The sequence below is a fragment of the Lactuca serriola genome, chromosome 6 (assembly GCF_051521515.1).
Source record: "Lactuca serriola cultivar US96UC23 chromosome 6, Lser_US96UC23_V15, whole genome shotgun sequence".
Lineage (NCBI taxonomy): Eukaryota > Viridiplantae > Streptophyta > Magnoliopsida > Asterales > Asteraceae > Lactuca > Lactuca serriola.
Window position 1 is genome coordinate 150,683,136 of NC_136413.1, and position 576,716 is coordinate 151,259,851.

The 576,716-nt window shown below is 38.3% G+C and overlaps 3 protein-coding genes, 1 non-coding gene and 1 pseudogene across 5 annotated transcripts; 2 read left to right on the plus strand and 3 right to left on the minus strand.

Annotated features, from left to right (window-relative positions):
- Positions 1–41,673: 41,673 nt before the first annotated feature.
- Positions 41,674–43,699, plus strand: LOC145060262 (MND1-interacting protein 1-like). Its single transcript, XM_079007959.1, has 3 exons — positions 41,674–42,946; positions 42,998–43,041; positions 43,153–43,699. Exons 1-3 carry the CDS (start codon positions 41,674–41,676, stop codon positions 43,630–43,632), a joined length of 1,797 nt encoding a protein of 598 aa, XP_078864085.1. The 3' UTR covers positions 43,633–43,699.
- A 3,243-nt stretch (positions 43,700–46,942) lies between these two features.
- On the minus strand, positions 46,943–49,831 carry LOC145057090 (NAC domain-containing protein 71-like). The gene is made up of 4 exons (XM_079004857.1): positions 49,268–49,831; positions 48,708–48,991; positions 47,766–48,050; positions 46,943–47,425 (listed from the first exon to the last, which is right to left on the minus strand). Exons 1-4 carry the CDS (start codon positions 49,422–49,424, stop codon positions 47,174–47,176), a joined length of 978 nt encoding a protein of 325 aa, XP_078860983.1. The 5' UTR covers positions 49,425–49,831; the 3' UTR covers positions 46,943–47,173.
- A 104,688-nt stretch (positions 49,832–154,519) lies between these two features.
- On the minus strand, positions 154,520–159,283 carry LOC145057091 (protein phosphatase 2C 29-like). 2 transcript variants are annotated; one of them, XM_079004858.1, is made up of 4 exons: positions 157,429–159,280; positions 156,412–156,525; positions 155,209–155,473; positions 154,520–155,133 (listed from the first exon to the last, which is right to left on the minus strand). In XM_079004858.1, exons 1-4 carry the CDS (start codon positions 159,142–159,144, stop codon positions 155,009–155,011), a joined length of 2,220 nt encoding a protein of 739 aa, XP_078860984.1. In that variant the 5' UTR covers positions 159,145–159,280; the 3' UTR covers positions 154,520–155,008. The 2 variants fall into 2 exon arrangements, 1 of the variants encoding a protein (XP_078860984.1); XR_013685966.1 differs by lacking the exon at positions 154,520–155,133 and having other exon boundaries at positions 155,336–155,473; positions 156,412–156,545; positions 157,429–159,283.
- Positions 159,284–317,291: 158,008 nt separating this feature from the next.
- On the minus strand, positions 317,292–317,398 carry LOC145060636 (small nucleolar RNA R71). Its single transcript, XR_013686853.1, has one exon. It is a non-coding gene; the product is annotated as a small nucleolar RNA R71 (small nucleolar RNA).
- A 64,866-nt stretch (positions 317,399–382,264) lies between these two features.
- Positions 382,265–382,789, plus strand: LOC145060264 (small ribosomal subunit protein eS27y pseudogene; annotated as a pseudogene).
- Positions 382,790–576,716: the final 193,927 nt, after the last annotated feature.

Consider the following 576,716-nt stretch of genomic DNA (forward strand, 5'->3'; position numbering starts at 1 on the left):
TTCTAAACACTAGTCATGCCATACACCAAGTATGCATACTATGTTTGTCTATGATCTTTACTTTGTGAACTATATCAATTGAACATAACTTCAATGATTCTCTTTTCACACTCCCAAATCCTTACTGCAAATGCAAGAATTCCAAATTCATGTCATTTACTGAAATCTGTTAGATTCTAAACTTACATGCATTGATCCTCTTGTAATGATTATGCACAAAGTCAGAAAGACTTGATAACAATCATTACAGAGTATTCCAAAGGAGATCAGCTCCTTGGAAACATCCTTCTTGCATTAAGTTTCCTAATCTTAAACAGATTGAAAATTCTAACTTTGAAACATTTCCAGATTCCATTTTGACTATCACTTCTGAACAAGAGTTGCCTCCTTACAGACTATGTCAATATGGTCCTTCCAGAATTATCACTATACTTCCAACTGTCCTTGAGCACCCAATCTTTGGTAAACCTTAGATTGTCGTCGACAACTGTTTAATCCTTTTTAGTCACATCCAGTTCTAAACCTTTTCACTTCTTAATGCCCCAGGCATTAGGAAAATTTTAGAATGGATGAATATAGCACATGTAATCGATCCTATATCCGAAGCATATGGGACACGATTCATGATGTCTCACATAAAGACTAAACCAGTCTTTTGCTATAACATTTCCATTTCAATTTGCCAAGTTCTCATAATTCAGATTATGAAAAGGGATGCCGTAATCATAATCGAATTTTAGAACGCAAATAATGGACCCATATACATAATTTCCTTATGTTGAGCCATTCCAACATGAAATTCATATATATATCTTTGACTAAATGATTAAAACCTCATGATCTAAGCTTATAGATTTGAGATGAAGTATAATTTCCTCTCCCTTAATTATAGCAAAACAACTTTTCCCAATTGAAACCTTTTGTTTTCTATAATTAACATTGCTAACTTGTAATACTTATCATAATTATCATGATCCCACTAACATGATGATTATTAGCATAACACTTATGATCCCACTAGCTTTGACATGTACTCAGAAATCAGCTGACTTTCTTACCAAAGTTCAGATTTCTGATACTAGATTGTTTTGATAAAACTTTATCAAAATCATACACCTTCCCTTACATAGCACACTTGTGTGTCTAAACAATTATGAAGAGGGATGCCGTAATCATAATGGTTAGACCTTTTTGCCACTTCTCACAAGTCCAGGTTAGTGTGCCGGTAAACCACACACGCTCCACTAACGACTTTGAGAATGCAAATATCACAATTGCTATCTAGCTAAAATCTACTTAGTGAAAGTGTTTCCTCACCATCATTTTCATGAATCGGAGAGAAACCTTATGACACTTAGATTTAATGGTGTATGTGTTCTTATCCATGGGAATTGTCAAAACCATAGACACAAGACAAGGATAATGACAAATCCACACTCATATGGATTGAACTCAATCTTAATTTCTTGCCACCTGGCAGCTCAAGGGCCTGCCATTGCTTCCAAGTTGTTGTGCAACACATTGAGCACTCTAAGAACTCATATGCAAAGCCAACTTCAACTGTAATGGGCACAGAATATGTCAACACGATAGGTTATAAACCTCAAGTCATGTGCTAGTGAAGAACTTCAGGTTTTATTCTTGATTAATTCTTTAGACTTTCAAGACCTTTAAGACTCCCACTGTCCTCTTGACATATAAGACTTTCTTATCATATATTCAAGAGATAGTGTGGGTTCTTATCAAGACAACCACTTCACACAATTGGCCTAAGTTGGTCTTTGTTTTATCCAAAACATGACAACTTACCAATTTCAAATGTACAAGAGTAGAAAACTTTTACTCTTACATTTGACAAGTGTTTTTAAACCTTCTTTAAGTCATGTCACTCAAGTTACAATCTTGGAGTATGACTCTAAGACTTGTATTGGAACGAAGTATGACTCATCTTCTTGATTTAACCATTTCAACAATTCAAGTTCCTCTTCTTAGTCATAAGAATGCACTAAGATTTCCTTTGAGAAATAATTTTGATATGGTTTCTTAATCATTAAGATGATCACAAAACTGATACTAAAGTACTCTCCCATCTTTTCAGATTTGAGAAACTTTTATCCTTCTGCCTAAGTTGATTCTTCTTATTCGCTCTGCCATACATTGGAACCTTTTTCCAATGTCTCAGAGTTACACTTAAGCTTGTAAGTATAATCATGCTTACTGAGCTTTAGTAAACTATGACGAATAATCTTATCAATCTTTTGTGGTGGACTTAATCAGTGCACAAGAATGTATACTCGATCCCTTAGTCCTTTACTTGACTCACACATCCATGTGAACGAGTAATTAGTCTTAATTTTCCAATACTTGAAAATTCTCATTCATCATGCTATACAACTTGCATGATTCCAAGTTCCGGTCCAACTGAAACTTGGGTGATGAGAATCTTTCCTTATTTAGTAAATTTAGACATTACCACAAATGAAAGAATCAATTTCATACTTCCACTCTTGCTATTAATGGAATCTTATAAGCAACAATTTTTCCTCAAATGCCATTGTAAGGATATTTTAAAAATAAATAAAATCAAAATTTTTCCTTTTATTTTAAACTTTGCGGAAAACTTATCCTTACAATCCATATGAAAACTTGTTGTTATCTATTCCTAAGCAATATCTCATAACTCCTAAGAAGTAGCTCAAGAATCTGATCTTCAAACTACGCGATAGAAATCCATCTATGTGATCAGATTCAGCATATTGTTTCTTTAAGTTTCTTCACTTTTTCTTTGATTCTTAAAACATCACCATGTGACCCAGTCACATCATGTATCAAGAATCTCATAATAGAAACTTAACAGAGTTAGATAGTGGACTTTACCTGAAGTAGAGTCAAACTTATTGACTTTAACCTCCTTAGGTAAATTTGACAGCTTCGCAACCAATGCCCCTTCCTTTGGCAATATAAACATATGGACCCTTTGATAATGGTACACGAGACTATCACAGACTTAGCTTTTCTCTTTACCATTTGGTCAACCGAGTTGACTATGGCCAATCTCTTTCCATTGGGAAGAGAATGCTTTTCTGGATTTCCTGTGTCACTATTGTCAATGTCCATCAAGTTTTAAGGAAGTTGATCTTAACAAATAGATAAGTTCATTAAGGGTCTTGTCATAGTCTGCTTCATAGGTGTCCCAAAAAAAACTCACTATGTGACTTAAAAAGTGATTGAACCACCAACTTTCTCAAGACTTTGACACCCAACTCTCCCGGCTTGTCAATATGTGACTACATCTCCAAGATGTGACCACACCTAGACCTTGCCTTGCCAATAGGGCTTGAGTGACCTTAAACTTTTCAAGAACTTGTGGGTTAGGGAGAATAATTTGAAGATGTGAAGAAGTATGATATCCATGGGACATCATCTTCATTAGGAAAGCTTGTTTCAAGAGATTTGGGGAGATCATAAATGTCTAAACCAGACATCTTTTGGGAGATATTCAAGATAGTTGATCTTAAGTCCTTAATATGACACCCAATATGAAATATTAAGGCTAGGACCCAACAAACTATTTTATAACTTAGAAGAGGGATGCCGTAATCCAAGCTATAAAATATTTGAAGGTAGGTGAATGACGATTCACCAATTTCCACCAAGATAAACGAAATATATTATTAGGTTTTAATTGGATTTGAAACTCCTAGATCTTTTGAGATTCATTGAACTGTTCAATGGCATGTTTCAATCTCGAGTGTGCCCTTCAGGTTTTGTGATTGGGATGCCGAGGATCACAAAACAAGGTGTGAAGTAACCATGCAAAATTACTTGGTACCCTTAAGTGTTTACCCCTCAATTGATGTGCCGGTAAACCACACACGCTCCATCGATACTATGATAAACATTAAGTTACCCTTTGCCTACCTTGTTAAATACGAGTTAGTGTGTCGGTTAACCACACACGCTCCACTAACCGACTTAAACAAAGTGCAAAGTGTAATTTCATGGATTAGCACCTTATTCACATTTTCCTAAGTAACTAAGATTGGATATTATTAAGAGTTTAGTTACTTAGTATTTATCATTAATACTTTTAATGAAGGGAGAATTATAGTCCTGTCAAACCCGTTCGGCTAACGACCCTCCACCAGTCAAGCAAGTGGTGGGTGAGAGTGGACACCCATTAAGTTGCCATTTTATAGGCAACAACCTTATACCCACCTTATAGACCAGCTTCGTGAATGAGGCGTACTAGCGGTAAGACTGACTTTACTCTTATACATATATATATATATATATATATATATATATATATATATATATATATATATATATATTATTAACTTATAATATTATAAAGTAAAAGGGTTGAATTTTAACTCTTTAAAATTCTAAGGGCTAACTTGGAATTAATGTATTCATAAGTGAAAACTTTTCAAATTCCAAAACTTGAGGGCAAGTTTTGAAACTATTCAAAACTTATTAATTCCATAACTTATGTGTTTAAAGTAGTTTTAATCCAAAAACTCTTCAAGTTCCATAACTTGAGGACAAGTTATGGAAGACTTTAAACTAATAAAAGAATTAACTTTTCTTTATTTTATAACTTACGGAATTAATTAAGGTTAAACTTTATTTATTTATTTATTAATGAAGTGACTCTTGAACCTCCATAACTTAAGGACAAGACTCTTCATCTTTTGTAACCATTGCCAACTTTTATGAGTTTTATGAAACTTAAATGTGACTTTTCATATAACTTGAGGACAAGTTACAAAAACACATTTTAGAATCAACTCTTAGATTAGTTTGTATTGAAAACAATAATTTCACATAACTTTCTATTAATCTAAGCAACTCATAAGAACAAGATAATTCAAATCAAACTTTTTCATGTAATTAGCCTAATCACTAAACTAATTCAAAACATGAATCTATTGACAATTATCTTTGAAATTGGATTAGCATGAACATTACCACATCAAAAACAAGTTTATAAGTTCAAAAACAACTTAGGATAATGTTCCTAGTCCATTTCTAGCCAAAAAAAGTCGAATATATGCTGTCTGGGGCGCTTACTCGTCGAGTGCATGAACCTACTCGGCGAGTAGGATGATTTTACTCATGGACTCGGCGAGTTCATCAGTGGACTCGGCGAGTCCAGTACCCAGAAAGCTAAAAAAATCGAGTTTTTCAGCATTTTTCAGCAATTTGCATCAAGTATAATTGAAAACAAGCCTAGGCTCTGATACCACTGTTGGGTTTTGAGCATTCTAACACTCCTAAGTGTACATGCAACCCTAAATACCTTGGATCTATGTTTTCTCTATTATACATGTAAATATGAACATCCAAGGTATTATCCTAATCTAGCATACAAAACTATCAATATAACAAGATAGAATACATACCTCTTTGATGTAGAAAGTCTTCATGAAGCTTGAGTGCCTAGTGCCCCAAGTGTGACACCTTAAATGGTTCACATAGCACCAAATACACTTGGAATAACTTGAGAGAATTCTACACTTCATGAAAATCGGCTAGCCCTCTCTAGAATGATACTAGTCGCCGATTTTGTCAAGAATAAGATCTTTATATAGTGTTACAATTAGGGTAAACCCTAATTGTCATGACTTTCTATTTCCTTGGATCCATGGGTTCAAATACACCATGGAGCATCCATGGACCATCCTATGGGTTTTAGCCCAACTTGATTATCCATGGAGCATTAGCCCACTATACAAGTATGGATGATTTACACAATCAACCCATATATTTAATTAGTCTTCTTTTGATCACTTAATTAATCCTAGATTAATTCTTGATCAATACTAATTAAATAATCTTATTATTCTTATTATTAATATACTAGAACTTATAATATATTAATAACCATAAGTGTCTTATTTCTCTCATTATAGTCTATCCAAGTGTATGATGCCATGCAACCCAAATGGACCATGTCGGGTCGGGTCAAGTCTTACCAATTATAGTTATGGACTTAGACATTAATCCAACAGACTCTTCATCGGTGGGTTTGGGTTCCGTATTGGGAAGGTGTGCGTCAGGTTCTGATGGAGGACACACACAATTATAGGTTCTCCATTCATCTCGAGGTGACGAGGATGTATAGAGATCTTCTTCCTGATTATTAGTAGCCCAGCATGAAGCGAGATGTGGCTTGGTATGTGGAGTGGTGCTTGACTTTCAGGAAAGCCAAGGCCGAGCATTAGCAACCTCACGATAAGATGCAGCCATTGGAGATTCCTATATGGAAATGAGAGGATATTACGAAGGATTTCATCATGAAGTTACCTCATACTGCACGCAGGGTGGATTCCATTCGGGGCATCATGGATCGATTGACCAAGAGTGTGCATTTTATCCCGATTTAGGTAAGTGTTTATGTGGAGAAGTTGGTTGAGGTTTACATCAGGGAGGTTCTGGTGAGGCATGGGGTGTCGGTTTCTGTGGTTTTAGACAAGGATGTCAGGTTTACTTCCAAGTTTTGGAAGAAGTTCCATGACGAGTTGGCCACTTGTCTCCATTTCATCACAACGTTCCATCCGCAAACCGATGGTCAGAGCGAGCGGACCATTCAGACTCTAGAGGATATATTGTGGACGTGTGTTTTACACATTGGTGGGAGTTGAGATTCATATCTTCTGTTGGCGGAATTTTCGTATAACAACAGTTATCACGCCAGCATTGATCGACCTCCTTTTGAGATGCTTTACAGGAGGAAATGCAGGACCCCGATGTGTTGGGGTGAGGTTGGTCAGTGGGTTATGGGCAGTACCAATGTGGTACTCAAGACCACCAAGTTGATTAGTAGGTTTGGAGTAGGCTCCAGACAGCTCAGAGTCGGCAGAAAAGTTAAGCTGACATACGCCGATCAGATCTGGAGTTCCAGGTGGGGGATATGGTTCTTCTACAGGTGTCACCTTGGAAAGGTTTCATACGATTCACGAAGAGGCTTAAGCTAGTCCCTAGGTATATTGGTCGTTTCAGGGTTTTTGCACGGGTGGGCCGGGTTGCATATCCCTTGGATCTTCCAGTTGAGCTCAGTCAGATCCATAGCACGTTCCATGTCTCTTAGCTGTAGAAATGTTTAGCGGATGATTCCGCAGTGGTTCCATTGGAGGATACTCAGGTGGATAACCGCCTAAACTATATTGATGGACCAATGGCAATTCTTGACCGGAAGACAAAAACCTTGAGGAAAAAGTTTGTTGAGTTGGTGAAAGTTCAATGGTAGCATCACAAGGGTTCTAAATTGATGTGGGAGCCGGAAGATGAGATGCAGGAGCACTATCTAGAGTTATTTGGAGCAGCGGACTACGGGGACGAAGTCTGATTCAAATGGAGGAAAATTGTAACATTTGGAACCCCAAGGTACTAAATTCATTCTTTCATATTGCATTGTGAGGGTCCTCACGACGTGAGATCTTGGGGATCACGTCGTGAGTGACCATTGACATGTTGAACTGTATTTTTGGAAACTCACGACGTGAGAGGGGCTTAATGACCCAAACCCTAATTTTTGGGTATTTAAGTGAATGGGAGGCTAGGGTTATCCATCCTCAGCCTCTCTCACCCTCTAAGCCTCTGGAAAACCCTAATCTCGACCCTCTTGAAGCTCTTAGGCATTTTTGAGATCTTTGAAGCATTCTTTAGTGGTTTTTGGCAACATGAAGTGGAAGAAGACCTTGGTTGAGCAACCTCTTGGCGTGTTGGCTCCTACCTTGCAATCTCTTGGAGCTTTTGGACCATTGTAAGTCTTAAAGCTTGGACCTTTCTACTTTCATTCTAGATCTAAGTTATAAGCTCCTTTTTTCATGTTTGGGTGGGATTTCTTGCATGGGATCCATAAAGTTGGCAACTTTATGGATCATTGACTCATTCTCTCCAATATAGTCTTTGGATCTAAGTTTTGGTGTTGTTTAGGACTCCGAGTTTGACTCTAGATCTCATTTTCCCCACTTTTGGTCTAGTAAGAGTTTGAGTCATGAATTGGACATGCATGACTAATAATCCATTATTTTTATCATCCTTTAGGTAAAGGAAGACTCCCTAGAAAGTCCCAAGTTATGGCTGTAAGGAATAAGAGCTTAATATTTTAAGCTGGTCAGAACAGATCTCATGACATGAGGATTAGGATCGTCGCATCGTGAGAATGTTGGTCATCCCGTCTATTTTGTCCGGATCAGGTCACGGCGTCACTCAGGGTTAGGTCGTGACGTGACATAGACCGAAACCTTCTTGATGGGTTGAGTTGACTTGCTGAGTCAGGATTGGGTCGAGTGGATCCTCATGACGTGACCATGGTTTGGTCACGATGTGAGAATCCGTTGTTGGAATTTGGACCGTTGATTTTGGGCCATTTGGATAGTTGGTTTGGGCCTTGGCCTTGTGCCAAGTTAGGTAAAGGGTCTTTTACCCTAGTTTGGACTCTTAGTGTGACTCGGGATCCGATTATTAATTACATGCTATTTTATGTTGATAGCGTGAGGATTTTAGCGGACCAACAGCGAGAGATTTATCTGTGAGATTTAACAGTCTGAGGTGAGTCGTCCTCACTTTGTTTAGCGGGTCGAAGACACCAATGCTGACCCATGGTTTATTATGTTAGGGTGTTAGATGTTTGCGTGACTCTTGCATGTGTATGTATGTTTAATGGGCGAGGCCTAATGGGTAATCTGTATGCCATTACTTGTTATACTTGTATGTTTATATGTTGGGCGTGGCCCATTGTGAGGGTTAGGGCGAGGTCCGTTATACTCAATGGGTGGGGCCCGTTATACTCAGTGGGTGGGGCCCGATATGAGAGTTAGGGCGGGGCCCGTTACACTCATCGGGTGGGGCCCATTATATGTTGATTTGTGTGGTATGTGGTATTTAAGGGAAACTCAGTAAGCTTTGTGCTTATGGTTTTAAGTTTATGTTTCAGGTACTTCCGGTGCAAAAGGGAAGAGCTCGGGGTGATTGCGGTGCATACAAGACATAGTTCTGCATTTTCATGATAACTTTGATAATTTATGAGGTTTTGTTACATTTGATCCTTTTGAGATGTATGATGATGTTTTGGGATAATGTTTTTATTAATTGAAAAATGAAAATTTTTGGATCTTATTTTTTAGGGCGTTTCAATGTATGCAAACATACGACCTACGAACCGGTACTATGCATACACCGGTTGGTTTTCATCAAGGTTTTAAAAGTCGCTAGGTGGTGGTCAGATGGTCGACTGGGGTTAAGGGACTAATTGATCTAGGTGGGGATTAATCGGCGCTTAGGCGGAGACCCTTGATTGTAATAAAATTTATTTTTTAAAAATTAAATATTACGTATATATAGGGGTGGCAAATCGGGCCATTTTGTCGTGTTTTTGTCTAACATGACATGACACGACAATATTTTATGTAACACGAACATGACACGACACGATCTCGTGTTTTTTTTAACTAACACGAAAACGAACCGATTAAAAAACGACAAACACAACAAAGATAACATGAAATAAAATTTAATGTATTTAATTAATATTCATTCATATATAACATGAAAAACACGACAAACTCGAAAAACACGACAAAAAATGTTAAATCGTGTCAATTTCGTGTCAAATTTTGAACACGAACACGACACGATACGACGTCGTGTTTTTTACACCTGACACGAATACGACACGAACACTAATTCGAATTTCAATTTCGTCTCAATTTCGTTTCGTTTCGTGTATTTCTGTCGTGTCGTGTCATCAATTGTCAGCCCTACCTATATATTTTTTATTCTATAGTATAATAATATTTTCTCAATGCCAAATAATTGTTTCTCTAAAATTAAACAATTTTGCAGTTTGGAATTTGCATACTATAGTTTCTTATGTTTTTATTTTTTTTTCCTAGTTACTTGCTATCTTTTTAACATGAAGCATTTGAGTTGTTAAAAAAAATAACATACTACAAAAAATTCTTAGCACTGCAAAATAAAAGTGTGTGATATTAGGTTTTTTTTTGCATAAATAGGTAGATTTTTCTAGATCTAGATCTAATTTTCCCAAAACAATTTCTCATGACCAAGAATTGATTCGAAGAGTGAATAGTTGTTTTACGGTTTGTGTATTGTGGAATTGTTCTTCACACCATGAGATAGCTCTTAGTCATGGAAAATTCTCATTTATGTCTATTTTTTTATTACTATACCAAGTATTGTTTTGTATATTTTATTCTTTCAAGAATAATAATACAAGGTTCATTAAGGAGTTGACTTTGATGGGAACCCTGAAACATGCTCATACTATATTATAGAGCGTATTATAGAGTATATCTGAGGCCCATATTAATCTTTTTAGGTTGACTTGTTTTGGATATTGTTTGGAGGTGTAGATCCTTATGAGAATCCAATGTTGATCATGTCATGTTCCAATATAAGATCAAGTTGGATCCAACCATGATCGTGTATGAGCATTTATTATTATTGGTTGATATTGTCTCTCATTTAGAAGGAAGGATTTTTGTATTTTCATGAGATTTTAATTTGGATGGATTCTGACAGTTAAAACCACATATAGGTAATTTCCGGGCATGTGTGTTTCTGTAGGTTAGTCTCGATGACTCATATTTATTGAAGCATGTTTTTTTCCATTTTAAGAGCATGGTGTTAACGATTTATCGATTGAGGATGACGTATGTGTATGTAAACCTTATACATACTTTGTCTTATTCAAGATGCGAGAGAATGATTAGCTTTTAGTTTAGATTTTACTCAGTTTATTAGTTGTGAGGGTGTAGTGCCCCCTTAGTACTAAAGAAAAGTAAGGCAATACACTATTATCCTTGGCATTGTCGTCATCATCATCGTCCCTAAGTACATCTTTATGACCCCAATCACTACCTTCACGACTACCATCCTCGACACCTTCTATATTGTTGCCTTCATGACTCCCACCCTCAACTCTTTTAGCACCACCATTATCAACCATATCTACAGCACCAACATCTTGGTATACCAAGATTTCATGACTTGATTTAGTCAGACATATTACCGTGCAGCATTTAGGTCTATGTTTGAAGAGACTGGAGTGTCTTGGTATATCTTGTGGTGCCATACTATACGAGGAACATGTAAACATTTTAGTTATAGATTATTAATTATATAATATTAAAAAATTAATTTTTTTCTCTATTTTTTATCAATCATGTTAGGGATGGAGAAGACATACATCAATAAGACTTTATGCTAGTTTTGATTAAATTGGCTTTAATGATATGGAGTTCTCGAGTTTTGGGATACAAATGGACAATTTGAACAACATATTTGGTGATAAGGACATCAAGAAAGACTCCAATCATATAAATAATGTAGAGGTAGTCATCAATACACCTTGATTAGTTGATTTCTACTCAATTTATTTTACTAATGTTATAACATTAACTTTTTTCATGCTCATGGTACAACTAAGGAGGTAAGTGAGCTCTTATAGATAACCACTAAAAAGGATGTTGTTCATATAAACAACACATAGATAATACTTTGTTAGGTTTACTTATTTCATTTTATATCTAACTATATAAATTCACTTATTGATTAATGTACTATTGATGCCATATAAAAGAGACTTTGGAGATAGCCTTCGAAAGAAGGCTAAGGCTGATGATGAAACACCCATTGTATGAGATAGTTGACTTTTTCAATAAATATTAAGCATCCCATTTGTTTAGAATAACAATGTTATTATAAGAAAATCAAGTTACGTAGTTAGGTCACAAACGATCAAAGTCGGTCCAGTCATACAAATTTGAAACAAATGAGTCAAAAGTAATAGTTAAAGTAAATCATTTACGTACAACTAAATCTAAAATTACATGGTCTTCTTAATATAAAAAAGCTAACCCTTCAATAATCTTCATTAATCATTCAACCTAAGTACATGTCAAATTAGTAACGTTAGGCTTGGACAACCTAGTGAGTAAACTCGAAGTTTGACTTTTGAATGAGATTAGGTGATGGAAATTATACAATTCTAAAGACAAACTCCTAAAAAAATTCAAAACCATTTTATGTTTACAAGGTGGGGATACGACACAATAATAATCACTAGTTCACAATCAAACCAAAATATGCAATGCACATGATTTTAGATATCTCGATCCAAGTTCTCTACACTCAAAACAAGTCCCTTTCTACTAAGGGTCCCAATGGTATAATGGCATAAATAAGGTAGCAACATCACACCCAAGATGTAACACCCTATTTTATGACCCATAATTATGGATGTTAAGTGTACTAAGGTCATATCTAGAGGACACAAGTCCAAACAAAGAATATTCAAATACATAAAAGTCTTCCAATATGGGGGTGACAAATGATACAAGCCATAGTAAACACTAAAAAATTAATATATTAAATGATTTTTCTAGTGTTTACTTTACGCAAAATCCGAGTCATATAAGCTTGTCTTATTTCAACATATCTTAAACGATATCAACATCAACTTAAACTATGGCACCTGGAATACTTGTAATTAAAGTAGAATACGTAAGACAAATGTTGTCTCATGAGTAAAAGGGTTTAGATACAAAATATTTTATTTTTCGATAGCATTAAAATATTTGCAAACTATCAGAACATTTAATATCTAAAGTACTTTATTTGAAAAGTATTGACAAATAGTGCAATTTCCATGCATGACTTCCAAAAATACAAAATTTTATCTAACTGGTTAAATATGGTTGGAGTTTGTCGTACTAAAAAGGTAGAACATGTTAGCCTTTAAGTAATACTTCACTCCTATGGTAGCTGCCTTGTTTAGGATCTTGTTCTCACATCGCTACCCGTTTACGAATGTAGTGTTGGGATTCTACCTATTTAGGAACGTGTTCCTAAGGTTGCAACCTTGTTGTGTGAACTAAATCACTACCTCTTGAAGGGTGGCCCATGTATCTAGTCATTTAAGTTTGTGGTATTTCACACGCTATGATGCACGATTCCAAGCACATTATTTTCTAATAACATTCATTTGCAAGCATTTGACATATGTAGTATTCATAAAAAAGTAAAATGATCTCATAAACAATTTAAACCACATAACTTTATAAGATATATCATTTATAAGGCGTATATATTCTTTAAAACATTTTTGACATGTGAAACAAACTGGGAAAATCATAAAGTTCTTACATTGATAATTAGTTCTACTAGCTATGTTTGTTCTTTCTTCTTTGGTTTCATTATTTCCTTTCAACATATAATAATCTAATGTCTTAATCAATATTCAAGGTTTTTTTTTCCTTTCTTAAGAACTAAGTATAAGTGTATTCCTTGAATTCTTCATTAACTCCAATATAATACTTCCAAACTATAAATTAAAGTACAGTCAGACAATACAGTCGGGAAGCAAGATCCTTTAGGCATATAGCTTTTCGGAAAATACAAAAACCAAACCAACATTATCATTCTAGACACCGTCCTCATAAGTAGATCAATCAATATTATTATTGGAATTAATAATTATTTTTATCTTAATACCATTATATATTAATTCAACTTTCAAATTCATTATAACAACAGTTTTGCATACTTTTAGTCTCATTATATTTTGGTAATACATCAACGTTACCACAATAATATTTTCCATGAAATATTAATGGGCAGGGTTTCACATCATCTTTACCTTTTTTTCCAATGAGTATAATAAGACATAACCTACAAGTTATTCTTAGCTCATAAACGAAATCTAATATCGACACCAGTTTTATGTTTTTTATAAGTCATCTTTACTCTTGGTATTTACTCATCGTATCTTGTAGACGCAATCTAATGCCGACACTGGTAATGTTTGCACTTTCAAAGTTAACATATATGATAAGTTAAAACTTAACTAATCACTAAATTAAGTTAATTATTATACACTATATAAGCTAGACAAGTCATTTTGAGAAGCATTGGGGGTAGTTTAAGGTAAAAGGGGTCAACCACATAATACTTGAATTTTTCCTTCATTCCATCCAATACCAAACTCATGCCATGTAAATGTAAACTTATGACGAGTAAATGTATTCATGAAATCCACACGAGCTATATACATTTACTCATGAAATGGACACGGGTCGTGCGAGTGCCGAAACTTTCCCATTGCGTGATTTTTGTCCCATTTAGTTATTATTCTTTGATTTATTTGCTCTCAAATCTTCCATAGACCTTCCAATTGACTTATGTGGATGTAATAATTCTTAGTTTCATGTTTCACTACTAAAACATCGTATTTCATTAGTGAATTAATGATTAAATGTCTTAATATTTCAACATTTTGAATGAATTTGATGGAAGTCATCAAACTTCAAATTTAGGCCCTAAGTATCATTTAATCATGTATTTCATCTATTTTGACTCTAACTATATTAATAAAACCAAATGACATCCTAAACATGTTATCAATCATTTGAAGGCGTCATTGCACAAGGATTTACGACTCAAGTGAGATAATATAGTGATATGAACAACCAAAAGCTTGATCAGGTTACAATGGAATCACATAAGCTACAAATTATCACAAATCCTTTTATAAACCTAGATAACAACCAATAAGTTTCAATTTGAGTTGGTGAATTATACTTATGAGATTTCCATGAGTTTTTAGTTGATCAAAACTTAAGTCATTAGTAGATCTTGAATGACCATTCAAGTCCTAGGTCAAACATGAAATCTTTAAATTAGATCCACAATTATTAAACATTGATGGATTTCAAATTTCAAATTGAGCTTAGAGACTTAAATCTAAGTAAAAAATAACATCATATTCATGAGAGCATATTCAAAAATTGAATTTCACCATTGTTAGGGCTTTGAAGCTTCCAAAACACCATTGAAACTCTGGATTTAAGCAATGAATGAGAATAATGAAGATATAATAGCAATATAATACCTAAAACTAACTTGAAACATCATCAAAACACTCCTAACAAGGTAGATTTTTAAATTTGAAAATAACCAGAAACCCTAACTCGATCTAAATGAAGAATAAAGATAAAATTGTACCTTCCAATGATCTAATGGCTACTTCTTCCTCTTCAAGCATACTTCAAATCCCCTTTCTTTTGGAGAAAATCACACAAATATAAAAGAATCATGTGGAGCTCTTACGCATTCAAAATCAGTTTTTTTGTCCATCTTAGAACTTCTTAATCATCTTTTCAAGTTTTGGTATAAACAATTTGTATGTTATAGTATTTTTTTTAATAGAATCTTTTTAACAAATTAAAAAGGAAAACCAATAATATAGTTCAAAATACATTGGTCCCAAATACATCTATATACTATTTTCAGTTAAATATAGTTCCTACAAATAATTTTTTTGATTGATTTCTTTCATTTCTTTTGGAACATTACAAAATAAAATAAAATAAATGAAAACAAGATTTTGGTAAGGGAACTGATTCGTGTACGACGATTTTTATCCATACACAACATGTGTTTTATAATGTTGAATTGTACAACTCTACAAAACATAAATTGTTGCGTACGGATAAAAAATGTTGTGTAACATGCTCAATAATAATAGTCAAAGATCAAGAAATGGTTGTTACAACCTTTTAAAACACACTCAATGATAATAGTCAAAGATCAAGAAGTAGTTTTTACAACCTTCATTATATTTTTTTACCAAATAAACTACTAAAAAATTAATCCAAGGTATGAAATTCTAAAAAATATAATAAGTAATCTTTATAATTAACTTTTAATTTTTACTAATTGATTTTTTATTTATACACTCCACCCTATCACATTCCATTCTATTTTGACCTAGATTAATAATCTTTTTGACTGAATTTTATTGCTATCTACTACGTTAAAAGACTTAAACTCATCTTTTTGTTATTAGCGCATGTCTTTTTTCATTCTATTTTATATTTTATTTGTATTTCCTTTTCATTTAATATTTAAACATCATAGACTTTCTCTTATATGGTTTTGCATTTTCTACAATAAAGATTGAAGTCATATTTTACTATTTTATTTTGTTTATATATATATATATATATATATATATATATATATATATATATATATATATATATATATATATATATATATATATAGAGGTTCAAATATTTCCAACAAATATTGTATCTAAATACACCAATTAGAAATTAAGAAAAATTAAATCATTATTAATTAATATAAGGGTATGATAGTAATCTTGGATATATCTAATTATAGTAAATATTTAAACCATTTAATATCCCTTTAATTTAGTAAAATCAGTTTTAAAACCCTATATATCATCGACCCCTTTTGCCGAAACCCATAACCAGTTCATTACAATTGCCGGCAGCATCCGCAATCGTCAATCACCTCTTCACCAAATAAAACAATACGTAGAAGATGAGGCTGCCGAATGTATGGATATATAGTCTATATTAAATCTCAAGGTATGTGAAACATGGAATTAATAAATTGTTTTGTGTAGGCCAGTACATTGCAAATTTATGTTTATTATATTTCATCTTTTGTGTACACCAAGATTACAAATAATGATGTTGTATGGAATTTAACGAATCTAAATAATCAACTGGTGACATTTATTTTTCCATTTAGTAAGTAATGCTGGGCGGATTGATTATTCATTAATATAGATTAATTTATTTTACTTTTAATTCAACAATTTCGTTTAACGATAAAGGTAATTTTTTATTTTATCATTTATACTAAACACAATTATTTTTTATTTTGGTTTTAATTTGTTGAACACACTAAGAAAACCCAATTGGTGTCGTAAGAATACATTATACTTTGTATAGTGCATTGTGTTAGAAACTATTATACAATGTATTCTAACAGAATACTGATTTTTTAGACAAATCAAATACACAATATAGTAGATATTGTAAGAATATATTATTCTTTGTAAACTGTATTATGTTAGAATACACTCGGTTAGAATTTAAAATGATACTTACACATTAGGTTTAATGATTTTTTAAGAATTTTTGTTAAAAATTTTATAATATATTTTGGTTACACAATTGTAATAGGTAATTGTATGATGCTATAAATGGTAATTGCATATATATTCTATCAGATGTAAAGACGTAAATTTTCAAAACAATTTTCCATTTTAAAACATAACATATCTAATAAGTAATCTCAAAACTTAAATGTGTCAAATGTTATCTTAGTAAAACATATCCCAGAATCTCAATACATAATACATAATACTCTATCAGTGTGTACAGATCATGCCGACGCCTTCCCACGATCCTCGCTGGTACCTGAAACACATATCACATAACACAGTAAACATAAATGCTTAGTGAGTTCCCCAAAATACCACATACAGCACATAAGCCACTCGAGGCTATAACTCGGTATGACCCTCCGGTCCAATCTAGCTCGTTGGACCCTTTAGTCCGGTCTGATCGAGGACCCTCTGGCCTCATGAGTCGTTGGACCCTCTGGTCCCGGCTATATAACACATAGCATACATATCACACAATGCACATAAATCTCAAACATACACATACACATAAGACCCTTTGGTCTGTAATAGATACCACTCTAGGTAATGTATAGTGAGAAAACTCACCTCGCATGATGTCTAGTATACTCTCGTTCTCGATATCCCCGATCTAGCCTCCACCTATCAAAATGATAATATCTCTAATCAATACTCTCCTTATATTCTCATCTCTGGAGAATGGGTAGAAGACCATTCTACCCTTCCCTGACCTCTCTTGAATCAGTTTGACCAAACCCTAAGGTCAACTGACGTCAACTCCTATCAACGGTCTAACTTTGACCACACTCGTCGAGTGCACTTGGGCGACTCAGCGAGTCCATGCGTATCCTCTAAATTCTCCTAAGGCCTCACTCGACTCGTCGAGTTAACCTTTCACTCGACGGGTTACCACTGATCACGAATCGTCGGGCAACCCGATCCGACTCGTCAAGTCCTCTCATGGACTCGACGAGTTTCCTCCATGGCAATACTCATTTGACCTTCTGAGGTTAGATATGTTTCTCTAACTTATAGATATGGCCTTCTAGCACCCAAAAGTCATGCAAAGGTTCAATATTTATGTCCATGCACCACACATCAAGCTCTATTTGATGAAATAACTCTTAAAATGACAACCTATACTCAAAACTCCATTAGGACTACATAAAGCTGGATGATTGGGACTCTCTGGACCTCTCAAGGTCCAGATCTAATGTCTTATGCCTCAATGGGACTCCCCATGCTCCATAATCTCAACAAAAAGGGGTAAAGAAACCCTAGATTCATGAGATCTACTAACCATAAGAAAACAGATAGAGATTTATACCTTAAACAACAACTTTGAATGGAATAGTAGTAGATCTGAGCCCCTCCAACAATTTAGCTTGAACACTCTCCTTCTTCCTTGCAAGAACGCACCCAAAAATGATGAAAATTAGGTCCCTCTTTCTCTCTATACTCTCTGGATTAATTAGGGTCTCTTAAGGGAAGTGTGGCCGCAAATGAAGGCCATAAGGGCCTTTAAATAAGTCACGAACCCGGACAATTATGGTTTTCCTCAGCAATGCTAACTCGGTGAGTCAGATACCCGACTCGTCGAGTCCATTCATTAAACACGTCACCAAAACGCGACCCTACTCGACGAGTTAAGGCACCAACTCGTCGAGTCGCTCCTCATATCTTGAAATGAATACTCAAAATATTATCCCTGGAAATCTGAATGTTACAATTCTCCCCCACTTGAATTAGATTTTGCCCTCGAAATCGCTCCTCGACCACATAGATAGAAACCAAACACCCAAAAAGCACCACTTAAAGGATCTCACACCAAAGCGGTATCTTACTCCATGGATACCTGAACCCAAACAAGAACTCCTAAATTTGGAACAAAACCGACCCCTCTGCCGCTAAGATACCCCTTCTGACTTTCCAAATTTGGAACTCTAGTGGTCTGGTCCGCCGTCATACCATCCACTCAAGATATCATCATGTTATTCGCCCTTCGAATACCAGACCCCGATAACTCACTGCCCCTCTGATTCTCACAAGATAAGCCCAACAGTCGGCTACCGATCACCCATGCCAGACATTCCAAACGATCCAAAACAAACTTCCATAGACTGAAGGGTCACATGCTACCAGAGACCCATCCACTGGACTGCTGTCAGAATCCGTCCGAACATTGAACCCTTAACACCCTGTCCTCAGACACAAGAAAGGAATCAAGTTTGCTCAGAAGTGTCCTCTGACACCTAAAATCATATGCCCCAAAGCGTCTCACTGGCTTCCTTCTCATAATAACTATCTCGGTCCATCATCACACATCAGACTCGAAGCTCGCTTTACCCCAAGCGATTACTATAATCCCGCCTAAAATTGCCTCACCCTCGACCTCTATCGATAACTACCCATTAGTCTCATGCGTCTCACGGTACCTCCCGCACTAAATTACTGACCTACCCAGTTCTAAGACATCCGATGACAAACCATACCCTTCAACATGGTACCCATCTCAGGATTTGAAATCTCATCTCGCCTACCCAACGCACCACCAAAACCAAACTCAACTCGAGAGTCTGGTCCGATCCAGAATTGGAACCACTCGAACTAATGAATCACTCAACTCATGACCCATGACTCGCAACTCACGCGTACCTTACTCATCCAATTCCTTTTGGTTATGATATCCACACTTTACTCAGAATAGAACGATTCCCGATCATGGAGGAGACCCTAGTCTCGCCCCTGGTCCGACCACCAGGCTCCCAAAAACTCCAATGTTAGGGCTACCCAAGTCTAAAATTATTCTGCATCTTGCTCTGACTAGTGAGTACTACGGTTCCCCACAGCATCACAACACCCTCTCACTGACTAGTGAGTACTACGGCTCCCTGTATCATCATAACACCCTCTCGTGGACTAGGGAATACTACGGCTCCCCGTAGCATCACAACACCCTCTCGCTAACTAGTGAGTTCTACAACTCCCCGTAGCATCACAACACTCTCTCGCTGACTACTGAGTACTACGGCTCCCCGTAGTATCACAACACCCTCTCTAACTAGTGAGTACTACGGCTCCCCGTAGCATCACAACACCTTCTCGCTGACTAGTGAGTACTACGTCTCCCCTTAGCATCATAACACCCTCTCCCTGACTAGGAAGTACTACGACTCCCCATAGCATCACAACACTCTCTCGCTGAATGAATACTGAGTACTACTACTCCCCGTAGCATCACAACATCTTCTTGCTGACTAGTGAGTACTACGGCTCCCCGTAGCATCACAACACCCTCTCTGACTAGTGAGTACTACGGCTCCTCGTAGCATCACAACACCCTCTTGCTGTCTAGTGAGTACTACGACTCTCCGTAGCATCACAATACCACCCCAGAACCTCACGATAGGATGCCTCAGCCATTGATTTCCCTGCCACGCAACATGAAATTTTGAAATGTTCCAAATCTCCATTTGGAACACGGAGGAATCGTCAGTGGCTCAAAATATGTTGACGACAATCGAAAACTTCTTCCTATATTGCTCAAACTCATGCCAGAATACACATAACGACCCTGAAATTGATTGCCTAGTCAACTTCTGCCCTTCTCAAACTTCATAATAACCCATACATTGAACCATAATTTTTCTCAACCACCGAACTAGCCTTATGATCCAACCACCTTGAATTCACCATTATAACCTCGAAAAATTCCTAACCACCACCAGGTCTCCGACCAACGGCCACTCGCCGTGGAGACACTCATCCTTCCTCAAACACGTACCACATGCATTATCTCTCTCTACAACTCGCCACTTACTACCATGGTCTCACGAACCCGTACTGTAGGTCACTATATCCAGTTCTCTAACTGCTCTTGAACAAATCTATGATCCCCTCAATAAAATACCCGAATCTCCCCCACTCAGGGTTCAAACCATTACCAATTGACGCACCAACAGTCTATCTCACAGACTATTTACACCAGTAACATCGCACCTACTCTTGGAAGGTGCTACGCAACGCTCGATGATCTCCTCGATAGAGGTCAAATAACTCCAAATACCCCGAATCTCAGATGAAATCCTCAGAAACTTCTCTTCATGACTGCCTCTAATCATTCAGAATCTCATACCATTCCACTACCATACTCTTAGTCTGGAAATAATGAACTACCATACTCCTCATCCTCAACTCCTCAACCAACGTTCCATCATGTGAATTATCATTAGAGCAGAGACCTTATTTCCACACTCGATACCCCTCATAGACAGTAAGAGCCACCGCTCCGATATACTCCTCTTGATGTCCGTTGCTGCACCTAACACATGCCCTACTATGCTCAAATAGGGTGTATCCTAGTCCTTGACCATCTCAGTCCCCACTGACGACCTGCTCATGCTTATCTCGCAGCATACATACTGCCCAGATATTCCGATGAAAGATCGTAACCAAAGCTACCCCACAGGGCTCACCCCAACCTCGAAAAACGAAAATCTAAATACCTCTCATGTTTCCTACAGGAACAGAAATAGCACCGCTCAAGTCACAAAAGGTGACATCTCCACTATCGGACGATCGCTCAACTCAGACCGTAATCCCCCATAAACACCATCCTTTCTCATCCCTGAGTCCTGTGACTCCTACTGGCATCTCACCAAAATTCCTGAGGACTAAACCGATTTCCCTCTCAAGGTATGCTTCATCGAAACCCGTGCAACACGGCCCTCTGGCCCCCAGACTCTATCACATCCGACCTCAGTCAAATAATCCCAACGGGATAACTTGAAAAAGGCCTAAGAACTATCTGCTACGAATCATGGTACCTGAACCATGACATCACCTCTCAATCTGCTGCCAATCATGGTACTCAAACCATGACACACCTCCCAATCTGCTACCAACCATGGTACTCGAACCATGATATCACCTGTCGATCTGCTACCAATCATGGTACTCAAACCATGATATCACCTCTAGATCTGCTACCAATCATGGTACCCGAACCATGATATCGCCTCTCAATCTACTACCAATCATGGTACTCGAACCATGATATCACCTCTCAATCTGCTACCAATCATGGTACTCGAACCATGACATCACCTCCCAATCTGCTACCAACCATGGTACTCGAACCAAGATATTACCTCTCAATCTGCTACCAATCATGGTACTCGAACCATGACATCACCTCCCAATCTACTACCAATGATATCACCTCCCGATCTGCTACCAATCATGGTACTCGAACCATGATATCACCTCTCCGTCTGCTACCAATCATGGTACTCGAACCATGATATCACCTCTCAATCTGCTACTTAGATCCTCCGGAATACCCCCTGTATCGAGTATGGGTCCTCTGCTTTCGGTAGTACGGGCCCATACTACTTGCCACATCTACCCATACTTTCTACACAGACCATCCCAGAGTTTCTAGGTAGCTACTCAACCTTTTCGATTACCAATTCCGTCATGCGTGTTCGCTCCCCAACGAAATGCTCCACTCTGTCAGCGCACTCATCTGACCATGGTTACCCCCCTAGGCTCTTCCTAGGTTCTCACACTTCTCTGCCATCAGCTGCTGAAGAACTCCTAATGATGTCGACCATCTACTTCCTGAATATTGTCATATTCATATAGTAGTTGGCTCCCATCATCGAGAGTTCTACGAAGCACGAGGCAAGCAGCATTCGGGCATCGAATAATCTCCACCAGCACGTAAAACCACTCTAGGATACAGCTATATTGGCTCTATTCACTCTTAGCATGTGTCATAGAACTCAAGCAACTCTACCCCCCGCGGGCATCTAACTACTCTCTCAGTAGTCTCCTCCAATGCTCATCTAGGTATCTCTCTTAGATTACTCCTCTACCCAAATCCCTCTCTACATAGGATTCCTGTTGGATACTCTTACTCAGCACATACTCGAAAACACAACACAGATAACAACAACTCCTAGGCTAAGGCATCACAAATCAGGCCACTCTAGTCCGAAGATATGAAATACCTAGCCTATCTCTAGCATGCATAATATCTCATAACATCTCATAACAGAAAGTAAGGGTATTTTGGGAAATCACCATTCGGGCGCTGGCTGATCATACACACTGCTCTGTTCTGCTTTTCTCAAAAATCTTTTACTCTTTTAGAAAAATTGTTTCTTTTATGAAAATTTTTCCCAATTCCTCAATTTGAGTTCAGATATGCCCGAAGGTGCATCCGAGTCCCTCAAACCAAGGTTCTAATACCAACTTGTAACGATGTAAATTTTCAAAACAATTTTCCATTTTAAAACATAACATATCTCATAAGTAATCTCAAAACTTAAATGTATCAAATGTTATCTCAGTAAAACATATCCCAGAATCTCAAATACATAATACGTAATACTTTATCAGTGTGTATAGATCATGCTGACGCCTTCCCGCGATCCTCGTTGATACCTGAAACACATATCACATAACAGGGTAAGCATAAATGCTTAGTGAGTTCCCCAAAATACCACATACAGCACATAAGCCACTCGAGACTATAACTCGGTATGACCCTCCAGTCAATGTGTCTCAGCGGGACCCTCCAGTCCCATAGCTTGTTGGACCCTCTGGTCCGATCTAAATCTGATGAGAATTAATCTCTGATCAATTAGATCTTTCACAGGTACATTAATAAAGAACAAACAATTCAAACACAGCACGATTATGAACACAGTATGGAATCAATGTAAAGCTTATGATACAAATATAGTCGCGCCTCAGCAGAGCTCGATGAAGAACTTCCACTATAGAGGCGAGCTAGGGTTTACAATACTTTGATAAGAGAAAATAATAAAAGCGTTTTTGTTTTTTACTAAGGATGCATGCATGCACCTTATATACTAAAACCCTAGAGTAAAATAATCACGGTAGGATAGGCCCAAACCAGATACCAAAACTGGGCTAAGGACCGAGCCCATGACGCAACACTATAAGCCCAACAATCTCCCCCTTTGCGTCAAATGAGGCGAGAGATTATTTCTGTTGAGTAGGCTTCACTGTTTTCACAACTTTGAACAGTCGAGGAATGATAGCAAGAAGAGTCTTCCGAAATTGAATATGCCATCTCAGCAAGTCAGTAAACAACTTCTTGTCGGCTGCTGAATTCTAATTACACCTCTGAATGATCTCCAAAATATGCTCTAAGCATGCGGTTGAGAACAGGTGCTTGTCAATAAGAGCGAATAGGCATTTTTGACCTTCGCCCTTAAGAAACATCATAGTGTGATATTTTGTGTCAATTTTGGCCTTGATCATTGTGTTTAAATCGCCAGCTCATCCCATTGGTTTGATCGTGGTTCTCTTGTGAATAGCAGAGGCGATTTCTTGATCCATCTTTGCTACTTCATGGATGTAACAAACGAGCATTTGCTTGACATGGTCAATAATTGGCTGATACTCCTGAGGATTGGATAGCAAAATGTTGTTGAGGAGTATCCAGTCGTGAGGGTTGAGGTTCGGTAGATCAACCAGGGAGAAATTATGAACAGAGCCTTCAGAGCCTCAGGTCACTTTAAATTTGACGTTGATAAATTTCTCGGTTGAATAAGGCTTCAGTACCTTGACAGTTGTAATCTTCTGTGAACTCCAGGTCAAGTGTTGTGGCTGAGCAAATTCTAGATAAAACTCTAACAGATCCCGATCCACCATTGGGTCCGGAGAGGGAATGACAGCAGTTAAGTTGAAGTAATGAAAGATGAATGCCTTTCGAGTGATTGGCATATCAAACTGCACATCCTTCGAGTTTTTCAGGCCGAATGACATAACAGGTTCGAGCCAATGAGTGCTCGGTTCATCTATAGCATCTTTTTGGAGCGAATCAATGGTCCACTCTGGAAAAATGGACTTCTTTTTCTCCAAGAGCTCCTTTTCTTTTTGCTTCTTCCCCAGCTCAGCCGTTTCCTTCTTGATCTTTTCTGCAAGCTCTTTGTCAGAAAGTTTTGTTTATGAAAATGCTTAGAGGGATTTTCACCCAAAGTATCTTCAAAATCATCATCATCATCATCTGTATCATCTTCTCCAATTTTCTTCTTCTTCTTATCCCGTTTGCTGACCGAAGCTTCATTATCCTTCGGTGTAGCTGTTGATTTGGGTTCGGGAGGAGGTTGAGTTGTAACCTTTTCCTTTCCCCCTTGTTTCGGCTTGACAAAAGTCATCGAAACACCCTTAATCCGACTAAGGATATCCAACACAGGTCTGAGTTTGTCAGCCAAATGACGTCTGACGGATATAGTCAGAATGGAATCATGGGCATCAAGAAGATGTAACAAAATGGAATGAACGTCACCCACAGAGCTTCTAATCACTTCTCTTTCAAACTTTAAATCATCAAGCTCGGTTGTGGAAGTGCGAAGCCTGAGGTTTTGCAGTTTCAGTTGAGATGTACACTTGTCTAACTCATCCATTATCCGATTTTCAACAGCCAACTCTGCTTCCAGCTGAGTCAGATGATCATTGACATCAGCATGAAGAGTGGCATTGGCAGCTTCGATGGCCTTTCGAGCGGCTTCAAGATTAGTCCTTTCAGCTTGAAGAGAAAGGTGAAGATTTTCAACTGAAGCACTCACTGTCTCAGAGTTCTTTTGAGCAGCAGCTTGCAAAGAATCAAGGAATAGTTGAGCCTCATAAATTAGTTTATCGACTTTTGCGGTCGCCTCTTTGCATTCCTTCGTCGAAGCCTCAACAACAAACGAGGCCTTCTGACATTGAGAAGTAGAGGCTTCGATAGCCTTTGCTGCAGCAGAGAGAGAGGCATCATGTTCTTTAACAACCGAAGAGAACAGAGCTTTAAGAGCGGCTTTAGAATAAGCACCAGTGGAGGAGGAGGAAAGCAGGTGATCAAGCTTTTCAGTAATAGCCTTGAGATGGCACTTGGTGACTGGAGCATCTTCGTCGTCATCACTTTGGATGCGGTAGGGACTAAAGTAAGTGGAATCAAACTCCAAGTCCTCATCCCAAAGAAATGTGTTGGTTTTGGTGGATTGGGTAGGAGATAGTGGTTTGGTAGTGACTGGAGGTTTGGTAGTGACTAGGGGAGTGGGTGTTGAAGAATGAGCCCCCGTATCAGATACGTTGGTTCGAACTCCAGTAGTGGTGGTAGTAGTGGCTTCAGTAAAGATTGGAGCAGTAATAGGAATAGTAGTGGATGGTTGAGATGTAATGATGGGAAAATAGGAGGGATAGAAACAGGAATAGAAACAGGTATTGGAGAAGGTGCTTTAGACCGAACAGGTACCTCTGGTGTAAGCGAGCGAAGCGGTGTATCACCACGCGCCGAACCCTCATCCTCTGAGCTTTCGCTGTCAGATTCACTTGGAAGAGGTGTGGGTTGATTAGGTGGCACATATTCTGAGTCAGAATCACTTGAAGATTGAAGAATTAGTCGGCGAGCTGGTTTCTTGACTTTCTTCGGCTTAGGTTGAGCTGGGGCTACTTTTTCTGACTTTCGCTTCCTAGGTGTTTGGACTTTTGAGACTTGACCCCCTTTATCTCCTTTTTTCCCTTCATGCTTTTTGCCTCTCTTTGCTGGTTTGTCTGCTTCATCAATTGATTTAACCATGTCGGCAGTGAATTCCCTTGGACCAGAAGAGGGAAGCTTTTTGTATTCCTGAATAATCTTGCTTGAAGGAGGCACAAAGGCAGACATCGACTCAGGAATGGATCCAACAAAAACAAATTTTGAAGGATGCGTCACAATGATGTTGGTAGTGTGAAACGTAGCAATAGAAGAAAGCATGGAGTCGGCCATGATAGGAACATGAAAACGAACCATTATCCACTGAGTGATAACAGTCCAGAAGCGAGCATAAGAGATTTTGGTGTGGCGAGAAGAAGATGATAAACTCTGAATGAGTTGGAGCCATAAAACCATTCCATAATCCAGATTGAGTCTGTGATACACACCATAAAGTATAGTCATGAAAGACTTGCTCGCACCGTCAGATCCAGCACTATGTTCAGAAAGCCCTTTGAAGAGTAGAGTGAAGAGGCCATTCCATTGAGGAGGAAGGCAAGACTTTTTGAACCTGATCACAGTTGTTAGGGTTTCAGTATAACCCATGTCGTAGAACATTGAGAAGAGTTGACTTGTGGCAATAGAATCAGGATTAACCATGGAGTCTTCATATGCAAGCCCTAGAAGAGAGCAAAAACGATTCTTGGAGATAGAAGCCTTTTGGTTAAGAATATCGAAGAAAATTTTGCCTGCCCCTTTGTCATACGTTGCAGTGGAGTAGATTTGAGAGAGACAAGACATTGGAACAACTTCAGCAGAGGTTAGGGATTTTGCGAGTGGGGAATACTTCAAACATTCCACCACTTGATACATGTACGTATCGTATAGGAAAGGTGAGAGATCGATCAATGGGTTCTGATTAGGCTTGATTGCAAGAAGTGTGGAGTGAGTAGTAGTTTCTTGAACTAAGGATGAGTCTTCCATTGATGAAGCTAGTCGAGGAAGAAGATGAACAGTGAGAGAGATCGCCCTTTTCTTTGGGAGGATTTGTAAGTGATAAAAGAGTAAAGAGGAGTGTGCCAAATCCTTTTATACGTACAAGTAGGAGAGAGAAATATCCGGCTAAAATCTTGGCTTTATTTGAAACTGTTCCTGATGTGATGGAGTGAACAGTTGGCAAACCCGATGATGACGCGGGAGAGAGAAATGACGTTTCACTGTTACGCGCCTTTCCATAAAAAGTGCCTTTTTCAAATCGTCAAAACGATTAGATAACTACTGAATCATCCAAGAACATTATCCCAAACGTCACCCACATATTTTACATGAACCGTCATCACCTTTATCTTTATCGATCACTTGAATACTTTTAGAAACGAAGCTGTAACAATTAGCTGATCGTTAATAGAACCAGATTTTTGGAAAATCAAAGATTTTCGTGCATAGAGTGTGAATGATAAAGAAATAAAGCAAACTTATTATGGGAATTTGTGATGTCTTGTTAAGACATAAAGCGACTGATTCCGGGCACGAATCTCTTCCTTCAAAGTCAAGAGAGACTTCAAAGTGCTTGTGTGGCTTCCCGTTAAATAACGATCAAACACTTGTTAAGAAGTATTGAAAGGTATCTTTTTAAGTAAAGCTATAAAGGGTGGCTTTCGCTTCAATTCATGATTTCGGTTCTTGATATAAGACCAAAACTGAATGAAGTACTTGTGAGAACAATGTGGCCTGTTAAACAAGTAGGTATGTAGCATATTTAGTGACTTGTTGACAACGGAGAAATCTCAATATATATATATATATATATATATATATATATATATATATATATATATATAACTGGATCCTTGGGGAAGAAAAATCTTGGTGATAGACATTTTCAGAAGGATCGCTCAAAATAAAAAGAGATTTCATTCAAGAACTTTATCATAGTAATGGTGCACCATCAATTCATTAAAGGTGTTGAATTGTGGGTTGCACTTAGTACGTAGTGACATGAGACTAAGATCATTAACACATATTTTTGTATAACCATAAACCTCAGTGGTAAATGCAGAGATTTTCAAGGGTTACATTAGTGAGATGAAGTGTAATGAAGAAAAATGGTATAGGTGGTATAAGAAGCGAATGTACCTCTGCTATAAAAGAAGGACCAAGCAGAAAACTCTAAGCTCAATATGAGAAGAGTAAGGTAGCTCACGATTAGAGTGAATGTAACAGGCTAGTTTGGGAAAACATGATTTGTATATATCATGTTTTTAAGGTTTCACTCAAAATCTGTAGAGGCTTTAGTCAACACGCAGCAGCATGCATCTAGGGACACTTAACTAATTTATAGAAAAGAGGTTATACCTGCCTGAGCTTCACCATTGAGAGTAGCATTTATACAAAGGAAAGCATTAGAAAAATAAAGTAAAGGAAATATATTTTTGTATTTTGTGAAAATTTTTAATAAAACTAAAAAGAAAAATATTTTTGGATTTTATGAAAATAAAAAAATGAAAAAGAGTGTACAAATTGAGTATTTAAAAGAGTGTACAAAAGAATACAATCAAAATCCCTTTGTATGAAAAAGAAGCGAATGATTTCAGAAGGACCGAACCTGAAATAGACCGAGCGTTTGGTTCACTTCGGTTCTTGGTGGAGCCGAACCCGAAATAGACCGAGCGTTTGGTTCATTTCGGTTCGCTCTATTTTGCTTCTTACCTTTAATGAAGCGAAGGCGATTTTGGTACTGATTCTGCTTCCATCATTCCTAGGCCTTGTACGATCTTGTTGAAACTTGCTTCAGGTAAATCCTTAGTGAATATATCTGCCAGTTGATCAGTGGTCCTCACGAAGTGAATCTCCACGTTGCCATCTTCTACGTGATCTTTGATGAAGTGATACCGCAGTGCTATGTGCTTTGTATTCGAGTGTTGCACTGAGTTACGACAAATCCTAATTGCACTTTCAGAGTCACAATATAGTGGGATTTTCTTCATGTTCAGCCCATAATCCCTAAGCTGACTCTGTATCCATACAACCTGAGATGTGCATGAGGCGGCAACTATGTATTCAGCTTATGCCGTGGAGAGAGAAACATAGGTTTGTTTCTTTGATTTCCAGCTAACCAATTTACCATCGAGAAATTGGCATCCTCCAGTGGTGCTTTTACAATCCAATCCACAACCACCTAAGTCAGCATCTGAGAACGCTTGGACAAAGAAACCTGAGTTGGTTGGATACCATAGACTGAGAGAGGAGGTTCACTTCAGATAGGGAAAGATTTTTTCACGGCTAGCATATGGGGTTCGCGTGGGTTATCTTGGAATCGGCACAGTAGCAGACTGAGAACATGATGTCAGGTCTGCTGGCTGTGAGATACATTAGTGACCCGATCATTTGACGATAAAGCGTCATGTCAGCAGTTGGCTTTTCCAAAGATGGTGTAAGCTTAGTCCCAAAACCCATATGAACTTTCACTTTGGAATCTCCTATCATGCCAAACTTAGCGAGCAATGTTTTTTCATATGCCTCCTGATTGATAAAAATGCCTTCGGGTCCCTGTTTAATATTTAAGCCAAGGAAAAAGTTAATTGGACCCATTGAGCTCATCTCAATTTTAGTTTCCATCAACTTCCTGAATTCAGCCGTTAAGCTGGGATTCGTGGAGCCGAAGATGATGTCATCAACGTAAATTTGGACTATCATAAGGTGGTTACCCTCTCTCATACGAAAGAAGGTTGGGTCAACTGAACCTTGTTTAAATTTTGACAATTTTAAGAATCGAGTGAGAGTTTCATACCATGCTCCGGGAGCCTGCTTCAGGCCATAAACTGCTTTGTCAAGAATGTAACAGTGATCTGGATGCTTTTCATTCACGAAGCCTGGCGGTTGCTCAATGTACATAGTTTCTTCAAGTTCTCCGTTGAGAAAGGCACACTTTACGTCCATCTGAAAGACTTCAAAGTTTTGTGTGCAGCATAAGAAAGAAAGATTCGAACCGACTCTAATCTTGCAACTAGAGCGAAGGTCTCTTCATAATCGATACCTTCCTCTTGGCAGTAGCCTTTTACAACCAACCGATCCTTGTTACGAATCACTTTCCCCTCCTTATCTATCTTATTTCTGAATACCCACTTGAGACCGACAACCGAAGCATCCTTTGGAGTTGGAATTAGATGCCATACTTTGTTTCTTTCAAACTCGTTTAACTCGTCTTGCATGGCTTGAACCCAATCAGAATGGTCAAGAGCCGAATTCACTGTCTTCGGTTCAACTTTGGAGACAAAAGAGTTGAAAATGCAAAATTCTACTTGATAGAATAGTGCAGCTTGTTTCGCTTTGACCTGTGATCGAGTTAATACTTTTTCTGAAGATTCCCCAATAATTTGACTATGAGGATGGTCTTTGGTCCACTTGATGAGAGGTGGCTAATTTGGATCACAGGAGGGATCCAGTTCTGCATTGACTTCTTCTTCTAATTCTGATAGTGTATCATCATTTACATTTGTATTCTCCCCCTCGAATGATGACACAAGTTCAATATCAAGATCAGAGTGTTACCCTTCATTTGGACTTTCGGTTGAGCTAGATAATTGTGACGTTGAATTCTCCCCCCAGGAATTAAGAACCTTGATCCTTTGGTAGAGATGAACCCTCCCCGTGGACAGAAGGACGGTCACCAGAAGGTTCCCTTAAGCCAGGACTTTCGGTTGCCTTTGGTTGATCAGCAGCCATCTTCTGTGCAGCATCGTCAATGATTTGCTTTATGTTGTCGACTTTGTTATCTTCCGCCTTGGATTCAGAATCGATAGCTTTTTCAAGTTCATCGAAAAGACGCATATATTGCTCGAAAAGGTTTGATATAGGAACTGTAACTTGACTAGTCTTTGGAAATATTTCCTGCATTGCACCTTCAGTTGTCTTCAATTTCTTAACATAGCTATCGTCAAAAGTGACATAGTATGTCTCTTCAATCTTCTTAGAGCGCTTGTTCAGAACTCTATGCGCCTTCGAGTGCAAGGACTAGCCCAAAAATATTCCTTCATCATCCTTAGCATCAAACTTGTTTCGATTCTCCTTTGAGTTGAAGACGAAGCATCTTGAACCGAACACATGAAAGAACTTCACATTCGGCTTGCGGTTGTTCAAGATCTCGTAAGGAGTAATAGAGAATCGCTTGTTTAGATATGATCTGTTCTGAGTGTAACAAGTAGTAGCAATAGCATCAGCCCAGAAATACAAAGGCAAGGAAGCGAAGCTTAGCATATTTCGAGCTGCTTCGCACAGAGATCGGTTTCGCCTTTCGACGATTCCATTCTGCTATGAAGTATATAGAGCCGAGAAATTATGAGTCGTTCCCTTCTCAGCTAGAAAATCTTCGAAATCCTTGTTCTTGAATTCCAAGCCATTTTCACTTCTTACGTTACGAACCACTTTTCTCAGTTGAACCTCTACTTGCTTTATGAAGAGCTTGAGCTTAGGAGTAGCCTCTGATTTTTGCTTCAGGAAGAATACCCATGTGAAGCGAGAGAAGTCGTCAACTACGACAAGGATGTACTTGTTCCCACCAATGCTTTCAATAGAGGAGGGACCACATAGATCAATGTGTAACAGCTCCAATAGTTCTATCACCTTTATGTTGATAATAGAAGGATGACTTTGTCGACCTTGCTTTCCCATTTCACAAGCTGCGTATAAATGTTCTTTGTCGAATTTAAGAGTCGGAAGACCTCGAACGTGATCCCCAAGTACCAGCTTGTTGGTATCCTTGAAGTTGAGATGAGAGAGCCTTCTATGCCATAGCCAGCTTTCGTCTGAGTGATCCTTCGTTAGCAAGCAAACTGCTGGTTTCCCTCGAATTGGATTGAGATTCAAAGGATACATTTCCCCCTTTCGCTTCGATTTCAGCAGTATGTTATTCGACTTCTTTTCGACTATCTCTGAGCCTTCATCATCAAACGAGACCTTCAATCTGGTCTCAACTACTAGTTATGATACACTTATGAGGTTGTGCTGCAATCCTTCAACGTATGCGACCTTTCTGATTGAGAAATCACCATTCGTAATCATTCCATAGTCTTTAATAGTTCCAAACGAATTGTTGTCGTACTTCACAATTCCATCATCCTTGAGAGACTGAAACTCCCTCAGTTCTTCCTTTCGACTTGTCCTGTGACGCGAGCAACCACTATCAATGTACCATTCTTCGTCAAATTGCTCGTCACGTATAACCTGCAAAAAATCAAGCAGATTTAGGAACCCAAAGTTTCTTGGGTCCTTCTGAACCTTTTACAGGACAGGGAATTGTAAGAGAAAAATCAACCATTAAGTTCTTTTTATTAGAGTTGTTTCATCTTTTCTCTTAATTGTAAAAAATTTGATTTTATTTGGTTTTGTTTCATTAGATGTAGGATTTAAAATTTTAACGTCTGCATGCTTTTGGATTTCTTTCGGGCATTTGTTTTTTTTCTGGAAAGAGCTTTCCTTTCCCCTTTGAATCTTTTGAAGGATAAGAATTAGAATGAGAATGAGAAGAATAGGGTTTAGAAGCTATGTTAGATCTTCGGTTATTAATCTTCATTGGTTGAGAATGGGAACACTCTTCCCTTCGGTTCCTCTGATTGAAATTGGGACTGAACCCATCATTTCGGCTGCTATTATGTTGAGGACCAAAATCTTGCTTTCGGTTGCTTTCGCGCTTAGGATCGAAACCCTCCTTTCGGTTACTTTTATGTCGAGGACCGAAACCTTCCTTTCGGTTATTTACCTGCTGTGGACCGAAACTCTCATTTCGGTTGCTTCTTGGTTCTCCTCGTGATTTATGAGTCTTTTCATACCTTAAGTAATGAGGATTCTGAGATCTCCAAAACTGTTTTTTTTTTTTCTGAGAGATTCTTCTTGTATCTCAGATTTTGTTGGTGTTTGCGTTCTGCCACCTATTTTGGATTTTTATGAATATTGGCATTTTTCTTTGGAACTTGAGCATGGCTTTCGCTCTTTGACGAAGACGTCTCACTGGACGTTATCACTGGTTCGCCCAAAGATGTTTTGGTGCCACTTGTTCTTGGCACATCATATACTTGACTCCTACCCATACCGTGTTCAATTTGTATAGTTCCCATACCGTGTTCAATTGTACAACTACCAATTCAATCTTGAGATTTAGTAAGAATAGCAGACGGTATACTAGTCAGGACTCTTCTTTTCTACGAACAAGTCAGTACTCGCACTATTGGGAGAACATGCGTAGGCTCATTAAGTGATTCTGGCACGTACCTACCCTTCACTCTCCATGAGGTTTTCTGAGATAGGCCTTTTGTTTCGTCAGCGTTATCTATTGGTACTGACCAGAAGAACTCTTCACATCCATTTGCATTATCTTCTTCTACCATAGCTGTCAGTTCTACTGTTTGTTGAGGAGTGACTCCCTGAACTATGTAGACTTTATTTGGAGTGGTTTGAACCTTTTGATATACCACAGTTTTTGCCTTGAGAATTTTGGTCTTGTCTGTCGATGAGTGAGCAAACTCAACGGAGTTTTTAGAGATCAAATTTTTGTTAGTTTCGGGTTCGCTTTTGACAAATTCTGAGCAGTCCACCACATCCTCTACAGAGATTTTACTCATGTCATCATCCTCATTAAGTTCAGATGCATGTTCAACATCAATTTTATTTTCTGAACTTAATTTGGCATTCAACGAGTCAAATTTCTGTACAGTTTCGGTTCTCAATTTCAATTTATCATTTTCATCCAACAGATTTTTGAGCATGTCCTTATGGTCTTTTGACTTTATGTAGGACTCTATTTTGTCAAGACCAATTTTGTAGGCAGGAGAGACTTCGTCAGAAGATACAATATTTTCACAGTTGTAAGCTTCAGCATCGACTTCATCCTCCTTTAACTCAAGGAAGGGTAAAATCATGCGATGTATCTTCTTTCCTATTTCACAATCGAGATGCAATTGAGTGATATTAAAATAAAGTCTTTTCGCAATCAAACAAAAAAAGTTTCGCTGTTTTAAAAGCTTAAGATTGTCTCGTTGCAAATAGATTGACTCATCCTTAGACCTAATTAACTCTTTCTCCTTTTGCTCAATCCACATCCTGCTATCCTCACTCTTCGACGATATCCTGCTAATTTGATCAGTCAGATTAGAGTTTGTGACACGAGTTTGGGTAAGACTACTACTTATACTAGAAAATTTAGATTTTAAGTTATCCAGTTCCTTTTCATATTTAGTAAAAGGTATTTTTAGAGAAGCAAGAATATTTTGTACCTTCTTGATCAACTCATCACATTCGTTGATCTGTGCACTGACAGGTTTTGCAGGGAAACACCTATCCTCTCGCTCCTTCTCATCTTCCAGCCCACCATCTGTTGTGTATCCTCGCATCTGTGATACACCTTCTGTCACCATCAAACATTTTCCTGCAACATACTCTTCTTTCACCAGCATAGCCTTGCCATGAGCCGGCTTTCTCACTTCTTCGTCCTCTGAATTCGTGGACCAAACTTCCACTCCACCGAACTCATCATTGTTACTTGTATCCTGTACAATCAAAGCATTCATGGTGTTATTGTTAGCTGCTGATTTTCTTTTCTTGATCTCCTCCAATCGTTTCAAGAGGTTCGCTTCCTCATCATCCTCATCAAACTTTTCTGCCTTTTTCTTCAGCATGCAGTCTTTGGCAAAGTGATTCTTGCATCCACAATAATGGCAATCAAAGCCTAAGTCACCACCAATCTTCATCTCTTTCTTGGATTTTTATGACTTTGAACCCATCTTCGGTTCCTCCTTCACCTTTTCAGAACTATAACTTCCCTGCCAGTTTCGGTTCTTGTTAGCTGGGAACTTTCTTTTGATGAACTTTCTTGGATTGGAAACCATCAGGGCATACTCTTCACCAGTTAGATCATAGTCAGCAAGATCCAATTCTTCTTCTTCTTCAACATCACTTTTTCCTTTTGAAACAAGAGCTAACGACCCCAAACTGGAAACTACGTTCGTTTCCTTTGACACCACACTTTCATGGGACTTTAGAATTCCCACTAGTTTCGCCAGAGAGTATGATTTGAACTGCTCGTGTGCCTTCACCATGGACACAAATTCCATCCATTCGGGTCTAAGACCGTTCATGAAGGTAACTTTCTGTTCAATAACCTGCCTTTCGATCCCGTGCTTTATCATCTTACTGAGGAGATGATTAAACCGATCAAAAGCCTGAATGAGTTTCTCTTCGGGCTTCTATTTGAAATCACCAAATTTCAGAAAGCAGCAAGGTTTGAATCGAATGTTCCAGATCTTCATCAGTGGAATACAATTCTTTCAACCTGTCCCATATCTCTTTAGTTGTAGCACATGAACTCACCAATCGAAACGTATCTGATTGCAAAGCAAACCTAATCATTTTAAGGCCTTGATGTTGCACTGAAACTTCTCTTTCTCATCTTGAGGAATGTCTTTCACATCATTCACAAGCTGATTGTACTCCTTTTGAGTTTTGACAATCTTTGAAGTGCTTGAGTGAGCAAACGGACCAACTATGATTGCTTCCCAGATCAAGTACCCGTTATCTTCTGAGCCAATCATGTAATCTTCGAAGTGGTGCGTCCAAACCTCATAATCCTGAGTGTATAAGATTGGAATCCTTGTCGTTGATCCAATACTGTTGGAGATGTTGATTGGATTGGTTTGCGAATCATCCATGGACATTGTGATGAAGTTTGATCGATAACCTATTTAAGATCAGACTTGTAATTTATCGTTAGAGTGAGATCGAAAATTAATGAGATACGCCAATATGGAATGACGGCTCAATTAATATCAATCAATGCGGAAAAACCCTAATAATTTCTTCAACAGAAGAGATGTGTATGAATTACACAGCCTCCTGCTCTGATACCAATTGATGACAATTAATCTCTGATTGTTTAGATCTTTCACAGGTATATTGATAAAGAACAAACAATTCAAACACAACACGATTATGAACATAGTATGGAATCAATGTAAAGCTTATGATTAAAATATAGTCACGCCTCAGCAGAGCTCGATGAAGAACTTCCACTGTAGAGGCGAGCTAGGGTTTACAATACTTTGATAAGAGAAAATAATAAAAGCGTTTTTGTTTTTTACTAAGGATGCATGTATGCACCTTAAATACTAAAACCCTAGAGTAAAATAATCACGGTTGGACAGGCCCGAACCGGATACCAAAACTGGGCTAAGGACCGAGCCCATGACGCAACACTATAAGCCCAACAAAATCGTTGGACCCTCCGGTACGGTCTGATCGAGGACCCTCTAGCCTCATGAGTCGTTGGACCCTCTGGTCCGGTCTATATAACACATAGCATACATATAACACAATGCACATAAATCTTAAACATACACATACACATAAGACCCTCTGGTCTGCACATAGATACCACTCTAGGTAATGTATAGTGAGAAGACTCACCTCGCATGATGTCTTGTATACTCTAGTTCTTGATATCCCCGATCTAGCCTCCGCCTATCAAAATGATAATATCTCTAATCAATACTCTCCTTATATTCTCATCTCTGAAGAATGGGTAGAAGACCATTCTACCCTTCCCTGACCTCTCTTGAATCAGTTTGACCAAACCCTAAGGTCAACTGAAGTCAACTCCAGTCAACGGTCTAACTTTGACCAAACTCGTCGAGTGCACTCGGGCGACTTGGCGAGTCCATGCATATTCTATAAATTCTCCTAAGGCCTCACTCGACTCGTCGAGTTAACCTTTCACTCGACGGGTTACCACTGATCACGAATCGCGGGGCAACCCGATCCGACTCGTTGAGTCCTTTCATGGACTCAACGAGTTTCCTCAATGACAATACTCATTTGACCTTCTGAGGTCAGATATGTTTCTCTAACTTATAAATCTAGCCTTCTAGCACCCAAAAGTCATGCAAAGGTTCAATCTTTATGTCCATGCACCACACATCAAGTTCTATTTGATGAAATAACTCTTAAAATGACAACCTATACTCAAAACTCCAATGGGACTGCATAAACCTAGATGATTGGGACTCTCTAGACCTCTCAAGGTCCAGATCTAATGTCTTATGCCTCAATGGGACTCCCCATGCTCCATAATCTCAACAAAAAGGGTAAAGAAACCATAGATTCATGAGATCTACTAACCATAAGAAAACAGATAGAGATTTATACCTTAAACCACAACTTTGAATGGAATAGTAGTAGATCTGAGCCCCTCCAACAATTTAGCTTGAACACTCTCCTTCTTCCTTGCAAGAATGCACCCAAAATGATGAAAATTAGCTCCCTCTTTCTCTCTATGCTCTCTGGATCAATTAGTCTCTCAAAGGAAGTGCGGCCGCAAATGAAGGCCATAAGGGCCTTTAAATAGGTCACAAACCCAGACAATTAGGGTTTTCCTCAGCAGCGCTGACTCGGCGAGTCAAATACCTGACTCGTCAAGTCCATTCATTAAACACATCACCAAAACGCGACACTACTCGACGAGTTAAGGCACCAACTCGTTGAGTCACTCCTCATATCTCGAAATGAATACTCAAAATATTATCCCTGGAAATTCGGATGTTACATCAGAATTAATTGGTAACTACACTTTATATTTAATGATTATTTTAGAATCTTTGTTTACCTGCTAATATATATATATTTTTTGTAATAGATGTTTCTCTTGGATTGCCTATTATTATTATTATTTTTTGTAATAGATATTTCTCTTGGATTACCTATTATTCTTTTTCTATGTATTATGTCATATTCTATGTATTCTACCATAATATATAAAGTGATAATTAATTGTAAGTAACGTGTTTTTAATCATTATTAGTTTTTGTTGTATTTTGTGATAGAAATGGTTGGAAGAATGCGTCGAAGACCTAATAGGAATAACTTGACGAATGAATAAAGTTTGATCATACTCACAATTTTAGAATGTTATTATTTTTTAAGAATTTTATTCATTTTTGTTAATATTCTTTTAGAATGTGTAGAATTATATTAAAATGTATAAGGCTTTTAATCTATAAGAATATGTATGAATTTGTATTTAAGTTCGCATGTATAATAATATATTAGAATGTTGTTATTTTTCAATCTCGGATTCATGAATGTTGTTATTCTTCAATAATATTCTAATACAATAAAATTCTGAAAGAACATCATTCTAACAAAAAAATATTCTGACAGAATAAAATTGGTTATGTATACAAATTACGTTAGAATTAAAATTAAATTAATTAAAAAAAATTAGATTTTTAAAATTAGGATAATTAATTATCCCTAAAAATCCGAAAATTTTCTTTTATAAATGTATTTATTTGTCCAAAATACTCTTTTGCTAATATTTGAGTGATTATATGGTACATATTATCCTATTGCAATACCATACACCCTCAAATCATGTATGTTGATTAATTTCATCCGTTGGTCTAGATCTGTGCATTCTGGCACATAATAGTATTTTGGTGTGTGTGTGTGTGTGTGTGTATATATATATATATATATATATATATATATATATATATATAGGGTAAAGTGAATAATTTAACAACCTTATATAAGCTTAGGTACCTAACCACATTATACTACATTGTTTTGCATTATATTTTCATTGCAATCATCTAAGGTTTTTAAACTTGAACCATTAACTTAATTTACTTCCAAGATTTTCAGACATTCACCATTATATTCCTCCTACATAATTTGATTTGTAACGGTAGTATATGAAGCCCACCAAGGGGTCTCCGATAGAAAGACGTCATTTGAAGGAAGATAATGGTAAAAGTCTAAATATTTTGGAAACAATCAAGTTACGAGGTTCAATTTTAAGAAGTTTGGGTGATTACAATGCAAATATGATACAAAATTACGTAGTATGATATGGTTAGGTACCTAAGCTTATATAAGGTTGTTAGGTATATTCACTTTACCCATATATATATATATATATATATATATATATATATATATATATATATATATATATATATATATATATAACATATCTTTTTTTATTATAATAAAACGCATACATTAAAAAAAATAGACTTAAATTATATAATATAAATATATTTATTATTAGGTTATGTGCTAGGTAAAGGAATAGAAAATATTTATATGATTCCATCGATATGAATAATTTGTTAATAAAAATTTTAATATTTTCTTTTTGAAATGATATATTCAAATTTATTATTTTATGGTTATTATTATTTTATTTTACAAATATGTCTCGTAAATTTATTTTTATAATATTTTTATTAATATATGTGTTTGTTAACATTAAAATTTTGGGCTTCTAAAAATACAAACATGTTTTTTTTTAAAACACATTAAATGAAAAACAGGTTTTAATATGTTTTTTTTATATAATGTTATGTTTTTTTATTTAAAATTATGGTGAAGTTTTCTACTGAATTGTTTATCTTTTCCAAAAAAAAATGTTTTTATTTTTTTAGTTTAGTTTTTGTTTTTAAAAAAAAAAACAATTTCAAGACATTTACTTTTTTATGTTTTTTTTCTAAATTTTGGTATTCATAACCATTTATCTTGTAAGAAGTTTTAAAAGAAAATTTAGAAAATAATAAAGTTAGTAAAATTTAATTGAATATTGCAAAACAATAATAAAGTTTGAAAAAAATTAATGATTTGAACAAAATAAATTTTCAAAAATTTATTTTCTATTTATATTTTTTTTCAGTTTTAGATATGTGAATTTGTTTACACTTTTTTTCGTTTTAGAATATATATATATATATATATATATATATATATATATATATATATATATATATATATATATATATATATATATATAGAGAGAGAGAGAGAGAGAGAGAGGTAGGTTCAAATGTTTCTCACATCTATTGTGTGCTAGAATGCACCAATAAGAATTGAGTAAACATTAAATGGATATTAAATGATATCCATATTTATAATTCTTTTTTATAGAAACTAATTTAATTCGTCATTAATGTCAATAATAATATTCTTTCAGAATGAATTCATATATAAAATAATAAGAGTGTATTCTAGGAGAACAAGAGTATATTCTACTAGAATACACCCTCATTCTTAATATTCCATACAACTTTATTGTATTTTAAGTGAGTGGGTCCTGAAATAATGTTATTGTTAACATAAAAACCTAGATACGAATTCATTCTGAAAGAATGTTATTGCTGACATTAATGACGAATTTAATTAATTTCCATAAAGAGAAAATTATAATTATGGATATCATTTAATATACATACAATTATGGAAACCATTTAATATCTATCATTATTTAATTACATAATAATATAATTTTAGTAAATTCCTATTGGTGCATTCTAGCACACAATAGATATAAAAAACACTTTAACCTAGCCCTATATATATATATATATATATATATATATATATATATATATATATATAGAGAGAGAGAGAGAGAGAGAGAACACAAAAATGTAAGAAATAGAAAGTTATTTTTCGAAAAAAAAAATATAATCAAAACCTTTTATTAATATCAATGATGAGTTATTTATGACAAACAAAAAAGCAAGAAAAAGAAAGCTTTTATTAATTTCAAAATCGATAGTATGATTTTCAGAATCCATAGTATGGTAATTTTATAAATATCACATACTATGAACGATTATTACATCAAAAAAGTAAGAAAGAGAAACTTTTTATTAATTTCAAAATCCAAAGTATGATTTTCAAAATCCATAGTATAGTAATTTTATAAATATCACATACTATGACCCATTATTACATTAGGATCATTAATTGGCTAATAAATACAATTGGCCTTATCAGGCTTTACTTTCTGAAGGTCAAATTTGCTAAATTCAGAAAACATACAATGTTTATTGAGTATGTTGCTACTTCCCATAACAAGAGTAATCTAATTACTTAAACTTTTACTCTGTAAAAAAGAATTAACCTTCATATATGTTCAAAATAATTCCACTCGTTTCATGCTTCCTTATTGCATCCGTTACGAACCATTCTGCATGCTCTCTCTTCTCTTGAATCATCGAACTTCCGCTTTCAAACATCGAAATACGCTTGTAAGTTTGCATAATCGATATCTTCTGTATGGTTAGATCAAATAGCTATATGATTTTGTTGATGAAAATGAAATGATTGTATAAATTTCGATGTGTTTTTGTAGGAGCTAATGAGCACTGGTATTAAAGCACGACGTGTTCACCCCAATCGGATGTCTCAGCCTCCGGAACCTAGTCCCAAAGCATTGGTTACACCATCAGGTAGTGATCCTGATTCTTCTTTAAATCCGATGGGTTTTCAATTTGGGTTTAACAAATCGGCACAAACCCCTAATTTAAACCCTAATTTTGATGATGAAACGTTGGATCATTATACATATGAGCAACTTGAAGACTCTATTTTGAAAAAAATAGAGCTTTTGTACATCAAGGCTATTTCCCAGCTTGTTTCATCAGGCTATGATGAGCATGTTGTTTTAGAAGCTATATTGAGGAATGGACATTGTCATGGGAAAATGGACCCATTGACTAACATTTTGCATAATGCCCAAATATATCTGAGTACTGCCGATAGTGGATGCAATGATAAATTTGTTAGCACCGAGAAAGTGTTTGCTAATTTGAAGTTGTTGAGAGAAGCTACACTCATTTCTTTATTATGTTGGTTGAGGAAAAGTTATCCATTTATGAGCAGAAGGGATGCCATGTGTTGGTTACTCGTTTCTGACCTTCATACAATTCGTGTAAGTTCATCAAAAATCTCTAATGATGATGGCGACGGTGTTGATACACAAATGGATGATCCACATCCAATTTGGTCAGAGCCCACTCCATCAATGCTTGTCCTTTTAAAAGATAATGCAGACTTTTTAGCTGCAGAGTATAGAAGCTTGGATGGAGATTCTTCAGTTGCAGATGTAAAACATAGTAAGGTAAGTCTTGAAGGTTTGTGTATGAAGAATCAAACATCTACCAAAAGTATCTTGAAAAGATTCAATGATTTGAATCCCAAGGATGAGATACTTATGAGTTTAATGAAAGAAATCAAGGATCTTGATACACGGATCAATGAAAAAAAGAAGTGGGCTGATGAGAAAGCATTGCAAGCAGCAAAAAGGTTGTGTGAAGATCGCAATGAGTTAGAGAAGTTAAGAATGGAAAAGGAGGATAACGAATGGACTAAGAAGCAGAAGTCACCTCTTGATATTGACCACCCCACCATGAAGAGTCTCATTGATGCAGAGATGGCTTTGAGGGCATTAGATACAGAATGTGATCATGCACTAATGTTAATGAGTTATCTTGAAATTGAGAATTTAGAAATTAAAGCTGAAATTATGGCTTCAAAGTTGAGTGCTTCTGAGTCTGTGACTTCAATTGTTGAGTCTGCTAAAAGGGAGAAGAAGCATCTCAAGAATATTTTAGCGTGGGAGAAACAAAAGGGTAAGTTGGAGGAAGATATTACATCTGAGAAATAGAAGCTCGTGGAGATAGAAGAAGAAATGATTCAAGTTGAAGCATCTAAAAAAACAACCAAGGTATTTTGGATTTTCTTTCTATTCTTTTTATATATTATCATTATTGTATGTATATATGGTAGCTTTTTCTAAATCTTTAATCTACTTTTCATTTTAATCTTTCTAAAACAGGAAAAATGGAGGGAGGAACAGGAATCCAAAAAACATGCTCTTGCACGTGTAGAACAAGAAATGATTCTCAAAGAACAAACCATATCAGACAACAAAAGAATCCAAGAATCATTACATGCAAGAATTGATTTGGATTTGAAATGCCAAAAAGATGACATACAAAGACTCGAACAAGAACTCTCATGGGTCAAATCTTTGACTGACCCGGATCATTATCGGGCTAGTCTTTTTGGGACCCACTTTGGAAATGATACTATTGAGAAAATGCTTCATGGATCTAGTGATGAAGGTGATGAAAGTGATGATGAAGCTTACCATGAATGTGTAATGTGTGGTGAAAATGAAGTTTCTATGGTATTTTTACCATGTGCTCATGAAGTAGTTTGTGGTGATTGCAATAAGGGTCTTAAGAAGGATGAATGTCCAACTTGTGGGGTTGCGATTGAACAAAGGATTCGTGTTTTTGGTGGAAGTTCCTAGTTTTGGATTGTTTGTGTTGTTGTGTTGTGAACAATAGGTTTATAGTGGTGAAGATTTGTGTATTTTATTTACTTAATAGTAAGAATTAGGATTTATGTTGTGTGGTGCAAGTTTTGACTTAATAGTAAGAATTAGAGTATATGTTGTGGTGCAAGTTTTTCTTTTGTCTAATTGCTTAATATGCTATTGAGAAAGGAATGTTCACAAAAAAAAAATGGGAGTGTGATTCACTACTAAATAACCAAATTTTTCTCAACTATCAAAAAGTAACAATCTACTTAGAAAGAAAAAGTCTTTGTTAAATTACTTTTTGAACAAGTTTTAGGTTTTGCAAAATGCATTTAATTTTGTGTAATTATAGTATGGTACTGGTAACAAATGTTGTCTATGTTTTTTGTAATTTAGGATAACTTTGTATTTTGTACAAACATTATTTTCTTTTTGTTTATGGATTTGAAGATTCTTGTTATATATGGTTATATATAGAACATGTTATTATTGATGAAGTCACAAATTGTTAAGCGTCCATATCTTTCATCTTGAAATGCGATTTTTCAATCAAGCTTTTGTGTAAACATGAGATTTATGTTTGTTTTTTCTATTTGCTATGGGGTATAAATTAAGTTTTGTAGTTTCTCAAGCATATAGGTTGGTGTAGTGCACGAAATGTAGCCAAGTTTTCATAATCTGCAGAAGAAACTGTCGAACACAAGATGTCGATGAAATTGATAATCAAATATTTATTCAAATAGTGTTATTTGACCTCATAAATGGGACAATCACACAATAGCAATTTTCCACATAGAGAATCTCATAATGTTTTCAGTCTTTTCTCTTTCAAATGGTAAATATTTTTCTCCGAACATAGAGTGTGAATCAAATCACCAAATACTAATAAATGTTGGCTACATCTTATGTAACATAGGGTGACATTATATTTTCTACATCATTATGTAAAATTCTCTTTTGTTTGTGAATTTGAAGATTTCGGTTATATATAGAATGTGGTTTGCAATTTGATAAGCATTAATATCTTTCATTTAGAAATGCGATTTTTTTCCATCAAGGTTTCATGTATACATGATATTTATGTTTCTCTTGTTTGCTATGGGGGTTTAACTTCAGTTTTGCAGTTCCTTAAACATACTAGGTCATGTAGTGCACGGAATGTAGCCAAGTGATCATAATGTGGATAAGTAACTGTAGAATACAAGATATCAATGAGATTGATAACCAAATATTTATTCTTAGAGCGTATTTATTTGACCTAATAAAAGGGAGAATCACCCACTAGTATGTTGCCACATAGAAAATCTTCTAATTGTTTAACCTTTTTCACTATTTTGATAGTAAATATTTCGAACATGGAGTGTGAATCAAATCACCTAATGCTAACAAATCTTGGCTATGTTTTTTTTGTAGTTTAGGGTAACTTTATAATTACTACAACATTATGTAAAATTAACTTTTGTTCGCGAATTCGAAGATTGTGTTTTTATATTGAATGACACTATATTGATGAAGTCGTAATTTCTTAAGTGTTAATATCTTTCATCTTGAAATGCGATTTTTTCAATCAAGGTTTCATGTAGACATGATATTTATGTTTGTCTCTCCTAATTTCTATAAGGCGTAACTTCAGTTTTGCAAGCATACTAGGATAATGTAGTGCACATAATGTAGCCAATTGATCCTAATATGTAGACGAAATTGTAGAACAAAAGATTTCAATGAGACTGATAATCAAATATTTTTTTCTGAGAATATACTAATTTGACGCTATAAACATGGCAACCACTTAGCATGTTGCCATTTAGGGCATCCATAATGCATGGAACTCTATAGAGTTCATTGGATTGTCACATCATTTTTCTACAATCCATACAACTCTATCATTTTTTTCCTACAATGCATTGAACTCCACAAAGTTCAATAGAATGTTACAAATGTAATTTATAATAAATATTTAAGAATTAAAAACTTTCCTTTTTCCCATTGAAAAGTTCCATAGTCATTGAACTCCAAATCCATTGAATGACAATGTGACATCTCACAATGATAGAGTTTAATCCATTGAATGACACATAGACTTGCCACCTCATTCAACTCTCTCATTAAACTCACCATTGTAGATGCTCTTATAAAATCTCATAATTGTTTCAGTTTTTTTTTCTTTGGTCGGTAAATATTTCTATAAAAATAAAGTGTGAATCAATCCCATATTTGTAACCAAAATAACATATAATCAAGTAAATATTCTTTGAATATCGGTATTCAAAAAATATGAACATTGTGTAAAATATGGGTTTTAGGCTATTCTGTTTACTACTATTAAATATGTTATTGCACCGCTTAATATTTGGTTGCTACTTTCATACATGTAAATTAAGGTGTTATATGGGGCTACACGGTACACCTAAAACCACACACTACGGTGGGCAAGGTGGCACAACAGTGTGCAGTGCACACAACACCGACCCCCATTGTTGTGTTGCAGTATGGCCACCGCAAGATGGTAGTTAATTACCACACCTCTTTTGTGTCCGTTTTGTGATAGTTGACATTTGTGACCAATTAAAATAAATAAATAAATAAGATAAAAGTGTAGTAAGGTGTATGACACCCATCAGTTTTGTAGGATGATGGGAAAAATGATATGGCGATGACGTGACACTGCAATAGTATGGTAAAATAAATATGATACGACACCTTACGACCTAAAGTTTAATGAGGTTATTCGGCTACAAAAACATACTTTTGGAAATCGTGAAATCAGATCTATAGAAATAGATTTACACACATAAAAAAAAGTGAAGCACATAGAAAACACAACCATATAGTAAAATATATGTGATTTCGTCAAGAAATTCAGAAAATCCTACCATTAAGGGAATTCAAATTGCCTTCCATAAAATCATGGGTTTCAATTTCAATCCTTCTTTATTTGTATAAATAAGTGAAATCTCTTTTATTTACCCTATGGCTTCTTTTTTAGTTACTAAATCTTGAAGTCTATTGTATATCAATATATCATTTGTTTTTTGATTTGGTGTTGTAGGTGGATAAATTTATGTTTACTAGCATGTATTATTTTCTTTCTTTTTTACCTAAAACTAATCTTTGAAAATTTCGTAAAAAAAAGTTAATGAAAAGGTAATTTACACAAGAATAAATTATATAAATGACAATATCCTGGGCTCATAGATATAAGAGTCAAGATAGGAAAATGGATACTATTTGTCTTCCCTTTTTCAAGAAAGTAATGAAAACCTGCAATATGCAAAACTAGAAAACAAGCAATAAGATAGTATTTCACAGTAGATGGCTTCTATAATAGACGACTTCTATAAAAGAAGCTTATACAAGCAGCAATTACAACATTTCCTAGCAACAATCGATAAAAATGATTATAGCTCAGGGGTATTTTTGTATTCTTACTATAAAGCATCAAATAACACCTAGAAATTAATCAACAACCTTTATATAGAACATAAATTAAGAACACATTTTTATGTCCATTCCTGAAACTACATATTCAACTTCATCCATAAAACTCAAATGGAAACTGATCTTCACTTCCAAATATTCCTGTAAAGCTTTGGTTTCTTGAATATGGTGACATGTATGCAAATCGACTTAGATCATCAACAAGTTCAACTTCATCTGTAAAATTCGAGTATGATGAACTTGGTGAGATCTCAAATTGGTGATTAGGTAGCCATGGACTCATCGAGTGTGGTATCTCGTTCATTGTGAAATTCCCGAAGTGCCCTTCTTGTCCTTTTGACTTTTCCTACAAACCCCAAAACATGTTTAATAATATTATTCTTAAAGATCATTTTGTAATCTTGTAGGTTGCATTTGTTACATTAGATATGAGTGGACAAACTTTCTAGGTTTGTTTTCAACGATGAGGATGAGGACATTTTTTTTTGGGTAGACGAGAGATTGAGAAACTCTCTATCCCAACTTGTTCCAACTTTTTTTGGTGAAACAAAAAAATCGTAGTTTTTCTCTCATTGACATCACTTCTAGATCTATTTTATTGCATGTCAAAAAATTCTAGAGTCTACGTTTTGTCATATCATGTCATTTCATGTTGTTGTTTAAGAGTTAAATATGACTAGTTGTACCTTGGAAGAATCAAGAATCAAATCGGGTGAGACCCAAAAGCTTGACGAATTGTTGAGGCCTATTGATGAAGTTGGTTCGTTCTCGGACATAGAAATTTTCTCATAAGAAGTTAGAGGACTTGATAAATTACTCTCATCGCCTATACGGGTGCTTGTTTGAAGAACCATTGGCTCATTTATAACCCCATTAGAACTACTTCCAACTTCCATGGTTTTCGGTTCACTATTAACATAGCTTATTTTTGACTCGTTCTTTTTTGTCACACGACACAATGCATAAGGTCCCTATAAATGCAACTCATCATTAGATTCTTCAATCCTAAAGCTTTTAACAAAATTATTAATTATAACGCAAAACACCAAAAGAAAAAAAAACATTCCATACTTTCATTATTTATTCAATTTAGCGACTTAACAACTATTTGCGATGATTAGACCATTATATAAACTTGTTTGGGTTTTAAAGAAACCATTTCTTCTGTCACCAATTTGTTAAAATACAGAAACATACAATGTACGTTTCACAATTTATCGATTTAGCAACTCAACCGTTTTTTTTCCTTATTATAATAATATTACAATGGTTATATTTGTTTTAACCTTTAAAAAAACATTTTTGTTGGTTACCAATTTTGTAAAGGCTAAAATACAAAAAGATACAACGAGCGTTCATATATTTTTTTTTATTGATTTAGTCATACCACTATTATTTTATAATTATTATAATAATAACTGAGTAGCTAATTCAATAAAGATTATTAGTTTGATTTCTATATCAATAAAGTTGTAAAAGCACGTTGAGGGTTTCTCTATATTTTAACCCTAGTAACTGGAAAAATGGTTTTCTTAAATAGTCGATAAAAATTGATGATGAATTATGTAAATCAATAAAATAATGAAAATACAAGTGTTTTTTTAGTACAAATTTCTTGAGAATTATACCTGAAAACTTGGTGCACCTCCCGAAATATCATCACATAATCGATACTCATGCATCACCCAATCCGTACGATCACCTAATGGTGCTCTACCACGATAAAAAACTAGGGTTTTACGATACCCCACCAAAGAAGATCGATCTCTTGAAAACACTTTTCGATCTTTTCCTGTGGCTTTCCAATACCCCGCATTTGTAGCTCTATTTGTACGCGATCCATTCGGGTACTTACGATCACGTGGCACAAAAAAGAACCACTCCATATCGCGTTTTGGAAGAAAAGATTTATCTGTAATTAAATAATTAACACACCAATTAAAAAGTATGTCATGAATCATGATTAAAGGACTCCAATATTGTTGCTTTAAAGATAAAAAGAAAGATTCTGCAACAAGATTATGTTCTGAAAAGTTTAGTGATCTGGGTGATTCGTTTTTTTACCCAAAAGAGCTCAAAAACCGATCTTTTTTCAAAGTGATCATGAAATAGGTTTCGTTTGGCATTAAAATAGACAAGTTGCGTGCATTCAAAAGCTTCAAGTTTGTTTTAAAAAAATCGAACTTACCAGGCAATTCCCATGGATCAAACTTGTACAATTCGATAACTGGAATCACTTCGAGTTCAATTTCAATCCCTTCGATCTTTCTTTTAAGGTAATACCCGATTAATTCTTCATCTGTTGGATGAAACCGAAACCCTGGTGGCAATGTCGCCCCTCCCATATTTTTTAAAATTAATTCACAGAAAGAAACTATATATAGAACAAAAACAAGATCAAAAGCAGCTTAAAACTTAAAACAACAATGTTGAAAAATTATCGGTTTTGTTAAGTATCCGTATTGTATCTATTGAAAATCTGAAAAATCCAAAAATAAAAACTTTTCTCGACACAGAATTTTATCTCAACAATCGCAAGCAAGTTCCATAGAATGCATCCGTTGTTCAACACGATCATCTTCTTCAAAATATTCAACGGATTCTTAACAATCGAACACCCTCCCCCACTAAAAAAGATTTGATTTTTGGAACACCCAGAAGCAAAAAGAGGAGTAGAAATTCAAATTTTGTTAATGGGAGAAGAGGGGAGGTTTAAGTTTCAGATGGAGATGGGTTTTATACAAGATTTTTGGAGTTAAAAAGTGTAAGATTTTATTTTAAAGAATATAAAGAACATACACACCGAAAGTTGAATGGTATGTCTGAAGCTAAAAACAAAATTCCACAAGAAGGGGCCGAGAACCACCATCGAGTTCACACCTGAAAACGGTTATACCCGCCAATAAAGTTAATTTCAATGGTGGCCGTTGAGTTCGGTTTACAAGTTTTACTGCATAATGTACTACTCATGTTAATTTCATCTTCCAAATTAGTAATTTATACATAAATTAGTTTTATTGATAATAAATTAATAGTTTTCCAAATATATTATTTTATGTAATTTTATGTTTATCATACAGTATATCAATTAGTTTTGTTTACCAAATTTTATTACTTTATCTCGCTAACTAGTTTTTCAAATAATATTTCATTTTCAATTAAAATTAGTTTTTCGGTATTGCATCAAACACAACCTTAAAATGTTTCAAATTTCAATCAAGAAAAAATAATTTTATGACAGAATAATAAAATTAGATATAAAAGGGTTTTTCTCTACACTTGATTAGAATTTTCGACATGTAATAAGAAGCAATTTTTTATTTTCAATATTAGGATATTACAAGTTGTTTAATTTATGAATGCATGATCCTTAAATTATTTAGGCTTAATATTCTACTTTTGGGATTGTGTAATGGGCATTTAAGGAATCGGGTTCGAAGTGTTTCTTTTTTGTAATATGATATGATCCACAAGCAGAGTTGGGCGGTTCTCCCATTAATTTGTAGTAGAATTATTGTTATTTGTTATTAAAAAATTAGATCTATATAAATATAAACATATGATAATTTAATAAAAACTTACAAAATGTTATATTCTCTTTAAAAAAAATTCAAGTCATGTATTTGTCGATATTGAATCATCAATAAAACAAAATAACAATAAAAATAATAAAAGAAGGTTAAAGAGATGTGAAGAGGGGATCAGCAGCAGCAGCAGTCCACCCAACATCTCCAAAAAGTATGTTCAACAGTTCAAGCAATGTGTCAATATCCCAATGTTTTTTTTTCAAGTAAACTTTATATATTACAAATTACACTTTATTATTTTTTAAATAAAAATAAAATTTTCCTAATAACTGGAGACAATTATTTATATACAATTTATTATATTATAAATAAATAGAATAAAATCTTAGTTTTTCCATAAAATGGTAAAATATTACATTTAATATTATTTTTGAGAAATAACTGTTCTAATTGTATTAAATTTCTAGCAAATCTAATTGATTATACAAAAAGATAATGCATTTTTTTACCTGCTATAGCATGTATAACATGTTATTTTTCAGTTATATATTTTTTGTCTAATTTTTAAGGTTTGTTATGAAATTCTGTTAGGAAGTTGGTCCATTTTTTTTAAAAAAATTCACCCTAAAATTAAATTATTTTTACACATTTACTTTTTATATCATTAAAGTTTTTTCTTTATTTTTTATTATTTTTGCATATTTTATACTTTATGTTAGCCTTTTTAAACTTGTATTATAATTTTTTTATAAGTTTTTTTTACACTTTTATGCAACCTTTTAAAAGTTATTTTACACTTTTATACTAATTTTTTAAACTTTTTATTAAAAAAATTAACCTTTTAATAATTTCTTAAATTTTGTAAGTTTTTTATAACCATTTTATCTTTTTTATTTTAAAACCTATTATAAACTTTTTTTTGTATAGAAAAATATGAAAAAAATCCGAAATGTGAAAAACATAAGTAAAAAATTATAAAAAAAAAATTGTATAAAAGTGTACAAAGAAATTTAGATAAAAGTTGTAATCTAGGTTTAAAAAGGCTGTAAAAATATTGTAAATTTGTAAAAAGAATATAAATTGGGTACAAATTTGATGAAAAGAAAATTGAACTATATTCATAACTAAATTTAAGTTTGTAAGAAAAATAAAATGTAAAACTCGGGCTAAAAATGTAAAACTGAAAAATAACATACTATGTGTTATTTAAAGAGCAAATTACATAAAATACACTAAGTTGACACAAAATTTTGATTTTGATGTTGTGTTTTATTTTTTCTCAATTAAATCATTAAATTTATACTTTTGTGGCAAATTTAAACAATTGATCGGTTTGGTTCACATGTTTTATCTTCTTACTTGTTGACTATACAAAAAACTGATGTGGTTCTACATATGATCTAAGTTGGCAAACATTTAGGTAAACTTAGTATCTTTTATGTAATTTGCTCTAATTCAAACTTTATAATTTTATCAAAAACAAGTCTTACTAAAAAAATTACCATAATTCTGTAGAAAAGTGTGTTGGAAGAGTGTTTGTTGTGGGAAAGGGGGCTTTGGAGCAAGTTAATGAAACCACATTGTGGTGAATCTAAACTTAGAAATTGACGTGGCGTCATGTCTAGCGAAAACACCTTGTCGAGATTCTGGAATCGATTTGTTGCTGGGGTGTTGAGGTTTTGTTCTATGGTTAGAGAGATGGCAAAATGTATTTATTAATGTTGATAGAAGAAGAAAAGAATGGTGTGAAAAATAATGGTTTGAAGTAGTAAACTTCTAGGGTACTATGAATTTTTTTACAAAATTACATATAGTTGTTAAGGGCTAGTCAAGATGATCAAAGAGTAAATGCTTCAAGCTTCTTTCTGATTCGTCCGTTGCTTCCCGTGTCACACACCACGAAACACCATGGTCGTGGCACTCGGGATGGTGTGCACGGCTGTGGCCACCCTGTCACCTACAAGAAGAACTCATGGCATGCATACCATAAGGCTTTGTATCAAGTTCTTTATGAACTCTAGAAAGGTTGTACGTTAAATAACCATTAGCCATATATATAATACTATAAGACTCTAAAATAAATAAATACAAAAAATAAATATATAAGGGCTAAGAAGCGGTTCGCTAGGAGCACTACATTGATACATCTTTTTTTTCTTTGTTGAGACATGCATGCTACTTTCTTCTTTTAGCATTGTTTCCGTAATCATTTCCACCTCTTCAAAAAGAATCGTTCTTGAGTATTCGTCATCTCCTGTACCTTTAAGTCCTTGCAAAAAGACCACCTATATGGTAAAAGACTCTATCTAGATTGCATTTGAAAAGGCCTAAAAGAAATATAACATATTTATTTGTATGCGAGAGAGTGTACAAAGTTATAGTATGTGGTCATAAAAAAACTAATAAATTTTTTATTGAAATTGATCAAATAAATCTTCTGTATATTTCAATTGAATTAAAACGATTACAAAAGAGGGTTTATATAGGAAAACTAGATGAGTATATAAGATAACAGAAGATAAATATAAATAAAGATATGTTATATCTAATACTCCCCCTCAAATTGGAGCGTGCAGGTCTTGAGCACCCAACTTGCCAAAAAAAAAAACTTAAGTTGATGTGTTCCCGACCCTTTTGTAAGCAGATAAGCAATTTACATTTTAGTGTCAATGTGACGAGGTTGTATTTCGTTAGAATCTACTCTTTCTCACACAAAGTAACAATCCATCTTCACGTGCTTCGTACGTTCATGGATGACTGGGTTGTTTGCTATGTGGCATGCACATTGGTTGTTACAGAAGAGAGGGGTTGGTCTGGTGACTTCAACATTTAGTTCCTTTAAGAGCCAACAAACTCAAAAGATTTATTGTGAATCACCAAGACAACTACAAATGAACAAATAGGATACTAGAAGTAATGGATTTATTGAAATATTTGATTCTTGAAACCCTTGACTCGCTGATTACTTCCTTGAGTTCGTTTCAACCCAAATTCATAAATTCTAAAGTTTAAATCTCTAACACCCCGTTTCCAGATCAGATCGACTTATGTAACATCCCAAGATTTTGCAGGTATTTATGAATCCTCTCTTCTATTATTATTTTGTCATTTGTAGTCCTTGGGATTAGAAGAGTCGAACCATGAGGAGCCTAAGGCCTAAAGTTGCAACTTTGAGAACAAGACTAGCATGCTAAGCGTACATAAGGTACGCTAAGCGTACTAGGCGTGCCCTAGTACGTTGGGCGTACACTTGTGTACGCTAGGCGTACTCACGTCAGATGGAAACCCTAATATTTAGGGTTTGAGTGCTATATAAACATCCTTATGAGCTCAAAACCTTCCATCATCTCAGCCTCTATAGTTTTGAGTCGTTTTCCCCAAACCCTAACCCCTTTCTTGAGTGTGTGAGCTAAAAGTGGGTATTTTGAGTAGTTGGAGAAGAAGGTCTTGCATCAAGAAGTTGGAGATGGAAGACAAGCTTGTAGATATGGGGTTTCTTTGTGCTATAGAAGCTCCAGGAGGTAAAAAGCTCCAAACTTTATGCTTGTATGATGTAGATCTTGCCATTCTAGCTTTATGGAACCATTTCTTGTCCCAAAAGTCCCAAGTTGGTGCATGTTATGATTTGAACGAAATAAACTGTACTTTCAGACCCTAGAGAGGGTCCGAAGTGATAAAAATAATGTCGAATTGGCTGAAAGTGTCCCATGCATGTAGTAGGAAGGTCTTAATGGGTTAAGATCATGTATTAGGAACTTTTTGGATGTCCAAAGTCTTAAAGTTCAAGAGTTTATGGTTCTAAGGCACATTTGGTCGATGGATCTGGAGTTTGGACTTAAGTGCTTAAGCCATTAAGCACTTATTAGGGTTTTGTCAAAACCTCACGTACGCCCTGCGTAATTTATGTACGCCCAGCATACTGAGTCAACCACCCCGATTATGGCTAATGTAAAATGGAAGTACGCCCCGCGTATGCCCTCTGTTGGGCTTTTGATGATTTGGGCTTCGGGATTGGGCTCCTTTTTGTGCCTGTTTGACATGGGCCTTGTTGGGCTTTCTGAATAAATGTTTTTGGGCTATTAATGGTAATAGATCTTAAATGAGGTCGATTTGGGAGTTGGGGTCCAATTGGGAAAATTGGGCCAATAATGGGCCTTAAGTATATGGACTTCTGGACAGTGGATTTGATGACTTGGTCTTGGCCCAAATTAGAGAAAAAGCAAAATGGACCATGTGAACCCTTAGTCAAGATTGATATCCCATGTGTTGACTTACTAATTGTTATTTTGGATAGTTCGGGATTTTCGGTGAGACGACAATCAGAGACTTTTAGTCCAGTTCAACACTAGTTGTGAGGTGAGTTGTCCTCACTATATCAACAGGGTATAAGGCACCGATGTCGGCCCTTTTTGGATTTGTATCCAGGTTATTTCATGATATGCTTATTGATTTACATCCTGGTTAGGTCGGTATCGTGGTATATATGATGATGCTATGTTAGTGACCTGTTAGGTTTGTATCCTGGTTATAGGATGTTGTTATGATTAGTGATCTGTTAGATCGGTTTGACTATTATATATGCTAGCATATGATATTTATGTGCACATGATTGTTTGATTAGGGGTTGGGTTGAGGCAGTCCTGCTTTGTGCTGAAGGCCAACATACCTAGGGCAGTCCGGATAGACTGAAGGTCCTGCGAGACGGTCCAGTCAGGCCGAGGGCCCGGTGAGCGGTCCGGATAGGCTGTAGGCCCTGCGAGGCGATCCAGACGTGCCAAAGGCTCGGAGAGCGGTCCAGATAGGCTGAAGGCCTACAAGGCGGTCCAGTCGGGCTGAAGGCTCATTATGCATGTTGTTTGTTTATATGATATGATAATGATTGTATGGAGTTGGTATTTTGGGGAACTCACTAAGCTTTCGGCTTACATTTGTTGATTATGTTTCAGGTACTTCTGATGATCACGGCAAGGCGAAGGCGTGATCGTGCACCTCTTTATATTTTCATGATTTGATTCTGGGGATATTCTGATGTTTAACCTATTTTGAAAACAAACTGTAATAACTTAATGGTTTTTAATGTTTTAAAAAGTTTTAAATTGGCTTGAATTTTATGGGTGTTACAACTTAGGCTTCTAAGAGTCAAAGGCATGGTTTTTGGGTAAAATCAAGGCTCACGACATGACCATAGAAGGGTCACGACGTGAGGAGTGATCAAATGAAGATTTTGATTTAAACTGAGCTCGTGATGTGAGCAATAAGATATCACGACGTAAGATGCGCTGCAGCGTAATCCCATGATCTTTTAGGGTTTCCATCATATTTAAACCCCATAAAGTTCATTTTAGGGTTCCAAACCAGCCTCCTACGTCCCTAAACTCGGTAAAACCCTAACCCTAGCCTCTCTTTGTGTTTCTTGAGTTTTTGGTGGAGTTTTGGTGGTTTGAAGAGGAAGAGATCACCATGGAAGCATAGTTTCAGCTTGGAAGTTTCATTTACACCCCTTAGCTACACTTGTAGACCAGTGTGAGTAATCAAGATCCAAGCTTTATGTTTCCTTATTTCTAGATCTATGTTTTTAAGCATATTTATCCAAGATCTTAAGAGTTGGGGTGTTGGGACTCCATAAAGTTGGAAACTTTATGGATCCGTAGGGTCCTTTAGTGCTTATATGTTATAGATCTAGAGTTTGAATGATGTTGGAGTTCATGCATGAGAATTTATCTTCATTTTCTTCATAAATATCCTAGTTTGAGCTCAAGTCTTGTATTGGACATACAAGACCTTAAAGCATCAATTTTTATGATCCTTGGAGTGTTAGGAAGCCTCTGAGAACAGATGGATTAGTAGCTTAATTGATTAAGAGGTTTTTTAATCAACATGGCATTCAGACGGATCTCACGATTTGAGAAGATGTATGTCACATCATGAGGGTGGTCAGACTCGATTATTTTGTCCTATAGTGGCTCACAATGTGAGCCATAGATGGTCACGTCGTGAGGGTCTATTGACTGTTGACTTTCATTGATCATTGACTTTTTGACCAAGTTTGATCTTGGGTCAAACTTTAGGATTTTTGGCTATTCTTTTAGATTCTATCCGATTCTAGTGTTAGTCGATTCGTAGGAGCAAGCAGTGCTGAAGGGGGGGGGGGGGGGTCGTATCGCAGTGCTCAGAGTTATTCGATTCAGGTGACTATCTCACCTCTAAGTATATACAATTATGCATTCTTATGATTGTGGGTAATTAGTATGTTGCTTTGTTGTAGTGACCTGTTAGATCTATATCCTAGTAGTTGGTATGTTGCTATGTTATAATGATATGTTAGAAATATATCATGGTATTTAGGATGTTGCTATGTGGTAGTGATCTGTAGATATGTATCCTGGTATTTAGGATGTTTCTATGCTATAGTGATCTGTAGATCTGTATGTCTATCTATACTTGATGGTTATTATCAAGTGGAGTGTCCTAGGGGTTGTATGTGGTCATGTAGGACAAAATGAGAAATCTTGATCTAGGCTTTCATGCCTATTCCTTGTTTGGTTGTGGCTCTACAGTAGGATCATCTTTCGGGAGGCTATCTCACCTCTGGTTACTTATGGTTACGCATTTCATGGAGGATAGCCCGTAGCGAGACAGTGCACAACATTAGGACTATTAGGCAATAGTGAGTTGTATGATGTTGCTTTCCTGTTATTATGTGCCTACTTGATCCTGTTTGTTTATATGTCGACATATGGTAGTAGTGGGTTGAGGCGGTCCTACTTTGTACTGTAGGCTAAGATACCCGGTTCGGACTGGCTGTAAGCCGTAGTCACGGAAGCTCGGGAAGAACGGTTGGGTTGAGGTGGTAGGCCAACAAACTCAGTATATTCCAGCCCGAGTGGACCTGATGCATGCTTAGATGTTTATCGTATGTGGTATCTTAGGGGATACTCACTAAGGTTTGTGCTTACCCACTTGTTTATTGTTTCATGTATCATCGATCATCATGGGAAGGCGAATGTGTGACTGTACACATTCATCAACAAAAATGAAGATTATGCGCTTAAATATTACTCTGATTTTTATAAATGTATTTGGAATAAACGGTTTTCTCCATAACGGAGTTATAATTGGGAAGATTTACTTAAATAAAATGAAATTTTTTAGTTGTGGAAATGGGAGATTACAAAATCCACACATAAGTATTCTAGACTTGACAATTGAAATTTTGTATTCTGTAATCAATTGATAATTGAAAATAATTAACCTTAATCGGCTAAACCTAACAGATAATGGAACACTGGAAAAGAAGTGAAACACATACTATTTTACATTGAGGATTTGAACAACTGAGAATTGAGATAGAAGAACAGAAGACAAATCCACCATTTTAGTTTTCCAGATCACACTGATGTTGTAACATCCAGATTTCCAGGTATCATAAATTGAGTATTTATTTTGAGTCAAGGAGAGGTACTCGACGAGTTGACGCCTAAACTCGTCGAGTAGGATCGCGACTGTTGACTAGGATTAATGAATGGACTCGACGAGTCGGAGAGTCGACTCGACGAGTCCACGCTGTGGACAGAAACCCTAAATCCTTGTCCCTTAGCCCTATTTAAAGGTCCTTATGGCCTTCATTTGTGGCCACACGCCCTTGAGAAACCCTAAACGAACCAGAGAGCATAGAAAGTGAAGTAAGGAGCTAATTTCATCACCATTAGTGCATTCTTGCAAGAAGTGATGGGTTTTGGTCATAAGAACATCCTATGTGCTCATACAAACCCTAATGCTTGGATCTAGGTTTCTCTATTGTACATGCAAGTTATCCAAGACTATAAACCTTAATTCTAGCATACAAGTAATCATATTAACATAAGAATGGGTTTAAGATATTACCTTGATTGTTATATAGCAATAACAATCCCAAATCCTTCTTGTATTGACTTTAGAAAGCTTAGAGTCACAAATGTCACTCCTCTAATGGTTCACAAACACCAAGAGCAAGAGGATGAAGAAGATAAGAGAAGGAGGCTCTCAAAAACGTGTGGAAACTCTAGAGAACAAGTTCACCACGTTTTTGGAGCATAAGGGTTCTGTATATAGTGAGGCTATTAGGGTTATCAAACAAGGAAACCCTAATTTGGATGCTTAAGCCCTAAGAAACCCATGGACTCCTTTCCTTAAAGGCCTTGGACGATTTCCAATGGGTTTCCCCATAGAATTCGTCCAACCTTATAATATAAGGCAATCCATGGCCCAATTGCAATTATCTTATAATTACAATTCCAGTCCCTTAAGTTTAATTAATCTTTTTTAGCCACAAACTTAATTCTTATTAATTCATGACTAATATTAATTAAACAATATGATTTCTCCTTTAATATATTATTCTCATAATATATTAATAAATAATATTTAATCCTTTCTTTCCATTATTCATCCTATCAAGTTGCTTTGGTGAAGGCAACCCAAAAGGACCATGCACCATCGGGTCAAGTACATACCAAAATAGTTATGGACTTAGACACTAATCCAACAGTCTCCCACTTGGATAAGTCTAATAACTATTCTGCGTATGACTTCAGATCCTGATCTGCAATCGTAGCTTTCCAAAGCCGCTGTCAACTCTGATCCTATCAGATACGCGTGTCCTTTAGATAAGGGATCATATATTCCTCCATTCTAGATATCGTATGAGACATGATTTCTAATCATTCTCTCTGTACTATTTCTCGACTTCCGATTTATGACGACTGACTAATTGAACAAATCAAATTAGCCCTAGCCTGGCCGAGCATTTACGTTTTTCATCACTAAATCATCGAGGGGGCCAAAGATATCTCTTTTATCCTTCATTGGATAAAAGGAACGGATAAACTTTGATTCAATGCTCGCTTGCACTCACTTACCGAATCACACACAACAATATGTTTTATGACACCAAGTTACTGGTGCGTTTACATATTATCAATGTGCAACTAATTTGCAAGATACAAATCACACATCTCGGTTTCAAGAATATAAGATGTTATCGTCTCACCAGTCACTCGTGATACAATTCATGGAGTGATCCAAGTGAGCATGGGTTTAATCCAATGCTCAAATCTTATTCATAAGCACTCATGAACGTTGCAGCAAACATTTGCTTATGTCTAATACTCTTTACACAATCCACACACCAATTCACGACAGTCTTCATCCATACCTACTTCCAACATATGAACGACTGTGGCCCGTTTGAATAGTTTTACTGTTCTCAACCAATTAAATTATTCAGGAAGTCAAAACATGCAAAGTGAAACACAAGAATAATACTAATCCCATATGGCCTCAAACCTTTGAGCATAAATAAAACACCTTTTATTTATCACCATATCGATTACTCATTATTTGTTGTTTCAGTTAATCAACTTCTTACTTGAATTATTACACTTGTCCCATGCTCTTAGCATGCACACAATGTTTTACCTATGGTTCTTACTTTGTGAAATAGATCAAATGAACACATTTCCAATCATACTCATTTCACAACTTCCAATCCTTTTCACAAGTGAAAGAATATCAAATTCTTGTCACTTATGGAATATGTTAGATTCTAACATTTTATGCAATGATCCTTTTGTAATGTCACTACACTAAAGTCACAATGACTATTGCCAATGATTTTACAAAGTCCTCTATTGGAGATTGTTACAATACAATTTCTTAGATATGATGTCTCTCACTCAAAGTACATTCCTTTGAACATCCTTTTGCATAAAACTTTCTAATCTAGACATAGATTTTCAATATTCAATTCCCAATATGGAAAACTTTCCATACTTACCATATGACAACTCATTCTCAATAGAATCTTATCTATTCATAATAATATCGATATGGTCCATCCAATACTATACTTCCAACTACTCACAAGCGACCAATCCTAGGCGAACTTTGGATTGTCCTTTGATAGTTGTTTAATTATCTTAGTCAAAACCGATTCTTGTCCTTTTTCCCTCTAAATGCGCTAGACATTTGGAAAATTTTAGAATGGTCAAATATTATAGCATTTGCAATCGATCTTATACCCGAAGCGTATGGAACACGATGCATAATGTCTTACATAAAGATTTGATACTTTATCAATCTTCTGTCATAATATTTTATGTGCTACGTTCTCGAAATTCGAACTATGAAGAGGAATGCCGTAATCATAATCGAAATTTGAGAACACACTATGTTTCCTTGACTAAATTATTAACATTCCACAACCTAAGCCTTTAGATTTGAAATGAAGCATAATATTTTCTCCCTTAATTATAGCAAAACAACTATTCAACCTTTACAACTTTGCAAAGTATGACTTTTGTTTTTCTATAATTAATATTGCTAACTTGCAATACTTTCCATAATAATCATGCAATCATAACATTTATGCTCCCACTATCATGATAATTATTATAAACATAACACTTATGCTCCCACTAGCTTTGACATGTATTCAGAAACCAGCCTAACTTCCAGAAAAACAATACTTATTGAATTTCTTAAGTTCATGTTTCTAATACCTAATGCTTTGATAATCCTTTATTTAAGCTTATACACCTTTCCCTTAGATAGCTCATATGTGTGTCTAAAAAATTCAGACTAATTGCCAAATCTCACAATTCGAATCATGGAAAGGGATATCGTAACCATAATTGAATTCGAGAATCCAATTTTCACAGTCACTATCTTTTTAAAATCTCTCTTAGTGAAAGCATTTCCTCACAGTCATTTTCATGAAGGAGGGAATCTTATGACACTTAGATTTTAATGGTGTATGTGTTCCTATCCATGTGAATTTGTCAAAACCAAAGTTTACGACAAATTCAAACTCATATGGACCGAACTTCCTTAATCTTGACTTCTTGCCTTATGGTAACACAGCTGCCCACCATGTCTTCCAAGTAGTTAAACAGCTCACCCTTTCCTATCAATGTACTTTCCATTGATCAAGGTGCCTGCCTTTTATGCGTTCAAATGAGAACTCATAGAACTCACATGCATAATTAACTCAATTGGAATGGCACAGAAACAAAATAGTGTCAACATGATAGGTTGTAAACCTCAAATCGTGTGCTAGTGATGATCGATAAGGTTTATTTTGATTTGTTCTTGAAACCTTTCAAGACCATTAAGACTCCCACTGATTCCTTGACATATAAGATTCTCTTGTCAATAAACATTTCTTGACAAACAAATATTCAAGAGTTAGTGTAGTTTTTATCAAAACACTTCATAAATTGGTCCTAGTTGGTCTTTGTCTTATCCAAGACATCACAACTTTCCACATTTGGTGAATGTTATAAACCTTCTTAATACTTATCACTCAATTTCACAATCTTAACTCTAATACTTGTTTTGGAACGAAGTATGATTGACTTCTTGATTTAACCATTTTTTCAATTCTTGATTCCTCTTCTTAGACATACAATTGTACTAAGACTCATTTAGAGGATCAATTGAGATATGGTTCTTAATCATTAAGAACTATCATAAAGCATAAAAGGTACTCTCCCTTCTTCTTAGAATGGAGAAACTTTTATCTTTCTGCCTACTTGCTTCTTCTTATTCGTTCTGCTATTGATTTAAACTTTTTCAATCAATTCAGAATTACGCTTAATCTTTTAGTAAATCATGACGAATATCTTTGTTACTCTTATGGTGGACTTGATCAACACGCAACTTTGTGTACTCGATCTCCTAGTCCTTCACTTGACACTTTGTCAATGAATTAGTCTAATTTCCAAATATAAAATTTCTCATTCATCGTGCAACCAAGTTGCATGATTCCAAGTTTCTCTCCAATTGAAACTTGGGCGATGAGAAACTCTCCCTATTTGGTAAATTCTCGACATTTCCACAAATAATATAATTAAGAATCAAATTCATTATTGCTAATAATAGAAACATTCAAACATCAATTTTCATATACGCCATTGCAAGGATAAATAAATAGTATAAAATTAAAATTTATTTTATTGCGGAAAAATTTATCCTTACAATGCAATTCATTGAAAAACTATGCTAATACATATTTCTTAGCAATCTAATGATAACTCTAAGTAGTAGATCAAGAATCTAATCCTCAAGTAATGCGATCGAAATCCATTTCTTCACGGTTAGATTCAGCTCACTTCTTCCCTTAAGCTTCCTCTCTTTTCTTCGATCCTACAAAACATCAATTGTAATCTTATCACATTGTGTATTAAGAGTCCAGAATAGGAGCTTAAAAGAGTTAGTCAATGGATTTTACCTAAAGCAGAGCCATACGTTTTGATTCTCCCATCTCTTAGATCTCTTAGGTAAATAGGGCAGCTTCGTCTCCAATGCCCCTTCTCTTGGCAATAAAAGCAAATTGACTCTTTAGGAACAGCACATGGAACTACTTCAGATATTGCCTTTCTCTTATGATCAAACTCTTCGATCATGGCATGTCTTTCGTTGTCATTGCCTATATCCATAGAGGTCTTGAAGGCAGATTCACCAATCAACTTTGCTTTTCCATTGTGCCAAACCATTGCTGATTCAGCGGCAATAAGCATGTAGGTGAGATCTATAAGGGTCACGTCGTGGTTCATCATATAGTACTCTCTTACGAACTCACTATACGAGTTAGGAAGTGACTAAAGAACCCAGTCAACAGCCATCTCCTCACAGACAATAGATCCCAACATTCTTAACCTATCAATGTGTGACTTCATCCCTAGGACGTGTGCACATACTGACTTTCCTTCTTTATGTTTACTTGCCAAAAGGGCTTGAGTGAGTTTGAACTTTTCAAGCCTTCGAACTTGTGGGTTAGGGAGAATAATTGGAGGGGGTGGAGGAAGTGAAGCATGATCTCTTGTTCCTCGATCGAATCGTGGAATATCATCTTCATGTGGAATGCTTGTTCCACGGGATTTGGGAAGACCATAATTGTCATACTTTGACATCTACAAAAGGGGAGAAAACGAATTCAAGTTAGTTGATTGATTGAGTCCTTAGTAAATCACCCAAATGAGATACTAAGGCTAGGACCCAACACAATATGCTACAACCTAGAAAAGGGATGCCGTAATCTAGTTGCAGAATATTTGAAGGTAAGTGAATGACGATTCACTAATTTCCACCACGAAAAACGAAAAAGAAATTAAAGTTTTAAATCTATGAAAACTCCTAGATCCTTTGAGATTCATTGAACGTTTCAATGGCATGTTTAAATCTCGATATGCCCCTCTTGTTTGTGACTGGGATGCCGAGGATCACAAAGCGGGTGTGAATAACCATGCAAACTTACATGGTGCCCTCACATGTTACAGTCATCTATTCGATGTGCCGGTAAACCACACATGTCCACCGAACTATGACAAACATTGAGTCACCCTTTGCTACCTTTGCTTAGAACCATTTAGTGTGCCGGTTAACCACACACGCTCCATTAACGTCTTCGCAAGGGCACAAAGTGTAATTTCATGGAATTGCATCAATTCACTTTTGTCTAAGTAACTAAGATTGGGAATTTGTAAAACATTTAGTTACTTTTGTACTTCATTATACTTATAATGGAAGGTTTTGGCCTATCCTACCCGCTCGGCTAACGACCCTCCACTAGTCAAGAGTACGGTGGGTAAGAGTGGATACCCATTCAATCGCCATTTTATAGGCAATTTCCTTAAACACCCCTTACAGACCAGCTTCGTGAATGAGGCCTACTAACAGTAAGACTGACTTTTACTCATACATATATATAATGTTAGACTTTTAATGTTATATATAGTATAGGGTGTATTTTATACTTTTAAAATACTAGGAGGTCAAATTTAACAATTATACTTTTAATTCAAGTAAATTGTAAACCTAAAATTTTATGGATTTATTAAACCTTTTTTAATTATACACCTTAATTAATTAATAAAACCATAAGGGTGTGATTTGAACTTTTCAAAACAATACTAGGGTTTTAGAATTTAACATTCCTAAATTAAACCTTTTAATCAACTTTTAAATTCCAAAACTTGAGGGCAAGTTTTGAAACATTTCAAAACATTTAGGTTTAGAATTTAAATATACATCAAAATTAAACTTTTAATCAAAATTTAAATTCCAAAACTTGAGGGCAAGTTTTGAAACCTTTTCAAAACATTAGGGTTTCAACTATTTAAATTTCAAAACTAAACTTTTGAGTTTAAATTTAAACTATAAAACCTAAAGGGGAAAAATTGAAACTTTTCATAACACAAGGATCAAATAACAAATAATATAAATTAAACAATTAATTTTGTCATTATCTATATTTGACCTAATTTTCAATTTCTTGCAAAATAAGTTACCCAGTTAATACAAATAATCCAATCTTTATCATATAAGGAAGTTATTATCTAATCAATTGGTAATTATCTTGTGTTTTGGCAAGGATATTCTTTAAGAAACAATAAAATTCGTATTTTATAGGCTTGAAACGAATATGGTAATTATCCTTAAGCAAAACAGCAACAAAATCCGAAATTTCCTCTGTCTAACGCTCCGACTCGCCGAGTCACACTTTGGAACTCGCCGAGTAGGGCTGACTCGCCGAGTCCAAGTAGTGACTCACCAAGTCAGGTCAAACAGTAAGTCATAATTCGATTTTCAGCTACATAATGCATCAATACAATAGAAACCAATCAAGGCTCTAATACCACTAATGGGTTTTGGTCATAAGAACATCCTATGTGCTCATACAAACCCTAATGCTTGGATCTAGGTTTCTCTATTGTACATGCAAGTTATCCAAGACTATAAACCCTAATTCTAGCATACAAGTAATCATATTAACATAAGAATGGGTTTAAGATATTACCTTGATTGTTATATAGCAATAACAATCCCAAATCCTTCTTGTATTGACTTTAGAAAGCTTAGAGTCACAAATGTCACTCCTCTAATGGTTCACAAACACCAAGAGCAAGAGGATGAAGAAGATAAGAGAAGGAGGCTCTCAAAAACGTGTGGAAACACTAGAGAACAAGTTCACCACGTTTTTGGAGCATAAGGGTTCTATATATAGTGAGGCTATTAGGGTTATCAAACAAGGAAACCCTAATTTGGATGCTTAAGCCCTAAGAAACCCATGGACTCCTTTCCTTAAAGGCCTTGGACGATTTCCAATGGGTTTCCCCATAGAATTCGTCCAACCTTATAATATAAGGCAATCCATGGCCCAATTGCAATTATCTTATAATTACAATTCCAGTCCCTTAAGTTTAATTAATCTTTTTTAGCCACAAACTTAATTCTTATTAATTCATGACTAATATTAATTAAACAATATGATTTCTCCTTTAATATATTATTCTCATAATATATTAATAAATCAGATTTAATCCTTTCTCTCCATTATTAATCCTATCAAGTTGCTTTGGTGAAGGCAACCCAAAAGGACCATGCACCATCGGGTCAAGTACATACCAAAATAGTTATGGACTTAGACACTAATCCAACAAAAAGGAGACAAGGGATTCAAGCTAGGCTGATTGAGGAGCTCAGACCTACCATTACTTCTTCAAAGGTTGTTGTGTGAGGTATGAATCCATGCCTATTTCGTGTATATAGTAGATCTCTTGAATCTAGGGTTTCTTTACCCTTTCTTTAGTTGGAATATGGAGCATGTGAAGTCCCATTGAGGAATAGACTTCAGATCTGGACCTTGAGAGGTCCAGAGTGTCCCAATAACCAAGATTTATGTTGTTACATGAGAACATTGAGCCTAGGACTTCATTTTTAGAGCTATTTCATCAACAAGATCCATATGTGCGATGCATGAACGTAAAGTTCAGACCTTTACGTGATTTTTGGGTGTTAGAAGGCCGGATCTATAAGTTAGAGAAACAGATCTGACCTCAGGAGGTCAAATGAGTATTGCCATGGAAGAAACTCGCCGAGTTCATGAGAGGACTCGACGAGTCGGATCGGGTTGCCTCGCGATTCGTGATCAGTGGCACCTTGTCGAGTGAAAGGTTAAATCGACGAGTCGAGTAAGGCCTTAAGAGGATTTAGAGGACACGCATGGACTCGCCGAGTCACCTTAGTACACTCGGCGAGTCTGGTCAAAGGTTGACCGTTGACTGGAGTTGACTTCAGTTGACCTCAGGGATTGGTCAACAATTGGACATTAGACCATTGGAGGGGTAAAATGATCTTTTCCCCTTCTGAGAGAACATAGGAAGGAACTAGTCTAGTCTTTGAGAGCCGTATAAATTAGAGATAATTACTTATGTGATTAGGCGGAGGCTAGATCAGTGATTTGAGTTCGAGACTTTCCGAGATTACCTGAGGTGAGTCTTCTCACAATACATTACCTAGAGTGGTATATATGTGCAGACTAGAGGGTCTTATGTGCTATGTGTATAATTGAGATTAGGTTCATGGTGTTACGTGTATGCTATGTGTTATATAGACCAAACCGGAGGGTCCAATAACTTACGAGGCCAGAGGGTCCTCGATTAGACCGGACCGGAGGGTCCAACGATTTAGATCGGATTGAAGGGTCAAACGAGCTAGACCGGACCGGAGGGTCCAATGAGCTACGGGACTGGAGGGTCCCGTTGAGACACATCGACCGGAGGGTCGTACCGAGTTATAGCCTTGAGTGGCGTATGTGCTGTATGTGGTATTTTGGGAACTCACTAAGCATTTATGCTTACCGTGTTATGTGATATGTGTTTCAGGTACTAGCGAGGATCGCGGGAAGGCGCCGACATGATCTGTACACACTGATGGAGTTTTATGTTTTCGATATCCTGGGATATGTTTTACTGTGATAACATGTGATACATTTTGAGTTTTGAGATTACTTTATGAGACATGTTGTGTTTGAAAAATGAAAATTTATTCTGAAAATTTACATCGTTACAGATGTACCGCATGCGTTGCGATTTCAAGAATCAAGATCGCTCACTGTGATGAGGCCTATCGGGCAATTAGTAATGGACTAATTAAGATTTTAAGTATATTAATATTGGGTTAAGTTTGAAGAATATGAAGTCCTTTAGAATTGGTGGTACTAAGTCATAGCTTACCAAAATATAAGGTTGAACCACCTCTGACGAATATATTCATCCTCTATGGATTCTTTTCGGACGGTCCCTTGGAACCCCACTAGAGGTGCTGACTCCGTATCCCATGTCTCCAAATTTACTTTAGCTCATCCGAGTGTGTATTCTGCACCTCTAAATTTACATTGTAGCTAAAATTGAGTTCAATCTATCTCAAATTAATCATGATTATACTAAATGTTTTGATACCACCAAAATTATCAACATATTTTAGATTCTCTTCTATTTTTAATGACGTGTAATACTAAATAATTTTATTGATATAATTAGCATATATATATATATATATATATATATATATATATATTACCATGCCAGTATGTTGGGATGTTAGAGCAACTAAAGTGAAATATTTTGCTAAGATTAAATTTCAAGATTTTTTTTAGAATATCAATAGAACCAATATATATATATATATATATATATATATATATATATATATATGTGTGTGTGTGTGTGTGTGTGTGTGTGCAAGGGTTCATGCGGAAATGCAAATAATTTGCGAAAACGCAAAAATAAGAAAAACCTATGAGATTGTGTCACCTTAACATTATCTTTTTGGACAATAATTCATCCAAACTTTGAAATACATGATGATAATCGATAATAGATGAGAAATTGTGTCATATTAGCAAAATATGATTTTTGATATTTTTATTATGAAAACGTGAATTTAAAAATGGTTAAGGATGTGAAAAAAAGTAATTATTAAAAAGTTTTTAAGTCTATATTATTATAACATAATCCAATGTAAACTTATTATCTTTAATTTATTGCTAATAAATTTATTTTTTATAGTACATGTGTTTAATTTTTATAAGATAAAATCTGTTTTCGCGTTTTCGTAAGATATTTATATTTTCACATGAACCTACTTTTCTCTCTCTCTCTCTCTCTCTCTCTATATATATATATATATATATATATATATATATATATATATATATATATATATATATTTCAAATAAAGGAGTTTAAAATTTTAATTCTATAACAGAATGTATTTTGCAAAATAAATTATATTAATAGAAAATTCAATGTTGTTATAGAAAACATAAAATTAAGTTGTAAGAAAAAAAAACATTTCTATGTTTGCACTTATCTTAATCAAAACCGAGATACGCTTACATTTTTACATAATTTAATAACTTCTTTTACTATAAATCAAAACTAATATATAGTAGTATAATATAATCAAGTATTGCAAACAAATTTATTTTTAAACAATTTATTTATCATATAATAATTTATGATTTCTAAAATAAGAAATAACACATTCATTTTACACGCCAGCCTGAGTCAGACAAAATCCCTTTTTTACCCTTTACGTTCTTTTGGTGATTTGGTCATCAGCATCTACTCATCAATCATCATCATAAACCAAAAAGTGCTTCTTCAGTTTATTACCTACTTTCATAGACTGTTAAATCCTTATTCCCAGACCCATAATCTCTAAACCCAAACCATCTGATCCAGTTGACTTGTAACTTATTGTTTAAGAAGTTACAACTGATCTGGGTTTACTAATAATTTCCCTGGTACAAGACCAAATCTTGAGAATAACATAAAGCTTGATGACGAGAGCTTCAAGCCTCGAAGCTTTTGGTAGGTTATCACTTTCTTTTTCTTCCATTTCACACTTGCTTTTGAGTTATAAAACACTTAATTTGATGGGCCTACAACAAAGGGTGCTTTAGACAATTCCTCAAAATATTATAGTCATCAACTCATATCATTATATTATTTTCGTTATGCGTTAACACACTTCAAAAGTATACATGCTGCATTAAAGACTTCATGGTGTTTTTTTGGTGGCCCCACTCTTGGGACAGGGTGTCTACCTTTGTTGTGTATATATATATATATATATATATATATATATATATATATATATATATATATATATATATATATATATATATATATATATATATATATATAGGTTCAAATGTTTTTAGCAAGTATTGTGTGCCTAAATGGAGAATTCAGGAATTAATAAAACATTAAATAAATTAAAAAGGGTATAATGGTAAACTTGGTTTATCTAATTATGGTAAAAAAATATTTCAATTAATCTCTCCTTAATTAGTTAAACCCTACCAAACTAACATCCCTTACTCAGTTGGCCGTCGATCACAAAATCATCTCGTCTCAAAATAATTTCTCGAGAATTTCTTGTAGGAGAATGGAAGTTTTAATCGAAGATTTACGATGGAGAAGACAGTGGTGTATGGCAGGGAGCCACCTTTGAAGCCTTAAACCCGACAGGAAAACGAGTGGGGGATGAGAGAACTTGGTGGTGGTCGATGATTCTATGGGTGTTTGGCTGTTGTTGATTTACAGAAAGAACGAGGGAGGAAGGATTTGCAGCCAATAACGTGGGTGGTGACAAACAGCATCTCCGATGAGGGTGGTTTGGCAGTGAGGATCGACGGGAAGTAAGGGAAAGGGTCTCTGGTCTTTGACTGGCCGCAGGAGGTGTTATCATTCGTTGATCAAGGGGTGTTTGGCTGGTTTACTGGTCGTCGATCATCAATCAAGTAAAAAAATTCTTTTTTTTATTGGATGTTTAATAGAAATCATTGCGGTGTTTGGGTTTTCCTGGAAAATTGATATAATGAAGGGGATATGGGTTTGAGTTTTGAAGGAAATCCATGGGTGTTTTGATTGGGTGTTTGAGCTTTGGTGTTTTGACAGGGAAAATGAAGGAGAAGCAATGAAGGTGTGATGTCCCATTTTCTTGATTGATTTGTCAAGAACAACACCGTGTTCTTAACTGGAACGTGATGCTCAGAAGAAGAAATAAGGTAACTGGATGTTGCTTCTTTAGTGATTCATTGACTGTCAATCAAAAGGAAACACATGTTGAAACAGAATAAAAGTTAATTTAAAACTCAATCAGGTGTCTTATTTTCTTTATTGATTACAATATTCTATTATCTGAGATTTGATCAGTGTGCTTCGATTTTACTGTAATTGGACGGTTTTGTTAGGACCAAATTAACAGTTGCCCTAAAAGTGTTTGATGAAATGTCAAAGAGAAATATTACCGTATTGATCGCTCAACATGTCATGGCTTCAAATTGTATTCATGGTTAGTGATTGAATTTTTATCGAATGTTTATCGATTCTGCATATCATCTTCATTGTTCTACTGATTTATGCATTTTTCACTTTGATATTTTTCCAATAGAAAGCATACAGTAACTGAATCTTGAATTCAAATTCTATCGGAATGGAATCAAGAATTCCAATTCTGTTGGAATGGAATATGTATATTTTTTATAGTTTTTATTCTCTTAGAAACCGAACACAGGAGGTATACCCTCCTGTGTAACTCATTTACTTTGCAAACTTTATTAATTAAAATGAACCATCATCTATGAACTTTTCATCCAATTGCTTCTTGATTTTGATTTTGAATCACGAATTCCAATTCTGTTGGAATGGAATATGGATTAATTGTTTTATTCTATTTAATGCACTAAAATTTTTATTATTTTGAAAATTGATTATGTTTTCCTTGTGAATTTAGGTTTTGAAGATGTTGCCATTAATGTGGAAAATGAAGAAAACATGGAGAACGATATTTGTATTCTAACAGAATGTATTCTGTCAGAATTTATAAATTGTTTCTTAGCAATAATATTCTTTCGGAATAGAGTAGTTTTTTTGTTAGATTTTGATGGGTTTTTTTTAACCATTTTTAGTTTTAATCTTTAAGAATAAATGTAATCATTAAACCATTATTAGTCATAATTTTTTTAGAATGATTGTAATAATTGTTTATAGTATTTTTCTTGACCGATGAATGTAAATAATGATTCTTAAAGAATAAAATCCGTATTATTTAGAAAATGTTATTCTTGATAATATGTTGTATAATTCTTTAAGCATGTTTAGTATAAAATATATATTAAATGAAACAATATTCTGCAAGAATAAAACCGCAATATGTCTATTAGTTTATTCTTGACTTTTTTGTCATTCTGACAGAATAAAATCGGTTGTTATTAAAAGTAATATTAAAATTTGAATTAGAATTAATTTAAAAAATTTCATATTTTTTAAAAATAAGGGAATTAATGATCCCTTAAAATCCGAAAATTTCCTTTTTTAAAATAGGTTAATTGACCAAAATACATTTTTGCTGAAATTTGTGTGATTATAGGATACATGATACCCTATTGTAATATCATAGACCCTCATATCATGATTGTTGATTCTATTCATCCGGTGGTCCAGATCTGTGCATTCTGGCACACAATAGTTACTAGAAACAATATAACCTAGCCATATATATATATATATATATATATATATATATATATATATATATATATATATATATATACAGAGAGAGAGAGAGAGAGGAGGGGTTCAATACAAAACAATTATTAACAACTAACCAAAAAACTAATCGTGAAAGTTGGAAATTATAATGATCAATGGGTATGAAAATGTACATTTATATATACATTATACGCATATATATATATATATATATATATATATATATATATATATATATATATATATATATATATATTAGATTATACTAAAAAATCCACATTTTTTTTTTAAATTTTTTTAGAATTTGTTTTTTTATCAAAAACAAAAAACTATAATGTTGTTCACGATATTTCGTCAATTTTCCATAGATATCAATGTTGATATATAAAAAAAAACTTATTTCGTTTTATTGTTTTTTTTTCGATATTTAATTTTATTTTTATCCAAAAAAATTAACTATACAAAAAATCTCAATTTTTTGTCTTCTATTAATTAACATCAACATCGATCGAAAAAAAAACATTGATCAGTTCATATTCACACTGTAAATCTGAAATGTAATATTTCAATTTTAACATTCATAATATGAACCTGACTTACTATTTCAACTCTTTGATCATTCACAAATTAATTTAATGAAATTTACGTATGAATCAAAATATATTTTTATGTCATTTAATAATATTTTAACGTTTTGATCACCAATAAATTACTCTTTTAAAACCAACAAATGGATTTATTCACATTGTAAATATGAACTTTATATAATTTAGTTTTCAGAATTCACAATGTGAATTTGAGTAGATTCGCAATGTGAATCTGACTAAATTCGTAATGTGAATCTGAGCAGACTCACAATGTCAATTTTAACTGAAAATTCATTTTTTTATATGAATCTATGTTTAACGAGTACGAAAAAAATATAAATTTTGGTATATTTATTAAATTTTTTTCGATAAAAAATAAGCCTTAATATTTTTAAAAAACAAAGAAATGAAGTTAGTTTTTTTTGAAAAAAAAAAAATCATTTTTTTGTATTTTAATATGGATCTCTAGGAAAGATGACGAATAATCATAAGCAATGGTATGTTGGTTTTTTTATCGATAAAAACATGGCCTAAAAAACTTAAATGAAAAAACGAAATGAGTTTTGTTATAATCTGATGCATGTGCGTCCATTGTAAAAGTCTACAATTCTTCATTTTGTTGTTGATTGGTTTAAATTCTGATGCTTTAGATTGGTTCGTTGGTCCCTTAATTAATAATGACTTTCTATTGAACATATATATATATATATATATATATATATATATATATATATATATATATATATATATATATATATATATACACACACACACACACACACACACACACACAAATATGATCATGTGAGGACTCGTGAAGACATCTTAAAAAATTGAAAATTTTTTTTAAAAAAAATGCAAATCATAAAATCGAACATATTACTATATTAGAGAGAAATTTTTTTTTTTGGATCACTAAAATTGAATCATGGATCATTTTTATGATCCATGATTCACTTTTTATGATTTATGATTCAATTTTAATAATTCAAAATAATTTTTCTAATTTTTTTCTCTTTAATATAGTACTATGCTCGATTTTATGATTTATATTTTTTTATTTTTTATTTTCAATTTTTTAAGGTGTTCTCACGAGTCCTCGCTGAAAAAATAACATTCATCAGAACCGGACCGTATATATATATATATATATATATATATATATATATATATATATATATATATATATATATATATATATATATATATATATTCCTGATTTACCATATTTGAACAAAAAAAATGACAATACTCAAAATTTGTTGATTCCGTATAATACCAAAAACAAACATATTTTAGGAAACTTCGATTTTATTTATGATCAAAAAAATTGTTTCAAAAGAAAAACCAATGAGTCGTTAATAGTAAAACCCTAACCGCATATAAAATAAATAAATTACATAAAATGCTCAACACTTAAAAAACTAAAATATTACCAAAAAACCTATAGATCACGAATTCAAGTGAATACTGTTTGCATTAATGAGAAAATATAGTTCAATACATATTGATTCAAGGCAAACCGAGAACAAGTTGCGCTGCTTTTTCTGGATGGCAAAACGAATTCACGAATTTGACCCTCTAGATAAAGGAATTTAGCTAATATCCACCAGACTCAAGTCCCGAGTTCTTCTCAGATTTTCGTTTCTACTTGAAAAACTCTACTATTGCATCCCAATCTTACATTGTCCCAATTCTTTAGGTGTTCCACTTTGGGATAATGACTTGATAGGGTAAGATACTTTTTGAAATGTACACATTTAGTCATTTTTTTTTTGTAAAATAAACCCTTATACTTTATTTTTTGTAACAATACAATCCTTGTGACCGGCTATACCCGGTATACCGGTCATATACGAATTTTCTTTTAGGGAAAATGATTTGATAGGGTAAGATACTTTTTGAATTGTACACATTTAGTCCTTATTCTTTTTTTGTAAAATAAACCCTTATACTTTATTATTATGTACATATTAGGTCCTTTTCACCGGATTCTACAGGTTTTGCTAATGTGGAAGCACAAGTAGCACTAAATAGCAATTAATTAGCTTAGTCACCGGAGGTGGGTGATCCTCCAGTAACAAGAAAAGGGCGGCGGCCCTTCTCTTTCTCGTCTCTCTTCCTTCCGATCGAACGGCAACAACAAACACCCTTTACATGTTGTGTTTCTCCGATTTGTCTCTCTTTTACTCCATCTTTGAGATATGTTGCTAGAAAAAAAAAATCGACGAGGGGGCTACCAGAGCAGCTCCTCGCCGCCAACTACCATCTCTACTTCCTCCTGCCTCCCCCTTTGACTTTGTTGTTTTTTCCATCATTCCTCCTTGCCACCACCAGTGATGTGTAGGAACACACAAACGAGTCGCCGGAGATTGGGGTTCTCCCTCTTTTTCATGATGAATAAAAAGTTGGAAAAATCTCGTTGTGGATATGTGGATGTCACATAGGTATTTAATTTCAACAAAATAAAAGAAAGGGAAAATGACTTGATAGGGTAAGATACTTTTTGAAATGTACGCATTTAGTCGTTATTCTTTTTTTTAAAAAAAATAAACCCTTCCACGTCAGCAAAACCTGTAAAATCCTGTGAAAATGACCTAATGTGTATATATTAATAAAGTATAAGGGTTTATTTTATAAAAAAAAAAATAAGGACTAAATATCTACATTTTAAAAAGTATCTTACCCTATGAAGTCATTATCCCTTCCACTTTCCATGCATATAACTATATTTGCTCCCCGTCAATTCCTTGGCCCATGTCAAACTCATCAGATTTGTTACAATATTTTGTTCTATTTCTAGGAATTATGATGTTTCAATGAACGAAGTATGAGGAAATTAAAAAAAAAAAAATGAGTTTGAACAAAAAGTTGTAATTTCATTTGGTTTATTTGAAATTTTCAAAGAATACGAAATTATAATATTTCTTTTAGAAAAAGTTACAACCAAAGACATTGGAGATAAACTAGATGGTAGAAAAGGTAAATAAAGGGAAAAAAAGAGGACCATGACCCAAGGCTTTTATAGCAACGACTTGTATGCCAATGATTTAGACTTGCAACTATAATCTTTTTTCAACAAAGGACACAACCTTCAAAAAATTACAAATTAAGACGGTTCCCTAAGTTAAAGTTAAATGTTAGTAATCATTAAATTATTTGGATTCTTTTCAACACATTTGAATCTCAAAGTTTTTGTTGTTGAATTTCTTCCATACATCATGATTTGTGTTAGAAAAGTAGTCTCACATTGTGTTTGTCTTCTTTAGCATGTTTGTATTCTTCTTTTTTAAATAGTATATAATTACCGTATCCATGTTGCCAAACAAATTTATTGACACATAGTTGATTTAACTAAAAGTAAAAATGGACAAGCCTCTAAACTCGCAGCTTACCTCCATCGATGCATCATACTCCCTTTCCAACACGTTCGTCTGGTGGCAAATATAGTTCTAGTGGGATGCATGGACCTCACTTAGAAAATATGGAGCCCATTCGGCAAAAAAAATTTTATTTTCAAAATTATATAATTAGTAACCACTCAAATCTTTTTGGCATCCAGTTTTACTAAAAACTCTAAAAAGACCTTTAGAAATTCATTTTTAACTATTTTTTTCTCTTTATTATTATTTTTTTAATATAAAATTGATTCTTACTAGTTTTTGTTTTGGATCGAACAAAACCACGTCGCATATTTGATTTATCATGAAACCTATTTGATGAAGAAAATTACAAAACTCAAACGCCGGTAAAAGAGAGGTAATAAGGAGATGCATGCACATATGATTTTTGCATGCATTTAAGGTGTGATGTATGGAGTTCAACTCTCAATTCCATAAATGAGATGTGAATAGATGTATACATAAAAAGAGAAAATGTTACTATGTACAATTGTGTATCCATTAAGAAGACAAAATGATTAGGTACGTAGTAGAATCAAACATATTTTATCATGTCAAATCTTTGTTCATCTTATAGCTTTCAGTGGTAAAGTATTGAAATATTGTTTCTAATAATGACAAGCAGCTTGTTCATACATGTACTAGCACTGTGTCTTGTTTTTTTCCCAATATATATGATGCAGCAAATATTGTTTCTAATAATGACAAGTAGCTTGTTCATACGTGTACTAGCACGTAGCTTGCTCATATGTGTACTAGCACCTGTGTCTTGTTTTTTTCCCAATATATATGATGCAGCGTGAAAAAACTAGAAAATATAAACAAGACTGAACATGTTGATTTTTACAGAATATCCATGTTAATCTCTACAAAACCAGAATATCCATGTTAATCTCTACAAAACCATGTTGATTCAAAGAATACCATGAAATTAGGTTTCAAACACATAGAATTTTGGCAGGAAAATGAAATTCTTATTATTTAACCAATAGTTGATTTTTCAAGTACAATTATGAACACTATTTATAATGCTAAAAGCATATGTTTTAGATATACCAAAAGTCTAAAGCAATTAAAGAAATATTAAGACCCATTATTTCTTAAATACTTAAAAAATGTTTTTGGCTGCCGTCCAATGACTTATTCCTAAATTTTCCTAATATCGAATCACCATGCTCAAAGCATGTGCTACATCAGGATGAGTACAAGTCATAACGTACATGATCGATCATATAGTCGAAGCATATAGAACTCGACTCATCGTATCCAGTTCATCACTAGAATTGATACATTGATTTTTACTCAATAAAATACTTTGGAGCATAGAGATAGCCCCTACGACTTACCCCGCGCTTAAGAAAAGCTCCCCACACTTTGGGTTAATCCAAAGGGTAAAATGATAATTAGTTAAGTCGATTCCTCAACTTCTAGATCTGAACTCTCATGAGGTCTAAATGAGCAAAGCTTCCAGTTTTATCCATTAAGACCAACCAAAATCGATCCTATAGTCGAAGCATATAGGACTCGACTCATCCTGTCCAGTTCATCACTAGAACTGGTGCATTGATTTTTACTCAATAAATACTTTGGTGCATAGGGATAGGCCCTACTACTTACCCCGTGCTTAAGAAAAGCTCCCCACACTTTGGGTTAATCCAAAGGGTGAAATGATAATCAGTTAAGTCGATTCCTCAACTTCTAGATCTGAACTCTCATGAGGTCTAAATGAGCAAAGCTTCCAGCTTTATCCATTAAGACCAACCAAAACTCACTAGATATAGATTAATAAGTCCAAAATGACATAAATATATCATAAAACATGCATGGCTCCAAGGACAAGATCAAGATAACAACTTTACAACTAGAAAATGTCCAAATGACAATCCTTAGTGCTTAGAAGGAGCTGGAGTCATCTTAACTCCAAGCTCACCACCAAAATGAAACCAAAAACATAAAAATGGACCATAAGCTAGATCTATCAAACTAGAAGTCAAGATTTAAGCTTTTTACTTGCAATGGTCCAGAGATGAAGTAGCTTTGCGAGGTCTACACTTGAGCTCTTCACCCAAACACTTTGCAAATAACTTGATCTTCCAGCTTTACACCAAAACATGAAGAGCAAGCTTCTAAAAGAGATTTCAAGCTCCAAAAATAAAGAGAGAGAGAGAGAGAGAGAGAGAGAGAGAGGAGAGAGGGTTTCTCTAAGGTTTATTTAAGAGTAATAGATGTTGTAAATGATCCAACCTTAGGCCATAAATATGATTAAATACTCAACAAACCCTAAAATCCCGTAATTAGGTTGGGCCAAAAGCGCTTTGCGCCCAATAAGAAGCCCCCCCTGGTGCTTTTGGTTTAAGTAGGGATAATCAATTTATACCAAATCTCGATCTTGTCCCGATACCATACCAGAACTGGTACAAAACTGTATCAAATTTAAAATATGGGACGATACTCAGTACTCCAAAATCACGAAATTCAAGATTAAGTACTATCGGTACTGGTACTAGTACCGAAAACTAGTATCAGTACCGCTAATGTTAATTCGGTTCGGTACTTGGAATTGACTTTTGATCAAATTCAGTTTTCAGGAAATCGGGAACGGTACCGGTCAATATCGGTTATGTCCCACGCTCATCCCTAGGTTTAAGTCACAAATTTTCATTTTTTCAATAATTTAAACAGATTAAAGCTAAAGCAGTTATGTACGAGAAAATGGATGTTACAACTCTCCCCCACTTGAATCGGATTTTGTCCCTAAAATCCGCTGATACAAACTACTCAGGATAATGCTCCCTCATCTCATCATTAGGTTCCCAGGTCCACTCAAAACCCTTACGGTGTTGCCATTGCACCTCACCAAATGCACCACCTTGTTACGTAAGGTCTTCATCTTCCTATAAATAATTGTCATTGGTCTCCCCACGTAGTTTAGGCACTCATAGAACCGGATGTTTTCCAAAGGGACCATAGCCGAATCATATACTAAGCACTTTCACAGCTGAATCTGACGAAGCTCCTTTGGTAAATCCAACCGATGTGCCACCTTGCCCACCCTGGCCACAACCCGAAATGGCCCGATGAATCTTGGGCCCAACTTGCACTACTTCTTAACGTGTATAACACCCTTCCATGGTGATACCTTCAGCAATACCATATCCCCAACCTGAAACTCCAACTCCGATCATCGACTATCCATATAGCTCTTCTATCTGCTCTGCGCTATTTGCAATCTCGGTCGGATCTATTGGATGAGCTATGTCATCTGGAGCACTACCTAAGTGCCCCACATGACCCTATGGCCAACTTCTCCCTAGAAAAATAGGGTCCGATACTTCCTCCCATAAAGAAGCTCATAAGGAGGTGCACCAATGCTGGAATAATAGTTGTTATTGTATGAAAACTCAGCCAAAGGGAGGTAGAATTCCCAACTCCCACCAAAATTGATAACACAAGCTCTCAATATATCCTCGAGTGTGAATAATCCGCTCACTCTGTCCATATGTCTACAGATGATAAAAAGTACCAAAAATAAATTGAGTACCTAGCTCATCATGTAACCTCTTCCAAAACCTGGAAGTACAGCAAACATCTCGATCGTATACAATGGAAATAGGCACACCGTGGTGAGCAACAATTTCTTGCACGTAGATATCAACTAATTTCTCAGCCGAAGAGCTCTCCTGAATAGAAAGGAAATGTGCACTCTTGTTCTGGCGGTTAACAATCACCCAAATAACATCTAATCTATAACACCCGATTCAAAGTACTTTTCATTTTTGACCTTTGGTGTGTAAATGTTTTTTTTTTCAGATTTGGTCTGTAGGGGTCAGTTTTTCCATTTTTGGAAAGTTAGGAGTACGTTGGGCATACATACTTAGGGGGAAAACCCTAAAATTTAGGGTTTCGATCCTATTTAAACAACATTATGACCCATGATCCTCTCATTTCTCAGCCTTCATTACCCTTTGAGCCCCATTTCGAAACCCTAGCCCCTCTTGAGGAGATATGACCTTCTTGTGTGTGTTTTTAGTGTGTGTTGGTGAGATTTGAGGAGGAAGAGCTTGGAAGAAGGAGCCTTGATCAAAGTAGAACCTATAGATCTAGATTCCACACATCATTTCCAGCTTCATTAAGGTATAAAGCTCGGAACTTGCTCCTTGTATGCTTAGATCTAGTCTTTATGAAGTTTTGGTCCCTTTTTGGTCCTATTATGAGATCTAGTAGGTTTCTTCCACTCCAGAAGTTAGGAGTTGCTTCTCTTGATGTTTCTAAGGTCCCTAGTCCATAAAGTTAGCATCTTGATGGTTGTGGATCAACCATGCATGTGTTTAGGTCCATTTGGTGAAAGTATAATGCTAAAAGTAGGGTTTGGGTTCATTCGAGCCATACAAAGGCTCCAAGTTAATGATTTTATGGATTAAGACGTTCCACAATGATTGGATTTGAAGTTTGGACGTTTGGTTGCAAGTATTAAGCACTTAATGGAAAAAGGTGCTTAATGGGTGCGTACGCTTGGTGTACGCAAGTGTACACTGCGTCTATGCGGTTGAGTTCCTGATCAAGGCACGATGCCTAGTACATCGGGCGTACGTCTGGTACACATAACATATCAGGCCTGGTATTGGGCTTTGCGTTTTGGGCCATATTTATGTTATTGGGGGTTGTGGGACTTGTTGGGCCATTAGCCTTTCTGACTTTCGGCCATTGTTAGGCTTTGAGACTTTTGGATTTGGGGCCATATTATACTTTGGATAACCCTTTGGGAAATTGGGCCACTATTAAGCTATTAGTGCCATTAGGTTGGGCCTTGAATTTTAGGCCAATAGAGGAAATGGTAAAATGGTCTTTTACCCTGGGTGTTGGACAAGTGAATTAGATTTCCAGTTATAATTATGACCCAATAATTAATTGGAGTTTTATTTGATTGATTAGCGCGGGGATTTTCCAGTCTAGTAGCTCGAGCATTTATCTAATTCGTTCAATAGTTGAGGTGAGTCTCCTTACAGTGTTTGTCGGGTGGAAGGCACCAATGTCGACCCATGGATTATGGATATATGTATGCTAGATGTCTTTGTGACCTTGCATGTGTGTATGTATTGTTTTTATACCAGGTGGGGCCTGATGGGTGCGTTGGGTGGGCCCATCACATAATATAGACAGATCTGTTACGAGCGGGGCTCGATGCCGGGCGGGGCCCGATAGATTGTCGGGCATGGCCCATTGTATGTTTGATATGTATGGTATGCGGTATTTTGAGGAACTCGCTAATCTTCGTGCTTACGGTTTTCATTTTATGTTTCAGGTACATTCAAATCAAAGGGGAAGAGCTCGGAATGATCGCATCGCACACACCATGTTGTTCCGCATTTTTGTTTACTTGATGTATTTGGATGATTATTGACATACTCTTATTTCACTATGGTTTTACATGAAATGTTTGGTTGATGGTATTTCAATTAAATAAAAATGAAATTTTTAGCTCTAATTTTTGGGACGTTACATAATCCCTTAGCCGTCCTTGGCAGTTTTGTTATAAAATCCATGGTGATCTGTTCACATTTCCACATAGGAATCTCTAAAGGCTGTAACTTATCGTGCAGTCTCTAATGTTCGGCCTTGACCTTCTGATAGTTTAGGTATCTCTCAACACAACAAGCTCTCTCTCTCTCTCTCTCTCTCTCTATATATATATATATATATATATATATATATATATATATATATATATATATATCTTCATGCAAGGGTACCAATAACTAAGCCTCAAGTCTTGATTCATTTGTGTGGCTCTAGGGTGAATCGAGAACTTGGAATTGATGGGTTTTGAGCATTCTAACACTTCCTAAGTGTACATGCAACCCTAATAAACCTTGGATCTATGTTTGTCTAAGATACATGCAAATAATTATTTTTCCAAGGTTCATATCCTAACTAGCATGGCATGGGGAACATGAATCAAATAAAGCTAGTAGAAATACTTACCTTGTAGTAGTAGTTGATTGCTTGGAGTTTTAGAGCCTAGCACCAATAGTGTGGATGCCTCAAATGGAAATCACAAATCACCACAAACTTGGAAGTTTGAGAGAATAGTCACTACTATCTTGAAATTGGCCCTCTTGCTTTACTCACCTCAACTAGTATGATTTCAAGAGCCAAAGCCTCTTTTATATAGTGTGGTGGATTAGGGTTACATCCATGTAAACCCTAATACCCATGTCTCTTCATTTCCATGAGATCCATGGGTTAAAGCTCCATGGAGTATCCATGGACTTTCCATGCAAGCCTAGACCATTCCAAATAAGCATTAGCCCACACTATATAAATATAGAAGCCCATATTTAATTAGTAATATCTTTGATCTCTAAATTAATCCTAGATTAATTATAGATCAATACTAATTAAATAATATGATCTTATATTAATATATTAGAACTTATAATATATTAATAAATCATAACTTGTACTATTCTCAAAAGATTATCCATAAATTGTTTGGGTGAAGTGCAACCCAAATGGACCATGCCGAGTCGGGTCAAGTACATACCAAATATAGTTATGGACTTAGACACTATATCCAACAGTCTCCCACATGGATAAGTCTAATAACTATAGTTGCAAGTATGACTTCAGGAATCGATCAACAATCGTAGCTCTTTAAACTCTGTTGAACTAGAACGCGCCATTTTAGATAAGTGATCATATAATCCTCTGTTCTAGATATCAGCCGGACAAATACATGGAACATGGTCTTACTTAATTGTCCAACATTTGTTTCCCGATTTCCGATTTTTTTGACATAGAACTTAACTGAACACATCAATTTAGTTCTGACCGGGCCCGGTACATAGGTCAAAACAAAATCATCGAGGGGCCCAGATATCGCTTCTAATCGTAGAAGGAACATATAAACTTTGACTCATATGTTTGTTCTACCACTCATTGAATTATACACAAAGGAACGTTTTATAACATCGAGTTACCAATGCGTTTTTGTACAATCAATGCATAACCAACTCGTAAGTAACAAATCATATCTCTAGGTTTGAAGACTTATATGATATTACCGTCTCACGATCACTCAAGATAAATTCCATGAAGTGATTCCAGTGAGCGTGGGTTGAGTCCAATGCTCAGAACTTATGAGCACTCATGATTGTTGTAGCCATGTCCAACACCTTAGACCTCTGCAACTAATCATGACAGTCTTGATTCATACCTACTTCCGACATATGACCGACTGTGGAGGTTTGAATAATATGATATACCAAACATAATTATTCTGGAAGTCAAAACATGCAAAAGAAATATAGTAAACGATCAACGAGAGATAGCAACACTTTGCTCATAAAAAAACACCTTTTATTCATCATCTAATGTCAATTACACTTTACAAATTTCGAGATTATCTAACTATTAAAACTAATATCATCCTTCAGCCCTATGCTCTGAGCATGCTGGAGATGCTTGGCCCGAGTCAGTCCCTTCGTGAGGGGATCTGCTGGGTTCTCATCTGATGATACCCTCTTTGCCACAAGGATTCCTTCTTCTATTCGATGTCTGATGAAGTGATATTTTCTGTCAATGTGTCTAGATCTTCCATGATCTCTTGGTTCCTTGGCTAAGACAACCACATTATTGCTGTCACAGAAAATCTCCATTGGCTCCTTTATAGCTGGTACAAATCCAAGGTCTCCGATGAAGTTCTTTAGCCATATAGCCTCCTTTGCAGCCTCGCTTGCTGCTATATACTCTGATTCACAAGTGGAATCAGCCACTGTCTCCTGCTTGGAACTTTTCCAAGTAATTGCCCCTCCGTTTAAGGTAAAGACCCAGCCCAACTGGGAGCGGAAATTATCCCTGTCAGTCTGAAAGCTAGCATCATTGTACCCTACAACTCTCAAGTCATCACTCCCACCAAGGGTAAGGACCCAGTCCTTAGTCCTTTGCAGGTACTTGAGGATATTCTTACCGCAGTCCAGTGTGCCTTGCCAGGGTTCCCCTGATACCTGCTAACCATGCTCAAAGCAAGGGCTACATCAGGTCGAGTACACATCATAGCATACATGATCGATCCTACAGCCGAAGCATAAGGTAGTCGACTCATTTTTGCTATCTCCGCCTCAGTACTAGGGCTTTGTGTCTTACTCAATCTGGCATTACTCTGAATGGGTAACTCTCCTTTCTTGGAGTTATGCATGTTGAATCTTTTCAACACTTTGTCCACATAGGTGCTTTGACTAAGTCCAATTAGTCTTTTACTCCTGTTTCTCAAAATCCTTATCCCTAGGATATAGGCAGCTTCACCAAGGTCCTTCATAGCGAAACACTTCCCAAGCCAGGACTTTACTTCCTGCAGGGTTGGGATGTCATTTCCTATGAGTAGTATGTCATCCACATACAGTACCAAAAAGCTGACTATGCTCCCACTCGCCTTGATATAGACACAAGATTCATCTTCACTCCTTGAAAAGCCAAATTCCTTGACTTTCTCATCAAAGCAAAGATTCCATCTGCGAGGTGCCTGTTTCAATCCATAAATGGATTTTGTCGAGTTTACACACTCTATTGGGGTACTCTGTATTGACAAAACCCTCTGGCTGAACCATGTAAACATCTTCAGCCAACTTTCCATTAAAGAAAACGGTTTTGAGATCCATTTGCCATATTTCATAGTCATGAAATGCAGCAATGGCTAACAGAACCATAATAGACTTAATCTTGGCCATTGGTGAAAAGGTCTCATCATAATCAACTCCTGGAGTTTGAGAATAACCCTTTGCAACCAGTCGTGCCTTATAAGTGTGTACATTACCATCCATGTCGGTCTTCTTCTTGAAGATCCATTTGCACCCAACTACCTTATGATCAGGTACATTGTCAACCAAGTTCCAAACTTGATTATCATACATGGATTGTATCTCGTTATCCATAGCCTCTTTCCATTTAGCAGCCTCAGGGCCTGCCATGGCTTCCGTGTAGCTGTTAGGCTCATCCAGATTTACCAGTGTGTCATCACTGATAAGTGTCTCACCTTCTGCAGTAATATGGAAACCATAATAATGCTCAGGTGCATTCCTAACTCTGGTGGAACGCCTCAGAGGTATAGATTCTTCAGTTGGCTCAACAAGAGTTTCCTCTTTAGGTTGAGGGCTAGGGTTTGAGGTTCCTTCATCACTTGACTCTTGAAGTTCCTCAAGGTCAATTTGCCTCCCACTGTCTCCTTGACTCATGAATTCTCTCTCTCTCGAAAGAATCCTCTTCTTGCTATAAAGACCACATTATTACTGGATCTATAGAAGATGTAGCCAAAGGATTTCTGTGGATAGCCGATGAAAATACACATTTCGCTTCGGGGTTCGAGCTTATCGTGAGTCTCGCGTCTCACGAAAGCCTCACAACCCCAAATTGATGTGGTCTAGATTGGGAACTTTTCCAGTCCACATCCCGTGAGGTGTTTTGGCAACCTTCTTTGTAGGGACTAGATTAAGGATATGGGCGGTAGTGTCTAAGGCATACCCCCAAAATGAGATTGGTAGCGAAGCTCGACTCATCATGGAACGAACCATGTCCAACAAGGTCCGATTGCGCCTCTCAGCTACACCATTCAACTGTGGTGTCCTAGGAGGTGTCAATTGTGAGATAATCTCACATTCCTTAAGATAGTCAAGGAACTCAGTACTAAGATACTCACCACCACGATCGGATCGAAGCATCTTAATGCTCCTGCCCAACTGATTCTCTACTTCTTGCTTAAACTCTTTGAATTTCTCAAATGTTTCTGACTTATGCTTGATTAAGTAGACGTATCCATATCTACTAAAATCATCAGTGAAAGTCACATAAAACCGATTAGCATCTCTTGTGGCGGTTCTGAAGGGTCCACACACATCCGTGTGTATGAGGTCCAACAAACCTTCACCCCTAGCATAAGTGCCAGTAAAAGGTGACTTTGTCATTTTACCAAGCAAAAAAGATTCACAACTATCATCTTACTTTAGGTCAAATGACTCCAAGACTCCATCCTTTTGGAGTTGGCCTATGCGTTTCTTGCTTACATGTCCAAGACGACAATGCCATAAAGATGCTTTATCTAAGCTAGTGGAAGAGTCAATATACAATACATTATTTCCTAGATTATCTATAACAGATACAATTTCATACACGCCATCACAAGGTAATGCTTTAAAATAATGAACATTATTAAAGAAAGCATCAATACTACCATTATTATTATCAAAATAAAAGGTAAAACCTTGTTTATACAATGCATGAAAGGAAATAACATTTCTTGCCATTTCTGGCGAATAATAACACTTATTCAAATCTAATGTAAACCCATTATTTAGCACTAGGGAATAAACTCCTATCTTGGTGACAGGTGAAGTTTTCATGTTTCCCATGATCAAGTTTATCTTTCCTTGCTCCACATTCTCACTTCTTCTTAGTCCCTACAAATCACAACATATGTGAATACCACAACCGGTATTAAGGACCCAAGACTTAGAATGAGGTGAGTTATTAGACAATATAGTGTATATACCTGCATGGTTGGGTTTTACTTTCCCATCCTTCACATCTTGCTGGTACTTTGGGCAGTTTTGCTTTGAGTGTGACTTTTCATGACAATAGAAGCATTCAGCCTCATTAGGGTTAGCAGAAGGAGTGACAAAACCTTTCTTGGTTTATCTTGAAGAGGAGCCTTCAAGGGTCTTACCCTTGGTACCCTTAGAGGGGTTCTTTCTCTTCTTCCCTTTGCCATGCCCGATTTCCAAGACATTGGCCGCAGTAGGAGTAGGAGTAAAAGTAGTAACAACCGACTTACCCTTTAGACCACTTTCCGCGGTCTTCAAGAGTCCCTGAAGTTTACTGAGAGTGACTTCTTCCTTGTTCATGTGATATGTCATGCGGAATTGATCATAACACTATGGTAAGGAGTGCAAAATGATGTCTATTGCTAATTCCTCGGGGAAGTTCACATTCAGCTTCAGTAAACGGTCCACATACCTTTGCATTTTCTTCAAATGGCCCGTGATGGGTTCACCATCCTTCATTCGGGTTGTTATCATGGAGGAGATTATTTCATATCGCTCTTGGCGTGCACTTTGATGGTAACGGTCCATCAAATCCTAGTGCATCTCAAAAGGATAATAGTCCTCATAGGACTTTTGGAGCTCGGCTGTCATGGTGGCCATCATGATGCATGCTACTTTTGTAGCATCCCTTTCATGTACCTCATAATCAGCAAGCTCTTCAGGAGAAGCAGTTAGATCGGGTACCTTTAGCTCCTTGTCGAGAACATATTCTTTGTTCTCATACCGAGTGACCATCCTGATGTTCCTGATCCAATCAGTAAAGTTGGATCCATCAAAGATGACTCTCCCACAAAGATTCATGAGAGAGAAAGAGCTAGTAGGGTTAGAGCCAGAAGCATTGTTATTGGAAGACATCTGGAAAGAAGAGGGAATAGATTAGATTAGATTTAGAGATAGTCCTTAATAAAACACCCAAATGTAGTATTAAGGCTAGGACCCAACACAATATTTTATAACTTAGAAGAGGGATGTCGTAATCTAAGCTATAAGATATTTGAAGGTAAGGTGAATGACGATTCACCAATTTCCACCATGAAAAAACGAAATTTTAATTAGGTTTTAATTGGTCTAGAAACTCCTAGATTCTTTGAGATTCATTGAACTTTCTTCAATGGCATGTTTCAATCTCGAGTGTGCCCTTCAGGTTTTGTGACTGGGATGCCGAGGATCACAAAACAAGGTGTGAAGTAACCACGCAAATTACTTGGTACCCTTAATGTACTACCCCTTAATCGATGTGCCGGTTAACCACACACGCTCCATCAATACTATGATAAACATTAAGTCACCCTTCACCTACCTTGTTAAGTTCAAGTTAGTGTGCCGGTTAACCACACACGCTCCACTAACGACTTAAACAAAGTGTAAAGTGTAATTCCATGGATTAGTACCTTATTCACATTTTCCTAAAGTAACTAAGATTGGGAATTTAATAAAACATTTAGTTACTTTATAATTACCATTATACTTTTAATGAGAATTTATAAGTCCTTGTCCTACCCGTTCGGCTAACGACCCTCCACCAGTCAAGCAAGCGGTGGGTAAGAGTGGAAATCCATTAAGTTGCCATTTTATAGGCAACAACCTTATACCCACCTTATAGACTAGCTTCGTGAATGAGGCGTACTAGCGGTAAGACGACTTTGATCTTATACATATATATATATATATATATATATATATATATATATATATATATATATATATATATATATATATTATCATTAACTTATAATATTATAAGTATAAGGGTTGAATTTTAACTTTTAAAATTCTAAGGGTTGGAACTAAAGTTTTTAATATGACTTTACTTGTTCCAAAACTTGAGGGCAAGTTTTGTAAACTTTCAAAACTTTTCATTTCTTGTAACTTATGAGTTAAATAGAGTAATAAAAATGAAGACTTTTCATTTTTCTAACTCTTGTGTTCTTTTAATGGTTTTAATTCAAGTGTGACTCTTGGTTTTCTGAGGACAAGTTATGGACTCCATTAAAACACATTATGATCAAGAATTAAACTACCAAGTTGGTTACAAGTAATTCCTAAGATCATCTAAATTCATAAGATCAAGAACATGAATATCCATATCAAAGTTTCAAGATCATATGAACACATATAATCATGAAAAATTGATATTAGCCATTGTAAATGGATTAGAACAAACATTACACTATCTAAAACAAGTTTTATAACACCAAAACAGTTTAGGGTAATGTTTCTAGTCCATTTCCAGCAGCAAAAGTCGAAAATCTGCATTCTGTGGCTCCTACTCGTCGAGTGCACGAACCTATTCGCCGAGTAGGATGAAGATACACATGAACTCGGCGAGCCCCCCATGGACTCGGCGAGCTCATCAGGCAGACAACAAGTTTCCAACTTTTTCCAATATTTTGCATCAAGTATCAAACAAACAAGCCTAGGCTCTGATACCACTGATGGGTTTTGAGCATTCTAACACTTCCTAAGTGTACATGCAACCCTAATAAACCTTGGATCTATGTTTGTCTAAGATACATGCAAATAATTATTTTTCCAAGGTTCATATCCTAACTAGCATGGCATGGGGAACATGAATCAAATAAGCTAGTAGAAATACTTACCTTGTAGTAGTAGTTGATTGCTTGGAGTTTTAGAGCCTAGCACCAATAGTGTGGATGCCTCAAATGGAAATCACAAATCACCACAAACTTAGAACTTTGAGAGAATAGTCACTACTATCTTGAAATCGGACCTCTTTCGTTACTCACCTCAACTAGTATGATTTCAAGAGCCAAAGCCTCCTTTATATAGTGTGGTGGATTAGGGTTACATCCATGTAAACCCTAATACCCATGTCTCTTCATTTCCATGAGATCCATGGGTAAAGCTCCATGGAGTATCCATGGACTTTCCATGCAAGCCTAGCCCATTCCAAATAAGCATTAGCCCACACTATATAAATATAGAAGCCCATATTTAATTAGTAATATCTTTGATCTCTAAATTAATCCTAGATTAATTATAGATCAATATTAATTAAATAATATGATCTTATATTAATATATTAGAACTTATAATATATTAATAAATCATAACTTGTACTATTCTCAAAAGATTATCCATAAATTGTTCGGGTGAAGTGCAACCCAAATGGACCATGCCGGGTCGGGTCAAGTACATACCAAATATAGTTATGGACTTAGACACTATATCCAACAGGAATAATGTGCCTCCTCCAATAATGTCTAACGGACCCCACCAGGAAATGGAATCAAAACTCGTCCACACTGGGTCAATAACCCTTGACTGTCAGTGATAAAGCTAGCAATCTATCCCCTAATCTTATCTTTTTTCTAGTTGTCCTTCTTGATTTCCCCGACCTGAGCCTCCATGATCTTATATAGAAGTGTCAAAATGATGGTCATCCTCAAACATAAGTCTCGAATAGGAGCACTAGTCGCCTTGCGGCTCTAGGCATCAACGGCCACATTGGCGTTCCCGGGTGGTAATGGATGTCACAATCATAATCCTTGACGACATCAAGCCACCTATACTTCCTCATATTCAGGTTCGGCTGGTCCATAAGATATCTCTAACTTTTATGATCCATGTATATAGTACAACGGACCTCACAAAGGTAGTGCCTCTAAATATTGATGGAAAACACCATTGCCCCTAACTCTAATCGTGCGTAGGATACCTAGCCTCGTGAGGCTTCAACTGTCTGGAAGCATAAGCAATAACCCTAACTCACTGCATAAGCACCGCCCCCGAACCAGTGATCGAAGTATCACAATACACCACAAAATCCCCAATGCCCTCAGGAAGGGTCAATAATGGGGCCTCACATAGCTTTTGCCTCAGAATCACAAACTCCGCTTGCTGCTCAGGTCCCCAATGAAAATATTAACTTTTTTTTGTCAAGCAGGTTAGAGGAACAACAATCTTGGAGAAATCCTGAATTAACCTCTAGTGACCTGCCAGCCCAAGAAAACTATGGATCTCATATGGAGACTTTGGGATCTCCCACCGTATAACCGCCTTGTTCTTGTCCGTATTGATCAAAATATCATTCTGATTGACAAGGTATCCCAAGAAGTAGACCTCTCATAACCAAAAGTCACACTTGGAGAACTTGCATACAACCTCTCCTTCTTCAACACTCCAAGTAACTCCAACAGGTTGTGTGAATAATAATTATCGATAGATTCTATATTTGAGAAACAAATTAATGAAAAGAAAAAATGATCAAAAGTGTGCCTAATGCTTTGATTAAAACAAATCTAGAAGAGTTCACAATGATGGAACTTTACTGTGAGAGCGTAAAAAAATGGCGTAACCCTAATAGAGTACATGCACGATATATATATATATATATATATATATATATATATATATATATATATATATATATATATAGACAAAAGTACATAGCGGTTCCGAACATGGACAGGCCCATTTTGGAATTACATATTTGACACAACATATAATAAATCCTAACAATACCCCCTTTTGTGTCAAATTCAGAAGGAGTGTCTTCATTGTCTTCTCTGTGCGTCAAACAATTTTGGCATTATCTTCATAAGCATGCTTTGGACAAATAAGTACCATTTGATCACATCTGAAAAGCACTTGTGGTCAGTAGTAGAGTTTGCTTTGCATGCTTCAGCCATAGAAAATATAGTCTTCAGAGCGGCTGAGGAGTAAAGATGTTTCTCTCGCAAAAAGAACATGCATTTTTGAACTGCTTCTCCTTTCGATGAGGAAGAAGAAATCTTATTTGGAGATGATCAGGAGCCTATTTCTGATTTTATGTTCATCCCCTTTATAATAAACCTCAATAGCGATGATGATGATTCCCCAATGACCAAAGGGCGGTTCAAGAAGCTTAACGAAAATTTGGATTCAATTTGGTGTCTATAACCTCTTCATCTTCGTTCAAGTGGGAATATATGCTGACATCTCACAAAGCCACTGTTGAGATGCTCACATCATCGAACGCCAAAGTTCTTAAAGAAGCAACCAAGGCAATCCAAGCCTCTCAGCAGACGATTTCTGAAACGACCGCAACAATCAAAAAACCACATCAAGAGGTGACAATGTTTATGAATGATTTCAGAACCTCTTCTAACAAAAATACTGCAAACATGAATAAGGTTATTAAAGGATTTCTCAATTCATTGAAAGATGAGAAGGAGGCTCACTCGCTTATTCTTTCGGACATCAAAGTTGAAAATGTTGAGCTTACTTCCTCCATTGTCTCAAAGATTGAAAAGCTGCAAGAAGAATTGGCAGCTGAGAACAAGATAATGGATGAGTTGACTGAGAAAACTCAGAAGGCCAAGGTCTTTTCGGTGAAACTAAAGAGTGCTACCAAGGATATCGTTGATCTTGAAGATGAAAGAACAATAGTCAAAAGCTGAGTTTTAGAGGTCAATCAATATTTGATGAGGCTTGTTGAGACTCGTGACTCCTTGTTCACTGTCTCAGTTCGAAAACAATTATCTGACAAGCTTTAACCGGTCTTTACTATGCTCAATCAAATCAAACGTGTTTCGGGAAGCGGAGATTTTTCAAAACAAGGGGGAGACAAGGACCAAAAACCAAAGGCTAAAACTAAATAGAAGGATAATGTAGCTTTTGGTTCAAGAAAAGACAAAGACAAAGGAAAAGGCATTTTGGAAGATGCAGATAATGATATTTCGAAGATGACTGAATCCGAAGGGATTGCTATGGAAAAATGAGACAAAGAGCTAGATGATCTCCAGGCTCTTTGGAAGAAATTAGAAGTTGAGGCTAAAAATGTGAAGATTATGCTTGAAACTTAGAAATCGTTATTTCCATATTGGACAATGGAGCGCATTCAGAAAGAGGCAATTGACGATCTGATCATCTATTAGTTGGATCCCTCGATCTCATTTGATTTGAACAATGATGTGGAATCTCAATTTGACTTTCCCATCACACCAATGGCATTTCTCTTTCGGTGTTTTGAGAAAATTGAGAAGTCTTTGATCTCAGACAGTGCACTTAATCAGATGTTCTTTGCTTTCTACTTGAAGTATGACAAATCATAGTACAAGTCTTGGAGTTTGAAGAAGATAAGTGCAGTAAAGGTTGAACTTCATGTTCAGACCGAAGACTTTTTGAACATACAGTTCAAGGGATTCATAGGAGCTAATCACATTGTGGATGAGTTCACTTTGGCGGAATTTCCATTTATGAACCCATATGATTGGATCTCCTTGGTCCACATTGTTTCGAAAGATGAAAAGAAGTATGAGCCTATTGTTGCCCATTTGAAAAGAATGATCATTTTCTACATTCACGAAGTTGCAAAGATTGATGTTGTGATCGCCTCTGTTCTGAAAAAGAGGCCCATTCTGAAGCCGGAAGAGCAATGAAAGGATATTCAGAAGTTGAAAGTGGGAACTATCTTAAAAGCTCATTGGAGCATAGTTTACAACAGAAAGGAAGGAGTAGCAGTTCAGAAATGCATGTTCTTTTTGCGAGACAAACATCTTTACTCCTTTTCTTTATTCTCATTTTGCTTCCTAGGCATGCATTCCTTTGCGAGGTGATTTTTTCCAAGACAATAATTACAGTCATAACTTGAATCAACCAAAAACTTCTTTCCTTTTTCTTTTTATCATTATGAGATTTCTTGTAACTCTCATCCTTTGGCTTTTCTGAATTGGAATTGCCCTGTTTGAACTTATTTCTGTAACGAGATAAATTCTTCTTAAAGAAGTTCTTAGGATTGGACACCATTAGAGCCTTGTCTTCTTTTGACATTTCACTATTCGAAAGGTCAGATTTGGAATCATCTTCTGCTAACTTCTTTCCTTTCGCAACTATTGCCAAGGATCCAACATTGTAAACAAGCATCACTTCCTTAAAGACTTCATCTTCGTGAGATCTCAGAATACCCACGAATTTGGCCAACGAGTAGCTTTTGAATTGTTTGTGTGCCTTAATAGTGGAAACAATAGCCTTCCATTCGAATCTGAGTCCATTCATGAACATGACTTTATGTTTAATAACTTGACACTTGAGATTGTGTTTCAGCATTCTGCTTAACAAATGATTGAATCGATTGAATGTCTGATCTAACTTCTCATCAGGTTTTTAAACAAACCCTCTAAACTCTGATAAGAACATTGTTTGCAAAGAGTGTTTTAAATTAGCATCACCTGAATACAATTCTTTCAGCCTATCCCATATACCTTTTGTATTATCACATGCACTAACAATACAAAAAGTGTCTGGAGGAAGAGTAAATCGAATTATTCTTATTGCTTTTATTTGCTCATCAGCTTATCCTTCTCATCCTGTGGAACGTTCGTGTGTTCAGCAATAAGTGCATTGTTATCCGCAAGAGTTTTGATTTCTTTTCTGGTACATGTATGCATGTACGTTTCATGCGTCATTGCATGCGATATCATGGAACCATGTTCTTCGATTCCAAGAATGTAATCTTCAAAATGGAGAGCCCAGACTTCATAATCTATTGGAAAAAGGATTGGGATCCTTGTCGTAGATCCAATGCTACTTGATAGATTGAACGAAAGGGAGTGAAGATCGTCATTAGGCATATTATCAGAATTCACTGAAACAAATATAGAACCAGATGTATTAAATGTGAATCGATTTCAAGGGAAAAACTAGATATCTAGATCTGGAATCTATAAACAATTGAGACGATTGAGACAACAAGATCAGATCCAAGAATATCGTAAAACCCTAACAAAACCCTTTAATCGACAGAAGAATTGCAAATTTATTACACTATCTCCTGCTCTAATACCAATTTTAAGAATAATAACGATCGATAGATTCTATATTTGAGAAACGGAATAATGACAAGAAACAATGATCAAAAGTGTGCCTAATGCTTTGATTAAAACAACTGTAGAAGAGTTCACAACGATGGAACTTTTCTGTGAGAGCGTACAAAAATGGCATAACCCTAATAGGGTACATGCACGATATATATAGACAAAAGCACATAGTGGTTTCGAACATGGACAGACCCATTTTGGAATTACATATTTGACACAGCATATAGTAAATCCTAACACAGGTGCACCTCATGCCGATCTCTGCTCTTAGAGTAGACCAAAATATCATCAATAAACACAATAACTGACCGATCGAGCATCGGCCTACATACCTGATTCATCAAATCCATGAATATTGCAGGTGCATTGGTGAGCCCAAATGATCATAATGAGTTCGTAAAGTCGTCTTCTTAATATCCTCCTCTTTAACACTCATTTGGTGGTATCCTGACCTCAAATCAATCATGGATAATGAAGATGCACCATGCAACTGATCGAAAAGTTCATCGATCTTCTGAAGTGGATAACGGTTCTTCAGTATCAACTTATTCAACTTCCGGTAATCAATGCACATCCTATGAGAACCATCCATATTTTTTACGAAAAGGATCAATGCTCCCCAAGGAAAGCTACTCGTCGGATGAAATTCCTTCCCCAACAACTCCTAAAGATGAGAGGAAAACTCATCTATCTCAGGTGATGCAACGTGATACAACGCCTTAGCAATAGGGGCCTCAACGGGGATCATATTGATCCTAAACTCCACCTGCCTCATAGGAGGCACACCTGGTAAATCTTCTGGGAAGACATCCGAAAAATTAATAACCACCGGCAAATCAAAAATTGACTTCTTCCTTTCCACCTCAGTGTCAACTACATACGCAAGATAAATCGTATATACATGTTGAAGATACTGTGTAGCCTTGGCAGAAGAACAAAAAGTTGAACCATCCCTGGTACCCTCACCATAAATGGTTAGTTCTCCCTCACTAGGAGTTCAAACCACCACGTGCTACCTCTCTTAATCAGCCATTACTTCAAATCTGCTCAACCAATCCATCTCCACAATCATGCACACATCCTCCATAGGGATGGGAATCAGATACCTCGAGTAAGGCACCCTAAATATCTCCAAGACATAGTCACAAAAGACTCTTGAAGCAGAAACCTTGTGTTCATTGGCTATGGAAACTCGCAACAAACACTCAAACTCCCCAATAGAGATACCAAAACTTATGTCGAAGTACTGAGATACAAATGGCCGACTCGTACCCGACAATAAGAACTATATAAGATAATGAATTCACTAAAAAGGTACCTAACATAAACATAAATTTAAGCACACTGAAAATAACTTGACAATAATATAAATGAATACATACTAGTAACGACATTAGGTGCCACCCTGGCCTCCTCTATAGTCAAATGAAAGGCTTGAAATCTGGTCTTCGGGGCCTCAACCCTCCTTTGATAATGTAAACTTAACTTTGATAATGTATGTATTTCAACAAATGAAATGTTATTCAATAGTTTTCAAAATAAAGGTTTAATTGGTTAATATGTTTTATGAAGAAAAATCTCTTCGAAATTTTTAGGACATTACAAGTTGATCTTGTGTACTATAGTGTATCAATTTTACCTTGTCTTCTCCAATTAAATTTCTCAAGTAGTGAAACCACACTTCAATATGTTTGTTGCGTCCATGGAGTACTAAATTTTTAGAAAGTTGAATCATCAAGCTATTATCACATTTAACTGTGACAAATTCGTCATGGTTCTCTCAAAGTTTTCCAAATATCGTACAACTAAAATATATTATGCCTCAATTATTAATAAGGCTACAATAGGCTACTTCATTAAGCTTCAAGAAACAACTCCTCTAGTAACTGAAAACATAAAACCAGAAGTGTTTTTTGATTGTTAAAATTTCCTGCATAATTAATATTTGTATATGCTTCAAAACAACTTGCTTCCTCCTCATTTGTCTATAATCCTAAGCTTTATAGAGTTCTTCACATATCTAAGGACTATTTTAACCACCTAAAGGTTTGCGTCTGTAGGATTTTCCATGTAATGACTTGCAAGACATACAATAAACGTCAAATCAAGACGAGTCACGGTATGGTACATCATGTTACCTATCATCTGCTTATAGAGTGTGGTATCCAGAGATGCTCCTCCCTTTTTTGATATTTTCACTCCTTGAACAATAAGATTGTTACTCTGTTTCTCATATCCATGTTGAATCTTTCAAGTATTGCTTTTTCAAACTTTCTTTAACCTATTTAAATGGCTTTTTCTCTTTGTAATATCCCCCTTAGAAATATCTCATATTCCCAATATTTATCATATCAAAGATTTTCTTCATGGACTCTTTAAAGTTATTAAACATACTTTCACTATTTCCAATAAAATTAGGTCATCAACATTTAAACTCACAAAAATAATTTTCCTTGCAATCCTATTTTGATAAATAAAGTGTGTCCAAAATCACACTTTTCAAATTATTCCCATATAAAATAGCTATCAATCTTTCTAAACCAACTCCTTAGGGTTTGTTTCAAGGCATAAAGAACCTTTTTAGTTGGTTAGTTTTCCTTTATTTCCTTTCTTTATGAAGCCTTGCAGTTGATCGATGTACACGATCTCATGAAACTCTCCATGTAAGAATGCAGTTTTCACACCATGTTGAAATATGATATACTTTTGGTATACTTTAGTTGCAAGAATAATTCAATTTGTATCTCGTCTAGCCATCGGTTTATAAACCTAGATATATTCAGCCTAAATTTATGTGCATATCCTTTAGAAACTAGCCTCACGCCTCGCTTTGCATTCATATATATCACCAAGTTCATTGTACTTAGTCTTAAAATTCCGTTGGATTTAATAGTTTGTGTACCTTTGGCTATCTGATATAGCTTCCATGTTTTATTTCTTTCAACCGATTTGATTTTTTCTACATGGATTCACTCTATCTAAAATATGTTGCATCCTAATCATATGTAGCATGGTCGTCAAATGAGGTAATAACTTACAATACTTGAGCATCGACAAAAAAGCAAAGGCTTCCTCATTTGAGAGCCCTTATTCGGATTTGTAATCCAACAGATATCTAGGATTTTTGGTTTGTCTACTCCTTCATTCTTCTATTCATGGTTAGATATTGAACTTATTTCTTAGTATGCTTCAACACCACCATATTCCATATTTGAAAGAACTCTTCCCTAAAATGTATATCATCTTCATCATCTTCCCAAGTGAATACATTTGATGTTCTACTCACTCCTTCCATATTCCTCCCCCGATCCTAATTCTCTATTTCTTTGAAGAACACATCTCCTCTTATTGGTCTTCTTCAAGACAAGATTGTACATTTTTAAGCTTTTGAGTCTTCCCTGATTCCAAGAAAAACGCACTTGCAACTCTTGTCATCGAGCTTTATTAGGTTTGATTCTGGTATATACACATGCCCAATACGCCTAAATTTTTTGTAGCGCTCCACGTCACATTTGAGACTGGTCCATGATTTTTCTATAGTTTAATATTTTTAATTATACAGTGAGACTACGATTCTGAATGTAGGATATCCAATTGACTCCCCAGCCTAAAACTCTTTTAACTTTTTTTTTTCTCTAAGTGTGTTGTTTGGTTTCTCCTTTCAGCCAATTTTTTTTATTGAGGAGTGTAGGTTGTTGTTAATTATCATTTGATGCCATGAGCTTTGCAAAAATCTTTAATTTCACCTTAGCAACATTCTCCTCCTCAACATGTCCTCAAGCAACATAGAGATAAGCCTGATTTTTTTTCTAACAAGAAGCTTTGTAGTATTTGAACATGCAAAAAACCTCTGATTTTTCTGCAATTAAATAACTCCATGTTTTTCTGCCATATTCATCAATGAAGCTGAGAAGATACCTATTACCGTCGTTGAAGTTGAGGTAACTGGACCACATATGTCAGAATGTTCCAATTGCAAGTTCCTTGAAGATTTCCATGAGATTTTCTTTGGGAATGAGTCTCTTTTCTACTTCCCAACAAGAAAATTTGCACACACTTTGTTGCATGAGCCAAACTGATGAAGACCTATTACCATTTTTTTAACCCCATGATTTTTCACCATTTTTTTATTTTAATCATTTATTATCATAAAAATATTAGCAGAAGTCTTATAAAAACATCGTCAATAGTTCATTTGAAAACCATTCAAAAAAAACCCATCAAAATGCATAGTTGTAAAATCCAACCAAAACAAACACCAAAAACCAAATGTAAATGAAACATCACAAGAAGTCTCAAACCGGTATCATCCTTATTACTCAAAGGACTATAACTACCCGTAAGAACCCATCAATAGTCAAGCTACCTGTACTAATGCAATGCCACAATAACAAGAAAGAAACAAGTGTCAACATCAACACAATGAGTCAATCTCAAGCACATAAAAATGAAAAAAAAAATACACATACTTCATGTCAAGTCATGTAATCACATCAATCCATGCATTTTTTATCGATAAGTATTAACGTATACATATATACATTAATCTGGACATTCTTTCGTAGCAGTAATTATTTATATATTTGCTTCGATTTAATTACTATTAATGTCCCTCATTAACTAGGGTCTATTTCATCGCTAACACTCCACAAATAAAGAACTCATCGGCTACTAACGTGACCTAGAGACCCAGTGCACAAAATCGGGAGCATCTCCCACCCGTAACACTGTCCTTGGTTCAACGTCTTCACTACTTCGACCTTGGCATACCAGACAATGCATTGTCATTCGAGGGTGTTTTAGTAGAACATCGATTGCATGCCTACACCCAAACCTAATGCTTGATCCGACCTCATCAATCACCAACATCACTCTAGTCCTGGCACACGATTGTTCCAGTACCATGTCTCGATATGGTCATCTAGAAAACCATTCGACGTCAACTTGGCTTAAGCTCTTTTCCTCCATGGTATCCTTCTGTCACGATATCTCATAAGGGCACGTACCTAAGTTAGGTTTCTACCCTTCAACCCCACTATGTGTATTTTCCCTTTTTTATCTAATTAATTAATTTTCTCTCACACAGATAAAACATACAACTCACCAATATTATTATGTAATCATTCAAGTGAGTTATTAGCATTAATCCATGGCATACTACACCTATCAAACACACATCCAATGCATATCAGACAAAATATATACGTAACAGTATGTCATGGCTTCTAATAAGATACACCTTTCAATCACACAACATCTAGCATACATTTACTACTTTCATTCAAGAGTGACAAAACAAAAAATATAACATGCATAAGATGACATTACAACCACACAAAAGTACTCACCTCTAGCATGGACCTAACACTCACATGTTGAACTAATTGATTAGTTCAAGGAATCTAGCATGCATTAATTACCTAGTTTAATTTCCTCATCAATAACATTATATGTGAAGTTTTTATTCTACCTTTAACATTCAGCTTCAAACTTCATACAACATCAAAAGACAATAACACAACATAGGTGTAAGATATCCTTACAAACTAGTGTTAAAACCACACAAGAAATGATTCATCTATTGTTTAAGTTTTGTGAAGCTAAGTGTACCATCTGTTTTCTTGGAGGAATCGAATTCAGCTTTTAGAGGGTCAAAAGGTTAGATTTTTGAGAAAAGGGGTCCTCAAGACGTGAGGCATGGATATTGGAGGCTCACAGCGTGAGGAGAGCCGCATGAAGATCTTATTTGGGACTGAGCTCACGACATGAGAAATAATAACTCACAACGTGAGGATCGCTGCAACCCAATCCCATAAAGTTTTAGGGTTTCCAATGTATTTAATCCCCCTTAAATCGGTTTTAGGGTTCATTTATCAACCTCCACCTTCCCCTAACTTAGAAAACCCTAATCCTAATCCATCTTGGTGATTTTGGATCCATTTTGGTGCTTTGGTTGCTAGAAGAAAAAAGAAGAAGAAGAAGTCCTAGAGTGTTGGTTCAACAAGTAGGCTTCATCATCATCATCTTGTGCACATTTTGTACCATTATAAGTATCCAGTATCAAATATTTATGAGCTCAAAATGCTAGATCTAAGCTTCTTTTTTCATTTTTATGATGGATTTCATGCTTGAGATCCATAAAGTTGGCAACTTTATGGATCAATGAGTTATTCTCTGTGATTTAGTCTTATGGATCTAAAGTATGGTTATAATTTATGAATGTTGAAACGACCCAAAAAATCACGACTAAAAATTTCTTTTAAAACATCACTAAAACCATATTTATAAATCCAAATCATAAGTTATAACATAAGTTTGGAGTATTAATTCAAAACATGTTCTTATTATCAGAGTAAAACATCCTAGGCTGACTAACTATGGTGTGTGTGTGTCATGCGATCATCCCGAGCTCTTCCCTCCGCTACCAGAAGTACCTGAAACCAAAACTGAAAAGTGTAAGCATGAATCTTAGTGAGTTCCCCAACCTACCACATACCCTACATAATCACATACTGCATATATTGGGTCACGCCCACTACTTCGGGCCTCGCCCACTACCTCGGGCCTCGCCTGCTACAGCGGCCCCACCGCTCCAGTCCCCACCTGGCTTCGAGCCCCTCTCGGATACAGATCTATTTCTCTTAGGCCCCGCCTGTCTTTGGGCCCCGCCCGCTAACATATACTAACACATAAACATACCACAAAACATAACTGAATATATACTACTAAATCTTGTTCTAAGGCCTCGCCTATCTTGGGCCTCGCCCTTGTCCTGCTAATGATGAGTCATGGAAACCCGTCCACACTCCTTCTGATAGTGAGATACGGGCCCAGCCCCCACTCACTCCTTTCCTGACTTGGGCCTCGCCCCTGCTCTGCTGCTAAGGAGATATGGAACACCGTCCATACTCTGCTATTGGTGAGATACGGGACCTCGCCCACACTCACCTCCCTACCAAGCATATACATGTATCACACAGATAACATGTATAAACTATCATATAAACCATTCCTTGGGCACTCGCCCGCTATCATTGGACCTTGGTCCGGAATACCATACTAGCATATTATGCTTAGGGCTAACCCCCCGGTCTTCCTACTCATAACTACATGGGCCAGCATTGTGGCCGTAGACCCATTCACACAAAGGGAAAACTCACATGCACTGTTGGACTTTGCCGATAACCCTCTGGTTGTTGTTTGACAACTCTTTGAACCACTACTCCACTAGCTCCCCGAGCTCAAGGATGACCTCCCACTGATGAATAATCCAAATCTCTACAAACCCCCTTGCTCCAAGTTTCCTGATCTTCAATATCTCTTCACAAAACCCCCTTATCAAGGTCCCAATTTGCTTCCAAGGGCTCTCACTCACGATTTAGGGTTTCTAGATCTCAAAAGGGGAGTAAAGTGGATGGGGGAATGGATGTAATGTTCTTTAAATAGGGCAAAACCCCCAAGATTAGGGTTTTTCTCGTCCAGACCAGACTCGTCGAGTCCACTAGCCGACTCGCCGAGTCGGTCACTCACTCTATGCCACGGATCCTGCTCTGACTCGTCGAGTTCCTCCCTGGACTCAACGAGTTGACTCTTGACTTAGAGCTTTTCCTTTCTTTTCTTGGTCTTTTTGATTCTCGGTGTTACAAATATTGTTTGAGTTTGGGGCCATTTCTTGTCATTTTGACCTAAGATAGGTTTAGGACATGCATGTCCATCAAGTAATCGTTTTTATTGGCCTTTGGAGTCCTTGATAGCTTCTGGAAGATTTAGGATTGAAAGCTTAATGGGTTAAGGACTTAAAAGCTGAGTTTTTAGCCTCATACTGTTCTCACGACGCGAGAAACAAGGCCTCACTACGTGAGAAGCCTTTGGCCCCGTTTCTGGTTATCTGCTTGAGGTTCATGACATGAGAAGGCTTCTCACAATGTGAGGACAGTCCCGTTGAATTTTTCTTGGCTAAGTCAGCTAGGTTGAGTCGTGATGAATTTGGATCTTTTTGAGTGAGCTCTCACGACGTAACCAAGGTTGGTCACCACATGAGATGTGGTTTTGGGCTTTGTTGGGCCAATGGATTTCTGATTGTGGGCCATGGTTATGGTGTGGGTTTCCTGGTTTTGGTCCTATGATAGTTTTGGGCCCAATTAGGAAGTTGGGCCATATTGTGATTGGAGTTGCCATCTTGGGCTTTTGTGCGACTGGACTGCGCCTTAGTTTTGGGCCAAATGAGAAAAGGGTAAAATGGTCTTTTACCCTTTAGGAAATTGGTTTATGGAGTGTGTCTCGAATTTTGGATTACTGGGATAATTATTGATTAAGATTGTATTTTGTTAGTTGATGCGAGGTTATCCGGTTTAGCAACCCGAGCAGGCATTTGATTATCAGCGGATTTAGGTAAGTCCTTCCTCACTATACTTGTGATTCGAAGGCACCAAGGCTGGCCCTTTAGATTTGATATCCTGCTATGTGATAGTATGTTACTGTGTTATAGTGATCTATGAGATCAGTATCCTGGTACATAGGATGATGCTATGCTAAGTGATCTGTAAACTGTGTATATGTGTATTGGTTATATGGGCACATATTGTGGGTGGTTGAGGATTTACTGCTATGTGTGTGAGCCAACAGACCGGGGCATTCCAACCTAATGGTTGATTGGGCCGACGGTATTCCATCCCGATGATAACCGAACCCGATATATATATATATATATATATATATATATATATATATATATATATATATATATATATATATATATATTGGCATTCGAACCTAGGGTATTCCACCCCGATGGATGACTGGACCGGAGGTTGACTGGGCCTGGGTGTATTCCAACCTGATGGTTGATTGGACCCGACATGCTTGTATGGTACATGGTGAGACCATACTGTTGTGTACGTCAGTCAACGGGTCGGTGGTATTCCAACCCGGTGTTTGATTGGACCAAACATGCTTGTGATACGTGGGTATTCCATCTCGAGGATGACTGGGCCCATTGTAGACATGCCTGGTATTCCATCCCAAGGCTAATTGGGCCAGACATGAGTGTTTATGCATGTGATTTGTTGTGTGGTTGTATTTTGGGGGAAATCACTAAGCTTCATGCTTACAGTTTTGATTTATGGTTTCAAGTAGACCATGGCAAGGTGAAGGCGTGACCTTACACATCCTTGGTTCTACGATTGAGTGGATCTTGGGTGACTCTGATTTTAAATAATGATTAGAAAACAATGATTTTGTAAACACTTTTATTAGTAAATGGGTTGTTTTGAAAGGTTTGAATTTGTTGAAATTTTTGGGATGTTACACTAAGAACAGAGGAAAACCACATTCTCATAAGCACTCTAATGCCCCCAAAAGAATACCCTGAACTGATCACAAATAGCTCAAAAAAATCGATATGGTTTTTGTCAATACGATTCCCACGTCATGACCAAGGGGTCTTACAGCGTGAGCACAGGCTTCTTCGCGTTTCAAGCCCGGTCAGTTCCTTCTTCCCGTCGTGAAACTTAGGGTGTTCACTTCGTGACTTCAAATGACTATTAGGGTTTGACCAGTCAAGGCCATGTCATCAAGATGTGACAAAGGGTTGTTCATGTCATGACTAAGTAAACAACCGCGAAACTCAATCAATCCAGATTCATTCTCACGACGTGACAGGGTAATGATTACGTCGTGAGAAGTGACTGTTACAAATTCTTGATCATAAATTGATCACCTACCCTTGCTCCATATGGTTCCGATCAAAGCCTTCGTTGAGGTGTTCTTAACCCCTAAACTCCCTTTTTAGGTGACCTCAATGATAGGGACATGAGTGTGACAATCAAATACACCAAAACCAAGAATTTTGCATCATTTTTGGCTTCTCCTTGCGTGTGTATTAAAGGACAAAAAGATGAACTTAGTATAGATGTATTGCCTTCTAGAAATTCGGAAATGAACCACAAAAGGATGCCAAGAAGAGATTATATGAGTCCCACCACAAGTCGACCAAGTAAACCAAATTTTCCACCTTTCTTCTTCACTTCAACAAAACTCTAATGGAAATAACCCTAGGACACTCTCCCAAGAAGATGGAGGCTTGGAGTAGGATTTGTTGGCTGCAAATGAGAGATTGATCTCGGATTTGGGTTTAGTATGGTATAAATGTATTTTAATCCTTCATGTAAGCCCCTCAAAGTGTGTAAAAATGACCACATGACCCATGTATTTAATCAACAAATCATTTTCTACACTATAACCCCCTTAAGTTAACTTTAATCAACATAAAATGTAAATTAACATGAGAATGTAACAGAATTAGCCTCCAAATTGAAGTAGGAAAATTTGTGCCGTTACAATCCTCCCCTCCTTAAAAGGATTACGTCCCATAATCAAGAACCAGAATGAATATTGTTATAGGTTCTTCCACCATTCATTTAGACTAGTCAACCCGTAGCTCATCCGATGGCAAGATGTTGGGTTCCTCTGCTACATATTTTCGTAAGTAACACATGTGGAACATATCGTGAATCCCCTCAAAATCTGGTGGTAACACCAATCTATACACCTGGTCGCCAATACATTCCAATACAAGTGGACCAATGTATTGGGGTCTCATCTTGCCTCGTTTCTTGAAGCGAATAATACCCTTCCAAGGTGCGACTTTCAACATCACTTTCTTGGCCCCCTCAAAAGTCTTTGGTATGTACTTCCGGTCTGAGTACGTCTTTTTTCTCTCCCGAGCTACCCGCAAATTATCACGAGCTATTCTCACCTTATCCTCAGTAATTTTCATTTCTGAACTTGCAAGCTGTTTCTCGCCCGATTCCAAGCAACATGTAGGAGTATGACATTTTCTCCCGAAGAGCATCTTATAAAGTGCTATTTCAATATTGGAATGGTAAGTGTTGTTGTAGGCAAACTCCACCTAGGGTAAGTGAGTATCCCAACTCCCACCATACTCAATAACACATGCTCGTAGCATATCCTCTAGAGTATGTATGGTTCTCTTGCTCTGACCATCAATATGGGGATGATAGGTTGTGCTCAAATGGACTCTAGTACTCAATTTCTCCTGAATCTTCTGCCAAAATCTCAAAGCAACCGACTACCACAATATGAGAAAATAGACAATGGTACCCCATGATGTAAAATGATCTCCTCCACGTACATCTTGGCCAACTTTTCTACTACGATCTGAGATAATAGACAATGGTACCCCAGAAAGTGGGTACTTTTCTTCAACTGGTCCACTATTACCTAAATCATGTCATTACCATGTGCAGTCTTAGGTAACTTTGTGACAAAATCCATCGTAATCTTATCCCACCTCCACTCGGGAATCTCATGCTGCTGCAATTAACAATATGGTTGTTAGTGATTAGCTTTGACTTGCGCACAAGTCACACATTCTACCATGTATTTTGCTATCTCCGGCTTCATACCCAGCCACCAATAATTGGATTTCAGGTCTCGACACATTTTCGTCGTACCTGGGTGGAGAGAGTACTTCGATATATGTGTATCACATAACATGGTGTCATGAACACCACCCACCTGTGGGACCCATAATCGACCCAGAAAAGTCAAAAGTCCCCGCTCATGTTCGACCAATCATGTCTTATGTTTAATCATTACCTCTTCTTTCACATTTTCTTCTTTCAAAACCTCATACTGAGCAGCCCATAACTGCTCAAATATACCATACATCACAATTAATTCCATAGATTCAGGTGATATGATACACTCGACTCCTTACAACTTAGTGCATCAGCTACACCATTTGTTTTCCCAGGTGATAACTTATCTTATAGTTACAATATGCTAACAACTCCACCCATCGTCGTTGTCTCATATATTAGCTCCTTCTGGTTCTGAATATGTTGCAAGCTCTTATGGTCAGTATATAGCGAGGATTTTGTCCCATACATATAATGTCGCCATAACTTGAGTGCAAATACCACGGCTGCCAACTCTAAATCATGTATTGAGTAATTTCTCTCCATATTCTTTAGTTGTCAGGAAGCATAAGTAATCACCTTCTCTCGTTGCATCAGTACACAACCCAATCCTGAATATGATGCGTCACTTAAAAGCACAAAATCCTCATTCCCCTTGGGAATAGATAGGATAGGAGCTTCACATAAACTCTTCTTCAACGTCCGAAATGTGTCCTCCTGTTTATCTGACCAAACAAATGACTCTGAATTCTTCATCATCTTAGTCGGTGAACCTGCTACCTTGGAGAAATCTTTGACAAATCTCCTATAATAACCCTCCAAACCCAAGAAACTACAAATGTATGTAGGATTCTTCGGCCTTGGCCCCTCTTTGACTGTTACTACGTTGGTTGGGTCTACTTTGATCCCATCCTCCCCAACGTGAAAATGAAGTTCACGACGTGAAACGTGTCAGGGACACTAATCGGGGCTATAAAACACGTGTTAAAGCTACGAGGTGACTCATGGATGTTCATGACATGACCCTAGGTATGTCACGACGTGAAATGGCCCAGAACAGCCTATAAATAGCGATCGAAGCTCATTCATTCCTTACACCTTTTCCTTTCACTTTCTCTCGTTTCTGAAGGTCGTTTTCCTTCCTGAGCCTGACAACGACGAGCCTCTGTTCGTTTAGATTCTATAGATCACACTACTACTAGAGTGAGTTTCACGACCCCACTTTCTGATATTTTCGGGGGGAAATGCATGCTAAATATTGTATATACGTTACTATTATGTCTATATGATAGTATATTAGTCTCAACGTAGATACTTATAATAACCGGGATATAGTTGTTCTAAATATAATATTTTGAATATATACAACTATTATCAAGTTGTTAGCATGTTCTTGTACTAATGTAGATCTTAAGTTATACTTAGGATTCTATATATATATATATATATATATATATATATATATATATATATATATTTCATGTGCGATATAGTTCTAGAGTTGTACTCGGAAGTTCTATATGTTAATTGATAGGTACGTTATTGTTGGTTTTATGTCAAGATAAAACTAGGAACGTTATATGTTGTTATTGTTGGTTTTATGTTAAGATAAAACTTGGTTTTAATTCTAATTAGCTATTGTACTGCCTAAGTATTATAAATATTAGGAGTAATGCTTAAAGCATAGTCTAATAACTTAGGGTTTTAGACACGAATATGTTTTTACTACTAGAACTAATGGAACTCGACATGTCTACATGAGTTATTGTATTCATCAACTAAGATTGGAAATCTAAGGGAAAGTCCTTTGACTTGTAACCGCTAATCACATATGAGTGAGGAAGTCGTGTATGAATAAGATACGGGTTGACAACCCCACTCGTGGTTGCTAGCTACAACACAAGGGTTTGCGAGTGACGAACTGTCCTTTTATTTGTCTATTGTTCCGACGTTGATGAAGTGTTTGGAACTTAGCTTAAGATGCAAAACTTGTAGCAACAATCAGAGGTTTGAAACTAGTCATACAACCGCGGTTACAGACTCATGGTAGCAAATTGTTAGAAGCATTATACTTTGTCGTTATACAAGTATTAATGTTAAGTATAAGTTTCCCAAACACTTATACTCTAGGTACAAGAAACTGGTAGGTATACTACTTGTATATTAAGTAGATAATTATACCTAACACACATACTCGTATAGAATTGAAATAGATTTATATGTAGCGGTTTTACTCGTATAGAATTGAAATAGATTTATACGTAGCGGTTTTACTCCTATATAATTGAAATAGATTTATACGTAGTTGTATTACTCGTATAGAATTAAAATAAGATTTATACATAGCAACTTTCGTTTGTATGGAATTACAAACACTTATATTCATAGTATATGAGACTTATAGGTAAACTACTTATTTGGTAAGTAAACTTTTATACCTAGGATATATATGCTAAACGTTGGAGAGTCAAAATGATACTTTCAAAACTATACTGTTGAACTTGGAAAATGTATTATTTTTATATGGAGTCAAAACCTGTGGACTCACCAACTTTATGTTGACGTATTTTAAATTGCATGTGTTTTCAGGAAGTTGATAACTATGATACGAGAAATGACGTTACACCGCCCAGTGTTTCCGCAACGGCCGGGGTGTGACACAACGTGTCCAAGAAATTGGAACTCTCTCAACCAAAATTCACAGTTGGAGAACTTTTCATAAATTTTCTCCTTATAAAGTGTCTCCAAAACCGATCGCAAATGCCCCTGATGATCCTCGGCACTCCCAGAGTATACCAGAAAGTTGTCGATAAATACTATCACCGATCTGTCCAAGAATGGTCGGCATACCTGATTCATCAGGTCCATAAATACCATAGCTGCATTCGTCAAACCAAAAGGCATTACCTGAAACTCATAATGCTCATAACGGGTCCTGAAAGCAGTTTTAGGAACATCCCGCTCATAGACCTACACCTGATGATACCCCGATCGCAAATCTATCTTTGAAAAGTGACTAACCCCTGCAACTGATCAAAGAGATCATCAATCCTCGGGAGTGGGTACTTATTCTTCACAGTTACTTTATTCAGTTCCCTATAATCAATACACATCCGCATGGAACCTTCATTCTTCTTCACAATGAGTACCGATGCTCCCCAAGGTGAGGAACTCGGTCTGATGAACCCCCGCTCTAATAATTCCTGAAGCTAAGTCCATATCTCCTTCATCTCTGATGGATCTAACTAATATGGCACCTTGGCTATTGGAGTCGTGCCAGGAACAAGATCAATTTGGAACTCTACCTCTCGTGGTGGTTGTAAAACAGGCAACTCTTTAGGGAAAACATCACTAAACTCCCTAAACACCTTCATGTCGGCGAGATCCACTGCTTTCCTTGGACTCTTTATCGGATGAGCCAAGAATACTTTACAACCTCTCACTAGGCACTTACGTGCCTTCATCATAGAGATAATCAATATAGTTCCCCCAGACTTCTTCCCATGAGCCATAATACTCCCTCCCTCGGCAAGCTTGATACGATCGCATTTCTCGAAACAAAGGATCTCAGCTCGATTGGCAGACAACCAATCCATACCCAAGACAACATCAAAGGATTTGATTCTTATCGGAATCAGAGTAAGAGGAAAAGTGTAACCATAGATAATTGTCGAACACCCATCAAATTTTCCCCTCAGCAAAATGGAACTCCTTACTGCTACCTCAATATCTAACATTGGACTCAAAAGACTATGATGTATCACAAACTAAGCACAAAACATAGAGGATACAAACGATCTACTGGCACCAGCATCAAATAAAACAAAGGCAAGCAAATCATTAACCAAAAAGGTTCCAAGAATCACCTTATCATCACGTCTGACCTCCTCGACTGTCATCTGAAAAGCACGTGTTGGAGCTTTGGTTTTCTCCGTCTTTTGATCTGATCCGCCATCTGTAACCTTTGGATTACAATAGTTGTCCCATGCTCCAAGCATGCATACTATGTTTTCTAAACAACAGTTATGCCATACTCCAAGTATGCACACTATGTTTGTCTATGATCCTTATTTTCTGAAATAGACCAATTGAACATGATTCCAATGATGCTCATTTCACAATCCCAAATCCTTACCGTAAATTTAAGAATACCAAATTCTTGTCATTTAATGTAATCTGTTAGATTTTAAATTCATATGCATTGGTCCTTTTGTAATGACTATGCACAAAAGTCACAAAGACTTGGCAACTGACATTACAAAGTATTCTAATGGAGATCAATTCCATGGAAACGAAGTCTCACATTCAAAGTACATTCCTTTGAACATCCTTCTTGCATTAAGTTTTTCTAATCTTACACAGATTTTGAAGAATAACTTCCTCCTATGGAACCATTTCTAGATTCCCATTTTGACTCTTACTTATGAAAAAGAGTTGTCTTTTTTTCATAATATGTCAATATGGTCCCTCTCCAAAATTTTACACCATACTTCCAACTGTCCATGAGAAACCAATCTTAGGTAAACCTCGGATTGCCCTCGACAATTGCTTAATCATTTCAATCATATCTGGTTCCATTCCTTTTCCCGTCTTAATGCCCTAGGCATTTGGAAAATTTAGAACGGATAAGTATTGTAGCACATTCAATCGATCCTATATCCAAAGCATACAAGACATGATTCATGATGTCACACATAAAGATATGATACTTGACCAGTCTTTTGCTACAATATTTCTTATAATTTGCCATGTTCTCATAATTCGAATTATGAAAAGGGATGTCGTAATCATAATCGAATTTAAGAACGCAAATAATGTAATCATGACTAAATTTGATTAAAATCTCACAATCTAAGCTTTTAGATTTGAAATGAAGTATAATTTCTTGTCCCTTAAATATAGCAAAACAACTTTTTCAACCCCTGCAACTTCATGAATTGAAACTTTTGTTTTCTATAATTAACATTGCTAACTTGCAATATTTACCATTATTAATTATGCTTCCACTAGCATAATAATTATTATCTTACCAGCATAACACTTATGCTTCATTGACTTTCATTACCAAAGTTCATATTTCGATACAAGATGCTTCGATAAAACTTTATCTAAGGTTTTCAAAATCATACACCTTTCCTTAGATAGCTCACATGTGTGTCTAAACAATTATGAATAGAGATGATGTAATCATAATGTATAGACCTTTTGCCATTCTCACAATTCAAACCATGAAGAGGGATGTCGTAATCATGATCAAATTTGAGAATGCAAACATCACAATTGCGATATCCTTAAAATCTTCTTAGTGAAAGCGTTTCCTCACCATCCTTTTCATGAATCAAAGAGAAACCTTATGAGACTTAGATTTTATGGTGTATGTGTTCCTATCCATGTGAATTTGTCACACCCCAAAACCAAGAACGGCGGAAACGTTCTGGGGCGGAGGACGTCATGTACAGTATCACAACAATGAAAAGTAGTAAACAAGCAACAACATCATCCATTGCATTAATAATATAATTATTATACAAGTGTTCTGTCAAATTTTGATAAACACTAAAGCATAAATCAAAATGAAAGATGAGTCTTGAACAAGCTCCATCTTCCTTTCTCCTTGCATTGGTACCTGTCTATGATGACCTGAGGATACAAGTAATTTTGAAAGCGAGTATCAGCTTTGAAGCTGGTGAGATCATAAGTATTTTGTGTCTTAATTTGTATGTAAGAATTTGTAAGTAAATGAATTGTAAGTATTGAAAATGTATGTAAATCGTAAGTATTGAAAATGTATATGAACTGTAAGTATGAAAATGTTTGTAAAACAACTGTAAACGTTTGAAAAACCCTAGAAATCCCTATGATTCCTACTATTATCTAAAGTGCTTCTACTACCAAGACCTAACTGTTCTAAATGTTCGTTTCTTGTAAAAGTGTGTAATTTTCCCAAGTATAACTATCATTTATAAAATATAGTTTTTACATTAAATGTTTAAGTGAAAAGATCACTAAATATATGTAAAGGGAAAATAAATGTAGTACTGTAGTGTTGTATTATAGGAACTACTGCTGTACTAACTACCTTAAACCGGATTTATATTAAGGCATCATGTGATTAATTGTACCATACTATTGACTAGTAACAACGACATAAGAATGGTCGTAATAACGGAATGACGTTTGGCACCCGCAGACCTGCAGGTCCCGCTGTAGCTAGTAGCAAGGTGTAGGATAGTCAATCCAGTATAGATCTATACGCAAACTCACGCTCTCCCTTCAAGAGACTCTGGCTACAACTCGGGCCATGACATTTAAGTCATGCTCCGATGTGACATCCCCAAAATCTCGGCCAGAAAAGACCGGTTTCATTTATGCTTTTTAAACATTTTCAGAGTAAATCCTTTTGATTTTAAAAGAGATGCAGAATTTGTTCCCAAAAACAAAGTATAATAAAATAATATTTACCAAAGCATTTCATAAAGAAATGTATTTTCATTATATAACCAAAACTCGGGATTTCATGTTCCGATACAGACCATAAAGCATAAACGATAAACATTACAAGTCATTCAACAAATATATACATATACAGACTTGTAAACAAAAACAACTTGATGATTATCCATCTCATGCCCTTGCGCCACTTCCTGTAATACAAAGAAACTGAGTGGGTCAGGCTTGGGAGCCTGGTGAGCATATAGGGTTTTCAACCCACAATAATTAAATTAATTTTTCATCAACCAACGATAACCCAATTACCCATTCATGTTATTCTCACTTTATGTCCCTAAAATAACTAACACAAGGGACCTAGTCTAAGAATATTTCATCGGGGCGACAACACATGCATTCGGGGGTTTCCCGGTAATATATGTCAAATAAGTCAACCGTGGGGGGTGGAGTACAACGAATGAACACCCAAGTTCATTAACACCTACAGGTGGCGAGCCTGCTAGTGTTCCACAGGACTGTCTAGAAAAGTCTGTGGTCGTCATCTAAACTCCGCTAGATGACTAAATCAAAACAACATCGAGGCCTCTCATCTGTTTATTACACACCAACTATCTACCCATGTTCTACCCAACATATTAGTAGATAAAAATATATATTTTTATACATAGTTTAAAACCTGTATAGCATGCTTTAATCAATACATATTCCACATAACAGATGAGGCACACACACATAACACGTATTTCATAGAGAATAACTCAGATCTATGAGATATAAGAGAGTGAATATACATTCACACATATAACAACAAAATATATACACATAGCACGTATTTTATATAAAATACTTTATAATAATGTGTTGGAAGAAGGTAACACCACACTCACATCCCGTATTCTTAAATACGTTTAACGATTACTTGTATAATATTGCGTATTGAAAGGGGCTATACACTCACTTGATCAGAAGATGATCCGACGGCACTACGGCTTATAGAAGTAGTATACTTCGATAGATCTGGAAGATCTTCACCAAAATCGAACTCCTCGCGGGCAGAGCTTCGGCTCGGGAATAACACTCTTCGGGATCCTCGGGGCTTCGGATCTTGCTTCGGGGCTCGGGAATGATACCGGGGCTTAGGGATATGATTGGCACGCAAATCGAGGCAAAACTTAGAGAGAAGGAAGAGTTTGAACAAGAGAAAATGGCTGATTTCGAGTTCTATTTATAGGTTGAGGGTCTGGGATTACGCAGGGCGTACTCAGTACGCGGGGCGTAACTTGGTTACGCGGGGTTTAACGAAGTCAGATTTGGGCGTTCCTTTTATGCACGCTCTTGGTTTAATGAAATCTACGACTTTCGTTTAGATCGCTAAGGCTAAATATCGCTCTATCTTAAATTCATATTTTACGTCACTCGGCGTCGTGTCGGTTCTATCGCGAAACTTTGACAGGTCATAACTTCTTCTTTATAACTTGGATTTTGGCATTCCTTATATCTCCGGAATCCTTGTTTCGACCACTACAACTTTATGCAAAGATATCAGGCTTATCTCACACTTTAATTTTGACGCTTATTTTATTCTTAATTCATTAAATTATAAAAATAAAGAAAATAAACACATAATTCACATAATTCACAAATAATACATTTTTATTATTTCAAACTTAGTTACAAAGGTTAACCTAGACTATTACATTGCTAAAAATGGCAAGCCCAGAAACACAGGCGTTACAATTCTCTCCACCTTGGAATGATTCCGTCCCCGGAATCACACAACAGCAAACAAATGCGGATAGCGACTCATCATGTTGCTCTCCGTCTCCCAGGTGAGATTCGACCCATTCGTGTGTTTCCATCGGACAAGCACTAACTCAACCATCTTACGTCGCAATTTCTTAGTCTTCCGGTCAACGATTGCCTCTGGTTCTTCAATTAACCTCTTGTTTTCATCAATTCTCAATTCAGAAATTGGAATCATATCGGGAACTTCTCCCACAAACTTCCTCAAATAACACACATGGAAAGTGTTATGAATTCCAGTCAGTTCTTCTGGTAGTTCGAGCTTGTAAGCTTGGTTCCCAACTCTCTGAAGAACTTTAAACGGTCCAATAAACCTTGGACTCAACTTTCCCCTTTTACCAAATCTTATAAGTCCCTTCCACGGCGAGACTTTAAGAAAAACCGAATCTCCAACTTCGAAGGTCATTGGCCTTCGCTTCTTGTCAGCATAGCTCATTTGACGATCTTGAGCTACTAACATTCTTTCTCTAATTATTTTCAACTTTTCAGCGGTTTGATGGACCATCTCGGGACCCATAAACTGCTTTTCCCCAGCCTAAAGCCAACAAGACGGCGTACGACACTTATGTCCGTACAAAGCTTGATAAGGTGCCATCTTTATGCTCGAGTGGAAACTATTATTGTAGGAAAATTCTACCAAAGGTAAATGTTCATCCCAGTTACCTAGGAATTCCAGGGTACATGCTCTCAGCATATCTTCAAGTGTTTGTATTGTTCTTTCACTCTGGCCATCAGTCTGTGGATGGTAAGTTGTACTTAAACACAACTTTGTACTCAATTCCTCTTGTAGACTTTTCCAAAACCTCGAGGTGAAACGGCTATCACGATCCGACACAATCGTTAACGGAACACCGTGAAGCCTCACAATTTCCCTCACGTAAGAATTTGCAAGCTTCTCCATAGACCATTTCTCCTTGGCTACTATGAAATGTGCACTCTTAGTGAATCGATCAACAACCACCCAAATCATGTCGTGACCATTCTTTGTTCGGGGCAGTTTAGTGACAAAATCCATACCAATGTCTTCCCACTTACCCATAGGCACATGCAATGGTTCTAAACTCCCATACGGTTTCTGATGTTGTGTCTTTACTCTCGCACAAGTCACACACTCAGCCACATACTTTGCAACATCAAGCTTCATCGTCGGCCACAAGTAGTAGGGTTTCAGGTCCCTATACATTTTAGTGCTACCAGGATGAATCGAGTACATGGTCTTGTGAGCTTCTTCCATCAGAAGATCTCTGACTCCTCCTGTCTTAGGTATCCAAATCCGATCTTGGAACACCTTCAGTCCATGACTGTTTACACCGAACACCAACGTTTTGCCCAAACGTTCCTCCTTTCAGTCATTCTTCTCAGAAGCTTCGCTTTGAGCTTTCTTTATACTTTCCAAAATAGTCAAGACAACTTTAATTCTCAACGCTCTTGGCCTTTTCCTTTCAAGATTGACTTCCGACTGAGAGCATCAGCAACAACATTAGCTTTACCGGGATGGTAAAATATCTCACAGTCGTAGTCCTTGAGTAACTCTAGCCAGCGTCGTTGCCTCATATTTAACTCTTTTTGATTAAAGAGATATTGGAGACTCTTATGATCAGTGAAAAGTTTACACTTCGTGCCATAGAGGTAATGCCTCCATATTTTCAGAGCGAAAACTACCGCTGCCAACTCCAAATCATGAATCGGGTAATTCTTTTCATGCTCCTTCAACTTTCGAGACGCATATGCTATCACCTTTTCTCTTTGGGTCAAAACACAACCCAATCCAACCCCAGAAGCATCGCTATAAACAACGAAGTCTTCAACTCCATCGGGTAGAGAAAGTATCGGTGCCTTACATAGTTTCTTCTTTAGCTGCTCAAATGCTTCTTTATGCTTATCACTCCAAGCATAAGTAGCTCCTTTGTGGGTCAAAGCTGTTAATGGAGTAGCGATCGAAGAAAAGCCTTGGATAAACCTTCGATAATATCCGGCTAATCCTAAAAAGCTTCGGATCTCCATGGGACTTTTTGGTTGTTCCCACTTCATTACAGCTTCAATCTTCGCTGGATCAACCATTATCCCTTCTTGGTTGACCATGTGACCCAAGAATTGGACTTCTCGAATCCAAAAATCACATTTGGAGAACTTCGCATACATCTTCTCCTTCTTCAAGACTTCCAACACTTCTCGCAAGTGTCTGCCATGCTCCTCCTGGCTTTTCGAGTAAATCAGAATGTCGTCTATGAACACTATCACAGATTTATCAAGGAACGGATTACAAACCCTATTCATCAAATCTATGAACGCTGCTGGAGCATTGGTTAGTCCAAACGACATAACCAAGAACTCGTAGTGTCCATATCTAGTTCTGAATGCAATTTTCTCGATATCTTGCTCTCTTACTTTTAGCTGATGATATCCTGACCTAAGATCGATCTTCGAGAAATAGCTCGAACCTTGCAATTGATCAAACAGGTCATCAATCCTTGGCAACGGATATCTATTCTTTATTGTTGCCTTATTCAGCTCTCTGTAATCAATGCACATTCTCATACTTCCATCTTTCTTTTTCACGAATAACACCGGAGCTCCCCAGGGTGATGAACTAGGTCTAATGAAACCTTTGTCCAACAACTCCTGAAGTTGCATCATCAGCTCCTTCATCTCCGTCGGTGCTAATCGGTAAGGTGCTTTTGCTATTGGCGTGGTTCCTGGTAACAAGTCTATTCTGAACTCCACTTGTCTATCAGGTGGTAATCCAGGAAGATCTTCGGGAAATACTTCCGGATAATCACACACCACTGGAATATTCTGCATCACCTTCTTTTCCTTCTTAGCATCTTTCACGAATGCTAAATATGATGTACATCCCTTGGTCAAACACTTTCTGGCTTTCATTAGGGAAATGATTCCAAAATTCACTCTGCGTTTGTCCCCATACACCTTAAACGAATCTTTCCCAGGCGGGTTTACTTTAACTATCTTCTTCTTGCATAAAATTTCGGCATCATTGGCGCTAAGCCAATCCATTCCCAACACGATGTTGAAACCATTAAGTTCGATAGGCAATAATTCCTCGTGAAACTTACTCCCATTAAGGTCGATTAAGATGTTTTTCATACGATGACTAACAGGTACAAACTTGCCACTAGAAACTTCGACTAGTAAAGCATCATCTACTCTATCAACAGGCAAAGCTAGTTTTCTACCAAACTCATGCGAAATAAAGGAGTAGTTGGCTCCAGAATCAAACAAAATTTGAGCAGGTAATTTGTTTACAAGAAAGGTACCTGAAGCGACATCAACTTCATCTTTCGCAGCCTCAAGTGTCATCTGGAAGGCTCTCGCCTTCAGCTTCGGTGGAATGTTGGGCTTCGCTGCCTCCTTCTTCTTCGGACAGTCTTTCAAAATGTGCCCCTCTTCATTACAACCAAAACACATCCTTTTGTTTTTCGGACACTCATTGGAAAAATGTCCAACCTTTCCACACTTGTAGCAGGTTACATCCTCGCTACATTTCCCAAAGTGCTTTTTCTTACACTTATCACACCACTTCGCTTCGCCTCCTTTTCCTCCAAACTTTTTCGAATCAGATTTCGAAAATTTGCTTTTCTTACCGGAACCAGATGTTCCCTCAAACTTTCTCTTCTCACCAACCTCAACCTTGTCGGTGGTTCTCCCCTTAATCATGTTCTCAATAGACTTGGCAGCCCAGATAGCTGCCTCTAGAGTATGTGTCTGGCGTACTGGCACCTCGTACTCCCATGGGAGTCCCTTCGCATACCGGTCCACCTTTGTTAGCTCATCTGGAACGATGCGCAAAGCAAACTCCATCTTATCGGTGAAGTTATTGGTGTATTCATCGACTGACATGCTGCCTTTCGTCAATGCCAAAAACTTATTCTCCAACTCCAACAAATTTTGGGCTGAACAGAACTTGCGCTTGAACTGCGCCAAGAACTCTGCCCATGTCAATTGCAGTGGCTCATTAGGACTTAAAGTCTTCCCTAGAGTGTTCCACCAACGAATGGCTCCACCTCGGAACTGACGCACTGCATAGATAGTCTGCAACTTGCCTCTGCAGCCACAAGTCATGAAGGCTAACTCCATTTCTGAGATCCAATCCTTAACTCCGATCGGATCCTCCTTTCCATTGAAGGTTGATGGTTTGCAAGTTAGAAAGTCTTTGTACCTGCATCCCATTCCATCATTCCTTCCATCATGGTTGTCTTGCCTAACTATCGGTGGGTTGGCTTGACCAATAGACCCACTGAAGTTTCCACCTTCCGAGTGCCCTTCATTTAATTCAGGCTCTTCCACACGAATTGACAGTTCTTCACGATTCTGTTGAAGCAACCGTCTAGTTCATCCATCTAACGATCCACCATCGTCTGAATCATCATTTGCACACCGGCCATGGTTATTGGCTCAGGTGCTGCTGCTACGATAGGTATTTGTTCAATCATTGGTGGTTGATTCCTGTTTTCATCAGCATTTCCAACTCCACTTCTTGTTCTCACCATTTTTGATCTATACACCGAATAACGTGAAATTAGATCCTCAATCACGATAGATATTCAAATCATCCTTATCGCTCCGAAACGTTTACATGCTAGTTCTAATATCGTAGACGTACGCTTAGAATCCTACACACATAAAGTTTCTAGATCCGGTCGGCAACAGACCATAGATCCGAACAAATAATATCATATATGGCAACATATAACATTTAGCACATCAAGTATTTTAGGCAACTTTCCTAAAATAAACTAGTGCTCGTGTCTAAAACATAACAGACACACATCTCAAAATTTCACTTAGCATTTTAAGTTTAAGTCTAGAAATCCTACAAATTCCTAGTTCGCTTAAACTAATGCTCTGATACCAATTGTGACATCCCCAAAATCTCGGCCAGAAAAGACCGGTTTCATTATGCTTTTTAAACATTTTCAGAGTAAATCCTTTTGATTTTAAAAGAGATGCGGAATTTGTTCCCAAAAACAAAGTATGATAAAATAATATTTACCAAAGCATTTCATAAAGAAATGTATTTTCATTATATAACCAAAACTCGGGATGTCATGTTCCGATACAGACCATAAAGCATAAACGATAAACATTACAAGTCATTCAACAAATATATACATATACAGACTTGTAAACAAAAACAACTTGATGATTATCCATCTCATGCCCTTGCGCCACTTCCTGTAATACAAAGAAACTGAGTGGGTCAGGCTTGGGAGTTTGGTGAGCATATAGGGTTTTCAACCCACAATAATTAAATTAATTTTTCATCAACCAACGATAACCCAATTACCCATTTCCGTTATTCTCACTTTATGTCCCTAAAATAACTAACACAAGGGACCTAGTCTAAGAATATTTCATCGGGGCGACACCACATGCATTCGGGGGTTTCCCGGCAATATATGTCAAATAAGGAAACCGTGGGGGGGATGGAGTACAACGAATGAACACCCAAGTTCATTAACACCTACAGGTGGCGAGCCTGCTAGTGTTCCACAGGACTGTCTAGAAAAGTCTGTGGTCGTCATCTAAACTCCGCTAGATGACTAAATCAAAACAACATCGAGGCCTCTCATCTGTTTATTACACACCAACTATCTACCCATGTTCTACCCAACATATTAGTAGATAAAAATATACATTTTTATACATAGTTTAAAACCTGTATAGCATGCTTTAATCAATACATATTCCACATATAGAATAACTCAGATCTATGAGATAGAAGAGAGTGAATATACATTCACACATATAACAACAATCTGTCACACCCCAAAACCAAGAACGGCGGAAACGTTCTGGGGCGGAGGACGTCATGTACAGTATCACAACAATGAAAAGTAGTAAACAAGCAACAACATCATCCATTGCATTAATAATATAATTATTATACAAGTGTTCTGTCAAATTTTGATAAACACTAATGCATAAATCAAAATGAAAGATAAGTCTTGAACAAGCTCCATCTTCCTTTCTCCTTGCATCGGTACCTGTCTATGATGACCTGAGGATACAAGTAATTTTGAAAGCGAGTATCAGCTTTGAAGCTGGTGAGATCATAAGTATTTAGTGTCTTAATTTGTATGTAAGAATTTGTAAGTAAATGAATTGTAAGTATTGAAAGTGTATGTAAATCGTAAGTATTGAAAATGTATATGAACTGTAAGTATGAAAATGTTTGTAAAACAACTGTAAATGTTTGAAAAACCCTAGAAATACCTATGATTCCTACTATTATATAAAGTGCGTCTTCTACCAAGACCTAACTATTCTCAATGTAGTCTTCTACCAAGACTTAACTGTTCTAAATGTTCGTTTCTTGTAAAAGTGTGTAATTTTCCCAAGTATAACTATCATTTATAAAATATAGTTTTTACATTAAATGTTAAAGTGAAAAGATCACTAAATATATGTAAAGGGAAAATAATTGTAGTACTGTAGTGTTGTATTATAGGAACTACTGTTGTACTAACTACCTTAAACTGGATTTATATTAAGGCATCATGTGATTAATTGTACCATACTATTGACTGGTAACAACGACATAAGAATGGTCGTAATAACGGAATGACGTTTGGCACCCGCAGACCTGCAGGTCCCGCTGTAGCTAGCAGCAAGGTGTAGGATAGTCAATCCAGTATAGATCTATATGCAAACTCATGCTCTCCCTTCAAGAGACTCTGGCTACAACTCGGTACATGACATTTAAGGCATGCTCCGATACAGTGGATCACAATTTTATGAACGTATTAATGTAAGTGTAATGTACGGAAATGTTCGACGTATGCTAGTTGTAATGTGTGTTGTCTCTCTATCTAGCAAGTATAGTAATGTACTCGTTCTAGTATCATTGTATATGTTCTCTTCCTAGTATAGTTGTATATGTACTCATAGTAATGAAATGTTCTAGCTGTAATGTATGTGCTCTCTATCTAGCAAGTATAGACTCATGAATGAACTGACTCATTGTATGATATCGCGTTCTAGTATCTTCCTAAACTACCCATATGGTAGTTTACTAGTAATCTAACTGGGACGTATGAACATGGATGTATACCCTTGCTACCCAAGGGCATGGGATGAACTGGAAGGACCTTTTATGACTATATATGTACACATGATATATAACTAATATTTAAACGACCTTCGGACGAGTACCCGATATCCCACCAGACCACATCTCAAGCACGAAAAGGAAATAGGGTGGATAACCTTCCTAAGTCTTTTAAACATTTCTTATATAACTATACATATAGAGGCATGCAATTTATAATATAAAAGCATAAAATAAGATTTGTAAAACCTTTGAACATAAATATTTTCTAAGAAAAGATCGACTTGATGTCGATCTATAAAATGGTTTCGAAGGCATGGGTTTGATAAAACAATTTAGTATAAAGAACATTTGTTTGAAACACAATTGTAAATAAGTTTGAAATGTAACATACATAATAAAATGTACAGTGTAATAAGGAGTTTTTAAACACATAAAGTGTTTATGAAAAACATTTGAAGGAAATTGTTTGGTAAAACGGCTAATGTGTAGTAAATCAATTGAATGTTGCATATTAATCACATGTGATTGATATAATAACTAGCATAATTCTACTTATTAATCACACATGATTGATATAATAACTAGCATAATTCTACTTGTATCCCCCCCCATAAAACATTTAAAAATAGTTTAAAACATTATTTAAGGGGTATGAACTCACCTGCAGTAAGTGACTGGAATTGAACGGACTGTTATCGTAAGGAAGGATCGGGCAAGTGCTTGGTGTCAATTGAAGACTTTAGACACACACAATGATCCTAATTACATATGAAGACATATGTATATAAATAATTAGTGATTAAAACACTAATTATACAAGTATAAACATTTTAACGCGAGGAAAACACTTTTGGTCAAGTGCTAGGAGGCTAATGGGTTGCAACAAAGTAGTGCAAGGCCTCTAATGGGAGTTTAAGGTCTAATGACCATATGTTTTGGAGTTTACGGCCCAGGGGAGTAAACTCCTGGCCGTAAACTCTCCTTAGGGTCACTAAATGAAGCTTAGAATTACTACAACTCTAGTGGTGAATTGTTTCCAGGCTAAATCAAGTGTTTGGGCTTCCTATTAACTCTTTTAAGGAGTTTACGGCCCTGGGACCATATTCCCTTGGAGTTTACGGCTGTAAACTCCCTTGGGAGGGTGTTTATGGTGTTTTCAAGTCTCTAACATTTCAAGGTTATGATCTATGTTGGGTTCTAGGCATAAGGAAGGAGTTAGGGTGTCATTTGACCCCTTTATAGGGGTTTACGGCCCAAGAACTTGTCTTGGCCGTAAACTCCTCAACACTTGTGATTCCTTATGTTTTCTAGGCTTTAAACACTTTAGGGTACATGTCTAAAATCAAGTCTAAGCCTTAGGTGCCTTAAAAGCACCATTTTGAGTATGCTCTTTGGAGTTTACGGCCTAAGATATTCTTGGGCCGTGAACTCCCAAACTTGGGTGATTCTTGGTTGATTTCATGTCCCTAACACACTCCTATACAAGTCCAAGGTAGTTACAAATCACGGGGGACAATCTAGGCTTGGTTTCGGGAGTTTACCGCCCAAGAACACCTTGGGGAGTAAACTCCTAAATCGGATGATTTAGCTATGTAATCTATGTTATGAACACATTTAAAGCTTTCTAACACTACTAGAAAGAGTTACTCACAATTTGGGATAAAAACCCGAAGATCCGTGAGAGAGAATTTTGGCTTTTCCCTAATTTGAATTCAACTAATGAACTGTTTGGTTCAGTTTTCTATATATAGTCCTGGGATTTTTGGCAGAAAATATTTCTATTCTCGGAATGAACTCTAATAACCTAGAGTATTGGAATAACAGTGCTGCACAAAACCCTAGTGCATCCACTCTCCTAATATCTCCTAAAGTGTAAAATCCTGAAAACTGCCAAACTTATTCTCGAAATCTGAGTTTTCACTGTAACTGTTCTACTTCTATTGGCTTCAAATGGTTTGTTCAGAATGGAAATTTCGGGTTGTCACAGAATTTGTCAAAACCATAATCACAAGATAATGTTAGTGACAAATTCAAACTCATATGGACTGAACTTGTTCAATCTTAATTTCTTGCCACCTAGCAGCACAAGGGCCTACCATTGCTTCCAAGTTGTTATGCAAACAATTGTAAACTCATAGAACTCGCATACATAGTCAAATTTACCGGAATAGGCACAGAAACAAGAATTATGTCATCACGATAGGTTACAAACCTCAAGTCGTGTGCTAGTGATAAACTGCAGGTTTTATTCTTGATTATTTCTTGAAACTCTTTCAGGATCTTTAAGACTCCCGCTGACCTCTTGACATATAAGTTTCTCTTTGTCAAATACCATTGCTTGACAACAAATATTCAAGAGTTAGTGTGGATTCTTATCAAGACAAACACTTCACACAATTGGCCTTAGTTGGTCTTGGTTTTATCCAAAACATCACAACTTACCAATTTCAAATGTACAATAGTAGAAAACATTACTCTTACATTTGACAAGTATTATAAACCTTCTTTAAGATATGTCACTCAAGTTACAATCTTGGAGTATGAATCTAAGAATTACTTTGGAACGAAGTATGACTCATCTTCTTGATTTAACCACTTCAACAATTCATGACTCCTCTTCTTAGCCATAAGAATGCACTAAGATGTCCTTATATGATCAATTGTGATATGGTTTCATAATCATTAAGATGGTCATAAAACATGATGCTAAAGTAGTTTCCCATCTTTTCAGATTTGAGAAACTTTTATCTTTCTGCCTAATTTGATTCTTCTCATTCGTTCTACCATACATTGAAAATTTTCCAATGTTTCAAAATTATACTTCAACTTGTAAGTATAACCATATTTACTAAACTTTAGTCAATCATGACGAATAGTTTTATCGATCTTTGTGGTGGACTTGACCAGTGTAGAATAACGTGTACTCGATACCTTAGTCCTTCACTTGACTTAGATATACATGTGAACAAGGAATTAGTCTTAATTTTCCAAAGATGAAAATTCTCATTCATCATACAATACAACTTGCATGATTCCAAGTTTCTGTCCAATTGAAACTTGGGTGATGAGAATCTTTCCTTATTTTGTAAATTTAGACACTACCACAAATGAAAGAATCAAATTCATATTTCCAATATTGCTAGAAACATACAAACATCAATTTTCATAAATGCCATTGCAGAGAGATATAAAAGAAAAATAAAATTTTATTTATTTATAAAATGCAGAAATACTTTTCCTTACAATGCAATTACAAGTGTAAAACTATGCTATTACATATTTCCTAGCAATCTATCATAACTCCCAAGTAGTAGCTCAAAAATCCGATATTCAAACCATGCGATTGAAATCCATCTTCGCGATCAGATTCAGCATACTCTTCTTTTAAGCTTCCTTCCCTTTGTTTGATCCTGCCAAATATCAAAATGCTACCTTGTCACATCATGTATTAAGAATCAACAATTAGAAACTTAGCAGAGTTAGATAGTGTACTTACTTGAAGCAGAGTCAAACATTTTGTCTCTACTTTCTTTCAGATAGTCAGGGCAGCTTCGATTCCAATGCCCCTTTCTTTAGCAATAGAAACACACAGGATCATTCGGTACAATCTCAGTACTGGCCTTTCTCTTATGATTAACACCTTTGATCATGGCCAATTCCTTTCCTTTAGGAGAAGGAATCATTTCTGGAATGTCCATGTTAGCTTGAGAGGCAGACCTTCCAATCAAATTTGTTTGACCATTGTGCCAAATCATTGCTGATTCAGCAACAATTAGCAAATAAGTAAGATCTATTAGGGTCATGTCGTGATCTGTCACATAGTAGTCTTTAATGAACTCACTATATGACTCAGGAAGTGACTGAAGAACCTAGTCAATAGCCAACTTCCTTGGGAAAACGACACACAACACTCTCAGCCTATCAATGGTTGCCTTCATCTCTAAGACATGTGCACACATTGGCCTTCCATCTTCATGTTTCATTACAAGTAAGGCTTGAGTGACCTTGAATTTTTCAAGTCTTCGAGCTTGTGGGTCAAGCATAATAATTGGAGGAGGTGGAGGAAGAGAAGTATGATTTCCATGATCCAATCATGGGACATCATCTTCATTAGGAAAGCTTGTTCCAAGGGATTTGGGAAGACCATAATTGTCTGAACCAGACATCTACAATGGGAGAAATTAAATTTAGTTGATTTAAGTCCTTAATATAACACCCAATATGAAATATTAAGGCTAGGACCCAACACAATATTTTATAACTTGGAAGAGGGATGTTGTAATCCAAGCTATAAAATATTTGAAGTTAGGCGAATAACGATTCACCAATTTCCACCATGAAAAAAGAAATAGGTATTAGGTTTTAATTGGATTGAAACTCCTAGATATTTTGAGATTCATTGAAATTTTCAATGGCATATTTAAATCTCGGTTGTGCCCTCTCAATTTTGTGACTGGGATGTCGAGGATCACAAACAAGGTGTGAGTAACCATGCAAATTAACTTGGTACCCTTAACTTTATCACCTAATCAATGTGTCGGTTAACCACATACACTCCACCAATCTATGATAAACATTAAGTTACCCTTTTCCACTCTTACTAGTCCATGTTAGTGTGTCGGTTAACCACACACGCTCCACCAATGACTTGGTAAGGTACAAAGTGTAATTTCATGGGTTAGCACCATATTCACATTTTCCTAAACTAACTAAGATTGGGAATTTATAAGTGTTTAGTTACTTTATATTTATCATTATACTTTTAATGAAGGGATAACTAGAGTCCTATCCTACCAGTTCGGCTAACGACCCTCCACCAGTCATGGAAGCGGTGGGTGAGAGTGGACACTCATTAAACTTCCATTTTATAGGCAGTAACCTTATACCCCCCCTTATAGACCGGCTTCGTGAATGAGGCCTACTAACGGTAAGATTGGCTTTTACTCTTATACATATATATAAATATTAAACCTATAATATTGTAATAGTATAAGGGTTGAACTTTAAACTATTTAAAATTCTAGGGTTTGGAACTAAAGTATTCAAAAGTGTAACTTTACAAATTCCAAAACTTGAGGGCAAGTTTTGAACAATTCAAAAACTTCTGGAATGTATAACATATGAGTTTAATGTGACTTTTAATGGCAAGACTCTTGAAAATCCATAACTTAAGGACAAGTTATGGATGTCATAAAACAATTTATGGGAAAAAAAAACTCTTCAAAACTATAACTTGTGACTTTTTAAAGACTCATTAACAAGAAAGACTTTTGGTTTTCCATAACTTGAGGACAAGTTGTGGGGTCCATTAAAGGCCATTTAGATCATCTAATAAACAAACAAACATGTCAAGAAAAACTATGATCTAGATTAAACTCATATGAACAAGACAATTCAAATCAAACAATTTTCATGTAATTAGCCTAACCATTAACCTAATAAAAAACATGAAACTTTTGAAATTATCTTTTGAATTGGATTAGAATGATCATTACCACATCAGAAACAGGTTTATAAGTTCAAAAACAGCTTAGGGTAATGATTCTAGTCCAATTCCAGCCTTAAAAGTCGAAAATCTGCGCTCTGGGTCTTCTACTTGTCGAGTGTATGAACAAACTCGGCGAGTTAGTCAGATTTTTCCTTGGACTCGGCGATTCCACCAATGGACTCGGCGAGTCCACTGTTCAGAAAGCCAATTTTTCGATTTTTCAGCAATTGCATCAAGTATAATTGAAAACCAAGCCTAGGCTCTGATACCACTGATGGGTTTTGAGCATTCTAACACTCCTATGGTGTGTATGCAACCCTATGTGCCTTGTATCTATGTTTTCACTATTATACATGCAAAAATACAGAATTCCAAAGCATCATCCTAACTAGCATATTATGGAGCAACTATACTACAAAAGTCTAGTTAGATGACAGACCATTTGATGGAGCTTGAAGTCTTGAAACTTTAAGAGCATAGCCCCAATAGTGTGGAAGCATCAAATGGAATCACACAACACCACCAACAAATGGAATAACTTGAGAAGAAGGTTACTTTGGTTCTCCCTATGAAATCGTCCCTTGCCCTCACTATATGTATCCACTAGTGCCATTTCATGAACCACGGGATCCTTTATATAGTGTAGCTCATTAGGGTTACACCATGTAAACCCTAATGTGCATGACTTTCCATTTCCTTCATGATCCATGGGTTTTAACCTCCATGGAGTATCTATGGGTTACCACATAGGTTAAGCCCAACATGAAGGACAATGGATCACAACCCCACATATATAAGAATGAATGATTTACATAATCAATCCCCATATATTTAATTAGTCTCTTTTGATCACAAAATTAATCCCAAATTAATTCTTGATCAATGATAATTAAATAATATGATTTCATATTAATGTATTAGAACTTATAATAAATTAATATAAATCACAAATAACCTTTTCTCACTTGTCTAACCAATTGTTCTGATGTCATGCAACCCAAATGGACAATGCTACCCTCGGGTCGAGTACATACCAATAATAGTTATAGGCTTAGACATCTAATCCAACAATGGGCTACCCCCATGGTCTGATATCCAAGTGCCATGGGCTAACCCCATGGTATTCCATGTCATGGGATACCCCCGTGGTGTTCATAAAAGTGCCACAGGCTACCCCCGGGGTCTTTAAAAAATTAAGTACATAAACAACTATGAATCCACATGTTAAGTAATGGGTCAGCATTGGTGCCTTCGACCCATTGATATGGTGAGAAGGCTCACCTCAGACTGTTGATAAATAACAACTGCTCAGCTACCGATCCAGAAATCTCACACTGTAAATATACAAATTACCCTAATTAGAATTATGACACAAACCCACTCATGGGCCCAAAATCCCTAAGTCCAAACTCTTCAAATAAGACCCAAAGGCCTTTCTCCTTTAATAGGCCCAGCTACCCTTTTTCCAAAATCAATAACGGGCTATAAGGCTCAACAATGCAACCTAAGGCCCATTCCATGACACACAAGGCCCACGAAGGAACACTAAGCCCACTTACCCTAAACGGGCCATGGCCCAACACTAGATAAGTCTCAAGAGTCCTAAAAGTCCAAAACTTACCTCATCAGCCCAGAGGACATACATGCAGCGTACACCATCAGTAAGCTTAGCATACTTGGTCTTAAGGTAGTAGTTGTAGCGTATATCCTAGTATGCCCATTGTACAAGGTTGCTAATCATAATCAACCATTAAGAGCTTAATCCATGCAGCTACTTCGTCAAATTCCAGATCTTGGTCATTTTAAAGGTCCTAGGGCATAAAGTTGGCAACTTTATGCCTTTGCATGCTTCATAGGAGCCCAACATCCCATTTTGTCAATTAATACTCACTTTAAGAACTCAAACCCATGCATGGTGTCATAAAAAACCATCAATATAGTATTTTTATGCTTCTAACATGCCAAAGGGACTCAGATCTAACATTTCTAACCTCTGGAGTTGCTCAAACTCACAAAAGAGGATCCATGGACCAAAAATGAACTCATTACCAAACCCTAACTCAAATTAGCAAAAGGATTAGCAAGGTCTAAACTTTTTACCTTCAAAAGCTCTCCAAGATGATGTAGATGCAATATCTAGAAGCTCAACTACGTCCAAGGCGTGCACACCAATCTCTTCTTCTTGCAAACCCACTAAAATGGCCACCAAAGACACTTTAAAGCTCAAGGATCACACTCACTAGCAAATTAGGGTTTAAGGGACGATATCAAGCAGTGGAGGTTGATAAGGGTGAGGTCCAAATGTCGTAAGTGAGCTTAAATTGGGCTCATCCCCTAATATTAGGGTTATTGTCTCTGGCTACGTACGCCCAACGTACGTGGTTGAAGTCTGCGTCCATAACACCCATGTACGCCCAGTGTACGGAGGGGCGTCTTATGTAAAATAAATCCTAACCCAATGGCTAAAAGGTAACATACCTAAATTCCGACTGTTACACATTCAGCAAGGAATATATGTTTGGGCCTGGAAAGATGTCTATCAAACGGGGTATGATACTTATCGCTATTTTGTTAGAAAGTCTAAAACATGGCTATGATGTTTAATAAACTTCTTTAATTCTTCATGTGAATATTAATTCATAAATTGTTGGTAATTTTAGTATCATGTGGTCATTTTAGTACAATGGAATTTACAAGATTACCATCGAATTCAGTCTTGATTCTAAATAAGTTAAGAGGCGCGAAGTGCATGTTTGTATAAAATAGATTTAATCTCGATTCAACCAAATGGCAGGGGTCAAGGGATTACGCCCCTAATAGGGTCCAAAGCAGGTTGCCCCTAAAGAGGTCCTAAAATTATGGACTATAATGAGCATATAATTATTATCCAAAGTTGTGACTCTATAACTATGGGATATAATGAGCGTCTAATGTTGATTGCTCGGTACTATTTGGAAATTAAAAAATGTTGAATTCTTATTATAAGAGAAAGTAAATATTTTCCTACCTTTTGTTTTGTTTTTTTTACTAAAATGATGGCAAGTGTATTTTAAAGTATCTTTTAAGTATGTTACTAGTGTTCATAATTTTTTACCAGTGTTCTTTAAAGTATCTTCAGAATTATCTTCATAATCTACATTTCGTGATATTCAAAGATAAGTTTCAAATATCATATTTGAATAATATTCTATTTGATCTTTCAAGTAATGTAGGAATGTGTTAATTCCAATGTTTTAAAAACCGGTTTTTTAGTTGAACCGGTATGGTGATCGATTCCCGGTTCAACCGCCGGGTGAACCGGTTTCTATATTTTTCATGTTTTTTTCTATTTTCCTACACATACATATATATAGAAATTATGAATTTGATGTTTACAAGTTCAAACATTAAAAATACACATAAAAATAAGTTGTAGATGAATCCAAATACATTAAAATAATACATAACCATAAGTTTTAGTGTTTTTACATCAATTTATATACGTCAAAAAGAAAATAAAATATAATACCGAAACGAAATATAGTTTTTGATGAATAAAAACACATCAAAAAAAATTTATAACATTTACCATATGTTTTTATTTAGAGAAAACTAAATTGATTTGAAAAAAATTATCAAAGTTTATTATGTAAATGGTTCTTTTTCATATGTTTTTATTCGGTTCAATCGGTTTATTTTGACCGGTTCAACCGGTTTTTTCTAAAAACCGGCCGGTTCAATTCAGTTCTGAAATCAATATAAAACTGGTGATAGTTGAACTGCTTCCTCTCCCAATTCTCGATCCAACCGGTTCGACCGGCCGGTTCAAACCGGTTTTTAAAACATTGGTTAATTATGGAAATCACCCTATATTCCTTCCTAATTGCTAAAATAAAACGACAAAACACTCATTTACGCGTTAGATTTTCCACGTCAATACAAATTAACTTGACACGTTTTGCTTTGAAAAAGCAATAACTAAACTTTACCAATAGTTAGAAGATATTCATATGATAAACTTTGTAGGGTATATGCATATAGGTAATTTGAATATGTTTTTTATAGTGTAAAATTATAAACAACTGTTTTTATTTCGTTAAATGTAAGAGAAAACAATATTTATAATTTATTAATGACAAATTACTGAAAAAAAAAAAACATCATATTAATATCATGAGCATTAAAAGTCTTCCTTTTTTCAAAATTTCCAACGTCTCCTAATGTTTTTTTTCTTTCCAATAAGTTAGGTTTAGCGTTTTTCTTTCTTCATAACAAGTCATTTAATATAAAGGTTTTTTTCGCATCTATTGAAAAAAAAATGAGATTTTAAATAGTTTACAGTTTAATATAGTTGTTTTCTGTTTAATATAAGCTTTTTTTTGCATATACATTGAAATTATTAGATCGAGGGTATACTCATATTTCAAATTTATTATTTCTTTATCATCTCAACGTCACCTCATTTTCTTATCAGCATGCAAAACCCAATAAATAGTCGTATTTTCCCTCATTCTCTCCGTTTTTTAAAGCATTAGTATGTGATAATGTACAACTTGCTAAATCATTAAAACGAAAAGGAAAAGAGAGAGAGAGAGAGAGAACATGATATCTACCACATACACTTCTTCCCTTCACCAACCAACAATATGGTATTCACCTTCGCAGTGAAAGGCCCAACTCACCCCACCTCACTATTAGGTGGGAGTACTCCTTCCGACCTAAATGTTTTAATAGACACAAAATCAATGTAATAATTTGTTCAGTAATTATCTTATAATAGATTGTGATTTTCTAATATTTGTATTTTTATTTACCTTTTTTTATAAAAGATCATTGTTATTAAAATGTGTACATTCATCAATAATATTGGATGTGTTACAATCTTGGTGTGAAATGGGGTAAGATGAAGAAAATAAAAGAAGGTTTAAGTGGTTTTTATGGGGAAAATGAAAAGGATAGAGATAACGTTATCCTTGTCTCTTGTCGGGTCCAATGCTTTCGGTTCATTGTCTCGAACCCAAGCCAACCCATTGGTCTCACCCTTCCAATCAACGGTTCATGGCTCTTCAAAATTCAACCCATTTATGTTGTGGTTGTTGTTATTTTCTAATTCATTATATGCTTTTCATTCTACCCATCCCTTCTATGTATTTAGCGCGGATCCAAATAGATTAATTCCTAAATTTAGAATTTGGATTTCTTTTGTAGATCGATTTAAATTAGAAATAAACTTGGCGCTTACCGAAAAGGTCATAACATAAATTTTCCAGATATATCAGGGGCGGACGTAGAATTTCACAGTATGAGTGTCACGGGAAAGTCGGGACTCGGGAGTAGCACGATACTAGAAAAAATAATTTTTTTGAAAATTTTCAAAAAAAATTTCATTGCGTCCGGAAAAATCAGGGATTTGCCTGTGTCACGATGGACCCACCCTAAAACCGCCCTTGATCTGTATATGTTTATTTCCCGCTAATGTCTTTTATCGTCATTTATATTATTTTATCATCAACTAAGTAGTTTATCAAACAAAGCTAGCTTTCCATCTAAAAGCTTAATTTTTCAATTAAAAGCTTAATATTTTGATAGTTTGTCCAATGTCCTAAACAAACAAAAGATTTAAATATGTTTGTTTATACGTTTTATCAAAAATATCTCACTTTCTCATATTTCAGCCTAATTTGATGTTTCAACACTTGTACATGTATTAAGTTAGGGTTTCTGACTTTAAATTTAACCAAACGGAGTCCAAACCTTAAATTAGTTCTTTCTGATAACGACGAATTTGAATCTTGTTCAGTTCTCAATTTAAGTTGGAAAAATATCTACTGTCAAATTTATACTAGAAAACCAAAAATCTAGAAACACACAATTATGTAGCCCTTGAAATATGAGGAAAATAGAATTTATATCGCGGCCATAATCATTTTAAATAAACTTTATTTTTAATTTATAATTATATAGTAGAAATCTTTGTCTTCAAACACAAATCTCAAGGATCAATCGCTTAGACCAGACGGAGTGACCGCGGCTGAGGCCACACTCCCCTTGCCAAATAAGCACAAACATCATCCCCTGGGAGCGGTCTAGGTACGGCTGGGGATGCGATGCGGCTTTCGGAGGGAGCGCTTCATGCTTGATTTTGATTGGCTAGCCCATTTGACCGTTGAAAATGGTAATAATTTGGGTTTTTAATTATTTTTTCCCTTTTAACCTTTAACATCTATTTAAACCTCTCAACCCTTCATTTTTTTTATCTTTCTACTACATTATCTTTCAAAAAAAATCAAAAAATGTCTTCGTCCGATTCTTCTGAAGAATTTGATGTTATGTTCGATGTTTTTGTCGTTGCTAAATTTGCGGAACAAACGTATGAAGTGGCATGCAGTAGGGTATCCGACAGTGCTGAACAGAGAACCCGAAGATTTATTTGTACAAATCGTGAAGATGCAAACAACGTCTAATACAAGACTACTTACAAGAAAATGCCACTTTTTAGTGATACTACTTTAGAATTCGCTTCAGAATGTTCATATCATTGTACGAACGTATAGTCGAAGATCTAACGAATGATACTCATCGGAAAAAATTCAAGAAAGCTCAAGAAAGAGTTAGGAAGGATGTCAAGCGGGCTTTTGAAGTTCTCAAGAAACGTTGGTTTATACTGAAAAAAACCAAGAATTTTTTTCAACGAGGAAAAAATGCATGAAGTCATGTATGCATGTATAATATTGCATAATATAGTTATTGAAAATGAAGGAAGAACGATATATGAGTATGATGAAGAGGAAACCATTCCCACGACACAAGCAATAGAAATTGGGGACGACGAGTACATTGAAAAGAGAGCAGAGGTCCGTTGCAATGAAACATTTCACAATCTTCGTATGGGTTTGGTGGAACACATTTACGGGATTCAATACATTAACCTCAATTTGGATCCGGATGATGACCTGGAAGACGAGTTCTGGAAGGACGACTTCATGTAGTGTGTTTTATTTTTAATCGTTTAATGTATGTTTTTTTTTAAGTTTGTAGGTTAAAAATTTCTAGTGTTTTTTTTTTTTGAAGTTTTTAGTATTTTTATTTAGGCAATGGAATGTAATGTTATTCTTATTTTGAAGTAATAAAATGAATGTTTTTTTATTAAAAATGTAGTTTTTATTTAATTAAAAAAATCAAGTGTGGCATGAAACCACACATTTGTGGTAAAGTATAACGTGTCGCCTATGTGACAGTGAAAGAATCGAGTATAATTTTTGTGGCATCACTCCCTCCAGTCTTATGATAAATTAAAAATAATATAATAAATTTTAGACAAAATTCATAATTGTTCATGTGGATGCAAAATAGTTTATTTTGAGGATTTTCATAGAAAACGTCATGTCACTGGTCCCTGTGGTTTGCAAAATTACATGAAAGATCCTTCTATCGTTAAGTCTAAATTTTCAGTTGTTAGATTTTAATGAAAAATACTATTTTATCTTCGTATCAAATTGACAATATAGTACAAACCTCACGGACCATTTGTGTAATTTTGTAAATTTGAAATTTTATGTGTGTGTGTATATATATATATATATATATATATATATATATATATATATATATATATATATATATATAATTTTAGTTATTTGTAGTTTTCTAATATTTTTATTTATTTTTATTTAAGTAAATGAAATAAAAACTTCAATTTAAAATATTGTAACAACTTTTTTTGTAGAGTCCAACTCTTATTATTTTTTTGTTCTTTATTTTAGTTTATTATCAAATTTAAGAATATTATTTTGAATTTAAACTATTGATATCTCATTTAGAAATATGATTTAATTTGCAAGTTACATTTTAAAAATATTAGCTAGTTTTTCTATTTAAATAATTATAAATCGTAAGTATCACACATTGAAAAATTAATTATCAATAGACAAACCATTTGAAATTTTTAATTTAAATTTTTCGTAACATATATAAAATAACCACTAAAGAAGAAAAAAACGGAGCAAAATTACAAATATAAATATATAACTTTTTTATTTACTTCAATCAAAATAAGAATAGTTACAAAAACCATAAAAAACCAAAGTTATAAAAAAAAAGGTAGAAAACCAAAAAAAACACATACACCAAAATTGTAATATACTCTAATATATTCATACATTTCACACTTTTTGGAAAATGTAAAAAAAATATCAACTTGATGAAAAATAAAAGGAAACAACGAAAAAAATAAAAATACAAAAAAATAAAACAAAAAATAATACAATTTTTTTTAAAAAAATAATAAGAAAAAATTTTTAAAAAAAAAATAATAAGAAAAAATAAAAAAATACGAAAAAAAATGAAAAAAAAATGAAAAGTGTAAAATGTAATAATATATTAGAGTATATTACAATTTTGGTTTTTGAGCTTTTGCTTTTTGTTTTTTTTATTTTTTATTACTTGAATCAAAATACATAAAAAACAATAGAAGAATAATAATAACTAAAATTATAAATATATATATATATATATATATATATATATATATATATATATATATATATAAAACAAAAGATGAAATAATGATAATAATAAATACAAACATAATGTTGATAACGATATTAATTATGGGGCATACATGTAAAAACACCATGACCCGTAACGGCATAAAATTTAAAAAAACATTAACGTTTCAATTCACAAATAAAAAAAAATAAAGAAAAAACGACTTGGACATAGTTTATCGAATTTAAGTTTATTTACTTGGATCAAAATAAATAAAATATTAATAAAAAAAACCATAAATAACTAAAATTATAAAATAAAAATAGGAAACAAAATATCATAAAGATAAAAAAAATTATCAAATTGTTGAAATTATATATATATATATATATATATATATATATATATATATATATATATATATATATATATATATATAATTTGTAAATATACAAAATTTATATTTATAATTTATGTATATAGAAAATTACACAAATGGTCCTTAAGGTTTGTAGTATATTGCAAATTTGGTACAAGGATAAATTAGTCTTTTTCATTAAAATCTAACAACTGAAAAAGTTAGATTTAACGACAGGAGGATCTTTCATGTAATTTTGCAAACCATAGAGACCAATAGCGTGACGTTTTCCTTGAAAGTCCTCAAAATGAAATATTTTGCAACGACCAATTATGAAATTTTGTATTCTTTTGACAAAATAACACGATGGGTCCTTGTGATTTTGAAACATCCCAAGGTTACAACCCAAAATTTTCGTTTTTAAAACATCATTAAAACCATCATTTCATCATAAACTATGTGTTTCAAAATCTCATAATATCTATCACATATCAAATCTTGTCACACCCCCGAACCAGACGGCGGAAACGTCCGAGGGCTCTTGTGACTTAAATTGAATACCATCACAATGAATATACATGAATCATAACATCATTCATCACCATGCATTGAAATAATATAACTGATATTGTTTACATCCAGTACATTGTTTTAGACATTACAATTTCATAACATAAACTGTTCGATAGATAATCTAAGCAAAACACCATGACATAACTTGGTACTTATTCTTCGGCTTACCTGTTACCTGAGAATACAAGTTATTTTGAAAAACGTCAACATATGAAATGTTGGTGAGTTCATAAGTAATGTTGTAGTAAAATGATTTGGTGTAGTTTGTAAAACCCATAAAATCCGATATTTTATGAAAAGATCATTGTTTATAAAAAGTGTGAAGATCCGTGAATATATGCTTGTTGATTGTTAAAACATGTATCATTGTTGAACTTTTGTATAAATCACGCAAGTGAAATTGTTGAATTTCCCGAGAAAACCCGACGTTTTCCCAACACATAAACTACGGTGACTTGTCTATTGTTATACCAATACGTCGAATGATTTTGATTACCCGGGTGGCATTGGATTAATTAGGGTTGTGAGTTGTTATAATCACGCATTAGAGAAAATGACTAGTTTATAACTACAGTTTACGAACTATCCTTAAAGGCGTCGGCCGTTACTACTCACTTAATCCACCCACCATGATTACTCTTGTTTATCGTCCTGAATCTGTTAACTTTGATTTCTCATAAGCCCAACAACCGAGGAGATAGGAGAGTACAAAGTCCCTTATTTCCATGAGTTATTCAAGGCTACCGGGAATGCGAAAGACACTTGGCCCCACTCGCATTTGACTTCTCGACCTCGCTAGCAGTACTAATGGGCCATTAGGGCCCAATATCACATTAGAGCTATTGAAAGTCCTTTTACGTGGAACTGGGTCATAGAAGGCCCAATATCACGTAAGCATATTCCCTTTGGGCCCAAAGATCATGTTGATGGGCTAGCAAGGCCCAACAAGCATGATTTGAAACTTCTAAGCCCAAAGTTTGTAAGTTAGTACATCATAATTATCGCGTGTTCATTGAAATGCATGGGTTTATCGATTTTGTTTTGTTATTGATTCGAGACCGAATCAATTTGTTTTGTAACGATATTTGTTGTTGAAAGTGTAATTGTTTTCCGTTTCATCGATAGTCGTGGATCTTGTATTTTGTATTATTGACTTAATTTGTTTGAAGATGGAGCTTGGTCCTTTTCATTTCCTTCCTTTTATAAAAATAAAACTTTTGGTCCTTTTATATAAAAGAATTTCATTTTTAGTCCTTAAAACACTTTTCTTGACACTTTTGTATAACTTATTTAATGAAAACATGATTTTAACCCAAAGTTTATTTAGTTGACAGCTTCAGCCCCTCTAGAATAGTGATTCTCGGTTAAGGACCCATTTTTCACAACTTTTACAGTTTTGGCACAAAATCTAAAAAGTTTGCATTTTTAGTCCTTTTTAATAATGAAAAGCATTTTTGAACCTTATAAACATTTTGTTATGCTAATTACCCCCTGTTTTACAGAAAATTGCATTTCCAGCCCCTCAAACTTATAAATTTCGCATTTTGAGGCTTATTGGGCCGAGAAGCCCATAATTAGCCCATTAGGTTAAAAATTTACATTTTAAGTCCCTAGAAATTTCTAATATTCAGAAAAATACTTATAGAAACTGTTTTGAATCTTTTTAACCTTCAAGAAACCGTGACTTGTTGATTTTTACCCCAAGTTTGTATTTTTGACATTTTAAGCCCAAAAAATGGGTTTTATGTTATAGTATGTTCATCACAACCTTATCAACTTATTTTTTTTACTTGTTTAGTGTAAAATAGCTTAAGTTATCTTTATTTCCTTTCTCATATCTTAGATCTCGGGTTTACACCCTTTTTGGTAACATATTCATCACAATACACAAGAAATCACACCACACATGCATCAAATCACACATAGCATACATATACACATAGATCTACACATATTCTTGTATTCTCCCCCATAAAACTCAAAAAAACCGAAAATAAAGGGGTATGAAGCTCACCTTGAGTGTGGTTTCGGTTTTTTTGAAGAAGATTTGGAGAAGTTTGGTGCTATTTTCGGCCCTAGCAAGTTCCTTGGATGGATCTTGAACTTAGTGTGCTCTAAGATGCAAGATCATGAGTTTGAATGGATTAAGAGATGATTTTTGATGAAAAAAAGTGAGTTAGATCATATATTTGTCATCAACTTACCTTAGATGATGAATTACTTGGTGAAAGCCTCTTGAAACACAAGAAATTTCGAGATTTTTGGATGAAGGAGAGTGGATGATTCTTGACTGGTTTAGAGAGAAATTTAGTTGTGAAGTGTGTGTGTTTCTCTTGCTCTCGGCCGAAGAAAAGAGAGAGAGGAAGAAGAGAGAGTGTGATGAGATGGTGAATGGAGATTTGGGTCAATTGCATGGATAACCTCCATGTAAAAATGAGGTGGCAAGCATAAGTCAACTCTTCTTCATGGATTGGGCTTGGGCCGAGAATGGAGAGGGAAGAAAGAGTATTTGGGCCTTAAATGCTTAAGCCCAAAATTTATGGTTATATTGAGTGATTTTTGGCCCAAATAAATATAAATATGATTTTAATGACCTGTTAGGGCTAAATTAGGTTAGTTATGGCCCAATAAGGTCCATTTAAATATTTTGTTTCATTCTAGGCCCAATATGGCCCAAAATATTAAAATAAATGAAAGTGGGTCCAAATTCGAGCCCATTCAAAAGTTCTAAGCCCAAGATAGTCCAATTGGAAGCTTATTGGTCCATTGGGCCCAATAAGGAAATCCTAGTCCAAAATGGACTCAAACAAGGATTTCTAGGGTTTCCAATTGTTTGTTGGCTATTTGCAGTGCATGTATGAAGTGTTTGATTGAAATTTTGTTGTTATTGAATAAGCACCTTACATGCTTTCACATTGTTGGTTCACATTTGTTATCATTGTTCAATGTTTACAAGGCTTCAAATTCCTAGTTGTGACATCATCCCCCCGTTAGAGGGAATTTTGTCCCGAAATTCTTTTGAAAGCCCGATTTGAGAATGTTAGAATAGATGAGGGTACTTTTGCTTCATTTGATCTTCACGTTCCCACGTGAATTCTGGTCCACGCTTTGCGTTCCACCATACCTTCACAATCGGGATGCGACTTTGCTTGGTACGCTTCACCTCCCTGTCCATGATTTCGGCTGGTTCTTCGACGAATAGGAGATTCTCGTTGATTTCAATTTCGTCAAGGGGAATGACGAGAGTTTCGTCGGATAAACACTTCTTTAGGTTGGAAACATGGAACACGGGGTGTACGCTGCTGAGCTCAGCGGGTAGCTGCAGTTTGTACGCTACTGGACCAATTCGGGCAAGGATCTCGAAAGGTCCAATGTATCGCGGATTCAATTTTCCCCGTTTTCCAAAACGAATGACCCCTTTCCAGGGAGAAACTTTTAACAGCACTCGATCCCCGACCTGAAACTCTAAGGGCTTTCGTCGTTTATCAGCGTAGCTCTTTTGTCGGTCGCGTAATGCTTGTAGTCAAGCTCTGATTTGAACTATCTTTTCCGTGGTTTCACGTATGATCTCCGGTCCCGTTAACGTCGTTTCTGATGCTAGTTCCCTCGCTAGCTGGGTGTCGCCCACCTCAGCCCAACACAACGGTGATCTACACTTACTTCCATATAGTGCCTCGAAAGGAGCAACTTTGATGCTTGTGTGGTAACTGTTGTTGTATGAGAATTCAACTAAGGGTAAGTGGGTATCCCAGGACTTCCCAAAGTCTATCACACATGCGCGAAGCATGTCTTCAAGCGTCTGAATGGTTTGTTCGCTTTGACCATCCGTTTGTGGGTGATAAGCAGTGCTCATGTCCAGATGGGTTCCCAGTGCTTTCTGAAGGGATTGCCAAAAATGTGAGGTGAATTTACTATCTCTATCTGAGATGATAGACACCGTCACTCCGTGAAGTCTCACGATTTCTCGAATATATATTCTTGTCAATCTCTCCATCTTGTAGGATTCTTTTATTGGCAGGAAATGAGCGGATTTCGTCAGTCTGTCAACTATTACCCATATAGTGTCAATCCATCTGACGTCTTGGGCAGCTTGGTCACAAAATCCATAGTAATCCTTTCCCATTTCCACTCGGGAATTATTGGTTGCTGTAATAACCCCGAGGGCTTCTGGTATTCCACCTTTACTTTGGCGCAAGTAAGGCATTTGCTAACATAGGTGGCAATCTCTGCCTTCATGTTAGGCCACCAATAATGTGGTTTAATATCCAAGTACATTTTGTCCGAACCCGGATGGATGGAGTATCGCGTCTTGTGAGCTTCATTCATGGCTACTTCCCTAAATCCTCCAAGTTTAGGGACCCAAATACAGTTCATGAAATAATATACTCCGCCTTCTTTCATCTCGAGATTCTTCTCCATTCCGCGTAACGCTTCGCTTGTTTTGTTTTCCGCCTTCATGGCATCTGACTGGGCTGCCCTGATCTGAGTGGTTAGGTGAGATTGGATAGTTATTGAGAGAGTTTTCACACGACGATTAAGTACTCTTTTCGGCTCAAGGCATCATCTACCACATTAGCCTTGCCTGGGTGATACTTGATTTCACACTCATAATCGTTTAATAGTTGAACCCATCTTCGTTGCCTCATATTCAACTCTTTTTGATTCAAGATGTGCTAGAGACTCTTGTGGTCCGTGAAGATGGTGCACTTCGTACCATAAAGGTAATGCCTCCAAATCTTTAGGGCGAAGACCACTGCTCCCAATTCCAGATCGTGGGTTGTATAATTCACTTCGTGTGTCTTTATTTGTCGGGACGCGTAAGCTATCACTTTTTCACGCTGCATGAGAACGCAACATAAACCCTGATTTGACGCGTCACAGTAGACTATGAAATCTTATGTTCCCTCTGGTAGTGATAGTACCGGGGCACTGCAGAGTGCTTGCTTCAGAGTTCGGAATGCAACTTCTTGTTTGTCCGTCCATTTGAATGGTACGCCCTTTTGTGTAAGCGAGGTAAGTGGCTTGGCGATCTTAGAGAAGTTTTGAATGAACCTCCTGTAGTAACCTGCTAGCCCTAAGAATTGGCGAATCTGTGTGGGTGTTGTCAGGACTGTCCATCCTTCGATGGCTTTGACCTTAGAAGGATCCATATGTATTCCTTCCTGACTAACAACTTGACCCAAAAAGTTCACGCTACGGAGCCAGAACTCACACTTGGAGAGTTTTGCGTATAGCTTCTCAGTTCGCAGGGTTTCCAGGATTTGTCGTAGATGTTGGCCATGCTCTTCTTCACTTCGAGAATAAACTAGAATCTCGTCAATGAATACAATAACAAAGTTGTCGAGGAATGGTCGGCAGATTCGATTCATTAGGTCCATGAATGCGGCAGGGGCATTCGTTAGACCGAAAGGCATTACGACAAATTAATAATGTCTGTAACGAGTTCGGAAAGCGGTTTTGGGAATATCCTATTCCCGTACCTTGAGTTGATATATCTTAGAGAAGTAACTAGCTCCTTGGAGCTGGTCAAATAGATCGTCGATTCGTGGGAGTGGATAGCGATTTTTGACAGTGAGCTTATTCAGCTCTCTATAATCAATGCACATCCTAAAAGATCCGTCTTTCTTCTTGAAAAAGAGGACTGGAGCTCCCCATGGCGAGAAGCTGGGTCGGATGAATCCCTTGTCCAGGAGTTCACTGAGTTGGCTGGACAATTCTTGCATATCAGCAGGAGCCAATCGGTAAGGCGATTTAGCGATGGGAGTAGCTCCTGGAACAAGATCAATTTGGAATTCAACTTTTCTTTCTGGGGGTACTCCAGGAAGATCTTCAGGAAATATGTCTGGGAATTCACGTGCTACAGGAATGTCTTGAATGTTAACATCTTCCTTGGTTTTATCCACTATGTGCGCCAGGAACGTCAAATCGTTCTTTCGCAGATGCTTCTGTTCCTGGACGCACGAGATGAGACGAAGGTTCGTGCTAGGTTTGTCTCTGTAAATAAATAGGGTTTCATGATTTGGAAGGTGAAGGCGAACGGCCTTCTCGTGGCACATAATTTCAGCATGGTGGGGGCTTAACCAGTCCATGCCAATAATCACATCAAAACTCCTAATGGAAATAGGCATTAAGTTTATTTGAAAGACGTGTTGATTTAGGGCTAGGGTACATCCGATATAGATTTCCCAAGTGAATTCTATTTTCCCATTGGCCATTTTCCACCGTAAAGGTTTCATTGAGCTTCCGGGGTTGTTGTTTTAACAAATGTTTAAACTTATTGCTCACAAAACTTCGTTCTGCTCCAGTATCAAATAGGATGAATGCATAAGTGTGGTTTAGGAGGAACGTACCGGTAACGACAGCGGGATCCTGAACCGCTTCTCCCTGACCCATGGTCAGCACCCTTCCTGTTCCTCCATTTCCGGGATTGTTGTTGTTGGGGCAGTTTCGACGGAAATGCCCAGTCCTTCCACATCCATAGCAGGTGTGGCTAGGTCCTGCATTGTTGCAACCATTGTTGGTGTTGTTGTTGTTGCGGTTATTGTTGTTGTTGTTTCCCTGTTGTTGGTTCTGAGGAGGGTAGGTCCTGCAGTACTTTGCCGTGTGCCCCTTCCGATTGCAACAGGTGCACTGCATCTCTCTGCATTCTCCATTGTGATGGAGACCACACTTGTTGCACTTAGGAAGATTACCGGAATAAGGTCTAGGAGCACTTGGAGCAGCTCAGGCTGGAGCATGTGGTGTGGATGGAACTTGACTGGTCGCAGCATTGACTGCCACTGTTTGTTGCTTCTTGGATGATTTAGAGCCTTGACGTCCCTTCCTCTTGTTGTTCTTCCCCTTTTTGTTATCATTTTCCTTCTTACTTTCAGCCTCCACTGGCTTCTCACCCTTCTTGTTGTTGTGGTCATACAGCTTCTTGGCCAATCTCTTGGCACTGTCGAAAATTTCGGGATTTGCGGCTATCACGTTCCCTTGGATCGGGGAGGTCAGTCCCCAGATGAATCATTCGATCTTCTTACCTTCTGAGGTGATCATGCCAGGGTACAGCAGAGACAGTTCGCTAAACCTTGATATGTATGCATCTATATCAGCGTTTCGGACAGTGAGATTCCACAGCTCTTGTTTCATTTTCTGAATTTCGCCTCGAGGGAAATACTCGGCCATCAACATTTCTTTCATCTCTGTCCATGGCATCGAATTGGCTACGAGGAGTGTCATGGCTTCCACGTGTCTGTTCCACCAAGTGAGCGCTTGGTCAACGAAAGTGCATGTGGCAAACTTCACCTTCATCTCCTCAGGGCAATCACATATCTCGAACACCGATTCCACCTTCTCGGTCCATCGTTTCAGGGTGATCATTCCTCCAGTGCCGTTAAAGGTCCGTGGTTTGGCATTGGTGAAGTCTTTGTCGGAACATGTTTTGGTAGGTCCTTGATTCATCCCGTTGTTTGAACTTCCAGCCCCTTTTCCGTTGACTCCTCCATTGTTCCCTTGGTGAATTTGTGCCATTGCTGCTGTAACCGCAGCAGATACAACTGCTTGGAATGCAGCCGAGTCGACTTCGGGTGGGGTTGGCCCAGGGTTTCTGCAGGTGGGTCGTTGAGGCATCTTTCTGTCATGGAACGGAAAGTTTTTGTGAGGTTGTGATCCTATAAACTAGGTGTGTGGCACAAACTTAAGTAATTCCACAATTTAGCATACAATCATAGATATGTAACACATAGCAGATTATAACGTCACAGTAAAACATATAAAAATTTTCATCACTATTACCCACACTTTGATACATGAAAATTTTGCCCGAAAGAGCATACATAAGCGGTACAAGTCCGACAACATAATGGCTTTATGAGTAGTATAATCACTTAAACATAGAGTCGATGATACATAACATACATCCTAGTAACATAGTACTAAAGACTGATACGGCTAGCCCTAATCGCGGTGGGATGTGCCAGGGGGTGGTGCTGAGGAAGTGGATGCTCCTTGAAGACGAGCCACCTGTCGTTTTGCATCCTGGAGTCGGGACTCCCACCTTACCTGCCTCATGTGGAACTCTCGGAGGACGTCTCGCTTCTCCTGCTCCGCACGCTCAACCCTAGTCCACATCTGGCGTACCTGATCGGTGGTACTCTGAGCTAGGTCGCCTGTGTTCCGTAATCGTCTCACCATGACTGGAATGGCACGGTCAGTCGGTCCTCCGTCCCTCAGGTCAAAGAACTCGCATGACATGCCGAACGGGGGTCGCTGTCCCTGTTGTCTGCTCCACCTCCAAAGATCAATACCCCAGGGGGTGTAGGACCAGTGGGGCCCACTCGGTAAGAAGGCACTCTAATCGGATAAGGGGGGTTGATGACTTCGGACTCTGCGTCCAAATCACCCTCTTCGTTATCGCTGGGTTCCTCCTCGAGATTTCCTTCGACTTCCTCCTCTTCTTGGTATACCACTGGCTCGGCAGGTCCGCCTTCGGCTTCCACCTCAGGTTCCCCTTCGGATTCCTCCTCGGGGTCTTCATCGGGTTCCTCCTCGGACTCTTCCAACCATCCATTATTCCCCTGGTTAGGGAAATAAGGATCTTCAGGGTGATGGAAACCAGTCATGTTGTCTGCGAGAGTGTGTAAATAGGCTAACATTATTCCTAAGACGCTACAATTATTGTATAGATTGAACGGGTGTTCTCTTCTAGGTGATAAAGGGGTATGTTTTTAGGTTCCCTAGTCATCACGATTTCCTCGGGACATGTGATAGTTGCACCTTGGAGGAAATGTAGTTGATCAGGCTACATCCACTCCTTGATACGACTAAGAACAGTCCTGGCTTAACCGAGATGCTAGCATTATCTTGTTTGGTTCGGTATTATGTTCTTTTTCCTAATACAAGAAAGGATGTTTTTATTGTTATGTTTTACTTGTTTTGTTCAAAGTTGTGTTAGTCCCTCTTTTGGTTTATAGTTGCATATCAACGGGTTGTTAGATATGCTAGTTCACTATAAACAGAGCTCTGATACCAATCTGTCACACCCCTGAACCAGACGGCGGAAACGTCCGAGGGCTCTTGTGACTTAAATTGAATACCATCACAATGAATATACATGAATCATAACATCATTCATCACCATGCATTGAAATAATACAACTGATATTGTTTACATCCAGTACATTGTTTTAGACATTACAATTTCATAACATAAACTGTTCGATAGATAATCTAAGCAAAACACTATGACATAACTTGGTACTTATTCTTCGGCTTACTTGTTACCTGAGAATACAAGTTATTTTGAAAAACGTCAACGTATGAAATGTTGGTGAGTTCATAAGTAATGTTGTAGTAAAATGATTTGGTGTAGTTTGTAAAACCCATAAAATCTGATATTTTCTGAAAAGATCATTGTTTATAAAAAGTGTGAAGATCCGTGAATATATGCTTGTTGATTGTTAAAACATGTATCATTGTTGAACTTTTGTATAAATCACGCAAGTGAAATTGTTGAACTTCCCGGGAAAACCCGACGTTTTCCCAACACATAAAATACGGTGACTTGTCTATTGTTATACCAATACGTCGAATGATTTTGATTACCCGGTGGCATTGGATTAATTAGGGTTGTGAGTTGTTATAATCACGCATTAGAGAAAATGACTAGTTTATAACTACAGTTTACGAACGATCCTTAAAGGCGTCGGCCGTTACTACTCACTTAATCCACCCACCATGATTACTCTTGTTTATCGTCCTGAATCTGTTAACTTTGATTTCTCATAAGCCCAACAACCGAGGAGATAGGAGAGTACAAAGTCCCTTTATTTCCATGAGTTATTCAAGGCTACCGGGAATGCGAAAGACACTTGGCCCCACTCGCATTTGACTTCTCGACCTCGCTGGCAGTAATAATCGGCCATTAGGGCCCAATATCACATTAGAGCTATTGAAAGTTCTTTTACGTGGAACTGGGTCATAGAAGGCCCAATATCACGTAAGCATATTCCCTTTGGGCCCAAAGATCATGTTGATGGGCTAGCAAGGCCCAACAAGCATGATTTGAAACTTTTAAGACCAAAGTTTGTAAGTTAGTACATCATAATTATCGCGTGTTCATCGAAATGCATGGGTTTATCGATTTTGTTTTGTTATTGATTCGAGACCGAATCAATTTGTTTTATAACGATATTTGTTGTTGAAAGTGTAATTGTTTTCCGTTTCGTTGATAGTCGTGGATCTTGTATTTTGTATTATTGACTTAATTTGTTTGAAGATGGAGCTTGGTCCTTTTCATTTCCTTCCTTTTATAAAAATAACACTTTTGGTCCTTTTATATAAAAGAATTTCATTTTTAGTCCTTAAAACACTTTTCTTGACACTTTTGTATAATTTATTTGATGAAAACATGATTTTAACCCTAAGTTTATTTAGTTGATAACTTCAGCCCTTCTAGAATAGTGATTCTCGGTTAAGGACCCATTTTTCACAACTTTTACAGTTTTGGCACAAAATCTAAAAAGTTTGCATTTTTAGTCCTTTTTGATAATGAAAAGCATTTTTGAACCTTATAAACATTTTGTTATGCTAATTACCCCCTGTTTTTACAGAAAATTGCATTTCCATCCCCTCAAACTTATAAATTTCGCATTTTGAGGCTTATTGGGCCGAGAAGCCCATAATTAGCCCATTAGGTTAAAAATTTACATTTTAAGTCCCTAGAAATTTCTAATATTCAGAAAAATACTTATAGAAACTTTTTTGAATCTTTTTAACCTTCAACAAACCATGACTTGTTGATTTTTACCCCAAGTTTGTATTTTTGACATTTTAAGCCCAAAAATGGGTTTTATGTTATAGTATGTTGTTCATCACAACCTTATCAACTTATTTTTTTTTTTGACTTGTTTAGTGTAAAATAGCTTAAGTTATGTTTATTTCCTTTCTCATGTCTTAGATCTCGGGTTTACACCCTTTTTGGTAACATATTCATCACAATACACAAGAAATCACACACATACATGCATCAAATCACACATAGCATACATATACACATAGATCTACACATTTTCTTGTATTCTCCCCCATAAAACTCATAAAAACCGAAAAGAAAGGGGTATGAAGCTCACTTGAGTGTTGTTTCGGTTTTTTTTAAGAAGATTTAGAGAAGTTCGGTGCTATTTTCAGCCCTAGCAAGTTCCTTGGATGGATCTCGAACTTAGTGTGCTCTAAGATGCAAGATCGTGAGTTTGAATGGATTAAGAGATGATTTTTGATGAAAAGAAGTGAGTTAGATTATAGATTTGTCATCAACTTACCTTAGATGATGAATTACTTGGTGAAAGCCTCTTGAAACACAAGACATTTCGAGATTTTTAGATGAAGGAGAGTGGATGATTCTTGAGTGGTTTAGAGAGAAATTTAGTTGTGAAGTGTGTGTGTTTGTTTTGCTCATTTCTGAAGAAAAGAGAGAGAGGAAGAAGAGAGAGTGTGATGAGATGGTGCATAGAGATTTGGGTCAATTGCATGGATAACCTCCATGTAAAAATGAGGTGGCAAGCATAAGTCAACTCTTCTTCATGGATTGGGCTTGGGCCAAGAATGGAGAGGGAAGAAAGAGTATTTGGGCCTTAAATGCTTAAGCCCAAATTTTATGGTTATGTTGAGTGATTTTTGGCCCAAATAATTATAAATATGATTTTAATGACCTATTAGGGCTAAATTAGGTTAGTTATGGCCCAATAAGGTCCATTTAAATATTTTGTTTCATTCTAGGCCCAATATGGCCCAAAACATTAATGTAAATGAAAGTGGGTCCAAATTAGAGCCCATTCAAAAATTTTAAGCCCAAGATAGTCCAATTGGAAGCTTATTGGTCCATTGGGCCCAATAAGGAAATCCTAGTCCAAAATGGACTCAAACAAGGATTTCTAGGGTTTCCAATTATTTGTTGGCTATTTGCAGTGCATGTATGAAGTGTTTGATTGAAATTTTGTTGTTATTGAATAAGCACCTTACATGCTTTCACATTGTTGGTTCACATTTGTTATCATTGTTCAATGTTTACAAGGCTTCAAATTCCTAGTTGTGACAAATCTTGTGTCAAATTTCATATCAAAATATCAGAGTACCTGAAACCAAAACTGGAAACTGTAAGCATGAAGCTTAGTGAACTCCCCTAAACTACCACATACCATATAATAACACATACTGGGCCTTGCCCCCTATATCGGGCCCGACCCGGCATCGGACCAAAGTCTGGCATAAATTGGGCCTCGCCCGACATCGGACCGAAGTCCGGAATAACTTGGGCCCCGCATACTGCATCGGGCCCCACCCGGCATCGAACCGAAGTCCGGAATAACTTGGGCCCCGCATACTGCATCGGGCCCCACCCGGCATCGAATCGAAGTCCGGAATAAACTGAACATAACATAAGCATGAACATATAACATAATAACATATACTGCATCGGGCTTGCCCGGCATCGGACCGGAATCCGGAACATATACACATATCATAAACATACATGAATCACGAAGACATCAAGCATACATAACTACTTCTCGGGACCACCCTGGCATCAGATCGAAGTCCGGAACTACAATCATCTAAACGAGTCGGAATTGTGGCCATAGACTCGTTCCTACTAGAAGGAAACTCACATCGTATGACTGACTGCTGAAAAACTGGGTAAGGGATCCCTATCTGCTGCTCCAGCGACTCTCCGACTATAAATCCCATAACAACACTTAATCAAAAACTGATAATCCTTCTTAGGGTAAAATGACCACTTTACCCCTGGTCAAAGTCAACGTCCTGACCAAAGTCAACCTTCTGGGTTGACTTACTCGCCGAGTCATCCTATTGACTCGTCGAGTTCTAGAACTCAGAAACCTTAAGATTCGCGACTCGACTCGCCGAGTCTCCATGTTGATCGACATCGCGACTAGATGAACTGACCCGTCGAGTCGTCCTCGGACTCGCCGAGTCCTAGCGTAATCAGAAAAGGGACTTCTCGACTCTAACTCGTCGAGTCCCTTCGTACACTCGTCGAGTTCTTCAACTTTCGTGTCCAAGTCCTGTTCCACCCACTGAGTCACCACCTCCACTCACTGGTCCTACTACAAATCAGAAAAAGGAGTTAGGGTTCACGACCCGACTCGCCGAATCCTCCTTGTGACATATCCATTCATTCGATTCTAATCCATTTCAATGTTTCTAACTCATAGATCTGGACTCCTTAGACTAGCATTACATGTAAAGTTGCTAACTTTACGTCCATGCATGATGCTATGAAGCTAAAACACTTATTCCAAGCCAAAAATGAAGGTCTATAACATGTCATGGAGTCATGGTTGAATAAAGGTGACAACTTTGGGATTCTAAAGCTCAGAAATGTCAAGATCTGAAGTCCTTTCCTCCTCCAAGGTTCAAATCTCGGAATGACCTTGGAAAGGACCCAAAAAGTACAAATATCAAGTCTATAAGGAGATCTAAATAGGTAGAAGCCAAGGTATTATCTGTGACAACCCGAAATTTCCATTCTGTACAAACAATATCACTTCAATAGAAGTTATAACAGTCATAGTCAATTTTCAGACTTTTCGTATAAGTTGGAGTAATCCAGGGTTTACACTTCAGTAAATATCAGGAGAGTGGATGCACTATGGTTTTGTGCAACACTGTTATTCCAACACTCTGTTATAATAGAAATCATTTCAGGAATAAAAATATTTTATGTCCAAAATATCTCAGGACTATAAATAGATTTCTGAACCAAATTCATTCATTATTCACATTTCCAACTAGAGAAAAGCCATTTTCTCTCTCACAGATCTTCGGGTTTTCATCCCAAATCGTGAGTACACTTCTCTAGTTGTTTTATAATGCTTATTATATGCTTAATAACATAGATTACATGTCAAATACGTGAGATCTGGGAGTTTACCGCCCAAGAACGTTCTTGGGGAGTAAACTCCAAAATGAAGCTTAAAGGCTATCTAGTCCCATTTCCTTGTTAAGTAACTAGCTAAGGATAATATGTATGTACATTTGAGACTAGAAAACAATCAAAAACACCTAGCTTAGGGTGTTCACGGCCCAAGAACTTCTTGGACCGTGAACTCCAAATTCAAGGGCCAAAATGTGCCCTAATCACTCCTAAGGCTTTATACATTAATACCCATTTACTCCTAGCTAATTTGTGGACTTAGAAACATCAAAAGCACCCCTCAAAGTGAGTTTACGGCCAAGGAATACTCATAGGCCGTAAACTCCAAACAAGGGCACCAAAGTGTGCCTAGGGTCCTCTTTAGCCTTAAACAAATGCCTAGAAATTATCCTACTTGTGCTTGGGGCTTGAAAGAATAAAATACCCATCCCATGAGAGTTTACAGCCATAAACTCTAAGGGAATTGGCCTTGAGGCCGTAAACTCCTTAAGGGAGTGTTTCTATGCCCTAAACTACCCAAAGGATTAAACCACCAAGTAAGAGTTATTCTAGAAATCAATTAGCACTTCAAAAACACCATGTACCACCAAGTTAAGAGTTCACGGCCGTAAACTCAAGGTTTTACGACCGTAAACTCCTTGTGTGGGGTTTATTGAGGAGTAAACACTTATACAAGGCCCTTTGGTACATTAACCCCTTTAGCCTTGTGCCACAACAACTTAGATGCAACCATTAGGACCTATAACACTTATACAAAGTGTTTACATGTTCCTGAGTGTCCCAACTAAATTTCATTAGTTATTATTTGGCTAATTAGTTATATATATGCTCATTATATGATAACTAGGCTCGTGCGTGTGAACAAGTCTCCGTTTGCCACCTAGCACGGTATCCGACACTTCAATCCAATCCACTCACCACAAGTGAGTTCATACCCCTTTAATTAACCTTTGAAATACTTTTAAATGTTTTAAATACTTTATGGGGGGATACAAGTTAAATACTATTAGTTATTACATCAATCACATGTGATTAATAACTAGAAAACCAATGATTTTATTACTGTTCAAACTGTTTTACTTCAAACTGTTTTACAAACTCTTTTACATATCAAATACTTTTATTTAAACTTTGTTATACTTCTTATAAATTGCATGCCCATATATGTATAGATATATAAGCAATGTTTAAAGGGCTTAGGAAGGCCATCCACCCTATTTCCTTTTTGCGCTTGAGATGTGGTCTGGTGGGATTTCGGGTAGCCCTCCGAAGGTCATTTCAATATTAATTATATATCAAATGTACATATATAGACATAAAAGTACTCCTTTATTTATGCGTATCAGTACATCATTAGTAAGTTACCATCGGGGTAACACAGGATCATACTACTATAATTTCTAGATCAATAAGTCAGTTCATTCATGAGTCAATACTTATTATTACAAGTACAAATACAACTATACTAGAAAGAGAACATATACAACTATACTAGAAAGAGAACATATACAACTATACTAGAGAGAGAACATATACAACTATACTAGACAGAGAACATATACAACTATACTAGAGGAAGAACATATACAACTATACTAGAACAGTTCATTACATTACATATACAAGAATACGTTCATTATTGTGATATGAATCGGAGCATGACTTAAATGCCATGGCCCGAGTTGTAACCAGAGTCTCTTGAAGGGAGAGCGTGAGTTTGCGTATAGATCTATACTGGATTGACTATCCTACACCTTGCTGCTAGCTACAGCCGGACCTGCAGGTCTGCGGGTGCCAAACGTCATTCCGTTATTACGACCATTCGTATGTCGTTGTTACCAGTCGATAGTATGGTGCAATTAGTCACATGATACCTTAATATAAATCCGGTTTAAGGAAATTAGTACAGCAGTAGTTCCTATAATACAACACTACAGTACTACAATAATTTACCCATTACATATATTTAGTGATTATTTCACTTAAACATTTATGTACAAAACTATATTTTGTTAAATGATAGTTACACTTGGGAAATTACACACTTTTACAACAAACGAGCATACAAAACAGTTAAGCCTTGGTAGAAGGCTACTTTAATAGAAAATATAGGTTTTTCTAAGAGATTCAAACTTTTACAAACACTTACAAACATTTACATACATTTTACAAACTTACACTTGAGACATGTTCAAACGTTTTGATAACAAACACCGACACTAAAATACTTATGAACTCACCAGCTTAATGCTGATAAACTCTTTCAAAATAACTTGTATTCTCAGGTCATCAGTAGACAGGTACCAAGGCCAGCTTTTGAGAAGATGGAGTGCATCCAAGACTCATCTTATTATTTTGATTTACATTATATTTTTGGTGTCTATAACTGTACTAAACACGCTTGTATTAAAATTATATATTTAATGCAATGGATGATGTTGTTTGCTTGTTTACTTTTACTGTGTTGTGATACTCTACATGACGTCCTCCGCCCCAAAACGTTTCCGCCGTTCTTGGTTTTGGGGTGTGACATTATCTTTATACCTTTAACAAGTCTGAGATGACCCAAGAGCTCTAGATCTTCTGCCCTCCTTTGTTGAACTCACTCTTTGCCTTCCTTTTCCTAGCTTCAACCACACAAAAGTAAGGAAAAATGGCTTAAGAATGCACAAGATTGATTAAGGTTTTGAGAGTAGGCTGTGAAGGTGATGGGGGTTGGGGTGAAGACCCATAATGTTTCTTAAATAGGATGCAAACCCTAAGGATTAGGTTTCCTCCTGATGGACCTACTCGCCGAGTCCAATCCGGACTCGTCGAGTAGTCCACTTAAACCCCGCGATTAAACTGGCATCTACTCGACGATTTAGGGCTACCAACTCATCGAGTAGCTCTTATAAAATGAATATTTAATGAACTAAATACGCACCGGGAACGGGGCGTTACAGATTTCCTAAAACTTAAATGGTGAGGATAATTAAGAAAACATTTACATGTTTAGTCCTTGTGGTTTGAAAAAATAGTCCACCTAGTCATTTTGCTTTATTGTGTCTGATTTTAGACGTTATTCAATCCCACATGCCCTTTACTGGAGGTTATATTCATCTTTTCACTATGCCCCCATCATTTGATCATATTTATGAACGGTTATCATCCTTGTGTATTCATAACTTGTACCCCAAAAAACTCATTAGCTTCTTTAACGATATCATCACAAAGCGGAAAGGTCATAAGAGAATGATTAATCAGTAAACAAGTTTAACGAAGTGTGATTTCAAAAATGGTGTTGACATTGTGGTCAGTTCGTCTAAGGCATGTGAAGGAAGCCGTGAGGAAGGTATTATGTCCATTGTCTGGAAAACATTAAACTTCTAACAATTTTACATGCCATTATGCTTTCTAACCAAAATCCTTTCTTATTTGTTTTTTCATGGGTAGACCAAATTACTTTACACTGGAAAGTTCTATCATATAATTATGTAGGGTTGTTTTCAAAGTACAAAGGACATAGTTATGTGGGTGTAAGAGTTTATTATATAGACTATATGGGCATAAATGTTTTCTCAATCCATGAACTTTATGCAACGTTAATAGTATATTCAACCAAGATGTGGTAAAGTTAGGGAAATATGTGAGAGATCACAAAGAAATTAATGTCTATAATGCGCATGGCCAAATACAGAGTCTACACTTATTTGATGTCCCCATCATCTAGAGTTGTAATAGATGAGATAGAAAATGGTATTTCCCATAAATCAAACATGACTAAAATTAAAAGAAAAGGTGGCGCCTTGTATAGCAGAAAATTAAACTTGGATGTGCTATTCAACATTATAACTACTCAAAGTACATTGTCTCTTTTAGGCAATCCCAAGTCATACAAGCCATTCCAACTCAAAAATATGATTGTGGTGAGCAAACACCATTGGCCTATCAAATAAAAAGTTATAAACAACAGTTTAGTGAATATGTTTGTTACTTTGGGTAAAATTGAAATTAAGTTATCAATGCCTGTAAATTATTTATGTTTAAAGAGGTTAAGCTGCAAACATGTTGTGTCCGTTTGATTTAACTAAACAAGTGAGTATTTAAAATAATTATAGATCCGCATATTAATTACAATGTTTATATATTAAATATAATTTGGACAACTTTTCGACTCTTTTTTTGATTTAATTATGGTCTTTAATTTTTCTCTATGAACTGAATATTCTGTCTTCACACACAATGTCTTTTTATAAATAAAAATAAATGGAAGCAAATGCAAATTGTTATCGAATGCGATTAATATTATTTAAAACTAAAAGGTGGGTGAACACGTAATGACATAAAATAGTAGTTGGTTGTGATGATATTATGATAATGACAAAGATAATAATGACTGACTAACAATAAAATAAATAAATAAAACGAGGTACGTACAAATTCAAATATATACGAATTTATAATTAATTTGTACCAAAAAAATATCTTGAAGATAATCAAAAGTAAAAGTCGTCCAACTTCTCTTACCAAACAAGTTGTACATTTATTTTATTAACAATAATTCTTCTAAAATGGAAAATTATCCTTTTTGAATATATAAGATTAAACCTGTTTTACTTTCAACAACTAAATTGAAATTGAAATTGACATTTGACACGTACAATATAATCTCTAAATTCTTGTAACCCACCCTCCATCAAAATTACATATTTTCACTTTTGCAAGTGAAAATTTCTCAATGTCTAAATAGATGTAGCAAAAAAAAAATGTACCAAAAAAAAAAAAAAAAAAAAAAAACCCTCCCCAACTTACAACACATCCCTTAAAACTACTAAAAATAAAACAAAGATTTCCCACCTATGTAAAAAATCTAACACAAATTACAAATCAAAAGATTAAAATAATTTACCACCCACCCACCCCCCCTCCCAAAAAAAGAAAAAGAAAAAAACAAAGATCAACAACTCCCTCTTTTCTTAAAAGACCAATTACACCCCCCAAGTTTTAATAATGCAAAATTTAGGATTTATATGTTTGGTTTGGTTTGGTTTTAGAGGTATTTTCCTGATGATTTCCAAATTCGGCCTTCGAGAGAAATGACCATGACTGTTACATCATCATGGTACTTCCTCCTGTCACCTTGTGGGATGTCCAACAGTTCATGCAAATCCATCCCTATACACAAATTTATTATTTATAAAAATCAAAAAGAAAAAAAAAAAGTATGTTGGTGGAGAAGTGGGGGATTACCGGCTTTGTTGGCGGCGCGTAGAAGAAGCTCCTCTATGAGGTGTTGGGCGGGGTCACCATCTGGAAACTTGTGGATGAAATTGTGGACATGAGAAACGACTTCTTGGTTGCTAAAATATTGATACAATCCATCTGATGAAAGAACCACAAATTGGTCTCTTTGACACAGTTGATGGTGTCTTACAGAAGGCACGCAAGATATGTACGGTGCGTTTCCGATATAATCGTTGCGAAACATCTCCAATAACGAGTCGTTCCATTTCGCCTGAAACACACATGGTTAAAGGGTAAAATCGTCATTTATTTACCACTCGTTCAGACAGTTTTCATTTATTAAGATGGAAAAGGCTAGAATCAGTCATTAACACACACTCATTCATTCAAACACTTCCTTAATTAAACATTTAAATGGGAAGGCTAAAATCGTCATTTACACTCATTCGGACACTTCCTTAATTAAGATGGGAAGGGTAAAATCGTCATTCGACAGTCCATTAACGACGGAAGGGTTGACTCGTCATTTACACTAATTCGGACAGTTCATTAAATATGAGAAGCGTAAAATCATCGGACAATTCATGAAGACAGAAGGGTAAAATCGTCATTTGCACTCGTTCAGACATTTCATTAAGACAGAAGGGTAAATTCATCATTTACACTCCTCAAGACACTTCATTAAGATGGAAGGGTAAACTGGTCATTTACACTCTGTTCAGACACATTGGAAGGGCGGAATCGTCATTCAGACAACTCATTAAGACGGAAGGGTAAAATCGCCATTTAGACAGTCCATTAAAGATGGAAGGGTAAGATCGTCATTTACACCCATTCAGACAGTGCATTAAGATGAAAAGGTAAAATCATCATTTACGCTCGTTCAGACAGTTCATGAACATGGAGGGGTAAAATCGTCATTTACTCTCATTCAGATAGTTCATTGGTCCAATAAAGAAACAGTCTTTATTCATACCCCTCTTACTCCAGACAGACATCAAAGACGAAAAAAAAAAAAAAAAGAATCATTGTTTCTTTTTGATTCAATGCAGAAAGAACGACTTAATAGAATAAGTAAGTTAAAGTCCTTAATTTTTTACAAATTTGCCCTGAATTATTATTATTATTTTTTTTTTCAATTCATTTCCTCAAGTGGGTCACCATTTTCTTGAATATTTTTCAAACAAAAGAAAGAATGAAGCAACAAACCTTTTTAAGGGATCCAGCCCCAAAAGCACGAGTTACTTTAAGACGACCTTTCACTCTATCATTCACAATACAATTACTGTCATCCGGATGCTCATTCTTGATTCTAGTAACTTCCTGCAATAGCAACAACATTTCTGCGATAATTTAAAACATCTTTAATAAATTTATATATCATATTCGACTTAAGAAAATCTTAAAACCATATCCAAAAATCTAAAAACATTTAATAAAACAGGATCTTACTCTAAACTTTATAATGGGATGAAAAAATTATTTGGACATGTGTCATGGATTAAATGCAGGAAGAAAGTTTGAAGTGATTATGTAAGTTGAAATGTGGTTCAAATTTAAGGAAACAAACGACATGACATCAATAAAGAGTTAAAGAAAGAGAAAGCAAAGACAAGGACTAAAGTTAACTTGTTGGCTCATACCTTATCTAATCATGTGATACCAAATTCACTAACTAATGGACTCCAATCTTGTCCAAACCAAAAAGTCTAACCAAAAATATTTTAAGTCAATGAGGATAAAGTCATAAAAATTTGAGATACGATTAGTATCCAATGCTCATGATAGTGACATTAGACATGATAGAAAAGAAAGAACCTTAAACATAATCCGCAATTAAGATTCCTTACGATATGGATAAATCAGAAATGATGTTCAAAGTATTTTAGAAAATGATAGCACACAAGGAAAATATAAATGAGGCCAAATTTGTATAAAGGTACCACTTAAACGAGTCATGTCCCCATTAAGTCAAAATATATTCAGTAAAAGCACATGGGTAGGAAGGTAGCACAAAGATACAAGATAGTCTACTTTAAAATGATTCAAAAACCTCAAATCATTGAATTAACAAATAAAGGATTAAATTTCCAGTATTTCAGTAGTCTCTATCGTAATCCACAATCAAGAAGATATATCATGTTTAAATTATAATTAGAGAAGAAACAAGATCTCTTAAAGACATCAAAACGGTTGAATTTTAAGATCAAGAACTTAGAAACTTACTTCTTCGATGCTTGTGCTATGATCGGTAGAAAGTTGCAAAGCTGTCAACCTCGAATCTTCAATAGGAACTTCTATGGATTCCTTAACTACATTATCCTCTGTGTGAGATGAACCAACTTCTTCAATTTCATCATGTTGTGCAACAATGGCACGACTATCTCCTAAATTCATTACATACACATCTTCATCTCTCATCAACACAGCCAATAAGCAGGAACCCATAAGAGCAAGCTCGGGATATTGATCCATGACCTTATCAGTCATATCCAGATATGCAAGCTCTGTTACTTCCAAAGCTCTTGACATTGCTTTCAAGACTAACTCATGGTCTACTGGACCAGATTTCTTCTTCCTACCACTTTTAATAACATTACATGTCTCCTCTGTTCTGTTTTCCACTTCTTTTTGCTCTTTGGCATCCAACCCGAATTTCCAAGCAAATAATTTACTGCCTTCCTTATGTTTACCAAACCCGTTTCTCCATCTGGACAACAATAAAGACCTGCGACCAACTGTGGAGCTGGTTTTGCTTATACTGAGTGCATCATCGACTGAAAATGCAAACCGTTCAGAACCAGAAAGATCGAGTCCATCTTCAGGTTCTTCTTCCGCAAGGTATTCCCATAATCTTCTCCTTCTGGTTGCTAGTTCTTCTCCAGGTTGAAATGAAACCTTCTTTACAGGAATTGAATTTATATCTGTTGATTCTACTTGTTGTAGTTGTGGTGGAGAAGATTGATCTTGAGCGGGAGGTTCATCTTCTAAATCCCAAAACAAACCTTCGAGCTCTTTATACATGGCTTTATATAAATTTCCCATCAGGAATTCCGGAGCATCAGGACCGTTGAATCCGTCATAAATGCCAACAAATAGCCACCCGTGTTCTTCTGATACGACGACGTGCACCCGATCCTCCCCCGCTTTCATCAAAGCCCACTGAACGTCGTTCTCGTTCTTCCTCTCCGATTCTTCTCCTCCCCCACCACCTGCCGGAGCTTCCTTCCGGCCTCCGACGAAGCTCCGTACGGGAACTACCCAAGGCCGAGGGAAGTTCCGATTGAACGCCTTCCGGATCCCAGGAATGGATTTCCTTCTCTTCTTTTTGACGTACATGCCACCATTGAGCGGCGCGGAGAACGGGATACCATTGTTAGAATCCGAGCCGAGGTTTGAATCTAACGGACCGGATAGAGCCCCGCGCTCGATCGGACCAGACATGAAGAATGCTCTCTCCATTTGACCGGACGCCGCCCTCGCAGAGTCTCCTCGTGGCAGAGGTTGCAACGGAAGCGCACTAAACGAAGACGTACTTTCAAATCCATTGACTATACTAGACTTGACCCCGCCACCAACAGAATCAGTGGCATCATCGTAAATATTCTCTAACTGAAGGACAGTCCGGGGAGTGGAGGTATTCGCACTTACCGAGGCACCTGAAATCGCTTTGAAACCAGTCTCCGACACGCCGTACGGTTGCCGCGACCTCGTCGAGGAAGATTCGTGCGACGGAGAGAATCGCAGAGATTGCGAAGGAGAAACAAAATGATCGGAGTGAGAAGGAGAGAGGAACCGAGCTGATGAACGAACATAACAAAAGGAGTGACCTAGGGTTTCGTCTAAAGGGTCGGTAGCCGTGAAAATCAGCTCCGGTGATTCAGTCCGCCGTTTCTCTGCCGGATTGAAGCAGGGGAGGAGCTGCGAGAATCCTCCTCCCATCACATTTGATTCAAACCACTGTCACTTTTTTCCAACAAATTTTGCATACACACAGTGGTGTGTGTGAATCAAGGAATTTTAGAGAGAGAAAGATTGGCTTTAGAGAGAGAAAGTGAGTTGATGATTTAAAAATTGGAGAGAGAAAGAAGACTTTGCTTTAAATAGGAAGAAAACTGTCGTGGGAGAAAGCGAGTTTTATTCATTAAAAATCCATAATAATTTCAAGAGTAAATTACATATTTCGTCCATGAGGTAGGGCCAACTTCACACCTTTAGTCCAAGTATTGAAAAAGTAACACCGGTGGTCCCTTTAATTTACTTTTTGTTTCAAATTCATCCCTCCCCCTGACATATGTTTGATTCTCCCGTTAGACCACCTCCATGTTCCCTTCACATGAGGGTAATTTTGTCATTTCCCATTAGACACCCTTACATCAGCTTAAATGTTGATCAAAAGTACAATTGCACATCATCATTTCTTTCTCTCTTCTTTCCTTCTTTCGTCTTTGTGAAGACGAAGGTTTTCCATCCAACAACAATGGTGATTTGTGGATGTGGTGTTGAAGTAATGCAATGCTTGTGACTTCTTGGACAAATATGAACCCTGGTAGAAGGTTTTGGTGTTGTTTAAAGGCTGGCAACTCATGTTGATTTGTGAGATGGTATGATGCTCCAATGTGTGCAAGAGTTGTAGAAGTAATTCTCAAATTGCTTAGGTCTATGAATGTGCTCCATGAAGCTGTTGTAGAAGCTAAAAAGTACAAGTTGCTTTTTCTTTGGTTTGTGGGTTTTTTTCCCTCTTTGTTTATTTTGTTAGTACTATGAAGATGTAATAGGAGTTTATAGACAGTGAGGGGTTCGTGGTTTTTGGATGGAGTACAAGGGTTTTGGGATGTTCTTAGTTTGTGAGATAGTTGGTAATATGTTAGGATATTTTGGTACTTATTCATGGCATATGGGTTATGTTGTAATGGCTACAATGTTGAAATAATGAAAGAAGTTTATTGTAGTATGTTAAAATATATTTGGTAGTTGTAATTATATTTGATCAATTATATATATAATGATGCAATTTATTATGAAGTTAATTTCATGGGCAATGTTGCAGTTTAGTGATCGTTTGCAAATGTTCATGTTGATGTTAACCCTATTGACTGCATATTTACCAAATTGGCCTCATAGTGACTACATATCTTTTGCAGAAGTTCAACACACTGATTGCATATTTATCAAATTGGTTGTATAGTGAGTGATATAATGCAAACGGTAAAGAATAGGAGTATGTAATGCAACTATAAACCAATTGTTGATCTAACCAAAGCATCCATAAGTTTCATTCATAATTAATTGATACATTCACCAAAATGAGATACTTTTTACCCACTTCAAATTGGAACCCATGACTTAATTATACCACCTTATTGAATCACCAGAGTTCATAAATATGACTCTCGAAACATAATAGATATTAGAGTTCATGAATATGAATCCCAAAAGATAAGATGCAAACAAGTACAGTTAACTACCAACAAACATTGTCTATTTTTCTCCATTATCATGTTGCATCTAAGTGACAATAGAATCAAAACCTTCATCACCACGTGGAATCCCTCTCCCGGTTGGATCTTTCATCCCTAATCCACTTATGTTAGTACTTGGAGGCCTTCCCTTCGTAGATTATCTCCTCAAACTTGTTAAACCTGAACCTCCATCATTATTCCGTCCTTGCACCTTACAATACCAACAAATATGACCTATGTTGTAGCATTTGGAATAGGTAGCAGTCATATGCTTCCTTGGTAGTTTTGTGACTTGGTTTCTAGTCTGACTCCCTTGGGAAGGTGTCTCATCAGGGCCCTTTCTCCTTTTATTCTTTTCTCTTCCTACCTGCACTCATATATCAATTAAATGAAAGTATTACTAAAGGTTTTGAACATCATAGAAAACAAATAATTGTTTTACCTACTTGTGGTGTAAAGGGGGTGTTAGTATGGTAGGACAGTCACTCTTTGGCCATATATTTATACCATTGATTGGATCCACTTTAAAATTGTACATCTTTTTCCATGTTTCCATTTTGTAACAAGGATGCACCCAACCTTTAAGGTGACCAACAACCTTTTAATGCTTAGCCATGTCATACATTATAGAAATAGCATGAACACAAGGAATCTTATTCAACTCTCGTTTTCTACAACTACATGTCTTTTCCCTTGTGCTGACAACAAGCTATTCAAAAAAATTTCCTAGTAACTTCATACTTGTGATCACCACTGTAAATGCAAGTGTAGTTGCAAGTTTCCTCTTGAACTATATTTATCAAAGCTTGGGTAGTTGGCATGATTACTCTATGGGTCTTATTAATAACATTCTCCATAATACATATCTTCTTCATAATATATCCCCTAATGTACTTTAGAGTTGAGATAATTACTTTATCCCTTCAATCACCTAGTTTGGAATTGAATGCTTAACAAATGTTGTTTAATTGATAAGACATCAAAATGGGCTCTCCCTGATATTACATAACAACATAAGTAAACCATTCCATGTATTTAATAGTAAAGTAGTAGGAATTCTTACCAAAAAATGGCTCCTAACCCAATGATTTGTTGGTATCTTCAATAAACATTGATGAGCTTTAGGGTTCAAGTTCTGTAGTGCTTCCATACTATGTTTAATATGTGGAAGAGTAATTGTGGCGCACCTCCATAGGTATTCTTTAAGTGGATTTTCCTTCCAATGAAGCTTCATATCTTCAAGTATATGTCTTAGGCAAAACCTATGCTCAGGTGAAGGGAAAACTCTTGAAACTGTTGGTAAAACACCCTACATAACATAAAGTTTTTTTTTTGAATTTGTTCCCAAATCCAATTCCTCACTCAAACACTCCAAGAACCATGTTCAAGAGTTTTGTTGTCTCTGCCTCAACCAAAACATATGCAAGAGGGTAGACACCATTTTTTACATCTAGGCCAACAACTGTCAAGATTTGATCTGGAAAAGGACCTTTCATGAAACATCCATCAAGGCCCAACAAATATCTCCTACCAGATCTGAAACCTTGTTTCAGAGCTCTTAAACATATGAAGATTCTCTTGAACTTTGTTGTTACATTTTCATGTTAGGCTAAGATTGTACTTCAATCTTAACTATTGTTCCCTTGTTGGTTCTTTGAAGCTCCAACACATACTTCCTAAGCAAATTGTATTGCTTCTCATAGTTACCATGCAATGTGTTTTTTATTATCATCCTTTCCATGAAAACCTTCATCTTAGAAATATGCAATTGATATTTTAAAACAACCATATGGATATTAGGATTCATAGACATTTTTTGAAGGATCTGGTTTGCAAGGTAACCCTGTGTGCAACTTTTAATCAGCCTAATAGGAAAGTAGGTGTGCTCTTCAATAGTCAATTGAAGAGAATCTTGTCGATTCATTCCTTTAAACTAAAGTCACTAACCAAGATTAATAGCCACATAAAGATATAATGACTTTAGATTTGCATGTGTATTAACTTGAGCACATTTAGTTTAGTTTGTTTTAAATTTAGGAACTAAAGCAATATGAGTCACTATTTTATTTTACGATTATTAAGTGGAGAACTTAATATTTGATGGAGATCACTCATCTCATTTAGATTATCATTGTGTTTCACTTTTTCATGTCTATAACCACTTATAGAATATTAATTTATTCAAACTTCCACAACTGGTCATAGTCCTGGAAGTAAGTATTGATTTAAGATTGTCATGGAGCATTGGTAGATTGCCCACGGGGATGAACATAGCAAAGTTTGAGACCAATACTCATGAGTACTTTAAATGGGGATTTTAAGGTATTGGAGTAACCCGCACTTAGAGATTACATCCTGGATTTTGACACAAGTAATTCTAAGACTAGTAATATCATATATTCTACAAACGGAGATGCATGATATTTTCTCCTACAATATGTTATATCTTGGTTTCTCACTAACGTTGTTCGTAAATGGAAATCATATAGGGCCTGATTAGATATAACATGAGGAATAGGCATAATCTATGTAGTCAAAGTTTATTTTTTTAACTTATTCTTGAAGTAGTTATCTTTGGGCCCCTCGATGATTTGGTGTCGACATTAAAATGCATGGTGGTGCTCAGACAGAATTGATTGATGAATTATGCAATTTGCTTTTGATTGACACAAGTCATTATCAGGAAACATAATTTTAAACGTTTGAGATTAACTATATCCATGTATCATGTGTTATATATATATATATATATATATATATATATATATATATATATATATATATATATATATATATATATATATATAACATAACAACAAGTATGGGTATTCTGGGAATCACTTACTTGAGCTCGTCCGATTGCACGCATCACACCCTCTTTTTCTTTACAAAAGTATTTTTAGAAATTCGTTTTCTTTTAAAAGATTACCAATTCCTCAGTTTGAGTTCAGTCACACCTAAAAGTGTGCCCGAATCCCTCAAACCAAGGCTCTGATACCAACTTGTAACGTCCCAAAAATTATAAGGTAAAATTTTCATTTTTAATTTAACCATAAATGCCATCTTTCCATTTCAATCATTCAAAAGTATCAGAGTAAAAATAGTTATCAGAGTACAATCCCAAAATCATATAGTTGTGGAAACATGGGTGGATGCGTTACGATCAAGATGGGCTCTTCCCCTTCGAACCGGAAGCACCTGAAACCATAATCATAAATTTTAAGCACAAATCTTAGTGAGTTCTTTAAAATACCACATACCATACATATCATTGGGCCTAGCCCGTACAATGGGCCCAACCCACCATAATGGGACTAGCACTTCCAAATCAATGGGTAAGCCCAACATACAAATACAAGAGTTATAGAGATAACTAACATCCTACATAACATACATTAGGCCTAGCCCATCCTGATTCATGGGACCAACCTAGCATACAAATGGGCCTATCCCGTTATACAATGGGCCTAGCCGAACATACCATGTGACATCCCCATTTTTCACAACCAGAAAAGACCGATTTGTTTATACTTATTTAAAAATCAGAGTATCCTTTTTGAAAAATAGTATTGCTGAATTTGTTCCCAGAAAACATGATAAAGATGTTATCAAAGCATTTTCGAATAAATATATTTTATTTAAAACATTTGGATGGTATCGTCGATACAAAAACATAAGCATAACGAAATATTACAAGTCTTACAGTAATTAAACTAGTGGCCTCATACTCCTTGAATCCCTCAACAAAATGTATCTTTCATATTGCCACCTGTGATACAATAAACTGAGTGGGTCAGGTTGGGAAACCTGGTGAGTACATAGGGTTTTCAACCCACAATAATATAATTATTATGTTTAATCATCAAACAATTCACCCAATTTCCCATTCCCATGATCTTCTTTATTCTTAAAGATCTTTCCTAAGAATCATCTATTCTTAATTTATTCATTCCTAAGGATTGTCCTAAGGAATATGCACGAAGTCCATCACTGCCAGGGTTTATCTAACAGACACTAAGTCCATAGTTGTCAATGTTATCCATTAGGCACAACTGCTAATGTTATCTGTTAGGCACTCAGTCTATAACTGTCAATGTTTATTTGTAAAGAACTAAGTCCATAACTACCAGGGTTTTAAGAGTACATCTGGTGAACACGTCGTTCACAAACACCTACAGGTTGTGAACCTGCTAGCATTCCACTGGACCGTCGAGAATAATTTGTGGTCGTCATCTATACCTTGCTAGATGATTGGATCATCATTAAATTCAAGGCTTCTCATCATCTTTCACCTCTCATCATCTTTATCATCTTTCATCTTTCATCATCCATCTACCCATCTTTACCCAATATATTTATAGGTATAAAAATACATATACAGTTTAAATCATGTAAAACATGTCTAAATCGTTCATCTACCATAGTGTGACAACCCGAAATTTCCATTCTGTACAAACAATATCAAGTCAATAGAAGTTAGATCAGTAGCAGTAAATTTTCAGACTTTTTTGTATAAGTTTGAGTAATTCAGGATTCACACTCAAAGAGATATTAGGAGAGAGGATGCACTAGGGTTTTGTGCAACCCTGTTATTTCAAAACTCTATGATATTAGAGTTTATTGCGTGAATAAAATATTTTCTGCCAAAAATCCCAGGAGTATATATAGGATTCTGAGCCATATTTATTCATTAGTTACATTTCCAACTAGAGAAAAGCCAATTTCTCTCTCACGGATCTTTGGACTTTCGTCCCAAAATGTGAGTACTTCTATCTAAGTGTGTTATAAGGCTTGATATATGTCTAATACACTAGAAATCATAGGAAACCATCAAGATTTAAGAGTTTATGGCCCAAGAACATCTTGGACCGTAAACCCTTCTTTAAGGGACAAATGATGCCCTAGTCCCTTCCTCTTGCAATGCAACTAGCTTAGACTCATATCCTAATGTATTTATGACTAGAAAACACCCCTAGAACACCAAGAGCCAAGAAGTTCTTGGACCGTGAACTCCAAACAATAGAGCCAAAAGGTGCTTTAAACTCTCCTTAAGCCTTGGACACTAGCCTAGATTCATTCCTAGTTAAGTTAGGGGCTTGAAAACACCAAAAACACCCTTTCCATGGGAGATTACGACCATAATATCCAAGGGGTTTGGTCCCAGGGCCGTGAATTCCTCAAAGGAGTTATAGGATGCCCTAAACTCTTCCACAGACCTTGCCATTAAGTAGAAATGCTTCTTAGGGTCTTGTGGAGCCTCAAACATCAAATGGTCATGTAAGTATGAGCTTACGGCCGTAAACTCATGATTTTACGACCGTAAACTCATTTGTTAGTGACATTAGGTCCGTGAACTCCATTAGGGAGTTTTCCTTGAACCCTACACACAATAACTTTTCCCTACAACACTTAGATGCAATCCTTGAGGCTAATAACACTTGTTAAAGTTGTTTAGCATGTCCTAGGGTGTAATGACTTTGTTTATTAGTTGTTTATAGACTAATTTGTTTCATATATGTGATATTATATGTTAACTAGGATCATAGAGTGTGTTCAAGACTTCACTTGACACCTAGCAGTCCTACCGCTTCAGTTCATCAGTACCACTCACAACAACTGAGTTCATACCCCTTAATCAATATTTTAAATGTTTTATTGGGGGGGGGGGATACAAGTAGAATCATGATAGTTATTAGATCAATCACATGTGATTAATAAACAACATTCAAATAATTTACTACTCATTAGTTGTTTTACCAAACAGTTTTCTTCACATGATTTTCATAAACGTTTCATATGTTTAAAACTCCTTATTAAACTGTTCATTTTACACTGTATGTTTCATTTCAAACTCATTTACAATTGTGTTTCAAACAAATGTTTCTTTATACTTAAACTGTTTTATCAAACAAATGCTTTCAACCCGTTTTATAGATTGACATCAAGTCGATCTTTTCTTAGATAATAATCATGTTCAAAGGTTTTACAAAACTTATTTTATGCTTTTATATTGTCAATTGCATGCCTATATATGTATAGTTATATAAGAAATGTTTAAAGGACTTAGGAAAGCTATCCGCCTTATTTCCTTTTCGCCGTTGAGATGTGGTCTGGTGGGGTACCGGGTATCCGTCCGAAGTTCGTTTAAATATTAGTTATGTATCATGTGTACATATATAGTCATAAAGGTTCTTCCAGTCAGTTCAATACCCTTGGGTAGCAAGGGTATACTTCCATGTTCATACGTACCAGTTATATTACTTGTAAGCTACCATATGGGTAGTTTAGGAAGATACTAATACGTTTACTAGAATGCAGAATCATACCACGAGTCAGTTCATTCATGAGTCTATACATGCTAGACAGAGAGAGAACACACATTACAGCTAGTACATACAATACATTACTATACATGTTAGATAGAGAGAGAACACACGTTACAGCTAGCACATGCAGAACATTACAGTACATTACTATACTATTACATAGATATGTTTACATGATTACGCTTACATGAGTATGTTTACATAGATACGTTTACATGAGTGCGTTTACATATACGATAATAGGACAGACATCACTAGGTGCTATAACATGGAACGATTTCAGGATCTAACTATACCAATGAATCACAACGCATTGTGATAGTTATATTAGGTATACATGATCATAGTAATGTGGATGTTCACGGCTTGCAAATATGCAGGGGTCGTGTATGGGTCCCAAAATCCCTTTGACATGGGAGCGTCTAGCTTGGGATCTAGCCATCACATTATGCTTTATCCCTCAAATAAGGCAATATTAGTACAGAAGTAGTCACTTATTACAAATACTACAGTACTTACAAGATTACAATAGACTTAAAGTAGTTAGTACGGTTGTAGTTATTTGATACTACACCATAGTACTATTTCATTTTCCCATTACATTCACTTCGTGAACATTCGCATGATGCACGGTAATGTAGAAGCTATATTATGGATAATGCTAGTCGGATTTGGGAAAATACACACTCTTACAAGAGACACACACACAGATACTAGATGCCTTGGTAGAAGGATACTTTTAGTAGGAAACATATGGTTTCCTAGGATGTTCAAAACGTTTTCATTACTTACAGTTGATATACATACAAATACTTACAGTTCATATACATACAAATACTTACATACAAATTAAGACACTAAAATACTTATGATCTCACCAGCTTTAAAGCTGATACTTTCTTTCAAAATAACTTGTATCCTTAGGTCAACGATAGACAGGTACCGATGCAAGGTTTAGAGAAGATGGAGCTCGTTCAAGACTCATCTTTCATTTTTATTTATACTTTAGTGTTTATCATAATTTGACAGAACACACTTGTATTAAAATTATATTATTAATGCAATGGATGATGTTGTTGCTTGTTTACTACTTTTCATTGTTGTGATACTGTACATGACGTTCTCCGCCCCCAGAACGTTTCCACCGTTTATGGTTTTGGGGTGTGACACATAGATATCAGGAACACAAATAATAAGCACATATAACATGTATTAATATTAAATACTTCAAATCTATGTGTAAGATGAAAGTAACTATGCGCTCACTTGACGATTCGAAATTTGGACAACGTTTCGCTTTTAGCAATTGTCTTTTCCTTTAACGTAACCGATATTATTATCGCTAAGTTTTAATATAATATTTATTGCGACTGATTACTAGTCTAGATTCATCATTAACTCAAAGTATACTTCAAAATCTATCAAGTAAGGATTAGCCAGGCAGGACAGTTGGGAGGCAGGACCATTTCGACATATAGCTTTTCTGAAATCAAACAACCAAGCCAACGTGACCATTCTTAGACACCTCTCCCGTAAGAAGATCAATCAGTATAACAAGTTTGAATCACTGGTCAATCTTGTTTATAAGTTCATAATAACGATAATAAATTTAATCATAAGTTACACTTAAAGCGAAATAGGTGTAGCTCAACTTACAGGGTTTCTAGCGAAAACTTAGAACTCTATGGTCAGAACTTCGTCGTTGAATCTTTTTTTCTAAAAAGACTCTTGTAGCGCTTTAGCGCTCACCTTACTATACTAAAACTACAGAAAGAGAAGTCGAATCACGATGGACCAAAATGCTTGGGGATAAGAATAGAAAGACTCTTGAATCAAGAGAATAGTGCAAAAAATATGAGAGCCTAGAGGCTCTTATTTATAGAAATTGAATTTTCAAAAATCACCCTCTATAGTTGCTTAGATGACCTTATAGCTATTTAAACGATTAAACACCCTTCTATAATACTATTTTAAATAGATTTAATGATATTTGTACTAAAGTATGTCGAAAGTACTCAACACTAGTCTTATGACGACCACATTGTCAATACCTTTCTAATGATATATATGTATGTATGTATATATATATATATATATATATATATATATATATATATATATATATGTATATGTATATATGATTTATACTTTATTTTAATACGTAAATATGCTATTATAAATTATAACTCATTCATACGAACTCCGTTTTGACATTAATTATATCAACGTGTAGCTATCGACGGGATCTACAACTTTCGTTTTGACTCCGTCGGCTAATTTTGATTTTATTTTTTTGTCCATGTTTTTATAAAATTAAATGATTTTGTTAAAATCATAAGTCTCTCGTACGGACTCCGTTTTTGGCATTCTTTTTCTCAAAAATCCTATTTTAAAGAGTACTACGATTTTCTTTTTGGTCGCTTTAGCTAAAAGTCAACCATTCTCTTCGTTGCTTTTTACGTCATACATTTATTGTGCCGGACTGACTTTTATATCTTATAAAAATCATATCTGATTCATACGGAGTCGGATTTCTACGAAATTTATATTTTTGGGATCGGGAAGACGTGTACTTTCTAAATATATAATCATATATATGTTTTAGCGCACTTATTTTTACGATTTACGGACGATTCGGCTGATTTTTCCTATTATATTATAATAATCATGATACACATAATATTCATATATTTCTTCTTTATTATGTCAAATAGGCTACAATTGTCGACCCTAACTATTACTTTGGTTAAGATTATTTATCCTAGATAACCTTCTATAAATCATTTTTAACGCTTATTATATCTTAATTGACTAGCTCGAATCTGCGAGTGTTACAATTATCCCCCCCCCCCCCTTAGGATGATTACGTCCCATAATCATCAACAATACAGGGCTTGTATAATGAGTGTGTACGTTTCATTTCCATCTTAGGTGGTAATCGTACTTCTTATGTCCTTTCAAATGAGTATCTAACTCTAGGACTCCTTGATTGCTGGCAGTGTGCAATGTTGCACCCGCTCTTTATCCTATGTTGGACTTTCAATCGTAACCTTCGACTTACAAACTAGTTCTTTATTAGAGACTCCTGCTTCTTCTTAAACATATTTAACTTAAGATAAGGCCTTTACTTCGATTATCATAACAACCCAATGGGCCATGTTCTATCGACCTCTCATCGTATGTTGCAATGCTTAGACTCAGGTCTTTTTGAGTCAGGTTCCAAAATGGAAGATACCTTTCTTCATGTTCTAATGTGATTTAATCACATTCTAGCATGTAGCACTTCTAGCTACAAGCTTCTTACTTTAACGGCGATCGTGATACTTCTATTGATCGCTTCGATTATCATTTACTTCGATCTTCTTGCTTAAGTCGAATGCTACATCGAACTTGGTTATATGAACCACGTAACATACTTATCTTAGTCGGACTTGATTGATATGACCACTAGGGTCGGAATAACAATAATCTTCTTAGTCATTACCGAAATGATGGTAATGATAGACATGAACAAAACATAATCAATTACTAGCGTCTTGGTAACCTAGTGACTTTCCCTGATCCAATGTGATTCATGTGCGTCCGATAGTATAGAATTCTACTACCTTTCACACTTATACTCATCCCAAGTATTGTCTCGCAGTTCTCTAAGTCACCATACAAGAATTTCACATAGTCATTTAACACATCGGATAACATAACTAAGGTTTATATTATGTCTTGAAACGATTGCATAGATATTCAAGTGCAGCCTACACTAGGCCTCTTATATTAGGCTACACCACACGATACTATCTATATGGCTACCTTATATCTTGATCTTCAGATATATACACCCTTACTCCTACTCCCTTGCATCGTCACATGCTTCATCAAGGATCATTTGGAATGCTCTTGCCTTTGGCTTCGACAACGCATTTGGCCTTACTGCTTTATTTTTCTTTGGGCAATCTTTTGACATATGCCCGTTGTCTCCACATCTGTAGCATCCCTTATCATTAAACATACAGTCCTTGGAATAGTGATCAATCCTCCCACACTTATAACAAGTCACTTATCCGTATCATCTCCCATAATACTTCTTTTTGCACTTCTCACACCATTTTTCTTCATTTCTATCCCCATACCTCTTGTTGTTGGGTTTATACTTCGGGAACCTATTTTTCTTGTCGGATCTTGAAGACCCCAAACTTCCTCTTATCCCCTACCTCAGCTCTTTCCAGACCTTTTTCCCTACGTTGGGTTTCTATATTCTTGACTATTCTAACAACTGTCTTAAAAGTAGTTGCCATTTTTACCGTCACACCAAAGTCCGATGGCAATCTGTTAGCAAACCTATCTATCTTGGAGAGTTCAGTAGGCACCAAGTAGGGGAATATCTTCGTCTTCTCGGTGAATGCGGTGGCATACTCATCAATACTCATCTTCCCTTTCTTCAGGTCCTGAAACTCATTGTTTAGGTCTATCAGATATATCTCTGAGCAGTATTGCATTTTCAATAGCTCCATGAATGATTCCTAAGACATCCTCAAGGCTTTTCCCCGTGGCATTGTATCTGCCAACAACTTCCACCAACTTAAAACTGCGGTCTTTAGTTGTCTGACTGCAAAGACAGTTTTCTGCTTGTTGCTACAGTTGCAACTTTCAAATACCATCTCCATCTCGGAGATCTAGTCCATAATCTCTATTGGATTGGGGCTTCCATAAAGACTTGGTGGTTTGGCACCCAAAAAGTTCTTATACATACGCCCATCCCTGTCATTCCCTCTGTTTGGGTCGTTCATCCTGACCATTCGGCGTTCAGCTTGACTCACCGTAAGACTGTACTTTCCCTCCTCCGACAATTCTTCATTCTGTTCAGGTTGCATGATAGGCACAGTAGGTTCATCCCTATTATTAAGAAACATTTGTCTCATCTCCTCCCTTTGTTCGACCATCATACCCCGAATCATTTATTAGACTCATGTCATCGTGATTGGCTCGGGTGCAGCTGCTACCTCTGGTGCACGCTCAATTACTCATGGTTTAGGCTGTTGGTTTCCATTAGCATTCCTAATTCGCTACGAGTTCTCATCATTTCAATCTACACACTTAAGCAGATGTTCAGTGTACAACGACATGAATTAAGACAGGGAAAGCTTTATTTACAACAGACGTATAAATCTCCTTATCACTCTGAAAAGTTATATGACAGCTCTAATACCGTAATTAAGCGTTTAGAAATCTGAACACATAAAATTTCCAGATCTGGTCGACAATAGGCCATAGATCTGATAGCATGATAAAGAAACAGGGTCACCAAGATGAACTACACATTTGGGTTTACCCTAATGTTTAATATATACTAATCTATACAAGTATATCCATTGATTGAAGGGATTGTATATAATATATACTAAGAATCGATCCTTATCACAAAGATATCAGATATGCTATCTATTATATACATATATGTATCATTACCTAATATATAAAAGGTTATATATAATAACTAATTACATGCTGATGTTGATGCTGATGGACTTGATACGCTGACGTTGATGGTGATGTAGACACTGACACTGATAGTTAACATGAGGAGTGTTTGAATCATCATATCATAAGGTCTCATCTTACAATCCTCCCTATCTGATGATGTCAAAACTAATCTTCTTCTCTAGAATCATCAGAAGAACCATTGTAGAACTTGTCAACTTCTTTCAAGATCTCAGGCCTAACCTATCTGTATTCATCAATTTAAAGCTCTTATAATCTTTTACTAAGATCTAGAGATATCAACACACGATATCCTCGTTCCAGTTCAAAATGAATAAGTCCTTCCATGCGAAGATGAAACAAATGTTCAGTTAGAGCAGCAGGAAGATCATCAGTGCATTGAAAGCACATGTGATTTTGACTGTCAAGATAGAAAATGTTGTGCTCTGGTTCTCTAATGAGCATGTACTGAACTGGTTCAACATCCGCTAGTAGTTTGTTGTTGATGTAGCTAGTTCCATAAGGAAGAAGAAACTTGGTATTCTTAGACTGTCTGGGAGCGCTTGTTCTTCGTTAGGAGGATGGTCAACTGATGGCACAAGGTTCAACTTCTTGAGTTTTTTTAGTAGCTGTTGAATTTCCAACTTCACCTCCTGAGCATGAATACCCTTGTGTTTGTCAATAATTTCTTGAATTCGCATCCATTTGTTGTAGCCAAATTTGACTAGATCATGATCAAATACAACCTTAATGTATTCATATTCAGTCTTCTTCCTGACCAAGTGAAGCTTCAGTGACTCATTTCTTGGTTTGCTGCATCTCACCTTGATAATGGGATCAAGCTCTGTTCTACGAGTCAGAACGTCTCCAAACTTCTTCCTGTTAATACTGTCATTCAACTCTGAAACCCTTTTTTGTTTCTCCACAATATTATTGAGGAGTTGAATTATCTTGACTTGATCATTAGCACTTTGAACATCAACATTTTTATCAGCGGAAACAAGCGCTTGAGCAAGTTTGGCAGACATACATTCTCCTTTTCTAGATTGTTTCCTTTCTATAATAGAAGCATTATTCTCTATCATGATTTTTGTTACTTCATAAACAGTTATGTCCCATGCTTTAGCCAATACATTCAGATCAAAAATGAGTTTGCTTTTCTTAGGAGGAGGTGGTGAAGGATCACCAACAATAGAAGAACTTCCAGCTTCAGCGTCATGAGCTCCCGCTAAGAAGGATGCCTTCCTCTTTCGAGGATTGAGTTAATCATTATGAGGCTCAATGTCAATATTAGTTCCTTGAGGAACCTCCACCTTAAAGTATGAATCAGGGTAGACTACATTCAAAGGAACAGCAGGAAAAGTAACTTATGGCATGAATCCTAGATGAAGAAACCCTTCATAGTCATCAGTCTCTGATTGATCACCAGTGTCTAGAATGGGTTGATCATCAGTTGTTGCATCAGCTTTTGCAATGTCAGCAACAACAATTTCCTATTGAAAACCTGCTTCAACTCTTCTAATTTTAGGTTCAACTCTTCCAGTTTTAGGCATCTCAGGCTGAGATGGAGTTGGCGAAATCACCACCATTTTCATTTGCTGATCAGGGCTCTCTTGATTATTCTCTCCTTTTTTGCAGCATCATATTAGAGAGGAGAACCAGGAGGTGGTTAAGGAGTGTAAGGAGGAGAATGAGATGGTGGAGGAGGATTTAATGATAGAGGTGGAGGTGGTGGAGGATTATCACCTGGAGAGTTTGGTGGGGTGTCATCAACAACCATATCATCAACATCATCATCAACTAAGGCCATAAATCGCTTCATGTCAGCCACATCGTTTTCTACTTTAGTCAACCTTTTTCCTAGCGGTTGAGTTACCTGCAGTATTATATAGAGTTTAGAAAGCACAACAGTTTGAAAGTTGGTGTTGGATTCTTCCGGATGAAAAGCAACAATCTTAATAGGTGTTGGCAGAGGAGGAACAATCTCAACTTGAGGAGAAGGAGACGCTAATCTTGGAGAAATCTCATCTTGGATCATTGGCTCGTCAATTTCCATTAAAGGCGGGGTTGATCTACCTTGTACAACATCATTTACAGAGGGAGTGGATGAAGAAGTGGATGAGAATCGAATATGCTTGTTCAACCTTAGAGGAGAATTCATTCCTTGAACAAAGTCTTCTCCTTTATTAGTGGTTGGATCGTCTTCATCATCATCAATGTATTCTTCTTCATCAATCCCTTCTTTATTACCAGTGCCTTCTTCATTATCATCCTCATGATTCTCTTCTTCAGAGCCAGAGGATTCAACCACATAGGGTTTGTTAATCAATTTTTGCATCCTCACAGTAATATACAAATCATCTTCAGTAGGAGCAGTATTAATGATATTCGAGGAAAGGGCAGGAATTGGAATGATAATCCCATGACTTTCAACATAGCCTTCATTACAAGCTAAGATCAGTCTAAGACATCAGGGATAAGGAACATACATTGGCTTCTTGTTCCCAGTGATGCAATCAATCACTTGATCAAGAAAAAGTTGAGCAAAATCCAGTTTTTTATTGTACACAATACAAAATAAGACTCTTTGCTCAAACAGATTCAGTTGATCCAAACTCCCAGTCTTGTGTACAAGAAATTTGCCAATAACCCCAATTAAGTACTTCTATCCTACACCAAAACACTAATGAAGAGTGTTTTTGTATGGATCACGAGTGGTTCCCTAAAGCTTAAAAGTATACCCTAATCTTTCATGAACGGACTTGCACTTTTCTTTTGAGGGAGTTTCAGAGTAATTTTCTAGTCCAGGAAGATGAAGAGTAGTTCGAAAAGATTCCACATCAATAGTAACCCTATATTGACCATCTCCAATGGTTCCAAAAATGGTTTGAGAATCAAAATCAACTGAGCATGAATAGTAGAACTCACATACATGTTTAGGATAGAATGGGACTAGGAAGTCGTAGAAGGCATATCGAAGAGGACAGATCTTGACATAGTCGACGAAATCTTTGATTCCTGAGTTTGCGAACTGCTTTGGGATGTCATCAGAGAACACCACATTGTTTCGTTGAATGATGATGGGAGAATCAGGGGCATGAGGAGCTTTGAAAACATTAGTGCTAGGGACAAACTCGTACAGAGGCTTTGTCATGGTGAAAGCTTGAGGAAGATGATGGTTGAGAAAGCCTTTTTCGAGAGATAAAGAGCCAATTGCTCGAATAACTTGTAAAAGTGACCTAGGACAGAGTATTCCCAATTTATACCAAAAAGTTTCTCCCCTTTTACGTAATCATGAATGAAGAAATTGTTGCCTTAAATATCTCATATCCCAAGATATTGATCGATCTTTTAATCATTATCCAACAGTTACCTTTGAGACAAGGAAGTTACATCAGTAAGACATAGTATCAGCATCAATGAACATCATCATAAGTGATCAGCATGTGGCGTGTGATGGTCACCCAGTAAGTTTGTGATGTCTCCTCATAATGTGGGCTTAAACTACCATTCACTGACATAGTATTACGAGATCTCATCAGCGTGTGGTTTTATACGCTGACTCATTAATTACTTTTATTAGAAGAAAAGGGCAAGAGTGGTATGATGTGTGTAATACATTCCGGTATGAAATGTACCCATCGACAAAGAGTGTCGAAGTTTTATCAGTGTATGGCTAATACAGTGAATCATTAACTTCTCAATAGAAGAATTGTTAGGAAATAGTGGTAGGTACGTGTAATATATCACATACAATGATATACCCATCGGCATAGATTTTTCAAATTCTCATCAATGCCTGGCTTTATACGCTAAATCATAAAATTCTAAAGAAGAATTTATGGAGAGAATTGATTGTTTTAGTCATGCTGAGGTGGAATCAACATGAATCATCAATAGTGATAACCCATTAACTAGAAATGGTTCAATCCTTGCATCATAGAGTTAGTTGCAGCCTAGAATCAAAGATTCACCGTTAATTCATTATGGTGCCACGTCATACATCAGATTAGGAGGTCAGGGACATGAATAACCCTTTTTCATTTAAGGACCAGACAAGTAACTCTTACACTGATGACTGTGCAATCACGGTAAGCCATTGGGTTATGTTCAATGTTTCACCAGAGCATGAGACTTGATGCATACGGCAAGCATGCTTCCAGGGACAGAGTTAGGTAAGATAGTTAAATAAGAATAAATACCCAATTCCTTTTATCAATTTTTTATTTGGACCAGGAAATCTCACTTAGAAAGTTTAGACAATGCTAGATAATCAGTGTGAGGGGGTGACTCAATGTTCTCAGCAAATGGTCTCGTTGATGAGATACTTAGAGAGATTTAGGCACATACAACAACATGCTTCCAGGGACAATAATTTGTTAATAGTTACATACATGGCTTGAAAAATGCCACTTTCAACCTCAATAGGAATGGTACAGAATAATTAATAACAAATCATATAAGAATACAAACAGTTACCTTTGAGACAAGGAAGTTACATCAGTAAGACATAGTATCAGCATCAATGAACATCATCATAAGTGATCAGCATGTGGCGTGTGATGGTCACCCAGTAAGTTTGTGATGTCTCCTCATAATGTGGGCTTAAACTACCATTCACTGACATAGTATTACGAGATCTCATCAGCGTGTGGTTTTATACGCTGACTCATTAATTACTTTTATTAGAAGAAAAGGGCAAGAGTGGTATGATGCGTGTAATACATTCCGGTATGAAATGTACCCATCGACAAAGAGTGTCGAAGTTTTATTAGTGTATGGCTAATACAGTGAATCATTAACTTCTCAATAGAAGAATTGTTAGGAAATAGTGGTAGGTACGTGTAATATATCACATACAATGATATACCCATCGGCATAGATTTTTCGAATTCTCATCAATGCCTGGCTTTATACGCTAAATCATAAAATTCTAAAGAAGAATTTATGGAGAGAATTGATTGTTTTAGTCATGCTGAGGTGGAATCAACATGAATCATCAATAGTGATAACCCATTAACTAGAAATGGTTCAATCCTTGCATCATAGAGTTAGTTGCAGCCTAGAATCAAAGATTCACCGTTAATTCATTATGGTGCCACGTCATACATCAGATTAGGAGGTCAGGGACATGAATAACCCTTTTTCATTTAAGGACCAGACAAGTAACTCTTACACTGATGACTGTGCAATCACGGTAAGCCATTGGGTTATGTTCAATGTTTCACCAGAGCATGAGACTTGATGCATACGTCAAGCATGCTTCTAGGGACAGAGTTAGGTAAGATAGTTAAATAAGAATAAATACCCAATTCCTTTTATCAATTTTTTATTTGGACCAGGAAATCTCACTTAGAAAGTTTAGACAATGCTAGATAATCAGTGTGAGGGGGTGACTCAATGTTCTCAGCAAATGGTCTCGTTGATGAGATACTTAGAGAGATTTAGGCACATACAACAACATGCTTCCAGGGACAATAATTTGTTAATAGTTACATACATGGCTTGAAAAATGCCACTTTCAACCTCAATAGGAATGGTACAGAATAATTAATAACAAATCATATAAGAATACAAACAGTTACCTTTGAGACAAGGAAGTTACATCAGTAAGACATAGTATCAGCATCAATGAACATCATCATAAGTGATCAGCATGTGGCGTGTGATGGTCACCCAGTAAGTTTGTGATGTCTCCTCATAATGTGGGCTTAAACTACCATTCACTGACATAGTATTACGAGATCTCATCAGCGTGTGGTTTTATACGCTGACTCATTAATTACTTTTATTAGAAGAAAAGGGCAAGAGTGGTATGATGCGTGTAATACATTCCGGTATGAAATGTACCCATCGACAAAGAGTGTCGAAGTTTTATCAGTGTATGGCTAATACAGTGAATCATTAACTTCTCAATAGAAGAATTGTTAGGAAATAGTGGTAGGTACGTGTAATATATCACATACAATGATATACCCATCGGCATAGATTTTTCAAATTCTCATCAATGCCTGGCTTTATACGCTAAATCATAAAATTCTAAAGAAGAATTTATGGAGAGAATTGATTGTTTTAGTCATGCTGAGGTGGAATCAACATGAATCATCAATAGTGATAACCCATTAACTAGAAATGGTTCAATCCTTGCATCATAGAGTTAGTTGCAGCCTAGAATCAAAGATTCACCGTTAATTCATTATGGTGCCACGTCATACATCAGATTAGGAGGTCAGGGACATGAATAACCCTTTTTCATTTAAGGACCAGACAAGTAACTCTTACACTGATGACTGTGCAATCACGGTAAGCCATTGGGTTATGTTCAATGTTTCACCAGAGCATGAGACTTGATGCATACGGCAAGCATGCTTCCAGGGACAGAGTTAGGTAAGATAGTTAAATAAGAATAAATACCCAATTCCTTTTATCAATTTTTTATTTGGACCAGGAAATCTCACTTAGAAAGTTTAGACAATGCTAGATAATCAGTGTGAGGGGGTGACTCAATGTTCTCAGCAAATGGTCTCGTTGATGAGATACTTAGAGAGATTTAGGCACATACAACAACATGCTTCCAGGGACAATAATTTGTTAATAGTTACATACATGGCTTGAAAAATGCCACTTTCAACCTCAATAGGAATGGTACAGAATAATTAATAACAAATCATATAAGAATACAAACAAAAGGAGTTAGTCAAACGAGGAAATATTCTAAAGGTAAAATATGTGCAGCTTTTTCCAAAAGATGATAAAGACTCGATCCACCAAATCTTTTGAATAGAAGGGCCATAAATGTACTTCCATTTTTCGAGATATCTACCCCTTGAAACTGTCTATAAAAGAGAGAAAACAATATTAACCAAATCAAACAAAAACACAATTCATAGTACACAAAGAGAGAATGCCTTTAGTCGTTGAGGTTTTGCAGATTGATTCCAAACTTCATGTTTACCAAGAAAAAGAGAACGATATGAACCAATATTTGTAACCAACGCGTTAAGAGGATCCAATCTTTGTAATCTTCGAGTTATGGGAGTCACCAAGACAAAACTTGAAGGTTCCAATCGTTGTGATCATTAAAGGAAGAGAACGTGGGACCACTATCTTATTGAAGATGCCTCTGGATTTCTTAGGGGAGTTGGTGTTGCAGTCTGAGCATCTATGAAATAGATGTATTATTTTACCTAACTTCACCTCATCCCATTTCAACAGAGATATGCTATTCAAGACGGAAGAGATATGTGACCAAAAGAACACTTTATGACACAGTTCTCTCCTATGTTGTCTCATCAACATGATATAACTAGTGAATCAGTGTGAACATCAGCATCAGGGAGAGAGTGGTTGGCGTTGAAGAAAAGATGTAAAGAAAACTTCAACTAACTCTACTTAGAAGGTGTTACATTCAAGGAATGAAATGTTGATCCTTTCCAAAGGAACAAATCAGTTAAGATCATTATTGAGGGAGAAGAACATGTATAGGAAATATTAGAAGAATAATGTAAAATGTATACTTATTTGGTAAAATAAAAATTAAAAAAATAATTTTTGAAGCAAAGAAAATATCAAAGTAAACCAAAAATTGAGCAACTTATTTTCAAAAGTTTTAAGGTAGTGAAGCATAAAGTCAAAAACACAAAGTAGCATTGTCTAAACAAGTAAAATCAAACCATATAAATGTAGTTGTCCTTGAGTGCAGTAAACATAATTTTGTTTTCAGAATAAAAAACCTTTCCTTCATGCCAATCGAAAAGAACTTTATAACCAACGTCACAAAGTTGACTGATGCAGATGAGATTGCTTTTTAGGCCTTTGACATAGAACACATCCTTCAGCTTGAACGCCCTGCACTCAAAAGTTCCAACACCCATAACAGCTCTTCCATAATTGTCACCAAAAATCACCATTAGACCATCCTTCTCTGTAAAGTCTGTTAAGAGAGACTTGAAACTAGTCATGTGTTTAAAACATCCACTATCTAGGAATCAAGTATGTTCCATATTTTGACTTAGTCCTTGGACAGCATGAGGATTATCAGTATCTCACATGATATGATTATCATCAGGGGAATCATTGATAAGATCCATCAGACCCTTAACATTTATCCTCTCATATTCACATGTGTCCTTTTCTTCCACCCATTCTTCACGATCCTCTCGTTTTGCAATGAAAGCTTTTGGAAGAGAGATGTTTTCCTTCTTCATGTGAGCAGCTTCTTGTACATCACTTCATAATTATCAGCACTTTGATCTTCTTTCTGCTCTTTGCAGTCCATGGCAAAATGGTCAGGGCTTCCACAATTAAAACAATAAGCCGAGTTTTTCTTTTCTAAAGTGGATCTTCTTATTGAACTGCCTCCCTTGAACTTAAATCTTATAACCCCATTTGACCTGCTTTCTTCATAACATTAAACAATAAGTGCAACTCTGGCAAATAGTTTATCAGTGATATCTTCACCACTCTCTTCACCCTGATCTGAGTCATCTGAGTCATTGAAGTGCTTCATTGTTTCCTTTCGACAAACCAAAGCTACATACCCGTCCTTATTTTTGACGAATAGGATCAGTGTTCTCCAAGTGGAACCGCTCGGACGGATAAAACCCTGTCTAATAGCTCCTGCAGCTGCGTAGACAACTCCTACATCTCAAGTAGGGTTAGGCGATATTACGCCTTGGCTACTAAAGTCGAACCAACCATCAAATCATTCTAAAACTCAACCTACCTCTCGGGAGGAAATCCCGACAACTCCTCCGGAAAACATCGAGAAAATCCCGCACAATAGGTACCCTGCTTAACTCTGACATGGCCTCAACCCGTGTATCTGAAACATAAGCCAAAAATCCAGAACAACCCTATAGAAACCTCCTAGACCTCGCAACTGAACAGAGAGTCGGTCCATGTGAAGCTCTCTCACCAGGAATGACAAGTTCTCCCCCATTTAGGGTTCAAACTCTCACCAACTGCCGCTCACAATCAATCACGACCCATTGGGCCCCAACCAGTCCATCCCGATGATCATTAAAAAACATTTCAAATAAATCACTTATCAGAGTTCATTCCCAAAAATCAAATATTACGGAAAACATAGGTGCATGTGCTGTGATCATACCGAGCTCCTTTATTTGAAAACTGGAGGTACCTGAAACCAAAAATGAAAATTGTAAGCACGAAGCTTAGTGAGTTCCCCAAATACCACATACCATACATATCAACTGATCCATACATGAGCTAAATACTTAGTGTATATATATTTACAATTCCATGCTAAGTGACATGAGTCCAATACTTAGCGTATTTAAAAGTGCCATGCTGAGCGTCATGAGTTAAACGCTTAGTGTATTCAGAGGACCCGCGGCTAAAAAATATAATTACAAGATCTTTACATACTTAGTGTATGAGTGATCACATATGAAACTCAATCGTGGACGTTAGTGCGTCCAATATAGATGCTTGGGGTGTCAGCGATAACAAGGATAAAACAAAGCACCTGACGCATCAAGGCACTGTATGTCCTGAACAAGGCGCAAAAAGCGAGCAAGAGAAACAACACACAAAAAAAAGAGCAAAGCAAAACAAGCAGACAAGTTGATAGTGCCTAGAACAGGCCAAACATACATCCAAAAAAGGAAAATATTGTTTCAGAGGTCCCAATACTACAACAAAATACCAAATATTAAACCAACAAGAAAAGGGAAAACTCACGACTCCAGATCATCCTCACGAACATTCTTCTCACCTGCCACAGCCTCCACTCCAACACTTTTTCCAGCATTCTCACCCGCCACAGCCACCACTCCTACACTTTTTCCATCGCCCTCTTCACCCACAACCGTTTCGCTAACGGTACCACCACCAGACCCGCGGTCCTTACCATCACCCACAGTACTCTCAGGCGTACCCTCTGAACCACCAAAGGAGCATAATTCTCGCAGGTCTTCAATACCCACCTCCCCCAAACCTAGCAGACTTGCATGGTCCATACTAGCAAAGGACAAAAGAGCATCATTTATACTCACCGCGGGGCCCACAGACGACACACGAACAACCGCCTCACCACCCCCACCGCCACCAGAAGCCTTCTGAACAGATTTGACTCCAGCCATGAATGCAACATGGTGGATAAGGCTAATGGCATTGGTAAAATCAGGATGCTCTATAAGTTTATCAACAATACGGACAACGCCAACATGCAACAACCAATCCAAATCTCGCCGAACAACATCCACGTATGACTACAGTGACGACATAAGTTTGTCACGATCGACGACATCGCGCTCAAGACTTCAACCTGGATCTTCAAGCCTTCATTTGCTTGTGTGAGAGAATCAACTTTGATTTCCAATGCAGACCTAGCCTCGTCAAGAATGTTCTTTTCGGAGTCCAGCAATTCACATCTCTTCTCAGAAGAGCGAAGATCATCCCCAAACTCATTCAGACGGCGCTCCAAGCTTGCCACACGCGATCCACAGGTGGCATGTGTAGCCTCCACCTCGCCCAGGGTGTGGATACGCCGAGAACCTGCAACGAGATAAAACATCGCCTGTGCAGCAGCATAAGCCATATTGGAAGCAAGGGCAGGATTACCCATCGCTTCCATATCCTCAACAGCAGCTGGGAGGAAGGCATGGCGTGAGAATTCCAGAGCGTTGGAACGAACAGACAAACGAGAATCATCATGAAGATTCCAAGATGGCACAAAGACTGTAGGCCCAGAGGCATCGCCACCAGGACCATTGTCATTGGAAGCTATAACTGGCCCAGGAGGGCCGAATTCTTTCGTCGGGGAAAGCTTGGAGGGAGCAAACAGAATAGTTGGAGAAGGAATGGAAGAGAAATCCGGAATAACGGGCTGTTCATTCGCCCTATCGATTCCCTCAGACTGTTGCACATCATCATCGGGAATCACAACCACACCGGTGGAGGTGGAACTCACAGGTGCGAAACTCATCGAACACAGCAGGCGGGAAAATCTACGCATAGTATGAACCCTCTTAGCAGTAGGGGGCGCCGGTAACCGGCCCGCCCATGGCCTGCATAGCTTTTTGCTTCGCCTGCATCCGTCGGACGTAACCAATGATGCCCTCTTTGCTATTTTCACTATCCTCCAGGGAGGAAGAGGGAGCGCCACCCAAGGGCATAACAGAGGAGATAAGGAGAAAATGCGACAGATCTTCCTTGATCACCGATGAGCTTACTGGAGGAACAGGAGGCGCAACGGTCAGAGCAAGACGGTCTGCCTGGCGAGGAGGGGGAAGACTATCGACCAGGTCTACCTCACGAAACTCCAGTTTACCCCGATAACGTTTGCACAGTACCTCATCCAAAGACAAAGAAGACTCGGTGCCTAGGGGAAAACAGAGTAGAGATATCAAAAATACAGAAGCAACGAAGAGAAACAAAAAAGAAAAAAAAAAGAAAAAGAGGGAAGATACTACACTAACCATCAACGACGGAGAAGAACATCGCCATCTTGCCACGTCGCCGCCAAGAAGGACTCATCCCCGCACCGGAAAGAAGTGCCTCAGAGTAATCTTCGGCGGTCACCTGCACACTCTTCAGATAATCGGCGACACCTTGATTATGAGGGAAAAGCTTTGGAATAGTATCAATGAATGCATTGGCACGATAACGACCACTTCCAACCAGTCCCTGGTTCACCCATAGCCACTTATCTTGCTAGTTCTTGGGGGTACGACCATTAGGGACCAAGGTGTGCCCCCCCTCGCCGAACTGAGAAGGTACATTTATCTCGGTGAGGCAGAATCGAAAGAAGAACTTTAAGACAAAGTAGTCGGGAAGATACCCATTTGCCCTATAGATCATCTCAAAAGCAACCACCTTGTTGACAGCGTTAGGGGTCAACATTTGAAGACTACAACCATCCTTCTGAAAAACTTCCTCCTGAAAGTCCGTCAGGGGAAATCGTATGCCAGCATCCAGGGTTTTCAGGAAAACCCGAATTTTGCCAGGAGGGGGGGGGGGGGAAGAGATGTAAGAACCAGGGGCAGGAAATTCCACACCTTCTAAGGAGGATAAGCCATATGTGGTCTCTAGTTGTCGATACTCGGCAACAGAAGGGACAATTCCAGGAAGGTTAGCCATGGGAGAAAAAGAAGAATGAACACGAAGAGGAAAGGAAGAACAGAGGATGCAAAAAAAGTTATACAGATACCCTCTTAAAGAAGGGGAAGAGGCGGGACATTTAAATATCTGACGAAATGATGTAACTACTAGTAGTCAGGTCCAGTCACGTCTCCATTAAAAACGGAGCGACGGGTAGAGAAAAGCAAACACACGTCAATCATCTAAGTCCAGAACGCCATAACTAACGCCAGAAGGCTACAACTATTGGACTGGGGGACTTGATGGTGTGCCTAGGGCAGCACAACAGAGTCGTATCCAAGCCCTAAAGCCGGGCACACCAGCCAGGCTCAGCGCCCGCTGGCGTCCCCGGGAGCAGAACGCCCGGGCGGAAGGCTCGTGCCCGCCAAGTGGCGCTCCGTGCTCCAAGACAAAGGATACGGTCAGGAGACAAACAGTGGGATCATAGCATTTCCGTCAGAGCCAATGAGGGCGCTCTAGCAGTTGAAGGTGCATGACCCTCCAATCAGCGCCTCTGGTCTTGTCTCCCCAGAAAAGCGATCATGTCTGGTACGTACCAGACAGGGGCGCTAGGTATAAAAGGATGCATTCTCAGGCTAGCGAGGTAAGTTCTCTGGCCATTCTAGAGAATACATACACAAACCCTAAATCATCCTCTAACTTGACCGTCAGAGCATTCTTCCGGGAGCTCCTCCCGGAAAGCGGCTGACGACCTTTGTTCTCTATGATCTTGCAGTAGTACTCAGGCAATCAGGAAGAACCTAACCGAAGTACAAGCAAGGTCAAACGGGGAACAAGGTTCCATCACCATACATAACCGTGAGCCATACATATATCATAATCAATAAAGATGATATATGCCGCACATAGCCTAGCCATTATGTTACGGGCTGCCTCGTGGTCTTTATTGCCAAGATGGGGGCCGCCCCCTGGGTCTTATAGACAAGTTCCAAGAGTCACCTCCTATTCTTCCATGCAAGCATCAAAAATACAACTAGAATACATACTATTCTACTTAGGTAATTAGCATATAGTATGCTAGGAGCCACCTCTTGGTCTTTCGTACATAATGCCTAGGGCTAACTCCCGGGTCTTCCTAAAACACATAATAGCATACAGTGTGCCAGGAGCCGCCTCCTGGTCTTTCATACATAATGATTAGGGCTAACCCCCGGGTCTTCCTACAATACATAAACCAAATGGGTTGACATTGGTGCTTTCAACCCATACAAACTGCAAGAATCCTTAACTACTGCCCTGACAACTCCAAGAGCTATCAATACCAAAATATCACCCAATTAGCAATTAGGTCTCAAACCATGATCCATAACCCTTACTTGGGGGTAAATTGACCATTTTAACCCTGGCCCAACAAGATTCATAACTAAGTCCCAAGCCCAAACTGACAAGGCCCAAAACTATAAATTCCATAAAACCCCACTAATGGCCTAATTTTCCAAATTAGGCCAATCTCCTTAAATAGACCTTCCCTTGAAGCCCAAACATATTCTTAGCCTAAAAATATATGATTTCTGATGGTCGACCAAGGCCCAAAGTAAATAAGTCCAAGGAATGGCCCAAACTGAAGCCCACATGTGTGAAGCCCACTCTAACTGAGTACGTAGGGCGTACTCAGCTGTACGCAGCGCGTACTGGGTTCATGACTTGTACGTTGTGCGTGCCAGCTTGTACAACCATCGTACTCTTCTGTTAAGCCCTTTTTTCTATTAAGCACTTAATGCTTCAAACAAATGCTCCATATCACAGATCTGACCTCTACTTAACATCTAAGTCCATAAAGTCATTGACTTGGTGACTTTTCATGCCCCAAATAAGCCCAAACTCAAAAAATGGCATTCTACTTCCATAAAATTGGCCTTATCTCATGCATGAACACATCAAGACCTTCAAGATGGCAACTTTCTGTCTTAGCGACTCAAATAGCACCAAGGGTGGCAACCCTAAGCCTAGGATATGAATTTGAACCATAAAGTTTCATCCTATGGAAACTAAATTTCAGATGAGCTCCATGGGTCCTATTAAGTTTTTCCTTGGTTTGAATATAAGACAGAGTCAGGAAGGTATCTTTCTCATTCAGGAGGTTTATACAAAGACCTTACTCTCCAAGTTTGGAATGATGGGAGATTCAAAAGTGAAGGTTCCAATGGCATTCAGAATGAAACTAACACTGTCTCTAGACAAGCCACCTGCTGATATGACTCTCTATCGTCAAATGATACGTTCATTGATGTATCTAACTGCTAGTCGTCAAGATATCATGTTTTCTGTTTGCTATTGTGCTAGGTTTCAAGCGAATCCTCGTGAACCCCACATGACTGCTGTTAAGAATATCTTCAAGTATCTCAAACGAACATCCTTACTAGGAATATGGTACCTTTCAAGTTCGAGTTTCTTTGTACAAGCATTTTCGGATGCTGATCATGGAGGTTGCGATTTAGATCGAAAGCGTACAACGGGAGGATGCCAATTCCTTGATGGAAAACTCATAAGTTGGCAATCTATAAAGAAAACTTGCGTCTCCCTATCAACTGCAGAAGCAGAGTACATAGTCGTTGCCTCATGTACTTCATAAGTTATCTGGATTCAAAGTCAGCTTAATGACTATGGCATTAATATGTAGCGAATCCCTTTGTATTGCGATTCTGAGAGCGCCATTCACATATGTCACAACCTAGTGCAACATTCAAAGACTAAACACATCGCACTGAGGTATCACTTCATCAAAGATCATGTGGAATATGGAAATGTCGAGATACACTTTTTTAGATCCGCTGATCAACTAGCCGAAATCTTCACGAAAGCGTTGCCTGGTCAAACCTTCAATCGCATTCTTCAAGGCTTAGGAATGATAGAGGCTGAATCTATTCTGAAACCACCTTCGTAGTCATAAGGTTTTGATAGTCTTGGGGATTGGTGTGAATGCTCGCAGTGACTCACAGTCCACTGTTCATACTGCAAATTGGTGCGAACCCTCACAGTAACTCGTAGTCAACTGTTCACGCTTCGAACCGGTGTGAATGTTCGTAGTGACTCGTAGTCTACTATTCATTCGTGGTTAGGAACTTCATGTATCCTTTGTACATTTTCTTTATTTCTTCTTACTAATTTTTGTTTTTATTTCTTTTTTAGAAAATCGAAAATCCAAAAATATTTTTGTTCTGTTTTTATTTCTTTTTCAGAAAATTGAAAATCAAAAATATTTTATTTCTCTATGTTTTTATTTCTTTTTCAGAAAGACAAAAATACAAAAATATTTTCATTATTTATTTTCATAAAATAATCAAAAATACCAAAAATATTAGATAATTGAGCAAGTTTGAAGGTACATATCTTGGAGATCCCAATTACGAATGATGGGGCAGGTATAAATTTTCTACTCTATGCACTAGTTAAGTGTCCCTAGAAGCATGCTATTGCATGTAGTTCGAAGCCTGAAAGACTCTATGTTGAAGCCTTAACTAATCGATAACACCAATTATTTCTTCCTAATAAGGCTGTTCATTCACATAAGTCAAGAGCTACCCGACTCTTCTCACATTGAGTTAAGAGTTAACTGCTTGGTCACTTTCACATAAATGTAACCCTTGAGACTCTCATATATTACCACTGAGGTTTATGGTTATAATTAATTCTGTGTTTATGATCTTAAATTCGTTATTACCACGAAATGAGTGAAACCCAAAATCCAACACATATATATGAATTGACGGTGAACAATTTACATGTTCTAGCTTATTCACCATGGAATTAACGAATGTCCACCTTTGTGGTTAGTACCATGAAATCTCTTTTTCTTTTTGTGTGATCTTAATGAGACGTTCTAGTCCTAAGACATTTCTTCCCAATAGATCTAATTTTTATTTTTTCTTGAGATTTCTATACTTATCCTAGTCACTTAAAATAATTCCAAAGCATATTTGTTTTTATGGCTACACTGGTTAGACAAGTACTTCATCCTAACGTTTAGACTTACATCAAGTTTCGTAGTTTAGTTGAAGATAAAGCCACCCTTTAAGCTTAATGAAAAGAAGCCTTTCACTGTTTCTCTACAAACAGATGATCGTAATTCAACGGGAAACCACACAGACACCTTAGAGTCTTTCTTGACTCTAAAGGAAGAGATCATTACCCAAAATCCATCTGCTTCATGTCTTAATAGACATCACTAGAATCCCTTAGAATAATGTTGATTTATTTCTTTATCTTTGGCACACTCTTGCACGAAGATCCTTGTGATTTTCCAAAGTCTGGTTCGTGGTACTCATGATTACTTTCAGTTTCGCATAACTATTGATGGCGATTAATTGGGAAAGTTCATATATGGATCAACTGCGAAAGGGCATAACTGAAACGACACTTTAAAAGGATAAGATTTGGGCGTGTGAATATGAACGGACGTTGATTTGACGCCGGGTGAAAAATGTCACAACTGTCTTTCACGCCTTTTTAGGCGACTTTTCAGTAATCGATGCAACCAACTATCGGTTTTCTCTCACTTACTATATGGTATAAAAGGATTTTGACGATTTGATAATTACTTACCACTTTCAAAATAATTTAAAATATTCCCGGCGATTATACTCTCTATTGTTCATCATCGTCTTCATTAAAGCTTCCATGGTCGCTTCACCAGAGACCGCCTCCGTTGCAGAACAGATGGCTCAATCTTTGATTCTCAACATCAAGGCAAACCAGAACCTCATTCTAGACCTTGATCTGACTAAATATGACGACTTTCTTCAGCCAATCATTGAGTGCTTGAGATACTCTCCATTGGTCATCGCTTTGACGAAATCAGAGATAGTTCCCTTGGTTCATCCGTCCAAGGCGTACTCTACAACAAGTTACCAAAAAGGAGATGAGATGATTATGTTCGAGATCTTCAACAAGAAAACCAACATCACCAAATCTCGGTTTTGTAGCCTACTAGGGCTTCCTCAATGACATGAACTGGTGGACCCTGAGACCATCTCCAACTCTGACATCTTTGAGATGTTTTAGCAGATGGGGTACAAGGAAACTCTAACCTCCATCTCAAAGTTCAAGAAACCAAACCTACCGCCGATGTGGAACAGATTGTTCACCCTCATCTTTAAGAGTTTTTCTGAGAGAGTTACTGGTTCTGACTGTGCCAGCAAAATTTTTACGACGATTATGTACGGGATCTTCTCTGGCATCAATCTGGACTATGGCTCCGTGATTTGGGGTCAATTGGTCCAAAGTGCCCTTTCCACTACACGACACGGTGAGATTTCTTGTGCTCGTTTCTGGACTATTTTGGTTCAACGGGCGATTGACAAGCTTAACATCCCCGTCCTCGAAGATTCTTGTATGGACGATGCTATTCAGATCTTCCACACCACCAACATCATTCTCGCAGATAATTCCAAGTTCAACTTCATTAGTTCAATTCAGGAATCTATGCTTCGAGATGTACCAGCTGAAAGCGACGTACTGCGAAGCTATAGAAGTCTACCAGTCTCTGATTTTCGCCCAATGAATGATGAAGTGCAAAAGATCCTTGACAAGGCAGACAAACCAAAGAAAGGAGGAAAGAAAAGAGGTGCGAAAGCTGGTCCATCTGAACCTCCTCAAGCTCCGAAAAGGAAGAAGGTAAAGCAAGCGGCTCGTAGGCCACGAGCTCCAACACCGAGTGACCATGAAGATTCGCAGTCAAACATGGTTCTGAAGATTCCTGTTCAAGAAGGAACTCACAACGAAGAAGATGATACCGTTGCATCTTCATAATCACATTCTCGCAACTAGTCTCTACAAATCCTGAGGTATCTTTTTAAATACCTACTTCCATTCTGATCACAGAAGATTTGTTCCATGATTTCTCTGTTCCTTAATCTACCTCTACTTTCACAACTCCAATCACCATTGCTCCATTCCCACCTATCTCTATGGGGTTTTCATAGACCCAGACCACTCTCGCACAATCAACCCCACTATTCATGGATTCAACAGCCACCACAACGACTATCACTGTTGAACCTCCAGTATCTGTCAATGCATCTGATGCGGGGGCAGGTACTTCAAGTTTCACTTTTGGTAATTCTACATCACCACTCTCACCTCTTCGCCAAGACGATCCAGATACAATTTTTGGTGAAGAAGAAGAAGACTTTGTAGGCTTCACTTACAATCCTTTCAACATTAGGACTGTGAGTGATGATGAAGCTCCAGTCACCAAAGGGCAACTTAAGGCCATTAACGAGAAGTTGGATTCGCTGCTACAATCCTCCAAAACCTCAAAAACGATGATTATTCTTAGGCCACGATCAAGTATTTTCTTGAGACCCTTACCAAAGAACACACTGCAAATCTTGAAATGACGAATCACACTGTTGATGCTTCAGCTTTAGTTTGTAAGGAAACGACCGAAAAAGTCGATAAACTAATTACTGATGCTCGATCTTTCATGAGGACTTTTCAGAACTCGTTTGAGTTAAACACTGCAGGGGCGAATGAAGTCATTTCTAGACTTGGATATACTCTTCATACAAATAAGGAAAAGCTTGAAGAAGTTCGCACTGCTCCAATCAGACAACTCAACGCTCAAATCCTCCATAACTTCAAAGATCGACAAGCTCCATGAAGACTTGGCGATTAAGAACACACTTGTGGACAACCTCGCTGTAAAAACGGAAAAAGTGAAGGTTCTCACTGTTAAGATGGAGCATGCTGAGAAGAAGATCAATGAACTCTTATTGGAAAAAGTTGTTATGAAGAGTTGTGTTGCAGACGTGAACACCTTGCTCTCTGATATAATCGATACTCGTGACTCTATGATCACGATTACTGTCAAGAAGCATCTGGATGAAAAGCTTCACCCTATGTTCGCTATGTTGAACAGGTTGGAAGGTGTTTCAAAGTCGAGCTCAATTCCGAAACAAGGGCGAGAAAATGTGAAGCAAGCTAAGAAAGAAAACCCCAAACCAACTATCAAGCCAACAGTCAAGTCGAAGATAGAAAACAAACCAAAGGATAATGTAGCTTTGGATTCGAAAGGAAAGTAAAAGCTCAATGATGAAAGAATCATTGATGACAGCGAAGAAGAAGAGCCCGATGAGCATGATCTTAAAAGAAGGAAGGATCGTGAAGCTCAAATGGACGAACACAATCAGATTGTGAGAGAAGCAGAAGAAAAAGACTGGGTTGAACGTGAAGCTCAAGTCACATTGGAAAGCTGAAAGGTTTTGTTTCCATTGTGGACTTTGGAGCGAATCATGAGCGAGGTTGTAGATATTCCAAGCCAGTATTGGTTAGAACAAGTTGTATCTTTCGATTTGCAAAACACTCAAGATTTACAACTAGAGCTTCCAATCACTCTGAAAGCCTTCAAGTTTCGTAGCTTTGTTAAAGTTGCGAACGTCCCTCCAACAGATAGTGGTGCTGACCATTTTCTCATCTCGTTCTACTTGAAGCACATGAAACCACAGTACGAAACTTGGAGTGCGAAGAAGATAATTGTCGTAAAGGTTTCAGGTATGATCGAAACTGATAGCTTCCCGAATGCTCGCATTAAGGTTGCTAAAGGTTCTACAAGTTAGGTGTGCGAATTCACTCTTGCAGATCATCCTTGCCTTAACCCGTACGACTGGATTATGCAGTTTAACGTGTTGCTAAAGGATTAATAGAAGTACGAACCCATTTTTGCTCATCTCAAATGAATGTTAATTTCATACATTCAAGAGATTGGCAAAATGGACGTTGAGATAACATCTGTCTTGCGAAAGAAACCATCTGTGCTACCCAAAGAAGCTCCTGAAGACTTTGATAAAATGAAGCCAAGGAAAATACAAAAGGATGGCTAGTGGTTAGCATTTAAAATGAGAGAGCGAAGTGATGATGACTTTCACAAAGTTTGCTTCTTGCTCGCTAATAAATATCTCTACACCACTCCGTGCCTGCAATACATCTTGGACTTTGTGGGTAAAAGCAAAGGGAACACCAAAATTAATAAGAAGGGCTTTTCGGATATGATCCTGTGGTACATACAGGTTCGCAAAGCTCTGCTCAGCGTAATTCCAGAATTTTTTGAAGTGCAGAAGCGAACTCTACAGTGAAGGCCTCCAGCCTCAATTGACACAAAGGGGGAGATTGTTAGGTAATTAGTGTTGTGTCATTGTGGGCTTTTAGCTTAGTATATTTTGTATCCGGGTTAGGCCTATCCACCCGTTATTTATTATTAGGGTTTAGTTATTTAAGGTGGATGCATGCACTGTATCTTGTAATCTTCAAATCATCTTTGTAAACCCTACACGCCTTTATAGTAGCAGGTCTTTATCGAGCTCTTCTATGGTTGTGATGTTTAATCATACGACATATTTGATATTCATTATGTGTTCTTAATTTTCTTTACCTGTTTGAATCTATCGATCATTCAAGATTTATTCTCAACAGTTTCCTTGTGCATGCAAGTTATACACAAATAGAATCACATAGATTGTCAAATAACGTTTCTACCCTAAGTCCACAACCAAAAAAGGAACAAGAAATGATGTAGGATTCATCATTCTAGGGCTATGCAATCCTAATCATATATAACTTTGAACGCATACACTTAGCAAATACAGAGTCAACATCGATTCCAAGAAATATATGGCATCCAATTTTCCTAGGCTATAAGGCATCACATAAATCAGGAAATTCTATCACATAATTCATGAATGTGTCTTTAGCCCTACTCTAGCATGCACTTCACATATCAATCATAATAATCACAATACATAAGCATGGGTAGTTTGGGAAACACTTACTTAAGCTTGGCCGATCGCACACATTGCACTCTCCTTTTTTACTTAAGAAAACCTTTTTCATAAAAATTTGATTCTTTTTCTTTTGAAAAGATTATCATTTCCTTAGTTTGAGTTCGGACACACCCGAGAGTGTACTCGAATAGCTCAAACTAAGGCTCTGATACCAATTTGTAACAACCCAAAACCAGGATTTTTTTTCCATTTTTAATTAAGATTTATAATCATAAGTTAGATTCCATAATCCATTACATAATCATCATATGAAATCATCAGAGTGACAATATCCATAAATGTGGAAAATGGTGGGGAGTGAATGCTGCGTCATTAAGCCGGACCCTTCCCCTTAGTACCGGAAGTACCTGAAACCACAATACAAAACTATAAGCAAAAGATTAGTGAATTTTCCCAAAGTACCACATACCAAACATAGAATTTGTCACACCCAAACCGAAACAGCAGAAACGTTCGGGGGCGGAGGACGTCATGTATAGTATCACAACAATTGAATAATAGTAATCAAAGCAATAACAACCATTGTTTTAATAAGATAATGTTTACATAGTATTTGAACATACACGATTGACTCTAAAAGTAAATAACAAGTAAGGACTCGAAGCTACTATGCTCCATCATCTTGAACCCGGTGCGTATACCTGTCTACTAGTGACCTAAGAATACAAGTAGGTTTTGAAAGAGTATCAGCATAAAGATGGTGAGTTCATAAGCGTTTTGTTTTGGAAAACTGTTCATTGTTCTTTCAAAAAGTGCGTTATGCTCCTCCAGAAAACTTTATATTTTCTACTGTAATGAAAGTTAAGTGAAAATGATTCTTACTGGTTCCTTCTGCGAGTAATTAGTGTATACAAATCATGTACATTCCAGATCGAACAAACAATCGATTGTGTGGTTCTTCCCCAAGCCCACAACCAAACAAGGAACAAGAAATAAGGTGGAGGCCACACATTCCACTGGTTGTCAGATCCTCATGTGCATAATCCTGAAGTATTCACTAGATACTTACAAAATTAACTATACTGGTCCTTTGATATTTGTTGAAAGTGTTCCTTATGAAAATCCAATATTTTCTTATGTAAAGCATGATTAACCCATTCCTTCTATGACTTCCTAGTTCATACTAGTTACGTATAAACCAATATCGAATAGACAGTTAATTGTGTGGATCTGACCTAAACCCACAACCAAAGAAGGAACAGGGAATGAGGCGAAAACGTCATATTTCATAGTCTATCAGATATTCTTCATACGTAACCCGAATGCATAAACTAAGGAGTCATGGAATTAATAATGAATATTTGTTAGTTGAATAATGAACCATTTGGTTGTAAAGTACTAATGTTTATCCTGGAAAATCCTATATTTTCCCTAAGTATAAGTTGTTGAATTATCTGTTCCCATTCGTAGAGTATAAGTATCTACCATACTTATGTTGTTTAAGTATTGTTCTTTTTGAAAACCTTTGTATGAAAACCTTGGCTACCCCCAGTAATAAATAGTAGTCTTATTACATAAATAAAACCAGTTGAAAACGTATTGTACGGTATACTAAAAGTGTTGTTAATACCCTACTGTGATCACCTAGTACATACGAGTTATAGAAACCTAGATCGAACAGACAGTCGATTGGGTGATTCTGCCCTAAGCCCACAACCAGACAAGGAACAGGAAATGAGGCGGAGATCACACATCCCACTGCAAGTCGGATGTTAATTTCATATTACCCTAATGTACATACTAAGTCATTACCTAGTTACTAACCCTGTTGACTGTTTACTAGGTATATTATTACGTGAATGAGTTATTGTTTCACCTATGGATTCTTATAACCATACTGATGGACGAATAACAAAACGACGTACTTCGGAAGTCGAAACTGAACAAACGTTTGTCACCCCGGTTGACTGTAGCTAATAGTCAAGGTGCGGGATTGTCAATCCCGTATAGATCTATACACAAACTCACGATCTCCCTCTAGGAGACTCTGGTTACAAGGCGTCTCACACTGTAGTTCTCTCAATGCATTCACGAATAATACTAAGAAAATCCTTTTTGTTATTAACATGAATCCTTATAAAATAGTATCTTTTATTTAATAATTCATAAGTTTGTCGCCTTTGTTCTGAAAACTATATTTGCACCGTTTATATCTTAATATGTATATAAAGCTGTCCGCAAATCTAGTAGTAACTATGTTCATCATGTTTAGTAAGTTCTATGTTCAGTGGATGCTAATGATAGGAAAATATAATAAACCAAATTATATTTTTAAACACAAGATTACTTGTGCTTTTACTTGTACCCCCCTGAAAACATTAAAAACTCGGAAAAATATAGGGGTATGAACTAATAGTTAGTTGTGTGCAAGCGTCGAATCAATGAACTGGAAACGAAGACCCTCGAGTTGTTGTACGTGGCACTTAATGGAATCCTAATAACAATTAAATACATATATGTATCTAAATTAGCGATTTCGTTAGATAAAGTGTTGGAAAAACACTTGCTTTCTGTTAAGGAATGTTACCGGGACTTGATTGAATCGAGGAAAGTGGGTTTTCAGTCTAATGTACCACTTAGGAGTGTGTTCGGCCATGAAAGAGAGTGTACGGCTGTGAACCGTGTACGGCGGTAGACTGCCTCTCGGAGGGTGGACGGCCTTTGAAGGTGTACGGTCGTATACTTCAAGAATGAGGATGCTGGATTTGATGTAAAACGTGTTCTAGATGCTCCAAATCATCTCCCAAAAACGATTCTTGATGAATTTCAGAAGAATGAGTGTTTTTGGGGTGTACGGTTAAGAGTCTAGAGAGAGAAAGATAGGGTGTTCGGCTAGAAAAGTGAAAATGAAGGGGTAGGGTCTCATATTTATAGGGGTTGTTGTTGGTCGGTGGTGGGGTCCACCCAACATTGGTCGTAAACGAGTGTAAGACCGTACACAGGTTTACGGCCGTAGACTCATCTAGGCCGAAAACTGGTTTGTTTTTCAAGGACTTCGGGTTGATTTTGGTTCCGGCTTGTATATAAAATTTAATTATATAAAACTAAATGTTTTTTTTTCTAAACCAAGAAGTTTGATGGAAACTTAATGAAATTCAAATTTTACTAACGAAATTTGGATAAAGGAAATGGAAAAAGGTTCGGGTTGTCACATCATCCCCCCGATAGAGGGAATTTCGTCCCGAAATTCAGACTCCGGGTGGTTGCTTAAGGATAAGGAAAAGAGACGGTTACTTTGGTTCCATACAATCCTTGCATTCTTTCAATGAATTCATATCCTTGTTGGGTGTTTCAGCGGATCATCACTGTTGTATCTGTTGTTCTGGTATGTGAAGGGTGTGTAGGTTTAGCTTGCTCAACTATGTTCATCCAATTGGTAGGATGCCCATTCGTAGATCCGAGTAGATTTTGTCATGATGTTCATGGTAAGACTCATACATGGTTCATCTATCGTTGTCTCGTGTAAATAATTCATATATAATTAAGATTGATAAGATGGTTGGATGGGTGGCTATGCCCCAGGTCCACAACCAGACATGGAACAGGAGATATGGCGGAATTACACATCCTAAGTTAGTAGAATCTTAATTATATATTACCCTCGTGTGTACAATTAACATTGATAGGATAACCGTATCTGTCCCTAGCCTATGTGCTTGAACTTGACTTGCTGCACGAGTGGTATTTCCAAAATGGTCTGATGGGAATACTTAAGGAAGGTTACAAGAGGATGTCGTACTCCTCACATGAAAACCTCGAAGGTTTGAAGCGAGAGATGATTCTGAGGTCCGCTTCTATTTTGTCGTTATGAGTGACGAGAGTTTTGTTATTTGGTCGGTTTAAGGCAAAGGGTCTCCTCGGTGACACGTGGGTTTGGTATAACGTGGACTCAGTTAGACTAGGCGGGATGACATTGTAGGATCGCGTGTTGAGTTAGTTCAAAAAGAGTGTTTTGGCCTTATTATTTATTATCACGAATGTTTTGTACTGCATTAAGTGTGTACTAACTGAAAGATTGTTCTAGTGAATGATACTTGATATTATGATCTCTTTCCAGTCTCTCTATAATCGATTGGTGTCTAAAAGTCATATATAATTAAGATTGATAAGATGGTTAACTGAGTGACTCTGCCCTAAATCCACAACCAGACAAGGAACACGAAATAAGGCGGAATCACGCACTCTAAGTCTATTGGTTCTTAATTATTTATGGCCCTAATGTCTACACCAAGTCATTATAGCTTACCAGAAAGAGTATTTAATTTCTACATAAACTATGTGCTTTGTTTAAACGAGGAAGAAAATATTTAGAATTTAGTTGTGAGACGGTTTCCTTGAAAATGTAGGTTTGAGAAATGATTCGAGTTGGAAGACGCACCGTTGTTCTCGGGGGTTTCTGGGGTAGACTCTTCTACAATGATCATTAGCATTGTTCCCTCCTCACCAGGGTTCCTGGCCAATGGACAATCTCTCCTGTAGTGTCCCGTTTCACCACATTCATGGCAGGTTTGAATTACTTCCTCAAATGGGACTTGAGAGATTGGTCGTGTTGGTGCCCTACAGAAGCGGATGGTGTGTCCCCTTCTGAGGCAGTTCTTGCAATACAACTTCCGATACCTACCAATATGATGGAAGTTGCACTTATTGCATTTAGGAAGGGTTCCAGCATAACGACTACCTGGTGTTGATGTGGTTGGTGTCGTAGCAGCATAGGCTGCACCTGTCTGTTGTCCCTCGGAGGGTTCTTGTGTTTATTGTCTCTTCTTTCTGCTCTCGGGCCTTTGATTATCATCACCTCCTTTGGTTGACCCATGAACGAGGTCCATTATGCCTTGGCGGATCCAATAATCCACCAATGTTCGAGCCAGGCGTTTCGCACTGTCAAACGTAAGAGGTTTCACTGCTAATACGTTTCCTTGGATTGGAGAAGGTAGTCTCCAAATGTATCTCTCTACCTTCTTGCTCTCCAAGGTAACCATCCCGGGGCATAGTGCAGCTAAGCCGCTGAATCTATCGGTGTAGGCTTCTATGTCCGAGCCTGCCATGGTAAGATTCCACAGCTCGTGCTCTAGCTTATGTACCTTGCCCCTCGGGCAGCATTCTTCCAGTGTCATCTCCTGTAGAATTTCCCAGCCCATTGCGTTTGCTATTGGAAGAGTCAATGACTTGACATGGCTATTCCACCATGTAAGGGCCCTTTCAGAGAAGGTGCAGGCAGCAAACTTCACTTTTCTTCCTTCGGGGCACGCACATAACTCTAAAATCGATTATGTCTTTTCGAACCATCGCATCAGGGCGATGACTCCCCCATTTCCATCGAAGGATTTGGGTCCACAAATCATGAAGTATTTGTATGAGCACTCCCTTGTGTGTCCATGGTTAGTGTTGTTGGTACCACTACCCGATCCACCGGTACCACTTGCATTAATTTGAGTCATGAAAATTGTCACTTCGGCTGTTATTGCCGCCTGAAAGACAACTGGGTCATACTGAGGAGGTGGTGGCGGTGGTGCGTTGTTTTTGTTTTTGTTCGACTTCTTTGGTGGCATCTTTTTGCCATAAGGTTTAAAAGACAAAACGAGGGTAAGTCCTTAGTGGTTACAAGTCGAGTGTTATCTGAATCGATGTTATCTTAGTTCTGAGTTTATCATGTTCTGACTCTTGAATTAATTCATAACAGAGGTCTATGCAAAATTAGACTTATGAATTTTATTTTGATAATGACTACCCTCTTAGTGAAGTTCTGTGATCTGGTTTACTGTTACTAGTTGATATGATAAAGGCGATAAGCCTGACATATCGTGTGAGAAGTGTAATCACTAACTCAGTAAATCATATTTATTAGTTATTTATCAGTATGTCGTATATGGTGCTCTACCACCTTTCGCGCCTCGGGAGGGGTTTCTGTTCTAGTTATGATGGTCCTGAATTCAGCTGTGAGGGTTTGTTGTTTTTGGGCTTTCTTATGGTTTTCCTATTCACTTTAGATCATGCTTCGGGTTTTACCATAGATCTTCATCACTTCCTGATGGAAGATTTGCCTCCTCGTATGATTCCTTGTTGGCTTCTCTTTTGGTGGTCGTAATGGAGCGGCTATCTATGTCTAGGTTGTTCGTGTGAGAATGGGAATGTCTAAGGATTCCTATGAGATTAAGTAAGACATTTCTTCTGTAGTTATTGATGATTCAAACTGGGTCCTCCTATATCCAAGCAGTGCATACAAGCTGTATATGACCAAGATCAAATAGACCTTCGAATAAGTGATCCTACTCCAAAACCACAACCAAACAAGGAACAGGTAGTAGATCGAAGATCACCAATTCTACGTCTATATGATCCCAATTATATATAACCCTGGAAGCATGCACTTCGCAACTATAGACCTACCAGCAAAGGTCTTTTAGTTACCATATAAGTTTGTTATAGTGCCTAAAATACTCCTATAGTCTTTTATCTTTATGTTTTGTTCTAGGAATCCTTTGTTTATAGAGTCAGGTAAGTTTTAGACTCGTTGCAACACCACCATCACTCCAAAACAAATTTTGGTCATATCTCAAATAAATATAGTTGATCAGGTTATATGTATTCCAGATATGATTACGTAACTGCTTAGGTTTGACTGTAGTGTCCATCATCTAAATAATTTTGTTTGTTTTGTTCTTATTTGTTCTTATTGTGATACTTGTTCTTAGTATGTATGCTTATTAGTATACTTCTCATAAAATACTTATATTTTAAAAGTATACTTTTAGTCAGAGCACTCTGGACCCATTGTATTTATAGTTGTATATCTTTTACTAGTTGATATACTAAGTTCACTATAAACAATGCACTGATACCAATCTGTCACACCCCTAAACCGAAACGGCAGAAACGTTCGGGGGCAGAGGATGTCATGTATAGTATCACAACTATTGAATAATAGTAATCAAAGCAACAACAACCATTGTTTTAATAGAATAATGTTTACATAGTATTTGAATCATACACGATTGACTCCAAAAGTAAATAACAAGTAAAGACTCGAAGCTACTATGCTCCATCATCTTGAACCCGGTGCGTATACATGTCTACTAGTGACCTGAGAATACAAGTAGGTTTTGAAAGAGTATCATCATAAAGCTGGTGAGTTCATAAGCGTTTTGTTTTGGAAAACTGTTCATTGTTCTTTCGAAAAGTGCGTTATGTTCCTCCAGAAAACCTTATATTTTCTACTGTAATGAAAGTTAAGTGAAAATGATTCTTATTGTTTGCTAGGTATATTATTACGTGAATGATTCATTTGTCACCCCCGGTTGACTGTAGCTAATAGTCAGGGTGCGGTATTGTCAGTCTCATATTGATCTATACACAAACTCACGCTCTCCCTCCAGGAGACTCTGCTTACAAGGCGTCTCACACTGTACTTCTCTCAACGAATTCACGAATAATACTAAGAAAACCATTTTTGTTATTAACATGAATCCTTATAAAATAGTATCTTTTATTTTATAATTCATAAGTTTGTTTCCTTTGTTCTAAAAACTGTATTTGCAACGTTTGTATCTTAATATGTTTATAAAGTTGTTCGTAAATCAAGTAGTAACTATGTTCATCATGTTTAGTAAGTTCTATGTTCAATGGATGATAATGATAGGAAAATATAATAAACCAAATTATATTTTTAAACACAAGATTACTTGTGCTTTTACTTGTATTCCCCCCCCCCCCCTAAAAACTTTAAAAACTTGAAAAAATATAGGGGTATGAACTCACAGTTAGTTATGTGCAAGCGTCGAATCAATGAACTGGAAACGAAGACTCTCGAGTTGTTTACGCGACACTTAATGGAATCCTAATAACAATTAAATACATATATGTATCTAAATTAGCAATTTCGTTAGATAAAGTGTTGGAAAAACACTTGCTTTCGGTTAAGGAATGTTATCGGGACTTGATTGAATCGAGGAAAGCGGGTTTTCAGTATAATGTAACACTTAGGGAGTGTGTTCGGCCGTGAAAGAGAGTGTACGTGTTAGGGTACGAAGTTTTCCATGAATGACTTTGCAATGTTTGACTTTTGTAAAACCGACTTGCATGTGGAGTATTAGCCTTGTGACACATGAGAGATAAAGAGTGAGAGAGAGACATGTAAACACCTCTATAAATAGTGGGTTCACACCACTTGTAGAGGTGTGCTTGAGAGATGTAAAAGTTGAGTGTGTAAGTGTGTGTTATTTATGTAGTCTAGATCTAGATCCTTTTTGTAACACTATATGCAATCAATACATCTCTTAAACACCCAAATCACCATGTTCAATTGTGCAAGCTTTAATTTCGCATGCCAAACCATGTTCTTTGTCACTACAATTGGTATCAGAGCGGGTCTTCAAGAACAAGGTGATTTTTGAAGAACGATTCTCGGTTTGGCAATTTTTGTCGCAATCTAAACAATTTTGGCGAGTCTCTCTCTATGATCTCTCTTAATTTCTTTGAATCGTGCGTTGTGTTTTTGATTCATGATCATTTGACTTGTTGGATCAAATTTTCTTTGAAAAACCCATTTGTTATGATCCAATAATTTTTTGTTGATCAAGTCCCGATCCAATCTAAAATCTGTTTGTTGATTTGATTCTAAATTTTCAATTGTTCGTTTGAATCAAGATTTAAAGCCAAAATTAATTGTGATCCATTTATTCTTGATTCAGCCCAAATTTCAATATATTACTGTTCATCACGAGCCCAAACAAAATTTTTGAGTACTGTTCATCAAATTCCAAGCCCAAACTTCTTGAATCTGTTACTGTTATGAACCTTTTTGAGCTCATAAACCAATCGATGCGATATCAATATGATTGAAACCCAAAATCATTAAAAGTTTGGTTTGAGTAAATCTATTTGTCATCTGCTCTCACGAACGTATAGATGTTCATAAATCGATCCGATTCTAATGATCAAACATTTCGTTTGTGTTTCTTCATTCCTAATATTCGATTTCTGCTTGTGATTCAAAACTTGTGAATCGATTTAATTAGTTTTGTTCTATTGCAAATCGATTGTGATCAAGTTGAAGTTAAGAAATCGCCAATTTCTTCCTTGATTTGGATGAATATGGTCATGAACAGTTGAAGGAGATGAAGAACAGTTGAACAAACACTTTTTGATCTGAAATTGTATGTGAGAATCATCAATTTGGTTTTTGTTGATCTTTGACTCTGAAAAGTCAAACTGCAAAAAGGTCAATGTCGATGGCTTGATGATTACCGGTTCGTGATTTGGATGTCGATTCATTTTAAAAGATGTTGAAATCGATTGATGAACGAATGGAGTTAAGAAATCAATGTCGATTATTGATTTTGAGTTCTTGAACAAAAAGCAAAGACCTGTGATTTGGAACAGTTGGAGTTTGAATGAAGGGAACTTGATTGGTGAATTGATTTTTGATTTCATATGATTTGGAGTCGATTTCTTGCCTGTATGTTGTATGTGTGTTCGTTCGCATCTACAGGAATGGGAAAATTTGGGTTTGATTGACTAATGAAGGTTTTGGGTTGCTGAATGAAATGCGAAGTGTGATATCGTTTCGCAAAAAGATTTGGTGATGTTTGGAGTCGATTTGATGAACGGCCTTGAGTTATGAAGAGATAGAGAACAGATGATCGATGGGAAGTCAAGAAAAATGGAATTTGGGCTAATCGATTTTAGATTCGTATATTCTGATGTCGATAATTGCGAATTTGATTTGTGCAAGTTCGCATTTGTGTCTCAAAAGCAGTTTGCAAATAAGGTCAATAATGTTCGCATTTGATGATTGGGTTGGTATAAAAGTGTTTCATTCGCATCTAAGATTGATGATTGAGTTCGCATATGTGAAAATTGTTCATTCGCATCTGTTTTGCAAGTGATTTGCGAAGATTACGATGCGAAGAATTTGACTGAATGTGAATATGCGAAGCGTTCCTGTTATAACTCGTTCAATGAAGAAGAAAACAAATATTTTCGAATTGGGTCCCTGATCTTTTCACGAAATGACACAATTGGTCCAACTTCGCAAATGGGGTTATAAAATGACAAAAATGCAGAATTTCCATTTCACATCCCTGCAATCTTCGCAAGGTGACAAATTTTACCCAGTTTCGCAATTGGGGTAAAATTTTTGAGAAATTGGAATATCTTCGAATCTGGTCTATGCAGTTTGTGCGAATTTACACATTCTACCCAGTTTCACAAATGGGGGTGTGTTTCACATATTTGGCTGTTTTTGGCGCAACGGGTCACTGTAGAATTTTGAAATTGACAATTTCTACCCATTTTTGAGAAATTTTGTCAAAGGCAATCCGTTAACTGCAATAAAAATTCAATATTTTTTGGGTTTTCCGGATTGAAGCACAAAGTTTATGCCACATGTTAAGGGGGAGTTTTGACATGAAAAATTCCGAATAGAGCACGTTCTTTTTCCTTGGAGTTTTATAATCAAATTTCGATTATAAAAAGGGGGAGAAGTTTTATATGGAAATTCAAACATGAATTTTCGTATTACGCGGATTTGAAGACCGAAGTGATCTTGAAGTTTTGAAGTCTACGAGATGATGCAATTGGAAGTTCGGAAGTGATGTATTCGAAATGGGTTTGTTTTATTGAAAATTTTTGGGGTGTGTTTTTATGCGCAACTTTAGGGTGATTATTTGGAGTTTGGAATACTCTTGATCATTCGTTGCTGCTCGGATTGTATGGTCTCACATCCTAGAGCCCAAATTGAAGAGTCATGGAACAATTGAAGATTGAAGTTTGTTTTGACATGTGTCACCTTTGAGGCTCGAACCGCGTAGTGCTTGATTTTGGAAGATTTGAAGTGGGTCATTCATTCTTAACTTTGAGGGGGAGAATGTTAGGGTACAAAGTTTTCCATGAATGACTTTGTAATGTTTGACTTTTGTAAAACCCATTTGCATGTGGAGTATTAGTCTTGTGACACATGAGAGATAGAGAGTGAGAGAGAGACATGTAAACACCCCTATAAATAGTGGGTTCATACCACTTGTAGAGGTGTGCTTGAGAGATGTAAAAGTTGAGTGTGTAAGTGTGTGTTATTTATGTAGTCTAGATCTAGATCCTTTTTGTAACACCATATGCAATCAATACATCTCTTAAACACCCAAATCATCATGTTCAATTGTGCAAGCTTTAATTCTGCATGCCAAACCATGTTCTTTGTCACTACAGTACGGTCGTAGACTGCCTCTCGGAGGGTGTACGGCCTTTGAAGGTGTACAACCGTATACTTCAAGAATGAGGATGTTGGATTCGATGTAAGACGTGTTCGATATGCTCCAAATCATTTCCCAACCACGATTCTTGATGAATTTCGGAAGAATGAGTATTTTTGGGGTGTACGGTCAAGAGTCTAGAGAGAGAAAGAGAGGGTGTTCGGCCAGAAAAGTGTAAATGAGGGGGTAGGGTCTCGTATTTATAGGGGTTTTCGTTGGTCGGTGGTGGGGTCCACCTGACATTGGCTGTAAACGAGTGTACGACCGTACACAGGTTTACGGCCGTAGACTCATCTAGGCCGAAAACTGGTTTGTTTTTCAAGGACTTTGGGTTTTTGCGTGATTTTGGTTCCGACTTGTATATAAAATTTAATTACATAAAACGAAATGATTTTTTTCTAAACCAAGAAGTTTGACGGAAACTTAATGAAATTCAAATTTTATTAACGGAATTTGGATAACGGAAATGGAAAAAGGTTCAGATTGTCACATAATTGGGTCAATCCCTGGGTATATTCCAACCCAATAAGAAAGTATGGGCTCCTCCCTGGGGTCTCGCCCTATGATATATTTCATCCCGATCGTATGATAGTGGGCCCCGCCCTAGGGTATATTTCAACCCGAATATGCCATAATGGGCCCCACCCTAGGGTATATTTCAACCCGGCATGCCATATTGGGCCCCGCCTTGGGATATATTTCATCTCGATCATGAAAACATAATATATATCACACAACAGCTTGCATACTACATAACCGAATAATGGTCTGACCTTGGTGCCTTCGACCCATGGATACAGGGAGGAGACTCACCTCCATTTGCTGGTAAATACTAACTACTCAACTACTGATTCGGGAAATCCCACACTGAACATACACACATTACCATAATTAAGAATGGTTTAACAATCATGAATATGGTCTATGGGCCTAAATTCTAATCAAACTCCTATGGTCAAGGCCCCCTTCACCTTACCCTTAAAGGACTTAATCACCCCTCGCCCAAAACACAATAATGGGCCCTAAGTCCCAAAGACCCAACTCATAACACTTAAGGCCCATAACAAAAATCTGATGCCTACCTACCCTAAAAATGTCAAAGACCAAAACTAGATAAAGACCAAAAGCCACAAAAGTCTAATAATTGTCCAAAGGCCTATTGGGGCATATGCGCAGCATAATACCAATATGCTTGGCGTACTCGAATCCCAAGCAGTACGTGTGGCATACATCTTAGTATGCCTAGCGTACTAAGCTGTTAAGCACTTTCAACCATTAAGTGTTTAATCCATTTAGTCTCTTACACCAACCTCTATATCTTGGTCATTTAATAGGTCCTAGGGCATAAAGTTGGCAACTTTATGCCTTTGCATGTCTTATGGATGCCCAACATCCTATTTTGTCCATCAAGACTCACTTTAAGGACCTATATCCATGCATGGTGTCATAGAAACCATCAAGATAGCATTTTTATGCCTCTAACACACCAAATGGACTAAGATCTAGCATTACAAGGTTCTAGAGTTGCTCAAACTCACAAAACAGAATCCATGGACCCAAAAGAACTCATAAGCAAACCCTAACTCTAATTATCAAAGGAGACAACAAGGTATGAGCTTTTACCTTCAAAAGCTTCCTAAGATGATGTAGATTCAGGATCTTGAAGCTCAACCATGTCCAAGGCTTGCCCACCAAGTTCTTCTTCTTGCAAACACACCAAAAAGGCCACCAAAGTTACTTTCAAGCTCAAAGATCACTCTCAATAGCAAACAAGGGTTTAAGGGATGATAACAAGTAGTGGAGGCTGATAAGGGTGAGGTTCCAAGAGTCATAAGTGAGCTAAAATTGGGCTTATGCCCTAAAATTAGGGTTTTAGCATTAGGCATGTACACCCCGCGTACATGGCTCAGGCTCCCGCTTCCACATACCCATGTACGCTAAGCGTACAAAAACATACGACCAACGTACATGAGGACCCCTTCCGAAAATAAATTTTTTCTTCAAGGGTTAAAAGGGAAAAATACATGGGTCCAAGTGTTACAAATCTCCCCCACTTGAACTAGACTTCGTCCTCGAAGTCCGTTGATGCGAATAATGTTGGGTAGTGCTCTCTCATCTCATCCTTTGGCTCCCAGGTCCACTTAGAGCCCTTACAGTGTCACCATTGCACATTTAATAGGTTCACCACCTTGTTACATAGAGTTTTAGTTTTCCCATAAAGAATCGCGACCGCCTTCTCCACTTAACTCAGGCGCTCATCCACTTGAATATCATCCAATGAGATTACCGTTGAATCATCGACTACACATTTCTGCAACTAGGGCACATGGAAAATGTTATAGATCTGAATGGGCTCATCAGGAAGATCCAGCCAGTATGCAACTATGCCCACCAAGGCAGTAATCCTGAATGTACCAATGAATCGGGGACCCAGCTTACCCCGCTTCCGAAATCGGATGATACCTTTCCAAGGTGACAAATTCAAAAACACAAAGTCTCCCACCTAAAGCTCAAGGTCTGAACAACGTCGGTCATCGTAACTCTTCTGGGGACTCTATGTGACCTGCAACCTGTCATGCACCTGCTGAATCAACTCGGTGGTCTTAAGAACCACCATAGTGCTCTCCACAACACGATGTCCGACCTATCCCCAACAAACTGGGGTCCTACACCTCCTTCCATACAACATCTCAAATGGTGGTCAATCAACATGATAACTGCTGTTGTAGGAGAACTCTTCTAGTGGAAGGTAAGTACCCCAACTCCCTTCAAATCCAACACCCAAACCCGAAGTATATCCCCGATCGTTTGGATTGTTCGCTCACTCTGTCTATCGGTCTGAGGGTAGTATGTTGTACTAATATGCAGCTGAGTTTCCAACTCTTTGTGGAACTTCCTCCAAACTCAGGATTTGAAACGGACATCTCAATCCGAGACCACTGATACAGGCACCCTGTGACATCCCCTAAGGCACCCTGTGACATCCCCTAATCTCTCGGCCAGAAAAGACCGATTTAATTTATGTTTTTTAAAATAAAATCAGAGAAATCTTTTTAAAAGACGTTGCGGAATTGGTCCGCAAAACAAAACATGATAAAAGTTTATCAAAACCTTTCTTTAAGAAATATATAGTTTCATTTCATATCAAAACCTCGGGATGTCATGTTCCGATACAGATCAAAAGCATAAACAAGACATTATAAGCCTTTCAACAGTTATTTACAACTACTGGCCTATAATCAAATATCTCTCATCGTCCTCTGACTATGCTCGTGGTCCACTACCTGTAATCATAAAAACTGAGTGGGTCAGGCTTGGGAGCCTAGTGAGCATATAGGGTTTTCAACCCACAATAATAATATACTTATTAAGTTCACCAATCAACATTAACCCTGATTACCCATTCCCGTTGTCCTCACTTTACGTCCCTAAAAACCTATCACAAGGGACCTAGCCTAAGGAATATCATCGGGATGGACACTACTGCTAAGGCGTCTCCTTAGCCATACATGTCCTAAAGGCAACCATGAGGGGGATGGAGTACGCCAATGAACATTTAATTCATCAACACCTACAAGTTACGAACCTGCTAGTGTTCCACTGGACTGTCTATAAAGGTCCGTGGTCGTCATCTATACTCCGCTAGATGACTACAACAACAACATCGAGGACTCTCACCCTTTTAACACACATCAACTATTTCATCTACCCATGTTCTACCCAACATATTTTGTAGATAAAATACATATACAGTTTAAAACTTGTATAAAACATTTATTCAACAGTCACCTCAAATAAACACTTAATATAATTACACATAGCACGTATTTTATAGAAAATACTTCATATCTAGGTGTAAGATGAAAGTGACTACACACTCACATGATTTGATGATAAACGGGAAACAATTCGTTGCTTAAAATGATCGTTTGTAACAAAAACCGGGAGTTTTATTGAGAAACCGGGCTTTGCGAAGGTCAGGCTTCGAAACCGAAAAGATAAATTTTCTGGGATTCTCGGGCACTTCGTGGAGTATTCTGGGGGTTAGAATCGATACCGGGGCTTTGGGGGATGCTAAGATGAAGAAAACATGAAGAAAGGGGCTAAATATTGCAAAATTCCAAATCTAACCGGGAAGGCTCGCATACCCCTTGTATTTATAGGGGTTCGAAGTCGGCTTGGTGGTGGGGTCCGCAGGTGGCTGCACGTGCGAAGGCCTCAGTGGCAGTTGCTGATTGGACCGCGGTCTACTGGTCCATCTGCGTGGCTAGGAGGCTAGGCGGTGCGAGGCTCTGTCCAGCTGTGAGCTTCGGATTAGGCCTCCCTTCGGTCGAATCAGAATCCGACACGCAGCTACTGTTCATGCGAGGGAAGGCGACACGCGTCGGACTCCTAGTGGACCCCTTCGGATGACTCAGCAGACTTCAGACACGTGGCGCGTTTTGAGCGAGGGTGACGTGGCCGAAGTCCATGTGTGCGAAATTCCTCGGTTTTGGGGATTTTTCTCGTTTTTCGCGCCAAAACTTCTAAAATCCATAACTTTCGCATATGAGCTCCATTTTTGATGTTCTGTATATGCACGCGTAGGTAAAATTATGCTCTACAACTTTCATTTTGACTTCATCGGCTAATTTTGAATTTAATTTCTATATTATTATTTTTAACAGACCAGGACAGGAAATCCGTTAAAAATTCATAACTTTTTCATCCGACGTCCGTTTTCGTCAGACTTTTTACCGTTGTGCTACTAATGACGAGAACTTCAATTCTCGTTTAGGTTGTGTTGGCTAAAAATCACTCGATCTAAAATTCGAGTTTTTAGCTCTCTTTTGCTAAGCTGAAACTTCAAAAAATCATAACTTCGTCATACAAAGTCAGATTTGGGCGTTCTTTTTATCGAACTTCTCGGTTTAACGAATACTACGACTTTTGTTTAGATCACTAAGGCTAAAAAATAGTTTATCAAAAACTCACTTTTTACGACACTCGGCACCATGTCGGTTTTGTCGCGAAACTTCGACAAGTCATAACTTCTTCGTTATAACTCGGATTTTGGTATTCTTTATATCCCCGTAATTCTTGTTTCAACCACTACAACTTTATGTAAAGATATATGCTTTATCTCACACTTTAATTTTGACGCTTATTTTTATTCTTAATTAATTAAGCCCTAATAATTTAGCATAAAACACAAAATTCACATAATATTCGCATAATTCCTTTTCATTTATTCAAAATGAGTTACAAATGTTAACCTAGACTATCACCTCAATATAAATGCCTAGGCTAGAAACACCAGTGTTACAATTCTCTCCCCTTTAGGATGATTCCGTCCCCAGAATCACATATCACCAAACATCTACGGGTAGCGACTCATCATGTCACTCTCCGTTTCCCAAGTGAGATTTGGCCCATTCGTATGTTTCCAACGCACAAGCACTAAATCGACCATCTTGCGTCTCAGCTTCATAGTCTTATGGTCAACGATTGCCTCAGGTTCTTCGATCATCCTCTTGTTTTCATCCAACCTTAACTCAGATATAGAAATTATTTCGGGCACATCTCCCGTGAACTTTCTCAAATAACACACATGAAAGGTGTTATGAATACCCTCCAGTTCTTCCGGTAATTCTAGCTTGTAAGCTTGATTCCCGATCCTCTGAAGAACTTTAAATGGTCCAATAAACCTTGGACTTAACTTTCCTCTTTTACCAAATCTTATAAATCCCTTCAATGGCGAGACTTTAAGTAAAACTGAATCTCTAACTTCAAAGGTTATCAGTTGTCTTTTCTTGTCAGCATAACTCTTTTGTCGATCTTGAGCAGCTAACATCCTTTCCCTTATCACTTTCTACTTTTTAGCAGTCTAATGGACTATTTCAGGTCCCATAAACTGCTTTTCCCCAGCTTCCAGCCAACATGATGGCGTTCGACACTTTTCCCCATACAAAGCATGATAAGGTGCTATCTTAATGCTTGAGTGGAAACTATTATTATAGGAGAATTCTACTAGAGGTAAGTGTTCATCCCAGTTACCTTGGAATTCTAGGGTACATGCTCTCAGCATATCCTCCAATGTTTGAATCGTTCGTTCGCTCTGACCATCGGTTTGCAGATGGTAAGCTGTACTCAAACACAACTTGGTACCCAATTCCTCTTGTAGACTCCTCCAAAACCTTGAGGTAAAACGGCTGTCACGATTGGATACAATCGTTAACGGAACACCGTGAAGCCTCACAATTTCCTTCACATAAGAATTCACAATTTTATCCATAGACCATTTCTATTTGGCTGCTATGAAATGCGCACTCTTAGTGAAGGGATCAACGACCACCCAAATCATGTCGTGACCGTTCCTTGTTTTGGGCAGTTTAGTCACAAAATCCATGGTGATGTCTTCCCATTTCCCCATGGGTATGGGTAAAGGTTCTAAACTCCCATACGGTTTCTGATGTTGCGCTTAACCCTAGCACAAATTACACACTCGGCTACATACTTAGCAACATCAAGCTTCATCGTCGGCCACCAATAATAGGGCTTTAAATCCCTATACATTTTTGTACTGCCGGGATGAATCGAGTACATGGTCTTGTGAGCTTCTTCCATCAGAAAATCTCTTACTCCTCCCGTCTTAGGTACCCAAATCCTATCTTGGAATACCTTCAACCCTTGGTTGTTTGTACCGAATACTAACATTTTTCCCAAACGTTCTTCCTTTCAGTCATTTTTCTCTAAAGCTTCCTCTTGAGCTTTCTTTATACTTTCCACAATTGTTGAGACAACTTAAATTCTCAATGCTCTTGGCCTTTTCTTTTCAAGGTTTACCTTCCGACTGAGAGCATCAGCAACAACATTTGCTTTACCAGGGTGGTAAAGTATCCCACAGTCGTAATCCTTGAGTAACTCTAGCCAGCGTCGTTGCCTTATGTTCAATTCCTTCTAATTAAAGAGATATTGAAGACTCTTATGATCAGTGAAAAGTCTACACTTTGTGCTATAAAGATAATGCCTCCATATCTTTAGGGCGAATACTACTGCCGCCAACTCCAAATCATGAGTGGGGTAGTTCTTTTCATGCTCCTTCAATTGCCTCGATGCATATGCTACCACTTTATCCCTTTGGGTCAGAACAGAACCTAACCCAACTCCAGATGCATCGCTATAAACTGCAAAGTCATCAACTCCTTCAGGCAACGAAAGAATCGGTGCTTCACACAATCTCTTCTTCAACTTCTCAAAGGCTTCCTTATGATTCTCATTCCAAGCATAAGTAGCTCCTTTGTGGGTCAAAGCTGTTAATGGAGTAGCAATCGAAGAAAAGCCTTGGATAAACCTTCGGTAATATCTAGCTCATCCTAAAAAGCATCGAATCTCCGTAGGACTTTTTGGTTGTTCCCACTTCGTTACAGCTTCAATCTTCGCTGGGTCAACCATTCTCCCTTCTTGGTTAACCACATGACCCAAAAATTGGACTTCTTGAATCCAAAAATCACATTTGGAGAACTTTGCATACATCTTCTCCTTCTTTAATACCTCTAACACTTCTCTCAAGTGTTTGCCATGCTTCTCCTGGCTTTTCGAGTAAATCAGAATGTCATCTATGAACACTATCATGGATTTATCTAGGAATGGTTTACAAACCCTATTCATCAAATCCATGAAAGGTGTTGGGACATTGGTTAATACGAATGACATAACCAAAAATTCATAGTGTCCATATCTTGTTCTGAACGCAGTTTTTTCGATATCCTTCTCTCTCACCTTTAGTTGATGGTATCCTGACCTAAGATCGATCTTCGAGAAATAGCTCGAACCTTGCAACTGGTCGAACATGTCATCGATCCTCGGCAACGGGTACTTGTTTTTATTGTTTCTTTATTCAACTCTCTATAATCGATTCACATTTTCATGCTCCCGTCTTTCTTTTTTACAAATAACACAGGGGCTCCCCAGGAGGATGAACTAGGTCGAATGAAACCTTTGTCTAATAACTCCTGAAGTTGTGTCATAAGTTCTTCCATCTCTGTTGGTGCTAATCAATACGGTGCTTTTTCTATCGGCGTCGTTCCTGGTAACAAGTCGATACGAAATTCTACTTGTTGATTAGGGGGCAATCCGGGAAGATTTTCGGGAAAGACTTCCGGGTAATCACACACCACCGGAATATTCTGCACCTCCTTATTTTCCTTCTTAGCATCGATCACGAACGCTAAATAGGATGTACACCCCTTGGCCAAACACTTTCTGGCTTTCATTAGAGAAATGATTCCAGAATTTACTCTGCGTTTTTCTTCATACACCATAAACGACTCCTTCCCTGGCGGGTTTACTTTTACTATCTTCTTTCTACATAATATTTCTGCATCATTGGCGCTAAGCCAATCCATTCCTAGAACTATGTCGAAACCATTTAACTCGATAGGCAATAATTCCTCGTGGAACTTATTCCCATCCAAGTCAATGAGGATGTTTTTCATTCGATGGCTAACAGGTACAAACTTGCCACTAGCAATCTCGACTATTATAACATTAACTAGTCTATCTACAGGCAAAGCTAGTTTTCTACCAAATTCATGCGAAATAAAAGGAGTAATTGGCTCCAGAATCAAAAAAAAAATTTGGGTAGGCAATTTGTTTACGAGAAAGGTACCTGAAGCGACATCGGATTCTTCTTTCACAGCCTCAAGTGTCATCTGAAAGGCTCTCTCCTTCGGCTTTGGTGGAAGATTGGGTTTTGCTGCATCCTTCTTCAGGCAATCCCTCAAAATATGCCCTTCTTCATTGCACCCAAAACATACGTTCTTATTGAAGGTGCATTCATTGGCATAATGCCCATGCTTTCCACATTTGTAACAAGTGACTTCCACGCTGGACTTCCCAGCATGTTTCTTCTTACACTTGTCACACCACTTGGCTTCGGCTCCTCCTCCAAATTTTCTCGAACCAGTCTTCGAGAATTTGTTGTTTTTATTGGAACCCGAAGTTCCTTCAAACTTTCTCTTTTCGCCAACTTCAACCTTGCTGGCGGCTCTCCCTTTTATCATATCTTCGACAGACTTGGCAGCCCAGATAGCTGCCTCCAAAGTAAGTGCCTGACGTACTGGCACCGTGTACTCCCATGGAAGTCCCTTTGCATACCTGTCAATTTTTGCCAACTCATCTGGGAAAATACGCAAAGCAAACTCCATTTTGTCTGTGAAGTTATTCGTATATTCATCAACGGTCATACTCCCCTTCTTCAGCGTTAGAAATTGGTTTTCTAACTCAATCACGTTTTGGGCCAAGCAGTACTTGCACTTAAAGTGCACCAAGAACTCTGCCCAAGTTAGTTGCAGTGGCTCATTAGGGCTTATGGTTTTCCCCAAAGTGCTCCACCATCGAGCAACACTACCCCTGAACTGACGTACTGTAAACGTGGTTTGTAACTTGCCTTGGCAATCACAAGTCATGAAAGCCAACTCCATTTCCGAGATCCTGTCCATTACTCTGACAGGATCTTCTTTTCCAGTGAAGGTTGATGGCTTGCTAGTCATAAAGTCCTTATACATGCACCTATTTCTCTCCATTCTACCCTCGTGGTTATTTCTCCCAACCACAAGCGGTTCACTATCACCAACCGATCTACTGTTGTTCCCTTCTTCAGATCGATCGTCATTTAGTTCACGTTGTTCAACAGGAACTGAAGGTTCATCCCTGTCGTTCAACAACTTTTGCCTCAATTCCTCCCTTTGTTCCGCCAACATGGTCTGAATCATAGTTCGTACTCCAGCCATGGTGATGGGTTCGGGTGCAGCTCCTACTATCGGCACTTGTTCCACCACTTGAGGTTGAGGTTGTTGGTTTCTGTTTGCATTTCCCGCTCCACTTTGAGTTCTTGCCATTACAATCTATATACCGAATAAGGTGAATTTAGGTCTTTATCCTTGTTAGACATGTCAATTCCCTTATCACTACGAAAATTTTACATGTAAGTTCTAATCTCGTAATTATACGCTTAGAATCCTACACACATAAGGTTTCCAGATCCGGTCGACAACAGACCATAGATCCGAACAAATAATGCCATATATGGCAACATATAGCATTTAGCACATAAAGGCATTTTAGGCAACTTTCCTAAAATAAACTAGTGCTCGTGTTTAAAATATGGTAGACACTCACCTCACAATCATCACTTAACATTCTAAGTTCAAGTCTAGAAATTCTACAATTTCTTAGTTCGCTTAAACTAATGCTCTGATACCAACTGTGACATCCCCTAATTTCTCGGCTAGAAAAGACCGATTTAATTTATGCTTTTTAAAATAAAATCAAAGAAATCTTTTTAAAAGACATTCCGGAATTGGTCCCCAAAACAAAACATGATAAAAGTTTATTAAAACCTTTCTCTAAGAAATGTATAGTTTCATTTCATATCAAGACCTCGGGATGTCATGTTTCGATACAGATCAAAAGCATAAACAAGACATTATAAGCCTTTCAACAGTTATTTACAACTACTGACCTATAATAAAAAATCTCTCATCGTCCTCTGACTATGCTCGTGGTCCACTACCTGTAATCATAAAAACTGAGTGGGCCAGGCTTGGGAGCCTAGTGAGCATATAGGGTTTTCAACCCACAATAATAATATACTTATTAAGTTCACCAATCAACATTAAACCTGATTACCCATTCCCGTTGTCCTCACTTTACGTCCCTAAAAACCTATCACAAGGGACCTAGCCTAAGGAATATCATAGGGATGGACACTACTGCTAAGGGGTCTCCTCGGGCATACATGTCCTAAAGGCAACCATGAGGGGGATGGAGTACGCCAATGAACATTTAATTCATCAACATCTACAAGTTGCGAACCTGCTAGTGTTCCACTGGACTGTCTAGAATGGTCTGTGGTCGTCATCTATACTCCGCTAGATGACTACAACAACAACATCGAGGCCTCTCACCCTTTTAACACACATCAACTATTTCATCTACCCATGTTCTACCCAACATATTTTGTAGATAAAATACATATACAGTTTAAAACTTGTATAAAACATTTATTCAACAGTCACCTCAAATAAACACTTAATATAATTACACATAGCATGTATTTTATAGAAAATACTTCATATCTAGGTGTAAGATGAAAGTGACTACACACTCACATGTTTTGATGATAAACGGGCAGCAATTCGTTGCTTAAAACGATCGTTTCTAATAAAACCGGGAGTTTTATTGAGAAACCGGGCTTTGCGAAGGTTGAGCTTCGAAACCGAAAAGATAAATTTTTCGGGCTTCTCGGGCACTTCGTGGAGTATTCCGGGGTTTATAATCGATACCGGGGCTTTGAGGGATGCTAAGATGAAGAAAATATGAAGAAAGGGGCTAAATATGGAAAAATTCCAAATCTAACTGGGAAGGCTCGCATACCCCTTGTATTTATAGGGGTACGAAGTCGGCTTGGTGGTAGGGTCCGCAGGTGAGGGTCCGCAGGTGGCTGCACGTGCGAAGGCCTCGTTGGCAGTTGCTGATTGGACCGCGGTCTACTGGTCCATCTGCGTGGCTTCGAGGCTAGGCGGTGCAAGGCTCTGTCCAACTACGAGCTTCGGATTGGGCCTCCCTTCGGTCGAATCAGAATCCGACACGCAGCTACTGTTCATGCGAGGGAAGGCGACACGCGTCAGACTCCTAGTGGACCCCTTCGGATGACTCAGCAGACTTCAGACACGTGGCGCGTTTTAAGCGAGGGTGACGTGGCCGAAGTCCACGTGTGCGAAATTCCTCGGTTTTGGGGATTTTTCTCGTTTTTCGCGCCAAAATTTATAAAATCCATAACTTTCGCATACGAGCTCCGTTTTGACATTCTTTATATGCACGTGTAGGTAAAATTACGCTCTACAACTTTTGTTTAGACTTCGTCGGCTAATTTTGACTTAAATTTTTATATTATTATTTTTAACAGACCGGGACAAGAAATTCGTTAAAAATTCATAACTTCTTCATCCAACTTTCGTTTTCGTCAGACTTTTTACCGTTGTGCTACTAATGACGAGACCTTCAATTCTCGTTTAGGTTGTGTCGGCTAAAAATCACTCGATCTAAAATTCGAGTTTTTAGCTATCTACTGGTAAGCTGAAACTTCGGAAAATCATAACTTCCTCATACGAAGTCAGATTTGGGCGTTCTTTTTATCGAACTTCTCGGTTTAATGAATACTACGACTTTCGTTTAGACCACTAAGGCTAAAAAGTAGTTTATCAAAAACTCACTTTTTACGACACTCGGCATCGTGTCGGTTTTGTCGCGAAACTTCGACAGGTCATAACTTCTTCGTTATAACTCAGATTTTGGTATTCTTTATATCCCCGTAATCCTTGTTTCGACCACTACAAATTTATGTAAAGGTATTGGCTTTATCTCACACTTTAATTTTGACGCTTATTTTTATTCTTAATTAATTAAACCCTAATAATTAAGCATAAAACACAAAATTCACATAATTCCTTTTCATTTCTTCAAAATGAGTTACAAAGGTTAACCTAGACTATCACCTCAATATAAATGCCTAGGCTAGAAACACGAGTGTTACACACCCCATGCCTAACCACCACCTCCTGGATATAAATCTCAGCTAGCTTTTCTGAGGATATACTCTTGGCAATCGGCATAAAATATGCACTCTTGGTAAATCTGTCGACGACAACACAGATCAAATCAACCCCCCACACTGCCTTAGGCAATTTGGTGATGAAATCCATAATGATCTCCTCCCATTTCCACATAGGGATGGGAAATGACTGAATCTTTTCGTGAGGTCTCTGATGTTCGGCTTTGACCTTCCTACAAGTCAAACACTGCTCAACAAACCAAGCAACTTCCCTGTTCATGCAGAGCGACCAATAGCTCAATCTCAAGTCTTGGTACATCTTCTTGGCCCCCAGATGGATAGAAAACTTGGATTTATGCGCCTCTTCCAAAATCTTCTGTCTCACCCCACCGGATGCTGGAACCCAGACCCTTCCACATTGAGTCAATAACCCCCGACTATCCTAACTAATAAAGGAATTTTCCCTCGAATCCACTCAGTCTTCCAATTTTCCTTTTTCAATCCCTCCACCCGAGCCTCCTTGATCAAATCCATCACAGGTGAAGTGACAGTCATCCTCAAACAAAAATCTTGGATCGATGAGCACACCACCTTACGGTTCAATGAATCGGCCACCACATTGGCCTTCCCAGGGTGGTACAAAATATCACAGTCATGGTCTTTTACCACATCCAACCACCTCCGCTGCCACATATTCAAGTTCGGATGATACATAAAATACTTCAAATTTTATGATCGGTGTAAATAGTGCATAAGACCCTGTACAAATAGTGCCTCCATATCATGAGGGAAAACACCATTGCCCCTAACTCAAAATCATGCGTGGGGTAATTCGACTCATGAGGCTTCAACTGCCTCGAGGTGTACAGAATCACATTCCCTATCCGTATAAGGAAAACTCCCAATCCTGAAATAGAAGCTTCATAGTAAACCACAAAATCATCCAACCCATCGGGTAACGCGAGAAATGGGGCCTCGCACAATCTCTATCTCAGAGTCTCGAAGGCCAACTGCTAATCTAGACCCCACCGAAAGGTCACAATCTTCTTGGTGAGTCGGGTCAGTAGCATCGTAATCATGGAGAAGTCTTGAATAAATCTTTGGTAATACCCCGTAAGAGCCAAAAAGCTCCAAATCCCATATGCGTTTTTCAGAACCTCCTAACGCATCACAACCTCGATCTTGCCAGGGTCCACCATGATTCCATCCTGGTTGATGATGTGCCCCAAAGACTGCACCTCACGCAACCAAAACTCGCATTTGGAGAATTTGGCATAAAGCCTCTCCCTCCTCAAGGTCTCCAACACCTCATGTAAATTCTGCTTATGCTACTCCTTGGTCTTGGAGTAGACCAAAATATCATCAACGAAAACAATCACAGACCGATCCAGCATCAGCCTGCAAACCCGAATCAATAGATCCACGAACGCTATTGGTGCATTGGTGAGCCCGAAAGGTATCACCACGAACTCGTAATGACCATAACGAGTTATAAAGGTCGTCTTATGTATATCCTCATCCCTGATCCTTATCTGATGGTATCCTGACCGTAGATCAATCTTGGAAAACCAAGATGCACCATGAAGTTGATCAAATAGATCATCGATCTTCAAAAGTGGGTAACGGTTCTTCACCGTTAGCTTTTTCAGTTACCGATAATCGATACATATCATGTGTGACCTGTCCTTCTTTTTCACGAATAGGATCGGTGCTCCCCATGGGGAACAACTTGGACAGATAAAACCCCTATCTAATAGCTCCTGCAACTGCGTAGACAACTCTTGCATCTCAGTCGGTAGTAGGCGATATGGAGCCTTGGCTATCGGAGTCGAACCAGGCATCAAATCAATTCGAAACTCAACCTGCCTCTCGGGAGGAAATCCCAAAAACTCCTCAGGAATAACATCGGGAAAATCACATAAAATGGGTACCTTGCTCAACTCTGAGATGGCCTCAACCCGTGTGTCTGAAACATACGACAAAAATGCAAAACAACCCTACTGAAGAAACCTCCTAGACCTCACAACTGAATAGAGAGTTAGTCCATGCGAAGCTCTCTCACCAGGAATGATGATTTCTCCCTCACTCGGGGATCGAACTTTCACCAAATTCCGCTCACAATCACACCCTATTGGGCCCCAACCAGTCCATCCCGATGATCACCTTCAACCCCTTCAAGGGGATCGGTACCAAATCAATAGGAAATCTTTCACTAAACATGTTTAGAAAACATCCTCATAATACCTTTGCAACACTCATGATACAATCATCCGTGATCTCCACCTCCAGAGGGGAGTCTAAAGTCCCCGATGCGTCTCGAAACTTCTTGATGAGTGCAAGAGATATAAAGGATTGACTAGCCCCCGAATCAAACATAACAAGAACAGACAACCCATTGACCAAAAAGGTACCTATACAAAATCATAATAAACATGAGCATAACAAGAAAGCAATAAAAGATAAAGTTAAGTCACATACCGGTAACTATATCCGGCACTGCATGGGCCTCATAGGTGGTCAACCGAAATGCCATGCTCTTCACCGCAGGAGCCTTTGCTGGCCCTGAAAGCCATCAGTAATCATTAAGGTGGCTGGCGCAGGTGCCACCACTGCTCCCCCCAGACAATCTCAGATAATTGGCCTTTTTATGGCCGGTCTAGTTGTAGTGAAAACAAATCAGATCCCTCTTGAGGGTAGTCCTTGCTCATGGGACCTGCTTGACAACAACTGAAACATCCGGAGCCCACAAATCGATAGGCTCCACTGTGTGGCTTGCCGCACTTGGCACATCAGCCTCGACCTTGCTGGCCTTTGTTGTGAACATCAGAGGTCTTGAGCTTCTTGGCCTGACCCACTGCTATCTGTACCTAATCTGGCTTCCGCTTCGTCCGGAGCTCCAACTCAATTTGCTGCTCATAGTCCTTCTCAATCATATCATTCAGGATCTTGCACCCTGAAAAGCTTACAAACTCCTTGATATCATCCCTCAGCAGTTCATGATATCTCGCCTTCCTCATCTCCTAATCTACAACTTGCTGCGGAACTAGCAATGCCATCTCTCTGAACTTGGCGGTGATCTCCACCACAGTCTCCATAGTTTGGTAAAGGTCATGTAACTTCCTCACCAGCTACTATACCTCAATGGTTGGTGAAAACTCCCAATCAAACCTCTACATAAAATCCTACCAAGTCATCACTGTAATAGTCGCCGTAATAACTGCTCGGGTAACCTCCTCCCACCAGTCCTGCGCTCGGTCCCTCAGCAAGCAGGACGCGAATCCCACCTTTTCTACCTCAGGGAAAAAGCTTGTTTGCTGAGCATTCTCCATGTCAGTGATCCAGCAGCAACTAGCGAAGGGGTCCTTAGCCCCAAATAACTCAAGTGCTCCGCACGCCTTGAACTCCCGGAACGAGGGAGTACGAGCCCTAATCTGTCCTGCAGCAGTCTCGGCTCGAAATGGCCTGAGCTGCTCTTCCATGATCTCCATAATACCTCCTTGACGATACCTAAAAACATTTTGGTAGCATCAAGGATGTCGTGAGTAACCTCGGTTGTGATAAGCTCGCGCAGCCTCTCATCAATCGGCTTAGCACCGGAACCTGAACCCAAATAGAGCCTGATCCTGTACCTGAAACTTAACCTGAACCTCCTCGTGTAGCCATCACCATCCTCAAACTGAAAATACAACATAGAAAAAAATTGATAAAGAGGTTTGAGAGGCTTCTCCTCATTGGTCTACTTGGAGTTTCCAGGTTTGCACTCATCTCAGGTACAGGTCATGTGCTTCCAGTAGTATGGGCCCAATACTACCTTCCACACCTACTTGTACCTTCCTCAAGGTCAGACCTGATTCCTCAATTCCACCATACTATACTTAGAAACATAGCTCATATAACATAGCACACAAACACACACACACACACACACACACTAGACTCTTCTAGAATTACTCAACCCTCACAAAATTAGAAAATTTAATCAACACCGTTGGTTGCCTTATGCATGCAATTTATACACAAATATAATCACATAGACTTTTAAATAACATTTCTACCCTAAGTCTACAACCAAACAAAGAACAAGAAATAAAGAAGAGTTCATCATTCTAGGGCTATGCAATCCTAATCGTATATAACTTTAAAATCATACACTTAACAAATACAAAGTCAACATCGATTCAAAGAAATATACGACATCTAATTTTCCTATACTATAAGGCATCACAAAAATCAGGCAATTCTATCACATAATTCCTGAAGGTACTCTTAGCCCTACTCTAGCATGCACTTCACATATCCATCATACTAATCGCAATACATAAGCATGGGTAATTTGGGAAACACTTAATTAAGCTCGGCCGATCGCACACACTGCACTCTCCCTTTTTACTTAAGAAAGCCTTTTTCAGAAAAATTTGATTATTTTTATTTTGAAAAGATTATCATTTCCTTAGTTTGAGTTTTGACACACCTAGGAGTGTGCCCGAATCCCTCAAACTATGGCTCTGATACCAACTTGTAACAACCCAAAAACCTGGAGAAATTTTTTCATTTTTAATTAAGATTTACAATCATAAGTTTGATTCTAAAATCCATTACATAATCTGTTGGTTTTTGAGCACTATAACACTCCTATGGTGCACATGCAACCCAAAATTCTTTGGATCTATGTTTTCTCTAATTATACATGCATTTTCAATTTTTCCAAAGCATTCTCCCTATCTAGCATACAATTGAAGCTATACAATATAAACTTGGTTTGGATGCTTACCTCTTGAGTAGGGTAGAGTTCTTGACCTTTGAAAACTTGAGCACCTCAAGTGTGATGCCTCTATTGGTTCACAAACACCAAAATGGAAGATGAGGCTTAAGAGAATAAGCTGTCTATCTCCAAGATATGGTGTAGCCGATTTTGGCTCTAGGAGGGTTCTATTTATAGTGTTGCACATGCTAGGGTTACCCTTTGTAAACCCTTATAACCCATGACTTTCCACATTCTCATGCTCCATGGGTTTAACCTCCATGGACTATCCATGGATTAGTTTAGCCCACCTACATAATCATGGATCATTGGCCCACACTACAAGAATGGTTGATTTACATAATCAATCCCCCTATATTTAATTAGTCTCTTTGATCACAAAATTAATTCCAAATTAATTCTTGTTCAATACTAATTAAATAATATGATTTCATATTAATATATTATACTTTTAATATATTAATAAACCATAAACAACCTTATTCCCCTAATCCATCCTATCAAGTTGCACTGGTGAAGGCAACCCAAAAAAGACCATGACACAATCGGGTCAAGTACATCCCAGTTATAGTTATGGTCTTAGACACCAAATCCAATAGCCTCCCACTTGGATACGTCTAGTAACTATAACTGCCAAAGTACAGGATCCGACTTAGCAATCGTCAGCTTTTAAAAGCCGCTATCAACTCTAATACAGTCAATGACACATCCTTTAGGTAAGGGATCATATAATCCTCTGTTCTCAAGATATCAGTTGGACAAATACATGGAATGATGCCATACTTATTGTCCAAAAGTTTGTTTCCCGATTTCCGATTCGTCTTACATAAAACATAACCGAACACATCAATTTAGTTCAGACCGGGTCCGACACATAAGTCAAAACAAAATCATCGAGGGGCCCAAGATATCGCTTTTAATCCTATTAGGATAAAAGGGAACGAATAAACTTCAACATTATATGCTTTTACTAACTACTCATTAAATCATGCACAACGATACGTTTTATAACATCAAGTTACTGATGCGTTTTTGTATCATTAATGCACAACCAACTTGTAGTTAACAATTCATATATCTTGGTTTGAAGACTTATATGATATTATCGTCTCACGATCACTCGAGATAAATTCCATGAAGTGATTCAAGTGAGCGCGGGTTGATCCAATACTCAAATCTTATTTCAGAAGCACTCATGAATGGTGTAGCAAACCTGTTGCTATGCCTAACTCCTTAGACAAATCTACAAGCCAACTCATGATAGTCTTCTTTCATACCTACTTCCAAAGTATGATCGACTGTGGATAGTTTGAATAAATCTTATTATTCTGGAAGTCAAAACATGCAAAGTGAAAAAATAGTAAACGATTGACACAAGACAATAACTTTACTTATAAATAAAACTCCTTTTATTCATCAACAAATGTCAATTACAATTTAGCTATTACAAGTTTCGGTTTATCTAATCACTAAAACTAATATCGTCCTTTAGCCCAATGCCCCTCGCATGCCGCAAGTGCTTAACCCAAGTCAGTCTATTTGTAAGAGGATCTGATGGGTTGTCCTTTGACGATATCCTCTTCACTATGAGGTGCCCTTCCTCTACTTGATGTCTTATGAAGTGGTACTTTCCGCCGATATGCATGGATCTTCGATGATCTCTCGGTTCCTTGATTAAGGAAACCACCCCTTCATTATCGCAAAAAATTTCCACAGGATCCATTATGGAAGGAATAACTCCAAGGTATGCGATGAAGTTTTTCAACCATATTTCCTCCTTTGCTGCTTCGCTTGCTGATATGTACTCTGATTCACACGTTGAATTAGCTACAATCTCCTGCTCGAAACGTTTCCATATCACTGCTCCTCTATTCAGGGTAAACACCCAGCCCAACTGAGAGCGGAAATTATCTCTGTCAGTTTGAATGTTGGCATCACTATACCCTGTCACTCAAAATTCATCACTCCCACCAAGGGTAAGGACCCAATCCTTAGTCCTCCATAGGTACTTGAGAATGTTCTTAACCGCAGTCCAATGAGCTTTACCAGGCTTCACTTGATATTTGCTAACCATGCTCAAAGTAAAGGCCACAATAGGGAGAGTACATGTCATATCATGCATGATCATACCAACTGCGGAAGCATATGGTATATGACTCATTTCTGCTATCTCAGCCTCTGTACACGGACTTTGAGTCTTACTCAGTTTGGTATTTCTTAGGATAGGTAGGTTACCTTTCTTTAAGTTATCCATGCTGAAACGCTTCAACACCTTGTCTAAGTAGGTACTTTGCCTAAGTCCTATTAGTCTTTTACTTCTGTTTCTCAATATCCTTATCCGTAGGATATAGGCAACTTCTCTAAGGTCCTTCATAGCAAAACACTTCCCAAGCATGGATGTCATTTCCTATGATTAGTATATCATCTACATACAATACCAGAAAGCTCACTATACTCCCACTAGTTTTGACATATACACAAGACTCATTCTCGCTTCTGGAAAATCCAAAGTCTTTGACTTTCTCATCAAAACAAAGATTCCATCTGCGAGATGCATGTTTCAATCCATAAATGGATTTCTCAAGCTTACACACTCTATTAGGGTACTTTGCATTGACAAATCCCTTTGTCTGACTCATGTAAACATCTTCAGCCAACTTTCCATTAAGGAAAGCGGTTTTGACATCCATTTTCCATATTTCACAGTCATGAAATGCAATAATGGACGACATAACTGTTATAGATTTAATCTTCGCTACTGGTGAGAAGGTCTCATCATAATCAACTCCCGGAGTTTGAGTGAAGCCCTTCGCAACCAGTCGTGCCTTATATTTGTGTACATTCCCATCCATGTCGGTCTTCTTCTTGAAGATCCATTTGCACCCGACTGTCTTTCGACCCAGTACATTGTCAACCAAGTTCCAAACTTGATTGTCATACATGGTCTGAATCTCACTCTCCATAGCCTCTTTCCATTTAGCAGACTCGGGGCCTGCCATGGCTTCCTTGTAGTTATTAGGTTCATCCAGATCTACCAGTGTGCTATCACTGATAAATGTATCACCTTCTGCAGTAATATGGAAACCATAAAACTCAGGTGGAACTCTAACTCTAGTGGAACACCTCGGAGGTACAGACTTGTCAATTGGTTCAACCAAAGTTTCCTCCTTGGGTTGAGTGCTAGTGTTTGAGGTTCCTTCACCGCTTGACTCTTGAAGCTCTTCAAGGTCAATTTGCCTCCCACTGTCCCCTTGGCATATGAGTTCTCTCTCACGAAAGACTCCTCTCCTCGTGATGAAGACAACATTGTCACTCGATCTATATAAGAGATACCCAAAGGACTTCTGTGGGTAGCTGATGAAAATACACCGCTCACATCGAGGTTTGAGCTTGTTGTGAGTTTCGTATCTCACGAAAGCCTCGAAACCCCAAACCTTGATGTGGTCTAATGTGGGAACCTTCCCAATCCACATCTTGTGAGGTGTTTTGGAAACCTTTTTGGTAGGAACTAGATTAAGGATATGGGCGGCAATCTCTAAGGCACACTACAAGAATGAGATAGGTAATGAAGCTCGACTCATCATGGAACGAACCATGTCTAGAAAGGTTCTATTGCACCTCCCAGCCACACCATTAAGCTGTGGTGTCATAGGTGGCATCAATTGTGAAGTAATTCCACATTCCTTAAGATATTTAAGGAACTCGATACTAAGATACTCTCCTCCTCAAACGGATCGCAACATCTTTATCTTCCTACCCAATTGATTCTCCACTTCTTACTTAAACTCTTTGAGGTTTTCAAAGGTTTCCGACTTATGCTTGATTAAGTAGATATCCATATCTGCTGTAATCATTAGTAAAAGTCACATAGAAGCGATTAACATCCCTTGTGGTGGTTTTGAATGGTCCACACACATCAGTGTGTATGAGATCCAACAGACCTTCGCACCTTTCACAAGTACTAGTGAAGAGTGACTTGGTCATCTTTCCAAGTAAACAAGATTCGCCAGTATCATCCGACTTTAAGTCGAATGACTCCAAAACTCCATCCTTTTGGAGTTGGGCTATGCGCTTCTTATTGACATGTCCAAGACGACAATGCCACAAGCATGCTTTATCCAAATCATTGGAAGAATAAATGTGTAACACATTATTTCCTAGGTTATCTACAATAATCACAGTTTCATATACACCATTGCAAGGTAACGCTTCAAAATAAAATACACCATTGTAATAAGCATTAATACCACCAATTTCATTATTAAAAGAAAAGGTAAAACCTTGCATCTACAAACTGTGAAAGGAAATAATATTTCTTGCTATATCGTCCGAGTAACAACAATTATTCAAATCTAAATCTAAACCATTACTAAGCAATAAAGAATAAACTGCAATATTGGTCGCATGCAACATTTTCCTATTTCCCATGATTAAGTTTATCTTCCTGTGCTCCACATCCCTACTTCTTTTTAGTCCCTGCAAATAAGAACAAATGTGAAATCCACAACCTGTATCAAGGACCCAAGAATTAGCATGTGATGAGTTTTTAGATTGAATAGTGTAAATACCTGCAAAGGAGGGTTTGATCTTCCCATCCTTTATGTCCTGCAAGTACTTGGGGCAGCTTCGTTTCCAGTTCCCTTTTTCATGGCAATGGAAGCACTCTGCATCCTTTAGATTGGAGGAATTAGCAGAACCAGCTTTGGTCCCACTAGAAGAGGATCAATCAAGAGACTTTCCCTTGCGGCTCTTGGAGGGAGCCTTCCTCTTCTTTCCCTTTCCATGTCCGATTGCCAGAACAAGGGCAGAAGTAGTAGTAGAAGTAGACACAACCGATTTGCCTTTCAGTTTGCTTTCAGTAGTCCTTAAAAGTCCTTGAAGCTTGCTAAGAGTGATATCCTCCTTGTTCATGTAATAAGTCATACGAAACTGATCATAACAAGGAGGTAAAGAGTGTAGAATAATATCTATGGACAACTCTTCATCAAAATTGACATTCAATTTAAGCAAGCGGTCCACGAATCTCTGCACCTTTTGCAAGTGGGCCGTGATGGGTTCACCATCCTTCATTTTAGTTGTGATCATGGAGGCAATGATCTCATACCTCTCCTGCCGAGCACTTTGATGGTATCTTTCCATCAAATCATGATACCTTTCATAGGGATAGTAGTCCTCATAGGACTTCTGTAGCACTACAGTCATGGTTGCAATCATAAGACACGACACCTTTGTCGCATCCCTCTCATGAGTAGTGTGTTCAACGATTTGTTCAAGAGTAGAAGTGGTTATATCATTCTCCTTTAGCCCTGGGGTATATTCTAACCAAATAAGCAAGTATGGGCCCCTCTGGGGCCTCTCCCTGGGGTATATTTCAACCCGATAGTACAAGAGTGGGCCCCACCCGTATATTTCAACCTGAACATGCCATAATGGGCCCCGCCCTGGGCTATATTTCAACCTGACATGCCATATTTGACCCTGCCTTGTGGTATATTTCAAACCGATCATGCAAACACAATATATATCACACAACAACTAGCATATTACATAACCGAATAATGGGCCGACCTTGGTACCTTCGACCCATGGATACAGGAAGGAGACTCACCTCCGTCTGCTGGTAAATACTAACTGCTTGGCTATTGATCAGGGAAATCTCAAACGGAACATACATAAATTACCCTAATTAGGAATGGGTTAACAATCATGACTATAGGCCTAAATTCCTTTCCAACTCCTAGCGGCAAGGCCCCTTCACCTTACCTATAAAGGACTTAATCATACCTAGCCCAAAACATAATAATGGGCCCTAAGGCCTAAAAGGCCCAACTCATAACACTTAAGGCCCACAACAAAAATCTAAGGCCCACCTACCCTAAACAGGCCAAATCTCAAAACTAGCTAAGGCCCAAAAGCCACAAAAGTCCAATAATTGTCCGAAGGCCCACTAGGGTGTATGCGCAGCGTAATACCAGTACACTTGGCGTACTCAAATCCTAAGCAGTACTCGCAACATGCATCTTAGTATGCCCAACGTACTAAGCTATTAAACACTTTCAACCATTAAGTGCTTAATCCATGCAGTCTCTTACACCAACCTCCATATCTTGGTCATTTAAGAGGTCCTAGGGCATAAAGTTGGCAACTTTATGCCTTTTCATGTCTTATGGGAGCCCAACATCCTATTTTGTCCATCAAGACTCACTTTAAGGACCTAGATCCATGCATGGTGTCATAACAACCATCAAGATAGCATGTTTATGCCTCTAACACACCAAAGGGACTAAGATCTAGCATTAGAAGCTTCTGGAGTTGCCCAAACTCACAAAAGAGAATCCATGGACCCAAAAGAACTCACAAGAAAGCCCTAACTCTAACTATCAAATGATACAACAAGGTATGAGCTTTTTAGCTTCAAAATCTTCCTAAGATGATGCAGATTTAGGATCTTGAAGCTCAACCATGTCCAAGGCTTGCCCACCAAGTTCTTCTTCTTGCAAAACACCAAAAAGGCCACGTACACCCCGCGTATGCCTCGTACTCCCGGCATACGTGGATCAGGTTCCTGCTTCCATATACCCATGTACGCTAAGCGTACACAAACATACGCCTAGCGTACGTGGGGACTCCTTTTAAAAATAAATTTTGCTTCAAGGGCTATAAAGGAAAAATACCTGGGTCCAACTGTTACAACTATAAAATTATACATTCCAATATTACAATGCAAAATGATCTACAATGATATCACATATAAAAACAATATAGTATGCTTTTATTTTGTTGCGAATTGTAAAACCTCTAAGCATTTCATGACACATTATTCATTCTTGACTTATCATTTTCATGAACCATTACCTATTATGATCTAAAAATTGTTATGATAATAATGTGTTATAATCCAAAACTATTATGTAACGCCCATGAATTCATACCAAGTACACCCCAAAGATTTCATTTCTCATTTAAAAATTTATAATTTATTTTGTTGTACACTGGCGAACTGGCATACAAGAAGTTATCACAATGTTCGTACTGACCACAAGTACAGGGTTGAGTCTGGCATCACAAATAATCTACTTGCAAAACAAATAATCAAAAAAACATAAGACTCGTGGCTTATTGAATAACAGCTACAATAACATAAAATTACGTAGATCATATAATCATATAAATCATTTAAATCATGTAACTCGCGCATCAAGATCTAATGTAATCTAATATTTAGAAATATCTATCTCTCAGTGATGATCTATCTTTTACTCGATCAAAATAAAATCTCTCAATCATGATCTATCTCAATCAGATTCTCCTCTCATTAATGATCTATCTCATCAATCATAAACAACTCTTTCAATAATCCATATCTCAATCACAATCAATCTATCAAATGTACTCTATCTCTCAATCATAATCTATATCATCAAACATCAATCTATCGATCAATAATTAATCAATTATATATAAAATCATATAATTCATATAACAGATATCACAACAATGGATGTTAGAGTAGTGTTACTCACATGGTCAGTCAACATACTAATTCAAATCCTGGTTTCATCCTTCGTTGCCTATCAATTTATCACATGGTAGCACCTAGCCATCACATAAAAAGTTCTTCAGAACCTATCTCAACGCACTACTAGGTATACTCTATGACCACTCATCACAATAATAATCAAATCTCATAATATAATTATAATATGCTTAACCTGTATGTCATCAGCTAAATCTCTCATAATGGGTAACTCTCAAATATCAGGGTGTATAACCCTGATAGTCTAAACTAAATCTATAATCGTAAGATTTACTTACAATCTTACCAACGGGTTTGTTATAACACCATATCACGAATACCCGTAATATACTCGGGTCCATCAAATCTAAATAATAATCACATATCTCAATTACAATTTAACGAGTAAAAGATACCTCAATGTTGAAGGGTTTTGAGCATTCTAACACTCCTAAGGTGTACATGCAACCCTAGAAACCTTGGATCTATGTTTTACTAAGATACATGCAAATTTGATTTTCCAAGGTTCTTAACCTAACTAGCATGGCATGGGGAACATGAAACATAAAAGCCAGTAGAAGAACATACCTTTCTTGTTTCTAGATTCCTTGAGAACTTTGTGAGCCTAGCACCCCAAATGTGATGCCTCAAATGTCTCACACAACACCACAACTCTTGGAATAACTATGAGAGAAGTTCACATACTCAAAATTGGCTAGCCCTCTTAGTTCTTCACTTAGTGCCGATTTTGGTAGCCCGTGGGGTCCTTTTATAGTTGTGTCACAAGTAGGGTTACATCATGTAAACCCTAATTGACATGGCTTTTCATTTCCTACATGATCCATGGGTTTTATCCTCCATGGACTATCCATGGAGCATCCTATGTGTTTTATCCCAATTCAATAAACCATGGATCATTAGCCCACTATAAAAGAATGGATCATTTACACAATCAACCCCATATATTTAATTATTATCCTTTTGATCACCAAATTAATTCTAAATTAATTCTTGATCAATACTAATTAAATAATATTATTAATATATTAGAACTTATAATGTGTCCTTTCTCTCATTTTGTCTATCCAAGTGTCATGATAACATGCAACCCAAATGTACCATGCCAACCGAGTCAAGTACATTCTAGAAATAGTTATGAACTTAGACACGTAATCCAACAAATGTATCCTGTAACTCGGCCCTCGTAATACCCGTACAACAATATAATTTCCCAATAGTAATCTCCCGTAAATGGATCCCGAGCAGAATCTCCGATCCAACATAGTGACACGAAAACTATCATATTTATAGCCAGACGCATGTCACTGTTGGATTAATGTCTAAGTCCATAACTATAATTGGTGAGACTTGACCCGAGCCGGCATGGTCCATTTGGGTTGCATGGCATCATGCATTTGGATAGACTATAATGAGAGAAATAACACTTAAGGATTATTAATATATTATAAGTTCTATTATATTAATAGGATTATTTAATTAGTATTGATCAAGAATTAATCTAGGATTAATTAAGTGATCAAAAGAAGACCAATTAAATATATGGGTTGATTGTGTAAATCATCCATACTTGTATAGTGGGCTAATGCACCATGGATTATCAAGTTGGGCTAAAACCCATAGGATGCTCCATGGTGTATTTGAACCCATGGATCCAAGGAAATTGAAAGTCATGACAATTAGGGTTTACCCTAATTGTAACACACTATATAAGCATCATATTATTCACCAAAATCGGACACTAGTGTGTGTAAGAGAAGGGCTAGCCGATTTCATGAGTTGTGGATTTCTCTCAAGTTATTCCAAGTGTATTTGGTGTTGTGTGAACCATTTGAGGTGTCACACTTGAGGCACTAGGCACTCAAGCTTCATGAAGATATTCTACATCAAAGAGGTATGTATTCTATCTTGTTATATTCATTGTTTTGTATGTTAGATTAGGATAATACCTTGGATGTTCATATTGGCATGTATAATAGAGAAAACATAGATCCAAGGTATTTAGGGTTGCATGTACACTTAGGAGTCTTAGAATGCTCAAAACCCAACATTCACATCGTGAAGACCTTACACTTTTGACTTTGACACATATTGTACTATTTTGCCATGTGTCTCAATGATTTGACTCATGTCACGTCGTGATCATATATGCATCACATCGTGATGGTCAATAGACTCTGTTTTTGACATGTATAAATCTCAAACGTTCTAATGACTCATCACTCTTCATGTCATGGAAAACATTCATCCACATCATGGGGTTTAAGAGTTGACCGTTGACTTTGACTTCCATTGAATTTCTCAAGATAAAAATGTACTTTTGTCTCAACTTTAAACGGCCATAACCTTCCCATACGAACTCAGTTTCTGATGATCTTTATATCCACGGAATCCACTCAACAAGATATACAACATTCCTAGATTATCTTTTGCTAAATAGTATTTATCAATTTAAAGCAACTCAAGGCTTATTTCATCTACTTATCTCAAAAAATTCATATCTCGAAAAATAATACATGTTACGAAACACCAGATGTTACATTATTATCCAAATACAAATAGTTAAATTGATTTTTTATGATCCAAAACTATATGATGCAAATATTTTGTGCTCCGAAACACCATAAATGCTCCAAAATTTATATCTACAAACACAATATGATCCTAAACTCTATAATGATCCACTATCAATAATTTATGATTTGAATAGTTTTATGATCCAAACATTTCATGATCCAATGCTACAAATAAGATGATAAAGAAATAAATCATTTTATCTGATCCAAAAGAGTATAAAAAATTAGTGATATGATGAAAATAATATTATGATTTAAATATATTATGATCCAAAGTTCATGTTATAATTTGTAACTAAATAATGCTCAAATTCCAACAACTTTTTAAAACTATAAAATATGTCAAAATAGGAAGCTAATACAAACAATTTGATCCAAAACTGTAATAAACCATAAAAATACCACAATTTACATTGCCAAACTAACTATTAGTGGAATAATACTTATTTGAGGGTTAATAATAGATTATATGACTTATTGAAGCATAGTTAACCATTTGTAAGGTTGGAGTAAGTTTGGGAGCAAAATGAGCAAGTTTCAATACTTAAAGGGAAATATTATATTCAGTGACATCCTAGTTGGCATGTAAGACGCCCAATATGATGTCATGACATCATAGTTAGGGACCTTGATGTTTTAGTAGCCATCTAAGATCTTGGTCCCTTTATTCATTTATGATGAGAGGCTACGGGTGTCACTCAAGATATCCAATTGGGATTTTGAAATTTTTGGGTGATTAGATTTATAGGTAATCATCGCTATGAACAAATGAGGCGATCTACCCCTTTATGTGGGTCTTGTATGGTAATTCACAAGATTCCTAGTTTAAGGGTAACACTATAAGTTCTAAACTATAGTAGCTCGAACTTGAACCACCCTTGTGAGCTTGGAATGTTAGAATGAATTTGGGGAATGGGATAGATCGATATTGCATTAGTGATATTGTTTCTTGAACTATCTCATTTGAGTGATTGTATTGTTGGATTTGTATCATATTTGGTTATTCGAGAGTGGAGTATGGGCAAAGGCTGCAGGATGGTGTGGTGCTGACTTTGGAGCTAAATGATCATTCTCAGACCTGTTGGAGGTTGTGGAAGCATGCTTAAGTGCTACTATCAAGAAAAAGAATTTGTTACATGATTTTGACAGAACAATCATTCGGGCAGTATCGAGGCAAAAAATTACATGATCTACAATAAGAATATTGTTAGGAAAAATATAACCCTTATGATCTGTACGAAAGAACACACAGTAAATTGTTGATGAGGCCTATTTTTGACACAATTTCCTTAAAAAAAATTCTCTGTATATGGGTGTTTATTTCCCAAGATATAACAGCGAAAGACGATTCCTCGAGATCACTCGAACCTTCTCTAAGCCTGGATAATACCTTGGTTGCAGTAAGAGAAATAAGCAGAAGTAAAATTGCAAGAGAGAAAGAGACGATTCGACCGTCTGGTAATTTAAATCGATAGCCCGAGACTTGTATTTATACTTAGAGTAATAAAGGTCCAAAATGTAACTGATGAAGAATTAAAGAGCCCAATTTAAGTAAGAAATCAAAACTTGGTCTTTAATTCAGGTTTGTAACTGAAAATTGAAAAGAAAATAATTGCAAAAAAATGTCCTTAATCTTTTGTGATCGACCGGTGGCGCATTCATACCCACAGTATGCTCTGCGTGTGTGCGCAAAAGAGAGCTTTAGTTCTATAAGTCTTACAAATCTAACTAGTCTTTGTAGTTATAAACTCATTTTCTTTTCATACTCCCACCAATGTGGGATGAGTTAAAACCCACTTAACCCACTTATTATTCACTTTCAACTACCTTACTTTGATAAGTAATTTCTCATTTACTTTTAATCCGTTTTGGACGTGTGATATATCAAAATGAAGATATCACGAAGGAGAACATGAATATATAATAATTCTTCTATTTTGAATATATTTAGAATGTGAAATTGGTGCTCAAAATGGGGAGACCCCTATTTCTGACAATTAGTAAAACCAATTATCCAACAAATATAACCTCGATTTAAAAGCCGATGGATGATGTACAACTGACGCTTTTTTCTATGTTTAACTTAGATTGGATAGGTTGGTGTTCCTAGGGCTGTAAATGAACCGAAATTTCAACGAACTACTTAGAAAATCATTTGACAGCAAGTTTGTTTATTTAATAAATGAACAAACATGAACATAAGTTTTGTTCGTTTAGTGAAACGAACGAACACGAACAATGATTTCGTTCTTTCATTTATGCTCATGATCATTTGTTTAAGTTCGTTATTATATTATATTATAGTGAAAATGATGTTTTTAAGAATAATTCAAGTTTTGCACCTAAGAGATTTGATAAATGTTAGTATGCTAAACAAAATAGAAGCTTTGACGTCACATTTTAAGATGATTAATTTGAATTTGAATAATTATCTTCATATATGTTTTTTTTGTAATGCCCTGTTCCGAATAGTTTCCTATTTCGGGATGGTGACCAAAGATCGAGAATTATCAGGCTTAGGACCCTTGAGGAAATGAGATCTAGACCTAGTTAGATGTGGGTAATGTAAATTTAGATGATCTGGGGGTTCAGTTTGTGTTTTGGAGCCAATGGAGTGTTTGGGTAAAGTGTCAACTCGGACTTTTATAGAAATTGGATTTTTATTTAGGAGATTTTAAAGTGATTATGAGATGATAAAAGCGTAGAGCTTATCATTACCTTTTCATGGATATAACGATCGTCGAAATTAGATTTATAATGAAGAATTTATGGTATTCGGGAGAATTTAGGGTTTAAGGGTAACCCTAGTACGCAGGGAGTACATAGGGAGTACGCGGGGCGTACATAGGGATTACACGGGGCATACTAGTACAAAGTGAAGTACGCGGGGCTTACACTGGTGTACGCTTAGTGTACTAAGAAGAATGATCACGAAGCCTCGACCTCGTACATTGGGCATACGAGGAGTGCAAGGAACCTTAATTTAAGTGGGTTGTACCTTATTTAAGCACCTTGAGTCTTTTGGGTTGGCCTTTTTACCAGCCCTAAACCTATTAAAACCCTAAATCGACCCTTAATCCTTCTTTTTGGTATTCTTGAGCTCTTGAGAGAAAATTTTGGTGGTTATTTTTCCCTTTGTGAAGGAAGTAAAGAAGATTGAAGGTGCTTTGCTTGGTGAGAAGGTTATAGATCTAGAATCATCACCCTTGTTGCAAGCTGATTGAGGTATCAAGTTCAGACCTTGTCTTCTCCATGCTTAGATCTCTTCACATCTTAGTTTTTATGCTTTTGGTCCCTTTTGGGTTGGTTTGAGGAGTTGGGACGTTTTAAGGACTCATTCTTTTAGATCTGAGCTTATTATGGATTCCATAAGCATAAAGGTGCAAGATTTATGGGATTTTTGGTCACATGCACGCATTAAGTCACCTATTAAGTCCTTTTGAGCTTTAATAGCTTCATTTAGCTGTGCATGAATGTAAAGTTAGCAACATTACATGATAATCCAGCTCAAGGATGTCAGATCTACATTTTGGTGCAATGTCTTAATGGATTAAGGGCTAAATGCAGAAGAAGGCTGAATGGGAGGAGTATGTTTGGCGTATATGCCAGTACGCGCAACATACAATCCCTAAAGCATGTATGCTTAAAGCACAACTAAGTACGCCCCACGTACTTAGTTAGTGGGCTTCAGACGATTTGGGCTTCGGTTTAGGAGATTCTATTGGGCTTTGATGCTTAAGGCTTTATGGGCCATTTGAATGCAATTGTTTTGGACTAGGAATGTTTTTGGGCCTTGGCCAAGGCCCATGTAAGGGTTTGGGCCCAATTTGGAAAACCGAGCCATGTATGGGCCTTGAGTGTTTATTTGGATTTTGGGCCTTTGGATTGTTGGTTTGGGTCATGTTAAGTCTTTTACCCTAGTTTGGGAACTTAGTGTGGTCCAGATCCGATTATTGATGGATGATATGACAATCCATAATTTCAATCCTGTAAAAGTCAAACTTGGTCAACAAAAGTCAAACTTATCCAATAAAGGTCAAACTTATTTCTTTAATTATCTTATTATGGTTAGATTAATGAGCTATAGGTGTATAGAACTTATATTCAAGGGTGTTATATGTTAAATGAGGGAACCAATTAGGACTGAGGACCTTCGCATGAGCCGCAAACCCTCGCAGCCGCAAACCCTCACATGGGCAGTAAACCTTCGGACCGCAAATGGTTCACAGCCGTGAACCCTTCAGCCGCAAACGCTCGGTCTTATCCCTTCGGTGTGGTTTCCAACAAAGGTGTCCCGTCAATTTCGACCCTATTTAGGGGATGAGCCATGAACTCCTCCTAACTTCTTCATTTCCAACCGAAATCACATCCCTTCTCTCTCAAGATCTTCAACCGCAAACACATTTCTCTTTCAAATATCATCCTTCAAATCCTTTGAGTCTTCTTAGGATATTGCTTATGATCTTCAAGTGTTCTACATTTATGAAGATCATTAGGCCGAAAACCCTTGAATCACCTTCTTTTCACCATGAACACTCAGTCGTAAACACCTACATCTCCTTCATTTCACCAAGATGAAACACTTGAGTTTACAGCCGAAAACACTTGATTCTTCAAGTGGTCATGAACTGTTTAAAGCCGTAAACACTGAAGCCAGTTGTGAACTCCAAGCAGTCACTTGATTTCGGTTCTAACACTTATTTTGTAAGTAATTCTTACATCCTATGTTGTTTCCTTAATGCCTTGGAGGTTATATTCACTAATTGTATGCCTATATACTATGTGATATGCATTTTAGGACTTGTTTTGTCTCGGGATTTATCTAGTGGAGACAATCCTCCTATATCAAACATTCAATCGAATCACTCCTAACAGGTGAGTTCCTACCCATACAATTTACCTTTTTAAATGCTTTTAGGGGGAATACAAGTAGAGCACAATTTATATTATGTTAATATTTACATGTGAAAACAAACAAACAAAGGATTTATTATGATTTTATAAGTTTTTAAAATCATTTCAAAAACTCTTTTAAATTATTTTAGATTGTTCTTTATTATCATAATCCTATTCATTTATGTATTTATGTATAAGTACGCTTTAACAAACTTAGGAGTATTGCTAAATACCTTGACTCCTATTCCTTGTTTGGTTGTGGGCTTAGGGTAGGATCACTAGTCCGACCATCGGCTAAATCAAAGTTATACTTGCTAAATATATACATGAATATTAAAACCCAGTTTTAAAGTACATACTTAACTGAGTTGCATACATTAGGCAAATGGGTCTTTTCTTCAAAACAATTACAGGGAATACATGAACAAGCATTCTATTTTGAACAAACTTAGTTCAGTGATGTTATTTTAAACAATACTACTGCAAGTTATCATTTTCCATTATCTATACACAGAAAGGTTCATACATGAACAAGCATTCTATTTTTCTAGTAAAGATAGTCTACTTTTATGGAAAACATACATTATACAATTACAGAGAACAAACATACATTTACACTATTTTCAAGAGAACAAAACATACAAACATTCGAGTCTTGGTAGAAGACTACGTTTCATTTTAAAGTAGAAAATATAGGATTTTCTGGGAAAGATACAAACATTTTCACTAGACAGATACAAACATTTTTTACTATACATATACAAACATTTTCATGAGAAAATGCAAACATTTGAAACTAAAATACTTATGAACTGAACAACTTAAATGTTGATACTCTCTTTCAAAATAACTTGTATTCTTAGGTCACCAATAGACAGGTATACTGGACCAGGTTTTGAGAAGACGGAACATGTTCAGGACTCGTATTTTATTTTGTTATATATACATTTTTGGTGTCATACAACTATTCACAGAACACACTTGTATTAACTATATTATTAATGCAATGGATGTTGTTGCTTGTTTTACAATTATGCATTTTTATGGTACCGTACATGACGTCCTCCGCCCCCGAACGCTTCTACCATTCTAGGTTTGGGGGTGTGACAGATTTGTATCAGAGCATTGTTTATAGTGAACTAAGTATATCAACCCATAAAAGATATAAAAATATAAACCCAATGGGATTAAGTCACTCTGGCCAAGAGTTATACTTTTTAAATAATCAAATATTTTACTAAAGTATACATACATGCATTCATACTAGAACGGTGTTCTACAAAAGTATTATGATTGTTGAACAACACAGGTAGGCTTGGGGATATATAATCAGGTCTGGGATTGATATAGCCTGATCAACTATATCTATCCGAGAAGTGATTAGCAAAAGTTTAGGAATGGTTGTGGTGTTGCAACAAGTCTAAAAACTTACCAACTACATTACAAAGAAACACTAGAACATAACATAAACTTAAAATAGTATAGGAGTATTTTTTTGTACTATAATTACTTATGTGAAAACTAAAAACAACCCTTACTAGTAGGTCTATAGTTGCTGAGTGGATACACTTAGGTTATATGTGACCAAGATATTATAGACTTAGAATCTGTGATCTTTGCTTTACTTCCTGTTCCTTGTTTGGTTGTGGACTTAGAGTAGGATCGCTTATTTGAAGGTTTATTCTATCTTTAGTTATATATAGCTGGTATGCACTACGTAAGTATAGAAGTAACTGGTAAAGATCATCCTATAATTATCTTTAGTAATACATCGATTATATGATTCTTACACCCCTATTCTCGCGTAGATATCATGGCTGGATTTCATCTATCAGGAGACTCGTACTTTCCCGATCTAGGTAATGGTAGATGGTTCAAAGCTGATCCACAAGAAGATAACCCGGTAGTCCCAGAGGAAGAAGACTTCGAGGAGAGTTCTGAGGAGGAGAACGAAGATGAGATTCAAGAAGGCTCTGACTCAGAACCCAAGGTCTATAAACCACTTCAAGTTGCCCAAAATCCTAACCCTCGACACGATTTTCAAGGCCCGACGCCTCTGTGGGCAGTGAACTTGGGAAGGTGGAGCCACGAACAGGGACAACCACCTCCTTATAATGGAGACAAAAGCTTTTACAACTTGAATGAGGGAGGCTCAGTAGACAAAATCCTCCCTATCTTGGTCCGTCGTTTTGCTCGTAATGCTGAGAAAGGAAGAGCAACCATCGACCAAGTCATGGAAATCCGTGCTAACTCAGGAGTCAACACAGTTCGTCTCCACCATCTGATCGATGACAAGGAGTTAACAACGAATCACACCGACACCGTACAGATAGAACTGAATGTCTGCCAATCCGAAGTTAGGGATCTTCAACAGAACCAAGTGGCATTGCAAAGGCATGTGTGGGAAATAGAATAGCAGCTGGCTGAATCCAGGGCAGAATCTAGTACCAACCAGAACAACACTTCTCGCGAGTAGAGCATACTCTACTCTCTCTTTTGGATATAGATTAAGTATACTTTTAGACTCTAGTATTATTTTCCTACTTATGTTTAGACCTTGAACATTCAAGTTTCGTTAGGTCCTTGTGCTGTCAAAGTTTTCTTTATATTGGTATGTTGTAGACCTATTACAAGGTCAATTTTTCCCGAAATCTATACATCTATAATACCAATGATATTGATAGACATCTAATTCTCTTGGAAAATCACTATCCAGATTCTTTCATCTTTCTAGTGGTAGATCTATATTGCAATCAATTACATGTTGAACTATGGTGATTTAGTTCAAGGAAGACTCTTATTTTACTCACTATTGAATTCTTACAATTATCTTCATCTTTGAAAACTTATAGTTGAAAGATGCCTCCTTGCAAATCAAGCAGGCGCAATCCGCCAATAACTCCCACTCAACCACCACCTCCACCTCAATTTGATCCTGTAGTTTTTTAAGGTGGAGTGACTGCAGCTGTAACGACAACCTTAACTAAAGTCAACACTAGCTGTACTAGCAGGGGTGGAATGGGTATTAACTCTACCCAAGGTGATAGCCATGGACACCCTAGGGAGTGTTCATACAAGGACTTCACCAACTGAAAACCGAAGGCCTTTAATGGTACCAGGGGAATCATTGCTCTGTTGCAATGGTTTGAGAAAACATAGTCTATCTTTGAGATATGCTCCTGCCCAGAAGGAAGCAAAGTAAAATTTGATGCCTACACCTTCTCCGACAGAGCCCTCACATGGTGGAATGGCCATGTTAAGTCACTTACTCTCATAGTGGCTAACTTGATGGGCTGGGAAACATTGAAGGACCTTAAGATAGGGGAATACTACCCGAGGGAAGAAGTTAAGAAACTTGAACATGAACTTTGTAGCCTTACAATGAAAGGTTCTGACATAGTAACCTACACGACTAGATTCAGTGATCTCGTGGCTTTATGTCCGGGGATAGCTCCCACTGAGGGCAAAAAGATCGAGAGGTACATCTGGGGACTGGTACCTCCATTTCAGGGGAACGTGTTGTCTTTGAACCCCTCTACATTTGACAGTGCCAAGCGATTGGTGTGACATCCCCAAAATCTCGCCCAGAAAAGACCGATTTCATTTATGCTTTTAAAATAATTTCAGAGTAAATCCTTTTCATTTAAAAGAGTTGCGGAATTTGTTCCCAAAACAAAATATGATAAAATAATATTTATCAAAGCATTTCATCAAGAGATGCATTTTCATTATATAATCAAAACTCGGGATGTCATATTCCGATACAGACCATAAAGCATAAACGATAACATTACAAGTCATTCAACAAATATATACATATACAGACTTGTAAACAAAACAACTCGATGATTCATCCATCTTATGCCCTTGCGCCACTTCCTGTAATACAAATAAAACTGAGTGGATCAGGCTTGGGAGCCTGGTGAGCATATAGGGTTTTCAACCCACAATAAATAATTATATTTAATCTCACCAACCAACAAAATTCCAATTACCCATTCCCGTTATCCTCACTTTACGTCCCTAAAACAACATCTATCTCAAGGGACCTAATCTAGGATTTTCATCGGGACGGACATTACTGCTAAGGGGTTTCCTCAACAATAGATGTCCTAAAGGCAACCATGAGGGGGATAGAGTACACCGGTGAACACATCGTTCACAACACCTACAGGTTATGAACCTGCTAGCGTTCAACAACAACACCATCGAGGCCTCTCATCTGTTTATCACACACCAACTATCTACCCATGTTCTACCCAACATATTAGTAGATAAAAATATATATCTTTATACATAGTTTAAAACCTGTATAGCATTTTTCATTCAATACATATTCCACATAATAGATGAAGCACACCCACATAACACGTATTTCATAGAAAGTAAATCAGATCTATGAGATAGAAGAGAGTGAATATACATTCACACAGATAACAACAAAATTATACACATAACACGTATTTCGTATAAAATACTTCATAATTATGCGTTAGAAGAAAGTAACTACACACTCACTTGATCAGAAGATGATCAGACAGCACTACGACGTACAAAAGTAGTGTTCTTCGGTAGATCTAGAAGATCTTCACAAAAATCGAACTTCTCGCGGGCAGAGCTTCGGCTCAGGAATCGCACTTCTCGGGATCTTCGGGTCTTCGAGACTTGCTTCGGGGCTCGGGATTGATACCGCGGCTTCGGGATACTTCTGGCACGCAAAACGATACAAAACGGGAGAAAGAGAAGAGAATTTGGCAAATGGAGTCGGTTGCCCTCGCATCCCTTTTATAGGAGGCTGAGGCCTCGCCGTACGCTGGGCGTACAGCTTTACACGGGGCGTACGCCTAGGTTCGCCATTGCATGCGTCATCGGAGCACTTGAGTCCGAGGCGGTGCATGCATCGGGGTACGTTGGGCGTACTCAACTACGCTGGGCGTATTTCGGATCGGATCGATGACTCCCCCCTTTCCTTCGGATAATATCGGAATTTAATAATTAAATTTTAATTTTAATTATTTAATAAACTTAGAAAATTCATATATTCTTCATACGAACTCCGTTTTCGACATTATTTATATCCACACGTAGGTGAGACTACGCTCTACAACTTTCATTTAGACTCCGTCGGCTAATTTTGATTTTATTTTTATTATTTATTTTTAGTAGGCCAGGACAGGAAAACATCGTTATAAATTCATAACTTCTTTATCCGATGTCCAATCTCGCCTAACTTTTCATCGTTTCGCTACTAACAACGAGATCTTTGATTCTCGTTTAGATTGTTTCGGCTAAAAACCACTCGATCTCAAATCGAGTATTCGGGTTGCGTACTGCCAAGACGAAACTTCAGAAAATCATAACTTCCTCATACGAAGTCAGATTTGGGCGTTCTATATATATTCGGAAACCTCGTTTCGGCCACTACAACTTCATGTAAAGATATCGAGTTTATTTTACACTTAAATTTTGATGCTTATTTTTATTTTTAATTAATCAAATCACATAATTGAGCAATTAAGCACAAAACACATAATACTCAAATAATACACTTCTATTATTTCAAAACGGGTTACAAAGGTTAACCTAGACTATTATATCAATATTAATGACAAGCCCAGAAACACAAGCGTTACAATTGGCACAGAGACTCATCGACCATGGAGTTTGTCCTCAGGAAACTACCCCTGCTGTCCGAGAACCAACCAAAACAAACGACAACAAGAGGAAGTCTTGGGACAGAAAGAAGAACCAGTCGGCACACAACTCCACCAAGAAACAAAAAATTGTGGTTGTTCATGCTGCAACAACCACTGTTGTCCCTGCACCAGCAAAGCAATATGCTGGGAGTTTGCCAAGATGCAGCAAGTGTAACTTCCATCATAATGGACCCTGCTGGGAGATGCACTATGCTAACTGCAACAGGAAGTGGCACACAACCCGTTTCTGTAAGGCACTGACAAGACCAATCTTCTAGGTCCCTAGTACTGGAGTAGGCCAGGTCTGCTACAGGTGCGGTGAAGTTGGACACTACAAACGGAACTGCCCAAAGGCAGGGAATACTAGCAGAGTGGGAAGAGTTTTGGCTATTGGCCATGAGGAAGCCATAGCAGACCTTATAGTGGTCACAGGTAGGTTTCTCCTCGATAACTCATATGCATGCATATTATTTGATAGTGAAGCAGAGAGGAGTTTTGCAAATCACAAATTTGCACACTTACTTAAACAGCAACCACAAGCACTAAAAGAAACGTTCACCGTAGAAATGGCTAACAAGAAAACTGAGAGCACTAATGATATATACATAGGATGTACCCTCTCTCTAAATAGCTATTCATTTGAAATCGACCTCATGCCTATCTTAATTAAAAGTTTCGACGTCATTATCGACATGGATTTGTTGAGTCCTCATCGTGATGACATCATGTGTTTTGAGAAAGCCATTCGTCTTAATCTACCGAATAGCGAAACCATAGTTATCTACGACGACAAACCAGGAACAAACCTTCAAATCATCTCAAGTATTCAAGACCAGAAGTACTTACAAAATGAATATCATGTGTTCCTTGCTTAAGTGGTTGACGTGAACTAAAAGGTGAATGACATAAAGAACATCCTAGAAGTCCACGACTTTCCCGACATCTTTCCCGAAGAACTTCCAGGATTACCTCCACAACGTCAAGTCGAGTTCAAAATCAACTTAATTCTAGGAGCTACCCCTGTAACCAAATCGCCTTACCGACTAGCACTAGCTGAAATGCAGGAACTATGTGGTCAACTGAATGAACTACTCAGCAATGGATTTATAAGACAAAGCTTCTCGCCCTGGGGTGCACCGGTCTTGTTCGTAAAGAATAAAAGACGGATCGTTCCGTATGTGCATCGACTATAGAGAACTAAACAAACATACCGTTAAGAACTGATACCCTCTACCTCGTATAGACGATTTGTTCGACCAACTTCAAGGGGCAAGCTACTTTTCAAAGATTGACCTGAGATCCGGGTATCACCAGTTACGAGTGTTTGAGGAAGATGTTCCCAAAACAGCTTTCCAAACTTGTTATGGTCACTATGAGTTTGTAGTGATGCCTTTCTGATTAACCAATGCGCCTGAAGTGTTCATGGACTTGATGAACCGGGTGTGCCATCCTTACTTAGATCAGTTCATTATTGCATTCATCGATGACATACTTATCCACTCTCGTAGTAAGGAGGAGCATAGTCAACACTTACGACAGATCTTGGAAACACTACGAGCAGAGAAACTTTATGCGAAGTTCTCCAAATGCGAATTTTGGATTCGAAGAGTCGAATTATTGGGTTACGTGGTTAGCAAAGAGGGAATTCACGTGGACCCTTCCAAAATCAAAGCCATCAAGAACTAGTTGGTACCAAGGACGCTTACAGAAATCCGTCAATTTCTAGGCCTTGCCGGCTATTATCGCAGATTCATACAAAACTTCTCTAGGATCGTGAAACTGCTTACTACGTTGACCCATAAAGGTGTAACCTTTCATTGGGAAGAGAAACAAGAAAAGGTGTTCCAAATGCCTAAGCAAGCCTTATGCAGCGCACTAATATTATCTCTCCCATAAGGGATAGAAGATTTCATGGTATACTGCGATGCATCCAACCAAGGGCTTGGCTGTGTTCTTATGCAACGGGGAAAGGTCATCGCCTATGCCTCAAGGCAGCTTAAGACACATGAAGTTAACTACACTACACATGATCTTGATTTATGAGTTGTGGTATTTGCTCTGAAGATCTGGAGACACTACCTGTATGGTATGAAAAGCACTATCTTTACAGACAACAAAAGCCTTCAACACATATTCGACCAGAAGGAGCTCAACATGAGACGAAGATGGGTTTAGCTACTCAATGACTACGCATGCGAAATTCGTTATCATCCCGGTAAAGCCAACATAGTGGCTGACGCCCTAAGCCGAAAAGAATACTCGGGTCGTAGAGTCAAGGCATTGGCTATAGCAATCCATTCACATCTATCCATACAAATTAAGGAGGCTCAGTAGGAAGTCTTAAAGCCTAAAAATATGGCATGTGAATCCCTTAGAGGGATGGATAAGAACTTAGAAGTCAAGGGAAATGGAGCCTTATACCTTATGGATCAGATCTGGACGCCGAAACTCAGTGGTTTCAGAAACGTTATCATACGTGAGGCGCACAATACTCGATACTCTGTTCATCCAGGTTCAGATAAGATGTATCTGGATCTCAAAAAGTTATACTGGCAGCCTAACATGAAAGCAGAGATTGCTACCTTCCTGGGCAAGTGTCTTACTTGCGCCAAGGTTAAGGTTGAATACCAAAAGCCCTCAGGTTTGCTACAAAAACCGGAGACACTTGAGTGGAAGTGGGAGCGGATTACAATGGACTTCATAACCAAGTTGCCCAAGACCACGGGTGGTCTCGATACCATTTGGGTGATCGTAGACAGGTTAACTAAGTCCGCACACTTCTTGACAATCAAATAAACCGACAAGATGGAGAAACTGACAAGAACATACATTAGGGAGATTGTACGACTGCATGGTGCTCCCATATCTATCATCTCTGATAGAGACAGTAGATTCACTTCAAGATTCTGGCAGTTGCTACAAAAGTCCCTGGGAACTAGGTTGGACATGAATACAACCTACCACCCACAAACTGATGGATAGAGTGAGAGGACGATACAAATGTTGGAAGACATGTTGAGAGCTTGTGTGATCGACTTTGGTAAAGCATGGGATATCCATTTGCCATTGGTCTAGTTTTCGTACAACAACAGCTACCATTCTAGTATCAAAGTTGCTCCATTTGAAGCCCTCTATGGCCAGAAGTGCAGATCCTCTCTGTGTTGGGCTGAGGTGGGTGACACACAACTAGCTAAAGGACATGTTCCTGACAACACTCTCACAGGTCTGGAAATCATCCGGGAAATGACAAAGAAGATTGTTCAGATTCGTGAACAATTGAAAGCCTCTAAACACCGACAGAAAAGCTACGTTGATAAAAGATGGAAGCACTTGGAATTTCAGGTTGGTGACCTTGTTCTATTGAAGGTCTCACCCTAGAAAGGCTTGATATGTTTTGGAAAGGATGTCAAACTAAATCCAAGGTACACTGGGCCTGTTGAGATTCTCGCTAGAATCAGCCTTGTAGCTTACAAACTCCGACTACCTCAAGAACTTAGCAACGTACACCCTACATTCCACGTTTCGAACCTAAAGAAGTGTCTGTCTGATGAGACTCTTTTTATCCTACTCGATGAAATCGAGATCAATGAGAGCCTCAACTTCGTGGAAGAACTAGTAGAGATCATGGATAGGGAAGTCAAGCAAACCAAACAAAGCAGTATTTTGATATTGAAGGTCCACTGGAATGCAAAACAGGGACCTGAATTCACTTGGAAGCGGGAGGATCAAATGAAACATAAGTATCCTCATCTTTTCCCTTAGTCCATGTGTATTTCTTAGTCTTAATTTCGGGACGAAATTCCCTCTAATGGGGGGATGATGTGACAACCCGTAATTTCAATCATGTAAAAGTTAAACTTGGTCAACGAAAGTCAAACTTATCCAATAAAGGTCAAACTTATTTCTTTAATTATCTTATAATGGTTAGATTAATGAGTTATAGGTGTATAGACCTTGTATTCAAGGGTGTTGTGTGTTAAATGAGTGAATCAATTAGGACTGAGGACCTTCGCATGAGCCGCAAACCCTCGCATGGGCAGTAAACCTTCAGACCGCAAACCCTTCGCAGCCGTGAACCCTTCGGCCGCAAACGCTCGGTCTTATCCCTTCGGTGTGGTTTCCAACGAAGGTGTCCCATCAATTTCGACCCTATTTAGGGGATGTGCCATGAACTCCTCCTCACTTCTTCATTTCCAGCCGAAATCATATCCCTTCTCTCTCAAGATCTTCAACTGCAAACACATTTCTCTCTCAAATATCATCCTTCAAATCCTTTGAGTCTTCTTAGGATATTGCTTAGGATCTTCAAGTGTTCTACATTCATCAAGATCATTAGGCCGAAAACCCTTGAATCACCTTCTTTTCACCATGAACACTCAGTCGTAAACACTTACATCTCCTTCATTTCACCAAGATGACACACTTGAGTTTACAGCCGAAAACACTTGAATCTTTAAGTGGTCGTGAACTGTTTACAGCCGTAAACACCGAAGCCAGCCGTGAACTCCAAGCAGTCATTTGATTTCAGTTCTAACACTTCTTTTGTAAGTAATTATTACATCCTAGGTTGTTCCCTTAATGCCTTAGAGGTTATATTCACTAATTGTATGCCTATATACTATGTGGTATGCATTTGAGGACTTGTTTTGTCTCAGGATTTATCTAGTGGAGACAATCCTCCTATATCGAACATTCAATCGAATCACTCCTAACAGGTGAGTTCATACCCATACAATTTACCTTTTTAAATGCTTTTAGGGGGGAATACAAGTAGAACACAATTTATATTGTGTTAACATTTACATGTGAAAACAAACAAACAAATGATTTTTTATGTTTTTATAAGTTATTAAAATCATTTTAAAAACTCTTTTAAACTATTTTAGATTGTTGTTTATTATCATAATCCTATTTATTTATGTATTTATGTATAAGTATGCTTTAACGAACTTAGGAGTATAGCTAAATACCTTGACTCCTGTTCCTTGTTTGGTTGTGGGCTTAGGGTAGGATCATTAGTCTGACCGTCGGCTAAATCATAAGTATACTTGCAAAATATATACATGAATATTAAAACCCAGTTTTAAAGTACATACTTAACTGAGTTGTATACATTAGGAAAATGGGCCTTTTCTTCAAAACAATTATAGTTCAGAGAAACCTACTAGTAAACTATAATAGGTATAGTTTAAGGAAACAACTCATACTATTTTCTAGATCAGAGAAACATTACAACTACAAACAATTTACAAACATGTTAGAACAAAACATTTTTCATATCAAAATGGAAACAAACTTACTATATATAATGAATATAGTTAAGGGACAAACAAAAACTATTTTCACAAGGTTAAGTTATAAACGAAAAGGAATTTCAGTTACTACTCGTAATGCGAATAAATATTTTGTGAGTCATTCTTGTGTACTTATCTAAGTATGGGCAAAAGTCCTGATCTTATAACCAGAGTCTCTTGTAGGGAGAGCGATGAAAATTGTGTATAGATCTATGTTGGGACTAACAATCCCACATCCCGACTGTTAGCTACAGTCAGGTCGACAGACCCGGGATGACAAATGTTGTTACAAGTTTTGACGCCTGAAAAACATCGTTATCAGGCCTTCAGGGTTAGTATGGTTATAGGGACTCAAAGGGAGAAATCCCCGACTTGTTTACGAGTAATATATATATATATATATATATATATATATATATATATATATATATATATAACTTCAATTGATTAGTAATCTTACAGTCGGTTTACAAAACAAACTTACTTCAGTGGTGTTATTTTAAACAATACTACTGCAAGTTATCATTTTCCATTATCTATACACAGAAAGGTTCATACATGAACAAGCATTCTATTTTTCTAGTAAAGACAGTCTACTTTTATGGAAAACATACATTACACAATTACAGATAACAAACATACATTTACACTATTTTCAATGGAACAAAACATACAAACATTCGAGTCTTGGTTGAAGACTACTTTTCATTTTATAGCAGAAAATATAGGATTTTCTGGGAAAGATACAAAAAATTTCACTAGACAGGTACACATTTTTTTTACTATACATATACAAACATTTTCATGAAACAAATGCAAACATTTGATACTAAAATACTTATGAACTGACCAACTTAAATGTTGATACTCTCTTTCAAAATAACTTGTATTCTAAGGTCACTAGTAGACAGGTACACTAGACCAGGTTTTGAGAAGACAGAGCATGTTCAAGACTCGTCTTATATTTTGTTATATATATATATATATATATATATATATATATATATATATATATATATATATATATATTGGTGTCATACAACTATTCACAGAACACACTTGTATTAACTATATTATTAATGCAATGGATGTTGTTGCTTGTTTTACTATTATGCATTGTTATGATACTGTACATGACGTCCTCCGCCCCGGAACGTTTCTGCCGTTCTAGGTTTGGGGGTGTGACAGATGATTATTTTGGTGATTGTAGTGCGGTGATTTTAGCGGGGCAGCAACTAGAGATTCTTTCTGTGAGATTCGGCAGTGCGAGGTGAGTTTTTCTCATTGTACTTTTTGGTCGAAGGCACCAAGGCCGACCTCTTTGGATTGTTATCCTAGTTTATCACATGATTGTATGATGTAGTGATTTGTTAGATTAGTGTTATGGTATTAAGTATACTACTATGTGATAGTGATTTGTTAGATTTGTGTTATGGTATCGAGTATGTTGTTTTGCTGTAGTGATATGTTAGATTTGTATGCTATAGTGATCTGTTAGATCTGTATCCTAGTATATAGAATGATGCTATGCTTAGTGATCTGTTAGATCTGTATGGTTGTCTGTATGTGCTAGCTAGGGTTTGATATGTTATATGTTGATATGTGATGGTGTTTTGGGTTGAGGCGGTCCTGTTGTATGCTGAAGGCCGAGAGACCCAAGGCGTCCCGAATAGACTGCAGGCCGAGGGGCGTACCTGTCAGGCTGGAGGCCCTAGGGACGTTCCAAATAGGCTGAAGGCCCGGTGAGGCGTACTAGTCATGCTGAAGGTCATGTGAGCGTACCAGATAGAATGTAGGCCGGTGGGGCGTTCCAGTCAGACTGAAGGTTCCATATGCATATTGTTTGCTGTTGTTATTATGATCATGTGTTGTGTTGGTACTTTGGGGGAAACTCACTAAACGTTGGCTTATTGTTTTGGGTTATGATTCAGGTATTTCTGATGATCGTGGGAAGACGAAGGCGTTTTCGTACACATCCTCATGTTTTAGACTTATGATCTTGGGAAAAATCTGATATTAAACATGTTTTGAAAGCTATGTTGTAAACAAGTTATGATTTTGGATCGGTTTTAAAAATTTTATTTTTTCATGATTTTTATAGATGTTACATTTTTATGTTTGTTTATTTATGATCGTTTATGTTCGTTTATCATCTTCATAAATATAAATAAACGATCACAAACAATATAATTTGTTAAACGAACGAGCATGAACAATAAATTTCTTTCATTTATTTGTTCATGTTCATTCGCTTATTCGGTTAATTTAAATGAACGAATATGAACAAGTTCTTATTTATGTTCATTCGGTCCATTCAAGTTCTCTCCATAGTTGACTTCTAATTTGTAACTTCCTTTAGACTTTTTTTTTTCTATTGATAGCTTTCATTTTTTTTTTTCAGTAATGAAGTCATCATCGTCATAAAATGTTCATTTGTTTTCAAATGTTCATTTGTATTCATAAAAACCATTATATTTTGTTTATATCTAAAAAAAAACTTTTATATTTTCAGTTATCTTTCATATTAACGCAAATATCTTGATTTTTTTTAAAAAAATCGATTATTTTGTGACATGACATTTAACTTTTTTTGTCTTTAGTTTAACATGGAAACAAAAATAGATGACGTTGCCTCTTCTCTAAGGTAAAATATGAGAAATGCATTATTTACTTGTTCTTTTATATATATATATATATATATATATATATATATATATATATATATATATATATATATAAACCTAAAAACGAACAAGATAAATATCATATTACTAAAAAACCAATAACTTTTTAAAAAAAAACTGGATAATTGGTTAAATATGAAAAGTAACTAAAACTGCAAAGAATTTTCTACATAAAAACAAATTATAAAGATTTTTTTGAATGCAGATATATAAATAATTGTGTTCTTTTATATCTGGCACAACACAATGATTAAACAAATAGGTTCATATATCTAAGTAAGGAAAACAACCTACAATAATAATTATGATTATGAAACGAGTTAAAAGAGAAACATTTCCAATTTTATATAGAAAGGTTAATTAGTTGGTGTTGAAAACCGAAGTTTAGTTTTTTGTTATTATTATGGTTTTCTATGAGTTTGACTTGACAGTGAACCCTAGGTAAATTATTTATAATGCTGTACAAAACTAGGAACTACAGTACACGTGAACGGTGGAGATTTAAGCTGTGATGAGGATGATGCTGTCGCTGTATAGCTGTATCTGATAGTCAAAGGCCACTTCCTTTTTGTCCGTAACCTTGAGACTTTATTTTAAAAATAGTAAATTACAGTTTTGGTCCCTATGGTTTACATCTATAAGCATGTTTAGTCCAAACTTTCAACTTTTGACATGGTTCATCCCTATGGTTTCCAATAATTACAAGCATGGTCCCTAATTTTGTTAATGTATACCGAATTATGTTAGATGTCTATGAAATGACAAATATACCATCGCTTTCATACAAGTGTTGTGATCCAACCACAGTCTTTCATGCAAGAGTCAGTAACCTGCATATTATAGTGAGAAGACTCGCCCGTCTCAAGAAATCAAATAACCCACAACTCAAATCCACACAATCGGTGCTACAACACACCTAACAAATCAAACAGGTCCAACCTTAATTTATACTTAATAACTAGCAATTTAACCAAAAGTCAACCCAAGTCAACAAGTCAGCAATCAAGGTCAAAGTCAACAGTCAACATCACCATCAGTTGTCCTCACGTCATGACCAATCCATGGTCACGTCGTGAGAAACGCACTCGACTCGATCCCAACTCAGTCATGATCCAACTCAACCAACTCAGTCTTGATCCAGGATATCGTTGCGTCGTGATGGACAGGTCGTCACATCGTGATAGAGTCTGTCAAAAATAACCGGGGGAATTCCCCGTCGTCACATCGTGACAAGGAAGCTATCACGTCGTCAAAATGGGTTTTCTCAGCTTAATGGATTCATATCTCAATCCATTAAGCCTCCTATCCAGCCTTTCCAAAAGGCTTCCTAACATCCATTACCACCTAAAGGTCAATGCTTTTCATCCATGCATGTCCATTGTGATTCTAAAGCTCAAAATATGTCAAAATGGAGAAATTACACTAAGAATCTAATGCATGGATTCAATCATACAAGCAAATATGATATCTATACTGTATAATACTCAACGGACCTCATGGATCCATAAAGTTGCTAGCTTTATGGAATCTTACCATTCCAATTAGCTCAAACTTGAAGAATATGGGACAAAACCTAAGATGTAGCAACTTAGACTGATAAAGTTTAGATCTTAAACACTTACAAAGGTCCAAGGATGCCCAAAACGAAGTCTCAAGCTTGCCAAGGTGCACACAACACTCACAATGCTTGCTTATTCCTTTAGAAGCTACCAAAAGTATCAAAATGAGCTTACCATGAATGAGAGGGATCAAGGTTTCTTCAACAGGTTTTGGAGGTGATGGAGGTTGAGGATGAAGGAAAACTTATCCCCTCGTTTCCTTTAAATATGGCCTAAGCCCGAAAATTAGGGGTTTCCTCAGATCAGGTGTCACGTCATGAAATTTAAATTAGACCCTCGACTTTTACGACCATGTCACGACATGATGGTGCTTTCCTCACGTCGTGACCCACCTCGAAACTCATATTTACTTAAAATTTCACACCTCAAGGATCCAGATGTTACATAATCATTTTTTACTTAAAAAATACTTTTAAGGGCCTCATTTTTTTTATTTTGCCTAGGGCCTCAAATCTACTTGAATCTACGTTGGACCTAAGTTTAAGGGAGGACATACATTGGACATGCACGTCTATAAAGTTGTGATTTTTATGATCCATTGTGATACAAAGATGATTTCTGGAAATGATTAGGAATAGTCTTAAATGATTAAGCTCTTAATGAATAGGAGGTGATATTTCTATATATAGTCGTATATTATGTGCAATATTTTAGTACATTTAGCTACATTTTAGTCGAAAAGACACTCTCATGGAAAAAGGAGTTAAAATGCAAGTTGGAAGCTAAGGACTGGAAGTATTCAACAAAAGAAAGAATTTGTGAGCAAAAGTGTCTGCTATGTCATGGTGATATGCATGCCACGACGTGGTGACATGTCAAAAATTGGAAGATTCTCAAATGATTTTCTTGGAGAACTTGGAGAGCACGCATAAGAACACGACACTACGACGTGGTGAGCCATATGCCATGACGTGGAAACTAAATTATGGAAACTTATATAAACGACTAAATTATAGCATTTACCATGACGTGACGACTAAATCCGGAAGCTTCCTTACCGAAAACACAACATAGCCAAGGAAGTCCCACGACGTGGTGGTGCACTGCAATTCACCTACTTTTTCTGAACATGGCCACGACGTGGACAAGATCTCACCATGACACGGGGGTTGTTGACTTGTCGACCATTGAATTTTTGAGAGGTTTGACTTCTAGTCAAACCTTGGTAGAAATGAGTGTTTAGCTAAGGACTCGTTTGGGTTTGGATTTAGGTAGTTTGTGTTAGTTGCTCTTGTTGCTAAGGTTGTGGTTGAGCTTCTGTTCTTTAGTTCAGGTGAGTTTTCTTATTGTGTTACTTATATCATATCATGTATGTGATTTGTTGATAGCTCGTGGTTGCTGATAACCTATTTGTTGCATGTAAGATACTAATAGCTCAATGTTGCTAATAACTCAATTTGATGTATGTGAGCTTCTGATACCTCGGGGTTGCTGATAATCTACATTGTTGTATTTGATTTGTTGATAACTTAGGGCTGGTGATAGTATTGTAGCATTGCTGATAAACGTGACATCCTATATTTTCCAGAACCAAAAAAAAAACTTTTTTTTTTACGTTTTAACACCATAGTAGTTTTGTTTGCGGAAAATCACCGTATAATACAACATTTGCGGAAACTGTTTCATTTTGTTAAAATATCTTTGAGGAAAGATGTTGTTTCAGAATAAAAAAACTCAACGATGTCATAATCAATACATACCATTGTTACAACACAAAGACGTAATGGTCCTGAACACTATTGTAGGTTGTCTCTTAATTTCTCGACATCCTAATCAAGATCCAGAAGCTTTATCTCTGTTACATGTGATGCATATAATTGAGTGGTCAGGCTAGGAAACTTGGTGAGACACATAGGGGTTTCAATCCCATAATAATATTATGATAATAAATTTTAATTATAAAACCTTCAAAACTAACTATTACCAAACAATATAGATATATCCTTAACTTATGTATCTATTAAACTTGTAACGACCAAAATTGTTCAAATAAAAATTTTCATTTTTAATTAGCCAAACATTCCCATAAAATATGAAATAACATTAACCACTGTTTTCAAAATTCATAACATTAACATTTTATTGAAAACATCTGAGTGTCCTATCAAAACAAATGCTGGAGAGTGCATGCCGCGCCATCAAGCCTTGTCCTTTCCCTTAGGCTCAGAAGTACCTGGAACAAATCAACAAACTGTAAGCTAATTCTTAGTGAGTTCCCCATAGCATACCCCACATAATCTACATAATCACATAATCAGATTAGCTATAGAATCTACATAAACCACATAAGCCATGCACATAAACATATAAGTAAGTCATGGAAACCCTCCAAGGTCTTACACCTAGTGCCAATGGAACCCCCACGTGGTCTTAACTAATTTCCATGAGAACCCCCACATGGTCTTCCTGTCATGGGAACCCCCACATGGTCTTCCTACCGTGGGATCCCCCCCCCCCCCCCCCCACAATCTTTACAACCAAGAGATAACATACAAACTACACAGACAAATATACTAGAATGCCATAGAAACCCTCCAAGGTCTTACATATAAGTGCCTTGGGAACCCCTTGAGGTCTTTCATGTGAGTATCACAAATAAATACCATATCACATATCCTATAACCAACTAATCATAAATCATAACAATAATGGGTCGACCTTGGTGCCTTAGACCCATTGGTATGGTGAGGAGACTTACCTCTCGTTTAGTCATTTTTGTGTTCAGACGTTTTTTAGCTACCCCAAAGCTCCAGATTGTAGATCTAGCCTCTTAAGGCATGGTTTCCACATAAAGTTGCAACTCCAGATCTTACCCAACACTCGAAATGCTTCACAAATATATAGAAATGGCCTAAAACCCAAGGAAAAGGGGATCTAATGCTAGAATGATCAAGGTAACAACTTATTACTTTCAAATGGGTGTCCAAATGTTGTAGATGTTGGATCTATAGTCTCCTTCTCGCTCAAAGCTCCTCGATCTTCAAACTCCTTCAACTATATGCACCCAAAACTCTCTCTTAATCTCTCAATCACAAGGAAATAACAAAGAACGGCTTAGGGTTTCTTCTCTGGGTAGTGAAGTGGTAAGGGAGGCCACAAGAGGCGGATTGAGTCCATAAAATAGGGTGTAGACCCTAAAAATTAGGGTTTTCCTTTACATCGCCTACTCGTCAATTCAGGGCCTTTCGACTCGTCGAGTAGGATCTGAATCCCACGTCCTCATAAATGATCTCTACTCGACGAGTTGGAGCTCCCCAACTCGCCGTGTCCAAGCACAAAATGCTAAAAAATTAAACAAATTAAATGATACCTGAAGCAGGTGTTACAAATCTCCTCCACTTGAACTAGACTTCGTCCTCGAAGTCTGCTGAAGCGAATAAGTATGGATTGTGATCTCGCATCTCATCCTCTCGGCTCCCATGTCCATTCGGAGCCCCTTCGGTGCTGACATTTCACCTTTACTAGCTTCAGTTCCTTGTTCCGAAGAACGTTGATCTTCCTATCCAAAATTGCAACAGGCCTCCCAATGTAGTTCAGGATCTCGTCCACCTGAATGTCGTCCAGAGAAATGACCGTGGCCTCGTCGGCGACACACTTCCGAAGCTGTGACACATGGAAGGTGTTGTGTATCTGGCTAAGCTTGTCCGACATATCTAAGCGATAAGCCACCTTGCCTAACCGGGCCGAAATCCTGAATGGGGAAACATATCGTGGCCCTAACTTGCCTCTCTTATGAAACCTAATGACTCCCTTCCATGGTGACACCTTTAGTGACACAGAGTCCCCCACCTGGAACTTAAGATCCGATCAAAGCCGATCAACATAGCTTTTTATGACGGATCTGTGCTACTCGTAGCCTGTTACGCACCTATTGAATCAACTTAGTAGTCTTGAGCACCACTTCGGTGCTCCCCACGACCCGGTGACCTACCTCACCCTAACAAACAAGGGTCGTACACCTCCGTCGATACAACATCTCGAACGGTGGTCGGTCGATACTGGCATGGAAACTATTGTTGTATATGCCAATGGGAGGTATGTATCCCAACTACCTTCAAAATCCAACACGCATGCCCGAAGCATATCCTCAAGTGTATGGATCATCCTCACTTTTGCCATCCGTCTCGGGGTGGTATGTCGTGCTGAAATGCAACTGAGTGCCCAATTCCTCATGGAACTTCCTCCGAAATCTAGATGTGAAACGAACATCTCGGTCAAAGACTATTGACACTAGCACCCCATGCCTAACCACCGCTTTCTCATACATAAATATCCGGAAATTTCTCTATGGAGATGCTCTCGGAGATCGGAATAAAGTGGGCACTCTTCGTCAACCTATCCACAATCACCCATACGGCATCCACACCCGTCGTTTTCCTCGGTAACTTCATGATGAAGTCCATAGTGATCTCTTCCCACTTCCACATGGGAATGGATAGCGGCTGAACCTTGCCATATGGCCACTAATGTTCGGCCTTGACCTTCCTGTAGGTCAAGCACCGCTCCACGAACCAAGCGATCTCCTGCTTTATGCAGGGCCACTAATAGCTCGGTCTCAAATCTCTATACATTTTCATAGCTCCCCGATGTATACAGAACTTGGACTTATGCACCTCCTACAATATCTTCTATCTCACTCCCTTGGTGACCGGTACCCAGACCCGACCACACTATGTCAAGAGCCCCCTACCATCCCGTACAAATAAGGGAAACTACCCCCGGATCCGCTCTAATTTCCAGTTCTCTTTCTTCAAACCCTCCACTTGAGCCTTCTTGATCATATCTAGTAGTGGAGAGACCACCGTCATCCTTAGACAAACGCTCCCAATCGGATAACCTGTCGTCTTGCGGATCAAAGCATCGTCCACCACGTTGGCCTTCCCCAGATGGTATAAGATCTCGAAGAACTTGCATCCACTCTAATTTCAGTTCTCTTTCTTCAAACCCTCCACTTGAGCCTTCTTGATCATATCTAGTAGTGGAGAGACCACCATCATCCTCAGACAAACGCTGCCAATTGGATAACCTGTCGACTTGCGGGTCAAAGCATCGTCCACCATGTTGGCCTTCCCCGGATGGTATAAGATCTCGCAATCATAATATTTCAGCACATCCAACCACCTCCTCTGTCGCATGTTGAGGTTCTGCTGATCCATCAAATACTTCAAACTCTTATGATTAGTATAAATAGTGCACCGCACTCCGTACAAGTAATGCCCACCGCATCACAGCCTTAACCTTGGCCGGATCAACCGAAATGCTCTCCTGGTTGATAATGTGCCCCAAAAACTGCACCTCGTGTAACCAAAAATCACACTTTTAGAACTTGGCATAAAGCCTTTCCGTTCTCAGTGTCTCCAATACCTCCCTCAGATGTTGCTCCTTGGTCTTAGAATAGACCAGGATATCATCAATAAAAACAATCACCGACCGATCCAACATCGGTCTACACACTCTGTTCATGTGATCCATGAACACTGTTGGGGCATTGGTGAGCCTAAATGGCATCACCACAAACTCGTAGTGCCCATATTGAGTCCTGAAAGCCGTCTTCAGTATATCCTCATCTGATGGTACCCTGACCGAAGATTAATTTTGGAAAACCAAGACACATCCTGCAACTGATGGAACAAATCATCGATCCTCGGTAGCGGATAACATTTTTTCACCGTTAGTTTGTTCAGCTCTCGATAATCGATACACATCTTGTGTGGCCCCTCCTTCCTTTTCATGAACAGGATCAGAGCTCCCTACGAGGAACTACTCGGACGGATAAACCCCTGGTCTAGCAGCTCCTGAAGCTGCATAGATAGCTCCTACATCTCGAGTGGAGCTAGTCGGTACGGTTCCTTGGCTATCGGAGCGGAACCCAGTATCAAATCAATGCGAAACTCCACCTGCCTCTCCGGAGGCACTTCGGGTAACTCCTCGGGAAAGACATCCTAAAACTTTTGTACAACCGATACATTGTCCAAATCCCTCGGGGTCTTGATCCTTGTATCTGTGATATATGCCAGAAATCTTGTACAACCATGCTGCAGAAATCTCCTAGCCCTCACAATAGAATAGAGGGTTGGCCGCTGCAGGTCTCTCTCTCTATGAATAACCATTTCTCCCCCACTTGGGGTTCGAACCCTCACCAGCTGGCACTCGCAGTCAATCATGGACTTGTTGGCCCCCAACCATTCCATCCCGACAATCACCTTCAGCCCTCGCAACAGTATCAGGAATAGATCAACACATAACCTCTCCTCAAGCACATTCATGAAACAGTCCCGATACATCCTCGTAGCACTCACAGTGCGGTTGTACATAATGTCAACCTCAAGCGGGGATTCCAAGGTCCCCGACGCATCCCGAAACTTCTTATTAAGTGCAAGAGATACAAACGATCGGGTAGCTCCCGAATCGAACAAAATGTGGGAAGACATACCATTGACCAAAAAGGTCCCTATACATAATAAGCACAATATACACATAAGCAATGCAATAAATATAGAGCAGGAAGATAAAATATGCACCAGCCACAACGTATGGCGCTGCCCAAGCCTCCTCGATGGTCAACTGAAATGCACGACCCTTCACCGTAGTAGCATCTACCTTAACAGGGCGGCCATCAGTAATCCTCAATGGGGCGGGTGTAGGCACTGCAACTACTCCTACCCCTCCCTGCAGCCTCGGACAATCGGCCTTTTTATGGCCAGTCTGGTTGCAGTGGAAACAAATCAGACCCTTCTTGGGGTAGTCCATGATCACGTGGCTCGGTTAACTACACGTATAACATACCGGGCCCGTCACCCGAAAAGATCCACCATGAGATCTCCCACACTTGGTACACCGGCCAAGGCCTTGCTTTCCCCCTACTGGATGAATTCGAGGTCTTAGGCTTTTTAGCCTGACCTACTGTCGTTTGTGCCTGCTCCGACTTCCGCTTGCAGAAGTCCAACTCCATCTCCCGCTCACGGGCCTTCTCTACCATCTCGTTTAGTGTTTTGCACCCTGCAAAGCTCACAAACTCGCGGATAACATCCCTCAACATGGAATGATACCTCGTCCTCCTCATGTCCTCGTCAGTAGCATACTGTGCAATCGACAATGCTCATTCTCGAAACTTGGCGGTGATCTTCGCCACAGTCTTGGTGGTTTGCTGGAGTTTATGAAACTCCCTCACTAGCCGTTGCACCTCGATAAGTGGTGCAAAATCCAAATCAAATCGCCTAACAAACTCGATCCATGTCATCTCAGCCAAAACGGCTGCTCCCACCTAGCTAGTCACCTCTCCCCACCAATCGCGGGGTCGATCCCTCAGCATACATGAAGCAAACATCACCTTTGTCGCATCAGGGAAAAAACTCGTGCGTTGGGTGTTCACTATGTCTGCCACCCAGCGTTGAATAACAATAGGGTCCCTGACCCTAAAAAACTTCGGCACACTGCACGCCTTGAACTCTTGGAATGAGGGACTTCGGGCCCCAACCTGGCCCACAACAATCTCGACTCTGAATTCCCTGAGCCTCTTCTCCATGATCTCCATCATACCCTCCTTGACCGTTCCAAACTGGGGTAACGTCAAGGATACCCCTCGTAACCTCGGTTGCGATGAGCTCACATAGCATCTCGTCAATGGGCTCGGTACCATCTCACGACCCAGATCCGGATCCTGATACTGATCCCCCATCTCCATGTCATGTCACCACCATACTGTACTACAATACCATAAAACATAATGATCAGGATGTCCATAGAGGGGATCTTTCAACACCGGTCCTCCTTAGAGCCTCCAGGTCTAACAGTGGTTCGGGTATAAGTCATGTGCTTTCAGTAGTACGGGCCTAATACTACCTTCCACACCAACATGTACCTTCCCCAAGGCTCTACCTGATAACTCTAATTCATCCCAGAGCAAAACATATCTCATAAGCTACCGCATAGCTCAAATCCTAGACTATCCTAAGATTCACTCCATCCATATCAAACCAGAACTCAATCATACTAGGTTGCCTTATGCATGCAAATTATACACAGAACATGATTAAATAGACTTTCAAATAATAGACTCTACCCTAAGACCACAACCAAACAAGGAACAGGAAATAAGGCCAAATCAATCATTCTGAGGCTATAAGACCCTAACCGTATACAATTTTGAAATCATACACATAGCAAGTTTCATACAATTATCATAACTCACATATCCGTATAACATGGCTAATATACTGGGGGAACTACTTACTTGGCTTGGCCGATCGTGCGTATTGCACTCTCCTTTTTCTCCTTCTAAAAAGTTTTTAACTTTTATTTTTTAAAACAATTTTACCATTTCCTGAGTTTGAGTCCTGACACACTCGAGAGTGTGCCCGAATCCCCCAAACCAAGGCTCTGATACCAACTTGTACCGATCCAAAATTTTCAAATAAAATTTTCATTTTTAATTAGCCAAACATTCCCATGACTATGACATTGCCACTACATCTATGTTCATGGGTTATAAATCCACACAAGCAACGTAATTCACAAGACCGTATAGAATGATCAAGTGTTATTATCTTACTCTCGGAGATAACTAGACATACCCTCCGAATGTCTGAGTTGGACCTGCCAAAATTGACTATCCAAAGGAACACTATTCATACTCTAATACGTAAAACTATACATCGATACGAGATAATGTCATAGAACAAAGTTGTACTCTTCGTTCCTATCGCACACACCCTTAATATGATGCTACCCAAAATTCAAACTTAATTGAACTAAGCATTCCCTTTAAGTCCTAGTGTATAATTAGATAAGATTACAAAGCTTGTAATCAACACGATTTCTTGTATATCTAATATTTCTACAATATATGGTGTAATTAAACACTTTTTTAATTTAAATCGAACTAAGCATTTTTTTTATAATTCTTATTTTATTATCAGGTAAGAATATAATACTTATAATGGATTTCCATAACATTTGCCTGTTTACACAGGACTATCTCAATACATCATATGACTATTCTTTATCCAACTTAATTGGATCTAAATATTCTTGATGTGTCTTAGTTTAGACCTTAGACAAGATGACAATCCTTGTAATCGCCTTTTAATATTAACTCTTGTTTAAATGATACTTGTCGTAACAAAGTATTAAATATTTTAACATGTAGTAATCTATTAAGTAATAATACTTATTTTTAAGATTATCACGTAATAATATCATATAAACATTTTAACAAATAATTAACCATAATTGTTTCACATAATGCATGTTATCAAATATACATTTAACAAATATTTTAGATAATAACATCTAACTTCACACATAAACTTTCAACAGTTATTTAATACTTTTTAACAATTACAAGTATTAAATTATGTTCATGAAAGTAACTATGCATTCACCAGATTTAGGTGGAAGACTCATTAGAAAGTTAGATCATTGACTGACGCTTTAGATTTCCCTTTAAAATGGCCTAAAAATGAATATTATTAAGCATTTAAGCCTTCGTATTTGTTCATATTTATAAAGTTTAGTCATTATAAGTTTTTATCAGATTAATCAATAATCCCAAATGAAACACTAACGTATAACTGATAAGAAACAACCAGATAAAATCGTACCGAAGGTAGGATCCATTTGACATATAAAGATATATTGTTGGGAAAATCCACTTTAAATACCTCACTGTTCTTACATTGTCATCATTTATGTAAGTAGATCGGTCAATATAACGATGGTATTATCGATAGATCTTATTTATAAGTTTATAATAATGATTATAAACATAAATATAAGTTATACTTAAAACACGAGAATCATAACTCAACGAACAGGTTGATTGACGAAAAATCGAACATCACGCATACATAACTTCAAAACTGAAAGCTCCATTTATCGGGGCTCTCTGATGCTACAAAGCTTCACTAGTAACACTTAAGAAGTACTAGAACAAGGCCTCGAGACCTCGATGAGTACCACAACTTTAGTTTAGACTCCGTCAGGTAAATTTTTACTTTATTTTTTGTTTAATGGTCCGAGAAGGTTTGGACTGTAAATAACGTGGTGAAAAGCTTAACTTCTTCATATGAGCTCCGTTTTCAACATTCTCTATATCTTTGACTTGATACTGAAGAGTACTACAACTTTTATTTAGATTTTTTCGGCTAACAACCAAATGATTTTGATTTCCATTTCTGTGTCGCACACAGTTGTACTGTGTCACACTCGAAACTATGAAAAATCATAAATTTCTCATACGAAGTCGGATTTGACAGTTTATATCGACGAGTTCCTATTAGAGAGCACTACGATTTTTTTAGATCACTTGGACTAAAAATTAACCTATCTCCGGTTCACTTTTATGATGCACATTTTTCGTATCTGTTTGAAGGCGAAACTTAGATAAATCATAACTTCTTCATACAAAGTCAGATGTGAGTGTTCTTTATATCCATGGAATCACCGTCACTACTACTACAACTTTCGATAAGATTATTTACCCAAAATAATATTTTATTTTTAATGTTTATTTTATCGTTTTAACGATAAATTCTATATTCATGTTTTCTACAAATATTTTATACTCCGAATATTTGTCCACTTAACGTGTAAACGATAATTATTTATTTTATCATAACACATACGAAGAACAATTATTTTAATTAACAACTTTAACTATTTGGTAAATGTATACTTAGTACGAGTATACTATATACGTCTAACCCCAAATTATGGGCGTTACAATAAACCAATGATGTTTTATACATTTTGTTGTGTTGTATTGTCAATGATACTTTGGGAAACTCACTATGATTTGTGCTTATAATTGTGGATTAAATGTTTTTAGGTACATTATCAGTTCGTGGGGTTGTGAAGGCACGAATGTACACACACATCAACAATTTTATGATTTGAGATTCCATGATATTTTTGTTATAACTATGATTTATGGATTTCAATTTATGAACAAATGGTTTTGATTTGAATGTACCTTTACGAAGATGAGTGCCAATTTCAAATGAAAATTTTATATGAAAATAGGAATGTTACTATGACATTAAAAGAGATATATAAGAAAATAATGGATCAGAGATACACAGGTCTGTGACCCAAAACATTTCAAACATTTACATGAGAATAACTTTATACATAACATAATATAACATATTACTCCATAAATAACATAACTTATCATATCATATTATTCCCTTGGATTCCATTCCAAGTTCGGTGCCAAGGTGAGAAGAATAAATCAATCCACCGAGGTATAATGTTGATCAGGTAATGTACTTCGCGAAGGGATGACACCATCCAGTAGATTCCTCCAAGGCCTCCCATGAAATATCATGGTCCGAACAATTTTTGTTGTGCCTTTTTACTTTATTTTTGGCTTTCACACTCCCCATTATCAATACTCATGTAACAACCCAAAAACTAGGATAAAATTTTTCATTTTTAAATAAGAAATAGTCAGTATATTATTCCAAAACCCGTTACATAATAAAAATGGCAAATCATCAGAGTAATAAAATGAATAAGTGTGGAAAACGGTGTAGGGAGAATGACGTGCCATCACGTCGGGCCTTTCCCTTTAGTACCGAAAGTACCTGAAAACATAAATACAAAATGTAAGCAAAATCTTAGTGAGTTTCCCCAAAGTAGCACATACCAAAACATATATAAGCTAGTTCTAAGGGCCAAACCATATTCTTACAAACAATTTCCTGCCGAGGGGCAAATCTTGGTCTTTCATACAGTTACTAGGGGCTAAATCCTGGTCTTTCATACAAACGCCAGGGCCATACCTGGTCTTTCAAACAGTTGCCAGGGGCCTAGTCATGGTCTTCCATATACATATCTTAAATATAACTAACACCCTATATCACAAATAATGGGTCGACCTTGGTGCCTTTGACCCATTGACACATTGAGAAAACTCACCTCACAGGAAGACGAAAAAATGAATTGACATACTGCTCTGAAACTCACACTACTAATCACATTTACAATTAAAAACCACCAAACTTAGTCTACCAATCAAAATACCTAAAATGCCCCAAGGTCAAAACCTAGTCAAAACCAGGTCAAAGAACCGAGTTGACTCAGTCATTACGCAAGCCATATTACTCGTGCACACGGGGCGTAACTCACGGTTGACCAGAATGGAATCACACCCAAACTAGCAAGAAGGAAAGTAAAGGAGATAGGGGAGGGAGTATGCAATTCGACCAGGGTTTCTTCCAAAGAAATCCGTGCTCTAAAATGTGAGCCAGGAGGCTCCTTAAATAGTTGAAGGATCTAAGGTTTAGGGGGAAACCCTAGTTATCCTTTGCTTAGGGCCTAAGCAAAACCCAAGGGCCTTATCTTGGAACCCTTGGACGAATTCTCTAGGGTTTCGTCCACCTCCTTCCAAGGGGGTTCTGGAACCTTCCATTTAACTATCAGTTAATTGCAAACTAGTCCCTACACTTTATAATTAATTCTTTTAACCCCAAAATTAATTCCAATTAATTTTTGGCTAACAATTAATTAAACATAATGATTTCTTATTAATATATTAATCTTTTAACATATTAATAAATTCATTTATATTAATTTATTAATCTTATAATAAATTAATATCTCTCCTTTCATAATTTCCTTGTCTGGTTGCTAGGTTTGAGGGCAACCCAAAAGGACTGTGTTGCTATCAATTCAAGTACATACCAATTATAGTTATGGGCTTAGACACCTAATCCAATAGTCTCCCACTTGGATAAGTCTGTAACTATAATTTCTAGTATGCCTTCTAAATGTGACCAGCAAATTGTAGATTCCAAAAAGTTGCTGCCGAACTCTGACCTAGTAGTTTCGTGTCCTAAGATAAGTGATCATATAATCCTTCGTTTTTCTAGATATCCCCGGAAAAAAGACATGGAATGTAATCAATCTCTTTTTTCCAGAATCTATGTTTCCCGATTCCTGATTTGTGATGATATAGGACTTCTAATTGAACACATCAATTCAGTCCTGGCTGGGCCCAACACAAAAGTCAACACCAAATCATTGAGGGGCCCACATATATCGCTTTTCCCATTAGGGCAAAAGGAACGAATAAACATTGACTCATATGCTTGTATCTTTTACTCATCAAAACATACATGACAATACGTTTTATAACACCAAGTTACTGATGCGTTTTCGTATTACCAATGTACAAACGACTTGCAAATTACAACTCATATGTCTCTGTTCCAAGATTATAGTTATTATCATCTCAGTATTACTCGTGATGAATTCCATGAAGTAATATTCTGAGCGTGGGTTTATCCAATACTCAAATCTCACTCTCTGAGTACTCATGAACATTGCAGGAATTCTATTTCCATGTCTATCCTTAGACAATCTGCAATCCAATTCATGACAGTCTTAATTCACTACTTACTTCCAGAAGTACGAGCGACTGTGGAGTTTGAACAATCATATTATTCGGGAAGTAAAACATGCAAAATATGAAACGCAACAATAAAAAATTGACAAAAGGTAGTAAACCCATAAATAATACTTTATTATTTAATCACCAAAAGTCAATTACATTCACTTTGTTACAAGTTTCAGGACAAAACTAATCTAACTACTAAAACTAATATCATCTTTCAGACCTATGCTCCGAGCATGCTGAATATGCTTAACCCTACTCAGACCCTTTATGAGAGGGTCTGCTGGGTTGTCTTTAGATGATACCATCTTTACAACAAGATGGCGTTCTTCTTCTCTATGCCTGATGAAATGGCACTTTCTATCAATATGTTTGGTTTTACCATGGTCTCTGGGTTCCTTAGTTAAGGCAACTGCTCCCTCATTATCGCAGAACAGTTCCATAGGCTCCTGGATGGTTGGAACAACTCCGAGGTCCCCGATGAATTTCCTCAACCAAGCTGCTTCTTTAGACGCTTCACTCGCTGCTATGTACTCTGATTCACAAGTAGAATCAGCCAACGTATCTTGCTTGGAACTTTTCCAAGTAACTGCTCCTCCATTCAGTAGAAATACCCAACCAGATTGAGAACAGAAGTTATCTTTATCCGTTTGAAAACTGGCATCACTGTAACCATTGACTCTCAAAGTATGATTGCCACCATGTACGAGGACCCAATCCTTCGTTCTTCGCAAATACTTGAGTATATTCTTTACTGCTGTCCAATGAGCTCTACCTGGATTTCCCTGATAGCGACTGACCATGCTCAAAGCAAAAGCCACATCAGGGCGAGTACATGTCATAGCATACATGATCGATCCGACAGCGGAAGCATAAAGTACACGACTCATGTCTGCTATTTCCTCGTCTGTACTAGGGCATTGAGTCTTACTCAATTTTGTGTTGCTCTAGATAGGCAGCTCTCCCTTCTTGGAATTTTCCATACTAAACCTCTTTAGTACCTTATCTAAGTATATGCTCTAACTAAGTCGAATTAGTCTCTTATTTCTATCTCTCAATATCCTAATCCCAAGAATATAGGCAGCTTCTCCAAGGTCCTTCATGGCAAAACACTTTCCAAGCCAAGACTTAACTTCATTCAAGATTGGAACGTCATTACCAATGAGTAATATGTCATCGACATATAACACCAGAAAAGTCACTATACTCCCACTAGCCTTGATATACACACAAAACTCATCTTCACTTCTAGAGAAACTAAACTCTTTGACTTTCTCATGGAAGCAAAGATTCCAGCTGCGAGATGCTTGTTTCAATCCATAAATGGATTTCTCAAGCTTACACACTCTATTGGGAAGCTTTGCATCGACAAAACCATCTGGCTGATTCATGTAAACATCCTCAGCCAGCTTCCCATTAAGGAAGGCAGTCTTAACATCCATCTGCCAGATTTCATAGTCATGAAAGGCAGCTACGACGAGCAATATCCTGATAGATTTGATCTTGGCTACTGGTGAGAAAGTTTCATCATAGTCAACCCCTGGGGTTTGTGTGAAACCTTTCGCAACCAGTCTAGCCTTGAATGTGTGTACATTCCCATCCATGTATGTCTTCTTCTTGAAGATCCATTTGAAACCAACTGTCTTACGACCTGGTGCATTATCAACCAAATTCCAAACTTGGTTGTCATACATGGATTTTATCTCGCTTTCCATTGCCTCTTTCCACTTGGAAGCCTCTGGGCCTGCCATTGCTTCCTTGTAAGAGACTGGTTCATCTAAATTCACTAGTGTCCTATCACTGATGAATGTGTCACCGTCTGAAGTGATATGAAAACCATACAAATCAGGTGGCACACTCACCCTAGTGGATCTACGAAGAGGTAATGATTTATCAACTGGTTCAACAGGAACTATTTCCTCTGGTTGAGTGCTAGTGTCTTCTAAGGTTCCTTCATTGGTTGACTCTTGAATCTCTTCAAGGTCAATGGTACTCCCACTGTCCTCTTTGGATATGAGCTCTCTTTCTAAAAAGACTCCTCTTCGAGCTACAAACACCACATTCTCACTAGGTCTGTAGAACAAATATCCAAAAGACTGTTTTGGGTAACCAATGAAAACACATTTCTCACTTCTTGCTGCTAGCTTGTCGTGAGTCTCTCGTCTTACGAAAGCCTCACAACCCCAGACTTTAATATGTGCTAACGAGGGAACTTTCCCTGTCCACATTTCGTGAGGTGTTTTGGCAACCTTCTTTGTTGGGATAAGATTTAGGATGTGGGCGGCTGTTTCTAAGGCATAGCCCCAAAAATGAATTGGATGTGGAGCACGAATCATCATAGAACGAACCATGTCTCACAAGGTTCGATTATGCCTCTCGGCTACACCATTTAACTGTGGTGTCCTAGGAGGAGTCAATTGTGAGACTATCCCACATTCCTTTAGATAGTCGTTGAACTCAATTCTAAGATACTCTCCGCCTCTATCGGATCTAAGTACCTTTATTTTCCTGCCTAATTGATTTTCGACCTCATGTTTAAACTCTTTGAACTTTTCAAAGGTTTCTGACTTATGTTTGATTAAGTATACATAACCATATCTACTATAATCATCTGTGAAAGTCACATAAAATCGATTAGCATCTCTTGTGGTTGATCTGAAGGGCCCACACGCATCTGTGTGTATGAGATCCAATAGAACTTCACCTCTTTCACAAGACCCCATGAATAGTGATTTTGTCATCTTTCCCAAAAGACAAGATTCACACAGATCATCTGATTTTAGGTCAAATGATTCCAAGACTCCATCCTTTTGGAGTTGGACTATGCGTTTCTTCTTAATGTGTCCAAGACGACAATGCCTCAAGCATGCCTTGTCTACACTATTAGACAAGTCAATATTTAACACACTATTTCCTAAGCTATCAACACAAGTCACTGTTTCATACACGTCATCACAAGGTAAAGCTTCAAACACAAAAACACCATTCTTATAAACAGAAATTGAACCATTCAAATCATTAAAAGAGTATTTAAAACCTTGTCTGAACAATACATGAAATGAAATAATGTTTCTCATCATCTCAGAGGAATAGCAACAATTCAACAAATCTAATCTAACATCATTACTAAGCAAAAGTTGATAAACTCCGATCTTGGTTACTGGTGAAGACTTCTTGTTTCCCATGATCAAGTTTATCCTACCTCGCTCTATCTCCTCACTTTCCCTTAGCCCCTGCAAATCAGAACAAATGTGAAAACCACATCCTGTATCAAGGACCCATGAACAAGGAGATAATGAGTTATTAGAAGAAATGGTGTAAATACCTGCCGAAGATGGCTTCACTTTGCCATCTTTGATGTCCTGCAGATATTGTGGGCAGGTTCTCTTCCAATGCCCTTTTTGATTGCAATAAAAGCAAACAACTTCCTTTGGATCAGAGACATGGGGAATGGAAGCATTAGGCTTGGCTTTCGGGCCATTGCTAGATGACCCTACTTGGACCTTTGCCTTCCAATTTTGCTTAGGAGGACCTTTCCTCTTTTTCCCCTTTCCCTGTCCAATAGTTAGAATAGGAGCCCTTGCAGGATTGGAGGCTATACTTTTACCCTTCATCCCTGCTTCAGCAGTCTGCAACAAGTTGTGCAATTGGGCCAATGTCTGCTCAGTGTTGTTCAAATGGTAAGTTAAGATAAACTGACCATAACAATCAGGCAACGAGTTCAAGACCATGTCAATGGCCAATTCCTCATCAAAATGAATGTTGAGCTTGACCAAGCGCTCTATGTAGTGTTTCATTCTTTGCACATGAGACACAACCGATTCCCCTCTTTCATCTTGCAAGCCATGAGTGACTTGACTACTTCAAACTTTTCTTGACGAGCTCGCTTATGGTACTTTTCCATAAGGTCCTTGTTTATCTCAAAAGGCCAGTAGTCCTCATAGTACCTTTGCAGTTCTGGGGAGATGCATGCCACTTTGGTAGCATCATCATAGTGCTTCTTGTATGCAACATACTCTTCGGGAGTGGCTTTGGACTCATCAAGTTCTTTGAGCTCCTTTTCAAGGACATACTCTTTGTCCTCGAATCTGAGCACCATCTTGATGTTACGCATCCAATCGATATAGTTCGAGCCATCCATAACGACTTTAGCGCAAATGTTGAGCAAAGAGAAGTTGTGGTTGGAGGATGAAGAAGCAGAAGTGTTTCCAGGAGTAGACATCTGAAAAGAAGGATAGTTTAGTTTAGATTTTAGGACACCTCAATACAAAAACCCAAATATATCATATCAAGGTTAGGACCCAACTATGACGATTTACAACTTAGAAATGGGATGCCGAGATCCAATTTCAAATCTCATAAAGGTAGGTGAATGACGATTCACCAATTCCACCACTAGACAAAATAAACGAAATGAAATTCCTAACTCTTTTGAGATACATTAAAACTATTTAATGGCATGTTTTAATCCCGGATTATGCTCTACTATTTGTGATTGGGATACCGAGGATCACAAACTAGATGTGAATAACCATGCAAATGTGCTTGGTAACGTTATTGTCTTTATCATTAACTATTGATGTGCCGGTAAACCACACACGCTCCATCAAAATGATAATTATAAGATACCCATTACTACTCTTTATTAGTGACTTTTAGTGTGTTGGTTAATGTAACGCCCGCATATCCGGGCTAGTCAAATTAGAGGCAATAGGGGTCGAAAACGACTTTTTGACAAAAGATTATTTAGAATAAATAATCTTAACCAAGTTGTAGAATAGGTCATATGGTTTCCGAACATATCAAGAACGCCGAAATCCGAGTTATAACGAAGAAGTTATGACCCGTCGAAGTTTCGCGACGGAACCGACATGGCACCGGGAAGCGTAAATAGTGAATTTAAGATAGAGCGAGATTTAGCCTTAGCAATCTAAACAAAAGTTGTAGAGTATGTTAAACTAAGAACATCGATAAAAAGAATGCCCAAATCTGACTTCATATGAAGAAGTTATGATTTTTCGAAGTTTCGGATTAGCAATGTACAACCCGAAATTCGAATATTAGATCGAGCGATTTTTAGCCGACACGACCTAAACGAGAATCGGAAATCTCGTTAAGAGTAGCGTAACGAGAAAAAGATGGGCGAAAACAGACGTCGGACGAAGAAGTTATGAGGATTTAACGGACTAATCCTGTCCTGGCCTGTTAATAATATAAAATTTAAAATTGAGTCAAAATTAGCCGACGGAGTCTAAACGAAAGTTGTAGAGTACGTTCCCACCTTCGCGTGGATATAAAGAACATCGAAAATGGAGCTCATATGCGAAATTTACGAATTTTCAAAATTTATGATCGAATTTGCGAAGGCTGATAAGGAATATATGACGTGGCCTCATTGCAGTCGTCCATCACTGATCAGATCTCGCTTCGGATCATGCCACGAAGCCTCGCTATTACGCCCCGCGTCTGAAGTTTGTACGCCCCGTGTACCTCCGGTCTTATCCCTTCCGAGTCCGAGTGTGAGCCAGTTGGTGCGAGCTGGCAACCATATCCGAGACTACGCCCAGCATAACTCCTCCGACGCCCAGTGTAATCCGAGGAGGCTCGCGCCTATAAATAGCTGCAAGGGCAGCCTTCATTTTCCACACCATTCTCCTTCTCTCTCTAAAATCTTTCTCTCTCTAAGGTTCCAAACCACCCCTAAGCCCTAGATAAAATCCTTAGCTCCCGAGGGAAGCCCCGAGGCTCGCGGAGTCCCGAGAAAAAGAGCCTTTCGGTTTCGAAACGCAGCTCCAATTAAGTTCCGGTTTTCGATAAAATTCGCTGTAAGTGTGCTACGCTTACGTAATTTTTAATATAGCTTTCGAATAATTATAGGAATGTTATTAGGTCCTTAAAATAATTATTTGGGCTATTACTATGAGTTACATTGAGTGTTATTAACGCTTATATAATAATAATAATAGTCAGACTAATTAATTTGTCGCGATTATCGATAGACTAAACTCTAGTGGTATTGGTACTAGATTTTATCGAAGGAAAATCGTTTTGAGAGTATCGAAGCGCTGTCCGAGTGCTGAGTCACCACCTTTCAGGTGGATGCATAGTCCCTTTCAGCTTACACATAGATATGAAGTATTTTATATAAATTACGTGCTGTGTGTGCATATTATCTGAATACTTGCTATCTATGCTGGATGAATATTTTTATACATGTTTTCAATAATTTAAACTGTATATGTATTTTATATCTACGAAAATGTTGGGGTAAAACATGGGTAGATGTATTAGATGCTGTGTGATAAAATGAAATAATGAGAGGCCTCGTTATAGATGTTATTGATGATCCAATCATCTAGCGGAGTATAGATGACGACCACGGACTATTCTAGACAGTCCAGTGGAACACTAGCAGGCTCGCAACCTGTAGGTGTTTATTCGAACTGTATGTTTATTTGACTGTGTGAACTGTGTGCTCACCAGATGTACTCCATCCCCCACATGGTTGCCTTAAGGACATTTATTGCTGAGGAATCCCCTTAGCAGTAGTGTCCATCCCGATGATAGTCCTTAGAACTAGGTCCCTTGTGTTAGATGTTTTAGGGACGTAAAGTGAGGATAACGGGAACGGGTAATCGGGTTTGTTTGGTTTGATAAAGCTAATAACTTATTTATTGTGGGTTGAAAACCCTATTTGCTCACCAGGCTCCCAAGCCTGACCCACTTAGTTTCTTGTATTACAGGTAGTGGTGCTTGAGCATAGATATGATGTTTGGACGAGGGATTACGGATATAGGCCTGTAGATATGAAATAATGTAGTAAGGCTTATATTGTACTGTTTATGCTTTTGATCTGTACAAACATGACATCCCAAGTCTTTTAATGAAATACATTTCTATGGAAATGATTTTGATAAATCATTATCATATTTTGTTTTGGGACAAATTCCGTAACACTTTTATTTAAAATGTTACTTTGATTTTAAAACAAAGCATAAACAAACCAGTCTTTTCTGGCCGTGATTTTGGGGATGTCACAGTTGGTATCAGAGCATTAGTTTAAGCGAACTAGGAATATGGATTTATTTCTAGACTTAAACTTAGAATGCTAAGCGATGATTGTGAGGTGTGAGCACTAAATTATTTTAGGAATTGTGCCTAAAATGCTTTTATGTGCTAAATGCTTGTGCCTGATATGCTGTTATTTGTTCGAATCTATGGTCTGTTGCCGACCGGATCTGGAAACCTTATGTGTTTAGGATTCTAAGCGTTTAACTACGATATTAGAACTAGCATATAAACGTTTCGTAGCGATAAGAATGATTTAAACGTCAATCCTAAGTAAAGGTCTAGATTCACCTTATTCAGTGTATAGATCAAGATGGCAAGGACCCGTAGCGGAAACGTGAATGCAAATGGGAACTGAAACCAACCCCTAGTGATTGAGCAAATACCGGTTGTGGTAGCCGCTGCTGAGCCAATAACAATGGCCGGAGTGCAAGCAATGATCTAGGCGATGTTGGATCGTCAAATGGAGGAAACCAGACGTTTGCTCCAGCAAAATCGAGAGGAAGCAACCATTCAGGTCGAACAACCCGAGTTGAACGAAGGGCAGACTGAGGAGGGAGACTACAGTGGGACTGTTGGTCAAGTCAACCCACCAATAGTTCGACAAAACAACCAAGATGACGAAGTCGAGAGGAATGGATGCAAGTACAAGGATTTTTTGACTTGCAAGCCATCGAATTTCACTGGAAAGGAGGATCCGATCGGGGTCATGGATTGGATCTCGGAGATGGAATTTGCTTTCATGACGTGCGGTTGCAAGGGAAAACAACATACCACATTTGCAGTGCGTCAGTTTCGAGGAGGCGCTGTACGTTGGTGGAATACCTTGGGAAAGAATCTGAGCCCCAATGAGCCCCTACAACTGACATGGGCAAAATTTCTGGTGCAATTCAAACGAAAGTACTACTCAGCTCAAAACCTACTCGAGCTAGAGAACCAGTTTCTAACCCTGAAGAAGGGAAGCATGTCAATCGATGAATACACGAACAACTTCACAGAAAAGATGGAGTTTGCCTTGCGTCTTGTTCCGGATGAGCTGACGAAAATTGATAAGTACGCAAAAGGACTTCCATGGGAATATGCAGTGCCAGTGCGTCAGGCACCTACTCTGGAGGCAGCTATCTGGGCTGCCATGTCTGTGGAAGATATGATTAAGGGAAGAGCTGCCAACAAGATTGAGGTTGGTGAAAAGAGGAAGTTTGAGGGGTCTACGAGGCCCAATAAGAAGATCAAGTCTGGTTCAAAGGAGTTTAACGGAGGAGGAAACAAAGTGAAATGGGGCGAGAAGTGCAAGAAGAATCAATTTGGGAAATGTAGCGAAGAAGTGACTTGCTACAAGTGTGGGAAGACTGGACATTACGCCAACGAGTGCACCGCCAGCAAAAGGGTGTGTTATGAATGTCGTGAAGAAGGGCATGTTGCTAAGGATTGCCCGAAAAAGAAAGAGGCGGCAAGACCAAACATTCCGTCAAAACCAAAGGCAAGAGCATTCCATATGATCCTAGACGAAGCGGCTGACGATGCAAGGAATCAGGAGTGAGGATGGAAACATGGAGATCAAGTTATGAAGAAGCCATGTAGATAGTGTCATATGGTGTAGCCTATTAGAGGCATAATCTAGGGTGAACTTGAACACCCATGTAATCGTTTCAAAGAATAATATAAAACCTTCGTTTTGATATTTTATGTGTTAAGTTTCTATGTGATTTTCTTGTATGGTGACTTGGAAAACTGCGGGACAATACTTGGGACGAGTATGAGTAGGTGAGAATGGTAGTATAGGCCTATACTACCGGAAGCACAAGACTCACACTTAGATCAGGGAAAGTCACAAGGTTACCAAGAAGCTAGTAATTGATTTCATTTTATTCAAGTATGTCGTTACCATGGTTTTGGTAATGACTAAGAAGATAGTTGTTATCCCGACCCTAGTGGTCATATCACGTTGAGTCAAAATACGATGAGTAGGTTACGTGGTTCAGAGAACCAAGTTTGAAGTAGTGTCCGACTTAAACCAAACGATTGAAATCAAAGCGATAAATAGAAGTATCGTGCTCGTTGTTAAAGAAGTTGGTGGCTAGAAATGCTACATGTTAAAATGTGATTATATCACATTAGACCAGGAAGGAAGGCATATTCCTTTCCGGAATTTGACTCTAAGAGACCTAAGTCTAAGCATTGCAACATACGATGATAGGTCATTAGAATATGACACATCGATCCATAGTAGTAATAAAAGAACTTATCTCAAGTTCGTATCTAGTAAGGATCGAGGTTGTGACTTGAAGGTCATAATTTGGAGTCTAGCCTGAGGTAGAGAGCAGGTGCACGATCGAGTACTGCTTACAGTCAATGAGTCTAAGAGATAGAATTAAAGGAATATAGAAGTTATAATTATTACCTAGGATGAAGAGATGACGCATGGAGTCATTATACGAGCCCTGTTTCGCTGATGATTCCGGGACGTAATCATCCTAAGGGGGAGATAATTGTAACGCCCGTAGATCCGGGCTAGTCAAATTAGAGGCAATAGGGGTCGAAAACGACTTTTTGACAAAATATTATTTAGAATAAATAATATTAACCATGTTGTAGAATAGGTCATAAGGTTTCCATACATATAAAGAACGTCGAAATCCGAGTTATAATGAAGAAGTTATGACCCGTCGAAGTTTCGCGACGGAACCGGCACGGCACCGGGAAGCATAAATAGTGAATTTATGATAGAGCGAGATTTGGCGTTAGCGATCTAAACAAAAGTCGTAGAGTATGTTAAACTAAGAACATCGATAAAAAGAACGCCCAAATCTGACTTCGTACGAAGAAGTTATGATTTTTCGAAGTTTCAGATTAGCAGTGTACAGCCCGAAATCCGAATATTAGATCGAGCGATTTTTAGCTGACATGACCTAAATGAGAATCAAAAATCTTGTTAAGAGTAGCGTAACAAGAAAAAGATGGGCGAAAACGGACGTCAGATGAAGAAGTTATGATGATTTAACGAACCAATCCTGTCCCGGCCTGTTAATAATATAAAATTTAAAATTGATTCAAAATTAGCCAACGGAGTCTAAACAAAAGTTGTAGAGTACTCTTTGGACTCATCAAGTTCTTTGAGCTCCTTTTCAAGGACATACTCTTTGTCCTCGAATCTGAGCACCATCTTGATGTTACGCATCCAATCGATATAGTTCGAGCCATCCATAACGACTTTAGCGCAAATGTTGAGCAAAGAGAAGTTGTGGTTGGAGGATGAAGAAGCAGAAGTGTTTCCAGGAGTAGACATCTGAAAAGAAGGATAGTTTAGTTTAGATTTTAGGACACCTCAATACAAAAACCCAAATATATCATATCAAGGTTAGGACCCAACTATGACGATTTACAACTTAGAAATGGGATGCCGAGATCCAATTTCAAATCTCATAAAGGTAGGTGAATGACGATTCACCAATTCCACCACTAGACAAAATAAACGAAATGAAATTCCTAACTCTTTTGAGATACATTAAAACTATTTAATGGCATGTTTTAATCCCGGATTATGCTCTACTATTTGTGATTGGGATACCGAGGATCACAAACTAGATGTGAATAACCATGCAAATGTGCTTGGTAACGTTATTGTCTTTATCATTAACTATTGATGTGCCGGTAAACCACACACGCTCCATCAAAATGATAATTATAAGATACCCATTACTACTCTTTATTAGTGACTTTTAGTGTGTTGGTTAATGTAACGCCCGCATATCCGGGCTAGTCAAATTAGAGGCAATAGGGGTCGAAAACGACTTTTTGACAAAAGATTATTTAGAATAAATAATCTTAACCAAGTTGTAGAATAGGTCATATGGTTTCCGAACATATCAAGAACGCCGAAATCCGAGTTATAACGAAGAAGTTATGACCCGTCGAAGTTTCGCGACGGAACCGACATGGCACCGGGAAGCGTAAATAGTGAATTTAAGATAGAGCGAGATTTAGCCTTAGCAATCTAAACAAAAGTTGTAGAGTATGTTAAACTAAGAACATCGATAAAAAGAACGCCCAAATCTGACTTCATATGAAGAAGTTATGATTTTTCGAAGTTTCGGATTAGCAATGTACAACCCGAAATTCGAATATTAGATCGAGCGATTTTTAGCCGACACGACCTAAACGAGAATCAGAAATCTCGTTAAGAGTAGCGTAACGAGAAAAAGATGGGCGAAAACAGACGTCGGACGAAGAAGTTATGAGGATTTAACGGACTAATCCTGTCCTGGCCTGTTAATAATATAAAATTTAAAATTGAGTCAAAATTAGCCGACGGAGTCTAAACGAAAGTTGTAGAGTACGTTCCCACCTTCGCGTGGATATAAAGAACATCGAAAATGGAGCTCATATGCGAAATTTACGAATTTTCAAAATTTATGATCGAATTTGCGAAGGCTGATAAGGAATATATGACGTGGCCTCATTGCAGTCGTCCATCACTGATCAGATCTCGCTTCGGATCATGCCACGAAGCCTCGCTATTACGCCCCGCGTCTGAAGTTTGTACGCCCCGTGTACCTCCGGTCTTATCCCTTCCGAGTCCGAGTGTGAGCCAGTTGGTGCGAGCTGGCAACCATATCCGAGACTACGCCCAGCATAACTCCTCCGACGCCCAGTGTAATCCGAGGAGGCTCGCGCCTATAAATAGCTGCAAGGGCAGCCTTCATTTTCCACACCATTCTCCTTCTCTCTCTAAAATCTTTCTCTCTCTAAGGTTCCAAACCACCCCTAAGCCCTAGATAAAATCCTTAGCTCCCGAGGGAAGCCACGAGGCTCGCGGAGTCCCGAGAAAAAGAGCCTTTCGGTTTCGAAACGCAGCTCCAATTAAGTTCCGGTTTTCGATAAAATTCGCTGTAAGTGTGCTACGCTTACGTAATTTTTAATATAGCTTTCGAATAATTATAGGAATGTTATTAGGTCCTTAAAATAATTATTTGGGCTATTACTATGAGTTACATTGAGTGTTATTAACGCTTATATAATAATAATAATAGTCAGACGAATTAATTTGTCGCGATTATCAATAGACTAAACCCTAGTGGTATTGGTACTTGGTTTTATCGAAGGAAAATCGTTTTGAGAGTATCGAAGCGTTGTCCGAGTGCTGAGTCACCACCTTTCAGGTGAGTGCATAGTCCCTTTCAGCTTACACATAGATATGAAGTATTTTATATAAATTACGTGATGTGTGTGCATATTATCTGAATACTTACTATCTATGCTGGATGAACATTTTTATACATGTTTTCAATAATTTAAACTGTATATGTATTTTATATCTACGAAAATGTTGGGGTAAAACATGGGTTGATGTATTAGATGCTGTGTGATAAAATGAAATAATGAGAGACCTCGTTATAGATGTTATTGATGATCCAGTCATCTAGCTGAGTATAGATGATGACCACGGACTATTGTTGACAGTCCAGTGGAACACTAGCAGGCTCGCAACCTGTAGGTGTTTATTCGAACTGTGTGTTTATTCGAACTGTGTGTTTATTTGACTGTGTGAACTGTGTGCTCACCAGATGTACTCCATCCCCCACATGGGTGCCTTAAGGACATTTATTGCTGAGGAATCCCCTTAGCAGTAGTGTCCATCCCGATTATAGTCCTTAGAACTAGGTCCCTTGTGTTAGATGTTTTAGGGACGTAAAGTGAGGATAACGGGAACGGGTAATCGGGTTTGTTTGGTTTGATAAAGCTAATAACTTATTTATTGTGGGTTGAAAACCCTATTTGCTCACCAGGCTCCCAAGCCTGACCTACTTAGTTTCTTGTATTACAGGTAGTGGCGCTTGAGCATAGATATGATGTTTGGACGAGGGATTACGGATATAGGCCTGTAGATATGAAATAATGTAGTAAGGCTTATATTGTATTGTTTATGCTTTTGATCTGTACGAACATGACATTCCAAGTCTCTTAATGAAATACATTTCTATGGAAATGCTTTTGATAAATCTTTATCATATTTTGTTTTGGGACAAATTCCGCAACACTTTTATTTAAAATGTTACTCTGATTTTTAAACAAAGAATAAACAAACCGGTCTTTTCTGGCCGTGATTTTAGGGATGTCACAGTTAACCACACATGCTCCACTAACGACCAATAAAGCTTAATGTGCAATTTCATGGATTAGCATACTTTTGACATTTTTCCTAAAGTAGCTAGAGTTGGGATTTAAAAAAATTAATGTTCTAGTACTTTCTTTAATAGCATTATACTTTTTATGAGAAGTAGTTGTCCTGTCAAATCCGTTCTGCTATCGACCCTCCACTAATCAAGGAAGCGGTGGGTGAGAATGGACACCCATTCAACTACCATTTTATAGGCAGTTTCCTTATACCCCCTTATAGATTAGCTTTGTGAATGAGGCATACTAGCGATTTGACTGACCATATTCTTATACATATATAATATTAGACTTTTAATTATAATATGTATAAGGTGTGTTTTAAAACATTTTAAAACTCCAAGGGTTTATATAAATTTCGAAATTTAAACTATTAAATTTTAAATTTAAATAAACCAATTATTTAGATTTAATGTTTATCTATTAATTAACTTTTAATTAATTTATTAAATCTTGTAAGGATTATCCAATTAAATTAAACAATTAATTTAATCCTAAGCCTTATCCCTCTAAATTTCGAAAATTAGGGTAAAGATAATTATCTAATTAATCTAATCAAGTAACAATTATCCAAAACAAGAAACCCTAAAATTTCTAGCATATTTTCGAAATTCACAAGGGAGGAGGCTAGGGTTTTCAAAACCCTAACCCTAATTTTGATTAGGGTTCTTTGGAGGCTAGGGTTTTCGAAAACCCTTTGATCCACAACCCTAAATTTCTAAAAAATGGCCTTTAGGGTTTAATAGCTATAAACCCTAATTTGCAATTCAAAAATTGTAGCAATTCAATTTAAAACAAACAATCGCTCTGATACCACTGATGGGTTTTAGGTAAAACAAAGAAACTAGAAAACAATTCCTAAGTTCACATGCAACCTACTTTGGATCTATGTTTTAACTATTGATCACACAACTTTGAATTGCAAAACAAGAACCCTAGAGGAGGTGACTATTTTCAAATTTCATAAACTAGGGTTAGGAGTTACATACCTTTCAATTGTTATAGCAAACAATTGACAATTCCCTTGATCTTGATCTTGATCTTCTTGGAAGCTTAGCACCACAAGTGTAATGCCTCTAATGGAATCACACCCAAACTAGCAAGAAGGAAAGTAGAGGAGAGAGGGGAGGGAGTATGCAATTCGACCAGGGTTTCTTCCAAAGAAATCAGTGCTCTAAAATGTGAGCCAGGAGGCTCCTTAAATAGTTGAAGGATCTAGGGTTTAGGGGGAAACCCTAGTTATCCTTTGCTTAGGGCCTAAGCAAAACCCAAGGGCCTTATCTTGGACCTCTTGGACGAATTCTCTACGGTTTCCCCTAGGGTTTCGTCCACCTCCTTCCAAGGGGGTTCTGGAACCTTCCATTCAACTATCAATTAAATGCAAACTAGTCCCTACACTTGTGGTGCTAAGCTTCCAAGAAGATCAAGGTCAAGATCAAGGGAATTATCAATTGTTTACTATAACAATTGAAAGGTATGTAATTACTAAACCCTAGTTTGTTAATTTCGAAATTAGCCTCTCTCCTATAGGGTTCTTATTTTGCAATTCAAAGTTGTATGTTCAATAGCTAAAACATAGATCCAAAGTAGGTTGCATGTGAACTTAGGAATTGTATTCTAGTTTATTTGTTTTACCTAAAACCCATTAGGTTCTTCACTTTAGCTTATTCAACTCCGAATAATCAATGAGCATCCTGTGCGAACCATCCTTCTTCTTCACAAATGAGATTAGTGCTACCCACAGAGAACTTCTTGGACAAATAAAACCCTTGTCCAGTAGTTGCAGCAACTATGTAGACAACTCCTGCATCTCTGATGGTGCCAAGCGATACGACGCCTTGGCTATTCGAGTCGCAACGAGCACCAAATCAATCCGAAACTCAACCTGCCTCTCGGGAGGAACTCCTGTAAAACCATTGGGGAAAACAACTAGAAAATCCCGCATAATTGGCACCCTGATCAACTTCGTCGTGGCCTCTACCCGTGTGTCAAAACATAAGCTAAGAACCCAGAACAGCCCTGCGGCAGATATCTCCTGACCCTCAAAGCTGAACAGAGAGTTGGCCCATGCGAAGCTCTCTCTCTAGAAATAACTAGTTCTCCCCCACTTAGGGTTCATACTCTCACCAGCTGTTTCTCGCAATCAATCATAACCCCATTGGGGACCAACCAATCCATCCCAATGATAACCTTCGATCCTCTCAAGGGGATCGACACCAAATCAATAGTGTTAGGACGTAAAGCTGATAACTAGAAAAACTATAAGCATACAAGATACAATATTTACGTGGTTCGGTCAAGGTGACCTACGTCCATGGGCAGAAGGGGAGTATTCTTTTTATTTCAGAGATCTCAAACAAATGTTACAAGTACAATTACACAATGATTCTCCTATCACTCTAGAATTCAAGATACAAAATGACCTAACATACATCCCTATTTATACTTGAGGGATCAGACCTAAAACCCTAATGGGCCAAGACCATTGGCCCATAGGCCTATGAAAGGTGTCAACTTATCACAATCCACCATGCAACATCTTCTGAAACATTCATCCATGTCTTACAACTCATGAGCATCAACAACACACATGATGTTGCACCTTGTGTAATAGTGGGGCATCATGATGTACAAGTGGCACATCATGAACACTAATGGCCCAACAACCATCATGGTGGCACAACATGGTGTAATCCTTGAGCAATACCAAATTCAGAGCATCCTTGAATGATCTTGAGCATCATGGAGCATCATGTACCAAAATTGTCCATGATGGTGCAACAACTTCTCCATGGTGCAACAACATCTCCAAGTGGTGCAACAAGGAGTATGGATGGCGCAATAAGCATCAAGAGTGGCGTAAGAACATCAAACTTTGAGCAACAACATTACCATGGTGCATCAAAAACATGCATGGCGCAAAAACAAGCCTCATGGCGCAAGAGTGAACATGATGACGTGAAAGAGAGTGCCATGGTGCAAGAGCATCACTCTTGGCCCATCCATTTATCATATGGCACAACAAGATTCCCTTGTTTCTCCATATCACTCGCAAATGCTCCAAACTTCTTGTAGTTGCTCCAAACCCCCTTCTGAATGATCCTTTCCTTTGGCACTTGATCTGTTCCTTTCTCAATTGATCCATTCCTTTCTCATATGATATGTTCCTTCGTCACATGCTCCATAGGTACTAGAAAGGGATCATACGAAGGCTAACCCCAAGTGCTCCATTTAGTTCCAAGTGCTCCAAATGCTCTATGAACATGATCCAAATGCTCGAATCACATTTAACAATCTCCACCTTGACTTGAGCATCCTCTGAGCTCCACCTCAAATAAGAACTTCCTCTCCTTTCCTGTCACTCGTCCCCGTAGGGACCTACCTCCTGTGAACATCAACCAAGTCCAAGAAAAGCTTGAACCTGTCTATGGGCAACGTATTTGTCAACATATATGATGGGTTGACCTTGGTATAAATCTTCAGTATTGAAAACTGAGTGGGTCAGGCTTAGGATCCTGGTGAGCATATAGGGTTTTCAACCCACAATAATATAATTATTATATTTAATCATCAAACAATCAACCTAATTACCCACCCCCATTATCTTCTTTATTTCTTAAGGTTTTACCCTAAGAATCAGCTATTCCTCATTCATTTATTCCTAAGGAATATCCTAAGGAATAGGCACAAAATCCACCGTTGCCATGGTTTTCTCAACAAGCACTAAATTCATAGTTACCAAGGTTCATCTACACCGTACTAAATCCATAGCTACCATCGTATTTATATAAGGCACTAATTCTCTAGCTGCCAGGGTTTTTAGAGTACACCGGTGAACATCAAGTCCACAATACCTACAAGTTGCGATCCTGCTAGTGTTCCACTGGACTGTCTAAAATCGTCCGTGGTTGTCATCCCTACTCTGCTGAATGATGGGGCCATCGTTTGGGTAAAGGTTTCACTCATTTTTCACCTGTCACCTTCATCACATGATCTATATCAACTTTCGTCTCATCCTCAAACTCATCTTTCCTCACAAACCAACTATTTCATCTACCCATGTTCTACCCAACATAGTTGTAGATATAATTTACATATATAGTTTAAATCATTTAAAAAACCTGTATAAAACATTCAGTCAACATCCATCTCAAGTAAACAAACAATATATAAACACATAACACGTATTTCATATGCAAATACTTCATATCTATGTGTTAGAAGAAAGTAACTACACACTCACTTGATTAGACGATGCTCGAACAACACTACGGCTCTTCAAGTACTATTCTTTTGATGTAACCGGGATTTCTTCCAAAATCCGGGCTTCTCGCGGGCAGAGTTTCGGCTTAAAACTCTTTTGTTCTCAGGATCTTCGGGGCTTGCTTCGGGTGTCAGGATGATATCGGGGCTTCAAGGGTATTTCTCGCACAGTAGAAGAAAGAAAAAGGGGAAAAGAAGTGGAAATTAGCAATAAAACCCAGAGGTCTCACTTTCTATTTATAGGGGCTGAACCCCCGATTTATGTTGGGTGTAACTTCAGAGTACGCAGGGCGTACTCCTTCGTCGACATGTACGCTGGGCGTACTGGGTGGATTGGATCGGAGTTGTCACGGCTTCGGACCTGAGACACTTGAGTGGTGGAGTAGGGTGATGTGGCCCAACCCAGACCATGAACCATGAGTACGTTGGGCGTACTCCTGTACGTTGTGCGTACTCCGCATTTCCAAACTTCTAAAATTCGTATCCTTCCCATATGAGCTCTATTTTTGACGTTCTTTATATGCACGCGTAGGTGAGACTATGCTGTACAACTTTCATTTAGACTTCGTCGGCTAATTTTGACTTTATTTATATTATTATGTTTTTAACAGACCAGGACAGGAAGAGTCCGTTAAAATTTCATAAATCCTTCATCTGACGTTCGTTTTCTTCTGTATTTTTACCGTTGTATTACTATCGACGAGATCTTCGATTCTCGTTTAGATTGCTTTGGCTAGAAATCACTCGATCTCATATTTGAACTTTGGGCTGCATACCGCTAAGTCGAGACTTCGAAAAATCATAACTTCCTCATACGAAGTCAGATTTAGTCGCTCTTTTTATGCACGCTCTCCGTTTAACTTATTATACAACTTTCGTTTAGATCATTAAGGCTAAATATCGCTCTATCGTAAATTCACTATTTACGTCACACAGTGTCGTACCGGTTCTGTCGCGAAACTTCGACTGGTCATAACTCCTGCGTTATAACTCGGATTTTGGCATTCTTTATATGTACGGAAACCTTGTGACATATACTACAACTTGGTTAAGATTTTTTATTCTAAATACTCTTCTATCAAAATTCATTTTTGACGCTTATCATCTCTAAATTGACTAGCCCGGATCTACGGGCGTTACACAATACAAGACATGCTTCTCCACCTTCAGACCAAGACTCTGAATAAGCCCTTGCAACCATATCTCCTCTTTTATTCCTTCTATCATGGACATGTACTCAGATTTAGTTCTGGACAAATCAACAGTATCTTGTAACTTTCACTTCGAACTGATGGCACATTCGAATAAAGTGAATATGTAGCATGTCCGTGACCCGCGCTTCAAAAAGTCAACACCATAATCAGAGTCAACATATTCCACCAAGCTACTCTTCTTATTTGCTCAATACGCCAAGCAAACATCTGACCTTCCCTTTAAGTATCGGAAGATCTACTTTATAGCTTCCAAATGAGTCTTCCCTGAATTACTCATAAACATGGCAACCACATTAACTACATGAGCCAAATCAGGTCTAGTACGGACCATAACATACATGAGACTTCCAACAACACTTAAGTATGGAACCCTGCTCATGTACTTCCTCTTTTCATTTGTAGTGGGTATAGTGCTTGGACCAAGTTTAAAGTGAGTCACCAAAGGAGTTCCAATTGGCTTGGATTGATCAGAATTGAAGGATTGTGGAATTTTCTCAATGTACTTTTGTTGATAAATACATAACCGTCCTGATCTTCTGTCCCTTTGAATCTCCATCCCGAGTATCTTCTTTGAGGCTTCCAAATCCTTCACTCATTCTTTAGGGTTGCCTTCAAGTCATTTATTCCAGCCATGTATGTAGCTGCGATGAGCATATCATCAACATATAGCAACAAATATATGTAGGATTCTTGTGACAATTCCTTTGAGTAAACAAAATTGTCAAACTGGTTCCGAGTGTAGCCATTCGAGATCATGAATGAATCAAATCTCTTGTACCATTGTCTTGGAGATTGCTTCAAACCATATATGGGTTTCTTCAGCAAACATACATAGTACTTATTAGCATCAAGGAATCCTTCTGGATGGAACATATAAATCTTATCTTCTAAATTTCCATGAAGAAATGCAGTTCTCACATCAAGCTGTTCAAGCTCCAGATCAAATGCACTCACCACGGCCAAAAGAACCTGAATTGTATTGTGCTTCACGACTGGTGAGAACACCTCAAGATAATCAATTCCTTCTTTATGAGAGAACCCTTTTGCCACCAAACTTTCCTTAAGCCTAGCTGGTTCAACTCCTGGTATCCCTTCCTTCTTCTTAAAGATCCACTTGCATCCCATTGGCTTTGCTCCCTTTGGTAATGGAACAAGATCCCATGTTTCATTCTTCTTTAAAGATAGCATTTCTTCATTCATGGCCATCGACCAGTCATTTGCTTCTTTAATCGCCACAACCTCTTTAAATGATTGAGGCTCCTCAGTTTCAATGTCTTCTCCAGTTGCTAAAGCAAAACACAATAGAGTCAAGTTCACCTGAGTTCACACATCCCAAATATCTATCATGCTGTCGAATAACCCTATTAGATATTCTCTTTGCTATAGATTCAGATCCATCATCCTTCCCGACATCATCACAACTGGAAGAATATCCCATGGGTTGCTCTTGGGTTTCATCTTGTCCAGGTTGTTTACTGCCTCCTTGCTCTTTGTCTTTTATCACAACTCTATCTGGAGTTTGAGTTGCAAACTCCACCTTATGGATAGCATCCTGATCTTTGCTCCCTGCTTGACTTGTATCACTTCCTCCCTGATTACCATGGAGATTTATTAAAGGTCACATCTCTGCTCATGATGAATTTAGGAGTTCTTCCTTCTTCTGGACACCACCGTTGATAACCTTTTACTCTTGTCGCATATCCTATAAATATGCACTTTATTTCCCTTGGCTCAAATTTACCATCATTCACATGAGCATATGCGAGGCATCCAAATATACGTAAACCAGAATAGTCAGAGGGTTTCCCTGACCATACCTCTTGAGGAGTATTTAAGTCAATAGCATTCGATGGTGATCTGTTCACCAGATAGAAAGCAGTGTTAACTAATTTTTCCCAAAATTGCTTGGATAAGTTAGCAAATATCCGCAAGCACCTTGCACGCTTCATGAGTGTTTAGTCCATCCGTCCTGCCACTCCATTTTGTTGTGGTGTGTGTCGCACACTCTGGTGCCTCACTATACCTTCTTCCTTGCATAAATTATCAAATGGAACATTGCAAAACTCCAAACTATTGTTAGTCCTTAGAGTCTTGATCGGTTTTCCAGTCCTTTTCTTAACTATGGTCTTCCACTCCTTGAACTTCCCAAACACATCATCATTGGTCTTCAGAAAGTACAACTAAACCTTCCTTAAATAGTCATCAATGAACGTCACAAAGTATGGGCATCCTCCTTTAGTCTTAACTTGTGTAGGACCCCACATATTTGAGTGAACATACTCTAGGATTTCCTTGCTTGTGTGTTGACCGGTACCGAACTTCACTTTGCAATTGTTTACTTTGATGCAATCTTCACAAAACTTTATCTTTCCAGTAGCCTCTCCACCAAACAGTCCTTGTTTACTTAGAACTAACATGCCTTTCTCACTCATGTGCCCAAACCTACAATGCCACAACTCTTTCTGATCATCACCTTCATTCAAGGATTGGGAGATAGCCACCGTTCCCATAACCGTACTGCCTTCTAGGATATAGATCCCTCTATGATTCATCTTACATTTCATTATAATCAAAGAGCATGTGGTCACTTTGACCCAGTCACCTTCACTAGCGTACCTCATCCCGTTCTTAGCCAATGTGCTAAGAGAAATTAGATTCTTACTAAGTTTTGGAACATACCAAAAATATAACTTCCTGACCATGCCATCGTGCATCTTGATCTGCACCATACCACGACCGTTGATACTGCTCACCCATCGTCACCCATCTTGACTGTGCCATTCCACTCTTTGAAGGAGTTGAACCAGTCACGATTATACCTCATGTGATAGGATGCTCCAGAATCCAAGACCCAAGCATCAACAGAACTTGATGTACATACAGTCAGTATATCACCATCATCCCCTTCATTAGAACTTTCCTGAACCACAACAACGGTGTTATCGCTGCTTGATTCACTCTTTGACTTCCCATTCCTAAGTTGTGGACAATTTTGCTTTAAGTGGCCATTCTACATACAGTTATAACACTAGGAATTCGATGAACCATTAGACTTTGATTTGGAATGTGATCTCCCTCTGTTTCCCACTTTCCACTCTTTTGTCCTCCCTGTCCCTGCAAACGAACCAGAACTGGACACCTTCTATCTAACTGAAACTTTTCTTTAAGTTCCTTGGAAATCAAAGAGTCATTCACATCATTCATAATTATTGTTGTCCTACCATAAATCATGGTATCAACGAAATTCCGATATGAGTTAGGAAGAGAACATAAGACAATGAGCACCTGATCTTCATCTTCAATCTTCACGTCAACACCTTATAGATCCAAGATGATGCGATTGAAATTATACATATGATCTTTCTGATGGGTTTTGAGCACTATAACATCCATATGGCGCACATACAACCCTAATACTTTGGATCTAAGTTTTCTCTAGTTATACATGCAATAAACAATTTTCCAAAGCATGAAGCCTAAACTAGCATACAACTTGATATATCAAACATAAAACTAGTTAGAAGGGTACCTTTTGTTGTAGCTTGTTGTATTTGGCCTTTAAGAACTTATCAACTCAAGTGTGATGCCTCAAATAGTTCGCAAAACACCACCAACATTTGGACTTGAGAGAGAGGTTAGAGACACTCAATAATTGACTATAATATCTCTAAGATGACGAGTGTCCCCATTCTAGGCCAAGGGGTTACATATATATAGTGTAGAATTACAAGGGTTATGTGTAAACCCTAATTCTTACACTTGGGATTGTAATGGACTAACACTATATGGATACTTACATAAGCTTAGCCCATCACTAATCAATCATGGATTATTAGCCCAACCTATATATATCATTGATTTACACAATCAACCCCTGTAAATTTAATTAGTCTCTTTTGATCACTAAATTAATTCCAAATTAATTCTTGATCAATACTAATTAAATAATATGATTCCTCAGTTAATATATTATACTTATAATATATTAATAAATAATAAATAACCTCTTTCTCAAATATCCATCCTATCAGATTGTTCTGGTGAATGCGACCCAAAATGGACCATGCTACTATCGGGTAAAGTACATACCAATTATAGTTATGGGCTTAGACACCTAATCCAACAGTCTCCCACTTGGATAAGTCTAATAACTATATCTACAAGTACAACTTAGAAACCGACTAGCAATTGTAGCTCTTAAAAGCCTTTGTCGAACTCAGATGCGCCATTTTAGATAATGGATCATATAATCCTCTGTTCTTCAAGATATCAAGTGGACAAATACATGGAACATAGTCATACTTATTGTCTAGTAGTTTGTTTCCCGAATTCCAATTTGTTTCACATATAACTTAATTGAGCACATCAACTGAGTCCTGACTAGGCCCGACACATAAGTCAAAACAAAATCATCGATGGGCCTAAGATATCGCTTTTAATCCTCCAGAATAGATAAACTTAGACTTATATGCTTGTACTAACTACTCGTTAAATCATACACAATAGCACGTTTTATAACATCAAGTTACTCATGCGTTTTCGCACTATCAATGTACAACCCACTCATAGTCAACAACTCATATATCTCGGTTTGAAGACTATATGATATTATCATCTCACAATCACTCGGGATAAATTACATGAAGTGATTCATGTGAGCATGGGTTTAATCCAATACTCAGACCTTATGAGCACTCATGAATGTTGGTGCAAACTATTGCTATGTCTAAACACTTTAGACAATCTACAAGCGAAATTCATGACAGTCTTGCCTCAATACCTACATCCAAAGTATGATTAGTTGTGGATAGTTTGAATAATCTTATTTTTCTGGAAGTCAAAACATGCTAAATGAAACAATAGTAAACAATTAACATAAGATAGTAACTTTACTCATAAATAAAACTCCTTTTATATAATCATCAAATGTGAATTACATTTTTATCTATTACAAGTTTCTAAACAGCTATCTAATCATTAAAACTAGTATCGTCCTTTATCCCAATGCTCCTCGCGTGCTGCAAATGCTTAATCCTACTCAGTCCCTACGTAAGGCGATCTGCTGGGTTCTCCTCTGACACTATCCTCTTTGCTACGAGGAGTCCTTCTTCTATCCGATGTCTTATGAAGTGATATTTTCTATCGATGAGTTTGGATCTGCCATGATCCCTCGGTTCCTTGGCTAAGGCAACCGCACTCTCGTGGTTACAGAAAATCTCCATAGGCTTTTGTATAACTATTACAACTCCAAGGTCTTCGATGAAGTCCTTCAGCCATATCGCCTCATTCGACATTTCGCTTGCTACTATGTACTCTGATTCATATGTTGAATCAACTACAATCTCCGATTTGGAAGTTTTCCAAGTCATTGCTCCTCCATTCGGGGTAAATACCCAACCCGACTAAGAGCAAAAATTATCTCTGTCAGTCTGAAAGCTGGCGTCACTATACCCTTTCACACTTAAGTCATCACTCCCACCGAGGGTAAGGACCCAGTCCTTAGTCCTCCGCAACTACTTAAGAATGTTCTTTACCGCAGTCCAGTGAGCTTTACCAAGATTCCCTTGATATCTGCTGACCATGTTCAAAGAAAAGGCCACATCAGGCGAGTATAAGTCATAGCATACATGATCGAGCCAACTGAGGAAGCATATGGTACTCGAATCATCTATGTTATCTCGGCCTCTGTACTTGGACTCTGAGTCTTACTCAACTTGGTATTGCTTTGGATAGGTAAGTCACCTTTCTTCGAATTCTCCATGTTGAACCATTTCAACACATTATCCAAGTAGGTACTTTTACTATGTCCAATTATTCTTTTACTCCTATTTCTCAATATCCTTATCCCTAGAATATAGGCAGCTTTCCCAAGGTCCTTCATAAAGAGACACCTCCTAAGCCAGGACATAACCTCCTGCAAGGTTGGTGATGGGTTATGAGCATTCTAACACTTCCTAAGTGTACATGCAACCCTAATAACCTTGGATCTATGTTTGTCTAATTATCATGCAAAGTTGAATTCCAAGGTTATATTCCTATCTAGCATACATGGGGAACAATTTTAACTTGAATCATAGATAGAATAACTTACCTTGTTGTTGATTGTGTTCCTTGAAACCTTGTGAGCCTAGCACCCCAAGTGTGATGCCTCAAATGCTTCACACAACACCAAATGCTCTTGGAAAGACTCTTGAGATAACACACACTTCTCAAAATCGGCCAAGCCCTCTAGTTTCTTATGTCTATATGTGTGTAACCGATTTTTGGTGGAGAATATGCTTCTTATATAGTGTTGACACATCTAGGGTTACACCATGTAAACCCTAATGTGTCATGACTCTTCATTTCCATGACCCATGGGTTTGTAACTCCCATGGAGCATCCATGGAGCATCCTATGGGTAGAACCCAACTTGATAATCCATGGAGCCTCTTAGCCCACTATACAAGATATGGATGATTTACATAATCAACCCATATATTTAATTATTTATCCTTTGATCACTTAATTAATTCCAAATTAATTCTTTGATCAACTAATTAAATAATATTATTAATATATTAGAACTTATAATATATTAATAATCTCCAAGTGTTATTTCTCTCATTTAATCTATCCAATTGCATGGTGCCATGCAACCCAAATGGACCATGCCGGGTCGGGTCAAGTACAAGCCCGGAATAGTTATGGACTTAGACACCTTATCCAACAGTCTCCCACTTGGATAAGTCTAATAACTATATCTCTAGTACTTCAGGAACCAACCGTTAATCGTAGCTCTTTCAAGGTCTCTCGGAACTGAGAAGATGATGATACGCCATTTAAGATAAGTGATCATATAATCCTCTGTTCTAGATATCAGCCGGACAAATACATGGAACAGGTCTTGCTTATTGTCCAACATTTGTTTCCCGATTTCCGATTTGTTTGACATAGAACTTAATTGAACACATCAACTTAGTTCTGACCGGGCCCGGTACATGGGTAAAAACAAAATCATCGAGGGGCCCAGATATCAGCTTCTAATCCAAGAAGGAACAGAAAAACTTCGACTCATATGTTTGTTCTACCACTTATTGAATTACACACAAAAGTACGTTTTATAACATCGAGTTACCAATGCGGTTTCGTACAGTCAATGCATAACCAACTTGTAAGTAACAAATCATATCTCTAGGTTTGAAGACTTATATGATATTACCGTCTCACGATCACTCGAGATAAAATTCCATGAAGTGATTCCAGTGAGCGTGGGTTGTGTCCAATGCTCAGAGCTTATGAGCACTCATGATTGTTGTAGCCTTGTCCAACACCTTAGACCTCTACAACCAAACACGACAGTCTTGATTCATATCTACTCCCAACATATGACCGACTGTGGAGGTTTGAATAATATGTTATACCAAACAAAAATTATTCTGGAAGTCAAAACATGCAAAAGAAATATAGTAAACGATTGACAAGAGATAGCAACACTTTACTCATAAATAAAACACTTTTTATTCATCATCAAATGTCAATTACACTTTACAAATTTCCGGGTTATCTAACTACTAAAACTTATATCATCCTTCAGCCCTATGCTCCGAGCATGCTGAAGATGCTTAACCCTACTCAGTCCTTTCGTGAGGGGATCTGCTGGGTTCTCATCCGATGATACCCTCTTTGCCACGAGGTGTCCTTCTTCGATCCGATGTCTAATGAAATGGTATTTTCTGTCGATGTGTCTGGATCTCCCGTGATCCCTTGGTTCCTTGGCTAAGGCAACAACACTTTCACTATCACAGAAAATTTCCATTGGCTCTATAATAGTTGGTACAACTCCAAGGTCTCCAATGAAGTTCTTCAGCCATATCGCTTCCTTTGCTGCTTCACTAGCTGCAATATACTCTGATTCACAAGTAGAATCTGCCACTGTCTCTTGCTTGGAACTCTTCCAAGAAATTGCTCCTCCGTTTAGGGTAAAGACCCAGCCCGACTGAGAGCGGAAATTATCCCTATCAGTCTGGAAGCTAGCATCACTATACCCAACAACTCTCAAGTGATCACTCCCACCGAGGGTAAGGACCCAGTCCTTAGTCCTCCGTAGGTACTTGAGGATATTCTTTACCGCAGTCCAGTGTGCCTTGCCAGGGTTCGCCTGATACCTGCTAACCATGCTCAAGGCAAAAGCTACATCGGGTCGAGTACACGTCATAGCATACATGATCGATCCTACAGCCGAAGCGTAAGGTGTTCGACTCATTTCTGCTATCTCAGCCTCAGTGCTAGGGCTTTGTGTCTTACTCAATCTGGTGTTACTCTGGATGGGTAACTCTCCTTTCTTGGAATCCTGCATGCTGAATCTCTTCAGCACCTTATCCAAGTAGGTACTCTGACTAAGTCCAATTAGTCTTTTACTCCGATCTCTCAAGATTCTTATCCCTAGAATATAGGCAGCTTCACCAAGGTCCTTCATAGCGAAACACTTCCCAAGCCAGGACTTTACTTCCTGCAGGGTTGGAATGTCGTTTCCTATGAGTAGTATGTCATCCACATACAATACCAGAAAGCTAACTATACTCCCACTAGCCTTGACATACACACAAGATTCATCTTCACTCCTAGAAAAGCCAAATTCCTTGACCTTTTCATCAAAGCAAAGATTCCATCTGCGAGGTGCTTGCTTCAATCCATAAATGGATTTCTCAAGCTTACACACTCTATTAGGGTACTCGTTGCTGACAAAACCCTCTGGCTGACTCATGTAAACATCTTCAGCCAACTTTCCATTAAGGAAAGCGGTTTTGACATCCATCTGCCATATTTCATAGTCATGAAATGCAGCTATGGCTAACAGAACCCGAATAGACTTAATCTTGGCTACCGGAGAAAAGGTCTCATCATAGTCCACTCCAGGAATTTGAGAGAAGCCCTTTGCAACCAGTCTAGCCTTATAAGTGTGTACTTTACCATCCATGTCGGTCTTCTTCTTGAAGACCCATTTGCACCCTACTGTCTTACGACCTGGTACATTTTCAACCAAGTTCCAAACTTGATTGTCATACATGGATTGTATCTTGCTATCCATAGCCTCTTTCCATTTAGCAGACTCGGGGCCTGCCATGGCTTCCTCGTAGCTGTTAGGGTCATCTTGACTTACTAGTGTCTCATCACTAATAAGTGTCTCACCTTCTGCAGTAATATGGAATCCATAGTAATGCTCAGGTGCACTCCTAACTCTCGTGGAACGTCTCAGAGGTACAAATTTGTCAATTGGCTCAACAGGAGTTTCCTCCTCAGGTTGAGGGCTAGAGTTTGAAGTTCCTTCACCGCTTGATTCTTGAATTTCTTCAAGATCAATTTGCCTCCCACTGTCTCCTTGGCTTATAAACTCTCTTTCTCGAAAGACACCTCTTCTTGCTACAAGAACCACATTGTCGCTAGGTCTGTAGAAGAGGTAACCAAAGGATCGTTGTGGATAACCGATGAAAATACACCTCTCGCTTCGAGGTTCGAGCTTATCATGAGTCTCACGTCTCACGAAAGCCTCGCAACCCCAAATCTTGATGTGGTCTAGTTTAGGTACTTTACCAGTCCACATCTCGTGAGGAGTTTTGGCAACTTTCTTTGTAGGGACTAGGTTAAGAATATGGGCGGCAGTCTCTAAGGCATACCCCCAGAATGAGATTGGTAGCGTAGCTCGACTCATCATGGAACGAACCATATCTAACAAGGTTCGATTGCGCCTCTCAGCCACACCATTCAACTGTGGTGTCCTGGGAGGTGTCAATTGTGAGACTATCCCACATTCCCTTAGATAGTCCAGGAACTCTGAACTAAGATACTCACCACCACGATCGGATCGAAGCATCTTAATGTTCCTGCCCAATTGATTCTCGACTTCCTGTTTAAATTCCTTAAACTTCTCGAAAGTCTCTGACTTATGCTTGATCAAGTAGACATATCCATATCTACTATAATCATCAGTAAAAGTCAAATAATAACGATTAGCATCCCTTGTGGCATGTTTGAATGGTCCACACACATCCGTGTGTATAAGGTCCAACAAACCTTCACCCCTTTCACACGAACCTGTGAAGGGTGACTTTGTCATTTTTCCAAGTAAGCACGATTCGCAACTATCATCTGACTTTAGGTCAAATGACTCCAAGACTCCATCCTTTTGGAGTTGGCCTATGCGCTTCTTGCTTATATGTCCAAGACGACAATGCCATAATGATTCTTTATCCAAGTTATTATTAGTAGAATCAATACACAAAACATTATTTCCTAGGTTATCAACAACAGATACAGCTTCATACACACCATCACAAGGTAATGCTTTAAAATAAAGAACATTATTAAAGAAAGCATCAATAGAACCAACTTCATTATTAAATGAAAAGGTAAACCCTTGTTTGTACAAAGCATGGAAGGAAATAATATTTCTTGCCATTCCTGGCGAATAACAACACTTATTCAGATCTAAACTAAACCCACTACTTAGCGATTGTAACGCCTGTGTTTCCGGGCTTGCCGTTTTTAGCAATGTAATAGTCTAGGCTAACTTTTGTAACCCGTTTTGAAATAATAGAAGTATATTATTTGAGTATTATGTGTTTTGTGCCCAATTGCTTAATTATGTGGTTTGATTAATTAAGAATAAAAAATAAGCGCCAAAAGTAAAGTATGAGATAAGTCCGATATCTTTACATAAAGTTGTAGTGGTCGAAATGAGGTTTCCGAATATATAAAGAATGCCAAAATCCGAGTTATAACGAAGAAGTTATGACCTGTCGAAGTTTCGCGACAGAACCAGCACGACCCAGTGCGACCCAGCGCGACGTAAATAGTGAATTTAAGGTAGATAGATATCTATCCTTAGTGATCCAAATGAGAATTGAATATCTCATCGATAGTAGTGCATCGACGGAAAGACGGATGGAATCGGAGTTCAGATGAAGGAGTTATAAATTTCGAACAGAGTTTTCCTGTCCCGGCCTACTAAAGATAATATATAAGTAATATACTTATAATATATTAAAAATAAAGTCAAAATTAGCCAATCGAGTCTAAACGAGAGTTGTAGATCATAATCTCACCTTCACGGCGATATAAAGAACGTCGAAAACGGAGTTCGTATGCGAAAGTTATGAATTTATGAAGTTCGGGGCGCAAAACCCCAAAACTGTCAGATGCCACGACGTGGCAAGCAGTGCCACGACGTGGCAAATCTCCTGTCACCTCCGGAAGGCCCCCAGATGCAACTTGGGATGACGCATGCAGTGACGACCAAGCCCACGACGTGGAACAAGGTTGCCACGACGTGGCAAGGGCCAAATTTGCCCTATAAATAGATTTGAAGGGCCAGCCGTTTATGGTTGCTATTTTCTCTCTTCTCTCTCCTGTTTTACATCGTTTTGCGTGCCAGAAGTACCCCGAAGCCCCGGTAATATCCCCGAGACCCGAAGCAAGTCCCGAGATCCCGAAGATCCCGAGAAGTGCGGTTCCCGAGTCGAAGCTCTGCCCGCGAGAAGTTCGATTTTTGTAGAGATCTTCCAGATCTGCTGAGGATTACTACTTCTGCAAGTCGTAGTGCTGTCCGATCATCTTCTGATCAAGTGAGTGTATACTACCTTTCATAAACACGATAATAATACAAGTGCGGTTTGAGTGTATTAAGTAAATTGTGGTTTATATATGTGTGGGTGCAGTTACTTTCTTCTAACAAGTAACTATGAAGTATTTTATGCGATATACTTGTTATGTGTATATTTTGTGATTGTATGCGTGAATGGATATTCACTTTATTCCATCTCATAGATCTGAATTGCTTTCTATGAAATACGTGTTATGTGGTATGCCTCATCTGTTATATGGAATATATATATTGAATGAAAATGATATATAGGTTTTAAACTATGTATGAAAATATATTCTTATCTACTAATATGCTGGGTAGAACATGGGTAGATAGTTGGTGTGTAATAAACAGATGAGAGGCCTCGATGTTGTTGTTGTTGTTGATCTAGTTATTCAGCGGAGTATGGATAACGACCACGGACTCTTTCTAGACAGTCCAGTGGAACGCTAGCAGGTTCATAACCTGTAGGTGTTGTGAACGATGTGTTCACCGGTGTACTCTATCCCCCTCATGGTTGCCTTTAGGATATCTATTGTTGAGGAAACCCCTTCGCAGTGATGTCCGTCCCGATGAAAATCCTAGATTAGGTCCCTTGAGATAGTTGTTTTAGGGACGTAAAGTGAGGATAACGGGAATGGGTAATCGGGATAGTGATTGGTTGGTGAAATTAAATATAACTTATTTATTGTGGGTTGAAAACCCTATATGCTCACCAGGCTCCCAAGCCTGACCCACTCAGTTTTATTTGTATTACAGGAAGTGGCACAAGGGCGTAAGATGGATGGATCATCTTGTTGTTTTGTTTACAAGTCTGTATATGTATATATTTGTTGAATGACTTGTAATGTTTATCGTTTATGCTTTATGGTCTGTATCGGAACATGACATCCCGAGTTTTGATTATATAATGAAATGCATCTCTTGATGAAATGCTTTGATAAATATTATTTTATCATGTTTTGTTTTGGGAACAAATTCCGCAACTCTTTCAAATCAAAAGGATTTACTCTGAAAATATTTAAAAGCATAAATGAAAATCGGTCTTTTCTGGCCGAGATTTTGGGGATGTCACAGTTGGTATCAGAGCATTAGTTTAAGCGAACTAGGAATTTGTAGGATTTCTAGACTTAAACTTAGAATGCTAAATGGAATGATGAGATGTGTGTCTGTTGGATTTTAGACACGAGCACTAGTTTATTTTAGGAAAGTTGCCTAAAATGCTTTTATGTGCTAAATGTTATATGTTGCCATATATGATATTATTTGTTTGGATCTACGGTCTGTTGCCGACCGGATCTGGAAACCTTATGTGTGTAGGATTCTAAGCGTATGCCTACGTTATTGGAACTAGCATGTAAACGTTTCGGAGTGATAAGGATGATTTGAATACCTATCGTGAATAAGGATCTAATTTCACCTTATTCGGTGTGTAGATCAAAATGGTGAGAACAAGGAGTGGCGTTGGAAACGCGGATGAAAACAGGAATCAACCGCCAGTGATTGAGCAGATACCTGTTGTAGCAGCAGCACCAGAACCAATAACAATGGCTGCGGTGCAAGCCATGATTCGGGCTATGCTAGCCGAACAGAGGGAGGAGATGCGACAAATGTTGCATAATAATAGGGATGAATCTGTCATACCTATTGAGGAACCTGAATTGATTCCCGAGCAATCAGAGGAAGGGAACAATAGTCGCATGATGAGTCAAGTTGGGACTCAAGGGGAACGAAGGAACGATCCGGAAAGGAGAAACAACAAGGATGGGCGAATGTACAAGAACTTCTTGGGCGCCAAGCCGCCAAGTCTTTCTGGGAGCCCAAAGCCTGTTGAGATAATGGATTGGATCTCCGAAATGGAGATGGTATTTGAAAGTTGCGACTGTAGCAACAAGCAGAAGACCGTCTTTGCGGTTAGACAACTGAAGACTGGGGTCTTGAGTTGGTGGAAGTTGTTGGCAGATACTATGCCACGAGGAGAAGCCCTGAAAATGTCATGGGAGGAGTTCTTGGAACAGCTGAGGGTGCAGTATTGTTCAGAGATAGATCTGATTGATCTGAACAATGAGTTCCAAAACTTGAAGAAAGGGAAGATGAGCATAGATGACTATGCTACTGCATTTACTGAGAAGATGAAGTTGTTTCCGTACCTAGTGCCGACGGAACTCTCCAAGATTGAGAGGTTTGCTAACGGACTGCCTGCTGACTTTGGTCCGACAGTCAAAATGGCAACCACTCTGAAAACGGCTGTTCGTGCAGCTAAGAATGTGGAGGCCCAGCAGAAGGAAAGGGGTCTGGAAAGAATAGATGTTGGAGAAAAGAGGAAGTTCGATGGAACTTCAGGATCCAACAAGAAAAACAAGTTCTCGAAGTCTGGTTCGAGGGGAGGTGGAGGTGAAGCGAAATGGTGCGACAAATGTAAGAAGAAGCATCATGGAAGATGTGAGGTGGCGAACACATGCTACAAGTGTGGAAAGCCAGGGCACTATGCCAATGAGTGTACCCTCACAAAGAAAGTTTGCTATGGTTGTGGTGAGGAGGGTCCTATGTCGAGGGACTGCCCGAAGAAGAAGGAGGCAGCTAGACCCAACATTCCGCCAAAGCCAAAGGCGAGAGCATTCCAGATGACACTGGAAGCTGCTAAAGATGAAGCTGATGTCGCTTCAGGTACCTTTCTCGTTAACGAATTGCCTGCCCAAATTTTATTTGATTCTGGAGCCAACTACTCCTTTATATCGCATGAATTTGGTAGAAAGCTAGCTTTGCCTGTTGTTAGACTAGATAATGCCTTATTAGTTGAAGTTGCTAGTGGCAAGTTTGTACCTGTTAGCTATCGCATGAAAAACATCTTAATTGATCTGAATGGGAATAAGTTCCACGAGGAATTATTTCCTATCGAACTTAATGGTTTCGACATCGTATTGGGAATGGATTGGCTTAGCGCCAACGACGCCGAAATTTTATGCAAGAAGAAAATAGTCAAAGTAAACCCGCCTGGGAAAGATTCGTTTAAGGTGTATGGAGATAAACGCAGAGTAAATTCTGGAATCATTTCGTTGATGAAAGCCAGAAAATGTTTGACCAAGGGGTGTACATCGTATTTAGCATTCGTGATTGATGCTAAGAAGGAAAAGAAGGTGATGCAGAATATTCCAGTGGTGTGTGATTATCCGGAAGTATTTCCCGAAGATCTCCCTGGATTACCGCCTGATCGACAAGTGGAATTCCGTATTGACTTGTTGCCAGGAACGACGCCAATTGCAAAAGCACCTTATCGATTAGCACCGACGGAGATGAAGGAACTAATGATGCAACTTCAGGAGTTATTGGACAACGGTTTCATTAGACCTAGTTCATCGCCCTGAGGAGCTCCGGTGTTATTTGTAAAGAAGAAAGATGGAAGTATGAGAATGTGCATCGATTACAGAGAGCTGAACAAGGCAACAATAAAGAATAGATATCCGTTGCCGAGGATTGATGACTTGTTCGATCAATTGCAAGGTTCGAGCTATTTCTCGAAGATCGATCTTAGGTCAGGATATCATCAGCTAAAAGTAAGAGAGCAAGATATCGAGAAGACTGCATTCAGAACTAGATATGGACACTACGAGTTCTTGGTTATGTCGTTTGGACTAACCAATGCTCCAGCAGCGTTCATGGATTTGATGAATAGGGTTTGTAACCCGTTCCTTGATAAATCCGTGATAGTGTTCATAGACGACATTCTGATTTACTCGAAAAGCCAGGAGGAGCATGGCAGACACTTGCGAGAAGTGTTAGAAGTCTTGAAGAAGGAGAAGCTGTATGCTAAGTTCTCCAAATGTGATTTTTGGATTCGTGAAGTCCAATTCTTGGGTCACGTGGTCAACCAAGAAGGGATAATGGTTGATCCAGCGAAGATCGAAGCTGTGACGAAGTGGGAACAACCGAAAAGTCCCACGGAGATCCGAAGCTTTTTAGGATTAGCCGGGTATTACCGAAGGTTTATCCAAGGCTTTTCTTCGATTGCTACTCCGTTGACAGCTTTGACCCACAAAGGAGCTACTTATGCTTGGGGTGAGAAGCATAAGGAAGCATTTGAGAAGCTAAAGGAGAAGCTATGCGAGGCACCGATACTTTCTCTACCCGATGGAGTTGAAGACTTCGCTGTCTATAGCGATGCATCTGGTGTTGGATTGGGTTGTGTTTTGACCCAAAGAGAAAAGGTAATAGCATATGCGTCTCGACAGCTGAAAGAGCATGAAAAGAATTACCCGACTCATGATTTGGAGTTGGCGGCGGTAGTTTTCGCTCTGAAAATATGGAGGCATTACCTCTATGGCACGAAGTGCAAACTTTTCACTGATCATAAGAGTCTCCAATATCTCTTTAATCAGAAAGAATTGAATATGAGGCAACGACGCTGGCTAGAATTACTTAAAGACTATGATTGCGAGATACTTTACCACCCCGGTAAAGCTAATGTTGTTGCTGATGCTCTCAGTCGGAAAGTCAATCCTGAAAGGAAAAGGCCAAGAGCGTTGAGAATTGAAGTTGTCTCAACTATTTTGGAAAGTATAAAGAAAGCTCAGAGCGAAGCTTCTGAGAAGAATGACAGAAAGGAGGAACGTTTGGGCAAAACGTTGGTGTTCGGTGTAAACAGTCATGGACTGAAGGTGTTCCAAGATCGGATTTGGATACCTAAGACAGGAGGAGTCAGAGATCTTCTGATGGAGGAAGCTCACAAGACCATGTACTCGATTCATCCGGGTAGCACTAAAATGTATAGGGACCTGAAACCCTACTACTGGTGGCCGACGATGAAGCTTGATGTTGCAAAGTATGTGGCCGAGTGTGTGACTTGTGCGAGAGTCAAGACACAACATCAGAAACCGTACGGGAGTTTAGAACCTTTGCCTGTGCCTATGGGTAAGTGGGAAGACATTGCTATGGATTTTGTCACTAAACTGCCCAGAACAAAGAATGGTCACGACATGATTTGGGTGGTCGTTGATCGATTCACTAAGAGTGCGCATTTCATAGCGGCCAGGGAGAAATGGTCTATGGAGAAGCTTGCGAATTCTTACGTGAAGGAAATTGTGAGGCTTCACGGTGTTCCGTTAACGATTGTGTCGGATCGTGATAGCCGTTTCACATCGAGGTTTTGGAAAAGTCTACAAGAGGAATTGGGTACCAAGTTGTGTTTAAGTACAGCTTACCATCCGCAGACTGATGGTCAGAGCGAACGAACGATACAAACACTTGAAGATATGCTGAGAGCATGTACTCTGGAATTCCTAGGTAATTGGGATGAACATTTACCGTTGGTAGAATTTTCCTATAATAATAGTTTCCACTCGAGCATTAAGATGGCACTGTACCAAGCTTTGTATGGACAGAAGTGTCGTACGCCGTCTTGTTGGCTTGAGGTTGGGGAAAAGCAGTTTATGGGACCGGAGTTGGTTCATCAAACTGCTGAAAAGTTGAAAATAATTAGGGAAAGAATGTTAGCGGCTCAGGATCGTCAAAAGAGCTATGCTGACAAGAAGCGGAGACCGATAACTTTTGAGGTTGGGGATTCGGTTTTGCTTAAAGTCTCGCCGTGGAAGGGACTTATAAGATTTGGTAAAAGGGGAAAGTTGAGTCCAAGGTTTATTGGACCGTTTAAAGTTCTTCAGAGGATTGGGAACCAAGCTTACAAGCTCGAACTACCAGAAGAACTGAATGGAATTCATAACACTTTTCATGTGTGTTATTTGAGGAAGTTCACAGGAGAAGTTCCCGACATAATTCCAATCTCTGAATTGAGAATTGATTAGAACCAAAGGTTGATTGAAGAACCTGAGGAAATTGTTGACCGAAAGACTAAAAAGTTGCGACGCAAGATGGTCGAGTTAGTGCTTGTCCGATGGAAACACACGAATGGGCCGAATCTCACCTGGGAGACGGAGAGTGGCATGATGGGTCGCTATCCGCATTTGTTTGTTGATGTGTGATTCCGGGGACAGAATCATTCTAAGGTGGAGAGAATTGTAACGCCTGTGTTTACGGGCTTGCCGTTTTTAGCAATGTAATATTCTAGGCTAACTTTTGTAACCCGTTTTGAAATAATAGAAGTATATTATTTGAGTATTATGTGTTTTGTGCCCAATTGCTTAATTATGTGGTTTGATTAATTAAGAATAAAAAATAAGCGCCAAAAGTAAAGTATGAGATAAGTCCGATATCTTTACATAAAGTTGTAGTGGTCGAAATGAGGTTTCCGAATATATAAAGAATGCCAAAATCCGAGTTATAACGAAGAAGTTATGACCTGTCGAAGTTTCGCGACAGAACCAGCACGACCCAGTGCGACCCAGCGCGACGTAAATAGTGAATTTAAGGTAGATAGATATCTATCCTTAGTGATCCAAATGAGAATTGAAGATCTCATCGATAGTAGTGCATCGACGGAAAGACGGATGGAATCGGAGTTCAGATGAAGGAGTTATGAATTTCGAACAGAGTTTTCCTGTCCCGGCCTACTAAAGATAATATATAAGTAATATACTTATAATATATTAAAAATAAAGTCAAAATTAGCCAATCGAGTCTAAACGAGAGTTGTAGATCATAATCTCACCTTCACGGCGATATAAAGAACGTCGAAAACGGAGTTCGTATGCGAAAGTTATGAATTTATGAAGTTCGGGGCGCAAAACCCCAAAACTGTCAGATGCCACGACGTGGCAAGCAGTGCCACGACGTGGCAAATCTCCTGTCACCTCCGGAAGGCCCCCAGATGCAACTTGGGATGACGCATGCAGTGACGACCAAGCCCACGACGTGGAACAAGGTTGCCACGACGTGGCAAGGGCCAAATTTGCCCTATAAATAGATTTGAAGGGCCAGCCGTTTATGGTTGCTATTTTCTCTCTTCTCTCTCCTGTTTTACATCGTTTTGCGTGCCAGAAGTACCCCGAAGCCCCGGTAATATCCCCGAGACCCGAAGCAAGTCCCGAGATCCCGAAGATCCCGAGAAGTGCGGTTCCCGAGTCGAAGCTCTGCCCGCGAGAAGTTCGATTTTTGTAGAGATCTTCCAGATCTGCTGAGGATTACTACTTCTGCAAGTCGTAGTGCTGTCCGATCATCTTCTGATCAAGTGAGTGTATACTACCTTTCATAAACACGATAATAATACAAGTGCGGTTTGAGTGTATTAAGTAAATTGTGGTTTATATATGTGTGGGTGCAGTTACTTTCTTCTAACAAGTAACTATGAAGTATTTTATGCGATATACTTGTTATGTGTATATTTTGTGATTGTATGCGTGAATGGATATTCACTTTATTCCATCTCATAGATCTGAATTGCTTTCTATGAAATACGTGTTATGTGGTATGCCTCATCTGTTATATGGAATATATATATTGAATGAAAATGATATATAGGTTTTAAACTATGTATGAAAATATATTCTTATCTACTAATATGCTGGGTAGAACATGGGTAGATAGTTGGTGTGTAATAAACAGATGAGAGGCCTCGATGTTGTTGTTGTTGTTGATCTAGTTATTCAGCGGAGTATGGATAACGACCACGGACTCTTTCTAGACAGTCCAGTGGAACGCTAGCAGGTTCATAACCTGTAGGTGTTGTGAACGATGTGTTCACCGGTGTACTCTATCCCCCTCATGGTTGCCTTTAGGATATCTATTGTTGAGGAAACCCCTTCGCAGTGATGTCCGTCCCGATGAAAATCCTAGATTAGGTCCCTTGAGATAGTTGTTTTAGGGACGTAAAGTGAGGATAACGGGAATGGGTAATCGGGATAGTGATTGGTTGGTGAAATTAAATATAACTTATTTATTGTGGGTTGAAAACCCTATATGCTCACCAGGCTCCCAAGCCTGACCCACTCAGTTTTATTTGTATTACAGGAAGTGGCACAAGGGCGTAAGATGGATGGATCATCTTGTTGTTTTGTTTACAAGTCTGTATATGTATATATTTGTTGAATGACTTGTAATGTTTATCGTTTATGCTTTATGGTCTGTATCGGAACATGACATCCCGAGTTTTGATTATATAATGAAATGCATCTCTTGATGAAATGCTTTGATAAATATTATTTTATCATGTTTTGTTTTGGGAACAAATTCCGCAACTCTTTCAAATCAAAAGGATTTACTCTGAAAATATTTAAAAGCATAAATGAAAATCGGTCTTTTCTGGCCGAGATTTTGGGGATGTCACAACGATAAAGTATAAACTCCAATCTTGGTAACAGGTATAGCTTTCCTATTCCCCATGATCAAGTTTATCCTTCCTTGCTCCACATCCTCACTTCTTCTTAGTCCCTGCAAGTCACAACAAATGTGAATACCACACCCGGTATCAAGGACCCAAGAATTAGAATGGGGTGAGTTATTAGAAATGATAGTGTAAATACCTGCATGGTTGGGTTTAACTTTCCCATCCTTCACATCTTGCTGGTATTTTGGGCAGTTCCTCTTCCAATGAGCTTTTTCATGGCAATAGAAGCATTCAGCCTCTTTTGGGTCAGAAGAAGGAGTAATGAAACCTTTCTTGGTTCCACTTGAAGAAGAGCCATCAAGGGTCCGAGCCTTGGTACCCTTCGAAGATCTCTTTCTCTTCCTCCATCGATTCTTCCCGATTGCCAAAACCGGAGTAGAGTTTTGAGTAGGAGTGATAGCAACCGACTTCCCCTTAAGACCTGTTTCTGTGGTCTTGAGAAGTCCCTGAAGTTTGCTGAGGGTGACTTCTTCCTTGTTCATGTGATATGTCATGCGGAATTGATCATAGCACGATGGTAAGGAATGCAAAATAATATCTATTGCAAGATCCTCTGGGAAGTTCACATTAAGCTTCAGCAAACGATCCACATACCTTTGCATTTTCTGCATGTGGCTCGTGACGGATTCCCCGTCCTTCATCATGGTTGTTATCATGGAGCAGATGATTTCATACCTCTCTTGTCTTGCACTTTGATGGTATCTTTCCATCAAATCTTGGTGCATGTCATAAGGGTAGAAATCCTCATAAGACTTTTGGAGTTCCGCTGTCATCATGGCCGTCATGATGCAAGCCACTTTCGTAGCATCCCTTTCATGTGCCCGAAATTCAGCGATCTCCTGAGGAGTTGCAGTGGACTCATCAATCTCCTTAAGCTCCTTGTCAAGGACATATTCTTTGTCCTCGTAGCAGGTAATCATCCTGATGTTTTTGATCCACTCATTGAAGTTGGATCCATCAAAGGTGACTTTCCCACACAAGTTCATAAGGGTAAAGGAGCCATTAGGATTAGAGCCAGAAGCATTGTTGAAAGACATCTGAAGGAAGGAGGACAAGATTAGTTTAGATAAGAGAGTCCTTAATAAAACACCTAAATGTAATATTAAGGCTAGGATCCAATCACAATATAATATAACTTAGAAGAGGTATGCCGTAATCTAAGCTATATCATATTTGAAAGGTAGGTGAATGACGATTCACCAATTTCCACCACGAAAACCGGAATATTTTAGTATTAGGTTTTTGAATGGTTCTTAGAAATTCCTAGATTCTTTGAGATTCAATGAACTTTTCAAAGGCATGTTTCAATCTCGAGTGTGCCCTCCAAGTTTTGTGACTGGGATACCGAGGATCACAAAACGAGGTGTGAAGTAACCATGCAAATCACTTGGTACCCTTAAAGTTTATCACTCAATCGATGTGCCGGTTAACCACACACGCTCCATCGATACTATAATAAACCCTAAGTCACCCTTTACCTACCTTGTTAAGTCCAAGTTAGTGTGCCGGTTAACCACACACGCTCCACCAACGACTTAATCAAAGTGTAAAGTGTAATTTCATGGAATAGCACCTTATTCACATTTTCCTAAAGTAACTAAGATTGGGAATTTAATAAAACATTTAGTTAGTTTATAATATTCATCATACTTTGAATGAGAATTAATAAGTCCTTGTCTTACCCGTTCGGCTAACGACCCTCCACCGATCAAGCAAGCGGTGGGTGAGAGTGGACACCCATTAAGTCACCATTTTATAGGCAACAACCTTATACCCACCTTATAGACCGGCTTCGTGAATGAGGCGTACTAGCGGTAAGACGACTTTGTTCTTATACATATATATATAATTATTAAATCATAATAATATAAGTATAAGGGTTGAATTTTAACTTTTAAAATTCTATGGGTTGGAACTAAAGTTTTAACTTAACTTTACTTGTTCCAAAACTTGAGGGCAAGTTTTGTAAACTTTCAAAACTTTTCATTTCTTGTAACTTATGAGTTTAATAGAGTAATAAAATGAGGACTTTTCATTTTTCCTAACTCTTGTGTTCTTTTAATGGTTTTTAACCCAAGAGACTTTTGGTTTTCCATAACTTGAGGACAAGTTATGGACTCCATTAAAACACATTATGATCATGAATTAATCTACCACATAGGTTACAAATAATTCCTATGATCATCTAAACATCATAAGAACAAGAATATGAATATGAACACTTTCAAGAATCAAAATCACATTTAATCTTTGTAATTTTGATAACTAGTTGTTGTAAATGAGTTAGAAAAGACATTACACCTTCTAAAACAAGTTTTCAAGTACCAAAACATTTTAGGGTAATGATTCTAATCCATTTCCAGCAACTCAAGTCGAAATTCTGCACTCTGTCGACCCTACTCGCCGAGTGCATAAATCTACTCGCCGAGTAGGTTGAAGATACACATGAACTCGACGAGTCCTCCCCATGGACTCGCCGAGTCCATCAGTCAGACAGCAGAATTTTCGACTTTCTTCAACTTTTAAGCACAAATAACAAACAAACAAGCCTAGGCTCTGATACCACTGATGGGTTATGAGCATTCTAACACTTCCTAAGTGTACATGCAACCCTAATAACCTTGGATCTATGTTTGTCTAATTATCATGCAAAGTTGAATTCCAAGGTTATATTCCTATCTAGCATACATGGGGAACAATTTTAACTTGAATCATAGATATAATAACTTACCTTGTTGTTGATTGTGTTCCTTGAAACCTTGTGAGCCTAGCACCCCAAGTGTGATGCCTCAAATGCTTCACACAACACCAAATGCTCTTGGAAAGACTCTTGAGATAACACACACTTCTCAAAATCGGCCAAGCCCTCTAGTTTCTTATGTCTATATGTGTGTAACCGATTTTTGGTGGAGAATATGCTTCTTATATAGTGTTGACACATCTAGGGTTACACCATGTAAACCCTAATGTGTCATGACTCTTCATTTCCATGACCCATGGGTTTGTAACTCCCATGGAGCATCCATGGAGCATCCTATGGGTAGAACCCAACTTGATAATCCATGGAGCCTCTTAGCCCACTATACAAGATATGGATGATTTACATAATCAACCCATATATTTAATTAGTTATCCTTTGATCACTTAATTAATTCCAAATTAATTCTTTGATCAACTAATTAAATAATATTATTAATATATTAGAACTTATAATATATTAATAATCTCCAAGTGTTATTTCTCTCATTTAATCTATCCAATTGCATGGTGCCATGCAACCCAAATGGACCATGCCGGGTCGGGTCAAGTACAAGCCCGAAATAGTTATGGACTTAGACACCTTATCCAACAGTTGGGATGTCATTTCCTTTGAGAAGTATGTCATCCACATACAACACCAAAAATCTAACTATACTCCCACTAGCTTTGTCATATACACATGACTAATCCTCGCTTCTCGAAAATCCAAACTCTTTGACTTTCTCCTCGAAACAAAGATTCCACCTGCCAAATGCTTGTTTCAATCCATATATGGATTTCTCAAGCATACACACTCTATTGGGGTACTTTGCACTGACAAAACCCTCTGGCTGACACATGTAAACACCTTCAGCCAACTTCCCCTTAAGGAAAGCGGTTTTGACATCCATTTTCCATTTTCATAATCTTGGAAGTGATATTTTCTGTTGATGAATCTGGATCTGCCATGATCTCTCGGTTCCTTGGCTAAGGCGATCGTACTCTCGCCGTTACAGAAAATCTCCATAGGCTCCTTTATAGCTGTTACAACTCCAAGGTCTCCGACGAAGTTCTTCAGCCATATCGCCTCCTTCGACACTTCTCCTTGCTACTATATACTCTGATTCGCACGTTGAATTAGCTATAGTCTCATGTTTGGGACTTTTCCAAGTTATTGCTCCTCCATTCAGGGTAAATACCCAGCCCTACTGAGAGCGGAAATTATGTATGTCGGTCTGAAAGCTGGAGTCACTATATCCTTTCACACTTAAGTCATCACTCCCACCGAGGGTAAGGACCCAGTCCTTAGTCCTCCACAACTACTTAAGAATGTTCTTTACCGCAGTCCAGTGAGCTTTACCAAGATTCCCTTGATATCTGCTGACCATGCTCAAAGAAAAGGCCACATCAGGTGAGTATAAGTCATAGCATACATGATCAAGCCAACTAAGGAAGCGTATGGTACTCGAATCATCTATGTTATCTCGGCCTCTGTACTCAGACTCTGAGTCTTACTCAACTTGGTATTGCTTTGGATAGGTAATTCACCTTTCTTGGAATTCTCCATGTTGAACCACTTCAACACATTATCCAAGTAGGTACTTTTACTATGTCCGATTATTCTTTTACTCCTATTTCTCAATATCCTTATCCTTAGAATATAGGCAGCTTTCCCAAGGTCCTTCATAAAGAGACACTTCCCATTCCATGACTTAACCTCCTGCATGGTTAGGATGTCATTTCCTATGAGAAGTATGTCATCCACATACAACACTAGAAAGCTAACTATACTCCCACTAGCTTTGACATATACACAAGTCTCATCCTCGCTTCTCGAAAATCCAAAATTTTTGACTTTCTCATCGAAACAAAGATTCTGTCTTTTACTCCTGTTTCTCAATATCCTTATCCCTAGAATATAGGCAGCTTCCTAAGGTCCTACATAGAGAAACACTTCCCAAGCCAGGACTTAACCTCCTGCAAGGTTGGGATGCCATTTCCTATGAGAAGTATGTCATCGACGTACAACACCAGAAGGCTAACTATACTCCCACTAGCTTTTACATATACACAGGAATCATCCCCGCTTCTTAAAAATCCAAACTCTTTGACTTTATCATAGAAACAAAGATTCCATCTGCAAGAGGGTTGTTACAATCCATAAATGGGTTTCTCAAGCTTACACACTCTATTGGGGTACTTTGCACTGACAAAACCCACTGGCTGACTCATGTAAACATCTTCAGCCAACTTCTCATTAAGGAAAGCGGTTTTGACATCCATTTGCCATATTTCGTAAACTTGGAAGTGATATTTTCTGTCGATGTGTCAGGATCTGCCATGGTCCCTCGATTCTTTGGCTCAGGCGACCGCACTCTCGCTGTCACATAAAATCTCCATAGGCTCATTTATAGCTGGTACAACTCCAAGATCTCGGATGAAGTTCTTCAGCCATATCGCCTCCTTCGACGCTTCGCTTGCTACTATGTACTCTGATACTCACATTGAATCAGCTATAGTCTCCTGTTTGGAACTTTTCCAAGTTATTTCTACTCCATTCAGGGTAAATACCCAACCCGACTGAGAGCGGAAATTATCTTTGTCGGTCTGACAGCTGGAGTCACTATACCCTGTCACTCTTAAGTCATCACTCCCACCGAGGGTAAGGATCCAGTCCTTAGTCCTCCGCAGGTACTTAATAATGTTCTTTATCGCAGTCCAGTGTGCTTTAACAAGATTCCGTTGATATCTGCTGATCATTCTTAAAGAAAAGGCTACATCAGGGCAAGTACAAGTCATAGCATACATGATCGAGCCAACTGAGGAAGCATATGGTACTCGAATGATCTATGTTATCTCGGCCTCTGTACTCAGACTCCGAGTCTTACTCAGCTTGGTACTGCTTTGGATAGGTAAGTTACATTTCTTGGAATTCTCCATGTTGAACCGTTTCAACTAAGTGCATTTAGTATTTTACTCCTGTTTCTCAATATCCTTATCCCTAGAATATATATATGCAACTTCCCCAAGGTCCTTCATAGAGAAACAGTTCCCAAGCCAGGACTTAACCTCTTGCAAGGTTGGGATTTCATTTCATATGAGAAGAATGTCATCCACATACAATACCAGAAAGCTAACTATACTCCCACTAGCTTTGACATATACATAGGAATCATCCTCGCTTCTCGAAAATCCAAACTATTTGACTTTCTCATCGAAACAAAGATTCCATCTGCGAGATGCTTGTTTCAATCCATAGATGGATTTCTCAAGCTTCCAACTTCCATTAAGGAAAGCAGTTTTGCCATCCATTTTCCATATTTCATAATCATGAAATGCAGCTATGGCAAGCATAACCCTTATAGATTTAATCTTCTCTACTTGTTATAAGGTCTCATCATAGTCAACTCCATGAGTTTGAGTAAATCCCTTCGCAACCAATCACCCCTTATATGTATGTACTTTCCCATCCATGTCAGTCTTCTTCTTCAAGATCCATTTTCGACCAACTGTCTTACGGCATGGTATATTTCTAACCAAGTTCCAAACTTGATTTTCATACATGGACCGAATCTCACTGTCCATTGCCTCTTTCCATTTAGCAGACTCGGGGCCTGCCATGGCTTCCTTGTAGTTGTTAGGTTCATCTAAATTTACCGATGTGTTATCACTGACAAATGTATCACCATCTATAAGAATATGGAAACCATATAACACATGTGGAACACTAACTCTACTGGAATGCATCAAAGGTAAGGACTTGACAACTGGTTCAAGAGGAGTTTCCTCCTCAGGTTGAGCGCTGGTGTTTAAGGTTCCTTCATCACTTAACTCTTGAAGCTCTTCAAGGTCAATTTTCCTCCCACTGCCCTCTTGGCATATGAGTTCTCTCTCTCACAAAAAACCTCTATCCACGCAACGAAGACACCACTGTCACTTGGTCTGTAGAAGAGATATGCAAAAGACTTTTGTGGGTAGCTGATGAAAATACACTGCTCACTTCGAGGTTCGAGCTTGTCGTGAGTATCACGCCTCACGAAAGCCTCACAACCTCAAACCTTGATGTGCGCTAACAAGGGAACCTTCCCTGTCCACATCTCGTGAGGTGTTATGGAAACCTTTTTGGTTGGGACTAGATTAAGGATATGGGTGGAAGTCTCTAAGGCATACCCCTAGAATGAGACAGGTAATGAAGCTCGACTCAAAATGGAACGAACCATGTCCAAAAAGGTTTGATTGCGTCTCTCAGCCATACCATTAAGCTGTAGTGTCCTGGGTGGCATTAATTGTGAAACAATTCCACATTCCAAAAGACAGTCTAGGAACTTAATACTAAAATACTCACCACATCGATCGGTTCAGAGCATCTTTATCTTCCTACCCAGCTGATTCTCCACTTCTTATTTAAACTCTTTGAACTTTTCAAAGGTTTCAGACTTATTTTTGATTAAGTAGATATAGTCATATCTGTTGTAATCAATAGTAAAAGTCATATAGAAGCAGTTAGCATCCCCTGTGGTGGTTCTGAAGGGTCCACACACATCGGTGTGTATGAGATCCAAAAAAACCTCACCCCATTCACAAGTACCAGTGAAGGGTGACTTGCTCATATTTCCAAGCAAACAAGATTCACAAGTTTCCTCCGATTTTAGTCGGATGACTCTAACACATCCGCCTTTTAGAGTTGGCCTATGCGCTTCTTGTTGAGATGACAATGCCACAAGCATGCTTTGTCCAAATTATTGGACAAATCAATATGCAATACGTTATTTCCTAAGTTGTCTACAACCATCACAGTTTCATATACACCATTACAAGGCAATGCTATAAAATAAAATACACCAATATAAAAAGCATTAATAGAACCAATTTCATTATCTAATGAAAATCTACAACCTTGTTTGTACAAACCGTGAAAGGAAATGATGTTTCTCATCATATTGAACAAGTAGCAATAATTATTCAAATCTAATTCTAACCCAATACTAAGAAATATATAAAAAAACTCCAATCTTGATGACAGGCGACATTTTCCTATTCCCCATGATCAAGTTCATCTTCCTGTGCTCCACATCCCTACTTCTTCTTAAACCCTGCAAATCAGAAAAAATGTGGCAACCACAACCTGTATCAAGGACCCTAGAACTGGAATGTGAAGAGTTATTAGATACAATAGTGTAAATACATGCATGGGTGGGCTTTATCTTCCCATCTTTGACATCCTGCAAGTATTTGGGGCAGCTTCGTTTCCAGTGCTCTTTATCATGACAAAGAAGCACTCTGCTTCTTTTGGATTGGTAGAGGGATTAGCAGAAGCAACTTTGGTCCCACTAGAAGAGGATCCATCATGACACTTTCCCTTGCGGCTCTTAGAAGGATCCTTCCTCTTGTTCCCTTTCCCATGTCCAATTTCCAGCACTGGGGCAGCAACAGTAGGAGTAGGAGTAGATACAATAGATTTTCCTTTTAGACTACTTTCAGCAGTTCTCAAAAGGCCTTGAAGCTTTCTAAGAGTGACCTCCTCCTTGTTCATATGACAAGTCATACGAAACTGATCATAACAAGGAGGCAAAGAGTGTAGGATAATATCAATGTCCAACTCTTTATCAAAGTTAACATTCAACATCAGCAAGCGCTCCACAAACCTTTGCATTTTTTGCAAGTGGGTCGTGATGGACTCTCCATCCTTCCTTTTTGTTGTTATCCTAAAGGCAATGATTTCATACCTTTCCTGACGAGCACTTTGATGGTATCTTTCCATCAAGTCTTGGTGCATCTCGAAAGGGTAGTAGTCCTCATAGGACTTTTGAAGTTATGTTGTCTTAGTGGCAAGAATGATACAAGACACCTTTGTGGCATCCTTCTCATGTGCCCTACACTCAAGAACCTCTTCAGGAGTAGCAGTGGTTTCATCAATATCCTTAAGCTCTTTGCCGTGGACATATTCTTTGTCCTCGTAACGAGTGACCATCCTAATGTTTCGAATCCAGTCATTGAAGTTCGAACCATCAAAGATGACCCTCCCACACTAGTTCATGAAGGAGAAAGAGCCCGAAGGGTTTGAGCTAGAAGCGGTGTTGGAAGACATCTGAAAAAGAAAGAAAAAGTTTAGATTAGATAAGAATCCTTAGTATAACACCTAAATGAAATATTAAGGCTAGGACCCAACACAATATTTTGCAATTTGGAAGAGGGATGCTGTAATCCAATTGCAAAATATTTGAAGGTAGGTAAATGACGATTTACCAATTTCCATCATAAAAAACGAATTTGAATATAAAGTTTTATTTGGATTGAAATTCCTATATTCTTTTGAGATTCATTGAACTTTTCAATGGCATGTTTAAATATTGATTATGCCTTTCAAGTTTGTGACTGGGATACCGAAGATCACAAACAAAGTGTGAATAACCATGCAAATGTGCTTGGTACTCTTGATCTCATTTATAAACTAATCAATGTGCCGGTTAACCACAAATGCTCCATTGATCTATGATAAACATAAAGCTACCCTTTGCCACCCATAATAGTCCAAGTCAGTGTGCCGGTTAACCACACACGCTCCACTAACGACTTGGCAAGGTGCAAAGTGCAATTTAATGGAATAACATCATTTTCACATTTTTCCTAAAGTAACTAATATTGGGAATTTATTAAAACATTTAGTTACTTTATAATTATCATTATACTTTTAATTATAATTAATGTCCTATCCTACCCATTCGGCTAACGACCCTCCACCAATCAAGGAAGCGGTAGGTGAGAGTGGACGCCCATTAAACTACCATTTTATAAGCAGTATCCTTATTACCCCCCCCCCCCCCTTATAGACCGACTTCGTGAATGAGGTCTACTAACGGTAAGACTGACTTGGACTATTATAAGGGTTGAATTTTAAACTTTTAAAATTCTAAGGTTTGGAATTAAATGTTTCATAACCATGAAAATGACTTGTCTTATAATAGTATAAGGGTTGAATTTTAAACTTTTAAAATTCTAAGGTTTTGAATTAAATGTTTCATAAGTGAGACTTTACAAATTCCAAAACTTGAGGGCAAGTTTTGAAACTCTTCAAAACTTTTGGCTTTCCATAACTTATGAGTTAATGTATTTTAATGAATGAGACTCTTGATGTTCCATAACTTGAGGACAAGTTATATTGTTATTTAAAAAACATTTAGATCAATTTTAATTAATAAAATTATCATATAATTTATCATTGATCTAATCTAACTCATAAGGCAAGACAATTCAAATCAAATAATACAAATAATCAACTTATTATGTTAAAATTTAACAATTGTCCTTTAATTCGATGAGGGTAATCACTACCATATCGAAAAAATGAATTTTATGATACAAAATAGTTTGTGGTAATGATCCGAATCCAATTCTAGCCAAAAAGCTCGAGAATCTGCTGGAGTAAGATTCTAATCGACGAGTGCATGAACTAGACTTGTTGAGTTACCAGTTTGAAAGTGAACTCGTTGAGTCAGATCATTGGAGTCGTCGAGTTCATCAGTCAGAGGCCAAAAATGTGACTTTTTCAACTTTAAAAAAACAACCAAGCATCAATATAACAGAAAACAATCCTAGGATCCGATACCACTGATGAGTTTTGAGCACTATAACATCTCTAAGGTGCACATACAACCCTAGTACTTTGGATCTAAGTTTTCTCTAGTTATACATGAAATAAAAAATTTTACAAAGCATGAAGCCTAAACTAGCATACAACTTGATATATGAATCATAAAACTAGTTAGAAGGTTACCTTTAGCTGTAGCTTATTGTATTTGGCCTTTAAGAACTTAACAACTCAAGTGTGATGCCTCAAATGGTTCACAAAACACCACCAACATTTGGAGAACTTGAGAAAGAGGTTAGAGGCACTCAAGAATTGACTATAGTATCTCTAAGATGACGAGTGTCCCCATTCTAGGTGATATGTGCATAATTAGTCATATATTTTGTGTTAAATGTTAATATTTTTTTGGCTATTTTATTGCAAATTATGAACAAAAGGTACTTAAATATGTTTAAAATGTATTTGTAGCCTAAAAGATGAGCTCGGAAGCAAAAGAAAGCAGGAAAAGCTATAGGAAGCTCGGTAATTGAAGAATTAAAGAAAGAAAGAAACAGACCTGAAGAACTCGGCAAGTTATTCGCGAACAAACAAGAGTCCTTATCATATACGGATTTTAAGTGGTGGACTTGCCGAGTTAGTCTATCGACTCGACGAGTAGCCCCTGTTTTCAGCAACTATATAAATGGCTTTAATTCATGAATTTAGGACTTCTCTCTGGAACCCTTGGGGATCAATTTACTATTCAAACTGCTGCTGAAGCTCTGGAACTCGAAGATCAAGTCTAATCATTCGATTTTTGGGAGATCAAGGCAAATCAAGTAACTCTTTACCTAATCTTTTGTTTAAACTATGTTTGCATCAATTGATTTCGTTTTTGAGTTGTTTTCTACTTTAATTATGAGCTAAAAACTCATAACTTCTATTTGGGATAGATGATTTTATGAATATGGTTTGATTTTATGATTGGATTAATTTAATTTGGTGATTTTGTTTTGTTAAGCTTGTTAAAGAACCTTATGTGTTAATTACAACTATTGTCTGTTAATTAACCAACATATTAAGTTGCATGAACATCTCTTAATTGCTAATCTCATATGATTTATGTGAAAACATTGTTATATGCCTAGGAATAGCGAACGTGAAACTAGGGCTAACTAGAAAATAGGAAAATTAATGTGTAAGCCTTGTGTGACGAACCATCAGCAAGAGGTTAACTGAATTAGCAATTTTATTACCTACTACAAGTCTTACTTAACCCGAACCAATAAACTAGGAAATTTATTAGTTTAATAACTTGGCCAATGTTTAAATTAATTTGTTTTCTAAGGATTAGTAATAGCGAACGTGAACCTAATTACACTAATCGGTAGCCAATGGTAATTAATCCATTGCACTTGTCATAAAATCAACCATAGGAATAGATGATTCAAAACCTAAACATAAGTCTTTCCCATTATTGAATTTTGTTGATTCTCATTTGCTTAGCTTTTAGTTGTTTAGTTGAGTATTAGTTAAATACTTAAGTTTCTAGTCTTGTAAAAATAGAGAAACCCCTTTTCTTTTATTGCTAGCTTTTAGATAATATTAGTAATTAGCTTAATTGTTGTCTCCTGTGTTCGATACCCTGCTTGCTAAACTATACCACCAATCGACATGTTCACTGCCTTTTGCGTGTCTAATTTATATTAAAAAGTAGGATTAAAACTAGTGCATTCAACACACATCAAGTTTTTTGGCGCCGTTGATGGGGAACGGTTCTAGATTAATTTTAATTGCTATTGTTATCAAACCTTTGTGTAAGATTTTCTTGCACAAAGTTACTACTTTAGAAAAAGTTTTTTTTATTAGAATTAAGTTTCAGTAATGTTCTTTCAGAAATTCCGTTTTAAATTTTATTTTTTGTTTTTTTTTTTGTTTTACCTTTGAACTCGCCAAGTCCATTCGCACTGGCTCGACGAGCCCAAGGAAATTTTCCAGTTTCGCTTTTCAGTTTATTTTGTTCTTTTTACGCGTGTTTTTTTTCTGTCTCTTGCACATTGTTTATTACCGGTGGATCAAATTCATCCTTGATTCCAACACTTGAATAGCCGAAATCATCCTTTCGCAAGAACAAGGACAAGACCGAAGAAGATACTCCGAAGAAGTCACCTTTCACGAGTCTTAAATTGGTTTTTAGCAAGAAGAAGGGAAAGAAAGTGGGGGAATCCGGCAACACGAAAGAAGATACCGAGTACGAGACCGAGAAGGAGGAAAGCGTTACCGATTTTGAAGAGAGAGATCACAAAGAAGAACTCGACAACACCATGGCCAACATTGCCGACCTTTCGATGGAGGCATACAAAAAGAGGATTCGAGATGACACCGGTTTGGGGCTTGTGCAACCTGTCATTGCCACGTTTGAACTTAAGGGGCACATCTTTACTTCATTGAAGGAGATTCCTTTCACCGGAAAGGGTTATGAAGATGCATACAAGCATCTTGATGAAGTTAATGACATCGCCGACTACTTCAACATTCCAAACGTACCTAGAGAGACAGTGTTATTGAGGATGCTCCATATTACTTTTAAAGGGGCTGCAAAGGATTGGTTAAAAGCACTACCACTGAGAGAGATTACTACATGGGCTAAGATGCCTGAGGAGTTTCTGGAACAATTTTTTCCACCATCTAAAATTGCTAAACTCAAGAAGGCCATTGCCAATTTTGACCAACAAGCGGGAGAGTCTTTATTCGTAGCATGGGAGCGCTACAAAGGTCTACTAAGGAATTGCCCAAAAAATGACCCCAATGTGCAACAAGAAGTGTCAACCTTCTATGATGGAGTAAATGTCAATACTAGACAACTACTCGATTCTCAAGGCCCTTTAACGAAGAAAAATCCGGCTGAAGTTAAAAGACTCATTGAAGAATTCTATAAGTACTCTAGAGAATATCATAACCCAAGGCATGAATCGAATCAAGGGGTACTGAAATCTGTGAATGATAGCATGGCAGCTGTGATGGCCAAATTGGAGAATACGGAGAGAAGGATGACTAAGATGGACCAATCCATCCATGCCATTAGAGTGGGGTGCGAAAATTGTAGCGGACCTAACCTTACAATGGATTCCGATCTTGATGAGAATGGGATCTGGAAAGCGCAAGTGTGCTACTCGAGTGGTGATAAATACAATGAAGATTGGCAAAAACCAAGGAAATAATGGCTACCTTATGATGAGTACAAAAAGGCTAAGGAGGAGAAATATAAAATGAAGACAACAGGTTTCTTCCAAAAAGAGGAACCAGTGCAAGAGAAGAAGATAGACTTTGAAGATATGCTCACATGACTTACAGCTGCATTTGAGAAAAAACACAATGAAACCGATGCTGTAATAAAAGAACAACAACTCATGATGAAAGAGAAACAAGCGTTAATGAGAAACCAGCAAGCCTCCATCCTTAATATTGAGAAACAACTATGCCAACTCGCACAACAAGTCAACCAAAGAGCAACGGGTGAACTTCCAAGTAATCCTAAAAAGAACCCAAGAATAGCACATGTGAATGTGATAACAACAAGTTCTGAAAATAATTTTTCTCCTTTGAAGCTAATCCAGGAAGTGGAAGTAAAAGTGGAGCTTGAAGATGAAGAAACAAGTCCCGAATCGCAAACTGTGACATCGAATCGACGAGTAAAAAACATGGACTCGATGAGTGCGCAGCCTGCCAACAAAAATATTTCTTATTTAAAGCCATATCAGCCATGATTACCATTTCCAGGCCAAGCCATTCAGAATAAGCAGATTCTAGAGTGTAAGAAGATCATGAATCATCTAAGGGCACTTCAAGTGAACAATCCATTTGTTGAAACACTCCTTCACACGCCAAAGTATGCATCCTTGCTTAAAGAGCTTCTCACAAATAGAAATAACATGGAAGAAGTTTCAGAAATAGTGTTGGATGAACTTCAAGAAAAGATGGGTGATCTGGGAAGCATCACTATACCTTGCCAATTTGGGAATTTGGTTACTACTCAGGCATTAGCTGATTTGGGGGCTAGTATCATTATTATGCCATACTCTTTCTTCAAAAAGTTGAAACTTCCAGAACTTAAACCTATCCACATGACCATCCATTTAGCTGATAAAACAGTGGTCCATCCGAATGGAGTTTGTGAAGACCTTCTAATAAAGGTGGATAAGTTGGTGTTCCCTGCTGACTTCGTAGTTGTGGACATGGAAGAGGACACCAAGATTTCAATCATCCTTGGAATACCATTCTTGAATACCGCATGTGCCATAGTTGATATGGGGGAATCAACACTTATACTTAGGGTGGTGGATGATTCGGTTACTTTTGTCACTAATCAAGAAAAGGAGCATGAAAAATCAATTGAAGATAAAACTTCATCAATGGAATTGGGTGATGAATTACTAGAGAAAGAGTTAGCACTTTTGAAAGAAGATAATTCAAATCAATATTCATTAGATGAAGAATTTGATGCTTAAGACGATTTAAGCGAATTGGAAAGGTTACTTGAAGGAGTTGAGGACAACTTTGAAGAAATAACCTCAACACTTGATGAAAATAATTTGAAAAAGGAGGAAGAAATTCAAGTCGATGAGAATAAGGATGACAAGAACGCTAAGGTCTTGGAAATTGAAGAACATAACTCTTCTATTAGATTGCACACAAATAATCAAGAAGAAGAAGGGGATAAGCTAACCATAAGAACAAAACCTCATGCATCAGTTTTTACTACTTTTGAAGTATGCACTTTTAAATCACCGGATTCTCAAGCATATGAAGAAAGTGAGGAAGAAGTTGTCACCTTGAGTGATGATGAGATGACGACTGAAAAGGCGATTGAGGTAGATAAAGGAGGAATGGACACGATGGGGCACATGGTAGAAGAAAGGAAGAAGAAGTGTGGTAGAGGGATGAAGCGGAAATCTAAAGGAAATGATACCAATAGAAGAAAAGAGGAGTTGAAGAAGGCATATAAGAGAAAAATCCATGCTTACAAGACAAAGTATAAAGCCCAATGGATTAAGCAGGAATTCCCGATGGAGGATAGCGCTGAAACGTAGAGCGGGAAGGAGTCCAACTAACGACTCCTTATAAAAAAAGCGCTTACAGGAGGGAACCCGACCTTAGAGTTTGCTTTCTTTTTACTTTTCTTTTTCATTTTACTTTTTTCCACTTTATTGGTTTTTCTTAGAATTTGTCAATCTCAATCTTATTCTTTGTTTAAAATGATTGCTTGAGGACAAACAAAGCTTGAGTGTGGGGTATGGTGGCATAAAACTTAAACAATCACGTATCTACTCGGTGAGTAGGTGCCCCTACTGGATGAGTCCATGTGCAATTTTGTGACTTTTCTGCTAGTCACGCTACAACTCGACGAGTTAGCACATCTACTCGACGAATCACTCGTTAAGTCTATTTTCAAGTTCATGATTTGACCATATTTGATACGGGGGTTGGTTCTTTTCTTTGGAAGATCATTTTCCGAGCCTTTCCAAGAAGTTTTCCTGCACATTAGGAGCTGTACCACACGAGATTTTGACACCCAAGACGTGGATGAGTTGTTCCCATGTCTAAAGTCAATTGAAGATGACGCTTAAAGATGAAGATCAACCTCACAACTACTATCCCAGGGGAGTTTGTTCCAATTCTCTCTTTATTTTATTATTCTTTATCATGCATAATATGCAATGAGGACATTGCATAAATTAAGTGTGGGGTAGGGGGTTGGAAATTTTAGTTGGTTAAATTTTGACTAAAGTCTAGAAAATTTTAGTGAGTTTTTTGAAAATTTTGCATTAAAATTGCTAGGGGTAATTTAGAAATTTTGGTAAAAGCAATTAGGAGTCATGCTAATATTGTGTTTGATGATTTTATGAGAACCCAAATGTTTAGTTGAGCCAATATATGTTCTAGTGCATTTGTGCCACCCTTTATTCTAGTGAAATCATGGGACAAAAATGATGGGTTTTAGCCATAAGAACATCTTATGTGCTCATACAAACCCTAATGCTTGGATCTAGGTTTCTCCATTGTACATGCAATTCATCCAAGACTTCAAACCCTAGATCTAGCATATGATAATCAATATAACATATGAATAAGGGTTTAGATCATACCTTGATTTTTATGTAGCAATAACAATCTCAAATCCTCCTTGTAATGACTTTAGAAAGCTTAGAGTCACAAATGTCACTCCTCTAATGGTTCACAAACACCAAGAGCAAGAGGATGAAGAAGAGAAGAGAGAGGAGGCTGCCCAAAAACGTGTACAAACCCTAGAAGGAGTCTTCACCACGTTTTTGGGGCTTAAGGGCACTTTAAATAGAGAGGCTATTAGGGTTAACTAACAAGGAAACCCTAATTTGGATGCTTAAGCCCTAAGCAACCCATGGACTCCTTCCTTAAAGGCCTAGGACGATTTCTAATGGGTTTCCCCATAGAATTCGTCTATTCCTTTAATATGGAGTCCATTAGCTCAGTATTCAACTATCATACAATTGACAGTTCCAGTCCCTTAAGTTTAATTAATGTCTTTTAGCCACAAACTTAATTCTTAATAATTCTTGACTAATATTAATTAAACAATATGATTTCTCCTTTAATATATTATTCCCTTAATATATTAATAAATCATATTTAATCCTTTCTCTCCATAATTCATCCTATCAAGTTGCTTTGGTGAAGCCAACCCAAAAGGACCATGCACCATCGGGTCAAGTACATACCAAAATAGTTATGGACTTAGACACTAATCCAATAGTCTCCCACTTGGATAAGTCTAATAACTATTCTGCGTACGACTTCAGATCCTGATCTGCAATCGTAGCTTTCCAAAGCCGTTGTCAACTCTGATCTTATCAGATACGCGTGTCCTTTAGATAAGGGATCATATATTCCTCCATTCTAGATATCGTATAGACTAAGACATGGATCTAAATCATTCTCTCTGTCTATGTGCTGTTTCCCGAATTCAGATTTATGACGAATGACAATAGACTACAATTTGAACACATCAAATTAGTCCCGGCTTGGCCAAGCACTTAGGTGCCATCACTAAATCATCGAGGGGCCTACAGATATCGCTTTTATCCTACTTTGAATAAAAGGAATAGATAAACTTTGACTCAATGCTCACTTGCACTTACTCACCGAATCACACACAACAATATATTTTATAACACCAAGTTACTGGTGCGTTTACATATTATCAATGTGCAACCGACTCGCAAGATACAACTCACACATCTCGGTTTCAAGAATATAAGATGTTATCATCTCACCAATCACTCGTGATAAAATCCATGAAGTGATCCAAGTGAGTGTGGGTTTAATCCAATTCTCAAATCATATTCATAAGCACTCATGAACGTTGCAGCAAACATTTGCTTATGTTTAATACTCTTTAGACAATCCACACACCAATTCATGACAGTCTTCATTCATATCTACTTCCAACATATGAACAACTGTGGCCCGTTCGAATAATTTGACTGTTCTCAACCAATTAACTTATTCAGGAAGTCCAAACATGCAAAGTGAAACACAAGAATAATACTAATCCCATATGGCCTCAAACCTTTGAGTAGAAATAAAACACCTTTTATTTATCACCATATCGATTACTCATTATTTGTTTTTTCAGGTAATCAACTTCTTACTTGAATTATTACAACACTTGTCCCATGCTCTTAGCATGCACACAATGTTTACCTATGGTTCTTACTTTGTGAAATAGATCAAATGAACACATTTCCAATCATACTCATTTCACAACTCCTAATCCTTTCCACAAGCGAAAGAATATCAAATTCTTGCCACTTATAGAATATGCTAGATTCTAACATTTTATGCAATGATCCTTTCGTAATGTCACTGCACTAAAGTCACAATGACTATTGCCAATGAAATTACAAAGTCCTCTATTGGAGATTGTTACAATACAATTCCTTAGATGTGATGTCTCTCACTCAAAGTACATTCCTTTGAACATCCTTTTGCATAAAAGTTTCTAATCTAGACATTGATTCTCAATTTCCAACTCCCAATATGGAAACATTTCCATATTTTCCATATGACAACTCATTCTTAATAGAATCTTATCTATTCATAATAATGTCGATATGGTCCATCCAATACTATACTTCCAACTACTCTCAAGCGACCAATCCTCGGCGAACTTTGGATTGTCCTTTGATAGTTGTCTAATTATCTTAGTCAAAACCGATTCTTGTCCTTTTTCCCTCTAAATGTGCTAGACATTTGGAAAATTTTAGAATGGTCATATATTATAGCATTTGCAATCGATCCTATACCCGAAGCATATGGTACACGATGCATAATGTCTTACATGAAGATTTGATACTTTATCAATCTTCTGCCATAATATTTTATGTGCTACGTTCTCACAATTCGAACTATGAAGAGGAATGCCGTAATCATGATCGAAATTTAAGAACACACTATGTATCCTTGACTAAAAATATTAATATTCCAAAACCTAAGCCTTTAGATTTGAAATGAAGCATAATATTCTCTCCCTTAATTATAGAAAAACAACTTTACAACTCTTACAACTTTGCAAAGTATGAATCTTGTTTTCTATAATTACTATTGCTAACTTGCAATACTTGCCTTAATAATCACACAATCATAACATTTATGCTCCCATTATCACGATGATTATTATAAACATAACACTTATGCTCCCACTAGCTCTGACATGTATTCAGAAACAGCTTAACTTTCAGAAAAACAATATCTATTGAATTTCTTAAATTCATGTTTCTAATACTTAATGCTTTGATAATCTTTTATCAAGGCTTCTTAAACTTATACACCTTTTCCTTAGATAGTTCATATGTGTGTCTTAAACAATTTAGACTAATTTCCAAATCTCAAAATTTGAATCATGGAAAGGGATACCGTAACTATAATCGAATTCGAGAATACAATTATCACAATCACTATCTTCTTAAAATCTCTTTTAGTGAAATCATTTCCTCACAGTCATTTTCATGAAGGAGGGAATCTTAGGACACTTAGATTTTAATGGTGTATGTGTTCCTATCCATGTGAATTTGTCAAAACCAAAGTTCGCGACAAATCCAAACTCATATGGACCGAAACTTCTCAATCTTGATTTCTTGCCTTATGGTAATACGGCTGCCCACCATGTCTTCCAAGTAGTTAAACAGATCACACTCTCCTATCAATGTACTTTCACTTGATCAAGGTCCTTGCCTTTTATGCATTCAAATGAGAAGTCATAGGGCTCACATGCATGATTAACTCAATTGGAACGACACAGAAACAAGATAATGTCAACACGATAGGTTGTAAACCTCAACTCGTGTGCTAATGATGATCGATAAGGTTTATTCTTGATTAGTTCATAAACTTTTCAAGACCATTAAGACTCCCACTGACTCCTTGACATATAAGATTCTTTTGTCAATAACTTTTCTTGACAAACAAATATTCAAGAGTTAGTGTAGCTTTTATCAAGACAAAACGTTTCATAAAATTGGTCCTAGTGGGTCTTTGTCTTATCCAAGACATCACAACTTACCAATTTCAAATGTGTGAGAATAAGAAAACCTTTTTCCACATTCTACATTTGAATAATGTTATAAACCTTCTTAAGACTTGTCACTCAATGTCACAATCTTAACTCTAAGACTTGTTTTGGAACGAAGTATGATTGACTTCTTGATTTAACCATTTCTTCCATTCTTGATTCCTCTTCTCAGACATACAAATGTACTAAGACTTACTTAGAGGATCAATTGAGATATGGTTCTTAATCATTAAGACATATCATAAAGCATAAAAGTTACTCTCCCTTCTTCTTAGAATAGAGAAACTTTTATCTTTCTGCCTACTTGATTCTTCTTATTCATTTTGCTATTGATTTAAACTTTTTCAATCAATTTAGAATTATGCTTAATCTTATAAGTATAATCATATTTACTAAAATTTTAGTAAATCATGACGAATATCTTTGTTATTCTTGTGGTAGACTTGATTAACACACAACTTTGTGTATTTGATCTCCTAGTCCTTCACTTGACACTTTGTCAACGAATTAGTCTGATTTACAAATATGAAATTTCTCATTCATCGTGCAACCAAGTTGCATGATTCCAAGTTTCTGTCCAATTGAAACTTGGGTGATGAGAAACTCTCCATATTTGGTAAATTCTCGACATTTCCACAAACAACATAATTAAGAATCACATCCATTTGTTGTAGAAATATGTGAACATCAATTTTTCATAATGATTTCATTGCAAGGAAATAAATAAATAAATAAATGAGTCAAACCATAATTTATTTTATTCATAAAAGCAGCAAAAAACATTTGTCCTTACAATGCAAAATCAATTGAAAAACTATGTAGTCAAATATTCCTAACAATTCTATCATAACTTTCTAAGCTCAAAATCTAATCTTCAAGTCCATGCGATCGAGATCCATTTCTTTGTGATTAGACTCATCTTGCTTTTCCATCAAGCTTCCTCTCTTTTCACTGATCCTGCAAAACATTCAAATGTAATCTCATCACATTATGTGTTAAGAATCAAAGAATAGGAACTTAATGGAGTTAGATAGTGGACTTTACCTGAAGCATAGCCATACTCTTTGACTCTCCCATCTTCTGGACTCTTCAGGCTCTTAGGGCAGGCTTGTATCCAATGCCCTTTCTTTTGGTAGCAAACACAGGTCGGTTCTCCTAGAACGTCTTCGGAAGCATGGTTGGTTGACTTTCCCAACAAATATGCTCCATTGCTTTGCCAAATCATTTCTGATTCAGCAGCAATGAGCATGCAAGTTAGGTCAATGAGGTTATCGTCATGATCCATCATATAATACTTTCTTTTGAAATCATTATATGATTCAGGAAGTGACTGCAGAACCCAGTTCACAGCCAACTTATCAGGGAATGACGCACCCAACATTATCAACCTATCGATGTGTGATTTCATTCCTAGAACGTGGGCACACACGGGTTTACCATCTTCATGTTTCATTTCCAATAGGGCTTTAGTGACATTGAACCTTTCAATTCTTCGATCTTGTGGATTAGGGAGAATGATTGGAGGAGGTGGAGGAAGTAAAGCATGATTTCTTATTCCTCGATCGAATCGTGGAATATCATCTTCATGTGGAATGCTTGTTCCACGGGATTTGGGAAGACCATAGTTGTCGTACTTTGACATCTATAAAATGGGAGAAAAATAAATTCAAGTTAGTTGATTGATTGAGTCCCTAATAAATCACCCAAATGAGATATTAAGGCTAGGACCCAACACAATATTCTACAACTCGGGAGAGGGATGCCGTAACCCAAATTGCAGAACATTTGAAGGTAAGTGAATGACGATTCACTAATTTTCCACCATGAAAAACGAAAAATAGTTTAAGTTTTAAATGCTTTGAAAACTCCTAGATACTTTGAGATTTATTGAACTTTTCAATGACACGTTTAAATCTCAATATGCCCCTCTAGTTTGTGACTGGGATACCGAGGATCACAAAGCGGGTGTGAATAACCATGCAAACTTACATGGTGCCCCCACATGTTACAGTCACCTATTCGATGTGCCGGTAAACCACACACGCTCCACCGAACTATGAAAAACATTGAGTCACCCTTTGATACCTTTGATTAGAACCATTTAGTGTGCCGGTAAACCACACACGCCCCACTAACGTCTTCGCAAGGGCACAAAGTGTAATTTCATGGAATTGCATCAATTCACTTTTGCCTAAGTAACTAAGATTGGGAATTTGAAAAACATTTAGTTACTTTGTATTTCATTATACTTATAATGGAAGGTTTCGTCCTATCCTACCCGTTCGGCTAACGACCCTCCACTAGTCAAGAGTGCGGTGGGTAAGAGTGGATACCACACAAGTTATTTGATTATGTGATATGTTAGAATAGCATGCTAGTACTAGGCTAGGGATCTTCAGGAATTGCATGATATAATTGTGTGATTTCATGATGCCTATTAGCCTAGGGTTTTCCTTATATGAAATTCACATCCTTACTGTAGTTGTTTAGTGTATGCATCACGGCTGTGCATAATCAAGATCTTATAGCCTGAGAATGTTTGATTCGACCTTAGGGTAGAATTAGATGTTCGAAAGTCTATCGGGTCCAACGTTATGTGTGGCTAGTGAACATTAATGTTGCAGGGTTGGTGGAAGTTTCATGGATTGGGTGGGTAGTGAGAGGCCGGGAGGCCAGATATGAGATGTTTAGCATTCCTCTAGGAGTGAGGATTTAATCGCTCGCTACATTTATGTATATTGTTAGGGCGTTGTGATGATACTTGAGACAAATATGGGTAGGTGTGGAAGGTAGTATGGGCTCGTACTACTGAAAGAACATGACCCATGCACGTGGCAAGGAAGTCACAACCCCTAGGGTTGGGTTTTGGAGTTGTTTCCCTGTCATTATATAGGTTATTAGAGAGCTTTTGGTGTATTGCCAGAATGGTGGTCACAAGACGTTTTGTGACCGGATTCAGGTTAGGATCGAGAGGTGGCAGCCAGGATAGGCCATCATTGTCTGGGGATAGTGTCAGGGAGATCCTCCGGGAAGAGACGATTGAGATTGTTTGGGGATAAATTCCGAAGATGATTGGGTCTTTCAAGACCGCCATGTTTGAGTATTTTGTTGACTATCATGCAGACATTGCTGAGACGGTTGTCGTGGCAGCTTTGGCAGCTGTAGCGACGGCAGGGAGAGGAGTTGGATGAGCTTTCCAAGACCGGGCTTGTTATCGGTACATAATCTGATGAGTAGAAGGATACAGTTATCTCGGAGCAGGAAAATGACCTATACTCGTTATATTTCCGCGGGTTGAGTGGGAGTGTCTAGCTTGTGGGTTTATAGATTTGAGGCTTAGGGGTTTGCTCGAGGCCGGGTTATGGGTCGTGGGAACTCCGGAAAGGAGTGACGATTATGTTCAAATGGGGTTTTGCAGCTGGAAGTGAAATGGTTGATTGATGAATTGGACTATTGTTTGGTAGGGCAAGGATTGCACCCTCTCAGTTTCCGAGCTCAAAGGAGTGAGCAGGCTTGTGACCCCAGGATCAGGTGTATTCCAGCTCGGGGTCAGTTTGTTATAGGAATAGGCAACATTATTTCAGCGCCGGTGAGCTAAGGACGGTCGGCATGGCATAAGTGTTGTGAGGTCCGGTTTTCCTTGGATCTCTTGTATCGGATGGAAATGATTGATTGTGCGATCTATTTCACTTTTGGGACTATAGACTATGTCTTGGGAGTGGTTTGTAGCCTGGTTTAGGGCAGAGGTTGTTTCAGCTGCTGCCGTTCAACTGTGGGCATTTGAGTTAGTGAGTGAGTCAGGGTGTGAACCCTGAAGAGAATGATTTCTAAAGCACGAAAGTTGGAAGCTTGTTTGGAACACCTTTGGAAAAGGGGTTTTATGTGGGAGGACTGCGGATGGAGTCCCACAAAAGGTTTTTTCATCATTTTCAGGATTCAGTGGTTAGCAACCATTAGTGGTTGACAGATTAAAAGCGCCAAGAGAAGTAACTTGTTGCCGAGGTATTAGTTGGAGCATCTATATGGTGGTCTTCAGGAAGTGAGTGTGGAGTCATTCATGCAGTAATGGTTGTCGGTTTCACTGGGATTCAGGAAGTGATCATCTGATTCTTAGAAGTGTATGATCAGTCAAGTCTAGCTAGCAATGGAACACTAGTGGGAAAGAGTTGGTTGTCATCGGATAAATCGTCGGGAAGTGAGGAGGATTAAGAATCCTCCAATCTTCATGTATTATGAAGGCTTAGTTGAATCTAAAGGGGGAGTGTTACCCTGAGATGCTGGAGTGGAAAGGTTTTTAAACGGGGATAAGTTTCACAACCCGACAAGGAGAACAGAGGCCCTATTGGCTGCTTAGTTGAGGGTTGTGTTGTTTGGGGGTCGGCAAAACTCCCCACCATAAGAACACGTCTTCTGGACGTTTGATAGCAGAATTTGGGTAACCATGTTGGGGTCGTAGTCAACAATCGAGTTTAGTTCGAGTTTTCGGTCGAGGGTGTGCTCGACTCTGAGGGTTTTGGATTGATAGATTGAGGGTTTTGTTAGATGTGAGGGCTCAGCAGTGCATTCAGCACGGGAGTGCAAGGTATTTAGCGTGTACGGTAGACACGCGGGCCAGGGAACAAACCTCGGATTTCCGAGAAGGTGAACGATTGACTGAAGGCCTGGTAGGGCGATCCAGTCATGCTGAAGACTCTATTTATGTTTTTAGATCTATGTTCGGGTATTGAGTAGGCTGCTACGCATTAGCACTCAATAGGTCTGTTCCACGTTTTGGGCATGCTGCTAGAGTAGGCTGAGGACTCCAATGTATCTTAGTTGATCGGAAGTTATTATTAGGGGTCGGACGGCGTTCAAAGAATATTGGTGATCTCATCCGTTCGGAGTGTCTCCGAGGTTTCATCTTCTTGGATCGGGTAATACTCTAGTTGGGGACCGAGAATGGATCCGAATGGGTGTTTTAATTAAAATGTTGGTACCAGCGGTGTTGTTAGCTGAGAGTGTGGCATGATTGGAGCAAGTGATAGACAAGTGGGGCAGGGAACAGACCATGGTTTCAGGAAAGGTAGTTGGTCGATGTGAGGCTTGGGTTTAGGCCATGGAAAGGATTACGGTAATGGAACTGGAATTCGGAACCCCAAGAGGGCTAGAACAGAATGCATGGGAGAGATTCCCGGGAAGGATGGTTCAGGGTGACGTACGACAGTTTTGAGCGGTCTGAATAGACTGAAGGCCGGAAGGCGTACCAGTCAGACCGAAGGCTCAAGGAACGGTCCAGACAGGCTGAAGGCCCGGGAGGGCAGTCCAGACATGATGAAGGTTCTGAGAGTGGTCCAGATAGGCTGAAGGCCTGGTAAGGCAGTCCAGTCATGCTGAAGACTCTGTATGTGTTAAGTGGATCTGTATACGGAGAATGAGTGGATATGTCGCCATGCAATAGTAATCGATATGGTCTGGCCCCAAGTATTGATCATGATGATGGAGTTGGCTGGAAGCTGTGCGTGGGCCTTGTTGGTTATGTGATCGGATTCGGGGTATGTGGGAGTTCGAGAATAGCAGTTGCTCTACATAGATAGTGTAGAGTGGAGTTTAGCTCAGGGGCACTTATAGGTGCGGTAAAAGTTGTTAAGTAGACTTCCTGGAAAGGAAAGGTATGTAGCTCTGAACAGAATGTGAGTCCTCTGAAAGGAAGGAAGTAGAGTAAATGGATGGTCGAAAGTGCTCCAGTTGATGGTGATAAGCACTGAGATTGTACCAGACATGTGGAAGCACATACGGGTTGGATGCCCGTTGAGATTGTCAAATGGTTAGCACTGACGCGGAGTCAGGGGAGATCGGAAGTGATGCACGGGGAGATCCTTGGATCCCGAATTATGGTTGTGGTCATGAGTTATGTATGTAGTGGTGTTTCATCCTAGGGATGGATGGACCATCGTAGGCGTGCCCGGTCTTCCAGTCCGAGGCTGAGTGGGCCAGGTACGATGTGTATGAACGTCATGGATGGATGTTCTGGAGGGTTGCTCGGAAGATGTGAAGTGTTCCATCATGTCAGCACAGTGAGGGATTTGATCTAGGGAGGAAATGGGATGAGTTTCCATCGGTGCAAGTTAATAGAAGTGGCGCCAGATGGGCGAGAGATAGCGGGATAATACTGGGTCAAGACCTGGTGGTTTAGCATGGTATCCAGTTCTCGCAGGTGGCGAATGAATGCCTAAGACGGAAGTAAGGTAGTGTCTTCTGGTGGCACTTAGTGATGAGTGTTGTTATATTAGAGAAAGGAAGCTGCTGGCCGGCTTGAAGTAGTTATCAGGACCCTAAAAGGGAAGAAATGGATTTTAGGGATTCAATAGCAGTGTTTGAAGGAATCTGGGTGGGTTTGAGATCAGTGGATGCATTGTGGGAATATCATCCAGAAGTTTGTGTTGCAGCAGGCTTCGAGGACGAAGCCGAATTTAAGTGGGGGAGAGTTGTAACATCCTGAATTTCAGAAGGACGATTTAAAGGTTTAAAGTGTAATTTCAAAGAAGGGACTCGACGAGTAGGTATGCTTACTCGCCAAGTCGGATCAGGTTTGGGTCGCGAATTAAGTGACCGACTCACCGAGTCGGAAGTTGGACTCGACGAGTTGGTGTTGGGATGAGAAAAACCCTAATCTTAGGGTTTGCACCCTATTTAAAGGACTCAATGTCCTCCCTTCAGCTCCCTTAGCCCCCTTTGAGATCCAATAAACCCTAGCTTATGTGTATAAGGCCATTGGAGGGAGATTGAGGCTTTGAGAGGTGTTCTAATGGAAGAAACTTGAAGATCAAAAGGTTTTGCATCAAGAAAGTAGTGTAGATCCAGAATCTACTATAATTTTGGGCACATGTTGGAGGTAATGAGCTGTTACCTTTCCTTTGTTGCTTCTAGATTTATTCTTGAATGAGATTTGGTGCCATTTTGGTATGATTGAGATCCACTTCAGGTTTGGAGTCCAGATCTGAGGTTGCTACTTCAAATCTAGACTTGTATTGGTCTAGAAAGGCATAAAGCATCAGTTATTGAATTGTTGGTGAAGCCCTTTTGTCTAAAACCCAAGCCCTAGTGTCTTTTGGGCCCATATCTCTTTGGTTTCACGTAAAGATTGCAACTTTATGTGAGGGATAGATTGTAGAAGGGTGGATCTATGGGTTGGAGCCTCGGCATAGCTCGAAAAGCCTCTGAATGGATTGAGAACTGGAGAGACTCGACGAGTCACATGGGTGTACTCGACGAGTAGTATGAACACGTGCATGGACTCGACGTGTTGGAAGAACAACTCGGCGAGTCTGTTGAAGATTGCCTTGGACTCGGCGAGTCAGGTCGCAGAACCCCAACCTCTTTTGGTTAAAGCCTTGGATTAGTGAGTCGGTTGGCGACTCAGTGAGTTGGACAGGATGGGACTCGGAGATCGTTGGACTCGGCGAGTCTTGGGGCGACTCGGCGAGTTAAGTTCTCCCCAGAGCACGTGTCCTCCGAGCAGGCACGTATGAGCCGATATCTGAGCATTTTGAGGAGGGATATATAAGAGTTCATGGCGAACTCGACGTACCAGACATTTGCCGATCTTCAGGAAAATGCCCGGAAGAGGGAAATAGAGCTGGAGACCCAGGCTAGGGAAGAGGCTAAGTCTCAGGGGAGGGATCGGTGACCTGTACAGTCTCAGCCGGTAGCAAAGCAGACCAAGCTCGCTGATTCGAGATCAGGGAACCAGAGGGGCCGCACTTGTGGCAAGTGCAGCAAGAGCCACGATGGGGTGTGCAGAGCAGGGTCTTGCTACAAATATCGCAAGGAGGGGCATATGGCCAAGGATTGCCCCAAGGGGTTTGCAGTATGTTTTCACTGCAACCAGACCGGACACCGGAAGGCAGAGTGTCCACAACTGCAGGTATCAGCACAGGAAGCATCTCAGGGATCTGCCCCTGCTGCTATCAGAGCTACTGAGAGTCGGCCAATGAAGGTCGAGGCACCGAAGGCCCGGGGGAGAGCCTTTCAGTTGACCGTGGAGGAGGTCCACGCAGCGCCCGATGTCGTGGCTGGTATGTATTCTTTCATGTATTTATTTTGATGTTGATGTATTGTGCTTATATTATGTTATGCGTAGGTACTTTTCTTGTAAGTTCTGTACCTGCCTTGGTGTTATTTGACTCGGGTGCGAGTCGGTCTTTTGTATCTTTGGCTTTTAGTCAGCACATCAGTGTTAGTCGTGAGGCGTTGAGTTGACCTCTGAGAGTTTCCATAGCTGACGAGAGGGCAGTGTATGCCACAGAGGTGATCCGAGGGGGTGTACTCGAGATTTTCGGTGTTGAATTACCGATTGATTTAGTTCCTATTGCGATGGGGGATGTCTGTGTCATCGTAGGCATGGACTGGTTGAGCAGATTCGAAGCAGCTATCGACTGCGAGCGACAGCTGGTGACCATACGAGACCCTAGTGGGGGAGTTCTTTCGGTGTACGGGGAGGGTACACGTTCTAGGTCAGCATTTTGTTCGGCCTCTAGAGCGAGACAGTGTATACAGTAGGGCTGTAGAGGCTTTGTAGCGTATGTGATGGATACGAGAGTTGACTCAGAGAGACCGAGGTCAGTTGATGAGGTTCCGATAGTGCGTGAGTTCCCGGACGTATTCTCGGAGGAGTTTTCGGGTGTGCCTCCCGAGAGGCAAGTGGAGTTCAGTGTCGATTTGGTTCCGGGGCCGCGCCTATCGCCAACGTGCCATATTGCCTTGTGCCTCCAGAGATGCAGGAGTTATGCTCACAACTTCAGGAGTTACTAGGGAAGGGGTTTATTCGGCCGAGCAGCTCACCGTGGGGAGCGCCTATCCTTTTTGTCAGGAAAAAGGATGGTTCACACCGGATGTGCATCGATTACCAGGAGTTGAACAAGATGACGGTCAAGAACCGTTACCCGTTGCCGAGGATCGACGATTTTTTCGATCGGTTGCAGGGAGCATCTTGGTTCTCCAAGATTGATTTGAGGTCTGGGTATCATCAGGTGAGGGTGCGAGATGAGGACATCCAGAAGATAGCATTCAGGACTCGTTATGGGCATTACGAGTTTGTGGTGATGCCTTTCAGACTCACCAATGCACCGGCGGTGTTCATGGATCTCATGAACAGGGTGTGCAGGCCGATGTTGGATCGCTCGGTGATCGTTTTCATCGATGATATTTTGGTGTATTCGAGATCCAGAGAGCAACATGAGAAGCATTTGAGGGAGATCCTCAAAGTTCTGAGATCGAAGAGGCTTTATGCCAAATTCTCCAAGTGTGATTTCTGGTTGCGAGAGGTCCAGTTCCTAGGGCACCTCGTTAACCAGAAAGGGATATTGGTCGACCCACCCAAGATTGAGGCAGTGATGAGTTGGGAGGTGTCGAGGTCACCCACCGAGATCAGGAGTTTCTTAGGGCTAGCAGGCTATTATCGGAGATTTATCAGGGATTTCTCCAAGATCGTCGTGCCACTCACCAGGTTGACCCGGAAGGGTGTTGCTTTTTCATGGGGCCCAGAGCAGCAGGCCTCATTCGAGACACTTCGCCAGAGACTATGCGAAGCCCCAGTTTTAGCCCTTCCGGAGGGGATGGAAGACTTTGTGGTGTATTGTGATGCGTCGATATCAGGGTTGGGAGCAGTACTGATGCAGAGAGGGAATGTGATAGCATACGCATCGAGGCAGCTGAAGCCTCATGAGACGAGATATCCCACCCCACGATCTAGAGTTGGGGGCAGTGGTGTTCGCCCTTAAGATCTGGTGTCATTATCTGTATGGGGTTCGGTGTACCATATACACAGACCACAAGAGCTTGAAGTACTTGATAGATCAGCCCAACCTGAATATGCGGCAGAGGAAATTGTTGGATGTGGTAAAGGATTATGACTGCGAGATCCTGTACCACCCGGGTAAGGCTAATGTTGTAGCCGATGCATTGAGTCGAAGGGCGAAGAGCGCCCCGATACGAGATGTTTGTTTGAGGTTGACCGTGATGGCTCCGGTGTTGGATACCATTCGTGGGGCCCAGGCTGAGGCCGTGAGATCAGAAAACCAGAAGAGAGAATGAGTTGTCGGGTTGGTATCGGAGTTCGTTACCGATAGCCGGGGGCTTATGACATTCCAGGGTCGTATCTGGGTAACGTTTGTAGGAGGGACGCGTACCATTTTGTTGGAAGAGGCTTATCGATCGAAGTTCTCGATCCATCCTGTGGCCACTAAGATGTATTTGGACCTAAAGAGAGAGTATTGGTGGCCCTGTATGAAGAAGGATGTTGCGTGGTTTGTTGAGAGGTGCTTAACCTGTCATAAGGTTAAGGCCGAGCGCCAAAGACCGCATGGTAAGTTGGAGCCGTTGGAGGTTCCCGAGTGGAAGTGGTAACAGATTACCATGGATTCTGTCACCAAATTGCCGAGGACTACCAGGGGAGTCGATGCAATTTGGGTGATTATGGACAGGTTGATGAAGAGCTCCCACTTCCTTGCTATCAGTGAGAGCTCTTCCGCTGAGAGGTTGGCAGAGTTGTACGTGAGAGAGGTGGTATCGCGGCATGGAGTACCTATCTCGATCGTCTCAGATCGACATGTGCGTTTCACTTCTAGATTCTGGAATAAATTTCATGAGGAATTTGGTACGAGGCTGCATTTTAGTACCGCATACCACCCACAGACTGACGGGCAAAGCGAGCGGACGATTCAGACGCTCGAGGACATGCTTCGGGTATGTGTATTGGACTTCGGAGGGAGTTGGGACACGTACCTACCTTTGACAGAATTTTCCTATAACAACAGCCATCATTCGAGCATCGGTATGCCGCCTTTTGAGCTGTTGTATGGGAGGAGGTGTCAGACTCCTATCTGCTGGGGAGAGGTAGGGCAACGTGTGATGGGTAGTACGGAGATAGTACTTCAGACGACGGAGCAGATTCAGCAGGTCAGACAGTGGTTGCTGACCGCTCAGAGTCGCAGAAAGAGTTATGCGGATAGGCGTCGGTCCGAGCTTGAGTTTCAGGTCGGAGATTTTGTGCTCCTGAAGGTATCTCCTTGGAAAGGAGTGATCCGGTTCAGGAAGAGAGGCAAGCTAGGGCCCCGGTATATTGGTACGTTTAGAGTGATCGCGAGGGTGGGCAGGGTAGCATATCGTTTGGAGCTACCTGAGGAGTTGGGGCAGATTCATGACACTTTCCACGTGTCACAGTTGCAGAAATGTATAGCCAATGAGTCAGCAGTGGTGCCATTAGAGGATGTTCAGGTGGATGCGAGCCTGAATTATGCTGAGAGACCGGTGGCGATCAGGTATCGGAAGATCAAGGTTTTGAGGAACAAGGAAGTGCCTCTAGTTTTGGTTCAGTGGCAACATCGGAAGGGGTCCGAGATGACTTGGGAGTCAGATTCGGAGATGCGTGAGCAGCATCCGGATTTGTTTCCAGAATGAGACTTCGAGGGCAAAGTCTGATTCAAGTGGGGGAGAATTGTAACATCCGGATTTCCAGGTATATTATTTTATTTAATTATTTTGGAGTTTGTGGACGAACTCGGCGAGTTGGAGCCAAGACTCGCCGAGTAGGGTCACGGATGTTCATCCGGGTTCACGTCCCGACTCGGCGAGTCCATTTATGGACTCGGCGAGTCCACGCTGTTTAATGAAACCCTAATCCCGTGGGTTTGGAGCCTATTTAAGGGCACATATAGCCTCCCATTGTGGCTACCAATCCCTTGAGAGAACCCTAAGTGAGCCAAATCGTTGTAAGGAAGAAGAAGTCACTTTTGATCCTTGGACCTTTGGTTTAGCAAGAAGGAGGTGACTAAGAGCAAAGAGGAGGTGCGATTCTAGAAGTTCCAGAGTTCAGAGACTTCATTTTGAGGTAATAGTTCAAACCTCCTTCAGTTTTGGTGTTGATCATTAGAGTTAGGGTTTTCTAACCCCTTTGGAGAGTGATTATGTGGAGCAAATGGTCCCTCTTCGAGTTTGTGCCTTGGATCTGGACTCAAAGAGGTCCAGAGACCTTAACCCTTGGAGCTTTATGGATCAGTTTGGGGTTATTGGACTTAGGTTGCCATTTTTGGGACTAAATCTCCTTTCGATGCCTTGTTGTTGTTATACAAGCATCAAGTTTCGGACTTTACGTGACATTCATGCTTGGGAAGGCTAGATCTATGGTTTAGGGAAACATATCTGACCTTAGGAGGCCAGTAGAGTTTGTGCATGGCATGAACTCATCGAGTTGTTCTTGGGACTTGGCGAGTAGGGTTAGGGTTTCATGTAAATTGCTCAGTGAGTAGACTTGCCGAGTTGGGGGATGACTCAGTGAGTCAGAAGGGGGGGTTAGAGGACTGGAGTTCAAGGCGGTACTCGCCGAGTTGTTCTTGAGACTCGGCAAGTTGAGTCGGGGTGGCCCCGCGATTCATGCCTGGTATGACTCGTCGAGCATAGGGAGGGACTCGGCGTGCCAAGCGGGGCAAAGTGTTAGAGAACATGTGTGAACTCACCGAGTCACCAGGGTGCACTCGGCGAGTAGGGTCAAAGTGTGACCGTTGACTTTTAGGGTTTGGTCAGCAATGGAGTACTTGTGTCGAGAGGGGGGTAGTCTTTTACCCTTCTGAGGGTGCCAATGGCAGGTTGAGTCTAGTCTCGAGAGTTATATTTATAAGAATATTTACTTTATGTGAATAGGCGGAGACTAGGTAATATTTCTAACGAGTCAGAGATTTACTGAGACGCCTGAGGTGAGTCTTCTCGCTATACTTTACCTAGTGTGGTAACAGAGTTATGTGACAGTGTATCTTAGAGTTATGTGTTAGTGTATTTGCATGTTATTTATGTGTTGTGATTTATTGTATGTGATGTGCATGATTCATAGTTTACAGAGTAGGACCAGTGGGTCCATAGAGTTAGGACCTTCGAGTCCATAGAGTTAGGGCCAGAGGGCCCACAGAGAGTTCAGGCTGGAGGGTCCCACTAAGATACGTTGACCAGAGGGTCAACAGAGTTATAGCCTCGAGTGGCTAATATATGTTAGAGTGGTATTTTGGGGAATCACTAAGCTTATGCTTACAGTGTTACGTGTTATGTGTTTCAGGTACCAGTGATGACCGCGGGAAGGCACCGGCTTGATTCGTACACACACACATGGGATTTTATGTATTTTGATCTTGGGAGATGTTTTGTGAAACAAAGACATGATACTATGACATTTTATGAACGAATGAGTTGTAAAAATGTGTTTGGAAAATGCAAAAAATTGTTTTAAATTTTTATGGTGTTACAAGTTGGTATCAGAGCCTTGGTTTGAGGGATTCGGGTGCACCTTCTGGCGCATCTGAACTCAAACTGAGGATTTCAGGAAATTTCGATAATAAAGTAAGTTTTCAAAAGATGAACTTTCGAGACAAACAGAGCAGAGTCGTGTGTACGAACAGCCAACGCCCGAACGGTGATTTCCCAAAGGGAAAATGACTCTTGAGAGTAATTAACTTTTGCGTTTGTATTCATTTGGTCCCTTTTCTTTTTTTTTTTTGTATTCAATATACCATCGAACTTGTTGTTGGTGTTTACCATAGCCCTTTTGACCGGCTTTTGACCTATGATAGTCGGTCAAAGGGTTATGGTGAACACAAACAACAAGTTCAATGGTATATTGAGTACAAAAAAAAAAGGAAAGGGACCAAATGAGAACAATTGCAACAGTTGGTTACCCTCCTGATTCATTTTTCCTTTACTCATTTACAACAAATCCCACATCATCTCCTACTGATATTAATGACTTTATGAGATTCATTCTTGCTTCTCTTCAAAATATAACCTACGAAAGGACATTATTCAAACATGTACAACTTTGTAATGCACTTGAATATTTATTAGGGGAATCTTGACTAAGCATGCGCATTTCATGACTACATTTACATTTGCAATCAAATGATTTATCGTATCATGGATTCTAGACAAGTATACAAACGAGTGGAATCACAAGTGCTGTGATTTTTGAGTTTACTTAGCTTTAAGATCGAACTCATGGGATAAGATACAACATCAATATGTACAATATCATGCTGCTTTTGTAGACACGTCACCATAATATTGTACATATTGATGTTGTATCTTATCCCATGAGTTCGATCTTAAAGCTAAGTAAACTCAAAAATCATAGCACTTGTGATTCCACTTGTTTGTAGACTTGTCTAGAATCCATGATACGATAAATCATTTGATTGGAAATGTAAATGTAGTCATGAAATGCGCCTGCTTAGTCAAGATTCCCCTAATAAATATTTAAGTGCATTACAAAGTTGTACATGTTTGAATAATGTCCTTTCGTAGGTTATGTTTTGAAGAGAAGCAAGAATGAATCTCATAAAGTCATTAATATCAGTAGGAGATGATGTGTAATTTGTTGTAAATGAGTAAAGGGAAAATAAATCAGGAGGGTAACCAACTGTTGCGTTTGTTCTCATTTGGTCCCTTTCCTTTTTTTTTGTACTCAATATACCATCGAACTTGTTGTTTGTGTTCACCATAACCCTTTGACCGGCTATCATAGGTCAAAAGCGGTCAAAAGGGCTATGGTAAACACCAACAACAAGTTCGATGGTATATTGAATACAAAAAAAAGGGACCAAATGAGTACAAACACAAAAGTTAATTACCCTCAAAAGTCATTTTCCCTTTCCCAAAATACCATTACAATAAGTGTTATGAGATATGATATGATATGTTATATGACGAGCTATGCTATGCATGCTAGAGTAGACAAGGTATTCTTATTAGGACTAGAATGGCCTGATATGTGATGCCTGAGTCTAGGAGTCTTGCTGCTAGGGATACTTCAGAGTGTTTAGGTAGCAGCGAGGAGATTATGAGAGATCTGCTAGCGAGTATCATATGATTAGAGAAAGTAGAGTACTTGGGATTTGGGACTCTGGGAGGAGGACTTGGGGTGAATGTTGATGCGGTGTGAACGGTAGTATTGGGCTCGTACTACTGAAGACACCGGGTCAGTGCACAGCTCAGGTAAGAATCCTTAGAGTACCAAGGGACAAGTAGGGTGGAGTATTCGAGTGTGAGCATACTCGAGCAAGTCCCTGATATTTATTCTTGTGTTGTATTTCAGAGAGAGGGAGATCAAGGTTAGGACATGCCACACTCAGGGGGCAGCGGTGCGAGTGATGAGGAGATGCGTAGGATCATCCAGGAGGAGGTGGTTGCGGCCATCAGGGCAGAGATATCAGAGATGTTTGGGTCTATCAAGACCACGTTGATAGAGACATTTGATGAGAAGTACGTTGCTCTTTCTGAGGCTGTTGTTGCTGCGGCCACTGCAGTTATAGCTGCGACTAGGCCGCAGGGTGGTGATGCGTTGCTGTTCCGAGAGTTCAGCAACACAAAACCACTGGAGTTTGACGGGACCCAGGATCCGATTGCGCCGATGAGGTGGATTTCAGACATATAGGGGTGTTTCTTTACTTGCTCATCTCCATAGCATTTGAGAGTTCGGTTCGCGCTGAACCAGCTTCGCTTGGGGGCGAAGGATTAGTGGAAGTTTGTGACGACACACTATACGCCTGCTGAGCTTGCTGCAGTGACCTGGGAGAGGTTCACTGCTATGTTCCGAGATGAGTACGTTCCCCAGGTGGAGAGGGAGCATTTGGCCCAGGAGTTTCTGACCCTCAAGCAGGGTATTGATTTTGTTACAGTGATTACAAGGATGTTTCATGAGTGGGCGATGATCTGCCCAGAGCACGTGTCCTCAGAGCAGGAACGTATGAGCCGATATCTGAGCATTTTGAGGAGGGATATACGAGAGTTCGTGGCGAACTCGACGTACCAGACATTTGCTGAGCTTAAGGCAAATGCCCGGAAGAGGGAGATAAAGCTGGAGGCCCAGGCTAGAGAAGAGGTTGAGTCTCAGGGGAGGGATCGGCGACCGATACAGTCTCAGCCGGTAGCCAAGCGGGCCAAGCCCGCTGATTCGAGATCAGGGAACCAGAGGGGCCGCACTTATGGAAAGTGCGGCAAGGGCCACGATGGGGTGTGCAGAGCAGGGTCTTGCTACAAATGTGGCAAGGAGGGGCATATGGCCAAGGATTGCCCCAAGGGGTTTTATTATGTTTTCACTACAACCAGACCGGACACCGGAAGGCAGAGTGTCCACAGCTGTCGGTATCAGCACAGGGAGCATCTCAGGGATCTGCCCCTTGTTGCTATCAGAGCTACTGAGAGCCGGCCAGTGAAGGTCGAGGCACCGAAGGCCCAGGGGAGAGCCTTTCAGTTGACCGCGGAGGAGGTCCATGCAGTGCCCGATGTCGTGGCTGGTATGTATTCTTTTGTGTATTTATTTTGATGTTGATGTATTGTGCTTATATTATGTTATGCGTAGGTACTTTTCTTGTGAGTTCTGTACCTGCCTTGGTGTTATTTGACTCGGGTGCGAGTCGGTCTTTTGTATCTTTGGCTTTTAGTCAGCACATCAGTGTTAGTCGTGACGCGTTGAGTCGACCTCTGAGAGTTTCCATAGCTGACGAGAGGGCGGTGTATGCCACAGAGGTGATCTGAGGGTGTGTACTCGAGATTTTCGGTGTTGAATTCCCGATTGATTTAGTTCCTATTGCGATGGGGGATGTCTGTGTCATCATGGGCATGGACTGGTTAAGCATATTCCGAGCGGTTATCGACTGCGAGCGACAGCAGGTGACCATACGAGACCCTAGCAGGGGAGTTCTTTCGGTGTACGGCGAGGGTACACGTTCTGGGTCAGCATTTTGTTCGGCCGCTAGAGCGAGACAGTGTATACAGCAGGGCTGTAGGGGCTTTGTAGCGTATGTGATGGATATGAGGGTTGACTCAGAGAGACTGAGGTCAGTTGATGAGGTTCCGATGGTGCGTGAGTTCCCGGACATATTCCCGGAGGAGTTGTCAGGTGTACCTCCCGTGAGGCAGGTGGATTTCAGTATCGATTTGGTTCTGGGGGTTGCGCCTATCGCCAAGGTGCCATATCTCCTTGTGCCTCAAGAGATGCAGGAGTTATCCTCACAACTTCAGGAGTTACTGGGGAAGGGGTTTATTCGGCCGAGCAGCTCGCTGTGGGAGCGCCTATCCTTTTTGTCAGTAAAAAGGATCGTTCACATCGGATGTGCATCGATTACCGGGAGTTGAACAAGCTGACGGTCAAGAACCGTTACCCGTTGCCGAGGATCGACGATTTGTTCGATCAGTTGCAGGGAGCGTCTTCGTTCTCCAAGATTGATTTGAGGTCTGGGTATCATCAGGTGAGGGTGTGAGATGAGGACATCCAGAAGACAGCGTTCAGGACTCGTTATGGGCATTACGAGTTTGTGGTGATGCCTTTCGGACTCACCAATGCACCGGCGGTGTTCATGGATCTCATGAACAGGGTGTTCAGGCCGATGTTGGATCGCTCGGTGATCGTTTTCATCGATGATATTTTGGTATATTCGAGATCCAGAGAGAAACATGAGAAGCATTTGAGGGAGATCCTCAAAGTTCTGAGATCGAAGAGGCTTTATGCCAAATTCTCCAAGTGTGATTTCTGGTTGCGAGAGGTCCAGTTCCTAGGGCACCTCGTTAACCAGAAAGGGATATTGGTCTACCCGCCCAAGATTGAGGCAGTGATGAGTTGGGAGGTGTCGAGGTCACCCACCGAGATCAGGAGTTTCTTAGGGCTGGCAGGCTGTTATCGGAGATTTATCAGGGATTTCTCCAAGATCGTCGTGCCACTCACCAAGTTGACCCGGAAGGGTGTTGCTTTTTCATGGGCCCCAGAGCAGCAGGCCTCCTTCGAGACACTTCGCCAGAGACTGTGCGAAGCCCCGTTTTTAGCCCTTCCGGAGGGGATGGAGGACTTTGTGGTGTATTGTGATGCGTCGATATCAGGGTTGGGAGCGGTACTGATGCAGAGAGGGCATGCGATAGCATACGCATCGAGGCAGCTGAAGCCTCATGAGACGAGATATCCCACCCCACGATCTAGAGTTGGGGGCAATGGTGTTCGCCCTTAAGATTTGGTGTCATTATCTGTATGGGGTTCGGTGTACCATATACACAGACCACAAGAGCTTGAAGTACTTGATAGATCAGCCCAACCTGAAGATGCGGCAGAGGAAATTGTTGGATGTGGTAAAGGATTATGACTGCGAGATCCTGTACCACCCGGGTAAGGCTAATGTTGTAGCCGATGCACTGAGTCGAAGGGCGAAGAGGGCCTCGATACGAGATGTTTGTTTGAGGTTGACCGTGATGGCTCCAGTGTTGGATACCATTCGTGGGGCCCAGGCTGAGGCCGTGAGATCCGAAAACCAGAAGAGAGAACGAGTTGTCTGGTTGGTATCGGAGTTCGATACCGATAGTCGGGGGCTTATGACATTACAGGGTCGAATCTGGGTACCGTTTGTGGGAGGGACGCGTACCATTTTGATGGAAGAGGCTCATCGATCGAAGTTTTCGATCCATCCTGGGGCCACTAAGATGTATTTGGACCTAAAGAGAGAGTATTGGTGGCCCTGTATGAAGAGGGATATCACGTGGTTTGTTGAGAGGTGCTTAACCTGTCATTAGGTTAAGGCCGAGCACCAGAGACCGTATGGTAAGTTGCAGCCGTTGGATGTTCCCGAGTGGAAGTAGGAACAGATTACCATGGATTTTATCACCAAATTGCCGAGGACTACTAGGGGAGTCGATGCAATTTGGGTGATTGTGGACAGGTTGACGAAGAGCACCCACTTCCTTGCTATCAGTGAGAGGTCTTCCGCTGAGAGGTTGGCAGAGTTGTACGTGAGAGAGGTGGTATCGTGGCATGGAGTACCTATCTCGATTGTCTCAGATCGACATGTGCATTTCACTTCCAGATTCTGGAAGAAATTTCATGAGGAATTTGGTACGAGGCTGCATTTAAGTACCGCATACCACCCACAGACTGACGGGCAGAGCGAGCGGACGATTCAGACGCTCGAGGACATGCTTCGGGCATGTGTATTGGACTTCGGAGGGAGTTGGGACACGTACCTACCTTTGACAGAATTTTCCTATAACAACAGCCATCATTTGAGCATCGGTATGCCGCCTTTTGAGCTGTTGTATGGGAGGAGGTGTCGGACTCCCATCTGTTGGGGAGAGGTAGGGCAACGTGTGATGGGTAGTACGGAGATAGTACTTCAGACGACAGAGCAGATTCATCAGGTCAGACAGTGGTTGCTGACCGCTCAGAGTCGCAGAAAGAGTTATGCGGATAGGCGTCGGTCCAAGCTTGAGTTTCAGGTCAGAGATTTTGTGCTCCTGAAGGTATCTCCTTGGAAAGGAGTGATCCGGTTCAGGAAGAGAGGCAAGCTAGGGCCCCAGTATATTGGTACGTTTAGAGTGATCGCGAGGGTGGGCAGGGTTGCATATCGTTTGGAGCTACCTGAGGAGTTGGGGTAGATTCATGATACTTTCCACGTGTCACAGTTGCGGAAATGTATAGCCGATGAGTCGGCAGTGGTGCCATTAGAGGATATTCAGGTGGATGCGAGCCTGAATTATGCTGAGAGACCGGTGGCGATCAGGGATCGGAAGATCAAGGTTTTGAGGAACAAGGAAGTGCCTCTAGTTTTGGTTCAGTGGCAACATCGGAAGGGGTCCGAGATGACTTAGGAGTCAGAGTCGGAGATGCGTGAGCAGCATCCGGAGTTGTTTCCAGAATGAGACTTCGAGGGAAAAGTCTGATTCAAGTGGGGGAGAATTGTAACATCCGGATTTCCAGGTATATTATTTTATTTAATTATTTTAGAGTTTGTGGAGGAACTCGGCGAGTTGGAGCCAAGACTCGTCGAGTAGGGTCGCGGATGTTCATCCGGGTTCACGTCCGGACTCAGCGAGTCCATTTATGGACTTGGTGAGTCCACGCTGTTTAATGAAACCCTAATCCCTCGGGTTTGGAGCCTATTTAAGGGCACATATAGCCTCCCATTGCGGCTACCAGTCCCTTGAGAGAACCCTAAGTGAGCCAAATCCTTGTGAGGAAGAAGAAGTCACTTTTGATCCTTGTACCTTTGGTTTAGCAAGAAGGAGGTGACCAAGAGCAAAGAGGAGGTGCGATTCTAGCAGTTCCAGAGTTCAGAAACTTCATTTTGAGGTAATAGTTCAAACCTTCTTCAGTTTTGGTGCTGATCATTAGAGTTAGGGTTTTCTAACCCCTTTGGAGAGTGATTATGTGGAGCAAATGGTCCCTCTTCGAGTTTGTGCCTTGGATCTGAACTCAAAGAGGTCCAGAGACCTTAACCCTTGGAGCTTTATGGATCAGTTTGGGGTTATTGGACTTAGGTTGCCATTTTTGGGACTAAATCTCCTTTCGATGCCTTGTTGTTGTTATACAAGCATCAAGTTTCGGACTTTACGTGACATTCATGCTTCGGAAGGCCAGATCTATGGTTTAGGGAAACAGATCTGACCTCAGGAGGCCAGTAGAGTTTGTGCATGGCATGAACTCGCCGAGTTGTTCTTGGGACTCGGCGAGTAGGGTTAGGGTTTCACGTAAATTGCTCAGTGAGTAGACTTGCCGAGTTGGCGGATGACTCAGTGAGTCAGAATGGGGGGTTAGAGGACTGGAGTTCAAGGCGGTACTTGCCGAGTTGTTCTTGAGACTCGGCGAGTTGAGTCGTGGTGGCCCCGCGATTCATGCCTAGTATGACTCGTCGAGCATAGGGAGGGACTCGGCGTGCCAAGCGGGGCAAAGTGTTAGAGAACATGTGTGAACTCGCCGAGTCACCAGGGTGCACTCGGCGAGTAGGGTCAAAGTGTGACCGTTGACTTTTAGGGTTTGGTCAGCACTGGAGTACTTGTGTCAAGAGGGGGGTAAAATAGTCTTTTACCCTTCTGAGGGTGCCAATGGCAGGTTGAGTCTAGTCTCGAGAATTATATTTATAAGAGTATTTACTTTATGTGAACAGGCGGAGACTAGGCAATATTTTTACCGAGTCAAAGATTTATCGAGACGCCTGAGGTGAGTCTTCTCACTATACTTTACCTAGTGTGGTAACAGAGTTATGTGACAGTGTATCTTAGAGTTATGTGCTAGTGTATTTGCATGTTATTTATGTGTTGTGATTTATTGTATGTGATGTGCATGATTCATAGTTTACAAAGTAGGACCAGTGGGTCCATAGAGTTAGGACCTTCGGGTCCATAGAGTTAGGGCCAGAGGGCCCACAGAGGGTGGAGGCTGGAAGGTCCCACTAAGATACGTTGACCAGAGGGTCAACAGAGTTATAGCCTCGAGTGGCTAATATATGTTAGAGTGGTATTTTGGGGAACCCACTAAGCTTATGCTTACAGTGTTACGTGTTATGTGTTTCAGGTACCAGTGATGACCGCGGGAAGGCGCCGACTTGATTCGTACACACACACATGGGATTTTATGTATTTCGATCTTGGGAGATGTTTTGTGAAACAAAGACATGATACTATGACATTTTATGAATGAATGAGTTGTAAAAATGTGTTTGGAAAATGCAAAAAATTGTTTTAAATTTTTACGGTGTTACATATCCTCACTATATCAATAGGGTCTAAGGCACCAAGGCTGGCCCTTTTAGTTGTTATCTTGGTTACAGTATGCTACGTGTGGTTATGATCTGTTAGATTGGTATCAGAATAGACAGTATGTTGTTATGCTCATGTGATCCGTTGGGATTGGTATGTTAGTGACCTGGTTAAGTAGATGCTTTGGTCATGAGAGATTGCTATGATCGATGATCTGTGAGATAGTTATATCTGATATTTGTACTTTTACTGTTTGATGTGCTTATTGATCTGTTAGATCGGCGTCCTGGTAATTGGGACAGTATTATGTCAGTGACCTGGTTTAGGCCGGTATCCTGCTATATAGGATGATGCTATGTTAGTGACCTGGTTTAGGTCGGTATCCTGGTATATAGGATGATGTTATGTTAGTGACCGATTAGGTCGATATCCTGGTAAGGATGATGCTATGCTTTATGATCTGCTAGATCGATTTGTTTGCCTATGGACTGTTATGTGATTTCCTGTTATATGTACACATGGTTATTTGCTTGATGTTTGGGTTAAGGCGGCCTTGCTTTGTGCTGAAGGCCAACATACCCTACGAGCAGTCCGGATAGATTGTAGGCCCGTATAGCGGTCCAGTCATACCGAAGGCTCGGATAGATAGACTGAAGGCCCGGTGCGGGCGTTCCAGTCGTACTGTAGACTCAGAGAGTGGACCAGGTGAACTGAAGGTTTGTTGAGGGCGGACCAGTCACGCTGCAGACTTGAGAGGCATGGTTGTTCTATATTATGATACAATATGTTATGATTATGGTTGTATGTGGTTGGTATTTTGGGGCTAACTCAATAAGCTTCTGGGCTTATAGTTCAGTGTATTTTTTCAGGTTCTTCAGGCGATTGTGGCAAGGCGAAGGCATGATCGTACCGCTCCTCATGTTTTATGATTCATGTGATATGGTTCTGGGGGATACTCTAATGTTTAAACTATTTTGAAAATAAGATGTATGAACTTAATGGTTTTTGAATGATATAAAATGTTTAAAATTGGCTCAAATTTTTGGTCGTTACAAGATCAAAAGATGAAAGTTCTGAAGAAATTCAAAAAGTTGAAGATACCAAAAATCAAACAAAAAGGTGGTGAATTCAAAGAAATCAAGATCAACTTATCAAAAAAGTGAAGAATTCCAAAGAGCTCCATAGTGGTATCGAAGAATTGTAATTTTCTAGATTATGTATGCTTGGGTTGCTGGACCAAAGATACCTTGAGGTTAGGAAGTTTTCTGCGGATGGATTCGGAGGGATGCTTAAAATGAGCATAGTTCAAAACAAGTGGGCGAGTGTTTATGAGGATTGTTAGTATTTAGAATTGATGGGGGTACTTAGGAAAAATTTAAGACACAAATGCATGTGTTGTGGTCTTGGCATAATGGTTGGGTTTGATTGGGATTGTTTTATGTGATGCTAGTATGTTCAAAATTCAGTTCTGCTTGGGGGTAAGCAAAAGTCAAGTGTGGGGTATTTTGATATGTGCATAATTAGTCATATATTTTGTGTTAAATCTTAAATTTTTTTTGGCTATTTTATTGCAAATTATGAACAAAGGTACTTAAATATGTTTAAAATGTATTTGTAGCCTAAAAGATGAGCTTGGAAGCAAAAGGAAGCATAAATAGCTATAGGAAGCTCGGGAATTGAAGAATTGAAGAAAGAAAGAAAAAAAACCTGAACAACTCGGCGAGTTGGGCGCCTACTCGCCGAGTAGGCTCGAAGATTCGTGAACAAACAAGAGTCCTTATCGTATACGGATTTTAAGTGGTGGACTCGCCGAGTCAGTCTATGGACTCAACGAGTAGCCCCTGTTTTCGACAACTATATAAATGGATTTAACTCACGAATTTGGGACTTCTCTCTGGAACCCATGGGGATCAATTTACAATTCAAACTGCTGGTGAAGCTCTGGAACTCGAAGATCAAGTCTAATCATTCGATTTTTGGGAGATCAAGGCAAATCAAGTGTACTATTTACCTAATCTTTTGTTTAAACTATGTTTGCATCAATTGATTTCGTTTTTGAGTTGTTTTCTACTTTATTTATGAGCTAAAAACTCATAACTTCTATTTAGGATAGATGATTTTATGATTGGTTTGATTTAATGATTGGATTAATTTAATTTGGTGATTTGGTTTTGTTAAGCTTGTTAAAGAACCTTATGTGTTAATTACAACTATTGTCTGTTAAGTAACCAACATATTAAGTTGCATGAACATCTCTTAATTGCTAATCTCATATGATTCATGTGAAAACATTGTTATATGCCTAGGAATAGCGAACGTGAAACTAGGGTTAACTAGAAAATAGGAAAATTAATGTGTAAGCCTTGTGTGACGAACCATTATTGAATTTTTTTTATTCTCATTTGCTTAGCTTTTAGTTGTTTAGTTGAGTATTAGTTAAATACTTAAGTTTCTAGTCTTGTAAAATTAGAGAAAACCCTTTTCTTTTATTGCTAGCTTTTAGATAATATTAGTAATTAGCTTAATTGTTGTCCCCTGTGTTTGATACCCTACTTGCTAAACTATACCACCAATCGAGATGTTCACTACCTTTTGTGTGTATAATTTATATTAAAAAGTAGGATTAAAACTAGTGCATTCAACACACATCACTAGGCCAAGGGGTTACATATATATATATATATATATATATATATATATATATATATATATATATATTGTAAAATTACAAGGGTTATGTGTAAACCCTAATTCTTACACTTGGGTTTGTAATGGACTAACACTATATGGATACTTACATAAGCTTATCCCATCACCAATCAATCATTGATTATTAGCCCAACCTATATATATCATTGATTTACATAATCACCCCTGTAAATTTAATTAGTCTCTTTGATCACTAAATTAATTCCATATTAATTTTTTATCAATAAAAATTAAATAATATGATTCCTCAATTAATATATTATACTTATAGTATATTAATAAATCAAAAATAATCTCATCCTCAAATATCCATCCTATCAGATTGTTCTGGTGAATGCAACCCAAAATGGACCATGCTGCTCTTGGGTTAAGTACATACCAATTATAGTCATGGGCTTAGACACCTAATCCAACACTTTCACTTGGTTACTTTCAGACATTCTGAGAGTGTACAACCTTTGCTTCTGATACAACCTGTTCGTCATTGAGTTTTTCTGGTACTTGTCACAAAGTTTACCCCAAAGCCCAGAAGCAGTTGTTTGATCCACGACCTCCCTCAATACTTCATCTGTTAAGCTCAACAAAATGGCACTATGTGCCTTCGTCAGAATGTCCACCTTCTTATCAACCACCTCCTTCCTTTGTTGTTGCACATCCTTGTTGAACTAGAAGAGCCCTCATCTTCACCTTCAAAAAAGTGAAGTCATTTGAACGATTGCACTTATCCAAATCAAACTTGTGAGTAGACATCTTCAATCACAGGAATACAAACCGCAGCTTTGATACGACTTGTAAAGAAGTAAAACGGATAACTAGCAAAATTATAAGCACACAAGACACAATATATACGTGGTTCGGTAAAGGTGACCTACGTCCACGGATAGGAGGGGATTCTTCTTTTATTTTAGAGCTCTCAAACAGAGGTTACAAGTACAATTACAAAGAGATTCTCCTATCACTCTAGAATTCAAGATATAAAATGACCTAGCATGCATCCCTTTTTATACTTGAGGGATCAGACCTAAAACCCTAATGGGCCAAGGCCATTGGCCCATGAAAGGTGTCAACCAATCACAATCTTCCATGCATCATCTTCTGGAACATTCATCCATGTCATACAACTCAGGAGCATAAGTAACACACATGATGGAGCACCTTGTGCCATAGTGGAGCATCATGATGTACTAGTGGCGCATCATGAACACTAATGGCCCAACAACCATCATGGTGGCACAACATGTTTTAATCCTTGAGCAATACCAACCTCAGAGCATCCTTGAATGATATTGAGCATCATGTAGGACTTCATAGCATACTTCGCTCATCAAGGCAAAAAAGGAATCAATATGGCGCATCATGTACCAAGATTGTCCATGATGGTGCAACAACTTCTCCATGGCACAACAACATCTCCAGATGGCGCAAAAAGGAGTATGGATGGTGAAATAGGAATCAAGAGTGGTGTGAGAACATCAAACTTTAAGCAACAACATTATGATGGCGCAACAAGCACATGCAAGGGGCAACAAGGCCATGTATGATGCAACAACAAGCCTCATGTCGCAAGAGTGAACATGATGGCACAAGAGAGAGTGCCATGGAGAAGGAGCATCACTCTTGGCCCATACTTTTATCATATGGCGCAACAAGGTTCCCTTGTTGCTCCATATCACTCCCAAGTGCTCCAAACTTCTTGCAGTTGCTCTAAACCCCCTTCTAAAGATTTGTTCCTTTGTCAGTCGATCCGTTCCTTTCTCCGATGATTTGTTCCTTTGTCACATGCTCCATGAACCCCAAGTGCTCTATTTAATTCCAAGTGTTCCAAATGCTCCATGACATGATCCAAATGCTCGAGTCACATTTAACAAATAAAGAACATATCGCTAAACATGTTCAGGACATACCCACGGAAAACCCTTAATGCACTCATGATACGGTCATCTGCAATCTCTACCTCTAGAGTGGAATCCAAACTCCTTGGAGCGTCTCGAACTTCTTATTGAGTGCAAGATACACGAAGGATCCGGTAGCCCCCCGAATCAAACAGAACATGAGCAAAACAACCGTTGACCAAAAAGGTCCCTATACAAGATCATAATAAACATAAGAATAAACAAAGGAAATAATAAAAGATAGAGTTAGAAAATATACCAATCAATACATCCGGCATTGCATGCGCCTCATCGGTGGTCAACTGAAAATCCCAGCTCTTCACCATAAGAGCCTCTGCCATGCCCTGGCGGCCATCGATAATCCTCAAAGTGGCTAGTGCAGGTGTCATCACTGCTCCCCTAGACAATCTCGGATAATCGGCCTTTTTATAGTAGTTCTGATTGCAATGAAAGCAAATCAGAGCCCTATTGGGACAATCCCTGCTTATGTAACCCGACTGGCCACTACTAAAACATCCTGGACATATTGATAGATAAGCTCCACCATGCAGCTTGTTGTACTTTGTGCAACGGCCTCGGCCTTGCTGGCCTCTGGTATGGGTATCGGTGGTCTTGGTCCTCTTGGCCTAACCAACAACTATCTGAACCTGCTCCAATTTTCGCTTCATCTGGAGCTCCAACTCAATCTCCCACTCACGGGCTGTCTCGATCATGTCATTCAGGGTCTTACACCCCGAAAACCTCACAAACTCCCTAATGTCATCCCTCAACATACCATGATATCTCGTCTTCCTTATCTTCTCATCCTCAACATACTGTGGGACCAGTAATTCCCTCTCCCTGAATTTCGTCGTGATCTCCGCCATAGTCTCCGTAGTCTGGCAAAGGTCCTGGAACTCCCTCGCCAACAGTTGCACCTCTATAACTGGTGCAAACTCCCTCTGGAACCTCTGAACAAAGTCCTCCCTTGTAATCTCTACCACCCCTACCATCCTCATAGCTCAGGTAACCTTGTCCCACCAGTCTCGCGCTCTATCCCTTAGTAAGCAAGACACAAATCCCACCTTTACCCCATCAGGGAAAAAGCTCGTGCGCTGAGCATTCTCTATGTCAGCGGTCCTATGATGGCTAGCGATGAGGTCCTTAACCCCAAAGAAACCAGGCGCTCCACACGCCTTGAACACCCAGAATGAGGGAGTTTGCACCCCAGCCTTCCCTGCAACAATCTCGGCTCGAAAAGACCTGAGCTGCTCCTCCATAAGTTCCATAATCCCCTCCTTGATGTTACCAAAAATCATGGTGGTAACATCAAGAAGACAACGAGTAACCTCGGTTGCCATAAGCTCACACAACCTCTCATCAATCGGTTCTGAGCCAGAGGCATAATCTGAACCCAATCTAGAGCCAAAACCAGTACCTCCTGATCCTAAACGAGTGACCACCATCCTCTAACTGAAACACAACATATAAACAATCAGAAAACACTCGAGGGAAACTCACAACACACAAGTACCCTTAGGATCCCTAGATCTAAACTTGTCTCAAGTACATGTCCTATGCTTCCAATAGTATGGGCCCAATACTACCTTCCACACCTACCTATACCTTCCTCAAGGTAAATTCTGATTCCTCTAAGTTACCACACTATAATCAAGAACCACCTATGCTACACAGCATATATATATATATATATATATATATATATATATATATATATATATCCTAGACTCTTCTAGGAACTCTCTCAACCCTCACCACTAGCAATACAAAGAACCTCAATCTACACCGTTGGTTGCCTTATACGCACAAGTTGTACACAAAGTAGGATCACATAGACCGTCGAATGAAGATTCTACCCTAAGTTCAACCAAACAAGGAACAAGAAATTATGCTAAATCGTTCACTCTAGGGTTATACAATCATAAACATATACAACTTTGAAAGCATACACTTAGAAAATAATAGAGCCGATATCAATTCCAAGTAATACAGGACATCAAGTTCTACTGAGCTATAAGGCATCACAAAAATTAGGCAATTCTATCATATGTTTCCTGAAGGAATCCTTAGCTCAAATCTAGCATGTAGTTCACATATCAAGCATAATAATCACAATATATAAGTATGGATAACTTGGGAAACACTTACTTGAGCTCGACTGATTACACGCATTGCACTCCCATTTTTACTTAAGAGTACAACTCATTCTATAAGAGTACAGCTCATTCTAATCGCAATATACAATTCGGTCTTTAGGCTCTAAGAGTATAACTCATTCTATAAGGAAAATATTGGATTTTCTTGAACATACATTACATTTATAAAGAAAGAAGTTTTCTTTATGTACTACTACTACTACTACTACAGTATACTATTTTCACGAACAAACACTCACTATTATTGGTATTAGGTTACTTAAGACTGCATGTCACCTAGAATGGTTAGTTTCCATCTATAATTGCTACGGGTATACGACAGGGTTATATAAAATTTAGGCTCGATCAACATGGAAATGGTTGGGAATGCCTTAGATCCTGTTCCTCGTATGGTTGTGCGCTTAAGGCAGACCCATTATTTTCGACGGATTATTTGATCTTGAATTCTATATGACTTATATACACTGGGATTATAAAAGGAACTTATAGGCCTTCCTAGGAGTACATTATTTTAAGATACAGAAGCTCGCGTAAATGGAGTAACTTAACCCGAGAGTATTCACACGTAAGGGTGTATCACCATAAAACTACATAACATCGTTTCAAGTACAAAAAAAATCTCATTTCGGAATTCATGCATCTAAAGGGTTTTATACATATTTAAAATCTACAAAATATTTCCCAAGAATACGATAACATTTATACATTTTGTTCCAAAGGGACTACAAACTACATTCCATTTTACTAAGAAAATATAGGATTTTCTGGAGGAGCATATGAACATTTTCAAGGTACAAAGAACTTATTTTCTAAAACGAAATACTTATGAACTCACCAACTTAAATGTTGATACACTTTCAAAATTAGTTGTATTCTCAGGAATCCAGTAGGCAGGTACACATGCAGGTTTTCAAGAAGACGAAGCATAAGAGCTTTTAGTCTTAGTTTTTACTATATACATTTGGAAGTCATTCAAGCTATGTTTCAAATTCGATGTAAACACTATGATATCAATACAATGTTTTTTGTTGCTTTGATTACTATTATTCAATTGTGATGATATTGTACATGACGTCCTCTGCCCCCGAACGTTTCCGCCGTCTCGGTTTGGGGGTGTGACAGATTGGTATTAGAGCATTGTTTAACTTGAACTCAATATATCAACCTATAAGAAGATATAAAACTATAAATACAAAGGGGCTGAAGTGCTCTGACTAAAAGTATACTTTTAAAATATAAGTAATTTTATGAGAAGTATACGAACATACATACATACATATATACTAGAACAAGTACTACAAGAAGAACAAAACATAAGTGTTTAGAGGTTGGACACTATAGTCAAACCTAGACAACTATGTAATCATACTTGAGATAAATATAGCCTGATCAACTATATTTAATCAAGATATGACCAACATGTGTGTGGGAGCAATTGTGGTGTTGCAACAAGTCTAAAACTTACCAACTCTATATACAAAGGAATACTAGAATCAAACATACAATTAGAATGCTATAGGAGTATTTTAGGCACTATCACTAACATATGTGAAAACTAAAAGACCCTTCCTAATAGGTCTATAATTACTACGTGTATGCGTTAAGGTTATATATAATTGAGATTTTATAGACTTAGAATTTGTGATAGATGAACCACACATAGGCAGGCCTACGATATGTAGATGTTACATTCGTATGGGTATTCTAATTACTCCATGGTTGCGTTACTGACATACATTGCTAAGGAATCCCCGAAGTAGTATTGTCTACTCAGTGGTATATATATATATATATATATATATATATATATATATATATATATATAAGAGAGAGAGAGAGAGAGAGAGTTAGGTTCAAATGTTTCTAGTATCTATTGTGTGCATATAAGATTTATTCTAGACCAATTATTTTAGTTATTTTAAGAAATTAATTAATGCATATTACATGTTGAAGATATAATTAATATTCATTATATCTTTAACATGTAATATGCATTAATTACTTTATTAAAATAATTAAAATGATTGGTCCATAATCAATCATACATGCACATAATAGATAGTTAGAACACAATAACCTATATATATATATATATATATATATATATATATATATATATATATATATATACACTACTATTATTAATTTTTATATACATATATGACTTAAGACGATATTTTGTTAAAGTATGACATCAAATACAAGCCTTGGAGCCATAACCAACTTTTTAGAACGTTGATAAACACACGAACATATTACTTTTATAATAGTACATGTATTGTTATTCATTGTACATGTTCATTGATGTTACTTTGGAATTTTATACCGGTGCATATCTTCTTATTCATGGTACTTGTGCAATGATGTTACTTTGGTCTTACTTAAACTATATCTAGAAGTTGTAGACACCACTTTTTGAGTTGTTATAAGTCTACAAGATGTCTCAGTCTCGAAACAAGCCACCGAAAAGGGTGTTATATCATTGTGTACAGTGCTAATCCTAGCAAATTTGAGGTCCGGACAAAATATGAAAACAAGGTCATTATATTAAAAAAAATATAAAGGAATGTGGTTTTTTTGTTGTTTTTTTTTTACAATGATGCTTTTGTTATATATTTGTCCATAGATTGTTTTTGTAGTGGTTTTAATTATTCGTTTTTCTTTTTGCTTTTGTCACTATGAGATAAATATTTTTTAGACTACATGTTTTTATTTTCAACTTATAAAACATGAGAAAAAAAAACATAAATACCTAGTTGTCTACTTATGATGTCGAATCATTCTCCTACAACAAGGATAAGGGTTTCTGAATCGTTTTCGCGACTCCAACAACAATGATTTCAAAAAACTTACAAGTTAAATGTTTAAATTTATTTATATAAAATTAGAAAAAAAAGCACATAAATGATCTCTTTATCATAAAATTAACATCCAAAAAGTGAAGAACACTAACAAAATCTTACAATTTACTTGAATTAGAAATCAGATTAACAAAAATCATAAATCAGAAATTAAAATCAGCAAGACTGCCTAAAATCATATTAACACGAATGCAAGATCAGTTTTTTTAAGGATGCATGAAATCACATTAACATAATCGATATATTAAGAAAAATTGAAATCATAAGGTTGCGTGAAAATTCAAAAATGGTTTTTTTGTTACGACTGGAAATATCATATATGATTCATAGAGTTCATCAATCAATGGCGGTGAAAAGCACAGTACGATGATTATTCCAGAAGACTCACATGTCCCTTAGTCTTATCCATTGATTTTGTTTTGGCTCAACTTTCTTTCATTTTTCCCTCAGTCGTTATATCCGATATATTATAAATTTTTTTATACTAACGTAATAAGATATATAAAAATAGGACCTTAAAAATTTGTGAGTTTTAGGGCATCTTCATGTTTCCCCACCTATTGGCACAAACATGATTGTGTGTTGGAACATAATGCATACATACAAAATACAAATCATATCTACGATCAAGTTGTGAAATCTCAAAGATCCCCTTCACCAATTTGATTCAATAATACTCACATACATAGTTTGAATAGTGAAATGAATGATAAGTGTAGTTATATACAAGTTGTTTTTCTTTTTATTATTTAACAACTCTATTTGCTTTTTTTTTTTAATGATTGTCTGACTAACTCTCTCATTATATAAAAGTGTCGAAGAGTTGATGATAATTTTTTTTTTTTATAGTTGATGATGAAGACAATTTTGGATGTGTGAAAGACGTGTTTGACGATGATATTTGATGCTATATATGTGGAATTCTTGGTCATTTTGCATTTTTAATTGTGAATTGAGATACTGTTTTTTTGTTATATTGGGGAGACATTCACATATTTATAAGATTATTATTTATAGAGTTCTATTAGAATACATTCTACATTAGATATATTTTATAACAATATGATATTTTTTTATACACCTATTTATTACGATATAAATTGCAAATTTTAACCAGATAATATTGTAAAAAACTTCAGATTGTATGCATTTTGTATTTGATTTCATTTTGCCATTGTTGAATATATTCACTTCTTTCAATTATTATTTTTTTCTACCAAACAACAAAGATCAATATTAAAATATATAACCACATATGAAAATGAATTATAATAAAGAAATCATTACCTTGTCTATTCCTTGTTTAATCTATTACATTCATACAAGCATAATGATCCTATATTTGTATCTATATGTCTGTAGTAAAAATATATTAATCATGGGAAGAATACATTTCAACAGATTAATTAACGCAAACGCATGCACAACATATTTAGACGAATAACCAATCTCTAACAGTATCTTCATAAGTAACTACTTATATGAAACTCATAAATCTGAAAATGTATCTTAAAGAAAAGGCAATCTAAAGCTCTTTTCATCTCAAAAGTAATGGCACTATTCGGGTTTTTTTTTTTTTTTTTTTTTTTTTTTTTTTTTTTGTGTTTTTCAAGAAATATATTCTTTTTAAAATATTTTGATTTTAATGTACATAACTTAGAATTAACAATCATTAGTATATAAAAATGATGGTGTATGAAATATTTTAACTTTAATTTAGTAAATATATTATGTATTTGACTATTCATCAAAACTTGTATTTTGTAAAACAAGATATTCGTTTAAAGGAATCCAAAAATATTGTATTTATTTGAGAATCTAAATAAATAAAAGATAATCGTTTACTAAAACAGTAACAAGAGACTGTGATATTAATTAAATAATGTAGTTTCCTGATTAGCTTTCTCAATGTTTTGTAAAAAAAAAGTACTTTTTGTTATTTAAATAAAAATAAAGAAAAAGAAAAACAACAGATTCCCGCCCTCACATACGAATTTTATTTCTGCAGAAGTCAAAGAGGGTTTGTTGGTTAAGTAAACGACGACATCTCTCTCTCTCTCTCTCTCTCTCTCTCTCTCTCTCTCTCTCTCTCTCTCTCTCTCTCTCTCTCTCTCTCTCTCTCTCTCTCTCTCTCTCTCTCTCTCTCTCTCTCTCTCTCTCTCTCTCTCTCTCTCTCTCTCTCTCTCTCTCTCTCTCTCTCTCTCTCTCTCCCCCCCACATATTTCATTTCTTATTACAAAAGTTGATATATCAAAAAATAAAATAAAATTTAATTCCCTATAAAATTTATAATTATGAAAATATGATTAAATATTTAAATTTTTATATAAACCACACCCTCCAAAACAAAATTCTACAAATATTATGAAATTTATGCCTCTTTTTATGACTATATGAGTGACTCTCCAAAAATAAAATTTCTAAAAGGTTGAAGTTCAAAAAATATTAGTTTTTTAAAAAAGTTCATTTTGGTGAGGTTCAATAGAAAATCATAATTAACAAGGAACCAAAAAATCAATTGTGAGTGTCGAAAATCATAATGATTAACGGTCAAGAAAATAGATGTACATTTGTATATTGGACGCACACACCAGATTATACAAAAAAATCCACATGTTTACCAAAAAACTCACATCTTTTTTTATGTTTAAATTCTTTTAGGCCACATTTTTTATCGAAGAAAAAACATTAATATACCGTTGTTCACGATTTTTCGTTATCTTTCCATAGAGATCCATGTTGATATATAAAAAAAAAAAAAATTTCGAAAAAAACTCACTTCATTTTGTTATTTTTTTCAATATTTAAGTTTATTTTTATCCAAAAAAAAAAAACTAATTATACCAAAAATGTTATTTTTTGTACTTTATTAATAAACATCAGCACCGATTAAAAAAAACACGATCAGTGTAGATTCACAATATGGATCTAAATTGTAAATATTTCAATTTTTAACATTCACAAAGTGAAAAACTCAATCGGTTCAGATTCATACTGTGAATCTAAACTATAGATATTTCAATTTGTAACATTCACAATGTGAATTTGACTTACTATTTCAACTATTTGATCATTCGCAAATTAACTTAGTGAAATTCACAAAGTGAATCTGAACAGATTCACAATGTGAATCTGAACATGTTCGCAATATGAATCTGACTTACTTTATTCACACAATGAATTTGAGTAGGTTTACAATGTGAATCTGAATAGGTTCGCAATGTAAATCTGAGCTGAAATATTAATTTTTTTAACATCAATATGAATCTATGTTTAAAGATACCAAAAAGTATGAATCTTGATATATTTATTATTTTTTTTCCTATAAAAAACATAAACCTTAACTTTTCAACAAACAATGAAAATGAAGTGGGTTTCTTGAAAAAAAAATCATTTTTTATACATTCGGCTTTTTTTGATAAAAAAAACATGGTCTAAAAAAATTAAATTAAAAAAGGAAGTGGGTGTTGTTATAATCCAGTACATGTGCGTCCATTGTAAAAGTCTACAACCCTTTTTTTTTCCGTTGATCGTTTTAAATTTCGACGCTTTGGATTGGTTCCTTGATTACTTGATTAATAATGGTTCTCTATTGAACTTTTCGAATATCTCTAATTCAAAGTAACATTCAGGGTTTCTTCATATTATTATTTTAGGAAGTTTATAAAACTTTTTTTTATAAAATATTGCATTTAAAACGATGGTATTTTTTTAAGGAATTTAAGTTTTAATAAAAACAACCAATAGATGACGTCTTAAATCAAAAATCTTTTTAAATAATTATACTTAATTTATTATGATTCAAAAATAATATAATTAAACATTATTATAATGTTTAATCGTATTTTTTATTATTCAAAATTATATGGTTCAAAAAAATATTATGATCTAAAACTTATTATTAATTTGGTTGAAAATGATATAATTCTATATTATTAGGTTATTGTCACCAAAAATACACGTATTTTTTCTTTTGGTTGTAAATGTTCCATGAACATTTTTTATGCCTTTTAAGCTGGTAATGTCTAAAAAACTATGTAAAAAAGCCATTTTATAAATTTTCAAGAGGTCATCCTATTAAAAGTTCATGATGTTTACTTTGACCACGAAAAATTCAAAATATATACCGACAAGGATTGCCATATGTATCCTAGATAAAATCCAACCTTAAAAACAATCGTCACCCCACATTCCTTCTCCAACTTCACTAATTTGTTGTGCACAGATAAAAAGTGTTGTGTACGAATCACTTTCCTTTTAAAATTTATCTTCATTAATTCAACCATCACCACCCCTATTCTCTAGCGATGTTTTCCCAGGTGGTTCCAACTTCTTCCACCACCGTCACCTCATTTGTTATCATCTCCTTCAGCTGCAACTGCCCCACAAACAAAACCTGCGCCGCCACAAAATTCCACAATAAAAAAATTACAAGAAATTGAGAATCCCATTTCTCCATTCTAAAAATGTCTTTCATCATAAAAAACTATCTCTATAATTTTTAATCTATGTGTGTAGTGACAACCAATACAAACAAATGACAACACAAAAAAATCCATAACATACAAAGAAATACACTAAGGAAATTGATGGTAATATATGGAAATCAAATATAACACCTTAAAGATTAAAAACATGTAAAGCGGTGAAGAATGCATTTAGATCTGTGGGTTCAAGCTAAAACCATAAATCTAGGTCCAAATAGAAATGAACGAACAAAGTATGACATCTCGGAGTTTAAGATATAAGTAGGCAATCATCCAGGGGTTGGACATGCTTCCTTAATTTTCACCGTATTGCATAGAAGAGTAACATTGTAAAAAATATAGAAAACTAAATTGGAGGAAGCATGCAGGTTCACTCCTCTTGCGATAAAAAATTCATCAACCTGGTTGGACCTTGTAAGTTACTTTGGACCGGTAAGATGCAAAACTAAGTATGAATCACAAAATTTTAGCTAACCTTGGACATGAAATCACATAAACATGTTCATATGAATGTATGATCGTATCCTAATTCCTAAGCCTAACGCCTAGTTTTATTTCTACATGGAACCCGAATGGCATCAGATTGGGCAACAATCGTCCGTGCAAGTGTCTCCATTTCAGTGGCATAAAAGAGGCAAGCCTTCTTAGAGATTTTCAATATGGAATTCTCCTAAATCAGAGATGATTTAGAGGAAAGAGGCATAATAATAATATGAACCAGATCACTTCTACCGACACAATCGACAATTTATTTGTCTTTGTTGGCGATGGTGATGTTGAACCCTATTATTGAAGTCGTTGTGTTCATACTGATGGACCCTATTATTGAAGTCGTGTTTACAATTATTGTGAAACTTCGTGTGGGTGTGAAATTTCCATTTTCACAAAAAAAAATCATTTTCAATTAAGGTAAAACACATTTTTTCATAAAACCCAAGTTAAGAAATACTCATTTGTTCCAAAATACAAGTGTTTAAAAATCATAGTATAATAATATATGTGGAATTTCCAATACTGTTGATAAGTGTGTACAATCGTGCATTCCCAGATCACCAATGGTAACTAAAAAACATTTAATCCACATATATAAGCCAAAGTTTAATGAGTTCCCCCAAAATACCATACACCACAATACACATACAATGCATGCACACATGAGCCTTTAGTTTGACTGGACCGCCTTACAAGGCCTACAGTACACATGGACCACTCTCCTAGGCTTCTAGTCCACAATTGGTCCCCCTCCCATGCCTACAGTACATATTTGGTCAATACCTGGCCTACAACACACCAGTGGCCCGCCCGGGTATCTTAGCCTACTACACAGAGCAAGACTGCCTCAAACCACCACTCAATATGTCAACAAATAAATCAAGCAAGCAAATAAACCAGAACATAAACACATGCAACTATTTACACTATTCTACATGTATAACATCTCACTACTACATACAGAGTATCATATAATACACTACACCACAACCAACAGAACTCCAAGAATGCATAACTATACGTAGTCATAGGTACGATAGACATTCGAACAGGTGATCCCACTCTAGAGCTACAACCAAACAAAAAACAAGCAAGAAAGCCTAGATCAAGAGTTCTCATGCTATCCTACATGACTACATATAGCCCCTAGGGCACTCCACTCGACGATTGTCATCCTACTGGTACTCTAACCAACATACCACTACTCATATATCCTGACACACAAGGATATATACTGCAACACATAGTATAACGAAGAAACTCACTTGAATCGAAGACCCTAGGAAATATAGCAACACCTTCATTCCATGCACTTATCACTCCCGCGAACCGACTGACACCAAATACAGATAAATATTTAATCAATTACCTAAGTCCTTTAAGACTGACCCAAAGTCAAACTAGTTAAAATTCGACGGTAAACGGTCAACAAAAGTCAATGGTCAACTAAAGGTTTTGTGTTGAACGGATACACTTCAAGTATAAAGAACAGAAGTAAACTAATCTAAAAAAACAAAAAATAGAAAGTAAATAACACAAAGATATCAGATCTTTATCTATTATATATAGAGCTATGTCATTACCTAATATAACTTATATACTAATCTATACAAGTATATCCCTAAATTAATGGGATTGTATCTTATCTATAATAAGAACCGATCCTTATCACAAGGATATCAGATCTTTATCTATTATATATAGAGCTATATCATTACCTAATATACAAAAGATTACATAGAATTAACTATACTACTCGCGGACACTGATAGTAGTGGTATGTTGACGTTGTCGGCATGTAGACGTTGATGTTGATAGACAACGTGTAGAGAGTTTGACTCATCAGATCATAAGGTGTGACCTTACATCAACCAAGTCAACTCTTACCATAATACAGAGACCTCTTGGCCATGTCGTGGGTACATTAGTACAAATATAGTCGACATACAGGATTCTACCACAATGTGGCAAGCCCTTGGATATGTCGTGGTCCCTGGCAGAAAGTCATATTATTCATTAAGAGCGTAATCCTTACAAATTTAAACCGTAACTTCAGATCCAGTCCTTTTCAACGACTTAATGGATAAAATTTTCAACTTTATCCATTAGGACCTCACCCCAAGGCAAGATCTAAAACCCTAAGTCCATTAAGTCCTTAATGAGGCTATCACTCGAGCATGGAAATAAGGTACACCAGACATGACCATTTTTCTTATTCAACAGAAGTCTAATGACCTTAGAAAGCCATCACAAGCTCTAGAATTCTTCAAACTCCAGGAGCATCTAAGGAAGGGTCCAAAATCATACAAAATGAGATTAAACTAGCATCAAGAACAACAAAGGTCAAGATGAGTGCTTTATACCTCCAAAAACTTAGAAATCTAAAGAAGATGATGATTCCAAGCTGCTCCCTTACTCGCTTGCACAAAAATGATCTTTCACCTTCCTTAAGCTCCACTAAAATTTAAGAACAAGGTCTTCAATCAAGCAAACAAGCTCCTAAACATTAATGGAGTGTAGGGATTCATTGTTGAAGGGTTGGAGGCTGGAGTAGATGCTCTAATCCTTGAGATTAGGTACTTAAATATGGAAGAAACCCTAAAAGATCATGTACTTGAGTTGTAGTTGCTTCCAGGTTGGTGGCCATCAGATACACATTTCATGTATTTCTCATGCCACATTGTGACACTAGATTTTTCCGAAAACTCTTACATTTGATCCCTCCAAGTCCTCAACTGATCCATCCTGGAAAACATGTGTTATAGGGTGAGAGATCAACGATGGTGGAAAAATGAGTAAAATGGTGCAATAATGGTGGGTTGGTGACTATGATGGTTCTAATTAGGGTTTTGTTTGGGTGTGGTAGAAACAAACACATTTCTTTTAAGAAATTAGAGCTTTGTGACTGGTGAGGAAGAGGGATCGGGTGACGTAAAGGATTTTTTTTTCCAAGATGGAGATAGATCACCAAGATTTTACAGGTGAAACCAGGAATAAAAGTGATATTTCCCTTTTTAATAGGTAAAATGTACAGTTTAGTGACCTCATGGACACAAAAATGTTAACAACCATTAAAAATCAAACACAAAACTTTGTTAGGTTTTAATGACATTAACACATATTATTACCCAAGATCATATGATTCAAAATCTCCAAAATAATACGATCCAAAATGTCACACCCCTAAACCAAGGATGGCGGAAACGTCCGAGGGTGGAGGACTTCATGTATAGTACCACAACAACGTGTATAATAGTGCTCAAAGTAAATACAACCATCATAAATATAATTGAAAAAGTTACACCAAAGTATATGTTTACATGAATCAAATCAATTACATTATGATACAAAATGAACTGTTTAACGATTTATCGTCCCATCCTCAAAATGCTGTTGATTTCCTGTTACACTGAATTCCTGAGAATACAAGTAGTTTTGAAAAGTGTCAACACAAAGGTTGGTCTGTTCATAAGCTTTTGACAGTAAGAGTTTGAAGATCGATCTTTGTAAAGAGATGTATGTTACCAAGAAAAATCCAATATTTTCCTTATAAAAACTATGTGGTCCTAAATACCAGGACCGAAAATGAACAAGTATTTGTCATACTTAAAGATATAAATGTGGTTTTAAATTGGCGTAAAACCCTTTCTGATTTGAGAAAATCCCGTAATGAATGGTGTGTAGTCTTAAATACCAAGACTGAAAATATACCATAATATTTGTAATTATTGATATAAAAAGCGATTTTAAATCGACATAAAACCTCTTTTGATTTATGAAAATCCCTGTAAACTTTATGTTGTTAAATCCCTATGTGAGCCGCTATAACCATACTAATGACTGAATGAACCTGCCACGACGTTTCTCAGGCGTCACGAAACTGAAATGACACTTGTCACCACAGACCTGCCGGTCTAGCTGTTGCATGCAGCTCAGGTGTGGGGTGTCAAACCCAATATAGATCTATACACAACTATCACGTTCTCCCTCCAGGAGACTCTGATTATAACTACTAGGAATTTAGATCCCGCACTCGGACGTACGGAAAGAGATTGTCTCATAATTTAGGCTAACAAGTTTAAGTGTGGTGTGCGTGAGTGTAAAACCTTTTTCTGTGGGAATAAAACCTTCTGAAATGTGTTTGTTGTGTTAATGAAAACATAAACCATACCTATTATAGTTTATCCAAAACGTTTGTAATGTATAAGAACTCTTTTATGAAAACGCATTTGTGTTATGAATCCATAAACTATGCTTATTATAGCTTAATATACGTGTTTTAAATGAATGAATATTCTTATCATGAATGACTAGGTTTCAGTTTATGATGATAAACTAACAAGGAAACACATTCAATATTTAGAACTTATTGTTATACACTTTGCTCAACATAATACAAAGTGTTATGAAAGTTATAAGCTGTTAACTAATTATTAACCTTTCTGGACTGTTTTAGAAAAGTCGAAGAAAAATCATATGAAGTCGAAAACTAAATCCATAAATTCTGAGAGTTCCCAAAATGTGTCTAGTTTACTCATAATTTTTATCATGATTTTTAATGACCTCCAACTTGAGTGAAAAAGTCCATAATCACAGACTGGTCTGGATTGGTGTTTGAAATGATAGGCAATTTTGTACAAATCACCATAAATTGTAGAAAAATCGTCTGGAGATGTGCAAGTAGTCATTTTAAAGCTAAGAACTGGAGCTACTTACAACTAAAAAATTTTTGAAAACAAAAATGTTTAAGTTGTCCAAAACAGTCCGTGAATGGAGCCCAACTTTTCTGATGAAAGCTGTTAGAAAATTTTAGTTATGTTCTTGGTGTTTTAACTTGTATTCCCCCCCTAAAAACTTGAGAAAACATGAAAATGTAGGGGTATTAACTCACCTTATGTGATTTCAGAAGATGAGTGTTGGAGATGAGAAGTTTTCAACTCAAGAACACTTGAAGATTCAAGAATCTAGCACAATTTATGATGGAAATTTGTGTAAGAATCAATGATTTGAGTACAAGGAAATGTATTAATCATGTGAAAGGTGATAAATATTACCACAAATGAGAGAAAACTTGATGATCAGCCCTTGAATCTCGAATTTGAGGGAGAGAATTTGAGAGAAAAGTGGGTTTGATCTTTGGTAGAAATGAGAGAAGTGAGTGAGAATGAGGAGAGAGAGAGAGAGAGAGAGAGAGAGAGTTGTTCCAGCTCTAAAACGTGGGAGAGGCTGAAAATTGAGTGGGAGAGGACTATGAAGTGACTAGGGATGGTGGGGATGTGTGTGGGTTAGTCATGGAGTGGGTGTGGTGGTTGCTTGTGTCATAAATCAAAGATAAGTCAACACTCTACCTTAAATATTCACCCACTAGATTTTATTCTTAAATAAGTATTTTCATAAAAAAAAAATGATTAAATTGTGAATATTTAGGGTCTTATATGTTAAAATATGATTTCTGGAGAAAATCTCGCGTTAAAATAATTAAAAACGGGCTTAAAATGGAGAAATGATCGAAAATCGGGTGAAAAATGGTGAAATCCGAAGTCGGGAGGGGGCCTCGGTCTCAATAGCTTTAGAACCGGAGGGAGGGCTTGGTCGCTGAAGTGAATCCGAAGGGAAGGGACTGCGGTCCGAAGAGAAGCTCGTTGCGGGGGGCTCGGTTCCGGATTCGGCGCTGCGGCTCGCTGGCTGCGGTCGGCTTGCTGCGGCTCGCTGACTGTGGTCTCCTTGGTTGCGGCTTCGGATGGCTACTCATGGGGAGTCCGGTCCTCACCCCTTTGACCTCGATTCTAGAAGAGTATGGCCCCTATAGAGAGGCTTCGGCCCTAAGAGGCTTATTTCCAATGAATCTTCCCTTTTCGAGTGGTTTTTCACCAAGTCGAGTGTCGGAATGCCCCAAAAGCGCATAAAAAGTTTGAGAGAGATTCGGAGAGAGATTTAGGAGAGATTTGTCATTCTCGAAGAGATTTCGCATACGGAGAGAGATTTGGGAGAGATTCCACATTCTTGGAGAGATTTGACATTCTCGAAGAGATTTCGCATATAGAGAGAGATTTGGGAGATATTCCACATTCTTGGAGAGATTTGGGAGAGATTTGACATTCTCGAAGAGATTTCGCGTATGGAGAGAGATTTGGCAGAGATAGAGTGAAAGAGTTCGAGAGAGAGACTTATTTTGAGACCCTTCTGAGTGCTAGGCTTTGTAATGCATGATTTGTAAACCTCGTTAAGCTTCGTTATGATTGTTATATGTCTCCGAGGGTCAAGGAATAATGTTTTATCGAGTAGATTCATCACTTACCCCGATTGGGGTATAGAATTTTCGGACACATGAAAACTCTAAGTGATACTTTGTGTTAAGATTGCGAGTTGTTCAATAAGAAACATAATGGAAACCCTAATATACAAGGGTTAGATGAGTCGACCGGTTTGACTTGTTGACTTTATTTGACTTTGACTTGACCAGAAATTGACGGTTGTCACATCATCCCCTCATTAGAGGGAATTTCGTCACGAAATTTGAATTTAGGCAAGGAGTAGGCATGAATAATCGAGCCAAGAAGTGGGGATACCTCCTAATCGACTGATTCTCGCGCTCCCAAGTGACTCCAGGTCCTTGGTTAGTATTCCAGCGAACTTTCACTAATGGGAAGCGGCGTTGCTTCGTCTGCTTGGCCTCTCGGTCCATGGTCACTACGGTTCTTCCACGAAGGTGACGCTCTTGTGGAAATCGATCTTGTAGAGGGGGATTACAAGAGTCTCGTCGGATAGATACTTCTGACCGGACCGCCTCACAGGGCCTACAACCTATCTGGACCACTCTCCGGGCCTTCATCCTGACTGGACTGCCTCGTAGGCCTTCAGTTTATTCGGACTGCCCCGGGTATCTTGGCCTTCAGCATAAAGCAACAACCCAACAAACCAGAGCATGTCGACATATACAATAACAATCAGTAACCAGCAACACAAGTAATCATATATATATATATATATATATATATATATACACACACACACACACACACCAATCTAACACATACTCAACATACCATTAATCCAATATACCAGGATACATAGTCCAGTGGGTCGGTATTGTTGCCTTCAACCCACAAGTATAGTGAGGAAAACTCACCTCACAATCTGAAAAGATAGCAGAAAAAAAATGTTGTTCCAAATGCCAAATCTACAGGTCACCTATACAACAAACAATGAACTAATCTAAAACTACTACTCAAATAACCCAAAATATCCCTAGGTCAAACTTGGTCAAAATCCTAGTCAAATTCAAGGTCAAAAGTCAAGATATCCATCTGGGCTGAGTACGCCCTACGCACTCCCCTCCATACCCAGCGTAGAGGGTGCCCTTCCAAAACACGAGATCGATCCCTAATATGTGCAACGTACCTCCAGGTACGCCCAACGTACTAGTGCTAAACCCCTAATCTTCCATTAAGCTCTTATTTCATTAAGCCGAAGCTCCAAACTTCATATCTAGATAAAAAGGGACGTCTTAATGAATAAAGTCTCTAACTTTATCCATTTGCATGCATACAAGAGGGTAAAAACTCAAACCCTTGGTCCAATAGTCATCGAAAGTCCCAATACTCTTGCATGGCTCAATGAGAGTGTCCAAGCTCTCATTTTTATGAATCTATGAGCTCAAAACTATAGGAAACTATATTTCAAGGACCTGGAGTAGCTCATACTTCATTAGACCAAACTATGGGACTAAAAATGCATACAAACTCTAGACTAACAAGGTCTAAGAAATTAACACATCAAGATCCAAGATTTATGCCTCCAAATGATGCTTGAGGGCAAGATACTTCTGGATCCAAGATGCCTTGAGCTTCCAAGTTGGTTCCACTTCTTTTTTCTTCCTTCTTCCTTCAAGATCACCAAAAGCACGCTTGTAAGCTCAAAATTCTCACACAATGGATTAGGGTTAGCGATGGCTAATTAGGGAGATGGAGGATGATGAGGGAAGGGGTCTTGAAGAGATAATGTTGTTTAAATAGGGATCGAACCCTAAAAATTAAGGTTTGACCCCCAACCATGTACTCCCTGTGTATGCTGAGTACGTCCAACGTACTTGGCAAAAACATGCGACTTCTCCTAGTGAGCCAAGGGACCAAATCCACAATGTAATTTCATTCCAAGGGTATAAAAGGAAAATATCGGTATAGATGTGTTACACATAACATATACTAGCATATTACATACCCTTGACATTTAGCCTCCACTAGTTACCCTACTATTGACCACTTCTCAATTAAGTCATTTGCTGGTTAATCATACATAATGTTGATAACTGGCCTTCCATAGTTACCCTAACCAAACATAACTCCTAACAGTATCATATGATCAACTAGATAAGACTTTACCAATCTAGCATACCAAAACACCAATTGTTATAAACTGCACATGCATAACAAGGAGTTATCCTAGTCAACTAGCAAACTTGTACTTTAAGAGTACCTCTATCATACCATGTAAAGGATATGCAATGGAGTACATGACATGGTGAGAAAATCACCTGAACTAAAGAACTAGAGAAGGACAACAACACTCTCACCCCTTGTACTGATCAATCTCGCGAATTGACAAACACCAAAATTCAATAGTCAAAAGTCAGCGCTATCAACAACCCAACTCCTACAAGTTTGACCCAATGTCAAACTGGTCAAAAGTCAAAGGTCAAGGATCAACCAAGTCAATAGCTACCACGACATGGATATCTCTTGACCACGTCGTGGGCATAAAAGGAAAAAATAGACGACATGTAGGACATCGCCAAGTCCTAGACCCACCTTGGCCACTTCGTAGGCATGTCCGGATAAAACAATCGTGAAGTTGGATTCCACCACGTTGTGGTTATTCCTTGGCCACATCGTGGTTATTGACAGATTCTAAAATTCTTCATTAAGAGCTTAATCCTTACAGATCAAGGCTTAAAACTTCATATCTAATCCTTTTTATTGACTTAATGGATAAAGTTTCCAATTTTATCCATTAGACCTCACTCCAAGGAAAGATTTTCATCCCTAAGTCCATTAAGTCCTTAATATGTCCAAATCTTACTAAAGAACACAAGATAGAACAAAACATGACTCTTTTCTCATTCTTAAAAATCTAAAGACCATTTGAGAGCTACAACAAGCGCTATAGTTCCTCAACTCCAAGAACATCCATGGAAGGACCAAAATCATCCAATGGGACACCTTGTTGCCACCAACCACTCAACATAGTTCAAGCATCATCGACCTGACTATCATCTAAAGGAACCACTGCTGAATCGTCAACTACACACTTCCATAGCTGACAAATGTGAAAGGTGTTGTGAATCTGACTGAGCTCCTCAGGTAGATCTAGTCGATAGGTTGCCCTGCCAACCCTGACAACCAGTCGAAACGACCCAATATATTGGGGCCCCAACTTGCCCCTCTTCCTGAAGCGTATTACACCCTTACAGGGTGATACCTTCAATAAAACCATATCACCAACTCATAACTCCAACTCAGATTAATGTCTGTCAGCATAACTCTTTTGCTGACTCTGAGTTGTCTGCAACCTCTGCCTGATCTACTAAATAAGCTATGTTGTTTAGAGAACTACCTCAGTCTTTCCCATGACCCTGTGACCAACATATCCCTAAAATAATAGGGTACGACATTTCCTCCTATAGAGAAGCTCATATGGCGGCGCACCGATACTAGAGTGATAAATGTTGTTGTAAGAAAACTTAGCCAGGGGAATGTAGGAGTCCCAAATCCGAATGAAATCGATCGCACAGGCTCACAACATATCCTTGAGCATTTGGATGGTCCTCTAGCTCTAGCCATTCGTCCGTGGATGATAAGCAGTGCTAAAGTGCAATCTCGTAACCAATTCCTCATGGAATCTCTGCCAAAATTGAGAAGTAAATCGAGCGTCTCAATCATATACAATAGAAACTGGAACACCATGCTGAGCGACAATCTTGCGCACATAAGAATCAGCCAATTTCTAGACTGAAGAGCTCTCCCTAATAGCTATAAAGTGGCACTCTTGGTCATATGGTGCACTATAACCCAAATCGCATCAAATCCCTTAGCAGTCTGAGGTAACTTGGAGATGAAATCCATGGTGATCTGTTGCCATTTCTACATGGTAATCTCCAAATGCTGAAGCTTTCCATGCGTGTATCAAAAATATCATACTATCTCCTTCTTCATACACGGACACCAGTAACTAAGTTGCAAATCCCGATATATACTGGTGGCTCCAGGGTGTACCGAAAATATGGACTTATGTGCCTCTTCCAGCACAGTCTGTTTGATCCTGCCAAAATATGGTACCCAAACCTGACCGCATCGGATCAATAATCCACGACTATCGGTAGATAACCTGTCGATCTCACCCCTAATTCGCTCCTGCTTCCAATTCTCTTTCTTGACTCCCTTAACATACCCTCCCTAATCAAATCCAAAAGTAGCGAATTGATCAAAATTGTAACGCCTCAAAACTCAAGACAATTTTTTTCATTTTTAAGGTTTCACAAAACATAGTTTAACAATTCTCATGCCAATTTGAAAATTTTCCCCAAACACAAAACATAATAAGTTGTTATCAAAATATCCCAGAATCCACATTAACTCAATCATCAAGTTGGTGTGTGTACAATCATGCTGGCGCCTTCCCATGATCTGAGATGTACCTGAAACACATTTTACACAAACACTGTAAGCACAAAGCTTAGTGAGTTCCCCAAAATACCACATACAGAAACAATAAGCCTCTCATGGCTATATCTCGGTGTGGAACCTCCGTTCATGTGTCTCAGTGAAGACCCTCCGGTCTCACGGCTCGGTATGGACCCTCCATTCATAGCTCAACATATATACATAATAATATAACAACATAAGTCACAAAGAAAGAATGCATAATAACACATAAAGCAGATAAGACCCTCCAGTCAATAATACAAATAAGACCCTCCGGTCAATAATATAAATAAGACCCTCTGGTCAACAACATAAATAAGACCCACTGGTCAATAACACAAATAAGACCCTCCGGTCACTCATGCATCCACATAGGTAAATATAGTGAGAAGACTCACCTTAACCTCTACACAAGAAATCCTACACTGTTGCTGCCGCTGCGCACTGGCTCCTAAACTGGGCCAAAACAACCTAATACCATAATCAAAAACTATGCAAGGCTACACCCCAATACTACGCCCCAAAGATGGCCCCACCCAAACAGGCTCACAATGACCCAAACCCAATGGGCCCACCATGGTTCAACCAAGAGATCCACAAAAGGCCCACTAATGGCCCATTTTCCAAATTAGGCCCAACCCCCATATGGGCCTTATCCTAAGCCCAAGGATTTTCCTAGCCCAACAATAATCTCAGATGGTCTAGAGGCCTAAACAGAAAGTCCAAACAAAACGGCCCAAAGATGCGAGGCTTGAACTTGCTGCATTCTAGTTTCCAGGAGCGCACTGGAGTTTGATCTTTCAGTCGTTCATTCTTCAAGGCATAATCTTTCGTGACAAGCGAAAGACGGAGGAGCAGGCAAGAAGAGCAAGTATAGTGAAAGTAAAGGAATTGGAAGACAGACACGCGGTGGACTGACCTCTTTAGGCAAGAAAGGCAGTAGGAAGAGAGCCATTAGAAAAGAAAGAAATTCAAAATGTTCCTGATGAAAGTGAAAGTCAGGTTAGCCCCTTCTTTCAATTCCAAAGATGCTCTCAAATTGTTGTTCAAGATTATTTTACCCTAAGGCTGAAGACCATCTTCGCAAGAAAGGTCTCGATCCCTTCCCACCTTAGATCGAGCTGGTTACACTCCTCCGCCTGGCATTCCAGTTCAAATACTAGTGAGGTAGACAACCTCATGTCATGCGTTAAAATAGTAATGACCTTGCCTACAGGCTCATTGGGACACGATCTTCGTAAGTAAGTAAGTAAGTAACACTTGATGACCAAGAAGACTCTGGAGAAGAAGCAAGCTTCAACCCTCCCCAAGACAACAGAGCCATCATTGTGCGAGGGTAAAGAGCATCCAACGCAAAGCGGCCTTTTGATTCCCTTGTTTCGTCGTGGCACAAAGGTCTAAGCTACTAGAATGAACGACACATTTCGGCTTGCTTTAGTCACTTGCCTAAGAGTGGTGAAAGTGTTATGCCTAGAGACTACGCGGGGCATACCTTCGCTGGTATGCTCAGCGTATACGCGACTCCTGATCGGGGAAAGTAGACCAGTAAGCGGGGCATACGGCTTAGGTCCAAAAACTCTATTTTCAACCTAACCACTTCAGCCCAAAGCATCCAAACCTCAGGGAAGCTTCATGAAAAGCTCCTAACTGATAAAGTTGGCGACTTTATCAGTTTTCATGTCTTAATGGGACCCAACTTCCAAAAATAACCATTAAGGCTCTCTTAAATCATCTAAACACATGCATGAAGAGGTCTAGACGACCAAGTTCTCATTTTTATGAATCAAGGCAACCCAATACACTTAAAAGGACATGAGATTTTCTTTAGAGTTCACCAAACTCACAAAGTTCCAATCTTGGGACATAAAACCCTAAACATGGACCCACAACAAGAAATAGCACAACAATGAGTAAGTGTCTAACTTGATACCTCTGGAAGATGCACCAACAAGAGTAGAACTCAGATCCAAAAGCTAGAAGTACAAGTTATCCTATTTCAAGGCTACTTCTTCACCAAGAGCTTCACAAAGAAAACTCAAATGAGCCTCCATACTCACACAAGCTAGAGGAAACGAGATTAGGGTTTGAGAGGGAATGGAGACTGGAAATGGTGGATGGAAATGAGGCCATCATGTTCCTTAAATAGGGTCACCTCAAGATATTAAGGTTTCTTTCTGGACCTAGTACACCCATCGTATCCTCTGGTACGCCCAGCGTACTAGGTGGCCTCCGCGATCCTGTAAAGCGCATAAGTAAGCTATGTGTACAAAAGTGTGTGCCACGCGTACTTAATTGCCACCCATTTCTCAATAAGAACTAAACTTGCCAAAGCTTCAAACTATCATAACTTCTTCGTTATAAGTCTATTTCCAGCGAACCTTATATCCATGGAAAGGTGGTGAGAAGCCCTACGCTTCTAGTAACTCATCACCGCCTTAAAACCCCATTAGCAAAAACCCAAAATTCATGAAAGATCGAGCCAACACCTTCACCGATACTCTTGGGCTCTAAATCACAACCCGAACCCTTTCATCACACAACCTACCTTATCCATATCCAAAAGGGCCTAAACCTTTCTCCTTCAATGCCTCAAAACCCTCATATTCGGATTACGGACCACGAGCCTTGAATCGCAAAATGATTCGAAACAGGATGTTACAATTCTCCCCCACTTAAATTTGATTTCTCCATCAAAATCGCTCCTTGTCAATACTCAGATCAAATCAACAACCGGAGAAGTGCATCCGAAAAATTCGAACATAAAACAATCTCTGCAAGACAACCGAAACCAATCAAAACCCTTCAACCCGAATAAGAACAAACCCTTCGCCACTGCAGAACCAGCTCTGCCTCTCCAAAAGTTGGATTCTATAGTGGTCTGTCTCCCCGACAGACCGCCCATGCAGAATATCACCATGTCGATCGTCATCGAATAACAGACCCGATAAAACACTCCTAACCCTGATTATCTTGTTGCGACTGATGGGAACAAGTCCCTGACCATAATCAATAGTTGATCACTTATGCTTGACATACTAGTCGATCCTGACCGAAACTCAAATGGAACAAAGGGGTCACCTCTCACCAAGGACCAACCACCGATACTGCTATCAGAACCCATCTGAAGAATGAACCTCAATACTCTGCCGTCAAACACTAAATGAAAATCTGCCGATCCACATGGAAACCAAAGCCCTACACTACGTCTGACCTCCTGTCAGATTGAACCATCCCACTACTAATCCTTGGACGATTCAGCTCTGACCCCAAACTGAATGACCATGCCCGACCGAAACTATCCGCTGATATCCGAAAACATAACTCCAACTACCTTCCAATGCTGAACACCAAATCCAAATACAAGATCAACTCCCGACCCAACAGTTGGACCGCCAAGGCTACCCTAGCACATCTGACAATACGACTCCACAATCGTTCAATCCAACCAAGCTATCTCAACCAATCACACTGTACATGCAATCACTAAGTTCACTTTGCCCCAAGCGAATATTACAACCGATCTGTAGTCACACATCACCTCCGACCTCTGTCTTCTAGCACTTTATAATTCCACGCGTTTTGTGGTCCTCCCCAAGCTAAACGAATCGATCCAACCAGGTCTAAAACATTAGATGGAAACCATAACCACTTAGAATGAAACCCATCTAAAAATCCGAAATCCCAATCTGCCTATCCCTTACATAGATAGAGCCAAACTCATACACAAGAGTCTAGTCCGACAAAAAAAATTGGAACTACTCATATCCAATATGATACTCATCTCATGAACCGATATCCGCGAACCTATGTGTGCATTACTCTCCAATTCTTCTGATTTGCGATAACCCCTCCCTAAACCAAGATATAATGGTTCCCACCCATCGCTGAGACCCCAGTCTCGTCCCTGTCCGACCACCAGGTTCCCAAAGACTCAATTGGCAAGGCTACCCAAGCCTAAGAACTCCTCTACGTCACACTCTGACTAGTAAATGCTATGACTCCCCATAGTCTTACATCACTCTCTTACTGACTAATGAGTGTTAAGGCTCCCTGCAGTCTTACAACACTCTCTCACTAACTAGTGAGTGCTACGGCTCCAAGAAGTCTTACGACACTCCCTCACTCGCCATGGTTTTCCCTGACAGTCCTAAGTGATTACTCCCACCTGGATTCGTCCACTCTCTTATCACCTCACATCCGCTAGTTTACCGAACAATCCCACAATCTCATCATCAACCATCACCATACTTAGTTCAATAAACTCATGCTCCACGATCCAACATAGATAGGTGCGTACACCCACCCAGATTAAGCATCACTACACCTGACGACAATTTTCGTAACAAGGCACTTTCCCTCATTACAATTTACTGATAGGTTTTAGCCATTAGAACATCCTATGTGCTCATTCAAACCCTAATGCTTGGATCTAGGTTTCTCTATTGTACATGCAATTCATCCAAGACTTTGAACCCTAGTTCTAGCATACAATTAATCATATTAACATGAGAAAGGGTTTTTAGATCTTACCTTGATTGTTATGTAGCAATAACAATCTCAAATCCTCCTTGTAACGACTTTAGAAAGCTTAGAGTCACAAGTGTCACTCTGTGACAACCCGAAATTTCCATTCTGTGCAAACCATATCAAGTCAGTAGAATATTAGAACAGTTACAGTGAATTTCCAGACTTTTGGGTATAAGTTTGAGTATTTCAGGATTTACACTTAAGGAGATATCAGGAGAGTGGATGCACTAGGGTTTTGTGCAACACTGTTATTTCAAAGCTCTATGATATTAGAGTTCATTTAGTGAATAAAATATTTTCTGCCAAAAATCCCAGGACTATATATAGGATTTTGAGCCATATTTATTCATTAGTTACATTTCCAACTAGAGAAAAGCCGAATTCTCTCTCAAGGATCTTCGGACTTTCATCCCGGAAAGTGAGTACTTCTATCTAGTGTTGTTGTAAAGCTTATTATGTGCTTAAAACACTAGAATTCATAGGAAAACACTAAGATTTAAGAGTTTCCCGCCCAAGAACATCTTGGAACGTAAACCCTTCTTTAGGGGTCAAATGATGCCCTAGTCCCTTCCTATTGCAATGAAACTAGTTTAGACAAGTACCCCAATGTGTTTAGGACTAGCAAACACCTTTAGAACACCAAGAGTAAGGTGTTCACGGCCCAAGAAGTTCCAGGGCCGTGAACTCCAAACAATAGGGCCAAAAGGTGCTATAAACTCTCCTAAAGCCTTGTACACTATCCTAGTTTAGTTCCTAATTAAATTAGGGACTTGAAAACACCAAAAAAAACCCTTCCAAGAGAGATTACGGCCGTAATCTCCATGGGGTTTGGTCCTAGGGCCGTAAACTCCTAAAAGGAGTTATATAATGCCCTAAACTCTTCCAAAGACCAAGCCATTAAGTAAAAATGCTTCTTAGGGTCTTGTAGAGCATCAAACAACAAATGGTCTTGTAAGTATGAGCTTATGGCTGTAAACTCATGAGTTTGCGACCGTAAAATCATTTGTTAGTGACATTAGGGCCGTGAACTCCATGAAGGAGTTTTCCTTGAACCCTACACACAATAGCTTTTCCCTACAACACTTAGATGCAATCTTAGAGGCTAATAACACTTGATAAAGGTGTTTAGCATGTCCTAGGGTGTCATGACTTGTTTATTAGTTGTTTATAGACTAATTTGATACATATATGTGATATTATATGTTAACTAGGATCATAGAATGTGTTCAAGACTTCACTTGACACCTAGCAATCCTACCTCTTCAGTTCATCCGTACCACTCGCTACAGGTGAGTTCATACCCCTTAATCAATGTTTTAAATGTTTTATGGGGGAGGATACAAGTAGAGTCATGCTAGTTATTATATCAATCACATGTGATTAATAAGCAGCATTTAAATGATTTGCTACTCATTAGCTGTTTTACCAAACAGTTTTCTTCACATGATTTTCATAAACGTTTTATATGTTTAAAACTCCTTATTAAACTGTTCATTATACAATGTATGTTTCATTTCAAACTCATTTATAATTGTGTTCCAAACAAATGTTTCTTTATACTTAAACTGTTTTATCAAACACATGCTTTCAACCTGTTTTATGGATTGACATCAAGTCGATCTTTTCTTAGATAGAAATCATGTTCAAAAGGTTTTACAAAACTTATTTTATGCTTTTATATTGTCAATTTCATGCCTATATATGTATAGTTATATAAGAAATGTTGAAAGGACTTAGGAAGGCTATCCACCCTATTTCCTTTTCGCGCTTGAGATGTGGTCTGGTGGGATATCGGGTACCCGTCCGAAGGTCTTTTAAATATTAGTGATATATCATGTGTACATATATAGTCATAAAGGTTCTTCCAGTTCATTCAATACCCTTGGGTAGCAAGGGTATACATCCACGTTCATACGTACGAGTTACATTACTAGTAAGCTACCATAGGGGTAGTTCAGGAAGATACTAGAACTATTACTAGAACACGATATCATACAAAGAGTCAGTTCATTCATGAGTCAATACTTGCTAGATGGAGAGAGAACACACATTTCAGCTAGCACACACAGAACATTACAATACATTACTATACATGCTAGATGGAGAGAGAACACACATTTCAGCTAGCACACGTAGAACATTACAGTACATTACTATACATGCCAGACAGAGAGAGAACACACATTACAACTAGCACACACAGAACATTACAGTACATTACTATACATTTACATGAGTACGTTTACATGATTACATTTACATGAGTACGTTTACATGATTACATTCACACGAGTACATTTACATAGATACGTTTACATAAGACCCAGTTATAAGCATGCCTATATATATATGTATAGTTATATAAGTAATGTTTAAAGGACTTAGGAAGGATATCCACCCTATTTTCGATTTACGACGACTGACAACAGACTACAATTGAACACATCAAATTAGTCCTGGCTTAGCTAAGCGCTTAGGTGTCATCACTAAATCATCGAGGGGCCCACAGATATCGCTTTCATCCTACCTTGGATAAAAGGAACTGATAAACTTTGATTCAATGCTTGCTTGCACTCACTCACCGAATCACACACAACAATATGTTTTATGACACCAAGTTACTGGTGCGTTTACATGTTATCAATGTGTAACCGACTCGCAAGATACAACTCGCACATCTCGTTTTCAAGAATATAAGATGTTATCGTCTCACCAATCACCCGTGATAAAATCCATGAAGTGATCAAGTGAGCGTGGGTTTAATCCAATGCTCAAACTCATATTCATAAGCACTCATGAACTTTGCAGCAAACATTTGCTCATGTCTAATACACTTTAGACAATCCACACAACAATTCACGACAGTCTTCATTCATACCTACTTCCAACATATGAACGACTGTGGTCCGTTCGAATAATTTGATTGTTCTGAACCAATTTAATTATTCAGGAAGTCAAAACATGCAAAGTGAAACACAAAAATAATACTAATCCCATATGGCCCCAAACTCTGGGTATAAATAAATTTTTTATTTAATCACCATATTGATTACTCATTATTTGTCGTTTCGGGAAGTCAACTTCTTACTTGAATTATTACTACACTTGTCCCATGCTCTCAGCACGCACACAATGTTTACCTACGGTCCTTACTTTGTGAAATAGATCAAATGAACGCATTTCCAATCATACTCATTTCACAACTCCTAATCCTTATCATAAGTATAAGAATATCAAATTCTTGTTACTTATGCTAGATTCTAACATTTTATGCAATGATTCTTTCGTAAAGTCATAGCTCAAAATCATCAAAACTTGGCTAATCTCTATTATAAACAATTCTATAGATATGATGTATCTCACTCAAAGTACATTCCTTTGAACATCCTTCTTACATAAAAGTTTCTAATCTAGATATAGATTCTTAATATCCAACTCCCAATATGGAAATATTTCCATATTTTCCATATGACAACTCATTCTTTAATAGAATCTTATCTATTCATAATATCGACCCATCCAATACCATACTTTCAACTACTCACAAGCGACCAATCCTCAGCGAGCTTTGGATCGTCCTTTGATAGTCGTTTAATTATCTTAGTCAAAACTGATTCTTGTCCTTTTTCCCTCTTAATGTGCTAGACATTTGGAAAATTTTAGAATGTTCAAATATTATAGCATTTGCAACCGATCCTATACCCGAAGCGTATGGGACACGATGCATAATGTCTTACATAAAGATTTGATACTTTATCAATCTTTTGCCATAATATTTTATGTGTCACGTTCTCACAATTCGAACTATGCCATAATCATAATCGAAATTTGAGAACACACTATGTATCCTTGACTAAATTTATTAACATTCCACAACCTAAGCCTTTAGATTTGAAATGAAGCATAATATTCTCTCCCTTAATTATAGCAAAACAACTATTCAACCCTTATGACTTTGCAAACGATAACTCTTGTTTTCTATAATTAATATTGCTAACTTGCAATACTTGTTTTAATAATCATACAAGCACAAGATTTATGCTCTCACTATCATGATGATTATTATTATCAAATAAGCATAACACTTATGCTCCGACTAGCTTTGACATGATAATCCTTTATCAAAGCTTCTTAAACTTATACAGCTTTGCCTTAGATAGCTCATATGTGTGTCTAAACAATTCAGACTAATTGCCAAATCTCACAATTCGAATTATGGAAAGGGATACCGTAACCATAATCGAATTCGAGAATACAATTTCACAATCACTATCTTCTAAAAATCTCTCTTAGTGAAAGCATTTCCTCACAGTCGTCTTCATGAAGGAGGAAATCTTATGACACTTAGATTTTAATAGTGTATGTGTTCCTATCCATGCGAATTGTCAAAACCAAAGTTGCGACAAATCCAAATTCATATGGACCGAACCTTCTCAATCTTGATCTCTTGCCTTATGGTAACACGGCTGCCCACCATGTCTTCCAAGTAGTTAAGCAGCTCACCCTTTCTTATCAATGTACTTTTCATTGATCAAGGTGCTTGACTTTTATGCGTTCAAATGAGAACTCATAGAACTTACATGCATAATTAACTCAATCGGACCGACACAGAAACAAGATAGTGTCAACACGATAGGTTGTAAACCTCAAGTCGTGTGCTAGTGATCATCGATAAGGTTTATTATTGATTAGTTCTTGAAACTTTTCAAGACCATTAAGACTCCCACTAACTCCTTGACATATAAGATTCTCTTGTCAATCAACATTTCTTTGACAAACAAATATTCAAGAGTTAGTGTAGCTTTTATCAAGACTAAACATTTCACAAAATTGGTCCTAGTTGGTCTTTGTCTTACCTAAGACATCACAACTTTCCAATTTCAAATGTGCATTAATAAGAAAACCCTTTTTCAAATTCCACATTTGATGAATGTTATAAACCTTCTTAAGACTTGTCACTCATTGTCACAATCTTAACTCTAAGACTTGGTTTTTTGGAACGAAGTATGATTGACTTCTTGATTTAACCATTTCTTCAATTCTTGATTCCTCTTCTCAGACATACAATTGCACTAAGACTCACTTAGAGGATCAATTGAGATATGGTTCTTAATCATTAAGACCTAACATAAAACATAATAAAGGTAGTCTCCCTTTTTCTTAGAATAGAGAAACTTTTATCTTTCTGCTTACTTGATTCTTCTTATTCGTTCTGCTATTGATTTAAACTTTTTCAAATCAACTCGGAATTACACTTAATCTTATAAGTATAATCATATCCACTAAACCTTTAGTAAATCATGACGAATATCTTTGTCACTCTTGTGGTGGACTTGATCAACACACAACCTTGTATACTTGATCTCCTAGTCCTTCACTTGACACTTTGTCAATGAATTAGTCTAATTTCCAAATATGAAACTTCTCATTCATCATGCAACACTTGTTGTATGATTCCAAGTTTCTATCCAATTGAAACGTGGGCAATGAGAAACTTTCCCTATTTGGTAAATTCTTGACCTTTCCACCAATAACATAATTAAGAATCAAATCCATTGTTGCTAATAATAGAAACTTTCAAACATCAATTTTTCATACACGCCATTGCAAGGATAAATAAATAATATAAAAATCAAAATTTATTTTATTGCGGAAAAATTTGTCCTTACAATGCGATTTAACTGAAAAACTATGTTGTTACATATTCCTAAGCAATCTATTCTAACTCCAAGTAGTAGCTTAAGATTCTAATCTTCAAGTAATGCGATCGTAATCCATTTCTTCACCATTAGATTCCGCTCACTTCTTCCCTTAAGCTTCCTCTCTTTTCTTCGATCCTACAAGACATCGAAATGTAATCTTATCACATCATGTATTAAGAATCTAGAATATATCACTACTAGAAAAACAGCCTTTTACGATGCGCAAATAATGACACACACCGATAGAGGACGCCCATTTGCACATGCCCTAAAAAGTAATGTCAATTTTCCAAAATTTGAAGGATAGAGGATACGCATTTGTGCGTGCCCTAGAATTAGTGCCAAACAAAACAAAATTAAAAACAAGGAAGATGCTTATTTTAAGTGTGTGTCATCTGAAAATGTCGCTTTATATTTTTTTAACTAAACGCACGTTGTTAAAGGGGGATCTCTAAAATTCTAAAATTTTGAATACCCCGCTTCTGCACTCTCTCCTCTGGATCGCAAAAAGCCATTCTCTACCTCCCCTCTCTCTAACCCTAGACACAACCACTAAGCTTCGTCGGAGCTATCTTCTTCTCCCCCGCCGCCACCAACAAACCACAACCTTATTCATTACCCTAAAAACCAGACTAATTTTTCACCTCTCATAATCTCTCTCATAACACTTAGGTTTTTGGCAATGAAAATCGACCCCCTACTCCTTTGACGTGTTCTAATTTCTTACTGTATCTAGGTTAAAATCAACCATTGTAGCAGAGCATCTTCTCGTGTAGTGTTTAGAGGGAAAGGAAATCCCCAAAAATTTGAAACCACGCATCTTCTCCTTCCCTTCGTATCCTTCTTTGCCCTAATCTTGCTTCTTGACGCCATCATCTTCTTTCTCCCCACATCGATTGTTAGCTTTATACTTCCCATTCCCAATTCGTAATACCCCATTTCTATTTAGATGAAAATATTTACCCTTCAGTCTAGACGTCTACTTTTCCTCCTTAGACAATGATTACAACAATGTTGGATGAAGCTGCTCGTCACCTGTACATATCCCTTTGCTGCCACCTCCTCATGTCACCGACTTTCCCTATTGGCTACATATTTTGTCTAGTTGAATTGAAGGCTAAAGGTCTTGATTTATTTATTCATCTCGTGCTTCAATTTAACACTTTATGCTTGGATTCTAATTGACTCTTTTTTTTTTCTTTTAGGTTTTTGATGCGCGACTCTATTCTTTTATATCTAAGACTTCTTGATTCACATACATCTCGAAACAAGACGGTTTTGCCAAACGATGTTGATCTGCTTAATCCCCCAGCTGAGTTGGCGAAGAGGAAGCATAAGCTCAAACGACTTGTTCATCTCCAAACTCTTTCTTCATGGATTTCAAGTGCCAGGGTTGTTTCAACATAACAACCGTATTCAGCCACTCTCAAACGGTGGTGGTGTGTGGAAACTGTCAGACGGTGTTGTGCCAGCCGATTGGTGGTCGTGCAAGACTTACAGAAGGATGTTCTTTTAGAAGGAAGGGAGATTGATCCTATTGCTTACTTTTATGGCTGGTTAATCAGAAGCTGCTTCGGTGCTATTACTTAAAACGTTACAAGCTGAGTCTTGTATTCTGGTTTTTCTTGTTGAACCCCAACTATCATCTTTTAAAATTAGGGATTGTGTTTGAATCATTTCATCAGACCCTCTACTCACTATTTAGCTGCTATCACGTATAGATTTTTAAAAGTTTCTATGAATTTTTTGTTGATGACTGGTGGTATCGGATCCAAGAATGGATTTTTAAACTTCCATGTTCATATGTATGTTTTCATAAAGCATATTCTGCTATGTTTATCAGTTGGTTTCTTTTGCCTATCATGTCAGTTAATGTTAAGGACTGACTGTAATAGAAAGGTACAGGAATGATGTATTTGATCTATAAGTGCAAACATTTGTTCAAAGAGAACACATACATATCAAAGAAAGAATTGGTTTTCGTGAGATTATCTTAGTATTTGTCAAGGTTTTCATAGCAAGCTGAATGTTTATAGTATTGCATTTGTATTGATAATTGGGTTCTGATTTTGCAGGTTCTGATGCAGGGGTATTTTAGTCAAGTGCATAGTTGGCAGAGATTCAATTTGTATGGACGGTACTTGGATATTTTATCATCAGAAGATGGTTATATAAAATTTTTAGTAAAGGGCATTTTGGTCAAACTCGGAAACTAACATACAAAAGCCTACTCTCTGGTTGTTGTTGTTCTATTGGGTCAGCTATCTGGTGGTTTTCCTTTTTCAACATTTCAGGCCAGGTATCTTCAAGATGCTCGTCTTGCTGTGTCCGAGGTCTCGTCTGCTCATCTTGTTGTTTTCGAGGTCTCGTCGGCATCTTCCAAACTCCAGAAGTCTCTCTAGCTCTCTCGTATGTATTCACACTCTTCAAAAATTTAAATGCATATATGTTAAAGTGACAGCCACATGATTTAGTATTTCGTATTTACTTTTGAACTTTGTTATCTCAATGGTTAAAAGATATAGAAAGACTTTTAATTCATTTGACTTTTTGTATCTCTACAAATGGAAGCAAAATTCATTTAATAATCTTAATATATGTTTTATTTATTTATTTATTATTTTCTTAGTTATCGATAATAATAGTATTTATTAACTTTTAATTAGTTTTTAGGCTAATTATTATAGATGATAACATAGTTAGTCATATATATAACTAAAATCTAAAGGAACGAGTGAATGGGTAAATGTTGCAATAAAAATATGTAAAGGTGCACCAAATTTGAAGTTAATATAAATAGAAAATTTCATATTTAATCTGACATGATTGATAGGTACGGTCTGAGTCAGCCTTGACTTTGCGTGCATTGGCGGAGATTGATCCGACATGTGTTGGTGGTTTGGTCAATTATGGGATCACTACATTGAAGGCACTAAGTGAAAATGTGTCATTTAGGAAGATATTACATCAAAGATCTAGTTTTTTTTATTATTATTATTTTTTTTCTAAAAGAGACAAAGTCTTAGGCAAGCTTTATTAAAAAAGAATAAAAGAATACAAAGAGCAACTTACAATAAAACAACAGACCACAAACTAAAAACTACACCAACCTATCCATAACCATTCTCTAAAGTATTTTCTATTACAACCAACAACCCATAATCTAACCCAAATAAAGCCGACCCAATCAAAGGAATACTCTAGAATCAAAAAATGCCAACTCCAAATCCTCAACAGGTTAGAAAAAACCCAGTTGTCTCAATGTTTGCTATTTGAACACATCTTTCCCCCCTTCTTCCTTTTAGCAATTTTATCAACCTCTGCTCATGTCCCATCTGGATTTTTAGACTTATTTCCAAAACTACCCTTTAAAGGTTCTTCATGAGTAGAAACCTCAGTGACCTGCAGTCAAGAAACATTAGAGCAACTTAAACAAAAGTTATATGGGCATTTATGTCTTTTATACAACCGAGAAATTGGTAAGGAAAAAGACTGACATGATAAGATGGAGAAGAGGGTGATGCTTTTTTGAATCCCATCACAAGTTTTCCTTCAGGCTCTAACCTACTAAATGTTACTGAACCAAAAAAAATGAATAGCTAAGAAGATGACCACAAGTATTAATAAAAAGAAAAAGAAAAGATGAAGATGAAGATGAGGGCATTTATGTCTTTTACCTGTATTACCAGCTTGCAACTGCATGGACTGTATACAAGGAGTGACTCCTTCTAGATCATACATTCTACTGTTATTATTAGGCCAGAATCTAAAGTGTAACACCCAATCAAACTTTAAATCTTGAACTACAAGGGGGTAACCTTCAGGCTGAGAAATTGGCGGAAGATACGCATGTATCACAAAAATATATATAAATAATAAATGAAAATAATGAATGGTTCTATTATTTTTATAACAATTTTATTCATCTCACTACCAAAAATTAATACTGTATATTTTTTAATCAAATATCCCAAAGCTAAACTTTTTTTTTTTTTTTAACATTACAACATGATTAACTATAAAAACAAAAACTTCCAAAAGTGCCCCTCCATGTTTAAAACCTACGGATATCTTTCGGGGGTTTGAAGTTGACCGTGTGAGTTTCTGGAGTGGCATTTTCGTCTTCTTTCCACATTTTAATTGTTTTGTCTGCTTTAGTCAATTAAAAGTTCAATTTTTTCTCAGATTGCAGGTGATGATGTTGCTATAAATAATTTAAGCGTAGATGTTGAGGCCATAGCTTTTCCTTGGAATTTGATTCTATATAATAGAGAAAGAGATTTAGAAACTGTTAACATGTTTAATGGCAAAGTTGTAAATATGCAATATGCAGGAAGATTCTTTTTGTAAAAGAGCTGCAAGGAAGTTGCTTTTGGAGTTCAAATCTGATAGTTTCTCAAAGTATGAGGTTAAATGCAATAAATAGCAATCTTTTTTCATTGATTTGTTCATTATAGGCTTCTACTTCTATATATTTTATCAGAAAACATTACTTTGAAAAATCAACAAATTATACAAGTTTTAGGGCAACTGTATCTGATGGAACTATTATTATATTGTTAGGTGATGAACAAACTCGCTACATTGTAAATGTTGTGAGGGAAGAGAATGAGGAGGCTGTGAGGTTGCCACCTAGCATCTCAATTGAAATCTCATCAGGTATACATGCTTTTTTTACTGATAAAAGCAATATGTAACTCAGAATAACAACATATTTAGATATTGTACTGAAAGTAGAAAGTATAATTCATTTGTTCCAGGAGATTAAAGAATTCGTGTAGTCAGATTCCAGGCATTTAAGGCAAGAATATCATAAAATTACTGAGTGCATTTATGACAAGAATATCATAAAATTTCTCTTCTTTCCAGGGTTATATCATAAAAACCTGATTAATTAAAATTTTAATATTATTGGATAAATTAATATTTTTGTGGTGGCTAATTTATGGTTGACATTCTTGCGGTTCTTCCATTGCCACAGGTGAATATATATATATATATATATATATATATATATATATATATATTATCTTTCTGAGTGTGAATGGTCTGAATTGAAAATTTTGTTTTGTTTTATATCTCAGATTGTGATTTGGTTGGTTATCTTGAAGATGCATGGGTCAAGATCTTTGAATACAAAAAACATGTTGAAGTTTTTTGTTGTGTTCCAGTATATCCCCGGTGACCACAAGCCACCACCGGAGGACCACCGTTGAACACCCCCAAAATCCAGTGGCCACTGCCCACAGAACAGGTAAGGATGCTTTGATTTGGTTTTGTTACTGATGTGTTGTTTTTCGGTGACCACCGGCCACCACCGGAAGACCACCGTTGAAGCCAACCCGGAGAAATCCCGCTACCACTGCAAATCTGCAATCCACTTCAGGTGCAATCCACTACTCCCTCTTAAAATTTTTGAAACTTAGACATGACTACATATGATCAAAATAGTTATCTAATTTTATTAATACTAACTATTTAGGAGGTTGTATTTATTTGAATACACTTTGTCAACTTTTGACTTGTTTTGCCTGTTGACCCTGTTTTTTTAACTAATTTTGTTATATGATGATGGAGATATTAAAGTGCTATGTTTGGATAAGGAAAGGTGGAAACTTGTAAAGAGTGGGCACAAACTTGCAGAGGTATGATTCCATGTGTTTATGCTTAGGTTTTGTTTCGTTGGATGAAATGGAATGAACCATTCCATTCCATTCCTTCCCTAATTCCATTCTACCATACAATACAATGATATATTACATTTTCATTAATTTTTCTCTTTATAATATTTATTTATCGAAGTTTGTTGTGAGTATTGCCTTCTCTTTCATTCCTGCTTCGTTAGTTGTTCCTATTATGAAGGTAGGCCACTCTCTGGTTGTATTTTTCACATAATTGACAAGGAGCTGTTGTATCTATTCAGACTAGGCTTAGAGCAATGGTTGCAAGAGATGTGTTCAAAATAAAAAGAAACAAGGCTACAACTATAGTTCAGGTACTATGGATGAATTATGTTTGTAAAGTATTTAAGAAAATGATTAGAAACAAGGGTCAATTTGTACAGATTAGTTAGCTACTTGCAGGTTGATCTTGAATAAGCAAAGGGGCAATGGATTGTATTTTTTGTATATAATTCGTTTGTAAATTTTTGTTACAACTTCTATTGATTTGTTTTATCTTTCCATGGAACGATTATTTGTATGACATTAAATTTATGTAATGGATTCTATTTTTTGTATATGATATTTTATTTTCTATTATGAAACACTAAATACAAATTTAATTTGAAAATAAGTAAATCTATTAGTAATATTTTTTTTAAACATTTAAAATTATGATACGCAAAAATGTGTGTCATCTTCATTTATGACATGGCCTTTCTTGACAGAGGTTTTCTTGATATGCGTTGCGTGTCATTAACACGCGCGTCGTAAGGTTACGACACGCGAATGCGTGTCGTCTTCCTTTATGACAGGGCCTTCCTTGATACGCATTGCGTGTCGTAAACGAGCGTCGTAATTGCGCGTCGTAAATGAGCGTCGTAAATACGCGTCGTCTATAGACGACGCACAAAAACGCGTCGTCTCTCTTTATGACAGGGCCTTCCTTGACGCGCATTTGCGTGTCGTCTGAGCCTTTTACGACGCGCAATGAGCGTCGTAAAAGGCTGTTTTTCTAGTAGTGTAGGAACTTAAAAGAGTTAGTTAATGGATTTTACCTAAAGCAGAGCCATACATTTTGACTCTCCCATCTCTTAGAGCTCTTAGGTAAATAGGGCAGCTTCGTCTCCAATGCCCCTTCTCTTGGCAATAAAAGCAAATTGACTCTTTTGGAACAGCACACAGAACTACTTCTGACTTTGCCTTTCTGTTGTGATCAAACTTTTCGATCATGACATGCCTTTCGTTGCCATTGCCTATATCCATAGAGGTTTGGAAGGCCGATCCACCAATCAACTTTGCTTTTCCAGTGCGCCAAATCATTGTTGACTCAGCAGCAATAAGCATATAGGTGAGATCAATGAGGGTTACGTCATGGTTCATCATATAGTACTCTCTTACGAACTTACTATATGAGTCAAGAAGTGACTGAAGAACCCAGTCAACAACCAGCTCCTGACAAACAACAGATCCCAACATTCTTAATCTATCAATGTGTGACTTCATCTCTAGGATGTGTTCATACACTGACTTTCCTTCTTCATGTTTACTTGCCAAAAGGGCTTGAGTGAGTTTGAACTTTTCAATCTTTTGAACTTGTAGGTTAGGGAGAATAATAGGATGAGGTGGAGGAAGTGAAGCATGATCTCGTGTTCCTCGATCGAATCGTGGAACATCAATTTCATGTGAAAAACTTGTTCCACGGGATTTGGGAAGACCATAGTTGTCATACTTTGACATCTACAAAATGGGAGAAAAATTAAATTCAAAATAGTTGATTGATTGAGTCCTTAATAAATCACCCAAATGAGATATTAAGGCTAGGATCCAACACAATACTCTACAAACTAGAAAAGGGATGCCGTAATCTAGTTGCAGAATATTTGAAGGTAAGTGAATGACGATTCACTAATTTCCACCATGAAAAACGAAAAAGAAATTTAAGTTTTAAATCTATTTTAAATTCCTAGATCTTTTGAGATTCATTGAACTTTTCAATGGCATGTTTAAATCTCGATATGCCCCTCTAGTTTGTGACTGGGATACCGAGGATCACAAAGCGGGTGTGAATAACCATGCAAACTTACATGGTGCCCCCACATGTTACAGTCATCTATTCGATGTGCCGGTTAACCACACACACTCCACCGAACTATGACAAACATTGAGTCACCCTTTGCTACCTTTGATTAGAACCATTTAGTGTGCCGGTTAACCACACACGCTCCACTAACGTCTTCGCAAGGGCACAAAGTGTAATTTCATGGAATTGCATCAATTCACTTTTGCCTAACGTAACTAAGATTGGGAATTGTAAAAGCATTTAGTTACTTTTGTACTTCATTATACTTATAATGGAAGGTTTCTGTCCTATCCTACCCGTTCGGCTAACGACCCTCCATTAGTCAAGAGTGCGGTGGGTAAGAGTGGATACCCATTCAATCGCCATTTTATAGGCAATTTCCTTAAACACCCCTTATAGACCAGCTTCGTGAATGAGGCCTACTAACGGTAAGACTGACTGTTTACTCATACATATATAATACTAGACTTTTAATGTTATATATAGTATAGGGTGTATTTTACACTTTTAAAATACTAGGTGTTCTAATTTAATAAATTATACTTTTAATTTAATTAAATGTAAATAAAAAATTTTATGGGTTTATTAAATCTCTTTTAATTATACACCTTAATTAATTAATAAAACCATAAGGGTGTGATTTGAACTTTTTTTTCAAAACAATACTAGGGTTTTAGAATTTAACATTTCTAAATTAAACTTTTAATCAACTTTTAAATTCCAAAACTTGAGGGCAAGTTTTGAAACATTTCAAAACATTAGGGTTTAACTTAATTAAATTTCAAAACCAAAACTTTTAAGTTCTAATTTAAACTATAAAACCTAAAGGGATTAATTTGAATCTTTTCCAAATTTTGTCAAGAATATTCTAGATCACATAATTCAAATAAGGCAATTAACAATTAATTGGTGGTTATCTAATTAGATCTAGTTCAAATTCTTGCAAGATAATGATCAAATAATTTATATAATTTAACATTTATCAAATAAGGTAACAATTATCTAATTAGATGACCAAAATCTTTTATTTTGACAAAGATAATCATAAGGAATCAATAAAATTCGAATTTTATTAATTTTAAACAATTATGGAAATTATCATAAGTCAAAATAGGTAAAAATCCCGAAAATCTGCCTGTCTGACAGCTAAACTCGCCGAGTCCCCTTATGGACTCGCCGAGTTCACCCTACTCGACGAGTCCACATTGGAACTCGACGAGTTTGTCAGGCAAATGGCCAAAAACTCAATCTTGCAACATGAATGAATATACTAGGCATCAATACAATAGAAACCAATCAAGTCTCTGATACCACTGATGGGTTTTAGCCATTAGAACATCCTATGTGCTCATTCAAACCCTAATGCTTGGATCTAGGTTTCTCTATTGTACATGCAATTCATCCAAGACTTTGAACCCTAGTTATAGCATACAACTAATCATATTAACATGAGAAAGGGTTTTTAGATCTTACCTTGATTTTTATGTAGCAATAAGAATCTCAAATCCTCCTTGTAATGACTTTAGAAAGCTTAGAGTCACAAGTGTCACTCCTCTAATGGTTCACAAACACCAAGAGCAAGAGGCTGAAGAATAAGGAGAGAGGAGACACCCAAAAACGGATGGAAAACCTAATCAATTAGTTCACCACGTTTTTGAGTCTCAAGGGTCCTTTAAATAGTGAGGCTATTAGGGTTATCAGACAAGGAAACCCTAATTTGACTGCTTAGGCCCTAAGCAACCCATGGACTCCTTCCTTAAAGGCCTAGGACGAATTCTAATTTGTTTCCCCATAGAATTCGTACACCCCTCTAATATGGAGTCCATTAGCTCAATATTCAACTATCATACAATTGACAGTTCTAGTCCCTTAAGTTTAATTAATGTCTTTTAGCCACAAAATTAATTCCTAATTAATTATTGACTAATATTAATTAAACAATATGATTTCTCCTTTAATATATTATTCTCATAATATATTAATAAATCATAATTAATCCTTTCTCTCCATAATTCATCCTATCAAGTTGCTTTGGTGAAGGCAACCCAAAAGGACCACGCACCATCGGGTCAAGTACATACCAAAATAGTTATGGACTTAGACACTAATCCAACATTTACATCCTTAGACAATCCCCGTATGGCGACAATTAACTGATGGGTCCACAACTGGAATAGATAATAGTCGCTCGATGCTCCACTTGCCGTCTAACAAAACCAAGTCTTATAATAATCCAACAATTTAGGGCATCATACTCGAATACTACAATACACCATCATAGAATCTCACGATAGTTTGCCACGATCACCGATCATCAACTTACACAACTCGAAACCTTCGAAGTACTCCAACTCATAATTGAAGTACGGAGGAATCATCAATGACTGGGAATGCATTGACGACAATCCAAAACCCCATCCTCTACTGATCAAAACCCATGCGAAACTACACATACCGACTTTGAAATTGACCAAATGCTGTCCCACTTGGAGTATAGATAACAATCTATACGTTGAACTAGCAAATCTCTCCACAATCGAAACTTGACCTCAACGACCCCACCTCCTCGAAACTCGAACATTAGCGAACTCGAAAGAAATACTGACCGTAATAATATCCCTGACCAACGGCTACCTGTCGTGAAGGCACTCATTCTTTTCTGAGCACACATAACATGCATCCTCTCGCTCTTTACCTTGCCTTGACTACTACTGGACCCAAGTCTCATATATCTGGACCGTAGATCCCCATAACCCAATCTTCTGAACCGCAACTTAACAGATTGACGATCCTCACAATAGAATACCCAGTTCTCCCCCACTTAGGGTTCGAACCATCACCAATTAGCATACCAAAAAGACGAAACTACAGACTGGCTCACCAGATATAGTATACCCGACTATTGGAATGTACCAGGCAACACTCGATGACCTTCCAGGTAAAGACCAAGCAACTCCAAGTATTCCGAATCTCAGATGGAAACCTTGGAAACTTCCCAATGTGACTACCTCGAATCACCCAAAATCTCATTTGGCTGCACAGACAAATATTTCGACAGTCCTAAAATCGCACTGACCCTTTCTTTGGAAATAATGGACTATCACACACTTCATTCTCTGAATCCTCAATCAGCAACCCATCGCAAGAATCGACTTAGAAACAGGAGACCTCACTTTCACTGTCGATTCACAGCATAGACAACGAAGGTTGTCATCCCGAGGTACTCCCCCGGGTTACCTGGAACTGTTGCTAGAATACGCCTTGTCATGATTATTTGAGACGCATCCTTGTCCTCGCCTGTCATAGTCCCCACTGATGACTCCCTCCCGGTATAAGAAATATCTCAAGGCACTCATACCACCAAAATCCATTTACCGCAACTATCTGGTACCCCACGGTGTGTTCCTCTAATTTCTGAAATCAAAATCTCACTTAGCCTTCCTTCCAAAACGGAAAGCGGGAATAATATAATCCTCGTCATAGAAATTTCCATCATAGTCCATCGTCCGATCACTCAACTCCGACTACAATCTTCCACAACACATCATCTCCACTTCCTTTTTGAGTCTTGCGACTCCAACTGGCACCTTACCGGTCAAATCCCTCGAGACTTAAACTTAATTTTTCTCGCAAGGTATACTCCATTTAAGCTCGACCGACATGGCCCTTTGGGCCCACAATTTACCATATCCACTCTCTGTCCGAACAACCACAACGGGATAACCGGTAAAGATGGAAACAAACTCTGCTACGAATCATAGTACCTGAACGGTAACATCCTAAAATTTAAAACAAAAAATTTCATTTTTAATTTAATGATTATAAAACCATTTATCTAAAAACATCCATAGTATCAACATATATCAAAACCAATGTATCAATAGTCAAAACGTTTCATGATAAAACAACATCAGAGTACAACTCCTAAAGATCTCACACTGCGGAAATCATAGTGTGATACGCTGTGATCAGGCCGGATCCTTTCCATTCTGAAGAATAAGTACCTGAAACCAAAACCGAAAACTGTAAGCACAAAGCTTAGTGAGTTCCCCCATCATGCCACATACCATACAATAACATACTGCCAAGCATATCTGGGTGTTGGCCTACCCCTTCGGTCTCTTTCAACCGGTAACTGCCTAGCATATCAGGGTGCTACCCTCTCCTTCGGTCTCTTTCAACCAGTAAACGTCTAGCATATCTGGGTGTTGGTCTACTCCTTCGGTCTCTTTCAACCGGTCACGGGGACTATTTCAACCCTACCACTACCATATAGCATCCTAGCCTATAAATGCATAATCACATACTGCCTAGCATATCTGGGTGCTGGCCTACCACTTCGGTCTTTCGACCGGCTACAGGAACTATTTCACCGTTACCACTACCATTATCATCTATCATCATAGCATACTAGCACATAAAGCATAACAGATAGTGCCATACCAGACAATTATCACAAATACAATCATCTACCTATAAACATATACTAGTGGGCCGACATTAGTGCCTTCGACCCACTTCTACCGGGAAGGTAACTCACCTCGAATGTTGAAGCCCACTGTGAAAATCCTTAGTTGCTGCCCTGACAACTCCCTGAGCTATCAATACCCAAAATATCACCCAATTAGAAATTGGGTCTCAAACCATGATCCTTGATCCTTACTTGGGGTGAAATGACCGTTTCACCCCCGACCCATCAATGGCCTATTTTTCCAAATTAGGCCCAAACCCTTACATAGGACTACCCTTTAGAACCCATTCCGTACATCATAACCCTCCAAGGGTCAACCTTGGTCAAAGTCAAGTTAAGGTCAAAGTCAACATCTAAGTCACAGTCAAAGTCAACGCTTCTAGTTGACTCAACTCGTCGAGTTGCCCTACAACTCAACGAGTTCCCATAAACCATAGAATCGTGATATTACGAATCAACTTGTCGATTTCTCCCTTAACTCATCGAGTTCTTTCCTTTTTAACAGAATCAGGACATACCCACATCAACTAGCCGAGTTCCTTTGTGAAATCATCGAGTTCTTAAGTCTGTTAACCGTTCTTAATGCATTAAGCCATTTCTCTCAAATCCAATAGCTTCAAACCTCAGGTCCTTTCCATTATGATGTCTAGAAGGGTAATGTTTCCAACTTTACCCTCAAGAACCATTTACTAAGCTTAAAACTCAAACCCTAGTTTCTTTAAAGGTGGTCTTGATCCATTAAGCCCTTAAACTCCAACTACAACCCACCAACATACAGATCTGATGTCCCAAGGTGGAAAAATCACGTAAAGTTTCCATATTTACGTTCATGCATACTAGAAACACCATCAAATGTCCATTTTTGGCTTCACAAAGGACATATTTCATGAATGGGACATGGAGGCCATTAAAGTTTGCAACTTTAAGCCTCAATAGGTCATATAGGGGTCAGATCTATTCCATTAACCTTGGAAATCTCTTCTCTGCGGACCATTTGATCAAAGCCCCAAGACTCAAGCTAAAACTTCAACAAAAGAGATCTAGTAAGCTATATGTCAAGGTGACAACTTTATACCTCAAAGATGCAGCTCTTGATGAAGGGTTTCTGGATCTAGATTCACTCCTCCAAGCTAGGTGCTTCCCTCTTCAAGTCTCCTTAAAGAATCACCAAAAAATACTCTTTATGAACTCACAACACTCAAAAATGGCCTTAGGATCTCGAGGTTAGGGTTTTGGACGATGGAGGCTGGAAATGAGGCCATACCCTAGAGCTTATGTTGTTCAAATAGGGTGCAAAACCCCGAATAAGGTTCCCTCAAACCGCGACCAACTCGTCGAGTTGATCTTCGAAAATGCGCATGACTCATAATTTCTACACGTTGAGTTAACAACTCGACGAGTTGATCTTTAAAATTGAGGTTTTGTTTTCCATAATTAGCCTTCCAGATTCAGGGTGTTACATGAACCATGTTATTTCCCCTCAACCTGCTACTTAGAACCTCTAGAATTCTCCTTGTTTCAAGTATGGGTCATCTGCTTTCAGTAGTACGGGCCCAATACTACCTTCCACATCTACCCACACTTTCCACAAGGATCGTCCCAAATTTCCTATGTAGCTACTCAACCTTCCTGATCGACCAATCCCATTCCACATGCTCTCTCCCCAGCGAATACTCACCTCTAAACATCACACTCATTGAACTGAAATTAATCCCTAGGCTCACCTAGGTTCCCACACTTCTCTACCACCAGCTACTGAAGAACCCCTCGCAATGTCAATTAGCTATTCTAGCTAACTCGCATCACTCATGAGTTCCACAAAGCACAAAGAAAGCAGCGTTCAAGCATCGATCAACCTCCACCAGCACATAAAACCACTCTGGCATACAACTCCAGTTGCTCTATCCACAGCATAAAAGGCATCGCCGAACTGAGGCAATCCTACCTCTTAACTCCTCGGAGATCTCTAATCATACATATACAACACTACCAACTCACATAACAAGCATAAAGGCATCTCTCCTATGCAGGAACACTAGCATGAAATTCTGAGCAGATCCCTAGTCCTAAACTAGCGTGCAGTTCTATCACCTCATAATAACAACACATAATCAAGTAAGGGTATTTTAGGAAATCACCGCTCAGGCTCTGGCTGATTCTACACACTGCTTTGGATCTGCTTTCAAAACTCTTTAATCTCTTTGGAAAATCATGTGATGAAAAATCATTCTATTTTGAAAAGTTATCAAGTCCTAAGTTTGAGTCCAGACATACCCGAGGGTGTGCCCGAATCCCTCAAACCAAGGCTCTGATACCAAATTGTAATGCCTCAAAACTCAAGACAAAATTTTCATTTTTAAGGTTTCACAAAACATAATTTAACAATTCTCATGCCAATTTGAAATTTTTCTCCAAACACAAAACATAATAAGTTGTTATCAAAATATCCTAGAATCCATATAAACTCAATCATCAAGTTGTTGTGTGTACAATCATGTCGACGCCTTCCTGTGATCTGACATGTACCTAAAACACATTTTACACAAACACTGTAAGCACAAAGCTTAGTGAGTTCCCCAAAATACCACATACACAAAAAATAAGCCTCTCATGGCTATATCTCGGTATGGACCCTCCGGTCACGTGTCTCAGTGAAGACCCTCCGATCTTATGGCTTGGTATGGACCCTATGGTCATAGCTCAACATATATATATATATATATATATATATATATATATATATATATATATATATATATATATATATATATATATATAGAATAATATAACAACATAAATCACAAAGACAGAATGCATAATAACACATAAAGCAGATAAGACCCTCCGGTCAGTAATATAAATAAGACCCTCCAATCAGTAATATAAATCAGACCCTTCGGTCAACAACATAAATAAGGCCCTCCAGCCAAAAATATAAATCAGACCCTTTGGTCAACAACATAAATAAGACTCTCCGGTCAATAACACAAATAAGACACTCCGGTCACTCATGCGTTACTACACAGGTAAATATAGTCAGAAGACTTACCTTAACCGCTACACGAGAAATCCTACACTGCTGCTGCCGCTGCGAACTGGCTCTTGAACTGGGCCAAAACAACCCAAAACCATAATAAGAAACTACGCAAGGCTACACCCCAATATTACGCCCCAAAAATGGCCCCGCCTAAATAGGCTCATAATGACCCAAACCCAATTAGCATTCCATGGCCGAACCATGTGATCCACAAAATGCCCACTAATGGCCCATTTTACAAATTGGCCCCAACCCCTATATGGGCCTTATCCTAAGCCCAAGGCTTCTCTTAGCCCAAAAATAATCTTAGATGGCATAGAGGCTCAAACATAAATCCAAACAAAACAACCCAACGATGTGAGGCCCAAAAATCAACAAGTCCACAACGAGACTACACGGGGCGTACCTCCCTTGGCACGCTCAGCGTACACGCGACTCCTAATCGGGGAAACTAGACCAGTACGCAGGGCGTACGGATCAGGTCCAAAAACTCTATTTTCGACTTAACCACTTCAGCCCAAAGCATCCAAACCCTCTGGTACACCCTGCATACTAGGTGGCCTCGGTGATCCTGCAAAGCGCATAAGTATGCTACGCGTACACAAGTGTATGCCATTCGTACTCAATTGCCACCCATTCTCAATATGGAATAAACTTGCCAAAACTTCAAACTATCATAACTTCTTCGTTATAAGTCCATTTCCCACGAACCTTATATCCACGGAAAGGCAAAGAGAAGCCCTACACTTTTAGAAACTCATCACTGCCTTAAAACTCCATGAACAAAAACCCAAAATTCAGGAAAGATCGAGCCAACGCCTTCACCGATACTCTTGGGCTCTAAAGCACAACCCGAACCCTTTCATCACACAACCTACCTTATCTATATCCAAAAAAAGCCTAAACATTTCTCCTTGAAAACCTCAAAACCTTCATACTTGGATTACGACCCACGATCCTTGAATCGCAAAACAATCCGAAACAGGATGTTACAAAAATCCTCATACATAAGCTTCCAACAGAAGAACCAGCCGACTTGCGACTCAAAGCATCAACGAACACATTCGCTTTCCCCGAGTGGTACATAATCTCGCAGTAATAATCCTTGACCACATCAAGCCACCTACGTTGTCTCATGTTTAGATTCGGTTGATCCACGAGATATCTCAAACTCTTGTGATTCGTGAAGATGGTACACCAGAATCCATACAGATACTGTCGCCAAATCATAAGGGCAAACATCACCGCTCCCAACTCCAAATCATGTGTCGGATACCGAACCGTATATGGCTTCAACATCCTAAAAGCATAAGTAGTCACCCTCTCTCTCTGCATTAGTACTGCCCCCAAACCTATGATGGATTCATCGCAATATACAACACAGTCATCAATGCCCTCTGGAAGAGTCAACATTGGGGCCTCACATAACTTCTGGCTTAGTGTCTCGAATGTAGCCTACTGCTCAGGCCCCCAACGAAAATGCACACCCTTCCTCATCAGACGAGCGAGGGGTACAACAACCTTGGAGAAATCCTAAATAAATCTCTGATAATACCCTGCTTAGCCTAGAAAACTCTTAATCTCCAAGGGAGACTTCGAGACCTCCCACTGCATAACAGCCTCAATCTTGGTCGGTTCGACCAAAATCTTGTTCTGGTTAAGAGGTGTCCCATGAAATAGATCTCTTGTGACCAAAACTCACACTTCGAGAACTTGTCATACATTCATTCCCACCTCAAAACCCCCAAAAGCCCTCGAAGGTGATGCTCATGCTGCCCCTGGTCTTGGAATAGACCAGGACATCATTGATGAAAACCATAACTAATCAATCGAGCATCGACTTGCACACTCGATTCATCAAATACATAAATGCCACCGGCGCATTGGTGAGCCCAAACGGCATCACCACGAATTCGTAATGACTAATGACCATAAAAAATCTGAAACGTTGTCTTCCCCACATCCTCCTTTCTAACCCTCGTTTGGTGATACCTTGACCTTAAATCAATCTTGGAGAACCAAGATGCAACCTGCAACTAATCGAATAAGTCATCAATCCACGGAAGTGGGTAATGGTTCTTTACAGTTAACTTGTTCAACTCCCGTTAATCAATATACATGCAGTGAGACATATCCTTCTTCTTCACAAACAAGATTGGTCCCCCCAAGGCAAAATGTTCGGTCTGATAAACTGTTTGCCCAATAGCTCCAGAAGCTGAGAGGACAACTCCTACATCTCTGGTGGTGGTAATTGGTACGACACCTTAGAAATCGGAGCCGCACCAGGGACAATTTCGATCCTGAAATCAACCTGCTTATCAGGAGGCACACTGGGTAATTCCTCCGGAAACACATGTGGGAACTCCCTGACTACATGTACATCCAAAACCGAAAGATCCCTCTCCAACCGAGTGTCAACCACATACACGAGGTAACCCATACACCTACGTTTTAAATACTTTTCAGCCTTGATAGCAGAACAAAACGCTGATCCAAACCTGGTACCGTCTCTATAAATAATCATTTCTCCCCTACTTGGGGTTCGAACTACCACCCGTTTCCCCTTATAATCAATAATCACACCAAACCTGCTCAACCAGTCCATCCCTACTATCACACACACACACACATTCCCCATGGGGATAGAGATCCGATCAATCGGGTAAGACACCCTAGAAATATCCATAACACAACCCATATAAACACTCGATGCAGAAACATTGTGCTCGGTGGCGATGGAAACTCACAACAGACACTCAAACTCTCCAAGAGTGTAACATCCCGAAAATTAAGGTAAAATTTTTCATTTTTCAAAACGAAACCACAAACCATAAATGTTCACAAACTTAGTTTCCAAAAGTCAAAATCACAAATTAGAGTATCCCAAAACCAAATCTCATAAAATCTAAAGGATGTGCACAGTCAAGCCTTCGCCTTGCCCTGATCATCTGAAGTACCTAAAACATAAAACTAAAATTGTAAGCCAAAGCTTAGTGAGTTCCCCCAAAATACCACCACACAAACATATAACAACATGCGTACTGGGTCCACAGCCGTTGAGCTGGATTACCCCTGAGCCCACAATATGAGTCTGGCTTGTCTTTATGGCCCACAATCCATGTCTTGATTGCTCCCGAGCCTACAACATAAGTCTTGCTTGCCTTACCGGCCCTCATCTTATGTTTGGCTTGCTCCCAAGCCCACACCATAAGTCTGGCTTGCCTTTCTAGCCCTAAGCTTATGTTTGGCTTGCTCTCGAGTTTCCTGGCTTCCGCACAAAGAAATATTACCTCAACCCGACCGCACTATGTCGACATATATATAATAGATAACATATATCCAGTAAACAAATAATCCTATAATCAGTCAACAAACAAATAGATAGATCTACAAATCACTACCGCATAACAACATCCTATATACCTGGATGCAGATCTAACATATCAGTACAACATAACAACATCCTCTATACCAGGATACACAACCCAGTGGGCCAACATTGGTGCCTTCGACCCACAAGTAAAGTGAGAAAAACTCACCTCACAGTATGAAAAGATAGTTGGACCAAACGTTGCTCTAATTACTGCCTCTACTGATCTCCAACACAAAAATCTAGGCCTTAAACTCAAATTACCACTCAAAATTCCCAAAAAGCCCTTAGATCACATTTGGTCAAAATACTGATTAACGGTCAAAGCAAAAAAATCAAAAAAGCAATGGAAGGTCAAGCTGGTTGAGTATGCCCTACGTACTCAGCTACTACGTCGGGCGTAGTCGCATCTCATCCAAAACCATGGGACTCTAACCCAGTATGCGCAACGTACCCATTGGTACGCCCAACATACTCCGTCTGAATCCAAAACTTCATATTAAGAACTTATTCCTTAAAGACCTCTCATCCAAACTCAGATCCAGACCTATAACATCATTCTAAGTCATAAAGTTTCTACGTTTATGACTTTCCATGGCTAGACAAGGCCCAAAAGTTAAAACCCTAACTTAACAATCCATTAAGACATTATGACTCTTGCATGGAAGGGATATAAGGACCAAGATTTCATTTTTATGGTTCTTAATAGCTCCATAATGGATAAAGTTTCCAAATTGATACATTAGGATGGTCCAAACAACCAAGTTCTAGTCTTTAAGTTTCAAAGGGAACGAAAATGCATCTTTCTCAACTTAATCCATTAAGTCCAAGTCTCCAACCTTCAGATCTAAATCAATATGATGTATTGATGGAGAAAGTTTCCAACTTTATCCATAACAAGGTCACAAACTGTAACATCCCTCTCTGGAATGTATCATAATATTGTCCGCTTTGGGCTCCCGACATGAAAACTTCCCAGGGTGTCACACATCCCCTAGCCTCCATTGGTGTGATTCTTGATCTTTTGGTGATATTTCATGCATTTCGGTGTTCTTTGAATAAGAAGGAACTTCTTGGAGAAGTGTGGATTGTTTGAAGCTTGTCGATTTAGGATTTGTGCATATTGATCTACCTTCTGGAGGTATAAAGCTTCAAACTTTATGATTCTTAAGTATAGATCTAGATTTAGGTTGTGTTTTTCCATATTTTGGTCCCAAGGTTGTTGATCTTGTGAGTAAGAGCTACTCCAGTAATTTTGAGCCTCATATTTGGTCGTGGTTGAGTTATTAAGTCATGAAAATGTCATCTTGAGGGTTTTTATGGATGCATGCATGAGTTGGTGTGATTAATATGGTTAAAAACTAGGATTTGATCTCATTAAGTCATGCAAAGGAGTAAAGTTGCAAACTTTATGTCTTAAGACATCCTTTAAGGTCAGATAAGTATTTGGATGCTTTGGTCTCAATCATTAAGAGCTTATTTTGGACATTTAGACCTCTGCTGAGTACGTTGTGCCTACATAGGAGAGTAAGCTCAATGTAATGCGGATTGCATGCCATAGTGACTTGTATATTATGCTTCGGCAATCGGTAAGCTAGGCGTATGTTTCGAGTACGCAGGGCGTACTCCCTAGGAATCCATTTTGGGGCTTTTGGGCTTTAGGGCTTTTGGGTATGTTGGGGCATGATGAGTTGGACCAGTTATAGGAAGGGTAAGATGGTCTTTTACCCTTTAGTAATATGGATATTAGTTTGGGCCTTTGATTTTAGGTTATCATGTTAATTATTAATTAAGCTTGTATTTGTTGTTAGTTGGGGCGAGGTTATCTGGTTCAACGGTCCAGGCAGTTATCTGTTATCAACTATTGAGGTGAGTCTCCTCACTGTACTCATAGGTCAAAGGCACCAACGACGGCCCATTAGAATATGATATGCTAGTTGTCTTTGTGACTCTTGCATGGTATGTTGGGCTAGGCCAATGGATCAGGAAGGGCTGGACCAATTGTATGTTATGTAGGGTGTTAACTATCTTTGGACTTTTGTATATGTATGACCGGGCTAGGCCCATTGATTTGGTAGGGTTAGGCCTATCATGATGGGTTGGGCCCAATATGCGGGTTAGGCCCAATATGAGGGCTTGGCGCAATAGTATGTATGGTATGTGGTATTTTGGGGAACTCACTAAGATTTGTGCTTACAGTTTTATGGTTATTGTTTTAGGTACTTCTGGTTCGAAAAGGAAGGGCACAACTTGATCGCAGCGCATCCACCAATGTTTCCGCAATGTGATGATTTTGGGATGGTACTCTGATGACTGTTTTATTATGAAAAACTTTTGAATGTTTGAATAAAAGATAATTAGTTTTTTTATTGAGTTAAAAATGAAATTTTTACCTTATAAAATTTGGGACGTTAGAAGTTGGTATCAGAGCCTTGGTTTGAAGGCTTCAGGCACACTTTCGGGTGTGTTTGAACTCAAAGTGAGGGATTGATAATATTTTGAAAAAAAAATGAATTCATAAAATATTTTTGTAAAGGGAATACATTTCTAACAATATTCTATAAAGACGAAGGGGGTGTGATGCGTGCAATTAGCCGAGCTCAAGTAAGTGATTACCAGAATAATCATACATGTTAGTATGTTCTATGATATGAATGTCTGCATGCTCGGATAAGGCTAGGGATACTTTCAAGAATTGCATGATAGATTGGCCAGATATGTTATGCCTTGTAGCCTAGGAAGCATTGGATGCTAGATTGGGAATATGTAATGATACCCTAGAATGATTGATTTAGCCTTATTTCCTATTCCTTGTCTGGTTGTGGTCCTAAGGTAGAGTCTTTTATTTGACAGTCTATTTGATCCTGTATTGTTTATAATTTGCATGCATGAGGCAACCGACAGTGAGAGTGGAAGTTCCTAGCATGAAATGTAGTAAGTGAGTGGTGAGTATCCCTTGTCTGATCTATGGCTTGGAGTGTTACTGCACGAATGCCGCTTGCTTTGTGCTTTGTGGAACTCTTAGGCGATGTGAGTTAACTATTGAGTGAATATGTTAAGTCACATGTGGCAAAGGTTGAATAATCTCAGAGTGATGGGTTTGACCATATTGTACAGCTCTTGTCTGAGTCCAACCATTATAGGGATGGGTCTTTTACTCAAAGGATTATATAAGCTTTGTTTCATGTGACTGTATTCATGAGGTGGGTAGCTGACATTATGGGGAGTTCTTCAGCAGCTGATAGCAGGGTGAGGTTGGAAACCAAGCAAAGCCTAGGAAGTGCTTCAATAGGTTTTGTTGCGATGTTTCGTGAGTACTTAGAGTACTAGTTTGAGAAGGTGACCTAGAGGATTCAATATCATTTTTGAGGAAAGTATGGATGAGTTCGGAAGGTAGTATTGGGCCCGTAATACTAAAAGCACAGGATCCATACTCGAATTGAGGATAGTCTTGGAGAATCTAGGAAGCTTGTAGGATGAGGATTCTGAAGGGTTTTGAGCATTCTAACACTCCTATGGTGTACATGCAACCCTAGAAACCTTGGATCTATGTTTTCTCTATTATACATGCAAAATTTCATTTTTCCAAGGTTTCATTCTAACTAGCATATCATGGGGTATATGTAATATAAAACCTAGTAGAATGACATACCTTTCTTGTAGCTTTGATTCCTTAAGACCTTGTGAGCCTAGCACCCCAAATGTGATGCCTCAAATGCTTCACACAACACCACCAACAACTTGGAATAACTTCAGAGAAGATTCTTATGCAACAAAATCGGCTAGCCTCACTTGTATCACTTAAATGCCGATTTTACAAGGATGATGCTTCTTTATATAGTGTGTACATTAGGGTTACACCATGTAACTCATCCCTTTCCATATTCCTCATGATCCATGGGTTTAAACCTCGATGGAGTATCCATGGGTAACCACATGTGTTTAGCCCATCATGAAGAACGATGGATCATAAGCCCACTATATAAGAATGAATGATTTACCAAATCAATCCCTATTTATTTAGTTAATCTCTTTTGATCACAAAATTAATTCCAAACTAATTCTTGATCAATACTAATTAAATAATTCATATTAATATATTAGAACTTATAATATATTAATAAACCATAAATATCCTCTTCTCACAAAAGTCTATCCAAATTGTTTTGATGTCATGCAACCAAAATGGACCATGCCAAATCGGGTCAAGTACATACCAAATATAGTTATGGACTTAGACACCTTATCCAACAGTCTCCCACTTGGATAATTTTAATAACTATAGCTGCAAGTATGATTTCAAGATCCGACCAACAATTGAAGCTCTTTCAAAGTCTCGTGGAACTAAGTTGTGCGATTTTAGAGTAGTGATCATATAATTCTCTGTTCTCAAGATATCAGCCGGACAAATACATGGAACTACGTCATACTTATTGTCCAACAGTTTGTCTCCCGATTTCCGATTTGTTTGACATAGAACTTAATCGAGCACATCAACTTAGTTCTGACCGGGCCCGACACATAAGTCAAAATAAAATAATCGAGGGGCCCAAGATATCGCTTTTAATCCTCCTTGAAATAAAATGAGCATATAAACTTCGACTCATATGCTTGTACTAACTAATCATCAAATTGTACACAACAACACGTTTTGTAACATTAAGTTACTGATGCGTTTTCGTACTATCAATGTACAACCAACTCATAGTCAACAACTCATATCTCTTGTTTTGAATACTTATATGATATTATTGTCTCAATATCACTCGAGATAAATTCCATGAAGTGATACCAAGTGAGTATGGGTTGAATCCAATACTCAGAACTTATGAACACTCATGAATGTTGCAGAAACAATTGCTATGTCTAATACAATTCAGACAAATCTACAAACCCAATTTATGATAGTCTTATTTCAATACCTACTTCCACAGTATGATCGACTGTGGATAGTTTCAATAATATAATTATTCTGGAAGTCAAAACATGTAAAATGAAACAATAGTAAATGATTGACATAAGACAGTACCATACTAGTAAATAAAAAACACCTTTTGTTTAAGCATCAAATGTCAATTACATTTCAACTATTACAAGTTTCAAAAGCTATCTAATCATTAAAACTAATATCGTCCTTCAGCCCGATGCGCCTCGCATACTGTAAGTGCTTAACCCTACTCAGTCCCTTCGTGAGGGGATCTGATGGGTTTTCATCCGATGATACCCTCTTTGCCACGAGGATTCCTTCTTCTATTCGATGTCTAATGAAGTTGTATTTTCTTTCGATATGCCTGGATCTGTCGTGATCCCTTGGTTCCTTGGCTAAGGCAACTGCACTCTCATTATCACAGAAAATCTCCATAGGCTCCTTTATAGTTGGTACAACTCCAAGGTCTCCAATGAAGTTCTTCAACAATATTGCCTCCTTTGCCACCTCGCTTGCTGCTATGTACTCTAATTCGCGAGTTGAATCAGCTATTGTCTCCTGCTTGGAACTTTTCAAAATAATCGCTCCTCCATTTTGGGTAAAGACCCAACCCGAATGAGAGCAGAAATTATCCATATCAGTCTGAAAGCTAGTGTCACTATACCCCACTAGTCTCAAGTCATCACTCCCACCAAAGGTAAGGACCCAATCCTTAGTCCTCTGCAGGTACTTGAGAATGTTCTTCACCGCAGTCCAGTGAGCCTTGCTCGGATTCCCTTGATATCTATTGATCATGCTCAAAGTAAAGGCCACGTCAGGGCGAGTACAACTCATAGCATACATGATCGAGCCTATAGTGGAATCATATGGTACTCGAATCATCTCAGCTATCTCAGCCTCTGTAGTCGGGCTTTGAGTCTCACTCCGTTTGGCGTTACTCTAGATCGGTAAGTCACTTTTCTTGGAATCTTGCATGCTGAATCTTTTCAGCACCTTATCCAAGTAGGTACTTTGACTAAGTCCAATTAGTCTCTTACTCCTGTCACTCAATATCCTTATCCCTAGGATATAGGAAGCTTCTCCAAGGTCCTTCATAGCGAAACACTTCCCAAGCCAGGACTTGACCTCCTGCAAGGTTGGGATGCCATTTCCTATGAGTAGTATGTCATCAACATACAATACCAAAATGCTAACTATACTCCCACTAGCCTTAACATATACATATGACTCATCCTCGTTCCTCGAAAAGCCAGACTCTTTGACTTTCTCATCGAAACAAAGATTCCATTTGCGAGATGCTTGTTTTAATTCATAGATGGATTTCTTAAGCTTACACACTCTATTAGGGGACTTTGCATCAACAAAACCCTCTGGCTGACTCATGTCAACATCCTCAGCCAACTTTCCATTAAGGAAAGAGGTTTTGACATCCATTTTCCATATTTCATAATCATGAAATGCAGTTATGGCTAGCATAACCCTAATAGAATTTATCTTTGCTACTGGTGAGAAGGTCTCATCATAATCAACTCCTGGAGTTTGAATAAAACCATTCGCAACCAGTTACGCCTTATAAGTTTGTACATTCCCATCCATGTCGTTCTTCTTCTTGAAGATCCATTTGCACCCGACTATTTTACGACCCGGTACATTGTCAACCAAGTTCCAAACTTGATTGTCATACATGGACTGAATCTCACTGTCCATAGCCTCTTTCCATTTGGCAGACTCAGGGCCTGCCATGGCTTCCTTAAAGCTGTTAGGTTCATCTAAATTTATCAGTGTACTATCAGTGATAAACGCATCACCTTCTGTAGTAATATGGAAACCATAATAAAAATTAGGTGTGTTCCTAACTCTTTTGGAACGCCTCAGAGGTACGAACTCGTCAATTGGATCAACAGGAGTTTCCTCCTCAGGTTGATTGCTAGTGTTTGACGTTCCTTCACCGCTTGACTCTTGAAGTTCTTCAAGGTCAATTTGCCTCCCACTGTTTCCTTGACTTATGAATTCTCTCTCACGAAAGACTCCTCTCCTCGCCACAAAGACAACATTGTCACTCGGTTTGTAGAAGAGACAACCAAAGGATTTGTGTGGGTAGCCGATGAAAATACACCACTCACTTCGAGGTTTGAGCTTGTCGTGAGTCTCACGCCTCACGAAAGCCTTACAAATCCAAATCTTGATGTGGTCTAAAGTGGGAACTTTCCCATTCCACATATCGTGAGGTGTTTTGGCAACCTTCTTGGTAGGGACTAGATTAAGGATATGGACGACAGTCTCTAAGGCATACCCCTAGAATGAGACTTGTAACAAAGCTCGACTCATCATGAAACGATCCATGTTTAAAAAAGTTCGATTATGCCTCTCAGCCACACCATTTAGCTGTGGTGTCCTAGGAGGTGTCAATTGTGAAACAATTCCACATTCCTTAAGATAGTCAAGGAACTCGATACTAAGATACTCACCACCTCGATCGGATCGGAGCATCATTATCATCCCGCCAAACTGATTCTCCACTTCCTGTTTAAATTCTTTGAATTTCTCAAAGGTTTCTAACTTATGCTTGATTATGTAGACATAACCATATCTACTGTAATCATCAGTAGAAGTCACATAGAAGCGGTTAGCATCCCTTGTGGTGGTTTTGAAGGGTCCACACACATATGTGTGTATGAGGTCCAACAAAACTTCACCCCTAGCATAAGTACCAGTGAAGGGTGACTTAGTCATTTTTCCAAGTAAACAAGATTTGCAACTATCATCTAACTTTAAGTCAAATGACTCCAAGACTCCAGCCTTTTGGAGTTGGCTTATGCGCTTCTTGTTGACTTGTCCAAGATGACAACGCCACAAAGATGCCTTATCCAAACTAGTGGAAGAATCAATATGCAATACATTATTTTCTAAGTTGCCTAGAACCGACACAGTTTCATATACACCATCACAAGGTAATGCTTTAAAATAAAAAACACCATTATAAAAGGCATTAATACCACCACATTCATTATCAAATGGAAAAGTAAATCTTTGTTTATACAAACCATGAAAGGAAATAATATTTCTCTCCATTTCAGATGAGTAACAACATTTATTCAAATCTAATATTAACTCACTACTAAGCAATAAAGAATTAACACCAATCTTGGTGACATGTGAAGCTTTCCTATTCCCCATGATCAAGTTTATCTTCCCATGATCCACATCCTCACTTCTTTTTAGGCCCTACAAATCAGAACAAATATGAATTCCACACCCTATATCAAGGACCCAAGAATTAGTATGTGGTGAGTTATTAGACAATATAGTGTAAATACCTGTATGGGTGGGTTTAACTTTCCCATCATTAACATCCTGCAAGTACTTGGGGCAGCTTCGCTTCCAGTGCCCTTTTTCCTAACAGTAGACACATTGTGCATCCTTCGGGTTAGAAGAAGGAGTGGCAGAACCACCTTTGGTTCCAGTAGAAGAGGAGCCATCAAGAGACTTTCCCTTGGTACCCTTCGAAGGGGTCTTCCCTTTTTCCCTTTCCCTTTCCAGATTTCCAGAATAGGGGCAGTGGTAGGAGTGGTAACAACATTCTTACCTTTGAGACTACTTTCATCAGTCCTCAAAAGTCCTTAAGTTTGCTAAGTGTGACCTCCTCATTGTTCATATGATAGGTCATGTGGAACTGATCATAACAGGAGGGTAAGGAGTGTAGAATGATATCTATTGCTAACTCCTCATCAAAGTTCACATTTAACTTAAGAAAATCGTCCACGGATCTTTGCATTTTCTGCAGTTGGCCCGTGATAGACTCTCCATCCTTCATTTTTTTTGTTATCATGGAGGTGATGATTTCATACCTTTCCTGACGAGCACTCTAATGGTATCTTTCCATCAGGTCCTGGTGCATCTCATAAGGGTAGAAATCTTCATAGGATTTCTGGAGTTTTGTTGTCATGGTAGCCAACATGATACAAGATACCTTAGTGTCATCCATTTTATGGATAGTGTACTCAATAATCTCCTCGCGAGCAGCAGACGACTCATCGATGACCTTAAGCTCCTTGTCGGGGACATATTCCTTGTCCTCATAATTAGTGACCATCCTTATGTTCCTAATCCAATCATTGAAATTAGTTCCATCAAAGATGACTCTCCCACAAAGGTTCATGAGAGAGAAGGAGCCAATAGGGTTTGAGCCAGAAGCATTGTTAGAAGACGTCTGAAAAGGAAGAAAGACAAGTTTAGATTAGATAAAGAGTCCTTAATAAGACACCGAAATGAAATATTAACACTAGGACCTAACACAATATTTTATAACATGGAAGAGGGATGCCATAATCCAAGCTACAAAATATTTGAAGGTAGGTAAATGGTGATTTACCAATTTCCACCATGAAAAACGAAATAGATTATTAGGTTTTAATTGGATTGAAACCCCTAGATCTTTTGAGATTCATTGGACAATTCGATGGCATGTTTAAATCTCGATTATGCCCTTCAGGTTTGTGATTGGGATGCCGAGGATCACAAAAAAGGTGTGAATAACCATGCAAATTAACTTGGTAATCTTAATTTTATCACCTAATCGATGTGCCGGTTAACCACACACGCTCCACCGATCTATGATAAACCTTAAGCCACCCTTTTCCACGCTTGTTAAGTCCAAGTTAGTGTGCCGGTTAAGCACACACGCTCCACTAACGACTTTAGCAAGGTGCAAAGTGTAATTTCATGGGTTAGCATCAATTTCACATTTTCTTAAAGTAACTAAGATTGGGAATTTATAAAAGGTTTAGTTACTTCACATTTATCTTTATACTTTTAATGAGAATTATAGTCTTTGTACTACCCGTTCGGCTAACGACCCTCCACCAGTCAAGGAAGCGGTGGGTGAGAGTGGACATCCATTAAGCTGCCATTTTATAGGCAACAACCTTATACCCCCCCCCCCCCTTATAGACCGGCTTTGTGAATGAGGCCTACTAATGGTAAGACTAACTTGTTCTTATACATATATATATATATATATATATATATATATATATATATATATATATATAATTAAGTTATAATACTAGAAAGTATAAGGGTTAAATTTTAAGATTTTAAAATTCTAGGGATTGGAATTAAAGTTTTCTAAAGTGACTTTACAAATTCCAAAATGTGAGGGTAAGTTTTGAAACTATTCAAAACCTTTCATTTCTATAACTTATGAGTTTTAATGATTTTAATGGAAAAGACTTTTGGAATTCCATAACTTGAGGACAAGTAGTGGAGTCCATAAAAACATTTAGATTAATAGTTAAACTAACAAGCATGTCAATTAATTTATATGATCTAACAAAACTCATAAGCATGCATAATTCATATCAACAATTTTCAAGAATCATATGAACTTAATATAAAACTTGAAACGTTGACAATTATCTATCAATCGGACAATCAAGAACATTACCCTTTAGAAAAATAGGTTTCTAGGTTCAAAAAACAGCTTAGGGTAATGGTCCTAATCCAGTTTCAAGCAAAAACTCGAAATTCTGCACACAGGTGCATTACCACGTCGTGGTGAGAAGTTAGATGCAAAAATGGTAGAATTTCAACTTTGGAAAAACATGTAGCATCAAGTATAATTGAAAACAAGCCTAGGCTCTAATACCATTGAAGGGTTTTGAGCATTCTAACACTCCTATGGTGTACATGCAACCCTAGAAACCTTGGATCTATGCTTTCTCTATTATACATGCAAACTTTCATTTTTCCAAGGTTTCATCCTAACTAGCATATCATGGGGTATATGTAATATAAAACCTAGTAGAATGACATACCTTTCTTGTAGCTTTGATTCCTTAAGACCTTGTGAGCCTAGCACCCCAAATGTGATGCCTTAAATGCTTCACACAACACCACCAACAGCTTGGAATAACCTGAGAGAACATTCCTATGAACCATAATCGGCTAGCCCTCACTTGTATCACTTAAGTGCTGATTTTACAAGGATGATGCTTCTTTATATATTGTGCACATTAGGGTTACACCATGTAACTCATGCTTTTCCATATTCCTCATGATCCATGGGTTTAAACCTCCATGGAGTATCCATGGGTAACCACATGGGTTTAGCCCTTCATGAAGAACTATGGATCATAAGCCCACTATATAGGAATGAATGATTTACCAAATCAATCCTCAATTATTTAATTAATCTCTTTTGATCACAAAATTAATTCCAAACTAATTCTTGATCAACACTAATTAAATAATTCACATTAATATGCTAGAACTTAAAATATATTCATAAACCATAAATATCCTCTTCTCACAAAAGTCTATCCAAATTGTTTCGATGCCATGCAACCCGAATGGACCATGACAAATCGGGTCAAGTACATACCAAATATAGTTATGGACTTAGACACCTTATCCAAAAAATTCATGGTTATGTTCTGATCATTTTTATGATTTATTTTCATAATGGTGATGAGCACACATGGAGGAGGTTCAGGTTCTAGTTTAGGCTCAAGTGCAGGTACTAAGCCGATCGATGAGCGGATGCGGAAGTTCATCTCGTTAGAGATTACTTGAGGTATTTTAGAGCAAACTCTGGTGATTTTCGGTATGGTCAAGGAGGGGATTATGGAGATTTTGGATGAGAGCCTGGGTGCATTCTGTACTAAGATTATGAATATTGTTGGAGCTTGCAGCTCTTTTCTTCCGTGAGTTCCATGTTCATGGAGCTCTAGTGTTCTTTAGAGAGAAGGACCCCAATGCCAGTACAATATGGTTAGCAGATATGGTGAATGCTTTCCAGATGAGTTTCTGCCTTGGGGATCAAAAATAAGATTTTCTTCCTATCTTCTAAAAGATAGAGCTCAAGATTGGTGGGAGGAGGTAAACTTCGCCTTGGGATGAGAAGCGAGTTTGTGACCCGGTTTAGGGCAGAGTTTCACCACCTATTGAGGTGCAGCAGTTACCAAGGGGGTTTCAGGACCTTCGCCAGACATCTGAGACTGTGGCAGAGGGCTTTATTGGCTCCGCAGTATGCAACAGACGAGGAGATGAAGAAGGTAAGGCATCATGACATGTTGAGCGATGACATTGATGAGTTTGTGAGTTTTTTAGGGTGCGCGACCCTGAATGATATGACTGCTTGAACCTGTGAGCGGGAGATCAATTTGGAGCACCTCAGGAAGAGGAAGTCAGAGCATATTCAGATCGCAGTGGGCCAGGCGAAGATGCTTAAGACTTAGGATTCACGATTGAGAGGCCATCAGGGTCGGGGCCATTGTGCCAAGTGTGGGATGACTCCCGAGGGAGGATGTGATGGGTTTTGAGCATTCTAACACTTCCTACGTGTACATGCAACCCTAATAACCTTGGATCTATGTTTGTCTAATTATCATGCAAAGTTGAATTCCAAGGTTATATTCCTATCTAGCATACATGGGGAACAATTTTTAACTTGAATGAAAGATAGAATAACTTACCTTGTTGTTGCTTATGATCCTTGAAACCTTGTGAGCTATCACCCCAATTGTGATGCCTCAAATGCTTCACACAACACCAAATGCTTTTGGAATGACTTTAGAGAGAATACTCACTTGTAAAATCGGCGTAGCCCTCTTGTTTCTTGTGTGTAGCCGATTTTGGTGGAGAATATGTTCTTTATATAGTGTTGACACATCTAGGGTTACACCATGTAAACCCTAATGTGTCATGACTCTTCATTTCCATGACCCATGGGTTTGTAACTCCCATGGAGCATCCTATGGGTGGAACCCAACTTGATAATCCATGGAGCCTCTTAGCCCACTATACAAGTTATGGATGATTTACATAATCAACCCATATATTTAATTAGTTATCTTTTGATCACTTAATTAATTCTTGATCAAACTAATTAAATAATATTATTAATATATTAGAACTTATAATATATTAATGATCCACAAGTTTTATTTCTCTCATTTAGTCTATCAATTGCATGGTGCCATGCAACCCAAATGGACCATGCCGGGTCGGGTCAAGTACATACTAGAAATAGTTATGGACTTAGACACCTTATCCAACAGTCTCCCACTTGGATAAGTCTAATAACAATAACTATAATACTTCAGGAACCGAATGGCAATCGTAGCTCTTACAAGGTCTCTCGGAACTAAGAAGATGATGATATACCATTTAAGATAAGTGATCATATAATCCTTTGTTCTAGATATCAGCCGGACAAATACATGGAACAATGTCTTACTTATTGTTCAACAGTTTGTTTCTTGATTTCTGATGTGTTTGACAAAGAACTTAATTGAACACATCAACTTAGTTCTGACCGGGCCCGGTACATACGTCAAAACAAAATCATCGAGGGGCCTAGATATCAGCTTCTAATCCAAGAAGGAACAGATAAAATTCGACTCATATGTTTGTTCTACTACTCATTGAATTATACACAAAAGCACGTTTTATAACATCGAGTTATCAATGCGTTTTCGTACAATCAATGCATAACCAACTCATAAGTAACAAATCATATCTCTAGGTTTGAAGACTTATATGATATTACCGTCTCACAATCACTCAAGATAAATTTCATGAAGTGATTCCAGTGAGCGTGGGTTGAGTCCAATGCTCAGAACTTATGAGCACTCATGATTGTTGTAGCCATGTCCAACACCTTTGACCTCTGCAACCAATCATGACAATCTTGATTCATACCTACTGCCGACATATGACCGACTATGGAGGTTCGAATAATATGATATATCAAACATAATTATTCTGGAAGTCAAAACATGCAAAAGAAATATAGTAAATGATTGACAAAAGATAGCAACACTTTACTCATAAATAAAACACCTTTTACTCATCATATAATATCAATTACACTTTACAAATTTTGAGGTTATCTAACTACTAAATCTAATATCATCCTTCAGCCCTATGCTCCGAGCATGCTGGAGATGCTTAACCCGAGTCAGTCCCTTCGTGAGGGGATCTGCTGGATTCTCATCCGATGATATCCTCTTTGCCACGAGGAGTCCTTCTTCTATTCGATGTCTGATGAAATGGTATTTTCGGTCGATGTGTCTGGATCTCCCGTGATCCCTTGATTCCTTGGCTAAGGCAACAACACTTCCACTATCACATAAAATTTCCATTGGCTCTTTAATAGCCGGTACAACTCCAAGGTCTCCAATGAAGTTCTTCAGCCATATCGCCTCCTTTGCTGCCTCGCTAGCTGCTATATACTCTGATTCACAAGTTGAATCAGCCACTGTCTCTTGCTAGGAACTCTTCCAAGAAATTGCTCCTCCGTATAGGGTAAAGACCCAGCCTGACTGAGAGCAGAAATTATCCCTATCATTTTGAAAGCTAGCATCACTATACCCTACAACTCTCAAGTCATCACTCCCACCGAGGGTAAGGACCCAGTCCTTAGTCCTCCATAGGTACTTGAGGATATTCTTTATCGCAGTCCAATGTGCCTTGCCAGGGTTCTCCTGATACTTGCTAACCATGCTCAAGCCAAAGGCTACATCAGGTCGAGTACACGTCATAGCATACATGATCGATCCTATAGCCGAAGCATAAGGTATTCGACTCATTTATGCTATCTCAGCCACAGTACTAGGGCTTTGTGTCTTACTCAATCTGGTGTTACTCTGGATGGGTAACTCTCCTTTCTTGGAGTCTTGCATGCTGAATCTCTTCAGCACTTTATCAAAGTAGGTACTCTGACTAAGTCCAATTAGTCTTTTACTCCGGTCTCTCAAGATCCTTATCCCTAGAATATAGGCAGCTTCTCCTAGGTCCTTCATAGAGAAACACTTCCCAAGCTAGGACTTAACTTCCTGCAGAGTTGGGATATCATTTCCTATGAGTAGTATGTCATCCACATACAATACCAAAAAGCTAACTATGCTCCCACTAGCCTTGACATATACACAAGATTCATCTTCACTCCTAGAAAAGCCAAATTCCGTGACTTTCTCATCAAAGCAAAGATTCCATCTGTGAGGTGCTTGCTTTAATCCATAAATGGATTTCTCGAGATTACACACTCTATTAGGGTACTCTGTATTGACAAAACCCTCTGGCTGACTCATGTAAACATCCTCAGCCAACTTTCCATTAAGGAAAGCGGTTTTGACATCCATTTGCCATATTTCATAGTCCTGAAATGCGGCTATGGCTAACAGAACCCTAATAGACTTAATCTTGGCCACTGGAGAAAAGGTCTCATCATAATCAACTTCCAGAGTTTGTGAGAAACCCTTTGCAAGTCGTGCCTTATAAGTGTGTACCTTACCATCCATGTCAGTCTTCTTCTTGAAGATCCATTTGCACCCTACAGTCTTACGACCTGGTAGATTCTCAACCAAGTTCCAAACTTGATTGTCATACATGGATTGTATCTCGCTATCCATTTCCTCTTTCCACTTGGCCGAATCAGGGCCTGCCATGGCTTCCGTGTAACTATTAGGTTCCTCCAGACCTATCAGTGTCTTATCGCTGATAAGTGTATCACCTTCCGCAGTAATATGGAATCCATAGTAATGCTCAGGTGCACTCCTAACCCTTGTGGAACGCCTTAGAGGTACAAACATGTCAATTGGCTCAACAGGAGTTTCCTCATCAAGTTGAGTGCTAGGGTTAGAAGTTCCTTCACCACTTGAATCTTGAATTTCTTCAAGGTCAACTTGCCTCCCACTGTTTCCTTGGCTTATGAACTCTCTCTCTCTCTCTCTCTCTCTCTCTCTCAAGAACACCCTCCTAGCTACAAAGACTACATTTTCACTAGTTCTATAGAAGAGGTAACCAAAGGATTGCTGTGGGTAGCCGTTGAAAATACACCTCTCACTTTGAGGTTCGAGCTTATCATGAGTCTCGCAACCCCAAATCTTGATGTGGTCTAGTTTGGGTACTTTACCAGTCCACATCTCATGAGGAGTTTTGGCAACTTTCTTTGTAGGGACCAGATTAAGGATATGGGCGACAGTCTCTAAGGCATACCCCCAAAATGAGATTGGTAGCGAAGCTCGACTCATCATGGAACGAACCATATCCAACATGCTTTGATTACGCCTCTCAGCCACACCATTCAACTGCGGTGTCCTGGGAGGTGTCAATTGTGAGACAATCCCACATTCCCTAAGATAGTCGAGGAACTCTGAACTAAGATACTCACCACCTCGATCGGATCGAAGCATCTTAATGTTGCTGCCCAATTGATTCTCGACTTCCTGTTTAAATTCCTTAAACCTTTCGAAAGTCTCTGACTTATGCTTGATTAAGTAGACATATCCATATCTACTGTAATTATCAGTAAAAGTCAAATAATAACGATTAGCATCCCTTGTGGCATGTTTGAAGGGTCCACACACATCCGTGTGTATAAGATCCAACAAACCTTCACCCCTCTCACAAGAACCTGTGAAGGGTGACTTTGTCATTTTTCCAAGTAAGTATGATTCGCAACTATCATCTGACTTTAGGTCAAATGACTCCAAGACTCCATCCTTTTGGAGTTGTCCTATGTGTTTCTTGCTTATATGTCCAAGACGACAATGCCATAATGATGCTTTATCCAAGTTATTATCATTAACAGAATCAATACACGACACATTATTTCCTAAGTTATCAACCACATATACAGTTTCATACACGCCATCACAAGGTAATGCTTTAAAATAAAGAACATTATTAAAGAAAGCATTAATCGAACCAACTTCATTATCAAATGAAAAGGTGAAACCTTGTTTATACAATGCATGAAAGGAAATAATGTTTCTCTCCATTTCTGGCGAATAACAACACTTATTCAAATCTAAACTAAACCCACTACTTAGTGATAAAGTATAAACTCCAATCTTGGTGATAGGTAAAGCTTTCCTATTCCCCATGATTAAGTTTATTCTTCCATGCTCCACATTCTCACTTCTTCTTAGTCCCTGCAAATCAGAACAAATATGAATACCACAACCGGTATCAAGGACCCAAGAGTTAGAATGGGGTGAGTTATTAGATAAGATAGTGTAAACACCTGCATGGTTGGGTTTAACTTTCCTATCCTTCACATCTTGCTGGTATTTTGGGCAGTTCCGCTTCCAATGTGACTTTTCATGGCAATAGAAGCATTCAGCCTCTTTTGGGTCAGAAGAAGGAGTGACGAAACCTTTCTTGGTTCCACTTGAAGAAGAGCCATCAAGGGTCCTAGCCTTGGTACCCTTCGAAGAGCTCTTCCTCTTCTTCCCTCGAATTTTCCCGATTGCCAAAACTGGGGCGGAGTTTGGAGTAGGAGTGTTAACAACCAACTTCCCCTTAAGACTTGTTTCTGCGGTCTTGAGAAGTCCCTGAAGTTTGCTGAGTGTGACCTCTTCCTTATTCATGTGATATGTCATGCAGAATTGATAATAGCACGATGGTAAGGAGGTATTGCAAGCTCCTCATGGAAGTTCACATTAAGCTTCAGCAAACGATCCACATACCTTTGCATTTTCTGCATGTGGTTCGTGATGGATTCCCCTTCCTTCATCATGGTTGTTATCATGGAGCAAATGATTTTATACCTCTCTTGTCGTGCAATTTGATGGTATCTTTCCATCAGATCTAGGTGCATTTCAAAAGGGTAGAAGTCCTCATAGGACTTTTGGAGTTCCACTGTCATGGTGGCCAACATGATGCATGCCACTTTTGTAGCATCCATTTCATGTGCCCGGAAGTCAGCGATCTCCTGGGGAGTTGCAGTGGTCTCATCAATCTCCTTCAGCTCCTTGTCAAGGACATATTCTTTGTCCTCATAGCGGGTAATCATCCTGATGTTTCTGATCCATTCATTGAAGTTGGATCCATCAAAATTGACTTTCCCACACAAGTTCATAAGGGTAAAGCATCCATTAGGATTAGATCCAGAAGCAACATTGTTTGAAGACATCTGAAAGAAGAGGACAAGATTAGTTTAGATATTAAGAGAGTCCTTAATAAAACACCCAAATGTAATATTAAGGCTAGGATCCAATCACAATATATTATAGCTTAGAAGAGGTATGCCGTAATCCAAGCTATAACATATTTAAAAGGTAGGTGAATGACGATTCATCAATTTCCACCATGAAAAATGAAATATTAAATATTAGGTTTTTGATTGGTTCTTAGAAATTCCTAGATTCTTTTGAGATTCAATGAACTTTTCAAAGGCATGTTTCAATCTCGAGTGTGCCCTCCAAGTTTTGTGACTGGGATACCGAGGATCACAAAACGAGGTGTGAAGTAACCATGCAAATCACTCAGTACCCTTAAAGTTTATCACTCAATCGATGTACCGGTAAACCACACACGCTCCACCGATACTATGATAAACCTTAAGTTACCCTTTACCTACCTTGTTCAGTCCAAGTTAGTGTGCCGGTTAACCACACACGCTTCACCAACGACTTAAACAAAGTGTAAAGTGTAATTTCATGGATTAGCACCTTATTCACATTTTTCCTAAAGTAACTAAGATTGGGAATTTAATAAAAGCATTTAGTTACTTTATAATATTCATCATACTTTTAATGAGAACTTATAAGTCCTTGTCTTACCCGTTCGGCTAACGACCCTCCACCGATCAAGGAAGCGGTGGGTGAGAGTGGGCACCCATTAAGTTGCCATTTTATAGGCAACAACCTTATAACTCCTTATAGACCGGTTTCGTGAATGAGGCGTACTAGCGGTAAGACGACTTGCTCTTATACATACATACATACATATATATATATATATATATATATATATATATATATATATATATATTATTAACTTCTAATATTATAAAGTATAAGGGTTGAATTTTAACTTTTAAAATTCTAAGGGTTGGAACTAAAGTTTTAATCAAGACTCTACTTGTTCCAAAACTTGAGGGCAAGTTTTGTAAACTTTCAAAACTTTTCATTTCTTATAACTTATGAGTTAATTGAGTAATAAAATGAAGACTCTTCATTTTTATAACTCATGTGTTCTTTTAATGGTTTTAATAAAAGTGTGACTTTTGGTTTTCCATAACTTGAGGACAAGTTATGGACTCTATTAAAATACATTATGATCATGAATTAAACTACCATGAAAGTTACACGCAATTCCTATGATCATCTAATCTTCATAAGTTCAAGAACATGAATGTGAACATTTCAAGAATTAAAAATTACACTTAAAAACTTGGTAATTTTGATAATTGCCATTGCAAATTGATTAGCATAAACATTACACCATCTAAAACAAGTTTTCAAGTACCAAAACAGTTTAGGGTAATGTTTCTAGTCCATTTCCAGCAACAAAAGTTGAAAATCTGCATTTTGAGGCTCCTACTCGTCGAGTGCACGAACCTACTCGGCGAGTAGGATGAATTTACACATGAACGCGGCGAGTCCCCCCATGGACTCGGCGAGTTCAACAGGCAGATTGCACAATATCGACTTTTTTCAACAATTTTGCACAAATAACAAACAAACAAGCATAGGCTCTGATACCACTGATGGGTTTTGAGCACTCTAACACTTCCTAAGTGTACATGCAACCCTAATAACCTTGGATCTATGTTTGTCTAATTATCATGCAAAGTTGAATTCCAAGGTTATATTCCTATCTAGCATACATGGGGAACAATTTTTAACTTGAATGAAAGATAGAATAACTTACCTTGTTGTTACTTATGATCCTTGAAACCTCGTGAGCCTAACACCCCAAATGTGATGTCTCAAATGCTTCACACAACACCAAATGCTTTTGGAATGACTTTAGAGAGAATACTCACTTCTAAAATCGGCCTAGCCTTCTTGTTTCTTGTGTGTAGCCGATTTTGGTGGAGAATATGTTCTTTATATAGTGTTGACACATCTAGGGTTACACCATGTAAACCCTAGTGTGTCATGACTCTTCATTTCCATGACCCATGGGTTTGTAACTCCCATGGAGCATCCTATGGGTGGAACCCAACTTGATAATCCATGGAGCCTCTTAGCCCACTATACAAGTTATGGATGATTTACATAATCAACCCATATATTTAACTAGTTATCTTTTGATCACTTAATTAATTCTAAATTAATTCTTGATCAAACTAATTAAATAATATTATTAATATATTAGAACTTATAATATATTAATAATTCACAAGTGTTATTTCTCTCATTTAGTCTATTCAATTGCATGGTGCCCTGCAACCCAAATGGACCATGTCGGGTCAGGTCAAGTACATACCAGAAATAGTTATGGACTTAGACACCTTATCCAACAGGATGTTAGTAGACATCCTATTGAGGTGCAATAGTTACCGAGGGAGTTTCAGGACCTTCGCTAGACATCTGAGACTATGGCAGAGATCACTACCAAGTTTTGGCAAAGGGCTTTATTGGTTCCGCAGTATGCAACATACGAGGAGATGAAGAAGGTAAGGCTTCATGACATGTTGAGAGACGACATCGATGATTTTGTCATGGTAAGAGACCCTGAATGATATGATTGCTTTAACCCGTGAGCGGGAGATCGATTTAGAGCACCTCAGGAAGAGGAAGTCAGAGCATATTCATATCGCAGTGGGCTAGGCGAAGAGGCTCAAGACTTAGGATTCACGATTGGGAGGCCATCAGGGTCAGGGCCATTGTGCCAGGTGTGGGAGGACTCCCGAGGGAGGATGTTAGTAGACAAGATGAGGATGTTTCAGTAGTAGTCAAATGGGTCATTTTAATAAGGATTGCCCTCATAGGTTAGATTCGATATGTTTTCACTACAACCAGGTGGGACACAAGAAGGCCGACTATCCAGTGTTGAAGCGTGGAGCATTAGGTGCACCTACCCTAGTTATTTTAAGGATCACTGACGGTCATGAGGGTAGGGCAGGATCCCCAATAGCAAGGAGCCGAGCATTAAAGTGTCAGTAAGGGTAAGCTAGAATTTCATCAGATGCTATTGTGGGTATGTTATTTTGCTTTCTTCATGCTTATTATCAGTATATATATATATATATATATATATATATATATATATATATATATATACATATATATATATATATATGCTTTGGAATCTCATGTTGGTATGTGTAAGTATTATCTTTGGTTTAGTTCTCTATTATTTCCTGGTATTTAGTATCAAGAATTGTTATATGGCATTTTTGCATGCCGAGAACCATGAGTGGGGCACATCTTGTTGAGATGGGTTTAGTCCGCCTGGTGGTTCTTTTTTTTCATTGATGGAAAGAATTCAGGGATATTACTTGGAAGATCAGTAGTCGGATGGGCATGATTGTTTTATCAATGAATTTAGAGTTCCAAAGCATTGCATTTTCAGTAGGGGATGGTAATTGTTTATGGAAATACTTTTGGGTCGGATCACTATCGTTGCTAGGGAAGGAGCGATAGCAAGAGGATGATGATGGCGGTCGCCCGAGCATGTTCAAACATTAGAAGTGCCAAAGGAATTTCATAATCACATTGGTTGAAGATGGTTAGAAGGCAAGGATCCTTTGGAGAGTGAATAGTTGGAGGGGTGATTCGTCAGTTCCGGTCAAAGATCATAGTTTTTGTCACAAGTATAAACGAATTAAGGATTTGGCTATGTATCATGCGAAGTGCTTGAAATCATCGCACTTGATGAGATATCGAATAGTATTCTTCTGGACTTCTAATGCTCGTGCGATCAGTGAGGGTGGCTGGTAATGGAGTGCCAGATATTGTAAGCTCTGGTTGTCGACAGCTTGAAATGTAAAGGATGTGAGATCAGTTGAAAATCTATCAAACCTTGTGGATTGAAAAAACGTAATTGAATCCAAGTGGGGGAGAGTCGTTTAGATTTATGGGGATGGGTCTTTGATTGGTGTGGTATGATTGGGTAAAACCACGGTTTGGGTCCATGGTAATATGGGAGTGTTGTAAGGCTACAGGGTAGCCGTAACATATACAAGGATGATGGGATGTTAGGGATGTGTGGTAAGTTTGCAATGTAGTTGTAGCATTCACCATATTGGGGTAGGCCATGGTAGGAGTGGTCGTTGGGCCGAAAGGGGATCAACACATGCCTAAGGCGAGGTGGATAATATTGTTGGAGAATTTCTCCTTGTTGTGGGAGGAGGATTATTGGGGTCCGAAGCGAGGTTAGGACATGTACCACTCGACTGGCGGAGACCCGTGGGTGAGGCCCGTGTGGTTAGGACAATATGGGTAAGACCCCAGTGGAGATTAGTTGGATCAAGGTATTGGATTTTGGTTAGAATAGGATGAACCTATGGTCAATGTTTGGCATTCATGTGCTTCATTGGCTAGGGTAGCCATTATCAGTTAGACTCTCTGAACAAGTTTGGGTGTGGGACCAGGTGTGAGACTGGCAGTCTAGGCGATGCATTGGGAATTTTTATATCCCAGTTTAGTGAAAGATCGTCGTGAATAAGAAGATTTTGGGTGAAATGCAAGTGTAAATCCTTGGATCTCAGGTTACGAGTTATGTACCGGGTGGGATTTGGTCGAGACTCGTGTTGGGAGTTGTTAGTGTGTGTGTGTGTGTATATATATATATATATATATATATATATATATATATATATATATATATATGCAATATATTTACTTTAGCAAGTTATGGATTATGGAATCTGTATGCCAAGGGTATCAGCTGGAGAGTTCAGGGTCAAAAGGATGTTTTCAGCTTTGATGGGAGAAAGAGGCCCTTGTGATTGTGCTTTGAAATGGTTCTACTTGTGTGGAGGCCAGGCAAGTTATGGGGCTTTAGAATTATAGCAGTAACGTATTGTTCGATAGTTAGAGGATTTGTGTTTTGTTCATCATTACCAGGTGTTGGCCGGAGCATTTGGTTTCAAGGAGGGTGGTAAGGAGTGATTTGGAGGACGAAATCAAATTTAGGGGAGAGTTGTAACACCTTGTTCCAAATCGTTTCCTAATTCGGGGTCATGACTCGAGGATCAGTTACCAAAAGGCTTAGACCCTTTTGGGTGTGGATAATATAAGCTTAGATGATCCGAGAGTTCAGCTCATGATCTGGAGCCCAAGGGTATAACCATAAAGTGGAAGTTCAGGCTTTTTAAGAATTTTGGATTTTAGTTCGGGAAGTTTTAAGGCAAGGACAAGTTGATAAAAGTGTAGAGCTTCGTGTTACCTTTCTGAGGATATAGGGATCATCGAAAACATAATTAGAATGAAGAAGTTATGGCCTTCGAAAGTTTAGCGGATTTAGGGTTGAGCTGAGTACGTAGGGCATACGAGGAAGTATGTTGGACGTACTAGGCAGAGTAATCGAGGGACTCCTTTGTAGTACGTTAGGCGTACTAGGAGTAGATAGGGCGTAGTCCAGTTAAACCCAAACCCTAATTTAGTGTCTTGGACCCTATCCTTAACTTGTGTCCAAACCCTCTTATCTTCAGCCTCCATTCCATTTAACCCTAGAAATGAAACCCTAGCCTCCATTGGTTTGATTCTTGAGTTTTTTTGATGAGATTTCATGCATTTTTGTGTTCTTTGAAGAAGGAACTTCTTGGAGAAGTGTGGGATTGCTTGAAGCTTGTGGATCCAGACTTTGTGCATCTTGATCTACCTTCTGGAGGTATAAAGCTTCATAATTTATGCTTCTTTAGTATAAATCTAGATTTGGGTGGTTTTTTTCCATGTTTTGGTCCCAAGGTTGTTGATCTTGTGAGTAAGAGCTACACCAGTACCGTTGAGTCTCATATTCGGTCCTTGTTAAGTTATTAATTTGTAAAAATGTCATCTTGAGGATTTTTATGGATGAATGCATGAGTTGGTGTTATTAATATCGTTAAAAACAAGTATTTGGTCCCACTAGGTCATGCAAAGGATTAAAGTTCCCAAGTTTACGTGTTAAGACATCCTTTAGGGTCAGATAAGTGTTTGGGTGCTTTGGTCTTAACCATTAAGAGCTTATTTTGGACATTTGGACCTCTTATGAGTATGTTGGGCATATGTAGGAGAGTACGCTCAACGTAATGCGGGTTGCGTGCATTGGTAACTTGTACATCATGGTTCGACAGTCGGTATGCGGGGCGTACGTTTCAAGTACGCAGGGCGTACTCCCCAGGAATGCATTTTGGGCCTTTCGGGTATGTTGGGTCATATGGAGTTGGACCAGTTTTGGGAAGGGTAAAATAGTCTTTTACACTTTAGTAAGATGGGTATTAGTTTGGGCCTTAGATTTTGGGTTATCGGTTTAATTATTAATTAAGGTTGTATTTATTGTTAGTTGGGGCGAGGTTATCCGATTCAGCGACCTGAATAGTTATGTGGTTATCAACTATTGAGGTGAGTCTCCTCACTGTACTCGTGGGTCGAAGGCACGAATGCCGACCCACTAGGATATGTTATGCTAGTTGTCTTTGTGACTCTTGCATTATATGTTGGGCTAGGCCTATTTGTATGCCGGCTTGGCCCATTGTATAACGGTCTAGGACCATTTGTATGTTGGGCTAGGCCCATGGATCAGGAAGGGTTAGGCCGATTTTATGTTATGTAGGGTGTTAACCTTATTTCTGACTTTTGCATTTGTATGATCGAGCTAGATCTATTGGTTTGGCAAGGCTAGGACCATTATGGTGGGTTGGGCCCAATGTGAGGGGCAGACCCAATGGTATGCATGGTATGTGGTATTTTGGGGACTTTACTAAGCTTTGTGCTTACGGTTTTATGGTTATGGTTTCATGTACTTCCGGTTCGAAAGGGAAGGGCTCGGCTTGATCGCAGCGCATCCACCCATGTTTCCGCAATTTGATGATTTTGGGATTGTACTTTGATGATTTTTTATTATGAAATAATTTTAAATGTTCAAATAAAAGATAATTGATGTTTTGATTGAATTAAAAATTAAATTTTTACCTCATAAATTTTGGGACGTTACACAAACTTTCAAGATCTAAACTTTATGCACTAAAGTGACCAAAAAGTGACAAATATGAAAATTACCAAGATCTATGAAACTAGTGAGAAAGTTTGAAGCTTTTTACTCACAATGGTCCAAAATTGATGTAATCTTGCTAGATCTATGCTTGAATCCTTCTTCCATACACTTTGTCACTACCTTGTTCTTCAAGATTCCACCTTCTAATGGAGAAATAACCTCATAAATGATGCCAAGGATCAAAATAAGTGCGAGGAGGCTAGGGTTTCAAGTTAAAGGCTCAAGAGGGTGGAGGCTCATGATAGGAAGGACCCCTAAGGGGTTAGAGACCTTAAATAGGAATCAAGACAATTAAATCAAGATTTTTACTCTACGGAAGTACGCCCAATATACCTAAAGTTACTCCCAACATAATGCCCTAAAAACGCATTCTACAGCCTAGTACACCGAATGTACTAGCTAGTGTATGACCAACGTACCGCCAGACTCCTTATTTCCAGCTTAACTTCATGACCATAACTTCTACGTTTCGATGATCTTTATATGCAAGGAAAGTTACTGAAAAGCCCCACAATGCTATCAAATTACTTTTAACTTAAAATAAATCGAACTTATATCCTTATTCCAAGAAAGAAGTCTGAAACATCACCTTTCCCGTTTTACCCTTTGACTCCAAAACACAAACCAAGAGATCGGATTACATAACCAATATTATCAACATCCAATAAGGTCTAAAACCCATTCCCTTGAATCCCAAGGCCTTTACTTGATCCATTTATTTTCAAAAATCTCGAAATAAGAAACTTCTCGACACAGGGTGTTACAAAGAGACATATCAAAACTTCTACTGAAGGATTGAGACACAAAAGACCGACTCGCACCTGAGTCAAGAAGCACAAGAGAAAGTATGGAATTCACTAATAAGGTACCTAGCAGAATCATAAACATAATCATACCATAAAATAATTTGATAGAATAATAAATGAAAATATACTAGTAATGACACCCGACACCACCCCGGCCTCCTTTGCTGTGAGCTGGAAAGCATGACCTCGAGCCCTCGGGGGCTCTGCCATGCCCTAGTGTAGGAACCCATTTGAACGATCGGCTTGCGCGGAATAGTATGATCTTGAGATTTAACGATAACAAAAATATGAAGAACATAAGAAGATGAGTAATCCGATGATTTTAACAGAAAAAGAGGTTACAACTATGAAGAACACTTCGGTGGGAGAGATCCCAACCTAGAGTTTCTCTCTAACTAAAACAAAAGACTAAGTTTTGTGCACACTAATAAAAATGACCATCCCTCTCTATTTATAGAGTGAGATACCATACAAACAATATAAGGGAAGAAAATAACCTAACTTATCACCCATAATTTGTGGAGCATTTCCATGCTCCAACACATGGAGTCCATCTGTGATCCTCAAAGTAGTTGGGGCTAGAGCCTGTACCGGCCTGGAAGCTAGAAAGGGACATTGGGCCTTCACATGGCCCACCTTATCAGAATGGTAACAAATCCTTGTGCTCGGTATCGGGCCTACTAGCGACAATCCCTCATATAGTGCCCATCCTTGCCACACTTGTGGCATCCAGAAGATGATTGACACACCCTCATGAACCTTGTCGCACTTGCCACAAGTGTAGCCACTTGGACCTCATAATCGTGAATAAGTGAGCTTGAACCGATTCGTTATAAGCTGTGACTGAATAGGAGTCTGCTCTTGCTCTCTAGTATGAGTCTCAATCTCAATCTCTCGTCTCCTCGTGGCATCCTGAAGCTCGACGAGGGTACTATATCGTTGGGTAGACACAAACTCCCGAATATAGGTCTTGAGCGTGCTCAAATATCGTGAAATCTAATCCTTCTCTGATGAAGCATACTCAGGTTAGAAGAAAGCCCTCTCCGTAAACATCTTGGTGATCTCTGTCACTGTCTCTATCGTTTGTCTCAATGAGATATACTTTTGAGCCAACCTCTCTCTCTACCAAGGGAAGATACATAGTGCATAACATCTCATAGAACTTATCCCAAGTCACTCCAGCCCTCTCCTTAGGAGAATAAGTACTAGTCGCTAGCTTGCACAATCCTTCGCACCCAACCGAAGAAGGTTCAGGGTGCACTTGACCTTTTGGTCATCCAGGCATGAACATGTGAAAAAGCATCCCTCCACGTCAGACAACCACCTCATCGTCACAATCGGGTCCTTGACCCCGTCAAACTCTGGGGGCTTCGTGTTGCTGAAGTCCCAATGCTGGAATTATCTCCCCTTTGAATCCATGTAGTAGCAACATATACGGTAGCTGCAACAGCAACAACCTTAGACACAACAACGTACCACTCATTAAACAACTTAATCATAACGGTCTTGATAGACCCAAAAACCTCAGGGATGGCACCCCACACAGCATCAGCTACCTTAGAAGCAATCAACTCACAAATGTTATCATCTGTCAATCCTGGCCTATCCAGGCCACCAGCTCCAGAACCAGATCCTCTCGTGAACACCATACTGAAAATGAACTAAAAATATATCAGAAATGCCACAATTATACTATTATAACCATCACACAGAGGATAAAACCTCGGGGTTTGTGACTTCCTTTCTATGTGTATGGGTCATGTGCTTCCAATAGTATGGGCCCATACTACCTTCAACACCTACCCGTATTTGACCCAATGGATCATCGCAAACTGACCTAAAAACAAACCACAACTAGGATACACATTCATCCTATATTCACTATCTCGAGAGAGGCAAACCACTCCTCAACTAGCCTGCTACACTCATACTCACTCATGAAACTTCCACCAACCATATAGCCGCTCGTGTGTGCTAATCATACATAATGTTGGATCCCATAGACAGTCGAATACTTGATTCTACCCTAAGACCACAACCAAACAAGGAACATGAAATAAGGCGAAAACAAACATTCTCGGGCTATAGAATCTTAGTTATGTACAATTATGATGCACACACTAAGAAAGTATAGTAATGATGTCAATTTCATCTAACATAGAAGAAGTTCTCCCAGGCTATCAAGCATCATACATCAGACAATTCTATCATGCAATTCCTAAAGATCCCTAGCTTATCCCTAACATGCAGTTTTATCATAATCATCATAAACAAATAACAGTGTGGGTAACTTGGGATATAATTTCTTGCTCCGAATGATCGTACACAACTCATCCTTCCTTGGTTACTTTTGAAAGCAATTTTTGAAAACCATTTTTGGAAAAATCATTTTGAAAATTCTAATATATCCTTAGTTTGAGTCTGGATTCACACGAATGATCATCCAATTCTCTCAAACTAGGGCTCTGATACCAACTTGTAACATCCCAAAATTATAGTACAAATTTTCATTTTTAATTAAAGAGAAATCATTGTATTCAATCAACCCGAGTAATAAACACCCAAGATCATGTACAAATGTTCCAAAATCAATGTATCATAACATCTCAAAAACATATCACCAAAGGATGTGTACGATCACGCCTTTGCTTTTCCCCGATCATCTGAAGTACCTGAAACATAAAACTAAAACTGTAAGCCAAATCTTAGTGAGTTCCCTCAAAGTACCACACACAATCAAAACATATAAAAACGTGCATATAGGAGCCTTCAGCCTGGCTGGACTGCCTCACCGGGCCTACAACATATCTGGGCTGCTCTACGAGCCATTAGCCTGACTGGACCGCCTCGCATGCCTTCAGTCTTTCCGAACCGCCCCTGGTATCTTGGCCTTCAGCACAAACCAGGAACGCCTCAACCAAACAAACCATAAAATGTCGACGTATACAATAACAATCAGTAACCAATAGCACAAGTAATCATACAAATCTACCAATCTAACACATACTCAAAATAACATCAATCCAATATACCAGGATACATAATCCAGTGGGTCGGAATTCGTGCCTGCGACCCATATAAGTACAGTGAGGAAAATTCACCTCGCACTCTGAAAAGATAGCAGAAAAGAATTTTGCTCCAAATTCCAACTCTACAATCTCCTATACAAAAAACAATGGCCTAGTCTCAAACTACTACTCAAAATACCTAAAATACCCCTAGGTCAAACTTTGTCAAAAACTTGATCAAAGTCAAGATTTCCATCTGGGCTGAGTACGCCTTGCGTACTCCCCTCTACGCCCAGTGTAGAGGGTGCCCTTCCAAAACACGTGAATGATCCCTAGTACGTGCAACATACCTCCAAGTACATCCAAGATAATAGAGCTAAACCCCTACTTTTCCATAAAGCTCTTATTTCATTAAGCCAAAGCTCCAAACTTCATATCCAAATAAAATAGGATGTCTTAATGGATAAAGTCTCTGACTTTATATATTTGCATGCATATAAGAGGGTAAAATAACTGAAACCGTTGGTCCAAAAGGCATCCAAACTCCCAATACTCTTGCATGGCTCAATGAGAGTGTCCAAGCTCTCATTTTTATGAATCTATGAGCTCAAAGCTACAAAAAAAAACTACATTTCAAGGACCTGGAGTAGCTCATACTCCATTAGACCATACTATGGGACTACAAATGCATACAAGCTCTAGACTAACAAGATCTAAGCAAATAACACATCAAGATCCAAGCTTTATACCTCTAAATGAATCTTTATGGCAAGATACTTCTGGATCCAATATGCATTGAGCTTCCAAATTGGTTCCACTTCTTACTTCTTCCTTCAAGATCACCAAAACCACAATTTCAAGCTAAAAATGCTAACACAATGGATTAGGGTTAGCAAGGGATGATTTAGGAGATGAATGCTAATAAGGGAAGAGGTCATGAAGAGATAATGTTGTTTAAATAGGGCTCAAACCCTAAAAATTAGGGTTTGACCCCCTCTATGTACGCCTTGCGTACGCTGAGTACACCCAACATACTTGGCAAAAACAAGCGACTTCTCCTAGTGAGCCAAGGGACAAAATTTGCAATGTAATTTCATTCTAAGGGTATCAACGAAAAATACATGGATTGATGTGTTACACATAAGATATACTAGCATATTACATACCCTTGACAACTAGCCTCTATTAATTACCCTGCTATTGATCACTTCTCAATTAAGTCCTTCACTGGTCAATCATGCATAATCCTGATAACTAGCCTTCCTTAGTTATCTTAACCAAACATAACTCCTAACCATATCATATGATTAACAGATAACACCCTACCAGTCTAGCATACCAAAACACCAAGTGTAATACACTGCACATGCATATCAAGGAGTTATCCTAGTCAACTAGCATACTTGTACTCTAAGAGTACCTCTATCATACCATGCAAAGGATATGCAATGGGATACATGGTACGATGAGAAAATCACCTGAACTGATGAACTGGTGAAGGACAACAACACTCTCACCCCTGCACTGATCAATCCTGCGATCATACTAACACCAAAAGTCAATGGTCAAAATTCAACACTCTTAATAACCCAACTCCTACAAGTTTGACCCATGGTTAAACTGGTCAAAAGTCAAAGGTCAACGGCCACCATGATGCGGGTCTGGCCGCATTGTGGACATGAAAGGACAAAATAGACGACATGCAGGACATCGCCAAGTCTTGGACCCTCCTAGGCCACTTTGTAGACATATCCGGATAACAAAATCTTGAAGTTGAACCCCACCATGTCGTGGTTATTCCTTGTTTACGTCGTGGTTACTGATAAATTCTCGAATTCTTCATTAAGAGCTTAATCCTTTCATATCAAGGCTCTAAGCTTCATATCTTATCTTTCTCATTGATTGAATGGATAAAGTTTCCAACTTTATCCAATAGGACCTGACTCCAAGGCAAGACTTATAACCATAAGTCCATTAAGTCCTTAATATGTCTAAAGCTTAATCAAGAACACAAGATAAACCCAAACATGACTCTTTTCTCATTTTAAAAAATCTAATGACCATTTGAGAGCCACAACAAGCTCTAGAGTTCCTCAAACTCCAAAATGAACTCAAAATTGAAATAAGAAGAACAAACTTCAATGTATGAACTTTATACCATTAATAACTCAGAAATCAGAAGAGGGTGATGGATCTAAATTGGCTCCTTGCTTCCTTATACCAATAAAATCTTCCTCCTTCCTGAAGGTTCACAAAAATCAAAGAACAAGATCTTCAATCAAGAAAAAAAGCTCTCAATCATGCATGAATACTAGGGTTTCAAAATGAAGAGTTTGATGTCGACGGAGAAGACCTAATCAATGAATTAAGATGGTTAAATATTGGAGAGACCCTAAAAATTATGGGCTTGCGCTGCTACCACCACCATGTTGTGGCATGCTACTTGCAACGTAGTTTTTTCCAATAAAACACGTGTTCCTCGGATAACATACCACGTCGTGTCATACCATGCACCACGTCATGATGTGGTCTTACTTAAAAACATACATTTGGCTCATTTAGGTCACCAACTAATCCATCCACACAAACACACACACAGATATATATACATATATATATATATATATATATATATATATATATATATATATATATATAGAGAGAGAGAGAGAGAAAGAGAGAGAGAGGATGCAAAGTTATTTATGGATTGACTTTGTGATGGCTTGACTTGAGAAGACCCATTTGTATATGGGATTGGAGCCTTGTGACATGAGAGAGAGAGAGAGAGAGAGAGAGAGAAAGAGACTTGTTAACACCTCTATAAATAGTAGGTTGCATACCACTAGTAGAATGCGCTTGAAAGATGTAACATTGAGAGTGTTAGTGTGAGTTATTTATTTGTCTAGATCTAACTTATATTTTTTTGCAACACTTTTCATAATCAAATACACCTAAATCACCATGTTCATTGTGTTCTTTACAATTCTACATATCAAATCAAATGTTCATAACTCCCTCCCTCTCTCTGTCTTTCTTTCTTTCTCTCTCTCTCTCTCTCTCTCTATATATATATATATATATATATATATATATATATATATATATATATAAACTTGATTTAACTGACTTAGAGAAACTTGTAAAAAGGAAGCCAAAATAATATCTAGAATAAATAATTACAAGAAACTTTATTTCCTTATGATAAACTAATATATATGATGAGACTTTGAAAAACATTGTTTACTTTTAGCTGGCAAAGTTTTCCACTGATTCAAAGTAAAAATAACCATTACACAGTTACAAAATAAAACCAAATAATATATTTTAACACCAAGCTTCTTGTATTATCATTCAATGGGTTTGGAGCGTTTATGTAATTTATTCTCAAATTAATAGAATGACAACCTTACATGAATAAAATGATATCCTTACATATAGTTTTTTTAGTAAATTATGGAAATTTAATTTATGAAAATGGAAAAGCCTAAAAATCACAAGTGGTAAAAACAAATTCTAAAAATCCTAGAAATGATATGTGTCAAAATGAAGAAGAAAATGAATATGACAAAATGAATTTAATTTATTTATCTATTCTAATACATGAAGATCTGTTTTGTCACATATCAATATCTCATGAATTTTTTGACACTTGTTATTTTGTAGAATTTTTGAAATATAAATATTATCTGTTTGACAATTTCTCGTTTGTTTCAATTTTTAAAATTAAAAAGCCATATACTAATATATATGTAAGTATTAAATATAATAAATATGATATTAAACTATAATGAATACGTTTTTTCATTCCTTATTTTAAAATTACATTAAAAATAGTTATTTTCTACACTTTAATGTTGAATCTTTTTGTAATCAACCTGTATAATACACAGGTCTCACATCTTTTTTTAATCAACCTGTAATATTTTTTCGAAAGTTCATTATTATTTTCCCCTTACATCACATCTTTTTGTCGAACACCTACTAGGCTATATATATTATAGTTGAAAATCAAAATTGTGTAAAACAAAGATAAATGTGAAATTTATAAAAATCGCAAAAGTAAATCAAATTAGAAGTTAAATTATAAGTACAATGGACAATTATAATGTATATATGATACCAAACGACATAGTTTGGTGGGTTTGCGTAACATCCCAAAATTTATAGCCAAAAATTTCATTTTAAAATAAGTAATTATAGAAACCAGTAGTCTGAAACATCAATAGTGTTAATCCATATCCAAAACCAGTATGTCAATTGACCAAAACATGTCATAGAAAATATTATCAGATTACAACTCCCAAAGATCTCATATACAGAAAATCATAGTGTGATACGTTGCGATCATGCCGATTCCTTTCCTTTTAAAGAAGGAGACTTGAAACCAAAATTGAAAACCGTACGCACGAAGCTTAGTGAGTTCCACCATCATACCATATACCATACAACAAATACATTGCCAAGCATATATGGGTGTCGGCCTCCCTTTCGGTCTATTTGAACCGGATACTATCGAGCATATATGGGTGTTGGCCTCCCCTTCGGTCTATTTCAACTAGATACTGCCGAGCATATATGGGTGTTGGCCTCCCATTCGGTCTATTTCAACCAGATACTGTCGAGCATATAATATCATAGCAATTAAGCACGTAAAACATATAATATCATAGCAATTAAGCACGTAAAACATAACAAATAGTGGCATACCAGACAATTATCACAAACCCAGTCATCTCTACTACAAACAACTACTAGTGGGCCGACATTGGTGCCTTCGACCCACTCAAACAGGAAGGTAACTTACCTCACACTACTGGAGTTCACTACAAGAAATCCTTAGTTGGTGCCCTGGCAACTCCTCGAGCTATCAATACCAGAATATCACCCAATTAGTAATTGGGTCCCAACCCATGATCCATAATCCATACTTGGGGTAAAATGACCATTTTACCCTTATCCCAACAAGATTCATAACTAAGGCCCAAGCCCAAAACCAAACTAGCCCAAAACTCCAAAATCCATAAAGGCCCCCTAATGGCCTAATTTTCCAAATTAGGCCAAAAACCTTGCATGGGTGTTACCCTAAAGCCCAATAACTCATTCCCAATCTAAACATACCTCCTTAGCTGGTCCAACAATCCACAAACCCAAATAATAACCCAAACCCAAAATGGCCCACAAGACCCAATAAGGCCAAATCCATAATGGACGTAACCCAAGAAGGCCCAAAATCCAAAAAGGCCTAAAATATTGAATGGTCAAACCTAGTCAACTCCTAGTCCAATGCCCAAGGCCTAAAAAGTCAACAATTCAAGAAAGCCCAACCTGGTCGAGTACGCCCTGCGTACTCATCTAGTACGCTAAGTGTACACTTATTGGGGCTAGCACGCGCCACGTACTAAGTGGGTACACCCAACATACTCCCATGTACTCCAAACTTCTCCAATAAGCACTTAATCACTTCATCCCTTGCTCCAACTCTACAGTCTGACTCGTAAAGGTGACTTTTCAAGTAAAGTTGGAAACTTTACTAATATGCATGGCTTAATGAGACCCTAGAGCTCAAAAGAGCTTAATGGATGGTCTTAATTCATGATTGAGCTCAAAATTTCCACAATGCTTGTGGCCTTGTAAGAGAGGGAACCTTAGAATGTCCAGATTTACTAGTTTGAGTCCCTAAGACGACCCTAGCTCACCAAGACCAAGCAAAAGGGACTAAAATGGCCCGAAAAAACAACCCAAAGTGGATCTATGAAATGAATGGCCAAGGTAGAGACTTTATACCTTGAAAGTCTTGAAATGGAGATGTTAGCACTGGATCTCAAAGCTCTTCTCCAGAGGTTGAGTCTTTCACCTCCTTCTCCTCTTGCACAAACCACTCAAAGTCTTTTTTCCAAGCTCCAAGCTTCATCCAAGTCAATCTAGGGTTTTATGGACGTCAGAAGGGGTGGTGGCTGACTTAAAATGACCTAAGAAGTAGGATATTTTTGCTTATATAGGGTATGAACCCCGAAATTAGGGTTTTGGTCTGAAGGGAGTACGCCTCACGTACCCCTTAGTATGTCCGACGTACTTAAGAACCACCTTACGCTTGGTTCATGCTTATACGTTAGGCGTACCCCAGCTTACGCTTGGTGTACCCTGCTAAACACGTGCATGCATCCTTGCATGCATAGGACTAATCAGCCAAGTAATTCCATTAGGGGCTAATTCTGCCAAAACCTTCAAAGTTACATAACTTCCTCATTCTAGGTCTATTTCCAACGAACCTTATATCCACGGAAAGGTGGAGACAAGACCTATGCTCCTAAAAACAAACCCAAGCCTTGAACCCTTCCGAAAAAAAAAACCATAAAAGACCGAGATATCGGTTTACAGTCTTACCCTTGGCTTCGAAAGACACAATCGAATACATGGATCACTTAAACCATCGCAACTACATCCAAAATGGGCAAAATACTTCCTTTCCCTAAGCCCTAAACCCCATGACAACAGAGGATTGGGCCGTAGCCCCAAGCAACAAGGCAAATCTGAATCCGGGTGTTACAACTCTCCCCCACTTAAATTAGATTTCGTCCTCGAAATCCTTCCGTATTAACCGTCATATTGCAACAGCAATATGAGGAACACAACCAAAGATTTTGCGCATATAATATACTTCCCAAGGCAACTGAAACCGAAACCGAAACTCCTATCCCAAAAAATAACACCTAAACCTTCAACCCTTGCAAACCATCTCTACCTTATGGGACCTGAAATCTATAATATCTTGACTTCTCGATAGCTCGACCATGCTGAATCAACCCATGCCCTTTCTCAACGAACACCAACTAATCATAACCCTTATGACTCTGATCATACCATGACCTACCCTGATCTACTCAAACATTCCTTATAATAATTCTTCAATCCTAGTGAAGAAGGAATCCTTAATCTCTCAAATAAAACCAACCCTACTTCACCTGAAATTCGAAGTCGAAGTCTCAATGGCCTAACTCCCTGTCAGATCTGCCACCAAACCATCCTCATAGCACGACACTAATTTCTTCCAATCCCTGATAACATTTCTATCTCCGACGGAGCAAATCACCGACCATATACCGCTACAGAACACTCATACTCGACAGAAGGCTTAAATAATTGTTCGAGTAACAGATTCATCCCTGCAACGGTTAGAATCAGACGAGAGCTGCACAACTTGGTCAAATCATTTACTCTGAGATTATTCAGTTTCTCTATGAGTGACTTAGCATTACCAAAGCAATCAGTTACCCATCCATACATGAAATCCTAAAACACTAATACTGCCAACCATATCTGGGCGTTGGCCTCCCATTCAGTCTATTTCAACCGGATATTGTCGAGCATATCTGGGTGCTTGACCTCCCTTCAGTCTACTTCAACCGGATACTGCCGAGCATATCTAAGTGCTCGACCTACCCCTTCGGTTTATTTCAACCGGATACTGCTGAGCATATTTGGGTGCTCGACCTCCCCTTCGGTCTATTTCAACCAGATACTGCCGAGCATATTTGGGTGCTCGACCAACCCCTTTGGTTTGTTTCAACTGGATACTACCGAGCATATCTGAGTTCTCGACCTACCCCTTCAGTCTAACCCGGTCGGATATTGCCTGAGACACTGGAACTGTCCAAAATAGCCTGCTGCCTCCTGGTTACTTTCCATAATCCACCTAGACCTCCCTGGTCTCAATCCGTCTGCCATTTATATGAAATATCGGGTTCCAACCCGGTTGCTAAGCCAAAAGACTCCCACATAGTCTCCCTACTTGACTTTCAAACGAAATCCTTATCTGTCAATAGTTTCCATCAGCTATCTTACCCACTATGGCTCTAACGATCTTCTGACCAACCGATCAAAAGTGGCCTTATATCACAACGACCTTATACGGCCCATCGCTTCCTTGATCCCTTTGCTGTAGTGGTGTCCCCCCTGTCTTAGCACTGGCTCGAACAAGTCGAATCCGTTTGGGGAAATCCGTTGATTTGCCACATCCTCATTGTTGCACCAGAACTGGTGGATGCTACTGTTCTTCCCACGATCTAACAACATTCACATGCTATCTACCAACCTAGTGAATGCTACGGCTACCCTCGCAGTCCTATAACACTCTATCACTATCTACTAACCATGATCCTACCACGAATGCGTTGACCAACTATTGGAAGTTTCCTGAACTCCTACTTACACAACTGCAACCCTAAAGGCCACCTGGGTCGTCTCTTCTTGACCAGGATGCGAAACTTACTCAAACTTCAAAGCCACTTTTGATCCTGAATACCTGTGTGATTCTCCTCCCCTTGGGTTCGACTAAGTCTTCATGGAACGTGAAAATTGAAGGATTCCCAATCCTTCTTACCCTCTAAAATCCAACTGTTGACAACCTGCGCTAACCAATGATAGCAATCAATTACCAGTCAAACCCGAAGATCGCCTATCCTCTGAAATCTTGAAGAGTACTATGGAAATATGTTCCAGTTCGATACCTCAATCCACTTTCCATAATACTATATCAACTCCTTGAGTTCCCATGTTGGCGACTAGAAGCCTTATCCTTTACTCTGGCTGACAAATCCTTGCAGAACCACGAAAATCTAATTAAACAAAACCCATGCGAGAATAGAATCCCCTTGAAACATCTAGTGGCCAAACGACCCATGAGACTAACACTAGTATCTTTCTGCTACATCCCCTCTCCTAGCAACGATAATGCTAGAACTTAGAAATTCTCCCATAGGCCACTGCCGATCTTACCAGAACAGATGGTGGAAACACTATACCCTAACGATACAGGGGAACTAACCTAATAAAGCTAATCACAGACCTCTCACACAATACCCCGGAGTCGATCCTGACCTCAACCCAAAATAACAACCAAACAATTGAAACTCGCTTATACAAGATACGACCCCTTATTAACTGACTAACGATTCATGGTATGCAAATTGCATATAACACTTCATACTGATAAAACCATGAAGATAGCAACAGATAACATCCCCACAATGTCGCCTGGTGGAATCCTGGCCTCCTTTGTCTGAAATTGCAAAGCCTGACTCCTCTCTGTTGGGGCTCCTGGCCTACCCTCTCGCCCATCCATGTTCCTCAAAGTAGCTAGAGAAGGCACACTCACTACTCCTCCCCTCATCATCGGACAGTCGCCCTTCTTGTGGCTCGCATGTTCGTAGAGGAAACATAACGGGCTTTCCCCCATCTTATCAATGTGCTCCAGATCTATCTCCCACTTATGGGCCCTAGAAATTATGTCATTCAGGGTCTCGCACCCCGAAATACTCACGAACTCCCTAATATCATACTGCATCATATCATGATTCCTCACTTTCTTTATCTACTCATCTGTTGCATATTGCGGTACCAACAAAACTCTCTCCTGTGACTTGGCAGTGACATCTGCCACAGTCTCAATAGTATGACAGAGACCCAGAATCTCTCGCGCTAACTGCTACACCTCAATTACCGAAGAAAACTCCACTAGAAACCTAGTCGAGAGATCATACTATGACACAACATAACATCAACTGCATCATCATCCAACTCACTACCAATCTCTTCCCACCAATCATGTGCCCAGTCCTTCAACAGGCAGGAGGTATATCTGACCTTCACCTCCTCGGGGCAGAACTTGTCCTAAATGCGTTAGCCATATCTGCTAACAACCTCTTACTGAGAATGGGGTCCCCAACCCCATGATAGTATAGAGCTCTGCAAGCTCAGAAATCCTGAATCGTCATTGCACACGTCCTTATCATAGTCATCACCTCAGAGCGAAATGCGCTCATCCTCTCAACAAGGACCTTTAAAATGCCCTTCTTGACCGTACCAAAAATCACAGGAGTCTGGTTAATGATACTGCGGGTAATCTCAGTTGGAGTAAGCTCCCTCGTCTGATCATCAAGTTGCCTGGCTCTAGAGTTTGAGCCTGATCCCTTGCCGGCACCAGAACTACCATCTGGTCTACCACGTAGCGTCACCATGCCGGAAACATTCCATAAAAACCATCATAATACTCATCCAATATTAAGGGATCACATACACACTACAAGTTTCCTAGTCTCATTGCAACCCTCCTTGAATCAAGTATGGATCCTCTGCTTTCAGTAGTACGGGCCTATACTACCTTCCATATCTATCTGTACTTTCCTCAAGGATTGCCCTGACTCCACCAATTCCCTTTCACTACTAATGTCCACTGCACTAATCTCATCCTACGCTTACCCTAGGGTAATCTCCGACCCACTCTCTGCCATCAACTGCATAAGAAGTCTCTGCTACCTCTCCCTAACTAGCTCGCGAATACCATTACATATTACTAAGACCATATAAATCTTCGAATGAGAGGTCCTACCTTACAACGGTTGTAATCAGATGAGAGCTGCGAAATAGGGCTAGACCTATCCTTTTAAAATTATTTAGTCCTCATAATATGTAACTTAATGTATTCATTTACTAGTTAATGAAAGATAACTAGAACTCCTAAAAGCACAAAGCAAACAGTATTCGAGCATTGAGTAACCAAAACCAAGCATATCCAAATCAGGCCATCATATCACTAACTAATTAGTACTAGCATGTAGTTCAATAAGCACATACAGTAGGCATACAAGGCATCCTTCGTAGATCCATAGCCCTAAGCTGGCATGCAGCTCACATATTCATACTTCACATCATAACATAACATATATGGGTATCTTGGAGAAAACTTACATAAGCTCGACTGATTGCACGCATCACACTCCTTTTTCTTTATTAAAAACCCTTAATTTTAATTTTAGAAAAATCATTTTTCTTAAAAAACCTTTCAAACCCTTTATTTGAGTCCAGACATACCCGAGAGTGTGTTCGAATCCCTCAAACAAAGGCCCTGATACCAACTTGTAACATCCCAAAATTCATAGCAAAAAATTTCATTCTAAAATAAGTAATTATAAAAACTAGTAGTCTGAAACATCAATAGTGTCAATCCATATCCAAAACCAGTATGTCAATTAACCAAAACATGTATTAGGAAATATTATTAGAGTACAACTCCCAAATATCTCATATGCGGAAAATCATAGTGTAATACGATGCGATCATGCCAACTCCTTTCCTTTTGAAGAAGAAGTACCTGAAACCAAAACTGAAAACCGTAAGCAGAAAGCTTAGTGAGTTCCCCCATCATACCACAACCATACAATAAATACATTACCAAGCATCTCTCGGCGTCGGCCTCCCGTTCGGTCTATTTCAACCAGATACTGCCGAGCATATTTGGGTATTGACCTCCCCTTCGGTCTATTTCAACCGGATACTGCCGAGCATATCTGGGTGCTGGCCTCCCCTTCGGTCTATTTCAACCGGATATTGGGTCTATTTCACCCCTACCACTACCACATAATATCGTAGAAAATAAGCACGTAAAACATAATAAATAGAGGCATACCAGACAACTATCACAAAGTCAATCATCTCTACTACAAACAACTACTGGTGGGCCGACATTGGTGCCTTTGACCCACTCGTACAGGAAGGTAACTCACCTCACACTACTAGAGTTCAATGCATGAAATCCTTAGTTGCTGCCCTGGCAACTCCTCGAGCTATTAATACCAAAATATCACCCAACTAGCAATTGGGTCCCAACCCATGATCTGTAATCCATACTTGGGGTAAAATGACCATTTTACCCATTGCCCAACAAGATTCATAACTAAGGCCCAAGCCCAAAATTCTAAAATCCATAAAGGCCCCCTAATGGCCCAATTTTCCAAATTGGGCCCAAACCCTAGCATAGGTCATACCCTAAAGCCCATTAACTCATTGCCAATCCAAACATACCTACTTAGCTGGTCCAACAATCCACAAACCCAAATAATAACCCAAACCCAAATGGCCCACAAGGCCCAATAAGGCCAAATCCATAATGGACGTAACCCAAGAAGGCCCAAAATCCAAAAAGGCCTAAAATATTGAATGGTCAAACCTAGTCAACTCCTAGTCCAATGTCCAAGGCCTAAAAAGTCGACAATTCAAGAAAGCCCAACCTGGTCGAGTACGCCCTGCGTAATCATCTAGTACGCTAAGTGTACACTTATTGGGGCTAGCACGCGCCACGTACTAAGTGGGTACACCCAACATACTCCCATGTACTCCAAACTTCTCCAATAAGCACTTAATCACTTCATCCCTTGCTCCAACTCTACAGTCTGACTCGTAAAGGTGACTTTTCAAGTAAAGTTGGAAACTTTACTAATATGCATGGCTTAATGAGACCCTAGAGCTCAAAAGAGCTTAATGGATGGTCTTAATTCATGATTGAGCTCAAAATTTCCATAATGCTTGTGGCCTTGTAAGAGAGGGAACCTTAGAATGTCCAGATTTACTAGTTTGAGTCCCTAAGACGACCCTAGCTCACCAAGACCAAGCAAAAGGGACTAAAATGGCCCGAAAAAACAACCCAAAGTGGATCTATGAAATGAATGGCCAAGGTAGAGACTTTATACCTTGAAAGTCTTGAAATGGAGATGTTAGCACTGGATCTCCAAGCTCTTCTCCAGAGGTTGAGTCTTTCACCTCCTTCTCCTTTTGCACAAACCACTCAAAGTCTTCTTTCTAAGCTCCAATATTCATCCATGGCAATCTAGGGGCTTTTGGACATAAGAAGGGATGGTGGCTGACTTAAAATCACCTAAGGAGTGGTATAATGTTGCTTATATAGGGTAGGAACCCCGAAATTAGGGTTTTGGTCTTAAGGGAGTATGCCTCGCATACCCCTTAGTACTCCCGACGTACTTAAGAACCACTTGCGACCATTCATACTTATACGTTGGGCGTACCCCAACTTACGTTGGGCATACCCAACTAAATACACGTATGCATCCTTGCATGCATGGGACTGATTTGCCAAGTATTTCCATTAGGGGCTAATTCAGCCAAAACCTTCAAAGTACCATAACTTCCTCATTATAGGTCCATTTCTGATGAACCCTATATCCACGGAAAGGTGGCGAGAAGCCCTACTCTCCTAACAACACAGCCAAGCCTTAAAACCTTCCAAATAAAACCCAAAACCCATAAAATACTGAGATATCGGTTTACAGTCTTACCCTTGGCTTCCATAGACACAATCGAATACATGGATCACTTAAACCCTAGCAACTACATCCAAAATGGGCTAAATCCTTCCTTTCTTGAAGCCGTAAACCCCTTGACAACTAATTATTTGGTCGTAGCCCCAAGCAACAAGGAAAATCTGAAACCGAGTGTTACAGTTTGGGTACCTAAGCTTATATACCCTTAAGGGTGTATTCACTTTCCCATATATATATATATATATATATATATATATATATATATATATATATATATATATATATATATATATATATATATATGATTGTGATCGTATTACACATTTGGTTTTCTAAAATGTTATCATCACTACTAGAAAACAGCCCTTTAATGACGTGCAAAAAATGACACGCGCTGATAGAGGACAGGCATGTGTGCGTGCCCTAAAAAATAATGTCAGATTTGTAAAATTTGAAGGATAGAGGACACGTATTTTTGCGTGCCCTAAAATTAGTGTCAGAAAAGAAAAAAAAATATGGTGGGCACCTTTCATAAAATGTGTGTCATCTATGTGTGTCACTTTATAATTTTTTTAATGAAACGCGCGTTTAAGGCGGGATTTCAACCGCCTATTGGATCCTAAAAATTGAAACCCCCCGCCTCTTTCAATTAAAAAGAAAAAGCCCTAGGGCCTTCGTCTTCACAGCTGCTTCTTTTGATTCACATCTCTGGTATTGAATTGGTCAGGCCAGTCTTCCATTCTTATTGATTATCTAGGTTTTATTTTTCTTTTTATTTCATGTTCATTTATAGTTATCAGTCAAAAATTAAGCAACATTCTGTTCCATTTTCGTTTATATCGATAGTTCACTACAATTCTCTGAGACAAATTGTGAACAAACCTAGGGTTTTTGTTTATCATACTCCAACGACACAAATCAACACCTCGTGGAAAACCCATTCTCAATCGACGCCTTACAAAGAACAAAGTATCGTCTTATGCACTTGATAAAGTATGTGATCTCCTCTGCGAATAAACTAGCCCTAGGTTAAAATTGGACAACGAGATTTCATCAAATTCAGAAAGTTTTTAGTGGAAATTTTTAATTCTTCATGGGAAAGAGAAAGGAGCATAGACTGGCGGCGAAGACTGCAGTTAATAGAAGAGTGAAACTCGATCTTATAGCAGAACCCTCTGGTAATAGTGTCGTATGCTCCTTCTATCTGTTTGATTATTTCAAATTTTGTAGTTGATTATCTATATATTTCAATGACGTAACGTACAATTTTAGTTGTTGAGATTGCGAAGACAATTTCTGTAGTGAAACTTTAAGCAAGCCCTGTTTGCTCTCCCAACATATTCCTTTTAGAATGTTAGGTGGTTGTGGTATTGGGAACTCAACTGGTCATCTGAGCCTATTCAACTTTGCCACAATGTTTCTTTGATTGAAATTCCTCACATGTTACTACGACATTTCAACAAGACTTGTGGTTTGTTGTTCTGATGTTTGACATGTTAGCATCCTTTTTATGGTCAAAAGCCAGAAAATCCTCTTTTGTTGCTTGGACAATATAGCGATGAGGAATTGGAGGAAGAATCTGGTAAAGAAATTAGCCATGATACTAGAGAAAATTCACCAGCTGAGCTTGATGAAAATATGTGTTTTGGAATGTCTAGTTTTCAATTGGTTGTGGTAAATATATTTAAGTACCAATCATGCTTATATTATAGCAGGTAAAGACAGACAGTTATGAGGGTACAGAAGTAGATAAAGATGAAAATCTTACTTGTGAAAAACCTGATCAAGAGAAGAAAGAGCACTCTTCTTCATTGGATGTGGAAGAAATTGGTGTTATGGTTTTGCCCTCAAACAAAGACATGGATGAAGTGGAGGAGACAACTGTGTCACGGACATCCGACACACAAACAGATAATATGGATTCAGGATGGAAAATGGTGTTGCACGAGGAGAGTAATTCATATTATTATTGGAACATTGTGACTGGTCAAACTTTTTGGGAAGTCCCTGTTGATCTGGTTCAACGAAATGAAACAGCCTATGATCCTCAATCTATTACAGAAGTTGAAGAGATGCATGTAACTTTTGATGATACACAACTGAATTATGGGCCCACAAAATCTTTGGTTTTTGAGGCCACTGATAATGAGAGTTGTAGGCCAGAATTACAAGTGTAGAATGAAAACCATACAGATATCATGACCATGTCAAATGATGTGACCGAGGGTAATTATGTCAATGCAATAGATGGTTTAAATAACTCCTTTTCATATTAGTCCATGTACTCATGGAAAATGCTTGGTCCATAAGGGCCATTAGGCCTTACATTACAACCAGAGGGCTATCACCTGAGGATTGGATACAAGTTTCACTAGCACTAAGCCAGTTTCAAATGTGTGTGTGTGTATGTTCTTGGTCCTAAATCATGGAATTTTCCTACCGTTTTATATAAATTATCATCATCACTAAATCACAATGGGGAAGCATGAGCTTGTATAACATCATATCTTATCCGATCATGGATTGCATCCAGAAATTGCAAGAGCAAGAACTAGGTCTAGGTCATACATATATAGTATATTCTTAAAACATCTAACTAGTGATGTGCATGCTATTTTTAGGTCTGTAATGCAGGCAGAGGAAGGAACATCAAACTTTCAGGTACAACAGTTTGCCAACTGTTGAAGAAACTTGTGTAAGGGAGAAAGCTATTGAGTCACTTTGCAGAATTGGATCACCGATGAAAGAAACCAATCTGGTTGAGTTCTTTGTACCTCTGGTTAAGGTAATTTACTTTTATACCCTTGTGTTGTTTCCCACTTTGGAGTTTATAGTGATATCCATGTTTACTGCACAGGTTGGCAGTTGGTGAATGGTTTACTGCATGTGTTTCTGTTTGTGGGTTATTTCACATTGCTTACCCTAGTGCCCCTGAGGCATTGAAGGCTGAATTAAGGTATGTATATAGTCACTTGTGTCAAGATGATATGCCAATGGTTAGAAGATCTGCTGTTACAAATTTGGGGAAATTTGCTGCTACTATGGAACCTTCTCATCTCAAGACTAAAATCATGCAAATATTTGAGGATCTTACATAAGATGGTAACTTTTTCTTACTTTTGTTATTTAGTGATACTTTTGTATTATTGATGTAATTTTGATTCTTATCTATCTTCTTATCTTTTACATATCAATTTTAAGCCTAATACTTTCAGTTTCTAGATTACATATGTAGAGGAGCTGGAGTCGGCAACCTAGTATCACGCTGTAACGCCTAATTATGAGTCTTAGTGATAAATCAATGATGCGAGATAGTCATGCATACACCAATGGATCTGAGTTTCAAATGATTGGGTAAGGTAAATTAGACAATGGATCTGAGCTTCGACTAATTCATTTAAAAAACTCTATCTTTATTGTTTAATTTTTGATATGAAATCAGTCTTTCGAATATAATACTACAAAGAAACTAATTATACACTTCAACCCTACATAGAGGGTACTACACAAGTTCAAATTGCATCAGATGTTTGGACAACCAAATGTTGAGGTATAAATTAATTAATTTGTTTACATGTTCACAACATTCATCACATGTTACAATGCTGAGGTATAAATGTTGATGTATAAATTTATCTGTTTTGTGTTAGTTGTATGCTTTAAAACCTTGGAGTAGTTTAGTTTTTTCTGAGAAATGTTTTTACTTCGTTCAAGTAGGTGACAAAGGAGCAGTTATTATTGATGCACAGAGCCATCACCTATAGAAACTATACCCATCTGTAAGTTTTCTTTTACATAATTATATAGTGTGAAAGTTAAACACAGTTGTAAGAGTTTAAATTTTATCACTTTATAAATGACTGTCTCTACATGGTTCTTTTATTTTATTTTTAGGGAAGTAATAACCAACACCCTTTTTATCTACCAAAACCAAATGATGTTGTTACAAGTGAACACCAAAGGTTTCTATTTCTTATTCACTTATTCTTTTTTTTTTCTTTTCAAGTCTACCAAAATTGAATCTTTTCTTATCTTAAGTGGAAATTATTCCTTTTTCTAGAAATGTTGCTTATGGTAGTGGAGGGTATTGAAGAAGTACTTTCCTGCAATAAAATCGAATCATTGTCATCTGTAAAATTAAATTTGTTAAACTCTATTATCATTACATCTGTTTTCCTGGCTGATTGTTATCTTTTTCTGTTAGGCAAATTAAATTTTGATTAAAAAGATTGAGGTATAAATTAATTAATCTGTTTAGATGTTCACAACATTCATCACATGTTACAATGCTGAGGTATAAATGTTGATGTATAAATTTATCTATTTTGTGTTAGTTGTATGCTTTAAAACCTTGGAGTAGTTTAGTTTTTTCTGAGAAATGTTTTTACTTCATTCAAGTAGGTGACAAAGGAGCAGTTATTATTGATGCATAGAGCCATCACTGTCACACCCCAAAAACCACGAACGGCGGAAACGTTCAGGGGTGGAGGATGTCATGTACAGTATCACAACAGTGTAATATAATAAACAAGCAACAACATCATCCATTGCATTATAAGTAAAGTTTTAATACATGTGTGTTCTTTCATTGTAATAAGACACCAAAAATATACAATCAAAATAAAAGACGAGACTTGTCTGCTCCGTCTTCTCAAAACCTGGCCATCGTACCTGTCTACTGTTGACCTGAGAATACAAGTTATTTTGAAAGAGAGTATCAGCTTTAAAGCTGGTGAATTCATAAGTAATTAAGTGTCATTGTCTTGCTTATGAAAATCTGTTATGAAGGCCATATAAACCTTTAAATGGAAATGTTGATGTAAGTATGAAAACCTTAGAAAATCGCTTATTTTCTATAAGTATGAAATGTAGTCTTCTACCAAGACCCGAATGTTTTGTTATGACAATGTAGTCTTCTACCAAGACCCGAATGTTTTGTAATGACAATGTAGTCTTCTACCAAGACCCGAATGTTTTGTTATGAAAATGTAGTCTTCTACCAAGACCCGAATGTTTTGTTATGACAATGTAGTCTTCTACCAAGACCCGGATGTTTTGTAAGTAAAATGATAGTATTTCCTTTAATTGTTTAGTACTAAAGTACTTAATCTAACTCATCGTTTATGTGAAAGTATCACAAAATAAAGTAAACAGGAAAATGTACTACTGTAAGTGTTGTCACTGGGTACTAGGACTAACACGACATCGCATTAAGCAAAATATGTAACCTAATGAACATCCGAAGAATGTCCAGAAAAAGTAATAATGTAAGTGTCATCGCTAGGTACTAGGAGTAACACAACATTGCAATAAGCGAAAAGTATAACCTTATGAACAATCGAAGATTGTCCACTTGTCCTCTGTAGCAGCAGCAGGTGGGTGGAGGGGTTAGCCCCGGTTATCGATCTACCTAGTATAAGTAGTAACCTTAGACCTCCGTAGATGGTCATCGACCACTGGTGCTAATCAGTGGGGTTCGGAATGGTAAGTCCCGCCGAGATATCCCATTGAACTGGGATAGGAAACTTAATTTACACAGAAAGTTCTAATAAATCTTCCACATAGTTCTAAGTACAAGTATCCAGGTAAGTGAATACAGGATAATGCACCTATGTAAAAGTGTTACTGTATGTTATTCATGTAAGTGTGTTCATGTAACAGGTACGTATATGTAAACATATTCATGTATCAGGTAAGCATATGTATATGTACTCATGTATCAGGTAATGTACTAGTATAGACTCATGAATGAACTGACTCTTGTGTGATTCCTTGTAATAGGAGTAATGTTTGATATCTTCAAATTATCCCTATGATAATTTACTGAAATATAATTGGTTGATCAAGTAGGTTTATACACTCTTACTACTCAAGGGTGTGGGAAACTGAATGAAAGGTGTAAACTATAACATCAATACATATATAAGAATATAAGTGTATATGCATAGTTTAGTTCAAGAATGTAAAATGGTTTTGTAAGACATCTTATGGGTTTTGAACAATAATTAACAATGACTTGATGTTATTTTAATTAACATTTCAAAAGTAAAACATTTGATAACAATGTATTTTTAAGATTTAAAACCATTTCATGCATCACATTTTGTAGTATGTGAAATCTGTTAAATGACAAACACAGTTATAAAATACATATCAATGATTCAATAACATGTTTGTTTATACTTGTATTCCCCCCCCCCCCCCTTTCTAAAGCATTTAAAATCATTTAAAACATTTATTAAGGGTATGAACTCACCTATAGATGGTGATTGGGATGAACTGAACGGTATAGGATTGCTAGGTGTCAAGTGAGGACTTGTACACACACTACGATCCTACTGAACATATAATCACACATATATGCACTCAAGTAGTCTCAAATTACTAATTGATAATGTTAAGACATCCTAGACATAATAAACACTATATATAAGTATTTTAAGCCCTAAGGATTGCATCTAAGCTATTGTGGGACAAGGCACTTGTGTTTAGGCTTCCAAAGGACCCCATATATGAGTTTACTCCCCATATACCATCACACATGGAGTTTATGGTTGTAAACTCTTGAGTTTACGGCCGTAAACTCCCAACCATGGGTGTATTGTGTGTTTTGAAGTTCCAAATGATTCCTAGAATTATTCCAACCTGGTGGTTATATTCTTGGAAGGGTTTAAGGCATAGAAACACTCCTTAGAGGAGTTTACGGCCCTAAGGCCATTTCCTTTGGAGTTTACGGTTGTAAACTCCCATGGAATGGTATTCTTGTTGTTTTCAAGCCTCATGCATAAGTGGTATAAGTTCTAGGCTTTTATTCCAAGCATATGAAGACCCTTGACACACTTTGGAGTCCTTAAATCATGTTTACGGCCCATGAACCATGTCATGGCCGTAAACTCATTTTGAAATGTGTTATTGATGTGCTTAAGGCCTTAGATTAAATGGGAACAAGTCTAGGTAAAAGTCCAAGGCTTTAGGTGCCTTAAAAGCACCATTTTGAGCTTGAATTTGGAGTTCACGGCCTAAGATACTCTTGGGCCGTAAACTCCCAAACTTGGGTGATTCTTGCTTGATTTCTTATCCCTAATACACATATAAATGAGTCTAAGGCAGTAGCATAACACAAGGGTCGGTCTCGGCTTTGTTTCGGGAGTTTACCGCCCAAGAACACCTTGGGGAGTAAACTCCTAAATCTAGTGATTTAGCCTTCTAAATCATGTTATTAACACATATAAAGCTTTCTAACACTACTAGAAAGGGGTACTCACGATTTGGGATAAAAAACACGAAGATCCGTGAGAGAGAAAATGGCTTTTCTCTAGTTGGAAATGCGAATAATGAATTAATTTGGTTCAGAATTCTATTTATAGTCCTGAGATATTTTTGGCAGAAAATATTTTTATTCCTGAAATGATCTCTAATATAATAGAGTGTTGGAATAACAGTGTTGCACAAAACCCTAGTGCACCCACTCTCCTGATATTCCTGAAGTGTAAACCCTGAATTACTCAAACTTACGCGAAAAAGTCTGAAAATTAGTTGTGACTGCTATAACTTCTATTGAAGTGATATAGTTTGTACAGAATGGAAATTTCGGGTTGTCACATCATCCCCCCGTTAGAAGGAATTTTGTCCCGAAATTAGAATTTAAGCAATTAAGAAATTACAAATAACTAAGCGAAAAGGTGAGGGTATTTCAGTTTCACCTGATCCTCACGTTCCCAAGTGAATTCCGGTGCATGCTTTGCGTTCCAGCGCACCTTCACTATTGGTATACGACTCTGCTTTGTTTGCTTGACCCCTCGGTCCATGATCTCTATTGGTTCCTCCACGAAGTTGAGGCTCTCGTTGATCTCGATCTCGTCGAGTGGAATAACAAGAGTCTCGTCGGATAGGCACTTTTTCAAGTTTGACACATGGAAGGTAGGATGTACGTTACTGAGTTCTTGCGGTAGATTGAGTATGTAAGCCACAGGGCCGATTCTCGCGAGAATCTCGAAAGGCCCTATGTATCTTGGATTGAGCTTCCCACGCTTCCCAAAGCGTATCAAGCCCTTCCAGGGTAAGACCTTCAGTAGGACTCGGTCGCCCACCTGGAACTCCAATGGTTTCCTATGCTTGTCAGCGTAGCTTTTCTGTTGGTCTCTAGAGGCTTTCAGTCGTTCACGAATTTGAACGATCTTCTCTGTCGTTTCCCGAATGATCTCCGGACCCGTGAGAGTGATTTCGGGAACTCGTCCCTTAGCTAACTAGGTATCGCCCACTTCAGCCCAGCACAGAGGGGATCTTCACTTTCGGCCATAGAGGGCCTCGAATCGAGCTGCCTTTATGCTCGTATGATAACTGTTGTTGTAGGAAAATTCAACAAGGGGTAAATGGGTATCCCAAGCTTTTCCAAAGTCAATCACGCAAGCACGCAACATATCTTCCAAGTTTTGGATAGTTCTCTCACTTTGCCCGTCGGTCTGTGGATGGTAGGTTGTACTCATGTCCAGCCTAGTTCCTAGGGAACTTTGTAATGACTGCCAGAACCTCGAAGTGAATCTACTATCTCGATCTGAGATGATAGATAAACGAACACTGTGCAGCCTTACAATCTCCCTAATGTAAGTTCTGGTAAGTTTCTCCATCTTGTCTGTTTCTTTGATCGGTAGGAAGTGTGCAGACTTGGTCAGTCTATCAACGATGACCCATATGGAATCAAGTCCACCCGTCGTCTTGGGCAACTTGGTTATGAAGTCCATAGTGATCCGATCCCACTTCCATTCTGGTATCTCTGGTTGCTGCAGGAGACCGGAGGGTTTCTGGTATTCGACCTTGACCTTTGCGCAAGTAAGGCATTTACTCACGAAGGTAGCAATATTTGCTTTCATGTTAGGCCACCAGTATAACTTTTTAAGATCCAGATACATCTTATCTGAACCCGGGTGGACGGAATAACGAGTGTTGTGAGCTTCGGTCATGACCAAGTCTCTGAAGCCACCGTGTTTCGGTGTCCAGATCCGATCCATGAGGTATAAGGCTCCGCCACCCTTGGCTTCTAAGTTCTTATCCATCCCTCTAAGGGATTCACCAGCCACGGTTTTAGGTTTCAAAGTGTCGAGCTGAGCCTCCTTTATTTGCGTGGACAAGTGTGAATGGATAGTTAGAGTCAAATATTTGACCCTACGACCAATATATTTTTTCCGACTTAGGGAGTCGGCTACGGCATTGGCTTTACCCGGATGATAACGAATTTCGCACTCGTAATCACTGAGTAGCTCGACCCACCGTCGTTGTCTCATGTTGAGCTCCTTCTGGTCGAAAATGTGTTGTAGACTCTTCTGGTTTGTAAAGATCGTGCTTTTTGTACCGTACAGGTAATGTCGCCAGATCTTCAGAGCAAACACAACTGCTCCTAGTTCAAGATCGTGGGTTGTGTAGTTAACCTCATGTGTCTTCAGCTGTCTCGAGGCATAGGCTATGACTTTACCTCGCTGCATCAGAACACATCCGAGCCCTTGGTTTGATGCGTCGCAATAGACCACGAAGTCTTCTATCCCTTTGGCGAGGGACAATATTGGTGCGGTGCACAAGGCTCGTTTGGGCGTTTTGAACGCTCTTTCTTGTTTCTCTTCCTAGTCAAAGGCTACGCCCTTCTGGGTTAGTGTCGTAAGAGGTTTTGCTATGCGGGAGAAGTTTTGAATGAACCTGCGATAGTAGCCAGCTAGACCTAGAAATTGACGAATTTCAGTAGGTGTCTTTGGTGCTGACCAGTTCTCGATGGCCTTAATTTTGGAAGGGTCCATGTGTATACCTTCTATGCTAATAACATGGCCCAAAAATTCAAATCGTCGAATCCAAAATTCGCACTTGGAGAACTTCACGTAGAGCTTCTCCGATCGCAATGTTTCTAAGATTTTACGGAGATGTTGGCTATGATCCTCCTTACTTCGATAGTAGATGAGTATGTCATCAATGAAGACGATGACGAATTGATCCAAGTAAGGATGACACACCCTATTCATCAGATCCATGAATACTGCAGGCGCGTTATTTAATCCGAATGGCATCACTACGAACTCGTAGTGTCCATAACGAGTTCGGAAGGCTGTCTTGGGAACATCCTCCTCTAACACTCGTAGTTGGTGATATCCGGATCGTAGATCTATCTTTGAGATGTAGTTGGCTCCTTGAAGTTGATCAAACAAATCGTCAATACGGGGCAAAGGATAACGGTTTTTAATGGTAAGCTTGTTGAGTTCTCTATAGTCGATGCACATGCGAAATGATCCATCTTTCTTCTTGACGAACAAGACCGGTGCTCCCCATGGTGAGAAGCTTGGTCGAATGAATCCCTTCTTGAGAAGTTTGTTAAGTTGACTGGAAAGTTCCTGCATCTTGGCCGGTGCCAGACGATAAGGAGATTTGGCTACTGGGATAGCTCCTAGCACTAAATCGATTCTGAACTCGACTTGGCGTTGCGGTGGTAAACCGGGAAGTTCTTCTGGGAATATGTCGGGAAAGTCGCGTACTTCAGGGATGTTCTGAATGTTTTTCATTTTTTGACTTGTATCAACGACGTGTGCGAGGAATGCATTGTACTCCTTTCGCAAAAACTTCTGGGCTTGAATGCACGAAATGATGCGAAGGCTCGTACTAGGCTTGTCGCCATAGATAATTCAAGTTTCGTTGTTAGGAAGGTTAAGACGAACTGCTTTTTCGAAGCACATAATGTCGGCGCGAAGAAGACTCAACCAATCCATACCGATGATAACGTCGAAACATTTAATTGGGATTGGCATGGGATATATCTTGAAAGTATGGCTATCTAAAGTTAGGGTACAACCTACGTATATGCAGTTAGTACTCTCTGTTTTCCAGTTAGCCATTTCTACCGTGAATGAACTATCTAATGCACATGGTTTTTGTTTAAGCAGGTGTGCAAATTTGTGACTTACAAAACTTTTCTCTGCTCCACTATCGAAAAGTATGCAAGCATATGAGTTATCGAGGAGAAACGTACCAGTAACTATCGTAGGATCAGCTATCACTTCCTCGTGGCCTAGGGCCATAACTCTCCCTACTCCTCCAACCATCCCTGCTTTAGGGCAGTTCCTCTTGTAGTGGCTCACTTCGCCACAACCGTAGCAAGCTTGGCCCATACCGGCGTTAGGAACCTGGGCGGCCTGAGTTGTTGGAGCCTGGCAGAAACGGGCTGTGTGCCCTTTCCTGTTGCAGTTGGTGCATTGCATCTCCTTGCAAGGCCAACGGTGGTGGAAGCTGCATTTGTTGCACTTCGGGAGAGATCCAGCATAATTTTTTGCTGGTAAGGGGTTCGCAGGGACAACGGGAGTCACTGTGGCAGCATTGATTGCCATAAGTTGTTGTCTCTTGGAGGATCCTTGCGAAGCCCCCCTTTTCCTCTTAGAACACCCTTTCTTGTTGTTGTCAGGGTTGGACTTTTGGGGTACGGGTGTAGGGATTGTTGGGTTCTGAGGTTTCCAGTGATCGATGAGAGATTGTGCCAGTTCCTTGGCGCTATAGAAGGTAATAGGCCTGGAGGCGATCACACTTGACTGGATCTAGGGTGACAGTCCCCAGATATATCTCTCTATCTTTTTGCTCTCAAGACCAACCATATCAGTGCATAAGTTTGCCAGATCACAGAATCTATTTGTGTAGGTCGTGATGTCGGATCCAACCATTTGAAGGCCCCAAAATTCCTGCTCGAGTTTCTGTACTTCACCTCGAGGACAATATTCTTTCATCAGCATGTCTTTCAACTTTTCCCAGCTGATGGAATACGCCACCACCAAAGTCAAATAGTTAACATGACTGTTCCACCATGTTAGTGCTCTGTCAGAGAAGGTACAAGCTTCAAACTTGACCTTGTTGCCCTCCTGGCAAGCACAGATTTCAAAGACGGATTCCATATTTTCAATCCATTGTCTCAACACCATAACACCCCCACTTCCATTGAAGCTGCGGGGTTTGGCGTTCATGAAGTCCTTGTAGGTGCATCCCCGAGGATGTCCATGGCTTTCGCCGTGGTTCGAGGGTGGTGCACCTGTTCCTGATCCACTAGGGGCAGGAGCGTTAATTGCTGACACAGCAGCTGAAACTGCTGCTATGAAAGCTGCCTGGAACATGTTGGCATCGAAAGCATTAGGTGGTTGAAGAGGTTCAGGTGGTGGAGGTGGTGGTATCGGTGCTTCGTTGTTCGGGTTACGCCTTGTATTTCTATGTGGCGGCATCTTTAACTATACGTTTAAAAGATGACGACATGGATAAGAATAAATGAACAATGAATGAGTTTCATGGACTAACTCCCCATAGCCCAACAACAGAATGAATAGAATGACTAAGTACAGATGACAGTATTTGGATAATAATTTCCATAAGATTAGATATCTGTCAATTATACTGGAATTACAGATGTAACAACTTCGGGAAAAATGGCCTAGAAGTAGGCCTTACATCAACCAAGATGGAAAATTTTGACAGAATTAAGACTAGATCAAGACCTAACAGGTCTAAGATTTATAAAGACAGGAATTAGACCAAAGTTTTACATAAACTAGGTTATATCCAAAAGATGAGTTGACGAGATTCTATCGGCGACGAGAGATGCTAGCATGAGTCCTCGATCCCGACAGTAGACGTTCAATGTCCCTTATACGCCTGTCCGAACTTGGTTGTTGAGCTCGAAGTTCTCTAACTTCAGCTTGGGTTTTAGCAAGTTCCCTCTGCAGATTTGCATTGCGGACCAGAGTCCTTTCATGAGCAGACTCTAGTTGGCGAATGTGGACAGTGTTAACACCATAGTTGGCTTTAACCTGCACGACCCGGTCAATAGTTGCTTGACCCAGTATCGTGTTTCTGGAAATTCTACAAACCATGATGGGTAGGACCCTGTCAGTAGAACCTCCTTCAGTGAGGTTGTAGAAACTTCGGTCTCCATTGTAGGGAATGGGCTGACCATGTTCCTAGCTCCATGTATTCAAGTTCGTGGCCCACAGGGGTGTGGGTCCTTGAAACACAGGGCGGGGGTTCAGGTTTGGGTTTTGAGCACCTGGGGGTAGGTTGTTGACTTCAGGCTCTGAGTCAGAACTATCGAAAAAACCCTCAGCATGGTGATCATCCAAAGGGATTGGGTGATCATCTTCTGGTTCTGCCTCTAGCCAACCAGCATTGCCTTGGTTTGGGAAGTACGAATCGTCGTGGTGAAATCCAGCCATTTTAATCTACGTGAGAAAACGGATGTAAGAAATAGCTAAAATAGACGAACTAACTAAGATAATTACAATAAGACCAAATACCCCTATGGTATTTCTTTATGGTTGTGTTGGTAAGTTTTTAGACTTGTTTCCATATCACAACCATTCTTGGGCATATGTTAATCACTCCTCGGACCAGCATAGTTGATCAGGCTATGTCATTCCCAAGACTGACCATATATCCCCAGGCTTACTTGTGATATTCAACAATCGTAATACTTTTGTTCTTGTCATTGTGACACTGATTTTAGTATGAATGCAGGCACGTATACTTACTTAAATATTTTATTATTTAAAAGTATAACTCTTAGACAGAGTGTTCTAATTCCCATGTATTTATAGTTAGTATATCTTTTATGGGTTGTAATACTATATTCACTATAAACAATGCTCTGATACCAATCTGTCACACCCCAAACCACGAATGGCGGAAACGTTCAGGGGTGGAGGACATCATGTACAGTATCACAGCAGTGTAATATAATAAACAAGCAACAACATCATCCATTGCATTATAAATAAAGTTTTAATACATGTGTTTTCTTTCATTGTAATAAGACACCAAAAATATACAATCAAAATAAAAGACGAGACTTGTCTGCTCCGTCTTCTCAAAACCTGGCCATCGTACCTGTCTACTGTTGACCTGAGAATACAAGTTATTTTGAAAGAGAGTATCAGCTTTAAAGCTGGTGAATTCATAAGTAATTAAGTGTCATTGTCTTGCTTATGAAAATCTGTTATGAAGGCCATATAAACCTTTAAATGGAAATGTTGATGTAAGTATGAAAACCTTAGAAAATCGCTTATTTTCTATAAGTATGAAATGTAGTCTTCTACCAAGACCCGAATGTTTTGTTATGACAATGTAGTCTTCTACCAAGACCCGAATGTTTTGTAATGACAATGTAGTCTTCTACCAAGACCCGAATGTTTTGTTATGAAAATGTAGTCTTCTACCGAGACCCGAATGTTTTGTTATGACAATGTAGTCTTCTACCAAGACCCGGATGTTTTGTAAGTAAAATGATAGTATTTCCTTTAATTGTTTAGTACTAAAGTACATAATCTAACTCATCGTTTATGTGAAAGTATCACAAAATAAAGTAAACAGGAAAATGTACTACTGTAAGTGTTGTCACTGGGTACTAGGACTAACACGACATCGCATTAAGCGAAATATGTAACCTAATGAACATCCGAAGAATGTCCAGAAAAAGTAATAATGTAAGTGTCATCGCTAGGTACTAGGAGTAACACAACATTGCAATAAGCGAAAAGTATAACCTTATGAACAATCGAAGATTGTCCACTTGTCCTCTGTAGCAGCAGCAGGTGGGTGGAGGGGTTAGCCCCGGTTATCGATCTACCTAGTATAAGTAGTAACCTTAGACCTCCGTAGATGGTCATCGACCACTGGTGCTAATCAGTGGGGTTCGGAATGGTAAGTCCCGCCGAGATATCCCATTGAACTGGGATAGGAAACTTAATTTACACAGAAAGTTCTAATAAATCATCCACATAGTTCTAAGTACAAGTATCCAGGTAAGTGAATACAGGATAATGCACCTATGTAAAAGTGTTACTGTATGTTATTCATGTAAGTGTGTTCATGTAACAGGTACGTATATGTAAACATATTCATGTATCAGGTAAGCATATGTATATGTACTCATGTATCAGGTAATGTACTAGTATAGACTCATGAATGAACTGACTCTTGTGTGATTCCTTGTAATAGGAGTAATGTTTGATATCTTCAAATTATCCCTATGATAATTTACTGAAATATAATTGGTTGATCAAGTAGGTTTATACACTCTTACTACTCAAGGGTGTGGGAAACTGAATGAAAGGTGTAAACTATAACATCAATACATATATAAGAATATAAGTGTATATGCATAGTTTAGTTCAAGAATGTAAAATGGTTTTGTAAGACATCTTATGGGTTTTGAACAATAATTAACAATGACTTGATGTCATTTTAATTAACATTTCAAAAGTAAAACATTTGATAACAATGTATTTTTAAGATTTAAAACCATTTCATGCATCACATTTTGTAGTATGTGAAATCTGTTAAATGACAAACACAGTTATAAAATACATATCAATGATTCAATAACATGTTTGTTTATACTTGTATTCCCCCCCCCCCCCTTTCTAAAGCATTTAAAATCATTTAAAACATTTATTAAGGGTATGAACTCACCTATAGATGGTGATTGGGATGAACTGAACGGTATAGGATTGCTAGGTGTCAAGTGAGGACTTGTACACACACTACGATCCTACTGAACATATAATCACACATATATGCACTCAAGTAGTCTCAAATTACTAATTGATAATGTTAAGACATCCTAGACATAATAAACACTATATATAAGTATTTTAAGCCCTAAGGATTGCATCTAAGCTATTGTGGGACAAGGCACTTGTGTTTAGGCTTCCAAAGGACCCCATATATGAGTTTACTCCCCATATACCATCACACATGGAGTTTATGGTTGTAAACTCTTGAGTTTACGGCCGTAAACTCCCAACCATGGGTGTATTGTGTGTTTTGAAGTTCCAAATGATTCCTAGAATTATTCCAACCTGGTGGTTATATTCTTGGAAGGGTTTAAGGCATAGAAACACTCCTTAGAGGAGTTTACGGCCCTAAGGCCATTTCCTTTGGAGTTTACGGTTGTAAACTCCCATGGAATGGTATTCTTGTTGTTTTCAAGCCTCATGCATAAGTGGTATAAGTTCTAGGCTTTTATTCCAAGCATATGAAGACCCTTGACACACTTTGGAGTCCTTAAATCATGTTTACGGCCCATGAACCATGTCATGGCCGTAAACTCATTTTGAAATGTGTTATTGATGTGCTTAAGGCCTTAGATTAAATGGGAACAAGTCTAGGTAAAAGTCCAAGGCTTTAGGTGCCTTAAAAGTACCATTTTGAGCTTGAATTTGGAGTTCACGGCCTAAGATACTCTTGGGCCGTAAACTCCCAAACTTGGGTGATTCTTGCTTGATTTCTTATCCCTAATACACATATAAATGAGTCTAAGGCAGTAGCATAACACAAGGGTCGGTCTCGGCTTTGTTTCGGGAGTTTACCGCCCAAGAACACCTTGGGGAGTAAACTCCTAAATCTAGTGATTTAGCCTTCTAAATCATGTTATTAACACATATAAAGCTTTCTAACACTACTAGAAAGGGGTACTCACGATTTGGGATAAAAACACGAAGATCCGTGAGAGAGAAAATGGCTTTTCTCTAGTTGGAAATGTGAATAATGAATTAATTTGGTTCAGAATTCTATTTATAGTCCTGAGATATTTTTGGCAGAAAATATTTTTATTCCTGAAATGATCTCTAATATAATAGAGTGTTGGAATAACAGTGTTGCAAAAAACCCTAGTGCACCCACTCTCATGATATTCCTGAAGTGCAAACCCTGAATTACTCAAACTTACGCGAAAAAGTCTAAAAATTAATTGTGACTGCTATAACTTCTATTGAAGTGATATAGTTTGTACAGAATGGAAATTTCGGGTTGTCACAATCACCTATAGAAACTATACCCATCTGTAAGTTTTCTTTTACATAATTATATAGTGTGAAAGCTAAACACAGTTGTAAGAGTTTAAATTTTATCTTTTTAAAAATGACTGTCTCTACATGGTTCTTTTATTTTATTTTTAGGGAAGTAATTTCCAACACCCTTTTTGTCTACCAAAACCAAATGATGTTGTTACAAGTGAACACCAAAGGTATCTATTTCTTATTCACTTATTCTTTTTTTTTTCTTTTCAAGTCTACGAAAATTGAATCTGTTCTTATCTTAAGTGGAAATTGTTCCTTTTTCTACAAATGTTGCCTAAGGTAGTGGAGAGTATTGAAGAAGTACTTTCCTGCAATAAAATCGAATCATTGTCAGCTGTAAAATTAAATTTGTTAAACTCTATTATCATTACATCTGTTTTCCTGGCTGATCGTTATCTTTTTCTGTTAGGAAAATTAAATTTTGATTAAAAAGATTGAGGTAAAAATTAATTAATCTGTTTAGATGTTCACAACATTCATCACATGTTACAATGCTGAGGTATAAATGTTGATCTATAAATTTATCTATTTTGTGTTAGTTGTATGCTTTAAAACCTTGGAGTAGTTTAGTTTTTTCTGAGAAATGTTTTTACTTCATTCAAGTAGGTGACAAAGGAGCAGTTATTATTGATGCACAGAGCCATCACCTATAGAAACTATACGCATCTGTAAGTTTTCTTTTACTTAATTATATAGTGAGAAAGTTAAACACAATTGCAAGAGTTTAAATTTTATCATTTTAAAAATGACTGTCTCTACATGGTTCTTTTATTTTATTTTTAGGGAAGTAATAAGCAACACCCTTTTTGTCTACCAAAACCAAAGGATGTTGTTACAAGTGAACGCCAAAGGTTTCTATTTCTTATTCACTTATTCTTTTTTTTTTCTTTTCAAGTCTACGAAAATTGAAACTTTTCTTATCTTAAGTGGAAATTATTCCTTTTTCTACAAATGTTGCTTAAGGTAGTGGAGGGTATTGAAGAAGTACTTTCCTGCAATAAAATCGAATCATTCTCATCTGTAAAATTAAATTTGTTAAACTCTATTATCATTACATCTGTTTTCCTGGCTGATTGTTATCTTTTTCTGTTAGGCAAATTAAATTTTGATTAAAATGATTGAGGTATAAAATAATTAATTTGTTTAGATGTTCACAACATTCATCACGTGTTACAATGTTGAGGTATAAATGTTGATGTATAAATTTATCTATTTTGTGTTTGTTGTATGCTTTAAAACCTTGGAGTAGTTTAGTTTTTTCTGAGAAATGTTTTTACTTCATTCAAGTAGGTGACAAAGGAGCAGTTATTATTGATGCACAGAGCCATCACCTATAGAAACTATACCCATCTGTAAGTTTTCTTCTACATAATTATATAGTGTGAAAGTTAAACACAGTTGTAAGAGTTTAAATTTTATCATTTTAAAAATGACTGTCTCTACATGGTTCTTTTATTTTATTTTTAGGGAAATAATAACCAACACCCTTTTTGTCTACCAAAACCAAATGATGTTGTTACAAGTGAACACCAAAGGTTTCTATTTCTTATTCACTTATTCTTTTTTTTTCTTTACAAGTCTACGAAAATTGATCTTTTCTTATCTTAAGTGGAAATTATTCCTCTTTCTAGAAATGTTGCTTAAGGTAGTGGAGGGTATTGAAGAAGTACTTTCCTGCAATAAAATAGAATCATTGTCATCTGTAAAATTAAATTTGTTAAACTCTATTATCATTACATCTGTTTTCCTGGCGGATTGTTATCTTTTTCTGTTAGGCAAATTAAATTTTGATTAAAAAGATTGAGGTATAAATTAATTAATCTGTTTAGATGTTCACAACATTCATCACATGTTACAATGCTAAGGTATAAACGTTGATGTATAAATTTATCTATTTTGTGTTAGTTGTATGCTTTAAAACCTTGGAGTAGTTTAGTTTTTTCTGAGAAATGTTTTTACTTCATTCAAGTAGGTGACAAAGGAGCAGTTATTATTGATGCACAGAGCCATCACCTATAGAAACTATACCTATCTGTAAGTTTTCTTTTACATAATTATATAGTGTGAAAGTTAAACACAGTTGTAAGAGTTTAAATTTTATCATTTTAAAAATGACTGTCTCTACATGGTTCTTTTATTTTATTTTTAGGGAAGTAATAAGCAACACCCTTTTTGTCTACCAAAACCAAAGGATGTTGTTACAAGTGAACGCCAAAGGTTTCTATTTCTTATTCACTTATTCTTTTTTTTTTTCTTTTCAAGTCTACGAAAATTGAAACTTTTCTTATCTTAAGTGGAAATTATTCCTTTTTCTACAAATGTTGCTTAAGGTAGTGGAGGGTATTGAAGAAGTACTTTCCTGCAATAAAATCGAATCATTGTCATCTGTAAAATTAAATTTGTTAAACTCTATTATCATTACATCTGTTTTCCTAGCTGATTGTTATCTTTTTCTGTTAGGCAAATTAAATTTTGATTAAAAAGATTGAGGTATAAATTAATTAATCTGTTTAGATGTTGACAACATTCATCACATGTTACAATGCTGAGGTATAAATGTTGATGTATAAATTTATCTATTTTGTGTTAGTTGTATGCTTTAAAACCTTGGAGTAGTTTAGTTTTTTCTGAGAAATGTTTTTACTTCATTCAAGTAGGTGACAAAGGAGTAGTTATTATTGATGCACAGAGCCATCACCTATAGAAACTATACGCATCTGTAAGTTTTCTTTTACATAATTATATAGTGTGAAAGTTAAACACAGTTGTTAGAGTTTAAATTTTATCATTTTAAAAATGACTGTCTCTACATGGTTCTTTTATTTTATTTTTAGGGAAGTAATAACCAACACCCTTTTTGTCTACCAAAACCAAATGATGTTGTTACAAGTGAACACCAAAGGTTTCTATTTCTTATTCACTTATTCTTTTTTTTTTCTTTTCAAGTCTACAAAAATTGAAACTTTTCTTATCTTAAGTGGAAATTATTCCTTTTTCTACAAATGTTGCTTAAGGTAGTGGATGGTATTGAAGAAGTACTTTCCTGCAATAAAATCGAATCATTGTCATCTGTAAAATTAAATTTGTTAAACTCTATTATCATTACATCTGTTTTCCTGGCTGATTGTTATCTTTTTCTGTTAGGCAAATTAAATTTTGATTAAAAAGATTGAAGATGATCAGTTCTTAGACCTTATGACTGTGAAAACTGAAGTGCGTTCTGTCTGTAAGGAACCTTACAGTTAAGGTGATGGATCAAACTCTTTTAAAGTTACATCCACATCTACCTTTATTCTTCTGACATGCTTTTTGTATTTGGTTTAACAGTTGAGGATCATAATCAAACCCAAGCCTTGTGTTGGTGTAGGGCCTATATGTAATGCACAATAGGTTTCCATGATGGCATGAAAGTGGTTTTAAGTTTTTGCATTCTTATTATATTATACCCCTCACATTTTCCAAATTACCCCTTCCTCTACAATGTTTTTTTCGTTTTTGTGTATTTTGTGCATCAGGTAAAGTTGATGGAAGAAAGGAATATGAAGCCACTTGATTTAAATCTTGCAGCATTATCAGCAAGATGCGGTAAAGACTTGGAGTTGAATTTGGCTAAGTCATTATTGAGTGAGATGGGCCAATGTACAACTGCTTATCCATATAATCAGCTACTTGGAGCATTAGTCTTAAAGAATTATGAAAGGCAAGATGCAACTTTATTTAGTTGGAATTTGATGTACATAGTAGATTAGATGCAAATTTATATATTGAAAGAAATAGAATTGTATGACATTAAATTTTATGCAATGGATTGTATTTTTTGTATATGGTATTTTATTTCTATTATGAGACATTAAATGAAAATTTAATTTAAAAATTAATAAATATATAAAAATATTTTTTTTAAACATTTAAATTTACGATACACAAAAATGTGTGTCATCTTCATTTATGACATGGCCTTTCTTGACAGGGGTGTTAATGATACGCATTGCGTGTCATAAATTTGCGTCATAAATGCGCGTCATCTATAGACGAAGCGCAAAAGCATGTCATCTCTCGTTATGATAGGGCCTCCCTTGATGCGCATTTGCGCGTCGTCTGAGCGTTTTACGACACGCATTGCGCGTTGTATAAGGCTGTTTTTCTAGTACTACATCAAGCCTCATCTAATAAATGTCTTTAAAATAATTATTTTATCCCTACATTTATATTTTTTCTCATCTTAGTTATCATTATATAATATTTATTATTTGTTTTGATAAACAAGCCATCTCTCTCTTTTTTATTATTTTTAATTTTGTTGCGTGTATTATCTCAAATATATAAATTATGAAAATAAATATGGGTTATTGTCATTGTAGCCCAAAAAACTTTAGTATATTGGTTTAAATGGTCCCTTGTGACTATTTTATGCATTTGAAGGGAACAAATTACTGTTTTATCGTTTTAAAATGTCATTTGTAAAATTTGAAGGGGTTATCTGGTGACACCCATCCTAATCAGTTGTTTTCCAATGCCACGTAATTACCATATAGATAAAACAATTCAAGCTCATTTGCCACATTGGTGTGAGTTAAAGACCTAATAAACGTTTCAACTTTTTCCTTAATTGTCCCTTTCGTCATTCTCTTCTGCTACTTTGTTCTCCCATTCTTTTGTGCTACTCTTCTTGGTACAATTCCTTTTCTTCAACCATTCTTTGCTCAAATCGGGAAAGTGGATCGTTGTAATGGCTGTTTACATGAAGACTGATCTTCATTTTCCTATAATTTTAACGAGGTACCCAACTATTTCATACTTAGATGGAGCAGAGCAAAGGTTTGATTAACAAGCTGAGGATAATTATTTTTTCATACCCGATATTAAGCTCCCAGATGGATTGAGGATAATAGATAACGATAGAGACTATCAGGAGTTCATCGAAGTACGCTATGCTTGTGGTTGTGTTGTTACTATATACTTGGATCATCTTGGTGTTAAACTACATCAGTGCATTATTGATGAGCAAGTTGAGGTATGTAGTGCTTTAGACAAATTGTCTGGCATAAATGAAGTTTATAAAAGTGCAAGGTGCTATGGATGTTGGCGTTGACATGCATGATCTGCAAGGTGATATGGACGATTTTCAAGGTGATAGGGATGATTTGTAAGGAGATATGGAGGATTTGCAAGGTGCTAGGGATGATTTTAAAGGTGATAAAGATCATAACATTGAGATGGAAGATGACAATGAACCTGATGAGTGCATTCCTAGGAACAAGACAAAAAAATGATGAGTTTTTTAGTAAGTTGTGCCCAAAGGAGCAAGTCAGCTCACATAGTCCACCACATGAGGAGCCATATGGTCATTTACATGAGAATGAGGTAATATCTAATGACCAAGCCATTTACAATGAGAATGTTTATTGGAAAAATCAGAAGCCTATATTAGGTATGAGGTTTGCGAGTCCTAAACAACTGAAACATATGAGTGAGGAAAAGTCTTTCCAGATTAAGAGTCTCATAAATGAGCATAACTATGCAAGAAAATTCAAATTAGGTTATATTGTTAGCTATGTTGGATTAGTGTCTAAGTCCATAACTATTTTGATATGTACTTGACCCGATGGTGCATGGTCCTTTTGGGTTGCCTTCACCAAAGCAACTTGATAGGATGAATTATGGAGAGAGCGGATTAATTATGATTTTTAATATATTATAAGAATAATATATTAAAGGAGAAAGCATAATGTTTAATTAATATTAGTCAAGAATTAATAAAGAATTAATTTTGTTGCTAAAAGAAACTAATTAAACTTAGGGGACTGGAATTGTAATTATAAGATAATTGCAATTGGGCTATGGATCACCTTGGAATATAGGTTGGACTAAATCTATGGGAAGCCCATACGATTTTTGTCCAAGGCATGTTCAGAAGGGGTCCATGGGCTGCTTAGGGCTTAAGCAGTCAAATTAGGGTTTCCTTGTTAGATAACCCTAATTGCCTACCTATTTAATGAACCCTTGAGACCCAAAAACGTGGCCAACTTATTCATTAAGGTTTCCAGCCATTTTTGAGTGTATTATCTCTTCTCCTTCTTCATCCTCTTGCTCTTGGTATTTGTGACCCATTAGAGGAGTGATACTTGTGACTCTAAGCTTTCTGAAGCCATTATTGCCCTATAACAATCAAAGGTTAGATCTAAACGCTATTTTATGTTAATATTATTAATTGTATGCTAGATCTAGGGTTTATAGCTTTGGATATTCAATTGCATGTTCATTAGACAAACTAGATCCAAATGCTATTAGCGTTTGCATGTACACCATAGGAATGTTGTAGTTATCAAATCCCATCAGTGGTATCAGAGCCTAAGGCTGTTTGATGTATTTGATGCCATAGTTGATGTATTTGATGCCCATGGCTAAACTCGTCGAGTCCATAGTGAACTCGACAAGTCAGAGTCGCAGATGGAGCAAATTTCGCGATTTTCTTGCCTTTTTGCTGTGGGATAATTACCAAAACGTTTTTTATTGATAGAAATCGGATTTTTATGATATTGGGTGATTATCCTTGCCAAAATAAAAGATTATTTCATATTAGTTGAATAATTAGTTCCTTATATGATAAAATTTTATTATTTGAATTATTTGGTGTATTATCTTGCAAATAATTGGACTATGTCAAAATTAGATAATCACCAATTAATTGTTAATTGCCTTATTTGAATTTGTGATCTAGAATGTTCTTTATATAGTTTTGAAAAGTTTCAAAACTTTCCCTTAAGTTTTGGAATTTAAATTTTTATTAAAAAGTTTAATTTTGAAATATTTAAATTCTAAACCCTATTGATTTGAAATGTTTCAAAACTTGCCCTAAGTTTTCGAATTTAAATTTTAATTAAAAGTTTAATTTTAAATGTTAAATTCTAAAACCCTAAGTTTTTGAAAAAGTTCAAATTGCACCCTTATGGTTTTATTAAATTAATTAAGTGTATAATTAAAAGAGAGTTAATAAATCCATAGTGATACGGTTTACATTTAATTAAATTAAAAGTGTAATTTATTAAATTAGACCACCTAGTATTTTAAAAGTATAAAATACAACCTTATACTATATATAACATTAAAAGTCTAATATTATATATGTATAACTTAAACTACTAGTCTTACCGTTAGTAGGCCTCATTCACGAAGCCGACCTATAAGGGGGTATAACGTTATGGCCTATAAAATGGTCGTTTAATGGTTGTCCACTCTCACCAACCGCTTCCTTGATTGGTGGAGGGTCGTTAGCCGAACGGGTAGGATAGGGTAAACCCTTTCCATTAAAAGTAAAATGAAGTATAAAGTAACTAAATGTTTTACAAAATTCCCAATCTTAGTTACTTTAGGCAAAAGTGAATTGATGCAATTCCATGAAATTACACATTGTGCCCTTGCGAAGACGTTAGTGGAGCGTGTGTGGTTAATCGGCACACTAAATGGTTCTAATCAAAGGTAGGAAAGGGTGACTCAATGTTTGTTATAGTTCGGTGGAGCGTGTGTGGTTAACCGGCACATAGAATAGGTGATTGTAACATTGGGGGCACCATGTAAGTTTGCACGGTTATTCACACCCTGTTTTGTGATCCTCGGCATCCCAGTCACAAATCAAGTGGCATATCGAGATTTAAACATGCCATTGAAAAGGTTCAATGAATCTCAAAGGATCTAGGAGTTTTAAATACATTTAAAACTTAATCTCCTTTTCGTTTTTCACGGTGGAAATTAGTGAATCGTCATTCACTTACCTTTAAATGTTCTGCAATTTGGGTTACGACATCCCTCTCCCAAGTTGTGGAATATTGTGTTGGGTCCTAGCCTTAATATCTCATTTTGGTGTTTTATTAAGGACTCAATCAACTAACTTAATTTTTCTCCCGTTTTGTAGATGTCAGAGTATGACAACTATGGTCTTCCCAAATCCTGTGGAACAAGCTTTCCACATGAAGATGATATTCGACGATTCGATCAAGGAACCCAAGATCATGCTTCACTTCCTCCACCTCCTCCTATTATTATCCCTAACCCGCAAGATCAAAGGCTTGAAAAGTTCAAACTCACTCAATCCCTTTTGGCAAGTAAACATGAAGAAGGAAAGTCAATGTGTGCACACGTCTTAGAGATGAAGTCGCACATTGATAGGTTAAGAATGTTGGGATTCGTTGTCTGTGAAGAGCTGGCTGTTGACTGGGTTCTTCAGTCGCTTCCTGACTCATATAGTGAGTTCGTAAGAGAGTACTATATGATAGACCACGACGTGACCCTCATCGATCTCACCTATTTTCTTATTGCTGCTGAATCAGCGATGATTTTGCGCACTGGAAAAGCAAAGTTGATTGGTGAATCTGCCTTCCAGACCTCTATGGACATAGGCAATGGCAACAACAGGCATGCAATGGTCGAAAATTTTGATCATAAGAGAAAGGAAAAGTTTGAAGTAGTTCCATGTGCTATTCCAAAAGAGTCAATTTGCTTTTATTGCCAAGAGAAGGGGCATTAGAGATGGAGCTGCCAAATCTACCTGAGAGATCTAAGAGATGGGAGAGTCAAGACGTATGGCTCTACTTCAGGTAAAATCCACTATCTAACCCCATTAAGTTCCTATTCATTGATTCTTAATACATAATGTGATAAGATTGCATTTGAATGTTTTGCAGGATCAGTGAAAAGAGAGAAAGCTTGATGGAAGAGCAAGATGAGTTTGATCACGAAGAAATGGATCACGATCGCATGGATTCGAAGATCAGATTTTGAGCTTAGAAAGCTATGAGGGAGTTGTTAGGAATATTTGATTACATAGTTTTTCAGTTGATTTTGCATTGTAAGGACATATTTTCCGTTGCTTTTATAAAATAAATTTTGATTTGTCTTATATATATATATATATATATATATATATATATATATATATATCCTTGCAATGAACTCGTTGTGAAATATTGATGTTTGTGTATTTCTATAAATGGATGTGATTCTTAGTTATGTTATTTATGGTAGTGTCAAAATTTTCTAAGTAAGGAAAGATTACCATCACCCAAGTTTCAATTGGATAGAAACTTGGAATCATATGATTTGAATCATGTGATGTATGGAAATCTTAGTACTTAGGAAATTAAGACTAATTCCTTGATCACACAAGTATATGCGTCAAGTGAAGGACTAAAGGAATAGAACTCAATGTTGTGCACTAGTCAAGTCCACCACAAATAACAATAAGACTATTCGTCATAATTTACTAAAAATATAGTAAATGTGGTTACGCTAGCTTACATGATTAAGTGTAATTCTTAATCATTGAAAAGTTTCAATGAATGGCAGAACAAATAAGAAGAATCATTTAGGCAGAAAGATAAAAGTTTATCCAATCTAAGAATAAGGGAGAGTACTTTTGTATTGGATTTTATGATCGTCTTAATGATTAAGAACCATATCACAATTAATCCTCTAAGGACATCTTAGTACACTAGTATGGCTAAGAAGAGGAATCGGAAATTGTTGAAATGGTTAAAACAAAAGGATGAGTCATACTTCGTTCCAAAATCAAGTCTTAGAATCGTACTCCAAGATTGTGAATTGAGTGACACACACTCATCAAATGTGAAGTAGAAAAATTGTTTTTCTTACTCTTGCACGTTTGAATTTGGTATGTTGTGATGTCTTGAAGAAGACAAAGACCAACTAAGGCCAAATGTGTGAAATGTTTTTTCTTGGTATAGACACACACTAACTCTTGGATATTTGTTTATCAAGAAATGTTTCTTGATAAGAGAACCTAATATGTCAAGAGGTCAGTGTAGGGTTTCAAAGCACTCCATGGATGATGGCAATGGGCCCCTTTGATGAATTCTAGGATAAAAGCCCAAGACTTGTCTTTTCCCTATAAATAGTCATGTATTATTCACAATTAGGGTTAAGAGTGAGGCAAAATGTAGCCGCCACGTGAGGTTTCTTGTATCGTTAGATTCTTATTCTTAAAGTGTAATCTGTTCCTCATATTGAATAAATCGAGTGATCATTCAGCATAATCTTCATTATTTGTGTTTGTTCTTATTTTCCGCATCTTGTTCATCAAATCACATTAGGGTTTTAATCCCAACAAGTGGTATCAGAGCGAGTCTTTGAAGATCTATTGATCTTTGAAGTATCGGTTCTTGATTTGATGATTTTCTACACAAGATTTTGAAGATTATTGGTGTTTAGGCGGTTTGGAATCAAAATTCTATTCAAGCTGCTGTTCATGAAAATTTTTGATATTCCTCTACTGTTCATTGTGGTATTTTTTTTCTTGTCTGTTCTTTGGATCTGATTAATTTGTTTTGAGATCAATAGATCCCGTTTGTGGCCATATAATCGAGTCTTATTTCATTTTATCACACCGATCCAATTTTGTTTATGTACTCTTGGGCCTGTCACTCTTTTTGTGTACTATTCATCAACGATGGTTTGGCCATTTATCATGTTCTTTGAATTCGCTTATACCAATCGACTAAACATGATTATGTGATTTTCGTTTCTTCAAATCCATTTTTCCTCTGTTCTTGAGTCGATTTCATAATCAATCCCTTTATCAAGATCGATTTTGAATTTATCTGATTTTGTGTTCGATCTAAGTCGGTACATTCATTCATAGAATATCAATTTTGCTTCCTAATTATATCGTTCTGTGAAGATTAAAGATGATATGGAATATCGTTGATTAAGGGTTATTGTGTGTAACAACATCTGTTGTACTCAAGAATTATTGAAGGGTTTCGAAATCTTGGTGAAAACTCAGTCGGAATGGTTGTCAATTGAGACTGTTTTGTATAAGTCAAACCAGAAAAGTCAAAATTGAAATGTTGCGAACGCACTCACATGCGAACAGTCTCTCAATCGGAATTAATTGGGACTCGGATCTAGAACATGAATTAGAATTGTTTTGCTGAACTCGGATGTGGAATATGCCTCAGAATTGGTACTGTGATTAATCGATTTGGAACGGATCGTTGTTGGAAATTTGACCAGTCTCGCACTGGTTTTTTTTTCCACGAACGTCAATGGCAAGATCGGATTCGGAACTGATTATTCGCTGCTGGGATGATTCGAGGTTTGGAGGTTATTGGAATCTAGATTCAGAGGTGCTATTGGAAGTACGATTGTTTGGTTTGGAGTAAAACGACTCACAATCAAAATTGTGAATGGACTCAGAATCGTTGTCCCTGTCGGCTCGGATTCGCAACTCACATTTTGAATGAGTCTCGTAGTTGTTGGGTTTTGCTATCGGTTCAATGTCGTAGCTTCTATTTTACCGTTCCAGTCATGTTTTTTTTTAAATCGGGGGTAAATTGGGAAGATGACTCAATGATTCACTATTGGTCCTTGCAACTTCAGCAAATTGACGCTTTTGGTCCCTGTTGTTTTCACAGCTGTGCTATTATGGACCAATTCCAGAAACTATTACAAATGAAGGGGAATATGATGCAGATTTATTACTTTAATCCTAGAATTTCAGCAAAGTGACAATTTCAGCCCATTTTTTGAAAAGTTTGCAAAGTTAAGGGCTGGTGAACGTTTTGGAATTTTTTAACGCGCATATTTTTCCGTGAACAGAAAATTAAAGATTCCATCAAGTCTTGGCGGTTCGGAAAGTCGTTTTTCGTGATAACACCAAATTTTCACGACTTTTTTCGGATTTTATACTTCATTGTATATATCATTTTGTCACGGGGGAGCATGGTAAATTTTTATCCATTCAAGATCATTCTCATGACCATTTGAAGACTTTATAATCATGTTTTTGATTATAAATCGGGGGAGAATTTGGTATGGTCATTCGAAATTGGATTTGTAACTTTTCAAATTTGAAGATTTTTGATAAAGCTTGTGGTAGAATTATGAAGGTAGCTTTTACAGTGGAAGTTCTTCATCGAGCTCTGCTAAAGCTTTTACAGAGAAGTATCCTTTACAGTAGAAGTTCTTCATCGAGCTCAGCTAAGGACTTGTTATATCTCCGACTTCTAGTATTTTCTCGATCAAGTGGCGTTACGAATCTTAAAGTTTGGGTTGTTACATGATATTTTTTGATGGCTTATATCATTAGCTTATTTGAAGATAATTGTGACTTGGAGGGGGGAGCTCTTCAAAGACAAGAAGTGATTCGGTTTCTTTGTTCTGAAATGGGTTTTCATGGCGGGTTTGGTTTTGAAAGAAGATTCTTTGGGATTACATTCGAAAATGAAGTTTAAAGACATTACTTCAGTGCTTGGTTTATATATCCTAGAGCCCGTGTTTGAAGACTATTGAAGAATCAAGATTCGTGGATTGCTTCATATATTCCTCGTTGCAGATCTTTTTATTCGCTAGATGCTTGTTTTGGAAGTTAAAGCATTGTCATCCATTCCATACTTTGAGGGGGAGATTGTAGGGTTTCAAAGCACTCCATGGATGATGGCAATGGGCCCCTTTGATGAATTCTAGGTTAAAAGCCCAAGACTTGTCTTTTCCCTATAAATAGTCATGTATTATTCACAATTAGGGTTAAGAGTGAGGCAAAATGTAGCCGCCACGTGAGGTTTCTTGTATCGTTAGATTCTTATTCTTAAAGTGTAATCTGTTCCTCATATTGAATAAATCGAGTGATCATTCGACATAATCTTCATTATTTGTGTTTGTTCTTATTTGCCGCATCTTGTTCATCAAATCACATTAGGGTTTTAATCCCAACAGTCAGTGGGAGTCTGAAGATCTTGAAAAGATTCAAGAACTAATCAAGAGTAAACCTATTATTAAACACTAGCAAACGACTTGAGGTTTGTAACCCATCGTGTTGACATGATCTTGTTTCTATGCCATTCCAATTTAGTAAACTATGAGTTCTACGAGGTCTCAATAGAATGTATAAGGCAACCACCTTATTCAATGAAAGTGCATTGACTGGAATAGGTGAACTGCTAGATAACTTGGAAGCAATGGTGGGACTCTTGATGGCAAGAAATTAAGAATGAAAAAGTTCTATCCATAAGAGTTTGAATTTGTCACAAACATTATATTTCGATTATGGTTATGGCAAATTCACATGGATAGGAAAACATACACCATAAAATCTAAGTGTCATAAGGTTTCTCTCCTTCATGAAAATGATTATGAGGAAATGCTTTCACTAAGAGAGATGAAGGAGATAGTGATTATGTAAATTTCATTCTCAAATTCGATTATGATTACGACATCCCTCTTCATAGTTCGAATTGTGAGATTTGACAATTAGTCTAAACATTTGGGACTTAGTAAAATAAGTTGTGAATTGGTTTAGACACGCATGTGAGCTGTCTAAGGGAAGGTGTATAAGGTTGAGAAGCTTAGATAAAGGCTTATCAAAGCATATTGTATTAGAAACAATGAACTTAGGAAGTCAATAAGTATTGTTTTCTATAAGTTTAGTTGGTTTCTAAATACGTGTCAGAGCTAGTGGGAGCATAAATGTTATGCTGGAATGGATATAATCATCATGTTAGTGGGAGCATGATTATTATTTAAGTATTGCAAGTTGGCAATATTAATTATAGAAAAACAAAAGGTTCATTTTGCAAAGTTGCAGGGGTAGAAAAGTTGCTTTTGCTATAATTAAGGGAGAGAATGTTATACTACGTTTTTAATCTAAAAGTTTTGATCGAGAAATTTTAATTAAATTGAGTCAAGTGTATATTTATTATTTGCATTCTCAAAATTCGATTATGATTACGGCATCCCTCTTCATAGTTTGAATTTTTGAGAACACGACAAATAGAAATATTGTGACGATATTATAGTAAGAAGCTGGTAAAGTATCACGTTTTTCATTGCGTCATTGTATCGCATATGCTGTAATATTCGATCGTTCTAAAATTTTCCAAATGCATGTGGCATTTAGAGGGAAAAAGAAAATAGAACCGGTTTTGACTAAAATAATTAAACAACTGCCAAGGACAATCTAAGGTTCGCCAAGGATTGGTCGCTTGTGGACAGTTGAAAGTATAGTCATGGATGGACCATATTGACATTATTATGAATAGATAAGATTCTATTTAAAATGAGTTGTCATATGGAAAATATGGAAATGTTTCCATATCGGGAGTTGGATATCGAGAATCAATGTCTAGATTAGAAACTTTTATGCAAGAAGGATGTTCTAAGGAATGTACTTTGAATATGAGACTTCATGACTATGGAATTGTCTCGTAACAATCTCCAATAGCACATTATGTAATTTCATTGGCCGAGTCTTCCTGACTTTTGTACCATGACATTACGAAAGGACTATTGCATAAAATGTGTGAAACTAACATATTCTAGTAGTGGTGAGAATTCTGTATTCTTACACTAATGGATTAGGAATTGTGAAATGAGAGTGATTGAAAATGTTATTCAGTTATACTATTTCACAAAGTAAAGACCATAAGTAAACATTGTGTGCATGCTAAGAGCATGGGACAATTATTGTTATAATTCAAGTAAGAAGTTGATTACCCGAAACAACAAATAATGAGTAATCAATATGGTGATTAAATAAAAGGTGTTTTATTTATACTCAAAAGTTTGGGGACATATAGGATTAGTATTATTCTTGTGTTTCACTTTGCATGTTTTAACTTCCTGAATAATAAGATTATTCAAACCCTCCACAGTCGCTCATTCTTTGGAAGTAGGAATGAAAGAAGACTGTCATGAATCTGACTGTAGATTGTCTAAAGTGTTTTAGACATAGGAAAAGTTTGATGCAAGGTTCATGAGTGCTGCTATAAGATTAAAGTATTGGACTAAACTCACACTCACTTGGATTGCTTCATGGATTTTATCACGAGTGATTGGTGAGACGATAATATCTTATATTCTTGAAACCGAGATGTGTAAGTTGTGTCTTGCGAGTCGGTTACACATTGATAATACGTAAATGCACTAGCAACTTGGTGTTATAAAACATATCGTTGTGCGTGATTCGGTGAGTGAGTGCAAGCGAGCATTGAGTCGAAGTTTACCCGTTCCTTTTACCCAAAGTGGGATAAAAGCGATATCCATGGTCCCATCGATCATTTAGTGATGACACCCTAAGCGCTTGGCCAAGTCGGGACTAAGTTGATGTGTTCAATTGTAGTCTATTGTAAGTCGTCATAAATCGAAAATCGGGAAACAACACATAGAATGAGAGAATGATTTAAATCCATGTCTTACGTCTATACGATGTCTAGAATCGAGGAATATATGATCCTTTATCTAAAGGAAGCGTATCTGATAAGATTAGAGTTGACAGCAGCTTTTGAAAGCTACGATTACAGATCAGGATCTGAATTCATACGCAGAATAGTTATTAGACTTATCCAAATGAGAGACTATTGGATTAGTGTCTAAGTCCATAACTATGTGATGGGTTTTAGCGATAAGAACTTTCCTATGTGCGCATGCAAAACCCTAATGCTTGGATCTAGGCTTTCTGATTAAACATGCTTTGAATCCAAGACTTCTAATGGCTAATTAGGTTAAATAACAACATTGAAACAGATCTAGAACCATACCTTTGAGTTCCTTGTTGATCTTGTGGTCTTGGAGCTTCTAGAGTCACAAATGTCACTCCTCTAATGGCTTACAAACACCAATAGCAAGAAAGATGATTTAGGATAGAGGAGAGGGGAGGAAATCGGCCAGGGTTCTCTTACTTTTGGAGAGGTGTCGATTTCCCTTGCTTATGGGATCTATTTATACTTGTAGACTCCTTAAAGGTTACAACTTAAACCCTAATTGGATAATCTTCTCTTAAGGCTATCCAAATCCTTTCCTTAGATAAGCCATGGACGAATTTAGCTATCCTTTAGCTTCTAGAATTCGTCCCTAGTATATCTATAAGGATTTTCAGTCTAAAGCTTAACTATCAAACAATTGACAGTTTATACCCCTTTATTTAATTAACCTCTTTAAGTCACCAAATTAATTCTAATTAATTCTATGACTTATATTAATCAAATAACAATATATTATTCTTTATATTATTCCCATAATATATTAATAATATTTACTCTCTCTTAATAAATCATCCTATCAAGTTGCTATGGTGAAGGCAACCCAAAAGGACCATGCACAACCGGGTCAAATACTTGCCTAATATAGTTGCAGCCTTAGACACTATTCCAACAGTCTCCCACTTGGATAAGTCTAGTAACTATATGCACAAGTACAATTCGGTTTACAATCGTAGCTCTCAAAAACGCTGTCAAACATTGATTTAATCAATCTTGTCCTTTAGATAAGGGATCCTACAGTCCTCTGTTAGATATCATGCTGACAATCCTATGGAATGGTTAGTCAAGCATTTAGGTTTCTCGATCTCTGATTTATTCGACATAGAACTTCATCGAACACATCAATTCGGTTCTGACCGGGCCCGGCACATAAGTCAAATCAAATCATCGAGCGGCCGAGATATCGCTTTTACCTTCTTAGATAAAAGTTACGGATAAACTTCGACTTATATGCATTTACTTATTCATTAATCAACTATACACAACAATGCGTTTTATAACACCGAGTTACTGATGCGTTTTCGCATTATCAATGTACAACCAATTAACAAATAACAAACCATATATCTAGGTTTTAAGACTATATGATATTATCGTCTTGCGATCACCCCTTTTATATCATATTCCGTAAGGTGATTCCAGCAAGCGCGGGTTTGTTCCAATGCTCAAAACTAGTTCATAAGCACTCATGAACGTTGCAGCAACCCTTTGCTATGTCTAAAACCATTTAGACAATCTACACACCAATTCATGACAATCTTCATTCATATCTACTTCCAACATATGAACGATTGTGGGCAATTTGAACAATTCGATTATTCCTAATAATTTCAATTATTCTGGAAGTCAAAACATGCAAAGTGAAACAATAGCTAAACAATTAACATAAGATAGTAACATTACTCATAAATAAAATTGCTTTATTTAATCATCAAATGTTAATTACATTTATCTATTACACGTTTCTAATACTATCTAATCTGTGCTAATATCATCCTTCAGCCCAATACTCCTAGCATGCTGCAAGTGCTTAACCCTACTCAGTCCCTTCGTAAGCGGATCTGCTGGGTTATCTTCTGATGATATCCTCTTCACTACGAGTTGTCCTTCTTCTACACGATGTCTAATGAAGTGATATTTTCTGTCGATATGTCTTGATCTACCATGATCCCTCGGTTCCTTGGTTAAGGCAACCGCTCCTTCGTTATCACAGAAAATCTCCATGGGCTCCTTTATGGCAGGTACGACTCCAAGATCACCGATGAAGTTCTTTAGCCATATTTCCTCCTTCGACGCTTCGCTCGCTGCAATGTACTCTGATTCGCACGTTGAATCAGCTACGGTCTCCTGCTTGGAACTCTTCCATGTCACTGCTCCTCCATTTAGGGTAAAGACCCAGCCCGACTGCGAACGGTAGTTGTCCCTGTCGGTCTGAAAACTGGCGTCACTATACCCTCGCACCTTCAAGTCATCACTCCCTCCGAGGACTAAGAACCATTCCTTCGTCCTCCGAAGGTACTTAAGGATATTCTTCACCGCAATCCAATGTGCTTTGCCAGGATTCCCTTGATATTTGCTAACCATGCTCAAAGCGAAGGCTACATCAGGGCGAGTATAAGTCATAGCATACATGATTGAGCCAACTGCGGAAGCGTATGGTACTCGGCTCATTTCTGCTATTTCAGCTTCGGTACTCGGACTTTGAGTCTTACTCAACTTGGCATTACTTTGTATCGGTAATTCTCCCTTCTTTGAGTTTTCCATACTAAAATGTTTTAGTACCTTCTCTAAGTAAGTGTTCTGATTAAGTCCAATTAGTCACTTAGTTCTTTCTCTCACTATCCTTATTCCCAAAATGTAAGAAGCCTCTCCGAGGTCCTTCATAGCGAAGCATTTCCCGAGCCAGGACTTAACTTCCTGCAGAGTCGGGATGTCGTTTCCTATGAGTAATATGTCATCGACATATAGAACGAGGAAGCTTACTATACTCCCACTGGCTTTGACATATACACAAGACTCGTCTTCGCTTCGTACAAATCCAAACTCTTTGACTTTCTCATCGAAGCAAAGATCACATCTGCGAGACGCTTGCTTAAGTCCATAAATGGACTTCTCAAGCTTACACACTCTATTCGGATGCTTCGGATCCACAAACCCCTCAGGCTGAGCCATGTAAACATCCTCAGCCAACTTCCCGTTAAGGAAAGCAGTCTTGACATCCATTTGCCAAATCTCATAATCATGAAATGCTGCAATAGCTAGCATCACTCTAATAGATTTAATCTTCGCAACTGGTGAGAAGGTCTCATCATAGTCAACTCCGGGAGTTTGAGTAAATCCCTTCGCAACCAATCGCGCTTTATATGTGTGCACGTTTCCATCCACGTCGGTCTTCTTCTTGAAGATCCACTTGCACCCAACGGTCTTACGTCCGGGCACATAATCAACCAAATTCTAAACTTGGTTATCATACATGGATTGGATCTCGCTATCCATTGCCTCTTTCCACTTTGCGGACTCCGGGCCTGCCATGGCTTCCTTATAGCTATTAGGTTCATCAAGATTTATTAGTGTACCATCACTAATATACGTGTCCCCTTCGGTAGTAATATGAAAACCATAAAACTGGGGTAGAACTCTAACTCTATCGGAACGTCTAAGAGGTAAGGATTCGTCAATTGGTTCAACCGGAGTTTCCTCCTCGGGTTGAGTGCCAGCGGTAGAGGTTCCTTCATCTATCGACTCTTGAATTTCTTCAAGTTAGATTTGCCTCCCACTGTCTCCTTGGCTTATGAGTTCTCGCTCTCGGAAAAATCCTCTCCTCGCAACGAAGACAACATTGTCCTTCAGTCTATAGAAGAGATATCCAAAGTATGTCTGCGGGTAGCCGATTAAAATACATCGCTCACTTCGAGGTTCAAGCTTGTCGTGAGTATCTCGTCTTACGAAAGCCTCGGAACCCCAAACCTTGATATGTGCCAACGATGTAATATCTCGAAATATCAAGAGTAGAGTAGAAGGGCTAAAAGAGTAAATTGGGAAAGAGTGACTCGGCGAGTCCATGGGTGGACTCGGCGAGTAGAGTCGCGAATGGGTCGCGTGTTAAGTAGCCGACTCAACGAGTCAGTAAGATGGACTTGGCGAGTAGGCGCTGAGTGGAGAAAACCCTAATTCCCGGGGTTGAGCCCTATATAAAGAACATAACAGCCCTCTCTCAGCCTCTCTATTCATCCTCAAGTCTAGAAAACCTTAGTCTTCGTGTGTAAGTGATCATAACTCATTGGGAGCTTGAAGGAGGTGTTTGATTGAAAGAATTTTAGGAGTTTGAAGGCTTGGAGCAAGGGGCTTTGCTTGGATTCGAGCTTCTTTGCAGTTGGGGGTGTTCCTTGGAGGTAATATCTCGTTCTTGGGCTGTTGTTATGTTGTTTCTTCATTTTGGGGTTTGTGGGGAGCTTGTCTTTGGATGTAATTGAAGTCTAGAGGTTAGATCAGAGGTTGCTACCTCAGATCTGGAATGGAGAAGGATCAGAGAGCATGAAAGTCCCTGTGTTGGAGTGTTTAGTGGAGCCATCATGTCCCAAACCCTAGCCCAATGTGCAAATGGCCTAGATCTCTTTGGATTCACGTAAAGTTTGCCACTTTACGTGATGGATGGGTTGTAGGGGGCTAGATCTATGTTTTGGATCAATTGCATGGCCTGGAATGCTTCTGAATGGATTCAGACCGATGGTACTCGGTGAGTCACATGGGTGTAGTCGACGAGTTGTTTGAAGATGAGCTGGAACTCGACGAGTTGGAAGAACAACTCGGCGAGTTGGATGAAGATGGCCTGGAACTCGGCGAGTTGTATGAACAACTCGGCGAGTAGGTGGAAGATAGCCTTAGACTCGGTGAGTCTGTTCTTGGGATCGACGAGTCTTGTCGAGGAGTCCCAATATGTTTTCTGGTCGAGTCGAAAATCGGTGAGTCAAGGGATGACTCGGTGAGTTGTGTGCGAGTGGACTCAGAGTCGTTGAACTCGACGAGTCTCGGGGTGACTCGGCGAGTTAGGTCGCGGATTGAGGGGAATTCTGAGTATGGGGACTCAGCGAGTCATCGGGTTGACTCGGCGAGTAGAGTCAGTCATCGGGTTTCAAGGGGCATTTTGGTAATTATTGATTATTGTTTTGAGTTTAGTGCATTGGTGGTTGTCCAGTGGTGGGGATCGTATCAGTGATCGGAGCAGCATGGGTTATCTGTTCAGTCGGCAGTTTCGAGGTGAGTTATCCTCACTATATCAACAGGGTCTAAGGCACCAAGGCCGGCCCTTATCGGATTGAGATCCGGGTAGTTATTGTTATGTTGTTGTTATGTTATGTTTGCATCCCGAGAGCTAGGATGGCATATAGAGACTTGTTGAGATCGGTACCCTGAGAGATAGGGATATGCTATGCTAGTGACCTGTTAGGTCGGTATCCTGGTTAGGATGATGATATGCTATGTGATCTGTTTGATCTGCTTGTTGACTGTGAATTGCTATATGATTGTATGTATATGTGCACATGGTTGTTTGGACTAGAGTTGGGTTGAGGCGGGTCCTGCTGCGTGCTATAGGCCAAGATACCCAGGGTGGACCGGTTGTCCCGAAGGCCCCGCGAGCGGTCCGGATAGGCTGTAGGCCCCGGAAGGGCGGTCCAGACGTGCCGAAGGCTCAGAGAGTGGACCAGATAGACTGAAGGCCCGATCAGGGCGGACCAGTCATACTGTAGACTCAGAGAGAGTGGACCAGGTGGATTGAAGGCCCGGGAGCGGGCGGACCAATCACACTGTAGACTCGATGTATGTGGATAGACTCAGAGGGTGGACCAGGTGGACTGTAGGCCGGTGCGGCGGACCAGTCACACAGTAGACCCGAAGTGCATGACTGTTTTGTGATCGGATATGTTATGGCATGTTATGCGTGTATGGTATTCGTGGTTGGTATTTTGGGGATATCTCACTAAGCTTTCAGGCTTACAGTTGTGGTTTCATGTTTTTTTTCAGGTTCTTCAGGAGGCTGTGGCAAGGCGAAGGCGTGATCGTACCGCTCCTCATGATTTCATAGTATTGTAATTCTGGGAAAACGTTAAATGTTTTGTATTGAAAACCTTTTTGTAAAGATTTAATGGAATCGAGATGTTTTTGAAAATTTAAAAATTGGTGGTATTTTTTTTCGGTTGTTACAAGTTGGTATCAGAGCCTTGGTTTGAGTGAATTAGAGGAACATTCGTGTGACTCCAGTCTCAAATCGAGGAGAGTTTTCAAAGGAGTATTTAAAATGATTTTCAAAATGAGTAGGGGAGGACGCGGAGGTACGATCAGCCGGAGCCAGTAAGTAACCCCAAAATACCATGCATGTTATTTGTTTTTGAGCTTTGATGGAACAACATGCTAGTGATAGGCTAGGGATCTTCAGGATCTCATGATATGTTGCCTGATTTGTGATGCCTGTAGCCTAAGGTTCCTTATGGGATATTTTCAGTGTTCCTCTAGTGGTGAGGGTTGAGCGTTGCTATGCATGTTTCTCTAGGGCGTTGTGGTAGTACTTCATACACATATGGGTAGGTGTGGAAGGTAGTATGGGCCCGTACTGCTGAAAGCACAGGACCCATACGCATATTAGGGAAACCATGATCTCTAGAGTTGGGTGGAGAGAGTTGGATCCCAGGATGGTGGGAAGAGTTTGAGATTTTGTGTGGTGTTTCTTTTTAGCATGGAGATTCCGAGGCATGATGAGAGTGGATCCGGGTCAGGATCGGGAGCTAGAGAGAGAGTTCCGGGCGGATCGGTGCCGCCCGAGGTTATCGGTCAGATGAGCACGAGCGAGTTGGATGCGAGGATTCATGAGATCCTGCGTGATGAGATTGCTGAGCTGTTCCGAGCTGAGTTACCAGAGCTGTTTGGGTCGATTAAGACCGCCATGGTTGAGTATTTTGATGAGCGCTATGTGGCTCTCACTGAGACGGCTGCCGCGGCGGCTACAGCAGCTGTAGCAGCGGCAAGAGGAGGAGCTAGTCGGGGTTTTCAGTATCGGGATTTCGATAATACGAAGCCTCCCACATTCGATGGAGTTCAGGACCCGATTGTTGCTATGAGGTGGTTGTCAGACGTGGAGGGGTGTTTCTTCACGTGTTCATGCCCTGCTGATCAGAAGGTGAGGTGTGCTCTGAACCTGTTGAGGCTCGGGGCGAAGGATTGGTGGAGATTGACCACGGGGTCATATTCGGAGGCGCAGAGGGCTGCAATATCATGGGATCAGTTCCGAGAGATGTTCGTCACTCGTTATGTTCCGCAGGTTGAGAGGGAGAGATTGGCTCAGGAGTTCCTTGAGCTGAAGCAGGATTCGGAGTCGGTGACTGAGATCACCAGGATGTTTACTGAGAGGGCGATGTTTTGCCCAGAGTTTGCTTCGGAGCAGGCTCAGATGTCTCGATATCTGAGCATGCTCAAGAGGGACATCAGGCAGTTTGTGTCTACGCAGAGGTGCGGGACATTCTTGGAGTTGCAGGAGGCCGCTAGGCGGCGTGAGTTAGAGATAGAGTTGCAGTTGTGTGAGCTGAGGCAGGCTCCGGTGCAGTCGCAGCCGGGCCGAAACGGTCCAAGACCGTTGATGTTAGAGTGGGGGATCTGAGCAGTCACACTTGTGGGAAGTGTGGGAGGGTCACACCGGGGTTTGTAGGTCCGGTGGTGCATGCCGCAAGTGCGGAAAGGAGGGGCACTATGCGAGGGATTGTCGGCAGTCAGCGCCAGTTCGGAATTTTAGGATTTGCTATCATTGTCATCAGGTTGGGCATTTGAGGGTCAACTGTCCATAGCTTGTTGCAGGACCGGTGCAGGCTCCAGCATTGGCCACTTTGAGGATCACAGGTGGAGGTCAGGGTGGAGCAGATACCCCAAGGGCTCAGGGTCGTGCTTTTCAGCTGGTAGCAGAGGAGGTCAGGGCAGTGCCAGATGCAGCTGCGGGTATGTTTCTTTCTTGACGTCTTGTTATCTTGTGATTATTGTGGTGTAATGTTTATGAGCTGGTATTTTGTTTGGTTTTCGATGTGGTATTCGTCATTTTGCGGGTTGTGGTTTTGGTTATGGGTTATTGTTTGGGAATTCCGTTGGTTATCATTCATGAGGGTTATTAGTGGCAACCCGGCATTGGGTTTCAGGCCGGGTAGCATCTGCTTTTTATGGAGTGGTTAGATGCAGATTGAGTTTCCTTCGAGCAGGTTGATCGGTGTGGATGTGAGACCTCGTTGAGGTTGTTTATGCTTGTGGGAAGCAGTCCGCGTGTAAGTGTTTTCTTTGTGCAAGAGTTGTTCTGGGAGGTCGGTAGTGGCGACCGGTGGTTGATAGTTAGTGCCCAAGTGGGGGAGAATGGGAGAATTCTCCGGGAGATCGATGAGCAATTGAAAGTGCTTACCTGCTGGGATTCAGCGAGTGTTCTGTCAGCCCAGAGTATAGGCTGATAGGAGTAAGTGTCGGACATGCGGGGCGGGATTCAGACCTAGGGCATTTGGTTGTGGATGGCCTGGGAGCAGGTCGGCATCGAGTATGTATTATGGAGTTAGAGTTCGGAACCCCTTGAGGGCTAGAACGGTATGCATGGGAGGACTTCCGGGGGAGGATAGCCCGGAATGTTGAATGCTAGTTGAGCGGTTCGGATAGACTGTAGGCCGGTAGGCGTACCAGTCAGGCCGAAGGCTCGGAGAACGGTCCAGCCAAACTGAAGGCACTGAGAGCGGTCCAGATTGGCTGAAGGTTCTGAGAGAGTGGTCCAGATGGGCTGAAGGCCTGGTGAGACGGTCCAGTCATGTTGAAGACTCTGCAGGTATTGTTGGATCAATTGGAGGATATGGTTTGTGTATGTTGCAGTGTGATTGCGTTAGGAGGCCTGGCCCCGGGTAGTGATCTTGATTAGTGGAGATAGTGCAGGGGCTTGAGAGTCCCTGCGATGAGGGTCTGTGTATGTGAGTTGGATGGATAGCGGATACGCTAAAAAGTGTGGTGTAGCGTTAGGCGAGCACCGTGGCACTTGTTAGAGTGGCAATAAGGCCAAGTGGATTCCTTGGAAAAGGAAGTGAGAGAGGTGTGTAACTCCAAGAGGGAGTGCAAGTTCACGAAAGTGAATGCGGCAGAGCAGAATTATGATTAGAGTAATTCGAGTATGGTTTTTGAGCAGCGCGTTTGCGGCAGTGGAATAGAAGCTCATCTGGTTTGGGATGTCTGCTAAGGTTGCGGAGGAATTACCGCAGATGTAGAGCCAAGAGACTCGGAAGGGATGCAGGGAGAGAGCCTTGGGCTCTCAGTGTGATTCTGATGGGGGTATTGGATATGTATTAGTGGTTCATCCTGGGGGATGTTGGAGGATATCATCAGTGTATCAGGTTTTCCCAACCTGAGGGTGCTGGAGAAGTACAACATGTGTATGCGATTCCAAGAGGAGAACTCGTGGGAGTTGCTCTAAGATTCAGATCGGGGATCCGATGGTTCATGGCTTTCTAAGCCCTTATGGGTCGAGTGATTGTTAAGATTTGGGGCAGTGATGCGTCATGGGTAATTCGCGGTTGTTGAGGGTGATTATCAGAGGGTACAGCTGGTGTCCGGTTCGAAACGGTGGTCAGGACACCGTAAGGAAAGAGAAGGTGTGTTTGAGTTTCGATGGGTATGCCTTGAGGGACCTGGCCCGGTTAAGGCCAGGTGGCGCGTTGTACGAGCATCGTTGGGATTGAATTGCAGTTGGCTTCGAGGACGAAGCCTAATTTAAGTGGGGGAGAATTGTAACATCCCGAAATATCAAGAGTAGAGTAGAAGGGCTAAAAGAGTAAATTGGGAAAGAGTGACTCGGCGAGTCCATGGGTGGACTCGGCGAGTAGAGTCGCGAATGGGTCGCGTGTTAAGTAGCCGACTCGACGAGTCAGTAAGATGGACTTGGCGAGTAGGCGCTGAGTGGAGAAAACCCTAATTCCCGGGGTTGAGCCCTATATAAAGAACATAACAGCCCTCTCTCAGCCTCTCTATTCATCCTCAAGTCTAGAAAACCTTAGTCTTCGTGTGTAAGTGATCATATCTCATTGGGAGCTTGAAGGAGGTGTTTGATTGAAAGAATTTTAGGAGTTTGAAGGCTTGGAGCAAGGGGCTTTGCTTGGATTCGAGCTTCTTTGCAGTTGGGGGTGTTCCTTGGAGGTAATATCTCGTTCTTGGGCTGTTGTTATGTTGTTTCTTCATTTTGGGGTTTGTGAGGAGCTTGTCTTTGGATGTAATTGGAGTCTAGAGGTTAGATCTGAGGTTGCTACCTCAGATCTAGAATAGAGAAGGATCAGAGAGCATGAAAGTCCCTGTGTTGGAGTGTTTAGTGGAGCCATCATGTCCCAAACCCTAGCCCAATGTGCAAATGGCCTAGATCTCTTTGGATTCCGTAAAGTTTGCCACTTTACGTGATGGATGGGTTGTAGGGGGCTAGATCTATGTTTTGGATCAATTGCATGGACTGGAATGCTTCTGAATAGATTCAGACCGGTGGTACTCGGCGAGTCACATGGGTGTACTCGACGAGTTGTTTGAAGATGAGCTGGAACTCGACGAGTTGGAAGAACAACTCGGCGAGTTGGATGAAGATGGCCTGGAACTCAGCGAGTTGTATAACAACTCGGCGAGTAGGTGGAAGATAGCCTTAGACTCGGCGAGTCTGTTCTTGGGCTCAACGAGTCTTGTCGAGGAGTCCCAATATGTTTTCTGGTCGAGTCGAAAATCGGTGAGTCAAGGGATGACTCGGTGAGTTGTGTGTCAGTGGACTCAGAGTCGTTGAACTCGATGAGTCTCGGGGTGACTCGACGAGTTAGGTCGCGGATTGAGGGGAATTCTGAGTATGGGGACTCGGCGAGTCATCGGGTTGACTCGGCGAGTAGAGTCAGTCAGGGGTTGACTTTGACCTTGTCTTTGACCAAGGGTTGACTTTGACCTTGTCTTTGGTAATTGTTGACTATTGTTTTGAGTTCAGTGCATTGGTGGTTGTCCAGTGGTGGGGATCGTATCAGTGATCGGAGCAGCTTGGGTTATCTGTTCATTCGGCAGTTTCGAGGTGAGTTATCCTCACTATATCAACAGGGTCTAAGGCACCAAGGCCGGCCATTATCGGATTGAGATCCGGGTAGTTATTGTTATGTTGTTGCTATGTTATGTTTGCATCCCGAGAGCTAGGATGGCATATAGAGACTTGTTGAGATCGGTACCCTGAGAGATAGGGAGATGCTATGCTAGTGACCTGTTAGGTCGGTATCCTGGTTAGGATGATGATATGTTATGTGATCTATTTGATCTGCTTGTTGACTGTGAATTGCTATATGATTGTATGTATATGTGCACATGGTTGTTTGGACTGGAGTTGGGTTGAGGCGGGTCCTGCTGCGTGCTGTAGGCCAAGATACCCAGGGCAGACCGGTTGTCCCGTAGGCCCCGCGAGCGGTCCGGATAGGCTGTAGGCCCCGGAAGGGAGGTCCAGACGTGCCGAAGGCTCGGAGAGTGGACCAGATAGACTGAAGGCCCGATACGGTCGGACCAGTCATACTGTAGACTCAGAGAGAGTAGACCAGGTGGATTGAAGGCCCGGGAGCGGGCGGACCAATCACACTGTAGACTCGATGTATGTGGATAGACTCAGAGGGTGGACCAGGTGGACTGTAGGCCGGTGCGGCGGACCAGTCACACAGTAGACCCGAAGTGCATGACTGTTCTGTGATCGGATATGTTATGGCATGTTATGCATGTATGGTATTCGTGGTTGGTATTTTGGGGATATCTCACTAAGCTTTCGGGATTACAGTTGTGGTTTCATGTTTTTTTTTTCAGGTTCTTCAGGAGGCTGTGGCAAGGCGAAGGCGTGATCATACCGCTCCTCATGATTTCATAGTATTGTGATTCTGGGAAAACGTTAAATGTTTTGTATTGAAAACCTTTTTGTAAAGATTTAATGGAATCGAGATGTTTTTGAAAATTTAAAAATTGGTGGTATTTTTTTTCGGTTGTTACAAACGAGGGAGCTTTCCCTGTCCACATCCCGTGAGGTGTTTTGGCAACCTTCTTGGTAGGGACTCGGTTAAGGATATGGGTGGCAGTCTCTAAGGCATACCCCCAAAAGGAGATAGGTAGTGAAGCACGACTCATCATAGAGCGAACCATATCCAATAAGGTTCGATTACGCCTTTCTGCTACACCATTCAACTGCGGTGTCCTAGGAGGCGTCAATTGTGAAACTATTCCACACTCCTTGAGATAATCGTGGAATTCAAGACTTAGGTACTCTCCTCCTCGATCGGATCGAAGCATCTTGATTTTCCTGCCCAATTGATTCTCCACTTCATTCTTCAATTCTTTGAACTTTTCAAAGGTTTCTGACTTTTGCTTGATTAAATAGATATACCCATATCTACTACAATCATCGGTAAAAGTCATGTAGAAGTGGTTCCCATCCTTCGTTGTTGATCTAAACGGTCCACATACATCGGTATGTATTAGGTCCAATAGACCCTCACCCCTTTCACATGTACTCGTGAAGGGTGATTTAGTCATCTTTCCAAGTAAACAAGACTCGCATGTGTCATCTTCCCTAAGGTCAAATGACTCCAACACTCCATCCTTTTGGAGTTGGGCTATGCGTTTCTTGTTGACATGTCCAAGACGACAATGCCACAAGGATGCTTTATCCATACTAGTGGAAGAATCTATATTCAAAACATCATTTCCTAAGTTATCAACAATCATAACAGTTTCATATATTCCATTACATGGTATAGCTTCAAATTAAAAGACACCATTTAGATAAGCTAAAATAGAACCATTCTCATTATTAAAAGAAAATCTAAATCCTTGTCTATATAAACCATGAAATGAAATGATGTTTCTAGCCATTTCTGGCGAATAGCAACAATTGTTCAAATCTAAACACAAATTATACCTAAGCACTAAAGAATACACTCCAATCTTGGTCACAGGCGACGATCTTCTATTCCCCATGATTAGATTTATTCTTCCTTGCTCCACATCCCTACTTCTTTTTAGTCCCTGCACATTAGAACAAATGTGGTAACCACAACCGGTATCAAGAACCCAAGAAATAGCATGATTAGAATCGTTAGATTTAATTATGTATATACCTGCGAAAGATGGCTTGATCTTTCCTTCTTTGATTGCTTGCAGGTACTCTGGGCAGCTTCTCTTCCAATTTCCTATTTTGTGGCAGTGGTGGCACTCTGCCTCCTTCGGGTTAGGGCAGGGCTTAGCGGGATCTACTTTGGTCCCACTAGAAGAGGCACCATCTCGGGCTTTGACCTTGCGATAGTTCTTCGACGAAGCCTTCCTCTTCTTTCCCTTTCCTTGACCAATAGCCAAGACAGGAGCAGTAGTCGGATTGGGAGTAGGTGCAACAGACTTGTCTTTGAAGTTGCTCTCAGCAACCCTCAAGAGACCTTGGAGTTTGCTTAGGGTGACCTCTTCTTTGTTCATGTGGTAGGTCATCCTAAATTGGTTGTACATCGGAGGCAAAGAGTGAAGCACCATGTCGATCGCCAAGTCTTCTCCAAAGTCAACATTTAACTTGCGAAGGTGGTCGACATACCTTTGCATCTTTTGCAAGTGCACGGTAAGAGATTCTCCATGACCCATCTTAGCGGAAATCATGTTAGTGAAAATCTCATAACGCTCTTGTCTCGCATTTTGGTGGTATCTCTCCAATAAGTCTTGGTGCATCTCGTACGGGTACATGTCCTCATAGGACTTTTGGAATTCGGAGTTCATGGTAGCAATCATGATGCAATGTACCTTCGTTGCATCTCGCTCATGAGTCTCAAAAGCGGTGATTTCGGCCGGAGTAGCGATTTCGGTGTTGATTTTCTCGAGCTTCTCATCAAGGACATACTCCTTGTCCTCATAGCGAGCAATGGTGCGAATGTATCTTATCCATTCGCTAAAGTTCGTTCCATTGAAGGTGACCTTTTGGAAAAGGCTCATCAACGTGAAAGAACTAGCAGCAGCGTTGTTTGCGTTCGACATCTACAAAAGAAAAAGGACAAAGATAGATTAGAATAAGAATCCCTAATTATCACCCAATAAGAAAATTAGGGCTAGGATACAACAATAACATTTACATACTAGAAAAGGGATGTCGTAATCTAACATGCAAATAAATTGAAGGTAAGTGAATGACGATTCACTAATTCTCCATCACAAAAACCTAAACTATTAGTCCTAAGTGTATTGAGAATTCCTAGGTTTGGATGAGATTCATTGAAACTATTCAATGGCATGTTTAAATCTCGATATGCCCCTCTTGTTTGTGACTGGGATACCGAGGATCACAAAGCGGGTGTGAATTACCATGCAAATTCACATGGTGCCTTCATTGTAACGATCACCTATTCGATGTGCCGGTAAACCACACACGCTCCATCGAACTATGATAAACAATGAATCACCCTTTGCCACCTTTGCTTAGAACCAATTAGTGTGCCGGTAAACCACACACGCTCCACTAACTTCTTAGCAAGGGTGCAAAGTGTAATTTCATGGGATTGCATGAATTCACTTTTCCTAAAGTAACTAAGATTGGGAAATTTTAAAAAAATGTGTAGTTACTTTGTATTACTTATTATACTTTTAATGAGAGGATGAGGTTGCCCTATCCTACCCGTTCGGCTAACGACCCTCCACCAATCAAGCAAGCGGTGGGTGTGAGTGTACACCCATTAAGCGCCATTTTATAGGCCGCAACCTTAGACCCACCTTATAGATCGGCTTCGTGAATGAGGCCTACTAACGGTAAGACTAACATTTAGTTATACATATATATATATATATATATATATATATATATATATATATATATTATTCTAGTAATATCATATTAGTATAGGGTTGTATTTTAAACCTTTTAAAATCTAGGGTTTTGAAATTTAAGTTGTCTAAATTAAACTTTTAATCACGAATTATAAATTTCAAAACTTGAGGGCAAGTTTTAAACATTTAAAACATGGAGGATCAAATAACAAATAATTCCAATTAACAATTAATATACTAATTATCTATATTTGATTTTATTCAAGATTTCTTTGAAAGATAATTACCAAAATAATTAAAATAATTAATTAATTATCATATAAGGAAATTAAATATTTTATTAGTTGATAAATACCTTTAACTAGATCAAGATAATAGTCATATATATCAAAAAATCGGATTTAGGTTGATCTATTATGATTAAGGTAAGTTTCCATAAGATAATTATGAAAAAATCCCGAATCTGGCCAATCCTGACGCCTGGACTCGCCGAGTGCACAAAGGGACTCGCCGAGTCAGGCCTACTCGCCGAGTCCACTTTGAGACTCGCCGAGTCCATGACTCAGAAACCAAAAAATCGAATTTTGCAGGTTTGTTTCAGTTAATTAAGCAACAATTTAAAGAAAACCAAGCTAGGCTCTGATACCACTGATGGGTTTTAGCCATAAGAACTTTCCTATGTGCGCATGCAAAACCCTAATGCTTGGATCTAGGCTTTCTAATTAAACATGCTTTGAATCCAAGACTTCTAATGGCTCATTAGGTTAAATAACAGCATTGAAACAGATCTAGAACCATACCTTTGAGTTCCTTGTTGATCTTGTGGTCTTGGAGCTTCTAGAGTCACAAATGTCACTCCTCTAATGGCTTACAAACACCAATAGCAAGAAAGATGATTTAGGATAGAGGAGAGGGGAGGAAATCGGCCAGGGTTCTCTTACTTTTGGAGAGGTGTTGATTTCCCTTGCCCATGGGATCTATTTATACTTGTAGACTCCTTAAGGGTTACAACTTAAACCCTAATTGGATAATCTTCTCTTAAGGCTATCCAAATCCTTTCCTTAGATAAGCCATGGATGAATTTAGCTATCCTTTAGCTTCTAGAATTCGTCCCTAGTATATCTATAGGATTTTTAGTCTAAAGCTTAACTATCAAACAATTGACAGTTTATACCCCTTTATTTAATTAACCTCTTTAAGTCATCAAATTAATTCTAATTAATTCTATGACTTATATTAATCAAATAACAATATATTATTCTTTATATTATTCCCATAATATATTAATAATATTTACTCTCTCTTAATAAATCATCCTATCAAGTTGCTATGGTGAAGGAAACCCAAAAGGACCATGCACAACCGGGTCAAATACTTGCCTAATATAGTTGCAGCCTTAGACACTATTCCAACACTATTTTGGTATGTACTTGACCCGATGGTGCATGGTCCTTTTGGGTTATCTTCACCAAAGCAACTTGATAGGATGAATTATGGAGAGAGAGGATTAATTATGATTTATTAATATACTAAAAGAATAATATATAAAAGGATAAATCATAGTGTTTAATTAATATTAGTCAAGAATTAACTTTGTGGCTAAAAGAAATTAATTAAACTTAGGGGACTGGAATTGTAATTATAAGATAATTGCAATTGGGCTATGAATCACCTTGGAATATAAGTTGGACGAAATCTATAGGAATCCCATATGATTTTCATCCAAGGAATGTTTAGAAGGGGTCCATGGGCTGATTAGGGCTTAAGCAGTCAAATTAGGGTTTCCTTGTTAGATAACCCTAATTGCCTACCTATTTAAAGAACCATTGAGACCCAAAAACGTCTTATCACTTCTCCTTCTTCATCCGTTTTTGAGTGTCTTATCACTTCTCCTTCTTCATCCTCTTGCTCTTGGTGTTTGTGAGTCATTAGAGGAGTGACACTTGTGACTCTAAGCTTTCTAAAGCCATTACAAGAAGGATTAGATTGTTATTGCCATATAACAATCAAAGGTTAGATCCAAACGCTATTTTATGTTAATATGAATAATTAATTGTATGCTAGATCTAGGGTTTATAGCTTTGGATATTCAATTGCATGTTCATTAGACAAACTAGATCCAAATGCTATTAGGGTTTGCATGTACACCGTAGGAATGTTGTAGCTATCAAATCCCATCAGACTATTCCTGGATAGGTAGCCATTACTGAAAGGTTTAAAGCATCCTAACAACCTTAAGGTGCACATACAACCCTAAATGCTTTGGATCTATGTTTTCTCTAATTATACATGTAAAATGACTTTCCAAAGCATTCCCCTAACTAGCATACAAACATGGGTACTTGTATAAAAAAAATCTAGTTAGAAGACATACATGTTCTTGTAGCTTGATTCCTTGGACCTTTAAGAGCCTAACACCCCAAATATGATGCCTCAAATACTTCACACAACACCACCAACAATGGAGGGCTTGAGAGAGAATACTTGCACTCAAAAATCGGCTATAGCTCTTCTAAGAACACTAGGGTGCCCATTTTAGGAGCTCATGGGTTTCTTATATAGTGTGGAAAAGCTAGGGTTACACCATGTAAACCCTAATGTGCATGACCTTCCATATTCCTTATGCTCCATGGGTTTAAACCTCCATGGATCATCCATGGGTTGTCACATGGGTTTAGCCTAACATAAGGAATCATGGATCATTGGCCCACACCATAAGAATGAATGATTTACCAAATCAACCCCTTATATTTAATTAGTCTCTTTTGATCACAAAATCAAATCCAAATAAATTCTTGATCAATACTAATTAAATAATATGATTTCATATTAATATATTAGAACTTATAATATATTAATAAATCATGAATATCCTCTTCTCAAAAGTCCATCCTTACAAATTGTTTCGATGCCATGCAACCCGAAAGGACCATGCTACTCTCGGGTCAAGTACGTACCAATTATAGTTATGGGCTTAGACACAAAATCCAACAGTCTCCCACTTGGATAAGTCTAATAACTATAACTGCAAGTACGACATAAAACACCGAATAACAATCGTAGCTCTTAAAAGCCTCTATCGAACTAAGACGCTCCATTTTACATAAGTGATCATATAATCCTCTGTTCTCAAGATATCAGCCAGACAAATACATGGAACAACGTCATACTTATTGTCCAGCAGTTTGTTTCTCGATCTCCGAGTTGTTTGACATAAAACTTAATCGTACACATCAATTTAGTTCTGACCGGTCCCGGTACATAGGTCAACAAAAATCATCGAGGGGCCCAAGATATCGCTTTTAATCCTCCAAGGAATAAATGGAAAAGATAAACTTTGACTCATATGCTTGTACTAACTACTCATCAAATTGTACACAACAGCATGTTTTATAGCATCAAGTTACTGAAGCGGTTTTGTACTATCAATGAACAACCAAATCATAGTCAACAATTCATATCTCTTGGTTTGAAGACTTATATGATATTATCGTCTTACGATCACTCGAGATAAATTTCATGAAGTGACACAAGTGAGTGTGGTTTTAATCCAATACTCAGACCTTATAAGCACTCATGAATGTTGTAGCAAACTTTGCTATGTCTAAAACAGTTCAGACAAATCTACAAGCCAAATTCATGACAGTCTTGCTTCAATACCTACTTCCAACGTATGATTAACTGTGGATAGTTTGAATAATATAATTATTATGGAAGTCAAAACATGCAAAGTGAAACAATAGTAAATGATTGACATAAGATAGTACCATACTAGTAAATAAAAACATCCTTTTATTTAAGCATAAAATGTCAATTACATTTCAACTATTACAACTTTCGAAAGCTATCTAATCATTAAAACTAATATTGTCCTTCAGCCCGATGCGCCTCGCATGCTGTAAGTGCTTAACCCTACTCAGTCCCTTCGTGAGGGGATTTGCTGGGTTCTCCTCAGACGATACCCTTTTTGCCACGAGGAGTCCTTCTTCTATTCGATGTCTAATGAAGTGGTATTTTTTGTCAATGTTCCTGGATCTGCCATGACCCCTTGGTTCCTTGGCTAAGGGAATTGCACTCTCGCTATCACAAAAAATCTCCATAGGCTCCTTTATAGTTGGTACAACTCCAAGGTCTCCGATGAAGTTCTTCAGCCATATTGCCTCCTTCGTCGCTTCGCTTGCTGCTATGTAATCTTATTCACAAGTTGAATCAGCTACTGTCTCCTGCTTGGAACTTTTCCAAGTTATTGATCCTCCACTCAGGGTAAACACCCAGCCCGACTGAGAGCGGAAATTATCTTTGTCGGTCCAAAAGTTGGCGTCACTATACCCCACCACCCTCAAGTCATCACTCCCACCAAGGATAAGGACCCAGTCCTTAGTCCTCTGCAAGTAATTAAGAATGTTCTTTACTGCAGTCCAGTGAGCCTTGATCGGATTCACTTGATATCTGATGACCATGCTCAAAGAAAAGGCCACATAAGGGCGAGTACAATTCATAGCATACATGATCGAGCCAACAGCAGAAGCATATGGTATTCGGCTCATCTCAGCTACCTCAGCCTCTATACTTGGACTCTGAGCTTTACTAAGTTTGGCATTGCTCTGCATCGGTAAGTCACCTTTCTTGGAATCCTGCTTGCTGAATCTTTTCAACACCTTATCCAAGTAGGTACTTTGACTAAGTCCAATTAATCCCTTACTCCTGTCTCTCAATACCCTTATCCGAAGAATATAGGCAGCTTCTCCAAGGTCCTTCATAGCGAAACACTTCCCAAGCCAGGACTTAACCTCCTGCAAGGTTGGCATGTCATTTCCTATGAGTAGTATGTCATCGACATACAATACGAGAAAGCTAACTATGCTCCCACTAGATTTAACATATACACAGGACTCATCCTCGCTTCTCGAAAATCCAAACTCTTTGACTTTCTCATTGAAACAAAGATTCCATCTGCGAGATGCTTTTTGTAACCCATAAATGGATTTCTCAAGCTTACACACTCTATTAGGGTACTTCGCATTGAAAAAAACCTCTGGCTGACTCATGTAAACATCCTCAGCCAACTTTCCATTAAGGAAAGCGGTTTTAACATCTATTTTCCATATTTCATAATCATGAAATGCAGCTATGGCTAGCATAACCCTAATAGACTTAATCTTTGCTACTGGTGAGAAGGTCTCATCATAGTCAACTCCCGGAGTTTGAGCAAAGCCCTTCGCAACCATTCGTCCCTTATAAGTGTGTACTTTCCCATCCATATCGGTCTTTTTCTTGAAGATCCATTTGCACCCGACTATCTTACGACCCGGTACATTGTCAACCAAGTTCCAAACTTGATTGTCATACATCCTCTTTCCATTTAGCAGACTCGGGGTCTGCCATGGCTTCCTTGTAGTTCTTAGGTTCATCCAAATTTACCAGTATGCTATCACTGATAAATGGATCACCTTCTACAGTAATATGGAAACCATAAAACTGTTGGATTTGGTGTCTAAGCCCATAACTATAATTGGTATGTACTTGACACGATTGCAGCATAGTCCTTTTGGATTGCCTTCGCCAGTGCAATTTGATAGGACGAATTTTGAGAATAAGGTTATTTATGGTTTATTAATATATTACAATTATAATATATTAACATAGAATTATTTAATTAGTATTGATCAAGAATTAATTTATTAATTTTGTGATCAAAAGAGACTAATTAAATATATGGGGAAATATTATGTAAATCAATCATTCTTGTAATGTGGGATAATGATACATGATTGTGGGCTAAACTAATCCATGGATAGTCCAAGGAGGTTAAACCCATGGAGCATGAGAATGTGGAAAGTCATGGGTTATTAGGGTTTACCAAGTGTAACCCTAGCATGTCCAACACTATAAATAGAACCCTCCATAGACCAAAATCAGTTGCCTCTTCTCTTTGAGATAAAAAGATTATTCTCTTAAATCATCCTCTTGCATATTGGTGTTTGTGAACCATTAGAGGCATCACAGTTGAGGTGCTCAAGCTTTCAAGGGTCAAGAACTACAAGTCCTTCAAAAGGTATGTCATCTAACCAGATGTTTTATTCAATTGGCAAATTCTATGCTAGTTAGGACAATGCTTTGGAAAAACTGAAAATATGCATGTATAATAGAGAAAACATAGATCCAAAGCATTTTGGGTTGTATGTGCACCATAGGAGTGTTATAGTGCTCAAAACCCAACAGTGGTATTAGAGGCTAGGATTGTTTTCAATTATATTTGATGCTTACTAGTTTTTCAAAGCTGAAAATTTTGAAATTTTTCCTATGACTGGTGAACTCACCAAGTACATGAACAGACTTGATGAGTCCACTAAGTAACAGAGCAATTCGTCGAGTCCAGTTCATGTACTCAATGAGTTGGAGGCTCTGTGTGCAAAATTTCAAGTTTCTTAGCCTGGTTTGGATTTGGAACACTACCACAAACTATTTTGGATCCTTGGAAATGTTTTTTATGATATTGTAGTGCTTGTACTCATCCAACCACAAGATAATTGTCAAAATTTTAAAATAATTATTTTTTTTATATGATAAACAAAATTACTTTCAAATTGTTGACTAGAAATTCTCTTGATTATGAGTTTAGTTAGATCATAGATTATGTGATACTTTTAGTTGTTAGAATAATGATCTAAATGCATTTTAATGACCTCCATAACTTGTACTCAAGTTATGGAAAATGATAGGTCTCTTCACAAAAATCAAATAAACTCATAGGTTATGAATGTGAAGAGTTTTGACAAGTTTCAAAACTTGCCCTCAAGTTTTGAAATTTGCAAAGTCTCATTAAATGAAACTTTAATTCCAAACCCTAGAGTTTTAAAAGTTAAAACTCAACCCTTATACTTTATAGTATTACAAGTTTAATAATATATATGTATAACACAAAGTTGGTTTTACCGTTAGTAGGCCTCATTCACGAAGCCGGTCTATAAGGGGGAATAAGGTTACTGCCTATAAAATGGTAGTTTAATTGGTGTCCATTCTCACCCACCGCTTCCTTGACTAGAGGAGGCTCGTTAGCCGAATGGGTAGGATAAGACATTAATTCTCCCTTATTAAAACTATAATGATAAAAAAAAATATAAATTAACTAAACATTTATTAAATTACCAATTTTAGTTACTTTAGGAAAAATGTGAAATGGGGCTGATCCATGAAATTACACTTTGCACCTTGTTAAGTCGTTAGTGGAGCGTGTGTGGTAATTTAACTAAACATTTATTAAATTACCCAACACATTGATTAGATGATTAGTAACATTGGGTGTACCAAGCTAATTTGCATGGTTATTCACTCCTTGTTTGTGATTCGCGGCATCCCAATCACAATCTTGAATGGCACAATTGAGATTTAAACATGCCATTGAAAAGTTCAATGAATCTTAAAGATCTAGGAATTTCAAATCCAATTAAAACTTAATAATCTATTTCGTTTTTCATGGTGGAAATCGGTAAATCGTCATTTACCTACCTTCAAATATTTTACAATTGGATTACGGCATCCCTCTTCGCAATTGTAGAATATTGTGTTGGGTCCTAGCCTTAATATTTCATATTGGGTCTAATATTAAGGATTATCATCTAAACTAGACTTTTTTATTCTTCTTTTACAGATGTCTATCCCAAACAATGCTTCCAACCCAATCCCTTTAGGCTCTTTCTCCCTCATGAACCTATGTGGAAGGGTTATTTTCGATGGCTCGAACTTCAATGATTGGATTCGAAACATCAGGATGGCTATTTGCTATGAGCACAAATAATATGTCCTTGATAAAGAGCTAATGGAGATTGATGTAACCACTGCTACTCCTGAACAAATCGTTGAACACACTACTCATGAGAGGAATGCAACAAAGGTGTTGTGTCTAATGATTGCAATCATGACTGCTGAGCTGCAGAAGTCCTATGAGGACTACTACTCCTATGAAATGTATCATGACTTGATGGAAAGATACCATCAAAGTGCTCGGCGGGAGAGGTATGAGATCATTGCCTCTATGATCACAGCCAAAATGAATGATGGTGAACCCATCACGACCCACTTGCAAAAGATGCAGATATTCGTGGACCGCTTGCTTAAATTAAATGTCAATTTTGATGAAGAGTTGGCCATAGATATTATTCTACACTTTTTACCTCCTTGTTATGATCAGTTTCGTATGACTTATCATATGAACAAGGAGGAGATCACTCTTAGCAAGCTTCTAGGCCTTCTTAGGACTGCAGAAAGTAATCTGAAAGGAAAGTCGGTTGTTTCTACTTCTACTACTACTTCTTCCCCTGTTCTAGTAATCAGACAAGGGAAGGGAAAGAAGAGGAAGGCTCCCTCCAACATCCGCAAGGGAAAGTCTCTTGATGGATCCTCTTCTAGTGGGACCAAAGCTGGTTCTGCTAATCCCTCTTCCAATCCGAAGGAAGCAGAGTGCTTCCACTATCATGAAAAACGGCACTGGAAACAAAGTTGCCCCAAGTACTTGCAAGACATAAAGGATGGCAAGATCAAGCCCTTATTTGCAGGTATTTATACTATTCAATCTAATAAATTATCACATGCTAATTCTTGGGTCCTTAATACAGGTTGTGGTATGCACATTTGTTCTAATTTGCAAGGACTAAAAAGAAGTAGGGATGTGGAGCACGGGAAGATAAACTTAATCATGGGAAATAGAAAAAGTGTTGCCTGTGACCAAGATTGGAGTTTATTCTTTATTGCTTACTAATGGTTTAAATTTAGATTTGAATAATTGTTGTTACTCAGCCAATATGGCGAGAAATGTTATTTCCTTTCCCAGTTTGTATAAACAAGGTTTTACCTTTTCCTTTAATAATGAAATGGTGGTATTTATGCTTATTGTAATGGTGTATTTTATTTTGAAGCATTACCTTGCAATGTTATATATGAAACTGTGATGATTGTATATTACTTAGGAAATAATGTGTTGAATATTGATTCTTTTAATGATTTGGATAAAGCATGCTTGTGCCATTGTCGTCTAAGACATGTCAACAAGAAGCATATAGCCCAAATCCAAAAGGATGGAGTTTTGGAGTCATTCGACTTAAAATCGGATGACACTTGTGAATCTTGTTTATTTGGAAAGATGACCAAGTCACTTTTCACTGGTACTTGTGAAAGGGGTGAAGGTCTGTTAGATCTCATACACACTGATGTGTGTGGACCATTCAGAACCACCACAAGGGATGCTAACCACTTCTATATGACTTTTACTGATGATTATAGTAGATATGGGTATATTTACTTAATCAAGCATAAGTCAGAAACCTTTGAAAATTTCAGAGAGTTTAAGCAAGAAGTGGAGAATCAATTGGACAGGAAGATAAAGATGCTACAATCCGATCATGGAGGAGAGTATCTTAGTATCGAGTTCCTTGACTATCTAAAGGAATGTGGAATTGTTTCGCAATTGAAGCCACCTAGGACACCACAACTTAATGGTGTGGCTGAGAGGCGCAATAGGACCTTGATAGACATGGTTCGTTCCATGATGAGTCGAGCTTCATTACCAATCTCATTTTGGGGGTATGCCTTAGAGACTGCCGCCTATATCCTTAATCTAGTCCCTACCAAAAAGGTTTCCAAAACACCTCACGAGATGTGGACAGGGAAAGTTCCCACATTATTGTTGGATTAGTGTCTAAGCCCATAACTATTTTGGTATGTACTTGACCCGATGGTGCATGGTCCTTTTGGGTTGCCTTCACCAAAGCAACTTGATAGGATGAATTATGGAGAGAGAGGAGTAATTATGATTTATTAATATATTATGAGAATAATATATTAAAGGAGAAATCATATTGTTTAATTAATATTAGTCAATAATTAATTAAGAATTAATTTTGTGGCTAAAAGACATTAATTAAATAAAGGGGACTAGAACTGTCAATTATGTGATGGTTGAATATTGGGCTAATGGACTCCATAGAGGATGGAGTGGACGAATTTTATGGGAAACCCATTAGAAATCATCCAAGGCCTCTAAGAAGGGATTCCATGGGTTGCTTAGGGCCTAAGCAGTCAAATTAGGGTTTCCTTGTTTGATAACCCTAATAGCCTCACTATTAAAAGGACCCTTGAGACTCAAAAACGTGGTGAACTGATTCCTTGGGGTTTCTACACGTTTTTTGGTGCCTCTTATCTTCTCATTCTTCATCCTCTTGCTCTTGGTGTTTGTGAGCCATTAGAGGAGTGACACTTGTGACTCTAAGCTTTCTAAAGCCAATTACAAGGAGGATTTGATATTGTTATTACTACATAACAATCAAGGTATGATCTAAACACTAATTCTTATGTTAATATTGATTATCACGTGCTAGATCTAGGTTTAAAGTCTTGGATAAATTGCATCTACAATAGAGAAACATAGATCCAAGCATTAGAGTTTGCATGAGCACATAGGATGTTCTTATGGCCAAAACCCATCAATTATATGACATCAAAGTTTGGGGTTGCAATTCTTTTATGAGAAAAGCAACTCACGACAAGCTCGAACCTCAGAGTGATCGATGTATTTTCATCGGCTACCCACAGAAATCATTTGGCTATCTCTTCTACAGACCGAGTGACAATGTTGTCTTCATTGCAAGGAGAGGAGTCTTTCGCAAGAGAGAACTCAAACGCCAAGGAAACAGTGGGAGGCAGATTGACCTTGAAGAGCTTCAAGAGTCAAGCAGTGAAGGAACCTCAAACACTAGCAATCAACCCGAGTAAGAAACTCTAGTTGATCCAATTGATGAGTCCTTACCTCTGAGGCGTTCAAGTAGAGTTAGAAATACACCTAAGTTTTATGGTTTCTATATTACTATTAAAGGTGGTACATTTATCAGTGATAGCATACTGGTAAATTTAGATGAGCCTAACAACTATAAGGAAGCCATGGCAGGCCCTGAGTCTGCAAAATGGAAAGAGTCTATGGACATCGAGATTCAGTCCATGTATGACAATCAAGTTTGGAACTTAGTTGACAATGTATCGGTTCATAAGACAGTCGGGTGCAAATGGATCTTCAAGAAGAAGACCAACATGGATGGGAATGTACACACATATAAGGCGCGACTGGTTGCGAAGGGATTTACTCAAACTCTAGAAGTTGACTATGATGATACCTTCTCACCAGTAGCGAAGATAAAATCTATAAGGGTTATGTTGGTCTTAGTTGCATTTCATGATTATGAAATATGGCAAATGGATGTCAAAACCTCTTTCCTTAATGGAAAGTTGGTTAAAGATGTTTACATGAGTCAGCCATAGGGTTTTGTCAATGCAAAGTACCCTAATAGAGTGTGTTATCTTGAGAAATCCATTTATGGATTGAAACAAGCATCTCGCAGATGGAATCTTTGTTTAGATGATAATGTCAAAGAGTTTGGATTTTCGAGAAGCGAGGATGAGTCTTGTGTATATGTCAAAGCTAGTGGGAGTATAGTGAGCTTTCTAGTATTGTATGTAGATGACATACTGCTCATAGGAAATGACATCGCAACCTTGCAGGAGGTTAAGTCCTTGCTTGGGAAGTGTTTCGCTATGAAGGACCTTGTAGAAACTGCTTATATCTTAGGGATAAGGATATTGAGAGACAGAAGTAAAAGGCTAATAGGACTTAGTCAAAGTACCTACTTGGACAAGGTGTTGAAACGTTTCAGCATGAAGAACTCCAAGAAAGTTGATTAACCTATCCAAGGCAATGCCAAAATGTGTAAGACTCAAAGTCCGAGTGCAGAGACTGAAATAGCAGAAATGTGTCATATACCATATGCTTCTGTAGTTGGTTCGATCATGTATGCTATGACTTGTACTCGCCCTGATGTGGCCTTTGCTTTGAGCATGGTCAGAAGATATCAAGAGAATCCTGGTAAATCTCATTAGACTATAGTTAAGAACATTCTTATGTACCTGTGTAGGACTAAGTATTGGATCCTTACCCTCGGTGGGAGTGATGACTTGAGAGTGACAGGGTATAGCAACGCCAGCTTCCAAAACGACAGAGATAATTTCCGCTCTCAGTCGGGCTGGGTGTTTACCCTGAATGGAGGAGCAGTGAGATGGAAAAGTTCCAAGCAGGAAACTGTAGCTGATTCAACGTTCGAATCAGAGTACATAGCAGCAAGCGAAGCATCGAAGGAGGCGATATGGTCGAAAAACTTCATCGGAGACCTTGGAGCCATTCCATCCATAAAGGAGCCTATGGAGATTTTCTGTGATAATGAAGTTGCGGTTGCCTTAACCAAGGAACCGAGAGATCATGGTAGATCCAGGCATATCGACATAAAATACGACTTCATAAGACATCAGGTAGAAGAAGGGCACCTCGTGGTAAAGGGGATATCGTCAGAGGACAACCTAGCAGATCCTCTTACAAAAGGACTGACCAGGGTTATGCACTTGCAGCATGCGAGGAGCATTAGGCTAAAGGACGATATTTGTCTTAGTAATTAGATAAATCAAAACTTGTAATAGCTAAATTGTAATTGATATTTGATGATGAATAAAAAGGAGTTTTATTTATAAGTAAATTTATTGTCTTGTGTCAATTATTTACTATTGTTTCACTTTGCATGTTTTGACTTCCAGAATAATAAAATTATTATTATTACTATTATTATTCAAACCATCCACAATCGATCATACATTGGTAGTAAGTATGAAATAAGACTGTCATGAGTTGGCTTGTAGATTTTTCTAAGGAGTTAGGCATAGCAACAGGTTTGCTACACCATTCGTGAGTACTTATGATATAAGATTTGAGTATTGGATCAACCCGCGCTCACTTGAATCACTTCATGGAATTTATCACAAGTGATCATGAGACGATGATATCATATAAGTCTTCAAACCTAGATATATGAGTTGCTGACTACAAGTTGGTTGTGGATTGATGATACGAAAACGCATCAGTAACTTGATGTTATAAAACGTACCATTGTGCATGATTTGATAAGTAGTTAGTACAAGCATATAATGTCGAAGTTTATATGTTCCTTTTATCCTAAGAGGATTAAAAGCGATATCTTAGGCCCCTCGATAATTCTGTTTTGACTTATGTGTCGGGCCCGGTCAGAACTAAATTGATGTGCTCAGTTATGTTGTATGTCTGACGAATCGAAAATCAGGAAACAAACTAATGGACAATAAGTATGACATTGTTCCATGTATATGTCCAGCTGATATATTGAGAACATAGGAGTATATGATCCCTTATCTGAAGGACGCGTCAATGATTAGGTCAGAGTTCGATAATGGCTTTTGAAAGTTTATGATAGCTAAGTCAGATCCTGAAGTGCATAAACAGTAATAGTTATTAGACTTATCCAAGTAGGAGACTGTTGGATTTGGTGTCTAAGCCCATAACTATAACTGGTATGTACTTGACCCGATTGTAGCATGGTCCTTTTGGATTGCCTTCACCAGTGCAATTTGATAGGATGAATTTTGAGAATAAGGTTATTTATGGTTTATTAATATATTACAAGTATAATATATTAATATAGAATTATTTAATAAGTATTGATCAAGAATTAATTTATTAATTTTGTGATCAAAAGAGACTAGTTAAATATCTGGGAAATTATTATGTAAATCAATCATTCTTGTATCCATGATTGCGGGTTAAACTAATCCACGGATAGTCCATGGAGGTTAAACCCATGGAGCATGAGAATGTGGAAAGTCATGGGTTATTAGGGTTTACCAAGTGTAACCCTAGCATGTCCAACGCTATAAATAGAACCCTCCATAGACCAAAATCGGTTGCCTCTTCTCTTTGAGATACATAAATTATTCACTTAAATCTTCCTATTGCATATTAGTGTGTGTGAACCATTAGAGGCATCACAGTTGATATGCTCAAGCTTTCAAGGGTCAAGAACTACAAGTCCTTCAAAAGGTATGTCATCTAACTAGATGTTTTATTCAATTGGAAAATTGTATGCTAGTTAGGACAATGCTTTGGAAAAATTGAAAATATGCATGTATAATAAAGAAACTTAGATCCAAAGCATTTAGGGTTGCATGTGCATCATAGAAGTGTTATAGTGCTCAAAACCCAACAAAAACTGAGGTGGAACCCTAACTATACTAGAGCGCCTCAGAGGTATAGACTCATCAATCGGCTCAACAGGAGTTTCCTCCTCAGGTTGATCGCTAGTGTTTGAGGTTCCTTAACCGCTTGACTCTTGAAGTTCTTCAAGGTCGATTTGCCTCCCACTGTCTCCTTGGCTTATGAGCTCTCTCTCACGAAAGAAACCTTTCCTCGTAACAAAGATAACATTGTCACTCAGTCTGTAGAAGAGATAATCAAAGGATTTCTGTGGGTAGCCGATGAAAATACACCTCTCACTACGAGGTTCGAGCTTGTCGTGAGTCTCACATCTCACGAAAGCCTCGCAACCCTAAAACCTGATGTAGTCTAATGTGGGGACCTTCCCAGTCCACATCTCGGGAGGTCTTTTGGAAACCTTCATAGTAGGGACTAGATTCAGGATATGGGCGGCAGGCTCTAAGGCATACCCCCAAAATGAGATAGGTAATGAAGCTCGACTCATCATGGAATGAACCATGTCCATTCAATTGCGCCTCTCAGCCACACCATTAAGTTGTGGTGTCCTAGGTGGCTTCAACTGTGAAATAATTCCACATTCCTTAAGATAGTCAAGGAACTCGATACTAAGATACTCACCACCCCGATCAGAGAGCATCTTTATCTTCCTGCCCAACTGATTCTCCACTTCCTATTTAAACTCTTTCAATTTCTTAATGGTTTCTAACTTATGCTTGATTAAGTAGACATAGCCATATGTACTGTAATCATCAGTAAAAGTCACATAGAAGCGGTTAGAATCCCTTGTGGCGGTTCTGAAGCGCCCATACACATTGGTGTGTATTAGATCCAACAAACCTTCACCCCTTTGACAAGTACTAGTGAAGTGTGATTTAGTCATCTTCCAATCAAACAAGATTCACAAGTGTCATCCGACCTTAAGTCGAATGACTCCAAAACTCCATCCTTTTGGAGTTGGCCTATGCGCTTCTTACTGATATGTCCAAGACAACAATGCCACAAGCATGCTTTATCCAATTCATTAGAAGAATCAATGTGCAACACATTATTTCCTAAGTTGTCTACAACCATCACAGTTTCATATACACCATTACAAGGCAATGCTTTAAAATAAAAAAACACCATTATAATAAGCATTAATAGCACCAATTTCATTATCAAATGAAAAACTATAGCCTTGTTTGTAAAAACCATGAAAGGAAATAATATTTCTCACCATTTCAGACGAGTAGAAACAATTATTCAAATCTACTTCTAACCCACTACTAAGAAATAAAGAGTAAACTCCAATCTTGGTGACAGGTGAAACCTTCCTATTCCCCATGATCAAGTTTATCTTCTTGTGCTCCATATCCTTACTTCCTTTTAGGCCATGCACATCAGAACAAATGTGAAATCCATAACATGTGTCAAGAACCCAAGATTTAGAATTTGATGAGCTTTTAGATAGAATAGTATAAATACCTGCATATGTGGGTTTAACCTTCCCATCCTTTACATCCTACATGTATTTGGGGTAGCTTCGCTTCCAATGCCCTTTCTCGTGACAGTAGAAACACTCTCATTTCTTAGGAATGGAAGAGGGAGCAGCAAAACCAACCTTGGTCCCACTTGAAGAGGATCCATCAAGAGAATTTCCCTTGCGGCACTTTGAGGGAGCCTTCCTCTTATTCCCTTTCCCTTGTCCAATTTCCAGAACAGGGGAAGTTGTGGTAAGAGTAGAAACAACATTTTTACCTTTGAGACTAATTTTAGCAGTCCTCAAAAGCCCTTGAAGTTTGCTAAGTGTGACCTCCTCCTTGTTCATATGATAGGTCATGTGGAACTGATCATAACATGTAGGTAAGGAGTGTAGAATGATACCTATAGCCAACTCCTCAGGGAAGTTCACATTTAACTTTAGCAACCGGTCCACAAACCTTTGAATTTTCTACAAGTGGTCCGTGATGGGTTCACCATCCTTCATCATGGTTGTTATCATGGAAGAGATGATTTCATACATCTCTTGACAAGCACTCTGATGGTATCTTTCCATCAGGTCTTGGTGCATCTCAAAAGGGTAGAAGTCCTCATAGGACTTTTGGAGTTCAACTGTCATGGTGGCCAACATGATACAAGACACCTTAGTGGCATCCTTCTCATGAGCCCTAAACTCAACGATCTCCTCAGGAGTAGCAGAAGACTCATCGATTTCCTTAAGCTCTGTGTCTAGGAAATATTACTTGTCCACATAGAGAGTGACCATCCTGATGTTCCTAATCCAGTCATTGAAGTTGGATCCATCAAAGATGACTCTCCCACACAAGTTCATGAGAGAGAAGGATCCAATAGGGTTTGAGCCAGAAGCAGTGTTGGAAGATATCTGAAAAGAAAGAAAGATAAAGTTTAGATTGGATAAGGAGTCCTTAATATAACACCCAAGGCTAGGACCCAACACAATATTTTACAAATTGGAAGATGGACGTCGTAATCCAACTTGCAAAATATTTGAAGGTAGGTAAATGACGATTTTCCAATTTCCACCATGAAAAACGAAATTGATTATTAAGTTTTAACTGGATTGAAACTCCTAGATCCTTTGAGATTCATTGAAAAATTCAATGGCATGTTTAAATATCGATTATGCCCTTCAGGTTTGTGACTGGGATATCAAGGATCACAAACAAGGTGTGAATAACCATGCAAAATGTGCTTGGTACTCTCGATGCCATTTATCATCCAATCAATGTGTCGGTTAACCACACACACTCCATTGACCTTATGATAAACATTGAGCCACCCTTGCGAGTCCAAGTTAATGTTCCGGTTAACCACACATGCTCCATTAACGACTTGGCAAGGTGCAAAGTGCAATTTTCAAGGATTAGCATCAATTTCACATTTTCCTAAAGTAATTAAGATCGGGAATTTATAAAAGGTTTAGTTACTCTATAATTATCATTATACTTAATGAGAATTAATGTGCTATCCTACCTGTTCAACTAACGACCCTCCACCAGTGAAGGAAGCGGTGGGTGAGAGTTGACACCCATTAAACAGCCATTATATAGGAAGTAACCTTATACCCCCCTTATAGACCGGCTTCGTGAATGAGGCCTACTAACGGTAAGATTGACTTGATCTTATACACACACACACACACACACACACACACACACATATATATATATATATATATATATATATATATATATATATATATATTATTAAACTTATAATACTATAAAGTATAAGGGTTGAATTTTAAACTTTTAAAATTCTAAGGTTTGGAGTTAAAGTATCTAAGTGTGACTTTACAAATTCCAAAACTTGAGGACGAGTTTTGACACTATTCAAAACTTTTCATTTTCTTAACATATGAGTTTAATGACTTTTATGAAAAGGACTTTTGGCTTTCCATAACTTGAGGACAAGTTATGGAATCTATTAAAAGGCATTTAAATCAACAATTAAACTAACAAGAAGTGTCAAATAATATCTATAATCTAGACAAACTCATAAGCAAAAATAATTCACATCAACAATTTTCAAGAAATCATATAAACTAATATAAATCTTGAAACTTTGACAATTATTTGTTAATTGGACAAGCATGATCATTACCTTATGAAAAACGGGTTTCATGGTTCAAAAAACAATTTGGGGTAATGATCCTAATCCAATTTCATGCCAAAAGTCGAAAATATGCCCACTGGAGCACCAACTCGGCGAGTACATGAACTGGACTTGTCGAGTTGGTCATTTAACAAAGGGAGTCGGCGAGTCACCCACTGGATTCGGCGAGTTCACTGGGCAGAAGGCAGAAATTCGATTTTTTACACTTTGAAAATCAACACAACATCAAGTATAATAGAAAACAATCCTAGGCTCTAATACCGCTAAAGGGTTATGAGCATCCTAACAACCTTAAGGTGCACATACAACCCTAAATGCTTTAGATCTATGTTTTCTCTAATTATACATGTAAAATGATTTTCCAAAGCATTTCCCTAACTAACATACAAACATGGATACTTGTATACCAAAAATCTAGTTAGAAGACATTCCTTTTCTTGTAGCTTGATTCCTTGGACCTTTCAGATCCTAGAACCCCAAATGTGATGCCTCAAATGATTCACGCAACACCACCAACAATGGAGGACTTGAGAGAGAATACTTGCACTAAAAAATCGGCTATAGGTCTTCCAAGAACACCATGGTGCCCGTTTTAGGAGCTCATGGGTTTCTTATATAGTGTGGCAAAACTAGGGTTACACCATGTAAACCCTAATGTGCATGACCTTCCACATTCCTTATGCTCCATGGGTTTAAACCTCCATGGATCATCCACGGGTTGTCACATGGGTTTAGCCCAACATAAGGAATCATGGATCATTGGCCCACACCATAAGAATGAATGATTTACCAACTCAACACCTTATATTTAATTAGTCTCTTTTGATAACAAAATTAATTCCAAATTAATTCTTGATCAATACTAATTAAATAATATGATTTCATATTAATATATTAGAACTTATAATATATTAATAAGGGTTTTTGTCATAAAAGCCCCCAAATTTACATAAAAAAAACCGGTTATGCCCAAAATCGATTTTTTTTTTACCACAGATGCCTAACATTTGCCCCTCATGTTTCATTTCAATGTTTTTTACCGGTTCCCCTTAAACACCCGGTTACTTCCCCATTTGCAACCGGTAACATTTGCCCGTCTCCTCCGTTTCTCCTCCGTTAACAATCTCCACCCTCCCATTTTGGTGAAACATTCTCATTGTCTGAAGCTAGGGTTTTTCAAGAGGTAAGAAATTACGGTCTGATCATGTTTTTTACGAGAAATCATCTCTATTAAGTCCTTACTTTTCATTATAATGGTTGCGATTGTGCAGGGGTTAGAAATGGGTTCTTTAGACGATGGTTACGACGACCCATTTGCTGGAATTTACGAGCCATTTTCTGGGTTAAATGAGATGGATTTTGAGCTGCACGGGATTTACATGGATCATGAACCACGACAGGAGTTTGTATCAAGGCTTGATAAATGTAAGGATCATTTTCTTAACATTCTACTTTGTGATGCGAACATTAGAAATGCAAGTATGACTGATGAGATGAAAGATCGAGGGGACCATGGTAATGATTTGCAAAATGATGAGGAGGCAGAGGAAGAAGTGACTAACAAATACAGAATACACGATCCAAATGTTAGGTGGGATAAGATGGAACCTAAGTTAGGGGACGTGTTCGAATCACCTGCACAACTGAAATTCTGTGTGACAAACTATGCAGTAAATGGAGGGTACCAAATATACTTTCAGAAGAGTGACAATAGAAGAATTGTTGCAAGATGTGGTAAGAGACATGAAGATAATAAATGCCCTTTTAGACTTTATGCAGCATGGATGTACAATGACAGAACCTTTCAAGTTAAAGCAATGAATTCTGAGCATCTTTGTTCTAGAGTGTTTAAATTTGGGTCTATTGTTACCCCAGAATGGATTGGAAGACACTATGTAACTGAGATAGCAAATAAGCCCAAAGTTAAACTTAGGGAGATGATCAGTGACCTCAAACAAAGATATAGATGTGTGGTATCTATAGGACAGGTTAGAAGGGCAAAACAGTGGGCAAAAGAACTGATTGAGGGTAAATTAAATGAACACTATGCAAGAATTTGGGATTATGCCCAAGAGTTATTGAGATCAAACCCTGGGTCTACATGCAAAGTTGGTGTTACTAACAATCCAGATGATAAGAATTATTTTAAAAGGTTTTACATATGTTTCAAGGCTTTAAGTGTTTGCTAGAAAATAGGGTGTAGGAAGGTAATAGGGTTGGATGGATGCTTCCTAAAGGGTCAGGTAAAAGGTGAATTACTTACAGCCATAGGTAGAGATGCTAATAACCAAGTGTTCCCAATAGCTTGGGCTGTTGTTGATGTGGAAAACAAGGATAATTGGACCTGGTTTCTGGAGCTTCTGAAGGATGGTCTTGACCTTGGTACTGGTGTAGATTTGGTTGTTATTTCTGATCAACATAAAGTAAGTTCCCTTATAATTATAGTATACTTCAATTTGATTATTTCAATATGGTTATAAATTCTAAGATAATATGTCTGTTCACAGGGTTTGCTTGAATCTGTTAAGGTTATTTTGCCACATGTGGAGCACAGGCAATGTGCTAGACACATTTATGCAAATTTTAATAAAGCTTTCTCTGGATTGGAGTTGAAGAAGTTGTTATGGGCTTGTGCAATGAGTTGTATTGAAGGTGACTTCTTGAGAAACATGGAAAAAATAAAGACCATAAGCCCTAGTGCATATGAGTATCTAATGTCAAAAGAACCCAAAACATGGTGCAGAGCTTACATGAGTGTAGGGTTTGCTTGTGAGGCAGTGGAGAATGGTATTTCAGAGTGTTTCAACTCCATAATTATAGAAGCTAGGAAAAAACCTTTGATTACAATGCTTGAAGAGATAAGGATATACATAATGGACAGGTTTTCCTTTATGAATGATGAATGCAGTAAATGGAAAGGTAATATATGTCCAGAGGTGATTAAGAAGATGAATCTTTTTGGAAAGAACTTTAGGTAAGACACAAAATAATTGTTTCTTTTTCTAATTGTCATTATAGTTGATATATAATGACTAATACATACTCATTTGTCTTCATGCAGGCTTTGGTTAGTAGTGCATAGCTTAGGAAATGTATTTGAAGTGAGAAGAGCATGTACTAGTTACAAGGTAGATTTGGATGGTAGGATTTGTTCTTGCAGATTATGGGATTTGTCTGGAATCCCTTGTGTCCATCCCATAGGAGCCATTAATTATATCTATCAAACTCCAGATGGATATATTAGTGACTACTTTTTAGTGAATAAATTCAAGGAATGCTACTCAACAAACATCAGTCCTGTGAATGGGAGTAATATGTGGCCTCTAACTGGATACAACAAGCCTTTGCCACCTGTTGGTAGGAAAATGCCTGGTAGGCCCAAAACCAAAAGAAAGAGGCATGCAAGTGAGTAAGAGAGTAAGTTTAGTTCCACTTCAAGGATGAAACCCCCAAGGACAGTGAGATGTGCTAATCGTCTTGAGTATGGGCATAATAAATAAGGCTGCAAGAATGAAAAAAAGGTACCAGTTCCTATGCCACCAAAGAAAATTGGGATGCCTAGGAAATGTGATGTAGCTGGATCCAATCCACATGTTTCTGTACCCACTCAATCTAGTCAACAAGCAAGCCAACAGGGCAGTCAACCACTTGTGACATCAACTGTAACCACTCAACCTAGTCAACAAGCAAGTCAACAGAGCAGTCTGCATGCTTCAAGTTCTAACACTAGCAAGAAAATGAGGAAATTAGGTTTAAGAGGCCCAAGTTTCAGATTTGGTGAAATTTCAAGTGAAGTAACTGTCCCAGATGTTAGAAGGAAGAAATTGGGTGTAAGAAGGCCAAATAGGAAGTCAACAACCAAATTTCAGGATGAAGTCAACAACCAGGTTCCAAATGAGGTTGCTCAAGCTGCTGCTCTTAATGATGTTCCTTTGGTGAATGAGATGATAGAAGAGGAAGAAACTGAGGTGTCAGTGAAGGTGCCAGAGCCAATTTTTAAAGAAGTTCATTTGGTCAATAACCAAGTTCCAGTTGTGAATGAGGTGATACAACTTCCTGCTGTTAATGATGTTCCTTTGGTGAATGAGGAGATACAAGAGGAAGATGACATTATGGTGATAGAAGAAGAAGTAGTTGATGTTCCAATAAAGGTTGCCCAAGATCTAAAACAAAGTCTTGATGAAGTTGGAGATGCAATTAATCAAATTCTTGGTTCTGGAAATGCATCAGATACATCTGATGTTCCATTGGTGAATGAAGGTGGTGTAGAACCTGAATTCACTGAAGGACATGCATCAGATGTTCTCCCAGATAAAATGAAGATAAGTGTTGAAGACATAGCAAATTTACTTGAAGCAGGATATTCCATGGGTGAAATTGAAAGCATGGGGTGGTTGGAAATTGAACTTGATGACACTCCACCAGTTGAGATGGTAATTTATTAACCTTGTAATTTTAAATATATGTTATTTTATTAACCTTGTAATTTTAAATATATGTTATTTATTAACCTTGTTATTTCTTGCATCAGGACTTAAATGAGGATGAGCCTGATGTTGATGAAGGTGAAGCTGACTTTGTAAATGATGTTCTAAATGATGGTGGTGTGATTGAAGGTGAAGGTGAAGGTGTTGAAAATCAAGATGATGGTGATGTGATTGAAGGTGAAGGTGTTAATCATGGGAATGAGGCTGTTGGTGATGTTCTAAATAATGAGGTTGCTGATGATGGGAATGTGGTTGATGATGAAGGTCATATGATAGTGCCTAAGACAAGGAAAAGAAAGCAATCAGAGAGGATCACTAAACTAAAGCTTAAAAAGGCGGTTTTTGATAAAGATGGGGGTGGTTCCACATGTTCAAATCCAGTGAATCTGGAGTAGTTAGTTATGTATATGGGGTATTTAGGTGGGAATGGTATACTTGGGCATTTGCATAGGAAGCCCTTTTTGGTACACTTTGTACATGTTAGTTTATACACCCACTAAGTGTACCTTTCATCCACTTGTTCTCATGTACCTTTTGGGTTGCCTTTTTGGGATATATTTTTGGCAATTTGGTACAAATGGATGGATGGTACATGTTAGTTGATCTTTTGCAATCTTTTGTATTGGTACATGAATATTATGTAATGAATCCCCTCATTATGGTTATAATATGTTTGTTATGTTTGTTATTTTATACTATGTTTTTTTGATCCATACCATTGGCATATATATTATGTATCATTTGTAACTACAGTTAGCCAATTTTAGCATTGTACTTTACCATTTAGCAATTTAATGTATATTATGAACCATATGTTTGTTATGTTTACCATTTACATTTCACAGATAATTTCTATTTTACCATTTCACAGCATTGTACCATTTCACAGCATTGTACCATTTCATTGTACTTCACCATTTTACAACATTGTACCATTTCATAATTGTAGTTTACCATTTGCATTTCACAAATATTTTGTATGATCCATACCATTGGCATATATATTATGTATCATTTGTAACTACAGTTAGCCAATTTTAGCATTGTACTTTACCATTTAGCAATTTAATGTATATTATGAACCATATACCATTTAGCTATTTAATCTTCATCCAAAACAATAGTTACTAGCCAACTTCAGCATTGTACTTCCATTTGCAACTAAAAACCAAAATCCAAGTCAACCCAAACATTTTACCAAAAGCCAATCCAAAATGATTCACATCTTCAAAACAACTATTGTCACCATTACAAAAATAAGAACCAAAAGACCTACAATTATTTCTACCAAAGTCTTCAACTGTCCATGCCCCTGCCCCTGCCCCTGCTTCTGCTTTGTGTGAGTTGGGTCGATAATGTGACCATATTCTTCATTGTACCATTTGAAAAAACCACAATCCTCTTCTTCCACCTAGAAAAAAAACAATAATTTGTATGAATTACATACAAATTAGGGCAAATTTACAAATTAAGGCAAATTGTTTCAAGGTTTCTCAAGGTTTCTTCATTGTACCATTTCAAGGTTTCTCAAGAAATTTACAAATTAGGGCAAATTGTATACCTTGTAATTAGGGCACCCGTAAAACTTCTTTCCATAGTTCTCAGGTGTTCGAGCAACAGATACCTTGCACACATCTCCACAGCCGCATCTAACTATTCTTTTATTTCTGAATGTTGGACCACCTTGGAAGCTTGATTTGGCAGACGAAGTCGACATTTTACAGATACTTAGGGTAGAAGACGAGGGAGAGAATAGAAGATAGGGGAGGGAAAGACTTTGGATCGATGTTAACGGAAGAGGTTTATGTTTGGGGGTTAAAAAGGTGGAAGTAACCGGGTGTTTAAGGGGAATCGGTAGAAAACATTGAAATGAAACATGAGGGGCAAATGTTAGGCATCTGTGGTAACAAAAAATCGATTTTGGGCATAACCGGTTTTTTTATGTAAATTTGGGGGCTTTTATGACAAAAACCCTATTAATAAATCATGAATATCCTCTTCTCAAAAGTCCATCCTTACAAATTGTTTCAATGCCATGCAACCCAAATGTACCATGCTACTCTCGGGTCAAGTACATACCAATTATAGTTATGGGCTTAGACACTAAATCCAACAATTACACCACACAATTCTTACAGAAACAAAAAGTTAGTGTCAGGCTGCTTAGGGATGAGGTTAAAGAGAAATCTAGTATAGATGTGAGTATGGGACAATGTAGAAGAGCAAAGATATGCAATTAAACTGATTAAAGGGACATTAGTAGAGCACTATGCAAGGCTCTGGTCATATGGTGAGGAGATAAGAATATCAAATCCAGGATCAATAGTCAAAATGGATGTAAATTGTATGCCAAATGGTAAGAATTATTTTAGAGAGTTTTACATTTGTTTTGATAGATTAAAGCAATGGTGGAGAGGGAGTTGTAGAAGAGTAATAAATTTGGATGGGTGTTTCTTAAAGGGTTTATGTACTACAGAGCTAATATGTGTTGTAGGAAGGGATGATAATAATCACATATTCCCAATTGTATATGCAGTTGTCTCAGTAGAAAACAAAGAAAATTAAAAATGGTTTTTGGAAAATCTGTCGGATCAGCATAAGGTCTATCAACTACTTGCTACTTTTAAATATTGTAACTTTAGGTTTCATTTTCTCTAACATATTACCATTTTTTGTAGGGGATATTAAATGTTGTCAAACAAGTAATGCCTACTACTGAACATAGGCAATGTGCAAGGCATATTGTTGCCAACTTTAGGAAAAGATTCACTAGTGTACATTATGAGACCATGTTTTGGAAGGCAAGCAAAGCATCTACTGAGCCTTTCTTCAATTCTGCCATGAAGGAGATTGAACTGCTTAACCCTGCAGCCTTTGCATATCTTATGGAAACAATCCCCAAATCTTAGAGAAGAGCATTCTTTCAAGAGGGAAGGATGTGTGATGTAGTGGAGAATGGATTGTCTGAGAGCTTTAACAGTGTCATTAGGCATGCAAGGAAAAAGCCATTCATCACCATGTTAGAGGAGATTATATTATATGTTACGGAGAGGCTATACAATTTGAAGATCAAAGGTAGTTCATGGCTTGATTACAAACCTTTCCCAACAATTACACTCTTACTTAATAAATTGAAAAGAGATCAAAGGTACTTTCTAATATTTACACTCCTAATTGTAATTACATACTAACTTATGTTCTGTCTCAAATAGGTTTTGGCAGGTTTTACCAAGTGGTCTAAACCAATTTGAAACAAGAAACCTAGCAAAGTCCTATGTTGTTGACTTGGATAAGAAGACTTGTAGTTGTAGAGCATGGCAACTTAATGGGTATGGATGAGTACATTCAGTTGCTACTATCTCATATCTGAATAGAGATGTTGGTGCTTATGTGGATCCAATGTATTATGGTGCCTTGTACAAGAATACTTACAATTACCAAATACATGGGACGAATGGTGGCAATATGTGGCCACCTACTGACTTCATACCACCTATTCCACCATTGAAGAGAAGAATGTCAAGTAGACCAAAGGTAAATAGAAGAAAAGACGAATCAAAAAAGCTTCCAAGACACATTGTGTCTAAGGCAGGGAAAAATAATTGCACGGTGTGTGTAAACAACTAGGGCATAACAAGGTAACATTCCCTCAAGGTCAAAGACCTCAAGTTGAAAGACCCACAAAATTAAATGTTAAAAAAAGGAAAATGTGACATCCCCATTTTTTACGGCCAGAAAAGACCGATTTCGTTTATGTTTTTTAATAAAAATCAAAGTAACTTCTTAAGAAAAGTATTGTGGAATTTGTTCCCAAAACAAAATACGATATAGATTTTATCAAAGCATTTCTTAAAGAAATGTATTTCCATTACATTACAAAAACTCGGGATGTCAATCATCAATACAGACCATAAGCATAAACTAAAAATAAATAAACATCTTAGGCCACAAAACACTATCTGGCCTCAAATCCGTAATCTCTTGTCAAATCATCCAACTATGCTTTTGCCACTACCTATAATACAAGAAACTGAGTGGATCAGGATGGGGAGACTGATGAGCATATAGGGTTTTCAACCCACAATAAATAAGTTTATTATTATTTTCAACAATCTTTAAACCCGATTACCCGTTCATGTTATCCTCACCTTACGTCCATAAAGCATCTATCATAAGGGACCTATCCTAAGGAATTTCATCGGGATGGACAATATTGCTAAGGGGATTCCTTAGCCATAAGTGCCCGTAAGGCAACCAGGGGGGATGGAGTACACCGGTGAACACTTCGTTCACAAACACCTACAGGTTGCGAGCCTGCTAGCGTTCCACTGGACTTCCTAGAAAAGTCTGTGGTCGTCATCCATACTCCGCTAGATGACTGGAACAACGTCAACATTGAGGCCTTTCATCATTTTATTTCACCACACACCAACTATTTTATCTACCCATGTTCTACCCAAAATATTTGTAGATATAAAATACATAAATAGTCTAGATCTGTAAAATAAGCCTTATATCTTTTATCCAACATAACTTTTAAAGCATAAAATACATATATAGTCCAGATCTGAAAAACATTGTTTACATCCTTCATCCAACATAACTTTCAAAGAATAAAATATTTATACGGTCCAGATCTGAAGGAAAGAAGTTCAGATCTTTCATCCAACATAGATCTCAAAGTATACAGTTTAGATCTGAAGAAAAAGTTTAGATCTGAGATGAAAAAGTGTAGATCTGAAGGAAAGAGTTTCAGATCTGAAAGAAAGAAGTATAGATCTTTCATCCAGCAACCATCATAGGTAAACAGATAACATATTTATACACATTGCTCATAATTTACATAAAATACTTCATATCTATGTGTAAGATGAAAGTGGCAATACACTCACCTGATACGAAGTGATTTGGACAGCACCTCGCTTCTAAAAATAACCTTCTTTGACGAAACCAAGAAGTTTGCTTGAAAATCGGGCTCCGCGCGGGCAGAGTTTCAAACCGAAAAACTCTTTTTCTCGGAGACTCCGGGCTCTCCGAGGCTTTCTTCAAGTGCTAGGAAAGTTTCCTAGGCTTTTGGGGAGTTAGAGAGAGAGAGAGAGAGAGAGAGTTTAGAGAGATAAAATTGTCACACCCTAAAACCGAGAACGGCGGAAACGTTCTGGGGCGGAGGACGTCATGTATGCATCACAACAAATGTAAAGTAGTAAACAAGCAACAACATCATCCATTGCATTAATAGTATAATTTTAGTTACAAGTGTTTTCTTTCATAGTACAAGACAACATGATAACTGATCAAAATAAAAGACGAGTCTTGACTGCTCCGTCTTCTCTAAACCTTGCATCGGCACCTGTCTATTTGTAACCTGAGAATACAAGTTATTTTGAAAGTGTAGGTCAGTATTTAAGCTGGTGAGTTCATAAGTATTTAATGTCATTGCTTTGAGTAGTTGTTATGAAAGACTAGTGAATGATTGATGAAACATTTAGTATAAGTATGAAAACTCTAGAAAATCCCATATTTCCTACTAGTATAAAAGTAGTCTTCTACCAAGACCCGAATGTTTTGAAAGTAGTCTTTTACTAAGACCTGACTATTTTGAAAGTATGCATCACTTGAAAATGTGACGGTTTTTCCCTATTTAACTATTATTATAAAACTATAAAAGTGATAATATAATAACTTATGTTGTATCCTTTGGTACTAAGATACACACGGCATGGAAACTCGCCGTAAACGGATCAACCGTAGACATCCGTAGATGTGCATTTACCTCTTTTGCTAACAGTTGGGTTTAGGAATAGTTAGTCCCTTAAGTAAAGATACATACAGCGTGGAAACTCGCCGTAAACAGATCAACCGTAGACATCCGTAGATGTGCATTTACCTCTGTTGCTAACAGCTGGTTTAGGAATAGTTAGTCCCTTAAGTATACCTATAATGGTATCAGCCTGTAATGGTATCAACCGTAGACATCCGTAGATGTGTCATTTATCCTCTGTAGTTAACAGTGGCTATAGGAATGATTAGTCCCTCAAAGTATCCTTTGGTACTAGGATATAAAGTCCAATTCATCTCATCGATTATGTGATTGTATCACAAGGTAAAGATAAGAAGGTGATCTACATAACAGTATCTACACATATCATATGTAATAGTAACTCATCATATATTATCTACGTAAATGTACTCATCTAAGCGTATCTATGTAACGTATTCATATAAGCGGAATCTCTGTAAGAGTATCCCTTCATATAGCATGTAGTCTAGACTCATGAATGAACTGACTCTGGTGTAATTTCTTGTAATAGGGATAATGTTTTGTATACCCTAAACTATAATAGTTTACTAGAATGTAATTGATGAGTGTCCAAGTAGGATTATACACCCTTGCTACCCAAGAGTATCAGAACTGAATTAACAGATGGAACATTTATGACCATATATGTACACATGATATATAACTAATATTTAAACGACCTTCGGAAGAGTACTCAATATCCCACCAAACCACATCCAAATCGAGGAAAAGGAAACAGGGTGGATAGCCTTCCTAAGTATTTTAAACATTTCTTATATAACTATACATATAGAGGCATGCAATTTATAATATAAAAGCATAAAAGAAGTTTTGTAAAACTTTTGAAAAGTTTAATAAGTAAGAATTTATGACTTGATGTCAGTTTATAAATCGGTTAGAAAGACCGTTTGACAATACAGTTTAAGTGTGAGAAAACCTTTGTTTGAAGCACAAATATAACAGACTCAAAAGGAAACCTACATTTTGTAAGACAGTTTCTAAAAGTGTTTCAACATGTAAAAACGTTTGTGAAAACTAATTGAAGTATCTATGAAAGTGTTCGTTTGTTCTTGTATATGAATGTATCTCCTTGCAATAGTATTTCTGGTATATAAAAGTTCGTGATGTTCTCATAAAACTATACATATTATAGTTTTCTAAAAGTGTGTCTCGTTTGTATAGTAATCCCTAGTGAAATGCCCACTTGTTATGAAAGATATAATTTTTGTAGTGCCTAAGATGGACACATATACATACAGTATAAGCAGTGTGTTTGATTTATACAATAATAACAACACTTTTCATTTCAAAAGATATGATTTTATCGTGATACATTTTGCATATGAAAGTTTCCTTATAATAGTTATAAATCACATGTGATTCCGTTGATAAAAAGTGTATAATGAAACTTTATATAACATACGATAATAATCGTGTGTTTTACTTGTACTCCCCCCCTTAAAAGCGTATAAAAACATTTATAAAACATTTAAAAGTGTGGATTATAGGGGTATGAACTCACTTGATAGATTGAAGAAGGCGAGACGAAAACCGAGCAGAACTTCTACTCGAGAAAGCGGATCTCTCGAGATTCTCGGGAATCTCGGGAATCTCGGAAATCTCGGGAGCGTAAAACTTCATTCCATACGAGGGTACGCTAGGCGTAACCTGGATTGGTCCGATGACTCCTTCTTCGGATAATACCAGATTTTAATTAAATTTATTTATTAATTAATTAGTAAACTTCAAAATTTTATATCTTCCTCATACGAACTCCGTTTTCGACGTTCTTTATATCCACGCGAAGGTGAGACTACGATCTACAACTTTCGTTTAGACTCCGTCGGCAAATCTTGACTTTATTTTTAATATTATATTATAATAGGTCAGGACAGGAAAAGTCCATTAAAGTTCCTTAACTTCTTCATCCGATGTCCGTTTTCGTCAGACTTTTTACCGTTGCGCTAGTATTGTTGAGTCCGTTGATTCTCATTTAGATCGTGTCGGCTAAAATTCTCTCGATCTCTATTTCGAGTTTTTAGCTGTCTACTGTTATATCTGTAACTTAGAATAATCACAACTTCCTCATACGAAGTCAGATTTGGATGTTCTTTTTATGCACGTTTACGGTTTAATGATATCTAAAACTTTTATTTAGATACCTAAGGCTAAAAACTATTGTATTGAAACTTCGCATTTTACGTCTATCAGTATTGCCGGTTTTGCCGAGAATCTTCGGTTGGTCATAACTTCTTCGTTATAACTCAGATTTTAGGGTTCTTTATATGTATGAAAACCTTGATACGATTTCTACTACTTTATTTAACCCAAATAAGATTTTAGGAAAGTTAAATTTTGACCTAAATTTGACTTGCGTTCCATCATATTGCCTCGAAATATCGGGTTGTCACATCATCCCCCCGTTAGAGGGAATTTCGTCTCGAAATTAGAGTTTAAACCGAACTGGTAAACATGCTACAGATAGAAGTTTTATTTGCTTCTCGTGTTCTTAAGTGAACTCGGTCCCTCGCTTGGCATTCCAGCGAACCTTTCACTATCGGGACACGTCTTTGCTTCTTTCATTTGACTTCACTGGCATGACAACTCTTCATGGTCGAACGTATGTTGAATGTTTTTGTGAACTGTGAGAATAGTACATCTTGTATCCTACAAGTAGTGCCTCCAGATCTTCCAAGCAATTACCGATGCCCCTGGCTCAAAATTATGTGATGTATAGTTAACTTCCTGCGTCTTAAGCTGTCTTGAGGTATAGGTAGTGACCTTTCCTTTTGTATAAGAACAAAACCAATTCATACTGATTATGAAGTCAGAACCTTGTGGTTGATTAGATGTCGTGAAGATCTAAAATAAAGTATGATTACTCATGAATTTAGGATAAAGGATAGGTACTTTTGTTCTATCTGTCTTTCTTGTCCCAATCGACAGACAGGGCATGTGTTGGGCTTCTAAGTTTATTCGCATGGCAGCATGATCACTCGTAGTCTTGGGCAGTCTCCGTCCTGAAGTTCATAGTAGAACCCATACCAGGTTCATCAATCACAGTCTCGGGTATACGACTCCTATAAAATAAGCTTGAAACTGTGGGTCTTTGGATTGAACTTGACGTACCACACGAGTGGTACTTCGGTGCGGTTTGCTGAGTTTTTCTTCGGAAGGGATGAGAAACATGAGGTGCTCTATGTACGAGTACTTTGTTGTTCTGGAATGACGATTTTGCTAGAAAGACTATTTCGGAGGAAGAGATGTACGTATGAAGCTGTTTTTGTGAGGATAGAATTGAATCAAGTAGTATGATAATGTCGGAATCATAAGGAAACTTAAAGACATTAGATTTGAACATAAGATGTTTACAGACAAAACACAACCGTGCAACCATCAACAGAGTTACGGTACTTTAGACTTCTACGAGACTATTGTTGCGAATAAGGTATGCTTCGAAAGGCAAGTATACGCAGCACGAGCATCCCTAAACCGACGGGATCCTGCAAAAGATAAGACTCTGGTTGCACTAGTTTTGGATGGTTTATAAGTCTGTTACAACGACACGCCTAAGTTACATTAACGAGGGTTCCGGAGTAGGCTCTCCTGAAGCTGTGATCCTGAGAATCTTCCCATCTGCGCCAGAGTTCTTTGCTATAGGGCAATCCTTCTTGAAGTGCCCTATTTCACCGCATTGGTGGCATGACTGGGTAGTACTTGCATTGTTGACGGGATTGCGGTGCTTAGCCAGTGTTATGTGGACACGAGTGACTTCCTCATTACTCCACCTTGGAAATTGCTTCCTAAAGCGTTCTGCCGAAGTTGCCACTGGTGGCTGTGGTATGGCAAGTCTTTGGGCTCTCTTGCGCTCCCTTAGGGCTTTACGGTAGCGTCTCTTCTTTTCGGTCTTTAGGCTTCGCAATTCCATGATTGTTTCCATTTGTTGGTTTCCCGATTTGGTACTACCATCGGAACTCACGGTTCCTTTTTCAGCCTTGATTGTGTTGCCTGAGTTGATGTGCGTAAGGAAAGTTTTCACAGCAGCTGCTACTGCAGCTAGTAATGTAGCGGCGTCGATATGGAGGATAGGGGTTTCGACGCTCGGCTGATCGTTTCTGGATGACGACATGATTATCTCTACGATGCAGTCCTAGTACAGATTGGAAGTATGTTTGCGGAAGTTCGACCTACATCCCTATGATGCAGTCCTAGTTCTGAGTGGAAGTGTGTTTATGAAGGGTTGACCTACATCCCTAGGATGTAGTCCTAGAATGAGTGGAAGTAAGTTCATAGAATGGTCTCAAGATTCTTGTTGTTCAAGCCGAGGTATCGTTGGTTGCTGAATAACATGATCCAACCACTAAAAGAGACTTGGAAATGTTTCCGGAGTTAAATTACTATGGTCAAATGACTTGACTAAAGCATGATTCAGATAGATTCCAATGAAATTATGATAAGAGTACTTGAATAAAGAATGACACAGAAGTTAGCCGACTGTCAATACCTTTGATATTTATGACGTAAGTGTTTGGGAAAATGACCTTGTAAAAGGCCTTACATCATATCCATAGGAGATAGTTCTTGACATCATAAAGACCTAACCAAAAGTACTTACAGTACAAGGTAGTCACATAGAAAGTACTACACACAACATAGACAGGAACACGGTTCTTTAAAAAAAAGAAGGAGGTAAGGTATCTCTTACTGGCGACAGTCACCCCCATGGTGAACCCTTAGTTCGGTTAGTTGGCGTTCCATATCAAGCAGGTATCTCTCGTACACTCTCTGGCGTACTTGGAGCTCTATGACTTTGGCTCGGGTTTTTAGCTAGTGCTTGCAGCAGGGTCTCATGGTTTCTCTCTGATCTCTCGTGAGCATCTTCTAGATGAATGGTGCGGAGGGTATGCATTCTTGCATTGGCGACAACTTCGGCAATCTGATGTAGGGCTGTCCTGCCTTGAATCTCATTTCGGGCCACTCTGCGGACCAAGATTGGCAAGATTCTGCATGCTGAGTCCCCCATTGCTCAGGTCGTAAAAGTTTCGGTCGCCAATAAATGGCATGGGCTGATCTTGTCCTTGGCTCCATGTTTCCCAAGCATTCCACCGACTCAGGCGTCGGGCCATGAAAAGTCGGACGAGGGTTAGGAATTGGAAAGGGAGTTGCTTGGGGTAGGTTCTCAACCTTTGGTTCGGGATTAGCATCGTCTGAAAGGTTTTCATCACGGTGATCATTCAAAGGGATAGGATGATCATTCTCTGGTTCTTCTCCAAACCAACCAGCTATGACTTCGTTCGGGAGATACTGGTTGCCGTGGGGATGGAGTCCAGCTATGTTTTCTATGCGAGAATTTAAAGGTAAGAGAATAATTATTAGACGAACTATCTAGATAATTATTTAGAAAACCTTCATTAGTTACATCGCTATTTGTGAAGTGCATACCAGCTATGTGTAATCTAACAGGATAGACCTTCGAATAAGTGACCTTAACTCCGTATTCACACAGAATAGGGGTGAAGTAAAATTTTCACAGATTCTAAGTCTATAACATCCTAATTACATATAGCCTTAGTGTATCCACTTAGCAACTATCAACTTAGTGATGAAGTGACTCTGGTGTAATTTCTTGTAATAGGGATAATGTTTTGTATACCCTAAACTATTCCTATAATAGTTTACTAGAATGTAATTAATGAGTATCCAAGTAGGATTATACACCCTTGCTACCCAAGAGTATCAGAACTGAATTAACTGATGGAACATTTATGACCATATATGTACACATGATATATAACTAATATTTAAACGACCTTCGGAAGAGTACTCGATATCCCACCAGACCACATCCAAATCGAGGAAAAGGAAACAGGGTGGATAGCCTTCCTAAGTATTTTAAACATTTCTTATATAACTATACATATAGAGGCATGCAATTTATAATATAAAAGCATAAAAGAAGTTTTGTAAAACTTTTGAAAAGTTTAATAAGTAAGAATTTATGACTTGATGTCAGTTTATAAATCGGTTAGAAAGACCGTTTGACAATACAGTTTAAGTGTGAGAAAACCTTTGTTTGAAGCACAAATATAACAGACTCAAAAGGAAACCTACAGTTTGTAAGACAGTTTCTAAAAGTGTTTCAACATGTAAAAACGTTAGTGAAAACTAATTGAAGTATCTATGAAAGTGTTCGTTTGTTCTTGTATATGAATGTATCTCCTTGCAATAGTATTTCTGGTATATAAAAGTTCGTGATGTTCTCATAAAACTGTACCTATTATAGTTTTCTAAAAGTGTGTCTCGTTTGTATAGTAATCCCTAGTGAAATGCCCACTTGTTATGAAAGATATAATTTTTGTAGTGCCTAAGATGGACACATATACATACAATATAAGCAGTGTGTTTGATTTATACAATAATAACAACACTTTTCATTTCAAAAGATATGATGTTATCGTGATACATTTTGCATATGAAAGTTTCCTTATAATAGTTATAAATCACATGTGATTCCGTTGATAAAAAGTGTATAATGAAACTTTATATAACATACGATAATAATCGTGTGTTTTACTTGTACTCCCCCCCTTAAAAGCGTATAAAAACATTTATAAAACATTTAAAAGTGTGGATTATAGGGGTATGAACTCACTTGATAGATTGAAGAAGGCGAGACGAAAACCGAGCAGAACTTCTACTCGAGAAAGCGGATCTCTCGAGATTCTCGGGAATCTTGGAAATCTCGGGAGCGTAAAACTTCATTCCATACTTGGATATGAAAGCCGGGACTTTGGGATGGCTCCAAGGGTTGAAACGCAGAGCTTCAGTGCGAGAAAGGAAGGAAATGAGCAAAATTGGCCGGCACCCTCGCATCCCTTTTATAGGGTCTGGAAGCCTCGTGTACACTGGGCGTACGCAACGTCATGCATGAGCGCATCCTCGGTCGAAGCATCGGAGCGACGTGGACGAGTCGGAGCCTAGCATCCGAGTACGTTGGGCGTACGAGGGTACGCTGGGCGTAACCTGGATTGGTCCGATGACTCCTTCTTCGGATAATACCGGATTTTAATTAAATTTATTTATTAATTAATTAGTAAACTTCAAAAATTCATATCTTCCTCATACGAACTCCGTTTTCGACGTTCTTTATATCCACGCGAAGGTGAGACTACGATCTACAACTTTCGTTTAGACTCCGTCGGCAAATCTTGACTTTATTTTTAATATTATATTATAATAGGTCGGGACAGGAAAAGTCCGTTAAAGTTCCATAACTTCTTCATCCGATGTCCGTTTTCGTCAGACTTTTTACCGTTGCGCTAGTATTGTTGAGTCCGTCGATTCTCATTTAGATCGTGTTGGCTAAAAGTCTCTCGATCTCTATTTCGAGTTTTTAGCTGTCTACTGTTATATCTGTAACTTAGAATAATCACAACTTCCTCATACGAAGTCAGATTTGGATGTTCTTTTTATGCACGTTTACGGTTTAATGATATCTAAAACTTTTATTTAGATACCTAAGGCTAAAAACTATTGTATTGAAACTTCGCATTTTACGTCTATCAGTATTGCCGGTTTTGCCGAGAATCTTCGGTTGGTCATAACTTCTTCGTTATAACTCGGATTTTAGGGTTCTTTATATGTATGAAAACCTTGATACGATTTCTACTACTTTATTTAACCCAAATAAGATTTTAGGAAAGTTAATTTTTGACCTAAATTTGACTTGCGTTCCATCATATTGCCTCCAAATATCGGGTTGTCACAAAAATGAAGGTTGAAGGTGTGAGAGAAGTGTTAAACCCGACACCTTTATTTATAAGCTGTGAAACAGCTCTACTCGACGAGTTGGTACTTCTACTCGTCAAGTCCAGGCTAGGTGTCACCATTCTAGTGGCAGAACGTGGGTGGCCTACATTGTGTCACGTCACCCCTTTTGCAGCAGCACCCTGCCGACTTCTAAACCCCGTAACTTTCACATACAAGCTCCGTTTTCGACGTTCATTATATCCACGCGTAGGTAAAAACAAAATCTACAACTTTCCTTTTGACTCTGTCAGCTAATTCTCGACAGATCTTAAATTTAACAGTAGGAGGAGATTATATTGTTAAATGACCGCGTAAAATTCATAACTTCTACATACGGACTCTGTTTTCATCTGTCTTTTTATTTTTGAGTTCCTATTAATGAAATATTCAACTCTCATTTAGGTCGCGTTGGCCAAAAACCGCTCGATCTTAAATTCGAGTTTCGGGTCGTGCACTACTATGTCAAATCTTAGAAAATTCATAACTTCCTCTTACGAAGTCAGATTTCGGCGTTCTTTTTTTGTATGTTCTCGGTTTAACGTTTACTAAAATTGTTGTTTAGATCACCAGGCTAAAAATTCTTCTATCGTAAATTCACTATTTACGTCTTCCTGGTGTCGTGCCGGTTCCGTCGTGAAACTTCGACGGGTCATAACTTCTTCGTTATAACTTGAATTTCAGCGTTCTTTATATTCCCGAAATCCTCGTTTCAACCACTACAACTTTATGTAAAGATATAGTGCTTATCTCTCACTTTAAATTTGACGCCTATTTTTATTCTTTATTAATTATACCTTCATAATTAAGTATAAAACACATAATTCACATAATACTCAAATATTTCATTTTTATTACTTCAAAAAGAGTTACAATAGTTGACCTAGACTATTACATCATCTACCAATGCTTAGTCCTGACACACGGGCGTTACAGAAAACAACATGCAGTAAAAATGATGAGGTTGGTGAAGGACATAAAGGATCCAAACCAAATGGTGAAGGAGTAGAAGCAGCATATAGTGGATCAAAATCAGTGAATGGTTATTTCAGACATATTTGTACTTGTTTGGTTGTTATGTAATGAATGTGCATGTTAGGGATGAAAGTGGGTCCAAACCCGACACGTTAGAACCGGACCCGGAAAACCCGAAAACCGGAATTGAAGGATTTGAAGACCCGAAAACCGGACCGGTATATACAAACCAGTTCCGGTTCGATTCCGGGTATGTGGCCAGGTTAAGTGGGTCTAGAACCGGAAAAACCGGAAATGTCAAAATGGATAGAATGAAACCGGGTAAAGTGGATTTAGAACTGGAAAAATGAAGAAAAAACTGAATTTTTGTACTTAATAATAATAATATATATATATATATATATATATATATAAAACTGTAACCTAAGGAAATGAAATTTAATTTTCAATGAAGATCGTAGATTTTAAGAATTTTACAGATATTAATTAATTGGATCAGACTCATAAAAAGTGGTTTTAATGTGTCATGTTGGAATATTTTAGGCTTTAGATAACTAGCATTAGTTTATCTGTCATCACTTTTTTAGGGGTTCTACATCTTATATATAATTGGTTTGAATGTTTGGATTTTCTGTTATGGTTTTAATTTGCTGAGTATAAAGTCTAACAATTTGGATTTTCTTATGGCATTGGATCAAACTCATAAAAACAATATACGATAACGAACGAATTTGTAAATTACTAATGATTCACTATTTTGTACATAATAAGGCATTTTATGTTTAATCATTTTAAGAAGGCTGTTGTAATCTAAAGATGCTCATAAATACAAATACAATTTGTTAGTAAGAGACAAACCACCAAATTTCAATTTTCTAAAGATGCTTAATAAATACAAATACAATTGGTTAGTACGTCATCACAGAGAGTAAAGGTGTGAATTGATTTTTATTTGCTAGTTACGTGATCACAGAGAGTAGGTTGATGTCGATCACAATGGCCAAGTAAGGAAAAAATCAATAATGAAGAGGAATACCGATCACAGATTGAAGAGCACCATCGAACAATGTGAAAAATATGAAGACAAGGATGTGCATACATATCCGATTAAGCTAATGACTAAGTCGACGTAGCTTAAAAACTCTCAACATTTCGGGTTTCCGGCCCAATTACCCGGTTCCGGTTCTTTTACCCGGACCCGGTGGACCAATACCCGGAATGCCCAAAACCCGAATAAGGCTATTCCTAAAACCCAATACCTGGACCGGTTTAGCATATTCCGGTTCAACCGGTTCCGGTTCCGGTTCCGGTTTTCCTGCTATAAATCTCATGCCTAGTGCATGTTGCATGTTACCCAATGTACATGGGGTCAATAGTGTAAGGAAACAATGCTAATTTGGTTTGGTTACAAGGGAACATGTGGTCCTTGTACATTCAGTGGACACATGTCCAATAAGTGTTGATAATGGTTGTGATCCTTGTATAGCAACTTACTTAATGTAATGCAATGGTGAACATTGAGTAGATGATTTAATACAATAACTTAAAGGGTAATACAATAAACTAATTAATATGAATAAATTACACAACCATTCATGGTAAACATCCATAACAAAGAAAATCACATAACCATTATAAGTTTTAAACGTCACTTACATGACAGCTTGTTCATAATTTAACCCAAATGACTTTGATTACAACTTGTACATAACTAAACAAAAAAATCCAACTACAGACTAAGTACAAATTCAACTTAAACACCTCGAATTGAAGCTTTTTCTTCGACCTAATCAACCCACGTATGATCACACCTTCGGTGTTGCACTTTACTTCATCAACCTAAGCTATAAAACCTGAACAGGCTTCCTGTTTGCAATAATGTGCCTCGATTAGTAAAAAAAAAAGGATTAAATTAAGAACATGAACAAACTACAATTTACCTTGTTTGGACATGCATAAAATGGTCTTCTGGGGCTATTGCTAGTCTGCGATGTTTGTATTATTGCAGTACTTCCACATCCACATTCCATGTTATTCGTTATCTTGCTTAACAGTGGGGAGTATATGAAGGAGCAAACAAAGTGAGAGAATGAAACGGGTAGGTAGAGAAGAAGCTTTTTTCAGATTTCGAGTACGTGGAAAAGACTCAAATACCACACCATGTAAGGCACGTGGGGTTCACTAACACAATACTTTTTCCTTCTTCCCACTTAACATTCACTGGTGACATATTTTTTTGTATGTCAGAAAATAAGAAAATAACAAAAACAAAAATGTTACATACAAAACACTTGACTTGATCATGTTTTTCATTCATCATTGGAGTAAGGTTAGAAAATTCCTGTCATGAAGACAGTTCTTTTACAATCATCGACATATATCGCCAAAAAAACACAAAATCTAAATACTTATATGCTTCATAACCACCCTTCGCCCAAGCTTGACAATAAAATGGAGCACAACCACCAGCAACACGAGCATCCCTACTACCATGCCACCCATCGCAACACCAAAAACTTGAAACTTATTGCCATGGTCATCCAACTTGTGATCCTTCAAGTTTGACAATGTAGTCTTATCCAAGCTGGTCCTTCAACCGCTGCATTTCTCTTTGGTTGTCTGCAATCTTCTGATCACATTCAATGAAGATGGAATGGATCACATTGTAGTTGACATCTTCATGAGAATTTAAGGAGTCGGTTGAAGGTGGTGGAGTCGACATCGACGTTATTTTAGGGTTCTTCTCCGAGGGTGTTTTGGCCGAAAATAGTAAAGAAGTTTTAGGTTTGTTTTTGCATAAAACCCCACATGGATTTGCCCATGTTTAAGATTCCCACCTAAACCACCGATTGCCTCTAGTCTAAAGGTTGTTAGGGGTGTTGTTGGTATTTAATGGCAGTAATAAATCCTTGCATGCGTGACAATGAGTTGACTTAGTAGTGAGTCTATGCTGACTCACTAGGTTATTTGTATTCACTAACCTGCTTACTTGGTAGGTAACATGGTAGGTAACAAGCATGGATACCTACTAAAATGTATAAAGGGGCCATTTAAAACGGTAAAACAGTAATTTGTGTCATTCAAATGCAAAAAATAGTCAGGAGATTATTTAAACCAATATACTAAAGTTTGCAGGGCTAAAGTGACAATAACCCGATAAATATCAATATTTTCAATTAATTTATTCAATTGAAAATTTTAATAAACTCGCCGCAAGGTACGAAAAATCACCACTCATTATCAGTTACTATAAGAAGGTTACGGTATTGGTTATATTCCGTAAGTTTTCTAATTTTATTTTTCTAAATACTTTTATTAATTGATTCTTACTATATCGTATAAATTACTTTGTTCTTAAGATAGTAATTTAGAGAAAGTATGAAAACAAAAGAATATATTCCTTTTACACTTTAAACCGTTTTCTTGAAAAAATGGACATAAAATGAACAAAAAAAAAATCGAAATTTCTTTTACATTTTACACTGTATTTTTTTATTGTACTCGATCTCACTATAAAAAAATAATATTTTATAAAGTTTTTACAAATAACTACTCAAAAATCAAATGTTGTGTAAAAGATTACACACTAATGACTATATACATATCATATAAACATGCTTTAGGTTAGTAACATGTTTTGATTTTTGTTCATTTTAAACAACGTAACTTTATTAATTTACATGAAATAAGCATGTTTCTTTCCATTGATAATGAATTTTTTTTAAATTGTTTTATCATTTAATTTTAGATTTTTGGGGTTAAAAACACTAGGAAATTCTGATAATCGTGTTAAACACTTTCAAATCGAAATATTTGGATGGTATTCCAAATCCTCAAGTGGATAATACTCACAGGTTTAAGAGCAAGAAAAGAGAATCAGAAGTATGTTTTTGTGTGTACCCTTATGTTGGCCAAAACATTCTTAAATGTGTTTCATGTCTAAAAATGTCACAAGACACTTGCAACATTCATAACTTACACAAAAAACCAGACATTTAACCACTGGATGAAAGCATAACCGACGGGTGTCCCAAAAATGTCACCAACAGTCAAACCTGACACAAAACGGTCGTTTTAATAACCGGATAAAACACCAAACCAACGGGTCAAACACCGAACTACACGCGTTCTGACTTAATCTTGTTCCGACATGTTTCGATCGTCACAACTCATTGGAAATGAACAGTGTCGTTTCGACGTGTTCCAATTCATCGGAAGTGAACAGTACCGTTCCAACTAGTTTCGATTCATCGGAAGTGAACAGTACCATTCCAATGAGTTCCGATTCATCGGAGCTCATCAGAGCTATTTCCATTTCAAAAAAGATTCAGTTCTGAAATCATTTCAGTTTCGATATCATTCCAGTTCCAAAATCATTTATCCCTTACTTTGAATCTTATAGAAACTTAAATAAGTGTGTACTACACAACTTCCTTACTTGTTTAATGTTCATCAAGATTGATTTTGATCAACAAGTCAATCTATTACACATAAATACAATTGGTGAACAATTCACCAACATTATAATCCATCGATCAACAAAAAACTTTTAGACCTCAGTTTAAATAGATGATTACCCAAATTTTCAAATAAGTGTTCTCTTCTAATAATAGCAATAGAATTACTTGATTATTGAATTTTAAAATCATTTCACATTCCCTTGTACTTCAAGAGACTCAAACTCATAGTTAATAGGGTCTAAATTCTATTTCATATCATTAGGCAAAAATTAAAAAACCTTGATAAATAATAATAACTAACAATATTAGTTTCAAACGGTTTTTTTTTGTTTACTTAATGAGCTTAATATGTTCGGTAATTGATCTATACAACTTTTTTACTTGACCCATACATAATGACTTAATGAATTAAGTAAAAAAAAAACTTAATAATAGACACTATCCCTTTACTCATTTCTCTATCCTTACAACTCAATTCACGTTGAAATTGATGAATATTATGACAACAAAGTTGGAACGAAACGGAAAAATGGTCACTTAGTCTTAGTGAAGCAGTTTACTCGATGTAGATAAAGAAAGAGTCTTTATGCATAAAATATTTTATCCAAACAAACGTTATTACCTGGTCAACCACACCAATATTGGATTTAATGTACTCACATAAAAAAAGGCACATAAGTCTTGTTTAGTATTTTAACATCCTCAAGAGAATGGCTACAGGATGATAGATCACTTTCTTCACTTCACATCTCTTGATTGTCAAAAGGGTTTCACTTGCCGTATGCCATAAGTTGAACAAATAGGCCCCATGCATAACACCAGTAATGTGTTTGTTTTTGTTGTTTTTTTTACATAAAAAAAACTAAATTATATTCTCATTTCTATTTCTTTAAAACAATAAATGACCCAAACTTTTACATATCAACTATGTCTTTGTCATCAAGACCATGTAAATATACAAAAATTACAACTTTTGTCCATAAAAAATAAAATAGCACAGGACAAAAAAACTCATTATTGATCTCTTGTCTGTGCAAAAAAGACGTAAATGTCCTCATCATACAACCATTATATCTAAAAATATCGGAGCAAACATAACTATACCAACCCGATTCATTATTTTTAAAAGGAAGTGTTTAGAATTATTACGATACCAATATTGTCAAGGTTGTTCTAATCAACGACCATTAGCATTTTTTTTTGTTAATAAGACAAAACAAGTTGTACTGCGAATGTGTATGACAGGGCCAACTCACAACCCTGAACTAATGTCAATGAGACAAAAGTTGCACTTATTTGTCCATCAATAAAAAAGAACTAAAGATGGGATATACACTCGTCTTTCGCTTTTGATCTCTCGTCTATGTAAAAGACGTAAATGTCCTCATCATACAATATGTAAAATATATGAATCGATATTTTTTAAGGGAAAAAGTTTGGGATTATTATGAATAGGGAAAACAATGATGTTATTTGATTCTAGATATACGAATGTTTTTTATGATTAATGTTTTAAGCACCACTTGTCTTCTTTTTATCGATTTCTTCTAAAGCTGCCCGTAGTTGTGGATCTTCATATTTTTTGATGAAAAGTGTCAGGTTTGCAATAATGAACATGTGTTCCGGATTTCTAGTTGATAACCCAACTGGCATTTCGGCTGCCACACCGGCTTTTATCCCTGAAACCGAGTCCTATAAAAACAATGTACTTTCAGTTATCATTTTAGAGGTAATTCTATAAAAAAAATCCAAGATACTTCAATTTATCCCACAACGGCTTTTATCCCACATTGGCTGTGACACCGACTTTTGTCAAACTTGATTTTCATGTCCTTCATAGAATCGCCACTTTTTTCAAGGTTGTTCTAATCAACAATCATTAACATTTTTTTGTTAATAAGACAAAACAAGTTGTACTGCGAATGTGTATGACAGGGCCAACTCACAACCCTGAACTAATGTCAATAAGACAAAAGTTGCACTTATTTGTCCATTAATAAAAAAAAGAAATAAAGGTGGGATATACACTCGCCTTTCGCTTTTGATCTCTCGTCTATGTAAAAGACGTAGATGCACTTATCATACAATATGTAAAATATATGAAACGATATTTTTTAAGGGAAAAAGTTTGGGATTATTATGAATAGGACAAACAATGATGTTGTTTGATTCTAGATATACGAATGTTTTTTATGATTAATGTTTTAAGCGCCACTTGTCTTCTTTTTATCGATTTCTTATAAAGCTGTCCGTAGTTGTGGATCTTCATATTTTTTGATGAGAAGTGTTGGGTTTGCAATAATGAGCATGTGTTCCGGATTTCTAGTTGATAACCTGACAACTAGCATTTCGGCTGCCACACCGGCTTTTATCCCTGAAACCGAGTCCTATAAAAACAATGTACTTTCGGTTATCATTTTAGGGGTAATTCTGACAAAAAAAAAAAAGAATTTTCCAAGATACTTCAATTTATCCCACAGCAGCTTTTATCCCACATCGGCTGTGACACCGACTTTTGTCAAACTTGCTTTTCATGTCCTTCACAGAATCGCCACTTGACATGATTACAAAATACTTCGATTTTTGTTAGATGTTTGGGGTTAAAATCACTAGTAAATTCTAAGAATCGTGTTAAACACTTTCAAATCGAAGTATTTGGGTGGTATTCCGAAATCTTTAATTGGATAATACTCAAAAATTTGAGAGCAAGAAAAGAGAATAGGAAGTATGTTTTCGTCTATACCCTTATTCTGACCAAAACATGCTTAAATATGTCTCGTGTCTAACACTATCACCAGATAGTTGCAGCATTCATAGTTGACACAAAAAACCAGACATTTAACCACTAGATAATAGCATAACTGACGGGTGTTCCCAAACTGTCACCAACAATCAAACCTGACACAAAACGGTCGTTTTAACCACTTGATTAAGGATTTTAGTTCGGTGTGTTTCACACTTCTTTCATGAATTAAGGATTTTAGTTCGGTGTGTTTTAAGTCAAAATTAATTAGATAGAGTTTATGCTTTGAAGAACGCCGAAAACAGAGTTGAAACGAAGAAGTTATGATTGTTTGAAGATGGAGCGAAATTGGGTGAAAACTCGTCCTCACGAAGTGACATAAATTTGTCACGATGTTAGAGGAGCCTGATCCCACGAAGTGAAAATATACTCTCACGATGTGAAAACTATGCAGCCCAAAGCCTACAAAACTTTTAGGGTTTTCATGGTATTTAAAGGTAAGGATTTATGTTTTATGGTATTTTCTTAGCCTCCATCATATCTAGAACCTCTTGCGTGAAATCCTAGCCTCCATCTCCAAGATTTGAGCCTTCCTCTCCACTCTCATCCATTTTTGGCTGTTTTGGAGCAATGTTTTCATGCAAGATATATCCTTGAGGCTTTCCAATTGAATATCTCAACTTTTATTTACCTTCTAGACCTTTGTAAGTTATAAAGTTCTAAGCTTTATTTAATTTCATCTTTGGATCTAAGTGTATTTAGTGTTTTGGTCCATTTCAATGAGTTTTGAGTGAGAGTTGTGAATAAATTTTGCAACTTTATTACTCTCCAAGGTCCCAAGAACATGGTAGGTTTCAAATTTGGACTCCAACACCTTTTGATCAAGTTTAGAATGTTTTCTTGGACCTCATGGACTAGGAAAACTTTGATCTTTTGCCTTCCCTCTTAGCCATGCAAGTTATTTTGGTCATTTAGGTTATTTTGGTGTATTTAAGTTTAGATCTTGGAAGCTTGAGACATTATTATGGATCAAGTTGGAAGGTTTATCCATGTAAACATTATGTTGATTTAGATCTGAAGGTTGGAGACTTGGACTTAATCGATTTAGCTGAGAAAGATGCATTCTTGGTCCTTTTGAGACTTAAGACTAGATCTTGGTTGTTTGGACCATCCTAATGGATAAATTGGAAAGTTTATCCATTATGAAGCTATTTAGGAACTAGATCTGAGGTTATGGGCCTTGGTCTAAAGAGAATAAACACTTAATGAAGATTTTGCCCTTCTGACCAGAAGTCACAACGTGACATAGGATGTGTCATGACATGACGATATCCAGAATCACGAATGTTTGTCGTTGCATTCTCACGGTGTGACCAAGGAATGGTCACGATGTGACGTTGACTTTGACTAAGCCGATCGTTGACTTTTTGACAAGTTTGACTTTTGGTTAAACTTGGGTAAAATGGAGTATTTGACTAAGTATTGGTCTCAGTTTGGTTTTAGGAAGTTTGGGTGCTTGTTCTGATGTTGAGGTAGTTGTCGAGCTTCTATTGAGTAGTTCATGTGAGTTTCTTCACTGTACTTGTGGGTCGAAGGCACCAATATCGGCCCACTGGATTATGTTGTAGGATAGTAGTGGTCTTTGTGACACTTACTCATATGATTGTATATGCTTACTGTCTTTATGACTATTACTAGTATGTTTGTATGTTATATACATAGAGCCAATCTGGGCTCGAAGTCATTATAGACTCAGGGGTTGATACGGACCCGACACAATTACTTGTTTTCATGTGGGTTAATATAGACAAGGGGTTGATACGGACCTGACACAACTACATGTTGTCATATGGGGTTGATACGGACCCAACACAGCTACATGTTGTCATATTGGTTTGATATGGAACCGAACCAACCACGTGTTGTTATATGTATATGTGTATTATATGTGGTACTTTGGGGAACTCACTAAGCTTTGTGCTTACAGTTTTTGTTTACGGTTTCATATACATCCGTTTTCAAAAGGAATGGACCGACTTTATCACACTACATGCCCTGGAGTTTTATTCCGCTTTGAATGTTTACAAATTACTCTGATGTTTTGAGAATACTTTGACCCTGAACATCTTTTGGAACAATGAATGAATGGATTTAACTTATTTAAAAAGAAATTTTTACTCGGTATTTTTTTGGGACGTTACAAGTTGGTATCAGAGCCTTGGTTTGAGGGATTCAGCTTCACTTTCAGGTGTGACTGAACTCAAACTGAGGAATTGGTAATCTTTTAAAAGAAAAAAAATTCTAAAAAGATGTATTTTAAAGAAAAAGGGGGTGTAATGCGTGCAATCGGCTGAGCTTAAGTAAGTATTTCCCAAAATACCCATACATGTGTTATGCTTTTTGTTTTGGTATGAGTATATGAGAATTGCATGTTAGATTAGGGCTACAGATCTTATCAGGATTTGCATGATAGAATTCTAGGAGAGATGCATTTCTATGTCTGTTAATTGAGCTTTTGAAACTGCATGCTAGTATGGATTTTAGATGGTAAATAGAATTGCCTGATTTGTGATGCCTTGTAGCCTAGGAGGAATTGGATGCTATGTCATATTTGGAATACGTGTTGGTGGAATTGATTGCTAATTGTATGCTTTAAAAATTGTTTACGATTAGGATCCTATAGCCCTAGAAGGACTGATTTGACCTTATTTTCTGTTCCATGTCAGGTTGTGGGCTTAGGGTAGAATCATTCATTCAACAGTACATGTGATCCCGTTTTGTGTATAATTTGCATGCATAAGGCAACCTGTAGTGTTTGTAGAAGTTCCTAGCATCGCATAAGAGTGTTAGCTAGAGGATGCCTTTTATGTTTTGTGGCCTATAGGGTGTTACTGCTCGAATGTTGCTTGCTTCGTGCTTTGTGGGACCCATATTGATGTGAGCTAACTATTAAATGAATATGTTAAGTTATATGCGGAAAAGGTTGAATAATTCTAGAATGATTAATTGGGCCATCTTGGGAAACTCTTGTTTAAGTCTGATCATTGTAGGTTTGGGTCTTTTATTCGAAAGATTATTTAAGTTTTGTTGCATGTAATTGTATTCATGGAGTAGTTAACTTATAGTAGTAGTGGTTCTTTAGCAGTTGATGGAAGGGTGAGTAGGGAATCCTAGGAGAGCCTAAGATGTGCCTTAGAGGAGTTGGTGCGTTGTTTGGTGGTGTATATTTGTTGAGATAGGGTATATGTGATTGGATCGGATGGTAGAGGACATGAACTCGGGCCGTGAACTCCTCGGAAACCCTAGCTGCTGGCCGCCACCCCCTCGCAGGTTACGACCAAAAACAGTGATTTTTGCCCTTTTTTGCTCGAAAACTCGATCAAAAACCCTTTTTTATGAAAAACACAAAGAACAAACCCCCCTTATTTTTCAGAGATCTATCCAAAAACGCAAGAATATTTCGAAAATAAGATCAAATAATGCTCAAAATCTAACAAAATTGACTGATACAACTTAGCTTTGATACCAATTGTAAGTCCCTAATCTGTCTGTGTATCAATCAGATCCGTTTGATGGTGCAGAATCTCAATCAAACGGATGATGTCAGATCAAATAGAAGAACAAACCCCCCTTATTTTTCAGAGATCTATCCAAAAACGCAAGAATGTTTCGAAAATAAGATCAAATAATGCTCAAAATCTAACAAAATTGACTGATACAACTTGGCTCCGATACCAATTGTAAGTCCCTAATCTGCCTGTGTATCAATCAGATTCGTTTGATGGTGCGGAATCCCAATCAAACGGATGATGTCAGATCAAATAGAAGAGAAGGAGAAGAAGAATAACATGAATCTTGTATGTATTGATATGAATTAAAGCTCCAGATACAAAAGATTCACACACACACACGCTCCTTATTCTCTCTGGCCGTAAACTCTCTTCTTTTTATCAATCTGTTCCTCACACCCTAACACCTATATTTATACAAGGGGACATGGGCTTGGTGAACATGGGCCATAAATGGGTTTACGGCCATAAGGTGTTTACGGCCGTAAACTTAACCGTAAACATGACCGTAAACTCCACAAATGTTACAGAAAAATACAATTGCCCAGAAAAGCAAAGTATAAACCATATTTTGACCCAACAGGTTGTATGATTCATATGAGTGGGGCCCGATATTCATTTGATTGATACTCTTAGGTCTCGGATCGTTAGTCTTATTTGCATGTTTGGGTGTTGGTTCTTTGTTGGGAGTCGGTTCTGATATCTTGAGTCATGAAGTTCGTTGTAAATGCCTCGAGTGATTTGGCATGTGGATGTAAATATGAGCTGATGAGGGATTCATATGCAACGTCAGGTTCTTGGATTAATCATCAAACTTAGGGTATGGTTTATGAAGTTAAGACTGATGGGTTCCTGGTTTCGGGAAGTATATTGATGGAATTGGTTTGTCATTGTAGTTTTGAGAGTTTCTGGTTTGAGTGGTTCTCACTGGAAGTTGGGTCTTACAGTTAGGGAGAGAAATATAGTTGTTGTGTTTGACTATTTCAAGATTTTGGGTTATTACATGGACATTGTGGCTTTTCGAGTGGTCTATTGATTTTTATATATAAGATGCATTGATTTCGAAGTGGTTAGAGGAAGCTTATGGAATGTTTTGGTGTTATTTTCATAGTTCCTAACCAACACAAATTTTGAGGACGAAATCCAATTTAAGTGGGGGGAGTTATAACATCCTGTTTCAAGGTGTTTCTTATTTCGGGAGTGTAGGTAATATATGGATCAAGTAAAGGGCTTGGGCTTCAATGGAATGGGGTTTAGACCTAATTGGATAATGATAATGTTGGATAAGTGATTAAAGCCTTGTTTTGTGCTTTGAAGAAAAAGGGTAAAATGGGAAAAGTGATGTTTTGGACTTCTTTCATGAATTAAGGATTTTAGTTTGGTGTGTTTTAAGCCAAAAGTAATTAGATAGAGTTGTAGGCCTCCTCGATACCTTTATGTGCATATAAAGAACGCCGAAAATGGAGTTGAAACGAAGAAGGTATGACTGTTTGAAGTTGGAGTGAAAGAGGGTAAAAACTTGTCCTCACGAAGTGACAAAAATTTGTCACGATGTGAGAAGAGCCTGATCTCACGAAGTGAGAATATATTCTCATGACGTGAAAACTATGCAGCCTAGAGCCCATACAATTTTTAGGATTTTCATGGTATTTAAAGGTAAGGATTCATGTTTTATGGTATTTTCTTAGCCTCCATCATATCTACAACCTCTTGGGTGAAACCCTAGCCTCCATCAGATTTGAGCCTCCCCTCTCCTCTCATCCACTTTTGGTTGTTTTGGAGCAATTTTTCATGCAAGATTGATCCTTGAAGCTTGCCAATTGAAGATTTCAACTTTCATCTACCTTCTAGACCTTTGTAATTATAAAGTTCCAAGATTTATTGAATTTCATCTTTTGATCTAAGTGAATTTGGTATCTTGGTCCATTTCAATGAGTTTTGAGTGAGATTTGGGAATAAAGTTTGCAACTTTATTACTCTCCAAGGTCCCAAGAAAATTGTATGTTTCAAATATGGACTCCATCACCTTTTGATCAAGTTTAAATGTTTTCCTAGACCTCATGGACTAGGAAAGTTTTGATATTTTGCCTTCCCTCTCAGCCATACAAGTTATTTTGGTCATTTATGCCATTTTGGTGTATTCAAGTTTAGATCTTGAAATCTTGAGACATTATTATGGATAAAGTTGGAAACTTTATGCATCTAAACATTTTGTTAATTCAGATATGAAGGTTGGAGACTTGGACTTAATGGATTTAGCTGAGAAAGATGCATTCTTAGTCCCTTTGAGACTTAAAGACTAGATCTTGGTTGTTTGGACCATCCTAATGGATAATTTTGGAAACTTTATCCTTTATCAACATATTTAGGAACCAGATCTGAGGTAATGGGCCTTGGTTAGAAGAGATTAAGCACTTAATGAAGATTTTGGCCTTCTAACTAGATAATGTCCAGAATCATGACTGTTTGACGTTGCATTCTGGCAATGTGACTAAGGAATGGTCATGACATGACATTGACTTTGACTAAGATTATCATTGAATTTTTGACCAGTTTGACTTTTGGTCAAATTTGGGTAGAATTGGGTATTTGACTAAGGAATCGTCAATTTGGTTTTAGGAAGTTTGGGTTGGTTGTTCTGATGTTGAGGTAGTTGTTGGGCTTCTGTTGAGTAGTTCATGTGAGTCTCCTCACTATACTTGTGGGTTGAAGGCACCAACGTCAGCCCACTGGATTCTGTTGTAGGATAGTAGTGGTCTTTATGACACTTACTTATATGCTTGTATATGCTTACTGTCTTTATGACTATTACTAGTGTGATTGTATGTTATATGCATAGATCCAATATGGACTCGGAGTCATTATGGACTCGGGGGTTGATACGGACCCGACACAACTACTTGTTGTCATATGGGTTGATACGGACCCGACACAAATACATGTTGTCTTATGAGATTGATACAGACCTGACACAGCTACATGTTGTCATATGGGGTTGATGCGGACCCGACACAGCTACATGTTGTCATATGGAGTTGATACAAACCCGAAACAGCCACATGTTGTTATATGTATATGTGTATAATATGTGGTACTTTGGGGAACTCACTAAACTTTGTGCTTATAGTTTATGTTTATGGCATCACAAACCCTTTAGGTTGTTTCATATAAATCTCCTCATCCGATTCTCCATTCAAGAATAAAGTTTTCACATCCATTTGGTGAATCACAAGATTATGTATAGCTGCAAGAGCCAACAATAATCTAAAAGTGGAAATTCTGGCAACATTAGAATAAGTATCAAAGAAGTTAATGCCTTCCTTTTGCCAAAATCCTTGGATAACCAATTTGGATTTATACTAATCAATTGTGCCATCCACCTTCATTTTTCTTTTTAGGATCCATTTTCTTCCTAATACCTTGCAACCAAGAGGTAAGTTAGAGAATACCATAGTATTGTTATGCATGATAGAATCAATCTCATCATGTATTGCTTCTTTCCAGAAATGAACATCCCTAGAAGCCATAGATTCACTAAAAGTCTTTAGATCATCCTTAATATAAAAACAATATTGATGTTGAGACACAATTTCATCACTAGTTCCTTCAACTAAATAAAGTTGAAAATCAGATCCAAAAGATTTAGCTTTTCTAGCTCTAGTACTCTTTCTAAGTTTGGGCACAAAACATGTACCACCATAAACATCTTCAGCTTAAGTTGTATTCTTGCTGAAAGATTTTTGAATCATGTCCCTTGGTCTAGGAAAAGATGTAAATCTTTCTTCATCAAAGATAGCATCTCTTGACTCTATAACAGTGTTCACAGTCACATTGTCATTAGATTCTAAAGCATAAAATCTATAAGCTTTGGAGTGCTCAACATATCCAATGAAGATACAATCTATACATATTTCACCCAATGTTTTCCTTTTGGGTTCAGTGAGCCTTACAAATGCTCTACAATTCCAAAGTTTGAGATAACTCAAATTTGGTACCTTTTTACACCAAAGTTCAAAGGGGGTATTCTTACTCCTTTGTCTTGGAGTTCTATTCAAAATATAACATGTAGTTAACATAGCCTCACCCCATAAACCTTCACTCAAAATATAACATGCAGTTAACATAGCCTCACCCGTATACCATTTTTTTGTGGTGTATAAGGAGCCATTGTTTGATATACTATTCCAGATTATTCAAAATAAATCGGATCATAATACTCACCACCTCTATCAGTATGTAAAAATTTTATTAATTCAATTTTATGAACTTCTACCTCTTGTTTATAAATCTTAAATTTATCAAGAGCTTCATCTTCTGAATGTAGCAAATAGACATAACAATATCTAGATGTATCATCAATAAAAGTAACAACATACGTTTTGTTTCCAAGGTAAGGTGTTGCATGGAAATCACATAAATCACTATGTATAAGTTCAAACACCTTGCTTTCCCTAACAACATATTTGAAAGGTTTTCTTGTGATTTTATTGATGGATTTTGAGCACTACATCAATCCTATGGTGTACATGCAAACCCTAAAGCTTTGGATCTAGTTTGTCTAATGAACATGCAATAATCATCCAAAGCTCATAAACCCTATATCTAGCACATAATAATCGATATTATCATAATAAAAGGGTTTGGATCTTACCTTGATTGTTATGTAGCAATAACAATATCAATTCCTCTTGATCTTGATTTTTGAAAGCCTAGTGCCTCAAATGTTGCACATCTTTATGGAGTCACAAACACCATGAGCAACAAGATCACCTAGGAGAAGGAGGAGGAGCACTAAAAACGTCCAAGAACCCTTAGGGATTACTTCACCACGTTGTTGGGTCCTTAAGGGTTCCTTATATAGGTAGGCTATTAGGGTTTTCAACTAGGAAACCCTAATTTGACTACTTAGGCCCTAAGCAGCCCATGGACTCCCTCCTTAGATGCCTTGGACGAATTCTTATGGGTTTCCCCATAGATTTCATCCTCTCCAACTTCTATGGAGTCCATTAGCCCATTTATGCAACTATCTTATAATTACACAATCAGTCCCGTATATTTAATTAATCTCTTTTAGCCACAAAGATTAATTGTTATTAATTCTTGACTAATATTAATTAAACAATATGATTTCTCTTTTAATATATTATTCATATAATATATTAACAAATCATAATTAATCCTCTTACTCCTTAGTTCATCCTATCAGTTGCTATGGTGAAAGAAATCCAAAAGGACCATGCTCACAATCAGGTTAAGTACATACCAAAATAGTTATGGGCTTAGACACCTAATCCAATAGTCTCCCACTTGGATAAGTCTAATAACTATATTGCGTATGACTTCGGAACCTGATCAACAATCGTAGCTTTCAAAAGCTGATGTCGAACTCTGATCATATCAGAAACGTGTCCTTTAGATAAGGGATCATATATTCCTCCATTCTAGATATTATATGAACTAAGACATGGATTTTAATCATACTCTTTGTTCATGTGTTGTTTCCCGATTTCCGATTTATGACGACTGACAACAGACTACAATTGAACACATCAACTTAGTCCCGGCTTGGCCAAGTGCTTAGGGTGTCATCACTAAATCATCGAGGGGCCCACAAATATCGCTTTTAACCCACTTTGGGTAGAAGGAACGGATACACTTTGACTCAATGCTCGCTTGTACCTACTCATCAAATCACATACAACAATATCTTTTATAACACCAAGTTATTAATGCGTTTACATATTATTAATGTGCAACCGACTTGCAGAATACAACTCACACGTCTCGGTTTCAAGAATATAATATATTATCGTCTCACTAATCACCCGTGATAAAATCAATGAAGTGATTCAATTGAGCGTGGGTTTAATCCAATACTCTAATCTTATAGGAGCACTCATGAACCCTACAATAATCTTTTGCTATGTCTAAAACACTTTAGACAATCTACAGTCAGATTCATGACAGTCTTCTTTCATACCTACTTCCAAAGTATGATCGACTGTGGATGGTTTGAATAATCTTATTATTCAGTAAGTCAAAACATGCAAAGTGAAACACGAGAATAATCGAGCCCAATATGGCCCCAAACTTTTGAGTATAAATAAAACTCCTTTTATTTAGTCACCATATTAATTACACATTATTCATTGTATAATATTTCGGATAATCAACTTATTACTTGAATTATAACAGTAGTTGTCCCATGCACCAAGCATGCACACTTTGTTTACCTATGGTCCATACTTTGTGAAATAGATCAATTGAAAACATTTCCAATGATGCTCATTCCATAATTCCTAATCCTTATTGTTAGTGTAAGAATACAAAATTCTCGTTACTATTAGAATATGTTAGATTCTAACATTTTATGCAATGATCCCTTTTGTAATCTTATTGCACAAAAGTCACCAAGATTTTGCCAATGAAATTACAAAGTTCTCTATTGGCGATTGTTATAAGAAAATTTCATAGATGTGAAGTCTCACATTTAAAGTACATTCCTTTGAACATCCTTCTTGCATAAAAGTTTCTAATCTAGACATAAATTCTTAACGTCCAACTCCCAATATGGAAACATTTCCATATTAGCCATATGACAACTTATTGTGAATAGAGTCCTATCTATTCATAATAATGTCGATATGGTCCATTCATTACTATACTTCCAACTGCTCACAAGCAACCAATCCTTAGCGAACCTTAGATTGTCGTTAACAGTTGTTCAACTATTTTAGTGAAACCGGTTCTTGTCCCTTTTCCCTCTTAATGCCCTAGGCATTTGGAAATTTTTAGAACGGTCGAATATTGCAGCATATGCAATCGATCATATACTCGAAGCGTATGGGACACGATTCATAATGAAAAACATGATACTTTACTAGTTCCTTGCTATGATATTAACATATATAGAATCCTTTTAAGTTGAATCTTTTCAACATAATGTCCATATATTTCTTTTGACTAAATATGATTAAAATTTCTCGATCCATTTCGAAACGAAGTAATATTCTCTCCCTTAATTATAGCAAAACAACTATTCAACCTCTGCAAATTGAAACTTTGTTTTCTATAATTAATATTGCTAACTTGCAATACTTAAAATAATAATCATGCTCCCACTAACATAATAATTATATCCATACCAACATAACATTTATGCTTCCACTAGCTTTGACACGTATTCAAAAAAACATTTGGACTTCTAGAAATCAATACTTATTGACTTCCAAAGTTCATATTTCTAATACGATATGCTTCGATAAGCCTTTATCTTTTCCTTAGAAAGCTTATATGTGTGTCTAAACAATTTCAGCACTTATAGCAATAAGTCTTAAATGTTAAAACTAATTGCTAAATCTCACAATTCGAACTATGAAGAGGGATGTCGTAATCATAATTGAATTTGAGAATGCAATTTACACAACAGCTAATTCCTAAAAATCTTCCTAGTGAAAGCGTTTCCTCACAATCATTTTCATGAAGGAGGGAAACCTTATGACACTTAGATTTTATGGTGTATGTGCTCTTATCCATGTGTATTTTTCATAACCATAAACATAAGATAATGTTTGTGTCAAATCCAAACTCTTATTGACAGAACTTGTTCATTCTTAATTTTTGCCATCAAGGCTCCCATCATTGCTTCCAAGTTATTTAGCAGCTCACCTATACTAGTCAACGTACTTTCATTGAACTCGTAGAACTCACATGCATAAGTAACTTTACTGGAATGGCATAGAAATAAAATTTTGTCAACATGATAGGTTGTAAACCTTAAGTCATGTGCTAGTGTTTAATAATAGGTTTACTCTTGATTAGTTCTTGAACCTTTTTCAAGATCATTTAGACTCCCACTGACCTTTTGACATATAGGATTCCCTTGTCAAGAAACATTTCTTGACAAACAAATATTCAGGAGTTAGTGAGGATTCTAATCAAGAGAAACACTACACACAATTGGTCTTAGTTTGTCTTTATCTTATCCAAGACATCAAAACTTACCAATTTCAGACGTATAAGAGTAAGAAAAACAATTTTCTGCTTCACATTTGATGAGTGTGTTATAACTTCTTAAGATGTTTCACTCAAGTCACAATCTTGGAGTGTGACTCTAAGACTTGATTTTGGAACGAAGTATGATTCCCTTTTTGATTTAACCATTTCAACAATTTTCGATTCCTCTTCTTAGCCATACCAGCATACTAAGGTTTACCTAGACAATCAATTGTGATATGGTTTCACAATCAATAAGACGATCATAAAACGTGATACTAAAGTACTCTCCCATCTTTTCAGATTGGAGAAACTTTTATCTTCTGCCTAATTGATTCTTTTTATTCATTCTGCTATTATTGAAACTTTTCAATAATTTAGATTTATACTTAATCTTGCAAGCATAATCATATTTACTAGACATTTAGTAAATCATGACGAATAGTCTTGTTGTTATTTGTGGTGGACTTGACTAGTGCACAACATTGTGTTCTAGTCCTTTAGTCCTTCACATGACTCACATACTTGTGTGATCAAGGAATTAGTCTTAATTTCCTAAGTACCAAGATATCCATACATCACATGATTCAAATCATATGATTCCAAGCTTCTATCCAATTGAGACTTAGGCGAAGGGAATCTTTCCTTACTTAGAAAAATTACGACACTACCATAAATAACATAACTAACAATCACATCCACTTAATATTACTTACAATAGAAACACATAAGCATCAATTTTCATAAATAACATTGCAAGGATATATAAATAAGACAAAACTCAAAATTTATTTTATTTATAAAAAGGTGTGGAAAACTAGTCCTTACGATTCAAATTCAAATGAAAACTATGCTATTACATATTCTTAAGCAATCTATCATAACTCTAAGTAGCAGCTTAAAAGCCAATCGTCAAATCATGCGATCGAAATCCACTTCTTCGCGATCAGACTCAGCTCACTTCTTCCTCTAAGCTTCCTCTCTTTTCTTTGATCCTACAAAACATCAAAATGTAACCTTATCACATCATGTATTAAGAATAAAAAAAATAGAAAACATACTAGAGTTAGATAGTGGATTTTACCTGAAGCAGAGTCATACATCTTGACTCTCCCATCTCTTAGATCTCTCAAGTAGTCAGGGCAGCTTCGTAACCAATGCCCCCTCTTTTGGCAGTAGAAACATATGGATTCTTCTGGAATGGTACACGAGACTATCTCAGACTCAGCCTTTCTCTTGCGTAGAGAAAACTTTTCTAGACTTCCAATGTTGCCATTGCCCAGAGAAGGTTGGGATATTGATTTACCAGTCAAATTTGCTCGACCAGTGCTCCAAATCATCGTTGATTCAGCAACAATAAGCAAATAAGTCAAATCAATAAGGGTCACGTCGTGTTCCATCATATAGTACTCTCTAACGATCTTACCATATGAATCGGGAAGTGAGTGAAGAACCAAGTCAACACCCAACTTCTCTGATACATCGATGCCCAACATTCCCAATCTATCAATATGCAACTTCATATCCAAGACATGAGCGCATACCGACTTTCCATCTTCGTGTCTTTTCGCCAATAGGGCTTAAGTGACCTTGAACTTTTCAAGTCTTCGAACACGTGGGTCAGCGAGAATTATTGGAGGGGGTGGAGGAAGTGAAGAGTGATTTCCATTTCCACAATCCAATCGTGAAACATCATCTTCAAGCGGAAAACTTTTTCCAACGGATTCAGGAAGACCATAGTTGTCAGACCTTGACATCTACAAAACGGGAGAAAATTCAAGTAAGTTGATTAAGTCCTTAATAAAACACGCAAATGAGATATTAAGGCTAGGAACCAACACAATATCCTACAATATGGAAGAGGGATGCCATAATCCAAATTGCAGAATATTTGAAGGTAGGTAAATGATGATTTACCAATTTCCACCATGAAAAACGAAAACTGAAAATTAAGTTTTAAATGAATTGAAACTCCTAGATCTTTGAGATTCATTGAACTTTTCAATGGCATGTTTCAATCTCGAGTGTGCCCTTCGTTTGTGACAGGGATGCCGAGGATCACAAACAAGTTGTGGATAACCATGCAAATATACATGGTGGCCCCAATGTTACAGCCACCTAATCGATGTGCCGGTTAACCACACACACTCCATCGATCTATGACAAACATCGAGTCACCCTTTGCCACCTTTTCTTAGAGCCCAATTAGTGTGCCGATTAACCACACATGCTCCACTAATGTCTTAGCAAGGGCACAAAGTGTAATTTCATGGAATAGCACCAACTCCACATTTTTCCTAAAGTAACTAAGATTTGGGAATTTATAAAACATTTAGTTACTTCGTATATCTAGATCAAATTACAAATAATTCAATTAATCAAATAATTGTTGATTATCTAAATTTGACCTAATTCAATTTTATGGCAAGATAATCCAATCAAATAATTCAAATAAATCAAGTTAATCATATAAGGCAATGATTATCTAACTAATTGACAATTATCTACTATTTTGGAAAGGATAATCACCCCAAATCAATCAAAATCGGATTTTATCAATTAAAAACATTTTTGGTAATTATTCCACGGCAAAATAGGTCAAAAACCCAAAAAATCTGACATCTGATATCCGACTCGTCGAGCCAACATTGGACTCGTCAAGTTGCCAGTGAACTCGACAAGTTCACATATGGACTCGGCGAGTCCAGCCTCCAAATCCAAAAAAATTCAATTTACAGCTTTGAATAATCATGTAAAGCATCAAATACATCAAACAAACAGCCTAGGCTTTGATACCACTAATGGATTTTGAGCAATACATCAATCCTATGGTGTACATGCAAACCCTAAAGCTTTGGATCTAGTTTGTCTAATGAACATGCAATAATCATCCAAAGCTCATAACCCCTAGATCTAGCACATAATAATAGATATTATCATAATAAAAGGGTTTAGATCTTACCTTGATTGTTATGTAGCAATAACAATCTCAATTCCTCTTGATCTTGACTTTAGAAAGCCTAGTGCCTCAAATGTTGCACCTCTAATGGAGTCACAAATTCCATGAGTAACAAGATGACCTAGGAGAAGGAGGAGGAGCACCAAAAAACGTCCAAAAACCCTTAGGGATTACTTCACCACGTTTTGGGGGCCTTAGGGGTTCCTTATATAGGTAGGCTATTAGGGTTTTCAACTAGGAAACCCTAATTTGACTGGTTAGGCCCTAAGCAGCCCATGGACTCCCTCCTTAGAGGCCTTGGACGAATTCTTACGGGTTTCCCCATAGATTTTGTCCACTCCAACTTCTTTGGAGTCCATTAGCCCATTTATGAAAATATCTTATAATTACACAATCAATCCCCTTTATTTAATTAATCTATTTTATCCACAAAAATTAATTCTTATTAATTCTTGACTAATATTAATTAAACAATATGATTTCTCTTTTAATATATTATTCATATAATATATTAATAAATCATAATGAATCCTCTTTCTCCTTAGTTCATCCTATCAGTTGCTATGGTGAAGGCAACCCAAATGGACCATGCTCACAGTCAGGTCAAGTGCATACCAAAATAGTTATGGGCTTAGACACCTAATCAAACATTTATTTCATATGAATATTTTACATTTTTCATTATTTATATCAAAAGCAGGAATTAAGCTCATTTTGACATGTCTTTTAATCTCTTGTAATGAATGTGTCCTAGTCTAGCATACCATAAATCAGATTTATCAAAAATATTGCTAGAACTAGAAGAAGCCATGCAAACTAAATTATCATAACTATGATAATTAATATTAAGCCTAATTATTCCATTAATACATATTCAAAACCCATAAAAGAACCATGTCTTGACAATATATACTTTTCACTTTCTAATACTTGTTTGTTACCACACTTATTCAAGACAATTTTAGACACGATATTCTTCCGAATCCCCGGTACATATAAAACATTTTTCAGACACAAACACTTTCCAGAAGTAAAGTAAGTAAAATTGATCATAAACCCTTGATTGGTGCAGTAGCAACATTTCCCATTTTCACCATATATCCATCTTTTATTGGTTGACATTCCTTAAACCACCGAAGATATTTACAAATATGGCTTGTTGCTCCTGAATCAACCCACCATGCAACATCATCATCATGCACATAAAATGCTTCAGAAATCACAAAACTATAACTTTGCACACAATTAAAGTTCTACATAAAATCAGAATTCTGACCTTGTTGCTTTTCTGGATCCTTGGATCCACACGGTCCAACACCATCCTTAGTCACTTACGAAGACGAAAATCTTTCTTAAAGTGACCCGATTTGTTACACTTCCAACAAACTACTTTTGCCTTCTTGTTGGACGACTTGTCATCCTTTCCTTTAAACTTCCTTTTTCCATTAGACTTCTTGGGATTCTTTGAACTTTCTCCTTCAACCATGTTCACATAAGAGGAACTAACTTGATTCTTGCCTTTCGGATTGTTATCAAGTTCTTGAGTCATTAATGACTCTTCAATCCATAAATGGCTTCCAAGTTGAGTCAAAGTTAATTCATCATTGTTATGTTTCAGATTGTGTTTAAAAATTTTCCAAGAAGGGGCAATTTGTCAATGATCACAGCCACATAAATGGATTTTGTAACATCCCAAAAACAAAGGCAAAATTTTTCAATTTAAAAATCATCAATCCATATAATCGGTGCCACAAAATAGTGTATCACAATCATCTGGGTAAAATGGGAATCAATGTAGAACCATAAGGGAGGTGTTGTGCGATCACGTCGGGTCCCTTCCTTTTCGTATCGAAAGTACCCAGAACCATAAACATAGAATCATAAGCACAAAGCTTAGTGAGTTCCCTAAAAACCACATACCGCACATAACCTTGGGCTATATTCCAAGCCAACACAGATTCATGGGCCCAGTCTTGAGGTATGTGTCAACCCAAACATGCAAAAACGGGCCCAACTTTGGGGTTTATTTCAACCCAAACATAAAACCATGGGCCCAAACCAAGGTTATATTTCAACCCCATCATACATGCAAGAGTCACAAAGACAGCTAGCATCCAATATAACATAATCTAGTGGGCCGATATTGATGTCTTAAACCCACAAGTACAACGAGAAGACTCGCATCGCTAATGCCGTCAAAAGTCAATGACTCGCAAAATAGGAGACATGTGCCAAGCGCCAACTATATCGCCAAAAAAGATAAATATTTAGGCCAACTTTCTAAAATCATATATTTGACTAAAAGTCAACGAGTCAAAAGTCAACCTTCAAAGTTAACAGTCAAAAATAAGATCAAAATTACCAACAACAGTCCTCCATGTCATGGCCTTCCTTGGCCATGTCATGGGCACAAAGTGACAATACAATCGATGACTCCCCAGTCGCCACGTCGTGGCAACCTAAGGCCACACTGTGGGGACTGGTATGAACAGCTCAAACGAGCTTAAGTCATTTTCTTTTGATTTCAAGAGCTCCAAAGCTCAGATCTGATCCTTTCCAAGGTCTTAGTGGATAAAGTTTTCAACTATATCCCTTAATACATCCCTTTAAGTCTAGATCTAAATTCTAAAGTCCAAAAAGGCAACTTAATGCATGAGACTAGACCAATAATGTAACGCTCGGGTTTCAGGGCTAAGCATTTTTAGACAATGTTATAGTCTAGTTCAACTATTGTAACTCTTTTTGAAGTAATAAAGATGAAATATTTGAGTATTATGTCAAAATTAAAGTGTGAGATAACCCCAATATCTTTACATAAATTTGTAGTGGTCGAAACAAGGATTCCAAGGATATAAAGAACGCCGAAATCTGAGTTATAACGAAGAAGTTATAGCCCGTCGAAGGTTTATGGCAAAAACCGGCACGACACCGGGAGACGTAAATAGTGAATGTACGATGGAGGACATTTTAGCCTTAGTGATCTAAACCAAAGTTGTAGTATATGTTAAACCAAGAACATCCATAAAAAGAACGCCCAAATCTGACTTTGTATAAGGAAGTTATGAATTTTCTAAGATTTAGCGTAGTAGTGCACGGCCCGAAACTCGAATTTTAGTTCGAGCGGTTTTTGGCTTACGCGACCTAAACGGGAGTTGAATATCTCATTAATAGGAACTCAACGGTAAAAAGATAGACGAAAACGGATTTCGTATGAAGGAGTTACGAATTCTTCGCGGTCATTTAGCAGTCTAAACTCCTCCTACTGTTAAATTTGAGATCGGTCGAGAATTAGCTGACGGAGTCTAAATGAAAATTGTAGACCTTGTTTTTACCTACGCATGGATATAAAGAACGTCGAAAACGGAGTTCGTATGCCAAAGTTATGAATTTTTGAAAATCGGTTGATTTCCACCTCCTGGCTCACGACGTGAATATTAAAAATTCACGACGTGAACCTTCCTCCAGCCCCTATAAATAAGTGGTGAGGCCTCCATTCATTCCTCGCACCTCCCCTCACTTCCCCCTCTCTCTAGAACTTCTCTCTAGCCCCGAAACCCCCCCAAAAAGCTTAGGGAACCTCCCTAGCACGAGGCGGAAGCCCAGGAGCGCCCGACGGCTCAGAGAAGAAGAGCCTTTCGGCTCGGGAACGCTGCTCCAGCGAAGCCCGGTTTTCTTTAAAACCCGCTGTAAGTGAGCTACGCCTACACTATTTTAAATATAGCTTTTAAATAATTATAGTAATGTTATTAGGTCCCTTAAAATAATTAATTGGGCTATTATTATGATTTATATAGAGCATTGTTTAACGCTTATATAATAATAATAATAATAATAGATTGACTATTAATTAGTCACGGTTAACGTTAGACTAAACCCTAGTGATATTCATACTAGGTTTTGTCGAGGGAAAAATTGTTTTGAGATAACGAAGTGTTGTCCGAGTACCGAGTCACCATCTAATCAGGTGAGTGCATAGTTACTTTCAGCTTACACATAGATATGAAGTATTTTATATAAATTACGTGCTATGTGTGCATATTATCTGGATACTTGCTATCTATGCTGGATAAACGTTTTTATACATGTTTTCAATGATTTAAACTATATATGTATTTTATATCTACGAAAATGTTGGGGTGAAACATGGGTAGATGTAATAGGTGATGTGTGATAAAATGATGAGAGGCCTCGATGTTGATGTTGTTGATTCTGTCATCTAGCGGAGTACGGATGATGACCACGGACTCTTCTAGACAGTCCAGTGGAACGCTAGCAGGCTCGCAACCTGTAGGTGTTTGTGAACGATGTGTTCACCGGTGTACTCCATCCCCCACATGGTTGCCTTTAGGACATTTATTGCTAAGGAATCCCCTTAGCAGTAGTGTCCATCCTGATGATGAACCTTAGGCTAGGTCCCTTATGATAGGTGTTTAGGGACGTAAAGTGAGGATAACGGGAATGGGTAATTGGGTTATTGTTGATTGATGAAATTAATAAACTTATTTATTGTGGGTTTAACTCTATGTGCTCACCAGGCTCCCCAGCCTGACCCACTCAGTTTCTTTAAATGAAATACATTTCCTTGGAAATGCTTTTGATAAATCTTTATCATATTTTGTTTTGGGACAAATTCCGCAACACTTTTATTTAAAATGTTACTCTGAATTTCAAACAAAGCATAAACAAAATCAGTCTTTTTTGGCCGTGAAAATGGGGATGTCACAGTTGGTATCAGAGCATTAGTTTAATCGAACTAGGAATTTGTAGGATTTCTAGACTTAAACTTAGAATGCTAAGTGATGATTGTGAGGTGTGAGCGCTAGCTTATTTTAGGAATTGTGCCTAAAATGCTTTTATGTGTTAAATGCTTTGTGCATGATATGCTATTATTTGTTCGGATCTATGGTCTGTTGCCGACCGGATCTGGAAACCTTATGTGTTTAGGATTCTAAACGTACGACTACGATATTAGAACTAGCATGTAAACGTTACGGAGTGATAAGGACGATTTAAACGTCTATCCTAAATAAATATCTAAATTCACCTTATTCGGTGTAAAGATCAAGATGGCAAGGACCCGTAGCGGAAACGTGAACGCAAATGGAGATAGGAACCAACCCCCAGTGGTTCAACAAATACCTATTGTAGAAGAAGTAGCACTTGAGCCAGTCACCATGGCTAGAGTTCAAGCCATGATTCGGGCTATGCTAGCGGAACAAAGGGAAGAAATGAGACAGATGCTCCACGAAAATAGGGACGAACCTACCATACACGTTGAACCGACGGAGCCAGTTCCCGAGCAATCTGAGGAACGGAACTACAGCCGCCAAGTGAGTCAAGTAGGGACTCAAGGTGAGCAAAGGGATGGCCTGGAGAGGAGAAACAACAAGGATGGGCGGATTTACAAAAATTTATTGGGTGCGAAACCACCAAGTCTCTCGGGAAGCCCAAAGCCTATTGAGATTATGGATTGGATCTCCGAGATGGAGATGGTGTTTGAGAGCTGCGATTGCAGCGAGAAGCAGAAGACTGTCTTCATTGTGAGGCAATTGAAAACTGGAGTCTTGAGTTGGTGGAAGCTATTGGCAGATACAATGCCGCGAGGAGAAGCTCTGAAAATGTCATGGGATGAGTTCTTGGAACAACTGAAGGCACAATACTATTCAGAGATAGATCTGATTGATCTGAACAATGAGTTCCAAAATTTGAAGAAGGAGAGAATGAGTATCGATGACTATGTTGTTGCATTCACGGAAAAGATGAAGTTGTTTCCATACCTAATGCCAACCGAACTTTCCAAAATTGAGAAGTTCGCAAACGGACTGCCGGCTGACTTTGGCCCAACAGTCAAGATGGCAACCACTCTGAAATCAGCCGTTCGAGCAGCTAAGAATGTGGAGACCCAACAAAAGGAAAGAGGTTTGGAAAGGGCTGAGGTTGGTGAGAAACGGAAGTTCGATGGATCCACGAAGTCCAACAAGAAGAGTAGATTCTCGAAGTCTGGATCGAGAGGAGGAGGATCAGAAGCGAAGTGGTGTGACAAGTGTAAGAAGAAGCACTCTAGGAAGTGTGACGGAGGGGTCACTTGTTTCAAATGCGGAAAGCCTGGGCACTATCCTAATGAATGCACCCTCATCCAGAAGGCCTGTTATGGGTGTAATGAAGAAGGGCACATTTTGAAGGACTGCCCGAAGAAGAAGGAGGCAGGAAGACCCAACATACCACCGAAGCCGAAGGCGAGAGCCTTCCAGATGATGCTCGAGGCTGCGAAGGAGGCAGTAGACGTCGCTTTAGGTACCTTTTTTGTAAATGGTTTGCCTGCAAATATACTATTTGATTCTGGAGCCAACTATTCCTTTGTGTCACATAAATTTGGTGGGAAATAAGCATTGCCTGTAGAAAAACTTGATAATTCCCTGATAGTAGAAGTTGCCAGTGGCAAATTCGTACCTGTTAGTAATCGTATTAGGAACATCGTCATTGACCTAAACAGAAACAAATTCCACAAGGAGCTATTACCCATAGAGTTAAACGGTTTCGACATCGTTTTGGGTATGGATTGGCTTAGCGCCAACGATGCTAAGATTCAATGCCGAAAGAAGATAGTAAGGGTAAACCCACCTAGAAAGGAATCATTTATGGTGTACGGGGACAAACGCAGAGTGAATTCTGGAATCATCTCCCTGATGAAAGCCAGGAAATGTTTGTCCAATGGATGTGCATCATACTTGGCATTCGTAATCGATGCTAAGAAGGAGAAGAAAGAGGTGCAGAATATACCGGTTGTGTGTGATTATCCGGAAGTCTTTCCCGAAGATCTTCCTGGATTACCACCTGATAGGAAAGTGGAGTTTCGTATAGACTTGTTACCAGGAACAACACCGATAGCGAAGGCACCTTACCGATTAGCACCGACGGAGATGAAGGAGCTTGTGACGCAACTTCAAGAGCTATTGGACAACGGTTTCATTCGACCTAGTTCATCACCCTGGGGAGCTCCGGTGTTATTCGTGAAGAAGAAGGACGGAAGCATGAGGATGTGCATAGACTACCGAGAGCTGAATAAGGCAACAGTGAAGAACAAGTATCCATTGCCGAGGATTGATGACCTATTCGATCAACTGCAAGGTTCAAGCTACTTCTCAAAGATCGATCTTAGGTCAGGGTATCATCAGCTGAAGGTAAGAGAGCAGGATATTGAGAAGACTGCATTTAGAACGAGATATGGACACTATGAGTTCTTGGTTATGTCATTCGGACTAACCAATGCTCCAGCAGCATTCATGGATTTGATGAACAAGGTTTGTAAACCATTCCTCGATAAATCCGTGATAGTGTTCATCGACGACATTCTCATCTACTCGAAAAGCCAGGAGGAGCATGGAAAGCATCTACGTGAAGTGTTGGAAGTATTGAAGAAGGAGAAGCTTTACGCTAAGTTCTCCAAATGCGACTTTTGGATACTAGAAGTCCAGTTCTTGGGTCATGTGGTTAACCAATGAGGGATAATGATTGACCCAGCAAAAATCAAAGTTGTAATGAAGTGGGAACGTCCAAAGAGTCCCATGGAAATTCGAAGCTTTCTAGGATTAGCCGGATATTACCGGCGATTTATCCAAGGCTTTTCTTCAATAGCTGCTCCATTGACAACTTTGACTCAAAAAGGAGCTACGTATACGTGGAGTGAGAAACACGATGAGGCATTCGAAAAGCTAAAGGAGAAGTTATGTGAAGCACCGATACTTTCTCTACCCGATGGAGTTGAAGACTTTGCGGTTTACAGTGACGCATCTGGAGTCGGGTTGGGTTGTGTTATGAACCAAAGAGAAAAGGTGATAGCATACGCATCTCGACAATTGAAAGAGCATGAAAAGAACTACCCCACTCACGATTTGGAGTTAGCGGCGGTAGTATTTGCTCTAAAGTTATGGAGGCATTATCTCTACGGCATGAAGTGCAGGTTGTTCACTGATCATAAGAGTCTCCAGTATCTCTTTAATCAGAAGGAGTTGAACATGAGGCAACGATGCTGGCTAGAACTACTGAAGGACTACGATTGTGAGATACTTTACCACCCAGGTAAAGCTAATGTTGTCGCAGATTCTCTCAGTCGGAAAGTCAATCTTGAAAGGAAAAGGCCAAGAGCGTTAAGAATTGAAGTCGTCTCGACGATTGTGGAAAGTATCAGGAAAGCTCAAGAAGAAGCTTTAGAGAAGAATGACCGAAAAGAAGAACGTTTAGGGAAAACGTTAGTGTTCGATACAAACAGTCAAGGACTGAAGGTATTCCAAGATCGGATTTGGGTACCTAAGACAGGAGTAATAAGAGATCTTCTGATGGAAAAAGCACACAAGACCATGTACTCGATTCATCCCGGTAGCACTAAGATGTATAGGGACCTAAAACCCTACTACTGGTGGCCGACGATCAAGCTCGATGTTGCGAAGTATGTGGCCGAGTGTGTAACATGTGCGAGAGTTAAGGCACAACATCAGAAACCATATGGGAGTTTAGAACCTTTACCTGTACCCATGGGTAAATGGGAAGACATCACCATGGATTTTGTGACTAAACTACCCAGGACGAAGAACGGACACGACATGATTTGGGTAGTCGTGGATCGTTTTACCAAGAGTGCACACTTCATAGCAGCCAACAAGAAGTGGTCTATGGATAAGCTCGCAAATGCTTACGTGAAGGAAATTGTAAGACTTCACAGTGTTCCTCTTACGATTGTATCAGATCGTGATAGTCATTTCACGTCGAGGTTCTGGAGGAGTCTACAAGAGGAATTGGATACGAAATTATGTTTGAGTACGGCTTACCATCCGCAGACTGATGGTCAGAGCGAAAGAACGATTCAAACATTGGAAGATATGCTAAGAGCATGTACCCTCGAGTTCCAAGGGAATTAGAACGAGCACTTACCTCTGGTAGAATTTTCCTACAACAACAGTTTCCACTCGAGCATCAAGATGGCACCTTATCAAGCCTTGTATGGACAGAAGTGTTGTACGCCGTCTTGTTGGCTTGAAGCCGGAGAAAAGCATTTTATGGGCCCCGAGATAGTCCACGAGATTGCTAAGAAGTTGAAAGTGATTAGGGAAAGGATGTTAGCAGCTCAGGATCGTCAAAAGAGCTACGCTGACAAGAAAAGACGACCAATGACTTTTGAAGTTGGGGATTCCGTTTCGCTTAAAGTCTCATCGTGGAAGGGACTTATAAGATTCGGGAAATGAGGGAAGTTAAGTCCAAGGTTTATTGGACCGTTCAAAGTTCTTCAGAAGATTGGGAACCAAGCTTACAAGTTGGAATTGCCCGAAGAACTCGATGGTATACATAACACCTTCCATGTGTGTTATTTGAGGAAATTCACGAGAGAATTTCACAACATAATTCCAATCTCATAGTTAAGGATGGATGAGAATAAAAGGCTGATCGAAGAGCCTAAGGCAATTGTTGACCGTAAGACTAAGAAGTTACGACGCAAGATGGTCGACTTAGTGCAAGTTCGATGGAAACATTTGAATGGGCCGAATCTCACTTGGCAAACAGAGGATGACATGATGAGTCGCTATCCACATCTGTTTGCTGATGCATGATTCCGGGACGGAATCATCCTAAGGGGGAGAGAATTGTAACGCCCGGGTTTTAGGGCTAAGCATTTTTAGACAATGTAATAGTCTAGGTCAACTATTGTAACTCTTTTTGAAGTAATAAAGATGAAATATTTGAGTATCATGTGAATTATGTGAATTTTTATGCTTATTATGTATTTATAAATATTTAATAAATAAAAGATAAAAATAAGCGTCAAAATTAAAGAGTGAGATAATCCCGATATCTTTACATAGAGTTTTAGTGGTCGAAACAAGGATTCTGGGGATATAAAGAACGCCGAAATCTGAGTTATAACGAAGAAGTTATGGCCCGTCGAAGGTTTATGGCAAAATCGGCACGGCACCGGGAGACGTAAATAGTGAATGTACGATGGAGGACATTTTAGCCTTAGTGATCGAAACCAAAGTTGTATTATATGTTAAACCAAGAACATCCATAAAAAGAACGCCCAAATCTGACTTTGTATGAGGAAGTTATGAATTTTCTAAGATTTGGCGTAGCAATGCACGGCCCGAAACTCGAATTTTAGTTCGAGCGGTTTTTGGCTTACGCGACTGAGATTTGAATATCTCATTAATAGGAACTCAACAGTAAAAGGATAGACAAAAACGGATTCCGTATGAAGGAGTTACGAATTCTTCGCGGTCATTTAGCAGTCTAAACTCCTCCTACTGTTAAATTTGAGATCGGTCGAGAACTAGCCAACAGAGTGTAAATGAAAATTGTAGACCTTGTTTTTACCTACGCATGGATATAAAGAACGTCGAAAACAGAGTTCGTATGCGAAAGTTATGAATTTTTGAAAATTGGCTGATTTCCACCCTGTGTGTGATGCCACGTGTCAATACCAGGTTGCGCCTGGCTGTAGCCAGCCTGGCTCACGACGTGAATATTAAAAATTCACGACGTGAACCTTCCTCCAGCCCCTATAAATAAGTGGTCAGGCCTCCATTCATTCCTCACACCTCCCCTCACTTCCCCCTCTCTCTAGAACTTCTCTCTAGCCCCGAAACCCCCCAAAAAGCTTAGGGAACCTCCCTAGCACGAGGCGGAAGCCCAGGAGCGCACGGCGGCTCAGAGAAGAAGAGCCTTTCGGCTCGGGAACGCTGCTCCAGTGAAGCCCGGTTTTCTTTAAAACCCGCTGTAAGTGAGCTACGCCTACGCTATTTTAAATATAGCTTTTAAATAATTATAGTAATGTTATTAGGTCCCTTAAAATAATTAATTGGGCTATTATTATGATTTATATAGAGCATTGTTTAACGCTTATATAATAATAATAATAATAATAGATTGACTATTAATTAGTCACGGTTAACGTTAGACTAAACCCTAGTGATATTCATACTAGGTTTTGTCGAGGGAAAAATTGTTTTGAGATAACGAAGTGTTGTCCGAGTACCGAGTCACCACCTAATCAGGTGAGTGCATAGTTACTTTCAGCTTACACATAGATATGAAGTATTTTATATAAATTACGTGTTATGTGTGCATATTATCTGAATACTTGCTATCTATGTTGGATGAACGTTTTTATACATGTTTTCAATGATTTAAACTGTATATGTATTTTATATCTACGAAAATGTTGGGGTGTAACATGGGTAGAGGTAATAGGTGATGTGTGATAAAATGATGGGAGGCCTCGATGTTGATGTTGTTGATTCTGTCATCTAGCGGAGTATGGATGACGACCACGGACTCTTCAAGACAGTCCAGTGGAACGCTAGCAGGCTCGCAACCTATAGGTGTTTGTGAACGATGTGTTCACCGGTGTACTCCATCCCCCACATGGTTGCCTTTAGGACATTTATTGCTAAGGAATCCCCTTAGCAGTAGTGTCCATCCCGATGATGATCCTTAGGCTAGGTCTTTTATGATAGGTGTTTAGGGACGTAAAGTGAGGATAATGGGAATGGGTAATCGGGTTAGTGTTGATTGATGAAATTAATAAACTTATTTATTGTGGGTTGAAAACCCTATGTGCTCACCAGGCTCCCCAGCCTGACCCACTCAGTTTCTTTAAATGAAATACATTTCCTTGGAAATGCTTTTGATAAATCTTTATCATATTTTTTTTGGGACAAATTCTGCAACACTTTTAATTAAAATGTTACTCTGAATTTCAAACAATGCATAAACAAAATCGGTCTTTTCTGGCCGTGAAAATGGGGATGTCACAAATAAGCACTTAATCCATGAAATCTTCAAACCAAAACTTCCAAAAACACTTAAGGGGTCAATAAGAACCCTAAAAATGTAAAGTTTATGGAAATGCATTGTAACACAGTAAATTTTCAAACAAAATTTTCATTTTTAATTTCATAAAACACATGTCATTTTAAATAAACACCATTTAATAGTCAACAAAGTTTTCAAAACATTATCAAAATCCAGGATCCCCATTCGTGACTCTTTTCTCTGGTGTGTACAATCGAGTCGCCACCTTCCCGCGATCCTGATAAGAACCTGAAACACATAACACATAACACGGTAAGCACGAAGCTTAGTGAGTTCACCAAAATACCACATATAACACATATGCCACTCGAGGCTACAGTGTGACCCTTCGGTCGGTGTGTCTCAGCGGGACCCTCCAGTCCCGTATCGTTGGGCCCTCCGACCCGGTCTATATCGTTGGACCCTCCGGTCCGGTCTATATCATTGGACCCTCCGGTCCGGTCTATATCATTGGACCCTTCGGTCCGGTCTATATCATATAGCATACATATATCACAATACACATAATCTCAATTAACACATAGCACATAAGACCCTCCGGTCTGCTCATAGCTACCACTCTAGGTAATGTATAGTGAGAAGACTCACCTCGAATGATGAACGGCTCCTACAAATGTCGCCGTTGCGCACCAGCCTCTACCCTGAGCCATATCTACAATGATCTCAAATTAGGATCTAAGTCCCAACCCTCATTCTCTAGGTCTAAAGGTACTCCACTAACTAGTCCGTAAATAACCCCAAAACCCATTAGGCCCACCAAGGCCCAATAATAAATGGACTCTACCGAGGCCCAACTCTCAAGTCCAAGAGGCAAGCCCAACTCAAGGGCCCAAGGCACATATAGATATTCCTCTGTTCCAAAACTCTAGCACAACAAGCCCAAACTCCAGGCCCAACACTTAAGGCCCAATATAAGACTTAGCCCAAAAAGTCCACAGTGGGGTTACACGGGGCGTACCTCCCTTGGTACGCTCAGCGTACTCCATCGTACACAAATCTTGATCGGGGACACCAACCAAGTACGCGGGGCGTACTAGATTTACGCTCAGCGTACGCCCAGATTTAGTTTTTCAACTCTTTTGGTCTTAATCAGTCAAGACCATAACTATACTCTTAGATCTGGATTCCATAAAGGCTCACACTCAATAAAGCTCGTGACTTTAAGCCTTTGCATGGCTAATCAAGTCCCAAACACAAAAACTCTCACTCTTTACTACCCAAAATTCTCATATCTCATGCATGGTTTGATTCCAACATCCAAGGACTCATTTTTATGAATCCTTTCCCCTAGAAACACTTAAAGGGACATATATTAGGCTATGGAGCTTAACCACTCATAAAGCTTCAATCTTTGGGACCAAAAACCCCAAAAATAGACCCAAAACAAAACTAGTACAACAATAAGCAAGTTTCAAACTTAATACCTCTGGAAGATGCACCAACAAGAGTAGACCATAGATCCAAAAGCTAGATGCTCAAGCTATTCTCTTTCAAAGCTCCTTCTTCTTCAAAGGCCAAACATAATAAGTCATCACCCCACTAGATCCATATGAGAAAACCACCAAGATTCAAACTTTATGCTTTCTGGAGCTAGATCAACATGATTAGGGCTTGGATCCACAAGCTCCAAGCCAAGCAATGCTTCCTCAAGAAACTCCTTCTTCCACAATATGCACCAAAAACTCACTAAATCACCAAAATGCTCAAGAATCACTCAAATGGAGGCTTAGGGTTGATTTATAGGGTTTATAAGGATGGAGGCTGAAGATATTAGGGTTAGGTTATGAGATAAGGACCTTAAATAGGGTCCAAGACCCTAAAATAGCGTTCAGGTCTGTTTGGCGTACGCCCAGCGTTCATATGGTACGCCCAGCATACTCTGAAGAACATTTGCGACCCTCCCTGGTCAGTACGCCCAGCGTACTGAGTATGCCCAGCATACTCCAAATTATGCCCAGCGTACTCGGCTAAGCCTAAAACCACAAAACTTCTGAAGGCCATAACTTCATCGTTATAAGTCTGTTTCCAACGATCCTTTTATCCACGGAAAGCTAACAAGAAGCCTTACACTTCTATCAACTTTATTCCTCCTGAATCCCACTCGAACTCAGATCCAAAATTCATGAAAAGCCCGAACCAGCGCCTTAACAATACATTTGGGCTCTAAAGCGCAAACCAAACTCTTTTATCACACAAACTACCTCACCTACATCCCAAAAGGGAATAACCTTTCGCTTTCAATGCCTCAAAACCTTCTCATACTCGAATTAAGGCCCACGGGCCATAAATCTCAAAATAATCCAGAACAGTGTGTTACAGTTCTCCCCCACTTGAAATAGATTTCACCCTCGAAATCGCTCCTTATCAACACATAGGTCGAAACCAATGATTCAGGAAGCACCATCGAAAGAACCCCATATCATTCAACAATCTCTTCCAAAAACACCTAAACCCAACAGGAACTCCCGACCCCGAAGAAGGACAGACCCTTCTGCCGTTGCGGTACTCGATCTGCCTCTCTAGAACTTGAAAACTCTACTGGTCTGTCTCCCTGCCAGACCACCCTCGCAATATCATCATGTTAATCGCTCATCGAATAACATACTCTAAGAATACTCTACCAATCCTGATTCTCTAATTGATCTCGGTCGCAACTCAAAAAGGATGGAAAGGTCATATCCCACTAAGGACCCACTGCCTGAACAACTATCATATCTCTAATGAAGGAATGATCCTCAAAACTCTATCCTCAGACACAAGAAAGCGGTCAAGCTGGCTCAGAATGATCCTCTGGAACCCTGAATCACAAGCCCCAGTTCCTCTCAAATGTTCCATCCGACACTGAACACCAGGTCAACTCCCGACCCAACAATTGGACCTCCAAGGGCTACCCACTGCACACCCAATAAAATGACTTACCGGCTTCCTTCTCACAATAATTATCTCAGCCCATCGTGACACACAAGTCACAAAGTTCGCTTTACCCCAAGCGAATACTACAATCCCAACTGAAATCGTCTCACCCACGACCCCTGTCGTCTACTACTCATTAGCTTCATACATCTCGCATTCCGTCCCATACAAACGAACTGACCCACACAATTCTAAAACATCAGATGACACACAATACCCCTCAAAAGGAACCCACCTCTAAGCTCGGAATCTCATCTTGCCTTCACATTACACCACTAGAGCCAAATCAAACTCAAGAGCCTGGATCGACGCGAAATTGGAATCACTCATCCCAATGAAGCTCTCAACTCATAACCCATGACTCGCAACTTTTTCATACATCACTACATCCAATTCCTTCTGAATCCGATAACCACAACTTAACTCATAATACAACGACTCCTGACCATTAGGGAGACCCCAGTCTCGCCCATGTCCTGTCAACCAGATTTCCACAGACTCACTGATAAGGCTACCCAAGCCTAGGAACTCCTCTGCGTCATGCTCTGGCTAGTGAAAACTATGGCTCCCCGCAGTTCCACAACGCTCTCTCACTGACCAGTGAAAGCTACGGCTCCCCGCAGTTTCACAATGCTCCCTCACTGCTTGGCAAATACTACAGCTCCTCGCAGTATTGCCACATCATCTCACTGGCTGGTAGATACTAAGGCTCCCCGTAGTATCACCACACTCTCTCGCTAACCAGCGAATACTGCGGCTCCCCACAGTATCACGACACACTCTCGCTTACAAGTGAGTACTTCGGCTCCCCGTAGTACCCTGATACCCTCTTCCACTCAAGCACTCGGAACCTCGAAATATTCCTATCTCACACATTGAAACACAGAGGAAATATCACTGACTGAAAACATGCTGACTAAATTCCGAAGCTGCATCCTCTACTGATCACCACCCAAGCGAAACTACTCATTCCGACTGTGAAATTGGTTGACAAATCCACTGCTGCCCCTCCTGAAGTATAGATCACAATCTATACCTATACCTACAAATCTCAGCTATTGTACCCTGAACTCATCGACCCAATCTCCTCGAACTCAACATTTGCAAACCCGAAAAATCCCTAGCCATAATAAATTCACTGACCAACGACCAACCGCCGTGGATTCACTCACCCTTTCGTAAGCACATACACATACATCATCTTGCATCGAACCTCACCTCTTTCACCAAATACCTAGGTTTCATGTGTCCGCACCGCAAATCTTCATAACCAATCCTATAACCGCACTTTAACGGATTGCTGATCCTCTCAATAAAATACCTAGTTCTCCCCCACTCAAGGTTCGAACCATCACCAATTGGTATACCAACAATCTATTCCATAGACTATTTCACAAGGTATATCACACTCGACTCTTGGAATGTGTCACGTAATCGCTTTAATGATCTTCCCGATGGTAACCAAGAAACTCCACATATCCCAATTTTGACCAAAAATATCAGAAACCTCCCAGCGTGACTGCCTCTATTCATCTCGAAGCCTCAAACCGACACACCGTCGGGTACCCCACTGCTTCGAATTACATCTGACTCTCGATCCGGAAATGATGCACAATCACACACCTCGACTCTGACTCCTCGACCCGTTTTCCCAAATCAGAAATACTCATAAAAGCAATAGACCTCACTCTCATTGTCGATACATAACGTAGACCATAGGGGCCACCGCCCCGATATACTCCTCTTAGCCACCGGGAACTGCCAAAAAAAATAATACATCACCCTCAATAAAGCACCTCTTTGTTCTTATCCATCTTAGTCCCACTAATGACTCTCTCATGGGATAAGAATACCTCGCATGTTTAATGGGATAAGAATACCTCGCAGCAAACATACTGCCCAAATACTCTGGTGAAAAGGTCACAACCCCTTGCTACCCCACCGCATCTACCTCCAACTCTGAAACCGGAAGCTCAATATCCCTCCTGCTTCTCACAGAAAATAGCACAACTTTGGTCACAGAAAGTGGCATCTCTGCTATCGGCCGACTACTCAGCTCAGACCGCAATTCTAAAAAAAACACCACCTCTACTTATCCTTGAGTCTTGCGACTCCAAATGACATCTCACCAAAAATTCCTTGGGAACTAACTCGATTTCCCTCTCAAGGTATGGTCCATCGAAATTCATTCAAATTGGCCCTTTGGCCCCATACCCTTTCATATCTGATCTCAGTATAACCAAACATAACGAAATAACTAGTAGAACCAGTAACACTAACCACCCACCACGGTCATGGTACTCGAACCATGTGGCCACCTCTCGGTCTGATATAAATCATGGTGCTCAAACCATGTCATCTCTTCTCAATCCGCTACAAAGCATGGTACTCGAACCGTGACATCACTTATCAACCTACTTGTAACATCCCGAAATTCAGGTAAAGCTATTTAACCCTTCTCCTTTCCCAAGTTGTCAAGTTAAGTTCTTAAGTATGTGTTAGGCTTGTGAGTACGCTGGGCGTACTAAGGAGTACGATGCGCATACTCGCGTGCTTATTTTGGACGCGGACTCGCCTAGGTATGCTGGGCATACCCAGGCTACGCCAGGCGTAATGTGTCCAGATGTAAACCCTAATTTGGGGCTTGAGCACTATGAAAGGAATGCTATGGCTGCAACCTTAGTCTCCATTCCAGAGAGAAAAACCCTAATAGAGAGAGTCCTTTCGTTTTTAGCAAGTGTGTTGGTGTTCTAAGCTTCTAGTGTCATTTCAAGGTGGTGGAAGGAAAGAAGAGGTTATTTTGGAGGCTAGAAGCTTATGGGAAAGAGTAGATCTGAGCTTTTCAGTGGTTGGAGGTTCTTCCTGAGGTAAAAAGCTCGAACCTGGCCTTGTTATTTGTGTTATGTGCTTCTTGGACCAATTTCTAGGGTTTTTGGTCCCAAGATGGAGACTTTATGAGCAAATGGTCTCCATTGGCCTAGATCTATCATAATTCTGGTCTATAAGTGTTGTATGTTCATAAAAATGCAAACTTGGACGTAAAGATGGAACCATGCATGAGATCTAGACCTTTGGAGCGAAAAAGGAAAGAGGTTTGAGGGTGTAGGGACCTTTACAAACATGCAAAGGCTTAAAGGTTCCGAATTTATGGAATAAGAGGTGGTAAGAGAGTCAGATCTGGAAGTTGAAGGAGTGTCTTAATCGTTTAAGATCAAAATCTAAGAAATGGCTGAACTGGAACTTACGTTGGGCGTAACTCCCAGTACATGCAGCGTAAGGGGTTGAAGCCCCGATTGTGGTTCGCTGGCGTACGCCCCGCGTACAGAGAAGGTACGCGCCGCGTACTGCCTTTTGTTGACTTTCGTTGACTTTTAGGGTTTTGGTCAACCTTTGGACTTTTGGGTCAGGGAGGGGTAAAATGGTCTTTTACCCTTCTATGGAAATTGTAGAATGGATTTGATCTAGCCTTTGAGAGCCGTTATTTATTTGAGAGTATTGTTATGTGTTTAGGCGGGGGCTAGACAAGTGTGATCGAGTGCGAGACTATCCGAGATACCGAGGTGAGTCTTCTCACTATACTGTACCTGGAAGGGTACCTATGTGCGACCGGAAGGTCTTGTATGCTATGAGATGTATGTATTATATGTTATGTGATATGTATGTGCTATGTATGTTATGTATGGTATGGACCAAAAGGTCAAGATGATATGGACCGGAAGGTCAAGAGGGTACGGACCGGAAGGTCGATACGGGTGGGACCGGAAGGTCTACTGGAGTTCGGGACGAAAGTCCCTTGAGACACTTGGATCGGAAGATCCCATAGAGTTATGGCCTGGAAAGGCGTATGTGTGGTATGTGGTATTTTGGGGAACTCACTAAGCATTTATGCTTACAGTGTTGTGTGATGTGTTTCAAGTACTAGTGACGACCGCGGGAAGGCGCCGGCATGATCAGTACACACATGAGGAGTTTTACATGTTATGGTCTTGGGATGTAATGTTAAGGGTTGTTCTCTGATACAATGATATTTTTATAACTATTATGAATGAAAGTATGTTTTTAAAATGTGAAAAATTGTTTTGAAATTTACGTCGTTACAAGTTGGTATCAGAGCCTTGGTTTGAGGGATTTGGGTGCAACTTCATACGTATCCGTACTCAAACTGAGGATTTGAGAAAGTTTTTCATAAATAAACAATTTTTCTAAGAAAGTAAAAGATTTTGGAAAAAGGCAGAACGGAGCTGTGTGTACGATCAGCCAGCGCCCGAACGGTGATTCCCAAAATACCCTTACATTATGTGTTATGAGATATGTTATGATTTGATATGCATGCTAGAGTAGGCTAGGTATTCATATTAGGACTAGAGTGGCCTGATTTGTGATGCCTTAGCCTAGGAAGATTTCTGCTTCTTGAGAGTGAGTAGATAGCAGTGAGGAGCTTATGAGAGATCTACCGAAGGGTAGTCTATGATAGCGAGGTGTAGAGTACTTGTGAACTGGGATCCAAGGAGGAGGACTTGGGGTGAATACTGATGCGGTGTGGGCGGTAGTATAAGGGCCCGTACTACCGAAGACATCGTATCAGTGCGTAGTCCAAGTAAGAATCCTTAGGGTACCATGGAACAAGTAGGGATGTGCTATCGAGTGCGAGTATTCTCGAGCGGGTCTCTGATATTTTATGTTATATTTCAGAGAGACGTCATGGTTGGGACACGCCACACACCTGAGAGCAGTGGTGTTAGCGAGGAGGAGATCCGCAGACTGATTCATGATGAGGTTTGTTGCTGCCATCAGAGCTGAGATTCCAAAGATGTTTGGGTCTATCAAGACCACATTGATTGAGACTTTCGATGAGCGGTACGCAGCAGTGACCGAGGCTACGGCTGCTGCAGCTACTGTCGTCGTTGCTGCTGCCAGGCCTCAGGGAGGTGACTCGTTGTTGTTTCGGGATTTCAGCAACACGAATCCACCAGCGTTTGATGGGACGCAAGATCCGAGCGCTGCGATGAGATGGATTTCTGATATCGAGGGATGCTTTTACACGTGTTCTTGTCCAGAGAATTTGAGGGTACGGTTCGCGCTGAACCAGCTTCGCTTGGGAGAGAAGGATTGGTGGAAGTTAGTGACGGCGAGCTTCACTCTTGCGGAGATTTCTGAGGTGACCTGGGAGAGGTTCACCACCATGTTCAGAGACGAGTATGTTCCCTCTATGGAGAGGGAGCAGTTGGCTCAGGAGTTCTTGACCCTCAAGCAGCGTACTTATTCGGTTACTGTGATTACCAGGAAGTTTCATGAGAGGGCGATGTTCTGCCCTGAGCAGGTGTCTACTGAGCAGGCACGTATGAGCTGGTATTTAGGCGTTCTGAGGAGAGACATTCGGGAGTTCGTGTCGAACTCGACGTACCGGACATTTGTTGAGCTTCAGGAAAATGCCCGGAAGAGGGAGATTGAGTTGGAGACTCAGGCCAGGGAGGAGGCGGCCGGCTTAGTCTCAGCCGGCAGCCAAGCGGACCAAGTCCGCTGATTCGAGGACTGGAGGCCAGAAGGGCCGCACTTGTGGGAAGTGCGGCAAGGGACATGATGGGGTCTGTCGATCAGGTGCTTGCTTCAAATGTGGCAAGGAGTGGCATATCGCCAAGGATTGCCCCAAGGGATTTATGGTTTGCTTTCATTGCAACCAGACTGGCCATCGGAAGGCTGAGTGCCCGCAGTTGCATCAGGGGACAACACAGGGATCTGTGCCTGCTGCTAGGGTTACCGAGGTTCGGCCAATGAAGCTGAGGCACCGAAGGCTCGTGGGAGAGCTTTCCAGTTGATAGCGGAGGAGGTCCATGCAGCGCCCGATGTTGTGGCTGGTATGTATTCTTTATTTAATTTTGTTGAGTTGAGATATTGTGCTTATATGATGATATACGTAGGTACTTTTCTTGTGAATTATGTACCTGCTTTGGTGTTATTTGACTCGGGTGCGAGTCGGTCATTTGTTTCCTTGGCATTTAGTCAGCACATTAGTATCCAACGAGAGGTGTTGAGTCGACCTCTGCGAGTTTCTATAGTTGACGAGCGAGCGGTGTATGCTACAGATGTGATTCGAGGATGTATACTTGAGATCTTCGGTATGGAGTTCCCGATAGATCTGGTCTCGATTGCGATGGGGGACGTATGTGTTATAGTGGGCATGGATTGGTTGAGCCGATTTGGAGCTGTTATAAACTGCGAGTGTTAGTTGGTGACGATACAAGACCCTAGTGGGGGAGTACTTACGGTGTACAGCGAGGGTACCTGATATGGGTCAACATTTTGTTCGGCTGCCATGGCGAGACAGAGTTTGCAGCAGGGCTGCAGCGGGTTCGTAGCCTATGTGATGGACACGCGAGTGGCCGCTGGGAGGCCAAGTTCGATTGATGAGGTTCCGATAGTGTGTGAGTTCCCGAATGTTTTTCCTAAGGAATTTTCGGGTGTGCCTCCCGAGAGCCAAGTGGAGTTTCGTATCGATTTGGTTCCGGGAGCAGCACCTACCGCCAAGGCACCTTGTCGCCTTGCACCACCAGAGATGCAGGAGTTATCCTCGCAGCTTCAGGAGCTGCCGGGGAAGGGGTTTATTCAACCAAATAGCTCGCCATGGGGAGCGCCAATCCTTTTTTTCAAGAAAAAGGATGGTTCACACCGGATGTGCATTGATTACCGGGAGTTGAACAAGTTGACGGTCAAGAACCGTTATCCGTTACCGAGGATCGACGATCTGTTCGATCAATTGCAGGGGGGCGTCTTGGTTCTCCAAGATAGACTTGAGGTCGGGTTATCATCAGATGAGGGTTCGGGATGAAGATATCCAGAAGACGGCGTTCAGAACTCGTTATGTGCATTACGAGTTCGTGGTGATGCCTTTTGGGCTCACCAATGCACCAGCAGCATTCATGGATCTCATGAACAGGGTGTGCAGGCCGATGCTGGATCGGACGATGATCATGTTCATTGATGATATTTTGGTGTATTCGAGATCTAGAGAGCAGCATGAGGAGCATTTGAGGGAGATCCTTGGAGTTCTAAGATCGGAGAGGCTTTATGTCAAATTCTCCAAGTGCGAGTTCTGGTTACAAGAGGTCCAGTTCTTGGGGCATCTTGTCAACCAGAATGGGATTTTGGTCGATCCGGCCAAGATTGAGGCGGTCATGAGGTGGGAGGTGCCGAGATCGCCCACCGAGATCAGGAGCTTTTTAGGATTGGCCGGCTATTATCGGAGAATTATCAAGGATTTCTCCAAGATCGTCGTGCCACTCACCAGGTTGACCCGGAAGGGTGTTGCTTTTTCATGGGGTCCGGAGCAGTAGACCTTGTTTGACACACTTCACCAGAGATTGTGCGAAGCCCCGGTGCTAGCCCTCCTGTAAGGGATGGAGGATTTTGTGGTGTATTGTGACGCATCGATATCGGGGTTAGGTGCAATACTTATGCAGAGGGGGAATGTGATAGCGTATGCGTCGAGGCAGCTGAAGCCTCATGAGACGAGGTATCCTACCCATGATTTGCAGTTGGGGGTTGTGGTGTTCGCCCTCAAGATCTGGCGTCACTATTTGTATGGGGTACGGTGTACCATCTACACGAATCACAAGACTTTGAAGTATTTGATGGACCAGCCCAATCTGAATATGCGCCAGAGGAGGTGGCTGGATGTGGTAAAGGATTATGATTGTGAGATCCTGTACCACCCGGGCAAGGCTAATGTCGTAGCTGATGCCCTGAGCCGTAGGGCGGAGAGCGCCCCGATTCGTGACATTTGTATGCGGTTGACAGTGATGACTCTGGTGTTGGACACCATTCGGGAGGCCTAGGCTGAGGCTGTGAGACCTGAGAACTGCAAGAGGGAGCGGGTGATTGGGCAGGTGCCGGAGTTCATTACCGATAGTCGCGGGCTGATGACCCTTCAGGGTCAGATTTGGGTGTCGTATGCAGGCGGAGCGTGCACCACCTTGATGGAGGAGGCGCATAGATCGAGATTTTCTATCCATCCCGGGGCCACTAAGATGTATTTGGATTTGAAAAAGGAGTATTGGTGGCCATGTATGAAGAGAGATGTAACGTGGTTTGTTGAGAGGTGCTTAACCTGTCGCAGGGTTAAAGTCGAGCACCAGCGACCGCATGGCATGTTGCAGCCACTGGAGGTTCCCCAATGGTAGTGGGAATAGATTTCTATGTATTTCATCACCAAGTTGCCGAGAACCGCAAGGGTTGTCAACGCAATTTGGGTGATCGTCGACCGGCTGACGAAGAGCGCTCACTTTCTTGCTATTAAGGAGAGCTCTTCTGCTGAGAGGCTAGCAGAGTTGTATGTGAGAGAGGTGGTATCGCGGCATGGGGTGCCGATCTCAATTGTATCGGATCGGGATGTACGTTTTACTTCCAGGTTCTGAAAGAAGTTCCACGAGGAGTTGGGCACGAGACTGCATTTCAGTACCGCTTACCACCCACATACGGACGGACAGAGTGAGTGGACGATTCCGACGCTCGAAGACATGCTTCGGGCATGTGTGTTGGACTTCGGAGGGAGTTGGGACACGTATCTGCCTTTGGCTGAGTTTTCCTATAACAACAGTCACCATTCGAGCATTGGTATGCCTCCCTTTAAGCTATTGTATGGGAGGAGGTGTCGGACTCCCATTTGTTGGGGAGAGGTAGGGCAGAGAGTAATGGGCAGCACTGAGAAAGTGCTTCAGACGACAGAGCAGATACAGTAGGTTAGACAAAGATTGCTGACAGCCCAGAGTCGTCAGAAGAGTTACGCGGATAGGCGTCGTTCAGAGCTTGAGTTTCAGGTTGGGGATTTTGTTCTTCTGAAAGTATCCCCTTGGAAAGGAGTGATTCGTTTCAGGAAGAGGGGCAAGCTGGGGCCCCGGTATATTGGTCCATTTAGGGTGATCGCGAGGGTGGGCAGGGTAGCATATCGTTTGGAGCTACCTGCGGAGTTGAGCCAGATTCATGATACCTTCCACGTGTCTCAGATGAGGAAGTGTATAGCCAATGAGTCAGCAGTGGTACCGTTGGAGGATATCCAGGTGGACGTGAGTCTGAATTATATTGAGAGGCTGATTGCAATCTTGGATCGGAAGATCAAGGTTCTGAGGAACAAGGAAGTGCCCCTGGTTCAGGTCCAGTGACAACATCGGAAGGGGTCCAAGCTGACTTGGGAGCCGGAGTCGGAGATGCGAGAGCAGCATCCGGAGTTATTTTCGGCATGAGACTTCGAGGGCGAAGTCTGGTTCTAGTGGGGGAGAATTGTAACATCCTGAAATTCAGGTAAAGCTATTTAACCCTTCTCCTTTCCCAACTTGTCAAGTTAAGTCCTTTAAGTATGTGTTAGGCTTGTGAGTACGATGGGCATAATAAGGAGTACGCTGCGCATACTCGCGCGCTTATTTTGGACGCGGACTAGCCTATGTACGTTGGGTGTACCCAGGTTACGCCAGGCGTAATGTGTCCAGATGTAAACCCTAATTTGGGGCTTGAGCACTATAAAAGGAATGCTATGGCTGCAACCTCAGCCTCCATTCCAGAGAGAAAAACCCTAATAGAGAGAGTCCTTTCGTTTTTAACAAGTGTGTTGGTGTTCTAAGCTTCTAGTGTCATTTCAAGGTGGTGGAAGGAAAGAAGAGGTCATTTTGGAGGCTAGAAGCTTGTGGGAAAGAGTAGATCTGAGCTTTTCAGTGGTTGGAGGTTCTTCCTGAGGTAAAAAGCTCAAACCTTGCCTTGTTATTTGTGTTATGTGCTTCTTGGACCAATTTCTAGGGTTTTTGGTCCCAATATGGAGACTTTATGAGCAAATGGTCTCCATTGGCCTAGATCTATCTTATTTCTGGTCTATAAGTGTTGTATGTTCATAAAAATGCAAACTTGGACATAAAGATGGAACCATGCATGAGATCTAGACCTTTGGAGGGAAAAAGGAAAGAGGTTTGAGGGTGTAGGGACCTTTACAGCCATGCAAAGGCTTAAAGGTTCCGAATTTATGGAATAAGAGGTGGTAAGAGAGTCAGATCTGGGAAGTTGAAGGAGTGTCTTAATCGTTTAAGACCAAAATCTAAGAAATGGCTGAACTGGAACTCACGTTGGGCGTAACTCCCAGTACATGCAGCGTAAGGGGTTGAAGCCCCGATTGTGGTTCGCTGGCGTACGCCCCGCGTACAGAGAAGGTACGCGCCGCGTACTGCCTTTTGTTGACTTTCGTTGACTTTTAGGGTTTTGGTCAACCTTTGGACTTTTGGGTCAGGGAGGGGTAAAATGGTCTTTTACCCTTCTGTGGAAATTGTAGAATGGATTTGATCTAGCCTTTGAGAGCCGTTATTTATTTGAGAGTATTGTTATGTGTTTAGGCGGGGGCTAGACCAGTGTGATCGAGTGCGAGACTATCCGAGATACCGAGGTGAGTATTCTCACTATACTGTAACTGGAAGGGTACCTATGTGCGACCGCAAGGTCTTGTATGATATGAGATGTATGTATTATATGTTATGTGATATGTATGTGCTATGTATGTTATGTATGGTATGGACCGGAAGGTCAAGATGATATGGACCGGAAGGTCAAGAGGGTACGGACCGGAAGGTCGATACGGGTGGGACCGGAAGGTCTACCGAAGTTCGGGACAGAAATCCCCTGAGACACTCGGATCGGAAGATCCCATAGAGTAATGGCCTGGAAAGGTGTATGTGTGGTATGTGGTATTTTGGGGAACTCACTAAGCATTTATGCTTACAGTGTTGTGTGATGTGTTTCAGGTACTAGTGACGACCGCGGGAAGGCGCCGACATGATCAGTACACACACGAGGAGTTTTACATGTTATGGTCTTGGGATGTAATGTTAAGGGTTGTTCTTTGATACAATGATATTTTTATAACTATTATGAATGAAAGTATGTTTTTAAAATGTGAAAAATTGTTTTGAAATTTATGTCGTTACACTGCTGCCAATCATGGTACTTGAACCATGACATCACTTCTCAATCTGCTACCAGTCATGGTACTCGAACCATGACTTCACCTCTTAATTTTCTACCAATCATGGTACTCGAACCATGACTTCACCTTTTAATCTACTACTTAAAATCTCCAGAATACTCCCTGCATCAAGTATAGGTCCTCTGCTTTCAGTAGTACGTGCCCATACTACCTGCCACATCTACCCAAATTTTCCACACGGACCATCCCAGATTTCCTAAGTAGCTGCTCAAATTTATGTTCGTCCATCCCGTTACATGTTTTCGCTCCCTAGCGAAAAGCTCTACCCTGTCAGCGCACTCATCTGACCACAGTCACCCCCTAGGCTCTTACTTGGTGCTCACACTTCTCTGCCGTCAGCTGCTAAAGAACTCCTAATGATGCCAGCTGTCTACCTCCTGAATATCGTCATATTCACTTAGTAGCTGACTCCCATCATCGAGAGTTCCACAAAGCATGAAGCAAGCAACATTCAGGCATCGAATAATCTCTATCAACACGTATCACCACTCTAGGTTACAACTCCGCTTGCTACACTCGTACTCAAAAGATATCACCGAGCTCAAGCAACTCCACCCTCGCGGGTATCCGACTATCTTCTCAGTAGGCTCCTCAACTGCTCATCTAGGTATCTCTCCTAGATTACTCCTCTACTCAGATCCCTCTATAAAAAGGATTCCTGCTGGATACTCATACTCCGCACATACTCAAAAGCAAATCACAGATAACAGTAACTCCTAGGCTAAGGCATCACAAATCAGGCCAATCTAGCCCTAAAATATGAAGTACCTAGCCTAATCTCTAGCATGCATAACATATCACATATCATTCATAACACACAACATAAGGGTATTTTGGGAAATCACCGTTCGGGCACTGGCTGATTGTACACACTGCTCGTTTCCTCTTTCTCTTAAAATGCTCTTACTCATTTTTAGAAAAACTGTTCCTTTTGAAAACTTTCCTCCAATCCTCAGTTTGAGTACAGACATACCCGAAGGTGTATCCGAATCCCTCAAACCAAGGCTCTGATACCAACTTGTAACACCGTAAATTTTCAAACAAATTTTTCATTTTTAATTTCATAAAACACATGTCATTTTAAATAAACACCATTTAATAGTCAAAAAAAGTTTTCAAAACATTATCAAAATCCAGGATCCCCATTCGTGACTCTTTTCTCTGGTGTGTACAATCGAGTCGCCACCTTCCCGCGATCCTGATAAGAACCTGAAACACATAACACATAACACGGTAAGCACGAAGCTTAGTGAGTTCACCAAAATACCACATATAACACATACACCACTCGAGGCTACAGTGTGACCCTTCGGTCAGTGTGTCTCAGCGGGACCCTCCAGTCCCGTATCGTTGGGCCCTCCGACCCGGTCTATATCGTTGGACCCTCCGGTCCGGTCTATAACATTGGACCCTCCGGTCCGGTCTATATCGTTGGACCCTTCGGTTCGATCTATATCATATAGCATACATATATCACAATACACATAATCTCAATTAACACATAGCACATAAGACCCTCCGGTCTGCTCATAGCTACCACTCTAGGTAATGTATAGTGAGAAGACTCACCTCGAATGATGAACGGCTCCTACAAATGTCGCCGTTGCGCACCAGCCTCTACCCTTAGCCATATTTACAATGATCTCAAATTAGGATCTAAGTCCCAACCCTCATTCTCTAGGTCTAAAGGTAGTCCACTAACTAGTCCATAAATAACCCCAAACCCCATTGGGCCCACCAAGGCCCAATAATAAAAGGACTCTACCGAGGCCCAACTCTCAAGACCAAGAGGCAAGCCCAACTCAAGGGCCCAAGGCACATATACATATTCCTCTGGTCCAAAACTCTAGCACAACAAGCCCAAACTCCAGGACCAACACTTAAGGCCCAATATAAGACTTAGCCCAAAAAGTCCACAGTGGGGTTACGCGGGACGTACCTCCCTTGGTACGCTTATCATACTCCGTCGTACACGAATCCTGATCGGGGACACCAACCTAGTACGCGGGGCGTACTAGATTTACACTCAGCGTACTCCCAGATTTACTTTTTCAACTCTTTTGGTCTTAATCAGTTAAGACCATAGCTATACTCTTAGATCTGGATTCCATAAAGGCTCACACTCAATAAAGCTCATGACTTTAAGCCTTTGCATGGCTGATCAAGTCCCAAACACAAAAACTCTCACTCTTTACTACCCAAAATTCTCATATCTCATGCATGGTTTGATTCCAACATCCAAGGACTCATTTTTATGAGTCCTTTCCACTAGAAACACTTAAAGGGACATATATTAGGCTATGGAGCTTAACAACTCATAAAGCTTCAATCTTTGGGACCAAAAAACCCCAAAAATGGACCCAAAACAAAACTAGTACAATAATAATCAAGTTTCAAACTTGATACCTCTAGAAGATGGACCAACAAGAGTAGATCATAGATCCAAAAGTTAGATGCTCAAGCTATTCTCTTTCAAAGCTCCTTCTTCTTCAAAGGCCAAACATAATAAGTCATCACCCCACTAGATCCATATGAGAAAACCACCAAGATTCAAACTTTATGCTTTCTGGAGCTAGATCAACATGATTAGGGCTTGGATCCACAAGCTCCAAGCCAAGCAATGCTTCCTCAAGAAACTCCTTCTTCCACAATATACACCAAAAACTCACTAAATCACCAAAATGCTCAAGAATCACTCAAATGGAGGCTTAGGGTTGATTTCTAGGGTTTAGAGGGATGGAGGCTGAAGGTATTAGTAGGAGTGTTCGTTTGGATGGGTCGGTTAGATCCGATCCAATTAAGTAAATCCAAATTGATTTCGTTTTTCAAAATATGGAACCGAATTATCCAAACTAGATTCAAATCTGATCCGATCCAATCCAATTACAATTCGGTTGGATCGGTTTTTGTACTTCGGTTTTCAAAAGTTAGAACAATTTAAAACAACATATAATTATAATATTATCATATTTTTAATGAAGAAGCAAAAATAAATTATTTAGTTGTGATTTAAAATTTATAAACAACTAGTAAGAAGGTATATTATAATTTAGTATTTAATAGATAAAAAACTTTTGAGAGAAAATGCATATTAAATTGTTTACGATGTGAAACTTTTTGAACTTTTTCGAAAAAAATTTAATTATAAAATTAATAAGTATAGATATATTAAAAATAAATAAATAATAAACTATTATTCGGTTTTTTTGGACTATTCGGTTCTTATTTCATAAACCAAAACCAATCCGAAATCCAAAATAATAATTTGGTTTTGGTGAAATTCAATCCAAAAATCCGAATATCCGAACCAAATAATCCAATCCAAATTGTCCAATTGGACAATTCGGTTTTATCCAAATAGTGAATAGCCCTAGGTATTAGGGTTAGGTTATGAGATAAGGACCTTAAATAGGGTCCTAGACCCTAAAATAGCGTTCAGGTCTGTTTGGCGTACGCCCAACGTTCATATGGTATGCCTAGCGTACTCTGAAGAACATGTGCGACCCTCCCTGGTCAGTACGCCCAGCGTACTCGGCTAAGCCTGAAACCACAAAACTTATGAAGGCCATAACTTCTTCGTTATAAGTCCGTTTCCGACGATCCTTATATCCACAGAAAGCTAACGAGAAGCCCTACACTTCTATCAACTTTATTCCTCCTGAATCCCACTCAAACTCAGATCCAAAGTTCATGAAAAGCCCGAACCAGTGCCTTAACAATACATTTGGGCTCTAAAGCACAAACCGAACTCTTTTATCACACAAGGTACCTCACCCACATCCCAAAAGGGCATAACCTTTCTCTTTCAACGCCTCAAAACCTTCTCATACTCGGATTAAGGCCTACGGGCCTTAAATCTCAAAATAATCCAGAATAGGGTGTTACAATTTGCATACCCCATGCATGTCCTTCCCATATTTAGGTTAAAGATGAAATAAAAACCTAACTTTAAGCAAAGACTCCATATAACTACCATTTCCTAAATCTATGAGA

Bases quoted from the DNA above. Each gene is read 5' to 3' on its own strand.
- LOC145060262 (XM_079007959.1), top strand. From the start codon at position 41,674: ATGAGCACTGGTATTAAAGCACGACGTGTTCACCCCAATCGGATGTCT. The intron at 42,947-42,997 runs GTAAGTTGGAGG...TCGTGGAGATAG, and splicing joins AGCGTGGGAGAAACAAAAGG to AAGAAGAAATGATTCAAGTT. The intron at 43,042-43,152 runs GTATTTTGGATT...TTTCTAAAACAG, and splicing joins CATCTAAAAAAACAACCAAG to GAAAAATGGAGGGAGGAACA.
- LOC145057090 (XM_079004857.1), bottom strand. From the start codon at position 49,424: ATGGGAGGGGCGACATTGCCACCAGGGTTTCGGTTTCATCCAACAGAT. The intron at 48,992-49,267 runs GTAAGTTCGATT...ATTTAATTACAG, and splicing joins TGATCCATGGGAATTGCCTG to ATAAATCTTTTCTTCCAAAA. The intron at 48,051-48,707 runs GTATAATTCTCA...TTGCATTTATAG, and splicing joins GAGGTGCACCAAGTTTTCAG to GGACCTTATGCATTGTGTCG.
- LOC145057091 (XM_079004858.1), bottom strand. From the start codon at position 159,144: ATGGGAGGAGGATTCTCGCAGCTCCTCCCCTGCTTCAATCCGGCAGAG. The intron at 156,526-157,428 runs GTAAGTTTCTAA...TTGCTATTGCAG, and splicing joins ATAGCACAAGCATCGAAGAA to GAAGTTACTAGAATCAAGAA. The intron at 155,134-155,208 runs GTAATCCCCCAC...ATTTGTGTATAG, and splicing joins ACGCGCCGCCAACAAAGCCG to GGATGGATTTGCATGAACTG.